The 429,000-nt window shown below is 51.5% G+C and overlaps 1 protein-coding gene, 1 long non-coding RNA gene and 1 pseudogene across 7 annotated transcripts; 2 read left to right on the plus strand and 1 right to left on the minus strand.

Moving 5' to 3' along the window:
* Nucleotides 1–3,387: 3,387 nt before the first annotated feature.
* Nucleotides 3,388–405,507, plus strand: KCNQ1 (potassium voltage-gated channel subfamily Q member 1). Of its 5 annotated transcripts, none has more exons than XM_028833061.2 (16): nt 3,388–4,063; nt 89,065–89,155; nt 130,082–130,208; nt 130,780–130,858; nt 131,466–131,562; nt 132,284–132,424; nt 142,818–142,928; nt 144,338–144,433; nt 146,688–146,810; nt 147,950–148,091; nt 216,179–216,299; nt 325,673–325,748; nt 332,660–332,754; nt 333,633–333,679; nt 334,635–334,696; nt 404,264–405,507. In XM_028833061.2, exons 1-16 carry the CDS (start codon nt 3,678–3,680, stop codon nt 404,498–404,500), a joined length of 2,031 nt encoding a protein of 676 aa, XP_028688894.1. In that variant the 5' UTR covers nt 3,388–3,677; the 3' UTR covers nt 404,501–405,507. The 5 variants fall into 5 exon arrangements, with proteins under 5 accessions (XP_028688894.1, XP_028688895.1, XP_077817848.1 ...); XM_028833062.2 differs by having other exon boundaries at nt 3,445–4,063; nt 332,660–332,728; XM_077961722.1 differs by lacking the exons at nt 142,818–142,928; nt 144,338–144,433 and having other exon boundaries at nt 3,445–4,063.
* Nucleotides 170,933–171,952, minus strand: LOC705677 (large ribosomal subunit protein uL18 pseudogene; annotated as a pseudogene). The gene has a single exon (XR_091568.4). The product of XR_091568.4 is annotated as a large ribosomal subunit protein uL18 pseudogene (transcript).
* Nucleotides 283,654–285,141, plus strand: LOC144334048 (uncharacterized). Its single transcript, XR_013403414.1, has 2 exons — nt 283,654–283,757; nt 284,920–285,141. It is a non-coding gene; the product is annotated as an uncharacterized LOC144334048 (long non-coding RNA).
* Nucleotides 405,508–429,000: the final 23,493 nt, after the last annotated feature.

Here is a 429,000-nt window from a genome sequence, read left to right on the forward strand (position 1 = left end):
TGTTCTACCAGGCCACCTACCCTTACTCCCCCACCCTCAGCCCTTACTCCCTCACCTGAGCCCATACCCAGCCCAGCCCAGCCCCACCTTACCTCACCTGTGCACCTGGCCTTACTCCCTCCTCTCAGTTCCCCACCCATCCCCCTTCAGTTCCTTGGAGTTTGCAGGGAGCATGAAGACAATCCCTTGTCCAGCCTCTCTCCTGCCTCAGTGTCCCCAAGCCAATGGGACCCCATAATCCCAGAGCAGCAGGCTGTGGCACAGCTCAGGGCCCAGGAGACAGCCCTGGGGTCCTCCAAGAAGCCTGCCCAGTGAGTTATTAGATTTTTTTTTTTTTTTAGATGGAGTTTCGCTCTTGTCACCCAGGCTGGAGTGCAGTGGTGCGATCTCGGCTCACTGCAGCCTCCACTTCCTGGGTCCAAGTGATTCTCCTGCCTCAGCCTCCTGAGCAGCTGGGATTATAGGCATGTGCCACCACACCTGGCTAATTTTGTATTTTCAGTAGAGATGGAATTTCACCATGTTGACCAGGCTGGTCTCAAACTCCTGACCTCAAGCAGTCAGCCTGCCTTGGCCTCCCAAAGTGCTGGGATTACAGGTGTGAGCCACTGTGCCAGGCGTAGAATTTTTAAAATATGGAGGCTTGACCTGCTTGACCACTCTGCCTTTTCACTTGTCTTCAGAATAGTCAAGCAACCTGCAGAGGACCAAATAGGATTTTTCAGTATTATTATGAATGCATGGGCTTTTCAGCTATTTGATGTGTTTTAATCCATGACTCTTTTTGATGCTCAAATTGTCCCATTGTTGATCAGCCCATTCTCCAACTTGATAATGAACAGTAGTAGAATATACCTTTTTCCTAAGATAAAATAGCTGAGGAGTCTATGCTAATATAGTCCATTCAAATTTAAGGATTGGTTTGTACCTCTTTGATTTTTTAAATCTACATCTTTTTTATACTGAAAATCTTGGTTTCAAAGGAATTTAGCATCATTGTTTCTTTGATATATATATACATACACACACATATATAAATATAAATATATAAACATATATATACATACATACACACACACAAACAGTTCTTTGGGATCTTTTGGTTCTTTGAGTATTAGTAATCATATTGATCATGGCACTCCATCGTGTGGCTGTACCATGGCACAGCTGAACCAATTGAAGGACAGTGTGATTGTCTCTAGACTTTTGCTAACATAAAAAATGCTGTGTTGACTATCATTATATATATGTACTTTTCTATTTTTCCTACATATCTTTGGGTTATTTCCTAGAAGTGGGGTTTCTGTATCAAATGATACATTTAGTAATATCACAAGGTCCCTTTCTACCAGTGACGAGGAGTGCACCTGCTGCCTCTCCCACAGAGTTGCCATCAAAGGTCTGGATTTTTGCCAATCTGATAAGCAACCAGTGGTATCAGAGTGTACTTTTAATTTGCATTTTTCTTGTTATAAATGAGGTTGAACATTTTTTCCTAAGTGCAAAGGTCATGAACCCCATTTCCTATGAACTGCTCATGTCTTCTGCTCCCTTTTCCATAGGACTGTCTGGCAGGTTCCTCACCTCAGTTTTGGATGTTCTTTATGTATTAGTGATATTAATCCTTTGTGATAGAAACTGCAAATACTTTTCCCATTTGGCCATTTGTCTCCTTTACTTTGCTAATGGTGTTTTTATTTTGATTTTTCTTATTTTATCTATTGCTTTTGGATTTCAAGTCATAGTTGGAAATGTTTTCCCAGTTCACAGGTTCTTGAGGAATTGACCTGTACATTCTTGTACAATTTGCATGGCTTCATCTCACCTTTTACACTTAAGCTTCTGATTCATTTGAGATTTATTCTTGTGTGTGATGAGATGGACCCAAGCTATCCTTTTTCTTTCTTTCTTTATGACTGTCCAGTTGTCCAAACACTGCTTATTCAAAGCTCAACTTCCTCCCGCTGAGGTGGGAGGGGAAGACAGAGACTCCATGCAGGCAGTACTTGCTGAATGCGTGCTGTGTGCCCTGCAGAGCTGACTGACTGCCCCCATCTTCTGGCCCGCTGCCCTTTTGTACAATATGCTTCCCAGGAAGGTATCCTCTCCTCTGCATCCCCTGCGTTATCATAGTGCCCAGCACAAGCTGGGAAGCTGGGACCCCACTCCATCCACTCTTGCTGCAAATACAGACTGTGCACCCAGGTGTCAAGGGCCTGGGCTGGACTCTCTCCATGATAAAAGAGCAGACTTTTGGCAGTGGGGTGGTGGATACGTCAAATTGGCCCAGGGTGCTCAGCGATGACCTGGAAGTGTCGCATGAGTTATGGGTCACCTGGCCGGGCTGAGAGTCACCGCTGAGCTTCACCTTCAGTTCTTGCCTCGAGTCTGTGTGCAACATCCTGAAAAAAGCTGGTCTTTTCTGTTGGCTGCCCCCCACCACCACCCCAAGCCTGAGATGTGCTGAGACCCAAATGCCAGCAGCGGGCGGGAGGCAGTGCAGAGTCCTGTGAAAATCTTCCGATGTGACCAACCCACCCCCACCCAGGGGAATCCACAGGGCGCAGCGGCAGCGCGGTCCGGAGGGTAGAGAGGACAAGGCGCCCATTCTCCAAGACCCTAGGGTGGCGCAAGCGCCTCTCCCTTGACCTGCCCAGGCAGCCCCGCCCGTTATGCCCAGCAGTCGAGCCAGGTGCAGACCCACGCTGTGCCGCCCCGCTCCCCAGCAGCACCCGCACAGCTCCCACTGGGGGGTACATCACAGTTCGTGGTTCCATCTCACCCTCCTGGTCCAAGGGCCCTGGTGGGAAGCGACCCGAGAGTATTCCCCGCCCACAGCTCGCGCGCCTGGGCACCCGGGGGCGCTCACAGTGATCGCGGGGCCAGCACACCCTCACCCAGTACATCCCTTTCCTCCCACCACCCCCAACTCCGGAGCGGCTCAGAGGGAGGGACAATAGATGCCGGCACCCTACCCCGCCCCTCCTGCCCTGGCTGTGCAGTTCTTGGTGGTGGTATCGGCCTGGCCTTACCCCTTCCTCCCTGGCTCAGCTGGGGTCCTCCTCCGGGCCAGACAGAGCAGGCGGGCATCAGAAGTGGGGGCCAAGCAGGTGGGTGAGGGCAGGGCAGGTGCAAGCAGAGGAGATGCAGAAGGGGCGGGGCTAAGCAGGTGGGCGGGGAGAGTCGGAACCAAGCGGGGGGGTAAATGCACATAGGGGCGGGGTAAAACAGGTGGGCGAGGAAGGGGCGGGGCCAAGCGGGGTAGTTGCAGACAGGAGCGGGGCTAACTAAGCAGGTGGGCGGGGGCGGGGGCGGGGGCGTGGGCGGGGCGTGGGCGGGGGCGGGGACAGGCCAAGTCAGGGTTGAGGCGGAGGCAGGGCCAAGCCGGTCCTTGAGGGAGAGGGCGGGCCAAGCCGGTGGGCGCGGGTAGGGACGAAATGAGCGCGCCGGGCTGGCGGGGGCGGGGCGTGCAGGCGGGGGCGGGGCCCGCCGCTCCATGAGACCGGTCCTCGGCCACTGCCCCCTCCGGCCCCGCCCCGAGCGCCCGGGCTGCGCCGGCAGCGGCCCCCCGCGGCGGGGCTGGCAGCAGTGGCTGCCCGCACTGTGCCTGGGCGCTCGCCTTCGCTGCAGCTCCGGGTGCCGCCTCCCGGGCCGGCCCGCCGCGGGCTCTCCTTGTTATGGCCGCGGCCTCCTCCCCGCCCAGGGCCGAGAGGAAGCGCTGGGGTTGGGGCCGCCTGCCAGGCGCTCGGCGGGGCAGCGCGGGCCTGGCCAAGAAGTGCCCCTTCTCGCTGGAGCTGGCGGAGGGCGGCCCGGCGGGCGGCGCGCTCTACGCGCCCATCGCGCCCGGCGCCCCAGGTCCCGCGCCCCCTGCGTCCCCGGCCGCGCCCGCAGCGCCCCCAGTTGCCTCCGACCTTGGCCCGCGGCCGCGGGTGAACCTAGATCCGCGCGTCTCCATCTACAGCACGCGCCGCCCGCTGTTGGCGCGCACCCACGTCCAGGGCCGCGTCTACAACTTCCTCGAGCGTCCCACCGGCTGGAAATGCTTCGTCTACCACTTCGCCGTGTGAGTATCGCCACCGGCGACGGCCGGCACGAAGGTGCTTCCTGAGAGCTTGTGTGGGGGAGCTCTGTCCCAGCGCCACCTGCCCCGTAGGGGCTGCGACCCTGGAGCAGAGGAGGGAAGAAGTGGGGAAACGCAGAAACACAAACTGCACTCCCCCTTGAAGTTCAGGGGCGCTGCTGTGTCTGGGGGTGCGCAGCTGCTCGCAGGCCCGGCATGGGGAGGGAGCCGGCTGGGGAGGGGACCACCTGGAGCCCAGAATTTGGCTCCACACCTCCGGGGAGGGTCGGTCCAGGTGTGATTCTTTCTGGGAAGAGAAGCCTGCTGGGGAGCGCACCTTTGGGTTCAGTAAGAGAACTCCTCAAGGTCGGCTGAGACTCGAGGCTCAGGAGCCCCCAAGAGAGAAGGCGCCTGATGTCCAGCTGGTGCCACATCTCAGACCTCTCTGAGGCCCAGTTGTACTCTGGGGCAGGGGGCTGTCCAGGAGAGGAAGGTGACGGTGGCAGTGCTCCCTGAGGGCTCAGCGTGCCATGGGGCGTCCCCACCGGCCTCATATTAACCGAACCAAGCTCATGAAAACCTGGCTTGATGCAGAGTGGAGAGGCACGTCTGCAGCTCTCACTCAGAGGCAGCTGTGCTCCCGCAGACGGTAGCGCTGGTAGCAGAGGCTCCTGGCCCTCCCTGTTACCAGGTGGTTCCAATTCCCGGTACAGCGTGCCTGAGCAGGGCTGGGCACTGGATTTCTCGGGGATGGGCCCGGGAAGTCACCTCCGGAAAGGTCCAGGCTGCTCTCCTCGGTGCCTGCCTGGGGCCCTCCCCCGCCGCCCCAGTGGCCCTACTTCCTGGCTGCCCAGCCAGCGGCCTTTTGGTGTGGTGCCAGCCTCTGGCCTGGGAGCCTCTACCCAGCCATCCCATGGCTGATGGCCGTGGGGCTCACCTGAGGGCTGAAGGGTGGTCTCCCTGAGCATCCTCAGGTGGAAGCATCTCCTCTGCCTTGGGCAGGCTCAGTAGAGAACTGGCTGGAGGGCATCCAGGGGCCTGTCCATGCCTGCTGGCAGCTGCCACCAGCAGGAGCCAGGCCCCAGCCAGCTTCAAGCATGGTCTCAGGTGAGAGGGTGGGGTAGAGGTCGCAGGGCTACTGCCTTCCTTGCTGAGAGGTGGCCTTCCACATCAGGAAGGGGAAGTCTCAACCACCTCTATCCTCAAAGATGTGGTTGGGGTGTTATCTTGGAGACTTTTCCCCACCCCCGGCTCCCAAGCCCCTGTCTCCTGACATGTCAGCGGGTGCCTGGGCCACAGCCGCTGCTGGTCTGTGAGAGGAACTGGCTCTGCTCATGGCTGCAGCAGCGGGGGCTTGGCTTGTGGTTTGGGAGATGTTTGTGTGCAGTGACCCAGGGGAACCCACCCAAGTCTGATGCCACTGTGCAAATGTCCAGCAGATGCCAGATTCACAGGTGCTGTGTGCTGTTGGCCACCTGCCTCCTGGACCCCAGACTCTCTGAGATGTCCAGGGGTGGGAAGACCCCCTCAGCCAGAGGCCAAGACAAAGCGCCTGCAGACCCCCTCAGTTCTCACTTGTATTCAGGTTTGTGGACATGTGCCTCTGGGCTCACTGCAGCCACCCGTGCGGAGGAAGAGGGCCCGCCGCGCCCCAGAGGAAGTCTCTGCTTGCACTTGTGTTTTCTTCCTGATTTGGATTGTTTAGGTCTCGGAAGTTTGCTCAGCAGAGTCTACCTTTACCCAGCCTCCGTAGAGCTGGCAAGGCAGCGGTGGCTTCTGGGGACAGGGCAGGAGGGCTTCTGTGAGGGGGTGGCCAGGAAAGGGATGCTTCTGTGAAGTGGCCAGACCCGGGGCTGGTCCTTTCCAGCTCTGGGCCCTGTCCCTGTAAGATGTGTGCCTGGCCCTGGGAAGTTGTCATGAACAGCCCCTTCCCAGGTACCTCCATGCGGGGTGGGACTGGAGGTGGACCCTGGCTGGGCAGGACATGTGACTTGGTGGGGGCCTGGGAGATGCACTCCCACCCTCAGTGCTCTAGGAGGTTGGCAGGACCAGTCTCTCAAGGGGAGACCTGGTCATAGAGCCAGGATGGCAGAGTAGCTGGAGGCTACCTACAGCCTCACAAAATCAGGTCCAGCCCTGTGCCAGTCCAGCCCTTGTGTTGCTGTAAGAAGTCTTGGCAATGGTGGCAGAGACAGGGCCCTGTCCTTAGGTGGATTGTGAAATGAGAAGTATTGTGGTTTTTGACCTGAAGACGACAAGCCTGGCCTTGAAGAGCCAGGGGGGTTGAGGCAGGAGCCGGTGTTCCGCTGACCCTACAGGGCTAGGCAAACTCTCCTGTGTGTGGCTGGGGAAGCCAGTCAGGATATCCTGTCCCCTCCTTGGGGAACCCCCGCCCCCAGGAGAGCAGCTCTTCCTGTGTTCCCTTTGGCCTCCCTGGGCTGGCCGGGGTGGACACGGCGCTGGGCCTCGACCCTTGCCCGCTTAGGCTTCCTACCCCCAACACCCCCAGTTACCTGTGGCTGCTTGCGCCCCCACTGGGGGCAGCTCCCATCTTAGCTGAGGGGATGGGGATCCATACAGCCCTGCTGCACCCAGAGGTCCTAGCTCCCTTGCTGTGAGCCTTCGTCGGGGGTGTGGACATCCAGCTGGCATCTATTCTGGTTGCTGAGACGCTTGGAGATCCTGGTTGTGGTCAAGGAGAGGGATTTGAGGGGGGACCTGGAGTGCATGGGGACAGCCCTCGTAGGCTCTCAAACCCAAGCCTGGCTCAGCAGCCGCTGTTCCCCCTTCCCACAGCCTTGCCTTTCCCTGTTTCCCAAGAACTTTCCAGGGGTGTTGGCAGAACCCTCACGGATGCATGTTAATCAACAATGGAGCCAGAGGCAGGTCCTGGAGGTGGATTGGGCCGATCTGGTTGCCTCCCCAAAAGACAAAGCCATGCAGAGGCCAGCTCTCAGGGTGTAGCACCCAACTTTGTGGACCTCAGTGCCCTCCTGTCTCCAGGCTCTGGCATTGGAGTCCGAGGCAGCTGCTGGACAGTTGTTCTGTAGCTGGGCAGGGAGGCCAGAGGCTGAAGCAGGTGCTGCAGCTGGGCACAGAGGAGGACGGAGCTCTTTGGGCCATCAGGTCTCTTTCCATCTTCTTTAAGACCCCTCCACCCACTCCTCAGCCCTAGATTCCCAGTAAAACTGGGAATGCCTTTTGGGGCTTTTCCCAGTGCCACCTTCTGTGGGGCCTGAGTCTTTGGTCTCATCCTCTGGCTGTCTGGGATCACCTCACCTCCATTACAGACTCAGCCCAGTGTTTCTGGATCCACTCTTGCCAACATGCTGAGTGCCTACTGTGGCTTCAGTCTAGTTGGGGGGAACGCATCCCTTACCCCTGGCCATCAGCTGGGGAGGGGGTAGTCCAGGTGGCACAAGAGCCTGGAGTCTGGGAGAAAGGGCCTCCCCAGCCTGTGTGGGGACAGGGGGTCAGGAGCATGGTAGGGACTTGGGTCCTTGGAGGTGGCTCGGGCAGTGCCTGGTGGGTGTGGAGCAGGTGGCAGGGTTTTGTGTCTGCGCATGGCCCCATGGTTGGGCCGCCTTGGCCAGGGTCCAGGGCCTTCTGAGTCTGCGTCTTGTCCTCTGTGGCAGAGGCTACTGGTGCTGGTGCCCTCAGTGCAGGGTGCCTCAGTTGGAGGGAACATTCGTCTGTGCCTGGCACTGAAGCCACAGCTCCCTGTGGGCATGGTACTTGCAGCTTGAGCCTACAACCCTGGGGTGCTGGAGGCAGGGGGGTCCCTTTTGACTTGGCAGTTGCGAGGTCCTGGAACCTTTGCACATAATGTGCTGGCTGCCATGTGTCGCGGGGCCAGGTCTGAGGGAGGGGCTTTGCAGGGACACTCCTGGGTGCCGATGGGATGAAATTCCGCTGGGTGTGAGGGCCTGGGGTGCAGTTGGGCCGTCCAGTGCGAGGTCAGGTGGTTGGAGCCAGGGAGCTGGCATGTCAGCTGCTGCTATGAGTTCTGCCACGTGCCGTCCTGGCATGTGGCACGTCCTGCAGAGGACAGGAAGGGTGAACAGCTCCGAACCCACCCTATGTGTGCTCCAGAGCTGGAAACAGGCTGTGTGGAGCTGAGCGCCTTTGGGGGCAGCTGAGATGGGCAGGAGCACCGTGCCCACCGCGGGTATCAGAGTGACAGGGATTGGCAGGCAATTCCACTCGGGTGGCTGATGCCGCTGTTTTTAAAGGCGTTGGGTGCCGAGAATTCTGCTCCTGCTGCCGGGCTGGTTTCAAGTCTGCTCCTTCTACGCTCGACGCCCTTGCCAGGGTGATCCAGAGTTGCTCAGATGAGCAAGCGTCCTCGAGTCCCAGGGGTGCTGTTAACAGGGCTGTTGACTGACGCAGCAGGTCCAGGGAGCTCATGCCTTCCAGCGATGGGAATGCCACCGGTCCCTGTAGCCAAGGTGCAGACACACGCGTCCTGGTCCTGAGCCCCTGCTCGGCCCTGGGCAGGGCCCCCAGTCCCTTGCATTCCACCTGCCTTGTCTGGGAGGTGGACGAGCCCTCCCTAGCCCTGACATTCCAAACTGGCTTTTGACCCCTGCGATATGTCACTGTGATTCAAGACTCTGTCCACGGGCAAGAACAACAAGGCTGGGACAATCTCATCTCAGGCACCTGTGGGAGGAGACAGGTCCCAAGGCCGGTGATGTCAGGAGAACATTCTAGGCCTAGGAGGAGCTGGGAGAGCAGACGCTCAAGGCGAGATGCTGGTGTGTGGCCAGTGTCAGGAGAGCATGGTGTTGGCCTGGGGAGATGCCGCAGAGAAGCTTCCAGAAGCCCAACATCTGCTGCTGGGGGGGAGAATGAGGCAATGAATGTCACCATCCTGGGCCACTTTGACCCAGACCCCAAGGATTTGGTTACAGAGGGGAGGGCGGCAGGGTCTGGCTTCACGCTCAGGAGGTGCCTTGGGGCTGGCCAGTATGGGATTGCTGTCACCACGGGTCACTGCAGCCCCTGGGTGCTGCTACACCATGCTCTGCTTGTGCCTGGGGTCCCCGCAGGCACATCGGTGAGAACGTCCTGGCCTCCACACCCCTTCCTGGTGGGTGGCTGTCTCTTTCCAGCACCTCCTCGGAGCACCATGAGAAACCCCAGACCTCATGGATGCAAAATTATGGTGGTTGATGAAGGGAGGCGGCTGGTGTCTGTGGTACCGGCTGGGTGACCACAGGGATGCCGCGTGACCCTAGTCCAGGGGGCCGGTTTTACATGAGGCATCTGACCATGTGATGGGGTGTGGCTTCCGCTGCCCGGCCCAGCCCCCTTCTGGGAGCCGCACGTGGGTGGGTGCTGGCTGGGCAGGGTCTTCTCTCTGGGGAGCAGGCCCTGGCTGGGGGTGGGGAAGATCCATGATGGGACCCAGGTGTCTTCCCACTTCTCAACCATCTCCTGGGAAGTTCTAATATTTGATTCAGGGTGTGGGGTCTGTCTGAGCAGGCGTGGTGCTTCCAGAAGGATCCAGGTTAAGGGTGGTGTGTCCAAGGGGGTGCCTGAGCCCTTCTGCAGAAACACCATTCCCCACAGAGCAGCAGTCCTCAACCTTTTTAGTACAAGAGACCTGTTTTATGGAAGAAAGATTTTTCCACCGGGACAGTGGTGATCTTGGGATGAAACGGCTCCATCTCAGATCATCAGGTATTAGATTCTCATAAGACGCACGCAACCTAGATCCCTGGCATGCGCAGTTCACAATATGGTTTGTGCTCCTGTGAGAATCTAATGCCAGGGCTGATCCAACAGGAGGCAGAGCTCAGGTGGTCATGCTCATTCACCTGACACTCACTCACTGCCGTACATCCTGCTCCCTAACAGGCCACGGACCCGGGGTTGGGGAACCTTGTCTTAGAGGATTGAGGCTCGGGGCCGTGGGATCGGCACTGTCGTTGCCCTTGGAGGGCTCTGAGCACCGGAAGGACCTGACTGTGGTCCCAGGCACTGTGTGGGATGGACCAGCAGAAAGGATCCCAGGAGGGTGGTGGCTCCGTCATCGGCACGGGACTGTCGGGATGAGCCGCCTGGAGTCTGTTGGCATCTTCCTGGCCATCTCTGGCAGGAACTTCTCTTGATTGAAGAGCCGGGCTGGGGAGCTGACCCCAGGACATGCCCCTGCCCACTCTGGGACCTGGGACCTGGGGCCTGGGGCCTGGGCTCTGCTCCCCATTTCGCTCATCCACGCACAGACGGGGGCATTTGGGTTGCCTTACAGATGAGACAGCCAGGCCTGGCCACTTTGCTCATGCCACACCCAGGAAACCCTTAGCATGCCCAGAAGTCCTTAGGATGCTGTGGTCTCGAGTGAGGTGACGCACTATTCCTGGCCCCCACTCCCACCTAGCACTTGCCACGAGGAAGCACCCTGAGGACTGTCCCCTTTGAGAGGCGGCTCCCAAAGCCTTGCTCTGTGCCTGCGTCCTGGTAGCGGGTGAACTCTGGCCGCCCTTACCCAGAGGGTGCAGGTTCCCTGGGGGTGGTTGCTCTTGGCTTCCCCTCCATATCTGCTAAGGTGCACGCCTTTCTCTGCTGCCTTCCCAAATCACACTCTGGGGCACACTGAAAGGGTGCTCTGAGTAGCTCTCCCCAGCTCCTGGCTGAACTTGCTCCAGGCAGAGACTTGAAGAGATTCAGAAAGCAGGAACCACAGGCAGAGCAGCTGGACAGGGACCCCCACCCCTGCACTCCCTTCAGCCCTGGAACACTCCTCTGCATGGAGACAGCCCAGCTGCACTGGGACCCCTCACCCCACCCTGGGGCCAGGGGCTGCCTCCTTGACTTCCACTCAGAGCAGCCTGAGCAGCTCAGAGGAGGGAGCAGAAGGATCTCTGACTGAGAGGGGCAGACCCCTCCCAGAGGCAGCCCCACAGAGGGGAGCAGCTGGAGACAGGGGGCGGGAACCTCCTCTGGCTGTGTCTGAGCAGCCCCAGGAGCCATGCGCTTCAAGCGTTTGATCTTGGCGGGCCCTGGGCTTGGCATTCTATTCCATGACGTCTCCAGCTGTTCTCTTGTGAAGAGTCACGTCTCTGCTCTTGGCTAGGATGGCTCAAATATTATAAAACATACAGCTTTGCTAATTAAAACAGCATGACACTGCCTTATAGGCAGGCAGATCACCAATGGAACAGCTTTTCAAAACCACATGTAACTCCATTGTATATGAATTTTAGTAAAAGACAGAGGCAGCATCTCCAACCAGTGGGGAACAGATGGGCAGCTTCATGCGTGCTGCGGTGTGGGTGGGTGGCCACGTGGAAAGTGATCAGACTGTACCCACTTGTCACATCACACACCAGGGTAGACTTCCAGGGGGGCAGAAAACCACTTGGGTACCGAAAGAAAGCGCCTGGAATTCTTTCACCTGAGAGTGAAGAAACTTTTCTGTGACTTGAAAGCTAGATGTGTGGAGGAGGAGATTTATGTGTTTGACCACATAAGAAAGAAGCAACCTTGGCCGGGCATGGTGTCTCACGCCTGTAATCCTAGCACTTGGGGAGGCCGAGGCGGGCGGATCACCTTAGGTCAGGAGTTCAAGACCAGCCTGACCAACGTGGTGAAACCTGTCTCTGCTAAAAATACAAAATTAGCTGGGTGTGGTGGCACATGCCTGTAATCCCAGCTACTTGGGAGGCTGAGGCAGGAGAATCGCTTGAACCTGGGAGGCGGAGGTTGTGGTGGGCCGAGATTGCGTCATTGCATTCTAGCCTGGGTAACAAGAGCAAAACTCCATCTCGGGGGGAAGGAAAAAAAAAAAAAGCAAACTTAACGGGAAACAACCAATGCCAGGCTGGGGGAATGTGCTGTTTGATGAAGGGTTAATCTCTTTACTATAGAAAGAGTTTCTGAAAACAGAAGAAAACCCACAGCCAGCAGGAGATATGAACACCACTCACAGTTCAGCAACCCACAGGGGGCCCTTGAACATGTGAGAAGGTGCCACCTACACTCCTGGCGAGAGGGGTGCCGAGGAAATGTCACTGAGGTCCCGTCGGGCTGGCAGAAATCCTTTGGCATTTGCTAGCAGGCATGCAAGAGGGTAGACTCTGTGAGGAGGGGATTTGGCAACATCTAGCAAAACTGTCTGCACTGACCTCTGACCCAGCAATCCCCCACCCCGGAACCTACCTGAAGGCACCGGCACCAGCACCGGCAAAGGCAGGAAAAGCCACGTGTGAAGGGCTGCTTGCGAAAGTACTGTTTGGAAAACTGCAAATGCCCATTGTAGGAGACTGGTTGAATCAGAGATGTGTGGAATATTATGCAGCTGTAAAAAAGGAATGCGTAGATCTCTCTTATTATGGAGTGATTATCAGGATTTATTTATTTTTTTAGACAGGATCTTGCTGTGTTGGCCAAGGTGGTCTTGAACTCTTGGCCTCAAGCAATCCTCCCACCTCAGCCTCCCAAAGTGCTGAGATTACAGGTATAAGCCACCACACCCAGCATATCAGGGTACTTTTTAAGTGAAAAAGCACAGTGAATAAAAATATAGCAGCTATTCTTCGTCTGATAAAGGGGAAGATGCAAGTCTAGATGTATATTAAAAACAAAAGCAATGGAAGCCTCCAAATCTTAAAAGTTTACCTCAAAAGGAGGGGGGTATGGAATCAAGATGTCTTTGAACGTACCTTGTTTTATAGATTTCACTTTGGAGCCATGTAAATAGTTTGCATAATTTTTAAAAAGCTGTTCCTAATTGCTTAGTGAAAAATCCCTAAATAAATCTTAACCGGAAAAAAGTCCCTCAAAACTGAAATGAAACAAATGAGCCTAAAAATGTGTGCTGAGTTAGTGGCTTAACCACCCAGAAGGACTGATTTCAGGTGACATATTTCTAGCGGGTTACTGCTGAAGGCAAATAGAGCTGCCTGCAGTGACCACATCATTGTTGTGATACTATTTGTTTTATTATTCTAAGAGTGCTGCAGGGGAATTGCAGGTTAAGATAAGTAATTGTGTTGGTGTCACCAAGAATGGAGGTTTTACAAAATATGATTCACATAGAAACAGAATTAAAAACAACCGTATGATCATCTCAATAGATGTAGAAAAAAGTTTTTGATAAAATGCATCATCCCTTCATTTAAAAATCCTCAACAAAAATAGGTATCAAAGGAACATATCTCAAAATAATGAGAGCCATCTATGACAAACCCATGGTAAATATGATACTGAATGGGTAGAAGCTAGACGCATTCCCCTTTAAGAATAGGAACAAGACAAGGATGCCCACTTTCACCACTCCTATTCGAAATAATACTGGAGGTCCTAGCCAGAAAAATCAGGCAAGAGAAGGAAAAGGGGATCCAAATAGGAAAATAGGACCTCAAACCTTCTCCCTTCACCGATGATGGTAAGATTCTATACCTAGAAAACCCTAAAGAGTCTGCCAAAAGTCTCCTGGAACTGTAAGTGAAGTCTCAGGATACAAAATCCATGTGCAAAAATACGCATTCTTTTTTTTTTTTTTTTGAAACGGAGTCTCATTTTGTCACCCAGGCCGAGTGCAGTGGCGCAATCTCAGCTCACTGCAAGCTCCGCCTCCCAGGTTCACACCATTCTCCTGCTTCAGCCTCTTGCGTAGCTGGGACTACAGGTGCCTGCCACCATGCCCGGCTAATTTTTTGTATTTTTTAGTAGAGAAGGGGTTTCACTGTGTTAGCCAGAATGGTCTCAATCTCCTGACCTCGTGATCCACTTGCCTCGGCCTCCCAAAGTGCTGGGATTACAGGCATGAGCCACCGCGCCCGGCCAATCAGCAGCATTCTTATACACCAATGACGTTCAAGCTGAGAGCCAAATCAAGAATGCAATTCCATTTATAATAGACACAAAAAGATTAAAATACCCAGGGATACATCTAACCAAGGAGGTGAAAGATCTCTACACAAGAGTTACAAAACACTGCTGAAAGGAATCATAGATGACAGAAATGGAAAAACATTCCATGCTGATGGGTTGGAAGAATCAATATTGTTAAAATGGCCATATGGCCCAAAGCAATCTACAGATTCAATGCTATTCCTATCAAACTACCAATGTCATTTTTCGTAGAATTAGAAAAAACTATTCTAACATTCATGTAGAACCAAAAAGGCCAAATAGCAAAAAAGAAACTAAGCCAGAGGCATCACGTTACCTGACTTCAAACTATACTTCAAGGCTACAGTAACCAAAGCAGCATGGTATTGGTACAAAAACAGACACACAGACCAATGGAACAGAATAGAGAACTCAGAAATAAAGCCACACATCTACAGCCATCTGATCTTCAATAAAATCAACAAAAATATGCCATGGGGAAAAGGTTCATATTCAATAAATGGCTCAGGGATAACTGGCTCCCTGTATGCATAGGAATGAAGTCAGATTCCTATCTATCACCATATACAAAAATTAAAAACAGATTAGATGTGGCCAGGCACGGTGGCTCATGCCTGTAATCCCAGTACTTTGGCAGGCCAAGGTGGGTGGATCATGGGGTCAGGAGTTTGAGACCAGCTTGGCCAAGATGGGGAAACCTTGTCTCTACTAAAAATACAAAAATTAGCTGGGTGTGATGGTAAGTCCCTGTAGTCCCAGCTACTTGGGAGGCTGAGGCAGGAGATTGCACCACTGTACTCCAGCCTGGGTGACAAGAGCGAAACTCTATCTCAAAATAATAATAATAGTAATAATAAAGATTAGATATAAACATTAGACTACAAACTGAAAAAATCGTGGAAGAAAACCTAATACCCTTTTCAATATTGGCCTTGGCAAATAATATATAGCTAAGTTCCTCGAAAGCAATTGCAACAAAACTAAAAATTCACAAGCAGGACCTAACTAAAGAGCTTCTGCACAGCAAGAGAGACTGTCAAGGGAATAAACAGACAACCTACAGAACGGGAGAAAATATTCGCAAACTTTGAACTGACAAAGGCCTATCTGGCGTCTACAAGGAATTAACAAATCAACAAGCAAAGAAACAACCCCATTAAAAAGTGGGCAATGGCTGGGCACGGTCTCAGCACTTTGGGAGGCCAAGGTGGGCGGATCACGAGGTCAGGAGATCGAGACCATCCTGGCTAACGTGGTGAAACCCCGTCTCTACTTAAAAAAATACAAAAAAATTAGCTGGGTGTGGTGGCGGGCACCTGTAGTCCCAGCTACTCGGGAGGCTGAGGCAGGAGAATAGCGTGAACCCGGGAGGCGGAGCTTGCAGTGAGCCGAGATTGCGTCACTGCACTCCAGCCTGGGTGACAGAGCAAGACTCTGTCTCAAAAAAAAAAAAAAGTGGGCAAAAGATATGGTAGACATTTCTTAAAAAGAAGACATACAAGCAGTCAAACACCTGAAAAAATGCTCATCACGGATCATCAGAGAAATGCAAATCAAGGTCAGAGTGAGATACCGTCTCACGCCAGTCAGAATGGCCTTTGTTTAAAAAGTCTAAAAACAACAGATGCTGGAGAGACAGCAGAGAAAGGGGAACACTTACATCCTGTTGATGGGAATGTAAATGAGTCCAGCCACCATGGAAAGCAGTTTGGAGATACCCCAGAGAACCAAGAGTTGAACTACCGTTCGATCCAGCAGTCTCATGTGCTGAATTTATACCCTAAGAAAAATTAGTCGTTCTACCAAAAAGACATATGCACCTGTACATTCATGGCGAAAGACATAGAATCAACCCTGGTGCCTGTCAATGGTAGATCGAATAAAGAAAATGTGGTATAGATACACCATGGAATACTATGCAGACATGAAAATCATGTCCTTTGCAGCAACATGGATGCAGCTGGAGGTCATTATCCTAAGGGAATTAATGCAAATTCCCTTTACTGCATGGTCCACTGAAAACCAAATACTGCATGGTCTCACTGATTATAAGTGAGGGCTAAACATCGAATACATGTGGACATAAAGATGAGAACAAGAGACACTGGGAAATACAAGAGTGGGGAGGGAGGAAGGGGAGCAAGGTTTGAAAAGTTACCTGTGGGTGCTGTGCTCACTACATGGGAGGCAGGATCCGTTTATACTGTTAAACCTCAACATTATGCAATATACCTTTGTAACAAACCTGCACTTGTACCTCCTGAACCTGTTAAAAAAGTTGAAAAAAAATAGTGGACACTTTTGGCATGGGAGAAAAAACAAAAAAAAAAACAGATGTAAGTTAGAAGAGGTTAAGCAAAAATCCTCCATCCCTACATTTGAATGAGGACTACCAGTATGCATCCATGATGACATTTACTTAAATATCTCTGTTTACTGGAAAGGCCCAGGACCAAGGACCACTCAGTAGCTAAGAGCATCTCTAGACCCCAGACTGTGGCCTCTAGGTACCATTTCCCCCTGAAAGAAACCAGGGCCCCTGGCGGGTTCCAGGTTGTGGCGGGAGATGTGCAAGCTAAGCCTGGAGTATTCATCACAGCAGAAGGCAGGGAAGTTATCAAAGGCCCTCTAGGGCCATGTCAGTGGGACTTGAAGGTGTCCCTGTCTTCCCCCTTCTCCCCAGGCTGAAGATGCAGTGGGTAAGCCTCACTGAAAATAACAGAGGAAGTGGATGAGCTACATCGATGGGGTTCAGATCCCAAGTTCATCCTGATACTAAGGGGCAAAACCAGCGGACTTTGATTTGCATTTCTCTGATGATCTGTGGAGGTCGACAGGGAGACCACTCATGATGTTGAATCCTGGCAGGGTAAATGGAGAGAATCTGACACGTGTCCCTGCCGTGATTCCCCTGTGAACTGTAACTTGGGGAAACCCAGCAGCTCATGAGGTTGCCTCTTTCTTCAAGACTCCGGCAGATGCCTGAAGCAGCAGTGCTGCTAAAGTCCTGCCAGACTCCAGCTCCTGGTGAGGTCAGGGATTCGCATGGAGCGTCACAGCTGCCAACCTCTCCAAAGCAGCGAAGGCCTTTGGATGGGGCACAGAAAGTGCTCCCATCCACAATGCTTCCTTGCCTGGATGGACGGATGGATGGATGGATGGATGGATGGATGGATGGATGGATGGATAGATCGATCTCACCAAACCTCGTGCTCTAAGTACAAGTTTACTGGAAATACTCGGGCCAGAGGAACACGCTGAATGACACTACAGGAGGCCGCTTGCGAAATCCTAGTGGTGGGGGATGCTCCATAGGACACATGACCTGATTTCCTCAGTAAGTCAATGACCAAGAAATAATGGGAAGGCAAGGAGGAAAGAACCACCTATCCACCAGTTGTGACATCGGCCTTAGTTAGGTCCTCACTAAATAAATGGCAACAAATATTGTATTAAATTACTTCTGGTTTGCTGACATGTTCCATTTGTGCCCATGCCCCACCTGCCAGGGTGCGTTTCTGATCCACGTGCCCATTTGGGAGGGTTTGGGGCTGTTGGGATGCTTTTGTGAGTGGCTTCCTTCCTTCCCAAGCACAGGGGCTTAATGGCGCTCTGAAGCAGACAGACCACAGTCTGCACCCAGCTCCCAGCTGGCCATGTTACCTCAACCGTAAAACGAGGAGAGGCAGACTTCTCCGGGACGCGGTGGTGGGGACACTGGTCTGTCTCCTCTGGACGCCCCGTGGTGCCTGGTGGTGTGAGGTTAGGATGTGGGGTGTGGTGTCCAGGGGCTGTGTGGCCTGCCTGGAGCTGGGCAGAGACAAAGCACGTATGTGACACTCCCTGACTTTAGGCCATAGCAGGGGCGGGGGAGCGGTGGGGCAATCAGGGTTCCTGGAGGAGAACCCCATGTAGTTCCTCATTGCAGGGCTTAGTGGGAACAGGTGAAGGCTTACCTGTCTCAGGTAATGAGGAGCTGTGGGAGCCTGAGACAGTCTGGTTCCTTTAAGGGTATGTAGGGGTCACTGCCAGTCTGTAGCTCCCTCCATGCAGGGCAGACTGTGGCACTGTGGTGACTGGCAGTACTGACTTCCTCTAAGCCAACCAGGCAGGGACCAGTCAGCTTGTTCTTCTGTCCACAGTGGAGGGCAGCCCTGGGGGTGAACAGCTGACCGTGAGGGCGTGGTCGCTCCCCCCAGACCACCCTGGAGGCCCCCTCAGTCCTCCTGCCTACAAAGAGTTCCCCCTATGTGGCGAGAGGCCTGGGCCTCAGAGGTAGATGATTGGAGTCTGTGAAATCAGGGCAGGGGTTCACTTCTGCTTAAAACCCACTCTCCTTCCCTGCGGAGACACCTGCGGCCAAAACCCGCGGCTGGGTCAGAGGACTGGTTTAGTAAGAATTGTTTTTTTTTTTTTATTTTATTTTATGTGGTTACCTGCTAGCCAGAAAAGGTGTGTGGTTTTGCAGTCTTTCAGACAAATGAATAGCAGTTGACGTGAACAACTGTTTCTCCTCTAGGCTCCAGAGCCCCACCCCAGTGCAGATGTGGAAGCTCAGTTCCTCCAAAACCCAGACGGGCCTCGGTGTCCTGACTGCCACCCCCAGGGCGCCCCTCACTCAAGTCCTTGCTCGTAGCGCCCGTGGGCAGCAGAGGTCTCCGGAGACGCAATAGGGCCCAGACCCCTACCAGCCTGTGGCCCAGCTGGGGGCAGGACTCCGGGGCAGGGCGAGTCCCTGAGTGACCTGATTCTCTGTAGGCAGGCCGGGCAGGGTGGCTGCGGGTCAGTGGAGCCTTTGCTGCTGGCCTGTATTTCTCTGGCTGGACAGATACTGTGCTCATATCCCTGGTCTTTCAGGGGGCTCTGTGGCTGGTGGAGGGCAGCAGTGCCCCAAGGGAGGAGCAGGTGCCCAAGCCCCCAGGCGGCCCTGTGGGTACAGGTACTTGTCTACTCCGTGCATCAGTCCTGCTTCCCAACTCAAGGCTCTGGCCTCCACAGGCCGCCTCCCTTCCTCCCTCCCTTTTTTCCTGTGGCTCTGAGGCCTACTGGAGAAAGGCTGTGTCCATGTGTCTGGAAGGGCTCTCAGGTACAGGGACTGTCAGCCCAGCTATAAGGGGACCTTGGACCATAAGTTTGCATGGGCCCCTTTGCCAAAGCCCTGTGCCCACTGCTGGGGAATGCTGGGGACTCGCTCTGGTGGGGTGGTGGGGCTGGGTGGGAGCAGCTCCCCATCCAGGTGGCTGTGGCCGGGGCTGTCTCTGGATGCTCCGAGGCCCTTATGAGAGGGAGGTAGGTGTGTCTCCACAGTGGGGGACCAGATCTCTCTGGTGCCAAAGACTGCTTCAAGCCTTTGGAGGAGCACTTCGCCCCAGGCTGGGGTGTGACTGCTTCTGGTTTAGCGTCGCTGCCTGTGCAGGTGGCCCTCTTGTCAGTCTTGTCTGCTGCCTGGGGGTGTGGCCTCTTGTGGAGGGCCCGTGTTCTGGGTGGTACCGCTACAGGACCTGGGCTTCCAGGGGTGTCCGGGAGTCAGATGGGCCTCCCTCTCCTGGCCTCCACTGGGTGCAGCGGTGGCGATCTGTGAGCCAGTGGCCGTGGCTGGGGGCAGCCTGGAGTGGGTGAGAGGCCCTGGGCAGCCACCTTGCGTCTCTGAGTTTGTCCTCATGTGTCAGGTGTGATTAAGTGTGTGGGACTCAGTCTGTGTGTGCAGGGCTGTTTGAAGGCCTGCAGGGCTGTCTGATGCCCCCCATCTCTTCCGCCTCAGAGGGCATGGCATCTCAGGCCGCCTCGCAGCAGATTTGCGGGCTGGTTGCTGTCGTTCCTGAAATAGCCTCTGAAGCTCTGTCCGGGAAGGGAACCTTGAGTGTGGAGGAGATAAGGCCGCTGACTGGGTAAGCTGGCCAGGGGCGGGGGGTGGCCCCTCTTCCCTTCCTCCCCTCCAGCTTCCATGGCCTGGTGCTGTGAGAGTCCCGGGAAGGCCCTGTCTTTGCGCCTGCACACATGTGTGTCTGGAGTGCGGGAGGGCGCTGGTGCTGGGCCTAGATTTACTCAGCCTAGATCATGGCTGCTTTTATTTACGTGGCCCCTGCTCTCACCCACAACTCCAGGCTTCTGGCTCTCAGGAATTTGAGGCCTGTGGCCGCTGTGGACCCTGGGAAACAGCCTATGCTGCCTGAGACAGTGCGGGGCCTGTCATGGAATAGGTACCCTGGGGGTGGACAGGTAGGCAGAGGGAGAGATGGGCAGGTGGATGGGGGGATGGATTGTGGTGAGTTATGGGTGGCGGGTAGATGGGTGGACAGCTGGATAGATCAAGTAGTGGGTGGGTGGAGAGAGAAAGGGGTAGGTGGACGGAGGGATGGGCAGGGAGAGAAATGGATGGGGCATGCTGGTTCCAGCACCCATTGGGTGCAGCTGTCTGCCGTCTTCTCTCCTGGGGGAAGGTCTGGAGAGGGCCTCTCCATGCGTGTGGTCTCGGCCAGCCTAGCCCCAGTACACTTGGGATGCATTGCTGCTCCTTCCGCCATCCCAGCAGCTGTCCAGGGATGAGACCCAGCCCCACTGTGTCTTTCTGGGATTCACAAGTGACTCCGAGCCCTTCCCTGGGCTGAGGGGCGTCGCTGTGGGTGTATATCACGGAGAGCCCCTGGGAGCCTGGCTGGAGCCTTCTGGTGGTTTGGGCTCCAGATCGGTGGGTGCTGGGTGGGTCTTCATGGCTGTTCCTGGGGCTGCCAGGCCTGCAGGGTAGACAGGACTCTGCACTCGAGTGTGGCTGTGGATGAGGGCAGCGTGGCCATCAGAGGCAGTGTCTAGGGCCGCCCCATCTCCCCCTCTATCTCTCTCTGACTTGCCTCCTCTCTCTGACGGGCCTGCTCCTGAGCCTGACACCTGCCTGGGGGCTCCCAGTGAAGGTTGCTGGTTTCTAGAATGCACCATCTCTTCCTGGCATGACGGGAACCACCTGTGATGTTGCCACCACCTGACTGTAAGTTGTCATGATCCCCCCATGTGCCCCCTGTAAGACCCCCACCTGTTACTGAGTGGCAGGGACGTGCTCCCACACCCCCATGTGCCATCCTGCAGGCAATTTCTGCTGACCTCTGTGTGCCCTGGGGCCTGCTCTCCTAGTAGGGGGTGACCCTGTCTGTGACTTAGACGGCTTAGAGTGCTAGGACTGAGGTGAGGGGCCAGTGGAGTGAAGGGGAGCGTGGGCACTGCTGGCAAGAACCACAGGCAAAGGGTGCTGGGGGCAGGGAAGGCCTGGAGTTTTGAGGAGCAGAAAGGAGACCCTCCCTGGACTGGTGAGTCAGGGCCCAGCCCAGAGTGACAGGGACCGAACCTGGGTCCATGTGCCGTGCCCAGTCTGGGGTTCAGGTTTCCTCCCAGTGAGCCGAGCAGACAGGGAGGGTCTTGGGTGAGGGCTGCAGGCTCTTGGTGGAAGAGTCTCGGGTGAGGCCCCTGAGCTGGTAGGTGGGGCAGCAGCGGCAGGGGGCCCAGGGAAGTGGGGCCAGTCGGGGGTCCTCGGGGGTCTTTCAGGGATATATCTGCTGTCAGGGTGTGGGGAGTCGGGGGCGGGGTGGATCCCGGGTTGTGCTTGGTTAGAGTGGGGAACCGGACTCCCTGTCCCTGGCGCAGCCTCTGCCGGCTGTGACCTTGGGGGACCACTGACCTTACTGTGTGCCTGGTGAGCCTAATCCCTACCTGCCAGTGGGTGAAACAGTAGTCAGGAATACAGAAGGCCTTTCAGAAGTTCTCGCTGACCTGCAAGGTAGAGGCTGTTTTCTGCTAAGGATAAATTTGCCCCCTCTATCTCCCAGATCAGCGGCTGCTCGAGGAGCCCGGTGCAGCTCCACGGAGGTGCAGCAACCACAGGGCAAGTGGTGGAATGTTCTGGTTGTCCTTGGTGCAGGGGGCGGGCGGGGCTGGGGGCTCTGTAGCCTTCCTGGCCTCGGTCCCCTGGGCAGGCTCCACCTCCCTTTTATCGTGCCCCTTTGGCAGGCTGCCTGCCACCTCAAAGTCACGCCGCCCTGGGCGTCCTGCCGCTTCCGGGGACTGGGGCTGGGGCTGGGGCTGGGGCAGCGGTAGCCGTGTTTATGGGTGTACTCCTTGTGCTCGGCCCTTCACTGAGTTCAACACACAGGGGCTTAGGGAGGTCTGTGGGTGCCCAGGCCAAGATGTGAACCCTGAGTTTGTGCAACTTGAGTTTCAGAGCGGTGACCTCTGCTGCTCACAAGACATTGCCCTGTGAGGGGGTCAGCCCTGAAGCCGGATGGCCCGGCCCCTGGCTACCACGTGGTGACTCCCTGTAGTTGCTCATGTAGACACCCCTGTAGGGGCACTTGCTTGGCCGATGGATCAGAGGGAAGGTTCTCCCCAGGGTGTGAGGGAGCTCTGAGGGCTCCGTGCCCAGCAGGCTCGCTGTTGGGAGTTGGGTCTGGTTTGATAACCGTGGACCGGGGTGACAGGCCCTGACTCTGCAAAGCAGGACTGTGGAAAATGGACACTGATGCTGCCAGGTGGATCCAGGCAGGGCCAAGATGTTTGCAGGACCCAAGGGACAATTAGAACGACTGGGCCTGACTGGCACAGGGATGTGGAATACGGTGCTTGCCATCAGCAGATACAAGCTGTATGCGGTGGGCTGAGGGTGCTCCCTGGGCCAGAACGCACGGATGTGCAGATGTGGAATGGCCCAGACAGCAGATACCAAGCCTTCGTCGTGGTCACCCCTGGGTGTGGGCTGTGGGTTTTAATCTTTTCATTTTTGCTCATCTGAATTTTCTAATTAAAAATCTATTGCTTTTTAAAAATTATAAAAGATCATTTAAATTAAAATATGTAAGTGAGGAGAGGCCGGTAAGAACGTTCTAGAGCCCCTGGAGTGTCTTCTGGCATCTCAGGGCTGAGAGCTCTGAATTGAGTGTGATTTGACCTAGGAGGGTGCCGGGGTGGGGGCAGGTGCACTGTGGCCCTGGGTCCACATGGTGCCAGGGTTCCATGGGCTTCTGGCCCCTGGCTGCTGCCCCTCTATTGGGCCCTGCACAGGGCATGAGTCCCATGTCCTATCCTTGGGGAGGCCTGGGGGACGGGAGTGGGTGGGATGGGCAGTGCCTCTGTTTGGCAGATTCCAGCTTCTCTCAGGGGCCAGGATTGCACGGTCCGTGTTGGACTCTGGGATGCTGGTGGGAAGAACAGTCTGGGTGAGGAGGAAACGGTGGCCCTGCTGACCCCTCTTAGGTGGGCTGGGGCTGAGGCGGATCCCACCTGTGGGGCGCTGCCTAGAGATGGAAGGAGCCGGAGTCCACAGGGCCCTTCTCTTCCTTTTACCTGTATGTTAAGGTAGTTCAAAGGCCTCCTGCCTAAGGAAGTAAGACAGCAATCTCTGTGGTCCTGGGCACCAGCTCTGGGTGCTGATGGGCCGGTCCAGCGCGGGGAGCTGCCTCGGCAGCCCCTGTGGGTGCAGGCCATGGGCTCCTGTTTCCTTTCCCCCATCTGTAAAATGGGTAACGGCAGCTCCTTCAGGGACTGTTAGTCATGTGCTTAGACCACGCCTAGAAAATGCAGTCCCTCCAGCGCTCCTAACCTTTCACGGGCCACAGGCCCCTTCCCAGAAGTTTTTTTATTTTTTATTTTTTGAAGCAAGGTCTCTGTTGCCCAGGTTAGAGTGTAGTGGCGCAGTCATAACTCACTGCAGCGTGACCTCCTGGGCTCAAGCTGACACTGTGACCCCTCGTCCAAGGGACCAGCCTGGGAGGCTGGTCTCTAGTCCAGGTGTGAGGCTCTGAGGCCCTGGCTGCAGCTGGAAGCTCTTGGGCAGTGCTCTGTGCCCATAGCAGACTGCCTCCATCAAGCCAGGTGGCCTTAGATGCTCCTCCAAGGCCCAGCCAGTCGGGATCTGAGTTGGGAGGAACCATGGCCCCCACCAGGGCTGAGATTCCTCTGAGCTCATCATCCGTCTTGGTTGGGTGGAGGCCTGAGAGGGCGGACACTTGCCTAGGGTCACACAGCTGGTGCTAGCAGAGCTCTCTGTCCGGCCCCTGCCCCATGCTGGCCCCTCTCGCACCTTGCTCACACTAGGTGCCTTGTACCAGTGCCTGCTTGGCGGTGGAATCAGAGAGGGGAGGGGTGGGCGCAGAGCTCTGCCTCCTACTAGCATGCTTCCCGGAGCTTCCTGGGGGAAGGTTTTTAGAGGAGTGGCTTTGTCTGGTGTCCCTCTGGGTAGAGCCTGTGTTCTGGGCAGGCTGGGAACAATGAATGGTACAGATCCATTGCTCCCCTCAGGCCTCGGTGGGTGCCAGTTGTGCCTCCTGGAAGGTCATTTGGAGCCTGGTCGGCAGGCAGGAGCTGAGTGCTGCCAGGCGGATCTGGATGTGGTTGGTTCCTGGCTGCACCTGCCAGGCTCATGACCCGACCTGTCCTTTCCTGAGGGAGCTTGGTGATGGCTCAGGCCGACTCCCAGGGGCCTGCCCTTCAGGGCCTGCATGAGTGTCTTGGACTGGCTGTGGGGGCATTGCTTCTTCCTGTGCTAGCCAGGACCTGCCCATCCACCCAGGGGGCTCAGGGACGTTTTTGTTTTCCTGAGGCTCTGCCTAGGGAGTGTTGCTGAGGAAGCTGGAGCAGCGACTTTCGTTGTTGGGGGAGGAGATGCAGGTAGGCTGTGGCCCAGCTACCCCATTTTGTAGCGGGGGAAACTGAGGCCCAGAGTGGAGAAGGGATCTCCAAAGGGGAGGTGATCCCTTTTCAGGCTGAGACCCTGCCTGACAGGTGTGTGCTGTGGGGAGAAGTCCTGGGGTTCCCCTCCCCAGGCTGGGGTTTGTCCCCTATTTTGCAGGAGGAGTGTGTCTCCCAGAAGAGAGTGAGTTTTGGGGGAACATAGTGCTGGGGGTCCCCTCCTGGGCCTGGGGCTATGGTTCTTAGAGGGGCAAGGGGCTGGCCCCTGTTGCTGGCCATGGCAGCCACAGCCTTCTGACCCTTGCTGGCCTGTCGTGGAGTGGGGTTCAAGATGCTATCACAGACATCTGCCCAGCCTCGGGGGCTTCTGTGTGGTGCCAGCCTTGCCCGGGGGCACAGCCCTCAGCAGGCCAGAAGTCCTCAGGAGAGCTGCTGCCAGGCCGCTGCCTGGGGCCAGGCTACGGATATGCTGGCCAGCCTTGTCCAGGGGGCCTCCTGCCCGGGGGGCAGAGGGAGACGGCCTTCCTGTCCTAATGAGAACAGGGCTGGGCTCCATGACTGGCAGTTCCTTAGCCTCTCTTGGCCTCAGTCATCCTATCTGGAAACAAGGATCATAATAGTTTTGGTTTATAGAGAGTGAGGGCCCGACCCCTGCCCTCTTCCTCTGTGGTCTCCTCTGCCCACTCCCAGAACACCGGGCCTCCTGCTCTGAGGGCCAGCCCTGGGTTGCAGCAGTGAACATGACCTGGCCACAGTCCAGGGGCTTTGGGGTGGGTTTGTGGGCAGCTGGGCTACAGGGGGCTGTGGGAGTCCGAGGGAGTGCCTTCCAGGGGAGACCCGACAGATGGGGGTACTCCAGGCAGGGGCAGGAGGTGATCTGGAAGTCAGGGAGCAAGCTGTGGCTGGAGAGCCAGGCAGGGTTGGTCAGCAGGACCGAGGGCCTGGGCCTCCCTGGGGTGAGGGCCAGGGTGCCTCTGCAGGGGTGGAAGGGGGCTGTGAGGGGGTCTGGGTTTATCTCCCCATTGCACAGGGCTCCATGGGGTGGGCTGAGCCATGGGTGCTCTTCGTGGCACCTTGGTGTCCAGCAGGGAGGCAGGGCCCAGGAGGAGGGCATGACTGGCTTTGACAGCGTCGGTCTCTACCCTTTTGGTCCTCACAGAGGAGGCTGCTCCGTCTTCCGTGGAGCAGCCAGGGAGGACGTGGGGGACTGGTCCCCTGGCTCGATGTAGGCTTCCGCAGAGGATATCGTGTGGCCGGGGGCTCAGCTGAGAAGCCACCAGGAGACAGATACGGGCTCAGGAAGTGGCTTTGTATCTCTGCTGAGAACCACAATCCGAGTCACAAGGGACCACTGAGATCACGTCAGGGTGTAGGCGGGGCAAGGCTGGGAGCTGGGGTTTGGCAAAGGCCCTGGGGTGCTCCTGTGCTGGACAGGCTGCTGTCTACCACCGGGCCTGGCCCAGGTGAGGTGAGAGACACCTGCCCCCCACATCAATGCCTGGGCACACGGGCCCAGTGCACACAGCCAGAAGGCGTGCGTCTTGCAGTGGGGGCTGCGGGAACCCCTTTGCTCCCCGATCCCTCCCCTGCAGACCCAGGCAAGGTAGATTCAAGGTGTGGGGCAGGGTAGGGGCTGGACACTGCCAGATGGCACGGGCCACCCGCACTGGGGCTGCTGTGACCTCTGAGTCCAGGTGCTGCCTTCCATGTGGTTAGGGACAGGGCAGGGAAGCTGATGGGCTGGCCCAGCGTGGGGACCTGCCCAGTGGCCCTGTGGGTGCAGACCATGTGCCTCAGCATTTCCTTTACCCCATTTGTAAAATAGGGATAACAGCAGCTCCTGCAGGGGCTGTTAGCCACGTGCTTAGACTGCACTCTGAAAATGCACTGTCTCTCCTGGGCTCCTAACCTTTCACAGGCCACAGGCCCATTCCCAGAAGTTTATTTATTTATTTTTTTATTTTTTGAGACAGGGTCTACCTCTGTCACTTAGGTTAGAGTGCAGTAGTGTAATCTTGGTTCACTGCAGCCTCGACATTCCTGGCTCAAGAGATCCTCCCGCTTCAGCCTCCTGAGTAGCTGGGACGACAGATGCGCACCACCACGCCTGGCTAATTTTTGTATTTTTTTGCAGAGATGGGGTCTTGCTATATTGCCCAGGCTGGTGTCAACCTCCTGGGCTCAAGCGATCTGCCTGCCTCAGCCTCCCTAGGTGCTGGGATTACAGGCATGCACGTTTTTTCTAAGTAGCTTTACGGAGGCGTGCTTGGCATGTGGTAAATTGCCCCAGTTTAAAGCAGACAGTTCCATGAATCCTGACATTTGGAGACCTGTGAAACCAGCATCAGAGTGAGCACACCCATCACCCTCACAGTGTCCCCCTGTCCCCACGGCCAGGCCACCGCTGCCTACCATCAGGCATGCTGGATGGGCTTGTGCCTTGTGGAACTTTATTTGGATGGACTTTCGCAGCCAGTGCTGGTTTCGTCTGGCTTCTTTTACTCAGCGTCATGATTTTGAGCTGTGTGTCTGTTGTGTGTGTCAGCCTGTTGTTTGGGTAGAGGCTACTTTGCTGTTCCATGCACCTGTTGATGGACATGTGGGCTGTATCCTGTTTGGGCTCTCACAAATGATGCTGCTAGGAATAGTTGGAGTCTTTGTGTGAGCAAATGCTTTTGCTTCTCTTGTGCAAGCAAATGGTTTAACTTCTCCACAGCCGGCTGGGAAGTGAAACGGCTGTGTCATGGAATGGGTGTGGGTTTAACTTTCTAGGACAATGACAACTCTTTTTCTAAAGCAACAATCCCCTTTTGCAGTCCAGCAGCCCTGTGACAGCTCTAGTTCCTCTGTCTCCTCGTCAACACTTGATGTGGTTGGTCTTTAATTTTAGCCAACCTAACGGATGTGTCGGGGCCCTCCCTGGCCTTCCTGGTGACTCGCTGTGTGGGGCATCTTTTCAGCTGCTTAGTTGTCCACATATCTTCTTTGGTGAAGTGTCTGTCCAATTGCTTGTTAAGAAAACTTGGTTGTTTTGTATTGAATTCAATAGTTTTTTTTTTTTTTTTTCTGAGACGGAGTCTCGCTCTGTCGCCCAGGCTGGAGTGCAGTGGCACGATCTTGGCTCACTGTGACCTCCGCCTCCCAGGTTCAAGTGATTCTCCTGCCTCAGCCTCCTGAGTAGTTGGGACTACAGGCACCTGCCACCACACCCGGCTAATATTAGTATTTTTGGTAGAGACAGGGTTTCACCACTTTGGCCAGGCCGGTCTCTAACTCTTGACCTCGTGATCCTCCCGCCTCGGCCTCCCAAAGTGCTGGGATTACAGGCATGAGCCACCGCTCCCGGCCAAGATGTTACATGTTTCTATATTCTGGACCAAGTCCTCTATCAGATACCTGCTCTGTGAAGGCTTCCCTCGTCCCTTGCTAGTCCTTCTGTTCTTTTAAACAATTTTTTTAGAGCTGTGTTCTTACTCTGTCACCCAGGTTGAAGTGTGTGGTGCTATGATAGCTCACTGCAGCTCCAACTCCTGGGCTCAAGCCATCCTCTCGTCTCAGCTTCCTAAGTAGCTGGGACCACAGGCGCATGCCACCACGCCTGGCTGGTTTTTTAATTTTTTGTAGAGCTGGGGTCTCGCTATGTTGTTGACAATCAAAATGAGTACTTGAAGCATACTCCTCAAATCATCGAGGTTTATTGCGCCGGCTTGAGGGCACGCCCAGGAAAATCTCGAGTCACAGAAGCATCTGTGGCTGCTTTTTCCAAAGAGGTGCTTAGGAGGTTTCATTCATATTTATATGTTTTCTTGAAGAGGGGAGGGACATCAAGTGAGACAAATGATTATATACTGGCGAGACTGTAGTTAGTAGCCAGTAAATCTACGTTTTATAGAAGACGCACATTGGAGGAAAGAGGGAGCGTGGAAGCGAACATCTCAGGGAGGCGGAAGAACATCTTGTTATCTCATCTTGTCTTTGTTCTGTGCCTGGAAAGGAAGACAAGCGGTCATCTTATGAAAAGGCTGGTTTCTGTTCACCCTTTAGGAAGAAAACCCGATGACTGTTATCAAGGGAGGGGGTGTGATGATACGTATCCGACCGCACGTCCATCATGGCCCTGAACTCAGCTTCCAGGGTTTCTCTGGGGTTCCCTCGGCCAGGTGGGGATCCATTCAGTTAGGTGAGGAAGTGCTTAGAATTTTATTTTTATTTCTCATTGCCCAGACTGGTCTGAAAATCCTGATCTCAATCCATTCTCCCACCTCGGCCTCCCATTCTCTTAATAGTGCTGTCTTAGAGAACAAACGTTTTGACTTTGATGAAGTCCAGTTTATCAGTTTGTTCCCTTATGGATTGTGTTTTTTGGTGCCGTCTCAGAAATCTTTGCCTAAACCAAGGACACAGATTTTCTGTTTTCTCCTAGGAATTTTGTAGTGTCAGGTTTCACACGGAGGTGGCTATTCCTTTCGAGTTAATGTCTGACCAGCTGAGAGGTGTCGGTGGAGGCTCCCTTTCTGCCTGTGGGTTCCAGCACATTTGCTGGGATGGCCCTCCTCCCTCCACAGCAGAGCTCTGCCCACCCTCACCACCCTGTATGAACCCATCTCATCGAAATCTTCCAACGGCTGGGGAACAAGGGCTGACTCGGCTGCAATCATCCTGCAGCCAGACTCAGCGACCTAGGACTCTGAACCTCCAAATGGTGTGGTTTCAGGCTCCCCAACCTTTCAGACCCCACTTCTGTGTTGCTCTGCAAGTGGGGATCGGCAGGGCTATACCCCAAATGCTGCTTGCTTCTCCCGCGTTCCTCCCTCTCCCCATCTGCTTTCGACTGCACCCCCAACCCTGACCCAGGTGTCCTCTGCACTGGTCAGCAATGCCACAGCCTCTGACACTCCAGGGCACTAAAGTGTCAAGAGACCCAGGGAACCTGCGAGATCCATCTCACCCCACACACCACCGGGTCCCCAGGGCTTGGAGGACGCTGATGGTCCAGCTCTGGGTCCTAAGCATGGCAGCATCACAGCCTCACATGCACATTTGTGTGTGTGTGGGTGTGTGTTCACCTGTGTGTATAGGAGTGTATGGGTGTGTGCACGTACGCATGGATGTGTGTACACATGTGTATGGGTGTGTGTATGTGTTTGCACATGTGTGTGCATGTGTGTGTATGTGTGCATGTGTATGGGCATGTGCAATGTGTATGAGTGTGTGCGTGTGTATATAGGTGTGTGTGCATGTGTATGGGTGTGTGTGCACCTATGTGTGTATGTTTATGGGCGTGTGTGTACCCATGTGTGTATAGGTGTGTTTGTGTGTGTGTGCACCTATGTGTGTATAGGTGTGTATGTTTATGGGTGTGTGTGTGTATGTGCACCTATGTGTGTATATGTGTGTATGTGCATGTCTGTATAGGTGTGTTTATGAGTGTGTGTGCACCTATGTGTGTATAGTTGTGTATGTGTGTATGTGCATGTCTGTGTGTGTGTGTGCATGTCTGTGTGTGTGTTCATGTCTGTATGATTGTGTACGTGTGCATGTCTGTGTGTGTGTGTTCATGTCTGTATGATTGTGTGTATGTGCAAGTCTGTGTGTGTGTGTTCACGTCTGTATGGGTGAGTACCTATGTCTGTATGGGGGTGTGTGTATGTGCATGTCTGTGTCTGTGGGTGTGTGTGTTTTCATGTCTGTGTGTTCATGTCTGGGTGTCTGTGTTCATGTCTGTATGGCTGTGTGTGTTCATGTTGGTATGGGTGCATGTGTGTGTTCATGTCTGTATGGGTGTCTGTGCGTGTGTGTGTTCATGTCTGTATGGGTATCTGTGTGTGTTCATGTCTGTATGGGTGTCTGTGTGTGTTCATGTCTGTATGGGTGCGTGTGTGTGTTCATGTCTGTATGGGTGTCTGTGCGTGTGTGTGTTCATGTCTGTATGGGTGTCTGTGTGTGTGTGTGTTCATGTCTGTATGGGTGTCTGTGTGTGTGTGTGTTCATGTCTGTATGGCTGTGTGTGTTCATGTTGGTATGGGTGCATGTGTGTGTTCATGTCTGTATGGGTGTCTGTGCGTGTTCATGTCTGTATGGGTTCTGTGTGTGTTCATGTCTGTATGGGTGTCTGTGTGTGTGTGTTCATGTCTGTATGGGTGTCTGTGTGTGTGTGTGTTCATGTCTGTATGGCTGTGTGTGTTCATGTCTGTATGGGTGCGTGTGTGTGTGTGTGTGTATGCATGTGTGCATGTCCCTCACGGCAGAGCTGGAAAGAACTGGAGAGGCCGAGGCTGGTCCCTTCATCTCAGAGTGAATGAAGCACCTCTACCCACAGAAGGAGGGTCATGGCCTGGGCTACTTTGTGGGCTTGAGTCCTGGTCTCTGTCACTGACAAGAGCAAGGCAGAGTGGCTGGGAGGGGTGTCATACGGGGCCTTCTGAGTTGCTGGCTGTGTGCGATATGAGTGGGAGGTCTGTGGGAGAGGGAGCTGGCCAGGGACTTGAGCTCCCTGCCTGCTGCGACCTCAGTCAGCCCCTGCCCCTTGTCAGTCTCAGTCTCCTTCCCTGTCTGGGAGTACCCAGTAGAGCTGCCCAGCCCTGCCACCCCAGCTTGTCTGAGGAACAGGTGCAACCATGCTGTGGGTGGAGCCAGGTGTGATTTTGTCCTCAGGGGCATGGGGGTGACTCCATGGCTCTGAGCCAAGTCACAACTCTGGGGCCCTTCCTGATACTCCAGGGCCTCCAGCACCCCAGCACCGAGATGGGCATGAGCAGAGGGGCTCGTGGTGATGGGGTGGCATGGCTGGGAGAAGCCTGCACATGAAGCCCTCTGTCGTTGGAGGAGACCGTCCCATGTCCCCCCAAATCATGCCCCTGAATGGGGAGCACCTTCTGGGCAGAGTGGCACACAGGGTCCCACCCGTCTCAAGTGTCCCATCCCCGGTTTGTCCCTGGGCAGTTCCCTTCCATGGGAATAGCTCCCCTGTGCTGGAACCTGCAGGAGCTGCTGCCTGTGGCTGAGGCGAGGCCAGGTCAGGCCAAGGAGAGCAGGCGAGAGACCAGGGTCTGGCAGGGAGGGAGCTCCATTAATTCTGATGTCCTTTATTGCTGTTCCTATATTTGTATAATAAATGGAAGAAAATAGTGGTTGGGGGCTTGCTGGGGACTCAGGGAGGGTTGGGGACCTCCAGGGCTTCCATTAGCTCTGGGGCACATGGTGCAGTGAGCCCTGCCTGGAGTCCCATCCAGCAGGAGGCAGGAGAGCTGGTTTCTGGAGATGTGAGGGGCTGGGCCCTCCCAGATGAGCGGGGTGGAGAAGGAAAGAGTCTGTGCTGGGAAATTCGAGGGGCAAGGCCATTTCCCGTCCTGGTCCGTCGTTGAGTCCCCTGCCGTGGGACAGCCCTCAGCACGGCACGGACGCTCAGCTGTGTCATGTGGCCTGTAGAGCGAGGGTGTGTGGTCGGCATCATCCCAGGGAGCTCTGGAGGGACTGGGCCTCGGTGGGCATGGCCCGGGGCTGCCAGCCAAGAGCCTTCCTCCATCGCATTGAGAGCCAGGGCAGGTCCTGGAGATGGCAGCCTGCAGATTGAAACCCCCGACGGCTGGGGGAGGCACTTCTCTGCAGCGGCAGGGCCATGGGGCCTGCTGGCCAGGGTGGCCGTTGCTCAGTGGCACCAGCTGGGCAGACAGCCACATGCACTCACCCCTCGCTCTTCACAGACGGGAGCCTGGGAGAGCCCTGCCTCCAGGAATGGACGTTCTCCTTCACCAAACCCGCAAAATAGGCCTGATGCCAGGAACGGGGCACTGCAAGGCCCTCGGGAGGGAGGTAAGCGGGCAGCCGGGCCAACCTGCTGCTTGGGGAAGGGCTGTGGCTGGCCCCAGCCTCCTACCAGCTGCTGGCCCAGTGGTCTCTCCACACATCACCCAGTGTGGAGTGGTTTTTTGTCCTTCCTTCGAAACAGGCTTTCCTCACTGAGGGGCTCACCGTGGGGCTGTGCTGGGGACACTGGATGTATACAGGGTCTGTTAAGAAGGGTTGGGGGTGGTCAGGGTCTCGGGGACCACTCTGCTGTGCTCGGGTCTCCTGGTGGTGACCAGTGGTGACTCTTGTGGCACCTGGGCCACAGCTGCTTTGTTCACCTCCTAGGAGGGAAGAGGGCAAGGGTGAGCCTAGGGCAGACACCAGGGCAGCGAGGCTCACGCAGGTCTCTCTGCCTCTTCTTGCGCCCAGGCTACAGTGGACACCCGAGCGCTATGGCAAGTCGAGTCTGCAGCTGAGCAGAACGGCAGCCGCCAGATGATGGGCCCTAAGTGGCTGCGGATAGCAGGCACCATTAAATGCAGAGACCATCTGAGGCTGCAGGCTCAGCACAGGTGGCTTTGGTGCCCTTAGGGAGGGGCAGCGGTGGAGCCCAGGTCTCTGAAACATTTATGACTTCATACATCAGCTGGAGGCTCTTTCACCGCCCAGACAAAAGGCCCTTGCGTCAGAGTGTTCCATGTGGGGCGGGATCTTGGGTTGAGAGCTTGGGCCCATGCTCCCAGGGAGAGGCCCAGACCTGGGGCAGCCACACCTGCTGGGAATGCCGCTGGTGGGACTAGGTTAAGGCGAGGAGGAGGGTGTCCATGGCCAGGTGGATTATGGCAGATTGTGATGGCGTGGTGGTCCTCACGGCGGGGGACTTGCCCATGGCAACTTCATCACAGCCCCACACTGGCCCCTTTTACAGATGGGAAGACTGAGGCATGGGGTGCATAGCTAGTGAGGGGCAGAGCCAGATGGGAACCCAGGCGTCGACTTCAGAGCTGACCTTTGTGCATTTTTGTGTTGTTTGTAGTGTGATAAAATACACGTAATGTAAAATTGACCTTTTTAACCCATGTTTCGTGGTCTTCAGTTTACTCGAAACGCTATGCATCCGCCACTTCTTTCTTCTAATTCCTGAATGTTTCCATCATCCCCGAAAGGAAATCAGAAGCCACTCCTTTCCCCCTGCCCCCAGCTCTTGACAACCACAAGCTCACTTTCTACCTCTGGATTTACCTCTTCTGGACATTTCATGTGCCTGAAATCATGGCAAACGTGGCCCTGTGTGTCTGGCTTCCTTCACCGAGCATCCTGTCCTCACTGTCCACCGTGTTACAACACACAAGGGAATTCCCTTCCTTTCTGAGCTGAGTAGTGGTCTGTCGTGTGGGTGGACTATGTGCAGTTGTCCCGCCTTTGGCTGTTGTGGCTAGAGGTGCCTTCCTAACAGCCTAATACTTAGAATGGATTTAAAAACAAATTCAAATATGTGGTGTTTATGAAAATCAACAAATTAAGTATGATGCCATCAAAATGAAAAGCTGGCTAAAGATTTTCAAGTACACACACCTAAAGATAGCAGAAGTTTCATTCAGCCTTAATCCAAAGAATTAGGGCAAGGAGGGCAATTCTAAATGGCTGAAGACATAGTCAGCTGTGAAGCTGTAACTTTCATGAAGACAATGACATGGTTTGACTGTGTCCCTGCCCAAATCTCATCTTGAATTCCCGTGTGTTGTGGGAGGGACCTGGTGGGAGGTAATTGAATCATGGGGACAAGTCTTGCCTGCACTGTTCTTGTGATAGTGAATACATCTCACAAGATCTGATGGTTTTAAACAGAGCCATTCCCCTACACAAGCTCTCTCATGTTTTGCCTGCCACCATCCACGTAAGATGGGACTTGGTCCTCCTTGCCTTCCACCGTGATTGTGAGGCTTCCCCAGCCACATGGAACTGTAAGTCCAATTAAACCTCTTTCTTTTGTAAATTGCTCAGTCTTGGGTATGTCTTTATCAGCAGTGTGAAAATGGACTAATACAGACAATAAAGTAAAAACCATTTAAAATGCAAAAGAAAATATACATTTAAATCTCCTCATCCAGTCTTTGGTAGATCAAGAAAACAAAAATAATCTGAATTATTAATATAGTTAAATCAATAGATAAACTTTGTAATTTTAAAGCAAAAGGTGTACCTTTTACAGTATTTCTGGGACACTCACAAACATTGATCATATACTAGACTGCAAAAACTTTAAGACATTCTAAAATTAAGAACCTGTGCTAGATATCTCTGATTTCAACATATGTTTAAAACTTATATTATTAATTACAAGTTTAATTAATGAAAGTCTAAAAGAAGAAAAATCTACTTAGAAGTAAAAACATCAACAATAGATGTTTTGATTAATAGATCAAAATAGATGTTTTGTGTAATAGATATGAACGTTAAAGGAGTATGTATGCGTATCTGTACACTGAGGCAAATTTATAGCTACAGGCATTTTCATTTTTTGAAAAAGGTAAATATGTAAGTTAAAAAGTTCACAGTTAGAAAAGCAAATATAAATAAGAGATAAGAACAGAAAATAATAGGAAACAGGAAAACAGACTTGAGAGTTCTTTTCAGGAGGTGATTCTTGGTTCTTTGAGGAAAAAAATATATTTCAATCATGGAAAAATCCAAAATATATAACTAAATTTAGACATGAGAAGGCTCTTCAGCAACCAATTTAGAAAAGTTTTGTTTGTTTTTTTGAGACAGAGTCTCACTCTGTCACCCAGGCTGGAGTGCAGTGGTGTAATCTTGGCTTACTGCAACATCTACCTCCTGGGTTAAAGCACTGCTCCCCTTCTCAGCCTCCCAAGTTGCTGGGTTTACAGGCACTGGCCACCACCCCTGGCTAACTTTTTGTATTTTTAGTAGAGACAAGGGTTTCATTATGTTGACCAGGCTGGTCTCGAACTCCTGACCATGAGTGATCCACCCACCTCGGCCTCCCAAATGCTGGGATTACAGGCATGAGTCACTGCACCCAGCCAAGTTTTTAATGTGACAGTACTTTGTAAAATTGTACTCCAATGAATTTGAAAAATGTTGTGAGATGGCTTATTCTTTGGGAAAAGATGTTAAGTCAAAATTAGGAAGAAGTGGAGACAATCTCAGTATGTGTGAGATGAATCTGAACCATCATCAGAACGCCCACAGCTGACGTCGAACGCATTGGCAGGTGAGATAGGTGGAGACGTGGCACGTGGTGAAAGTGCTTGGCAAAGTGTTCATGGCAGGATGGAGACACTGTATGGGAATTCACTGGACACTGTTTTCATCCTGTATGTGTGAAAAATTTTTAATATGGGATCAAAGGTAGGAAATGCTCCTTACAAAGTCATCAAAAAGTTTTTTTCTGGAAAAGCCTCTCACTGCTGAAGTAAGATGCCGTCTGCTACTGAGAGATCCAGTCATGTTAGTGGCTCAATGGGCAGGGTGCCCAGATTGACTGTGAACAAAGTGATCTCTCTGCTGCCTCGCTAGCAGAGAGAAAAGAAAAATACAGACCACTGATATGTACACAGAGAGAGATGAAAATCCTCATTATGATGGCAGACTAAACTCATAGTGTGTTAAAAATGACCACACATGTAGGCCAGGCACAGTAGCTTATGCCTGTAATCCCAGCACTTTGGGAGGTTAAGGTGGGAGGATCGCCTGAGCTCAGGAGACCAGCCTGGGTGACATAGTGAGACCCCAGATGTTTTTGTTAAAAAAAAAAAAAAGACCACACATACACACATGCACACACAACAGTGGTAATGAATTATAACTCATGAAATGAAAAAGGAATCTGTGCATCCATGGTGACACACCCATGTATATACACAAGTAAATAAGTGAAGAAAGGAAGCCAGTTCTCGCATTGGAATCAACGGGGCTGGAAGGCCATCAAGGAAACCCCGTGGCAGGGGCAGGTGTTCAAAGAGCCGGTGGTTGTAGTCTCAGTGTCTCCCACCACTACTTACTAGTTACAAAGGAAAAAGAGTCACTTTCCAAGGGCAAAGCTGGTGACACCACCCGAGCCAAGTGATCCAAGTTAGCATCGCCAGGAACGGGACAGGCCGGCTTCACCACCTTCTGGATGGACAGCCTTGGTAGCAGAACTCCTGCCAAAGACACAGCTGTCCAGGGTCAAATCATCCGGAGACATAGGGCAAACCCACATGGAGGGAGACACACAGTGTCCTGAATACTTCAAAAATGCCAGGGCCAAAAAACGTAAAAGGCTAATAAAGTACTGTTCAGGGCGAAGGGGAAGGAAGAAATGTGATCCCTAAGTGGGAGTCTATGATTCCACTATGTTATGTATTAGTCCATTTTCACATTACTGCTAAAGACATACCTGACACTGGATAATTTATAAAGGGAAGAAGTTTAATTAACTCACAGTTCCACATGTCTGGGGATGCCTCACAATCACGGCAGAAGATGAGGGAAGAGCAAAGGGACATCTTACATGGTGACAGGCAAAGAGAGAAAGAAAACTGAGCACAAAGGATTTCCCCTTATAAAACCATCAGATCTCATGAGACGTATTCATTACCATGAGAACAGTATGGAGGAAACCGGCCCCATGATTCAATTATCTCCCACCAGGTCCCTCCCACAACACGTCAGAACTATGGGAGCTACAATTCAAGATGATATTTGGGTGGGGACACAGCCAAACCATATCATTCCACCCCTGGGCCCCTCACAAATCTCATGTCCTCACGTTTCAGAGCCAATCATGCCTTCCCAACAGTGCCCCAAAGTCTTAACTCATTTCAGCATTAACTCAAAAACCTGCAGTCCAAAGTCTCATCTGAGATAAGGCAAGACCTTTCCACTTATGAGCCTGTAAAATCAAAAGCAAGTTAGTTAATTCCTAGACACAATTAGGGTATAGGCCGTGGATAAATACACCCATTTGAAATGGGAGAAATTGGCCAAAACAAAGGGGCTAAAGGTCTCATGCAAGTTTGAAATCCAGTGGGGCAGTTAAATCTTAATGCTCCAAAATGATCTCCATTGACTCCATGTCTCACATCCAGGTCATGCTGATGCAAGAGGTGGGTTCCCATAGTCTTGAGCGGCTCTGCCTCTCTGGCTTTGCAGGGTACAGCCTCCCTCCTGGCTGCTTTCACAGACTGGCATTGAGTGTCTGCAGCTTTTCCAGGCACATGGTGCAAGATGTTGATGGATCTATTATTCTGGGATCTGGAGGACAGTGGCCTTCTTCTCACAGCTCCACTAGGCAGTGCCCCAGTGGGGACTTTGCATGGGGGCTCTGACCCCACTTTTCCCTTCTTCACTGCCCTAGCAGAGGTTCATGAGGACCCCCACCCCTGCAGCACACTTCTGCCTGGATATCCAGGCATTTCCATACATCTCTGAAATCCAGGCAGAGCTTTCCAAACCTCAATTCTTGACTTCTGTGCACCCACAGGCTCAATACCACATGGAAGCTACCAAGACTTGGGGCTTGCACCCTCTGAAGCCGCAGCCCAAGCTGTACCTTGACACCTTTTAGCTATGGCTAGAATGGCTGGGACACAGAGCACCAAGTCCCTAGGCTGCACACAGCAGGGAGGCCCTGGGCCCAGTCCAGGAAGCCATTTTATCCTCCTAGGCCTCTGGGCCGGGGATGGGAGAGGCTGCCACTAACGTCTCTGACATGCCCTGGAGACATTTTCCCCATTGTCTTAGTGATTAACATTTGGCTTCTCGTTACTTATGCAAATTTCTGCAGCCAGCTTGAATTTTTCCTCAGAAAATAGGTTTTAATTTTCTATCACATTGTCAGACTGCACATTTTCTGAACTTTTATGCTCTGTTTCCCTTTTAAAACTGAATGCTTTTAACAACACCCAAGTCACCTCTTGAATGCTTTGCAGCTTAGAAATTTCTTCCACCAAATACCCTAAATCATCTCCCTCAAGTTCAAAGTTCCACAAATCTCTAGGGCAGTGGCAAAATGCTGACAGTCTCTTTGCTAAAACATAGCAAGAGTCATCTTTAATCCAGTTCCTAAAAAGTTTCTCATCTCTATCTGAGACCACCTCAGCCTGGATTTCATTGTCCATATCATTATCAGCATTTTGGTCAAGCCATTCAACAAGTTTCTAGGAAGTTCCAGATTCTCCCACATTTTCTTGTCTTCTTCTGAGCCCTCCAAACTGTCCAACCTCTGCCTCTTACCCAGTTCTAAAGTTGCTTCCACATTTTTGGGTATCTTTACAGCCGCACCCCACTCCCAGTACCAATTTACTGTATTAGTCCATTTTCATGCTGCTGATAAAGGCATACCTGAGACTGGATAATTTATAAAGGGAAGAGGTTTAATTGACTCCCAGTTCCACAGGGCTGGGGAGGTCTCACAATCATGGCAGAAGACGAAGAAAGAGCAAAGGCACATCTTACATGGCAGCTGGCAAAGACAGAATGAAAACTGAGTGCAAGGGGATCCCCCTTATAAAACCATCAGATCTCATGAGACTTAATTTACTACCACGAGAACAGTATGGGAGAAACTGTCCCCATGATTCAATTATCTCCCACTGGGTCCCTCCCGCAACATGTGGAAATTATGGGAGCTACAGTTCCAGATGAGATTTGGATGGAGACACAGCCAAACCATATCAGAGTTGAATCCTGGCTGGGAAGAGAAGGCTGCAATAGCCAGCGTTGGGGCAGCTGATGACATGAGGGTGTGAGGTAGAGAACTGTAGTGTGCAATAGAGACCTTTAGTGTGCATGTCAGCGTTCTTTCCCAATTTCGACAACAGTACCACATGGTTACAGAAGAGAACACCGTTATTCCTAAGAAATCCATGAGGAGGCATTTAGCAGAAAACAGGCATGGTGTCTCCAAGGGCTCAGAAACATTCAGCTGAAAGAGGAAAGGCTGGAGAGGGATAGGACGGAGCAGGACGAGGACAGTGTCGAAACTGCAGTCAAGTCTCGGCCAAGCACATTTGGGAGTTCCTCCTGCTATTCTTGCAACTTTAAGTTTGAAATGAAATCATATAAATCGAAAGTTAGAAGAGAATTACCACATCACATTGGATTTCACTCATAGCCACAAGAATGGGTGGTGGTCTTTTCTGCAGTGTACTGATGTGATGTGTGATGTCACTAGTTCTCATCCAAAGCAGGTGACAATTCCAGTCACTGCTGGGAGGGTTAGGGTTATCTCCTCACCAGACATGAGAAAATGTTTTTAGTAGATCAGTTTTTCTGATTGTAAAGTCCAGAAATGTTAATCAGAGAACGTGTGGAAATTTTAAAGAAGAAAAGGAAAATGACTCATCATACCAAAAACCAGAGATGCCAGCTTTTAGTTTCCTGCTAGTCTCTTTTTCTCAGCATGTGTATGTGTGTGCATGTGTGCAGGCACATATTTCTTCTTGGTCATTGTGTGTGTGTTAAGGGCGTGTGCACACACAGTGCAGTCAGGAGTGAGTTGCAGGTCTATAGCTAGGCTGCTCCCCTGAGGCTGTGTGGCCGTCAGCCAGGCGTCCCCAACCCCCAGGCCACGGAGCACTACCAGTCCATGGCCTCTTAGGAACCAGGCTGGACAGCAGGAGGTGAGCGGTGGGTGAGCAAATGAAGCTTCATCTGTATTTACAGTCACTCCCCATCGCTTGCATTACTGCGTGAGCTCCACTTCCTGTCAGATCAATGGTGGCATTAGATTCTCATAGGGGTGTGAACCCTGTTGCAAACTGCATGTGAGGGCTCTAGGTTGACTGCTGTTTATGAGAATCTAATGCCTGATGATCTGTCACTGTCTCCCATCACCCCAAGATGGGACTGTCTAGTTGCAGGAAAACAAGCTCAGGGCTCCCACTGATTCTACATGATGGTAAGTTGTATAATTATTTAATTCTATATTGTAATGTATTAACAGTAGAAATAAAGTGCCCAATACAAGTAATGTGCTTGAATCATCCCAGAACCACCCCCACCACTGGTCTGTGGAAAAACTGTTTTCCATGAAACCAGTCCCTGGTTCCAAAAAGGTTGGGGACCACGACCATAGGCTGTTTGCTTTACTAATTTGTGCCTCAGTTTCTTCATCTCTGAAATGGGAACGACGGGATCCCTCACCACATATGGTGGTTTGAGGATTGAATGAACTCATTGTCCAGCACTCTTAGCTTCTTGCCAGCTCAGGAAGTGCTGAGCAGGGTAACTCCTATCACTGTGTGTGTGTGTGTGTGTACTTGCCTATGCGTGTCTGTGCAAATACTTGGTAAAATTGGGAGGGTACTAGACAACTCATTTGTATCTTCTTACCTCTTGACACATGGCAGACGTGTCTCATATTTGTTCTTCCTCCAAATGTGAGCTTTCAATGACTGCCTGGCATTTCCCCTGTGTTATTGAATGTAACCAACTGTCTATTGACGGCTGGGTTATTTCCTAATTGACTACTGTAAATAACATTGTGATGCAAATCCTTGTACACTCATTTTTGCCTGGAACTCAAGATTATTTCCTTGGGTCACATTTTCAGGAGAAGACTGACAGGATCAAAGGGTTCCTGCATTTTTATGGCTCTGACACCTTTGGCCAAATCACCTTCCGGGACTGTTTTCCTAATTTAGCTTCTACTGTGTTGCTGGGCTTCACTGACTCCCCCCGCCACCCCCTACCCCCCACTGCACCACAAAGCTGGGTATTATCTTAAAAACACTGCAATTTTGATGAAGTAAAAATAGAATATCCTTCCTCTTTCTTAGTGAGGGGAGTGTGTTTATGTTTGTTGACTTCTTTGTATTTTAGCCACCCATTCACTGGCCCACCTGCCCCTCGTGCACCTGCAGCAGTGAGACTGTCATCTAGGTTGCTGGGGAAACTGGGAGTGAGTGGAGCAGGAGGGTCACCCTCCAGGAAGTGATATGCAAGACAGTGGAAAGAGTCATGGACTGGCATGGTGTGGTATTATATGGCGCGTGTCTCTCAGCAGTAAGACCCTGAGAAGGAGCCAGGCAGGGGGGAATGGGAGGGTGAAGGAGTGCCTTTTGTGGAGGGGAGTCGGACACAGCCTCCTGGGCCAGATGGGATTTCAGCAGAGACCTGATGGAACTGAGGGAGTGGGCAGTGTGTGCTTCTGCATGAAGATCACCCAGGCAGAGGGCACGGCACATGCAAAGGTCCTGCGGTGGGAACGTGCTTGGTGCCATGTGAGGAATGGTGTGGGGAAAGTGCTGGAGATAGGACAGGAGGGCCATGAGGGTTAAGATCCCAAGAGCAATGTGGGGAGAATGGGGGCGGAGGGTGGGGTTGTGAGTGATGAGGAACAATATCAGTCCTCTCTTGGCTTCTGTACTTTAAAAAAATCATTTTGTTTTGAAGTAATTTTAGACCTACAGAAAAGTTCCACGACAGTACTGAGAGTTCCTGTAGACTCCTGGTATTAACATCTTAATAACGGGGTATATGGATCAAAACCGACACCTGATGTGTTACTGTGAACTCAACTGCAGACCTGATTCAAATCCCGCGTTTTTCTAGCGTCCGGTTTCTGTTCTGTGATCCCCACGTTGCTTTCAGCTGCCAGGTCTCCTTTCGTGTCCTGCAGCCTGTGCCAGCTCCTCAGTCTCTCTTTGTCTTTCGTGACCTTGATGTTTGAGATAAGTACTGGGCCGCTCTTTTGTAGAACGCCCCTCAGTTTGGATTCTCTGATATGCTCTCATGATTAGATCAAGATTGTGCATTTTTGGCAGGAACACCGCAGGGGTGTTCTTGGGTCCTGAGGAGTCCCTGTGGCAGGGCTGTGTGAGGTTAGCATGACTTAGGGCGGGTTCATTTGACCTTGACTGCTCAGGTAGGAGTGTGTCAGCCGGGCTTCTCAGCTGCAAAATGACCATTTTCCGCTTCCTAATTAGTAAATACCTTGAGGAAGCTGCACCGAGACATTGCAGATGCCTTTTGTCTCCTGAGATTTTGCCCCGCTGATTTTAGTACCCATCAGCGGGTCTTGCTTGTGACAGGCAAAGTCTCTGGTGCTTGCCAAATGGGGATTTATTTCCCGCTTTCTTTCTATGTTTGTTAATTTGGATTCTTCTCCAGGAAGAGCTGTCCCCTTTGCTTTGGTTATGTATCCAGTGGCTTATTTATATCAACATGGTTTCATAGATACTTCTTTTGTGTTATGGGCTATAAGCCAATGCTATCATTATTTATTTTCCTCTCTCTCTCCGGGGGGGGGGGGGAGAGAGAGAGAGAGAGAGAGATTTACTCTTGTTGCACAGACTGGAGTGCAGTGGCGTGATCTTGGCTCACTGCAACCTCTGACTCTGGGGTTCAAGTGATTCTCCTGCCTCAGCCTCCTGAGTAGCTGGGATTACAAGCATGCACCACTACACCCAGCTAATATTTTGTATTTTTAGTGGAGACTGGGTTTCATCATGTTGGCCAGGCTGGTCTTGAACTCCTAACCTCAGATGATCCACCCACCTCAGCATCCGAAAGTCCAGGGATTACAGGCATGAACCACCACTCCCGGCCTCATTATTTATTTTCATTGCTCAAACTGTGCTGGCTCTGGCCCCAGAAACACCTTCCAGCCAGCTTCCATGCCCCTTTGGTGTGCCCTGTCTTTTCTTGGACACTGACTTCCCAGCACCCCAAGACGCTGTGGGTTCAGCTTGTATTTCTTTATCTCAGTCCTGAAATCAGCCACTTCTCCGAGGAGCCGGGGTTCCTTGCATTGGAGAGTGGTCTTTAGACACCCAGGCCTGGGTGTGTGGTGTGCTCATCGCCACTGTGGAGCTGCTGCTCTGGCCCACTCAGCTGACGGAGCTGGGGAATATGTGTATGGCACCCCCACGTCTATGTTTCTGTGTTCATCTGCAGATATATTCATACATACCTGGGCTCATACTGTCTCCAACTCCAGTTCTGCCCCAGTGGGGCCAGTTCTCTCTGTTGTAACATCTTTCTTCGATAGTGAGAAACCTGGCTCTCACACCTTCACCTGCTTGTCCAACCCCAGCTGCAAGGGAACTGACTCCATACTTGCTGATGCGTGCCCCCATGAGAAACGACCGACCACCCAGAGCCCGGGGTCTGTGCATGGCGTCTGTGCACGGCACGTCTTGTCTTCAGCCTCACCGCGTCCCATCAGTGCTTTTCCCCACAGTGACTTCAGGTATTTCTTTACTTCTCTACTCCCTTCAGTGTGATTATGTCATTCATCTGTGATATGTTTAGATTCATCTGTTAGGTTGGTATTCCTTTTTGGGTGTTCCCCGATTCTGATTTGTTTTAGTTACTTATCTGGGGGTCTGTGTGAAGGGAATGTAAAGCTGCTATGACTCCCGGAGTCAGACCTGCAGGAAGAGGTGTCCTCAGAGGAGAGCTAGGCGCCCACCCTGCCAGGTCCTTCCTTCCCCCTCCATCCTCCACCCCCAACCCTGGACAAAACCAGCTCTTCAGCCTTTTATGTCTCTCTTGCAGGCCTCTCGCATAGATGAGAAAACACACGTGTGTTTTCCCGTATCCCCTCTTTCTTACAAAAAGGGAAGCACACTATCGATACTCCTTTGTAAATCTTTGATTGTGGTAAGATACATGTAATGCAAAATTTACCATTTTAACTATTTTTAAGCACACAGTTCAGTGGCATTAAGTGCAATGATTTTGTTATGCAACCATCACCACCATCCATTTCTAGAATTTCCTCATCCTCCCAAACTGAAACTCTGTCCCCATTAAACACCAACTCCCCCATTCTCTCTTCCCCAGCCCCTGGCACCTACCATTTACCTTTTGTCCCCATGGATTTGATTACTCCAGGAACCTCATGTAAGTGGAATCATTGAGTACTCTGTTTGTCTTTTGTGACTGGCTTATTTCACTCAGCGAAATGTCCTCAAGGTTCACTCATGCCGTAGCATGTGTCAGAATTTCCTTCCTTTTCCTTTTCAGAGCTGAATAATATTCCATTGTATGGATAGACCACATTTTGCTTATCCATTCATCTTTTGATGAACACTTGGGTTGCCTCCATGTTTTAGCTATTGTGAATAATGCTGATATGAATATGGGTGTACAACTATCTTTTCAATGCCCTGCTTTCAATTCTTTTGGGTATATACCTAGAAGTGGAATTTCTGGATTATATGGTAATTATATTTTTAATTTTTTGAGGAAGCACTATGCCGTTTTCCACAGTGGCTACCACATCCTCACCAACACTTATAATTTCTGGGATTTTTTAATAGTAGCCATTCTAGTGGGTGTGAAGTGGTATCTCATTATAGTTTTGATTTGCATTTTCTTAGTTTTGATTTGCATTTTCTTTCGATTAGTGATGTTGAGTATCTTTTCATGTTCTTATTAGCCATTTGTGTGTCTTCTTTGGAGAATATCTCCTCAGCTCTTTTGCCCACTTCATTAAATTGAGAGGTTTGTTTTTGTTGTTGAGTTTTAGCACTTCTCTGTATATTCTGGATATTAATCCCTTATCAGATATAGGATGCGTAAATATTTTCTCTCATTCTGTGGGTTGTCTTTTTACTCTGTTGATAGTGTCTTTAGGTGTACAAAAATTTTTAATGTTCATGAAGTCCAAGTTGTCTATTTTTTGTTTTGTTGCCTGTGCCTTTGCTGTTTGTGTTAGTTCATTTAGCATTGCTATAAAGGAATACCAGAGGCTGGTAATTTATAAAGAAAAGAGGTTTAATTGGCTCATGGTTCTGCAGGCTGTACAAGAAACATGGTGTCAGCATCTGCTTCTGGTGAGAGCCTCAGGAAGCTTCCAATCATGGCAGAAGGTGAAGCAGGAGTAGGTATCTCATATGATGAGACAGGGAGTGAGAGAGAGGAGGTTTCAGTCTCCTTTTAACAACCAGATCTTGCATGAACTCATTACCTAATCATGGGGAATCTGCCCCCGTGACCCAAATGGCACCCACCAGGCCCCACCTCCAACACTGGGTATCACATTTCAATGTGAGAGTTGGAGGGGACAAGCATCTAAACTCTATTAATGTCATATCCAAGAAATCATAGCCAAATACAATGTCATGAAGCTTTTACCCTATGTTTTATTCTAAGATTTTTATAGTTTTAGGTTGCACATTTAGATATTTGATCCATTTTGAGTTTTTGTATATGGTATGAAGTAAGAGTCCAGCTTTCCTCTTGTATGTGGACTTCCAGTTTTCCCAGCACCGTTTATTGAAAAGACAGTCCTTTTCTCATTGACTAGTCTTGGAACCCTAGTCAAAAATCACTTGACCATTTATGCTGGGGTTTATTTCTGGGCTCTTTCATGTTCCATTGGTTTATATGTTGGTCTTTTTGCCTGTACCACACTGTCTTGATTACTGTAAGTTTATAGTAAAGTTTCGAAATCAGAAAGTGTTAGGCTTCCAGCTTTGCTTTTCTTTTTCAATATTGTTTTTGGCTATTTGGAATTCCTTGAGATTTCCGTATGAATTTTAGGATGGGTTTTTCTATTTTTGCAAAAAATGTCATTAGGATTTTGAGAGGGATTGCGTTGAATCTATAAATCACTTTGGTTAGTGTTGATATCTCGACATTGTCTTCTAATCCATGAACATGGGATATGTTTCCATTTATTTGCATCTTTTAAGTTTCTTTCAGTAATGTTTTATGAGTTTTGCTGCACAAGTCTTTTACCTCCTTGGTTAAGTTGATTCCTATGTATTCTATTTGATGCTATTATAAATTGAATTGTTTTTCTTAATTTCATTTTTGTATTGTTCATTGTTAGTATATAGAAATGCAACTGATTTTGCCTGACTTTAGATTCTGTAGCTTTGCTGAATTCATTTATTAGCTCTAATAAGTTTTTGTGGAATCTTTGGGGTTTTCTACATATAAGATTATGTCATCTGTGAATAGAAATAGTTTTACTTCTTCTTTTTCCATTCTGCATGCCTTTTATTTCTTTTAATGTTTTTCTTGCCAAATTGCCCTGGCTAGAATTTTCAGTACTATGTTGAATAGAAATGATGAAAGTGGTCACCCTGGGCTTATTCCTGACCTTAGAGGGAAAAATTTCAGTCTCATCATTATCATGTTAGCTGTGGATTTTTCACATATGGTTTTTATTATGTTAAGGTAGTTTCCTTCTATTCCTAGTTTGTTGAGAGTTTTTCATAAGGATGTTGAATTTTGTCAAATGCTTTTTTGTATCAGTTGAGATCATGTGATCATGTGAGTGTTATTCCTTCATTCTGTTAATATGCTCTATTACATGGATTTATTTTTGTATGTTGAACCATCCTTGCATTCCAGGAATAAATCTCACATGGTCATGATGTGTAATACTTTAAATATGTTTCTGAACTCAGTTTGCTAGTATTTTGTTGAGAATTTTGTATCAGTTTTCATAAGGAATATTGATCTGTAGTTTTCTTGTAGTCTTTGTCTGACTTTAGTACCAGAGTAATGCTTTCCTCATAGAATGAGTTAGAGATGTTTCCCCTCCTCTTTAATTTTTTGGGGGAAGTTTGAGAAGGATTGGAGTTTATTCTTTAAATATTTGGTAGGATTCACTGGGGAAGCCATCAGGTCCAGGTTTTCTTTGTTGAGAGTTTTTTGATTACTGATTCAATCTCCTCACTAGTCATAGTTCCATGCAGATTTTCTATTTCTTTGTGATTTCGTCTTGGTAGGTTTTGTGTGTCTCAGGATTTGTCCATTTCATCTAGGTTATCCAATTTGTTGATACACAATTGGTCACAATACTCTCTTATAATCCTTTTTATTTCTGTAGAATTGATAGTCATGTCCCTATTTTCACTTCTGATTTTAGTAGTTTTCTCTCTTTTTTACTTAGTCCATCTAGCTAAAGGTTTGTCAATTTTTGAAATCTTTTCAGAGAAGCAACTTTGATTTCATTGATTTTTCTCTATTGTTTTTCTATTCTCTATTTTGTTGATCTCTGCTGTGGTATTCTTTCTTCTGCTAGCTTTGGGTTTAATTCTTTTGCTAGTTCCTTAAGCAGTAAAGTTAGGTTATTTATTGGAGATCTTTCTTGTTTATTAATGTAGCAATTTTTAGGGAGGGGGTGGAGCAAGATGACCAAATAGAAGCCTCCAATTGCCCTTCCCAACACTAAATTTGATAACTACACAAAAAAGCACCTTCATAAGAACCAAAAATCAGATAAGCAATCACAGTACCTACTTTTAACTTTATATTGCTGGAAGAGGCACTGAAGAGGACAAGAGAGACAGCATTGAATCACAAACAGCACTGCTGTCCCATCCCCCAGCTATGTGGCATGGAGAGAGAATCTGAGAGCCTGGGGGAGGGAAAGTGCAGTGCTTTGGGACTTTCCGTTGAGCTCTGATTCCCTGTTGCCCGCAGAAAGCAGAACCAGGCTAAATTCAGCCCACACCCAGCACAGGGAGAATTTAAACCAGCCCTAGCCAGAGGGGAATCCCATATCCTAGAGGTCAGAAACTGAGTTCCAGAAAACCTTGCCACCATGGGCTAAAGTACTCTGGGGTTCTAAATAAACTTGTAAGGCAGTCTAGGCCACAATAACTGCAATTCTTAGGCAAGTCCTATTGCTGTAATGGGCTCAGAGCCAGTGGATGTGGGGGGCACACAACCTAGTGAGACACCAGCCAGGGTGGCTAACCCCAGGCAGCACAGCTCACAGAAACAAAAGTGACTCTTTCCCTCTGCTTAAAGAGAGGAGAGGGAGAAGTAAAGAGAACATTGTCTTGCATCTTGAATACCAGCTCAACCACAGTAGGAGAGGGCACTGGGCAGTGTCAATGGGCACCCATTTCAGGCCCTGGCTCTTGGACATTTCCAGACACACCCTGGGCCAGAAGAGAATCTATTGGCTTGGAGGGAAGGACCTATTCCTGTCAGTATTCATCATCAGCTGACTAAAGAACCCTTGGACCCTGAACAACCAGCAGTGCCAGGTAGTATCCTGTGGGCCTTGGATGAGATTCTGAAATATACTGACTTCAGGTAGCAGCTTGACCACAGTGGGGTAGAGCACCAAACGGGTTCTTGGGGTCCCTGATTCCAGGCCTTGGCTCTTGGCCAGCACTTCTGGACCTGCTCTAGGCCAGAAGACAGCCCACTGACCTTGGAAGTTGAGTCCACAGCCTAGAAGCCTTCGCCACAAGCTGACTGAAGAGCCCTCAGGCCTTCAGTGAACAACCATGGTAACCTGACAGTACTGCCTATGGGTCTGTAGTGGTGGTGGCCACAGGGAGAGACTCCTTTGCCTATGGAAAGCAGAAGGAAGTCTAGGAATGACTTTGTCTTGTGCTACTACTGAGTGCCAGCTTAGCCTCTGTAGTATACTACACCAGGTAGGTTTCTAAGGTCTTTGACTATAGTCCCTGGCTCCTGGATGGCATCTCTGGACCCACCTTGGACTTGGGGGAACTCACCACCCTAAAGTGAAGGACAAAAGCCTGGCTGGCTTTACCATTTGCTGATTGTGGAGCCCTAGGGCTTTGAGTGAACATAGTTGGTAGCCAGGTAGTGCTTACAGCGGGCCTTGGGTGAAACCCAGTGCTGTGTTGGCTTCAGGTCTGACCAGCACAGTCTCAGTGGTGGTGGCCACAGGTAAGCTTGTGTCACTCCACCCCAAGCTTCAGGTGGCTCAGCACAGAGAGAGACTCCATTTCCTTGGGAGAAAGTAAGAGAAGAAAATAAGAACCTCTGCCTGGTAATGCAGAGAATTCTTCTGGATCTTATCTAAGACCACCAAGGCAGTATTTTTTTTAATATTTATTTTTTTGAGACAGAGTTTCACTCCTGTTGCCCAGGCTAGAGTGCAATGGTGTGATCTCAGCTCACTGCAACCTCTATCTCCTGGGTTCAAGCGATTCTCCTGCTTCAGTGTCCCAAGTAGCTGGGATTACAGGCATGTGCCATCATGCCTGTCTATTATTATTATTTTTTTTTCAGTAGAGACAGGGTTTCTCCATGTTGGTCAGGCTGGTCTCAAACTCCCGACCTCAGGTGATCTGCCTGCCTCAGCCTCCCAAAGTGCTGGGATTACAGGAATGAAAAGAAGAATGATAAATAATGACTACAGCAACTTTTGCTGTACAATAGGCAGTACAATAAGATATAGAGACAACAAAAACTTAAAAAGCAGAGAGACAAAAGTTGAAGTGTAGAGATTTTTTATTTTACTTTAAGTTCTGGAATACATGTGCAGAACATGCAGGTTTGCTACATATGTATACAGTGCCATGGTGGTTTGCTGCGCCTATCAACCCATCATCTAGGTTTTAAGCCCCACATGCATTAGGTATTTGTCCTAATGCTTTCCCTCCCCTTGGCCCCCATCTCCCAACAGATCCCAGTGTGTGATGTTCCCCTCGTTGTGTCCATGTGTTCTCATTGTTCAACTTCCACTTATGAGTGAGAACATATGGTGTTTGGTTTTCTGTTCCTGTGTTAGTTAACTGAGAATGATGGTTTTCAGCTTCATCCCCACAAAAGACATGAGCTCATTCTTTTTTTATGGCTGCATAGTATTCCATAGTGTATATGTGCCACATTTTCTTTATCCAGTCTATCATTGATGGGCATTTGGGTTGGTTCCAAGTCTTTGCTATTGTGAATAGTGCTGCAGTAAACATACATGTGCATGTGTCTTTACAGTAGAATGATTTATAATCCTTTGGGTTTATACCCAGTAATGGGATTGCTTGGTCAAATGGTATTTGTGTTCTAGATCCTTGAGGAATTGCCACACTGTCTTCCACAATGGTTGAACTAATTTACACTCCCACCGACAGTGTAAAAGTGTTCCTATTTCTCCACAGCCTCACCAGCACCTGTTGTTTCCTGACTTTTTAATGATCGCCATTTTAACTGGCATGAGATGGTATCTCATTGTGGTTTTGATTTGCATTTCTCTAGTGACCAGTAATGATGAGTTTGTTTTTTCACATGTTTCTTGGCCGCATAAATGTCTTCTTTTGAGAAGTGTCTGTTCATATCCTTCACCTACTTTTTAATGGGTTTGTTTTATTCTTGTAAATTTAAATTCCTTGTAGATTTTGGATATTAGACCTTGTCAGATGGGTAGATTGTAAACATTTTCTCCCATTCTGTAGGTCGTGTGTTTGCTGTGCAGAAGCTCTTTAGTTTAACTGGACCCCATTTGTCAATTTTGGCTTTTGTTGCAATTGCTTTTGGTGTTTTAGTCATGAAGCCTTTGCCCATGCCTATGTCCTGAATGGTATTGCCTAGATTTTCTTCTAGGGTTTTCATGGTTTTAGGTTTTACATTTAAGTCTTTAATACATCTTGAGTTAATTTTTATATAAGATGTAAGGAAAGGGTCCAGTTTCTGTTCTCTGCATATGACTAGCCAGTTTTCCCAGCACCATTTATTAAATAGGGAATCCTTTATGCATTGCTTTTTTGTCAGGTTTGTCAAAGATCAGATGGTTGTAGATGAATGGTTTTATTTCTGAGGTCTCTTCTGTTCCCTTGGTCTATATATCTGTTTTGGTACCAGTACCATGCTATTTTGGCTACTGTAGCCTTGTAGTATAGTTTGAAGTCAGGTAGTGTGATGCCTCCAGCTTTGTTCTTTTTGCTTAGGATTGCCTTGGCTGTATGGGCTCTTTTTTGATTCCATATGAAATTGAAAGTATTTTTTTTTTCTAATTCTGCAAAGAAAGTCAATGGTAGCTTGATGGGGATAGCATTGAATCTATAAATTACTTTGGGCAGTATGGCCATTTTCATGATATTGATTCTTCATATCCATGAGCATGGAATTTTTTTCCACTTGTTTGTGTCCTCTCTTATTTCCTTCAGCAGTGGTTTGTAGTTCTCCTTGAAGAGGTCCTTCACGTCCCTCGTAAGTTGTATTCCTAGGTATTTTCTTCTCTTTGTAGCAATTGTGAATGCGGGTTCACTCATGATTTGGCTCTCTGCTTGTCTGTTCTTGGTGTATATGAATGCTTGTGAATTTTGCACATTGATTTTGTATCCTGAGACTTTGCTGAAGTTGCTTATCAGCTTAAGGAGATTTTGGGCTGAGATGATGGGGTTTACTAAATATACAATCATGTCATCTGCAGAGACAATTTGACTTCCTGTCTTCCTATTTGAATACTCTTTATTTCTTTCTCTTGCCTGATTGCCCTGGCCAGAATGTCCAATACTATGTTGAATAGGAGTGGTGAGAGAGGGCATCCTTGTCTTGTGCCAGTTTTCAAAGTGAATGCTTCCAGCTTTTGCCCATTCAGTCTGATACTGGCTGTGGGTTTGTCATAAATAGCTCTTGTTATTTCGAGATATGTTCCATCAATACCTAGTTTATTGAGAGTTTTTAGCATGAAGGGATGTTGAATTTTATTGAAGGCCTTTTCTGCATCTGTTGAGATATGTGGTTTTTGTCATTGCTTCTGTTTATGTGATGGATTACATTTATTGATTTGCATATGTTGAATCAGCCTTGCATCCCAGGGATGAAGCCCACTTGATCCTGGTGGATAAGCTTTTTGATGTGCTGCTAGATTCGGTTTGCCAGTATTTTATTGAGGGTTTTCGCATTGATGTTCATCAGGGATATTGGCCTGAAGTTTTCTTTTTTTGTATGTCTCTGCCAAATTTTGGTATCAGGATGATGCTGGCCTCATAAAATGCGTTAGGGAGGAGTCCCTCTTTTTCTACCATTTGGAGTAGTTTCAGAAGCAATGGTACCAGCTCCTCTTTGTGCCCCTAGTAGAATTTGAGTGTGAATCCATCTAGTCCTGAGCTTTTTTTTTTTTTGGTTGGTAGGCTATTAATTACTGCCTCAATTTCAGAACTTGTTATTGGTCGATTCAGGGATTCAACTTTTTCCTGGTTTAGTCTTGGAGGGTGTGTATGTCCAGGAATTTATCCATTTCTTCTAGATTTTCTAGTTTATTTGCACAGAGGTGTTTTTAGTATTCTCTGATGGCAGTTTGTATTTCTGTGGGGTCAGTGGTGATATCCCCTTTATCATTTTTTATTGCATCTATTTGATTATTCTCTCTTTTCTTCTTTATTAGTCTGGCTGGCAGTCTATTTTGTTAATCTTTTCAAAAAACCAGCTCTTGGATTCATTGGTTTTTTTTTTTTTTTTTTTTTGAAGGGTTTTTCATGTCTCTGTCTCCTTCAGTTCTGCTCTGATCTTAGTTATTTCTTGTCTTCTGCTAGCTTTTGAATTTGTTTGCTCTTACTTCTCTAGTTCTTTTAATTGTAATATTTGGGTGTTGATTTCAGATCTTTCTAGCTTTCTGATATGGGCCTTTAGTGCTGTAAATTTCCCTCTAAACACTGCTGTAACTGTGTCCCAGAGATTCTGGTACATTGTCTCTTTGTTCTCATTTGCTTCAAAGAGCTTTATTTCTGCCTTAATTTTGTTTTTACTCAGCAGTCATTCAGGAGCAGGTTGTTCAATTTCCATGCAGTTGTTTGGTTTTCAGTGAGTTTCTTCATCCTGAGTTCCAATTTGATTGTACTGTTGTCTGAGAGACTGTTTGTTATTATTTCCGTTCTTTGGCATTTGCTGAGGAGTGTTTTACTTCCAAATATGTGGTTGATTTTAGAATAAGTGCTATGTGGTGCTGAGAACAATGTACATTCTCTTGATTTGGGTTGGAAAGTTCCGTAGATGTCTATTAGGTCTGCTTCATCCAGAGCTGAGTTCAAGTCCTGACTATCCTTGTTAATTTTCTATCTCATTGATCTAATATTGACAGTGGGGTGTTAAAGTCTCCCACTATTATTGTGTGGGAATATAAGTCACTTTGTAGGTCTCTAAGAACTTGTTTTATGAATCTAGGTGCTCCTGTATTGTGTGCATATATTTAGGATAGTTAGCTCTTCTTGTTGCATTGATCCCTTTACCATTGTGTAATGCTCTTTCGTGTCTTTTTTGATCTTTCTTATTTTAAATCTGTTTTATCAAAGACTAGGATTGCAAATTTGCTTGGTTTCTATTCCTCCATCCCTTTATTTTGAGCCTATGTGTGTCTTTGCACATGAGATGGATCTCCTGAATACAGCACACTAATGGGCCTTAACTCTTTATCCAGTTTGCCAATCTGTGTCTTTTAACTGGGGTGTTTAGCCCGTTTACATTTAAGGTTAATATTGTTATATGTGAATTTGATCCTGTTGTCATGATGCTAGCTGGTTATTTTGCACATTAGTTGATGCAGTTTCTTCATAGTGTCATTGGTCTTTATATTTTGGTGTGTTTTTGCAGTGGATGATACTGGTTTTTCCTTTCCATATTTAGTGTTTCCTTCAGGAGCTCTTGTAAGGCAGACCTGGTGGTATCAAAATCCCTCAGCATTTGCTTGTCTGGAAAGGATTTTATTTATCCTTTACTTATGAACCTTAGTTTGGCTGGATATGAAATTCTGGGTTGAAAATTCTTTTCTTTAAGTATGTTGAATATTGGTCCTCACTCTCTTCTGGCTTGTAGGGCTTCTGCAGAGCGATCTGCTGTTAGTCTGATGCAATTCCCTTTGTAGGTAACCTGACCTTTCTCTCTGGCTGCCCTTAACATTTTGTCCTTCATTTCAACCTTGGAGAAACTGACAATTACATGTCTTGGGGTTGCTCTTCTTGAGGAGTATCTTAGTGGTGTTCTCTGTATTTCCTGAATTTGAATGCTGGCCTGTCTTGCTAGGTTGGGTAAGTTCTCCTGGATAATATCCTGAAGTGTGTTTTCCAACTTGGTTCCATTCTTCCCATCACTTTCAGGTACAACAATCAATTGTAGGTTTGGTCTTTTCACATAGTCCCATATTTCTTGGAGGTTTTATTCGTTCTTTTTCATCCTTTTTTCTCTAATCTTGTCTGCATGCCTTATTTCATTAAGTTCATCTTCAGTCTCTGATATCCTTTCTTCCACTTAAGATTGATTTGGCTCTTGATATTTGTATATGCTTCACAAAGTTCTCATGCTGTGTTTTTCAGCTCCAACAGGTCATTTATGTTCCTCTCTAAACTGGTTATTCTAGTTACCAGTTCCTGTAACCTTTTATCAAGGTTCTTAGCTTCCTTGCGTTGGGTTAGAACATGTTCCTTTAGCTCAGAGGAATTTGTTATTACCCACCTTCTGAAGCTTACTTCTGTCAATTCGTCAATCACATTCTCCATCCAGTTTTGCGCCCTTGCTGGAGAGGAGTTGCAATCATTTGGGAGAGAAGAGGCATTCTGGTTTTTAGAATTGTTAGCATTTTTGTGCTGGTTTTTCCTCATCTTCATGGATTTATCTACCTTTGATGTTTGAGGCTGATGACCTTTGAATGGGGTTTTTGTGTGGGGGTCCTTTTTATTGATGTTGATGTTGTTGCTTTCTGTTTGCTAGTTTCTCTTCTAACAGTCAAGCCCCGTTCCTGCAGGTCTGCTGCAGTTTGCTGGAGGTCCACTCCAGACCCCGTTTGCCTGGGTATCACCAGTGGAGGCTGCAGAACAGCAAAGATTGCTGCCTACTCCTTCCTCTGGGAGCTTTGTCCCAGAGGGGCACCTGCCAGATGCCAGCCAGAGTTCTCCTGTATGAGGTGTCTGTTGACTCCTGTTAGGAGGTCTTGCCCACTCAGGAGGCACGGGGGTCAGGGACCCACTTGAGGAGGCAGTCTGTCCCTTAGCAGAGCTCATGTACCGTGCTGGGAGACTCTCCCTTGTCAGGATCAGCTGCTCTCTTCAGAGCCAGCAGGCAGGAAAGTTTAAGTGTGCTGAAGCTGTGCCCAAGCCACCCCTTCCCCCAGGTGCTCTGTCCCAGGGAAATGGGAGTTTTATCTATGATCCCCTGACTGGGGCTGCTGCCCTTCTTTCAGACATGCCCCGCCCAGTGAGGAGGAGTCTAGAGAAGCAGCCTGGCCTCAGCTACTTTGCCGTGCTTTGGTGAATTCTGCCTAGTCCAAGCCTCCCAGCCTCCTTAGCGCTATCAGGAGAAAACCGCCTACCAAAGCCTCGGTAATACCAAACACCCGTCCCCCTACCAAGCTCGAGCATCCCAGGTCAACTTCAGACTGCTGTGCTGGCAGCGAGAATTTGAAGCCAGTGGTCCTTAGCTTGCTGGGCTCCATGGGAGTGGGACCCACTGAGCGAGACCACTTGGCTCCCTGGCTTCAGCGCCCTTTCCAGGGGAGTACACGGTTCTGTCTTGCTGGGGTTCCAGGCACCACTGGGGTACAGAAAAACTCCTGCAGCTAGTTCAGTGTCTGTCCAGTCACTCAATTTTGCGCTTGAAACCCAGGGCCCTGGTCATATAGGCACATGAAGGAATCTCCTGATCTGCAGATTGCAAAAACCATGGGAATAGCATAGTATCCAGGCCGGGTATCACAGTCCCTCACAGCTTCCCTTGGCTAGGGGAGGGAGGTCTCCTGGTTCCTTGCATTTCCCAGGTGAGGTGATGCTCCACCCTGCTTCTGTGTGCCCTCTGTGGGCTGCACCCACTGCCTAATCAGTCCCAATGAGATGAACTGGGTACCTCAGTTGGAAATGCGGAAATCGCCCACCTTCTGTGTTGATCTCACTGGGAGCTGCAAACTGGAGCTGTTCCTATTCTGCCATCTTGCCAGATCTAAAGTGTAGAGTTTTTGATTTTGTGTGTGTGTGTGTGTTTTTTTTTTTTTTGCTTGTTTATGCAATTAGTGTTAAGTTGTCATCAGTTTAAAATAATGAATTATAAGATATTTTCAAGCCTCATGGTAACCTCAAATGACACACACACAAATAAAAAGCAAGAAATTAAAGCATACCACTAGAGAAAATCACCTTCACTAAAAGGAAGACAGGAGGCGGTGGTTCCAAGATGGCCAAATAGGAACAGCTCCAGCCTCCAGCTCCCAGCGTGAGCGACACAGAAGACGTGTGATTTCTGCATTTCCAACTGAGGTACTGGGTTCATCTCACTGGGGCGTGTTGGACAGTGGGTGCAGGACAGTGGGTGCAGCCCACCAAGCGAGAGCTGAAGCAGGACAAGGCATCGCTTCACCTGGGAAGTGCAAGGGGGAAGCAAATTCCCTTTCCTAGCCAAGGGAAACTGTGACACACAGCACCTGGAAAATCAGGTCACTCCCACCCTAATACTGCATTTTTCCAAGGGTCTTAGCAAATGGCACACCAGGAGATTATATCCTGCACCAGGCTCAGAGGGTCCCATGCCCATGGAGCCTCCCTCATTGCTAGCACAGCAGTCTGAGATCTAACTGCATGGCGACAGCAAGGCTGGGGGAGGGGCGCCCGCCATTGCTGAGGCTTGAGTTGGTAAACAAAGCCTCCGGGAAGGATGAATTGGGTGGAGCCCACCGCAGCTCAAGGAGGCCTGCCTGCCTCTATAGACTCCACCTCTGGGGACAGGGCATAGCCAAACAAAAGGCAGCAGAAACCGCTGCAGATTTAAATGTCCCTGTCTGACGGCTTTGAAGAGAGTAATGGTTCTCCCAGCACAGAGTTTGAGATCTGAGAATGGACAGACTGCCTGCTCAAGTGGGTCCCTGACCCCCGAGTAGCCTAACTGGGAGACACCCCCTACTAGGGGCAGACTGAAACCTCACACCTCACACGGCCAGGTACCCCTCTGAGATGAAGCTTCCAGAGGAACGATCAGGCAGCAACATTTGCTGTTCAGCAATATTCACTCTTCTGCAGCCTCCACTGCTGATACCCAGGCAAACATGGTCTGGAGTGGACCTCCAGCAAACTCCCAACAGACTTGCAGCTGAGGGTCCTGATTGTTAGAAGGAAAACTAACAAACAGAAAGGACATCCACACCAAAACCCCATCTGTACATCACCATCATCAAAGACCAAAGGTAGATAAAACCACAAAGATGGGGAAAAAACAGAGCAGAAAAGCTGAAAATTCTAAAATTTCTAAATTTCTAAATTAAATTCTAAAATCCTCACCAGCAACGGAACAAAGCTGGATGGAGAATGACTTTGACAAGTTGAGAGAAGAAGGCTTCAGATGATCAAACTTCTCCGAGCTAAAGGAGGAATTCGAACCCATTGCAAAGAAGCTAAAAACCTTGAAAAAAGATTTTATGAATGGCTAACTAGAATAACCAATATAGAGAAGTCCTTAAATGACCTGATAGAGCTGAAAACCATGGCACAAGAACTACATGACAAATACACAAGCTTCAGTAACCAATTTGATCAACTGGAAGAAAGGATATCAGTGATTGAAGATCAAATGAATGAAATGAAACGAGAAGAGAAGTTTAGAGAAAAAAGAGTAAAAAGAAACGAACAAAGTCTCCAAGAAATATGGGACTATGTGAAAAGACCAAATCTACGTCTGACTGGTGTACCTGAAAGTGACAGGGAGAATGGAACCAAGTTGGAAAACACCCTGCAGGATATTATCCAGGAGAACTTCCCCAACCTGGCAAGACAGGCCAACATTCAAATTCAGGAAATACAGAGAATGCCACAAAGATACTCCTCGAGAAGAGCAACTCCAAGACACATAATTGTCAGATTCACTGAAGTTGAACTGAAGGAAAAAATCTTAAGGGCAGCCAGACAGAAAGGTCGCGTTACCCACAAAGGGAAGCCCATCAGACTAACAGCGGATCTCTCGGCAGAAACTCTACAAGTCAGAAGAGAGTGGGGGCCAATATTCAACATTCTTAAAGAAAAGAATTTTCAACCCAGAATTTCATATCCAGCCAAACTAAGTTTCATAAGTGAAGGAGAAATAAAATCCCAGACAAGCAAATGCTGAGAGATTTTGTCATCACCAGGCCTGCCCTACAAGAGATCCTGAAGGAAGCACTAAACATGGAAAGGAACAACTGGTACCAGCCACTGCAAAGACATGCCAAAATGTAAAGACCATTGATGCTACGAAGGAACTGCATCAACTAACGAGCAAAATAACCAGCTAACATCATAATGACAGGATCAGGTTCATACATAACAATATTAACCTTAAATGTAGATAGGTTACCTTCTCCAATTAAAAAACACAGACTGGCAAATTGGATAAAGAGTGAAGACCCATCAGTGTGCTGTATTCAGGAGACCCATCTCACATGCAGAGACACATATAGGCTCAAAATAAAGGGAGGGAGGAAGATCTACCAAGCAAATGGAAAACAAAAAAAGGCAGGGGTTGCAATCCTAGTTTATGATAAAACAGACTTTAAACCAACAAAGATCAAAAGAGACAAAGAAGGCCATTATATAATGGTAAAGGGATCAATTCAACAAGAAGAGCTAACTATTCTAAATATATATGCACCCAATACAGGAGCACCCAGATTCATAAAGCAAGTCCTTAGAGACTTACACAGAGACTTAGACTCTTACACAATAGTAATGGGAGACTTTAACACCCCACTGTCAACATTAGACAGATCAATGAGACAGAAAGTTAACAAGGATATCCAGGAATTGAACTCAGCTCTGCACCAAGCAGACCTAGTAGACATCTACAGAACTCTCCACCCCAAATCAACAAAATATATATTCTTCACAGCACCACATTGCACTTATTCCAAAATTGACCACATAGTTGGAAGTAAAGCACTCCTCAGCAAATATAAAAGAACAGAAATTATAGCAAACTGTCTCTCAGACCATAGGGCAATCAAACTAGAACTCAGGATTAAGAAACTCAGTCAAAACTGCTCAACTACATGGAAACTGAACAACCTGCTTCTGAATGACTACTGGGTACATAACGAAATGAAGGCAGAAATAAAGATGTTCTTTAAAACCAGTGAGAATAAAGATATAACATACCAGAATCTCTGGGACACATTTAAAGCAGTGTGTAGAGGGAAATTTGTAGCACTAAATGCCCACAAGAGAAAGCAGGAAAGATCTAAAATTGGCACTCTGACATCACAATTAAAAGAACTAGAGAAGCAAGAGCAAACACATTCAAAAGCTAGCAGAAGTCAAGAAATAACTAAGATCAGAGCAGAACCAAAGGAGATAGAGACATAAAAAACCCTTCAAAAAATCAGTGAATCCATGAGCTGGTTTTTTGAAAAGATCAACAAAATTGATAGACCACTAGCCAGACTAATAAGAAAACAGAGAAGAATCAAATAGATGCAATAAAAAATGATAAAGGGGATATCACCACTGACCCCACAGAAATACAAACTACCATCAGAGAATACTATAAACACCTCTGTGCAAATAAACTAGAAAACCTAGAAGAAATGGATAAATTCCTGGACACATACACTCTCCCAAGACTAAACCAGGAAGAAGCTGAATCCCTGAATAGACCAATAACAGGCTCTGAAATTGAGGCAATTAATAGCCTACCAACCAAAAAAAGTCCAGGACCAGATGGATTCACAGCCGAATTCTACCAGAGGTACAAGGAGGAACTGGTATAATTCCTTCTGAAACTATTCCAATCATTAGAAAAAGAGGGAATCCTCTCTAACTCATTTTATGAGGCCAACATCATCCTGATACCAAAGCCTGGCAGAGACACAACAAAAATAGAGAATTTTAGACCAATATCCCTGAAGAACATTGATGCAAAAATCCTCAAAAAAATACTGGCAAACCAAATCCCAGCAGCACATGAAAAAACTTATCCACCATGATCAAGTGGGCTTCATCCTTGGGATGCAAGGCTGGTTCAATATATGCAAATCAATAAACATAATCCAGCATGTAAACAGAACCAAAGACAAAAACCACATGATTATCTCAATAGATGCAGAAAAGTCCTTTGACAAAATTCAACAGCCCTTCATGCTAAAAACTGTCAATAAATTTGGTATTGATGGAACATATCTTAAAATAATAAGAGCTGTTTATAACAAACCCACAGCCAATATCATACTGAATGGGCAAAATCTGGAAGCATTCCCTTTGTAAACTGGCACAAGACAAGGATGCCCTCTCTCACTATTTCTATTCAACATACTGTTGGAAGTTCTGGCCAGGGCAATCAGGCAGAAGAAAGAAATAAGGGGTATTCAATTAGGAAAAGGTGAAGTCAAATTGTCCCTTTTTGCAGATGACGTGATTGCATATTTAGAAAACCCCATCATCTCAGCCCAAAATCTCCTTAAGCTGATAAGCAACTTCAGCAAAGTCTCAGGATACAAAATCAATGTGCAAAAATCACAAGCATTCTTACACACCAATAACAGACAAGCAGAGAGCCAAATCATTAGTGAACTCCCATTCACAATTGCTTCAAAGAGAGTAAAATACCTAGGAATCCAACTTATAAGGGATGTGAAGGACCCCTTCAAGGAGAACTACAAACCACTGCTCAATGAAGTAAAAGAGGACATAAACAAATGGAAGAACGTTCTATGCTCATGGATAGGAAGAATCAATATTGTGAAAATGGCCATACTGCCCAAGGTAATTTATAGATTCAATGCCATTGCCATTAAGCTACCAATGACTTTCTTCACAGAGTTGGAAAAAACTACTTTAAAGTTCATATGGAACCAAAAAAGAGCCCACATTGCCAAGACAATCCTAAGCCAAAAGAACAAAGCTGGAGGCATCATGCTACCTGACTTCAAACTATACTACAAGGTTACAGTAACCAAAACGGCATGGTACTAGTACCAAAACAGAGATATAGACCAATGGAGCAGAACAGAGCCCTCAGAAATAATACTACACATCTACAACCATCTGATCTTTGACAAATCTGACAAAAACAAGAAATGGGGAAAGGATTCCCTATTTAATAAATGGTGCTGGGAAAACTGGCTAGCCATAAGTAGAAAGTTGAAACTGGATCCCTTCCTTACACTTTATACAAAATTAATTCAAGATGGTTTAGAGACTTAAATGTTAGACCTAAAACGATAAAAAGCCTAGAAGAAATCCTAGGCAATACCATTCAGGACATAGGCATGGGCAAGGACTTCATGTCTAAAACACCAAAAGGAATGGCAACAAAAGCCAAAATTGACAAATGGGATCTAATTAAACTAAAGCGCTTCTGCACAGCAAAAGAAACTACCATCAGGGTGAACAGGCAATCTACAGAATGGGAGAACATTTTTGCAATCTACTCATCTGGCAAAGGGCTAATATCGAGAACCTACAAAGAACTCAAATTTATAAGAAAAAAACAAACAACCTCATCAAAAAGTGGGCAAAGGATAGGAACAGACGCTTCTCAAAAGAAGACATTTATGCAGCCAACAGACACATGAAAAAATGATCATCATCACTAGCTATCAGAGAAATGCAAATTAAAACCATAACGAGATACCATCTCACACCAGTTAGAATGGTGATCATTAAAAAGTCAGGAAACAACAGGTGCTGGAGAGGATGTGGAGAAATAGGAACACTTTTACTCTGTTGGTGGGACTGTAAACTAGTTCAACCGTTGTAGAAGACAGTGTGGCAATTCCTCAAGGATCTAGAACTAGAAATACCATTTGACCCAGCCATCCCATTACTGGCTATATACCCAAAGGATTATAAATCATGCAGCTATAAAGACACATGCACACTTATGTTTACTGTGGCACTATTCACAATAGCAAAGACTTGGAACCAACCCAAATGCCCATCAATGACAGACTGGATTAAGAAAATGTGGCACATATACACCATAGAATACTTTACAGCCATAAAAAGGGATGAGTTTATGTTCTTTGTAGGGACACAGATGAAGCTGGAAACTATTATTCTCAGCAAACTATCACAAGAACAGAAAAGCAGACACTGCATGTTCTCACTCATAATTGGGAGTTGAACAAGGAGAACACATGGACATAGGGAGGGGAACATCACATACCAGGGCCTGTTGGGGGATGGGGGACTAGGGAAGGAAGAGCATTAGAAGAAATACCTAATGTAGATGACGGGTTGATGGATGCAGCAAACCACCATGGCATGTGTACACTTATGTAACAAAACTGCATGTTCTGCACATGTACCCCAGAACTTATAAGAATAATAAAAATCCTGTGGGATACAGCAAAAGCTTAAGAGGGAAGTTTCTAGTTAAAAGCACCTGCATCAATAAAGAGAAAAACTTCAAGTAAGCAACCTAATGATCTTAAAGAACAAGAAAAGCAAGAGTAAGTCAACCTAAAATTAGTAGAAGAAATAATAAAGTTTAGAGCAGAAATACATGAAATTGAAGGGAAGAAAAGACAAAAGATCAACAAAATAAAAAGTTGGTTTTTTTGAAAAGATAAAATTGACAAACCTTTAGCCAGACTAAGGAAAGAAGAGGGAAGATCCAATTAACTAAAGTCAGAGACAAAAAGAGACTTTACAACCGATACCACAGAAATTGAAAGGATAATTAGTGGCTGCTATGAGCAACTCTATGCCAATAAATTGGAAAATCTAGAAGAAATGGATAAATTCCTAGACATGTACAACCTACCAAGATTGAGCCAGGAAGAAATGCAAACCTGAACAGACCACTAAGTGGTAACGAGATTGAACCTGTAATTTAAAAATCCTTCAACAAAGAAAACCCTGAGACTTGATGGCTTCACTGCTCAATTCTGCGAAACATTTCAAGAACTAATACCAATCCTTCTGAAACTATTTTGAAAAATAAGGGAGGAGGGAATACCTCCAAATTCATCTACAAGGCCAGTATTACCCTGTTACCAAAACCAGACAAAGATACATCAAAAAAAGAAAACACAGGCCAATATCCCTGATAAATATTGATGCAAAAATCCTCAACAAAATACTAGCAAAGCAAATTCAGCAACACCTTAAAAAAGATCACTCATCATGACCAAGTGGGAGTCACCCCAGGAATGCAAGGATAGTTCAACATATACAAATCAATGTATGTGATACATCGTATTAGCAGAATGAAGGACACAACCACATGAACATTTCAATTGATGCTGAAAAAGCACTTGATAAAATTCAACATCCCTTCAATATAAGAACCATCAAAAACCTAGGTATAGAAGGAACATACCTCAACATAATAAAAGCCATATGTGACAGACCCACAGCTAGTAACATACTGAATGGGGAAAAACTGAAGGCCTTTCCTCTAAGACCTGGAACATGACAAAGATGCCCACTTTCATCACTGTTATTTAACACAGTAGTTGGAGACCTGGCTAGAGCAATCAGACAAGAGAAAAAAATAAAGGGCATCTGAATGGGAAAGAAAGAAGTCAAATTATCCTTGTTTGCAGATGATAGGATTGTATATTTGGAAAAACCTAAAGACTCCACCAAAAAAACTATTAGAACTGATGAAGTCAGTAAAGTTGCAGGATACAAAGTCAACATACAAAAATCAGTAGCATTTCTATATGCCAACAGTGAACAATCTGAAAAACAAATCAAAAAAGTAATCCCATTTAAAATAGCTACAAATAAAATACCTCGGAATAAACTTAACCAAAGAAGTGAGAGATCTCTACAATGAAAATTATAATACACTGATGCAAGAAATTGAAGAGGACCCAAAAATGGAAAGAAATTTCATGTTCATGGATTGGAAGAATCAATATTGTTAAAATGTCTATATTGTCCAAAGCAATCTGCAGAGTCAATGCAACCCCTATCACAATACCAATGACATTCTTCACAGAAATAGCAAAAACAGTCCTAAAACTTATATGGAATCACTAAAGTCCCATAATAGACAAAGCTATCCTGAGCTAAAGAACAAAACTGGAGGGAGCACATTACCTGAGTTCAAATTATACTACAGAGTCATAGTAACCAAAACAGCATGTACTGGCATAAAAACAGACACATAGACCAATGGAACAGAATAGAAAACCCAGAAAACAAATCCATGTATCTACAATGAACTCATTTTTGACAAAGGTGCCAAGAATATGTGTTAAATTGGAAAATCCAGAAGAAATGGATAAATTCCTAGACATGTACAACCTACCAAGATTAAGCCAGGAAGAAATGCAAACCTGAACAGACCACTAAGCAGTAATGAGATTGAACCTGTAATTTAAAAATCCTCCAACAAAGAAAACCCTGAGACAGGGAAATGGACAATCTCTTCAATAAACGATGCTGGGAAAACTGGATATCCATATGCAGAAGAATGAAACTAGACCCCTATCTCTTGCCATATTAAAAAACCAAAGTGGATTCAAGAATTAAATCTAGACTTCAAACTATGAAACTACTAAAAAGGCACTGGAGAGACTCTCCAGGACATTGGAGTGAGCAGATTTCTTGAGTAATCCCTAAAAGCACAGGCAACTGAAGCAAAAATTGACAAATGGGATCACATCAAGTTAAAAAGCTTCTGCACAGCAAAGGAAACAAAGAGACAGCCTGCAGCATGGGAGAAAATACTTGCAAAGTGCCCATCTGACAAGGGACTAGTAACCAGAATATATAAGGAGCTCAAACAACCATACAAGAAAAACATCTAATAATCCGATTAAAAGATGGGCAAAAGATCTGAATAGACATTTCTCAAAAAAGGACAAATAACAGATAGGTAAATGAAAAGGTGCTCAACATCACTGATCAGAGAAATGCAAATGAAAACTATAATGAGATATGACCCCAGCCTAGTTAATACAGCTTTTATTCAAAAGATAGGCAATAATGAATGCTAGTGAGGATGTGGAGAAAAGGGAACCCTTGTACACTGTTGGTGGGAATGTAAGTTAGTACAGCCACTGTGGAGAACAGTTTCAAGGCTCTTCAAAACTAAAAATAGAGCTACCTATGATCCAGCAGTCCCACTGCTAGTTATATACCCAGAAGAAAGAAAATCAGTCCAACAGAGAAGGATCCATACTCCTGTGTTTATTGCAGCACTGTTCACAATAGCCAAAATTTGGGAGCAACCTGAGTGTCTATCAACAGATGAATGGATAAAGAAAATGCTGTGTATACACACAATGGTATACTAGTTAGCCATGAAAAAGAATGAGAACATGTCATTTGCAACAACGTGGATGGAACTGGAGGTCACTATATTAGGTGAAATAAGCCAGGCACAGAAAGACAAATTTTGCATGTTCTCACTTATTTGTGGGAGATAAAGATTAAAGCAATAGAACTCGAGATAGAGTGAAAGGATGGTTACCAGAGGCTGGGAAGTGTAGTGGGGGTTGTGAGGGAAGTAGAGATGGTTAATGGAAGCAACAAAAAAATAGAAAAATGAATAAGACCTGGTATTTGATAGCACAACAGGGTGACTATAGTCAATGATTTAATTATACACTTAAAAATAACTAAAAGAGGGCCAGGCATGGTGGCTCACACCTGTAATCTCAGCACTTTGGGAGGCCAAGGCATGTGGATCACTTAAGGCCAGGAGTTTGAGGCCAGCCTGGCCAATGTAGTGAAACCCCTTCTCTACAAAAAATAGAAAAAATAGCTGGACATGGTGGCATACACCTGTAATCCCAGCTACTTGGGTGGCTGAGGCATGAGAATCACTCAAACCCAGGAGGTGGAGGTTGCAGTGAGCTGAGATCACACCACTGCACTCCAGCTTGGGTTACAGAGTGAGACTCTGTCTCTAACTAAATAAATTAAATAAAACGAAAAGAGTATAATGGGATTGTTTGTAACACAAGGGATAAATATTTGAGGTAGTAGATACCCCCGTTTACCTCGATGTGATTATTATGCACTGCGTGCCTACATCAGAATATCTCATGGACCCCATAAGTCTATACACCTACTATGTACCCACAAAAATCAAAAAGAAAAAGAGCTTATAGGTGTACATTTTTCTGTTAACACCACTTTTGTTGTGTTCCGGTAAGTTTGGGTACATTGTGTTCTCATCTTCATTTGCATTTAAGTATTCTCTAATTTCTCTTCTGATTTTTTTTTTTTTTTTAAGTTCTAGGATACATGTGCAGGACATGCAGGTTTGTTACATAGGTAAATGTGTGCCATGGTGGTTTGCTGCACCTGTCAACCCATCACCTAGGTATTAAGTCCTACATGCATTAACTATTTATTCTGATGCTCTCCCTCCCTCTGCCCCCCTTTTTCTTCGATTCATTGGTTAAGAGTATGTTGTTTCATTTCCATAAATTTGTTAATTTTTCCATTTTACTTCTATTATGATTTCTAACCTTATCCCATTATTGTTGGAGAAGATCCTTTGTATGACTGGCATCTTTTTGAGTATTTTGAGACTTAATTCATGGCCTGATCTCTCCTGGGAACATTTCCATGTGCACTTGGGATGAACATGCATGCTGTGGTCACGGGTCGAGTGTTCTCTGTATGTTGGTTAGATCTAGGTGGCTTATTGTGTTAAGCCCTCTATTCTGTAACTTACCTTCTGCCTGGTTGTTCTGCTTATTGTTGAGAGTGTGGTATTGAAGTCTCTCACCATCATTGTAGAACTATTTCTCCCTTCAGTCCTGTAAATTTTTGCTTTGTATCTTTTGATCATCAGCCATTAGATGCATAAATATTTATAATGGTTATTTGTAACATCTTTTTGCAGTGTCGAACCTTTGATTAGTATGCAGTGTCCTCTTTTGTCTCTTGTAACCTTTTTAGATTTATTATAAAACTATTTTTGGCTGATGTTAGTAGCCACTCTGCTCTTGTGGTTGCTCTTTGCATGGAACATCTTTCTCCACCCTTTCCACCCTTTCACTTTCAATCTTTCTGTGTCTTTGGCTCTAACATGAGTCTCTAGTAGACAGCATGTAGCTGGATCATGTTTATCTATTCTGCCAATGCCAATATTACCTTTTGATATACAGACTTTAGATTTTCATAAAATTTAATTTGTCCATGTGCTTAGCCCCTATGATCCAGCAATCCCGCTGCTAGTTATATACTCAAAAAGAAAGAAAATCAGTCCAGCAGAGACAGATCCACACTCCTACGTTTATCGTGGCACTGTTCACTGGAGCCTGTGCCCTTGATGTTATGTTCAAGAAATCATCCTCAAATCCAATGTCCTTCTATTTTCTTCTACGCGTTTATACTGTTTTAGGCCTCACATTTAGACTTTTGATCCATTTTTTTTTGTATACCCAACTTGATTCTTTTGCATGTAGATACTCAGTTTTCCCACCATCATTTGTTGAAAAGACTATACATGAACTTTTTGAATTTGCTTTTCTCACATAATAGTATTTCCTAGAGACCACTACATATCAGTTCGTGGGGTCCTTCCATATTCTTTTTTATAGCCACCCCATGTTTCATGGTTGGATGTGCCATGGTTTTTCAAACCCTCTCCTGTTTGTGGGCATTTAGGTTGTTCTGGTATTGTGCAATGATAAACAATGTTGCACAGTGTAGCCTTATACATATGTATATTGTATTGTTGAAACAATGTTGCAAAGAATAAATTTGTATCTATGGATGTTCCTATTGTTGGAGGTGTTATCTTCAAGGTAGATTCCTAGAAATGGGAGTGTTGGGCTGAAAGAGAAGCCCATAATTTTGTTAGGTGTGACCAAATTTCCCTGCAGAACGGTTGCACATTTGCACGCCCCCAGCAATGCATGAGCATGCCGTTTTTTCTACAGTTGTGCCGGCAGTGTGCTGTCACACTACTTTTTGCCAGGTCCATAGCTTTGTTTTAATCTGTTTTTCTGTAATTACGTTGAGTTTGAATGTTTTCCCTGTGTCTGAAAGTCATGTCTGTGTGTATTTGTAAATTGTCTGTCTTCTCATTTCCAGCTTCTTCTATTGGGTTTTTGGTTCTTGGTCTCTCAATCTTTAAGTCATTTATATTGTGGGAACATTTGTCTGGACTAATGTGAATTGTCTCCCTAGTTGGTCACTTGTCTTTGACTTTGCTTATGGTGCCTTTTGCTATGAGAAATTTTGCATGTTCATATCATCAACTTTATCATGCTTCTTTCTACTGCCTCTCGATTAAGGGCCACAGTTGAGAGGCTTTTCCTCCACTGAAGTTAAGGGGAATCCACTGTGTTTTCTTCTAGAAGTTTGGGGCCTTGTCTTCTGCATTTAGCTCCTTGTCCATTTGGAGTTTGCTCTTGTGCATGATCTAAGGTAATCTTTTCTCAGATGGTGGCCTGAGACCACTTCCTTAGAAGTTCACCCCACTGGCTGGAGCCTTCATGAGGCCCCTCTGGCCTCTAAGTGGAACATGGAGTGTTGGGTCACTGGGCAGGACAGGAGACGAGCAGAAGGCTGTGACTGACAGGTGACTGTGGGATGGGACAGCATGGCTTGCTCTAGAGGGTTTGAAGGAAGGATAGAAGTCAGGACCACTGCTGTCGAAAGCAGGGTTTGTGGGTAGATTGGGTGGTGGGCGCAGGGGGAGGAAGAGGCAAGGATGCTGCTAGGACCCTCGCACCTGGGAGGATGCATTTTCTGTTTCTGACATGGATCAGGGTTGGGGCGAAGGAGTCCAGCTGGGGACATGTTATTTTGGAGGTGTTTGTGAGGCAGCCAGATGAGGGGAGTTGAAGGCAGTAAGACCTGCAGGTGGGAGCTCTGGAGAGAGAGTGCAGGCTGGCTCACAGGTTAGGGGAAGTGTCAGTGTGTAAATGACACGAGAGCCAGGGCTAGACAGGGCCTCCCGTAGCCTGGGTGGGTGGAAGGGCAGAGGGCGAGAGCTGTAGTGATGGCAGCTGTGGAAGCTGAGGGCAGGGAAGGCAAATCCAGGAGTGTGGGTGTCCTGCAGCCTCCACAGGGGCGATGGAGGAAGAACAAAGGACTCAGTGTTGAGCACTCCTGAGAGGTTTCAGAACTAGCCTTGACTTGGTGACATGGGGTTGTGAGTTATATTCCACACATGTACGTGGGAGTCTGGGTCCTGGTGGGTCCCAGCCCCGTACATGGAAGCTGGGACCCTGCCTGAAACCTCTCAGGCACAAACACCCAGCTTGCCCCCACAGAGCTGGCCTGGGCCCCGGCAGGGTCCGTGCTGCCTTGGCTCCACGACAGTGGAGCTGGGGGTTCCTGGGGATGCTGCTGCTGAAGGTGAGGTTTGCAAACACTAGGCATGCATGTTTGAGGTGCAACAACCCCCACTAACCCATGGTGGTCACCAAGGGTCTTTGGGTTCCTGTGTGGACCATACTGGCTTGTCTGACTTGCCGTTACCCGGCAGAGATGTGACTTGGAAAGACTTTAGGCCAGGAACCCATCATTGTCCTGGAACCTGGGTTCGGCAGGGCAAGCTTTGGGGGAGCACCATCCAGACAGTGCCCTGGACACTGCATCTCAGGTCAGGACACAGCTCCCAGGGCCTGGCTGCTCTGCACGGGGAGGAGTGTGGGTCCTGAGTGGAGGGTCCCATGTGTCATGCAGACAGGGTGATGATATAACCAGCAGGTGGGGTGGGGTTCTCGCTTGGCTCACAGGGTCTCAGGAGACTAGTAGGTGGGCTTCTCAGAGCACAGAGGGTGTGGGTGACCCAGATCTCCTGCTGTTGCTCAGAGACCCCCAGGGAATCCTTGAAGATGGCAGTGACCACCTGGCTTCCTCTATAGAAACTCCCCGAATGGGAGGGATGGGCAAGACGGTTGAACTAAGCTTTTTAGGAAGAAAGCCATCAATTCCCCTGCTCTCACACAGGCTTGAGGAGGGCTAAGGAAAGTCACAGTTGAACACGTACTCCCTCCACACCCATGTGCCTGATGCACACAGCCTGGCCCTTGTGGGCACTGGAGGGCACCTTACAGTCACAGAGGCAAACGAAGAAAGTAGAGCTCCAGCTGGATGAGGGCCATGGGGAAGGGGCACAGTGCTGGGCAAGTGTGTGCAGAGTCTGCATGGGATTTGATTGAGCAATCTGGAAGGCTTCCTGGAGGAGGAGGTATTGCTCAGGGTGAAATAGAGGTCTTGAAATTAGTACAACACATGCCCCATTCTGGGGAACTTGGGGGCCCCTGGGGGAAGGACTCTGCTACCAAAAACATAGCACAGGTTGGGAGACAGAACACCTATCTCAAGGCTTTTATTTGCTGTTTCATGAAACTGAAAATTTAAGTTTTTAATGTCACATAATATTTCATGAAGAATGGCTTTGGACTTTGGGGAAGGGGCTGGTAGGATCCCAGGGCCCCTTCCCTCGGCATCATCATTGCTTCCCCTCCATGTTCAAGTTCAGCATCTCTGCACCCCCTTGCCTGGCAAACCCCATCTTCCTCTCCAAAGCCAGCCTTGGCTCCCTTTGCTCCAGTGAGTGGCCGGTGGCTGGGAGGCTGGGTCTGTGCTGTGTGGGGTGCCTTCGGTGTCTTAGGAGGAGTCTCTGTCCTGAGGAGAGGCAGGGGAAGGCAGGGCAGCCTGCTCAGAGGATGTGCCCAGCTATTCTGGGAGGCAGGCAGGAAGTGGCAGCTCCAGGTCCGGGTGTGAGGGCAGTAGTGCGGGCCGTGGTCCCAGATGGCCACGGAGGTGTCAGCGTTTCACTCCCACCACGTCACACCACGTCCCTTTCCTCTGCTTTGTTCCTCCTCAGCTGTGAGCTGTCTGGGTCTGGGCCAGGAGACAGTCCTGGGATAGAGAAAGAAAAGAGGGGCTTCCGGGGGTGGGGAGCGGGGCTGGGTGGCTGCTGGCTGAGCCAAGTGGACTGGGAGGCGTGGACAGGGAACCCTGGCGGGGCCGGCCAATGGTGGTGTGATGTAGCCTGGCTTGGGAAATGCCCATGGAGGTGACAAGTGACAGCTGGGAACAGACCCACTGACAGGGCCGCCTCTCTCTTTAGATGTGTCCTGGCATCTGACTTTGGTTTCCTCGTGTTTAAAGGCTAATTGGGATCAGTCGTGGTGCCTCAGGCCTGTCATTCCAGTGCATTGGGAGACCAAGGTGGGAGGATTGCTTGAGCTCAGGAGTTTGAGACCGGCCTGGGCAACATAGCAAGACCCCATCTCTACAAAAAAATTAAAATATTAATACTAACTGGGTGTGCTGGCATGCACCTGTGGTCCCAAATACTCGGGAGGCTGAGGTAGGAGCATCACTTAAGCCCATGAGTGCAAGGTTGCAGAAGCTATGATTTTGCCAGTGCACTCCAGCCTAGGTGACAGAATGAGACCCTGTGTCCTAAATAAATAAATAAATAAATAAATGAAGGTTTGTTGGACATGGTGGCTCACGCCTGTAATCTCAGCATTTGGGGAGGCTGAGGCAAGTGGATTGCTTGAGGCCAGGAGTTTGAGACCAGCCTGACCAGCCTGGGCAACATGGTGAAACCGCGTCTCTACTAAAAATACAAAAATTAGCTGGGCGTGGTGGCTCACATCTGTAGTCCCGGCTACTCTGGAGGCTGAAGTGGGAGTATCGCTTGAGCCCAGGGGCGGAGGTTGCAGTGAGCTCAGATTGTGCCACTGCACTCCAGTCTGGGGGACAGAGCCAGGCCCTGTCTCAAACAAACAAACAAACAAGGCTTATTGGGCTTCTCTGCTTCTGGGCAATGCCCATGAAAGTGAAGCCACGCTGGTATTGTTCTACCTTTCCATCCAGCTGAAGTATCTGAGGCCCAGGCCAGGCGCTTCTCTGGTTAGCAGCAGGTTCTAGGCCAGAGCCTGCCTCCAGGTCCTGGGTAGGCTGGCACGTTCAGATGTCGCTCCTGGGCCTGGAGGCACTCCTGGGCGTGGCCTTCCTCCGATCGCAGTGTAAGCAACTCTCCCTGCCCATCACGCTGCTCCCACCACCCAGACCAGGCCAGGCCTCGGGGATTCTGCACATGCAGTTTTCTCTGCCTGCAGGGTCTGCCTCTAGCTCTCTACTCGATTCAGATCCCACACCAACTTCTGGGGCAGCCCTCTTGCCCTGCCTCTCCCCAAGACATCACCCTTTCTCTTTTCCCCATTGGTGGTGGTTTTGTGTTCATTTACTGTTTTATTTTCTCTCTCCCTGTGTCTGTCATCTGTCGCTGCACCCTTGGGGCCCAGCGTGGTGCCAGGCACACACTACGTGCCTCCTGGGTCGGGGGCAGCAGGGACAGAAGCCAGGCATGGGATGTGGCTCTTGTGGGATGTGGCTTGGGTGCGGCTGTCACTGAAAAGGGGATGTGGGGTGGGGAAGGGGACAGCCCCTACAGTTCCTGGCAGCAGGACCAGAAGTGAGAGCCAGAGGTTGCCACTGGAGGGCTTCCTGGGGAGGCAACTGGCACCACCTGATTCCTTTTTCTGAATGCCCTCTCCCTCTCCCCAACCCCCATGGAGCCAGAACCAACTCGTCAGGCCCAGGAGCCCTTCAGGGTCAGTCTCTGCGTGGGTGGTAATATGGCTTAACCCAGTCCTGGTCAGTCTGTGGCCTGGGAGTCCACCCTCCATGACTGGTGGTTTGTGGCAGGTGACGGGTGAGTGGTCTCCATGCTCCCAGCTGCTGTGTAGAGGTGCCAACCTGCCCCTCCTGCCAGAGTTGGGCTCCTGTTGGGCAGGACTGAGGATACCGAGACAGAAATAAAACTGCTAAACGCATCTGTTGTTGAATAATTCAATGCCCCATGCCAGGCCTGTTGCAAAATTAGCCACTTCCTCCCTCCAGGCCCACGAGTGACTCCGGGATTTGGTGAAAGCCAGGCCTGGTGGAACTGTGGCCCAGAGGGTCCTCTGTGCCCTGAGAACCTCCATGCAGGAGCCCACGCGCGGGCCCCTCAATCTGCCCTGTGGAGCCTGGCCTGGCCTGGCCTGCAGCCCCTGTGCAGGGAGAAACTTGTGGTGTTCCCTGGTGGAGGGCACAGGTCAGAGTGGGCGTGGGCAGGGCATGAGGAAGCAGTGCGGAGGAAGCGCGAGCATTTGTCTCGGGCCAGCTGGAGACAGGAAATGGGACCGCTTCCTGCAGGGCACAGATGTCAGGGGCTGCGCTGTCTGGCTCGGCATGCAAGATTTGCGTCTCATCCCAGGGTGGGTGTCTCCTACATGCCAGGGCTTTCCATGGGCCGTGCACCCTCAGTCGAACAACATTTGCACAAAACCTGGGACATAAACTCACTGAGCGCTCGGCCTGCCCAGCCCGTGCCAATGAGAACTGCACATGCTCAGCCTTCCCTGGACTCAGGGCCCTATGGGTGCTGGAGCCGGGTCAGGAGAGGGCCGCAGGCTGCCCCTGCCTCTGCATCCTCCCCATCGATGCCTGGGGCCACTGGGATTGGCAGAAAAGTGATGCCCCCAAGATGGGCAGCCAGGAGAACTGTCTGTCCCCCATCCCAATATGCCCACCCCCCCTCTGAATCCCCGTTTCGCCCCCATCCTTGCCCCCACACACCCGGATTTCCAATGGGACACACGGTCACCTGGAATAACAGCCCCTCCCAGTCTTCCCTCAAGACAAGTGTGGCCACAACCACATGGGGCCACGACCACATGGGGCCAGCGGTTGTGAGTTGAAGCGTCCCTCGGTGGCTTCTGGGGATGGGCAGCCCTGCCCTGAGGCCCTCTGGCCGCCTCTTGCTCTGTGAGTGGGGATGTCCGTGCCTTGGGCCTGAGGCTGAGCTGGGCTGGGTCCCTGGGTGCCTGGGGCCACACTCTGGTCCAGCCTGCTGTTACAGGGGATGCCTTAGGGCCATCACTGGTCATGGAGGCTGAGGGCACCTACCTGCCTGCCTGGAGTTCAGGTAAACAACCCCAATGAGGAGGCACCCCCAGTTGTGGGGGCTGGCGTGTCCCGCTCCCCGAGGGGGTCTGTCCCCTTGGCGAGATCCTTGCTGTGTCAGCAGAGGGTTTTCCTGGCCCGGGGTCTTGGGGAGTCGATGATGGGGCTTTAGGAGCTCTGGCTCTGGGAAGGCAGTGGGCCCTGGAGCGGGAACTCTGGGAGGTCGGAGAGTTGGTGGCTTGGGAAGGAGGCTGCTCGTGCCCTGGCCTGGTCACTGGGAAGAGCCGTCCTCCAAGGAGACAGCTCCCGAGGAGAGAGCTGTGATGCTGTGCTGTGCTCTGGGCTACCAGGTCTTATCTGGAGGGGAATCCTGACCCTGTGTGATGTGGGTGCAGGGACCCCACCAGGACCTTTGTCCTCTCCTGGCCATGTCATTGCACAGCTCCAGGGGGCGTCACTCACCTGAGCCCTATTTGCTCTTCTTGGCTGTCACCTGGTATGGCCATGCAGAGACTATCTCTAAGTGTCAGTTCTAGACTTAGCTGGAAAGGTTTTATGACCTCAAGAGACCTGTGGGACATGAGGGTGGGGCAGCTGTTTGCCGTGCGGATCAAAGGGGAGTGTCTGGGATGGGATCCACCTGCCCTGCCCTCAAAGTGCTGGGCAGTCCCCCAGAGCCGCAGAGCCTAGGGGGTCTTGGGCCCTCTTCCCCAGGGCATGGCCTAAGCACCTGCCGGCCTGAGGTCCCTGCTGGGCCCAAGGCACCCCTGTCCTGTGTAGGGTTCCACAGACACCAGTCTACCACACTGGGGCCTACTGGGAGAGATGGTCACCCACTTGCTGTTGAGAGCCTCCATCACCACAGCCTGGGGTTGTCCCAGCCACCCCAGCCGCTGCTTCTCTGTGTCTGCACTGGCCTCTCTCCTGAACTCTGTCCATCCCTGTAGGTTGCATTCGTCTCTCTCCTCTGGGCTCTGCACAGGCTGCCATTCTCTCTGCCTGGACTGGGCCTCCACCTCTGAGAAGCCCTCCCTGATTGCCCCTTCCAGTGGGCTGGGAGAGGGAGGAAGGTCAGGTGCAGAAAGAGAATTCACCCGCCTGGCTAAAGCCCCACCTGCCTGTTTCAAGGCCTCTGATGCCCCCCGGCCTGCAAGGTGTGTGCATGGGGCCTGTCCCATGCTGGTTCACCCAGCTGCTCAGAGAGGCAGGTGGCTCCTGGGCCCCACAGTGACACTGGGGGACTGTTTGTCTCCATCAGCGGTGAGTGGGGGGTGTGCAGGTCACTCCTGGTGCCCTGGTCAGCTTCCCCAACCTCAGCTGCCCTCAGCTCCTGGCTTGGACCTCCACAGAGGGGAAGATGCCCCCCTCCCCTGCCATCGTCACACCTTACCTCGCTGGCGGCCATGGAGGCAGTGAGAAGAGCCGAGGGAATGGCTGGGGCACGTTGCCATGCAGGACACTGGCCACCTCCCAGCTTGCTCTTAGCCCGGTCATAGAGCCCGGCAGCATCTTGCCAGGTGTCTGTGGTCCCGGAGCCTGGGGCTGCCCCATCTCTGGAATATTGAGGTGTGGCTGGGGCTGATCTGAGGATGAACGTGGCTCAGGTTGCCGGGTGCCCTTGATGCATTCCCATGTCCCAGTGGGGAAACTGAGGCTCGAGGCCACACAGCAGCTCTGTGTTCTCTGTAGTGGGTAGGAGGTTTCCCTATGCAGGAGACCAAGCTACAGCAAGAAAGACTTGGGCTAGATGTGAGGAGGGACTTTCCCAAGTAGGGATGAACCCTGAGGACCCATGCCCTGAGCTGCCAGTGGGTTGCGTTGACCTGGCTGCCTGCGGCTCCCGGGCACCTGAGGCCTTCTCTGTCCTTCCGCACCTCGCCCCCTTCCCGAGTGGAGGTGCTCTGGGAGCTCTGCCGGCTTCCTCAAGTCTTTCTTATGTTTTATGTTATGTTATTTTAGATTTGAGGAGTACACATACTTGTTTGTTATGTGCGTAATGGTGGGGTTTGGGCTTCTCGTGTGCCCATCAGCCGGGTATTGGACATGACACTCAAAAGGTAGTTTTTCAACCCTCCCTCTCCCACCCACTCCACCTCCCCTTTGGAGTCCCAGAGTGACCTTTCTCCGTCTTTCCATCCAAGCATCCCATCTGTCTAGCTTCCACTCATGAGTGAGAACGTGCCGTGTTTGGTTTTCTGTTTCTGTTAGTTCGCTTAGGATCATGGTCTCCAGATCCATCCATGTTGCTGCAAAGGACATGGTTTCATTCACTTCTCAGAGGCTTTAAAGCCCGCCCTGTGTGTGGGGGGTGGGGAGGCCTGGCCACCCCTCCCAAGTCCCTGAGGCCCCTGCTGCCCGGCAAGACCACCACCCTCTGCTCCAGGACAGTGCCACCGCCATCAGTGGGGGTGAGGGGACAAGGCTGCTGGGACCAGGCCATGCCCAGGCAGAGCCTCGCCATTTCTGGGGTGGGGGGTGTGCAGGTGCATCTGGTCTGCCCAGCCCCTCCCCACCCCGGGCAGGCCTCTGACAGAGACAAGACAAGTGTCCTAGGGCAGATAGGGCCACATCCATGGGGTCACTTCAGTTTGTCCTCCCGGCGCCTTCTAAATATACTCTCTGTGGGTGTCTTATCACAGCCCAGGGAGCCAGGCTTTGTGTGGCCGGCCCTGAGAGCACAGAGCCCCGTCCCCAGAAGCCCTCGGCCCTGGCGGGCTTGTGCCTCTGCCTGGCCACCTGCACCCTCCAGGCCCCAGGAGAAGCTCATGCCTTTCCTGCTTGCACCCCAGAGCCTGGCCACCCCCAACCTCTTCTGAGGCCCTGGCCACCTCTGTGTGTGCCGTGGCTGCAGTGACAGCTTTGACCCCAGGGGTCGGGCATCCCACTGCTCTCCTCACTGGGCCCCTGGGCCTATCTGCCCACCCCCAGGCCAGGGCTCCTGCTGGAATCTCCCTCTGGAAGGTCAGGCTGCCCAGATGCCCACCACTCCAGGCTTACTGCTGGGTTGTAGTTTTCAGGGTGCTTTGAGGTGCAGTGGGGACCTGTGATGCTGTCAGGCAGACCTGGAATCCAGTTCTCGCCAACTGCTCAGTGCTGTGTGACTCGAGGCAGGTCCCTTAACCTCTCGGAGCCTCCTCCTGTCCTGTGAATGAGGGATGAGTCAACTTCTCAGGCTTCTCATGAAGTTTAGAGTTGACAGGAGGAAGTGGACTTTACACGGCTCAATCCCAGCCTCCCCTCACGCCTGGGACCACTGACTCACTGTGCTTCTTGGGAGGCCACGATAGAGCCTGTTTGTAAAGGGGATGTGGCTGCCAGCTCTGGGGGCACACGTTCCTGTTTGAATTCTCAATCTCTGGGCTCAAAATTGGCCCCCAGAAAGCCTTTGAGATGGACAGGGAGCCAGACATTACCAATTCGGTTGCCCTCAGCTTGATGTTTACGTGCCATTGTTGGGTGCTCCTGATCATGCAGCAGGTCCCATGAAAGCAACACCCAGGTGCAGACACCCACGTCATCCCTCCAGAGCCCTGGGTTCTCAGCAGTACTCTGTGCCGGGGTCTTCATGCTACAGCCACCACCTGATTTTGTCGATAAAGTTTTATTAGGACACAGCCATGCCCGGCCAAATATTGCCACAGAGGCCACCTGCCCCACCACACCTAGGACATTTCCTCTCTGGCCCAGAGGTGTGCCAGGCCTGCATTGGGCTCTTCTGATAGGAAGGGACATTGTTCTGACCCCCCTGCCCCAATCTCTCCCCCACCTTGCCCTGACTTCCCAGTGGTGTCACTGGGAAGCTTCCTGATAGCCTGAGGCTCCCCCAGCACCTGTCCCTCTAGTGCCTCTGAAGGGCTTTGATGTGACACTCAGGATGGTGTGGCAGGGGCCTCGAGCATGGCTGTGTTCGCCCTGAGGCTGCTCTTGGAAAGGAGGGATCAGGGCCCAGGCTCTAGGCTCTGCACTGAGGTGTGGTCGAGGGTCCCGGGCGTCAGAGAATGAGTTGCGAATGAGCCCTCAGTAGCTGCCAGGCGGGGCCAGCCCTCATCCCCACTGCACAACCTGAGCATCCAGGAGCCCTGTGCTCAGCAGAACCCAACACCCTGCAGGGCTGTTGAAAAGGGAACGCACACCTGTCGCCTCTTGGTTCGGGGGCATCCAGGTTCCTGGTGATGAGGATGGGGTGAGATGTACCTGATGGATCTCCAGGGACAGCTCCTGGGACACCCTTGAGGGCTCTGGTGGGAGACCTGGCTTTCTGTCTGCGCCGAAGGGGGCTCAGGGCTGAGAAGCCCTGGGACAGGTTGGATTTGGGGCGCGTTCCCCACCCCATGCGTGTTGAGTCCCGGCTGCGTCACTGTCTGGCCTGTGGCGCCTCACCTCTCTGTCTGGCAGGACTCAGGCAGAATGGAAGTAAAGGCAGGACCTTGTCTCAGGACGTCCAGGCATGTGGTGTGGCAGCCAGGTGGGTTGGGAGGGTTTCCCCCGGCAGGATCCCCACCTCCTGCACCTGTCCTGAGTTGGTCTTCTAGGGGCAGCCCCTAAGACACTGCTCCTTCAGGGAAGAGGGACTGGTTTGGCCAGTGGGACCATGGCCCTGGGAGCATGTGCCTGCACGTCCTGTCCGCTCACACCTGCCTGCTGGGGTGGCCATGCGTGCACCCGCAGCTCACGTCAGAGCCCACCCCGGGAGGCTCCCAGCGACCTGTCAGCCTGTGCTGTTGGCATGCAGCCTGGGGGTGAGGGGGTTGCAGAACACTGCTTCAGTACTATGTCCTGCTCAAAGGCCACTCGGGGGCTAGGCTGAGCCTGTGGTGTGGGGCGGGATAGGAAGGAAAAGAACAGAGCCTAAGGAGGCTAATCTCACTTCCAGATTCACTCTGGAGGCCTGCATGGAGGAGGCAACACGGAGACTTCATTCACCGAGCTTCAGGGTTTACCGTAAACATTCATTCACACCAGCAGTCATTCAGTAAACGCTTCACAGACGTGCATCCCAAGCCTGGCACTGGGCCTTTGGAGGGGATGCAGCTGGTGGGCCCCTGCTTGGGGAGCCCCTGCTCTGGTCGGGGAGGCAGTGGTGGCAATGACTGCCTGGTGGTCCATGAACTGGTACAAGCCAGAGCCAGAGGCCTCCTGAGAGGCCCCACAGTTGGGGTACAGGCCTGGTGGCCCTGCCGTTGGGGTGCAGGCCCGGTGGCCCCGGCAGGGGGACCAGCCTCTGGGCACAGGAGCTCTGTGGGGGCCCAGCCGAAAGCTGGCAGGGAGGGACCTGTTTCTGGGGGTTCCCAGTCCAGATCTGTTTTGGGAAAAGTGTCAGCTGAAACCCCAAGAGGCTGGAGACAGCCTCAGTCCTGCTGCGGGACACAGGTTTAATCTCCGGATGGCTCCTCGACAGGTGGGCTGGTGGCTGTGTCTAACGGGGGCAGCACACTTGGGGCTTCTGGAGACAATGAGGGCAGAAATCTTACCCCCAGCTGCACCAAGTCACCCATTGTTGTGTCCTTCGGGCTGTGGATCATGTTGCCTTCAAGAACATTTGAAAGAAATGAGACTCAGCTGCTGTGGAACAAGTCGCAGTTAAAGAGTTCAAAACAGTGTGAGGCATGGGGTGGCCACGGGAGCCCTGGGCCAAGAAGGCCCGGCCGGGTGGGGAGGCGTCCATGCACCCAGAGCTGGACCGGGAGGCCCAGGCTGTGGGTCTGTGAAGCGGGTGTGGGATCACATCCACGCTCCTTCTGTGGGTTGTGCTCTGTTGTGGCTGCCAGGGGAGAGGCTTCTAAGGCCCTGCCAGCCAGCTGGGACGTGTGGACAACAGACAGGGTGCTCTGTGGGGGCCTGACGGGCAATGGTTGGGGGCAGCTGTTGCCTTTCTGGTGAGAAGTGCTGGTCCCTGAGGGGCTGGGGTGCTAGGGAGCCTCGTGGACCTACTCCTGATGTGGCAGCTGCCTGCTGAAGATGGGCCAGCCGGGTCCTACCTGTGCTGGGAATTGTCACCCCCAGCTCCCTTCTCTCCAACACGACTGGGTTTGGGTGATGCCCTGTGGGCTGAATGGTGAGGGAGACGTCCCCATGCTGACACCAGTGTGCATGGACGCCACCCTCTTTTTAAAAGAATTTTTGCAGATGCAATTCCATGAAGGATCTGGAGGTGAGAGGATGAAAAGGAAACTGAGTTTTGAGTACATTTTGAATTATGTTTTAAAAATGAAGACATGGGCCAGGCATGGTGGCTCACGCCTGTAATCCCAGCGCTTTGGGAGACCAAGGTGGGAGGATCGCTTGAGCCCAGGAAATTGAGGCTGCAGCGAGCCAGGATCACACCACTGTCCTCTAGCCTGGGCAACAGAACAAGACCCTGCCTCAAAACAAAACAAAACAAAACAAAACAAGCTAATATATGTTTTTGACCAATACCCAATTCGGCTGTTTAAGAATTCAAAATCGGCCGGGCGTGGTGGCTCAAGCCTGTAATCCCAGCACTTTGGGAGGCCGAGACGGGCGGATCACAAGGTCAGGAGATCGAGACCATCCTCGCTAACACGGTGAAACCCCGTCTCTACTAAAAAATGCAAAAAAACTAGCCGGGCGGGTTGGCGGGCGCCTGTAGTCCCAGCTACTCGGGAGGCTGAGGTGGGAGAATGGCGTAAACCTGGGAGGCGGAGCTTGCAGTGAGCTGAGATCCGGCCACTGCACCCCAGCCTGGGCGACAGAGCAAGACTCCGTCTCAAAAAAAAAAAAAAAAAAAAAGAATTCAAAATCGACCAATAATGATCATAAGTAATGTATTAAATACTTATGATATGTCATAGGACACCAGGTGGTGGCCCCCAAGACTGGTTTCCATCCCTGGAAGCTGCAAATGTGACCTGACATAGAAAAAACCCCTTTGCAGCCGAGGCTGAGGGTCTGGAGAGGTGTGATTGCGTTACCAGGGGCCCAAGTCCAGTGACACGTGTCCTCCTAAAAGACACGACAGATTCAACAGAGGAGGATCCGGCCACGTACCACACAGCACGAGAGTGAGGCCACCACACACCCAGGACACGGGAGCCCGCAGAGGCTGGAAGGTTGAAAAGGGCCCTGTCGCCCCCACCCCCACCCAGGATGACGCATGGCCTGGTTATGGCACTCCTGCCTCAGGACCGTGGCACCGAGTGGTGGGGCCGGGGGCCCTAGAGTCAGCCAGTCTGGGTGCGTCCCATGCTGTGTCTGAGCCCAGCGTCCCCATCAGTTGGTAGTACCTCCTGGCCCCAGACCAGGGGGCTTCCGGGGGGCAGCCTGGGACCAGACATGCCTCACCAGGGCTTCTGTCTCCTCACCAGGACTTCCATGATGTGACACCTTCCATGATGTGACGTGGGGTTCAGAGGGGGGAAGCTGTGCCCAGTGTCCAGCCCAGTGTGGGGCCCTCTGTGCGGGCCAGGACTCACCCTTTTGGGAGGGGTCAGGAGATGCCTGGCCCAGGCTCCACCCATGCAGAGCCAGGAAGCAGGTGAACCTGTGGGTAACCTTGGTGACCCCCAAACCCTGCTGAGGCTGCCCGCTGACAGCCACTGGTGAGGGGGGTGACCAGCTGGTAGCTTTTTTACTGAGGTGCAGATTCAGCCCTGGGGAACAACCCTGGCAGGCCCTGAGACCTCTGCCCCTGGGCGTCCACATCCCAGGGCTCTGAGCTCAGCTGCCCTGGAGCCGGCAGCCACATCAGGGATGGAGACCTGCTGGTGGCCAGTGAGCGAGCAGGGGAAGCCTATCCCCTCCAGCCCCCAGTGTTTCCTTCCTGGGGCACGTGGGTTTTGGAGGCATTTGGAGTCTTCCAGGATGACCTTTTTTTTTAAGCCCCTGGATGTGGTTTGGGGTTTAAGCATCAATATTTAATCTCTCGAGGTTACACATTCAAGGCCCTGTCCCGCCTTCGGCTTTACGTTCGCTTAACCCACTGTCTGCTTATCAGCCTGGCGAGGTCCTGTCCCCAGTAGGGGTCTTTGAACATTGCTCGATCTCGTTCACCAGCCACGTGAAACATTTTGAACCTTCTGGTGCGTGCTCTATGAATGTTGTTCACGGTTTCCTTTAAAAAGTGCTTTTTTTTTATTGTGATAAAATACACATAACACAAAATTTACCATCTTAACTCTTTGTAAGGTTACAGTTCAGTGGCATTAGGTACATTTACATGGTTGTGCAACCATCACCACCATCCACCCCAAAACTTCTCTCCCAAACTGAAACTCTGCACCCATGAAATTCCACTCCCTCCCCCCAGCCCTGCCGTCCTGCTCTCCGCGACCATGGATGGATCCGTCCTCCCCGTATCCACAGATCCCCTATCCCCCAGTCCCGCTGTCCGCCTCCCTGCGACGGTGGATTTGGCTGCTCCGGGTGCCGCCCGAGTGGAGCCCTGCGGCCTTTGCGCTTCTGTGACTGGCACTCTGTGTGGTGCGGTGCTCAAAGTGCCTCTGTGCTCACGTCCTTCCATGCATGATGCTTTCAGACTGACAAAACTCTTTAAGTATTAACGTAATTTTTAATGTTTACAGATTCAAGAAATTCAGCATACGGACACGAGAGTGCCAAGTTCTATGAAACGCTCCAGGGGTTCTGCACCCCGGGATTCAGCTTCGACCCTGGGTGAGCTCCACGGGGCAGTGGCTTCGAGCTGGAGTTCTAAGGGCGCCCCTCGAGCTGCCCACGTGTCTTTGCACGTGAAGTACGAGGCTGTCTTTCAGGTTTCTCAGCTTTATTGGGAAACATCTCAGGGTTCTAAAACACCCCCCATGGGCTAACGAGGCTGTCACTCACTGTGTGTGGGGCCTGTCCTTGAGTGGGCACAGAAGGCCAGAGTCCCAGCATGGCCCCTGCCTGGACTGGATTCGCACCTGGATCAGTCAGGCCCGTTTAGGGGCACTGCTCAGGGGCCCTAGTGTGTGCAACAGGGCAGGTCATGGAGTCTCCAGCCTTTAACTTGCTTTAGCCCCAGGCCATCTGAGCCGTGGAGCCCACCCAGACCCACTGCCTGCACCCTGGGGGAACCCTCCCGCAGCATCTCAGGCTATGACCCTGGCAGGATTCCTGCATTCTCCCGTATTCTCGGGCACCTGGGGCTGAGATGTTGAAATGACGTTGGATAATTCACCAGGTGCCCTCGGGGCTGGCGCTCGCCGTCACTGCTCCTGAGGCCGATTTCCTGCCAAGGAGGACAAGTAGGGGATTGTTTCCTGGGGCGTGGTGGGCTCCCCACTCATGCAGCGCCCCCTGCATGACCACGCTGTCCCGGGAGCTCAGGTGGGACAGCATTCAGGGGACCACATGACCTGGGGGGAGCTCGGTGTCTTCTCCCCGCCCTTCACTAGCCTGCCCTGCTGCCCACTCTGTGTCCAGAACACGCATAGGATTAATCCTTTCCCAGGGCCTCGGTTTCCCGGCTCTGCAGAGTTGGGGGCTGCGACTGCCTGGCCTTGGAGCTGAGGCAGAGGGGGTGACGGGTGGCTCTGCAGAGGCAGGAGGGTGCACAGGCACCCCAGGCCCTGAGTGCCTCAAGGGCAGGGATGCCAGCTCGGCACCTGTGAGGTTCCCAGCTCAGCCTGAGACAAGAATAGATAAAGTGGTAAATAAGATAAAACTCTTTTTATCTGGAGTAGATAAAAGTAACCTTTGTCATATAATTCCTTCTGAGGCTAGCACGGTGTATCAAAATATCGGAAGCATCATTTAGCCTTCAGAATATGGCAAGGCTGACAGCCAGCCTGGCCCATGGGCACCTGTCCCCACCATCTGCCTGGCCTTCGGGGGATCATTTCTCAGCCCCTGCTGGCTCCCAGCCCGGGCCCCGGAGCCCCGTCTTCTGACTCAGCCGCGATTCCACTGCACGGGACTTTCCCAGGCACCTCTGCCCAGGCGGTTGGGGTGAACGCCCACTTGGGTGCACACTCTGGGGGGGGCTGGTCCAGGACCACCCACATGCAGTCTTCCCTGGTCAGATCCTGTATTCCCCCGCAAGGCCCAGTCAGGAATCTTCCCGCTGGAGTAACTCCACACACCTGAGCCCACTGTGTCTCCCGCGCATAGGACATGGGCAGGAGAGGCCCCTGCAGCTGGAATCCGTGCCATGAAGCCCAAGCGCTTGGCGTTGGCAGCCAGTCACCAAGCTTCCAAGCCCTCACTCGCGGCCTGTGAGTGAGTGCCCACTCTGCACATGGTGCTAACCAGCATCCATCACTGCTTTCTTAAAATTTTTATCTTTTTGAGACGGAGTCTCACTCTGTCGCCCAGGCTGGAGTGCGGTGGCGCGATCTCGGCTCCCTGCAACCTCCACCTCCCTGGTTCAAGCAGTCCCCCTGCCTCAGCCTCCTGAGTAGCTGGGGTTACAGGCGCAAACCACCACCCACACCCAGCTAATTTTTTCATATATTTAGTAGAGCCAGGGTTTTACTATGTTGGCCAGACTGGTCTCGAACTCCTGTCCTCAGGCAATCCTCCTGCCTCGGCCTCCCAAAGTGCTGGGATTACAGGCATGAGCCACTGCGCCCAGCCCCATCACTGCTTTCTATACCGTGGCTGAGGTCACCAACTGCCACTGTGATGGCCGGCTGTCGCCCAAACAGCACAAGAATCGACGGCAGATGCAGAAGGCAGTGTCGCCTGTGGTCTTTTAGAAGAGTGGCCGTGAAGTGGGGCTATCTCAGCTTCCACATCGCAGGTACCCATCACGGTGCCCCTGTGAAGGGCAGAGAAGCTGCAGGCGATTCTGTTCGCTCGCCTCTGCCACGGAGGAAGTTTACAGTTTTTTTTTTTTTTTTCTTTAAAGCTTTCAACCTGAGCCTGGAGGCTGCAGGGTCAGCAGATCTGGGTCCTGCCCATGGCCCCCTTCCCTCCCCAGGCCCCCGTTTGCTCATCTGAGAGTGGGGTGAGTGCAGCGCCTTCCGTGCAGGTCACTGAGAGGCTGGGGCAGTGGCGTGGATTCGGGCGCGTGACTCAGACATGGCTATCACTTGGCTGAACGGTGGCCCCTGAGGTGTCCGTGTCCTTGTCCTGTGAACAAGTTAGGTTGTGTGGCCAAAGGAGCTTTGCAGGGTGACTGAGGGATGGCTCGTGAGAGGGGAGGTTGTCCTGGGTCACCCGGGTGGGCCCTCACTGTGATTGTGAGGGTTCTTCTAAGAGAAGCAGGAGGATCTGAGTTGGAGGAGGAGACGGGAGGATGGAAGCCGCGCTCTGCGACGGGGAAGCTGCCGTGCCCCCCTCACTGCAGCCCTATCCCTGCTCACGCGCACCCAGACCAGAGCCCGGCAGTCGTCTCACACTGAGGGCCAAAGGGACCCAGGGCCCGGCCTCCAGGAACCCCAGCCATGCCGGGTCAGGGAACCAGACTGTAGTCCTTTGTCTCCTCAGTTTACCCCAATTGTGACCTCAGAAGTCCTCGGAGCCTCAGTTTCCCTACTTGTAGCATGTGTTTGATGACAGTGTGGCAGTGACGTCACAGTCTGGCAGGGTCTCGTGGGGGTCTCTGTTACTGTCTGCAAAGCACTGGCTGAGCCGGTGGTCAGTGAGCAGGGGTGTGGGTACCGGGCAGTGGCCTGCAGCCCCCAGGAGCACTTCCTGTTGCTGGACAGAGAGCAACTTAGTGGATCCTCCCCAGGGCCCCTGCTGGGTGGTGGGTTTTGCCACATCTTGGCAGGAGACAGCACCGGGAGCTTCTGTCTTATCCAAGGCCTCAGGGTGACGTCGACGCTCGCTCCTGACTCCCTGCTGGACATCGGGTGACACTTCCCTCCACAGCCTGGGAAGAAGCACCTGTGGACCACTTCTTTGTACTGATGAGGAAACTGAGGCAGGGGAGCTGCCTGGGGCACCGGTGGGCGCTGCATCTCCATGTGCAGATGGTGCCCTGGGCCTCTCTGCACCCCGTGGGCCTGGGGAGCAGGCAGGCGGCATCTTCTGCCCCGGGCAGCCCTGCTCTGCTTCCTCGTGGCTGAGCCAGGCTGTGTCTAATCTCACTTCCCTGCTCACTGCAAATCAAAACAAACAGACGTCCAGGAGGATTAAGTGTGGCAGTCATGGCGGAGGGAGCCCTGGTGGGGTGAGAGAGCCAACAGTTGTACCAACAAGGGGCAGAGACCCAGCCCTACCTTGGGGGCTGCAGAGTGTGGGGCCAGGGCCTGCGGCTTGGCGCAAAGGCTCTTCTAAGAACCTGGAGGGAACCCTGCTCCGGCAGTGGGCAGCATGCTGTGTGCAAGTTGGGCCAGTCTGAGCCCATTCCCAGTGCCTGGAATGGTGCCCAATGCAGATGGGCACTCACCCTTCCAACCAATCTTTGCTTGTGTCCCCATGAGATCCACAGAATCACCCTATGGAGGGCTCCCCACAGGGTTGGCTCAGAGGCTCCAGCTGTGTCTGTTGAACTAATTACTCTGCACCCACCCACCCCGTGCCAGCACCGTGTGGATTTTGGTCCCAGAGACAGATGAGGGCAGGAGTGGTCAGTGTGGGAGCATCCGGAGGGAGCCTGGCAAGGCCGGGGCATCCTGTCCAAGCTGGCCAGGAAGAGTCCTCAGAGCCAAAGCAGTGTGGAGGGTGGGGGTGCAGAGAGGGTCCCTGGCTGGAAGCACCGCATTGGCAAATGCCAGGCAGCTTATGCAGCCAGAGCTTTGGGCCAGTGGGGGTCGGGGAGACTGAGGCCCAGGGAAAGGCAGGACTGCGTGCCAGCCTTCCAGGTGCTCCTGGAACCACATGGCTGATCAGACTTGTGCTTTGGGTCGAATGTCCCAGTGGGGGAGTAACCTCAGGGAGCAGAGGAAGGGTCATGGTGAAGGGGATGAAGCAGCAGCATTGGGGCTTAGAGATTAAATGAAGGAAGTCCCACGGGACTGATCACCTACTGTGCACCAGGCCGCATCCTGGGCGTGGACTGCAGCCCACAGCCCCACTCTTGGGGTGCTCATGGTCTAGGGGGTGGACAACAGACTCTGGTCCCAGCGGTGATACTTGAGTATAAAGGACACAGTTGGGGTGTTGTGGGGGCCAGGGTCAGACATCAGAGCTGGCCTCTGCCCATGAGACAGGGCCCGTTGGTAGGACCCTGAAGCTGGGCTTTTAGGCTGGGCAGCAGCAGGTGCACGGGCCCTGAGGTGGGCTGGGCCAGGCATAGTCAGGACTGGCAACAAGGGCCGGGAGGAGCTGGGGTGGTCTGGGGCCATTGCGGTGTAATACTGGGGTGTGACATTGAGGGTTCACTGACTGGCTGGGTATGTGGGCTGGGAACGCCACGGGTGGAGGTGGGCACCGTGGTCAGGGGGAGATGAGGATGGATGGGCAGGGTGCAGACGGGCTGGCTGCAGAGCTGACCAGTGTGGGAGGGACGGGGTGTTGGTGAGGCAGGTGGCTGAGGAAATGGTAGCTGCAGGTTTTGGCCCCAGTGCCAGCAGTGGGACTATGGCTATGGGGAGGGAGGAACCCAGGAAGGGGGCCTGAACAGGGTCGTTGGTTGAGTGCGCCATCAAGGGCCTTTGGGTAGGGCTGCCAGAGGCCAGGAAAGGATTGCCCTGCCCACAGGAGCTTGTTGGGAAGAGGGGTGCAGAGCCCCCCCCCACCTCCCCAAGAAACGTGCATCGGGAGGATGAGCCAAGGCAGGCTGTGCTGGGAGGTAGCCTGTTTGTTGTGGGCTCCAGGGGCCTGGGGAGGGTGGGCTGGGCTGTACACATCCGGACAGGTGGAAGAGGATGGGTTCCGGGTGGGGCTGAGTTCTGGAGGCTGGGTGAGAGGCAATGCAGGGGGCCTTCTGGCTGCCCTGGGATGGGTTGGAAGCCACTTGGGATGGCAGGATCTCAGGGAGTGGAGGGGGCCTGGGGCACCCTATGCCGGGCAGAGGATCTATGCCAGGGCACTCAGGGTCTGTGTGTGGCTTTCTCTGTGTCTCCCTGGGCCCTCGGGGCTGTGTGGCCACTTCCTGGCTCTCCTGTGGCTGAGGATCCATGGGGGTCCTTGGAGTCTCCGGAATCTCCCCAGAAGTGACAGGAAGCCGGGCGGGCCCTGAAGGGTATGTTTGCAGAGGCAGCAGCTCCTTATCTTTATGGTTCCCTGGATCAGAGTGGGCCGCCCGTCTGTTCTCTGCGTGCCCACAGTACAGAACGTTTGCCCCAGGGTGGGGCTCTGTGCACCTTCCTTTTCATGAGTTCTGTGACTTGGCCTCCGGGCCTTGGGGAGGAGGAAGTGAAACTGGAGGAGAGCCACCCTCAGCCTGCAGCCTCGAGGCTCCTCTGGGAAGCAGATACTTGGTGCAGGTATCAGGACCCCCACCTGGCAGGCTGGCTTCTGTGCTGTGACCACCAGCACCCCTGCCCTGGGCCCTGAACTTCTGGACAGGGGGCTGTTGACTGCTCTCTGGAAGTGATTTGGTTTTTTTTTTGTTTTTCTTTGAGACGGAGTCTCGCTCTGTCCCCCTGGCTGGGGTGCAGTGGTGCGATCTTGGCTCACTGCAAGCTCCATCTCCTGGGATCATGCCATTCTCCTGCCTCAGCCTCCCGAGCAGCTGGGACTACAGGCGCCCGCCACTGCACCCGGCTAATTTTTTGTATTTTTAGTAGAGACGGGGTTTCACCGTGGTCTCGATCTCCTGACCTTGTGATCTGCCCACCTTGGCCTCCCAAAGTGCTGGGATTACAGGCGTGAGCCACCGCGCCCGGCCTCTGGAAGTGATTTGTAAAATCAGCTTTGCGGAGACGTGATTACATGCCGCAGTTCACTTATGAAAAGTGGGCGCCCTGTGCCTCTAGGACGTTCGGAGTTGTGTAGCCATCACCACCATCCATATCCAGAATGTTTAATGACCCCAAAAGAAAACCCCGTGCCCGTAGCAGTCCCGCCTTGGGGCAGCCACCAGCCTGCTTTCTGTTTCTGTGGCTCTGGCTGTCCAAGGCGTAGCCACACTGCAGGTGGTCAGCAGGTGGTCACCTGTCTGTGTCTGGCCTTGGCGCCATGTTTCCAGGGCCTGTCCACGTGGCGGCACCTGTTGGTGCTTCGTCCCTTCCCGTGGCGGGACGGCATCCCTCGTGTGGACCTACCTCAAGTGTGTGCTCACCAGCTAACAGACGACTGGGTTTTCATAGCACTGTCTAGTCCTACCAGGGGCGGGGCGGGGCGGAGGCCGGGGCCCCACCACTCGCCGGGTGCATCTATGGGGTGGGCGGAGGCCGTGGTGCTGACCACCGTGTCCCTGTCTTACAGCTTCCTCATCGTCCTGGTCTGCCTCATCTTCAGCGTGCTGTCCACCATCGAGCAGTATGCCGCCCTGGCCACGGGGACCCTCTTCTGGATGGTACGTAGCATCTGAGGGCGTGGCTGGATGTCACGGCTGCCCTGGAGGCTGGCATCTCCCCAGCGCTGGGCCCCATAAGGTGGGGCAGAGCCGCCCCCGGCCCCTTGCCCACACGTTGGCCCTGCCCTGATACAGGGGCACCTCCCCAGACCCCACACTTGCCAAGTGACTTGGGATGTATGTGCCACAGGCGAGGGGGGCCAAGGACTGAGAGGAGCCTGGAGCTGGTGGTCTGAAAGGACTTCCTGGAGGAGGGGCTTCCAAGCTGGGCTGGAAGGAAGGAAGGAGGAGGGAGGGTAGAGCTGGCATTGTGGCCAGCCCGGGCCTGCCCGAGCCTTCATGCACAGTGTCCCTGGGGTCTGGGTGACACCTGCCCCTGGGTTATGGCTGGCACACAGGCCCTACTGGTGTCCCAGCAGCAGCACTCACCCCAGGCACCTGGATGGTCCCTTCCATTGGCCTGAGCGGTGTCGGTGCCATTTGTGCCAGGCAGGTGCTGAGAGCAGGGCAGGGCAGGCTCATAGCCTGGTGGAAAACCCCGAAGTTGATCTAGCTGTGAGGCTGCCCGGAAGGCGGGGTGCAGGGACCAGCTGTGTCTGGAACCCACAGGGTCCCCACGTAAGCCGCCTGAATGTGGGCCGTGGGCAATGACTCCAGCAGGACTGGGTCCAGCACCTCTCCGTGGCTGGGCTTTCGTGTTTTCCTGTCTTGTCGTGGAATATTTCCAGTATCTGCAAAGAAAGAGAGTCACGACTCGGGTCCTGGCACGCACAGGCAGCTCTGGGTTGGGCTCTTGCTGCTTTTCGGTGCTGTGTCTTCCTGGCCAGGGGAGCCTGTCCCGCCGGGGTCTAGAGTCCTCTCATGATGGCCTCAGCAGTGGAATCCATCCCATTTCTAGGGAGTCCATTTTAGCTTTCCTTCGTTGCTTTTGGACCTTGAGCCATAGCTGGAGGAATTCACCTGTGGTTTCCTCCAGCCCTCACCAGGTTAACTGTGTGTGCTCCATGGTGGCTGGGAGTTTCCTGGTTAAGTGGTGTGAGGCACAGGCCTGCTGTGCTTCCCAGTTCTCCCAGCGCCATGTTTTCCACAGTCCATCTGTCCTGCCTGATTGGAGGGGCCGTCTTCTCTGTAAACCAGAGGTCCAGAGGCAATAGGAAGGGTCTGCTTTGGGGATTTTTTTGGGGTTTTTCTATTCTGTCCCACTGGTCTGCTGGACTTTTCCTTTACCGGGGCCCTACCGACGTGGTTCTCCCAGTACTAAAGTCAGTTTCATGATGCCATTTTATGCCTCGGCGGGGCTTTCTTTTTGGGGGGTTTCCTGGTGGCGCTTGCAGCCTTGCTTTTCCCAGTGAATGTTGCCATCACCTTATCCAGCCCCGGGAAGAAACCCAATGGCAGTGGGTGAATGAATTGGGGGAGACCGACATCTCGGTGGTCTCCAGGAGCGCGGTGTGTGTGTTTATGGGCAGCGTTTTATGGTTTCATTATGTATATTTCAGGCAGTTTTTGCTAAGTGTATTCCTGATGATAATATTGATGAGAATAAGTTGTTATTGTTCCCATCACATAGGGAGTCTCTAGTCTATCATGGTTTCCAGGCACTTTGCTGGCATCTGTGAAAGCTGTTAATTTCTGCTGTGGCCTGTGGCCCCGCCACCTCTCATGACTGGTCGTAGAAGTTTTTCCCTCTATCCTTTGCATTCTTTTGTGTTTCCAGATAAGGGATGCCCAGGAGGGCAGATTGCTGCTTGGGTCTGTCCAGAGCTGGGGGTGGTGCCTGTGGCCAGCTGGGCTCTCCTGGCTTCCGTGGGTGGGTTGGCTGCTGGGCAGGGGGTGTGCACCTCCCGCACTTAGGAAGGGTCCTTCAGGTCCGATGTCTGGTGTGGTTTTACGGTGACCATGTGGATTCTGGTCAGGGGTCTTTCCTGCTTCTGTGAGGTGCTCCTGTCGGTGAGGGGCCCACCTTGCCTTCCAGGGACAAACCTCCTTGGTCCTGGCATTTGAGGTTCATGTCCCATCACACTCTACCCTCATACTTTGTTCAGACTTTTGCACTGCACCAGTGAAGTGGGGTGTATGTGTCGTCTTGTGCCATCTTGGTTGGGGTGAGGCCATCCTTCCCCCACAGGGCAATGTCCAGTAGCCTTGGCAGCACGGGCCCCATGTTTTATGGGGTCCCCACGGCACCTGTCCGGGATCCCCAAGTCCTCCGCACCTACCACAGACCCGGTTCTCAGATGAGCACTCAGCCAAGTCTCTGGCTGTGACTAGCAGGAGGACATTCTGCCCTCGCCAACTGACAGGGTTGGCTCAACTTCAGGAGCGGGCATGGGATGTCCTTTGCTGGTTCTGCTATGGGGGCTGGGTCTGTGGGGGGGGTCCCTGACCTGGTAGTTGTCCCTGGAGGGCCTGGGGCCAAGGCTGTGAGAGCCGGACTGCCAAACATTCCCCTGGATGGTCTCCGTGTGAGGCCCTTTGTACCTCTGCAGGTGTGTGTACATGTGTGTATGTGTGTGCCCATATGCATGGGAATGTGTACACGTGTGGCTGTGTGTACACGCGTGTGTGTGTATGGGTGAGCTGTGTGCTTAAGTGTGCATCTGTATCTGAGTATGTAAGCGTGCATACACATGAGCACGTGGGGACTTTCATGCATGGTTGGCTGTTTCAATGTGTGTACATGTGTGCATGTGTGTATCTGAGCATGTACACATGTGTAAATGTGGCCACATATAGGCACATTGTACTGTGCACCTGTGAGCATGTGTTGTGTGTTCATGTATGGCTGCGTTGTGTGTGTTTATGTATAGATACGTGTTGCTGTGTGTACCTATGTGTATGTATGTGTGTTCATGCCTGGGCTGTGTGTGAGACGTGAGATCCTGCCTGTCCTGTCCCTCACATGCTAACTTGGATCTGGGTGGTTAGCCCCTCGCCCCCGATGTGGTCTGGGACTTGCTTAGTTTTAAATGGAGCACGGAGCCCCGGTGCTAACGTGAGCCCACCAGGTGCCCCTGCCCAGCCAGGGCTGTCAGCACCACAGCATCCAAGTTCAGGTCCTGACTTCCTAGGTAACCATCTCCCAGGCAGCTGGGAGGGCAAAGCCTGGAGAAGCCTGCACCCAGGCCCGACCTGCAGGGACCTTCAGATGTGCCCTGGGCTCCACGTGCCCATCTACAGCTTGAGAATTAGACATTCCCTGGGCTCCATGCACCCGTCTACAGCTCAAGAATTGACGCACCCTGGGCTCCACGTGCCCGTCTGCAGCCCTAGAATCACCAACAGCGCCCTAGGGCGCCCATGTGGCATCTAAACCAGGCAGGGGACAGGGGTGTGGAGCAGACCAGGTAGGGTTGCTCCCTAGGATGCAGCCCTGCCTAGGCAGGAGGGCAGACCCTAGATTTCAAGGCACAGTGCTGAGCTGTGCCCCCAGGGAAGCCTCCAGGATGGTCGTCATCCCGGCAGCCCTGCCCACTGTCCACGCATCCCTGGGGTCTGTGCGCCACCTGGTGGCTATTTGCTGAACTGTGGCCACAGACCCCGGGTCAGCGGGAACCAGGCCTTTCACTGCCCTGCAGCTCCCTCTCCTTCAGGCTGGGGTGGGATGGCAGAGAAGCAGCCCGCACCCCCAAGCAGAAAGCCCCCTTTCTGCTGCAGTCCCCTTTGCAGTCCCCTCTGCCTTTTCTACTGCTCGGAAGGCAGAGACCCTGGCCGCCTCCCTTGTCCCTCCTTCTCTCATGCCCGCTGCCCCCCTGCCACACCTCCCGTCTCACCAGGCAACCCTGCAGACAGCAGCTGGGGAGGACTTTCTAAGACAAAAATCTGATCATTCCAGAAGCTCCCTGTGACGTTTAGGGTACACTCCCCAAGGTGCCACGTTCAGGTCCGTCACCTGTAACCCTCCCCTCTCCACCTCCCCCAGCCTGGGCTCACTCACTCCAGGCCAAGCCTTGGACATTCCTGGCTGCCCCAGGGCCTTCGCATGCCCTCTGTCCTGGGCCTGGCTGTCCTCGGGAGTGTCAGCACTCAGCCTCTTGTCAGGTTTCAGGCCTCTGCTTGGGGCCATCCTGCGCAGCATCCCCGCCAACCTGCCCTGTTCTGGGTTGGTGGGGCTCTGGGAGGCTCAGAAGCATCTGTCTGCCTCAGGCCATTCCACACTCCCTGAGGGCAGGACCCCGTGGCTGCGCTATCCCCACAGGCTCAGCATGGTGCTTCCTGGCTGTGCATGTCCCTCCCTGCCTCAAGTCCATAGGCCAGAGTTGCCCAATGAGGACACCCCAGTTTGGTATGTGCTCCTGGTCTCAGCTGCCCCTGCATGGTGGAGGGGTGGGAGACGCCCTCCCACTTGCCTCGCCACACTTCCCAGCAGTCTCTCGAAGCACTGGCCTCGTGGAGTCAAATCCTTCAAGGGGATTTGAGGGTCCAGCTGTCACTCAGTCATCATCAAAGGCAGAGCCGAGACTGAGGCATAGGCTCTGGGTGGGGACTATCCGCAGGGACAGGGACCACTTGCTTGGAGGAGGGGGCGCTCAGGTGGGAGGGGCACAGTGAGAAGGAGGTAAACAGGTGCTTGCAGGGCAGGCAGGGACCCCTCCCAGGGCTCACAGCTTCCAGTGGACAGCAGGCGCAGGGCAGGCGCAGGGCAGGCGCAGGGCAGGCGCAGGGCAGCGGGGCTCAGAGCACAGGCAGAAGTTGGGGACTTCCTGGGGAAGGGGCTGACAGTAGGTTCCTGAGGCTTCAGGCCTGGAGGAGTGAGGACGGCTGTTGGGTTCTTGAGTCCAGCAGAGGGGGGCTGTGCAGGGTTGCAGGAAGGACGGTTGGAGGCACTGGGGGGAGGCAGAAGCAGCAAAAGTGTTTGCAGCCCCTGGGGCCAGGTGGCGGGGACGCCTGCAGACGCCAGAGGGCGCTCGGGTTACATGCAACTCCGGAGCTGCCGGCCCCCGCCAAGGAGTGCTGAGCGCGGGGAGCCCAAACCGCAGCCTTGGGGAACCCAGGAGGGGCCCGCAGGGTGCAGGACCCGCGTGAGGGATTCCGGGAGCACGGTGTTTAAATGTTGGGGAAAAAGTTAATCAAAGCGGCGTGTTCCCAGGGAGCCCCTGTTTTCTCGTTTCTTTTCGTCCGCCCTGCTTTGCAGTGCCAGAAAGCTGTTATCTCAGCACGGCTAAGGAAACCCCAGCGCGGCCTCGGAGGGATTAGGCATTCTGCTGAACCAGGGATATGCGGTGGGCCTGAAAAAGCCATTTCGGGAGGAATCTGGTCTCGGCTGGGGTCCGGCCCACACCGTGAACAGCACGTGAACAGCACGTCGGAAATCTGCTGGGCAGGGGAGATTTGCTCATGGCCTCCCAGGGAGGAGAGCCACTTCCTGGGCTGCAAAGAGGGCCCCAGCCTAGTTTCTGAATTCAGAGGGGGCTGTGTGTGCACGTATTTACGTACATGCGTGTGCATATCTGTGTGCCCACGTCTGTGGAAGTGGCACACGTGTGCATGTGTGTACTGTGTACGTGTGTGTGCTTGTCGGTAGCTCTGTGCGCACATACATACACATGTGCCTGCTGTGTGTGCGCACGCGTGTGTCTGACGTGTGTGTGCTTTGCGTGTTCTTGCTTGGGAAGGAGTTCCCGGTTTGGGTGGCTCTCCTGTTTCTTGCTGAGGCCGGCTGCTGCCAGAAACGGCCCCCCCTGCTCTCTGCAGGAGGAGACCCTGCCCTGGCCCAGGTGAAGGCCTGGCTTTTGTCTCCAGGATCACGGCTTTTGTCAAACCCCACACAAAGAGAGAGGCACTCAAAAGCACAACACAAACATGGCTCGTCCGCGCCTTTGGTGGGGAACATACCAGGGAATTGTCCTGCAATGCCTGTGGTTAAAAAACCCCATGAGCGGCGGCCCCGGAGGCCTAGGGGATGAGGTCATCGCTGCGGCTTCCTCCCCTCTGCTGAGGCTCCCTCCACCCCGCCCGGTGGCCCACCCCTCCCGCCAGCTGGAGCCTTCACTGCCTGGGTTTCTGCTGTCCCTTCAGCACAGAGCGAGGCCTCAGTTTCCCTCCCAGCACAGAGCGAGGCCTCAGTTTCCCTCCCAGCACAGAGCGAGGCCTCAGTTTCCCTCCCAGCAGCAAAGTGAGACCCTGTGGAGAGTCTCTGGGCCTCCGTGACGGCCCCGGGCGGGCTCCTCTCTGTGGAAGAAGGTGGGGTCCTGTCCTCAGCGCTCTGGCCTCCGCTTGCTCAGGGCGCCCGCAGGCCCGCAGGTCCTCACCTGGTGTTTTCCACCTGGGACCCGCAGCTGCTGTGATGAGAAGCCTGCTCTGCGCACGGCCTCAGGCGGTTTCCCGCAGCGCCCTTACTGCTGCTGCCGGGAAAAGACGCAGAAGTGAAGGCACCTTCGCCCGCATTGGGGAACCAGTGGGTGACTCAGGATTTTCCTCAACCCACCCCGAGGTCTGATTCCCTCTGCAGCTGCCGCCCGCTAGGGGTTCTCTTCCTCCCGGCCTGGTGAGCTCCTACGGGTCTGACAAAGCCCCGTCCTGCACACTTGCTTCAGGGGCAACTCCTCACTAGACTAGTTGCCCGGGGACGGGGGTACCCACTCCCTCCTCAGGGCTGCAGGGTGCTCTGGGAAGCGTCGTGTCCCTCTGTGGGGTTGTGGGCTCGCTTGCCTTTTTGTCCCTGTCACTTGGGAGCTACCCAGCCAAGACCGGTCCCCACCGCCCAGGCCACTCTGAGGCTTCAGAACGCAGTTGTCAGCTCCCTGGCAGGGTTCTTTCCGCCTGCATTTGTTCAGCCAGCAAATCTTTATTAAGCACCTACTGTGTGCCAGGATCTATGTGCAAGCAGACCATGGGCTCATGAAAGGCAGAACTGGACTTGGATTCTGCACCCCTGGGATCCTCACTGCAGGGCCCTGTGTATGTGTGGGCCGGAGCCCTGGTTCCTGTCTGCACTGAGACCCTGGAACTAGGACTTGACAGAGGACTTGACAGATGTGGGCCCTCCCTCTGCACAGCCCCCACGGCACAGGGTGGCCTGCAGCTCTGCACAGCCAGACTTGAGGTCACTGCCCCGTGAGCCTGTAGGAGGAACTTCTCACTCATCTGTCCTGAGACCCTGCCTGGAGCCCACCCCAGGGAGACAGAGGCTCTCGGAGCCTGTTCAGGGTGGAAGGATGCTGGAGCTGGACACTGGCCTGTAGGCTTTGGGCAGGCAGGGGTAGCGAAGGTGAACGTGGACCAGGGGCAGGGGGAACAGGGTAGGCCCGAGTGTCTCTCTGGGGCAGTTGGGGGCACCCAGGTGGGCTGAGCTTCAGCTGCCAAGGCTCCTCCAGGGTCAGAGTCGACCCCTGATGTCCTGGCAAGAGTTCCAAGAACAAAGGCTCAGAATCCACCAGGCAGAACTTGAAGCCACTGCCCTGTGGGGACAGGAGAAGTGACTTGGCCGACTCTCCAGAGCCCGGTGTTGGTCACTGAGGACCACCGGATACCAGTCCCTCCTGCTTTCCCCTGTAGTGACTCTGAAGCTGTTGAAATCTCCGTCTGCCAGGAGCTCCTCGTCCTGGGAAGTCCTGTGCAGCTCCCTCACGGCCTTGCAGAGCCCTGTGGCGTCTCTCTCATGTGCTGGCCGTAGAGCTTCCTAAAAGCATCTCTGTCACCCACCCTGCACCTGAGAGAGGGCAGCCAGGTGACTGGTGCCCCCTGAAGACCCCGGACCAGGCCCCCCGCCTCTGGGAATCCATCGAAGTGTCTCCTTTCTGAGGCCGCTTTGCTGGGCGTAGGATCAGCCTTGCTTTGGGGGCTGTTTAGGAGAGGAGCCACGGCGTTGCTGCTCCCCGGAGGCAGCCTGTGCGTGTGATGGGCGCCCTGCTTCGAGTGCTCTGCTTCAGGGTGTGGGATGCACAGCTGGGGGGCAGGGGCGCTGCTGAAGCCACAGTCTCAGAGCCTGAGGCCCACAGGACATGGCATGAAGACCCAGTGGCTCTGCTTCCCCGGGACAGCCTTGGTCCAGCCTCACTGGCCATATGCTCTGCTTAGCATACCTGCTGCTGTCCCCAGCCACCCAGCCCCATGCACAGGCCACGCGGTGACAGGGGCTGCTGAAGGAAGGCCAGCCTGCTCCCTGCCTGTGATGGGAGCTCAGGCTCAGGGCAGGGCAGCAGGGGCGCTCAGCTGGGCCCCTGGGACTACAGGCGCCCGCCACCTCGCCCAGCTAATTTTTTTGTATTTTTTAGTAGAGATGAGGTTTCACGGTGTTAGCCAGGATGGTCTCGAACTCCTGACCTCGTGATCCACCCACCTCGGCCTCCCAAAGTGCTGGGATTACAGGCGTGAGCCACCACGCCCGACTTTTTTGTTGTTAGTTTTTTAAATTTTTATTTATTTATTTATTTATTTTTGAGAGAGAGAGCGGGTCTTGCTGTGTTACCCAGGTTGGAGTGTAGTGGTGTATTCATGGCTCACTGCAGCCTTGGCCTCCCGGGCTCAAGTGTTCCCACTTCAGCCTCCTGAGCAGCTGGGACTGTGGGTGCGTGCCATCATGTCCAGCTAATTTTTGTATTTTTTGTAGAGATGGGGTTTTGCCATGTTACCCACACTGGTCTTGAACTCCTGAGCTCAAACAATCCTCCCGCCTCAGCCAACCCAAAGTGCTGGAATTATAGGTGTGAGCCACGGCACCCAGCCTGCTTTGTTTTTATCCTGAGTCATTTGAGAGTGAGTTGGAGACAGTGTGATCCTTTCTCCCTATAAAGCCCGCGTATATCCTCTGGAATGAGGACCTTCAACTTAGCCAGGGTGTCTGACTCTCAAGACACTGCTGTCCATTTCACAGCCTGCATTCAAGGCTCATCACTCATCCCAGTGTGTGTGACTGGTTTTTCCTCATTGCATGTGGCTGTCACACGATTTCGGCTTCTTTGACCTGGAGCAGCCCTGCCCGGCCTTCCCTTCATGGTCTTTCTCTTGGGCAGGGAAAGGTGGTGGACATGGAGGCTTGAAGACAGTCCCCTGGCCCCAGGGATGTTGTGTGGAGGAGTTGGAGGGCTCACAGGCCCCTCTGTGGGGCCCAGGGCAGAGGCAGCAGGCAGGCTGTCTCCAGCACAGTGGACATCGTTTATGCCCCAGCCGGGTCCCCTGTCCCAGGACCGCGGTCGACAGGGTTTGGGTTGGCTGCGTTCCTGTCTGAAGGCAGCTGCTTGGGCGGAGGACAGCTGACATTCCTTCATGCAAAATCTGCTCGCAGGAGAGTCGTGAAAGTGGGAATCCTGGGCTGGAACCGGAATGTTCCCCGAGTACATAGGAATCCTGGGCTGGAACCGGAACTTTCCCCTAGCACACGGGGCCTTGTGTGTGCAGGGGCCCTACGGTGAATCGTTTTCTTTAACAAAGACTTCCTCTGTGCAGCCCACAGCCGGGCCTCACGTTATCTTTTGCAGGCCAGAATTGTCATATATATCAAGTTCGTTCAGAACAAGATGGGGTGGGGTGGGGGGGCGGTGAGGGGCCCGGGGCAGGAGGTAGAGGAAACTGCAAGATTTTTTAAACCTTCCCGAAAAGTAACTTGGACAGTAACCCGATTCTGTCCAAGTGGTTTGTGAGAATGGGGTTAACACCCCCGGGCTGGAACCTGGGAACCGCCAGTCCACGTCTTTCCTCCAGGGAGGCTGTGCAGAGGGAAGGCAGTGAGCCCCACCTGGGTTTGAGGAACCTGGGGCTTCAAGGGAGGCTCTCTTAGCCCATGGTGCCCCGGCCAGGGGTAGGGCAGCCGCGGCATGAGTGCACGATGTCCCGTCTGCAGCCTGTGGTCCCTCTGGGGGTCAAGGTGCCTGTTCCCCATTGCGCCTCCATCAGAACTCCTCCAGATCTGCCAGGTGCGCTCCCTGGAGGAAAAGGGGATGGGGATCTGGCTTGTGCCTGGGAGCAAGTCCTCTTGGGCCCCAGAAAGACCCCATATGGCCAGGTAGAAGCTCCCACCTGCTGTGCCGGGAGAGTCTGGGGCCCTGTTGGCTCATTCCGTCATCTTCCCTGTTTTCAAGTCACAGGAGTGCGATCTTTCCAGAGCACTGAGTGACTAGAGGAACGGGCTTATGCTAGGCAGGCACTGGCATCTTAGACAATACCTGACATCTTTGCGGAACCCTGGTGAGAGGCCCCACAAGCGTGTGACCCTGTACAGACTCCACCGCGGCAGCCTGGGAGCCGAACCGATGGCTGTGCCGGCCGTAGGGAGCGTCCCTCATCCTGCCTTTCCAGAAGCCCCTGGGAGAGGCTGGTGGGAAGGAAAGCGGGGCTGGGATGGGCCCATCTCTCTCTGGGGCAGGAGGAACCAAGAAGCTAAACGCAGTCAGGTGCCTGCCCAGCAGCCAGCACTCCCCACCACCCCCAGTGCCTGGCGTGCATGGCGCGCGTGGTCTCCAGGTCTCTCCCCAGTGCCAGGTGTCTGGGTGGTCTCCCTAACTCCCCCTACCGCACTCGCTTCTCTTTCTCCTCTTTTTAGAAATTGTGATGATTTAGCTCCAGGTTGGTAATGAGAGAGCCAGCGGCCTGGGTTTGGGTGCAGGCGCAGTTGGGGCCGAGCAGGGCGCCTGCGGGCTCTGCCAGGGTTGGGGCTCAGCCCGGGCAGGGGCTCTGTGTCGGGAGGAAGGGCCTTACTGGAGCAGGAGCCCCCAGCCCTTGGAAGGTGGTGACTGCACAAGGACAGGAGTAGGGGGACCCTTAGGCACCCAGGCTGTTGGAGGCCCCCACACCGCCATGGTGCTCTGCTCTCAGCAGCCCTGGGTCTGGTTGGAAGCTGTATCCCTGGTGAAGGGCGGCCGCGGCTTTCCAGCTCTCCCAGGCCAGTTCCCGTGTTTTCTCTCCCGCCTTCCCCATAGTCCGGGACAAAAGTCAGACCTTGGTGGGGGGTGCGCCTGCTGCAGGGCCCCCGGGCTTCTCCATTCGGGTTTAGTGGGATTAGAGTGTGCGGCCGTGGGGACAGGTGTTTCCTTTATGTTCTGCCTGAGGGCTGGAAAGAGCCTCATCAGTGAGCGCCACGTTCGGTGGGGGTCTCTGGTGCAGGGGAGCCGGGGGGCCGGGTTGGGTTAGGTCCTTGTTTTCACATCTGACCCTGGCCAGCTGGAGAGCCTCGCTTGAAGCGCAGGGCAGCAGCTGACACAACACAACGGGATGGGCTGAGCAGGCCGGGCACAGGCAGGCGTGGGGGAGCTGGCACCGGCACTGCACGTGGGGCTCCCAGGGGGCTGCCAGGGAAGTCGTTGGGGGATAATAGGATCCGCCCTGTGGGGCCCACTGGCCATGGGGTGCTGCACAATGGAGTCCACCCGCTGTGTCCCTGGACGAGGAGGTAGCCTGAGGTCTCCTCTGACACTGGGCAACAGCCTGGGGAGGGGGCTGGGCAGGTGCCAGGGGAACCTCCTAGGGCATTACATTCAGATGAGTTCTAATCACATTCTTGGGCTTCCCAGGTCACACAGAGCGAAAACCAGAGGTCCTGGCCATGGACCATTGAAGTGTGTCATCGTGTGACTTTGCAGGTGGGGGGACGGGGCTTGGTGTGGCCTCATGGGGTCAGGAGCTGTGGCTCGAGCACCTCGGACCCCAGCCCCCTGTTCAGGGCCAGGCCTAGACAGCTCTTCCCACAAGATTTTCTGTCTCCCAGGTATAAAACTGTAACCAACAGGGATGCCTGGTGGGATACCTGGGGCCAGGGGCTGCCAGCAGCCTCCTCAGTAGCTTATGGGAGATGCTCTCAACCCCAAGGTTGGCTCCAGCTGGCCTCAGGAGGAGTGGATGTTCACTTCAGGTGTCTTTAGGACCCTGGCAATTGGGGACAATAGTCTCCTCCCCAAATATGCAGTCTTGACTCCTGGCCACTTGGGAAGGTATATTCTGGACCTCGCAGCTTCATGCCCTGTAGGATGGCAATGGGAGGCAGAGAGCACAGCCTGGGGACTTGCTGTGAGGGGACTGCATTTGGAGTTTTAGGTGGAGCCAATCCCTGTTGGGCTGAGAAAAGTCCTGGGCGGCCGTGAGCTGGTGGTGAGGTTTCCAGACTTAGTCATGGTCAAGGTAGTTGAAGTTGGGGGTTGGAAAACACTCATTCCAGCCCAGATGCCTGATGGAGAAGACAATGCACCGGCACACACGCACAGACATGGGTGCACGGATGGGCATGTGGACACATGCACACACGGGTACCCATGTGGACACACTCACGTGTGTGCTCACGTTCAGGCTCAGACACGTGCCTGCATGCACACATGCACACGTGCACACCCAGCCCTGGACCTTGGACAGGCAGGGAGAGAGACCCCCTTGGGGCCGCGTTCCATTTGCACATTTAATCCAGAAACTGTCAGCATGGGAAGCCTGGATGAGAACAAAATGTCAAGTGTGTGCCGAGAGGCGCAGGCCAGCCCCTTTTCCTGGCGGGGCGATGATCTGGTCAGTTTCCGAGCACCATGTGCTGAGAATAATTTGTGCATTGAGAGCAGCATTTGGTGGGGAACCTGGGGGAAGGGCGGGCGTCTTTATTTCATTTTAGCTTTCTTTAGCGGCGCCAGTGTCTCTTCTCACTGACCATTTTCTGAAACTGGCTAGGGAGGGTTGGGGGTGGCTGCTGTCCTCCGGGGAGGGACTGAGCTGGGCCCTGTTTGCTGGTCAGTTCTCAGTGTTGCCCACCCAGCCAGGTCCCTGGACCTGGCCATGGCTACAAAAGCCTGGGATTGAGGACAAAGCCATGGGGACGCCGTTTTCAGGATGCTTGTGAGCAGGGCTTTGTCCCCACCGTTCAGATACTCTGAACGTTCCTAGAAAGCCCCTTCTGCTCAAGTTTGCTTTCTTCATCTCAGGCTCAGGTGTTTTGGGTGTTCTTTTTAAATGAGGACATCTGTTAGACCACTTAGGAGTTCTAGAACCTTAGGAAAACTGCCTCTCATCCCGGGAGTTTGTAAGAATTTGTAGTTTCTCCCCAGTTTTCATGGAGCCCCTGTCAGAGGCACTGAGGCCCGGGTCCTGTGGCCGATCCTCGCATAGACATCAGCTAAGGGGGCTTGGGAGCCAGTCAGCAGCCTTTGGAGGCCTCTGCACCCATCCTGTGAAAGGCCAGCGTCGAGCTGCGGCGTGGGGCCCCCTAGCTTGGGGTGGGCCTCAGACGCTGTCGCTGTGCCTGCTGTGGCTCTTCATGGCCCTGGAGCCTGGGATTGTAGAAAGACTCCCAGACCTTGCTGGAGAAACTCCAGGATGTGGGGGGATCCAGACTCCCGAGACTTCCCAATGGGTCCACACACATCACCAATCCTCTCTGCACCTCAGTTTCTTCATGTGTAAAATTCAGGTCACATCAGGACCGCAGTTCCCGGGGCTGTGCCGAGGGTGTGGGGACATTTTGCACGAAGGTTCTCAGTCCAGAGCCAATGGCCAAGAGGGCAAAAGGGTGTTGGTGGACGACGCCTCCTCCCCTGGCGGGGGCAGGAAAAAAGGTGCTGGGGAAGCAGGTGTAAAGGGCCCCATGCCCACCAGAGGGGCACTCATTGCGAAGGAGGGGCCTCAGCCAGGAACCGCCATAGCCTCAGTTTTATTTTTTCTGCTCACTGAAACAAAAAATCAGCTATGTTGAGGTATAATTGGCATAGAGTAGACGGCCTTGTTTAAAATGTACGATTTGACCAGTCTGGACATGGGTGTGTGCCACGGGACCATCACCACAATTGAGACAGCAGGCACATCCATCACCCCCAAAAGGCTTCTCGTGCCCGTCGCTGGCCCCTCCTCCGCTGCTCCTGGCTCTGGACGGGACCCCTGGTCTGTCTTGTCAGTGTAGACGGTTGGCATTTTCTGGGGCTTGCTGTCAGTGGAATTATAGTGTGTGGTTTTTATTGTTTGGCTCCCGTCACTCCACGTTTGAGAGTCGTCCAGTCTGTGGCACATAATAATTCATCCCTTTTTCATTGCTGAGCCGTATCCCATTGTATGGACGCATCGCAGTCTGTTTATCCACTCATGTGCTGGTGGACTCTGTATAAAGTCTTTGTAGGGACTTATATTTCCTTTCTTCATGGGTAAATACCTAGGAATAGAATGGCTGGATAATGTGGTGGGGGTATATATATATATATATATGTATATATATATATATATTTTTTTTTTTTTTTTTGAGACAGAGTCTCACTCGGTCGCCCAGGCTGGAGTGCAGTGGTGCGATCTCGGCTCACTGCAAGCTCCGCCTCCTGGGTTCCCACTATTCTCCTGCCTCAGCCTCCTGAGTAGCTGGAACTACAGGCGCCCACCACCGCGCCCGGCTAATTTTTTGTATTTTTAGTAGAGACGGGGTTTCACCGTGGTCTCGATCTCCTGACCTTGTGATCTGCCCGCCTCGGCCTCCCAAAGTGCTGGGATTACAGGCGTGAGCCACCGCGCCCAGCTGGGTGTATATTTTTAACTATTTAAGAAACCGACTAACTCACCAACACTTGACATGGTCCGTCATTTTCATGTGAGCCAGTCTCAGAGGTGTGTGTGGCATCTTGCTGTGGTTTTAACTTTCATTTCCTAATGACCAGTGATGTTGAATATCTTTTTACGTGTTTCACTGGCATCCAGGGAACATCTTTGGTGACATATCTTTTCAAATGTTTCACCCGTTGTACAATTGGGCTGTTTGTCATCTTACTGAGTTGTAAAAGTTCTTTGTATATTCTGGTTACATAGCTATTTGTTTTACACATTATGTTCTCTAGTTGGTGGCTTTCCTTTTCATTTATTTAGTAGTTTCTCTGTGTGTTTTTTTTTTGTTTGTTTTTGTTTTTTTGAGACTGGGCCCCTGCACTGTGCTCAGGCTGGAGTGCAGTGGCGTAAACGTAGCTCACTGCAACCTGGAATTCCTGGGCTCCAAGGATCCTCCCACCTCAGCCTCCCAAGTAGCTGGGACTGTAGGCATGTGCACCACAGCTACTAACTTTTTAAAGTTCTTATGCAGACAGGGTCTCACTTTGTTGCCCAGGTTGGTCTCAAACTCCTGGCCTCAAGCGATCCCCCTGCTTTGGCCTCCCAAAGTGCTGGAATTACAGGTGTGAGCCACTGCTCCAGGCCCAATAGTATCTTTTAAAGACCAAACATTTTCAATTTATGAAGTCAAATGCAGCTTTTTCCTTTTAAATATTTCTCATGCTTTTCACATTATATTTAAGAAATGCTTACGAAACACACAGTTACTAAGATTTTCTGCCAGTAGTTTTATAATTTTTGTGCTTGCATTTAGGCCTAGGATGCATTTTGGGTTAATTTTTCTCTATCATGTAAGACAAAGGTGGAGATTCATGTGTTTTTTTCTTATGGATGACTGACTGGTCCAGTGTCATTTATTGAAAAGAATATACTTTCCCCAGTGAACCACCTTGACTCCTTTTAAAAGGTTCAATGTATCATAAAAGTGTCTCTTTCTGGACACTTTGCTGTGATCCATTGATCCGTCCTTTTGCCAGTCACACACTGGGATCGTTACAGCTCTACGATAAGGCTTAAAATAAGTTAGGGTGATTTCGCCAACTTTGTTTTGCTATTTCAAGTTGTGTTGGTGGTTCTGGGTCCTTTGTATTTACATATAAACTTTGGAAGCTGCTTGCCAATTTTTACAAAGAAGCCTGGTAGAATTTTGTTTGGGATTGCGTTCAACCTAAAGATCAACATGGGGAGAATTGACATCTTACCAATATTGAATCCTCTGATCAATGAGATTATCTATTTCATATATGTATGGTTATATGTCTAATATGTATATGGTTATATAGCTCTTATACATATAAGGGTTATATATCTCATATATATATACATATGAGGTTATATGCCACTTACTTAGATTTTTAACTTCCGTCAGAGATGTTTCATAGCTTTTAGTGTATAGGTCTTGTACATCTTTTGTGAGATACCCAGGTATTTCACGTTTTTTTTAATGCTATTGTCACTGGTATTTCTTCTAATTTAGAACTGAAATTCATTTTGGCAAATTTATCTTGAATCTTGCAACCTTTCTAAACTCAGTTATTTTTGTTCTAGTGGTTTTTGAAAAAATGAATTCCATTGATTTCCTTACGTTAATATTGTTTTCTGAAAATAAAGACAGTTTTACCTCTTTTTCTCAAATGTGGGTGCCTATTTGTTTCTTTTTCTTGCCTGATTGCACTGGGCAGCTCATCCACTACAGTGTCCAATAGAAGTGAACATCGCCCCGTCCTCAGCCGTAGAAGAAACACCTTGTCGTTCACCGTCAAGTGTGATGTTGGCTCTGGTTTTCCATAGATGTCTTTACCAGGTTAAGGAAACATCCTCTCTAATACTATTGCTGAGGTCTTTTAATATGAATGGGTGTTAAATTTTGTCAAATGCTGTTTGCTACATCTTTTGATATGATCATGTGGTTTTTCTTCTTCAGTCTCTTAATATGATAAATTATACTGATTCATTTTCACAGGTTAAACCTTGTATTCCTGGATAAACCCCACTTGGTCATGTTGTAGTATTCTTTTTGTGTATCATTGGACTTGACCTGTTAAAATTCTGCTAACGACCTTTGCATCTAGGTTCGTGAGGGATATTGTCTATATATTTTCTTGTAACGTCTTTGGCTTTGGTACTAGAGTAATGCTGGCGTGAGAAGTGAGCTGGGAAGTGTTCTCTCTGCCTTTTCGAGAGGGAGTTTGTGTAGAATTGGTTTTATTTCTTCCCTGTGTGTTTGGTGGACCCCATCAGGAAAGTTGTTTAGGTAGGCCTGGACTTTGCTTGATGAGAAGATTGTTAACTAGATTTTAAATTGACTTAATAGTTATAGTCAGGTGATTGATAATTATATTCAGGTGATTGATAGTAGTTATATTCAGGTGATGGATAGTAGTTATATTCAGGTGATTGATAATAGTTATAGTCAGGTGATTGATAATTATATTCAGGTGATTGATAATTATATTCAGGTGATTGATAGTTATATTCAGGTGATTGATAATAGTTATATTCAGGTGATTGCTTCTTGAGTGGGCTTTGGTATTTTGTGTGTTTGAAAGAATATGTTCATTTCACCTAGGTGTTAATTATATTGGCATAAAGTTGTTCAGAATATCCTGTTATTATCCTTTAAACAGCTTTAGAATTTGTAGCAATGTCTCCTCTCTCATTCCTGATATTGGTAATTTGTGCCTCTTTCTTCGTTAGTGTAGTCAGCCAGCTAAAGTTTTAGCAATTTTATAGATCTCAAATAATCAGCTTTTGGTTTCATTAATTTTTTTCTTTTTGGTTACTTGATTAATTTCTTCTTTTTAATTATTTTATTCTGCTTAGTTTTAATTTGCTTTTTTTTTCTAGTTTCTTAAGCTGGAAGCTGAGGTCATGGATTAGAAATTTTTTTTCTATTCTAATACAGGCACTTGGTGGTATAAATTTCTCACCCTTTAGTTACATCCACAAATTTTGTGTTTTTTTAATCCCATTTAAAATATTTTCTAATTTCCTTTTTAGTTTCTTCTTCGGTACATGCGTTATTTAAAAGTGTATTCGAAACATTGAGGGATTTTCAAGATACCTTTCTGTTACTGACTTCTACTTTAATTCATTTATGGCTATAGAAATACTTAATATAATTTGGTCTCTTAAAATATATTAAGACTTGATTTATGGCCCAGAATATGATTTATCCTGGTAAATATGCCATTGTGTGCTCGGAAAGAGTGTGTACTGCCGTTGTTGGGAGGACTGTTCTATAAATGTCAATGAGACTAATGTGGTTGATGATGGCATTTTCCAAGTCTACATCAGTAATGATACATCCTTACTGATTTTGTATCTACTTGTTCTGTTAGTTCTTGAGAGAGGGATGTTAGCATCTCCAACTATATATGTGGATTTCTCTCTTTATTCTTTAGTTCTTTATTCTTTAGTTATTAGTTTTTTGTTTAGTGTTTTTTTTTGCTTTGATCATTTAAAAAATTATTTACATTTGTTGTTTTTCATTTTTGTGGATACACAATCGTTGTACACATTATGGAGTCCTTATGATATTTCAATACAAGTATACCATGTGTTCAATGTATTTCGAAGCTTCGTTCTTGGGTGCATTAGCATTTAGGATTGTTGTGTCCTCTTGAGAAATCAACACATTTGTCTTTATGAAACTGCCTCTTTATCCCTGGTCACTTTCTTTGCTCTGAAATCTGCTTTGTCTGAGATTAAAATGGCTATTCTGGCTTTTTCTTTTTATCATTGTTAGCATAGTATGTATTTTATTAATTTACTTTTAAACCATTTGTGTCCTTAGACTCAAAACTTGTTTTTCATATGAAGCATATATTTGAGTCTTATTCTGTGAGTCAAACTATTTTTCTCCTGATAAGTAAAGCTAATTTGCATTTATTCATATAACTGATATTCTTGGTCTCAACTCTGTCACTGTCTTTTATAATTACGTGTATTTTGTCACGGTTGCTGTTGTAGTTTTCTTTACAATATGTGTATTATTCTCTTTTTAAAAACATTTGGGTAATTAGGAGGTTGTATTTTTTATGTATTTATTTATTTATGAAAAACAGTTTCACTCTGTCACCCAGGCTGGAGTGCAGTGGCATGATCTCAGCTCACCGAAACCCCCATCTCCCAGGGTTTAAGTGATTTTCTTGCCTCAACCTCCCAAGTAGCTGGGATTACAAGTGGGCACCACCACACCTGGCTAATTTTTTTGTATTATTAGTAGAGATGGTGTTTCACCATGTTGGCCAGGCTGGTCTTGAACTCCTCACCTCAAGTCATCTGCCCACCTCGGCCTCCCAAAGTGCTGGGATTACAGATGTGAGCCACCACGCCCGGCCTGTATTTTTGTCCTAATAGTTACTTTTGCCTTTTATACTTATGCCTTTTTAAGTTTCTTTAGTCCCTGGTTTCTCATTTAACCCTTTACTGTTTTTATTAATGTGACTTAACCTCCACTTAGTGCCTATACTACAAACAATAAGCTGACTCCATTTCCATCTTTTATAAGTTCAGACCCCCAAAACCTTGGGTGGACTACTGACTATTTCGAGGGTAAGAAATGGTAAATGGTATGGACGGGGAGGGGCGGCATTCTCAGTGGAGCGGCCAGGCTGCAAGTCTCTGGAGGTGAAGGTCCAAATGTTGGGGTTTTGGGGGCAAGCATTCCTGGCAGAGAGCATGGCACACGCTGAGACCCAGATAGGGTGTGTGCCTGGTGCAGGTGGAGGGAGCTGTGAGGAGCCCGTAGCGTTCAGAGATGGGGAGCAGGGAGCAGTGGGGGATGAGGTCAGGGAGGTGGTAGGACCTGGCGTGCGAGGGCTTGGGGCGACTCTGGGGACTTAGGGTTTTGTTCTGCACGACAGGAGCCCTGGGGCCTGGCATGGTGTGATTCAGACTTAACGCTGCCCCTCTGACTGGTAGAGGCCAGGCCCAGGATAAGGTGGCGGCAGGCAGGCCACTAAGCAGTGGCAGCTCAGACCTAAGGTCCCAGGGTCACACGTGTTTGTCCTGATTGCATGTGTCGTGTGAGCACAGAAACGTAGGTAGAAGGATGGTGGCTTCGTCCAGGGAGGTAGATTGGGGAACGTCTTTTGCTGCTTCCGTTGGGTTTTGTTTCTCAAAGTCTGAATCAAGCGTGGCAGAAGAAAACACAGCAGAACGTGGGATGGGGGTATCCATGTGTATAATCGGTCAGGTTATTTGCTGTATTTTGATATATTTGAAAGATTTCATAATGAACAAAGAAAAATTCCGGTATAATTTTTCCATAGTAGTTTATATTCCCTTTCTCAGCCTTGTTAGGTGTAGGTGGAGTGTCCTGAGCTCTGGGTCAAGGTGACATCTTCTTCTTGCATCTCAGATAGCACCATGCTTGTGTGTGTGCACATGTGCACACATGGTGTTGGGCTCTGGCGTTGGCCTGGGTGTGCTTAGGCTGTGCACAAATGCCGGTGCACGTACACACACACAGACACACACACAGCCTGACTTGGCCCAGGTGGGTGGGTGTCTGAGGAGAAGTTCGCCATTGTCGACCTTGAAGTAAAGTGAGGACCTGTCTGGCGGGAATAAAGGGGCTCTATTGCCCCCAGCCACTACCCCCGGCCCTCCTGAGCCCCTGGGGCTGAAAAATCCGTACTTTGGAGGATGTTTAGTGACAGGTGCTGGGGCCTGGACAGGACCTGGTTTCTTCATCCCAGGGGCTGTCTCCAGGGTGGGTTATAGAGCACATCCAGCTTTCACCCAAGGGAGAGTGACTGGGTGGAGAGGGGCAGGCTGAGGTCTGAGAAGCCAGGCATGGGGGTTGTGGAGCAAATGATGGTGACTCAACCATGTGGCTTTAGGTCCCCAGCACATGCTAGTGGCCATCAGCGGGCTACAGCATCCAGCCAGTGCCACCAGGAGCTCACTGGTGCCAGGATGCTGGGGTGGGGCTATGGGGAAGGAAGGCAGGTGGGCCAGGGTATGGGAGAAACCTGGGCCCAGGCACCTGGGACGACCCTCCTTGGCCGTCCTCGCCATCCTCTCTCTCTACACCTCTGACCTTTGCCTGCTTTGGGGGCAGTTTGGGGCCTCAGATTTTCTACCTCAAAGAGATGGAACCCAGAAGACATGGGGCCCTCGACAGGGTCCCCTGGGGGCTGCGAAAGCTGAGGGAGTGGAATGTTACCGGGTGTCCCGGTCTGGGCAGGTCCTGTTGTGAGCTTCGTGACCTGCTCATGGTACAGCTGGGCTGTGACTTCACCTCCAGTGCTCTGCACAGCCCGGGGGCTGGGGGGCTTCCTGCTCCCAAGCACCTGGGGTGGGAACAAGAGGCATTTTGTGTTCTGCGTGGGTGGCCCTGGGCTCCCCGGGCCTGGTGTGGGGATGCCTTGGGGGGCAATGGACATGAGCAGCAGCACGTGGCCCCTAGTCACGAGTACCCTAGGCCCCTATGCACCTTCTTCCCCATGGCTGGCCCTGGGTGGTGGAGAGACCCCTGGGCAGGATACCCCTCCCTGGCTTTTCCTTCTGCACCACTCAATCTGGGGGCTCCGGCCCCTTGCCCACTGCCCCCACCACCCAGTGCGAGCTGCGTAGAGCAGCAGGAAGGGGAACCAGCTCCACCTCCAGTAGACCCAGAGACGGGGAGGCCAGGGTGCAGGGGACTGTTTGGGCCTCGAGAGGGACAGACCCCAGAACTGGACCCCAGTGTGCAGGTCTGCGTGTGGACGTACCTCTGTGTCTTTGGGGAGCTCAGATGAGGGATGCCCAGAGTTGTCTGTAGAGAACCAGAGCCTCCAAGCCCCGGCCTGGATGGACACCTCCCCCGCCTCTCTTTGCCGTTGCTGGGACTGTGTCGTGTGCCTGGAGTTCGAACCTTTCTGATCACGGGGTGAGAGGGACTTTGCAGAGGCAGAGCCGTGGCATGGCGCCTGGATTTCCAACACACTGCGGCATCTGCATCCTCGCTGTCACCCCTCACGCCCCCTTCTAGGGTCCCTCTCGGGGTTGAATGAAAAGGCATAGGTAGAAGGTGGGAGAAGCCCGTGTTCTGGGAGCATCGTGATGGCCCAGACACCCATGTTCCTCCCTGGGCAGATCCACGCCCGGGCCCTGGAGCTGGAAAGCAGTCAAGGGCACTGCACGCCCTGGGAGCTGATGCCTGACATGCATCCTCACTGAGGCCAGAGTGCCAGGCGGGGTAGGGGAACAAATGCCAACATGTGAGCCAAGTGACCGGAAGGGGGGTGCCTCCCTAAGTAGGTGAATGAAGCGCGCTGGGGTGGCGAGTTGAGGGCCAACAGAGACAGTGTCCCGGGTGGTGTAGGGTCAGAGGCTTCTGGAATCCAGAGCCTCACAGGGAGAGCAGGGCAGCACCAGGCTCAGCCCAGAACCAGAGTGCAAATAGGGCTGGAGTCCCGAGTACGAGGCATGGACAGGAGCCAGGCTTCACCCAGCACCTGGCTCTCCAGGGGCCCACACGGCAGGTGAGGGGTGCCTGGGGAGGCTGCCATGTGAGGGGGGCACAGACAGAGACAAGGCCCCTGCGTTGCATCCACGGGGTACAGTGGCTCCCAGGCCAGACTCTAGTGGTAGCAGGATCCAGGGAGGCTATGCTGAGCTTAGTGGGCTTGGTGGGGTCATAGCTGCCTCTCTCCTCTAAACAGATTAACTAAAAAATATTGTTGATTGACTCATGCATTTCTTTGGTTTTCTTATTTTCTAATTTCTTCTTCTTTTAAATTTAGGTTTGTTGAGGTTTAAATTACGTACAGGAAAATTCTCCTCCTCTGTAGGTGTCCAGTTTGATGAGTTCTGGCAAACATTTATGGTCCTGTAACCACTCCCAAAATCAAGATCCAAGGCGTTCCCATCACCCCGAAAGCTCCCTGGTATTCCTTGGCAGCTAGCCCCCTCCCCCCGCCGCACCTGGGAACCATGGACGTGTTTCCTGTCCCCATGGTTTTGCCTTTTCCAGAACGTCATGTGAATGGAATCTTGCAGCGTGTAGCCTCTGTGCCTGGCTTCTGTCACTTAGCATAATTCATTTGAGGTCCATCCGTGTCACGGTCTCTGCATTCAGCAGTTTGTCTCCTTTTATTTGGAAAGGATAAAATGTACCATAGTTTGTTTATCCATTCACAGGCTGATGGACATTTGAGCTGTCTCCAGTTTTCAGCTGTTATGATTAAAGCTGCCATGAATATTGCGTGCAGGTTTTTGAGTAATCATATGTCTTCATTTCTCTGGGGTAAATCCCTGGGAGTGGGATTGTGGGATCATGTGTTAGATGCATGTTTTCCTTTCGAAGAAACTGCCAAACCGTTTTGCAAAATAGTAGGCCCGTGTTTCACTGTTACCATCGATGTATGAGCCCCTACAGATTCTCACCAGCACTTAGTATTGTCTGCTTTTTAAGCTTTGCCCATCCTCAAGGTTGGAGCCATATTCCATCGTAGTGTTCATTTGCATTTCCCTAGTGACGAATGGTGTTGGGCGTATTTGCCATTCATTTATCTCCTTTGATGGAGTATCTGTTCAATTTGTTGCTGATTTGAACAATTAGGTTGTCTTCTTAGAATAATAATGTAAGTTGTAAGAGTTGTGTCTATTTTCTGGATAGCCGTCCTTCACCAGATCTGTTTTACAAATATTTTCTCCCAATCGTGGCTTTGTCTTTGCATTTTCTTAACAGGATCTTTCATAAGAGCAGCAGTTTTTAATTTTGATGAAGTTCAATTCATCAGGGTTCTTTTTTTTTTTTTTTTCTTTAGGGTTCATGTTCTTTGTGTTCTGTCTAAGAAATATTTGCCTAATCCAAGGTTACAAAGTTTTTTCTCCTGTTTTCTATAGAAATTTTATAGTTTCACATTTCTTGTTTAGATCTGTGATTCATTTCGAGTTTAATTTTATATATGGTGACAGGAATGGATGGAGGTTAAATCTTTTTGCATGTGGTTATCCACTTGTCCCAGAGACGTTTTTCTCGTTGAATTACTTTGGCACCTTTGATGAAAATCAGTTGGCTGTGTGTGTGGGTTCGATTTCTGGACTTTGTCATCTGTTCTGCCAGGAAAGCACTGTCTTGATTACTGTGACTTTTACGCTAAGCCTTGAAATCAGGTCCTGTTAATCCTCCAATTTTGTTCATTTTCAAGAGTGTGCTGCTCTGCCAGCTCCTTCACATTCCCATGAATATCTTAGAATCAGTTCATCAATTTCTACCAAAAAAAAAAAATTTGGCTAGAATTTTGATTGGCATTGCATTGGATATGTAGATAAATTTGGGTCTCATACACATCTTAATAATACCGAGTTTTCTGATCCACGAACACGGTCTCGCTCCCCAGTGCCTTAGATATTTTTCAACACCACTCATCAGTATTGTGTAATTTTTAGTGGTGCGAAACTTGCTAGATTTGTTCCTAAGTATTTTATGTTTTTGAAGCTACTGAAATGATATTGTTTTCTCAGTTTCACTTTTGGATTATTTGTTGCTGGGATATAGAAATACAATCGATTTGTTCGTATATTGACCTTGCATCCTGTGACTTTGCTCATGTTACTTATTAGTTTGAGAAGGTTTCTTGTTCATTTGTTTTTAGGTGTTTTTTTGTTTTTTTGGTTTTTTTTTTTTTTTTGTAGATTCTTTAGGATTTTCTATGGAGATGATTGTGTTGTCCCAAATTAAGTCAGTCTTATTTTTGCCTTTTCAATCCATATGCTGTTGATTTCTTATTTTTGCTTGAATGCACCTGACAGTATCTGCCAGTGGGGAGAGGGCCGCTATCCTCATCTTACTCCTAAGGTGAAGTGAGGCAGTCTCTCACCATTAGGTGTGGTGGGAGCTGTGGAGTTTTAATAAAAACCACTTACCAGGCCGAGAAGTTCCTCCTCTTCCTGGTTTTCTGGGAAGGGAGAGTGCGTTAAGAATGGCTGTTGGATTTTTGTCAAGTGCTCCTTCTGCCTCTGTTGAGATAATCATATCATTTGCAATGATCTCAATCACAAATTCTTCCTTAATTTGCTAGTGTGGGGAATCGCATTGATTGATTTTCAAATAGCAAAGCAACCTTGCATTCCTTACACAAAGCCCACTCGGTCATGATGAATTTTTATTTTGTTTTATTTTACTTATTTATTTTGTATGTATTTGTACTTTTTTAAAATTTTTATTTTTTTGAGATAGAGTCTTGGTCTTGTTGCCCAGGCTGGAGTACAATGGCATGATCTTGGCTCACTGCAACCTCTGCCTCCCGGGCTCAATTGATTCTCCTGCCTCAGCCTCCTGAGTAGCTGGGACTACAGGAGCCCACCACCACACCCGGCTAATTTTTGTATTTTTAAGTAGAGATAGAGTTTCATCTTGTTGGCGAGGGTGGTCTTGAACTCCTGACCTCAGGTGATCTGCCTGCCTCGACCTTCCAAAGTGCTGGGATTACAAGCGTGAGCCACCGTGCCCAGCTGTCATGATGCATTTTAAAACACCTTGTTGGATGTGACTGACTTCGGTTGTGTGTAGAACTTCCACACCCACGGTCACGAGGGCGTCGCCTGCTGTGTGTTGGCTGTTGTGTCTGGTTTTGGCATCAGATGCCGCTGGCATCAGAGAATGAGTTGGGAAATATTTCCTGCTCTTCAATTTTTAGGAAGAGTTTGTGTAGAATTGCAATTATTTCTCCCTTAAACATTTGATAGCAAGAACACGTGGAGGTATCTGGGCCTGGAGTTTTCTTTGTGGGGAAGTTTGTCATTGGAAAGTCAGTAGATACAGGGCTATGCAGGTTGTCTATTTCTTCTTGATGAGGTTTTGATAGTTCATGTCTTTGAAGGTATTTGTCCCCAAGAAATAGAAGCCCCAGCCCAAATTTGGAAACAAGACCCTGTTGTGCTGAGATGTCATTCCTGAGCAGCTTAGGGGCTGTGGGATTTGCAGACCTCTGAATGCAGCCATCTGCTGGGGGATCCTCCTCAGTGCCCTGAGGGGGCCTGGGCTGGGTGGTCTCTGCCGCTGGCCATCCCACTGGGCACTGCCTCCCCAGGGATTCTGCAACGGGACACAGTGAGGGCACGGGGGACAAAGATCAGACTTTCGCTGTTTCCTTCCAGCTTTGCTCCCCAGGAAGGCAGCCCCTTCTCAGAGGAATGAAATTTAAGAAGACGGGCCCTACAAATTCACGACAAGTCTGCTTTTGACTCTCCCGTTTACTGTGTAAACTTCAGCCCTAAAACAACATACATCCTTCTGAAGTTGTTCACATATTAGCTCTTAAAACAGCAAAATCCGTGCACAATTTCCTCTCAATCCCTTAAAACATTCCTGAAAGGGGGGAAAAAAAACTGTTTAAATTCACCGCCTGTTATTAAAATCTCTAGATTTGCAGAATCAGAGTGAGGTACGCAGCAGTCAGAAAACAGACTAGACAGGCCCGCGTGCACACACACACCGACACACGTGCACACACACACCGACACACGTGCACACACACACATACGCAGGGCAGCCTTTAATAACTGCAGGCCTTCCTGTCCCAACACCGTGCCAGCCCCTGAAAGGCTGGTGTGGGTCGCAGCTCCTCAACCTCTGCTAAAGTAAACAGCGTTCAACCCTGCGGCCTTCTCAGCACTCTCCCCAAGTCAAAAGAAGGGTGCTCAGAACCTGGTTTGCCGAACTTCTAGTGCTGGTGAAATTCTTAAATAAGACATTTTTAGAAGCTTCGGCTCCTGGCAGATAAAAATAATGTCCCTCCCTCCACTCCCTTTTCCCCCCATCCGAGTTCCAGCTAAGACAGTGATCATAGGGGTATACCGTCCTTGGGGTTAACAGCCATCAGCAGTGGGGTTCCCAGGCTGAAAGTAAATCCTCGTTTAACTGGCCTGGAGACGGAAATAGCCCTGCCTGGGGAAAATGGGGGATTTGCTTTAAATACGTGTAAAGCTGCCTGCCGGGCGGCTAATGGTGTCTGCAGCCAGGCGTGGGCGTCTCCGGGCCACGGACTCCCCCACCACAAATTGCAGGGCCGCCGGCTTGGGCCACTCCTGTGTGTGCGGGGCCCTGGGTATGATTCCTGGGAGGCAGCTCCCAAACTGTGGGGCTCAGCAGAGGGTTCAGGGCCTGATTTGCAAGCAGCCCTACCTGCCTTTTTGACTGTCCAGAGCCCTGGGTGCCTCCACACGCCCACGTTTTCCTGCCCCTGGGCCTTTTCTTCTGCTGGTCGTCGGCCTGGAGTGCCTCCACTGACACTTTGAGTTCTGCCTTCAGAGCCCGGGTTTTCTGGTGGAAGGGGGCAGGGGTAGGCTGATAGACCTCTTGGAGAGACAGGGCACTGTTTATTGTAGGACCCCAGGGACACTGCCTGGGGAGGGGGAAGCTTCAGGCCCTGAGGCCTATGGCCTGGACCTCTCCAGAGACCCTAGAACAGACCTCTGGCCTGGCCTTGCTGATGACCTGGAGCCCCTGGGTGCCAGCGGTAGCCCCTTACCTGTCCAGGAGAGTCTGAGATCCAGGTATCATCTAGGTGGGTCTTTCTAAGGCTGTGAGGGAGGGTGTTCCAGGCCTCCCCGAAGCTACTGTGGAAGGGTTCCTGGTTGATGCAGCACACCAGGCTCTGCCTCCACCTCCACACAGTGCTCCCCTGGCTACAAGTCCATGTCCAGGTTTCCCATTTGATAAGAACACCAGTTGTATGGGAACAGGGGCCCACCCTAACCACCTCATCTTAACTAACAGCATCTGCAGCAACCCTGTTTTCAAACAAGGTCACACTCTGAGGTGTGCTGGAGGGTAAAGGACTTCAACATATGAATGTGGGGACACAATTTAGCCGGTAGGAATACCTACCCGTCAGAGGATTCTTTAATCCAAGGGTCTGCAAACCATAACCTACAAACTTGGCTGCTGATTTGTATAAATAAGGTTTGATTAGCACACAGCCACGTGTGCTTGTGAATATCTCATCTCTGGCTGTTTTTGTGCTATAACAGCACAAAATTGTCTGCTGGAATTGTTACAACAGAAATCGTGTGGCCTGCAAAGCCTAAAATATTTACTATCTGGCTTTTGAGAAAAAGCTTGTCAAGCCCTGTTCTAAACTATGAAAACAATGTTGGAGGTTGCTTTCTTTACCCACAGAGCAGTTGATGGGGTGAAGGGAGAGGGGTGAAATGCAGTCACACGCAAATTCTTATCTTCCTGAGGAGAAAGCCTTAGGGAACACACTATAGTGGAAACTGTCTTTAGAAAGTAGCAGACTTGATTGTGAGTTGAAGGAACCAGTGAAATGAGAGTTCAGTGAAATTCTCAAATTCATGAGATCAGAAAATGGATAATATGTGGGTCAACTAAATAACCGAAAGCAAAAGGGAGAAGCAACAGAGTCAAATAGCAAATATAAAGATAGAAAAAGTCAAATCAAATGCATCTAACTCCACACCAAATGTAAATGGCCTGAATTCCTCTTTGAAAGACAGAGAAGGCCCCACCATAGCTGCTGGGCTTTTATCTTTTAACAAATACCTTGCTCAATAGCATTAAGTAAGGCAAAGCAATAATAGGTGGTTGAAAAATAAATGAATGGCAAAAGAGATGCCAAGAAATTGCAAGCTGAAAGAAGAAAAGAGAGAAAAAAACAGGGAGATTAGGATTCATATCAACACTGAAGCCCAAATAAGACAAGTGTGAATGAGATCAGGCACTATTAGAAGACCTGACTGTAATCTTTAAGGCATCAGACAACATAAAATACATAAAGCAAAAACTATTGAAAATCTGCAAGGACAAGAAGGTTAAATATGATAATGGGAGGAGATTTTAATGTACCTCTTTTGGAATAGGACAGTTCTAGTGAGCACAAAATAAGTGAGGACATGGACAGTTAAATGTTGTAATCATGAGCAATTTCAGATTCTAACTAATTTGAAATAACTCCTATTCTTGCTATCTATAGCTATATAACAAACCATTCACAAATCTAGCACCTTCAAAATAGGCATCACGCCTGAGCTCGCTAGCATGCGGTCTGGCAGGGCTCAGTGGGACGGCTCATCTCCCCTCTGCGTAGTATCAGCTGGGGCTGGAGGTTCCATAGCAGCATTGCACCTACGTGGCTGGTAAAGCTCCTGTTCATGAGGGCCTCTCCAAGGCTGCATGGATTCCTCACATCTCAGAAATGAACAGTCCAAGAGACAGGCAGTGCCAGGGACTGCAGAGCCACCTGGCTGTATTCTCTTGATGCAGGTGTCACAGAGCCCAGGTTCAACTAGGGAGGACTGGCAAAGAACTTCAGGACTGTGCTTTAAAACCAGTGCTATGTCTTCGAACCCTAGTAATGGAGTTGTTTTGTTCCCTTATGTCTGCAGAACACTTACAAAACCAATCATTCATGTGGCTATAAACAAATCTAATCTACCTCAAAAAATTGAGATTTAACTGGCCATGTTCTCTGATCAAAACCCAGTATCATGAGAAATAAATGACTTAAAGATTGGGGAAGAAAAATCCCTTTCCTATTTGAGAATTAAGCAACACTCTCCTAAATAGCCAGAAAGAAGAGATTGATGTGGGAAGTGCGGGCCCTGTATGGTGTTATGAGACGTAGGCCCCTCTGCCTGCCCCAGCCCCCACATCACTCCAGCTTTCCCCCAGCAACAACTGTAAATGCTTTTATTTTGTAAATTCCATGCCAGAGCCCGCGCCACTTGCTGGTGGCTTCACTGTGTTTGCAAATGTTGTCCCCCACATAGATTGAAATTCATCTGTTGCCTGAAAGTAATGAAATATGTGCATTGCACATTGTGTAAGCATACACATTTATTCAGTGCCTCCTGGGTTCTCACCCCTTGCCAGGTGATGGGTTGATTCAGTGTGCTGGGGGTCTCCAGGCGGGGGGTTCCACATAGTTGTTGCTTCATCAGAATCTGCTGATAAGCCCAGTTCGGGGCAGAGATTAGACAGGCCAGCCTATGGGCACTTTGCCTAACGCCATCTGCCTCTCCCACCCCAGGCAGGTGTCGGGTGGCTGCTGCGCCCTGTGTCCGCCTCCTGACCTTGAGAACACCCAGGTGGGGGAGGAAGTGGGCCGCGCTTGGGAACCCCCACCCCGCCAGCTCGTGCAGCGAGCTGGGTCCCAGGGCTGGAGGCACCTCATTAAACCGCCTGAAACGTGTGTAACTCTAGTCGGCCCCCGTAAGGCACCGGCAGTACATGTGAAATTAAAATTACCGAGAGGCCCCACTCTCCTCCCCACCGTGGGTGGGCAGCCTTCATGCGGAGGCCAAGGCCCGGAAGCCGGCAGTCCTGGGAAAGATTTGGCCCCAATGATAATGGGCCCAAGAATGTGCTGGGCCCAGGGTGTGGTCCAAGTTCCTTTCTTAGCTAACCCCTCCACCCTGAGAAGCTTCCCCCTGCTACACCCATACATGGGGCCAGCTGCCTTGAGCGCCTCCTGCTCAGACCCAGGTGAGGTACCTGAGTAACAAATGTCGAGAGTTTGCAGTTACTTCCAGAGCTACAGACAAGGGACAAGGAGGGGCTGGAGGCACCGGCCCAGCAAGAGGGGTCACTTGAGCCTTGGCCTGCAGGGAGGTTTTGCTCAAGGAGTGTCCCTTGAGCAAAATATTGCAGTTTTGTTGCTCTCTGAAAGCCCACCAGGCAGTCTTCCCAGAGGTGCCTCCTGGGAAGCCCATGGAGAGAATGCGTTCTACACCCAAGGCCTTATGGGATCAGTCCCAGGGCCTGGAGAGTCGTAGGGAAAGTGTGAACATGGCTCCCCTTAGGCCAGGGGTAGACGGAGGACCAGGGAGGATCAGGAAAGCCCTGGATCTTGTTGACACCCCGGGGTGTGCCCCTGTGGCTACTTAAATGTAGAGCATGGGGCAGGGGGAGGGCCAGTTCCTATGGTTTTAGCCTCCCGAGAGTCTCCCCAGACAGCCCACAGGGGACACTGGGCCTCATGCCGCCTGTCGGGATGGTGTCCAGTATGGGGGGACCAGACGACAGCTGTCGCCCACTTGCAGGGCCCGGCTGCCCGGTGGATGGGAACGGCCGTCCCCATGACAACCCAGCACGTCCCTTGCCCACCAGGAAGAAGAGACGTCCGGGCAGCTGGCAGGTGGGGCTAGTTCTTGAGGGAAAGAGGCCTCCCAGAGTTACCCCGAAATCATTAACGGGGAGACAAGCACACAGAGCAGCTGGCCGATTGCGACTCTGAAGGTCAGAGATGGCCGCCGGCTGTGGGAAGGCCTGTGGCTAGGGCTCTGCTGCCCGCTTCCTGGGCAGGGGCTCCTTCCTCCGTCTCTGTCTCTGGGGTCCCATGGGAAGTCAGGGTGGGGCCTGGTGTGTGGCTTCCGCTGACTTTCTGGGTGTGTCTTCCTGCAGGGCCAGGACCCCCAAAGTGTTCCAGTGACTTCAGGGAGGGGGAGCCAGACCAGGAGGAGCTCCAGAGGTGCCCTGTGGGGAGACGGCAGCATCCGAAACATGGGGGAGGGGGGTACAACCAGCCTGGGGATGGATAGCAGCATCTCAGCCACGAGGGGCAGTGACATCCGGTCAGGAGGGGGTTAGCAGCATCTCAGACATGGTGGGGTGATGTCCAGCCCAGGGGAATGGGGGAAGGTGATGTCCATCCTGGGGGATGGGGTGTGACGTCCATCCTGGGGGACAAGGGGTGACGTCCATCCTGGGAGGACGGGAAGTGACGTCCATCCTGGGGAGGAGTGACATCCATCCTGGGGAACCGGGGGGGGTGATGTCCGTCCTGGGGGGACGGTGGGGGGTGATGTCCATCCTGGGGGGTGGGGGGTTGACGTCCATCCTGGGGGGCCAAGGGGGTGATGTCCATCCTGGGGGAGATGGCAACATCCCAAACATGGGGGGTGATGTCCAGAGTGGGGGTCTGCAGATCTTTACAGGCCCCTCAGCTTCCCTTTCCACACCCCAAGTACAGCACCCACAAGGCAGGTGCCTGTGAGGGAGACGCACCTGTCCCCTGCCTGAAGTTTCTCAGCAGGCTTTTGGGCACAGGGGGATAGTGAGCCGGTCTCAGCACTGAGCTTGCAGGTAGAGAAGGCGGCCCCTGACTTTAGGGTGCTGTGGGCGGGATGAGGACAGACTGGAGGAAAGGAGGGATCCCAGCAGAGGCAGAGGCAGCGGCAGCAGTGGGTGGGGCAGGGCTTCACCGCAGGAAGGTGAGGCTGAGCAGTGCCCTCCAGGACAGATAGGCACTCCCAGGCTGGAGCTGTGAACAGATAGGAACTTCCACAGCCGGGAAGGCCGGGTGACGTGGAGGACTCCAGGCAGTTGGGCCAGCACGGGACGGGGCGTCAGGTCAGCGGGGCTCTTCTGTGCTGTGTGCAGCATGAGAGTCTGTACCCCACCTGTACTCAGCACCCTGCCCCCCGCCCCCCGATGACGAGGTTGCTTCCCTCTTGAGCACACGGAACCCCGCCTTCCTGCTACACTGTTCCCATGGCATTTCCACAGGCCCAAGCCACTGTTGTAGTTCCACCCTCCCCACAGCCCTAGGAGGTGGGCACTGCTGGTGCCCCCGTTTTACAGATGTAGATGCAGAGCCCAGAGTGGCTGAGCTGCTCGTCCAGGCCCCCTGCCTGGGATGCCACCAGTGTCCTCACACCAGCCTGCTCCTGCCCTGCGCCCATTCTCCTCCTGCTTAGCGATCCTTTCTCTTGCTAATGTGTGGGACAGGGGGCTCCCAGGAGGCCTGGCCGAGGTAGCGGGTCCCCCCACCATACTCCCAGTGCCACCCCTGGCTGCCTGGAGCTAGCTGTGTGGGGGCCCAGAAGCCCTCCCTCCGAGGAGGTGGGCCTGTTCCAGGCTACCTTGGGCGGGCAGGGCCTTGGGCGGGCAGGGCCTTGGGCGGCCACGGCCTCAGGAGGGACACAGAGGGCCCCACTCAAGGTCACGGGCTGCACATTCCATGGGGCCTGGGGAAGCAGCAGAGCAGAAGGCTGCAGCCCTGGACTAAGGCTGGCTCCGCGTGGCACCCCAGCGGTGCTCACACTAAGGGGACACTTGGCAGGGGAGGGGCTGTGGCAGGGCAGGGTCAGCTCCCCAGCAGTAAGACCAGGACAGGGCAACCGGACCCCGACTGTGTCACCCTCAGCCCAGTGGCTGGTGCATCTCACCTGGGCCTGGCCGGCTGTACTGTGGCGCCTGCCCCAGACCAGGCTACCTTGGGCAGGGTGGGGACTGGTGCTCTCTCGGGGGGTGGGGGTGAGGGGGGTGGTAAGTGTGGACTGAGGGCCCCAGCTGTGCCCAGCACGTCACCGGGGGCCCACAAGCTCTCAGCACAGGCTGGCGGCTGGGAGCAGCTGGCCACAGGCAGGCCCTGGGACAAAGGGCGCTTTGAGCCGCCTGAGTGCCTGCATCGCCCTCCGGCCAGCTGACCCTCCCGGGAGCCGAGACTGGCTCTCTCTGTGGCTTATCAGGGCCGGGCCGGCGTGGAGTTGGAACAGCTGGCCCCAGAGCCCGCCAGCCGGGCTCTATGCTGTGGGGACCACTGCCCCCACAGGGAAATGCCTGGCTCAGCGCAGGCCCAGCCCTCTGGCGTCCCAGCTATGGGAGGGGGTGAGACCCTAATCCTGGGTCCCCACAGCACCCTCAGCCTAACCCTGTGTCCACCCCTCTTCAGAGTCTCCAGGCCCCATCTTGGCCTGATGGGATCTCATTGTCTCCTAAAAAAGTGTGGGCACAGATCTCAGGCTTTTCGGGGGGTGGGTGGATTCCTGACTCCAGCGGAAGGTCCCCAGGCCTAAGTCTATGGGGCGCCTGGGAGGCCGGCTGTGTTTCTGCTTCCTTGACCCTGGCCCCTTCCACAAAGCTCAGCTCTGATCCTTGGTATTTAATCTTCATCTTCCAGCCCTCTTTAAAATTAAATTTCCTTTAAAGATACTGTAGAGCAGTAACATCAGAGACACCAAAATAGACAAAAGAGATAATAGAAGAGTAATATCAGAGACGCTAAAGTCCTCGCGATAAGGGTCTGCGACGCTTCCTTTATTGTTTTGCAAAAAAAATCCATATATTTCATCCAGAAAGACAGGATGTGAGTGCAGCTGGTCAGAACCAGTTATTTCAGGCTGCCCTGCGATCGTTCCCATGTGATTGATTGACACAGGGACCTTCTCTCAGATCCTAAATTATGTGGTTCCGGCAGCATGGAACTTCAAAACACATTGAACCCCAGAAAATCTTCGCTATGATGCAGATTTGCTGGCTGATAAAAGCAAAACAATAGATAAGATGGCCAGATCGACCTTCAGCCTTCTCGGAGAACACTGGTTCCACAGCCGGTTGCAACACGTTTGAGCCAAAGTGCGACCTTTCCCCCCTCTGTTCACTCAGAGACTAAAAATCCCAGATAAGCACCTGCTTTGCTAAACCCTCGCTGGCCCTCCGGCTTTGGGCAGATCTCCTGTTTACGCTACCGTAACCCCACAACACCGGATACCAGCATGGGGCCGGCCTGCGGGGCCGTGTGTCTCCTCCTGTGTGACCTTGAGCTACCTTGAGCTTCCATTTTCCTTCCACACCACGCACTAATTTCCTCTGGGTTGAGGTTGAGGGTCCCAGGGTCTGTCTGCCTAATGACAAGATTTCAACCCAATAGTGAAGCCGTCAGCGGCAGTGACTGTGCTTTAGGGTGTCCCGTTGGCATCCAGGACCCCCTGTGAAGGATGGCCCTGAGCTCCATTCAGCATAAGTCTTGTCAACGATGAAACAAGATTAGGGGAATTTTACAGCTTGCCTGTGTTTTTCCACCCAGGGCCCTTTGCACTGCCTGCTATTTGTTTTCTGTCTTCATCCTGAGAGGGCTCAAGGTCTGCGTGCCATTTTGCAATTGACAAATGACTTGCGCTTAGCTATTTTGTTTAATGCTGAACTAACAATAGTTAGTGAAGATTAAGAACTAAAGGCTCAAGGACAGCTACAGATGACCACAGCTGGAGTGTGGCAGATACTCGGGGCCGCTGGGTGGCCCTGAAGGTCCATAGAATCCTTTGGGAGACGTGACCCGCGGGAGCCCAGGTGAGCAACCGCCATGGGCCCGGGCCCCTCAAGGCACTCATTTCCGTATCAGAGAACACACATAACGTAAAATTCACCATTTCAGCCATTTCATAGCGTGCAATTTGGTGGCATTTAGTACATTCAGAAGGCAGTGCAACCAATACCTGTCTCTGGTTCCAGAGGTTTTTCATCACCTCAAAAGGAAAACCATCCCCATTGCCTTTCTCCCAGTTCCTGACAAACACATTCTTTTTTAAATTATGGTGAAATATAAGGCCAGGCGCAGTGACTCATGCCTGTAATCCCAGCACTTTGGAAGGCTGAGGCGGGCGGATCACCTGAGGTCAGGAGTTTGAGACCAGCTTGGCCAACATGGTGAAACCACATCTCTACTAATAATACAAAAAAAGTTAGCCTGGTGTGGTGGTGCGCACCTCTAATCCCGGCTGCTCAGGAGGCTGAGGCAGGAGAATCACTTGAACCCAGGAGGCAGAGGTTGCAGTGAGCTGAGATAGTGCCACTGCACTCCTGCCTGGGCAACAGAGTAAGACTCTATCTCAAAATAAAATAAAAGGAAAATGTGTTTTACCATCTTAACCCTTTTTAAGATCATAGTTCATTGCGACCGTCGCCACCATCCAGCTCCAGAGCTTTTTCCATCTTGTAAAACTGGTGAAAGTCTGTCCCCATTAAACACTCACTCCCTACTCCCCCTTCCCCAGCCCCTGGCACCCACCTTCTACTTTCTACCTCTGTGAATCTGACAACTGTAGCGACCTCACGTGAGTGGAAGTAGATAGTATTTGTCCTTGTGTAACTGGCTCGTTTCACTGAGAGTAATGTCTTCAAGGTTCCTCCATGTTGCAGCCTGTGTGAGAATTCTCTTCCTTTTTGAGGCCGAATCCTATCCCGTGGTGTGGAGGGACCACATCTTCTGTCTCCGTCAGTGCGCTGAGGGTCACCGGGCTGGTTCCACTTTTTGGCTGTTGTGAATGGTGCTGCTGTGGACATGGGTGTGTGTGGATCTCCGTTAAAGAGACTGGGGACAGACTCCAAGGTGGAATTCCTGGGCCATACAGTCATTCTATTTTTTTTCGGGCATATTATTTAAATAGACTATTTGTTAGAGCAGTTTTAGGTTCGCCACAAAATCGAGAGACTGGTCGTTTCATGTTTTAAAGCAGCTGCAGCATTCTACCTCCCCCAGCAGCACACAAGGTCCCAACTTCTCCAGATCCTTGGGAGCACTTGTCACTCTGTTTGGGGTGGTAGCCGCCCTAGTGGATGAGAGGCGGCATCTCGTTGTGGTCTTGATTTCCCTGATGATTAGTGACACTGGGCACCTCTCCGTGTGCCTGTTGGCCATCTGTGTATCTTCTTCACAGAAATGACTGTCCAAGCCCTTTGCCTATTTTTAAGAAATTGAGTTGTTAGGAACTTTGGTTTTTTAAATAATTTTAAATCACACAAATAATACCCCCGAGAGCCAACTTATAACACGCCCCAGGATGGACATGGACTTGTGGTAGAATGGAGCTAGGGGTGCAGCATGGGATGGCTGGCTTGTGGGCAGGGGAAAGACCCATGGCCTATCTTGTTTTGGGGGGCAGGGACCCAGAAACCCATTGCTTTCAGGCCTTGCTAGAAGAGCACACAGTCGAACGAGCGGGTCCGATGTGGAGGGCAGTGGCATCAGCCAAGCTCCGGGGCGTTTCCTCCCATTTCTCCTGTCTTTTCTGTTGTTTCTGTGAGGGAGTCTCAGGGAGGGGCAGAACCCACAGGGTTTGGCTTCCTGACCCTGAACATCCTTGTCCCCAGCCCCTCACTGGGTCTGGAGGAAGGAGGGTACGGTGGTCCTGGTGGCTCTTGTGCCTGCACCCGCCTTGGGGCCATCTGACACCCACACCCTCCCTCCAGGCCAGACACAGCTCTCCAGCTGCCCACTAGATGACCACCAAGTCAGGGCGGCTGGTGGTGCTGACGGCTCTGTGAGGCCCAGGCCTGTCTTCCCCACCTCGCACCACAGGGCTGAGACACCTCCCTGTCCCCTGGCAGGGCTGGAGGCTCTGGAGTCTCTCTTGGTTACCCTCTCCCTCCTGGGGCTGCTTTTGCAGCCTGGTGTCCTTGTCTCATGTCTGGGTCCCCTTAGCCAAGGGTCCTCCAGCCTTTGTCCTGTACCCACTTGTCCGGCAGTAACACCGTTTCCAGAACCACCACCATGCCCAGGTCGTGTCTGTGCATGAAAGTGGTCAGCCCTCCATGGCAGGCCTGGCCTCACCTGCCAGTGTCCTCTCCCACACCTGAGGATACCTGTACCTTGTCCCGGAGACCGGGGGGGGGGCGGCTCTCTCTGCCATGGACACCAGCCTTCCCTCCCCTAAGCTGCGGGTGACCTGACCTAGCCGAGCCTGGATTTCCGCCTCTGTAAAATGTGAACAGAGGCCACCACCCCCATTATGTGGGTCTGTGTTTGTTCTGTGCACGTCTCGGTGCCCAGCTCTGAGGCCCTTTTGTCCATGAAGCCATCCGCAGCCAGGAGGCGGCCTTGCTTTAGTCTGAAGGAGAGTGACCAGGGTGGGAGGGGCCTCTTTGTCCCTTTGGTCTGTTTGTGGTCTCAGTGGAGACCAAGGACGGCTCTTTTTCTCGTATCTGTGGGGCAGAGCTCAGGGCCGCACTCCATCAGCGTCCCGGGCCATTGAATCCTTGACCCCGGGGGGCTTGCAGGCGCCACATAGATCTTGTGAGAGACGCTTTATGGGGCTGGACGATCCTGGGTGCCCCTCAGAGAAGGGCCTGGGGCTGGCCCTGTTATCAGTGGGGGAGTCAGGAAGTACCCCTGGTTCTGCATGTATAGTGGGTGGGCCTCTCAGAGGGGCTGGGGGTGGGGGTGCTGAGCTGGCCTGGGAAGGGTGGGTGGGATAACCTCGGCGGTGGAATGGGGGAGGGAGAGAGCGCTCCAGACACAGGGCCCTGAGGAGGCAGGGGCACCCCAGGGAATGGGGGGCACCTGGGGCCCATGGGAGGCCCTGGGGGAGACTGGGCTGTGAGCCCCCGGGAAGGAGGCCTCAGGGACAGCCCTAGACTCTGACCCTCAGTGTGGACAGCAGGAGCTATGGCAGTTGCTTAAACAAGGCGGGCAAGGGAGAAGTGCCAAATGCATGCAGGTTCTGGGGAGGAGCTTGAGGCCCCTTTAGTTCACCTTTGGAGCTTAGAGCCAAGTCTGCAAATACAGATGAACCCAGGGTTAGGAGGGTGGCTAGGGCATCACCCACCTGGGGTCTGGACTGCTGGAGCCAGGGGGAGGCCTGCCATTCTGTGAACCTTCTTTAGACTGGGGCTGTGGCCCCTGTGAATCAGGGATGGGCCATGGCATGGTGTGGGGGACTAGCCCTCCTCCCTGTCCCCAGCTGAGTGTGAGCTCCCTGGGGTCTCGCTGTGGCCTTGGCCCTGGGTGTTGTCCCGCACAACCCAGGAGAGCGTTTGAGGCTCATGGTGGTGGAGATAGTTTTATCTCTGAGCAAACATTCCATCTTGCCGTTTCCAGCTTAGAGATGGTGAAGGGACTTTTCCTTGGCTCTTTCCTGGCCTGCCAATAGCACCAGCCTAATTAACCCAACAAGCGGGGCCTCCCCAGCCACGGAGCCTTGCACGCCCTCCCACATCCAGCTGGATTTGGGGATCAGCGTTGTTTTTAATTATTTCTCCCACCTTGTCCCACAGGCAGGAGTCCTGCCATCTCAGAAGGCCGGCCCCTAAACAGGTTCCCTGAGTGTTAGGTCAAGACAACTTTAGAAAGTCACGCAGTTATCCACAGCAATCCCTAATAGTTACTTATTTATTTCAAGGTATAACATAAGACACACCTAGCACTTCAGACCTGCCTAGGACATGGCTGGAGAAGGTATTTAAGTAATTTTTAAAGTGCATCAAAACAAGGTCAGGCACGGTGGCTCACGGTTATAATCCCAGCACTTTGGAAGGCCGAGGCGGGCGGATCACCTGAGGTCAGGAGTTTGAGACTAGCCTGGCCAACATGACAAAACCCCATCTCTACTAAAAAAAAATACAAAAAATTAGCCAGGCATGGTGGCAGGCGCCTATAGTCCCAGCTACTCAGGAGGCTGAGGCAGGAGAATTGCTTGAACCTGGGAGGCCGAGGTTGCAGTGAGCCGAGATCACGCCACTGTACTCCAGCCGAGATCACGCCACTGCACTCCAGCCTGGGTGACAGAGCGAGACTGTCTCAAAAATAAATAAATCATAAATAAATAAAGTGCATCAAAACAGGAAAAACCCTGCTAAGGACCAGTCTGCGGGGTGTTGTCTGGGTCAGCAGAGCTGGGCTGGGAGCCGCTACGCCTCCCCACCGAGGCCACCAGCAGTCGGGTGAGCTGGTCTCTGTGCCATCATGGGCACCTTGTCTCAGCTCCAGGGACTTGGAGCTCCATGTTTCTGTGGCCTTTTTCATGATGACTAAACAAAGGCAGGCGTTATGGTGTCCGGGCCTGGTCTCCCTAAAGGGCAAGTTCTCAGAAGCAAAGACCGATGAGACAGAGCTCCTGCTACCAGAGAGCTCTAGGCCGGCTCATTGGAAGAGTCATGTATTTGTTCCTTCGTTCGTTTGTTCAGCATGTCCATGTTGAGCACTGATTGGAGCAGGTCCTGTTCTGGGGCCTGGGAAATGGGGGTGGGTAAGACCAGGGAGCTTAGCCGGACCTCAGCCTAGAGCCCCGGTCCCCAGGAGCTGAAGACAGAGGTGGGACCCAAACCCCACCATGAGGCCACAGAGCCTGCAGGTGTTCACACCTTTTGTTTTGTGTGTGTGTGTGTGTTTTTGTTCTTTTTTTTTTTTTTTTTTTTTTTTTTTCATCCAGGCTGGAGTGCAATGGAGCAATCTCGGCTCACTGCAACCTCCGCCTCCCGGGTTCAAGCGATTCTCCTGCCTCAGCCTCCTGAGTAGCTGGGATTAGAGGCATGCGCCACCATGCCCAGCTAATTTTTGTATTTTTAGTAGAGACGGGGTTTTACCATGTTAGTCAGACTGGTCTTGAACTCCTGACCTCGTGATCCGCCCACCTCAGCCTCCCAAAGTACTGGGATTACAGGCGTGAGCCCCTGTGCCCGGCCCACACCCTTTCTTTACCTTGCACCCCTGCCATCTCCCGTATGCACCCGACTGCACACACCCCGACCCCTGAAGGACCTGACGTCATGAGCCTAAAACATTTTTCCAAAAGGAAGGCAACTAAGCTCCCAGCCTGTCTCCCCTTATCCATTGGGCTTGCCGCAAACACATGCTGGATGGTGTCAGTATCATTCCATCCTAATTAATAACATTTGGGAGCCAGCGATGGCAGTGTCCAGCTGACCGCTCATAGTAGACTCCCTGGTGGGGGTGTGGCATGGGAGCAAGGCCAGCCACTGTCACCCAGTGGGAGCAGAAGTCCCCTCCAGGGCCCGGCTTCTGAGGGAGGACAGGCAGGAGTCTGCCGGAAGTGGGCCTGAGACGCTGTATGCCTGTGGCTTTGTGGCTTTGTGTGGCTAGTGCCTCTCACATGTGGGGGCTGTTTTCATCTTCCAGCCCCACATACCTTCCCCAAGGGCCTCCCATACACCCCGGCTGCCTGGGCGCTGGGCTCGAGCCTGCAGGTGGCCGCCATGCTTTGAGTGTCACAACGGGCTGCACTTCACATGAAAGCTGCATTTTGGCAATAAGTCTCCGCGAAAGCCCACTGAGCCTGGCACTGCTGCATCCACACTTTACAGCCGAGGAAACTGAGGCCCAGGTTCCCACTTCTGTGCCTAGGGGGTGGGATCCAGCTCCGAGCGTCTTCTTCCCACTCCTCCAGGAACCTCAGCCCTCTGGTGTCGGTGGAGTTGAGGAGGTGTTGGGGTGTAGAGGGGCCAGGTGACTCCCTATAAGGGCAACGTGGTCCAGAGGCTGCCCCTACCCCGGGTATACCAGACTCAGAGGCCAGCTGTGAGGTTTTCCAGGGCTGGATCTGGTGGGAAAATGCTTCTCATGGAGGGCGCCCGGGGTTCCTGGCGTGGGACCCCCTCTGTCCCAGGCTGGGGTTCCTGGCGTGGGACCCCCTCTGACCCAGGCTGGAGTTCCTAGTGTGGGGCCTCCTCTGACCCAGGCTGGAGTTCCTGGTGTGGGGCCTCCTCTGGCCTGGGTGGTCCTGGCCTGAGAGCTGCAGCCTCACCTGGGCTCCACGCCTGTGGACGTCAGCTGAAGCTGCTCGGCGCTCCAGGGCCTCTGTGCACAGGCATCGCCATCCCCAGCAGGCCAGGACCTGGGCCTGCTGTTCTCAGGGTGTCCTTCAGTGGAGGCTCCAGCATGGCTGGGTTCAAACAGGTTGCAGGGTCTGAAGCCACTCAAGGCCGAGCCTGCCTGCAGTGAGCGCCCCACTCTGTCGCTGCAGGAGATCGTGCTGGTGGTGTTCTTTGGGACAGAGTATGTGGTCCGCCTCTGGTCCGCCGGCTGCCGCAGCAAGTACGTGGGCCTCTGGGGGCGGCTGCGCTTTGCCCGGAAGCCCATTTCCATCATCGGTGAGTCATGCCTGCCCTGTGGAGGTCACGCCCAGGTTTCCAGACCAGGAATGACCCCCACCTCATGATCCCCACCAGATGGAGTCCCCTAAGGACGGGGGAACCCCAAGGCCAGCAGCGGGTGACTGCCCAGGACCCAGCATAGGAGCATTGGCAGCCCTCAGCCACCTCTGCACCAAGATGCTAACATGGTGTTGGGAGTAGGGGGTTGGTCCCTTACAGATTCCCATGAGCCCTTGCAGCCCAGCATAGCTTCACGGTGGGCCAGTCGCCCTCGGCGGCCTGAGAGCCATGGTCCAGGCCTAAGGCCCTGCCCTTTCTGGTCCCTTGCAGGGCTCAGCACAGGGCCCAGGAAGGGCTGGGGGCTCCACATGACCAGGATAGAGGTTGGGTCTCTCAGTTTAGACGCTGCCTGTCTCCCTATCCGAGATGTCCCCATGTCCCTGGTCATCAGGGCCTGACCCGCCTGACTGGCAAGCCCCTTCCCCAGATGAGAGCAGGGCGTGTGCTCTTCCCCGGGATCCTGGCTGTGACGACCACAACAAGCTCCCCCCTCTCCTGTACTCCACAGACCTCATCGTGGTTGTGGCCTCCATGGTGGTCCTCTGCGTGGGCTCCAAGGGGCAGGTGTTTGCCACATCAGCCATCAGGTGCGTCTGTGCCACGAGGTCTCCCTGCCATGCCAACCTGCCCCGAGCACCCCTCCTGAGCCGTGGGTGGTCTCGTGCCCCATCCGCCTTGCTCTGATGCAAGGTGCCCTGGTGCCCGCTGCCCCTGGGGACACTGAGCCATGTGCTGGGGTGGGTGGAGCAGGGTAGGTGCGGGCAAGTGTGGAGGGCACGGCTCAGACTCAAGATGCCTCAGGCAGCCCTAGGCTCTGGCCCAACGCCAGTGCCTCTGAGCTTCCAGGGCTTGGGTTGTAACCTGACCATCTGGGCACATAGCCTGCCCATCTGCAAACTGGGGTGACCCCAGGGGCTCCCCCAGAAGGCATTCTGGGGACTGAGGGAATCTGGAGGTACCTAGTCGACCCCCAGCCCCAGCCCTGTGTGAGCAGATTCAGAGCAGACTCTGGGGGGGCTGCACCTGGGAGGGAAATTCCGAGGCCCCTGTCGGGATGGATGTATATCTGGCCTCCCCACCCAGAGTGGGCGCCCGGCAGGGGCAGGGACACCCATGCCATCGGCCACCCCCAGGCCCGGAGTGAACACCTGAGCCCAGCCTGGCTCCCTCAGCCCCACACCATCTCCTTCCCAGGGGCATCCGCTTTCTGCAGATCCTGAGGATGCTACATGTCGACCGCCAGGGAGGCACCTGGAGGCTCCTGGGCTCCGTGGTCTTCATCCACCGCCAGGTGGGTGGCCCAGGTTGGGGGTGCGGGGCCCGGGTTGGGGGCAGGATGGAGGGAGCAGAGCAGCCCACGCTAGGACAGCTTGAGATGCGCTGAGGCCCTGGGGGTCGGTGGGTGCCCAGGCGCAAGGGTACCTGAACGGGGCCCAGGATCTCAGAGCAAGCCTAAGCCTGAGCCCAGCTTGGATGCTCACCCCAGCCGGGTGCCGGTGACCCTGGCCTACCAGGCTGATGATGTGCTCACCTTCCTCTGAGCTGGGGGCAAAAGAAGACAGAAAGTCAGAAATGAAAAACCCAGGCAAATCAGGAACCCGGTCAAGGCGGGGACACCCGCACCCCTTCCCGAGGGCTGCGCCCGGATGGGCTCAAGCTGCACCAGCCCTTGGCTCTGTGGGGTGAGGGAACCCTTCCTCTCCCTGGGGATCTCCTGGGTCCTGGTCCATTCTTGGTTCTGTCATGTGGCAGGAAAGAGAGCCAGAGCCTGCGGCGGTCCAGACGGTGGGCCTGGGGCAACCCCAGGGCTGATCCTCATTCTAAGGGTAACCCCCACCTGCCACTTACTGGATGAGGAGTGGGTTATATTGAAGCCGGCCCCACACATGTGAACCACGCTAGAGCGGCGTAGGATGCCCAGTAATCGCTGGGACTCACTGCCTTAGGTGTCTGCACAGGAGGCTCCCAGCCTACAGTTCCTGGAGCCCGACACTGTCTGTTTTCTGGCCTAGGAGCTGATAACCACCCTGTACATTGGCTTCCTGGGCCTCATCTTCTCCTCGTACTTTGTGTACCTGGCTGAGAAGGACGCGGTGAACGAGTCAGGCCGCGTGGAGTTCGGCAGCTACGCAGATGCGCTGTGGTGGGGGGTGGTAAGTCGGAAACTTCCAGGCATGGGGACAGGGGCAGCTGGGGCTGAAGAGGTGACAGGACACCAGGGCACTGGTGTCTCGAGACTTCAGGCCTTGTTGGCAGGGGCTTCTCACCTGTGTGCTCACAGGCCTCTGTCCACAAACCTGCGCTTGGAGCCGCTGTCATGGGTCCCCACACTCAGTGTCGAGTCCTTCGGCATCACTGTCTTGAAGTTCTGAATGTCTCGTCTTTGAACTTGAGATTTGAGAGGGAAGTTGGAGTGGTCACTGGAGTGTGTGTTGGGGGCTTAGCGGTCTTGGCTCCCCCATGGCTCTGCCTCCCACCATCAACCTAGGCTGCCCATTCTCTGCCTCCACCCCGGCCCTCACCCTGGCAGGGCCCCAGGAGAGCGGCGTCAGATGCATACCTCCCGTGTCTCTGAGGGTCCGCACAGGGCCTGTGAGTGCCCCTGTCCCCAAGGAGCCAGAGAGCAAACAGGAAGGACCACGATGGCTCAAGAGACCCCAGCAGAGATCAGAGAGCCCCCGTGTTTCCAGTGGATGCTGGGCCTGCAAGTTCTGGAGCCGGCCCTGGGCAGTGGTGACGTAGGTGCAGCTGAGCTGGGGGGGAGCAGGGACCCGGCCTGTGGGCCCAGAGGCTGCCCCTGGCTGTGAAAGTGGGTTCCAACCACCTAGAGCAGCCCAGGAGCCTTGGGGAAGCGGGTGTGCAGCAGGCGGATCCCCGCACCGGAACACCAAGCCACCCAAAGCTCCGTGAGCCTGCACAGGAAGGGTGGGGCAGGGTGTCTCAGGCCGAGTCTGTGGCGGCTTCCTTGAGGGAGTCAGGCTTGCACGTGGGAGAGGGAGATGTTCCGATGAGGATGCAGCTGCAGGAATCAGGGCGCGCCCTCCTAGCTGCAGGCTCCCTGAGTCCCATGTCACTGGCCTGTGGGCCCAGCAGCAGTTTCTCACGGCTCAGAGGACGTTGGTTGTGGCATTTTTAGGGGCAGGCCCAACTTGCCAGTGTCCCTCTGGGAGCTGGTGGTTGCTTTCAAATCCTCCAGTGAAAGCTGGCGTTTATATACACATGGAGCTTGAGGGTTGCTTCTAGGGGGAACACGTGGGTACCCTGAGGGGAGCAGCTGGCTGGAGGCCAGAGTGCGGGGAGGGAGTGACTCCATCCCATCTCCCCCCACAGCTGCAGGGCCGGGTGGGCCATCCAGAGGCCACCAAGGCCCAGGGTGGCACCATCACACCTTGGGGAGTGACCTTGGGTGGGGGCCGGGAAGCCCAAATGCCAAGGTGACGGGGTGCCCCCTGCTCTGCCGCCACAAGCCTGCCCCCGCGTCTGCCCTTGTCTACTGACCTCCGGACTCACTCAGCCCGATAACAGGTCAGATGGGATCGTGGTAGCAACAGGGGCTGGGGCTGTGGAGGAGGCCATCGAAGCCCACATAGGGTGGGAGCCAAGGCCTGCAGGCCACACAGGGGCTGGAGGTGGGGCGGGCAGGGCATCCGTGGGCAACACATGCTGGTGGTTCCAGGACCCAGTCTGTCTGCCCTGAGTTCTCCTTCCAGAAAGGACCAGCCTTGCTGGCTCTTGGGCCCCCCGACCACCATCAGAGCCTATCTGGGCGGGACGAGAAGCCTCCCAGTGGCTCCCCAGGCAGGCGCGTGTCCCTGTGATTGCTGTGCCTCGTCCCTCCCCCACCGCGTCCCCCGTGAGGCCAGACACTCAGCAGTGGCTCCTGACATAGGCAGAGTCAGCAGGTTTTCTGGAAGCTTCCAAAGTGCTGCACTGCTCAGGGATGGCAGGGGCATGCTGACACAACTCCTGGGTTGGGGCAGGCCCCAGTTTTGGCCTCTTCCCGCCTTCCTAGGGGCCTGTGTCCCCGAAGGCCCCAGTGTGGCAGGCCTGGGCAGGTTTGGGCAGAAGGGCCCAGCCCCCTGGCAGGAGCCTGCCGGCAGTGAGTGTGGCTGGGTAGGGCCTGCTCGGGGGATGGACTGCCCAAAGCCAGGAGAGTTCCCAGGAGGCTGGTGGCAAGGTGGGCAGTGAGGAGTGGCGGTGTGGCGGAAGCCAGTGGATACTGGCCCCGGAACGGCTGATAAGCAGTGCCCAGCCTTCGGTGCTGTCCTGCCTGCCTTCCCGGCCGCCCACTGGAGCTATGGACGGCAGACGCTACTCCCCAGCCCCCCAGCCCGCGGCAGAGCGGCGCTCCCACTCCCACACCTGTGCAAACATCCGCTCGCTGGCCGGGAACACGGCCCCTTTGTGCCCGGCTTGGCATCAGTGCCCCGGCCCGCACTGTCAGCTGCAGCCTGAGCCTCGGCCATCGCGCGCCCTGGCCTGGCCATTGTTCCCGCCGGGCCCTGCGCCCCTGGTCGCCCTGGGCCCCCCGCCGCCCGGGGCTCTGGGGCAAACAGCTCCCATTCAGCTGCCCTGCAGCTGTCTGGGGGGAGCGGCCCCTGAGGCCTGAGTTATGAGCTGTGTTCCTGGCGTTTCTCGGACAAACAGAACTTGAGAAATGCAAGAAGGGGCAGCCCAGATGGGGGCTTTTAAGCCAGTTTTGCCAATTTGTAACTGCGCCCTGAGCAGTTGTTTTCTTTCAGCTCCTTTGTCCTGCTTCCTTCACTCCACTGGGGAGGAAAGCACGCCCCCGCCGGCCAGGCAGCCAGTCCTGCTCCATGTCCGTCCGTCCGTCCGGGCTGCCACCAGCCCTTACTGGGTGGGAGGTGGCTTCCTGGAGGCCAGGCCATTCTGAACATCATGCTACATCTGCCCCAGGCCTTGCCTGGACTCTGTGGACTCCTCACCCCTCAGACACACCCTGAGAGGGTGCTGGAGCTGCCACAACAAAGTCCTCGAACTGCTGGGCCCAGAGCAACAGAAACGCACGAGCTCTAGAGGCCAGAGCCCGAAGCGAGGTGTGCGCAGGGCCGGCCCCTCCGAAGGCTCAGGGAGAACTTTCCTCCCCTCTCCCAGTGGCTGGAGACTCCAGGCGTGCCCGGTGTGCGGCCGCCTCATTCCTCCGTGTCAGGCCCTGTCTCTCAGGAGGACACTGTTGGCTTTAGAGTCCACCCAGGTGATCCAGGAGGAGCTCATCTTGATTGAATCTTCAAAGAGCCTATTTCCAAATATCACATTCTGTGGGGCCAAGTGACTATGAATTAGGGGGGATGCAGTCCAGCCTAGGACAGTGGGTGGCCCAGGTGGGCTTCCTGGGAAGGTCTCTCCCCTTGCCAGCTGTCCAGTGAAGGTGCCAGCTCAGTGGCTGAGTGTCCCCTCCTGTCCCCTTCCCCAGGGTGGGGATACCCAACTTGGATGTGAGAACTCCCGGATCCCCTAAGTGTGGCGCCTGCCCTGGCTGCTGAGGCGTTTGGGGAGAATTTAAGACTTTTCTTTGCCCTTGGAACAAAATGCGTTTGTTTGTGTTAAAGTTTGAGTGGTGGGAGAAGCACTTGCAAACACGGGCTTCTCTGTTCAGCGCCTGGGGGTCTCTAAAAACAGGAGGCTGCCGGGCTGTTTACCCCTCTGCATCTAAATTTAGAATTGAGAGTAAAAAAACTGGAACCCCATTCCTACATTTCAGCCGCCTTTTGAAGTGGAATCTCACTGCCTGCCGTTCACTCTCTCCTCACCTGGAGGCTCCAAAGACTCCCCCCTCCCTGGCAATGCTGCACCCTGGCGGGGCAAGGCCAGACGAGGCTGGGGGCTGGTGCAAGGGTGTGCGTGAGGGCAGGGCCTCCCAGGCAGTCACAGGCAAGCCCTGTTGGCACTGCCCAGCGGGAGGGGTGGTGTCAGGAATTGCTGGGGAAACCAAGGCACTGTGGGCTGAGGCGCAGCAGGACTCGGCCCCCAGCTGAGCACCTGGATCAGGGTTCTTCCTCCTCCTGGAGTTCCATGCAAAGGGGAACGAATTCAGCCGCCCTACTAAGTGGGCCTGGGGACAGAGGCAGAGTACACACCTGCTGCGTGCCTCAGTTTCTCCATCTGCACATGGGAGACAGCAATCCATCTCCCAGGGCCAATGTGGGGCCCGCGGCGCAGGCTGCTGAGGACTGTAGTCCCAGAGGCTGCAACCGATCCCTTTGCTGTGGTGACTTTCCCTGGACCGAAAAGGCCTCCTGGTGAGGCTGGGTCTCCATTTGTGGACTCACTGTTGAGGCGTGTGGCTTGCGGTCCTGCTCTGTGCCAGGCACTGGCAGGGGTTCGGGGCAGCCCTGTCTTGCTCTCTCTGTCACGGTCAGGAGCAAGAAGCATGGTGTGAGCTGGTGCTGGCCTGTGGTGGTTCACAGGTGGCCATGGGACACACCACTGGGGTGTCCCTGCAAGACTGTCTCCGCGCGGGAGCAGGGAAGCCTCCCTGAGGTGACGTCTGAGCTGAGACCTCAGGACACAGTCACCTGGGCCACCTTCGGGCAGGGTGCTGAGCCTGACTGTACCTCGGGGAAGACGCGGCCTGGGGCCTGGGTGCCATGGGGGTGTTGACGGTTTCACCACCAGCCCGTGTGTGGGGCTCCGGGCTTCATGAGTGAAGAGAGGACCCCGTGTGATGGGGAGGCCTGGCCCTCGTGAATTTGTGTTCGTTTATTTACTTTCTCCTGCTGAAAGGAAGCGGGTTTATTTTGGGGTGTGTGTTTGCTTTTGCTTTTACCCTGAGAGTTTGCGAGCCTGCTGGCTTGTTCCCCCACCCCCACGTGGCGGCGTCAGCCCCTTTATAGCTCTTCCTGAAAGCCAGGCCAGAGTCTCCAGGGCGGCCCCACGGGGGCTGGGCGAATCTTCGGAATGTGCTGGGCGTCCCCTCGGAATGTGAGTGCCTGGCCTGTTAGAGCCCCAGGACTGCTGGCCCCACCCTTCTCTGCCCCAGAGACAGTCCTGCCTCCCACCCAGGGGCCTCCCTCTGTCCGTGGCTCCCCCTTCCCCAGGCCACCCCCCTAGGCGCCTCTTCTCCAACTTTGTTGGCCCTGCCGTCTGTAGTATCACCCCGGTCAGGGGGCCCTGTCCTGCCCTGTCCTGAGGAGTGCATGTCTCTGAGCCCTGCATGGGGGGAGCCCACCAGCTAGCAGAGGCTCTAGACAGGCTCTAGACTGGGTCTTTAAGTCTGCAAGGGGCACCAAAGCACTTTACAAATTCCAGGAGTGAGTGACAGGCTGGCCACATGCCAAACCCTAACCCAGCAGGCAGCCTGTGAGAAGTGTGTTGTGACCATGCACCTTCCCAAGAGGGGGAAATTGAGGCACAGAACAGGCTGGGGCTTTGCCTGAGGCCAGATGGACAGAGTGAGAACTGCCCCCACACTCAGAACCATGGTGCCAGCCCAGCCTTGCCAGCAGGGCAACCACAGGACTGCCAGGCAAGGCGAGGGTGCCAGGTGGGGCCCGAGGCCCTCACTCACAGGGCATTGTCCTACATCCCTTGGAACCACTGAGACAGGCATCGTGCCACGAGAGGGGACACCTGCCTGGACCTCTGTGTGCTCAGCCTACTGGGGGCACTGAGACTGAGGGTGCAGCTCTGGGAGATCCTGCATGGGCTTCCTGCTAGGCCCTGGAGAAGGGACCAGGCCTGGGAGGGCATCCTTGGCCCAGAGCCTCCATGAAGAGCCAGGGGGCCTCCTCATGGCTGGGGCCCCAGCACAGCAACCTAGGAATGGCTGTGGCCGCATGGGATGTCCCGGAGCCCCTGCCACCCTCCCTGGAGCTGTGGGGCTAAGCTTGGGTGCTGCACTCTCCTGACTCCATCCTCGAGTGCCTCCTCACGGGCAGGCTGGGCCCTCGAGGCTGGGCAAGGTCTAGGCCTGCAAGGCTGAAGCAGCCTCAGCCCATCTCTGCCTTCGCGGGCCACAGCAGGGAGCGTGGGTCCTGCAGGCCTTGGTCCAGCTGTCTGCCTGGACACTTTCTAATGGGAAGCCCTCAACACAGTGATTGCCCAGCCTCAGTTTCCTCCTCCGTAGATGATCTTGACCTGAGGGTGCCAGCTGGGGTGTGACACCTCTGGGCTACCTCCTGCTCCCGCTCTTGACCACCCCTCCCTCTGGACAGACGACCACCACCTCTCCAGCCAGGGCCACCCCTTCCTTCTGGGCAAATGACTACCGCGTCTCCAGCTGGGGCCAGTGAGCTCTGGGAGCCAGGGCTTGGCGTGTGGCTGGAGCTCAGGTTTCTGGGCTGGCCTCAGTCATCCCCTTGAGGCCAGCCTTGAGGAGGCTGCTTCTGAAAGGAGGGAATAGAATCCCAGTGCTCCTCAGGGCGGAAGATGGGGAACTAGAAGGCTCCCCATGCCTCCCGCCCCTTCACACGGGAGTGAAGGCACAGGCCAGCAGGAGGGTGGGGGAACGTGCTGACCAGTGGGGTGTGGGTTCCCCGCGCGCCCCCACAGTTCCTGCCATGGGTGTGACTTTGTGTGCCTCGTGCGACTGGCGCCCTGGCGAGAAGCTGTCACCCAGGAGACAGACATGTGGATCTGCATTCCAGGTGGCGGGCCATCAGGGACTAATCCCCAGCATGGTGACCATAAAACAGCCCATTCCTGAGCTGCTTGTGTCTGAATGTAGGAAAAACAAACAGGTCTGCAGGGAGGGGCCTTTTCCTTGTTAACTTGAGGAGGAGGGTCTGGGCCGGGTCTGGGCAGACGGGCAGGCGGACAGGGCGAAGGTGGGGTCCTGGAACTACATCCGGCTGTTTGTGTGCTCTCCACAGTGGGCAGACACCCAGGGGCACTTCTGGGGCTGGCCTTTCTCTCCCGCTGGGGGCACCCCTGGCTTCTACGGACTACCCAGCCAGCCAGCCAGCCAGCAGGCGCCCACGTGCACCCATCTCAGCCCCAGGAGGTGACGCCCCCACCCTCAGCAGGTCTCGTCTGTTTGGGGGCAGGTTTGGGAGGTGGTCTCGGGTGTCCTTACCTGAGCAGGTGGCCACCTCACCTGCTCGCCTGACCCCAGCTCCACTCTGGCTTCCAGGCCAGCCCTACTCCATTCCACCTTCATCATGGAGTTTCTGTATTCGATTTTTAAGTAAATCAAAATATGGTATTTTCATTTAAAAAGTAATGATTCTAAATATTTTTAAATAATTTAATGTTATTACTAAAATGACATTTAATACACCAGCCCCTGCTATTTGTTCTGATGCCTGAGTTTGCTGGCGCCCCTTATGCTTGGCACCCAAGGCACGAACACCTTGCTGGCGTCCCCCAGCTGGCCTGCCTGGCCCCCCTACAGCCCAATTCCTGCCTCTCAGCCTATCTTGGGTTTGTCCCCGGCCTCCTCGGGAGGCAGCCATGCCCAGGCCTCTTGGTCTCAGGGCCCCTTGGCGCCCCTGACAGAGAAGCCTCGTTCGTGGGCATTGTGCCATCAATATTTAATACAGTGGAGACATGTAAAAACAATTCCATATTAATTTATTAAAATAATAGACCCATTACATTTTCATAAATAATGTTATGAAAAATTTCTATATTTTCCAAAACAAATATTATTGAAAGAAAAATAAGCATTTTTGCAAATCTCCAGAAAGCCTGGCTCCCCAGAGGACGGGGATCCCCACGCCTGCCCCGGGCCTGTCTGTCAAGAGCAATGTCCCACTGCTCACGCTTGGGTGGGAGCAGGAGTACCGGTTAGTGCCCCCCAGCCATAGCGAGGGCTGCCGTCCCTGAGCCCAGCCCCAGCAGATCATCAGTGCACATTTGCCTGGGGAAGCAGACTCAGCCCTGTCCTGGACATAGCCCTCCAACCCTGCTTCTCGTACCTGGCCCCCACCTGGGGCACTGCTCTGCCACACCCCACCACCCCCGCTTTCTTCGGCCTAATCTTGTCCTTCGGGGCCCAGTGCTAGGAGGATGTCCAGGTGGGGTGGGACTTGGGCCTGCGCTGGGCTGCTTCTCAAGTCTCGGGCTGCACATGCCAGCCAGGCGGACGGTGCTGAGAGGGGTCCTTCTGCAGAGCAGAGGCAGAGCCAGGAGTGGAGGGGTGAGCACTGCCTCAGAGCATCAGCAGGGGCTGTGCAGGCCCAGGCACAGGTTTGAGGGATGAATAGGAGGAATCAGCATGTTCATACTGAAGGAGTGAGTGTCCCCCCAAGAAATCTGGGTTAGACAGACTCTGGAGCCCTCTTGTTACTTGTCCAGGCTGCAGGGGCCCTCTGAGCTTAAGGCCAGGATAGGCCAGGGTCCCCGCTCTGCCCAGGCCCTTCTAGGCCCATTAATGGGCCACCCGTGTGTGCTTTCTTGGACTTGCTGTAGACTTGGTAAATAGTGGATGTGCTGGGCCCCCAGGCTCTGAGCCTCTTTGGGCTGAGAGCTCACCAGGTGGGAGTTGCTCCCCAGGGCAGGACTGGCACAGGGTCTCCGATGCCCCGCCCAATTTGCAGCCCTGTGTCTGCCTCTGCAACTCCCCACCCCAGTGCACGTGGCCCCTCTGGGGAACTTAGCAGCAGCCCAGGCTGTGCATGTGGGTGCAGGCCCTCTGGGGAGGACACCCTGCAGACGAGGGCCTCGGGCTCCCCCAGGGTCCCCCTCTGCCAGCCACTGTCAGCCTCACCCGTGGCCTGGCTGCACCCTGCAGGGACATGGCTGCACTCTGTGCCTGCGCTGTGCGTTCAAGGTGTCTGCACCTCAGTGTCTGCACCTGAGAGTGTCAGGCTCGGACATGGGGACCAGCTCCCTTTTTACATGACCTTGTCACCTGTGTGATGCACGTGTGTGTACTGACTGGGTCATTGTATGTTTCAGTGTGTACGTGTGTGCACACATGTGCATGTGTGGAGCGTCCCATCTCTGCATGAGGCATGTTTGTGGGTGCGCGCCCACGCACACAGAGCCGGGTGGCCCACAGAAAGGGCCTGGCAGTAAACAGCTTCCTGTGCACATTGTGTGTATGGCGGGGGCACGGGTGCATATGGGTGTCTCTTAAGAACAGCGGCACTGCAGGGAGAGCTCCGTGTGCAGTTGCAGGAGATAACCTGCGAGCAGCCTCTGCGGCAGCATCCTGACCATAAGCGAACGTGCGGTCAGAGCATTAGCGGGGCAGGGGCCTGGGTGACGGCCAGGGCTCAGCAGAGGCCAGTCCTGCCCTGCGGCCTGATGGCGGTGGCTGGCATTTGTCAGTGTTCGTTAATGTGCTCATCAGCACAGCCTGGTTTCCCGTAATGTGGCCCCTTCTGCTGCCTGAGCCTCCAAGCCTCCTGCTCTGGCAGTTCTGGGCAGTCACATGAGCCATGGGCACCTGCTTCTCCACGTGTGCGCCTGTGCGCGCCTGCCCGGCGGTGGTCACGGGGATTCTCCCCACCCTCCCTCCTCCTCAGTGGCCGGTGGAAACCATGGGGTGGCCCAGGGACCCTGGTCTCGTGGGGGCTCAGGTGGGCCGGGAATTGTTCTTGCCTTCCATCAGAGTGTGTTAAACAGGCCTCAGGCCTTCCTGCCATCAGCGCTGGGCCCATAGGGCTGAGAATCCAATGGGGGTCTCCATGTGGTTCCCAGCTAGGGCATTCCTGGGCCTGCAAGCAGTCCAGAAGCCCCAAGTGGGTAAATGCTGGGCTAATAGCTGAGTATGGTGCCCAGAGCAGGGCTGCAAAGACCTCCCTCAGCCACAGCCATGGTCTGGGTCACCATGCCAGCTGTCCAGGTGAGCCCGGGCATGAGCCTGTGTGTCTACAGGGTGAGCTGTGCCTCAGGGCCACTCTGGGTCTCCTTGTTGGGCTCAGCGCCAGCTCCTGAAGAACCCAGCAGGCAGCCCGCACAGGCCGGGCCCAGCCAGGGTGGGCTCCTAAGTCCTGCAGGATGACATTTCCAGGCTCAGGCTGGAAGCCCCAGGAAGCAAACCTCAGATGCCAGCAGGAGGCACGGGTGGGGGGAGCCTCCTATTGTCCCACCACACGTCCTGTTCGGATGGCTCTCCCACCAAGAAGGCTTGAGCTGCATCTTGTACTCTCAGAAAAGAGGAAAATAAAACATCTGGTGCCCTGGAGTGGCGTCAGGAAGCAGCGCGTCATCCCAGCCCCTGCTCTTTGTCGACGACCGGCCTCAGTGGAAGCTCCCGGTCTCCTGGGGGCCGGCACACAGCAATGTCGGTGGTCCAGGGGCCCAGCCTCCTGGGGACAGGCAGGCAGATGAGGCAGCAGGTGCGGGGTGAGCTCTCAGGCCCACGTTCCCAGCCAGCAGGCCCGGCCCTTTGTGGGTGCTGGGCTCCTTGCATGTGCTGGTGGGACATGCCTTGTGTGTGACGCCGAGAGCCTGGGAGACACGCGCCATCCCGCGGCTCTGTTCCTGGTGCTTTCGCCGAGTCACACGGGGTCGTCCTGGTGGTCAGGGTCTCTCATCGGCCTCTCCGCTCATCAGAGTGGTGGGTTTGGGTTAGGCAGGTGGCCCTTCCAAGGCTCCAGTCCCATCCGTGGCTGACCACTGTCCCTCTTCCTGCAGGTCACAGTCACCACCATTGGCTATGGGGACAAGGTGCCCCAGACGTGGGTCGGGAAGACCATTGCCTCCTGCTTCTCTGTCTTTGCCATCTCCTTCTTTGCGCTCCCAGCGGTAGGTGCTCCATGGTGTGTTTTCCCAGCTCCTCGGACAGCTGGGGCCCTGGGGTGGCTGCACGCCCTCCCTCTGAGCAGACCCGCTTATGTTCAGAACCAAGAAGGTGCTTCCCTGCTAGAAGGTGCTATACTCCAGAGCTCCACCTGCCCTCCCTGGGGCCCTGGATGCAGACTTCCTGTTTGCAGTCCCCACTGGGGTCCTTGCAGGCAGTGTGGGAGGCAGCCTGGAGTGGCTGTGCATGGACACAGTGTGGGACAGGCCTGCTTACTCAGCCCTGGGGGGTGGGCAGTGCTGCTGCCGCACCCCATGGAGGCAGAATCTTGTGCCTGGAGAGAGCACTTCCACGCTGTGGCTGGCCGGGGAGGGGGTTTGTTCCATGGCCTTTCCAGAAACCACAGATTGTTAGGTGATGTGTCTAGTTCCCAGTGCCCGTATGTGGGTGTATGTGTGTTATGTGTGTATGTGCATATGTGTTTATGCTGTGTGTGTATAATTTTATGTTACTTGTATACTATGGGTATGTGTATATGTATCGCATGGGTGTGTATTGTACCGTATATGTGCGTGCATACTGTGTATACGTATTGTATGTGCATATGTTGTATTTAGTATGTGTGGTGTGTTGTGTGCACATGTATGCATTATACATGTATATTAGTATGTTTGCATATGTGTATGTATCTGCGTTTCACAGGTATATATACTATACATCTATGTGCTGTGTATGTGTGTGTGCACATGACATATAGACATGTTTGTGTTTGTGTTAGTGTGTGTGTTTGTTAGTGTACATTAGTGTGTTAGTGTTTGTGTGTTAGTGTTTATTAGTGTTTGTTAGTGTTTGTGTGTGTGTGTGTTTGTTAGTGCGTTAGTGTGTGTGTGTTAGTGCGTGTGTTTGTTAGTGTGTGTTAGTGTGCATATCTATTGTGTGTGCGTGTGCGTCACATATGCATATGGACCACGTGATCCCCTCTGTAGACCGGGAGTTCTCTAGCTTCTGGGTGGGTCCTTTGCATCCCATCAGCCGTCCTTGGGCAGGGCGGCAGCAGTGGTGACTGAGAAGGGCCGACTTCTCACTTGCGACCCCCATCCCAGTGGTATGACCCCTTCCTGGGTGCATACAGATGGGCCAGCCCACCTGGCCCCCAGAATGGTCCCTGGGAATGGGTTAGAGAGGCTCTAGCCCCGCCCCATGGGACTGGGCCCCTTGCTGGGGCCTGGGGTATAAGTTCTGCCCCCCATGCTGGCCCAGGACAGGCAGGCTGGGCCCGAGGTGGGACTTGGGGAACTTCCAGCACTGACCATGCCTGGCCTTCCCACAACTGTGACTGGTAACCATGTCCTGAGGCTGCACCCAGCTGGCAGTGGCCTGTGTGGACGGGACCCTCCTGTCCATTCCTTCCCAGGGGATTCTCGGCTCGGGGTTTGCCCTGAAGGTGCAGCAAAAGCAGAGGCAGAAGCACTTCAACCGGCAGATCCCGGCGGCAGCCTCACTCATTCAGGTGCGGTACCTGCAAGGCCCTAGTCACTGACATTTTGGTCACTGTTATTGTTGCGTCCAGCCCTCATGGCCACCTGTCGGAACCACCATTGGCCCCTGTGTCCGCCTGGCTGGCCTGTGGGGCATACCCTGCTTGTGGAAGCCTTGGCTTCTCTGGTGATGGGGTGAGCATGGGGCGCTGGAGCCTGTCTTCCTCCAAAGCCACTCCCATCAAGGGCCATACCCTGTGGGCTGGAGAGGAGGCACGGCCATGGCCATGCCAGGAGTGGACGTGGTTGGCTCTGAGGCTCCCTTGCGCTCCCATTCTCCCTCCCATTGCACAACAACCTGAGGGCTGAGTCTGGGAGTGGCGGAGCCAGGTGATTGTCCCCAAGGGAGGTAGGACCCAGCTGTACAGTTGGTGCCTTCTGGAGGGCCTGGCATCCCTCAGGGCTCAGGAGGCCCTGGTGCCTGGAGGTGAGGGCTGGCGATGGACGGCATGGGCCTCCCTCTGGGCTCACAAGGCCAGTGGGCAGGGAAAGGCAGAGCCCTGGAGCATCATGGGCAGGAAGGTCCTGGAGGTGGGTGGGAGGCAGGCAGTACCAAGCTCTGGGACGCTGGGCTCTGGCTCTGTCACTCCAGGCTCTCCAGGACCCACCAGAGAATGGGACTGCCCTGTTAACATAAGCAAGGACTTAGCACAGAAGCCACTTGAGAATTGCATCCCTGTGGGTCTCTCTTGTTGGCCACCGCAGGGCCAGGGCTGCCCTGAGGAACAGCTGCTGAGGGGCCCGGAGGGTGGGCATTGCTAGGTTGAATGACAAGTGCCCGCTAGGGATAGGGCCTCTGCCCAGTGCATTGGCTGGGAGCAGTGTCAGCTCCTCTGGGCACACTGGGCCTGATGTCCCCCAGGAAGGCCCAGGGCCTGGGCAGCTCCTGCTGGCTGGGATGCCCCCTGCAGGCCTCCTGAGCTTGCTGCCCCAGGCAAGGCCCAGGCTATCAGGGGCAAGTCGCAGTCCTGCCAGGCTCCTGGCTCAGCTATCGGGGGGCTGTGAGCTCCCACCCTCAGCCTGACTTCACAGTTTCTCCTTCCCAGGATACCGTAAATCAGGCCCGTAAACCCACCTTGGTCCCAGCGTGAGCATGCTGGCCACCCACACCCAGCAGGGGACCACATTGGATTCCTAGTCCCACTCCCTGGGAACCACAGGTCCTGTGAAGGGGGGCTCCCTCGGAAGCTGCACACACTGTGGGAGGACTGGAGTGGGGGCCCCAGGTGACAGGCCTGCACAGGAGCAGGGCAGGGGTTGTGGGGTTTGCCAGGGTTGGGGGACCACGTGGAGTGCTCGTCCTGTATGTGTGATGCTCGGGCCTTGGAAGGCTGGGCTTGTGCCCTTGCCTGCCTGTCCCTGGGTGCTGGGTGGGAGTGAGGGCTGCAGGTGCCCCTCGCCAGCTGCTGTGTCTATCTGGGACTATCACCCAGGAGCCCACCAGTGTGGGGACACATTCTCCACTTGGCCCTCTCTCAGGCTCATGTGGCCAGTGATGACAAGGCCACTAGGATGTGTCCTCATACAAGGCCCTGGGAGCCCCTCCTGCCCACCTGGACGCTGCACAACTTCCCCCCGCCAAGTCCCCTACCGATAGTGTCCCCTCCTCCCACTGTTCCCATGTGGTGCCGCCATAGGGTCTCTCTGAAATGCTGGCTTCAGAGCTGCACCCATGTGCCATCAGAGGCTCCCCCAACTGCAAGGTGGCACTCACAGGCCTCTAGGAGAGACCTCACCTCCTGTCAGCCCAAGGGACCCTGCCTCTCCCTGCCCCCTGTTCAGTACCTGCAGGTCCCGGATGACCTCTCTTTCTCAGCCCTTCCTTACTGTGTGGCCGCTGGTTGCCTATTTCTGCATTGGTCTCCTATGCACGCTGTGCACCCTGGCACCCGGGGACGATGTGCGACCTGCCCACCTTTGTGAGTCTTGCCTTTGGCTCAAGGCTGGCTCAGGGCCGGTAAAGCCCTTTGTGGTGTCCCAGCTGTGGGTAACAGTTGGCCCAGGCAGCGGTGAGCTGCCTGGTACAGCAAGGGACCAAGCCAGGTTGCCTGGGCAGAGGGTCTGGGAGCTGGGACCACGTCAAGCCTGTGACTCTGAGGTCCCAGACCCTGCCACCCAGAGGGGAGGGGGTCCGGCCTGGGGAACAGGGAGGGAGAGCTGTAGCTTCCATAAGGGCCCCCACTGGGTGGCTCAGCAGGTGACAGCCTCTCCCCCGACCGACCTCAGACCGCATGGAGGTGCTATGCTGCCGAGAACCCCGACTCCTCCACCTGGAAGATCTACGTCCGGAAGCCCTCCCGGAGCCACGCTCTGCTGTCACCCAGCCCCAAACCCAAGAAGTCTGTGGTGGTGAGTAGCCCGCCTGCCACCAGGGCAGGGCCTTCTTGCTAGCAGGTGGGGGGGCCGTGGGGGCCGCGGCACAAGGCTGGGATCTCACCATGCATTTGACCTGGTGCGGCCTATGTCAGGGTGTCAGCATCGTTCGGGACACTGAGCTATACACCCGATGCTAGGTTCCTGCTATCCCAATGTCCCCCAACTTGGGGGTATGTAGGATCGGTCATTCCAGGGTCAGGGCATGAGACCTCCAGAGATAGAGCTCTGGGAGCAGGACGCGCTGGAAAGAAGGCTCTTCAGAGGGCCTTGGGGTTGGGCTTGCCATGTGGGGCGCAGTGGGTGGTGAGCAGTGGGCAGTGGGAGGGGAGCAGCAGGGGAGGGAGGTGATGCAGGGGTGTAGCGAAGGGGGTCTGGAGGTCACAGGGCAGTGGAGTTTGGCAGGTGCCAGGCAGAAGTCTTGTGACGTGGCTGGGGTCATAAGAGGGGTTGGGGCTGATGCTGGCATGGTTCCGCTTCCTGGCCTGTGCCCACACCCTCTGTGGAGAGACCTGGCCTTCCCAGTTTCCAGCTGCCAGTGGAGCCTCCGTGCCGACTGTTCCCTGTGCTGGAATGTTCCCCCAGATTTCCACACAGCCTGCTCCCTGACTTCAGGCGCCCTCTTCATGCCCTGCTGGCCCCTAGCCTGTTCCCCCCATATGCATTCACCCCTACTGGTCACAGCTCCCATTACCACTTCCACTGGCACCATCTTGTATGTCTGTCTGCTTCCTGCTGTCCTGTTAGCGAGGCCATGAGCTCACACGGCAGCACCAGGGCCAAGCCCCCCATGTGACCCCCAGCAGCCCTGCCCTGTCTCTGTGTGAGGACTCTGGAGCTGGCCCCAGGCCTCAGGTCCCTGTCCAGGTGTATGTGATGTCGCTGTCCAGGTGTATGTGATGTCGCTGTCCAGGTGTATGTGATGTCGCTGTCCAGGTGTATGTGATGTCGCTGTCCAGGTGTATGAGATGTCACTGTCCAGGTGTATGTGATGTCGCTGTCCAGGTGTATGTGATGGGGGCTGGGCTCAGGGCAGCTGCACAGGCACTTTGGGGCCAGCGTAAGGCCTGGCAGACGATGTCCAGGAACCGCTAATCTATTGTCTGTTTTTTTAGATAAAGAAAAAAAAGTTCAAGCTGGACAAAGACAATGGGGTGAGTCCCGGAGAGAAGATGCTCACAGTCCCCCATATCACGTGCGACCCCCCAGAAGAGCGGAGGCTGGACCACTTCTCTGTTGACGGCTATGACAGTTCTGGTGAGAACCCCTCAAGCAGGTGTGGGCCGCAGGGCTGGGAAGGTCACTGCCTTTTTTGGGAGCCCGAGCAAGCCAATGAGTTTCTCCCTTGGGCTGGGGTCTCTGATAACGAGGTATGAACAGACAGAGAGTGGAGCTTCTAGAAACTTCTGTAAACCTTCCAGCCACCTTCCCCTCAGAGTCTTCCCAAGGAGGGGCTGGCCACACCTTCTGATGCGAGAGGAAGCCTGGGCAGGTGACGGGATGGGTCAGCTCTGTCCGGCCGTGCTGAGGGAAGGCTATATTCCTGATTCCAGCTGCCTGGCTTCCTCCCAGCTGAGCCCACGGGCTGTGGTTGGAAAGTGTCTGGGGTGACCTCTGGGCCCACTGGCAGGGAGACCAGAGGTAAGGGGTCTGGGGATGGGGCTCTGGAGGAGAAGCACCAGGCCTGGGTAAAACATGGGGGGTCTGATGGGACAGGCCGTTCTCATGCAGCCTGGAGGCCACGAGTCTGTATGTGATGGTGTGGCTTGGACCTGCGTCCCTCCTCTCACCCCTGCAGCAGGGGCTGGGATGAAGCTACCTTCTGCAGCACCTCATAATTGGATGGCAGACCTGTCTAGGGTTTAGATGCCCTCCATCCCAGGTAAGGGGTTTTACCCATGCTAACTCGTAAGCATGGCTCTTTGACAGACGTGGAGAGCGAGGCCCTGGAGGCTGGGCTCGTGTGCTCCAGCCACATGGCAGGGACACAGCAGTGCCTGGTTGTGGCCTCCATATGCCTCCTGCCAACTTCTGCTGTTCCCAGAAGTGCAGTTGGCTGAGCACACACACAGCAGGTAACCTGTGGTGATGCCAGAGCATCAGTGCTTGGTCTCCCCACACTGCTCCAGGGCAGACCTGGCCTCCTGGCTGCTTCAGGAGGCACACGTGATGCATCCATCATCTTGGGACCAGTTTTGAGACAAACCTCCTATAGGACAGGACCATGAACTGGCCAGCTCTACAGAGTGTGAGGGGCTGGAGACCTCATGCTCCCTGGCCACAGATGCCCTTGAGAGTTAGGAGAGGTGGAAGGGACCCCGCTTCTCCCTGGGAGCTCCAACTTCTCTCGCATATGACTTCAATGCCCACTTCTGGGGACTGTGATCCCAAACTGCCAAATTCTCTAGCAGCTCTCTTAAAACCAAGTGTGAAGGATTCTGGCTTTTTCTGACCTCTGAGCCCAGTGTGGGGTATTTGAGATAGCTGTGCTGCCACCAGGACAGGGGCGTGCCCCTTGTCTTCCCAGGAGAAAACACAGTGAAGCCTGTTTGCTCCCCAGTACCTTGTGCAAAGGTGCCATCTGTGGCCCTGCTCGCTGCTTCCTCTGAGGCAGACACAGTGGTGACTGTGTTCTGATACAAAGATGGCACTTGCTGGCTGCTGCACTGTAGCACCAATGCAGGGGCCCTGGCAAACGTTTGCAGAAGCCCCTGTCCCAGGGTGTGGTCCCCCTGGGGGGAAAGGGGCACCTGTTTTGGAAACACTTGGTTGTCATAGTGCCAGAAAGAAGCACTAGTTCAGGCCCACGTGAAACAGTGGCCTTGCCCTCCCAGCATGGGAGAGCCCTCATTTTCCAGGTGGTGGGGGGAGCACAGCATTTGAAGCCCACTCCCCTTTGACCACTTGCTGTTGTCCAGACAGACATCACGCACTTGGGCCTTGCATTGGTTCCTGCTCACCTTGTTTCTGCTCACCTGGTTTCTGCCCCTTGAAGTCTCAGACCCCTTCTTCCATGACTCCAAGGCATGTCCCTCTAAGGAGGCTTGACCCCACCCTGGAGGGACTGCTCCCCACTCTCCCTGCCTTCCATGCCCCGTGGGAGGACTCCATGTGGCCCAGTCCCTTGGAAACTTGACCCCACTGTTCTGGACTCTGGGCTATTGGAAGCCAGGCCCTGACTCAGTTGTGCCAAGTGGCCAGGGTTCCATGCCTGGCAGAGGAGGTGGGTCATCCACCTTGCCCTCCCATCCAGGTCATATGATCCATTCCCTCCTCAGCAGCTGTCCCTTTACCCTTTGGTCACTTCTGTATCCATCCCTCCCCTCTCAGACCTCTTCCCAGTGCCTGGGACCAACCCGAATGTTCCAGCTTACCAGCAGTTGTAAGGATGCTGTCACATCTTATGCATGGCAGAAAGGGGACAAACCCACACTGTTCACAACCCTTTGTGCTCGCAGACACCAGCCCAGCCCGCCAAGCTCCAGTTTATTCAGGATGGCTCACCTGCATCCCCCCATCCTTGGCAGGAGGCCGGGTGGTGTTCCCTGCCCCTTGGGGCTTTCCTGGGCATCCACTGTGGAAGTCACCAGGCAAGACCAAGTCCAGGCACCCGCTCCACTGGGCACCAGGCTCCCCGGGGCCTTAGATGCCATCAGGATTTGGCTGGGACCCGGCCACATCTCTGAGCCCCTGGGATGTGCTCCCGCCTGCCCGCTGGAGCCGGCACAAAGGGCGATTGTGCCAACCAGTGCCCAGTGCCCCCACAGCTCTGGATTCAGGGCTGGGACCATTGTCTCCATGCAAATGGGGGCTTTCTGCGCATGCTAACGGGCAGGTGGGTGTGGCCGGGGGCTGGGGACGCAGCCTGTGTGCGGCCTGGAGAAGCATCGCTTGCTGCTTGCTGAATGCGGGGCAGCCCGAGTCGATGCCATCCATTCAGCCTGGTTAGTGTTATGAAGTCATTAGTGCTGTCTGCGGAATGTTAATGAGGGGCGAGTGCGGAGAAAGTCAGGCGCCTTTTGTGGAATGCTCCTCCACGGAGAAGGTTTTTCTTTCCTGCTGGACTTTTTTCTTTCCTAACTTGATAAGTCAGCCCAGGCTGGAGCCACCAGATTTCTGGAGCCTGAGCTGTCAGCCTGGCCCCCAGGGACCTAGAACAGCCCCTGATACTCCTGAGTCCCCTTTGCCCAGAAGGCTCTTGGAGAGTCCTGGCATGGGGAGAAGGGCATGCGGATCCCAGGGCAGATGCCACCCCTGGGGAAGCCCCACAGCCCCACTCCCTCAAGGAGGGTATGAACAGCCACACTGATCCCCCGCAAAGGCCAACCCAGGCCTCAACCTTGCCTGACTGTGCTTTCTGTTGTGTGAACCCGCAGATTAGGCAGAAGTCCCCTTGACCCTGCCTCAGGGCTCCTAGCTGTCTGCGCCACCCACCTGCACACAGGCCCCTGCAGCTTGTGCTCTAGCTGGTGCTGTGCAGTGTTGGCCCCATTTATAGATGGAGAAACGGAAGGACAGGGCCATGTGGGCAACTCCTGAGGACACCTGTGTGTCCTGACACCCCACTGAGCCTGCCAAGAGGCACATGCAGGTATGGCAGTGGCAGACCTCAGGGGAGGGAGGCTGGGAAGGAAGAAGGTCCCTCACGGTGGCATCAGAACACAGACTAACCTGCAGCAAAAATGGGCTGCGTGGTCCCTGCAGAGCAGCCTCACTAAGGGGAGGAACCAGCCCTCATCCCATCAGGAAGGGCCTGCTGCCATTCCTCCAACCTTCTGACCTGGGTAGAAAGGGAGGGGAATGTCAGCAGCCGCCCAGCCCGAGAGCCAGAGCGCAGCAGGGGCTGGCCAGCCTAGCCCTAGGGTCTTTGCAGTGAAGTGTCACAGACTGCTCATGAAGGATGCATGGGGACCCAACCTCATGCCGCTTGGCTTGGCAGTGTTGAAGGGACTGGGGACCTGCGAGGATGCGGTGGCCATTGTCCATGCCTAGCCTGGGGAGCCTGACACTCACAGCCCGGCTGCTGCTGCCTTGGGGGTCCTGAAGATCCTCTGTATGCTTGCGGGGTGGGGGCAGACACAGGCAGCCTCCTGCCCAGGGGATCCAAGCAGGCACAGGCCATCCACATCTGCAGGTCAGAAGAGGCCTGGGCTGGAGCCACATACTGGCCATCCTGCCTCGCTGTCCCTGTCTCAGAGCCACTGTGTTCACTCTGCCTGGAACTGTCTTTCCTGGATCCCAGAAGTCCTGAAGGAGCCACCTCCATCCTGCGCTGACTACCCCGCCCCTCCTCCACTCTAGTTGTCTCCATAGCCAGGTCACCATTGACCAGGTTGTCCAGTCCCCTCCTCAAAGGGGAGTGGCCCTTTGTTTTTCACCACTGACCCTTCCCGAGCTGGTACCATACGTAACCCATGGGTACACGATATCGTGGGTACACGATAAAAATACAGGGCTGTGCCACCAGGGTTTTGTCTTGACAAAGGGGCTGGAGGTGGGTTGTCAAGAGCGGGGCTGGCCGGAGGTGGCCTCCTGAACACCCGAGTCCCTAGGAGGGCAGAGGAGACTTCCCCAAATTCACTGGTCCTGGAGGCCGCCTCAGAGGCCTTTTGCTGCTCAGAGAACACTGGGCTGGAAGGTCGGGGTCTGTGACGTAGGATCAGGTAGCACGCACGTGTCCACCGGCCTGGAGGTCATTCTGAAGGGCTTCTGGGGAGGTGTCTTCAAAGCTGTGCCTGTGTATGTCACCACATGTTTGTCAGGTGACCTGGGATGATTGTGTGGTTTCCCATTTGTGAAGTGGGGCAGCGTGCTGGAGGAGCATGCATCACATACCCAGAGGTCCCCAGTGTGGCCTGGGGTCTCATCCTTCACACTCGTGTGTGTGCTTTTTGGAAGCATGTGTCATGGAACAGCCTAACTTCTCACTTCTACGCTTGTGAGCCTAGTTCTCACAGGGTCAGGCTATAGCCTCCTCCTGCTCCCAGCTTGACATCCTCAGCCCAACACACCCAGCCTGGCCTTTCACCCACTCCTCCATTCAAGCTGTGTGTTCTGATTGTACATTTTTGGTGGCTGCTGCAGGATTAAATCCTGAATGCTTTGCCAATTGAGATCAAAAGTCACCCCAACTCCTCTGGAACCTCACTGGGACCTCAAGGTGCTCCAGATCGTACTGTCTCCTGCCGTTTCCTGGGCCTTTGTTGCCCAGTGTTTTGGTTTTGTCTTTTAAACAATCCTTTTTGTTGATGCTGCATACATCTAGATATTTACTCACAGACTTGCAGTTTTCTGTCTCACTGTTTGGATTTAATTTCCTTTTTCCTGAAGTCTGTGATTCCTTCAGTGAAGGTAAACTCTCAGTTTCTGGTTGTCTGAAATATTTTTACTTTGCCTTTATTCTTGGATGATGATTTCGTTGGGGGGAAAGTTACAGGTTAATGTGTACATTTTGTCTGAAGACTCTGGAGCTATAACACCGCAGTCTCCTAGCTTCTGTGGCTCATCAGGCTAATTGATTTTCCTTTGTAAGTGACCCTACCTCTAGTGACTTCAGAAACCTTCCTTTTGACTTTAGTGTTCAGAAATTTCACTGTACTGTACCAAGGTGGTGGATTATTTTTATTTATCGTGCCTACAATTTGTTGTGATTCCTGAATCTGAGGATTTATGTCTTTCGTCAACTGTGGAAAGTCAGTACCATTATGTTGTAGAATATTGCCTCCCCTAATGCTTCTGATCTTTTCCAGAAACTTCTATTTGACCATCTCATTGTCTTCCTCAGCTATCTCATAGATTTTCTATCTCTGTCTCCCTCTGCTTCATTCACAGAATTTTCCATGCAGTTTCTAACTCTTGAGATGTTTCTGTTCCACTGCTTTATCCACCCACTGAGACTTTCAGTTACATATTTTTTCCATTCCTATAAATCCTTGTATGTGGGTTTAATTTGCTTTATTTTAGCATCTTGTACCTTTCTCATATTTTAAACTACAACTTTAAATCTTTAGGTCATTTGAACCTGTGTATTTTGTACGCTCTATCATGTCATTTCATCAGCTGCAGTTCTTGGAGAATCTAATTCTGTTCACTGTAGTTTTTCCTGACTCTTGCTCATGATGGCTCATTTCATTGTGGGTGTGCAATTTAGATCATGAGTTTGTGTGGTGGATGTTTTTGTTTGTGGGGTTCCTATGTATCCTGTATAAGGTACATGCCTCTGGAGAAGCTGTACTTTTGCTTGTACAGGGTGACTGAGTGAACCAATCCAGGACCTTCATGATACATGTTTTAGAAATGGGATCTTCTAGACAACCTATGCAGTGTAAACAGAAACCCCAGTCTCCTGTGAGAGCAAGTCTAAGTTACATATATTGAGAGGAGAGTTTTATTTTATAAAGTAAAACTGTCTTTATTTGCAGAAGACATGGTTATCTATGTAGAAAATCTGATGAATATACAAGATGACCACTATGACTAATATATGAGTTTAGTAAGGTGGCAGATACAAGATTAATATGAAAAATCAATTCCATTCATATATTCTTGCAGCAAATAACCAGAAATTGGAATTTTTAAAATACAGGCATGTCTCATTCTTATTGACTGCACTTTGGTTGCACTTTGCTGATAATGCATTTTTTACAAATTGAAGGTTTGTGGCAACCCTGCTCAAGTTGAAGCCAGTATTCATTTACCATTTCAATAATCCTAGGGCCCTTAAGAATTATGCTAAATCTACTCTGCTTATGCTCTATAACGGAACAACAAAGCCTGATGACAGTACATCTGTTGACAACATGGTTTACTGAATATGTTGAGCCCATTTTTGAGACCTACTGCTCAGACAAAAAGATTCCTCTGAAAATGTTACTGCTCAATGACAGTGCACCTGGTCATCCAAGACCTCTGATGGAGATGTACAAGAAGATTAATGTTGTTCTTATGCCTGCTAACACAACATCCATTCTGCAGCCCATAATCAAGGAGTAATTCCAACTTCGAAGTCTTATTATTTAAGAAATGCATTTTATAAGGCTATAGCGGTCATAGAGAGTGATTGCTTTGATGAATCTGGCCAAAGTAAATTGAAAACACTTTAGAAAAGAATCACCATTCTAGATGAAATTGAGAACATTAGTGATTCATGGAAGAAGGTAAAAATATCAACATTAACGGGAATTGGGAAAAAGTTGATTTCAACCCTCTTGGATGACTGTGAGGGGTTGAAGATTTCAGTGGAGGAAGTAACTGCTGATGTGAAAACTGCAAGAGAACTAGAATTAGAAGTGGAGCCTGAAGATGTGGCTGAAATATCATTAGTTATTAGAGAAATGCAAATGAAAGACACCATGAAATACCAGTACCCAATTATTATATTGTATAAAATTAGGGAGATGGATGATACCAAGTGTTGGTGAAGATGTGTCGGAGGTGGAACTCTCACATGCTCCTGGTGAGAATGCAAAGTCCAAAGCGATGCAACCATTTGGGAAACAGTTCAGCAGTTTCCTAATGTGTTAAATATATACCTACCATATTCCACAGCCATTCTATTCTTAGGTATTTATCCAGGAGAAATAAGATCATATGCATGCCACCATTTGTACATGGAATATTCATAGCAGCTTTATAAAAACTGGAAACCCAAAACTGGAGGCAACCCAAATGCCCATCATTTGAATAGATTTTTTTCAAAGTTGTGGTATATTCCTACAATGGAATACTACTCAGAAATACAAAGGAATGAACCATTGATACACCTACAATATGGATAAATTGCAACATAATTATGGTGAGTGAAAGAAGCCAGACCAAAAAAAAAAAAAAAAAAAAAAAAAAAAGAGTACATGGTGTCTTATTTATGTAAAAATCTACAAAATGACCACTAATATAGAGTGGCAAAAATGTCAGTGGTTATCAGTGGTTACCTGGGGGTCAGGGGTAGTGGCAGGAGGGAAAAGGACAAAAGGGCACAAAAAAACTTTTGGGGCAGTGGGTATGTTCATTATCATAATCATGGCAATGGTTTCATCGTGTGTCAAAAGTTACCAAATTGCACACTTTAAACATATGCAAGTTATGTCAATTATACCTCAATAAAGCTGTTTATAATAAATATGTAATATAAATACATAATATATATTTTGCATAGCAAAAAAATACTGAAAATACTTTTTTACTGATAACCTAAAGAAACCAGTTGCCACTCACCTATAGGCATGGGGCTAATTTAATTGCTATATAAAAATGCTCTTGGCCAGGCTGCGGTAGCTCACGCCTGTCCCAGCACTTTGGGAGGCCGAGGTGGGCAGATCACAAGGTCAGGAGATCAAGACCATCCTGGCTAACACGGTGAAACCCCATCTCTACTAAAAAAATACAAAAAATTAGCCAGGCGTGGTGGCGGGTGCCTGTAGTCCCAGCTACTTGGGAGGCTGAGGCAGGAGAATGGCGTGAACCCTGGAGGCAGAGCTTGCAGTGAGCCAAGATCATGCCACTGCACTCCAGACTGGGAGAGAGAGAGAGAGAGACTCCATCTCAAAAAATTAAAAAAAAAAATGCTCTTGTAAATAAAGATAAAAGTTAAACAGTTCACAGAAAAGGAAATACCAATGATTCTTAAGAATGAAAATATGCCAGATGACTTCAATTATGACAGAAATGCAAATTAAAGCAATGGGGTTTTTGAAACTTATCTGATTATTAAATATCAAAGAGTTTGATAACACTCTATGGGTATGTGTAACGGGAAACTCTCAGTCATTGATGTTGGAAAAATAAATTGATACAAACCTCTGTGGAGATAAATAAGGCAATCTCAATCAAAATTAAAGATGCATATGCCTTTGAATCATTCTAGAAATTTATTCTACACATATCTTACACATTTGCAAAATAATCCATCATTAGGATATTGATTTCTGCAATTGTTAAATAGCAAATAATTGCAAACCACCAACATGCCCATCAGTGGAGGTCTGCTTCAAGTAGCATATCTCTATTAAACAGTCATCAAAACTGTGAAGCTGCACTCTCATCACTGGTGCAGGCCATCCCTGATATCTGATCCTAGAAATAACAGTACATCTTTCAGAAGAGTATGAAATCTGCCATTATGTGGGGGCAAATACAATGGTTTACAAAACAAAGTTTTATCTGCCTTGTTCTGTGTCTTGGAACTGTTTGAAGAACATTGGGATTATCTTTTCTGTAAAGGTTAAATAGAACCGAGTTGTAAAACCATCTGGGCCTGATACATGTTTTATAGGACATCTTTAGTAATTTCTTTTTAGTCTGTTTTATGATAAGTTGTTATATATTAGTTTATTGCATCTTTTGGAGTGATTTATTCACTCCTATTTAATTTCCTCAAGTGTTTCAATTGTGTTGCCACTCGGTAGCAACTAATTTTTTCCTTTAGTGATTTTATGGTCTCTATCATCTCTTTGTTTTTCTTTTCCTTTATGCCTGAACTTTTGTAGTTTTTCTCCTTTTTTCTTAAGCACATGAGAAATTTATCTATTTTATTTATATTATCAGAAAACTATCTTTGTACTCTTTGTTATCTATTTCATTAATCTAAGCTTTTATAGCTGTTAATTCCCTTTTCTTGGCTAACTCTGTTTTCTTTTACTTAAGAGTCATAGTTCATTTATTTGAAGTTCTTCTACTAAAGGCAGTTTTAAAGGCTATAAATTTTCCTCTGATTGCAGCTTTAGCTGTGACACATAGATCTGATTATGAAATATGTTCCTTTTCATTGCTTTCTTGATAGTTTTTATTTTGTGTTTTGATTTTTCTCTTTAGAGTTCTTTTAATGTCTTCTTAATTTTTAAGCAGTAAATTTTTATCACTGTTATTTATTTCTAATTTAGTAGGCTTACGGTGAAAGGATGTAGCCCATGAAGTCTCCACTTTTTTTTAATGAAGATTTTGTGTCCAAGTATGTAAATAAGACCATTATTTTTGTAAATGCTCCTCAGACCTCAGAAAATATTTTCTGTATTTGTAGGACACAAAGTTTTATTTGTATACATGGACAGCTAAAATGTATATTGAGATGGATTGTGTGTGTGTGTGTATATATATATACATATATATATATGTTTATTCATTGCCTCATTTAGGTCTGCTCTGCCCTTAGTTTAAAAAAAAAAAAAAAAAAAAAAAACCTAATACATCTGCCAAATTCTGATACAGGAAAATTAAATCCTTCCTGTACAATTATGTTTCTAAAACTTGAGTGGCGGGTTTCATGGAGTGGTTTGGAGCATAGCCTATATGGCCAACCTTCTTAGGGCCATAGCCCAGCTCTGCCATTTTCTTAAGTGGCCCTAAGCAAGCTACTGCATTCTCTGTGCCTCAGTTTCCACATCTGTGAAATCAGGATCCTAACTGTGCCTGCTCCCAGGACTCCTGTCTTGACTGAGTGAGTTAGAACATGTAAGTGCTCACCCAGGGCCCATATGCAGCAAACAGTCTTGTGTCTATGTCTACTGCCAAATTGGCCCCAGGCTCTATCAACACCAGATCAGCTCTGCTCTCCTTCCAAACACTTGTACCACAAATCTAGGGGCTATTCTTACTTTTAGTGTCCTTAATATTGTATTACTTTCTAATATTCACTTTAACTTTACAGATGAGTAGAATGGAATAGATGTGTTTCAGTACAGAACTTTTTTCTTATGTTTGCTTGGGCTCCCCTCCTCTCTGTTACCTATGTTGATAATCTAGGATTTGTTGTCTAACATTTTTCCTGATGTTCACATAATATTCAATGAAATAAAATACATGTGACATAATGAAGGCATTATCATTGTTTTCCAAACTCATGGGATCATATCATACCTGGTTTCTGCATCTTGTTTTTCTCAATCAGTAAAATAGTAAAAATGTCCCTAAGGCTGCTGGAACAATTTTATTTTGATTTAATTCTATCTCTAATTGAATTTTATTTCTATTTCAATTCTATTCTAAAATTTATAATCTCTGCTTAATTTCCTTTGGTGTACAGATTCTGTGATGTTCTCTATTGCTTAAAATTCATTTTGTTTCTGAACATAGGTTCTTGAACCTGTTTCTATGTACAGAACTTTTATTTCTATGTGATAAATTTCCAGAATGTATTAGTTTGCTAGGGCTGCCATAATAAAAATACCACAGGCTGGGTGGCTTAGACGGCAGACATTTATTTCTCACAATTCTGGAGGATAGAAGTCTGAGATCAAGGTGTCAGCAAGGTTGCTTTCCCTGAGGCCTCTCTCCTTGCCTTGCAGATGGCTGCCTTCTTCCTGTGTCATCACATGGTCGTTGCTCTGTGCACTTGCACCCCGGTGTTTCTCTGTGTGTCCAAATATCCTTTTCTTTAAGGGCACCCGTCACATTGGATTAGGGCCACCCTAACAGCCTCATTGTAGCTTCATCACCTTTTCAAAGGTCCTGTCTCCAAATATGCTGAGTCACATGCTGAGGTATTAAAGACTAGGGCTTCAACTGCAAATCTTGTGGGACACAATTCAGCCCATGACACAGGAATAGGCATGTTAATTTCAGTGATGTGGCCAGGTTGTTTTTCTTGGGTTGTCTGACCTTGAATTCCACAGGCAGGGTTCCTCTTTCCGGGCCGGCATTCCTGCCCACCCATCCTGGCAGAGTTGACTTGTTGTCAGCCAAGTGGGGCAGAGTTTCTCCACTGTACCTCTATTGACATCTAGTACCGGATAAGTCTTTGTTGAGGGAGGAAGTCCTGTCCATTGTAAGATGTTTAGCAGCATCTCTGGCCTCTACCAGGAAGCCAGCAGCATCATTCCCTCAGTTATGACAACCAAAAACATCTCGACATGTTGCCACATGTCCCCTGGAGGGCAAAATTGCCCCCAGTTGTGACCTGCTGGGCTAAGGTGGTCCCTCAGGATTCTTTCTTAAAACAAAACAAACTTTATTTGGCAATAATTTTGAACTACAGAAAAATTACAAGCATGAGATATAAAACACCTATATACCCTTCACTAAGACTTACCAGTTTACTAATTGTTGCATTTTGCCACATTCGCTTTATCATTTGAACCCCTTTCTCTACATTATATTCACGTTTTTCTGAAACATCTGTGAGTTGCATACTCCACAGCCCTTTGCCCCTAAACATTTTGCTGTGTATTTCTGAAAAATAAAGATATTATCTTTGAAAGCAAGAATACAGTTATCGACTTCTGCAATTAAACATCGATATAATACTTTTACCTAATTTAATGCCTATGTTCCCATTTTGTCAGTTGCCACGACAATGTCCTTTGTAGCATTTTTTCCTCCACTGAAAGATCCAGTTCAGGGTCAGTATTGCCTTTAGATGTGTCTCTTCAGTCTTCTTTAATCTGAAGCATTTCTAGTCTCTTTCTCTTGTTATGACACTGATATTTTTGAAAGATACAGTCCTGCCACTTCTTGGGGGAGTTTGATGTTTCCTCAGGTTAGATCCACGTTGTGTACTCTGTAAGTGACCTGATGTCCTTCTCAGTGTACCACATCCTGAGGCACACAGTGTATCTGCCCCTTATTGAAGATGTTATTTTGATCACCAAATTGAGGCATTATCCACTTTTCTACCTTACGGTTACTATATTTTGTCTTGCAACCGATAGAAAATCTGGGGGAGATTCTTTAAGGCCATGCATATACCCTGCTGCATATCAAAAAAAGTCTCCCCAGATTTAAATGCTTTTGGAAACCAGGCTTTATTGTGGTAGTTGCAAAAATGATAATTTTCCAACTCTAGCACCTCTTCCACGAAAGTATAGAAAGAAAAAAAAATACTGTCCCGTTGGAATGGTTACCTCATCGTGGTTATGATTTGCATTTTCCTAGTGATGCTGAGCGTTTTTCCATGTGCTTGGTGCTCAATTGTATATCTTCTTTAATGAAATATTTATTCAGATCTTTTGGCCATTTTAAAAAATGACACTTTTAGGCTTTTCATTTTTAGACATTCACATGCAATGGTAAGAAATAATAGGGATCCCATGCACCCTTTAGTTAGTTTCCCTCAGTGGTAGCATCTTCTAAAACCATAGCACAATATGATAACCAGGATGTCAACAGTGAGAGTCAAGATACAGAGTGTTTCCATCACCACAAGGATTCCCATTGTTTGTCCTTTTACACCAACTTTCTCCCACCCTATTCCTCTAATCCCTGGCAACCACTCATCTGTTCTCTGATTCTGTAGTTTTGTCTTTTCAAAAATGCCATATAAATGGAATCACACCGTACACAATATCTTAGAAACTGGGTCTTTTGGCTCAGCATCATTCTCTGGATTCATTCAAGATGTTTTGTATAGCGACAGTTCACTAAATTGTAGTGCTGAGTGGAATTTCATGATATGGACATATACCCCAGTTTATTTAACCATTCCCTCATCCAAGGACATGTGGGTCATTTCCAGTTTGGGCTAATACAAATCATAGTAGGCTGAACAATGGCCCCCAAAGTAGCCAGGTCCTAACTCCTGGAACCTATGACTATTGCCTTCTGTGGCAAAGGGCACTCTGCAGATGTGTTAAATGAAGGACCTTGAGATGGAGAGATCATCCTGGATTGTCTGAGTGGGTCCAGTGTAATCACAAGGGTCCTTATAAGAGGGAGGCAGAAGCATATTTGACTATAGAAGAGAAAGAGGGTTATGTGGCCATGGAAGCAGGGGCAGGAAATGGCAATGTGATTTGAGGAAGGGGTCACAAACCAAGGAATGCAGGCAGCTTCCAGAAGAAAAGGCAAGGAAAGGGAAGTGGAGCCTCCAGAAGGAACCGGCCCTGCTGACACCTTTAGTCCCTTAAGACTCTTTTCAGACTTCTGGCCTCTAGAACTGTAAAAAAAAAAAAAAAAAAAGCTTGTGTTGTTTTAAGCCACTAAGTTTGTGGAAATGTATTACAGCAGCCATGGGAACCTTATACATTGATAAGGATGACATGAATATTCTTGTAAGGTTCTTGTGTGAACATAAGTTTTTATTTCTTTGGGATAAAAGCCGCTGGTAACTGCTGAGTTGTATGGCAGTTGCATGTTTAGTTTTATAAGAAACTACCAAACTGATTTTCCAGAGTGACTGCACCATTTCACATTCCCCATTCCTGCCAGCAATGTCTAAGTGATGTAGTTTCTCTGCATTCTTGCTGATATTTGATGTTCACACTGTTTTTCATTTTATCCATTCAGATAGGTGTGTAGTGAGATCTCATTGTGGTTTACATGTACATTTCCTCATTAGGATGATACTGAACATCTTTACATGTGCCTCTTTGCCATTTTTATGTTCTATTCAGTGAAATTCTTATTGATACCATTTTCCAATTTCCCAATTAGACTTTTTGTTACTGTTGAGTTTTGGGAGATATTTATATATTCTAGATACTTATACTAAGTCAGAAACAGGGTGCAAATATTTTACTCATTGTAGCTTTCATTGTCATCATCTCAACAAGGTACTTTATAGAGCAAACATTTTAAAGTTTGATGAGATTCAATGTGTCCTTCTTATGGATTGCACTTCTGATGTCAGGTCTAAGAAGACTTTGGCCCTGGACCCCAAATATTTTCTCCTATAGCTTTTTTCTAACAGCCTTATGGAGATAATAGTTTACATACATACAATTCACCCATTTAAAGAATATGATTGAATGGTTTTTAGTATAGGCATACCTCGGAGATATTGTGGTTCGGCTCCAGTACACTGCAATAAAGCAAATATTGCAATAAAGCAAGTCACACAAATTTTTTGGTTTACCACTGCATATAAAAGTTATGTTTATATTGTAGTCTATTAAGTGTGCAATAGCCCCATGTCTAAGAAAACAATGTGCCTACCTTAATTGAAAAACACTTTATTGCTAAAAAATGCTGACTCAGAATGAAGCAAGCATATGTTGTTGGAAAAATGGCACTGATAGACTTGCTCAATGCAGGCTTACCACACACATTTAATTTTTTAAAAACACAATATCCACAAAGTGCAATAAAGTGAAGTGTGCCTGTGTATCCCCAGAGCTGTGCAACTGCCACTCCATCTTCATCATTCCAAAAAGAAACCCAGTGCCTTTTAAATATCACCCCAAACCCACTATTCCATCCCCCCTCAGCCCTAGGCAATAACTAATCTTTCTCTCTATGGGTTTGCCTATTCTGGACATTTTATATAAATGGAATCATACAATGTATGGTCCTTTGTGACTGGTTGCTTTCACTTAGCATCATGTTTTCAAGGTTCGTACTTCATCTTTTTTTTTTTTTCCCGAGACAGAGTCTCACTCTGTTGCCCAGGCTGGAGTGCAGTGGCGTGATACCGATTCACTGCAACCTCTGCCTCCCAGGTTCAAGCAATTCACCCGCCTCAGCCTCCCAAGTAGTTGGGATTACAGGCACATGCCACCATGCCTGGCTAATTTTTGTATTTTTAGTAGTGACGGGGTTTCGCCATGTTAGCCAGGCTGGTCTCGAACTCCTGACCTCAGGTGATCTGCCCGCCTTGGCCTCCTAACCTGCTGGGACCACAGGTGTGAGCCACTGCATCCAGTCCTTGTGCTTCATTCTTTTATGAATGAATAATCTACCATCATATGATATACAATGAATAAACATTTTGTTTATCCATTCATTTGTTGATAAGCATTTTAGATTGTTTCCACGTTTTGACTACTAGGAAAAATGCCTCTAGAACACGTGTATATGGGTTTTTGTGTGGACATGTGTCTTCATATCTCTTGGGCATGAAAGTGATATGAAAGGCTGGGTGTGGTGGTGGCTCACGCCTGTAATCCCAACACTTTGGGAGGCCGAGGCAGGTAGATCACCTGAGGTCAGGAGTTTGAGACCAGCCTGGCTAACATGGTGAAATGCCATCTCTACTAAAAATACAAAAATTAGCTGGGCATGGTGGCAAGTGCCTGTAATTCCTGCTACTCGGGAGGCTCAGGCAGGAGAATTGCTTGAACCCAGGAGGAAGAGGTTGCAGTGAGCTGAGACCATGCCACTGCACTCCAGCCTGGGCAACAGAGCAAGACTCCGTTTCAAAAAAAAAAAAAAAAGAAGAAAGGGCTATGAAAACACATGGGAATGGAAAGCTGAGTCAGATGATAACTCTTTTTTTTTTTTTTTTTTTTGAGACGGAGTCTTGCTCTGTCGCCAACCTGGAGAGCAGTGGTGCGATCTCAGCTCACTGCAACCTCCGCCTCCTGGGTTCAAGCGATTCCCCTTTCTCAGCCTCCCAAATAGCTGGGATTACAGGCACGTGTCACCATGCCCAGCTAATTTTTTGTATTTTAGTAGAGATGGGGTTTCACCATGCTGTCCAAGATAGTCTCGATCTCCTGACCTTGTGATCCACCCGCCTCGGCCTCCCAAAGAGCTGGAATTACAGGTGTGAGCCATAGCACCCGGCCGATAACTATCTCTTTGAAGAACTGACCAATTATTTCCAAAGTGGGTGCATCATTTTACATTCTCACCACCAGCATATGAGCACTGTGCAATTTCTCCACATCCTCACCAACACTTGCTATTATCTTTTTTCAATTACAGCCATCTTAGTGGTTATTAACTGGTACCTCCTTTTGGGTTTGATTTACATTTTCCTATGACTAATCATGTTGAGCATCTTTTCATGTGTTTATTGACTATATATATGTCATCACTGAAGAAATGTCTATTCCAATTCTTCATCCATTCTTTAAGTTGGGATATTTGTCTTTTTGTTTTTGAGTTGTAAGAGTTATTTATATATTCAGTAACAAGTCCCCTATTGGATAAATTATTTGCAAATATTTCCTCCCATCTGTAGGTTGTCTTTTCACTTTCTTTAAGGTGTCTTTTGAAGCACAAAAGTTTTTAACTTTTATGAAGTCCAATATATCTACTTTTTTGTTGTTGTTCCTTGTTCTTTGGTGTTATATCTAAGAAATCTCTGCCAAATCCAAGGTCATAAAGATTTACCCTTATGTTTACCCTAAGAATTTTATAGCTTTATCTGTTGTGTATTTATGTCTTTGATCCACTTTGAGTTAATTTTTGTATATGATGTGGAGTGGTCCAATTTATTTTTCTCATGTGGATATCAATTGTTTTGATTGACTATTCTTTCCACATTGAATGTTCTTGGCATCCTTGTCAAAAATCAATTGACCATAGATGTATGGCTCCATTTTAACACTCTGATTCTATTCCCTTGATCTATATATCTGTCTCATGCCAGTATCACATTTTCTTGAATACTGTTGCTTTGTAGTCATTTTGGAGATCAGGAAGTGTGAAGCCTCCAACTTTTCTTTTTCAAAATTGTTGCTATTCCGGGTCCTTTGCATTTTCATATGAAGTTTAACATCAGTTTATTATTCTACAAAGAAACCAGCTGAGATTCTGGTAAGGATTGTGTTAAATTTGTAGATCAACACAATTCCGGGAGTGTTGCCATCTTAACAATATTAAGTCTTCTAGTCTATGAGCATGTAATGTCTTTCCATTTATTTGTATCTTCTTTTCTTTCAACAGCGTTTTGTAATTTTTCAGAGGATAAATTTTGTACTTCTTTTGTTAAATTTATTCCCAAGGTATTTTATTTTTCTTTAATATGGTAAAAATATACATAAAATCTACTATTTTACCCATTTTAGGTATATAGTTTTGTGGCATTAGGTAAATTTGCATGGTTGTGCTTTACTCTTTTTTCAGGTTGTTGTACATGGAGTTGTTTTCTTAATTATATTTTCAGATTGTTTTTTGACAGTGTGTAGAAATACAATTGATTTTTGTATACTGATTTTGTCTCCTGCAACCTTACTGAACTCATTAGTTATCATTGTTTCACAATGGATTCCTTGGGGTTTTCTGTATACAACAGTGATATGGTTTGGATGTTTGGTCCTTCCAAATCTCATATTAAAATGATTCCCAATGTTGGAGGCGGGGTCTGGTGGGAGGTGTTTGGATCATGCATGGAGCCCTCATGAATGGCTTGGTACCATCCCCATGGTAATCAGCGAGTTCTTACTGTGGTAGTTTATGCTAAGAGCTGGTTGTTTAAAGAACCTGCCACCTCCCTCCACCTTGCTCCTGCTCTTGCCATGTGATATGCCTGCCCCTCTGCCTTTCGCCATGATTGTAAGCTTCTTGAGGCCCTCACCAGGAGCAGGTGCTGGTGCCGTATTTCTTGTATAGCCTGAAGAACTGTGAGCCAATTAAAATATTCTATAAATTACCCAGCCTTGGGTGTACCTTTATAGTAATGCAAAACTGAACTAACACAAAGATTATGCCATCTCCAAGTAGTTTTACTTCTTTCCAGTCTGGATTCTTTCTCTTCCCAAATTGTCCTGGATAGAACACTCGGTAAATGTTGAATAGAAGTGGAAAGAGCAGATCTCTTTGTCTGGTTCCTGATCTTAATGGGGAAACATTCAGTCATTGCTGTTAAGTATGATATTAACTGTGATTTTTAATAGATGCCCTTTATCAGGTTGAAGATGTTCCCTTCTATTCCTAGTATACTGAGTACGGCTTTTTCTCCCATCATGGAAGGGTATTGAATTTTATCACCCAAATGCTTTTCTGTGTCTTTTATTCTATCGTTAATTGCTATAGACGGAATGTGTGTTTCCTCACGATGTATATGTTGAAATCCTAACCCCCAATGTTGGTATTAGGAAGTGAGGCCTTTGGGAAGTGGTTGGTTAGGTCATGAGGGTGGAGACCTCATGGAAGGGATTAGTGCCCTCGTAAAAGAGACCTCAGTGAGCTCCTTTTTTTCTTCCATCATATGAGGACACAAGAAGACAACTGTTCATGAACCAGAAAGTGGGTCCTCACCAGACGCTGAATCTGCCAGTGCCTTGACCTTGAACTTCCAAGCCTGTAAAATTGCAAAAAAAATAAATTTCTGTGTTTATAAGCCACCAGTTCGTGGTATTTTGTTATAACAGTCTGAACAGACTGACAGAAATCGTGGTGTTTTGTCTTTTATTCTATTGATAATGGTGCATTACATTAATTGATTTTTAGATGTTAATTCAACCTTGCATTCCTGAAATAAGTCCCATTTGGTTATAATGTGTAATCCTTTTTAAACATTGCTTGATTTTACTTGCTAGTATTTTGTTGAGGGTTTTGAGGCTTTTACATCATTTTCATCACAGTTATTGTAACGAGATACAAAAATCAATAGTATTTCTATACACTGTCAAAAACAATCTGAAAATATAATTAAGAAAACAATCCCATTTACAACATCAAGAAAGAATAAAGCACAACAGCGTGGATTTACCTAATGCCACATAACTATATACCTAAAATGGATAAAATAAATTTTATAAGTTCTCTTTTCATGTTTTTGTCTGATTTTAGTGTCAGGGTGATACTGGACTCAAAGAATGTATTGGAAAATTTTTCCTCCTCTTCTATTTTTTTTTTTTTTTTTTTTTGTTGGAAGAGTTCATAAAGAATTTATATTCTTTTGATATTTGGCCACCTGGCCCTCTTGGGCTTTTCTTTTTGACTAGTGTTCTGATAACTAATTCAATCTCTTTAACTTGTTATAGATCCATTCACATTTTCTGCTTATTTCTTAGTCAGTTTTCATCTTTCTAGGTATTTGTCCATTTCATCTAAGTTGTGTAATTTATTGGCACAAAATTGTTCATAGTATTCCTTCATAATCCTTTTTATTTCTGTCAGGTTGGTAGTATACTTCCCTCATTCATTCCTTTTTCCTTTTCTTTTTCAGAAACAGAGTCTCTCTCTGTTGCTCAGGCTGGAATAGAGTGGTGTAATCATAGCTCACTGTAACCTTGATTTAGTCTCAAGTGATCCTTGCCCCTTACCTTATGATAGGTGTGCACCACAACACCAGCTGTTTTTCAAAAAATATTTTGTAGAGATAGGGTCTTGCTTTGTTGCGCAGGCTATTCTTGAACTCCTGGCCACAAGCAATTCTCCTGCCTTGGCCTCCCAAAGTGCTGGGATAACAGGGGTGAGCCACTGCAGCTAGCCTCTTTTTTTTCCTTTAATTTGTAAAACTGCCATTCATTTTCAATTTTAGTGATTTTTCTCTCTCCTCCGTCGCCTCATGCACTTCCCCCTCTCTCTTTCCTCCTCCCCGTTTCTCCCTTTCTTTTCTTCTCCTTCTCCCTCTCTCTTACCAATCTATCAAAGGTTTGTTAATTTTGCTGATCTTTTCAAAGAACAAAGTTTTGGATTTGTTGACTTTATTATTTTTATATTCCATATTTTATTTCTACTCTAATATTTATTATTTTGGTTTTTTTCCTACTTGCTTTAGGTTTAGTTTGCTCTTCTTTCTCTAGTTTCCTGAGGTGGGGAGTTCGCTTATTAATTTGAAGCCTTATTTTTTGATACAGGCATTCATGGCTATAAAATTCCATCTCTGCACTGCTTTAAATGTATCCCATAAGTTCTGTTATGTTGTATCCTCATTTTCATTAATCTCAAAGCACGTTTAATTTCCCTTGTGAATTCTTTCACCCATTGATTATTTAAGAATGTAGTGTTGTTTAATTTCCACATGTGTATGTTTCCCTAATTTCTTTGCTACTGGGTTCTACTTTTATTCCATTATATTCAGAAAAAAACACCTTGTATTATTTCAATCCTTTTAAATTTATGGAGGTTTGTTTCGTGACTTAGCATACGGTCCTTCTTGGAGAATGCTTCATGTGCACTTGAAAATACTGTATATTCAATGTTGGTTGTTGGGTGAAGTCCTCTATAATTACCTTTTGAATCTAGTTGGTTTATGGTGTTGCTCATATCTTCTATTTCCTTATTGATCTTCTTTCTTCTACTACACATTATTGAAAGTGGAGTGTTGAAGTCTCCAACTGCTATTGTTGAACTGACTATTTCTCTGTTCAGTTCTGTCAGTTTTTGCTTCATATGTTTTAGTTCTATTGTTAGGTGAATATATGTTTATAATCATATCTTCTCATGAACTGACATTTTATTATGAGATATTCACATTTAACTTCAGTAACATTCTTAAAGTCTCCTTTGACTTTATTATAGCACTTCAAGTTACTTATGGTTGCTGCTTACATGATATATATTTTTCCATCCTTTTACTTTCAGTCGGCAGTTTTCATCTAAAGTATGCCTCATATAGATGGAACACAGATGGATCTTGTTTTTCAAATCCAGTCTGACAATTCCTGCCTTTGATTAGATTGTGTAATCCATTCACATTTAATGTTATTACTGATATAGTTATATTTACATCCTCAGTTTTACTTTTTGTCTTTTCTATGTACTATTTCTTGTTCCTCTATTTCTCCTTTGCTGCTTTCTTTTCCATCTAGTGAATATTTTCTAATATAAATTTTCATTTATGATTCTTCAATATTCTATTTGTTATTAGTGTTTTCTCTAGGGCTTACCTTATGTATTGTCTCAAAATTTACTTCATATTTATATTAATCCTGGTGAGATATAGAAGTTATTCCTGTATGAGTTTATTCAGTTTTACCACTTTTGTGGTATTATTGTTACATATATTACATCTTCATTATGCACTATTATAATCGTATTGTATAATGATACATCTTTAAAGAAGCTGAAAGGAGAGCAAGTATATATTCCTAGTTTCTGTTTTATTAACCTCCTTATATCATATGTTTGATCTACTTTTTTGGTTTTTATGGATTTGAGTTACCAACTGGTGGCATTTCCTTACTCTAGAACAGCTTTGCTCCTATTTACCTCCTTGTTCTTTGCTTTTGGATATATGTGAACTTACTAGGAGCACTTGCTTTTTCCTGAAGAACTTCCTCTAGTAGTTCTTACAAAGCTGGTCTGCTAACAAGAAATTCTGTTTTTGTTTATCTAGAAATGTTTTTATTTTGCCTTATTTTTGAAAGAAACTTTTCTGGATACAGTATTCTTGGTCAACTTTTTTTTTTTTTTTTTTACTTTGAGCACTTCGGATATGTTACCCTACTACTTTCTGGGTACCACTGTTTCTGACGAAAAGTCAGCTCCACATTTGTCTCCCTGACACCAGAACAGGGGAGGATATTAAGCAGAGTGCCACATAGCCTCACCTCCCACCACTTCATCCAACAGTAGTGGTTGGGTAATAGTTCAGTACCCCACTCTGAATAACTGATAGAACAGGAAGACAGAAAATCAACAAGGATATGAAAGAGTTCATACTATTATTGTTAAATTATCTATTATTGTTGAATTGCCTGTTTCTCTCTTCAGTTCTGACAGTTTTATTTCATATACTTTAGGGCTGTGTTTTTAGCTGTTATAAATTTTTATTTATGATTTTTATGATTTCTATTTCTTCCTGTTAAATTTTCTTTCTTGTAAACATTGTAAAATGTTTCTCAATATCTCTAATAACGCGGCTTGTTTTTAAAGTCTATTTTGTCTGATTTTATTTATTTTATTTTATTTTTGAGATGGAGTCTCACTCTGTCGCCCAAGCTGGAGTGCAGTAGCGTGATCTTGGCTCACTGCAACCTCCGCCTCCCGGATTCAAGTGGTTCTCCTGCCTCAGCATCCCAAGTAGCTGGGACTATAGGCATCTGCCATCATGCCCAGCTAATTTTTAGTAGAGACAGGGTTTCACCATGTTGGCCAGGGTGGTCTTGAACTCCTGACCTCGAGTGTTCTGTCTGCTTCGGCCTCCCAGAATGCTGAGATTACAGGTATAAGCCACTGCACTTAGCCAATTTTGTCTGATTTTAGTACAGTCACTCTAGCTTTCTTATTACTGTTTGCATGTCATCTTTTTCCACCATTTTACTTTCAACTATGTCTTTGAATCTAAAGTGTGACTCTTGCAGACCATATATATTTGGATCCTGCTTTTAAGGCAGTCTGGCAATCTCTGCCCTTTATTGAGTTTTTAATTCACTTATATGTAATATAATTATTGATGCTGAAGGATTTATATCTACCATGTTGTTATTTATTTTCTATATGTCTCATATCACTTTTGTTCCTCTCTTCCTCCTTTACTGCCTTCTGCATGTTGAATAGATATGTTCTAGAGTACCATTTTAATTCCTTTATTGGTTTATTTCCCCCATTCATTTTTATTTTTTTTTCTGTCCATAAGTTTATTGCCTGTATCTGAAAAATCATCATAGAAAATTGTTTGGTTTAGCTCTCAGCAGCCCGCTCCTGAGCTCTGAGGAAGCTTGCCTTCTTTTGAGCTACTGGATCCTTCTTCCGAGCAAGGGACATTTTGGGACGGTTCCACCTCTTCTTTTAAACTTCTTTCTTGGGCTTCTTTTCATAGACTGGATTCTCTCATATTGCAGCATGAGCTTTCTTATACATCTCCTCCATCATGTCTGGAGTTATGCTGTTCTTTATGTATTGAGAGAACTGTTTCTTGTAAGCATCTTCATCTTCTTTCATTAAGTAGTGCATGCAATCTGCAGCATTCTGGCCCATGATGTGCTTCCGGTGTACTTCCGCATTAAATTCCTTGCTTTCAGAATCATAACCAGGAAATCGTTTGGTACCATGAGGGATAGACAAGCCTCCATCCACAGCTCCCTTCAGGGCGCCGAAAACTTTATTGCCAGTGGTAGTTGTGGCAAGGCCTGCATCCAAATAGCAGGTGAAGGCACCTGGCTGACCATCAATGCTTTCCACGTTGTATTCATCGCCAGTCACCTCCACTTGGCCTTCATAGATCTTGTCCATGCCAAACCTATTGAGAAGCCTGCGGGCCAGCAGCAGGCTAGTACGATATGCTGCAGCATAATTTGTCAGGCCAACCTTCCCACCATATTTTGGCAGTTCGTGGGCATATGCTGCGCAGACTATTATATCCCCCTCTATACAGGCATAAGCAATCTGACAAATGATATCTCTGTTTGTTACACGAACTATCATCCTGTATTTGGGTGTGTTGTATTTATTTTTATCCTGTATCACCAAGCGTTTGTGAGCACAGTAATCAGTTTTACCCTCTCGTCGTCTTCTAAATTTCACTTGGTATCTCTTAAAGTAGGCCTTATTCTTAACAACTTTAACAAACCCCATCCTGTGGAACTGAGACCCACGTCCGCGGCTCAACAGAGACCTGCAGGCCCAGCGGCGCTGGGAAGGGGGGGAAGGGTCCCCTATTTTGAAAGTGTAATCTGGAGGTTACAATAAGCAACTTAAGTGAAAACAATCTGCTTCAGGTTAATAATCTACTCAAATATTTTTGTCTGCCCTTTTCTCTTCTCTCCTTCTAAGTACTCTTATTAACACATATGTTGTTACTCTTTAATTCCACATATGTTTTCTACTCTTAATTACATGTATATTACAACTTAATTACACATACATTGTTACATATCCTGTTAGGACGGGGTTCCCCAACCCTAGGGCCATGGACTGGTACCAGTCTGTGGCCTATTAGAAACTGGGCCACACAGCAGGAGGTGAGCAGTGGGCAAGCAAGCATTACTGCCTGAGCTCCGCCTCCTGTCGGATCAGTGATGGCATTAGATTCTCACAGGAGAGCACATCCTATTGTGAACTGAGCATGTGAGGGATCTAGGTTGTGCACTCCTTATGAGAATCTAACTAAAGCCTCCCCCAGCTGGCTGTGGAAAAATTGTCTTCCACAAAACTGTTCCCTTGTGCCAAAAAGGTTAGGGACCACTATATTATGGTATCCAATGGGTGTCTCTTCATTTTTCTTCATTATTTTTCTTTCTACAGTCTGAATTATCTTTATGGATCCATGTTCAAGTTCACTAATTCTTCTGCCAGGTCAAATTTGCTTAGCCCCACTAGTGAGTTTTTCATCTAAGTTATTATATTTCACAACTACAGAACTTCTATTTGGTTTACTTTATCATTTCTATCTCTTTATTGATATTATCTATTTGATGAGTCTTTGTCATCACACTTTCATTCTTTAATGTGGTTTCTTTTGGTTCTTTGAACATAGTTATGATACTTATTTTGAAATCACGCCCTAACATTTGGGGCCCCTCAGAGATAATTCCTATTTACTGCTCATTATTCTTGTTTAAGGGTCACAATTTTCTGTTTCTTTGCATATCTCATAATATTTTTTTGTTAAAAACTTATTTTAGATAATATATCATAGAAACTGGATTCTAATTCTTCTCCCTAACCAGGGATGATTTCTGTTGCTCGTTTGTTTGTTGGCTTGTTTATGCCTTCTCTGCATGGATTCTGCAGCGTCTGTGTTCTCCTGCAATGTGCAGCCACTGGTGTCTCTGCTCAGTTTTGTTTGTTTTAACTCTTATGTTTGTTTTGTAAGCCCGGCTTCATTGGTGTCACCCCTGGATCAGCATAACCTAGTGGTTAAACCATGATTAGTCAGACATTTGTTTAAACATCTTGAGCCAGTGAATCTTCCACCCTCTGCTGAGGGGATCTATGTGTGGGTTGGGACATTCAAAGTTCAGGCACTTTACAACTCTGTCCTGTATTTTACTGTCTGTTTTCAAAAGGTCTCACAGTCAGCCAAGGATAAGTAGATAGCAGGAAACCTCTCTGATCTCTCCTGTGAGAATGTACAATCTTCCATATCTCCAGACTTCCTTTTAAAATTTTTCTTAATCTGTCGCTTGCCCAACCAGTATTGGAACATTAGGTTACTGTGATGTTGGCTGCCTCCAATTACTTGCCACTGAAATCGCTGTTGCTTGACATAGTGCATAGGGTTTTCTGTGGAATTCAACATCAGATGAGCCTTCTTGGTTGCTGGTCCTTAAATCTACTGTGCCCCTGAGCTTGGGTGGGGAGATGGCAGCCCCATGTTAAATCAGAACAAACCCTGCTATTCTTAGGAAGGTTTAATTTTTTTTTATTTAATTAGCACTTTTCAATTTTTATATTTCTTTGGTTAATTTCCAGACTTCTTAAATGGTTGTTTTTGACAGTTTTGTCCAGTTTTATCATTGCTTTTCAGGGAGTGGTTATACCAAGGTGCTCATTCCACCATCTCAGAAGTGGTCCGTATCTTGTTCATTTTATTTTTAAAATACATATAACATTAACATACTTCCAAAAGTCAATACTAAACAAAAGGAGCTACTGAGAGAAATCTTCCTCTCATCCATATCTCTTCCATCCTAATTCCCCCTACCCCTTATAGGTAACCAGTTTCAGTGTTTTCTAGTTTATAGTTTGTGTGTGTGTGTGTTCTTTATGAGACATGATAATTTTCTCATTTCCCAAAAAAGTACTATTCTATATATGCTCTTTTGAATTTTGCTTTTCTCACCTAACATCTCCTAGAAATCACTCAATATCCATTCACAGAGATCTTTCTCATTTTATTGCTAAAGTTGCATAGTATTCCTTAGTGTGTCTGTACTATAACCTTTCAACCAATCTGTTATGCTTGCATGTGTAGGTAGTTTCTAAATGGCAGCTATGCTCACCATTCTTTGGCTTTCCTACCATGTCTCTGAGAGATACATCTACTCTATCAATCGAATCTACCCCCAAGAAGTGATTCTCTGAGGCTGCCACCTCAAATCTTAGTCATTCGCAAGAGCCTCCACTATAGCTGCTGCTCTGGGCTGTCTATTTCTGACATGTGTTCTCCATGTTGACATTTAATGTTGAGCCTTATTTTTCTGGTGATAATTCTGTCTGTGCTGCTTTTTAGTCTTCTATGCACCCTTTAAATTTTTTTAAATAACATTTCAAAATATACAATTCAGTGTCACTTAGTACATTTACAATGTTGTGTTCTCTGTGCCATTTCTAAGAATTTATTTCCAATCTCAAGTCATAAAGATTTACTCATGTTTTCTACTAAGGAATTTATGCCTTTAACTCTTATTTTTTGGTCTCTGATCCATTTTGAGATAATTTTTATATGCTATGAGGTATGGGTCCAACTTCATTCTTTGATATATGAGGATCCAGTTGCCCCAGCACCATTTGTTAAAAGACTACTCTTTCCACTGATTTCTTGACACATTTGTTGAAAATGAATTGACCATATATGTGAGTGTTTATTTCTACGTTCTCTATTATATTCCATTGGTCTATATGTCCATCCTTGTGTCCTAGAGACCACAATGTGTCAGTACCACATTATTTTGATTACTGCAGCTTTGTAAAAGTTTTGAAAATGGCAGGCCTGAGTCTTCCAACTTTGTTCTTTTTCAATTGATTTTAGATTATTTAGGGCCCTGGAAAAATTCCATTTACATTGTAAAATCAGTTTTTAAATTTCTGCAAATAAAAAGGCCCTTGGGATTTTGATAGGGGTTGCATTGAATCTGTAGATCACTGGGTAATATTGTCAACTTAACAATATTAAATCTTCCAATCTGTGAACACAGGATGTATAGTTCTATTTATTTAGGTCTTCTTTAATTTTTGTCAACAGTGTTTTGTAGTCTTTAGTGCAGAAGTCTTTCACCTTCTTGGTTTAATTTATTCCCAGCTATTTTACTCTTTTTGATGCTATTATAAGTAGAATTTTAAAAACTGACTTCCTTCTTGGGCTGTTCATTCCTGGTATATAGAGGCACAAATGATTTTTTAAAATAAATGTTGAACATATACCCTGCAATTTTGATGGACTTGTTTATTAGCTCTACTAGTTTGTGGATTCTTTGAGATTTTCTAGATATAAGATGTCATTATTGAATAAAGAGTTTTACTGCTTCCTTTCCAATTTGGATGCTATTCATTTACCTGTTTGTTTATTTATCTGCCTAATTGTCATGGCTAAAACTTTCAGTACATTGTTCAGTAGCACTGGGTAAAGCATACAGCCATATCTTATTTTTGGTTATGGGAGAAATTTTTCAGTTTTTTTCTCATTAAGTATATTAGCTGTGGATTTTTCACAAATCCTCTTTAACACATTTTGAAAGTTCCATGTTTTTATCCTGAAAGGTTGTTGAATTTTGTCAAATGCTTGTTCTGAGTCAATTGAAATGATCACATGGGGTTTTTTTTTCTTCATTTTATTAATGTGGTGTATTACATTGATTGATACTCTTGTACTGAACCACCCTTGCATTCCTGAGATAAATTCCATGTGGTCATGGTATATAATCCTTTTTAATATGCTGCTGAATTTGGCTTACTAGTACTTTGTTAAATAAAATCTTTTAGTATCTAGTTTTTCTTTTCTTGTGGTATATTTGTCTGGCTTTGGAATCCATGTAATACTGGCCTCATAGAATGTATTGCAAAGTGTTTTCTCCTCCTCTGTTTTTTGGAAGAGTTTGAGTTAATTCTTCAAGTGTTTGGTATAATTCAACAGTGATGCCATCTGGTCGTAGCATTTTCTTCATTGGAAGGTTTTTGGTTACTGATTCAAACTTTCTACTTGTTATGGGTCTGCTCATAATTTCAATTTCTTTTTTATATTAGTATTTTGTGAATTTGTCCATTTTATCTAGGTTATATAATTTGTTGGTATACAGTTATTCATACTATTCTCTTATCACACTTTTTATTTCCATAAGGTTATATCGTTCCCACTTTTTTTCTTATTTTTGTTTTTTTCTGTTGTGTTCCTACTTTTGTTTATGATTTTAGATATGTGCAACTTCTCTAATTTTTTCTTACTAATTCTAGTTAAAGGTTTTCAACTTTGATCTTTTCAAAAATAAGCAACTTTTGGTTTTGTTAAATTATCTCTGTTGTGTATTTAATCTCGAATTCAGTTATCTCCACTCTCATACATATTATTTCATTCTCTCTTTTAACTTTAGGTTTAGTTCGTTCTTCTTTCTCTAGTTACATAAGGTATAATATTAGGTTATTGATCCTCCTTCTTTTTCACTGTGGGCATTCACAGCTATAATTTTTCCTCTAAGCACTTCTTTCACTACATCCCATAAGTTTGAGTATGTTGTGTCTTCATTTTCACTTTTTGAAAGTATTTTATAATTTTCATTCTGATGTCTTCTTTGACATAATAATTTTTAAAGAGTGTGTAGTTTTATTTCCATGAATTTGTTAATTTTTAGATTTTTCTTCTGTTACAGATTTCTGGCCTCACTATATTGTAGTTAGAGAAGATATTTCATGTGATTTCTTTATTTTTAAATTTATTGAGACTTTTTTGTGGCCTAACGTATCATCCCTCCTGGGGAATGTTCCATGTGCACTTAAGAAAAATGTGTAGTTAAGTGGAATGTCCATATTTGTTTGTAGGTCTAGTTGGTTTATAGTATTGTTCAAGTCCTCTCTTTTCTTATTGGGCTTTTGTCTGGCTGTACATTATCTTGTGGTTTTTGTTTTTTTTTTAATTTTAAAAATATGCATATTTAGTGTATAAAACATACAGTTAAATCATTAACATAGTGATGCAAATTAATATATCCATCATCTCACAGTTATTCTTTTGTGTGTATAAGTGAGAAAAGCTATAATCTACTCAATTGACAAAAATTCCAAATGCAATACACTATTAACTATTCTCATGTTATACATTAGATCTCTAGACTTGTTTATCCTATATATCTGCTACTTTGTATCCTTTGACCTACATCTTTCCATTTTCTTTCACCACACCTTGCCCACGGTAACAACTATTTTATTCTATCTCTGTATATTTGACTTTTTTCTTTTTAAGATTCTACATATAAGTGAGATTATTTAAAACTTTCATTTGTATTTGGCTTATTTAACTTAGCATAATGTCTTCCAGTTTCATCCATATGGCAAGTGGCAGGATTTCCTTCTTTTTTAATGCGGAATAATATCCCATTGTACACATATACACCACAGTTTATTCATCCATCAAAGGACACTTAAGTTTATATATTGTGACTCATGCGTATAATGCCACAATGAATATAAGAGTGCAGATATCTTTACGAGGTGGCGATTTCATTTTCTTTAGGAATATACCCAGGAAGAGGGATTACTGGGTCGGATGATGGTATATTCAATTCCTTTAGGAGTCACCATTCTGTTTTTCATTATGGCTACACCAATCTACAGTCCCACCAACACTGTACAAGAGTTCCCTAACCCTAGCCAACACTTAATAGCTATCCTAATGGGTGTGAGGTGATATCTCATGGTAATTTTGATTTGCATTTCCCTGATGATTAATGATATTAAATGTCTTTTCATATATGTGTTTGCCATTTTTATAACTTCTTTGCAAAAATGTCTACTCAGGTCCATTGCCCATTTTTTAATTGGGTTATCTGTTTTCTTGCTATTAAGTTGTATGCATTCCTTATAAATTTTGGATATTATCCCCTTATAAGATACATGGTTTGCAAATATTTTCTTCTAATCCATAGGTTACCTTTTCATTGTTGACTGTTTCCATTCCTGTGCAGAAGTTTTTTAGTTTGACGGTATACCAATTATTTGTTTTTGTAGCCTGAGCTTTTGGTGTGATCTCCAAAAAATCACTGCCAGAGCCATGTCGAGCTTTTCCCTTCTGTTTTCTTCTGGTTTTGGGTTTTGGTCTTATGCTTAGGTCTTTTATCCATTTTGAGTTTATTTTTATTTATGGTGTAAGGCAGTGATATCCAATCTTTTGGCTTCCCTGGGCCACATTGTAAGAACAATTGTCTTGGGCCACACATAAAATACGCTAACAATAACAACAGCTGATTGGCTAAAATAAATGCAAAAAAAAAAAAAAAAAAACTCAATGTTTTAAGAAAGTTTACAAATTTGTGTTGGGCCTCATTAAAGCCATCCTGGGCTACATGTGGTCTGCGGGCCATGGTTTGGACAAGACACAAAACTGGGTTTCCTAACATCATTTATGAGCGAGACTATCCTTTCTGTGTTGTTTTCTTCATGTTCTTGTGGAGAATTGGTTGATCGTATATCTTTGAATTTCTTTCTTGGCTCTCTATTCTGTTCCACTGGTCTACATGTTTGTTTTTCATGCCAGGACCATACTGTTTGATCAATAGTTTTGTAAAATAAACCAGAAAGTATGATGTCTCCAACTTTGTTTTTCAGAACAGAATTTTCAGAATTTCATTGGCTAGTAAAGGTTCTTGCTATTCCATACGAACTTCAGAATTTAAAAAAATTTTCCATGGGATTTTGATAGGGATTTTATTCAATCTGTATATTGCTTTGGATATTATTGACATTTTAACAATATTATTCAGATTCATGAGCATGGGATATCTTTCCATCTATTTGTATCTTGTTTAATTTCTTTCATCAATGACTCATAGTTTTCAGTGTACAGGTCTTTCATCTTCTTGGCTAAATTTATTCCTAAGCATTTTTTTTGATGCTATCATAAATGGGATTGTTTTCTTGATTTCTTTTTTGGCCAGGTCATTATTTGTGTATAGAAATGCAACTACTTTTTTATATTGATTTATATTCTACAACTTTACTGAACTCATTTATTAGTTCTAACAGGTTTCTTTAGCAGAGTCTTTGGGGTTTTCTATATGTAGGATCACGTCATCTTCAAATAGAGATAATATTACTTCTTTCTGATTTGAATGCCTTTCATTTCTTTTTCTTGTCTGTTTGGTCTTGCTAGTACTTCCAGTACTACATTGAGTAGAAGCAGCTAGAGTGGGCATCCTTGCCTTGTACTGGATCATAGTGGAAGAGCTTTTGTTTTCCCTCATTGATTATAATGTTAGCTGTGGGCTTTTCATAAATGGCATTCATTATATTGAGGAGTGTTCCTTCTATACCTGAACTGTTAGAATTTATCAAGAAAGGATGTCCAACTTCATCAAATGCTTTCTGTGTGTCAATTGAGATGATCATGTGGTTTTCATCTTTCAGTCTATTAGTGTATATCACATTGATTGCCACATGTATATTAAACCAGACTTGCATGCCAGGGATTAATTCCACATGGACATGATGTATAATCTTTTTGCTGTGTTGTTAAATTTAGTCTGCTAATATTTTATTAAGGATTTTTGCATCAGTATTCTAGGGTTATATTGGCTTACAGTTTCCTTTCCGGTGATGCCTTTGTCTCACCTGGGTATCAAGGTGATGCTAGCCTCATAAAATGTGTTAGGAAGTATTCCGTTTAGCTCCATTTTTTTGGGAAGAGTTTAACAAGTATTAGTATTATTTGAATATTGGGTAGTATTCAGCCATGAAGCTATCTGGTTCTGGGCTTTTCTTTGTTGGAGGGTTTTTTTTTTTTTTTAACTTTTATTTTTGATTTAGAGGGTATATGTACAGGTTTGTACGTTGCATGATGGGTATATTGAGTATATTGCATGATGCTGAGGTTTGGGGTGTGGATAAGCCTATCACCCAGGTAGTGAGCATAGTACCCAGTAGGTAGTTTTTCAGCCCACCTCTCTGTTCCTCCCCCAAGTAGTCCCCAGTGTCTGTTGATCATCTTTATGTTCATGTTTACTCAGTGTTTAACATGCAGTATTTGGTTTTCTGTTCTTGCATTAATTTGCTTAAGATAGTGGTCTCTAGCTGCATCCATGTTGCTGCAAAGGACATAAGTTCATTCATCTTTCCTTCCCTTCCCTCCCCTCCCCTTCCCTTTCCTTTCCTTTCTTTCCTTCCTTTCTTTCTTTCTTTCTTTTTAGATGGAGTTTCGCTCTTGTTGCCCAGGCTGGAGTGCAATGGTGTAATCTCGGCTCATTGCAGCCTCTGCCTCCCGGGTTCAAGTGATTCTCCTGCCTCAGCCTCCTGAGTACCTGGGATTAGAGGCATGCACCACCATGCCCAGCTAATTTCATATTTTTAGTAGAGGTGGAGTTTTTCCATGTTGCTCAGGCTGGTCTCGAACTCCTGACCTCAGGTGATCCACCTGCTGGCCTCCCAAAGTGCTGGGATTACAGGTGAGAGCCACCGCACCTGGCTGAGTTCATTCATTTTTACAGCTGCGTGGTATTTCATGGTGTACATGTACCACATTTTCTTTATCCAATCCACCATTGATGGGCATCTAAGTGGATTCCATGTCTTTGCTATTGTGAATAGTGCTGTGATGAACATACAAGTGCATGTGTCTTTTTGATAGAACAATTTATTTTCCTTTGAATATATATCCAGTAATGGGATTGCTGGGTCAAATGGTAGTTCTGTTTTCAGTTTTTCATTTGAGAAATCTCCAAACTGCTTTCCACAATGGCTGAATTAATTTGTATTCCTGCCAACAGTGTATAAGTATTCTCTTTTCTCTGCAGCCTTCCCAGCCACTTTTATTTTTTTGACTTTTTAATAATTGCCATTCTGACTGGTGTGAGATGGTATCTCATTATGACTTGGTGGGGTTTTTTTTGTTGTTTTTTTTTTGTTTGTTTTTTTTGAGACAGAGTCTTGCCCTGTCTTCCAGGCTGGAGTGCAGTGGCACAATCTCAGCTCACTGCAACCTCCACCTCCCGGGTTCAAGCAATTCTCCTGCCTCAGCCTCTCGAGTAGCTGGGAATACAGGTGACTGCCACCACACCTGGCTACTTTTTGTGTTTTTAGTAGAGACGGAGTTTCACCATGTTGGCCAGGATGGTCTCGAATGCCTGACCCCAGATGATCCACGTGCCTCGGCCTCCCAAAGTGCTAGGATTACAGGTGTGAGCCACTGCACCTGGTCTCATTGTGGCTGTGACTCACATTTCTGATTATTAGTGATCATGAGCATGTTTTTTTGTTTGGCTACTTGTGTATTTTCTTTTAAGAAATGTATGTTCATGTCCTTTGCCGATTCAACTGGATTATTTGTTTTTTGCTTGTTGATCGGTTTAAGTTCCTTATGGATTCTGGATATAGGACCTTTGTCAGATGAACAGTTTGCAAATATTTTTTCTCCCATTGTATACGTTGTCTGTTTACTGATAATTTCTTTTGCTTTGCAGAAGCTCTTTAGTTTACCACTGTGATCTCTTTGCTGTTGGTCTGTTCAGGCTTTCTATTCCTGATTTAATCTTAGCAGGTTGTATTTTTTCTAGCAATTTATCCATTTCCTCTAGGTTATTCAATTTGTTTGGATATAATTGTTCATAAAAGTCCCTTATGATCCTTTTTATTTCTGAAGTACCTGTTGTAATATATTCTCCATTTTCATTCTGATTTTGTCTTCTCTTTTTCTTGGTCCAAGAGTTTGTTGATTTTATTTTTCAAAAATCAATTCTTTGTTTCAAAAATTGAAGTCTTAGTTTTATTGACTTTTTTCCTCTATGGTTTTTCTATTCTAATTTGTCTCTGTTCTGATCTTTATTCTTTCCTTCTGCTAACTTTGGCTTTAGTTTGTTCTTCTTTTTCTAATTCCTTGAGGTATAATTTTAGGCTATTTATTTGAGATATCTCTTCTTTTTTTAATGTAGGCAAGGCATTTAGCACTGTAAACTTCCCTCTTAGAACTGCTTTTGCTGAATGTTTTGCTTTTGGTATGTTGTGTTTCCACTGTCATTTGTCTGAAGATATTTTTAAGTTTCTGTTTTCATTTCTTCTTTGATTCTACCCATTGCCGAAAGTAACTTACTGAAGTCCCTAAGCATTATTGTAGAACTGTCTTTTAAACTCCAATTCTGTCAATATATTTTCTTATATTCTGGGGCTCTATATTTTGGTGTGTCTACATTTCCAATTACAAAGTCTTGAGTAATTTACCATTTTCTCAGTATGTAATGTCCTCTTTTGTCTCCTCTAACAATTTTAAAATTCAAGTTTATTTCTTTTATTAGTATACTTACCTCCAGCTTTCTTTAGGTTACTATTTGTATGAAATATCATTTTTCATTCTTTCACTTTCAATCTACTTGTGTCTTTAGATCAAAAGCGAATTTGTTATAAATAACATAGGTTGATGGTTTTCTTTTAAATCCATTCTGCTAACCTCTGCCTTTTGGAGAATTTAATCAATTTACATTTAAAGTACTTATAAAAAAGAAATTCTGACATTTTGTGCCTTTTTTTCCCCCCCCTTACACTTTTTAAATACAACATTTCCTCCCTTACTGCCTTTTTTTGTGTTTGTTGATTTTCGGTAATGTACCATTACAATGCTCTATTCGATTGTCTGTATGTGTTTATGTGTATTTTAAAGACTTTATATTTTTAGAGCAGTCTTAGGGTTCAGCAAAATTGAGAGGAAAGTACAGAGATTTCCCATATACCCACTGCACCCATACATACACAGCTTTTCCCATTACCAACTCTCCCACCAGAGTGGCAACTTATGAATTTATGAGTGGCAACTTATGAGTGGCAACTTTGTTACAACTTATGAATCTGCATTTATACTTTATTATCAAAGTCCCTAGTTAACATTAGGGCTCACTCTTGGGGTATACATTCTGTGGGTTTCTACAAATGTGGAACATGTTGATATGGTTTGGCTCTGTGTTCCCACCCAAATTTCATCTAAAACTGTAATCCCCATGTGTCAGGGGAGATGGCCTGGTGAGAGGTGACTGAATCATGGGGGCAAACTTCCCCTTGCTGTTCACATGATAGTAAGTGAGTTCTCATGAGTTCTGGTTGTTTAAATGTGTGTGGCACTTCCCATCTCGCTTTCTTTCCCTCTCCATGGTAAAGATGTGCCTGCTTCTCCTTCGCCTTCCACCATGATTTTAAGTTTCTGAGGCCTGCCAGTCATGCTTACTGTACAGTCTACAAAACTGTGAGTCAATTAAACATATTTTCTCACAAATTACCCAGTCTCAGGTAGTTCTTTATAGCAGTGTGAGAACAGACTAATATACATGTATCTACCATTATAGTATCATACAGATACTGTATATTTATATACATTTGTACATTTTCACTGCCCTAAAAGTACTCTGCACTTCCTATTCATCCCTTCTTCCCCACCAACCCTTGGCAACCACTGAACTTTTTACTGTCTCCATAGCATTGTCTTTTCTGAAATGCAATATGATTGGAATCATACAGTATGTAGTATCTTCACATTGCCTTATTTCACATAGTAATATGTTTTTTAATTACCTCCCTATCTTTTCATGGCTTTATAGCTCATTTCTATTTAGTGATGAATAGTATTTCATTGCCTGGATGTACTACAGTTTATCTGTCTACTCACCTACGGAAGGACATCTCGGTTGCTTCCAATTTCAACAATCACAAATAAAGCTTCTGTAAACATCTATGTGCAGATTTTTATGTGAATGTAAGTCTTCACCTCCTTTGAGTAAATACCAAGGATGTGATTGCTGAATTGCATGGTAAGAAAATGTTTAATTTTATAAGAAACCACCAATTTCAATATACTTTGGATTATTTGGGGGATATATATACACATTCAGAAGTGGAATTGATGGATCCTGTGATAATTCCATTTTTAATTTTTTGAAGAACCACCAAACTCTTTTCCACCAGGGCTGCACTACTTTACATTCCCATTAATGGTGTATGTCAAAGTGGCTGTACCATTTTGCATTCCCACCAGCAATGGATGAGTGTTCCTGTTGCCCCACATATTGGCAAGCATTTGGTACTGTCAGGGTTTTGAATTTTGGCCATTCTAATAAGCGTGTAGATATATCACATTTCTTGTTTTAATTTCCATTTCCCTAATGACATAAGATGTGGGGCATCTTTTCGTATACTTAGTTGCTGTCTGTGTATCTTCATCGGTGAGATGTCTGTTAAGGTCTTCAGTTCATTTTGTAATCAGGTTGTTTGTTTTCTAATTGTTAAGTTTTTAAGGTTCTTTCTATATTTCGGATAACAGTCTTTTATCAGATATATTTTTTACAAGTATTGTCTCCCTTCTGTGGCCTGTCCTTTCATCCTCTTGAGAGTATGTTTTACAGAGCAGAAACTTTTATTTTTAACAAAGTCCAGCTTATCAGTTATTTCTTTCATGAATCATGCCTTTGGTGTCATATCTAAAACGTCATCACCAAACTAAAGATCATCTAGATTTCTTCTTATGTTATCTTCTGGGATTTCTGTTTATTGTTGATTTCCAAATCTTTTATTGTGGTAAAATACACTTAACATAAAAATTACCATCCTAACCAATTTTAGTGTACAATTCAGTGAACGTATTAGATACTTTCACAATGTTGTGCAATCATCACTATCATCCATCTCCATAACACTTGTCATTTGTAATTATGAAACTCTATATCCATTAAACAATAATTCCCTAATTCCCCCACCACCTCCATCTCTTGAAAACCACCTTTTACTTTCTATGTCTCTGATTTGACTATTCTACCTCATTTAAGTGGAAACATACAGTACTCTTTTTGTGACTGCTGTATTTCATTTAACATAATGGCCTCGAGGTTCATCCATGTCGTGGCATGTGTCAGAATTTTTTTATTTTTAAAGCTGAATAATATTACATTGTATGTATACACCACATTTTGCTTATCCATTCATCCATGGACATTTGGGTTGCACTGATGTTTTAACTGGTCTAAATAATGCCACTATAATCATGGGTATACAGGTACACAAATATATCTTTGAGACTCTGCTTTTAATCCTTCTGGGTAAATACACGGAAGTAGAGTTGATGGATCAGATAATTCTGTTTTTAATTTTTGAAGGAACCACCAAACTGTTTAACATAGAGGCTGCACCATTTTGCATTCCCACTAACAGTGCACAAGGATTCCAATTTCTCCATGTCCCTACCAGCACTGGTTATTTTCTGTTTATTTGGGATTTTTTTGAGACAAGGTCTGGCTCTGTCACCTAGGCTGGAATGCAGTGGTGTGATTATGGCACACTGCAGCCTCAACCTAGACCTCTGGGCTTAAGCGATCCTCCCACCTTAACCTCCCACGTAGCTGGTACCAGAGATGGGTCTTACTGTGTTGCTTAGGCTGTGATTGTTTTTTAATAGTAGTCATCTGAGTGTATGTAGGGTTGTAGTTTTGACTTGTATTTCCTCATGATCGGTGACGTTAAACAACTTTTCATGTACAATTTCCATTTGTATACCTTCTTTGGAGATATGTCTGTCCAAGTCCTTTGCCCATGTTTTTTCTTTCTTTCTTTCTTTCTTTTGAGAAGGAGTCTCGCTCTGTTGCCCAAGCTGGAGTGCAGTGGCACCATCTCAGCTCACTGCAAGCACCACCTCCCGGGTTCATGCCATTCTCTTGCCTCAGCCTCCCGAGTAGCTGGGACTACAGGCGCCTGCCACCACGCCCGGCTAGTTTTTTGTATTTTTAGTAGAGATGGGGTTTCACTGTGTTAGCCAGGATGGTCTCCATCTTCTGACCTCGTGATCCTCCTGCCTTGGCCTCCAAAGTACTGGGATTACAGGCATAAGCCACTGTGCCCGGCCCCTTTGCCCATTTTTCAGTTGCATTGTTTTTTGGTGATGACTTTTAGAAGTTCTCTATATAATCTGGGCATTAAGCCCTTATCAGGTATGTGATTTGCAAATATTTTATCCCATCCTGTAGGTTGTCTTATTACTTAGTTGATATTCTTTTAATGTACACAATGTAAATTTTTTAAATTTATCTATTTTTACTTTTATTGCCTGTGCAAGTACAATTTATCTATTTTTACTTTTATTGCCTGTGCCTTTGGTGTCATATGCAAGAAGCACTGCCAAATCCAATGATGTAAAATTTTTCCCCTATGTTTCCTTATAAGACTTTATAGTTTTAGGACTTTGACCCATTTTGAGTAAGTTTTTCTACACGGTGTTAGGTAAGGGTCTCAACTTCATTCTCTTTTATACATGGTGTTAGGTAAGGATCTGAACTTCATTCTCTTTAGTTAATTTTTGTACATAGTATTAGGTAAGGGTCTCAACTTCAGTTTTCCTGGCACCATTTGTTGAAAATACAGCACTTTCCCTATTGAATGCTCTTGGCACTCTTCTCAGGAATCATTTGATCATGTATACAATGGTTTATTTCTGGGCTCTCTATTGAATTCCATTGGTCTCTACATCTTTCTTTATATCAATACCACATAGTTTTGATTACTGTAGCTTTGTAATAAGTTGGGGTTTTTGTTTGTTTTTCAGACATTCTCATTCTATTGCCCACGCTGGAGTACAATGGCATTATCACTGCTTACTGCCACCTCAATCTCCCAGGCTCAAGCAATCCTCCCACTTCAGATTCTTGAGTAGCTGGGAATACAAGTGTTTACCACTACACCTGGCCGATTATTTTATTTTTTGTAGAGATGAGGTCTCCCTGTGTTCCCCAGGCTGGTCTCAAACTCCTGGGCTCAGCAGTCCTCCCACCTCAGCCTTCAAAAGTGCTGAGATTACAGGTGTGAGCCATTTTACCTGGCCTGTAGTAAGTTTTGAAATCAGAAAGTGTGAGTCCTCCAATGTTGTTCATCATTTTTTTTTTTTTTTTTTTTTTTTTTTGAGACAGAGTCTCGCTCTGTCGCCCAGGCTGGAGTGCAGTGGCGTGATCTCGGCTCACTGCAAGCTCCGCCTCCCGGGTTCACGCCATTCTCCTGCCTCAGCCTCCCGAGTAGCTGGGACTACAGGCGCCCACAACCGCGCCCGGCTAATTTTTTGTGTTTTTAGTAGAGACGGGGTTTCACCGTGGTCTCGATCTCCTGACCTTGTGATCCGCCCGCCTCGGCCTCCCAAAGTGCTGGGATTACAGGCGTGAGCCACCGCGCCCGGACTTGTTCATCATTTTCAAGAATGTTTTAGCTATTCAAGGTCCCCTGAGATTCCATATGAATTTTAGGATGGGGTTTCTTCTTTCTGCAGATAACATCATTAGGATTTTTATTGGGCTTCTCTTGGATTTGTAGATTGTTTTGTGTGGTATTGACACCTTAACAATATTGGTCTTCCAATCCATGAACATAGGATGTGTTTTCCCTTTATGTCTACTTTAATTTCTTTCAGCATTGTTTTATAATTTTCATTGTACAAGACTTTCACCTCCTTGGTAAAGTTGATTCCTAAGTATGTTATTCTTGACGCTTTTTTCAGCTTTTATTAAGGTATAATTGACAAATTAAAAGTGCATATATTTAAGAACATATTTTACCTACTGTGAAATGATTACTACAATCAAGCCAATTAACATATACCTCACGTAGTTGCCACATGTGTGCGTGTGTGTGGTCAGAAAACCTAAGCTATACTCTTAGCAAATTCCAAGTTAGAATATATTAACTATAGTCACCAATCTGGACATTATGTCTCAAGAACTTATTCATCTGATAACTCTACGTTTTACCCTTCAACCAACATTTCCTAATTCCCCCACTCCCTGACCCCTAGTAACCACCCTTCTACTCTGTTTCTCTGAGTTCAAGCTTCTTAGAATTCCATATGTAACTGGGATAGTGCAGTATTTGTCTTTCTGTGTCTGGCTATTTCACTTAGCATAATATATGTTGTCACAAATTGCATGATTTCCTACTTTTTAAAGGATGAATATTTCATTGTGTGTGTGTGTGTGTGTGTGTGTGTGTATGTGATGTGTTTATTTGGGATTTTGGTGATACACACACACACACAATGTTTTCTTCCTTTCTTTCTTTTTGAGACAGGGTCTCCATCTGTCATCCAGGCAGGAGTACAGTGGCACAATCACAGTTCACTGTAGCCTCAGCCTCCTGGACTCAAGTGATACTCCTGCCTCAGCCTCCCGAGTAGCTGGGACCACAGTCATGTGCCCCCATGTCCAGCTAATTTTTAAAATTTTATATAGAATAGGGTATCACTATGTTTCCCAGGCTGGACTCAAACTCCTGTGTTCAAGCTATCTCCCACCTTGGCCACCCCCAAGTACTGGGATTACAGGTACAAGCCACCATGCCTGGTCCACATTTCTTTATCCACTCATCCATAAATGAACACTATGTTGTTCATTTCTTGACTACTGTAATGTTGCAATGAACATGGGAGTGCAGATACCTCTTCAGGATACTGACTTTGTTTTCCTTAGATATACCCAGAACTGAGACTGCTGGATTATATAGCAGTTCCATTTTTAATTTTGTAAAGAAGATCTATCATGTTTTCCATAATGACTGTATCAATTTACATTCCTAACAAAAATGTATAAGGGACACCTTTTCTCCACATCCTCACCAGCACTTGCTATCTTTTGACTTTTTGATAATGGCTATTCTAACAGTTGTGAGGTGATATCTCAGTGTGGTTTTGATTTGCATTTCCCTGATGATAAGTGATGTTAAGCACCTTTTCATATACCTGTTGACCATCTGTATGTCTTCTTTGGATAAATGTCTCTTCAGTCCCTTGTCCATCTTAACAGGTTATTAATGGGATTATGAAGATTTTTTTGCTATTTAGTTATATGAGTTCCTTATATATATTGATATTTATAGCTTGTCAGATATATGGTTGGAAATATTTTCTCCCACTACATGTGCTGCCTTTCCATTCTGTTGTTTCCTTTGTTGTGTACTTTTTTGTTTGATGTAGTTCTAATTTATTTTTGCTTTTTATTCCTTGTGCTTTTGATGTCACATCTAAAAAATCATCACAAAGACCAATGGCAAGGAGTTTTCCCCTGTTTTCTTTTATAGGTTTTATGGTTTCAGGTCATATGTTTAAATCTTATTCACTTTTCTGTAAAGTGTAGGGTAAGGTTCCAATTTCATTTTTTTGCATATGGATATCCTGGTTTCCCAGTGCCATTCAAGAGAGTACCCTTTCCCCATCATGTACTCTTGTTGTCTTTGTCAAAGATTAGTTGACCATAAATGTGTGGGTTTATTTCTGTGCTTTCTATTCTGTTGCACTGGTTTATTTCTATACCAGTACCATGCTGTTTTGGTTGCTATAACTTTGAAATATAATTCAAAATAAGCATGTGTAATGCCTCTTACTTTGTTCTTATTGCTCAAGAATGCTTTAGATCTTTAAAGTCTTTTGTAGTTTCTTTCAAATTTTAGGATTTTTTTGTATATGTGTGTGAACAAAAGTCACTGGAAATTTGATAGGCATTGCCTTGAATCTGTAGATCACTTTGAGTAGTATAGATATTTCAGCAATATTGATTCTATTGATCTACAAACACCAGATATCTTTCCATTTATTTGTGTCATCTTAGAATTCTTTCAATGTTTCATAGTTTTCAGTGTCTAGGTCTTTTACTTCCTTGGTTAAATGTATGCCTAAATGTTATGCAGTCCAATTTCTCTATTTTTTATTTTACCTGTGCCTTTGGTATTATCTCATATCCAAATGAAATCAATACCAAATCCAATGTCATGCAGTTTTTGCCCCATGTTTTCTTCTAAGAGTTTTATAGTTTTAGGTCATACATTTAGGTTTGTGGTCCACTTTGAGTTAATTTTTGTATATGGAGTTAGGTAAAGGTCTCAACTTCATTCTTTCACATGAAGATATCCAGTTTTCCTGACACAATTTGTTGAAAAGGTAATCCATTCTCCATTGAATGGACATGGCATGCTTGTCAGAAATCATGTGTTCATATATGAAAGGATTTATTTAGGAGCTCTCTTCTTTTTTGATGCTATTTTAAATGAAATTGTTTTCTTAATTTGTTTTTCAGGTTGTTCATTATTAGGTGTATAGAAATGCAAATGATTTCTGAATGCTGATTTTGTATCCTGACACTTTACTGAATTAGATTATTACTTCTAACAAGTGTTTTTTGTGGAGTCTGTAGCATTTTCTACATATATGATCGTATCATCTGCAAACAGAGACAATTTTACTTCCTTCTTTCTGATTCAAGTGTATTTATTTGTTTTTCTTGCCCAATTCCTCTGGCTAGGACTTCCAGTACTGTGTTGAATAGAAGTGGTGAGAATATCTTTTTCTTGTTCCTCATCTTAGAGGAGAGGCATTCAGCTTTTCAGCATTGAGTATGATGTTAGCTGTGGGCTTTTCATATATGGCCTTTATTGTGTTGCAGTACATTCCTTCTATACCTAATTTGTTCACAGTTTTTATCATGGAAGGATGTTGAATTATGTGAACTGCATTATTTGCACTTATCAAAATGATTGTATGATTTTTATCTTTGATTTTATTAATGTAATGTATCCCATTTATTGCATATATACATTTAACTGTCCTTATGTACTAAGGATAAATCCCATGTGTTTGTGATATATGATTTTTTTAATGTGTGGTTAAATTAAGTTTGATCACATTTGATTGAAAATTTTTAAGTGTACTGTCATAAAAAATATTGGCCAGTTATTTTCTTTTCTTATATTGTCCTTGTCTGGCCTTAGTATGAGAGCAATGCTAGCCTTGTAAAATAAGTTGGGATTGTCCCCTCTTTGTTTGGGGGGAATATTTTGATCTTATACTTCCCCCTCTACATTTTATTTTTGATGCCCCAAGGTATACCTTTTAATATTGTGTATCCATTGAGAAATTATTAAAACAATAGTAATTTTTAATTATTTTTCTTTTAACCTTTATACTAGAGTTATGTGACTTATATACTACCATTACACTATTAGAGTATTCTTAAGTTGCCTATATATTTATTTATTTATCAGTGAATTTTGTACTTTCGTATGTTTTCATGTTACTAATTAGCATCCTTCCATTTAAGCTTGAATAACTCCCTCTGGCATATCTTGTAAGGTAAGAGTAGTTGGTGATAAACTCCCTCAACTTTTGTTTACCTGAGAAAGTCTTGTATCTGTTTCATATCTGAAGGACAGCTTTGCTGTGTAATGTATTCTCAGATGGCAGTTTTTTTAATCTTTCAGAACTTCGAATATATAATTCTGTTGTTTCCTGGCCTGGAAAGTTTCTGCTCAGAAATCCACTGATAGCCTTATGGAGGTTCCTGTAGATGTAAGAACTTTATTCATCTTGCCACTTTCAAAATTATCTTGTCTTCCATTTTTTACAGTTTGATGGTAATATATCTAGGTGAAATCTCTTTTAGATGGAACCTAATTGTAATTCTTTGAGCTTCATGTACCTAGATGTCCATAAATCTGGGGAGAACCTCAGATATGGGAAGTTTTCAGCCATTATTTCTTTCAATTAGCTTTCCACCCTTTACCTCTCTCCTTTCCTTCTATAAATCCTGTGTGAACATTCACTCTCCTGCTGGTGTCCCATAAATCCTGTAAACTTCCCTTACTACCTTTTCATTCTTTATTTTTCTCCTCTACTGGATATTTTCAAATAATTTATCCTCCAGTTGACAAATTCCTCCTTCTATTTGATTAAGTCTGCTGCTGCTGCTTTCTATTTCACGTTTAATTTCATGCATTATATTCTTCACCTCCAAAATGTTTGGTAATTTTTTAGGATTTCTATTTCTTTATTAAATGTCTCCTTTTGTGTATTAATGATTTCTCTCTTCTCTGGTAGCACACTGAACTTCCTTAAATCAGTCGTTTTTAATTTTCTGTAAGGCAATTAACGTATCCCAATTTCTTTGGAGTCAGTCCCTGAAAATTATTGTATTTCTCTGGTGGGTGCTATGTTTCCTTAGGTTTTCTGTTTCTTGTTACAATGAATTGAAATCTGCTCACTTGATGGAGTGTTAAGTAGGTAGGGTGCAGCAGCTGTAGCCCAGGTGAGAATATAATGGAATACACTTCTTGCAGCTCCATCAGCTGAGGTCAGCAGTGGCAAACATTACAAGGATCCTTGGTGGCCAAGGCTGAGTGTCCTGATGCTGTTGTGTAAATAGAGTTGTGTTCATAATATCCCTTTCAGATTGTTTGTGATTAATGTATAGAAATGCAACTGAATTTTGTATACTGACTTACTATCCTGCTACTTTGCTGAATTAATTTATTCAGTTTTTGTGGTGAGCTTTCAGGGATTTCTACATATATGATCATATCTATGAACAAATATAATTTTAATTCTTCCTTTCCAGTTTGGATGCCTTTATTTCTTTTCTACATTCTCTGGCTAGAAAGTCTACTACTATGTTTAATATAATGGCTGAAGTAGGCATCTTGCTTTATTCCTGATGTTAGAGGAAAAGCTCTCAGTCTTTTCACCATTATGATGCTCCTTGTGGGTTTTTCTTCTAGGAGTCTTTTTCTTTGTGTCCTTTTATTTTTAGTCAACATGTAATAATTGTAGATATTTATGGGATATACAGTGATATTTTGATACATGTATACAATGTGTCATAATCAAATCATATTCATCACCTCAAATATCATTTCTCTGTTTTGTGAGCAGTCAAAATCCTCCATCTTTCTGTGCCTAATTTCATTTAACATATTCTCCAAGTTCATCCATGTTGCTGTGAATGACAGGACTTAATGCTTTATTATGACTGAACAATATTCCATTGTGTTTACATACCACATTCTCCATTCATCTGCTGATGGAGATTTAAGTTGATTCCATATCTTAACTGTTGTGAACACTACTGCAATAAATATGAGAATGCAAATATCTTTTCTATATACTGATTTCCTTTCCTTTGAGTCAATACCTGGTAGTGGGATTGTCAAACTGTATGGTAGTCTACTTTTAATTTTTTTGACAAACACCATAGTATTTTCCTTAATGACTCACTAATTTATATTCCCATAAATAATGTATTATTTCCCTTTTCTCTGCATCCTTGCCAGCATTTGTTATTTTTTGTCTTTTTGAAAACAGCCATTCTAACTGAGGTGAAATAATGTATCATTGTGGCTTTGACTTGCATTTCTGTGATGAGAGATGTTGAACATTTTTTCACATACCTGTTGGCCAGTTGTTCTATTTTGCACATTTCTAAATCAGATAATCTGATGTTTTTTGCTGTTGAATTGTTTGAATTCCTTGTATATTCTGGATATTAATCCCTTGTCAGATGAATATTTTCTCCCATTCTGCAGCATCTCTCTTAACAGTTTATTATTTCCTTTTACGTGTAGGTTTTTAGTTTGATATAGTCCCATTTGTCTACTTTTGTTTTTGTTGCCTGTGCTTATAAAGTCTTACCCATAAAATCTTCGCCTGGACCCATATCCTGAAGGATTTCCCTTCTGTTTTCTTCTAGTACTGTTTGCTTCAGGTCTCATGTTTAAATCTCTAATCAATTTTGAGTTGATTTTTTTATATGCTGAGAGATAGTCTAGTTTCATTCTTCTGCATATGGATATCCTGTTTTCCCAACATGATGCGTTTAACATAGTGTCCTTTCCCTGAAGTGTATTCTTGGCACCTTTGTCAAAAACCAGTTGTCTGTAAATAAATGGATTTAATTCTGGGTTCTCCATTCTGTTCCATTGGTCTATATGTCTGTTTTATGCCCATTGCATGCTAATTTGGTTACCACTGTTTTGTATACATGGGGGATTGCTTCCAGGCCCCCCTGTATATACCAAAAGCCATGTATATTAAAGTCCCAGAGTCAGCCCTGTGTAATGCACATATACAAAATGTTAGCCATCTGTATACATGGTTTTCACTTTTGTGAATACTGCATTCTATCCTTGTTAGATTATGGGGAAAATCCACATATAAGTGAACCTACACAGTTCAAATCTATGTTGTTGAAGAGTTGACTGTATTTTGATGTCAGGCAGTGTGGTGCCTCTAGCTTCATTCTACCTGCTCAGCATTGTTTGTCCTATTTGCAGTCTTTTGTGGTTCCATGCAAGTTTAAGGATTGTGTTTTTTCTATTTCTGTGAAGAATGTCTTTTTTTTTTTTTATTTCTCTTTCTCTCTCTCTTTTTTTTTTGACTGATACATAATACTTATGGAGTACATGTGCTATTGCTACATGCATTGAATGTGTAATGATCAAGTCAGGGTATCCATCACCCTCAATTTATCATCTGTATGTGTTAGGAACATTTCAAGTCCTCTTTTTTATTTTGAAATATACATTGCATTGTTAAATATAGCCAACCGACTCTTATCAAACATTATAAATTATTTATTCTAACTAGCTGTATATTTTTGTCCAGTAACCAACATATCTTCACCCCCCAAACATACCTTTCACAGCCTTCGGTATCTATCCTTCTACTCTACCTCCATGAGATCAACTTTTATAGCTCCTACATATGATAATAATATAAGATAATTATCTTTCTGTACCTGGCTTAAAATAATGACCTCCAGCTCCATTCATGTTGCTGCAAAGGACATGATTTCATTCTTCTTTGGTCAATTAGTATTCCATTGTATATATTTACCTCATTTTCTTTTTCCATTTATCTACTGATATACACTTAGGTTCCTGAGTCCATATCTTTGCTGTTGTGAATAGTGCTGCAATAAACATGGGGACGCAGGTATATTTTTAGTATACTGATATCTTTTCCTTTAGATAAATATCCAGTAGTGAGATTGCTGGATTATATCATATTTCTCTTTTTAGGTTTTTCAGAAATCAAACTGTTTTCTATAGTATTAATTTATATTCCCACCAACAGTGCATAAGAGTTCCTTGACATCCTCTCCAGCATTGGTTATTTTTTGTCTTTTTAATAATAGCCATTCTCATTCTGGTTTTGACTTGCATTTCCCTGATAATTACTGATGTTGAACATTTTTTTCATATACCTATTGGCTACTTGTATGTCTTCTTTTGAGAAATATCTATACATGTCTTTTGCTCACTTTTTATTGGAAGTAATTGGTTGTTTACTATTGAGTTATTTGAGTTTCTAGTAGATTCTGGGTATTAGTACCTTGTCAGATGAGTAGCTTGCAAATATTTTCTCCCCTTCAACCAGCTGTCTCTTCATTCTGGTGATTGTTTCCCTTGTTGTGTACAAGCTTTATCATTTAATATAGTCCCATTTGTCTATTTTTGTTTTTTGTCCATGTTTTTGAGGTCTTATCCATAAAATCTTTGCCTAGACCAACGTCCTAAAGTGTTTCCCCAATGTCTCCTTCTATTAATAATGGTGTTACTGTTTCATGCCTCATGTTTAAGTCTTTAACCTGTCTTGAGTTCATTTTGGTATGGCAAGAGATAGAAACACTTTCATTTTTCACATGGATATCTAATTTTCCCAGCTCCATTAAGTGAAGAGGGTGCTCTTTCCCCAGTGTATGTTCTTGGCACCTTTATCAAAAATCCGTTGGCTGTAAATACATGGATTTATTTCCAGGTTCTACCCTGTTCCATTGGTCTATAAGTTTTTATTCCAAAACCATGCTGCTTTTGATGCTATAGCCTTATATTTTTAAGTCAGGCAGTGTGATGCATCCAGCTTTCTTCTTTTTACTCAGAATTGTTGTGGCTATTCCAGCTTTTTTTTTTTTTTTTTTTTTTTTTTTTGGTTCCATCTGAATTTTAGGATTTTTTCTATTTCCAGGAAAAATGGCATTGGTATTTTGACAGAGACTGCATTGAATCTGTAGATTGCTTTGAGTAGTATGGTCATTTTAATTTTGTTAATTCTCCCAGCCCATGAGCATGGGACTTTTTTTGTGTGTTCTCTTCAATTTCTTTCATCAGACTTTTGTAGTTTTCCTTGTCAGAGGTTTCTCACCTCTTTGGTTAAATTCATTCCTAGATTTTTTGTAGTGGTTGTAAATGATAATGCCTTCTTGATTTCTTTCTCAGCTGGTTCTTTGTTGGTATATAGAAATGTGCCTGATTTTTAAATCCTGTAACTATAATCAATTTATTGATCATACTGAAGAGTTTTGATCCTTCGTATTTCATGGTATCAGTTGGAATATCCCCTTTTTCATTTTTGATTTTATTCATGTAGGTCTTCTTTCTTTTCTTCTTGGTTAGTTTAGCTACTTTGTTTCTTTTCAAAATCCAATTTTGCATTTCATTGATCCTTTATATTTAGTCTCTTGTTCTGCTCTGATCTTTGTTATTTCATTCCTTCTACTAATTTTACGTTTGGTATGGTTTGTTCTTGCTTTTCTGGTTCCTTCAGGTGCATCATTAGATTATTTAAGATCTTTTCTACCTTTTTTGATGGGGGTATTTATTACGATAAACCTTCCTCTTAGCATTGCTTTTGCGGTATCCCATAAGTTTCAGAATGTTGTGTTTCTATTTTCACTTGTTTCAGTAAATTTTTTATTTCTGCCTTCATTTCTTCTTTGACCCAATGGTCATTCAGGAGCATGTTAATTTCCATTTACTTATACAGTTTTATATTTATTTATAGTTTTATGCTATTGTGGTCTGAGAAGATATGTGACACTAATCCAATTTAAAATATATATATATTTAAAATCATACTTAGTCTCCTAACATATATCCTGGAGAGTGTTCCATGTACTGATGAGAAAAGTGTGTATTCTACAGCTGTTTTATGAACTGTTCTGTAAATGTCTGTTAGGTCCATTTGGTATAAAGTGTAGTTTAAATCCAATGTTTCTTTGTTAATTTTTTGTCTAGATGATCTGTCTAATACTGGAAGTGGAGAATTGAAGTTCCCAAGATTATTGTGTTGAAGTCTACCTTTCCCTTCAGATTTGATGTTTGCCTTATATATCTGGGTGCTTTGGTTTTGGGTGCATATATGTTTAGAATTGTTATATCCTCTTGGTCAATTGATCCCTTTGTCACTATATAATGACTTTGTCTCTTTTTACTGTTTTATCTGATATAAGTATAGCTACTCCTGTTTGGTTTTTGTTTCCTTTTGCATGTAATATCTTTTCCCATTCCTTTACTTTCAACTATGCGTGTCTTTACAGGTGAGATGAGTTTCTTGTAGACAGCATTTAGCTGGGTCGTGTTTTTAAGTTCATTCAGCCAGTCTGTCTTTTAAGTAGAAAGTTTAATCCATATGCAAGGTTACTGTTGATATGCGAGGGCTTATTCCTGTCATTAATTGATTTCTGGTTATTTTGTGTGCTTTCATGAAGTTGTCATTTCACATCTTCATGTAAGACTCCCTTAAGCATTTCTTGTAGGGCCTGTGTAGTGGCAGTTAATTCCCTCAGCTTTTACTTTTAAGGGAAACACTTTATTTCTCCTTCATTTCTGACAAATATAACTTTGCTAAATACAGTATTCCTGGCTGGCAGGTTTTGGTTTTGTTTTTTCTTTCAGCACTCTGCATATATAATCCCATCATCCTGGCCTGTAAAGTTTCTGCTGAGAAATCTGTTAGTCTGCAGGTTGTTCCCTTATAAGTGTCTACAACCTCTTTTATCGCTGGTTTTATGATTCTCTCTTAGTCTTTGGTTGGGCAATTTGACTCTAATGTGCTGTGGAAAAGACCTTTCTGAATTGTATCTATTTAGGGTTCTGAGATTCCTATATTTGGATCTAAATCTCATGGGAGATTGGGAAGTGTTCAGGTATTATTTCATTAAATAGGTTTTATAATCTTTTAGTTTGCTCTTCACCTTCTGGGACACTGAAAGTGTCACCTTATGGCACCCTGCAAGTCACATAGCCTTTGTTCATGCTTTTCTATTTTTTCTTTATTTTTGTCTGAGTCATTTCAAAAGACTTATCTTCAAGGTGTGAAATTCTTTCTTCTGCTTGGCGTGGTCTGTTACTGAAGCTTTCAAATGTGTTTTTATTTCATTCAATTAATTATTCAATTCTAGAATATCTGTTTGGTTCTTTTTATATCTATCTCTTGCACACATTTCTCATTCATACCCTGAATTGTCTTTTCTGACTTCTTTGTATAGTCTTTAGGACCTTCTTTAATATTATATTGAATTGTTCAAGGTTCCATCAATTTCTTTTTCACTGGAATCTATTGGAGAATTATTGCATTCCTTAGGAGGTGTCATGTTTTCTTGCCTTTTCATGTTTTCAGTGTGCTTACATTGGTATCTGCACATCTGGTGTAACAGTAGCTTCATCCAATTTTTTGATCTGTCTTTCCTAAGAGAGTCTTATTCCCAAAGATGTATCTATGGTGTTCTTTGGGCAGGGCACTTTGGTTTTGATTCTGGGTGCCTGCAGTAGTGTAATCTCCATGGAATTTTTTTTCAGCTGTAAACAGCACCAGTAGTGTCTGAGAGCTCCTCTCTAGTTTAGGATGCAGTTATTGGTGGAGGCTGTGGTAAAGTCTGGCTGGGGATAGGGACATCAGGTGGGCCAGTCCTCAGGCCCAGTGGCAGCAGTGGCTGGCCGTGAATGCTTATCCTTGGACCCAATGGTGGTATATGCTGGCACTAGTGTTAGCAGGTCCAGGAAGACCAACTTTGGGCCTCCAGGCAGCTTGCTCAGGTGCCAATGATGGCAGAGCTGGGCCACAGGGTGGGTAAGTCATTGAGCCCTGAGTAGCAGGTATGGCTTGGGCAATGGTGGTAGCGGTGGCAGAACAATCTTCTGCCTCCCAAGGTGTCCATGCTGGTATTGGAATGGCTGGGATAAGCTGGATGAGCTTGTCCCAAGGCCCACAGGTGGCAAATTCAAGTGAATGCCAGTTGTGGTGGTAATGGTCAGTTGGGTAGTGCAGTCCTCAAGCCCCCAGGAGTGCTCAGGTGCCAACAATACTAGATAGGGCAGGGTGATCCCTAGGCCCAGAGATGGTATGCGCTGGCACTGGGAGAAAAGAGGGTGGGACCAAGCCGGGTGGTTCTCTCCTGAGGCCCTCCAGTAATGCAAGAATGTACTGACTGGTAGGCAGGCACAGGATGATCCCTGTATACCCTGCTGAATGCTCATGCAGGGGCAGCAGCAACTCTATTGCAGCCCTACTCCTGGGGAAGTTGGGTGGGATTGCTTTCAGTGGCAGCAGCTATAAACAGGCAGTTGGGCAATGCATGCTTCAGCCCCAGGTGGTGACTATGGGCAGGGTTACCTTTTCTCAGGATGTTTTAAAATACATGGCAGCCTTGCTTCGGCAGAGTATTGCCAGTGGCTCATGTTTTGGCCTTGGAGGCAGCAGTCAGGGGTGGCACCCAGCTTTGTGTAGGGGATGTCCATGGGGCTCCAGGGATGAGATACAGGGATGTGGGGCCCACGGCAGATGCAGCCTGGTGGGGGCTGGGCTATCAAAATGGAACTTTCCTGAAGTTGCTTGAGGATTCAGGGGATGTGTGAATTGCCTGAGGATTCAGGGTGATCTCCCTCTCTGGGAGCTGTTCATTGCCATTGCACAGTCTGTAGGTAGCCTCTTGTTAGTCTCAGGGCATCTATGGGTCAGGCGGTTCTCTGACTAGGATTTCACGCGTCTGCTGTGGGAATGTGGACCAGAGAGGGCTCACTTACTTACCTTTCTGCACATCGAGGAGTCTCTTCATGCTCCCAGCCAGTCCCATAGAAGCCAACTGCCTGACTCCCCTCTTATCCCTTCGTTGGGTTTTTCTTATTACTTCTCAGTTGAATTCCAGCATTCTCTCAGAGGCGATCTATATAAACCGTGATTACCTACTTGCTATTTTTGTTCTTTGTGGAGGAGGTGAGTGCCAGATGCCTCTAGTTAGCCATCTTGAAGCCCCTGCTGATATCCAGATAGGGATTTCATAGCATCTGTATATTGCTATGGGTAATATGATCCTTTTAACATTATTCTTTCAATCCATGAGCATGGGATATCTCAAAAATTTTGTAGCCTCTTAAATTACTGAAATCAGTATTTTATAGCTTTCATTGTGGAAATCTTTCACGTCCTTGGTTAAGCTTTGCTTTTTTTTTTTTTTTTTTTTTTTTTTTTTTTTTTTTTTGTAGCTATTGCAAATGGGATTGCTTTCTTGATTTCTCTTTTGGCTAATTTGCTGTTTCACAGAAATGCTACTGATTTTTTTTGGGGGGGGGCGGGGGCCAGGCGGGGGGAATAGAGACAGGGTCTCACTCTGTTGCCCAGGCTGGGGTACAATGGTGCAATCTCTGCTCACTGCAACTTTCACCTCCCAGGTTCAAGCGATCCTCCCATCTCAGCCTCCCGAGTAGCTGAACTTCAGGTGCAGGCCACCACACCCAGCTCATTTTTTTACAGATGGGGTTTTGCCATGTTGCCCAGGCCAGTCTCAAACTCCCAGGCCCAAGCAATCCACCCACCTCATCCTTTCAAAGTGCTGAAATTATAAGCATGAACCACCACGTCCACTTCTACTGGTTTTTGTTTGTTGATATTTTTATCCTGCAACTTTACTGAATTTGTTTACCAATTCTAAAATATTTTGGTGGAATCTTTAGGTTTTTCTATGTATAAGACTGCCATCTGCAAAGGACAGTATGACATTCTCTTTTCCAATTTGGATACCCTTTTTCTTTTACTTGCCTAATTGTTCTGGTGAGGACTTTTCTTACTCTGTTGAATAAGAATGGTGAAAGTGGGCATCCTTGTCTTGTTCTAGTTCTAAGAGAGAAGGTGTTTAGCTTTTCCTCAGGTAGCTGGTGGGTTTGTCATATATGACCTTCATTGAGTTATGTTCCTTCTAGACATTAGGTGTTGAGTTTTTTTTTTTTTTTTTTAATCATGAAGAGATGTTGAATTTTATCACATGCTTTTTCTGCATCTATTCAGATGATCATGTATGTTTTGTCCTTCCTTCTATTAATGTGATATATCACATTTATTGATTTGTATATGTTGAACCATCCTTGAATCCCTGGGATAAATCCCACTTGATAATGGTATATTATCTTTTTGATGCGCAATTGGATTCAGATTGCTAGTTTGTGTGTCTGTGTGTGGGTTTTGTTTTTGAGGATTCAGCATCTATGCTCATTCAGGGAGATTGGCCTGTAGTTTTCTTTTTTGCTGTTGTTGTGTCCTTATTTGGTTTTGGTATCAAGATACTGCTTGCTTCACAGAATAAGTTAGGGAGAATCCCTTTCTCTTCAATCTTTTGGAATCGTCTGAGAAGAATTCATGTTAGTTCTTTAAAAGTTTGGTAGAATTCAGTAGTAAACTCATGCAGTCCTGAGGTTTTCTTTACTGGGAGACTTTATTACTGATTCAATCTCATTCCTTGTTATTGCTCTGTTCAGATTCTTTTTCTTCCTGGTTCAGTCTTGGGAGGTTATATATGTCCAGGAATTTATCTGTTTCCTCTAGGTTTTCTAATTGTTGACATATAGTTAGTTGTTCATAATAGTCTCTAATAATCTTTTGTATTTCTGTGGTGTCCATTGTAAGTCTCCTTTTTCATTTCTGATTTTATTTGGGTCTTCTTGGTTAGTCTAGCTAATGGTTTATTGATTTTCTGTTTTCAAAAAATCAACTTTTTGGCTGGATTTGTTGGCTCACACCTGTAAACCCAGCACTTTGGAAGGCCAAGGCAGGCCGATTGCTTGAGTTCAGGAGTTTGAGACCAGCCTGAGCAACATGGCAAACCCCCTTCTCTACAAAAAAAAAAAAAAATTAGCCAGGCGTGGTGCTGCACATCTACTCAGAAGCTGAGGTAGGAGGATTGCCTGAGCCCAGGAAGCAGAGGTTACAGCGAGTCAAGATCACACCACTGCGCTCTAGCCTGGATGACAGAGCAAGACCCTGTCTCGGGATTGCGGGGGCAGGGGGAACCTCATTTCATTGATCTTTTGTCTTTTTTATTTTTTATCTCTATTTCATTTAGATCTGCTCTGATCTTTACTATTTATTTCCTTCTAATTTTAGGTTTGATTTGTTCTTGTGTTTCTAGTTCCTTGAAATGCATTTATTAAGTTGTTTAAAATATTTCTACCTTATTGATGTGGGCGTTTATTGAAATAAATGTCCCTCATAGCACTTCTTTTGTTGTACCATATACATTTTTGTATGCTGTGTTTCTATTTTCATTTGTTTCAAAGAATTTTTAAATTTTTCAAATCAGGCTGGGCGCAGTGGGTCACACCTGTAATCCCAGCACTTTGGGAGGCCGAGGCAGGCGGATCACAAGGTCAGGAGATGGAGACCATCCTGGCTAACACAGTGAAACCCCGTCTCTACTAAAAGTACAAAAAAATAGCCAGGCATGGTGGCAGGCGCCTGTAGTCCCAGCTACTCGGGAGGCTGAGGCAGGAGAATGGCGTGAACCGGGGACGCAGAGCTTGTGGTGAGCTGAGATCACACCACTGCACTCCAGCCTGGGCGACAGAGCAAGACTCCATTTCATAACAAAACAAAACAAAATTAAATCAGTTTCTTCACTGACACAATGGTCATTCAGGAACATGTAGTTTGATTTCCATGTATCTGTCCAATTTCAGAAGTTCCTCTTGTTATCGATTTCCAGTTTTATTCCATTGTGGTCTGAGAAGATACTTGATAAGATTTTGATTTTTAAAAATGTATTGAGACTTGTTTTGTGTCCTAACATATGGTATATCCTGGAGAATGTGCTATGTGCTAATGAAGAATGTGTATTCTGCATCTGTGGATGAAATGTGTAAATTTGTTAGGTCCATTTGATCTATGCAGTTTAAATCCAATATTTCTTTGTTGATATTTTCACATCCAAATGATCTGTCCACTGCTGATTATGGAATGTTGCCATCCCTAACTATTATTTTATTGGGGTCTATCTCTTTAGCACTAGTAATATTTGTTTAATATACCTGGGTACTCCAGTGTCGTCGGTTTCACACATAATTGTTATATCTTCTTGCTGAATTGATCCTTTTATAATATATAATGACCTCCTTTGTCTCTTTTTTCTTTTTCTTTCTTTTTTTTTTTTTTTTGGACTTAATATTTTTTGTCTATCTACTCCTCCATGCTTTTGATGTCTGTGTAGAATATCTTTTTCTATCCATTCCCTTGCAGTCTATGGGTGTCTTTACAGGTGAAGTCAGTATCTTGTAGGCAGCATGTAATTGGGTTTTTTTTTTTTAAATTCATTTAGCCAGTATCTATTTTTTACTTGGGAAATTTAAATTACTTACATTCAAGATTGTTATCAATAGGTGAGGACTTACTCCTGTCCTTTTATTGTTTTCTGATTGATTTGTATACTTTTGTTTCCTCTCATTGTTTTTCTTTGCAATTTTATGATTCTCTGTAGTGATAATCCTTTATTCCTTTTCCTTTCTCATTTGTGTATCTGCTCTACTAGTAAGTTTTATGCTTTTGTATTTTCATGATGGTAGATATCATCCTCCTACTTCCAGATGTAGTACTCCCTTAAGCATTTCTTGTGGGGCTGATTTAGTAGTAATGAATTCCCTCAGTTTTTGCTTGTCTGAGGGAAGCAAAATTTCTTCCTTCATTCTGCTTCATTTCTGAAGGATAGCTTTGCTGGGTATAGTATTTGTGACTAGCAATTTTGTGAGCTTTTCCCCACCTTTCAGCACTTTGAATATGGCATCCAATTCCTTCCTGGCCTAGAAGGTTTCTGCTGAAAAATCTGTTCGTCTGCTGTTGATTCCCTTATATGTGACTTCATGCTTCTCTCTTGGTGTTTTTTAAATTCTCTCTTTGATTTTTGACAGTTTGATGAAAATGTGCCTCAGAGAGGCCCTTTAGGGTTAAATCTATTTAGGGATTTGTCAGCTTCCTTTATCTGTTAGTCTCTTTCTCTCCCAAAACTTTGGCAGTTTTCAGGTATTATCTTCTTAAATAGATTTTCTGGTCCGTATCCCAATACTTCTTCTGGAGCTCCCAAAATGTGAACTACTGTTAGCTTAATAGTGTCTCATATGTCACACAGGCGTTCTTCATTCTTTTTTATTGTTATTTTTTAAATCTGTCTGGTTTATTTCAAAACACCTGTCTTCAAATTTAGAAATTATTTCTTCTGCTTGATTTAGCCTGCTTTTGAAGTTTTCAATTGTATTTTTTATTTCATTCATTTAATTTATCACTTCCTAGACTTTTGTTTGGTTCTTTTTTATGATATCTAACTGTTGGATTTCCCATTTAAATCATGAATTGTTTTCCTGATATCTTTGTCTTGTCTATTTGTGTTATCTTTTATCTCATTGGGTTTCCTTAAGATTTCCTTTCCTTTGGTGTCTATTATTGGAGAATTATTGTGTTCTTTTGGCAAGTCATGTTTTCTTGTTTTTTTATTTCCCCAAGATTTTTGTGTCCCCAAGTTGATATCTGCATATCTGGAGTAACAGAGACTTCCAATTTTATGCAGTAGCCTTAGTAAGGACTTTTGCTGTACACGTGTCTGTAGTATCATTTGGGGGTAGGGTGCTTTGGCTTTGGTTCTGGTTTGGTGCAGAAGTGTGGTGTCTCTACAATTAATTAGACTATAATCAACATCAGTGGTATCTGCAAGTTCATCAGTGGCTTAGGCTGCTTAGTGCTTAGGATGTCTGTGAAGGCAAAAAGGCTCCTTAGAGGTACTTACTCCTCTATTTTTCCTGATGTTGCTAACTACCTTCAAACATTTTGACAAAGCATTTTAAGCCTCTTCTCTCTGACTCTGTATGCACAGTTTTGCAGTGCTGGGCAGGGGACTAGAATGCTATTGGAATTTAGTTCACTTTGCTACTCACAAACAATTTAAAGGTATTCTTTCTCCTAATACTGCTAACAGCATGGGTCATGTGGTTTTATTTGCACTAACTGATTTTATGCTTTTGGGGAGGATAAGTGAGATGATTTATAGTCATAGGGGACGGGGAGCAGCATGCTATTTTTCTCCAAGCCTGGCTGAAAGTCTTTTTAAAATTATCCTTTTTTCTTAGTGCTCCTATCTAATCTATCAATGTGTCTTATCAACTCTCTGGATTTGCCCACACCTAGTCTTTCCAGCTATCTCCCTGGTTAGGGACCACCACCATTTCTCTGCCTACATTGTTGTCCTTACCTCATTACTGGTCTCTTACTTTCCACTGTTGCTTCCTCTACTCCATTCTTCACATAACAGCTCAAGGGAGTTCTTTAAATGTAAAGTGGATCTTGCTGCTTCCCTACTCGAATGTTCCAACAGCTTCCTGTCACACTGTCTTATGTCAGTCTCACAGCACACACAGCTTAATTCAGAAATCCTTGTGCTGGTCACTTATTGAGAAAGAGCTTCATGGTGGGCAGCTGGGAAGCTGCACAGAACACTCCTCAGAGTTCTACAAGCGGCTGAGAGAGCTGGGGTATTTATCTGTCACTAGTGAGTGCTGCCCCGGTGGTGGCTCACTTTCCATTCCTTTTGGCCTGCCCTGTGTGCAGCTAAGCAAGTCCCTGAAGTCAGAGGTAGTGCTTATAAAAGTATCTGGTGGGCTTGCATTAAGAAGCCGTCAGTGTGGAGAACGTGAATGCTAAGGGCATATGAGTGTGCCCTTGAGTACGTGGATATTGTGTTCTTTTCCTCTGTCTCCAGTGCCTGCCATATAGCAAGTCCTCCAAGATTTGCTGATCTGCCTGCCCCACCTGGGGTCTCTCTCTCTCCCACAGCTAGCTGACATTTGCCATGTGGCCCTCTGTTCCCTGTAATAGGCCATTTCCTAAGTAAGCATCATCCTCATTTCTATACATTTTCTCTGATTACTGGAAATTCCTCAAGTGTTGACCATTTTGATTCCTGGGCCCCTTAAGAGTCCATTAGCATTGGAATGGAGCCCACAGGACCATACCAGACAGATGCCACCACATTTTTTCTTGAAGTAGTGTTCAGGCTGAGGGGGTCATAGCCGAGAGGTCCCCCTGGGGCCGCTTGCTCTCCTCCTACTCACAGCCCTCCTGCAGCCAGCAGCAGTGGGGGAGCCAAGCTGAGTTGATTACTTTTGACATCAGTTGTTAACATAATTTTGATGTTGAGCCTCCCCCCAGTTCTGGGGTGGCTCTGACTGTGTCCAGGCTCCAACTTGAGAAGCTATAGGGAGCCTCTCGGCCCCAGATCTGGCCTGGCTGGGAGGTGGCCTGGGAAGGGACCTGTGTTTCTCAAGCCCGCGCCCTCGGGGCCTGGGGGTGGGGCCCCAGCAGATGTCTGGATTTGGTAGCCAGGGCCTGGAGCCGGATGCTGAGAATGAGGCCTGCAACTCATTTCCCCATTAAACATTCTGAGAACATCTGCACCGGTTTCCAAGGCTTCTCCCTCACTAATTGCTTTGATTATTGTGTGAAGTTAAGAACTGGCACATTTCCGTGATGTTGTGATGAAGGTGAAAAGATCGCTCTTAATTAGATTAAAAACATTTTTTTCTTCCTGTGTAATTTTGCCTTGAAAATCAAGGCCACTTTTTTGTTTTCTTCATCCAAAGACCTCCAGAAACTTTCCTCCCCACCTCTCCAGAGGTTTCTGGGGAATGTCCTGTGAGCTCAACTCTTGGAGAAGATAGTGCTTAACCCAGATTCCATTGTATATTAAAGTTTCCTAGGGCTGCTCTTGCTGCCTGGAACCTTCCCCTGAAAATGTGTCTTGGGAGACCTAGACAGTGACTTCCTGCAGCATGGAGACCTGGGTGGGTCGATTTTAGTTGTGTGGGTGGCTGTGTTGCTCTCTTTCCGTTTCCTGGGCTCACTCACGCTCAGGGTTGACCCTGTCCTGGCTCTGTCACTGCCTGTCTTCCTCAGCGCCCCCGCTACTCAGACCCCACCCTTGGGCCTGCAGAGCCATTTCCGTTCACTCTGAGATTTGTGTATGCTGAGGCTTGCTATACTCATTCTAAGGAGAAGTGTTTGGGGTGTGGGGGTGGTCCTCAGTATCCTAAACTTGGGTTTTAGAAAGCCCAGCATCCTCCCTGGGATTTCTCAGGATTCCGGAAATCATCTTTGACTGTGTCACATTGCTGTCATGCTTGAGGCAAAACTATTCTGCACACCTTTGATCCAATGTGAGATCCAACGTGTTCCATAATTTGCATCAAACATCCTCATACAGCAGGGTGTGGAGAGAGGCTCACTGAAGGTTTGGGGAGATGAGGACTTGCTTCACAGCAGTAGAAAGCCTATGTCCCACCTTAGGAAGTCCCTTTTCCAAGAGTTCCCTGTGCTGTTGCAGGGTTAGGGCCAGGGCCTTGGCCTCAGGCCAGCTTCTTTCCCACAAGCCTTCTCCCTGCCCTCTGCCCTGAAAACTAGTGGGGGCAGTGCAGAGCAGTTCAGCTATTTTGTAACCTTGACTGCCCCCAGGCCCATGTCCTTAGGCTCACACCTCACCCCCAAGTTTGTCATGCACATTCCTGAAGACTCTCTTGGTAACAAATGATGGAACCCCAACTCAAACAAGCTTAAGCACAAAAGGGACATTTTTTGGCTCACACAGCTGGACACAGCTGTTTCAGTCACAGCTGGACCCCAGAGCTGAGATGATCTTGCTCACTTGCTCTCACTCTCCCCCTCTTGCACTCCCCTTCTCCCTCCCCGTTCAATCTTTTGTTCTCCCTTTCCCTTGCTCTCTATCCATTGGCCCCATGGGATGGCTGTATCCTTAGGCAGCTACTTTCTAAAAGGGGCAAAATGGCCACCAGCTTGCATTCAACAGCTCAGGAAGCCCAGCAGAATGAGGTCATCTCTTTCCCCAGGATTTCTGCCAGAATCTAAGGCCAGGTTCTTATTGACCTCAGCTGGGGTACGAGCCATCCTTGGACCTGCAACTGTACCTCCAATGGCTGAGGCAAGGTCCAAAAGGACCCCTTTGGGGATGGCCAGAGGGTACCTCAACACTGCACACTAGGAGTGGGAAAAGAGGAGCCCCCTAAGGAAGATTTGAGAAGCTGTTCCCAGAAGCCAGGCCTGGCTGCTGGGCCGGCAAAAACAACAGGTGTCCACTCAAGCAAGGTATTTTCCTAAGCGGAACTGGGTGCCAGCTGTGAATATACATTTTCACTCCATTCCTCGCCTTGTTCCTGGCAGCTGTTGTGGGAATGGCTTTTACACTTTCCATCCATGTCCCTTACTTCTCGCCTCTGAGTGGAGACACAGGTGCTGGCGGGGCCACTCTGGCTCGGGGTCTATGAGCCGGGCATGGGCAGCTGGCACAGGCTGTAGGGCTGCGGCTCAGCAATGTCACGCAGGGCCTGGCTGCAGCTGTCCGGATGCCCCTGGGGAGGGTTTCTCCTTCACAGTGCAGGATCTGCAGGGCTTTGGTGAATCCACTGAAAGGGGGAGATTTCTTGAGGGGGCCAGGGAGGGGGCTTCTACTTGTGAAGGATAGGGAGAGCTTCTGTTCATCCCTGTGAAGTAGGCTGGCTCAGGGAACTCGCCTGTGCCAAACCCTGGAGAGACATGGGTGAGGCAGAAGGCAACGTTCCCGTGTCGAGTGCCAGGCACACATAAGCCCTGCAGCCGTACAGGGGAGGGGGCAATCTCCAGAGCCCTGGAAAGCTTGTGGAAGAGGGCTTGGGTTACACCTGGGAGATTAGGCAGGATTTTAATCAATCAGGAGGGGAAGGGCAGGGGATGAGTGGCTGGGTGAAGTTACCAGGAAAGGCCCAGACACTGGCTAGAGTCTCTTGAGGGCAGAGGGCGGCAGGGATGGGCTGGAGCTTTGAGCTTTGTCATAGGCTGGACTTGGGGCTTGAATGCTGACCTAATCTGGGCAGGGAGGGGTCTGGGGCTCGATGAGAAGGCAGAGGAAGTGAGACCAGAATTTCTTGGGAACAGAGAGCCTCGAAGATCTTCATGATAGGAGAGCTCTGTGTTGCCTCATGGGCAGCTCCAGGCCAGGTAGAGGGACATATTCTGGCAACTCTAGGATAAGATGTACAGGGTCGTGGGCCAGAGAGCAAGGCACAGATACAGGAGACTTCCACCAATTATTGTTTCTTGACTTGGAAGAGTATCATCCAAAATAGAAAACACAGACACAATAAGGAAGGAAATGAAAATTACCCAAAGTCCCTTCACCCGAAGACAAAGTTAACATTTGGATCTGTTTCCTTCTAGTCTTTTTTCTGTGCCTGTCTTTTTAAAAAAATAAAATTCAAATCCCTCTATCAAGCAGGACCACTGATTAGAAAGGAAGATGCTGTGCTGAGTTTGATTCCTGTTCTCCTGAGAGGGTGAGACTTGGCAGCCAGCATCCCCAGCTGGGGTAGTCGCCACGCCCAAGGCTGCCTTTGCCATCCCAGACCTCCCATTTTCCTAGAAAACAAAATTGTTTTGTTCTGCCCTGAAAATTTAGGCCCAGATCCTGGCTTTGACAAAGCAAAGGCAGCCAAAGAATTAAAGCATCAAAAACCAGGACTGTCTTAGGAAAGTGTGACTTCATTGTTACCAGGATGCTGTGCTCTTTGTCCCCAGGGCCAGCCACTCCAGGCAGTTCAGCAAAGGGCACCTGGCATTGCTCCGGTACCTCCTGCAGAGACTGGATATCCAGATGAACTGCCCTTTCAAGTACATCATGGGCTCAACCTTCTCTGCAGATGTGAGTTCAGGCTGTGAAATACCCACTTCAGAGGTGGGGGTGACAAGCAAGACTTGTTAGGGCACAGCACTTGCCCTCAAGCCCTGGCCTGAAAGAGGCAGCACCAGTGTGTCTGGAAAGAGCTGAATCCCCACCAACCCACCCCCAGCTCCCCTCCATGCTCTCCTAGATGCCTGACCTGACTACAACCACAGGTGAAAACAGGAAAGAGGTGGCGGCTCTGGTCACTGCCTCCCTGTGGTGGAGAAAGCACGCCCCACAGTCTCCAACACACAAGCCAACAGACAATAACCTCTCCTCTTGAATTGGAAAAACAAACCTGTGGAGTCCTTCTCTGCCCCTTGCTATAATCCCTTTCCCAGGATTAAACCAAAAAGCACACATTCCTCTCTGGCAGGTGCAGGTCCCACCCACTCTGGGCAGCCAACTGATGTGCACATTTTAATTTCCTAAAACACCAGGGCAGAACCTTTCTCAGGGGTCAGGTGGCTTACCCTTGGCCCTCAGGCTTTGGAGATGGCGATGGCACTTGTCATCATGGGTGTTTGGAAAGCAACTCCACATTCTAGCCTCTGCTCCATCGTTCCTTCTATATACAAGTGATGCAAACATCGAAATATGTTTTTTTCTTTTTCTTTCCTTAAAAAAAAAATTGAATCCTGGATGACGTTTTAGCTATGTCACTTGACAACTGCTTTATATAACCCAGGGTACTTGAATCTCAGCCCCAAATCTCTAAAATGGGGGCAGTAGCATGCTTCTGCCAGGTCCCAGACCTGTGGGTCTCTGAATGTGCACACATTCTTCAAGCCTTACGGGTCCTTCCCTGGTCTCTCTAAGGATGTCATGGGCACAGAGCCCTTTCACTCTGAGCCCTTCTCCTGGCTGTGACTAAGTAATGTCTGTGTGGTTTCCTGCTGGAAGTCTGCCACTCGCCCCCATGGGCCATGAGCTCCTGAGTTTATTTACATTTCCCTGATTGCTAGTCAGGCACAACACCTTTCCACATGCTCATCAGCCTTTTGGATTCTTTTGTGATGTGCTACTTTGTCTATTGCCCATTTTCTATTAAGTCATTTATATTTTTCCTATTGATTTGTAGGAGTCCTTTGTATTTTGTGGGCACTGTCTTTTCACTCTTTAAGATGTATTTTGATGATTGAGTCTTAACTCTAATGTCAAATTAATCAGTCTTCTCTCTTATGGTTATTGCTTCTTTTAAAAAAAGAAAACCATCCTAATGCTGATGTCATTAAGATATTCTTCTATATTCGGTCATGTGACCATTATAGTTTTGCTTTCCATAATTAGGTCTTCAATCCTCTGGAATGACAAGAATGGATTTTTGGTGTATGATGTGAGGTAATTAAGGATCCAACTTAATGTTTTCCGAGTGTGGGTATCCAGCTGCTCCTGAACATTTGATTGAAAAGTCCATCCTCTTCCCAGGATGTGAAGGCCACCTCTGATACACAGCAAGCTTCCATATTGTGTGGGCTATTTCCCAATGCTCAATCCTGTCCCATTGGCCTATTTGTTTCTCTCTGTGTCAATACCACATTGCCCTAATGATCACTGCCTTGGAAGAAGTACTGATGTTTGGTACAGCAAGTTCTCCCACCTTGTTCTTCAAGAATATTGCCAATTCTTGGCTTTTTGCACTTCCAAATCGCTGTTAGAATCAGCTTGCCAAAGTTCTCACACAGAAGCCTTGAGATTTTTATTAAGATTTGGAGAGATTTATTAAGATTTAGAGATAATCTTTTCAGTATTAAGTCTTCTAGTCATTGGAATGAAGGCATATTTCTCCATTTATATCTTCTTCATTGTCTCTTATTAAAGTTTTACAATTTTCTCCATAGAGTTCTTGCATATCCTTAGTTAGATAATTAATACTTTTGTGCTATTGTATACGGTTTCTGTTTTCACTTGTTATTTCACATTTTGTATTTGCAGAAGAGAAATAAAAATAGTAACGAGTCCCCACATCCCTTTCACCAGCTTCCCGTTAGCATCTTACATAATAACCATGGTACATTGACCAAAACTAAGAAATTAACATTGGTACACTATTAAGCTAGAGTTGTTAATTTATTTGTATTTGCCCAATTTAACTAGTAATGTCCTTTCTCTGTTCCAGGATCCCATCTAGGATCTATCATTACATTTATTGAGAATGTCTCTTTAGTCATCTCTGATCGATGACGGGCTTCTCAGTCTTGTTCTTCATTAACTTGACACTTTTGAAGAATACCAGTCAGGTGTCAGTGTCCCTCAGTTTGGGTTTGTCTGGTGTTTTCTCAGGACTAGACCAGGGTTATAGGGTTAGGGGAAGAATGCCAATGAAGTGAGATGTTTTCCTCATTGTGGAACATGACATCAATATGGTTTATCACTGGTAATATTAACGTTGAGCCAGTCATTTAAAGTGGTGTCGGCCAGGCTCCTTCACTGTAAGTGAATTGCTGTTTTTCCCTTTCCATAGTTTAGTCTTTAGAAGCGAGTCACTAACTATAGCCCACACTCAAGGTGGGGTTCAACTCTACGTCCTGCAGGAGAGTATAAAAAAAAAATCTGAAAATGTGTGTTAAAACTACCACAGCAATGAATATATTTCAAGGAAGAAACTTAGAAGTTTCTGAGTTTCACCAACTAATTTCAGCATTCATTTGTGGATCATTTTCCTGCAGCAAATATTACTGTGATGTACTTCTATTTTCCTCATTCCTTCTACATTTTTTATTTGGAATTCCTTTGTAAGGAAGAGTCGTCCCTCTCCTCCAATTATTTATTTAATTTTATCAGTGTGGATTCGGGAGTATTTATTTTTTGAGTTATAGTCCAGTATTATTTATTTTGTTGCTCAAATTGTTCTAGCTGTGGCCATTGGTGGGTTCATGTGTCCTTTTGACGTGTCCCCCATCCTTTTCATTTATTTTTAAGCATTTCCTTCTTTTCTAGCACTTGACAATACTTCAGGCTCATCTTTTATTTTCCCTACCCTAGCCCTAGAATCATCCATTCATCCAGAGGGCCCGGGCTCCTTTTATTGGAGAATGAATAAAAAAACTGGATCTAGGCACGGGGTATGCTCGTGGCTACTAGGGTATCACTGCTTCTATCTCCTCTCAGTGGACAGAGCTAGGAAATATATGTATGTATGTAACCTGAGTACACACACATCTTTACATATCTGTATCTATATAAAGCTAACCATGAGTTCATACTGACATTTCTGACCAGAGTTCATCCTTGCCCCCTCCCCCAAAACTTATTTATAGCTTTTTCTGTGACAGCGAGAAACCTGGCTCCCATTACCTACAGTTCATTTACTTATTTGTGCGACCCTATTGTACACATAGTACCCTATGTGAAGCAAATTTACCTACTAGATTAGAGTGTTTATGACAGACTTTTGCTTTAACCATAGAGTGTCCAGTCAAAACAGTGTTTTTTGAAAGCAACATATGCCAGCTTCTCCTCCTCCTTTCCTTTCACTGCTATGTCATTTGTTTGTAACACACATAGAATTCGCTTATCACAGTCTGCTTTCCATCGTAGGGTCCTCCAACATCCGGGTTAATTTTTAAAATTTGCATACAGTAAAATCCACTCTTTGAGATTCAGTTCTGTGGGCTTTGACAAATGCCTGGAGTCATGTATCCACAATCCAGTATCATTCAGAGAAGTTCCATACCCCTAAAAATACCCTGGGGTGAGTCTTTTGAAGTCAAGTACTTCTCCCCTAACCTCTGGCAGCTATTGATCTGTTTTATGTCCCTGTAGTTTTGTTTTTTCTAGAATGTCCCATAAATGGGATTCTATAATATGTATTCTTTTGCATCTGGCTTCTTTCACTGCTTAGCAAAATGCATTTGAGATTCATCCATGTTGTTGCATAAATCATTAGTTCATTTCTTTTTATTGCTGGGTGGTATTCCATTGCATGAATATATACCACATTTTGCTTATCCATTCACCTGTTGAAGGACATCTTCATTGTTTCCAGTATTTGGTAATTATGAGCAGAGTTACTATACACATTTATGTACAAGTTTTTGTGAACATAAAAATTCAATTCACTTGGGTGGGAAAGGAACCGATAGGTCACATGGTATGTGTATGTTTAACTTTATAAGAAATTGTTAAACTATTTCCTAAAGTCACTGTGCCATTTTGCATTCCTACCAGCAACATATGAGAGTTCTACATGTTCCACATCCTCAAGAGTGGTTGGTATTGTCAGGTTTTGAATTTTTTTTTTAATTTATGGAATTTCATTTTGATTCTAATTTGCATTTCCATATTTATGTTAATTACATATCTTTTCATGTTCTTATTTATAATCCATTTTTAAAATTGGATTGTTCACTTTATTGTCAAGTTGTAAGCATTCTTTATATATTCTGAGTGCAAGTCCTTGACCCAATAGGTGATGTGCAAATATTCTTTCCAAGTCTGTGCTTTTTCATTCCATTAGCAGTGTCTGTTGCATAGCAAAAGCTTTTAATTTTGATAAAGTCCAATTTGTTGATTCTTTTTCTCTTGCGAGTTAAACTTTTGGTTTCGTATTTCAGAATTCACTGCCAAATCCAAGGTCCTGGAGATTTTCTCTTTATGTTTTCTTCAAGACATTTTGTGGTTTTACGTTTTATTTTTTAGTAAGGTTGTATGTAGTACCCTTTAAATTTTCATTTTCTAATTGTTGATCATCTGTCACATCAGGCATAAATACTAAATGCATTAAAACTTTTACATACATACATACATATACATACAACACATTTGAACAGTTAAATTAGGAATAAATTTAAGAGAGAATTGTATTACTCTGATGTGGGAAAACCTTCCTTTTTTATAAAGCAAAAGATGTATCACTTTAAAAACATAAAACATTTTCTAGGATAAAAGCAACATAATTCAGGTGAAAAAACAGATAGACTGGGGAAGATATTTGTGCCTCATATAACAAGGAGTTAATGTCTATAATATATAGAAAATTCCTACAAAGTGATAAACAAAAGTGAGCAAAGGATATGAACAGGCAATTCTGCAAGAGGAAACCCAAATAGATGCCAAGCCCATAAAAGGTATTCAACACAGATGGAAATAACAGCAATGCCTTAGTTTTCATCCATGCTTGGTAGTCCCTGCAAAAGGTGCTGACAACCTTCATTCGGGCTTCATTCAACAGTTCATTCAGGCATGGATGTGGGAAAGCTGGGGGAGCCTGAATTGCTACAACTTCTTGGGAAAGCAATCCAGCAACATTTATTAAAATTACTAAGGACACACCCTCTCACCCTGCTCCAATATGTCAGCTTTTAAGAATAAAGATGGATATGGTATCGTAGTCTGAATAATTAAGCAGCTTAAAACTATAAGAGCCTGAATGTCCATGATATACAGAATGGTCAGCTGTGGCCAATCCAAACTGTGGACTATTATGCAACTACTAAAATCATTAAATCCATGCCTACATACCTAGAGAAAAATGAAATGAGCTTATGTTACAGAGTGACAAAAACAGTGTCATCCTATGTGTATAAAAGCAACTCCCACCTGGCATCTGCTGCTCGGATGAGCAGAGAGGGTGGGGGCTAGGGATATAGTTGACAGTTAACACTGATGACCTTGGGGGAAGAAAGCCATTGTGAATATTCGATTTATTCCACTTCCTACAGATGAGTACTTAATCCTTTTGCAATAAAATATTTAAATGAAGACAAATATAATCCAAGAGCAAATACTGATAGTGTGAACAGAGAGTGGGGAGTGATAAGGATCAGTATCCTGAGCTCCTGTGTCAAAGCTGCAGAGGTGGGCCCAGGAATCAGAATGTGAAACCAGCTGTTGGAGGGACTCCTGTGCCTCACTGGGGGTGCAACTGGTTGATGTGGCATCGTGTTGTGAGAAAGGAGTTCTGTGGCTGCCCCCACCTCCCAGGTTTGCCATTCCTCATGGGTCAGAGGTCCTATCACCCCATCTTTCCTGACCCACCGCTCCGTCAGTGTATGAGTGTGACAATGTGTGGTTGTGGGAGCTGTTGTCCCATACCAGGCCTGTGCTTGTCACCTCTGTTTTATTCTTGACTCAAGAATAAAACATGGGAAGAGGCTCAGAACCTGAGGTAGGGAGAGTCTTTGACACCTGAGCACAGCCCCAGGCACAGTTACCACTCGAAGAGGATTCACTGGCCTTTACTTTCCTCAGACACTGAAATGTCAGGAACTTTGGGGCCATCTTAAACACCCACCCACCCCAGCACCCCACTATAAAACTGACTGTCAGGGCTGGAGCTTCCAGGCACAAACTCCACTCCTCACCTGGCCCTGGGAGCTCACAGGCCTGGCTCCACGGGACTGGCAGGTTGGGTGTGAGGCCTAACCTGCTCTCCCCACACTTTCTCCTCAGTGAGGAAGAGCCCAACACTGCTGGAAGTGAGCACACCCCACTTCATGAGAACCAACAGCTTCGCTGAGGACTTGGACCTGGAAGGGGAGACTCTGCTGACACCCATCACCCACATCTCACAGTGAGTGCCTACATGTGTGTGAAGGGCTGGGCTGGAGGGGACTGGTGCTCAAGGAGTCAGCCTTGGTGCTGGAGAAGGCTTGCCCTCTGGCCAGAGTGCTATCTACTCGCCTAGCGCCCACCACTAGCCGTCTGCCTGGCCCCAGCACCGAGGCACCAGGCAAGAGAGGAGAGCAAGGGCACTTCCCACTGAGTCTGGGAACATGATCCTGTTGTTTTGACTTATGGAAAACCAGACTGATCATTTTCCACTTGTTTTCATGCTTTGAGAGTCTGAGATTGTTTTTCTCTCCCCGAGCCCCCTCCCCTGCCCCCCAAAAAACAGACGACTTTGTTTTTTAGCATTTCCCCGTGGAACCCTGGCCAAAGCCACGGGGCAGATGCTGGGTGCAGTCTGCCAGTTGCTGCTGCTGTCCTCAGGGGCTCCTTCAGGTGGAGGAAATGGCTGATTTTCCACGCCTTCCAGTTGGCCTTCCCCTGAGGCACAGCTGGCCTGGGATGCATGCCCATCCTCCCCCGCCGTCACGGCATGGCCAGGCCAATCCCCGGTGCCCGGCCATGGTGTGATTCCCCTGCGACATGTGACTCAGTGCTCCCCGCTGGGGTGCCCAGCGGTGACACCCATGCAGTGGGGTCAGTGGGGCGCTCAGGTCCATTCTGGCCACAGTTCCATTCTGGCTGCCAACCCATTGGGGATTCCCCTTGATAAATGTCTTTGTGTCAGGATCTGTGAGTGACACTTGCAGCCCTTCTGAGGGCCACTTGCGGGGACTCTCCTTCTCTCTACCAACGTTTTTCTAAACGGTGTTTTGTTCTTTGGACTCTCTGAGGGTCAGGAGGTTGTCCTGAGCCATGTGTGTCTTTGTCATAGTGAGGCCCTGGGACTCCTGCCTTTGCAGCCAGCCAAGTGCAGGCCTGGCCTTGCAAATCACTAAGGAAATTGTGACCCATGGTGCTGGGGGGCTGCAGGTGTAACCAGAGAACTGGCAGGGTTGGGTAGACAGAATGAGGCCACCTCCAGGGAAGGAGTAGCTGTCTTAAGGGGTAATTATGATCAGATGGGACCTGCCCACCATCTTTCCAGGCCCCCCCAATTCACAGACAGGTTGGCAGTACCTCATGGTTGGTAGGGTATGAAGAGGCTCCAAGCGAGCCAGCAGGTCACTGGAAAGCAGAGGTGACTAGTCATGGACACCCTGAGAATAGGCTCTAAGCTTCTGGGCCCCTCCTGGCTGGGTAAAAAGGCAGGAGCAGAGGTGTGAGCAGGCTGGTAGCCAGATGGGCTGCCCAGGTACAGGTCAGCACCAAAAGACAGAATGATGGTTTACACTGTGGCCAAGGCTTGTACCAAGTCCTGGACGTGACGGACCTCCAAAGTGATCAGTGTTAGAGTTTAGTGGCTCATGTTGTGTGCAATACAGGTGGCAGTGGCTGTATTGCCTCTTGGCTGTCCCCTCAGACAGGGACTGTCCCTTCTCATCCTTCTGGCTGCTTGTTCCTCCTGTTGGAGCTCTCGCTCACCTTGGTTCTCTTGGTCACAGACCGGCTTCCAGACATGCAAAAAGTCATACTGGGAGGAGAGGGCCATCACCCACAGTCCATCTAGCTGGGCAGCCAGGCCTTACCAACTCTTGGGTCTTGCAAGGCCCCTGCAGGTGAAGGTGGTGAGAGACCAGGCACTATGTGGATCACAGCCAAACCTGCAGCTGCCCAGTAAATCACCACTATGGGAGTGAGGGCTGCTAGTGCTGTTATCAGCACATGCCAAGCTCCCTGGAGCCAGAGGTTACCCACCTGCCCCAGGGGTGACCCAAAGCCTGTGTGGCTGTGTCATCTAGGACACTGGGCTGTTTCTTGTTCCATTCCAGGATGACAGGGCCTGAGAGACCTGAACACCCATCCCCAAGCTCTCCGCCCACTCTGGGTCTGGCACATTATCATTCTGCAAGATCCTGCAGCCTTTTCAGGTTGGCACTCCCATGGCCTCCAGTGATAAGTGGGCCCAGGCAGATCACAGACTGCAGTCATCACCCAACCAGGTCCCTACCCTGGAACTTACCAAGGCCTCTCTCAGAGTAGACTGTTCCAAAAGTGACTGCTGGATATGAGCCAGCCTGGGAAGGCAGGAAGGAGCCCAGGCATGGCGCTTGGGGTGAGGGATCTGAAGAGGGGACTGGGGGAGGGAAGAACAAGGAGGTTGCTGCAAAGGGGCCACCTTGAGGCATTGTGTTCTGGTCAGGGAAAACTCAGGGCTGAGGCGTCAGGGGAGCTGGTTGGAGTCAGGGTACGGTCTCTCCAGAGAGGCCTGCAGGGGAGAGTGGGCACATATAGTGTCAGGGCCTAGGAACCCACGCTCCTCCAGGGATACAGGCTGGGTAGAGGCCCCACTCCACCTGGGGGGGAAGGCTGGCAGCAGTAGGAACCCTGTTTCCTCAGGACCCAAACCGCCTGGTGGCAGGGGTGTGGGGGCTGTGCAGGTCTTCTGCCCGCGTTGGGGCTGCATTCCTCCACCTCCCATACAGCCTGCCCAGTGACTGAAGCCCATAATTAAACTTGGCTCCAGCTGCTCAGGGATGCAGCAAAGCTCCTGTGGGCAGCCCGGCCCCATGGACCCTGAACTGGGAAGAGAGGCACACGCCCTGGTGTGTGCAAGGAACAGGGATGTGTGCTGGGGTCTCACTGGGGGCAGAGTGGGTGGGAGGCAGTTACCAAAAAAATTTCCATTTTTCTTCAGCATTTTACTGATGTTAAATGTATTACCATGCTGGGCCAGTTCCAGAATTCAAATTAAAAACATAAATAAAGACACATTTTGTTTCCATCTCGAGCTCTCCCCGCCCGCAGGGCCCCAGAGAGGTGAGGTCACTGTAGCCTTGATTACGGGAAGGTCCCTGGGGTTGGGCGAAGCTCCTCTTTCCGGGGCCTGTTAGCCAGAGGTGGGGTGGGGGTGAGCAGGCCTGATGCAAGCTAGGGAGCCACAACAAGATGAGGCACGGGGTACCCAGGAGACAGAGTGGCTTCGCTGCACCCCAGCCTATAGGTGGGCCTTACTGCTCAGCCTTAGGACCCTTAACCAGCTCTGGGGGGCCAGGACTCAGCCTCGAACACACCTTTCAGGCAGAAGCTGTCTTCCTAGGTTCAATGGGGCACAAGAGAGTTCCTGCCAGCCTCAAACTCCCTGAGCCTGTGTCTCCCACCCAGAACCATGCGACAGGGCTTCTGAGGGAAAGGCATGAAGTAGAAACAGTAAGCCTGCATGGGCAGTTGGGGAGAACCCCCATGACAGAAGAGGAGCCCTGTACTCCAAGAGCCAGGATGAGTTCCTGGGATTCTGACCCACTCATTGTCCTCTGCTCACCAAGGGTCACTGGCACGACAGTAGGTGGGGACGGTGCCAAGCCTGTGTGCATCCCTGTGCCTTGCGTGTGGTGACCTGCCATCTAGAATGCCCTTGTCACTCATCCGCAGCTATCAGATTTCCATTCATCTTTCCAGCGTCTGCTCAGCAAACCCCCGCCAGGACACACTCAGGCTGCACGGCTGTGTCCTCCTTTGGCTCTCAAAGCCCTTAGTACCAGTTCCCCAAGCCTTTCAAATGGTGCCAGGAGGGAGTAGGGCATGTATAGCCCTCTTGGTCTCTTCCTCTCCAGAACCCCCAAGGCCGCAGGCACGGAGAAGCACTAGGATTGCCACTCATTCAACCCTGCCTGAGATGAGGCAAGGACTGCAGGCACATTGCGCCAGTGCTGAGGCACAGGGCTAGGGGCCTGAGGATCGACGTCTCTGAACTTGGGGGCTGTGTGCAGGTGTGACCTGGGTGAGCTTCTCCCAGCAACCTTGGGAGGCTTAAACCATTTTTGTGAAATCCTCCCTCACACTGCATCCCCAACTGCCAAGCCAGCCAGGACTGGCCTGGAAGTCACACGTCTGCCCCATTGGTTGCACATGGATACCTGAGATAGACAGACCAAGAAGACAGGCCCATAAGCCCTGCAGCCTGTGGCTCTGCCCAGCCCAGTCATGTGGTTTCTCTGAAGGGCTCCCGTCTCTTCTGTTTTGGCATCTAAGACGGGCAAGCCCCAGCTTGAGGTTAACAGATACTGCCCCCAGTCCCACTCTCCAGGGGGACCCTCAGGGAGCACCCTGCCCATTGAGATGGGCATGGGGGAGGACCAGGAGCCCTGAGGCTGGGCAGAGGGGGTGGAAAAAAGGCAGAGGGAAAGCTGCAGAGACCCCCACCAGGTGACTGTGAGCGCCTCCCTGGCAAGCATGTGCTTGCCTGGCCTCTTGCGACATGACAGCTTCGCAAATCCTTGAGCAAAAACAGCCCCGTGTGCGTTAATTAGAATTTCCATGTCTTCAACTTTCTCCTGGACCCTGCAGAATCTCACGCCAAGACGTTCAAGTTGCTCTTTTCCAGCAAGGCCGCTGTGGCCTGGCTTTCATCCACATCACTACTAATGTCTCCTGAATTCTGCATTTGTCAGCAAGGACAGGGCCAGTCTGTGCCGTCTGGAAATAAGGGCAAACGTCACAAGGGTGGCCCCAAATTTGGCTCCATGGACCAGGGGGCTAGCTCTTTTGATGGGACCAGCTTGGCCTGGGACATTTTGGAGACATCCAGGCCCACTGTGACCCACTCCCACAGACCCCAGGGTACCAGGCACTGCAGCTCTGTGAGTGTCTAAGCTCCTCACCATGTTTCTCTCCCTGTAAACTTTGGTGGGAAAGGACAGAAAGGCCATTCTGGGACCAGTGTCCAGAAGGATGAGTGAGGGGCTTGTCAAGAACAGATGAGACCATTTTGTCTTTCTAGATCAGTGTCCTGTCTTCTGCAAAGCTTCATACCACCTCTGTCTGCACGAGGTGCCAAGGAAGCCCTCTGGGGGCCCGCCCGGGAGGGCTGTGCAGGGCTGCATGAGTCATAGGATCCCCGTCAGAGCCCCACATAGCCCCAGCCAGGCTCAAACCCGTCTCTGAAATGCATGGGGGGATTAAATGTTCTTCTAATTAAATTAAAACCGAGGCGTAATGGCTCAGTGGGAAAGAGATGGGATTGGGAATCAGATGCCCTCAATCTGGCTCCCAGCCTGCATCACAGCCCAGCTGTGGCGGCCCCCCGTGGCCCCCTAACCTTTCCAAACTTCACTTCCTCCATCTGAGCATGTGAGGAAGAAGTGGCTAGCCTTCTAGGGCTGCTGCTATGGGGAGAGGGCCACACTGTCTAGGTGGATGGCCCAGAGGAAAGCAGTGAGGCTTCTCACTTCCTCTGCAAGGGAAGGGCCATCCAAATCACCCTGCCCCAGTGCACTCTGGCCAGGCTCAGCCCTCTCCACTTGTGAACTCCCAGCCACGATGCTGCTCAGGTCCTCAGCCAAGCGGGTAGTGTCAGAGGATGTGACAGAGAGAACATTCACACCACAGAGGTGGCTGGAGGGCAAAGGACTTCACAACTGCACTAATACTGTCATGGAGACACTTCTGGCAGTAGGGGCAGCGGGTCGGGGCAGGGTGGGGGGGCACATCCCATATAGATCTCTTATGTGCTCTGCCTAGACCTGAAAGGGGAGATTGAACTGCAGAGCATCTAGAGGCTGAAGCACAGAGGTGACCTAGTCAGGAGTCTGAGAGCCATGTCCCCTTAAGTGAGGGAGTGGGATGGGACTGGGCCTAGCAGCCCTGAAGTCCAGGACTAGCCACCTCTCTAATTGGGCTCACCTGGGCTACCCTGTTATAGGGTGGTAATGTTAAACTTTTAGTTAAAGTGTGACACACACACAGATTAGTACACAGGTCTCAAATGTGCAGCTTGAGGCATCTTCAGTCCCTGAGACCCATGTGTGCAGCACCCAGAGGAAGCAACAGAACCCCCAGAAAGCCTCTCAGACTCCCATTTCCTGTCACTGACCTTGAGATTAACCACAAGCCTAACTTCTAGCAGCAAGGACCAACTTTGCCCACATTTGACCTTTATGCGGTGGGAATGATGCAACTCATACACCTTTGTGTCCAGTGTCCCTCACTCAATTTGATGACTGGCAGCCTCTCTGTGGGGCTGAAGGGAGCAGTGCTCCCTTGTGCTCCTTGCTGTCTGGTGCTCCACTGTGTGCATGGCTTACATCATTCATCCATTCTACCACCTGTGGCCAGCAGGCAGTTTCTGGCATAGGTTGCTGTTTAAGAATATTCTGTACATGCTTTTGGTAAGCATCAGGTTGCATTCCTGGGGAATATATGCCTATATGTGGAGCTGCAGGGTCCTGGGTGGGCATATGTTTACTCTTAGTGAATACTACCCAGCAGTCTCCCGAAGGAGTCATCCCAGTTTTCATTCCCACAGGCAGCATTCTGGCTGCTCCACATCCTAACACTTGGCATTTTCCGTTTCCTTTTTAGCCATGATGGTGAATGTCCAGCAGCATCAAATGGTGATTTTAATTTGCAGTAACCTGTGGACTAATGAATTTGAGTCCCTTTCCATGTTATCATTTAGTCAGATACATCATTCTGTATAAATTGCCCACATCTTCTGCCTGTTTTATGTTGATTTATGGTTCTATATATTCTGGAGTCATTTGTCAGACAGAGAGAGACACACACTCACACACTCTCACACACACACACACACACACACACACACACATTGCAAATATCGCTTCCCCCTCTGCAGGCTGCCTTCTTCCTCTCTTGATGGTGTCTTTTGATGAACAGAAGGTCTTAATTTTCATGTGGTCCAGTTAATCAAACATTTCCTCTCTGGATAGGGCTGTTTGTGTCCTATTTAAGAAGCTTTGACTACTCCAAGGTCATAAAGATATTCTGGTTTATTCTAAAGCTTTATTAGCTCACCTTTCCCATGTAGATCTGCACTCCATCTGGGATTGATTTTTGTGTCCAATGTGAGGCCGAGGTCAAGGTCCACTCTTCCCCTACTTGGATATCCAGTCTGGCTCAGCACCCAGCATGGGAAGGCCTGTCCTCTCCCCACTACCCTGCCGTATCAGTGTCTTTACAATCAGCTCACTGGCTACATGTGGCTCTGTTTCTGGACCCTATTTGGTGCCACTGGTCAGATTCAAGTTGTTCTTTGTGGCCAGGGCCATGTTTCATTCTCACTGCAGTTTGCTAACAGGTTTTGACAGCTGGTCCTGCTGGCTCTGACTGCTTCTCCTTCCTCATCACCGGCTTTGCTGTCTTTGTAGGGTTTCTGCCTCACCATACATATGCCAGTTGCCATGGAAAGTCTCCTCTAGGTGTAGCAGACTCTAGATGGGCATGGGAGAATGGATATCCTTATAGTATTGGAGCTCCTGAAACATGGCACCATGTGTCCCTTGTTTATTTAGGTTAACTTTCATATCTTTTACCCTGCCCTGTAGTTTGCAGTGTGGTGGTCATGAACAGCTTGTCAGATTCATTCTTTGTCAGCTGATGGTTTGGTGTATGTTCACTGAATCCAGGGACCAGGTCTGTCAGGGAGCCCTGGCCAGCTTGGGTCATTTCATCCTGCCCACAGGACACTGGGGCAGTCACCTAATCTCTATAAGCCTCAGTTTCCTCTTGTATACACTGGGGGTATATCTCATAGTATTAATGTAAGGCTTTGAGGAGATGGTGTTAGGCATCCAGCCACATACCTGACTCAGGGAAATGCTTGAAAATATTAGCCAGCATAAAATGTCTCTTTATGATGGGAGATCCTGTAGGGACATTCCTTATTTGGCCTGAGAGCTTTTGAAACTGCCAGGTCATGAGTTACCGTGGGATACAAATGGGGCCACAACATATGGCTGTCAGCTGCTGTCCTGAATAAGATGTGCCTAGAGGCCTGTGAGTTCCAAGCTTCAGGACAGTCTGGAGTTAGGTGGAGGGAAGGGAAGTCTAGAGGTCCCCAAGTCACAACCTCAAGTCTCGGAATGGGGTTCAGGAGCTGCTGGGGCGCCCGTGGAGGTACAGGCAGAAACCCAGCACTCACTATTCTGCTCTGGGGAGGGGGCTGGAGGCAGAATCAGTGGACTGTGCCTCATGGCAGTCACAGGTGCCCCAGTATGCATCTGTCATTTGTTCTCATCACTGTTGGGCCCATCTGCCAAGGCCAGCACCCACATTCAAGCAGAGTGAAGAGCAGGGCGAGCTGTGCAGCTCACCTGCCTTTGAGCCTGCACATGACGGGCGAGGGAAGAAGACCATGGTAGCCTGTCTCTAGGTAACCCGTAGGTGCCCAATGGAGAAATAATTTCAAATATGGTAGCAGAGTTCAGACTCAGTGGCTTTCAGGTGCTTAGTATAGCCTGAAATTCCAAGAGCATTAACCAGACACCTACTATGTGTATTTCTTGTGTTGGGGTTAGAAGGGGATACTGCTGTTGGCTGAGACACACAGCCCACATCATTGGTATGTCCCTCAGAGAGCATCTAGTGGGCCAGTCCTCCCGGCTCACAGAAGGGGAAATTGAAGCCTCAAGAAGGATAGGGACTTGCCAGTATCACTGGGAGAGAGTAGCAGAAGCCAGGGCACATTCCCAGACACACAATCTCTGGGGGAGCCTGGATATGCATGGCAGAGGCAGAGATGAACCCTGAAGATTGGTAGGAAGGCAGTGTAGCAGTAACAAGACAAAGGGATTCTGTGGCCCATGGAGCAGGGGGGGAACAGTCTGCAGAGATTATCTGGGCACTGACCAGTGGCTCTTGTGGCTGCCCTCTGCAATAAGAATTCTTCAAGTTCAGCCTCTATGTGCATCATAAACCTGGTGCCACTACGCAAGGAGGTCAAGGGTCCTCACTGGCCAGTGGGCCACTGGGAAGGCTTCTGGATTGCCTGGACAAGGCTGACCTGCCCTCCCAGGATGCAAATTGGCAGATCCAGCTTCATGCCTTCTCATGGTGCCCCAGATCCCCTGACTAGGCATTCATGCTTCAGATATGTAGGCCCTGTAGGGACAATGCTGGTGTCATGGGCAGGGGCTGCATCTGAGGCACACGTCCTTGGTAGTGACTGGCCAGCAGGAGGAAGTCTGGCAGTTAGTCTGTAAGGCCTGGTTGGTCCCATGGGAGGCCTGAGGTGCCATCTTAGAAAGAGGACCTTGTTGGGAGAGGAGGAAGAAAAATAAAAGGCGGAGAGACAGAGGTAGACAGGAGTCCAGGTCTGACCTCAGAATCAGACGTCTCCACCATCCCCCAGCCCCTTAGCCTTTGATCTTCTCCATAAGTAATCTTTTCCCACGTGTGGCTACAGCCTCAGAGGCTCCCTCTGAAGATGACACTGGGAATATCCTGAAAAAAGTAAAGGAACACCTGGCATGCCTCTCCCAGGGTATCCTGGATGTCCACCCAGAGATTCTCCCACTTTAGCGGGCAGAAGAGCAACCCAGCAGGGGATATACACAAAGATCTGAGAAAGGAATTATTTTTAGGACCAATTCAAGGGATTTTTCAAAGGTTAATTTTGACTCTGGCTGACTTATCTCCCAAGTCTTGGCACTGAGCATTCATACGAAATCAGACTGCACTGCACCCTAAGTATAAACTTTGCCACAGCAGTGTCCTGTGGTGCCCTGCTGGCAAAACTGAGGCAGAGAGGAATGACTTTGCAAGGGCAGTAGAGGGTACTTGGTAAGTAGGTGGTAGGCAGGACTTTTCAGAGAACAAGGATGAGCTACACACATATACATGCATGCACATACTCATTCTGACCCAGTCAGGGTTCTTCCCCCAAATAAATCCCTGCAACCCCACTGTGGTTACAGGTCTGAGCCTTTGGCCCCAGGGAGCCAAGCCCTGGAGAGGAGGTGGGCAGCACCAGGCAGCCAGTCTGTGGGCCCTGCTATGCTACCTCAGGCAGCTAGTCTCTGTATCTGTGGTAGAAAGAGTGGGCTAAAAAGTTAGATAGCACCCCTGACTTCAAGTCCTTGAGTGTGTGTTGGGCTTGTCTCCCTACCTTGGCCTGATCTGCACTCAAGTCCAGCATCCTCCCCCGGTCCCTGGTCTGCACTGAACAGCTGTCTTCTGCCCCAAGGGGACCTTTCTTCTCCCACCTAATCCTCCCTCTTTGGGCCTTTCAAAGGTGGGCTTGTTTTTCAGTGTTTTCTTTAGGTTCATGTCTTGATTCGTTAAGTTAAATTGAATTCCTTCCAGTCTGAAATACTCGAATGCTTTTTTCTGCTTTTCTTTTTGAATTGCCCCATGAACCCCACCAGCTGGGTGTGCGGGCTCCAGGTGGGAGCTCAAGGGAGCCTGGTGTGTTGGATGCAGAAGCAGTGTGGTGGGGCAGCCTTCACAGGCTGGTATGATTGAGCTCAGGCTGGTATGGGTTAGGGGATGAGAGTACAGAACTGTCTACCCCAGGGGCTCTGAAAAGCTTCAGTTGAGATGTCCTTCCCCTAAGGTCCCCACATTCCATGGCAGTGCCTAGGAGCTCTATACTCCCAGGCCCCTCCATTACCAGCCTGTCTTCCACACTGGAAGGTGGCCTTATCAGACCACATGGCCTGAATTTTGATTGGGAAAGCATCCCTGCAGGTGTCAGGTGATGGAAGGACTCTGGGTAAATGGAAGCCCTAAGATCAGATATGATAGGACCTTGCGCAGTGGACACAGTCAGCTGATGGCAGAGCCAAGGCCAGATGTCAGGTTCCAGACTCTGAGTTCTAGGCTTTTTTGCGGGTCCAGCATGGCGTGTCTCCTCCGTGCACCAGATCCAACCAGTCCCCTTCAGAAGGGCTGGACCAAGTGACCTCAACGCAGGTTCTGCCTGGCCATTTTCTTGAGTGTCATACCCTAGCCACCTGTCAGGGGAGCAGTATGTGGCACTTGAGGCCTTGGGCCTGGCCATGCAGGCCCACCCCAGGTGGCAGGGAATAATGAATCCCAGCTGAGTCCACTGCAGGCCTTGCCTAAAGGAGAAGCCAATGAATCAATGTATTCCTTGAACAAATATAGGGTCTGGGGCTGGCCAAAAGAGACCGTGAAGATGGCTTCTCAGGCCACAGTAGGCCTTCATGGTACTCAGCAGGAGACCCCAGCAGGCAGCATCAGGGCAGGCGTGCTGACCATCCCTGAGCCAAGCACAAGGATCAGAATGGGCCCTGGAGCCAAGGCCAAAAGCCGAACTGTGACTAGGCAAGCTGAGTCCCCTGTATATTCTGGGGACTGGGTGATGCAGACTGCAAAGCCTTGGCCACCTTCTCCCCTAGAAGAAATCTCAAGAGAAACAATCCCACAGGCTACCAGGCCAGCTTCTGGAAACAGTCTCATTACCAAACAAAGGGAAGTGACAGTGCAGAACTCCCCTTGGCCTTTGTTTAGCCCACCCTCTGCCTAGGCACCAGGCCTGGAGGTTCCAACTTGGTGTGGGGCCTCCTTGAGCCAGCACACCTGAAAAGCCATACAAACTCCTGCTTGTCACAACCACTTGTTGATGCTGACAGCCTGTAGAAAGGTAGCTCTCAGCCTATCCCCTCCCTGGCCACACAGGTGCAAGGCCCTATTACTTGGGCTAATGAGAAGCTAAACGTGACCAGCCTACCCACCTTGCTACTGCTGATGAACACCCTGACTCATGTCCCTGGTTTTCCTAAAAATGTTTAATTCCTGACGATGCTGAATCTTAGGGCTTGGAAGGCCCAGACTGGACAGGGGAAGGGGTACAGTCCTTTCTTGCTGGTATGTTGGGAAGTTCTGGTGCAAAGGGCAGTGATGGCCCTTCAATCCCAGACCCACAAGCACCACAGCCAGGAGAGTCAACGTTAGATATGAAGAGGGACTTCCTGAAAGCAGGCACAGGAAGGCATGGGAGCTTAGCCCACACGGTGCTAGACAAGGGAGTGTGTCTCTTTCCTCATGACTGACAGCAGCCACAAGGGATGCCCAGTGTTGTGGGGAGGCATGAGGGGGTCCTCTGTGCTTTCTGGCTCTTTGGGTCTGGGTGCAGCCCCTCATTTGTACTTGCTGGCTGTCCTATGGGGGCTTGGTCTAGGTCTCCCTGCTGGTGGGGAGGGAGGTGTGGAAGCTGGTTTGCCGGGGCCACCCAGTGTGGGCTCAGGAAGGGAAGGAATGTGACCAAGGCTGGGTGTGGCTGGGGAGAGCACAGCCAGTTGTGGGTTTTTCTTGGGGCCCAGATAGATGTGAGCAGAGCTGGAGGCCCCTCTCTCCCAGCCCCCAGCACACACACTAGGACCTTTCTTCATCATGCAGCCGTGGAGCTGGAGGCCAAGGACACCCTCTGGAAATCTGAATTCCATTCGCTCTTGGCAAAGAGCAGCTTCCTGCTTGGGGAAGGTGCACGCGTGCGTGTGTGCGCGCGCGCGCGACCACGAAGGCTGGGGGGAGGCACATGGGGAGGAGGGCTGCCTGTCGAGATGTGTAAGATGGCCCCAGTGTTACTAGGCACTAGATGGCACTTGCAAAGCCCATTCCAAGGATTTAGACAAATACCTCGAGTGAGTGAATCTGAAGCGTGCTGGTTGCGTTGCCTTTTAAATAGTCTCTGGCTTAAAACAGTCACAGCGAAACATGCCTTTGAATTGGAAAGCCAGAACTTTTTGCAAAATAGTTTGAAAAGTTTGTTGAACCTTAAACCTTTCCTGATGACTCCTTCCTTCTGAATTTAACTCGTTAAAGTTGCTCCAATCCCAGCCTAGTGCCAGACCAGCTTCCTGGAAACTCTCGCCAACTGCTGGCCTTTGGAAAGGCTTGTCACCCTAATAGCTGTTTAAAAAAAAAAAAAAAAAAAAAAAAAAGCTCACTGGGCACCTTGGCTGCAGGGTCTGAAAAGTCCTTTGTGTTAGCTCCAGCTGCAGAGTTTTTCCAGGCCTCGCTTCTGGGGCTGACTGGAGCTGTTTCTCTTCGTTTCCTCTTACAGTGGCGGGCACTCAGCCGGCTTCTTCCCGCCCGACTTCTCTGCCAGAGCCCAGGTGGGGGACAGGGATGCCAAGGGCAGAGCCCCTGGAGAGGCTAGTATGGGCATATCCTGAGTGGACAGGCCTGAAGGTGGGTTCACTAGCCTCTTTCTCCCATCCTTCCCCCTATTAGAGGTAGTGCTCTAGTGGGGAAAGATTAGGGCCCCTCCTAGGTCAATATTGTGTCATTTCCCCAGAATAGCCAGGGCCAAACCAGCTCCCAAGCAGTACTGTTTCAGAAGTGAAGATAACTCACCCCTCCCAAAAGCAGAGTTTTGGCAATATAAAACATGAAAGTGGGATGGGATCTAAGTCATATTTTCTTAATGAGTTTAAAACACGTGTGTGCATTAGAAAACATTTAAATACAGACATCAGGCAAATCAATTGAAAAATATATTGTCATTTTGTGTTAAAATAAAAGATGATCTGAAATGGAAAAAAGTTACATAAAAACTTAAATATTTCATGAGACACAGCAGTCACAACATGCCATACACATTTGTTTCTTTCAGAATCACTCCACTTGAAATTCTGTAATAAGACATATGTAACAGTTTCACTTCCTAGGAGATCCCAATTGCTCCTCAGATAGGGTGGAGAGCACCCCTTATTAGAGGGTGGTTGGGCTCTCTGGGAGCCCGCCCAGGGCCTGCCCTGACTCTGGCTCTGCCTTTCCCTGTCAAAAACCTCTTTGTGCTGGAGCAGCCCCTGCTCCACAGAGTGACATGAACCAGAGACTCACAGCACTGTGTGCGGGGAGCTGCTGCCTGCAGGGCATACACGCGCATGCAGGGCTGCACCCTGCCCTACCGTGCATCCACGGCCTGGCCAACACCTGCCTTCTGGGGAGCCAATCGTGCTTTATGTATTCAAGTGTTGTGCTACAAAAATTATAAAACAGTCTTTACACACATGGTAAAACAAATTCAGAGTACAAAAGGGGTGAAAAATAACACTCTCCCCACCCAACCCCTAATTCCCAAGTTTCCTTCCCTAAAGGTTACCACTCAACACTTTCCTATTGCATCTTTCCAGACATATTTTATATAAACAAATATATGTGTGTCTGTGTGTGCATGTACGTAGTAGATATGGCTCCTTTTTATACAAATGGTAACATACTATATGTATTCTTCTACACTTTGCCTTTGACTTCTTTCATAGGTATGCCATACTTCTTTTTGAGCTGTACATATGATGCTGATTTATTATGGTGTACTACATTTGAGAAGCATTTTTATTTCAAAATGTGTGTGTACATGTATACAGACACACGTGTGAACAGGTGATAGCTCTGAACAGTGTAGCTGAAGTGTTGTTTTCTTATGGTTGGGCTTCCAGTATAATTGGAAGAAGCATAGTCTCTGTGTTCTGTTAAGAGATTTAGCCCAATGGGCTGGGCTTTTCCCAGATAGGACGTGCTCCCTGTTCTGCTCAGATTGTTAGCTGTAGTCTTTCTGGTATCAATTCCATTTCTGGTGAACACTTGGACTTGGCAAAAGGCATAGAGGTAGTGGTACAGGAAAGATTTAAGAAGGCTAAGGACCATCATACTGGGTATTCAACAGTCAGCTCTCCAAAGAGGCCTCTAAGAAATGGGTAGCTTCACAGATTCACAGATGGATAGTTCCTTAAGGTCTTGAGTATTTCCAAGGGAGCACTAACTGGACTACAGCCTGGAAGCGGAAAGCCAAGTTGTATGCATAGTGGCTGAGGGTATGATGGTCTGCTGTATGAAGCAACCCCAGGACATTTGAAGAGAATAGAGTGATGGCCAGTGTATTGTGCTGGGATCTACCACAAGGGTCATGCTGTAATGACCCTTGTCAGCTTTGACTGGGGAGCCTTTCATTTCTTAGTAAGCATTCAGCCCCAATGTGCACCACTTAAAAGACGCTGGTATGTTCTGGAGATGGATCTGTATTAAGACATCTAGCAAATCTCCTTTTCATTAACAGCTGCAGAGAGTTTCATTGTGCCGTGATTTATGGAACAGATCCTCTATTGATGGATATGTAGGGCAGCTAAAAAACAGCCATTAACCATTCAAATATATTCACTGCTGAAATGACCACTTATGAAATTAGTTTCCCCGAAACATCCCTCCCTATTGAACACTGTTGTTTCTCCCTATCCATCTTATCCCTACTGGTATCTCTGCTGACTGATCTCTTTGGCTGTCTCTTGTCAACCATAGACAATATAAAGCACACACAAAGTAAAGAGGAACTTGTAAAGAGGAACTGTAAATCTTGCCAAAATAGGAGATTTCATCAAGTTAAAGAAAATGATATCAAAGAATTTCTCAAATAGAGACTGGGCAGAGTAGACCAGTTAGTTATCAGTTGAAGAGGAAACCAAGATTGATGCCTAGATAAGCATTTCAGAGGACAGCAGAGGAGATGACAATTGATGCAGGTGGCCTCTTGGTCAAGCAGTGAAACCATGCCATACTTCTACAAAAAATGATCCTCTCTGTGGAAGTGCTGCCAACATCCTCTGCCAAGTATAAAAGATGCCCTCAGATGTTACCATATAATGTTTTACAAAAGACAAACCAAAATCCCCTCTGGATTTGTGTTTTTCTAAAGTGGGTACATAATTGTAACTCTAACAACTGTTACTACATATGAGATAAAATAATATTTTAACTACTGTTATTTTTCAAAATAACTTCCCAATCAAATATCTCTATTGTAAAATTTTGGTCTCCATTTTCAGTGGATTTACTTTAAGAGATCCTCCCTTTCCCCCCATTTCCAGCAGGATTAAAATATTGTTTATGTTGTGATAGATACTGCCAAATAAGGGCTATACCATTTACATCACTATGACTGCACAAATGCACTTGCTTCCCCCACCCTTACCGAGTGTATAATCAGGTTTTTATCTTCATTAATTTCATAGATGAGAAATGGTACACTGGAGCTTTATTTTACATTTATTTTGTTGGAAATGAGGTTTTTATCTTTTCAAATGATTAAAATCATTGTTTTTTCTTTTTTGTGAACTATCTCTTCATACCCTTTGGACTTTGTAAAGCATCCTGTCTTACTGATTTGTAAAAAACTTGCTTTGTCATATTCATTGAAAATATTTTATCCTAATTTTCCTTAGGTATTTTGGCTTTTTCTATAATTTTTTTTTTTTTGGTGGCAGAATTTTTTTAATTTCACATAGTCAACTGTGTCAGTCTTTTATGATTTGAGGTTCTTATCTTAAATTTTGAAATAACCTCCTCATCCTAGAATTGTTTTAATAAATTCTTCCATGTCTTCTTCTATCATTTTTTATTTCATTTTTTACATTTAAGTCCTTGCTTTATCTGGATTTTGGTATAGTAATTAAATCCAATTTAGTTTCCCATGTTTGTCCAGTTGTCCCAACACTATTTATTTGAGTATATCATCATCTCTCTACTAATTTCAACTGCTACCTTTATCATATTTCAAACTCTCATTTAATTTGTGTCCATTTCTAGACTCTATTCTGGACTGCTGATGGGTCTGTTGATAGGCCAGAGCTCAGTTATTTTAATTATGTAACTTTATGATGCACTTATCTGTGTAGCAGGACTCCCCCTCATCTCCATTGCTTAAGAGCCAATAATAGGAAGCTCATTTTCACAATGCAGTCAACCAGGGGAATTCATGGCATGGCCTAAGATCTAAACACTCTTAAGATTTAAACACAGGATTAGCTCTTGAGTTAGACAGGAAGCTGGGGTGTTTGGGACTGAGGCTTCATCTTGGCAACTAATAATGTCAGGGAGCATGAGCACTTGTTTCTTTCAAGGCTCACTTCACGGAAGGCAGAATCCAGGTCGGGGGTGTACAGGAGTTGCCAGCTGGACCCAGGGACCATTTTATATACATGTATGATCATACTTTTCAGGGCATCTTGGAAAAACCGAATTTGCTAACTCAATAGAGAATAAAAGAGTAAATAGGCCTAATTCAAGAATTTTTTAAAACCTACAATAAGAAACATAATCTAAAACTTGTAGCCCAGCCCCTCCTCCATACCAACCACCAAAAAAACCCACTAACACCATAAGTACCATAACTAGAGCTAGAGTGCTATTGTAAGCTGTGCAGGCCAAAATGGTTTCATGGCATGAGTTGGGCAGCAGCGACTCAGTTTCCATGTCTGAGTTAGGCCACCTGTAGCAATGCAGCCCCAACCATGTGAATCTGGTCCAGAGGACTACAGCTGCCTGTCCCACCCTTGGCTGTGCTCTCCTTTACTAATCCATAGCCAAAGACAGAAACTAAGAGCAGGGTCTAGGAGTCTGAACTCATATCCTAAGTCCACTACTTTCTACCTGCTACACCTTGAGTGAGTCACTTAACCTCAGTCTCAGTTTCTTTACCTGTAAAATGGGAATCATAAGAGTTCCTTCCTCACAGGGTTGTTATGAGAATTACACAAATTAATAATGTAAAATATGCAGAAAGGTGCCTGTCCTATAGTAGTGACACAATGTTACTTAAATGTATTGCTATACCTCATGATGGCCATTCCATCCATTGTGATCATGTGTACCATGCAATTCACAGTGCCTGACAAAGCTGATGGGGAGGTGAGTTGGAATGAATAGTATCAGCATCAGAAAAAGTACAAGTGCATCCTCATAAGATTATTTAGGATGCATAGGATCCCAGATTAGATTTTTTGAAATCTGCCTTTCTCTCCATTCTTATCCAGATGCTGTAGACAGTGATAGGAAAATGGTCCCTGCTGCACACTAGGGCCTGTTAGGCCAGATGGGGGCTAGAGGAGCACAAGGGGCCAGACTGCTGCTACTTCTGAATTTTACAGGACATGCATTTTTTTTTTTCATATAAACTTAGAACCAGCTCCCTTAATTTTTTTTTTTTTTTTTTTTTTTTTTTTTTTTTTTTTGAGGCAGAGTCTCACTCTGTCACCTAGGCTGGAGTGCAGTGGCGCAATCTCAGCTCACTGCAACCTCTGCCTCCCAGGTTCAAGCAATTCTCCTGCCTTAGCCTCCCTAGTAGCTGGAACTACAGACATCTGCCACCATGCCTGGCTAATTTTTTTTTTTTTTTTTTTTTTAATTAGAGACAGGGTTTCACTATGTAGGCCAGGCTGGTCTCAAACTCCTGACCTCAAGTGATCTGCCGGCCTCGGCCTCTCAAAGAGCTGGGACTGCAGGCGTGAGCCACCACCCGCGGCCTCAGCTTGCCTAATTAAAAAAAAAATTGTCTATCTGTGTGTATATCCATATCCCAGTGGCATTTGTTATTGAAACTCTGTTCAATTTAGATTAACTTAGGAAGAACTGCCTTCCCCCCACTTCAAAAAAAAGTATTTCCAGCCACAAATAGAAGCAGTTTACCCACATGTTCAAATCCATGGCAACATCCTTCCATATTTTTTAGATTTTTGTATGGATTTTGGACATTCTAAAATTCATTTCTGGGTATTTTTAGGAGGACTATTGATTTTTTTTTTTATTTGGGTTTTTTTAAAATAAACTTTTGAGATAATTGTAGATTTCACATGAAAGTCTAAGAAACAACATAGAGAAATCCTACGTACTCCTTTACCTAGTTTCCCCCGATGGTAACATCTTGCAAAACTGTAGTACAAAATTCTGACCAGGATATTGCATTGATAAGTCTCGCTACAGGACATTTCTAACTCTTCAAGAATCCCCTCATGTCCCCCTTTTATAGCCACCCCCAATTCCCTCCCACCCCACCCTGTCCGTAGCCACTGGCAACTACTAACCTATTCTTCATTTCTTTATCATTCCAAGAATATTACATACATGGAACCACACAGCAAATTACCTATTTGGGATAGGCTCTTTTCACTCAGCACAATTCCCTGAAGATTCACCCAGGTTATTGTGTGTAGCCTTGCATTTTGGTATGACTCAATTTGGGTTTGTATTTTTAAAGCTGATGGACCCTATTTACTAGTGCTTTCAAGATTGCACTAACCATCATAGGTGAAACAGGTATGTGTTCATTTATTATGATAGCCTCCTCAGATGTGGACATTAGTGCAATTTGGGCTCCAAAAAGAGACTTTGGAAGATTTCACTAATGATGCGGTTATTTTTTAAATAAATGCTCCCCCCTCCCGACGCCAAAAAAGCACCTACGAAAAAATTCTTATACAGCAATTCTACTTCTGAATGCTAAGAGGGTTTGGAAAAAGTCATTCTTACAGTGTTTGTGTTCTATGAAGAGTGGGTAGAAGGAAGCCGGGTAGAAGTATTCCTGCCTCCCCGAGAGAGCTTCACTTTCTCCCTATATCTTCCTGTCCTACCAGCCCACCTGGTTCTCTCTGTGTCTCTCTCCAACTGTGACCCGTCTTTTCCTTGTAGCTCCCTGCTCACTCCATTTGGAAGATGGCTCTTGGGGCTGGGGTGACTAAAGGCAAAGAATGGGGATCCCCGTGACAGCTCCAAGGGATTTTGGGACCAGATAACCTTAATGGCCTCAGGCTCCCTAGATGAGAAATGGGACTTAGTAAAGTCAAACTGGTCCAGGTTAAGCCAGCCCATGACACCTGGAAGGAACTTACCCTTTTCTAGAGTAACTTCCCTTTTCAGGAAGTTTCTAGCCTGCTCGCTCACTCGCTATCTCTCCCTACCCCCACCCAACCTCCCCCCACCTATCTCTCCCTCTCTCAGGAGAGGGTGCTCCCTCACCCTTAAAGACCAGGCAATTGCTGTTGCTTCTCATGTGTCTGTTCCTTTATTCAGTATTTGTGGGCACTGACCACACACCAGGGCACTGTGGGGGCCCTGGGACCTGGGAGGACCAAAGTGGATACAGTCCCTACTTTCTCAGGTTATGGTCATATCATCCATGCTCCACAAGCATCAAGATACTCTAAAGGAGGCCCAGCACTACCATCTAGGTGGGGAGAAAACCCACCAGCCATAATGAACACACCTTTAGGCGGAAGAATAATCTTCAAATGATACTACTACTTACACTTCCTGTTTGCCAGGCAAATATAGACATCATTTCACTAATCCTCACAGCAGCTTTTAACACAAGAATATTATCATTCCTGTTTTATAGATAATCTCCTCAGGGTTGAGGGATTAAGTCTAGGGCCCAGGGTCACAAAGCTAGGGAGCCATGGATCTGCAGGAGATGTCCCAGCTCATCAAATATTCTTTCAGTATTAAACATACCAAGCTCTCTCCTGACCTTCTCTCCCTTTCCCCAGGCTAGGACTGTCTTATCCTGTGGGTCTTAGCTGAAATGTCCCTTCCTCAGAGGAGCCGCTTTCTAAAGCTTAAGACTGGGCTGTAAAAAGTCACATACCTCCCCTCCCATTCTTAATGTGTAACTGTGTGTTTACTTGTGGTAAAGGGTTTACTGGCTGGCTCCTTCGATCACATTCAAGACCCATGAGGGTATAGGCTGGCTGTTTTTGTTCAGTGTTTTATCTTCAGTGCTTAATCCATAGGGAGCCTGTCACGGACCCTCCGTGAATGTTTGATGAGTGAGTGAGTGAGTGAGTGAGTACTTGTGCCCAGGTCAAACTAGGTGCTAGGACCCAGGCAGGGGTTCCATGAGGCTATGCTGGGATTCAGGCAACCCAAGGCTGGTCTGGAGAGTGTAAGGCTTGAGAGCTCTTCTTCGGGCTCAGTCATCCCTACTTCCCCAGGGCTCATGTCCACATGCTATTGTCCATAGAAGCTGGGGTCCAAAGTCGACCAGAATGTCTCTAGTCATAAAGAATCTCTTCCCCTGGAGCCCACTTATCTCTGTTGACACTCTAGAAATGCAGGGAAATCCGGGCACCATGAAATGCAGTGACTTGCAGTGATCCTCCTGGGGCCTTGTATAGAAAAGACCATCTCAGTTTTGTAGACCAGGAAACTGAGGCTTGGTGATAGCAGATGTTCCCAGACAGAAAATGGTGGCACCTGGAGAGGTATTCAGGTCTTTGTGGAAAAAAGGACAGGAGTCCTTCTGCCACCCAGACTGTGCAGTCAGACATCTCTCTTGTGCTGTGCAGCCTTAGTTCTGCCTCCTGAGAGAGGTGATCTCCCACTTCTTACAGGCAATGCTCTTGCTAGCCTGAGGACCAGGAGCTTTCACATTCTCTTGTTCCCAGGATATATCTCACCAACTCAGGAGGTGTGGGGATGGGCTAGCATTAGGAATAGGTATTAGCATCTGCATTAAAAGGCTCCTACTGACAGCTCATGCACTGTGATGGAACTAGAGGTGAGATACAGAGCAGGAGTCAACGGCCCTCCAGAACCTGTCAGCCTGAGTATGGGCAATGGCATTTTAGTTTGCAAAACCAGACACATAGAGGCCAGGTTTCCCCCATCCAACACTAGGCCACTATGCCTGCCACTGCTGTCTGCAAATGTAGGTTCCTGGGGCTCTGGCTGGTTTGTCCAATGGCTAAGCTTTCCCTAGGAATGGGTAACTGGAAAAATGTAGGAATTACATATGATTCCATCAATGACGGTTTTCCTATTAAAACATAACTTGTTAAAGCATAGAGCTTAGTTCAGAGTAAACATTTCAAACTTCTGAGAAGAAGTAGAGATTATAACATAGAGCAAGACTTTAAAAAGAGGTAGAAGCCTCTACCTACTGACTGGCATCACAAACACTGCCCTGAAATGCCAACTCATTTCAAATACTACTCTAGCCAACTGGGCCCTGCATCTGCTGCAAGGAACATCCCTTACTTTCCCATCTCAATACAACTGTGAAAAGCCTAGCCTGGGACTCAGGCCTTTCCTTACTCCCTCTGGTTACCTAGCTTTAGCTCTGAGGCAGCCCAGATGACATGGGCCTCTAAGACTGGCTGCCCTTACTCTACACCCCAAAATCCCAGCCACTGCCTCACAGAACAGCTTTGTTGGATTCCTCTCCCTGGCCCCACACTCACTGCTGCCTCTCTCTTCCAAATCACAAATGCAAAAGATGGCCAAAGGTGCATGCTCTGTGACACGTTTCACTGTCAGACAAAACTGGATGACTGCTTTTTCTTATTTTTTCATTTAGAAGAATTTCCTTGGCAACTCTGTCTCTCCTTAGTCAACACCAGCTAACTTCATCCTCCCCCTTTATCAAGTCATTGTTTAGAGTAAATAATTCATTAACTGGTACAGTGATTTCAGAACCCTTTCACACAGAATCTTAAGGGGACTGTTTCCCTTGAAGAATGGGGTACACCAGAGGATTTAGGAAGAGAAGCGCCCGTTGGGCCTTGGTCAGACTCTGCCAGGAGACAGGCAGCTATCTGTTAATTGACCCTACCCAGTACCTTCTGGGATTGGATTAAGTAACAAAAGGGGAGTTGGTTAGGCTGGAGCATTGCAACTCATTTCTTCCCTGCAGTCTCTCTCCTGAGGTGGCCCAGGTATGTGTTTGAGGCCTGGGACTTGCTGCCAGCATGAGATAAGCTCCAGTGGGGTCTATCCCCCGATTCCTCAGTGCCCCAGGACCATCCTCTTTCATTTGAAAACATGTTATTTTGGCAAAAAGACTATGCTCCAGAACTTTCTGGCTGAGTTCCTCTTTCATTCCTCCTATTCCACTCTTAGGTGTTGGAAAAGCAATATATTTGATGCTTTCTCCATGTCCCATAAATGACTTTCTGGCAGAGGAGAGTGACTGTCCTTTGTCTGTGGCCCTGGAGTTGAGGCTAAGCCTTCCTTGAAGAAGGAACAGGAAAGAAAGACTTGCTGGACTTGCAAGGAGCTAGTGGCCAACTGAGCACTTGCTCGGGCTGAGAGGCCTGGGGAGAACCCAGGGCAGGTCTGTCTGGGAGAAAAGGGGTAAGGGAGGACTGCCTCCCAGCCTTCCCTCCCCGCTGGTCTAGGCACATGTCAAGGCTTGAGGTCTCCTAGTCAAGGCCTCCTGTGCTTGACTTCCTCCAGGGAGTATGCTGAGACAAAATTTTACAGATTCTTTCACTACATCATAAGGTAGGTTAGTTTGTGTTCCTGATCCACGCAGCATGTTATCTTTGTACCTGGTAAGGAGTGAAATGGCTTCCAATTTTAAGGACTGGCTGCTTTTCATTCATACCTTCCCACCATCCCTGTCTCATGGGTGAGCACATTTCCTGGATTTAAAATGTATGGGACAGCCTGTGAGAATTACAGATTCCAGGGAAGGGTCCCTTTTGGCACGAGGAGTCTGATGGCCAGAGCTAATCAGGTGTGGAAGAGGTTGCCTAGAGAGGATCCCCATCTACATGGAATGCCCCCTTCGTGGGGATGGCTGGCACAGCTCACACACAGAGGCACTACTTCAGTCCTCCCATTACCAAACTCCATGGCACACATGCCACCACTGTGTCTTGCCCACAAACATGCACACAGAGTATCGATCTGTCTGATGTTTCGGCGACCCTGCCATGTCATGGAAGAGTTCACCCACATCTCTGCCTGGTACATGGGCAGGGGATAGATGCGTGTCCATGGGTCTCCTTCACATAGAGTTGTCACCTGAACAAGAAGCCCTTATCCGGAAGCCCAGTGCACCTCCCACCTCACAGGCCACCAGCAAGTTGCTCACATCCAGACAGGAGATGCTAGTCCCACAGGTGCAGTGGGAGGATCTGCAGATGACTACAGCTCTTGGCCCTTCCATATAGCAAATGACAGGAAGCTAGGAGGGTTGCAGCTGGCTGTTGCCATTCCACTCGGGGTCGAGGGGACAAGCCCACACAGGCACCAGAAGTTCAGGGGCCCCATGTGGACTTCAGGCCTTTGGTCTGGGACCCCAGGGAGGGTGCTCTGACAGTCTGCCCAAATGGCCAGCAGGCAGGCATCCTCCCAGATGGCAGTGAGAAAGGGCCCCGCACAGCCTTCCTGAGAATGGGATTCCTACTAGAACAAGCCTGTTTCCCAGGATGCCTCCTGCTTCACCCAGGACTCACACCACAACTGGACTAGGGAAGAACTTGTTCTCCACGGATAAGCCTGACCAAGTTCTGGGCCCACTCTCCCATTCTCCTGCTGGGTCACACGGGTGAGGCCTGTACACACCACACAAGTCTCCACACCAAGGAGAGTCAGCGGGGCTCACTCTAAGCCCCTCCACCTCATACCATCTGGCAGGGCAAGGGCAGGGGAGGGACAGGGCCAGCCTTGAGTAGGCCTGAGTTGATGGCAAAGCGTAGGCCTTTTCCCTGTCTCACCCCCTTGCTTCTGGGGTTTGCTTTGCTTTTCTGAGAGCACAGCAATGCCTATTCATCCTGCCCAAAACCCTGCTCCAACCTAGCTGTGTGACCTTCAGGCCTTGGGATAGTACACAGCAAATGTCTGCCACCCCAGTACTGCCACTGGCCTGGGAGGCCAGACCACAGACTACACTGAGTGTCACCTGGCCCATTCCACCTGTTCCAAGCTGGGGGAGGAGCATGTTCACTTGGGCTTATCAGCAGAGCCAGGGTACCCCAACCCCTGACTAGGATATTATGGATACCTACGCCCAGAGCCCCTCCACTGCCAAGTTTCCACAATTGTTTTGAAATAATTCCCAACAGATACCCCCACCCTCACCCAGTGTTGAGTCTCACTCCTGTCACGGAAACGACAGCTCCCAGCCCTGGGCAATGTGCTCCTGCAAGGACAGCTGTGGTGACCAGAATGACAGCTTTGCTACTAGCACTTTTCACATGAGCATGGCTACTCTCAGGCCCAGGTTGCACAGAGCATGGCTGCTGGATCAAATGTGGGTCCCAGTTGGATGACAACCCCATGTTCAAGGCTGGGAAGTCCTACTCAGCCCCACTTCTACTCAGGACCAGTAGCTTTCAACTGTAAATGTGCATCCCCTATAATGCACTACGATGCACAAGCAGCCCCTGCTCACCCCTAAAGAGCAGCAAAAGTATCAAAGCCATTGTCCCTTCTGACCAGAGGCCCTGGTTTGTGTCTACCCAGTGACCAGCCTGAAGATAGCGGCAACCCAATCCAGGTCCATGCAGGTCTTTGTGATGCAGAGCATGCCCAGCTTACCATCCTGATGCACAAAGGCAAGGATAACACTGGGCCCTGACTTGCTAAGATGGAAGCAAGAGCTTAGGGCCAAAACTCAGCAGTCCCAGCTCTGGGGGACAGGGACCCAGGAAGTGATGCAAGATACCCTGAGTTGGGTGTGACAAGTACACCTTGACACACAAACTGCACAGGGAGGTGGGGAATCTGAGCCAGCTTCCTCCACAAAGCACAGAAGGCTGCCAAAAGCCCAGGCTGGATAGGGAGCATCACAGTGCTGGGACAGGTGCAATTTTCACTCAGCCAGCATCACTACCAGCTCCGGGCTTCTCTCCCCTGGCCTCTCACCTTGCAGCTTTGAGATCCCAGGCCTCTCAGGGCTCTGGCTGAGGGCTGTGAGCCAGAGGCTGAGGTAGCCAGGCCTGCCTTGGGCTGTCACTCAGGGCTGAGCTCTGCTGAAGGATCTGGGAGGTCAGTAGGCACCTGTGTCCACCCAGCTGTCCATACAGATCCCTGCCTGCACAGGAGCTGCTGCATTTCAATAGGGCCATCCCAGGCACCCTAGGATTTGAGACTAGCCTCCTCTGTATGGTCCCTTCCCTGGTGCACCTACCACAGCCCACTCTGATGACCCCCTGTCAAGGAGGTGTGACTGAGAAGGGAAGGGGCGGAGATCCCTTCTTCATTCGTCTCAGGCCCCTGTAAAAATTGGGACCTGTCCTTGCCAGCCAGGTCTCAGGGACCTCAGGGTTCAGTGTTGGAATGGGTCTGGGCCCAGATTTCAAGCCAGTAACCAGCAAATCATGGGGAGACTGAGAAAAGGAGCCCCCTAGCAGGCCTAACCACACCCCTAAACCACCCAGCCTGGCCCCCTCCTCTGCCCCAGCTGGCTCCAGGCCAAACCCTGGTTCCTGAGGAGCCTCAAAGGCTGGACTTGGGGTGTCCCGCGGAAATCCTGGTGGGATGGAAAATCCCCAGCAGTTGTGAGGCTGCACTTCTCCCACCTGCTGTGGGTCAGCCAGGCCGCTGCTTCCTGCTTCCCTTTGATGTCTCCTCGTGCAAGGGAGGGGTCAGTACCCCTCTAGGCTTGGGCAGGCATACACTCCACTCAGCTGCAGCCGTGGAGTTGGTGCTTCTAGGGCCTGGGTATGCTAGAAGGCAGGGGAGTCAGGCAGGGGACCTGGTGGGGGTGGGGAGAGAGGCTGAGGTGGAAAGACCCCACGCAGCTCCCTAGGCCTCTGCAGACGGCTCCTAAGCAAGGGGGCAGGAGGGGCTGCCCTGAGCCCACCAAAGGTTGTAGCCACTCATACAGGGCTGTTTGATCTGAGAAGGAGGCGCCATGACCTCTGTTTAGACAAGGAAAATGAAGACTCTGGAAAATCTAAGCACGTCACACACATGGCCTCCACGGGGGTCTTCCTCTCGTGTCTGGGGAACTTCCCCATAGAGGTTTCAATAATTGCCATCCTTTGTTGATCCTCCATGCAGGCACTGGGCCCTAGCCCCTGCCTGTGCCATCACTATTTCACAGGAGAACACCACACTGAGACTCTGCCTCTGGTTGCCCCGCTCTGGGTATTGAGGTAGAGGTCACACAGCCAGGCCAGTGGCCCTGGTGTCAGGGTTCCACACCACAGCAGCAATAGCAGCCAGTGCTCGCTCACTGAGGCCAGGCACTCATCTTGGGCTGCACCTGGGTGAGCTCTGGACCTGCCTCCTGACCCTAGGGCTGCCTATTTTGTTTATTTTCACACACCACGTGCCTAAGCCCAGCTGGGGCTGGCATACAAATTGGGTGGCCTGGCTCTGAGCTGCTATTGGGTACTGTGGCAGTGTCCACCTATATCACACCTATATACTTGCCCTCCCCCACACACAGCCCACCTGGCCCACCCCACAAAGAGAGATGGCACTCCAGGTGGAGAGGGCTGGGCCAGAGGTCATGCAGCAAGGCCAGGTTGGAAGCAGAGGTGGAGCTAGGGCCACCCCACACAGGCCTCTCTCACAGGCTGTCCCCCACTGGGCCTATGGCTCTGAGAGTAGGGGTGTGATCTGGAGAGCAGGGGAGCCTTCAGGTCCCTGGGTTGGAATCCTGGAGTCCTGGGCTGCAGTGTTTTGAGGGGCAGTCCTCCTCCTCCCCAGTGGCACATCCGGCCTAGAAGTTGGGTGGTCTGGCCTGAGGCCTGCTCTGGTGTGAAGGCCTGAGACCCTAAGGAGAGCTACAGGTGGCTCAAGGGCCTGCCCCTCCTCCTTTTCTGTGCAAACAGCTCAGCTTGCTGACTTTGATGCAGTGGTTTAGGCCAAGCTTTGAAGTCAGCCCTTGGGGGACGTTCCTAGCAGCCTTTGCACAGATATCTCCCACTCCAACCCTAAGACTCAGTGCCACCTCAGGACTGCCCCTATCCGCAGAGCTTGAGGCCTTTAGGTCAGCCTTGGGAAGAGGTGCCTGAGTGGGGTGGAGGAAGCCCACTCTTGGGAAATGGGGAGCATAGGGGAGGAGGAAGACACTGCCTTGGAATGACACTCCCAGAGACCTCTGTCCTGCCTACCTGCATTCTGCTGAAAGTTTTGGGTCACCTTGTTTTATGGTCCTTGTCCCAGCACTAGACTTGCACAGGAAGAACAGAATGAATGATGTGGAAATCTGTTAGCAGTGGTATCTTCTAGGTTCTCAAGCATACACGTATTTTAGGAACAAAACAAGCCAGCAGGTGCAGAGGTCACATAGCCTCCTGAGAGGGCCAGGACAGAGTGAGTAGCTGCAGGGGCAGCTGCCCTTTGCACTTGGGCCAAGAGTGCCAGAGACTTAGTCTCATTTGTTTACAGAAGGCTGATGGGTGGTATTTGGTTCCTGAGCAGCCCAGGAGGGGAGGGGAAGCACTGCATTCTCAGTGTGGTGCTTGGCCCTCCCAGGTGCCTAGTTGTGGCCTGCCACTGAGCACCCACCCCTGCCTATCCAGCCCCTTCCCTGGGGAAGGTTCCCAACTGCTCCAACCTCTGGTACTCCCAGGCTGCCTCACCCAATGATGACAGTGACTAGCCTCAGAACCTGGCTGCTTGGAAGACCTTTGTCCAAGCAGAGAACTGGTGAGGAAGGTGAGCCTTCCAAGGGGCAGCCCTGCCTCTCCTCCCCTCTTCTAGCCTGCTTCTGTCTGGGTTGAAGGCACAGCAGGGACAATCACTCTTCCAGGGTTAGAACTAGGGGAGCAGGGACAAAAGCTGGCAGCCCTCTCCAGCATGACAGGATGTGGAGGGCTGGTCTCTCCAGAGACTGGGCTAAACTCTGTTGTGTCAAGTGTCCGGTGACCTCAAGCAAGTCATTCCATGTGGCTGAGCTGCTCTTTGCTGCATCTGCACGTGTGTGTAGTGTCTTCCTCCCTGTAGGAATGTTACAAGCATTAAATGATATCAAGTCTGAGGCTGCCCTGTGGCTGCTGTCTCAACTACTTGGCATGGAACATGTGCCAGACCAAAAGAGCTCTATCTCTCTCCGAGAAAAGCTGGGGTCCTAGGAACTACAGTTGGGTAAGATAAGAACAGAGGCTGGGTCCTGGGAACAGCCACTGGACCCAGTGGGGGGGTCTCAGCGCCCATCACAAAGAAGGTGGGCCTAGGGAAGGACAAGAAGTAACATGTCAAAGATGGGACAGAACCCACCTCCTGGCAGGGAGTGAGGCAAATGTATGTGCATGTTCATATATGTGTCAGAATGCATATTTGTCAGTGCATGTGTGTCAGTGCACATAGGTATAAGGGCTGTCTCCCAGAATTCCTGAGGGGTTTCCATTTGATCCCAGTAGTTGAAGATGGAGTATGATCCCAAACCCCTTAGGTGGATGTGGCCTGGCAGGGGGTCAGCAGGAGGGAGCTCCCTGTCTCCTTGGCTTCCAGCTTCCAGGCTTTGGCACTCCCACTGTTAGGAGCAGGTATCTTTGGGGGCACAGAAGTGTAAGCCACTGTTTCCAGCTGGGTTTTGTCATGTGTAGGTCCCAGCTGCTTTAAGCCAACCTTAAAGGTTCATTTGGGAGTCACGGATATGTGTCAACAAAAGCCGACCAGACCATCAATGAAGTGGGCAAAAGCTCTGGATGAAGTCTTAGTTCAGGTATCAGGATATGCTGGGTGAGGGAAATAATGGAGGCACCTTTGTTCTAGATGCCTGCAGATTCCTGACAACACTTGGGGTGGACGCTGTGCAGACCTGGTACAGAGTCTGTGCTGGCCTCTGGCCTCTCACAGCCTTGGGAGGGGTGCTCAGAGCTCAGCTGTGTTTAAAAATTAGCAAGTGGAGGAGTTAGAGGATCTGCAGTTAACCCCTTGAATCTCGGAAGGGTGTTTGAACTGCTAATCAGGAAGGAGAGATGACAAGAAAAAAGCTGCGATCCACTGCCCTTACAGTGACCACCCATCCTGACATCTTTGGCTCAGGCCTCTGTGGGCAGTCCACTGAAGCTCCCTGCCCCCACTGAGTCCTGATGTTGACAGCCTCTTTGTTTTTTCATCTTAGCCTATTCAAGGCCATTTTTCAGCTTGCTTGGCTTTGTATTAAAGTTGGGGGGATTTCTCTATCCTTCCGAGGTTATAAAATACCTCAGGAAGGATGAGGTCTCCCTGAGGGAGTCAACCCAGCTTGTTCCCTGCATGTACTGTGGGGAGGTCCTCTTTACTGCCACAGTTCCAAGGGTGAAACAGAGAACCAGGTGGGGAAGAGGGTCTCTCCCCATCTGTCCAGGGGAAAGGCAGCCCACAGGGAGGCACACAGGCAGGGAACATTCCACTAGGGCAATTTGCAGGCCAGTGGCCATCCATTGCCAGCAATCAGAGAATCACAAGCACTGGATCCAATGTGACCTCTGCCAGGACCATTACCCCTAGGTCCTCTTTTCCATCCCTCTTTCCCAGTTCTCCTGGCTTTCTTGCCATCTCTCTGGCTCTATGCTCAGTCTCCTTGGCAGGTTCTCCCTCCTGGCATAGCCACTAAATGCCAGTGCCTTTCTCTATGCAAACCATTTCCCTAAGCTGTTCCCTCAGCACCAAGGGCTTCCGGACCACCTGTGAGGCCCTGACTCCCCCAAAATGTCTCTATAACCCAGCCAGACCCACATTTCAGTCGCCTGCCCCCACCTCCTCTCCACAGCCGCCATCATTTTATAGCCCAGTCTACTGAAGGTCCCTGTCTGTCACCCACCCTTTCAGTGGCACAAGCCAGAAGCTCTGGGGTCATTTCCGATACACCCCCTTCCTCACCACCCGCATCGAGCCCATCACCAAGCCAGGCTTACTTCACCCATCCATAGTTCTAGAGGTTCCCTGCTTCCCTCCATCCGTATTGCCACTGCCCTGGTAGGCCACCGTTTCTCTGTACTGCAGGCACCTCCTAATTGGCGTTCTCACATTCCCTGCCCCATTCCAATCAATTATCTACTCAGTGGACAGAAATCCTTTCAAAGTTTAGAGACCTGTGGGTCTTGCTTAATCCTGCAGCTGCCTTTCTGGTAGTTCAGATTCTTGGCTTCTTTCCATCCCAGGTGCTCACGGGCTCCCTACCACCAGAGGGCCCTTGGCCTGCCCCTGCCACTCTCCCCAGGGGAGTTTCTCAGACCCCAAGCTAGTTCCAGTGGGTTCCTGCTATACACCTTCTGTGCTCCCAGGCCTCAACACTCCCCTCAGGGTGCAAATGGTCCTTCAACATTAGTTAGTCTTTCTCCCCTTTGTCCACAAACCCTCAGAGGGCAGGCAGGTCCCTGCTCCTATCAAATCCCTCCCGCTGGGCCAGGGTCTAGTACCTGGTGAGTGTTTGACAAATATTTCTTGAATGACTGCATCCCTAAAATGAGGCAATGATCATTCCCCTGCCTGTCAGACATAATTCACTGCCTGGGAAGGCACTGTGCTGTATAGATGCAGCAAGCTGGCTAAAATCAACTGTAGGATGGCCTATGTCACAAGCAGGTTGTGGTGCCCATATGCTCAATAATGAGGCCCACTGAACTCTCCTGGTTCCCAGAAGCCTCATAAGCAAGCACACTCAGTGAAGGAACAGGAAGTCCTTTCTGGAGTAGGGGGAGAGAAAGGCTTCCAGTTAGCCATAGAGGGGAATGGCTCCTTACTCTCTTAAGTCATTTGCTGCAAGACTACTTTCTGTCATATCACCAGATAGCCCTCAGTCTATACTCTATGATCCGCTCATGAATATCTGGTCTGGCTCTGCATTCCAGTCAGGCCCTTTTCTGAGAGGACCACAAGTCATAGCCCAGGGCTACCTGTATGGCCACCTGTCTTAACAACTCAGATGCACGCCCTCCACAACTGCTCTTAGCACCCGCAGGCCTGGGCCCTCTCTCCCTGCCCTGAAGCCAGCCAGACCCTGGGTGGGGGCCGAGTCTGGCCAAGCAGCAGTGTGTGGAGCTGGGCCTGGGCCTAAGCTGGGAATAAGCTTGTTTTGCCAGGCAGTGGCCCCCCATCGAGTCCCCATTCTCTAATGCTAATTGCTACAATTAGCAGGAGAAAGGCCTTTTAGATCCATTTCTTCTCCTGGCTGAGGCCCGGGCGGCTAGGGAGGTTGAGCCCAAGGCTTTTCGGAGGAGCAGGGATTCTTCCATAAATGAGGCCCTATTTAAATTGCAAACAAGAGCCTCGCCCAGCCGTAGGAAAGGCTCTGGGAAAAAGGCTTTTAGTTCCGCAGACAGAGCTGCCAGAGACTGGGTGCGCTCCAGCCTCATGGGCCTTCCTGGATGGTCTGACTGGAACCCTGGGTTATCCAGGCTCTTGCCAGTAACCTGGACATGCTGGGGCCAGTCAGTTCAGAGGAGCATGGCACAGGCTGATAGAGGCACCGGAAGGAAAGGCAGTATTAGAGGCCACTCCTTGCCCTCCCATCCAGGCCTGCTCTGAGGGAAACCTTTCTCGTCCTCCTCCTGGAGTGTACTGCAAACCTGGATCCAGTATCCGCCGAGAACCACTCATTCATCAGTCTGCACTAACTGGAGAAGGTGAGCAGGCCCAGCCTGGCCTCTCTAGGCCACCTCCAACTTGGTCAAGCCACAGGTGCCCATGCCATAGACGGCTGAGGGACTGCAGCTGAAACGTAGTTCCAACTAAACCCCTGGGTGGCAGCCCATAGGTTGTGGGACTGGAAGTACTTGCCAAACTCAAATTATACTGCTGACCAGGGAAGAGGGTACTCTGATTGGCCAGGCCTGGGACGGGGTCTTTCTCACAGAGGTGGTGAGGCTATGGGTGTTAGATGTGGCAGGATGCAAGCCAGGGCCTGCTGCCTTTAAAGAGCCAGAGCAGAGATACCATCCCAGTCCCAAGAGCTGGTCTAAGGACGTGGTTGTCATCTAGGGTGCCCCCCAGGGGACATATGGCAATGTCTGGAGACATTTTTGGCTATCACAACTATGGGAGGATTACTAATATCTACTAGGTAAAGACCAGGCAGGATGCTAAATATCTTACAATATAAATGACAGCCCCTTACAACAAAGATACATCCTGTCCCAAGCATTACCAGTGTGGTTGGCTAAGAAACCCTGGTTGTAAGGAGTCAGATTTTGACATGCTATTTGCTTTCTCACTGAGTTGTCAAAATGGATGCACACTTTCCTGGCCTGACCTCTTCATTCATTCAATAAATGAATGAAACTATTCAACAGAAATCTGTGACACACCCACCACGTGCGGACCCTATACAGAAGACAGATATGCTCTCTTGGGGCCTCCCTTCCGGTGGAAGAGATAGGCAGCCAACAAATAAGTAGATGCCTAAGAAACTAGAAAAGCATAGCCTGTGCTTTGCAGAGACTTGAAATGTAGTCCTCAGCTAGTGAGTGACTAAAGGGGATGACAGATATGGCAGGTCAGACCAAAATTTCCTGTGAGATTTAAATAATAAGAAGGAATTGTCAAGGGAAGATCACCGGAAAGGACAAGCCAGGCAGAGGTGGTGAAGGCCCTGGGGTAGGAGGGATACTTGGCAGATTTAACAAAGAAGAAGAAGGCTGGCAGAGCCAAAGCTCAGTGAGGGAGGACAGTGGTCAGAGAGGTAAGCAGGGCAGATCTTGTAAAAACCTGATGGAATTTGAATTTTATTTCCTAGAAATAGAAGTCATTAGAGGGTATCTGGCAGGAGACTCATGGACGCACATTCATTCGTTCATTCTTGGCTTTTGGGACTCTGCACAGAGTTGATCACAGCCCTCAGCCTATGAAACACCATCACCCTGTAAGGGTCTGCATAAAGGCACCTCTCTCTTCCTCTCCATGCTTTCCCACTTCATCTCTATCCTCTATCCTTGCTCCCCTCCTTGCACAAACAGCTGCTCCAGGGTAATTTATTTATATCATTGTGTGTGTGTGTGCACTCACGAGCACTCCCTAGTACTGCATGTCTGGGTGGTGTGTAATTTTAATTTAAATACACAGTCATGTACTGAGGCCCTCATTCTGTTTGGCATTTGTGTCACTCAGCACTGTGTTTCCACACGTCTCTATCTCGTGAAGTGTACATCTAGTCCCCTGCTCCTAACCACAGTGACCAGCTCCAACTGCCCACCCCCATCGTCCACGCTGCCCTGAGCATGCACACACACAGCCTCTCGTTGTTCTGGGTGAGAACTGCTCCAGCATGTTTACTCAGGAGGGAAACTGCTGGGCCACAGGTATAAAATATTTTATTTGAGGAAGAAGTACTGGCTGGCTCTCCAGAATGTCTGTGCCTGTCTCCGTCCCCACCTGCAGCACACAGGGAGGCTTGTTCCCTGCCTTCTGCCAACACTTGGCCTTATCCTACTTTCTAATGCTTCTCCTACGAAGAATAGCTGTTGCTTTCATTTACATTTCTCTGATAACTGATTAGCTTGGGCAAATTTTAATCTATTTGTTAACCCTCCTGCAAACTGCCAATCTTCCTACCTTTATCTTAATGATGTGTGGTGCTTTCTGGTATATTTTAGCTGTTGTTCCCTTCTCAGCTTTAATTGTTTCAAATACCTTGTAACTAGTCATGGCAAAGTTACATTCATGAGTGTAAAAGTGAAAAAGGCAAATCATTTCCTTAGTATTATTATGAAAACAGTCCTGACCATTGCCATGATGGACTTATTTAACAGAAATCCTTAATCCATAATCATTAATGTATTCAAATACATACGTTTTAGTCTTGAGGTTTGTGCTTTCTGGATCCTGTTTAAGAACCCCATGGCCACCCTGGCCCTGGAGATTATTCATTTTTTTCTCCTATTAAACAAATGGCAACTACCTTTTGCTTTCAAATCTTTAGTCCATTTGGAGCCTACTTTTCCTAGGGGCTCAGTTAGGAATCCATATTCCTATTCCTCCATTTTAGGGCTGGCCTTCCAACATCATCTTCTGAACAGTCCCCATTGATATGTGGTGCCACCTTTATCACATGTCCCCTTCCTCTAGACTTGGAGTTACCTCTGAGCTCTCTTCTGGGCCTCTGTCACTACACTGCTCTGATTGCTGAAGCTTGGCGTGTGCCCTGGTATCTGCCAGCAGAAGTCCTCTGCTCTCCTTTTTAAAAGTTCAGTTGGCATTTACAAATATTTTTCTTCCATATACATTTTAGAATATGTTTGTTAAATTACTCAAGCCCTCCAACTGGAAGTTGGAGTGGAGTCCTATTGAACTTACAGATTTGGAAAATCCTGACATCATTCTAATGCTAAGTTGCCCCATTCAAGAAAATAAAATGTCTCTGCATATGGAAAGATCTCCCTCTGTATCCCTCCAATAGAGTTTTAAAATTTTTTCCATAAAAGTCATCATCTTTGTTAATTCCTAGACTGGTATAAATTTTGTTGCTATTCTGATTGCTGTCTTAATCTCTATTATGCTTTTTTTTAGTCAGTTGCTATTGGCATAAAGAAATGTGGTTTGTTTTTGTTTTTTGTTTTGAGTACACTGATCTTATATCTAAAACCTCTCTGAAATTTGAAATCTCTCTTTAGTTGTAAGTTTTTTAATTTTTTTTTTCCATGTAGCCCAGTAATTTTCAAAGTGTAGTCTGGGGATTCCAGAGAGCCCCCCAGACCCTTTCAGGAAAGGTCAAAAACATTTTCATAATAATACTTAGACATTATTTGCCTTTTCTTTCATTCTCACAAAGATAAAGGGTTTTCCAGAGGCAGCACACCATGACCCCACTGGAATATGTGCTTGTATAGTTCTGCTTTAAACATTTCTTAGTTTAAACTTCTAAGATGGTAACCATCAATAGATAGAATCTCTATCAAGAAAAGCCCTTTAGGGGTTTCAATAATTTTTAAGAACACAACGGGTCGTAACACCAAAATGTTTGAGAACCCTTATGGAAACCATCAATCCTATGAGCTACACTAAGTTTTATGACTTCCTATCTGATCCTCACATCTCCATTTCTTTTTCTTGTATTAGGGTATGGCCAAGATGACATCCTTGGCCCACTCCTTATCTTAAAGAGAATGACACACTTTTAATTTCTCTATCAAGTTTACTGAAAAGTTAAGTTTTGGTTTATAACTTGTATCAAGTTGAAGAAGTTCCTCTCTAGTCCGGGCTTGCTAAGTGGTGTCCTCCACTATCCCCAAATCACACACAGGCGTTAAACTTTATCACATCATTTTTTCAGCCTCTATTGAGAGAACCATATGGTTTTTCTCCTGTAGCCTCTTAATGTGAATTATATGGATAAAGTTTCTGATATTGGATCATCTTTGCATTCCTAAGAGAAATCCCACTTGTTTAAGAATTGTTTAATATATATTACTGGATTTGGTTAGCTAACGTTGTACACGGAACTTCTGCATCTACATTCATAAGGGAAATTCTTTATAGTTTTCTTGTGCTCTCTATCTGAATTTGGACATGCTCTGATTCGCAATTTAAAAAGATCCCTCTAGCTGGAGCATAAATCCTGAAACAGACCCACTTTTCTCCTCAGCATGTTAGGGAACACATTAAAATACAACCATAATCAAGCAACTCAATCCTTAAATTTTTCTCCTAGTGAGTATCTGGAAAACAGGTGCAGAAATGGATCATTTGAGACACCATAGAAATCTGGTTAATCCTGCCTGCCTGCTTTCCTTCAAGTACTGACTGAGCAAGGCTGTGTATCAGGCTCTTGGCTGGGTACAGGGCAGGCAGCAGAAAACAAAACAGAGTTCCTCCCTGGGAGCTTTTGGTCTAGCAAGAGGGGCACCACAATAAAGAAAGAACTGGTAAATGCACATCAAATGTGGATATTATCAGGAAAGTTTTTATACGTTGTGATAATCTAAGACAGAACTTTCATACCCAGAACAGTTCTGTGGGAAGGCACTCTTACCCCCAATTTTATAGAAAAGGCTATTTGACCTGCTCAGGGACCACAATGGGGCACTGGGATCTGAACACAGTGATGGCCCTTCAAGCCTACTACCCAGACTGAGACCTCCATCCAATCGACTCTCATCCCCAATATGACCAAGACTTCTACCACTGCCTCTCACCTGGCAGGTGATCACCACCCCCAACTCAGACTGCAATCTTTACTTCGCCCCCTAATTCCTGACTCAGAATCTCCACCTAGACGCAGAACTTCGACTTCAAGTCCTGACTCCAATACCCAATTCAGACCTCTAGCCCCAATCTCTTAACTCAGACCCCCCCATTCAGAACCTCTACCCAAAGGCAGACTCCAGACCCTGACTCCAGTCGCCAACTCGGACCTCCCTTGGATCTACACTCAGAGACATGATGCAGACTCCAGAACGGGATTCAGGTCCCCAACTCAGACTCCTGATCCTCTGTTCCTAATGAGGCCCAACCTAAAACCACTATGCGGACTCCAGACCTGGACTGACTCGGACCCCAACTACTCAGATCCCAAGTCAGGCAAACTCCCAGTCAGGATGTGGATCCTAGACCCGAATTCTGATCCCAACTAGGATACCTAACTCAGAACCACAACGGGGATTCCCAACTCCGATCCTAATTCGGGCCCTGACTCAGAACCACTAAGTGGATTTCCGACTCCAGTCCCAATTCGGGCTTTGACTAAAAACCACAACATGGATTCCCAACTTCCGTCCCAGTAGCGCAGACTCAGAACCATCATGCGGATTCCAGACTCCAATCCCAATTCAGCCAACTCTGAACCACCACGCGAACTATAGACCCGGAATCCGATCCCTGGGATGCGGCCGGGAACTCGGACGCCGACCCTGGCCACGCTGTCCATAAGGTGCGGAGGGGAGCGCACTGCCCAGGCCAGGCTGCACTGCTGACGCCTGTGATCTGGGACGGCCGCGGGGCACACAGCTCACCTCAGCAACGCCAGTGATCACCCGTCCCGCGCCGTCCGCCCAGTTCCGTGGTGACCATGTTCGGACCCTCCCGGGGAGATGGGGAGGGCCACGCTGAGGAGCCCCCGGAAGAGCACCGCGCTGAGGAGCCGTCGCGGAGAACCGTGCTGAGGAGTCCCCGAGAGAGAACAGCGCTGAGGAGCCGCCGGGGAGAACCGCGCTGAGGAGACCCCGAGAGAGAACCGCGCTGAGGAGCCGCCAGGGAGAACCCCGCTGAGGAGATCCCTAGAGAGAACCGCGGGGAGGAGCCGCCGCGGAGAATGGCGCCGAGGAGCCCCCGAGAGAGAACCGCGCTGAGAAGCCGCCAGGGAGAACCCCGCTGAGGAGATCCCTACCGCGGGGAGGAGCCGCCGCGGAAAATGGCGCCGAGGAGCCCCCGAGAGAGAACCGCGCTCAGGAGCCCCCGAGAGGGAACCGCGCTGAGGCGCCGCCAGGGAGAACCCCACTGAGGAGCGCCCGAGGGAAAACCGCGCCGAGGAGCCGCCAGGGAGAACCGCGCTGAGGAGACCCCTAGAGAGAACCGCGGTGAGGAGCTGCCGCGAAGAATGGCGCCGAAGAGCCCCTGAGAGAGAACCGCGCCGAGGAGCCCCCGAGAGAGAACTGCGCTGAGGAGCCCCCCAAGAGGGAACCGCGCTGAGGAGCCGCCAGGTAGAACCCCGCTGAGGAGCGCCGGAGAGAGAACCGCGCCGAGGAGCCGCCAGGGAGAACCCCGGATGAGGAGCGCCCAGGAGAGAGTCGCGCTGAGGAGCCCCCGAGAGAGAACTGCGCTGAGGAGCCACCAGGGAGAACCCCGCTGAGGAGACCCCTAGAGAGAACCGCAGTGAGGAGCCGCAGCGGAGAATCGCGCCGAGGAGCCCCCGAGAGAGAACCGCGCCGAGGAGCCCCCAAGAGGGAACCGTGCTGAGGAGCCGCCAGGGAGAACCCCGATGAGAAGCGCCCGAGAGAGAACCGCGGTGAGGAGCCCCCGAGAGAGAACTGCGGTGAGGAGCCGACAGGGAGAACCGAGGTGAGGAGCCGACAGGGAGAACCGAGGTGAGGAGCCCCCGGGAGAGAGTCGCGCTGAGGAGCTCCCAAGAGAGAACTGCGCTGAGGAGCTGCCGGGGAGAATCCCGCTGAGCAGCCCCCGAGAGAGAACCGCGGTGAGGAGCCGACAGGGAGAACCGAGGTGAGGAGCCCCCGGGAGAGAGTCGCGCTGAGGAGCTCCCAAGAGAGAACTGCGCTGAGGAGCCGCCGGGGAGAACCACGGTGAGGAGCCCCCGGGAGAGTCGTGCTGAGGAGCCGCCAGGGAGAATCGCTCTGAGGAGCCGTCAGGAGACAGTCGCGCTGAGGAACCCCAGGGAGAACCGCGTGGAGGAGTCCCCGAGAGAGAACCGCGCCGAAAAGCCCCGGGTGCCCAGGGAAGAACCGTGGCGAAAAGCCCCGGGTGCCCAGGGGAGAACCGCGCCGAAAAGCCCCGGCTGCCCAAGGGAGAACCGCACCGAAAAGCCCCGGGTGCCCCGGGTAGAAACGCGCCGAAAAGCCCCCGGTGCCCAGGGGAGAACCGCGCCGAGGAACCCCGGGGGAGAACCACGCTGAGGAGCCCCTGGAAGAGCACCTCACTGAGGAGCCCCGGGGAGAACCGCGCTGAAGAGCCCTGGGGAGAACCACGATGACGGACGCACCAGGGAGGACCGCGCTGAGGGGCGCACCAGGAGAATTGCGCTGAGGAGCCCCGGGGAGAGCCACGCTGAGGGACGCCCTGGCAGGATCTTGCTGAGGAGCTCCTTGGAAGTCCGTACTGAGGCGACGCGGCGACTGTTCTGCCTGGAGACTGCAGCAGCGCTCCGACTACCCCCACCACAGCTGACGTGGCGACCGCCCCCCACCTGCTGATTGGGCAGCAGCAGGGGAAGGCTTGCGGCGGGCTGCTGCACGGATTGGCTGGGCGCGGAAAGTGATGTGCCGTGTCCTGTCATTGGCCGAAAGGGTATGGTTTTGATGCCACCCGGGCTCAGATTGGCCCAGCAGGTCGGATGCCACGTGAGGCACTGGCTGGGTGTGAGGTGGCGCGAGCCACCGCCCTCCCTGCCCCCACCCGCCGTCCTGCGCACCGCTGGGGGCTGGGGCAGGGGCCAGCACCAGCCTCAGCGTTGGCATTGCCGGGGTGAGCCGGAGACACAGGCTAGTTCTCTGCCTGATGTGTTCACCACCCTGGGGTGACCGCGTGAGGACAGCGGCCGCACTCCGACACTGCTATGGGCCCTCGGTGTGGAGGCCCGTGGGCGTCTAGGCCACACCCGAGGCCAGCCCCTCCGCCGGCGCCACTGCAGCGACCCTCGAATCGGGGCAAGGTCACCACCGCCGTGGCACCGGGTGCGGGAGGCGTTTTCCCCCCGGCAGCCGGTCCGTGCAGGGGATCAGGATGTTCTGAAGCTCCCACTACTGTGCCTGGAACACCCGTGTCTGCTGCTCACCCCTGAGGACCTGGGACCTTGGGGGGTGAGTGGCAGAGGTGGCCAGAACATGCTGGGCCACCCACCTAGCAAAGGGCAGCGCCTAGCGCCCCGCGCCTGCCAGCGCCCCGCCGGGCCCGCCCTGCCCACCTCCCATCCCCCACCCGGGCCTGACACTTGACCGTGTCTGCCATCCCCTCCCCTTGTCCGTTCCCTCTGCGCCTCTGGCGCGCGCCTTCTGAATGCCAAGCATTGCCATAAACCCTGGGGACAAAAGCCTGGGTCACAAAAGCCCCTTCTGGAGGCTCACACCCTGAGGCTTCCCTGGCAAGGCTGGGGGCAGTTTGGCCCTTCCATGTGGACTGCAAAAACACTGTTGGAATGCAGGACTCTGGGTATGTTCTCGAAAGTTGTTACAACCCCAACCCAGGGTTGACCTCAAACACAGGAGGAAGGGGGAGGCTGGAGCCAGCCAAGCGAGCCAGCCGTCCCCCCACCCAGGCACGCAAGGAGGCCATTCATCTTCACCGCCTCTGCCGAAAATATATGTCTACGGGAGAGCCAGGAATCTCTCTCCAAGGGTGACTGGGTTGGGGGTTTTGTTGTTCTTCAGCCCAGAAGAAGAGAAAGAGAAAATGGTGTCATTTTTTCAGGCAGCAAGAGATTCCTTTCTGGCCTTCAGCAAGGACGCCCAGATGAGTCCACTCCCTGCCTCCTGCTCAGCCCACAGGCAGGCTGGGCACAGGTGACATGTTCCCTGGGCGCCTGTCACTTCGCACTGGCCCAGGGAGTTCGTGTGTTTGATCAGAGGGCGCATCCCAGCCTCACCACCTAGCTGGGAGGTTTTTGTGGTCTGCCTGTCCCAGAGGCAGCTATGCAACCAGCGCCATCACTCAGAACCAGTGCTCAGGTGCGCCCCAGATTCAGAGTTTCATGCTATACTGTCACTGTCTTGAAATTCTTGATAGTTATCTTTGAACTTGTGTTTTAGAAGTGACGTCTGAGGGGGAAATGGAGCTTGGAACTTCAGCTCCCAAGTGGCTTTCCCACCTTCCTGCCTCCTCAGGACAGATTCTCAGCTGCCTGTCTGCCTGATTCCTCTGTACCCAGCCTCCCTCTTGACATCCAGAAGATCACGACTCCCACTCGGTGACCACTATTATTCTCTGCCCCTGACCAAAAAGGGCAGGGAGTGGCTGGAGTCCTGACCCTGGCCTGAACTCTGCAATGCAGAGATACCTACAAGTCTCATTTCCCCGCCTGTAGGATGGAGGTGATGCTGACCGCCTCTTGGAGCTGTTGAGATGGGAAAGGAGAGAGATTACGTGGGAAGACAGGGCCAGGAATGTTGAGTTGAGCGTGGCCTCAGGCCCCTGTCCTGCTCCTTCTTGCTGCTTGGGGTACAGCTCCATTCCAGCCTCACTGTGGCCCCCAGGCCTCCTCTGGCCTTCCTCAGCCTTCCTCAGGAGGGCAGAATCCTCCCCGGTCACCCTCCCTGCATGTCCATTTCTACCTCCCCAGGAGGTCAGGGGAGCAGAAGCCCAGGTCTTCAGAGTCATTTCACAGATTTCACCAGAATAAAAGTCCTACTCATGTGGGGTTTACATTCTGGTAGGAAAGACAGATTTTCAAAATGTGGCCATTTTTCTTTGGGCCTTTGTTAGCTGCATCAGATGGAGGTACCCTGGTAGACTCCTTCAGTCCTCACTCTTGGACACAGAGCTGTCTTCCAACCTTTGTTTTTATTTTATCCAAGGATGTTAAGCATAGGCTGAAAAGCTCCCTAAATCAATTTCACTTAAAACGATGTCCACCCTCCTACTAAAGAGTGACAAAGGGTGTTGGTTAGGATTTTTATCTTGAAAACTGATTTGTAAAATCATGAAAATTGAGCTTATTTGGTCTTACACTTAACAAAACTGTGGGTTCTAACTGTGGGCCTGGATGGGGATACATCTTACAAGTAGTTGATTTGTTCATACAGATTTTCATGTTCCGGGCTTGCCTCCACCCTCTACCTAACCCGGGAACGTCAGACCCCAAGTTCCTGGGCGCTTGGATTTTTCCCTGACAAACTTCCCCCACTGTGATATTCCATGGGCACTTCACCTTGTGTGCTTGCGTGAAGTCTCCCTGAGTTTACTCTTAGCAGTGGGGTTGCCAGGCCAAGGAGCCTGTCACTATTGTTTGTGACCAGCTCACCAGACATGGTCAGGAAGGACAGTTCTGAGTCCTGTGTCCTCCACTCCTCACCCCCTCGCCACACACGGGGTGCCGTCAATCAGCCAGCGCCGCCTGCCAGCCCAGCGCACCTGTTGTGTGCCCCCACTCCCGCCTCCTCTATTCCTTTGGGGGAAGAGTGGAGAGGAAAACAGGCCGAGACTGAGAAGGGTTTGTTGTCTCGTCGGGCGACAAGAGACACGTGGGAATTGGCTAGAGAAGCATGCGAGGCTGGGCGGACTCCAGGCCAGCCCCAGAGGCAGATGGGGGCTGCCAGGCAGGCTGGGAGGTGAGCCCGGGGCTGGCCTTGGGCACCATGGCAGAATTCTGGGAGGGGGCTGCAGTCACAGCCAGCTCCCTTTCTGAATTGTTCTGTGGGTTGTGGAAGGCTTTGAGATTTGGCGCCTGTACCTTGTCACCTTCTTGGGACTCAAGGCTGCAGGGGTGGGTGTGAGAAAGCCTGGGTACCTGGTGGCCACTCCCTGAGCTCCCCAAGTGACAGAGGGCAGGTCCCATTCTCCTCCTGCGTCTGGTTTGCCTCATCTGTACATGGTAGGGGCTGAGTTAGCGTTCCTTGCACTCCCTCCAGCTTTACTCTTTGGGGTTCAAAAGGTTCCCTTGCAAGCCTGTGCACCGAGAGCACGCACGCACACACGCACTCACAGCTGAAGAGAATTAGGCTCAAAACGTCCACTCGGCTTTTCTCTTGATTCCAAGGTATTTAGAGTGGGGGTGGGGGATTAGGAGAGGAAGTTGCTGAGCTAATTCTTTTGCATTTGCCAGCACAGAAGTGCAGATGGGGCCCAGAGCCCCGGCGGTGTCCCAGGGGAAACACCAGTCCTCTTCTGCAGTGCAAGGCAGGAGAAAGAACTGCTGTGGGAGCCCCTCACCCAAGCAGCAGGATGTGGCAGGCCCTGGCCGAGCGATTTTGTGGGCCTCAATTCTCTCCCTACCCTGCCCCCACCCTCAGAGTCTAAGGGTGGAACCATCTTCAGACCCAGCCAGGTTCCCAAGTTGCTGCTTCCCTTGGAAGCTGAGAGGCCCAGGGCCACGTGGCTGCCTCCTCAGTCCCTCTGAAGAAAGGCCCCACCCCACGCTGCTCTCAGGAGTGGACAGGAACGTGGGGGAGTGGGGGTGATTAGGACCTCAGGGTTATCCCTGAGTGGCTGATGCATTGCCAATAAGCCTGCTCTTAAGGTCAGCCCTTGCAGTTGGCACTCTGTGGCCCCTCCTTGGTCCCCTTCAGTGAGGCTTTTTGCATGCATTGGTGCATATACCCACCATTGCAGCTGTCCTGGGTAAGGGCTCTATGATCCTGCAACCCCCACCATCCAGCGGCTTCTTCCTTCACTGGTCATAGGTTTCTGCTGACCCTGCAGCCCATGTCCTTGTTCCAGAATCTGCCTCCTCCTGTGTCCTGTGTGTGCCTGCACCTGCATTCCATCGGGGCTTCCCCTCCAACTTGATGGCTTCAGGTACATGGACCAGTTGACAACTCTGTTCCCACTGAGCCCATGAGACGGGTGTTCCTGTGAGGCATGTTTACTTGACTTCCTGCCCCAGGTCTCTGCTGTACCCACAGGTGGCATGCACTCATGTCCCCACCCAAATCACATACCCACCAGGATGGGCAGGCTCTGTAGGGCTGTCGTCAGAGGTGAGGCACAGTGTGGAGTCTCTAGGAGGTTTTGGGCAGGGCAGTGCCAAGGATCAGATCTCCCTTCTAGAAAGGTCACTCTGGCTGCTGAATGGAGAGAGAACTGAAGAGAGGCAGCAGGGTGAGAGGGAAGACTACAGGGGACTTGCCAGCACCCAGTGAGAGAGATGAGAGGCTTGGAGAAAGCGAGCATCTGTGGAGGTGTGAGAAGTGCCAGGCTGGGCTCCCTCAGGTGGCAACTTTGTCTAGACTTCTGGCTGAGAACAGGGAGGAGCTTAAGGTAGCCCTCAGCATCCAACAGGGGTAGCAGCCTAGGGCATGTATGACCACTAGCGAGCCCAAGGGAAGGATGGGTTTGGAGGGTTTCTTCAGACCTGGCTTGGATGGACAAGCCAGATCTTCAGAAACCTATATAGTGGGGTCAGCACCCATCCCTCCGCCCAGCTGCAGCCAACTCTGTAGCTCTGGCGCACTGTCACCCTGTGGCATGGCCTGTTTGTGGTGTCCATAGCTGTCTTAGCTACCCAGGGCCCAGGAAGAGGCATATGGCTCAGGCTGACAGAGTGTGACAGATGCAGATCCTGCTCCCTCAGGGAAGCCCCTGTTCCAGAACAATCTCAGCCCCCCTGTAAGAGCAACCTCAGCATGCGCTACTCGGGGAATGCGCTCAGACAACAGTGCTGTGTTAGGGTTGCTCCCAGCCTGTCCTCACGGGCAGATTTGCGTTCCTGCATTTGGGGTCGGTGATCACGTGAGGCCAGATGGGTGGGGGGTCTGGAGTTCAGGCGGTCTCCATGAGTGGCAGCACGGGGTGTGGGCCAGTTCCCATTGGGAGGGCAGCTGTGCTGTGTGTGTATATGTTTGGGCATTGCTCAGCCAAGCCTTGATTAGCCGAACCCAACTCTCACAGAGCCCCCACTTCGACGCGGGTTAACTCAGCAGCTGTCTCCTGAGCACCTGCTTGGGGCCTGGTTGGGTGCCAGGCACGGGGGGTGGGAAAATGAAGTGAACTGGGCCTGCCAGACCCATTGCCTGCAGGGCCTCTTCTACCACCACCTTCCAGAGGCAGCTTCCTCCCACAAAGCATCCCAAGCTCAGGGTGTGTGCCCCCCTTCCTGTGCAGGCCTGCCACTTCCACAGCTGCCCCCCAGCCAAGAACAATCACCTCAGCCTGCCAGGGAAAAGTGGGCCCAGGCCTTTGAGGACATTGCCACAACCAGGGCCAACCTGGGAAGTTGTTTCTGATTATCTCTTGAGTCCTGGGAGAGGTGTTAACAAAAAGCCCCATCCTCGTTGCTCTGGTGGTTATAGTTTATTTTAAGCCCCATCCTCGTCACTCTGGTGGTTATAGTTTGTTGTACGCATCAAAGGGCCCTGGATAGGTATTTGTAGTGAGAACAGATATTTGCAGAGAGCCCAAAGAGCCAACTCCATTCCCAGCTCTGTACTTGTAGAGGGTAAGGCTGCTGAAATGAAGCCCACCAGGCCTCTGGTGAGCAGTGGGTGCACAGTCATTGGCAGTAAAGGTCCTCAGAGAACCTGATGAGAATATTATAATCAAGCTAGTCAGGCTCAGAAGATGGATATAATTTGGAGGAAAAAGACAAGAATGGGAAAGAAAAGGGAAAACTACCTGGGGTACCATGTGGCTGTGGTGGTTTTCGTATGTGTCTGCAAGGCCTTTGACAATCTGTTCTTCAGGAAATGGCACTTAATTCCCCTCTAATTAAGTTTGGGCTGGACTGTGATTTGCTTCTGTCAAATAAAATATGGAAGAAGTGACAGAGCATGACTTCCAAGACTAGGCCTTGCAGCCTCCTTGCCCTCTCACTGGAATCACTGATTCTGGAGGAAGCCAGCCACCACAGTGTGAGGATGCTAGCAGCCCTCTGGAGAGGTCTCGTGGTGAGGAATTGAGGCCTCCTATCAATGTCCTCCTGTATGAGCTTTGGAGTGGATCCTCCAGCCCCAGTCAAGCCTCTGATGAGACAGCAGCCCTGGTCCACACCTTGACTGCAGCCTCACAGGAGACCCGGAGCCAGAACCACCCAGTCAAGCCACCCCCAGGTCCCTGGCCCACAGAAACCATGTGGAATGATAAATGTGGGCTGCTTTAGGGATGAAGCTGTAGGGTGACTTGTTACACAGCAAAGGCCAGCTGACACCGCTACCCACTCTCACCAGGCTTAGTCTGACCCTTGTCAGGGGCAGCAAAGTGGGCTCACCTACCTGTTAGCTTTTACTGATGGGTGGTGGCTCCCAGCAGAAAGAGTACTGTGCCCAGGTAGTATGCCTGCCGCGGGCATACAGACCATGTCTTTGCTCTTGCAGAGTTTGAACTCTGCCCTCTAGACCAGTGGCTCTTAACCTAGGCTGCTCGTGAGAACCACTCCCCGGTGCAGGTCCTACTCCCAGAGAGGAGAGCGGTTTTGACTCAGGCCATCGCTAAGGCAGCAGAGAGCTGTGGCATTTTGGGTGGAGTGGGTGGAGAGGGTGCGTGACGGGTGCTCATGGGTGGGAGAAACTGACAGCTGGAATGTGATTTAGGAAATGGAACGGGTGACCTTTTCTCCCCAAGAGAACACCAAATCCATTTCGTTGGGACATGGATAAGGCTAACGGCAACACCCACAGGGACCAGGAGGGGGTTCTCAAAAGCCAGTTCTGTCCCAAATTTGTTTTGTATGCCCAGGAATGTCAAAGGGCCCTCTTGGGGTCAGCCACGGAGAAGGGGGAGCAGGCGTGATGGGGTGGTAGTGGGATTCCGCAGGTGGAAGGGAAGTAGCACCAAAGCTCACTCCTGTTTTTCTCTTATCCCTGGGTCTTGGGGACAGGCCTGTGCCAGAAGCAGGGATTGCTTCTGCTGTAACATCTACTGGAATAAAAAGCAGGCATTGCAGTGTTGAGAAATTCCTTTAGCCCTCAGGAGGCAAGTTACAGAACAAGACAGAACTGCCCTAGTCAGGCCCTGCCTGGGCACAGAGCTACCACCACTCTCCCAAGACCCCTCCCTTTTGGGGACTGTGTCCCCACCCCCCGCCAGGCAGCCCCTGCCTCCACCTTTACTCCTAGCTGGTGTTCTGGGTTATCAGTTCATAGGTTCATCTCCGAGACCTGCCAGGCTCTCAGAGCAGCCTGGACCCAGGAGAGCGATAAATGGATGTGCACTGGCTCGTTCCAAGCAGGGAGGCTTTGTTTATCTCACAAATAGTCCTGTAGCACTTACTGTCTCAGGCATGGTTCTGAGGGCTTCATCCACACTACCACCCACTGTAGAGATGGGAAAACTGAGGCATAGCAAGGTCAAGGGTTTGGCCAGGCCTTAGGATGTAGAAGGTACTAGAGCTGGGCTGCACCTGGGTATCCTGGAGCCAGGGTCTATCCCTCCCTCTCTGCCACACAGCCTTGGTGTGAGGGACACAGCCCGTTTGCAGAGGCAGCTCCTTTCATGGAGCATGGCGGGCAGGGCAGGTGTGCCTTGGCCCACATTTGGCATCCTGAGCACTGAACCTGCATGTACCACCCCCCAGAGTTCCTGTGTGTGGCCAGGTGAATGGGCACAGGTTGAGGAGGTGATGTGGGCAGCTAACCTCCCAAAGCACCAGGCCCCTCAGGGCTGTTCCCCTGTTTCCCAAGATTTCCCCAACAGATGGCCAAGATCGGGGGCCCCCAGGAGACCACGCTCATGAATTGTTCCACTTGAACACAACATTATTTTTTATGGAATTGGGCTGGGAGGCCTCTGTGACTCTTTCCTCTGTAGGGAGAGAGTTCCTGAACCCACCGTGCACCCTGCTGCAGCAGCTGCTTTGGAGACTTGACTTTGACACTCTTCTCAACAGGATCCCTTTCCTCACTGGTGTCTGCGGCCCGGGCCGCTGGCATGGCTGAGCGGAACTTGGCAAAGCAGTGAATTGGGAGCTCACTTAGGCACGTGGTCCTGAGGCTCCTTGCTGGCATTTCTGTTTTGCTCCCTGCTCCTTTCTTTTGTTTGTAACTTCTCTTCAGGGCACCCATAGCCCCCGAGGAGGGTGGGGCTGAGGAGGCTGGAGATGGAGCCCAGGCTTATCACCCTGGTGGCCAGGCAGGCAGCAAAGAGACCAATCCCAAGAGGGTCGGTGTGGAGACCCCTGGAGTGCACAGGGTGGGCAGTGACCAGAAGACTCGCCCCAGGGCCTCTAATTTTGACCCTTGATCTGGGTCTAAGCGCCTCTGAGCGGGAGGTGAGGGTTTCAAGCAGCCTCAGCTCCTAGGAGGCAGAAGATACAGTTCATATGGGGGCGGTTCCATTTCCATCTCCCTATTCCCTCCCCAGGCCAATGGCCAGAGCCAAAGCCCTCCTTGGGACATGTCAATAGCAGCAAACATTTTAAAGATGTGACATGTTCGAAGCCTGGCAACAGGGGCAGCTCCAGCTGCGCGAGAACATGGCTGGATTTACGTCTGCGGCAAAGCACCCGGTCACCTTTCTCTGCTTGGAGTGCAATCTTTTTTTGGAAGCCCTGCTGGAAAATCTGAATCTTGTGAGCCATCAGCTGTTTATAATCAGAGAAGCATATGTTTAAAAGAGCTGAGGGGCCTTATAAACTCCGTGTGCAAATTACCTTTGGGGCTGCCTGCTCCACCGCCCCTCCCTGAGGCTGCCATCACTGGCGAGCGGCTGAGTGTGCTGCACAGAATTTGCTGTAACCCCGTTGTGGCACGGGGTCTGTTTAGCTTTAGTCACGTCAGCTTGGCCCTGGAGCGTGGGAGCCTCCATCTCTCCTGCACAGCTTCCAGGCTCCCCCCCACCCCCCAGCCCCAGCTGCAGAGGACTTCTGGCTCCCTGTTGCTGGGCTTTTACCATGAGAAATATCAAACCTGGGAACCGTGGAGCAAGAAGTGGGCAGAGACTCAGACAGCAGGACCTGTGGGGGCTTCCCGGAATTGGGAGCCGCTCTCGGTGTCTGCTGTGGTGCTGTGGTCCTGCAGGGCTGTTTTTTTATTTTGTATTTTTTGGTGTTCATTTTTGTTTTTGTAACAGCTTTATTAAGATAAAATTCACATACCATACAATTCACCCATTTAAAGTGTACGATTCAACGGTTTTTAGTACGTTCAGAGTTGCGCAACCATCACACTATCTAGTTCCAGAACATTTTCAGTGCCCCTAAAAGCAACCCTGCATTCTTTAGCCGTCACTCCCCACTTCCCTCCTCTCATTCCCCAGCCCCAGTCAGCCACGGCTCTGCTTTCTATCTCCATGGGTTTGCCTGTTCTGAACATTTCACATAGCTGAAATCACACACTAAGCGAACTTTTGTGGCTGACTTCTTTCACTTAGCCTAAGGTTTTCAAGGTTCATTCATGCTGTAGCATATATCAGTGCTTCATTCCATTTTAGGGCCAAATAGTATGCCATTTTATGGATACTATCACATTTTATTTATCCGTTCATTCATTGAACACTTGGGCCATTTTTACTTTTTAGCTATTATGAATAATACTGCCAGGAACATTTGAGTACAAGCTTTTCTTGTGGACATAGATTTTCTTTTCTTTTTTTTTTTTTTTTTTTTTTGAGTATTCACAAAGGAGTAGAAATGCTGGATCATATGGTGCCTCCATATTTAACCTTTTGAGGATCTGCCAGACTGTTTTCCAATGTGGCAGCACCATTTTGCATTCTCACCAGTAGTGTATGTGGGTTCCTCTCCACATTCTCACCAACACTTGTTACTGTCTGCCGTTTTCATTTTAGCCATCTTAGTGGGTGTGAAGTGATATCTCCTAATGGTTTTGATTTGCATTTCCCTGATGACTAATGAAGCTGAGCATCTTTTCATGTGCTTATTAGCCATTTGTATCTCTTCTTTGGAGAAGTATGTATTCCAGTTCTTTACCTAAATTTTAATTGGGTTGTGTTTGTATTATTTAGTAGAGTTCTTTATATTCTAGATATGTTTTTTATATTCTAGATATAAGTTTTTATCTGATAAGTCCCTTATCAGATATATTTTCTTCCTTTTTGTGGGTTGTCTTTTCATTTTCTTGATCATGTCCTTTGACTCACAAAGGTTTTTAATTTTGATGAAGTTAAATTTATCTGTTTCTTTCGATGCTTTATGTTTTTGGTGTCATAACTAAATAACAACATATAATCCAAGGTCAAAAAGATTTACTCCTATATTTTATTCCAAGAATTGTATAGTTTTGGCTTTTACATTTAGGTCTTTCATCCACTTTAAGTTAGTTTAATGTATGGTATGAGGTAGGGGTCTAACTTTATTCTTTGTCATGTAGATAGCCAGTTATCCCAACACCATTTGTTGAAAAGACTCTTCTTTCCCCAGTGAAGGATCTTGACACCCTTGTCAAAAATCAATTGACAGTAAATATGAAGGTTTATTTCTGAATTCTCAATTTTATTCTATTGATTTGTTTGTCTATCCTTATGCTAGTACTACATTATCTTGATTATTATAGCTTTGTAATGAGTTTTAAAATCAGAAAGTGAGTTTTCCAACTTTGTTTTTCTTTTTCAAGATTGTTTTGGCTGTTCTGAGTCCCTTGAATTTCCATATGAATTTTATGATCAGCTTGTCAATTTCTGCAAAGAAACCATCTGGGATACCAATAGGGATTGCATTGAATCTGTAGGTCAACCTGGGGAGTATTGCTATCTTAACAATGTGTTAAATCTTCCAATCCAAGAGCATGTATTTCATTGTATTTGGATTTTTAAAAATTTGGTTCAAGAATATCTCACTGTTTTCAGAGTATAATTTTTGCACTGCTTTTGTAAATCCTACAGGGTTTTGTGTGACAGTGACTGGCAGTCATCCTTCCTCCCCATGTACTGGGTTCTGCCCGTCCTCCAGCCCATCTCCCTTGGAGTCTCCCCCCAACTCCAGGGCTCATGGCCCCTTTCAGGCCCCTGGCTTCTGGTAATGCTTCTTTGTGGTCTCCTGTCTTGTTGCACGAATTGTTACCCAAGTCTTTGCACATCCTGCATCCTGCCTGGAGTGCTCTTTCTCCTCCCTTTTCTGTGAGCCCTCACAAAACACCTCCTGTGGGCTTACTGAGCCACCATCATGTCCAAGTGCTCTGTGGCAGCTTGTGGAATCTTCTCATCCTTGGGCACTGCCTGCCCAGAATGGGGCTCTCAGAGGCCAGGATGACTCCACTATCCCACCAACCGCTGTACTCCACGGCCATGCACAAGGCACAGGGTCCCAGAGAGGGTCTGTGGATACAATGGAGCCATTTCCCAGTCAGACCCTACAATCAATAAACTGTGCTTAAATTAAGTGAGGTAACTTGAGGCTTCATCACCGGGGAGATAGAACTTTGGCAGCTTACAAAGGAATTTTATTTTTCAAATTTCCTTTCAACTCGGGGGTCTCAAATCCACTCAGCAGACTTAGGAGGGAGGGTCCTGGCACTGCTTCTGAGGAGGGTGTCTTTGAGGGGAGGCAGAGTTGGCTCACGGCAAAGGCTCGCCCTGAGGCATGGCAGGTGGCAGGTGGCTGGAGCTGCTCACCTGCTCGCCTGTGTCCATCCCCTTGGGCAGCACACAGTCAAGTCCTTTTGGACCAAATTGAATCACTGCCAAGTAGTATGCCTGGCCTTGCTGAATCTCTACCCATCTGTAAAAAGGAGAAATCATTTCTGTGTCCCTACCTCCCAGAGAGCCAGGGAGGGGCCAGGATCCAAGGAGGCAACGGCTTTCTAGCCCTTTGGAAACCTGAGTGGGGCTTTGTGCTTGCATCTCATTTAATCCATGAACCCTTGCTGACTATTCATCCACACACCCTGCATTTATTGTGTGCCCTCTGGGTGCCTGGCCCTCTACTAGATGTGGGAGTTATGGTGTGGTATGGACTGACACAGGTGACCCCTCCCTGGGGGAAGCAGACTCTGGTTGGGCAGCCTGGCATCAGGAGATCATCACAGCCCTCGCTGGGGCTGGGGCACAAATGGGGCAGGAGCAGGAGTCCAGCCTGGGGAATGTTAGACTCACCAGCCATCCCCTGGAAAGCTGTGGGGAGACTCAGAGCAGGGCCCCAGTAATCACAGTGAGGTGTTTAGGTATAGAGTGGAGATCCCTCCCACCTATTCCCCAGGCCACCAGACCCGATACCGCCCCAGCTGAATGCCTGCTGGCGGCCCAAATGTTAGACACTCTTCTCTCTTAGGTGGGTTGAGGAGACTTATGGGCTTCCATTCCCCTTGGAACATGAAGAAGGGGCTGACTAAGGCCCCCATCCCTGCTCAGGCCTGCAGGAGAGCCCTGTGGACACTCCAGCCTCAGCCTTCCTTGCTATCCACAACCACACCAGTGGCTGGGAAGCCAGAATTCCCTGGCTCCTCCACTTTTTCTGCACAGGACTCCCTCACAGCCTCTGGGTAGGAGCACATATAACATCTCCTAGAGAGTTTGGGGCTGGACACGGGGAGGAGGCAGCATGGAAAATAGAAGACTGCAGCCCCCGCCTCCCTCCGAGGCAATTGTCAGAGCAAGATCAGCTCCCTGGAAGACACCTGGGTTGTAAACAGGGTGGGGCAGGGGTCCTGGTAAGTATGAGGAACCAGAGGCCTGAGCCACCCACCCCTTGGCATGGGGCACCCAGAAGGTAGCAGGCTAACGACTCCCCATGAAATTAACAACTTTGTGAAGCATTTGGTATTTGGGGGATTTTACATTAGGGTTAATGAGCCTCTGAAATGAGATCCCGGAGAGGGGCCAGGACCATGCTGGGGATGTGGCTTCTGTGGACTGAGCAGCCTGGAGCCCCTACTTGCTTGGTGTCCTGGGCCAGCCAGACCTGTGTCCCACTCCTCCTCCGCGCCCTGGAAACGTTCCCTGAATCACATTGTTCACCGCGCTTCTCAGGCCTTCTGGACTCTTCCTCTGCTGCTCGCCATAAAAACTCTCCAGTCATCTTTTCCGCTGTGGTTTTTATTGTTTTATTTTATTATTCCAGCTATATTACATTGGGAAGAGCTACAGAAATGATTTCTTCTCCCCCAGATTCCAGAACAAGTCATGGCCATTGTAGATTTTGATTAATTGCCATCCCCCTTATTTCTTACTTTCTCCAGCTTAATTTTTCCCACTGTGGGAAGGGAGTCTGGAGGACAGGCACCCTTGTTGACCGTGGATAGGTTTTCATTCCCCCTCAACCCACCCAACAAGAGAAAAAAGTGAGCTCACATCGTGGGCCAGCCCCTATTCTGGAGGCCACAGCCACAGGCTCTGCGGGCCTCCGGCCGAGCTGGGTTGCAGGAGAAGCCAAGTGCCGGTTGAAGGCCTGGGGAGGAATCTGGGTTCTCTTGGCTGCTGGTAAGATTATCCATTAAATCCATATTCCTCACTGTAGAGTTCATGGATTCAGAGGATATACCGTATTCTGGCCGTCTTACATTACTGCAATATTGCTTCCAGATGGGCAAACGCGCGCCCGGAGCCTGGCCTTGCAGACACGATGGCCCAGCACGCCGCTCACTGCCGTGCCTTTGTTCTCTGCTTCCTGCTCGGTTCCTGCTAACTCGGGGAGCTCCAGGTGGCTGCCACTCAGGGGTGTGTGGGGGTGCCTTGGGGCACCCAGACCTGCAGCCCCCCCCCCACACACAGGCAGTCTCCACAGAGATAGAGTGCCAAGGGTGTGGGCCAAGACTCTTTCCGAGCCTCTTCTGTTGCCGGGGCCTGTTCCCTGAAAGGCATGGTCCTGGGCAGGCGCAGTGCCCAGGCTGGAGAGGTCCTGCTTCTCCATCTCATCCACAGGATAAGTCAAGTGGGAGCATTCCAGCGTTCCACATCTCATGGGGGGGTTAGGCCTCACCTCCCTGGCAACTCACTCTCCTCACATGGCCTGAACCGCAAGGTCAGCCCCCTCCCAGGCCCGTGAGAGGCAGCAGGCACTATGGGCAAGCGGCCTGCTGGGCCATGGACTCTGGTACTCCTCCTGGGGTAGGGCTCCTGGGGTAGGGCTAAGTGTGGTTGCAGTGGAGTCAAGGCAGCTGGACAGCCCTTCTGCCATCAGTGAGAACTGTCTTCTCTCTGCTTCCCCTGTGCACTTCTGAATCCCCAGGGCTGGGCACAGGGCTATGACGCCATAGGTGCTCTAGATGGATGGAGGAGCTCACAGCTGCAGGGAGTGTTGGGTGGACATATGGGGTGTGGAGGGCCAGGCCAGGCTTCACAGAGGTGGAATCTCAAAGGAGGAAGTGGCATGCCAGGTGGCAGACATAGCACCTGCAAAGGCCTGGGAGGTGAAGGCACCAGGTGTAGCCAGCATCCCAGAAAGGGACACGAGGCCCTTGGGTGGGGCTGGGGTGGTAGGGGTAGGAGAGCATCTTGAGGGTGGCTGCAGCAGCAACATCATCTTTCAAATGGTGGCATCCCTTCCCCAAGCAAGGGAATAATGCGGACAGAGGTGCCTTTAGAAAGAATGGTGGTCCTGGGGACCTGACTTCTGGGTCTCTCAGGAAACATGCTCTCCAGCTTGTCAGTGTTACCTGGACACTCTAATGGAGGCACACAGTGGTGGGGGGGTGGGGTGCTGCAGGAGGGGCCTAACCAGGGCCTGGCATCACACAAGCAGAGCCCCAGGGCACAGTCGGGCAGATTGCTGGTGGTTGGTGCAGGTGAGGAGTAGCAGGGTGGGGTCCGGCGGTAATGCCACTGATGATAGTTGGCGAGGATGACTGCAAGTGTCTCGACCCAAACATGAGACACCCCTCACCCATCCTCCCATGAGCCTCAGCATGGCACCCCATGCCACCAGCTCCATTTACAGCCAAGGAGCCTCAGTAGAGACACAGCTGGAAAGTGGCCAGCTGGGGTTTGGTGCTGAGCCTCTCTCTGACTCTCTGCTCTCTGGAGAGCTCAAGGGAACCTGTAATGACCTGCGGGCTGTGTCATGGAGGGCCCTCACCCCAGAGGAGCCAGGGAGGTGCACAGAGGAGGCAGGAGCGGGGCAGGAGGGGCTTTGCAGATTACCCAGATCCTTTGTTGGCCAGTGTGGGAATGGGGGGGAGGCCAGGGAGGACACCCTGTAGCCTGGCTCAGGCAGAGGCATGTGTGAGGGCCCAAGGGGAGGAGAGTAACCAGGTAGACTTGGTTTCCAGCCGAAGTGTGCCTGGGGATGCCTGCGCCCGAGCATTCCTCTTCTACCAGCCCTGCTGGAGTCCCCTGGGACCTATCCTTCCAAGCCCCTGCCAGACTTGGAGCCTGTGACTCCTCAGGTGGTCAAACACAGAAGGACCTCTTGCGGGAAGAAGAACCAGCTCAGGGGGCATGGGGAGCCCTCTGGGGCACCTTCCTATCACACCCTGTCCCTCTGGCCACATTCCAGCTGGCCCTGCCTGTGAGGGTTGACCAGCTGGAGCAGCCCCGCATCCCACATCCCCAGAGCCTTGCACTGGTCTAAATGCCTCCCAGCCTCCTGGAGTTGAGGGTGGCCACAACAGCCAGAGCTTGGGTGATTGAGTGGGTAGAGGGGGTGGCCAGAGTGGGAACCATGGTGATGCAAACCATAAAACTGTCCCCCACGTCACCTCCAAACCCTTTGGGCTGGCCTCTTGGTGAGGAATGGCCCTGGGAGAGGCTGCCCTGCCTTTGACCTCTCATGCACTGACAGTGATGGGCAAGCGCTGTCCGCAGAGCACTGACCCCACCGCCGGGGTCAGAGCCCCTATTCCTAGCCTCCCTTGAGCATTTTGGTTGCTGGACCCTCATTAATTGCTGTTTATATCACTTAACAATTTTTCACTTTTGGAGGGGTCATAAATAACCCCAAAGCAACATGGACCGTCTCGGGCCAGGCTCAAGTGGTCCTCTCACTAGGGAAAGAAGTCAGAAAAAAGCTCCAAGCTGAAGCGCCCACATCTACCCGCTGCCTCAGATGTGCCATGGCTCTCAAGGAACCCTCTAGGGGCACAGCTTTGGGGAGTGGAGCTGCATGGTCAGCTGGCCAAGCCACAGTGGGAAAAGGTGGCCCGTTGGCCAGAACACAGTCCCCAAGCTTCCTCGGCTAGGCTCTCGAGGAATGGCTGGGTGTCCTTTCTCAGCAGAAGCCTTGTCCCTAGCCTCCAGGGCCAGGCTCCAGCTTCCCAGGCATGTGGTTCCCACCCAGGCTCTCATGGGTTGACTTGCCAAGTGGTGTTAGGACACGCAGCTTCAGTTCTGCAGGGCCTGGTGGAATTCCATTCCCTGCCTCCCAGAACATCTTATCTTGAGGGCCTCTCAGCCACAGTAGGCCCCAAGCCCCAGAGACTCCAGATTCCCCATTACGGAAGGGAGCCGTGAAAGGCACGGGCAGCGCAGTGCTTCTCCTTCAGGAGGTGGAACTGGGTGGCCCACATTGAACAGGCCAGGAGCACTGGTGTTCTGGATCCAAAGCAACCGTCTCTTCCCACATTTGGAGGGAGCTGAGAGCAGGCAGGAGCCAGGACCCAGTGCATCCTGAATACTGGGTGACTGGCAGACATCACCCTGGCCCAAGCCCAGGCCTGCAGTAGGAGCTCAGTGAATATCCCCTCCGTGAGTACAGGAATCTCAGTGGTGCGTGTGGAGCTGTTTAGTGGGTCCTGTATTCACCAGGACAGCCATGGTCCTGCTGAGTGACAAACAGCCCCTCAGATGTTTTGCCCTCTGGTGCTGCTTGTCCACCATGAAGTGGCCGGGGTTCTGCTCAGGGACCCTGGTGCTCTTGCAGACAGCCCAAGTCTTCCTTCCTACTCCTGGCAGGGCAGGCAATTACACTGATGGCTACAGTGTGACACAGACTGGGCCTGGCACAGTGTCTCTCAGGCTCCACGGCTTGGTTGAGTCACCTTGGCCATTTCAAAGGCTGTTGGGGAGCGGGAAGCGCAAGCTGGAAGTCAGTTTGAGGGTTACCCCAGAGTGACAGCCTTGACAGCCAGGCCCCCCAGGCTGCTGTGACTGCAGCCCACACCTTTGCTCGCAGTATGCCAGTGTTCTCCAGAATGTCTGTACTGAGAAGGTAGACAGCAAAGCCACAAGGAGACTTCTGGGTAGCCAAGGTGAAATTCTTCCCTCTCTGCTTCCCAGTGTTCCACCATTTTCCCTGGCTTTCTTCCAGAACCTTTTAATGAAAGTACCCCTGCCCCACCAGGGCCTGGCTTAGGATGGGTGAGGAGCTCCGGGAGGTCACGGCCCCTCCCGGGAACATTCCTGTCCCAATCCCCTCACCCCCATATTCAGGAAAGTTCCTCAGGCCCGTATGAACTGGCTTCTTAATTTTGTTTTAAACACAAGCTTTCAGAAGAGCAGAAACGGAAAGACAGATGGCAGGAGGTGCCGCAGGGCAGCACTGGAGAGCCCGAGATGGAAATCAGGTAGATAGGAAAGCGGCTCACAGCGGCTGGAGAGCAGGGAGCACATGCCTGTCTGAGATCTTAGGCCAGAGGAACCCCCTCTTCCCCCGATGACCCACTCGTCCCAGGGCCTCCAGGTTTGAGCCCCCCAGGGTATTAGCCCAGCGTTTTAGGGGCTGCCGTGGTCATGGAGTAAGGACTACACCTGGCATGGTTTCCTTGGTTTCTGAAGGCTGGGAAAGCTGCATCTGTCGCAGAAGTGAACCTTGTTTTGTTTTGTTGATGGGTGTAGTCTCAGGGCCTGTTCAATGTCTGTGGAGTTGCCTCTTCTAGAAGAGCCGGGTTGACAGCCCGCGTGCCCCGTCCTGGCTTAAACACTTTGAGGCCCTCCCTGCTCTTGGGGGAGCTGAGAGTCCCACTGCAGCCCAGAGGCCCTCCCCTGACAGCTGCCTTCCTCTGCCCCTTCCTTCCCCACATCCCCCTCACACACCTTGTGCTTCCTCTGGGCTTCAGGGGCCTAAGCCCCCGGTAGACCCCCACACTTAGGGTGCCTCTCCAAACTCGATCCCTAGCCCCAGACTGGCTTCCCTGCACTTGGCTGACCCCCTCCTCACCTGCCTGTTTCCACCTCAGGGCCCCTCTGGAAGCTGGAACTCGATCCCCGCAGCACCAGCCCCTCCCCGCAGCCTCATGGGGCACAGCTCCCAGGATGTGGATGAGCAGAGGGGAGGACAGGGATGATGGACCTCGGGAATTATCTTCCAGTGGATGCAAGGCTGCCTCGTACATGTCATGGAGGATAGTTCGGGTGTCTGAGCTAGCTGAGGTTCCTTGGAGCACATGCATGGCCTGGACTACCCAGAAGTCCTCTGTGTGCTTCGTGTAGATGGATGACTCCCCAGCTGACTCTGTACTAGATGACCTGGGCTAGGGCCACTTACATCTGTCAGGGGAAGGGCAGTTGCAGTTAGGACCACACTAAAAGGTTAATATTCACCCTGGTGTTGACCAAGCCCTGGACCCTGCTGTGCCAGGCACTCCCATCAGCATCCAGGTGCCCATTTTACTACAGGGATCTGAGAGCTGGCTAGGCAGGCATCCCTGGTCATTACTGGGCCTGTAGGAGCCTTCATGTCTGCACCCTCCCCGCCATGCACCTTAAGGTCAGGAAGTCCATTCAAATGCAGATTCCTGGGCTATTCCAAGAGTTACTGAATCCCCACCCTGGGGTGAAGCCTTGGCGTCTGCCAGGGACCATAGATGATAGATATTTCCATCTACCCTTGTGACCCACCTCCTGCCCCTCGAGTGTGTGCTGGGGCAAGAGGCCCTGTGGCCAGTGGAGCTCCAGCCACAGAGGACCATCTCTAGCCACATGCTCTGGGGTGCAGAGCTGACCTCCCAAGTCTCAGGCTTCTCATCTCTCAAGTTGGGGGTGACAATGGCTATGTACATAAGATTAGGAGCACACATAGGAGGTGATGCTGTTTAAAGCCATTATCAGAGGCTGGTGCCTCTAGTCCCAGCACTTGGGGAGGCCAGGTGTTAGAGACCAGCCTGGGCAGTATAATGAGACTCTGTCTCTACCCAAAAAAAAAATAAATAAATAAAGAGCCATACAAGGTGGTACATGCCTGTGGTCCCAGCTGTTTAGGGGCTGAGATGGGAGGATCACCTGAGCCTGGGAGGTCAAGGCTGCAGTGAGCCATGATCACTGTGATTGACGTGTTGACCAGGCACTCACAAAAAAGCCATTATCACACCCTGCACACAAATCCCAGGGTTCAGAGAACACAGATCAAAATAAGAAGTCAGAGAATCCTCTCGAGCTGAAAACCCTCATTTTGTTATCACCTAAATGCTGCCTGCTGGCTGGCGAGCCTGGCTGGTGGAAGGCCCAGCAGTAGCAAATGAAACCAGGGTAGGATAGTGTAGGAAGTCGTGCCCTCAGATCATTTGGGGAAATTGGCACCTGTGCTTCTCATCATACAGTGCTGGGTTGGGGAATGGGCCTGGGTGCAGAGCTTCAGAGCCAAACACTGTGCTGGTTTCAGAGAAACAAACAGTCCTGATGTAGTTGTGGCCCCTGGAGGCATCCTAATGTTCCATCATCTTCAGTGATAGAAAGACGGAAATGGACACAGATCAAACTCGCATCACAGACGTATAGCTAGGTCGGCGAACCACTCAAAAGACCCCAAGGTCTGACCCCTTGCACGCCTGGGCAGAGGTGGAGCCCCTTCACCATGTGTGCAAATGTGGCAAACTGCAAAATGTCCCAAAACAAGTCCCTTACTATGCATGTCCCTCCATGCCAGCTCGCTGGGGGGCTTTTGCTGAAAGAGGTGGGGTTCGGTTCCCAAACCCACTGGAGGGTTGCAAGGAGACACTTCTAGTATGTTAGACAGCACAGTCTTCCCAATGGACTGTGGGCATGACGTGTAAAGAATCGAGAAGCCAAGTGCCCTTGTCATTTATTATCTTTTAAAAGTATTGGTGGGCTCGTGGGGGCTTGAGTGTGCTGGCAGCTCTCCTCATCTGGCCTGTTTGCACCTATTATACTGCCCAGGCTGGTCTCTAATGCCTGGCCTCTCAAAGTGCTGGGACTATAGGCACCAGCCTGTGAGTATTTGCGTGTACTCCCTGGCTCAGCCATCTTCTGGGGTCCGGCTACAGTCAGGCCTCCTTTGTGCTGAACATGTGCTGGCCCTGCCTGGGGACAGCTGAAGGCCAGGAGGAAGCTGCTGGCCTCGAGAAGGCCTCTCAAAGCAGAGGCATTCCCCTGCTCCCCTTTCTCTCTGTAAGGTGAGAGGGACCCAGGGCTGGCCAGAGCCAGCAGAGTGCCATTAACCCCTACCTGTCCAGAACTCTGAGCTCCTGTGGTCCTTCTCTGAGTGTCCTATGTTGGGGGTGTCAGCCTGGGTGTCAAGGCTGAAGAGGGGAGCCTCCTTGGCCCCTGAAACAAGAACAGAGCATAAGCCACCACCAGCCCCTTTCCCATTTTGCAAGGTGGCTCCCAGAACCTGGGACTCCATGCTGTCTGTGGGGTTCATAGTGTGTTCCTTTCAGCCCATGGGAAGTCATGCCCTTGGATCACTTGATGCAAATGTTCCTCGTTTTCTTCATTACGTGGTGTTGGGTTGGGGAATGGCCTTGCTGGGAGTTGGGGCCTGGCCTGGACCTCGAGGCCACTGGGGACTTGGCTACCTGAGGGAGATGAGGTTGTTCCCAGGGTTTCCTCATCCCAGGGGCCCTCAGCTTTCCAGGGACTTAGGCAGGCACGGCTTTCCAGGCCAGAGCCATGGACGGTCCCTGGACACTTGCAGCAGCAGGCCCCAGATGCAAGAAAGGGTATTTGTTTCTTAAAGCTTGTAAAGAGTTTCTAAAAGGTGGGGAGGGGATTGGTGAAGGCCTGTCTCATGTTTTCCATTCTGGACGCCGGGGGGACATGTTACTGGGGCCAGACCAACTCCAGGGAGACGACTCGACAAGTTACGAAACATCCAGCAGCATCCACGACTAATTTCTTCCCCCTGTTTGTCCTACCGTGGAGGTCGAGTTAAAAGGCAGCACTTCGGGGGTTGAAAAGCTACCCGCAGGGGTCTGCTCATGAGGGACCCCCCGAGCCTCCGCAGCCTTTGTTCTGAGGCAGCTAATAAGCCGACTCCCGCTGGGCGCTTTGCAGCGAGGCCGCTGTTCCCAGTCCCAGCTCAGCCTCCCTGCCTCAGAGGGCTGGCAGATCAGCAAATTACTGTCTCCAGCCCGCAAGAGGGGCAGGTCCGGGTAGGTGTTTCACCCCCAAGGTGTGAGTGGAATCAGCAAATTGTATCAAGAAATATTTCTAGGGATTTACATTCCGTCGGTCAGCGGCCTTCGGGAGGCTGTACTCCGCCTGCAGGGGTGGGGGGCCTCGCGTAGAGCTGGCGGGGGCAGCGGAACCTGGGTGTTTCAGTAGGACCCACTCACTCTGGGCCACTTCTGATGCTGCATATAACCAGGCAGCCCTCCAGCCGTTTGTCTCTTCTGACAGCAGCTGTGGTGATGGTCGCCTCGGCCTACCTGGCCTGCGGCAGCCCTGGCTGGAGGCTGACCGAGCCTCCGAGGAGGTTCACCTGGAGCTGTCCGTCCATCCATCCATCTGTCCCTTGGCCCCTTTAACAGGCCTTGTCCCCTTTGCCAGTGCAGGGAGACCCCACCGTGGACTTCTCTTGGGGTGACCCATGAGACCCAACTCCACTGCCGGGGGATACCCTCACCCCAAGCCCAAGGAGCCTGTCACTATGCACACCCCCTGCCCCCGGGAGGCACATGCTGAGCTTTCCTGTCCTCCATTTGGTGGCCACCTCACCTCCATGGGGTCACGGGGTCCACACAGACAGCCTAGTAGGGTCCTGGCAGGCACAGGATATGGGAAGCCCTGTGCCCCTGGGATCAAGCTTGGATCCTGAGGTCCTGACCTTGGTGAGTCAGGGCTAGGGAGCCACAAAGCCAGCATGTTCCTGCCTCTTGGGGCTCCCAGGTGATGTGTCATCGTACCAGGTGTTGACAGGTGGAGAGAGGTGGGCTGAGTGAGGATAGGAAAGGACTATGGGAGGCCAGGGCAGGCCTCGGGTGGACGCCTCTCTGTGGCAGTGACATTTGTACAGAACTAGGCAAGGCCAGCCCATCCTGGGAGCTGAGTGCTGGACCACTGGGGCCTGCAGCCTGGAACTGAGCCCAGAGACTGCAGCATTCAGAGGTCAGGGATCGAGGAGGACCTCGCAAAGGAGATCGGGAAAGTGGAGGCCTGGTCACCCCCAGGAAGAGCTTTTTCTAAGGAAGGAGAGGCCAGCATGTCAGCCACGGCTGGTGGGTCCCACTGAAGCTGAGAACAGAACTGGCAGTGGGGTTTGGCCACGTGGAGGTCCTAGGGGAGCTAATGAGAGCAATGCTGCGGCCAGGGTCAGCAGAGTGCTTCCCTTCTCATATGGTTGAGATTCGTGACTTGTTTAGTAAATAGGCTACGGCAGCCTCTTGAAACAGTGAGGTGGCTAAGCTGCCCCTAGATAGCTGTGCCCTGTGACCAAGACCCTTCCTCCCTCCCTCCCTCTACCCCACCGGGTTCAGCCAACTGACACCAGGGCCCTGTGAGGCAGCATCTGAGCCACCCTTCTGAGTGGGAGCTATGGCAACTGCTGCCTTAGCGGAGTAGGGGTGGGGGCATGTGTCACTCCCAGACCAACTGGCAGATGAAGGCCTTTTGGCACTACAGCTGCCACCTGGGGTGCCTCAGGGCAGGCTCAGCTCACACCCTTGTGGGCCAGCTGCGGCCCAAAGGCCTCCTTGCCTCCATTCCTGTGCCAGGGTGGTCTGCGCGGAGAGGACAGGGGAGATTCCAGACGGATCCTGAAAATAGGCTCCGCCTTCCTCTGTGGCTCCGGCTTCCTCCATGGTGGCCCGAGAGGGGTGTGGTCCTGCTTGTCCGTGGTGTTCCACGCGCCTGCCGCAGCTGCTCACCCCACTCCCTGCCACCCTGGACAAGGTGCCCACAGCCCTGTTCCATTTACTGTTGGGGCAAGGGAGGGACATGGAGGCTCTGCAGCCTCCACCGGGACACTGCAGCCCTCAGGACTCCCAGCAAGCCCCTCCCTCTCAGAGCCTTGGTGTCCTCATCTGTAAAGTGGGATGTGACAATACCCTTCTTGCTGAATGGGCAGGGAGAGAGGAGCTGTTAGGTGAGACTAGGTGGTACTTGGCAGCTGTGGCACGTAGAGACCCTATACAGGCAGCCCCACACCTGGTCCACAGTTCTGTCCTTACTGCAGCAGTGGGCCTGGAGACAGTGGCATTTAGAGAGGACCCCGAAGTCCAAAGAGGGGATGCCAGCCCCAAACTCAGCAGCTCGAAGTAGCAACAGCCTCGGATCCCTCACACCTCGTGGGTTGGCTGGGCAGGTGGACTGGTCTGGGCTGAGTGGTCTAGGATGGTCTTGCTCCCGGGGAAGACCCTTGGCAGACAGCCTCTCCTCTGCCAGCTAGCGGGGCCTCACTAACCGCTGGTGGCCGCAGGGTTCCCAGCCACTCGGTGGACGTGCACTTCAGTCTCTCTCTGTTCCATTTGCTCATGACATGGTGGTCAAAGCAAGTCACAGATTCCAGGGGGACCTCGGGACGAGGAAGTCACACGTGGGGGGATGTGCCGCAGGGCTGGGAGCATGTCCCTCAGCCGTAGTAAAAGCCTGCCATAGTAAGGCTCAGTAAAAGCCTGCCATAGGCGTGGAGGCTTTTACTCTTTTCACTGGGGGAGCAGAAATCAGAACATGGCTCTGATTGTTCTCCATGTCTGACACAGAGCCCTGTACTCCATCTATGCAGCCCCCACCACCTCTGCACACAGCTCCTCGCGTGGTGCCTGGGGGCCCAGGCTTTTGATAGAGAATCGCATCTGGACCGGGACGTTCTGGTAAGATTGCCAGGGGGCCGCGGCAAGGAGACCAGGAAGGAAAGACAGAAAGAAAAACATGCACAGATCCAGGCTCAGATGATATACAGTCCTCCTCCCGGCTCAGGACCCCTTTGCGGTGTCACCTTTCGGCATGTAACCACTTATTCTGTCAGGGAGGAGAGCCCTCCCGCTCCACCAGGTGACGGCCCTAAATCCTCAGGAGCGACAGCATTCTCCTGCCTGGATTGGGTTTCTGCACAGTGGAATGGAGCTGGCAGCCAGGGTCCCTGTCCCGCCAGCCCTAGGCCTGGAACCCTCCCTGGCAAGCTAACACTGCCCTTGGAGGAAGGATGGTGGGAAGGCAAAGAGAGAGAAGTGGTGGGGGGCAGTGGGCAGGCTATCCTACAGGGCTGTGGCTGCACCCAGGGCAGAAAGGGCCTTGTCACCTACGAGGGGCCCCACCAGGAACCCTTTCCCACGCAAATACAGCTTCTCCACTTGGGTGCCATTGCAGGTGCACCCAAGCCGTGCCCTTCCCTCTCACTTTGCCCCCCAGGAGGTAATACTGTGATTGTCCTGGGATCACAGAGGAGGACGTGGGGACCTACACAAGGAGACACAGGCAACAGAGTCAGGGCTTAGAGTTGGGGGAAGGGGCCAGTTCACCCACAGAGGAAGGAGTCGCTGGGCTCAAGCTTCTGGCCATCATCTGGAGCTAGAACAAGGCACTGGAAGGTGCCGGGCCTCAGCGTTCTCAGCTGTGAAATGGGAACACAGTGGTCTCTGTCACAGGGTAGAGACGACTGATCCAATAACCTGGACAGGGTGCTGAGGGCAGAACCTGATGTGGCCATCAGGAGCCATTAGATTGGAACCTGGTGTGCCACCGAGGCTCCCTGTCTGTTTAAGAAAAGCCTGTGAGCCCAGTAGACAAGCACAGGGCCTGAGAAGCGTCAGACACAACTCCTAAACAAGCTCACGTCTTGAAGCAGCACTGGACCCGTTTCAGTTCCAGGGGTGAGCCAGGGCAGGGTGGGGCAGGCACGGATTCCTGACGTGGAGACAGGAGGAAGCTGAGGGCCATCTGTGCTCAGACCCAGTGTTGAGCCTAGGACAAGCTCCCAGGATCCATCTGGGACAGACGGCTGGACTTGTGAAACACCCCAGGGCCGGGGGCTCGGCCGCGGGGCCAGCGCTTGCCAGAAATGTTCCCAGCTTTTTTGAGTTCATGAGTGGCTGGTGGATACTTAGTGGTTTGACTTTCGGGTTCCTGCCTTCCAAAACAGGAGAGGCAACTTGGCCTGCCTTTTCCTCAGAAGAGCCCACTTTTTACATGGAGGTGACCTGCCCTTTGTCTGGTTGGGGGTCCCCAGTTTTCTTCGAGCTACTGATGTAGAACCCCTGCGTTTAGCTGTGGTTTAGGAAATGCGTTCACGTGAAGTCGCCAAGTTCAAAGGGCTGCCCCTGGAACCTCAGTCAGACTTGCCCTTGCCACCTTCTCGGACGTGCCCTTTCCATGAGGCTGGGCGCCCTGTCCTACCTTCAGTGCCAAGGCCCCAGGCCCACAGGCTGCGTGCTCCAGCCAAGGGCAGCCTGGGGAAGGTATGAGGGATCACTGGGCTTTGTGAAACCTGTCAGCTTGTGTGAAAGCTATCTCCCGCAGGCCCCACCCCCGCCCCCACCCAAAGCACAGGTCACCTGCCTGGTTAATCATCCTGGGCTCTGAGAGCTCCCTGGGGCCCCACAGACCGAGCGTTTTCTGACTTGGAGAGGCAGGAGGCCAACTCCCCGCGCCTCCGATTCTGCTGAACTAACTGAAACCCTAACCTTCGGGCTTCCCCACTAATTTGTGATAAGGCCTCGCCAAGAAAAACAGCAGGCTAAAGACCCCTGATTTCTTCATGAATTCCAGAGCACTTGGTTCACTCCGGCAGAGAAGGGGCCCCAGGCAGCCTTGCATACAGAGCCACCTCTGCGTGGGTGAAGGGCTGGGGACGGCCTCTTGGGAACCCACTAAGGAGGACCACCTGCCTGCTCCAGGCAGATTGCTTCCAGCTGGCCAGGACAGAGGAGCAGGCCAAGGGTGGGTCCGAGGCAGTGGCCCAGAGAAGCTGAGCTCGCTCTGCTCACGAGATGTGTGCTGACATGGCAAGATAGGCGGGAGTCTTCATGAAGGAGTGGCTGCCTGGCCCCCTGACCTGAAGATCCTGGGGCCCCTGGATGGGTTTGGGGGAACTACGGCATCCTCAGATCACAGGCGGCGTGTTGAGCGAGGTTGGTGCTCTTCCTGGGCCAGAAGTAGGTTTCCAAAGGGGCCCAGATGCAGTGCAGCAGATGGATGCTGCCCTGTCAGAGTGGGGAAACTGAGGCCCCAGGCGGAGATACACCCACTGCAGGTTCCAGTCGTCCCCCACCCTGCTCCTGCCCCCACCATGGCTGATGTGAGGGAGGTGGCTAGAAGTCCAGAGGGATGCTGGGTGGGACCCCGGTGAAGATCTGGTGGACTGAGGCCAGAGAAAAGGGGATGGCCCATTCATGGCAGGGAGGAATAGTAGTTGATATTTTCCCCCAACATTTTATTTCTGCATTGGCCTGAATAGGAGCTGACTTTAATAGGGGGAAATGGCGATTTTAAAGCGCCAGCGTGCCTGCCTTCCCATGGAATGTGCCTTTCCTGTGGCTGTGCCCATCTCACTGCTTGGCAGAGAGGTATCTCCTGTGCCCCACTGGCATGGGTGCCAGGTCTGCCCTTCCAGAGGCCCCTCCCAAGTAGCTCCCAGCAGAACACTTGAAGCCCAAAAGCACCTGTGTTGCTTAGTGAGAAAGGGAACACATTTGCCCCTGATCCTGACTCTCCAAGCCCTGTCCCTGCCCCCGTGTGAAGGGTTGGCCCTGGGCATGGAGGTCAGCAGTGGGGAGGGGACATGTAAGCCACTTGGTTGGGAGCTTGTGCTATGCCCTTTCCCGTGCCCTGTTAGGTTTGCTTCAACCTCTGAGGTCCTGTGATATATCTGCCCCTGTAGGAGTGGGATAGACATAAGCCAGATTTCAGGAAGGAGCAGCCACAGGGCAGTGGGGCTTTGGAGCAACAGAGGCCTCAAAAGCTCAGCGTCTACAGATATCAGGGACAAGGAGGCAGCTTGGGGAATGTGCCCGGGCCCTGGAGGCAGACACATCAGGGTCTGAATCCCAGCTCAGGGACCCAGGGCAGCGTAAGTCTTCTCTGAGGTTCTGTGTCTTCATCTGTAAAATAGGGACAATCATGGTAGCTATGTGTGGGGCATGGGATGGCACCCAAGGATCGTTCCTCTGAGTTAGGTGTCAGGAACCACCAGGCCTTGTGCAGGAACATGGGGTAGTGACCCTAGAGGGAATCCGACCCCAGACTTGAGGAATAAAGAGGAGGAGGAGGTTGCCTGAGCTTAACAGAATAATGGCTATATTACATGAGGCTCAAAACTGGTCCCAGCAGTTCCACGGCAGGGAGCAGGACCTGACACCCTGGACTCGCTCTCCTCCCTCCTTGCCTCCTGTCAGGGGTCCAGTTGGCTGGACCCAATCTGAAGCCCTGGGCCAGGAGCTTGTGGACATAACCTGCAGAGATCAGCCTCCTAGGGCAGAGTGAGCCAAGTGGAGAAGGGCTGTGTGCAGAGGGGCGAGCAGACAGCGCCCAGGATTCCACGACAGTGTCAATGTATGATGCCGAGCACCTGGCCTGGTGTGGGTTCGTCTTGCATTATGAAGGGGCGGGGGCATGGCCAGGCATTCCTTCCTCTGTGGGCACTGTGGGGCGTGCTATGGAGGCAGAGGGAGCAACTGATAGCCCCTGGGACCGCGCTAGTCAAAGCGCTTCATTTCCATCATATGTGGTGCAAAATCTAAACCTCTTACCCTGCGTGAGGCTCATGTGGCCGCTCCTGGTCACCTCCCAGCCTCATTGCCTCCCTGTTCCCCTTCTCCCTTCCCAGCCACTCTGGCCTTCTCCCTGTCCTTCAGCTCCTTCCAGCATGTTCTTGCCCAGGGTCTTTGCACACATCCCTTCCAGGACTTCTGATGGCTCTGTCCTCCCCTCACACAGGCCTCACCTCTTCTGTCCCCTACACCTCTGGAGCGGCTGCTCGCCCACCCTTCTGCCCTGACTTCTCTGTGGCTCCCTAAGGCTCTTCCTGGCACCTCATAGGGTAAGTCCCACCCCAGATGGATGTGCTCTGAGGCCAGGGCCAGGAATCTTGTTCACAGTGCCATCCCTGACCCGGCGCCAGCCCTCAGGGGACCACAGCCAGCTGAATGCCAACTGGTTAGCTGCTTTTTCTATATTGCTCCTACCCAGCATTTGACTCTAGAACCGGAGGTTGGTTCTTGGTGACAAGAGTTGGGCTGGCTTCCTGCTAATTCTGCAGCCTCTGGCTTGCTAGCCTCCTGCCCACCAGGGTCCAGGTCACTTCCTCTAGGAGGTTCTAAAACACTCTGGCACAGCCCACCAGCAGAACCGGGCCTTGGGAGCGCGAGGGCACAGAGCCTGAGCCCGCTGCATCCTCCCAGAAGCTGGCCTACAGGACGGAGGCTAAGGGTGGCCAGCTGGGCATGGGGTTCTGCAGGCCCAGAGTGTGAGGGGCCAGGAAGTCCCTGAGGGCTCTAGCTGCAGGAGGAGCACCCAGGAGGAGCCGAGGCTGGAGCAGAGCGTCCTCCTCATCCTGGCAGCCCCTCGGCCCCTCAGCACCCCAGAGGGCCGGCCGCAGTGGATGCTGCTGAACCACCAGAAACTTAATCTATTATTACACAGAAACTTCTGTGCAGTCAGGGGTTTGAAGTCCCCAGAAGTGTTTGCCTGATTTGGGGCAGATAGCGGGGTGATTAATGCTCGTGATAAGGTGTTGATTGGTTCTGGGAGCCACTGCAGACACAGGGGCTGTTGTGCACGCAGGGCTGGCAACTGTAGTCACAGAACAATAGCCCATTTATGTAGCATACCCCCACCCCCCGCCTGCCCCAGGCGGGCACAAAGGGCGCTTGGGCCAGGAACCCATGAGCTGGGCTCTCCCAGGGCCGAGGGTCCAGACCTGTTGCACAGAAGCTGCTCAGCAAGGCCTGGGGGCGAGGGCTGGTCTAGCCTAGCTCTTTCTCCCTTGAGCCCCCCGCCACAGGACTAGGGCCACGCTGTGAGCTCGAGCGACTGCCCTGGAGGTGACAAATCTCTGTGCCTCGGTGCTCACACCTATAAAATGGGATAATAAAGTCCCCACATTGTAGCGCTGCCAGGTGGATTAAATGAAAGAAGATAGTAAAGTCCTTAAAGTGAGATGTGTTAGCGTTTACTCCACAAATACCGAATGCCTTCCCCAGGTGCCAGGGAGAGCAGTGACAATACAAAACTGATACGAAATTCCAAAGGGATGTCTACCGACTGGAGATGCATAAGGGTTCTGCATCCATGGATTCAACTTCAGCACCCCGGAAAATATTTGGAAAGAAAATTGCTTCTGTGCTGAACATCTGAACTTGTACGGACTTTTTTTCTTGTCATTATTTCCCGAACAATAGAACGTAACAGTGGTGTACGCGGCATTTGTGTTGTATTAGTTATCATAAGTGGTCTGGCGATGGGAGGATGTATGTGGGCTCCATGTCAGTATCACACCATTTTGTATCGGGGACTTGAGCACCTGTGGATTTGGGTATCTGTGGGAGGTCCTCATGGGTGCTGAGGGACGGCTGCACTTCGTTATTTATCTACAGAGTGCTTGGAAGGGAAAACAAAGGCAGGCAGGGCTGGTTCGGGGAAGGGGCCTGTTGTGGATGAGGTTGTGGAGGACCTTACAGTGTCCCCAAAGCAAGGTGAATCTCATGGTCAGGGCTAAAAGCATTGTGGAGAGAGGGTACAGCCACAGCAAAGGCCCTGAAGTGGGGACGGGCCCACAGGCTGGCAGGACAGCAAGGAAGCCTGTGTGCTGAGACCCCGAGAGCTAGGGCACGCGAACCCCTGGCTGGCCCTGCGTGCGGTGTGGTTGGTGCAGATGGCAACAGGGTCACTCTGGCTGCAGAGTCAAGAATGGACCATTGAGGGACTGGCACAGACCTGGCAGACCAGGATGGAGGCTACTGCGCTAGTCCAGGCAGAGGATGGCAGCTGAACCAGGAGAGCGAGGAGGAAGTCGTCGATTCAGGACTGTTTTGAGAGGGACCATTTTAGCTTCTTACGGTTGCTATAATGAATTCCCACAAACTTAGTGGCTTTAAGTGACATATTTATTATCTAACAGCTCTGGAGGTCAGATGTCCAACGTGGGCTACATTCAAGGTGCCAGCAGAGCTGGTTCCCACTAGAAGTTCAAAGGGAGGCCCCGCCTCCCTTAGCTTGCAGCCTTTTCCTACAGCCCCCTTGTCTCTGCTTCTATCCTGCGCTCTTTACCACCTCCCTGCCTCCCTCTTTCTCTTATGGGAAGTACAGGGGTGAACTGGAGGAGCCAGTCAGTAGCAGCGTGGTGGGAAAGTCTGGCAAAGACAGACTGCAGGGGGCCTGGGAGTCCCCAGGAGGTGGGTGGACTTTGTCCCTAGGCATCCAGTGCAGAGGTGAGACTTGTATGGTCACATAGTCTCCCGATCCAGGCCCCATTACCCTGGGGGAGGTGAATTAGGGTATGAACTGCTGCAGGGGCCCGAGAAGGGCTGCCCCTGGGAGACGCAGCGTTCTTCAGTGATGGTGGTTTCAAAGGGCAGAGGAGGAAAGAATGGAGAGATGGGGGACAGACCCTGAAGCCATTTTGGTGGTAGGCCTCTGTGACTGTGGCCAGAAGCAGGGCTGGGCACCAGGCCAGATGGACCAGAGGCTGCCCCCAGCTGAACCAACTACAGGAATGAGAGCCCCGGCCCAGCCTCCTCCCAGCCGCCGCTCTCTGGGAGCCCAGCTTTGCTCATAGAAAAGGAAGGCCCTTGTTGCCCTGCATTGGGAGCAAACACCTCTTTTGGCCTCACAGCTAAACCTCGGACCCAAAGGTCCTCAGGGCCCTGGGGGAAGAGAGGGCAGCCAGGTACCTCTGTTCACGGCAGGGGCTGCATTACCCAGCCTGGCAGAGGGAGGTGGCCCCTAGGTGCAGTCCCCTGTGCCCACTCGAGTGGGTGCTGAATTCCCCAAGGCCTGAGTCAGACCTGGTGCAGCTTCATAAAGCCAAGAGCGGCAGGCGGAATCCAAGTGCCCCACCACCCATGCACCCCACTGTTGCGTGGAGAGAACAATGCCCAAATGCCCTCGTCCCACAGTCGGCATGCCAGACCCCTCGGGAATTCAGGCCTTGGTGAGTCCGGCACATTCCGGCTGTGTGTCAGCAGGAAAGGCCTGGGAAAGGGAGCCAGCACTGCAGGCCGCCCACCACACACCCACTCGGGCACCAGACACAGGGAAGGCGGACACCCAGGGAGGCCATCTCTCAGGGCAGGAGGTGCGGCTCCAGGTTCTCACCCAGGAGAAGGATTTCCTCCCATGTCAGTGTCCCCTTCATTGCTTGAGGCAAGCCCTCTGGAACAGACCCATCTTTTGGAGGACCCTGTGGTCGTGGGGATCAGGTTCCTACAATCACCTCCAGCAGTGTACACAGGAGGGCCTGAGGCCCAAAGAAAGGCACCTGGAGCAAGGGAGGGGATGGCTGGTCCAGAGCCCCAATCCCCTCCGCCAGCTACCCAGGAGGCTCCTATGGCCCCGTCTCCCAGTGATTCCGGGTGGAAGACAGTGGTGGGAAACTCACTCAGCTAGAGTGTCTGATCACACCACTGCAGCGGCTGCTCACAGCCTTCACCATCAGGACCACAATTCTGAGGGCCCTTTGGATGAATCCATCTCTTAGAGCTGGATTCTGCGGGAACAGAGAGGAGAGGAGAGGGAGGCCGCCTTGCCGGCACGGGATCAGCGGGGTGTGGCCTGCAAACCATGGGCTCCTGTGTTCCTTCCTCCCCCTTCAGAGGAATGGGAGGAAACCAGGCTTGAGTTCCTGAATTTTTCCCTTTAGAGTTTTTAAATTGTGGGAGAGCCAGGAGTGCCTGCGTGGTGGCCTCTGTTAACTCCATTTGCTCTGAAGCGGGGCTGTGACCAGGCAGTGCCTCTCAGCTTTCTCTTTGGTGGGTGAGGACGATGCTTGGTCTTGCCTCAGGAGAGTTGCTGGTGGCTTTTGTGTGCTCCTGGGCCTCTCCCCAACCCTCACCTTGGCATCTCCCAATATCCAAACCATAGTCCACAAAGCAAGTTGCCCCACGGGTACAGCGAAGACCCTCGGGGCCAGAGTCACTCCCTGAGGGTGCTGAGGCCACCGACTGGGGCCTTCTCTTTCCACACTATTCCTGACGCCTGGGCAGGGCAGGGGACTCCTGGCTTCATTTCTTCCCTCGCCTTTGCTGGGCCATCTTTCAGACCTTGTCTGGTACCTTCTCTCCCTGTGCCAAGGCCTGGAGGTGATGTGGATGCAGCCGGGCAGTGAGGAGCGCGGGCGAACGTTACAGCAGGCGCGAGCGAAGGGGCCCGAGGCACCGGTGCTTCCGACGGGGCCCGAGGGCCGTCTGACCTTTCCGGCCACGGGGCAGCAGTTGCGTGAGCAGGAACAATCGCCCCAGTGTGCAAGGCACAAGCGGCCTTTTCTTCCTCACCGGGCCGGCGCACACAGCTCCCAGCCTGGCTTCCCTTGAACAAACATATTTATTGTGGCCGCCACCGAGGCCTCGCCTTGCAGCCGGAGCCTGGGGGCCTCTGTCCCACCCACTGGGGCCCAGGGAGGGGACCCCTGCCCTGGCGGTCTCCCCTGCCCCATGGGCCTCAGCCCCTTCTTGCCAGAGGCAGGGGTGGCTCTGGTCCCACCCACCCGCTGGGGGCCCAGAAACTCAGGCTCCTGCTGGGAGCTTGTGACCACCCACAGGCAGCAAGCCAGCCAGGATCCTGGGAAGAGGGGGTCTGGGACACAGCCACACCTGAGCCCATCCTCCACCTGGAGCCAGCCCCTGACCTCCTGGAGCCTCAGTTTCCCCCTCTGTAAAATAGGAGGCATCACCCAGCCTCACATGTTTCCAGAGTCCCTCAGCACAGCCCTGGCCCAGCATCTGGGGTCTCAAGAGCAGGGCCCTGAGCTCTGAGATCTACTCCCACCCCCATCACCAGGCCTCTGCCTTCCCTAGTGTTCCTCTGTGTGTCTAGAGGGAAGGGGTGTCCTCCCTTAGCCCTGGCCCCACTCAGGCCTCTCAGCTGCACTCAATGCAGGGGCTCCCCACACTCGCCCTCCTTCGCTGCGGCCCCGACCCTCACTTTCCCACAAACCCTCAGTCTCTTTTGCTCAGCTTCCTTCCAGACAGGCTGGCCTGGGTCCTCCCCACAGCTTGGCTCCCCTCGGCGCTGTCAGGCAGGGACAGCAGCCGTGGGTGGTACCCCTGGTGAGGGGGACTCATTCTAGTTGCAAAGATATGGGTAGAGCATAGGGACCCCAAAGAGTAGTAGGGGACCCCCGGGGTTGCTGCCGGCAGCTCCTAGGGTGACAGTCGGGCACGGAGTGCCCCTTGAGAGGAAGAACGGCCAGGCCTGGGCAGCCCTGGAGGAGCAGCTGGGGACAGGTATGCTGCCCTCTTGGCCTCAGATCTGAAGCTGTAGAGCCTCCTGGAGGACAGAGGCAGTGGAGTGGGGTCTAGCGGGCGGGAGGGGGACTTCAGGCCTTCCTCTCTCTCTCTCTCTCTCCCTCCCCGCCACCTCAGGGCCTTCGCACCTACTGTTCCCCTGCCCTGCCTGGCACAGCACCCTGAGACATGCGCACACACTCCTCTTCCCTGCTTAAGCCTCTTGAGTCTTCAGGCTTCAACCCACGCTTCCCCTGAACATCCTCCTCAGAGCAGTTGCGTGCTCTAAATCAGGACCACCTCGTGGTTCTCCCAGCCCCAGCCTTGCCTTTCTAGTGGTTCTGGCCTCTGATCACGGTGTAGTTTCAGGCCTGTCTAGTGCTGGCAGGGGTGATCCTGCTCTGGCCCCAGGGCCTGCAGGTGTGTGTGAGAGGTGCATGGTGGACGTCCGAAGAACAAATGAATGAACCATCCAAAGCACAGGCCAGAGGCAGATTGGGAGGGTCAGGTCCTAAGAGGCCTCAGACTGGAGCCCAGCTGCAGAGCAGGGCAGGGGTGGCCGAAAGGGGCCTGGAAGGCTGGACCTTCCCAGAGGTGATGGGGAGCACCGAGGGCAGAGGCAGGGGAGCAATGGATGGGTTGGATGAGGAAGCTTCACAGCCCCCCGGCCACTGCAGGTCAGGGGAGCACTGTTCCCAGGGCCCCGCAGCCAGCTGTGCTGGGCAAGGCAGGATGGGCCCCTTGGTGATGGGCAGAATGTGGGTAGCAGGGTAGGATGGGGCCCTTGGTTGAGAGCCGGATGTGGGGAGCGGAGCTGTCCAGGCTGATCTCAGGATGCTTGCTGTGGCTGCTGGGTGGGGGATAACAGGAGTCTCCCATGGCCCTGAAGGCCTGAAAAGAAGGAGCAGTCCTCAAAGGTAGCTTCCTGAAGAGGTGAGCCAGGTCTCAGGCACATTCAGTGCCAGCCAGGGAGGTGACAGGTAATCCTGGAAGCTGCTGTGTAGACAGAAGCAAGGACAAGACCACTGCTCCTCCGCCATAAACTGTGTTGGATGGGCCTCCTGCCTTCTCCAGCCTCAGTTTCCTCCACTGTGAAATAGGGATGACCTCCTGTGCTTGGGCCTGGCTGTGGCTTCCCAGGCCCCAGCTGGGACCATCGCAGAGGTGATGTCTCCAGGAGGCCTCTGGGGCAGCAGCATGTTCCAGTGCGACACACGTACCCCAGAGTGGCCTTGTGCCCAGCTGGCTCTGCACGCTGCCCCGGGCTGGTGGGGCAAGCGCCTCAGAGGGCACACTAACAAGAGGCACATGTGCCAGGGAAGCCCTGCCTTGTCATCACCTGTGCCGTGGCTGTCAGCACGCATCTGGCTTACATTGAACTCCCCCGTAAAACGTGTTAAACCTGACAGCAGCGCCACAGCAGAACAGGGAGGGACTGTGCATGAGAGCAGGGGAAGGGCCACTCAGGGGGCTCTGCTTGATGGTGACCCCCCGTGAGAAGCCACTTGCCCTGAGGCCCCAGGAGAGTCTGGCCCCTGGATGGCTAGAGATGCCTGGGACCCATGGTGTGGGAGGTGGGGACAGGCTAACAGCAATCGAGGCCCTGCCCGGTTGAGGGTGGGCTATGGCTGCCCCCACCTTGCCTCCCAAGGCCACAAGCTTCTCCCCTTCCTTCAGAGTCCGACCACTGCTTGCTCCTTCCCACCCCTCCTAGGCCAGGGATGCCCGAAGCCACACTCCACTGCATTCAGCCCCGTCCTGAAGTGGCCCTCACCCACCCGTCCACACCCCACAGGTATCCCAGGGTCTGGCCCACCACCCTTTCCCTCCTCATGATTTTCTGGTGAGTGCACTCGAGGAGCACTTGGAGGAGCTGGGGGACGACGTGAGTCCGCTCCGCTGTCACCACCAAGACCACGGCAGGGCAGTTCAAACAGCAGGCATTCATCCTGTCATGGCCCTGGAGGCTGGAGTCCAAGGCCAAGGTGCTGCAGGGCTGGGTCCTCCTGCAGCCTCTCTCCATGGCTTGTAGACATCGCCTTTCCCCATGTTTTCATGGGGCCATCCCTCTGTGTGTGTCCGAGTCACCTTCTCCTCTCATAAGGACCCCAGTTAGGTGGGATTAGGGCTCACCCTTATACCCCCATTCTTCTTTAATTACCTCTTATAAGACCCCATCTCCAGACACAGTCACAGTCAGAGGCAGGAGGAGGCGGGTGGGATGACCCCACCCCCTTCCTCCAGTGTGTCTGCAGCCCCTTCCCTGTGTACAAAGGGACAGAGAAGAGAGGGGGCTCCTTGGCCCTCTGGGATGTGGGTGCAGAAGGCCCATGAGCTGCCTGGGGTTGGGGGGTGGTCCTTACAGATACCTTAGATGCCAGAGGGGCTCACTGGGCAGAGCCTACCTGGGAAGGGGCCCAGGCTTCCTGCCTGCCCTTCAGTTTACCCTGTGCTCCCAAATCTGAAGGAAGCCTTTCCTGACCAGCAGTCCAGTGGAGTAGAGGACTGGGACCAGTCGAAACTCCATTCTAAGGCTTAGGGACCTAATGGGATTGAAGGCGACTGAGCTCGGGCCGTATCTGGGATGTGGGGACCACCAGTGGCTGTGAATAGTTGGATCCCTGGAGTGCCGAGGGCCCAGGTCCCAGGCCTTTGGGGAACAGCAGGCATCTGTGGAGTCTGGATTTTTTGGAGTCTTTCTGGGACTTGTGACCAGTGGGCTTGGGAGAGTCTGAGGGGTCTCTGGGGTTACATGGTGGCCTCCATGCCCGGAGAGCAGGTACACTCTGGGAATGGGAGGTGCTAGGTGCCAATGGCCTGAGGAGGGGGCCCTGGAGCTGGACCCTTGAGGGAGTCAATGCCAGGTCATCACCATGGCGGCTTGGTTAGGGCCATCCCTCCCACCCCCGAGTTACACAGCCTGCAAACCCCACCCCAGCCCCTTCCAGGTGTCCCTTGTGATCTCCCGCCACTGATACAGGCATGGCCCGGAGCAAAGGGCGGCTTCCCATTTTGCCTGCGCATCTGCCGCTGGTATGCGGCCGCCCTGGTTGGTTCCTGACTGGCTGTCATGCGCCATGCGTCTTTGCTGGGCCTGGTGGGGCCTTAGGGTGAAAACTCGGTCAAGATAAGATGCCCACGGCTCAGGGACCCCACAGTCACAGGCGGAGAGTGGTGCGGAGCCTGGGCCTGCCTCAGACTACCCTAAAGTGCCAGCTGAGGGTAGCTGAGGAAGCCCAGTCCCGACCCCCCACTGCCTGCCTTCCCAGGACATCCTGAGTGCCCCAGCCAGGACTCCACACTCGGGACCCCATTATTCCAGGAGGAGGAGCCAGGCGTACCACATTCCATTAGTGGGTTCAGAAGGGATCCCAGCATTAAGGGGCAGCCTTCAGGGTAGGGCAGCAGATTAGGGAGGACTCCCCCAGGAGAGAAGGAGGCAGGCAGGGAAATTCTGGAGGGAGTGTATTCCACCGGGTGAGCAGAGGCTGGATCCCAAGAGCATCTGGACTTGTTCCCAGGGCACCCAGCATGGAAGTGAAGGGGTGCCAGTGGAGAGGGAGAGCCCCGGGCAGCTGCTGCTGTGTGGGTGGACGTCCAGCCGCTGCCCAGCCACCTCTCTGTCCTAGGAACCTGCTCTCCTGGGGCATGTGCACCTCAAGGGGTGCAGCAGGCCCAGACCCACGGGGGCCCCTGGAGGCCTGTGGACACCCGTGAGCTGCAAGGAGTTAATTCCTGGCCTTGTGGGCTGGCAAACTCTGACTCGCAGAGCAATAAAATTCTTGTGTTTTAAAAATCAGTATATTAGCTTAATTTTATAGATTTCAGAAGTGCTACTTGAAAATAAAAGTCTCCTAATTATATTTATGATCCCAACGTGAGTGAATTTGACTCCGTTCACGGCGAAGAAGCTTTGTGTAAAATGCCGGGAAGCCCTTGTGCTGACTCGGCCCTCACAGACCATAAAACACAGCTGGTGGGTCCGAGCCCGGCAGGGATATGGGGTCACAGCAAAGTCCCTATTAACGCCACGTCCACCTCGCCGCCAGGGAGAGTGGGGCTGCGGCAGGGCGCAACCGTCACAGCCCTAACCCTGTGATGCCTGCTGTTGTTATCGTGGACATGAGAACGTGAAGCAGTCATAACACAGGAGTGGGTTGGAGACAGGGAAAGGGGTTGGTGCCCCCTGCCCAAGGGAGGCACACGTGGGGGCACAGAATGACACTAGGTCCTCTCAGCTTCATCCAGTTCCTGCCCCAGGCAGGGCCCTGGGCCTGGGCTGCAGGGATTCAAGGGAGAACCACACCCTCCTCCACTGCTGGGAGGGGCCTAGCCTGGCCTAGACTGCTGGCCCCAGGAGCCTGGGCCTGTGGTCAGGGCAGGAAATGGAGAAGATGAACGAGGAAAGGAGAAACTGCTCCAAATGGTGGGGAGGGAGGAGAGACTAGGGCAGAAGTGAGCCCCTGGCCCGGGGAGTGGGGTCTAAAGTGTGGGGGCACAGTGGGTTCCTTAGCCCAGGGGGAGGCAGGGTCTGGAGTGTGGGCACAGTGGGTTCCTTGGCCCAGGGGAGGCTGGGTCTGGAGTGTGGGGACACAGCAGGTTCCTTGGCCATGGGGGTGGGCAGACGTGTTGTCATGAGGCCGGGAGATCAAGGAAGGAGGTGACATTTGTGCCAAGCAAGGAAAGAGGCAGAAGATCCTTCTTCCAGGCTAAGTGCCATGTGAGAATGCAGCGGGTCAGGGCCACTGGCAGCAGCGTGCGTGACAAGGGAATCTCAGGCTTCTGCTCACCTCTGCTGAGGGCAGAGACCCTGGCCAGAGCCATGGCCAACCTCCCCCTACTCCCAGCCAAGCCTAGAGCAGAGTGCCCTTAGAGGCTGGAGGAGGCCAAGTTAGCCTGTCCCATCCCTCCTGGGCCCCAGAGTCGCCAGGAGATGCAGGGGTTAGCCTGGAGAGGGGCCTGTGTGGCCCCTGGGTGTTCAGCGGTGGGGAGATGTCTGCTTTTCCTGGGAGCCCCACAGCCGGACCAGGCTGTCCTCCCAGCAGAACGTGGGCTGCAGCACTGGCCGCGCAGACAGACCCTGAGGGGATTGTCCTCCTGCCGCCCGGGCCTCGGCACACCAGCCTTCCGTAGACACTCAGCAGGCCAAAGAGAGGGCTATCATCAGACGCTGGCCCCAGGCCTGCCCTGTTGTTGCGGGTGCAGTGGGGTGCCTGCGGCTAGGTGGGTGGGCGAGGTGCAGGCTGTCACTCACCAGCAGGGTTGGGACTTGGGGGACCCTGGTACAGGTGGAGTCCAGGAGTCTGCAGAGGATGGCTCGAGCTCTGCTACCACCATGGTGCTTTGAAAGAGGACTGACTTCCCTGCTGCCTCTGCCTCCCTGTGAAGTGGGACTGACATCCCCCATCCTGGGGTGGCCTTAAGGGTGTGCAGTGCGTCTGGCACAGGCAGGTACCCCACATGGTTACCCAGCATGTCTGGGAGGGCCAGGGTCACAGCAGGGTCCCCACCCACCCAAAGGGGTAAAGAAGTAAGAAGGACTTCTTTACCCCTTTGTGAGATGGGCTGGGCATGGCCTCTGGGAAGAGGGCCTGGGGAGCCTCCAAGAATGGCAGGAGGGAGGATGGGGGATGGGGAGTGGGTGCTGCTGGGCAACTCTAACAAATTCAGCAAATTCTTCTTTTTATTGTGTATGTTCAACAACTACCTTCACTTAAAGGTCAGACTTGGCCACTGGCCACGGGTGGCACCGACCCAACTCCTGTGTGAGGTACTGAGAGCCCATCACACAGATGGACCAACCAAGGCCACAGATGATAGGTGGCAGGCCCGAGATTGCCCAAGGTCACATGGTAACACATTTGCGCCCAGGAGTTCTGGCGCCCGGCAGTGAGCTGTTTCTGCCCTATCTGTGGTTCCCAACCATTTGGATGTCACAGCCCCATCAAAGGCCCACTACATATTCCCCCATCCCCAAAGGTGAATGGACATAGGTGGCCAACATTTTTATTATGCAAAAAAGGACATTTCATAGAACAACATTACTCTAATGAAATGCCACCATTTCATTCTAGAAAGGCTGAGGACTCCATCTCAGACCAGGGGCTGATGGTGTCCTGGTTTTTTAAGAACTTATTCTTACTCTGCCCCAGACTCTGTCAGCCCAGCCATGGCTCCCATCCACGGCAGTGGGCCAGCGGAGCTCCAGGAGCTGACGTGCTCCGTCTTAAGGGGGGTCAGCTGCTCCGAGGACTGCCGGCCCTGTCGGTATGGTGTCCTTGCCTGGTTGGTATTGGCCAAGTTGACTATGTCCAGGGGACAGAGAGAGGCGAGGGGTAGGTTGTTGGAAGCCTTTCTGCAGATGTGGCTTGGAGCAGTGTCCTAAGGGAGGCCAGCCCCTATGGGTCGGGACAGAGGCCTCGCCAGTGGGATCCAGTCACTGGAGCTGAGGCCTGGGTGTGCAGGTGGGGTGGTGAGCCGTGTGGCAGTGGTAACTGGAGCAGAGTCCTGTGGAGCTGTGCGGAGCTGGCTGGCCTGGTCCCCCTGGCTTCAACCTGGGCACGCTGCCGCCTCGGCCCTGAACAGAGGCAAGCCCTGCATGGCGCCCAGGGTGCCAGTGACTCTGGTTGCTCTAAAACCAGGAGAAACTTTAGGACTTCTTTACCCCTTTGTGAGATGGGCTGGGCATGGCCTCTGGGAAGAGGGCCTGGGGAGCCTCCAAGAATGGCAGGAGGGAGGATGGGGGATGGGGAGTGGGTGCTGCTGGGCAACTCTAACAAATTCAGCAAATTCTTCTTTTTATTGTGTATGTTCAACAACTACCTTCACTTAAAGTCACTTTTTTCTGGCTCTCCAAATATACTTAGATAAGGAAACAGAGTCTATTTAAGGAACAATGTTAAGCAAACAATAGTACAGGTGTTCAAAGATATGGAATGAGTGACAGATGGGGCGAGGGACCCCGATGCAGCCCCACCCAGGGGACAGTGCACGTGGACTTTGAAGTTCTTCCCAGCAGGCCACGAATATGACTGGGTGGACCCGGGCCTCCCGGGGGCCTCAGCTCAGCTGGAGCCAGGGTCCCTGGGTGGGGGGGTGCCTGGATTAGTTTCCTGTGGCTGCTGTAACAAGTCACCAAAATTTTGGTGGCCTAAAATCCAGGTGTCCGCAGGGCTGGTCCCTTCTGGAGGCTCGAGGGAGAGTCCACGTCCTGCAGTTTCCTGCTTCTAGGGGCGCCTACATCCCTTGGATCTTGGTCCCTCCTTCACCCTCAAAGGCAGCTGCAGCCTGTGGCATCCTCACATCACAGGCTCTGTGCATCCCCTGCGGCCACATCTCCTCCTCTGACTCTGATCCTCTGCCTCTTTCCCGCATCAGGACCCTTGTCATTACATTGGGCTGCCCAGAGAACCCAGGATCTTCTCCCCATTGCATGATCAGCTGCTTGGCTGCCTTAATTCCATATAGCCTTGATTCCCCTTCGAAGGAAATCAGGTGGCAAAGGGGAATTGAGTGACGCATGTGTGAGTTCCAAGGATTAGGGCATGGACTCCTTCGGGGACGCCCTGGGGTGGGGGACATTCCTGTGGTCCTCTGCAGCCTCCACTTGGACACATAACCAGCTCAGGCAGTGCCGCCTCGGGGGAAAGTCGAGAGTCCCTGGTGAGTCTCAGACTGAAATGTGGGAGGGTGGCCTCAGAGACAGGGGAGGCCCCTATGAGCTGGAGGAAGTGTGAGGACAGGGCCTCCTATGAGAGGGCAGGTTTGAGTTTTACTCTGTCACTGAGTGACGGCGTGGCCTAGGCAGTCACCCCAGAGAGGCCTGACTGACCCTTGCTGGGGTGGCTATGTGCAGCAGGCATTGGGGCCCTGGAGATACTTGCTCTTCCTTTTTGTTTTACTGTCCAGACTTGCAAGGCCCTGTGTGCCCCCACAGGGCTGCATAAGTGTGTGCGCAAACGCATGCCCAGCGTGACCCCTGTCCACACCTGGTGCCTGTCCCCTGTGCTCCTGGTTATCCCTTCCACCTACAGCCTATCCCCTACCCAGGCCCAGCCCTCCCAGCTCACCCTCTTCCAACCCAGGCCTGAGCTCTCTTTGGGTCTCTATCCTCCTGCCCTTTAGCCTCCTCTCTTACTGATAGAACATTCCAGAGCATTCCACCACCACTGGCCTGCAATTATCACCCCATCGCTGTGAGTGGGGGCAGGCTGAGGAAGCTGTGCTCGGCCAGAGAACAGCCGGCCTCCTTGCAGGGGCAGCTGCGGGCGTGCAGACAGCTGGGGCTGGGGGCCCCTTCCAAGGATCCTCTGCCTGTGGTTTTCCTCTCTGACCTTCTTAGGAGGGTCCAGATCCTTCTCCTGACCAAGGCCCCACTCTCTGCCACCCCAGGCAGGGCCAGGGTGGGTCACCATCTGCAGAAGCCCTCAGGGCCCCCCAGCAGAGCCCCTCCTATCCCCCTACCCCAGGGCGAGCTGCTGCCTTGTAACCCCCAGAACTCTTGGCTCTCATGTGTGTGAGTCAGCGTTGACTGTTTAACCTGTTGTAAGACACTCTGCTGGGTGCTGTGACATGGTTAGGTTTTCTCCACATTAGAAGGTAGAAGGAAGAAAAATAAGTTCTGAAAGAAACAGATTTGCCCTGCCTGCGCCCTGCCCTTGAGGTGGACAGAGGTTTCGCATAGAACGACCAACCCTGCAGTGGGTGGCTTGGAGGTACCACCATTATTTGAGACCCTGGGTGGTGCTGGCCAGAATCAGCCTCTATGAGACGGGCAGGGCAGTCCAGGGCAGGGGAAGCCCTGTGCCCCAAGCTCAGATGCATCAGCTACAATGAGAGGCATCAGGCGGCCTCAGGTTCGTCCCCATGTGCCCATTTGCAGCCTGTCTCATACTCATACTCAGGGCCACCTGGCCACTGCACCCTGATACAGCAGTGGGGCCTTCATGCCTGCGGGGTGACTGCCTGCCCAGCTGTGTCCACTCATGTGGTAGATTCATCCGAATGCTGGTCCTGGGGGCCCTGGGATCCCCCCAGCCCTTTCTTGGGGCAGTTTACACTTTGCAGCTGAATCAATCAGGGGCAGAAATGCCTGGCAGGGGAATGTTTACCGATTTGGTTTTCTGGGGCTGAGGATGCTCAGTGTTTGTCCAGGCTCTGTCCCGCTGGCTCCTCTAAAGCTTTGCAAACAAGAGCCTCAGAGAGAAGGAGGCCTTCCCCTCCCCATGTGCTGAATTCGGGGCGGTCCTGACAGCCATGTGCAGGGGCCCGCTGTGGCCTCCTCTGCACTGCTGCTGAGGGAATGCAGGTCAAACAAAGCAGGCCAGCAGCTTAGGGACCCCCAAGTAAGCAGGCAGACCCACAGGAAACCCAGTGCTCCAAGCCCCCACACCTGGGGTGTGGCAGCCACCCAGCAAGACTGAACTGAGAGGCCACGTGGGCAGCCACACTTGCCAGGTGGGCACAGGGAGCGCAGGTGGTTTGTTCCTGCCTCAGATCCAGGATAGAAGCTTTTTTGCCTGAACCCACTCGTGAATTTTTCATATTTTTGGAGAGCTGCTTGTGAGGACAGCCGGCCTGAGCAGGCTTTGATGAGCATTAGAGCAGAGGACCACAGCTGGGCAGATCTGGGCCTGGAGATCCGGTTGTTGTGTTTGAGAGGGAAGGGGCATTCCCGGAAATCCCAGGGATGACTGGTGTGAGCCCACCTCTCCCTAGACTCCCGTACCATGCGGGGGCCCCTCATTGTCTCTGAGGGTCTTCAGGGCCCTGTGCTCCTCCAGAAGATGGGGTCTGAGGTGCCGCTGGGCGTCTCTCTTCACCTCTCCAGAAACATTCGTGAGTCAAGCCCCCACCCCTTCAGGCCCTGGCACAGGCCTCAGAGCAGGCCCACCATCCAGCTCACTGGTTGACTTAGGGGAAGAAATTATCCCAGCTTTTATCCAGAGCTCAGGGCCCAAGATGTCAGGTCACCCACCGGCTGTTGCTCTGCCTGTGGTCTCCCTCCCAGCTCCCCAGCATGCAGCTCCCGGAGGAAGAGTTTGAGCAGGGAAGGGAAGGAGCTCAAATCCCTGTGCCAGCCCCTGCATGGCCCCATGGGGACTCGCGTCTCCCCGGAGGAGAGCAGCCCTGCACAGCCCGCTCTCACCGATTCCTGGAGTCTGCACAGCTGGGCCACAGGGCTCTTCATCTGCCAACAGTGCTCGCATGAGTAGAGCTAATGCTCTCCTGCACCACATCCTATAGCCCCCCATGTCCTCCCTAAAGCCCTCTCTCTGGAGCCCACAGTCCACTCAGTATCCTCCAGGAAGTGGCCGGCACACTGTGACCACAACCCCACTGTGGGATTCATCTTCCCTGTGGTCCAGAAGTACACCAGAATATATATGCATCCACACATACACTTCCCATTCCAACTTAGCCTGTTTTTAAGGTAATTTTTATTACTTTAATAAATAAAGTACATAACCTAGTAATAATTTGATAGAATAGTTATTGTTTTAACCACATTTAAAAATTTTCATGGCCTGCACGTGGTTTGCCCTTCCGCAGACTATCCTCCCTCGCCCCAATCACTGCACTTGTGCCCCAGGACCCAGCTAGGCTCAGCCAGGTGACTGCCTGGTTGTAAGTAGGTGGGTTCATTAAATTTTTTGTACCCAGGTGAGTGTGCCCAGAAATGGATTTCAGATTTCTGTGAAACTTTGTCAGCTGAGGGGAGACACGGTCTACAGGTGAGTTGGAATCAAACAGCTGAAAAGACAAGGAAGACTAGAGACTGCAAGAGATTCTAGAAGAATTTTGTTCTCAGGGGATACCTGAAGGTCATGGCGTGCAGACAGACCTGGGCCTGAGCAGTAGGGTCACCCCTTAGTGCCTGCAAGGATGTCCGGGGTGAGGCTGCACGTCTAAGCTACACAGGGTCAGATTCATGACCTCCCAGCTTTAACCAGACTTCTTGATTAGCCGCCATCTAAGGCCCAAGTGTGCTTCGTGACAGGCCTTTGACCCTGAAAGGAGTTGCCCCCAGCAATGACATCAGATGCCTGTTTAGTCAGCGGACTGCCTCAGAATCTCACAGGCATCTCGCAGGCAGCGGGTTCTTCTGGTAGGGTGGGATATTTCAGCGGGAGGTAAACAGGTGTTGTCACAGGACGGCAGATTGGGTCCTCCCCTGGTGGGCCTTGAGGGTGCTGGCCTGCGGACCTGCTCCTGCCTGTTCTGGCCTGATCCAGGACCTCTTGACTACAGGCCTCTCCTGGGCTCTCAGCCCCAGGTACCTGCCCTTGCCCACGTAGCTTGGGACATCATCAGCCCATTGCCAGTACCCACGGCACCTTCACCACCCTCTTGGCCGCATTCTGAAAATCAATGTTTAGTCCCTCCTTGAACATACTTCTGCTCCCCCAGGGACCTGGGGACTCAGGCTTGCACCCTGCCTGTTTGGGATAAAAGGCCACTGTGTGTCCACTCCGGTGTCTCTGCTCAAACAGGAGACGATGTGGCATCGGGAACACCAATGCGGCACTCAGCGAAGGCTCTTAGCTAGCTGGCCCCCGGTTGGGCTCACCGGCTACACCAGCTCTCGTAGCAGCTGAGCTCCTGCAGAGCCTTCTGGCTGCCTGGGAGGGAAGGATGTCTTACTTGCTTCAGTACTGCAGAGCATGTGATACCTGCAGGGGTGCAAGAGGTGCCCATTTTAGAGACAGTCACCTGAGAGCAGGCATAGCCGAGACTTGTTTGCGGTTGCTCTTGACGCAGAGCCTGCAGGTGAGGTGGCATTCCCTCACTCACTCATTCATTCATTCATTCATTCACCAGTGTTTCCTGGGCCCCATGCCATGCCAGGCACCTTACCAGGCCCTGGGGATAAAAAAGAGGACAAAAGAGATGAGACCTTCCGCCTAGATCTTAGGATGTGAACTGTGTCCTCCTTTAAACAGAAATTCTAAATTACGGCATACCGAATGCATCCACCCTTGGCCTCATCACATGTGCTGTTGGGCAGTATTTTCCTACATTTTCTTCTGTGAAATTTATAATTCAGCCTTTGTCATTCAGGTCTTTCATCATGTCCAGGTGTACCTTTGTATTTGGAAGAATCCAGCTCCCTTTTCCTCCCTGGAGTGACTCCCCTTTCCCACCTGCCCTGTAGCCACTCCATCCTGTCCATGGTGGTTGATGGTGTCATCTTTGTGGTCTAGTGTGTTCCCAAGTATACAAGGGTGTGTGATTGGGGCTCCCTCTTTGCCCTGATAGTCTGCTGGTCGGAAGGACAATGGCGGCACCCCAAGACCTGCTGCTCTGGTTTAGAAACAGGTTCTAATGCTCAGAAGAGCTCCTAAACCCCTATTTATAATAATCTCTTTTGAAGTTTGACTTATCTGTTTGGGACCTTTATTCCTCCATGCCAACTTTAAAGTTAAGTTTATCGCATTTCTTAAAAATTTCAACTGGAAATTTGCTTGGGATTGCCTCGAATCTGCAGATTAAATTTGGGAAAAACTGGAGTCTCTCTCATCTTGCATCTTCTCCTCCAAGAGCAAGGAGTTTCTCTGCACTGAGTCAGGTCCTCTTGGACCTCTGTTGCCATCTGGAAGCATTTTTCTGAAAGGGCTGGTGGGGTCTTGCTTCCATTATTCCTGGATGAGACCTTCTTTCCCCTGCTATTTTGGAATTTATTTCTTCCAGGAGTTTATTGCTCGTACAAAGAAATGCCATTGATTTGGGTGGGTTGATCTCATACCTGACAGCCGTGTCGTACTTTCTATCAGCTCTATTGATTGATCTTTTGATCCTGCTGATTGTCTAAGTGGATTGGTCCTATCAGGAGGGGTCAGTGTGACCACAGACCCCCATCCCCCAGCCCCTAAAGTTCTTGCCTCATGTCTTCAGGTGTGGGGCTGGCAGCTGAGGTTACCTGACATTTGCCATCCTACTGCTGGGCCTCAGCACTGGCAGAGGCAGGGGCTTCCTCTGACACAATACAGGGATTTGCTGGCGGCTCCTTGTCTGCTCACTAAGGGTGCCTTGGAGAAGGCTGCTCAGCAAGGGCCGCCTTCAGGCCTGCCTGAGCCCGGGGCCAGGACCAGGAGCAGGGGGCAGCAGCAAGGCAGCTCATCCTTGGCTGCCTCTTCTCCCTTACTACTATTTGGTTTGTGTTTTTTGTTTTGTTTTGTTTTTTGAGATGGAGTCTCATTCTGTCGCCCAGGCTGGAGTGTAGTGGTGCGATCTTGGCTCACTGCAAACTCCACCTCCTGGGTTCAAGCGATTCTCTCACCTCAGCCTCCTGAGTAGCTGGGACTACAGGTATGCACCACCACACTCAGCTAATTTTTATGTTTTTAGTAGAGGTGGGGTTTCACCATGTTGGCCAAGCTGGTCTCCAACTCCTGGGCTCAAGTGATCCATCCACCTCGGCTTCCCAAAGTGCTGGGATTATAGGTGTGAGACACCGTGCCTGGCCTCTTGCCACCATTTTTTAAATTTTAAATAAACTTTGATTTTAGAATAGTTTTGGAATTACAGAATTCTTACACAGGTGGCACTGAGAGTCCCCAGGTGCCCTTCCCCCAGCAGCCCTATTATCAGCATCTCACATTAGTATGCACTTGTCACAAGGAAACAACAATGCTACATGACTATTAACTGAGTCCATGCTTGATGCAGATTTCCTCCATTTCCCTACTGTCTTTTTTCTGTCCCAGCGCCCCACCCAGGGTCCCATGCGACATTCCCTCGTCCGTCTCCCTGGGCTCCTCTGGGCGGTGACCATTTCCCAGGCTCTCCTTGTTGGTGGTGACCCGGATGGTTCAGAGGACGACTGGTCAGGTGTTTGCAGGGTGCCCCTTATTGGGATCAGTCTGCTGCTCTCCTCATGATTAGACTGAACTGTGAGTGTGAGGAGGAAGAGCACAGAGGGACAGAGGGAAATGCCCTTCTCATCGCCCCGTTCCGAGGGCCCATCCTATTGGCATGGCTCGTTGTGGGCGATGCTGTCCCTGTCTCCTGGCTCTGAGGCCATGGCTGTCAATCTCCTCAACTGTGATTTGCTCTTTTTCCCCTTTGCAGACTGTCCTTGGACCCGCCAGTGTTTGGCTCTGGGGCCCTAGAGAGACCCTGGGATGTGGATCACACTGGTGACCCCTGTGAGCCCCAGTGGGGACAGATCCAGGAAGGGACCTCCTGGGAATGAGGTCTGGCCTCTGCCTGGATCAAAGCCATGGCCCCCATTCCCCGGGGATAGGGAAGCTGTGCAGGCAGCCTGGGTAATGGGCCACCGCCCCAGGCAGGCGTGGGAATCCACACATGGCCCTTCTCAAAGACGGGTGCTGTCCCTGGGGCCCCAGCGGGGTCCTGGAGCCTCTCTCATTGGGCACATCCGAGCCCAGCCTGGCCCATGGTGGAAATGCAAATCTAATTAGTCTGGCATTGAGCCCGTCTTAAAAGTATTAACAGAGCCTTAAACTGTGCTGTTGGACGGGGATGAAGAAACGCCTTAGAAAGAAATTACCGGATGGTGACAAAGCCCCAATTTATTAGTCTTCTCCAATGGGGACTGTGCAAAGGACATTAATTACTTTAATGGGACTTATTTTGCTTCGTTGCCCAAAGTAATTGGTTTATTAACCTCTCCTTCCCTTTAGGGAGGGAGAGAAAGACAGGGGCCTGGGGGTGGCCCCAGGAGGGGCTTGTCCAGCCTTCTCCTCTGCCCAGCGGTGCAGCCTTGCGCCCTGGGGTAGCCAGTGCGCAGTCCCTGCTGGCCTGGGCTGGAGCTGCCCCAGTGCCCACTGATCTATTCTTGTTCACTAGGCATCCACCATGTGCCAGACACTGGAATATGGCCATGAGAAAGGCAGGACCCTCAAGAAACAAGCTGTTCCTTGAAGGCCATAAGTTCACTGTTGTCACAGGTGCCCAGAGGAAAGGAAGATGGCTTTGGGGTGGACACGTCAGGGCAGGCTTCCTGCAGAAAGGCCACAGGCTAAGATGGCGGGAAGGCAGGAGAATGCCGGGAAAGGGAGGGCTGGATGCCCACAGGGAGTGGGGGTCATGGGGCAGGTTCCAGAGATCAGAAGGAGGTGGTGGGAAGAGGCACGCAGGGTGAGGCTGGCTAGAGGCAGGTGAGGCAGCCCAGCCTCAGGAGCCAGGAGCCTGCTTCCCCGGGCTTTAGCAGATGAGGAGTGATAAGGTCTCTGTTTCAAAACAATCCCTCTGGCGTGAAGCAAGGCGTCTTGAAAACAGACCAGAACCGGCTGCTTCCACCACCAGCAGAATACTTCAAGAAGACCACTCAGGCCTAGGGCTCTGCAAACAATGTCTGATTTTCAGAAAACCATGGCTCACCCACACTCTACCCTAGGAAAGGGCAGGTTCCCAGGGCTGGGCTTGTGGCCAGTGCAGCACTGTCCTCAGTGGCCTGGCACACCCAGAACTGGCCGGGAAAGACCCCTGCACAGACCCCCAGCTCTCCAGTCAGCCCTGTCTCCTCGTGTCCCCAGACCTCAGTGAGGGAGAAGCAAGTTCCCCTCAGGAATACTGGTCAAGCTGGCATGCCCCCACCCCCAGCCCACCCTGGTTCCATGCAGGGCCTGCTCCCACGTGAATCCTAGAGGCATGCCTGCCCCGCCTGTCCCAGTAAGGGTGGTTGTGTGTATTGGGCAGATGTGGTAAGGTGTGCTGGCACGGAGAGGCCCCATCAGATGCCCCTGGGTACCTCCCCAGGCAGGGCCCTCAGCATCTGATGCCAAACCAGCCTCCACTCTTCCTCCAGGAGAGCCCGAAGCCCCAGCTGGGTGTCCACGTGGAGGTGTGGGGCCCAGATGGGACAAGCCTGGCAACCAGGGCCCAGCATGAAACTGCAGGTGCAGAAGCCCCAGCCAGCCTGTGATGTGGGGGCTCAGAGGCCACCCAGAGCCCACAGCAGGCACTCCCCACACCAGGCCTGGCTGGGTCACAGAGCTTAGGGTCCAGCTAGCTGCTGCTGCCCCTCCCTTTGGGCCTCGAGACCATCTGTCACGTGACAGGGGCAGGCTAGTCCTTTCTTGAACTCACTGTGAGCTGAGACTGTGCTCTGGCCAGGTGAATGGTGCCCCTGGGGGCCAAGATCCCCACCTCTGGTCTGGCAGCTGGGTGTGCAGGGGCAGCCCCAGACCTCCTGAGTGTCCTCTTCCCCTCTTTGCAGTTGTCACCCTGTCCTTGAATCTAACTGGGGCTGTGCTGCCTTAGACATGAGCTATTCAAAATGGCGGTAGGGACAAGGCCTCTGGAGCAAGGAAAGAGGGCGGTGGTCATGCCCAGCAAGTCCCTGTTGCCACTGATGGCATAAAAAGTAACTCTGCAACCTGGTGGCCCTACAGTTGACACACATGGGGCCACAGGAGGAAGGAGGCTCAGGCCAGGCCAAATGTCGGGGACCTCAGGTCTGTCTCCTTTACCAAATGGAGGGCTGTTCCACCAGCACCCCAGCAGGGAGGATGGGAGGATGCCATGCTTTCCAGGGTGGTGCCAGAACCTGTCTGCCTGCCAGGGCTCTGCAGGGAGGGGTTTGGGGTTGAGACTGGGAGACCTAGAAATTGAGGGGTGTCGGAGGCCTCAGCTGGGGGGCAAGCACAGACGAGAATGGCAACAGCTCAGTGTCACTGAGTCTGCATTGGGAATGGGGGATCCGAAGGCCAGGGCTCTGCCTGGTGCCAACTGTGTGACCCTGGACACGCTGCTGAGCCTCTCTGGGTCCCAGTTCCCTTATTTGTACAACAGGAATAATAGAGGAGTTAACACATGTTTAAAAGCACAGAGGCTCGGCTGGGCATGGTGGCTCACACCTGTAATCTCAGCACTTTGGGAGGCCGAAGTTGGTAGATCACCTGAGGTCAGGAGTTGGAGACCAGCCTGGCCAACATGGTGAAACCCCATCTCCACTAAAAATACAAAAATCAACTGGATATGGTGGTGGACACCTGTAATCCCAGCTATTCAGGAGGCTGAGGCAGGAGAATCACTTGAACCCATGAGCTGAGATCACACCACTGCACTACAGCCTGGGCAACAGAGTAAGATTCCGTCTCAAAAAAAAAAAAAAAAAAAAAAAAGCACAGGGGCTCTACACAGTGTCCTGAGAAATGTGTGTAAATGAATGAAAATGGGGTGAGAGGGATGGAGTGGGAACAGCCAAGAGGCCAGGAAGCAGAGCCTGGGCCCAGGGGCATCTTGCTGGTGAAGCTGGGAAGAGACCTGTGCAACCCCACCTGAGTGAGGCACTGAGGGCCCAGAGTCCAGGTCAGCGCCAGGGGCAGCTGGGGCTAGATCTCTGGGGAAGTTGAAGAATGACATGTATTCCAGGGAAGAATGGGGCCAGAGGCTGAAACAGGATGACAGAGCCCTCAGCCCAGGGCAGAGGACATGGGAGATGGGGGTATAGCTGTTGGGCTTGTGGCTGGCCTGGCCTAACCAGCTGGGGAAATCCATGGGAGCCTTTTGCCCTGCTTGGTGAACTGCTGGGCCTTCCTAAGGAGCCTTGGGGAGCCTTCCCAGCACAATGTCCAGGCTCCTGCCGGCCCAAGCTCCAAGTTCTCTGGCTCCCAGTGTCTGTGTGGAATCCACTGGTTTCACCGCACTTCTTTTCCTCTCCTGCCTGGTAACCCTATTTGCAGAGACCCTGGCTGGACTAGTTGCTTTGCAATTCACAAGGCTTTGGAAGGCAATGCTCACAAATCACTTTTCTAGACGAAGACCAGTAAGAAGCCCGTGTCATTCTTCTGAGACATTAGGGTTTTCTCTCCCTTGTTTTAATCAACCAGTTCCCAATAAGTCATTTCAGTCAGGCCATTACCAATGGCTCATAATCTCCTGGGCTGCTGGGCGAAATGGGATCCCCTGGCTCTTTCACTGAAAACACTTTTCTTGTTTTCTTTCTCCGGCATGCTGGAAGCCAGCCAGCTCGCCAGTTCCATTAACTTAATGAGGGCTGACAGCCTGCGACAAACGTCCTCATAATCTCCCCAGGATTTAAACGGGGTCCTCCCCAGCCGCCTGCCTACACCCCAACCTCGAGGCTCTTTACCTCTGTCTGTGCACCCACCCAGCCCCTCCCGGGAAAAAGCCAGGACAAAGATGCACTTCTTCGCTAGCTCCTTCCTGGCGGCTCTGTGCAGGCAGCCTCAGACCTTCAGGCCCTCTGCCCAATTAGGGTCACCCACAGCCCCCACACCCCACAGCAATTTCTTGGGAGCTGCTCATCCCCAAAGCTTAGAGCTGCAAGGTAGTGACTGGTTTTTCTGGGCTGTGTGAGCAGAGGGTCACCCTGGTCACCATGAAAACTTTATCCTCATCCACACCTTTCTTTCTGGAACCCTCTGAGGCCTAGCATGGGAATCAGTTTAGGGTCCTCTCACACCCTCATCCAAACCCTCATCTCCCACCCCCCAGTTGCGGAGAAAGCCCCATGCTCTCAGCAGGAAATGGACGCCAGCGCTTAGGAGCAGGTGGGGTCCTGGATGGGGGCTCTACAGGCAAGGGGAGGCAAGACTGAGCAGCTGACCAAAGTGAGCGTCCGTCCCGTGTTCCACCCCCAGGAAACCCTTTCTCCTGATGCGGCGACTTGCGTCTCAGTGCAGAGGGCAGTGGAGGGACAGCGCAGCTCCGAACTGAGCATCCAAGTTCACTCTGGCGGGCATCTTCCTGGCAAACAGGCCACTGGTGTGTTCTCCCTCTTTCAAATGGGGCGGCAACCCTCATCTGACAGGCGGCTGTTCTGAGAGCAGTGGCTGTCCCAGGGAAGCCCTCAGTGAGCGTTACCATGGTTTTTAAATAAAAGCAGCTGCTGATGTGCTGTGCCCCTGCAAGGGCAGGCAGATGGGGACCCCAGGGACAGGTCCCCATAGCCAAGGTGTTCAGCCACCCTGTGCCCTGCACAGAGGGCCTCTCCCACTGGCTCAGGGTGAAAGCAAAATGGAACTTGCAGAATGTGAGGTCCAGCCAGCTTTGCCCTATTCCCCCCACAGCCTGGCTGACCTTACTCTGGGCCCCTCGTGGATGCCCACACACAGCAAGATGTTTCCTCAAAGATGCTCTTCTGCAAAGCTGCACTTTCTCGGTCACCACTGCCACTTTGGCACCTCTCTGGGGTACCTTGTATTGCCCTGTCCTCCCCACGCCCTGAGGGCCGTCCTAGGCAGCACTCACCCTGGTCATCCCTGTTTCTACCACAAGACTTATGTAGTGTTGACTTGAGTTGCATCATGTGTTTGAGCTGAACCGTGCTGAGTGTTACCGAGTTGGGGTGACTGGGTTGATTTTAGCTTCACAGGTGATCTGAACCCAGTTGAGTGGCTTCCATGGAGCTGATCTTCACTAAGCTAAACTGAGTTGCATTGAGCAGCTTGTTCAGCTGGTCTATGCCAGGTGGTATCTCGGGGGGTCCGACAGGATACCTCATGTCTTAATCTGTTCAGGCTGCTATAACCAAATACCTTAGACCTGGTGATTCACACTTAAGAATTCCTTGTTCTGGAGGCTGGGAAGCACAGGGTCAGGGCACCAGCAGATCTGGTGTCTGGTGAGGGGTCTGTCTGGTTCTTGGATGTCACCAACTGTGTCCTCATATGGCAGAAGAGGCAAAAAAGGTGCAAACAAGCTCCCTCAGGCCTCTTTTCCAAGGGCATGAATCCTCGTCCTGAAGGCTCTGCCCTCGCGGCTCGATCAGCTCTCAAATGCCCCATCTCCTAACGCCATCAGGGGCTGCGGGTTAGGTTTCGACATAGGGACTTTGGGAAGACACACACATTCAAACTACAGCACCTTGCTCCCGGGGAAACAGAGGAAACTGGTTCCTTTCTTTCGGTTCTGGGTTGTGTCAAAATGAGCTGCTTTGCTGAATCTGTTTCAGCCACCTCTCCCTACGATCCTTGCAGAATTTCACTGCCAACCAGGAAGATCTGCTCTGGCTGGTCTGGACTTGAGGACCAGCACAGGGTTGTTCTCCTTTGTAGGTTGCTGATATGAAAACAATCTCGCAAAGGCGTAAGAGCCACACATGCTTAGTGTCACGTGTGACGCATCAGCCCAGGGGGAAGAGAGAACGTGCATTTACGCAGAGCTCTCTCAGCCACAAGCTCTGTTTCTGTTGCATTTGGACCAGGTTGCAGGGAGCCAGGCAGGCCACCCTGCCAGTGTGGATGTCATTATATGAGCAGTAGGAAACCATATAGTATCTGAGGCAGGGGAGTCACGAGATCTTCAGTCTGTCCCTCGGAAAGCCCCTCCCGCTGCCACTCAGGGGGATGGGTTGGAAGGGGTGAGGCTGGAGCCAGAATAGGGAGCTCAGAGGCCTCCATGTCTGCCCAGGGAGGGACAGAGGCCGGCCTCAGCTGGTCTCCTGAGGGTTCCTGCCTGGGTCCCTGAGCCCCCTGAGAAAGGGCTCCCTCTCAGAAAAGGCATGTGCCCTGGGCAGAGCCAGGAAAGCTGGGGATGTCTCAAAGCCTCCCTACCTGCTCTGTGTCCCCTCCCTCTGAAGCCTGCCTCTCTCCCCAGCAAAGTACCTGCCACCTGGGGAATGATCTGGGACAGTCAGCTGCACCTTTTGAAGTATACGCCTCAGTGGCTTTTGGTATATTCAGAGTCATGCAACATCACTACTCTCTAACTTTAGAGCATTTTCATCACCCTCAAAATGTACCTTGCATCCCAGGTACAAAGCCATACCAGGCCCCCTGGGGATGGCTTGTGACTGCTGCAAATCCTGCCCCTGGGCCTTACTCTAGTTCTTCTTTCATCCACTGGTGTATTCCTTTGGCTGGGCACACACACATTTGAGAAACTTCCCCAGCTTCCCTCTCTCTGAGGCTCACTCCATTACAACACAAGGAACTGAGACATCTATGGCTGGCTTTTTTTTTTTTTTTTTCAAATTGTATATCTGATAAGGGATGTGTATCCAGAATATACAAAGAGGTCTTATAACTCAATAATGCATTGACCCAATTAAAAAACGGGCAAAGGACTTGAACAGACATTTCTCCAAAGAACAGACAAAAATGGCAAATGAGCACATGAACCCATGCCCATGAACACACGCTCAGCCTCAGCAGTCATTAAGGAGATGCCGATCAAAACCACAGCGAGGTTTACACTCACTAGGCTAAAACAAAAAAGACAATAACAAGTGTTGGCAAGGATGTGGACTGCCAGAGCCAGGCTGGCCATGCCATGTATCTGGAGGAGGGCCCTGGAGGGGTGTGCCCATTCCATGTCTGTGTGTTTACATGCAGTGGGCACAGGCAGTGGTGCCAGAAAGAGCCTCTGCTGGGCTTTCTCACCACCCTAGCCTCTCATCTGCAGCCCAGGCATCCTCCAGTGGGTTTTTCAGGGAACTTAACATCATGAGTCTAAAATTTCTATGACTGAATAAATAACTGAATAAAAATAACCAAGACCTTGCCAAGAAGATCAAGGAAGGGCCGTGCCTTCCAGATACCAGGATGTGGAAGAGGCTATAATAACTAAGATGTTGCAGTGTAGGCACAAGGGTAGACAATTAGCCCAGTGGACAAGATAGAGAGCCCTGAAGAGATCCATACAAGTGTGGGACATTGGCATGTGACCAAGCAGGTGTTGCAAGTTGCTGGAACCAATCATCATCCAGAAGGAAAAAGATAGAGTTGGGCCCCCACTTCATGCAATCTATAAAAACTAACTCCAGGTGGATCTAGGAATTAAATGTCAAAAGCAAACCTTAAAACTCTTACTGGATAATATAAGTTTATTAGTATCTTTTATAACTTGGCATAGGGAAATATTTATTTTATAAGACACAAAAGCATTGACTATGAAAGAAAAATATTGCTCACTTTGATTCTACAAAATAAGAATCCCTCATCATCCAAAGATACCTTGAAGAAAGTGACAAGTTGCAGACTGGGGATTGCATTAGTTTCCTGGGACTGCTTTAACAGGTGACCACCAACACACATCAGAATAACACACATTTATTATCTTCCACTTCTATCGGTCAGAGGTCCAACCCCAGTTCTGATGGGGCTGGAAGGCATCATTAGGGCTGGAGGTTCTAGGGGAGGATCTGTGCCCTTGCCTTTTTCAACTTCTAGGGGTTGTCTGCATTCCTTGGCCTTTAGCCCCTTCCTCTATCTTCAGAGCCATCATGTTGCTCCTCTCTGACATTTTTTTCGTAATCACAGCTCTTTCTGACCACAGCCAGGAAAGGGTCTCCATTGTTGTTGTTGTTGTTATTGTTGTTGTTGCTATTGTTGTTATAGGGTTTTGCTCTGTGACCCAGGTTGGAGTGCAGTGGCGCAATCATAGTTCACTGCAACCTTGAACTCCCTGGCTCAAACGATTCTTCCACCTCAACTTCCTGAGTAGCTGGGACTACACACACATGCCACTGCGCCTGGCTAATTTTGTTTAATTTTTTGTAGAGGTGGAGTCTCTCTCTGTTGCCTAAACTGGTGTTGGACTCCTGGCCTTAAGTGAGCCTCCCGCCTCACCCTTGGCCTCCGAAAGCACTGGGATTATAGGCATGCGCCACTGTGCCTGGCCAGGGTCTCTGCTTTTAAAGACTTGTGGTTAATTGTACCCACCTAGAAAATTTGATATAATTTCCCCATCGCAGTGTTCATAACCTTAATTACATATACAAAGTTCCTTTTGCCATAGAAGATAACATATTCATAGGTTCTAGGACATCTTTGGGGGAGCCCTTATTCTGCCTGCCAAAGAAATGGATAGTCACAATACAATGAATTGACAAAGAATTGGTGTACATATAACTAATACATAGCATGTGTAATGTATTTATATATGTGTGTGTGTAACCAATACAATCAATAATAGAAACTAAAATAACGAATCAATAAAAATACAAATTATCGGACAGAAAAAATGGGCCAAAGACAAAGACTTCCTCTGCCTTTCATGGTTGAGGAACACATGTGGCCAGTGAGTATGTGAAGGCACCATTTACAGAAAGCATTTACATCACTCCATTGGCATAAACCACAAAGTCTGGCCACTGGGAGTGGTGACAGGGACGTAGGGCCCTGGGTCTCTCCTACACTGCTGATGGTAGTGTACAGTGGGACTACCACTTTAAAAGGGTGGCATCACCTCCAAAGTGGTGAATTCACATATGTTGACCCAGCAGTCCCATGTCTCGGCATACACCAAAAGGGAACTCTGGTGTGTGGACGAGTGAGAGCGAACAGGAGTGTGTGTTGCAACGCTATTCACAAGCTCCGCGTGCAACCAGCCACTTGCCCCCCAGCAGGAGGGAGAGTGAGTAAACATGGAATGCCCATACAAAACAGAATTTTACACCAATTAAAACAAACAAGCCAGAGTGATAGACAACCATGTAGGAAGGCTTGGCAATATAATACCAAGGAAAAGCCCACTGCATTCTTATCAAGTTTAAATTACTAAAATTTAAAAAAATGACTTTTGGGACACATATAGATACAATAACATTATATGAAAAAGAAAGCAAAGGAGAGAGGAACACAGGATTCAGGTTGATGGTTACCCAGAATGGGGAGACAAGGATACAGTTGGGGTGGGGCTATCAGGGTCCAGCATTTATTTTGTGTTTTGTTTGTTTGTTTGTTTGTTTTTGTAGAGACATGGTTTTGCCAGGTTGCCCAGGCTGTCTCAAACTCCTGAGCTCAAAGCAATCTGCCCACCTTGGCCTTCCAAAGTGCTGGAATTACAGGTGTGAGCCACCACACCTGGCCGTCTAGCATTTATTTTGAATAGTGAGTTCTTGGGAGCTTTCTACATTGTTTTTAAAAACTAATTATGTGACATTGTATAACAATATTATATACCACAACCAGGAGAGATTTATTCTAGGTAATGCAAGTCTAGTTCAACATTCAAAACTTAATTAATGTGATCTGTTATAGAACTTTCCCAACTTGATAAAGAGCATCTTAAAAAAAAAAAAAGCCCACAGCTAACATCACAACATCACACTTAATGGCAAAAAACAGAATACTGTCCCCCTAAAATCAAAAAGAAGGCAAGGTTGTCTGTTCTCACCACTTCTATTCAACATAGTACTGGAAGTTCAAGCTACAAGAAAAAGAAATGGGACATGTAGATTAGAAAGGAGGATCTAAAACTGTTCCTATTTGCGGTGATAGAATTGTCTATGTAGAAAATCCCAAGGAATCTACAATAAAAACATCTGGAACTTAGGAGTTCAGCACACAAAAATCACTTGCATTTCTATATCCTAACAATTAACCTGTGAAAACCAAAATTAGAAACATAATACCATTTACAATTGTGCTAAAGAAATTAAAATACTTAGGTATAAATTTAACAAAACATGTAAAGACATATATACTAAAAATTACAATATACCGATGAAAGAAATCAAGACCTAAATAAATGGAGAGACATTCCATGTTCATGAATTGGAAAAGTCAAAATAGTAAACATTTCAATTCCCCTTAGAATTACCTATAAATATAGCATAATTCCTAACAAGAATCCTAGCAAGGTTTCTTATGGACATGGACAAACGTGTTCTAAAATCTACATGGAAAGGCACATGCTGTAGATTAAAACAATTTTGAAAAAGAATTAATTGGGAGAAATCATTCTGCCAATTGTAAGGCCTACTATAGAGTAAGGAATCAACATGGTTTGATGTTGGTGGAGGAATACACATGTAGCTCAATAGACCAGAACAAGGAATCCAGAAATAGACACACACAAATATGCCTGACTGATTTTAAGACAAAGATGCAAAATTCAGTGGAGGAAGTCTCCTCCTTTAACACACAGTACAGGAGCAGTTGGTCATTCATAGGCCAAATAAATAGATGAAAACCCTGACCTAAGTCTCACACTGTATATAAAAATTAACTCAGTACTCACCTTGGGCTTAAATATGAATTGTACAACTCTGAAACCTTTAGAAAAACATGGAGGAGAAAGTCTTTAGGATTTAGGACAGGCAAAGAGTTCTCACACTGGATACTAAAAGCATGATCTGTTTAAGGAAAATTGAGGAAATGGACCCCATTAAAATTTAAAACATTTGTTTTGTAAAAGCCCCAGTGAAGGGGATAAAAATGCTAACTATAGACTTGGAGAAAATATGTGCAAGCCACATATCTGACAACTGGCATCTAGAATATAAATAACTCTCAAAACTCAACAGTAGCCGGGTGCGGTGGCTCACGCCTGTAATCCCAGCACTTTGGGAGGCTGAGGCGGGCGGATCACGAGGTCAGGAGATTGAGATCATCCTGGCTAACACGGTGAAACCCCGTCTCTACTAAAAATACAAAAAAATTATCTGGGCATGGCGGCGGGCGCCTGTAGTCCCAGCTACTTGGGAGGCTGAGGCAGGAGAATGGCGTGAACCCGGGAGGCGGAGCTTGCAGTGAGCCAAGATCGCACCACTGCACTCCGGCCTGGGCGACAGAGCGAGACTCCGTCTCAAAAAAAAAAAAAAAACCTCAACAGTAAAATACTCAGCCAGTCCAACTAGAAAATGGGCAAAAGACATGAAGAGATATTCCACCAAAGAAAACAGATAGATAGGGAAGAAGCACACCAAAAGATGATCAACTTCGTTAGCCAAGAGGGAAATGAAGATTAAAACCACAGTAAGCGGTCACTACACACCTATCAGAATGGCTAAAATGAAAAGTAATGATGACACCAAATGTTGGCAAGGATGTGGAGAAACGGGATCGCCCATCTGTTGCTTCTGGGAATGTAAAATGGTGCAGCCACTCAGGGAAAATAACATGGTCGTTTCTTATGAAAGTCAGCATGCAACTACCACACATCCTGGCAACTGAACTCCTCCTGGGCATTTATCCCAAAGAAATGAAGACTCATATTCATACACAAACCTGAAAATGAAAGTTTATAGAAGCTTTGTTCCTAATTAGCTGAAAGCTGAGAACCATCTAAGTATCATTCAACAGGGGAACAGGCAAACGGTGGTGCATCCATACCTTGAAACACTACCCAGCAGTAGAAAGGAACCCACTATTGGTACAACCTGAGCGGTTCTTACGGGAATTGTGCTGAAGAGAAAAAGGCTCCCCCAAAAGGTCGCTTGCTGTGTGATTTCATGTAGATAACATTCTCAAAGTCCAGGCTGTAGGGATGGAGATCAGAGGGTGGCTCCTGGGGTTAGGAACGGTGAGGGTGAGGAACGGTGAGGGTGGGAGTGACTGCACAGGAGCAGCAGAGGGGATCTTTCTGGTGGGGAGGACTTCCATTCCTCGTTGCTGTGGCGATCACATGAATCTGCATGTGTGAACACAAGGCAGAACCACGCATACTGTACCAATGTCGACCTCCCGGCGTTGATCTGGTGCTCCGGCCATGCAAGGTGTGACCGTCGGGAACTCAGGTAGAGGGCATACAGGACCTCTTGTTACTTTTTTTTTTTTTTTTTTTTTTTTGCAACTTCCTAGGAATCTATAATTGTTGCAAAATAAAAAGAAGCAAAACAACACACTGGGAGGTGCAGGAAACTGCACACATAATGTACTTGTGTCTGCTGACATAAGTGCTCAAGGAAGAGTCTGGAAGGCCTGCAAGGCCCCCATGTCTGCGAGGTGGCTGCTAGGGGCATGTGACATAGAGTGATTTCACTTTCCCTCTTCATGTCTCCTGGGTCCTCCAGCAGCCTGGGTTTCCTCTGCCAAGACCCCCACCCATCTGCCTCTCTTCATCTCACAAGCCTGTGTGTGTGCAGAGAGCAGGGGTCGCCAGGGGAATGTTCCTTCCCCAAGGCACTGTGGCAACTTAGAGGACCCCCCAAGCTCGGGCCCTTGAAGACAGCCGTGTCTCCTAGGACACACAGGTGTGGGAAGTCACCACACAGGAGGGAGTTGCAAAGAGCAGCACCCCAGCATGTGGGAAGGAAGGGAGAGGGCTCTTATTTCCTTATTTTCTTTCCATCTCTACTCCCAGGCAATGCTGATAAATTCTTCCTTATTCCAGAGTTACAGGATGCTCTAGACGGGGCCAAGAACTTGTTCAGGCAGGGTGGGTAAAAGGGGCTTGCATCTGACTTAACTCTCTGGCTGGGGGAGAGGGGGACAGAGGTCCTGGGAGGGGCTAAAGGCTCAGGGACACAGGTGAGGCCAGCCCCTCCCCCACGTTGGACATCCCCCAGGCCCAGCCCCACCCTGAACTGTACCGGATCCAAGTCCCAGGACCCCCTGGAGTCACCTCCAGCTCTCCCACATGCCAGCCCCTACCCTAGGCCTCAGGATCTGCCTGGATGGAGGCCAGGTCCCTGAGCTGCTGGGAATCTGTTCTACAGGTGGGAAGGTCGGCCTGCCTTGGGCAGCTCAGTCCGGGAAACTTCCTGTCTCTGCTTTCCCACAGTGTCCCTCGATGGCCCCCAGTGACGTGTGTTGAATGTGGTGCCGGCCCCTTGGGCAGCCCAGCAGCCCCCACCCCAGCCAGCCCAGCCTGGGCAGTACTGGGGGCTGCCGGCTTTGAATTTGACCTATCCAGAAACAACGGGTCCTTCAGTGGGCTCAGCCCCCGAGACCACTCAGCCTGGGCTGTGTGCCCAGCGGCACTTCATGTACGTGGACGGGGCAGGCAGGCAGGCAGGCGTGGAGGAGCTAATGGGTAATTTAGGCAGCACATTAACAAATGAACCAGCGGATGGGGGGTGGGGAGCTCCTGTCATTAATCCACAAATTATTAACAATAACTTGTTCATTAATGAATGAACAGGTGAGATACAGGTCAGTGGGTGCATGAACAAGTGAGGAGATGAATGAAGTGGGTTTTTTCTCAGCAGCTGACCCATGGCCAAGACCCCGCTGGGCAGCACGTCCCTTCCTCCTCTCCCAGGCCAGGTGGTGCGGGCAGGGAGAGGGTCCATCCTCCCTTCAGTAGGTGAGGAAGCCACGGGCCTGGAGGGTGGCCCAGCCCAGGCAGGAGGGCGCCAGCCCCGGGCCCTTGGTCCCTTCCTGCAACCAGGGTCCAGGGGTCACTTCCTTCAGGGCCCAGTGAGCCCAAAGCCTCCGTCCTGCCCCTTGTCTCTTACCAGCTCGCTCCTGCGTCAGAGCTACTGAGATGGGAACGGTTTCCTTGTCCCCCTCGCAGGACGTGTAACAGGGGTGTGGCTCACTTCCTCAGTGCCCTGCTACTCAAAACTGCAGGGGAGCATACAGTCGGGCAGGTTGTGGGGCTCCAACCCCACAACGGCAGCATCTAGGGGCGAGTGTTTACAGCTGAAGCCCCATGGGCGTGTGTTACAGGGTGCTCTTTGGTTTAGCCGTCCATAGACAGCTTGCGTTAGTCAGCTCAGTTAGACCCCCTGCCTTCCGCAAGGACAGAGGTCTTTCTGTATCCCGGGGTTCCTGTCTTGGTGTACTGGAAGAATCAGATCACACGTGAGCTTGGAGAATGAGTGCGAGGTTTTATTGAGTAGAAGTAGCTCTCAGCAGATGGGGAAGCCAGAAGGGAGATGGAGTGGGAGGGTGGCTTCCCCTGGCGTCAGGCACTCAGCAGCCTGGGCTCTCCTGCATCCACCCCAGCCCAACCCTGCATTGTTCCTCCGGTCAATGGCCTGCCGGTCTGTCGGTGCCTGTCGGTGCCCTCTTACGTTGGTGTGTTCCTCTCTACCTACCCTCAATGTCCGGCCACTTATGTCTTCTTCTGCCGATGTGTTCCTCTTGATGTCCAGCCACTTGTGTGTCTGCCCACTAGGGATTCAGGATTTTTATAGACACAGAATCGGGGCATGGCAGGCCAGGGTGTTCTTGGGAAATGCAACATTTGGGCAGAAAAGCAGAAATGTCTGTTCTTACCTGGGTCCGTGCATGCAGGCCCAACGGCGGAGCCCTAGCCAGGGACCCGCCCTTCTCCTCCCAGCACTTCCCTGCCCCTCTTCCGTATCACTACCAGGAAAGGCCACTTGACCCCATCCCAGGCCTCACCCAGTACAGAGAGAGAGAGACCACCCCCTGCAAAGGAGCCAGCCAGGCCCTTCTCTCTGAGACCACAGGGTCGACTGTGTTCAGCAGGAAAGCCAGGTAGCCAGCGCTGTCACCAGAGCAGTGGCTGACCCACACCGTGGCCTGGGCAGAGCTAGGGGCCTGGCCTGGCACCGTCAGCCCTAGGCCTGCTTGCAGTCCTGGCCGGATTGTTTGCCTGTGAAGGCTCCGACTGTGTTCTAGGAAGTTGGCAGGAGGGGAGGCCCGCAGCAGCTTCTAGCGGCCTGTGAAGCCGCCACTGGGCATGGCCCTCTGTGAAGAACAGGATCTGAGAAGCCCCGAGTGTTCTCACTGGATGTGGGGCCGCATCCAGACCTTGGCAGTCATGGCCACAGGCTCCCAAGTCCCCAAGTCACAGCCAGTGGGGGACTCTTCACAGTCAGGTACCTATGGCTCCCCGTCCCCTGTCTGCTCCCAGGCAGTTTGGGGTGATGGAAAGAGGCCAGGACGTGAGGCCTGTGTAACAGCTCCTCTCGCGTGTCAGGCCTGGGAAGGGGGCCTTCATGAGACCATCTCAGAGATCCTGGGGCCTCCAATTTGTCAAATAGTTTTCTGTGACAGTTCATACTGTTTATGTTCCATTAAAGACAGCTTTGCCCATCCCAGGTGGTGAAAATATTCTCCCACGTTCTTCGACAGGCCCGATTGCCTCACAGTTAGACCTGTGACTACCTGGGTTAACTTTGTGACTGGTGTGTGGTAAGGATCATGGTTTATATATTTTCACATGTGTATCCAAATTGTTCCAACACCATTTATTGAGAAGAATATCCTTCCGCCAGCTCAATGGCAAAGGCGTCTTTTCTGTGAACCAGTGGTCACAGGAGTGTTTGTGTGTCTGATGTCCTATTCCAGGGGTCCCCAGGCCACAGGCCAGTACCCATCCATAGACTGTTAGGAACAAGGCCATGCAGCAGGAGGTGAGCGGTTGGCAAGTGAGCATGATCACCTGAGCTCCGCCTCCTGTCAGATCAGTGGTGGCATTAGATTCTCACAAGAGCACGAACCCTATTGTGAACTGCACATGTGAGGATCTAGGCTGTGTGCTCCTTATGAGAATCTAATAACTGCTGATCTGAACTGGAACAGTTTCGTCCTGAAACCATCTCTCCTCACCCCATCCCTGTCCATGGAAAAATTGTCTTTCATGAAACTGGTCCCTGGTGCCAAAAAAGTTGGGGAACCACTACCCTATTCTGTCAGACCCCCACTGTTCATCTGTCTGCCCAATGCTCTTAATCAAGCCCTGTGGCCTTATGAAACCCTGGGAGTGTCAGACCTCTGACTTTGTTGTTCTTCAAGATCATCTTGGCTATTCTTGGCCCTTCACATTGTTAGGAATATGTTAGAATCACCTCGTCGATTTCTAAGAAATAAATAAATAAATAACAGAAAGCACTGTGATATTGATTGGAATCATATTTAATCCACACCTCAATTTGCAGAAAATTAACATCTTATAAATATTGAGTCTTCTTATACGTGAACACACTGTATCCCCAAGTCAAGTTAGGTCTTCTTTATCTCTCTCTCTAATGCTCAGTGCTTTTCGGTGTAGTAGTCTCACACATCTTTAAACAGATTTATTTTAGAGCTGGGTACGATGGCTCACACCTGTAATACCAACTACTTGGGAGGCTGAGGCGAGAGGATCATTTGAGCCCAGGAGTTTGAAACCAGCCTGGGCAAAATAACAAGACCCCATCTTAGAAAAGAAAAAAAGAAAGAAAGATTGTGAAAGGAAAACAGTAAAGAAGAAACCATTTTTTTAAAGATTTGTTCTTAAGCTTACGGTCAAGTTTATGGTTATTGATGCTATTGTAATTGATATCTTTTTATTTTCTAATTGTTACTAGCATATAGAAATAAACATATTTCAGAGACAGGGTCTCTGCATTCCAGGCCCATAACTTACAGCAGCCTTGAACTCCTGGGCTCAAGCAGTCTGCCCATCTCAGCCCCCTGAGTAGCTAGAACCACAGGTACACACCACCAAGCCTGGCTAAATTTTTTAAATTTATTTTTTCTACAGATGCGGTCTCACTATGTTGCCCAGGCTGATCTCAAACTCCTGGGCTTAGGTGATCCTCCCACCCCACCCTCCCAAAGCACTGGGATTATAGATGTGAGCCACTCTGCCAGGCCTAGAAATATAATTATTATATATCATCCTTAAAACCAGTGTTCTTGCTAAATTCGTGTATTGATTCCAGCAGCTTATCTGCGGATTCTTAGAGATTTTTTTTACGTGTATGGTTATGTCATTTGCAAATAATGAGTGTTTTATTTTTTCCTGTCCAATTCTTTTACCTTTTATCTCCCTTTTCCTACCTTTTTAACATACCAGCTGGGACTTTCTGGACAATGTGAACTAGAAACGATAACATCCTTGCCCTGCTTCCTGTCTCAGGAGGAAAGTGTATCGTGTTTCACTATTAAGTATGATGTCTGCTTAGGGTTTGGGTTGTTTTTGTTTTAGTTTTTGGTTTTTTTTTTTTTTTTTTTTAGGTAATGGAGTTTCTATTCCTAGTTTGCTAAGAGTTGTGTTTTTAATTATGAACAGGTCTTGGGTTTTATCAAATGCTTTTCTACAATCTGCTGTGTTGATTCTGTTTTTTCTTACTTATTCTGTTGATGTGAAGAGTTACATTGCTTGGTCCTTAGAGGGTAAACTGAGCATGCACAAGTGGATTAAACCGCATTTGAGCATGTGTGTGGGCACAGCACTACATGCAGCTCGCTGGTGGTGGTTGGGGTATTTGCACTTATGTTCACGAGAGAGATTAACCTGTGATTTTTTTTTCTTTCTTGAAATATTCTTGTCAGATTTTGATACCAAGGTTATGCTGCTTTATGAAAATACTTGTATAAAATTGACATTATTTCTTCCTTAATTTTGGAAGAATTTACTGGTGATGTCATCTAGGTATAGAGTTTTCTTTGCCAGAAGATCATTAAAATTCCAAATTTAACTTATTTAATAATTATTGGGCAATTTGTGTTATTTTTGTTTTTGTGTCTACTTTTACATATTGTGTTTTTAAAGAATTTGCATATTTTATCTAAATCATCAAAAGTATTTTTGTTTGTAACGTCCTCTGAATAAATGTTTCAGCACCTCTAGGCCTATAGTGATGTTCCATCTTTAACTCCTGACGGTCGTCATTTGTGTCCCCTCCCCCACCTGATCCATCTTCCCAAAAGTGTGTCTGTTTTATTAGCCTCTTCTGAGAACCAAATTTTGGCTTTGTTGATTTTCCTTAAATAATGTTCATTTTTTATCTCTTTGACTGTGCTCTTAACTTTATCTCTTTCCTCCTACTATCTTTGGGTGTAATTTGCCATTTTTTTAACTGCTTGCGATGGATTCCAGCCTTTCCTCTGCTCTGAGATGTGCATTTAAAGCCACAAGGTTCACTCTCTGTGCTTATTTCACTGTACTTTCAGTACCTATTTAGCTATGAATTTTAATACGTTACATTTTTATTACTATTTAATTTAAACTGTTGTTTGATTCTCATTATATGTTTTTCTTTGACCCCTGGGTTATTTAGATTGTTTAATTTCCAAAATATATGGAGATTCCCTAGTTATCTCTTTTTATGGAATTCTAATTTAATTGTACTGTAGTCAGAGAGCATAATAAACATGATTTGCTTTCTTTGAAATTTGTTGGAACTTGCTTCTGAAGTCTTGCATATGGTCTCTTTTGGTACATGTTCTGTGTGCACTACGGAAGCTTATGTAGTCTCCAGTTGTAGGGGCAGTGTTCTGTATATGTCAAGTTGCTAATTAGGCTGTTCAAATTTGTCTCTGATTTGACAAAGTTTTGACTGCTTTTATATTGGTTACTGACGAGGTGTGTTCAAATCTCCCACCATTTTCTCTTTTACATTTTAGTTCTGCCAGTTAGCTTTATATATTTTAGGGTTACGGTTTTAGGTGCACACAAATTTAGAATTGATCTCATCCTGCTGAATTGACACTTTTATAATTATGACATATTCTTCTTTAGTAATACTTAAAGTCTACTATTGGTTTTCCTTTACCAGTTTTCATTTGGCTACACCATGACCTATCTTTTTCTGTCCTTTCCCAACATGTTTTTGTATCTTTATATTTTAAAGTAGATTTATATAGTTGCTTTTAATCATGACAATCTTGATCTTTTAATTGGACTATTAATCCACTTATAGTGCATGCAATCTACCATCTTATGTTTCTTTTTCATTTGTTTCATCTCTTCTTTTAAGTCTATTTTCGTTTCATGCTCCAAGTTGGCTATTTTCTTTGGGTTCACAGCTATTCTTTTCTACTCTGTCATCCCTGCTATCCAAACTCACCTATTGCATTCTTCATTTCCAGTATGGTCCTTACTTTTCTGGAACTTCCTTTTTATATATCTATAAATTGTATTTCTCTGGTAAAGTTTTCTATCTTTTCATCTGTTTTCTTGAACCTATTTATCATGGTTATTTTAAAGTCTTCATCTAAATATTCTGAGGCAAAGCACAATCATCTGTTAGCTCACAAATCTATGGGTCAGCAATCTGGGCATCCCAGTTGGGTAGTCTCACTTGGACTTGACAACATGGCAGCACTTGCATAGTGATGTGGTGGTGACTGAGTGGTCTCCGTTGTCCTCACGTGTCTGGAGTCACTGGGCTGTCAGCCAGGGTCTCTCAGCTCTCCTTCACGTGGCTCTTCCAGCAGGCTAGCTCAGACTTGTCCATGAGCCAACAGAATTCTAAGAGGGTAAGAGTAGATACCACAAGGTCCTTGAGGTTGAGCTTCAGAAGACATGATCATTTCCACCATGGTGGAGATAGACTCTAGCCTGCAATGGGAGGAACTACAATGGATTGTGGCCATCTTTAATTCATCACAGTCTGCCCTCTGGCCATAACTTTTCACATTCTCCCCAATGCAAAATTCCCTCACCCCCCTCCCCACGATACCTAAAATTCTCACCCAATTACAAATGGCATCATGCTCGAAGTCTGACATCTTGTGATCTGCCCCTTCTTCCAGCCTCTGTCCAATTCCCTGTCCCAAAATTAATGCCATATGTTCTAGGATACTGATATGACATTACCTATTTCTTAGTCCTTATTTCTGTATCAGTTACCTATTGTTGTGCATAGCAAACTAGACCTAAATTTAGTGGCTTAAAATATTTTCTTTGGGCTAGGCACGGTGACTCATGCCTGTAATCCCAGCATTTTGGGAGGCCAAGGCGGACAGATCATGAGGTCAAGAGATCAAGACCATCCTGGCCAACATGGTGAAACCCTGTCTCTACTAAAAATACAAAAATTAGCTGGGCATGCATGGTGGTGCGCACCTGCTACTCAGGAGGCTGAGGCAGGAAAATCGCTTGAACCTGGGAGGCGGAGGCTGCAGTGAGCCAAGGTTGCGCCACTGTACTCCAGCCTGGCAATAGAGCGAGACTCCGTCTGTGTGTGTGTGTGTGTGTGTGTGTGTGTGTGTGTGTGTGTGTGTATGTATTTTTTGTTTTTCTTTGCTCAGCTAGGAGGTTGGACTTGGCTCAGCTAGGAGATTGTTCTGTTGGTGCTGGCTGTTAGCTGGGGCATCTCTGTTCTCCATGTGGCCTCTCTAACCAGCAAGCTTGTTTGTAGGGCCACATTCCAAAAGCACATGAATTATATACTGTGTAAGTTCCCCAGCACTCTTTCATCAATGAAGTCACAAGGTCACCCCAAATTCAAGTAATAGGAAAACACTCCATCTCTTAATGGAAGGAGCTACAAGTATTTAAGGCTGTTGAAAGTACCACACCAGGCCGGGCGCGGTGGCTCAAGCCTGTAATCCCAGCACTTTGGGAGGCCGAGGCGGGTGGATCACGAGGTCAGGAGATCGAGACTATCCTGGCTAACATGGTGAAACCCCGTCTCTACTAAAAATACAAAAAAAAAAAAAAAACTAGCTGGGCGTGGTGGCGGGCGCCTGTAGTCCCAGCTACTTGGGAGGCTGAGGCGGGAGAATGGCGTGAACCCAGGAGGCGGAGCTTGCAGTGAGCCGAGATCACGCCACTGCACTCCAGCCTGGGAGACACAGCGAGACTCCATCTCAAAAAAAAAAAAAAAGAAAGTACCACACCTTTAGATCTGTATGGTCTGTCTTTTCCCTTGCCTGTTAGTCTTTTGTGTATAAAATTGTAGAAGCTCAAGGATATTATCTCCCTACAGATAATTTTATTTTCTTCTACCATGCACAAAGCACCTTACTCCAGTAAGGGATTGGGAGAAGTGGGGTCAATGTGATGCTAAGTTGGCATTACTTAGTTTCTAGGGCTGCCTTAGATAGCTTCTAAACCCCAAAGCTTCTCTCCACAGTGCCATGAGTCTACTGAGTACTCTGCTTAGCTTTTACCCCTTCACCAACTGCTCTTTTCTCAGTTTCTGTGAATCTCACCCACCCGTGTGGCTTAGGAATTCACAAGTGTTTCCAGAGGAAGTTGTGTGAAAGGTGGCTCCCTGCACTCTGGTCCTCTGTTGACCAGAATCTTGTTCCTTCATGTCCTGGGTGTCCTGTGGCCCTGGACTCCACATTTTTATCACCAGCCCACTGAGCCCCTGCTCTGTTGGGTGTCAATGCTCCCCTCCACAAATGGACAGGTGCTCTTCGGAGGAAACGCTTGGGTGCAGGCTCAGCTCATTTCATTTCCATTTTATGTGGGATCCTCACCCTCCACATCTTTTTTGGTCTCCAAAGCCTCGCACAGCTGTTCCTTGCTGTTGGCATCACTTAGTCTCACAGTCCCTGGTGTTTACATCAGGAGGGTCAGGCAGACGTGAGCTTCACTACCAGGAGGGAATTTCCTGCAGCCTCCATGGCACTGTGTTTTCTTCCGGTCTTTTTTCTATGCACATACACATCATCCCTTTTGTTTCCTTTTGTGATGCTGTTTCTAAAAGGATCTTTATTTCTAGAAGAAACTTTAGGAGGCAAAACAATGCAGCCCCCTTAACAAAGCGGCTCTGGTGGCAACTTTCCCTTGTAAATTTGTCCTGTAGTTCCTACTTTCCCAAGCACTTGCTGTTTGTGGGGCTACAGGACACAGCAGTTGAAAGGGGCTATGGACATCGCCAGCATGTACCCTCTTACCTCATTTTACTGACAAGGAGCCTGAAGGCCCAAACATAGAAAGAAATTAGCATGGCTGCCATGTGTTAGCAGCACAGCCATTGCCAACCCAGGGCCCTGACTCCTACTTGATCCCCTTCTGAATGACACTCAAGGCAAGGGTCCCCTTCCCACTCACAGGTGAGGTGAAACATTTCACCTTGAAAAGCCTCTTGCCCCCAGCCTCCCCTCAAGCCCACACTAGGACATGGCCTAAGTATCTCCATCCCATGGAGTTGAACACTCTCCTTATTTCTGGAAGGATCCAGTCTGTGTGCTCCTCAGGCAGTGCAGGGGCAGTGAGGGGATGACCAGCACAGGGTGGCCACCCACAATCTCCTCTCCTCTCTCCACTGCAGGCTGCGGGAACACCATCGGGCCACCATTAAAGTCATTCGACGCATGCAGTACTTTGTGGCCAAGAAGAAATTCCAGGTAAGCCCTGTGCTGAGCCTTCCTGCCCTCAGCCTACCCCTCGCAGCTTGCTGCAGCTGCCCACACCTCTACTGGGTTCTCTCCTGCCCATAGTGGAGGCTGTCAAGGCCTCTGCCCCCAAGCCACACAGGCAGGCCTATCTGAGACCTGACAGTGCCTACCCCACCGAACCCCAGACAGCAGGCCCCTCAGAGGGCGTATCCTTGGAGGCCCGGCCTGGAACCAGAGTCACATGCAGTGTCTTCTTCACCAAATAGAAGGCAGCAGCCGTGTGGCTCACTCAGTCCTCCCGTGGGGTGGGTCGTGCAAGGAAGCATTAGTGAGAGATGTGAGGGTGACATCAGAATGACTCAGAGATGGTGTGGAGCCTGGCCTGAGACACCAAACTGGGAAGGCAGGTTCCCCAGACCCCCCAGCCCTGTCCTCTACTGGCTCAGTGCTCTCTTTCCCTGCTCCTCCACCCTCTGTGAGTTGGGAGGATGGAGGGAGGCTGAGCCCTGCTCTGTGAGAGGTGCGGTCCCTTTGGCCAGGTGAGGCTGGAGCTCCACAGCTTCCATAAGCTGCCCTAACTTCTCCAGGGCCAGGCCTCCTACAGAAGCCCCTTAGAGCCCCCAGAGTCCATGCCCTGCAGAGAGTGCCATTGATGGCAGGTATGTCTCCCCTCCTCCTGCCTTGGGGACATTCCTCAGATGGAGACGGTGGTGGAGGGAACTGAGTCCTGACTTGGAAATACATGTGTAGGTGTGGGAACCCCGTATCCTCTGTGGTGGGTGATCCAGAAGGCATAGATCACAAAGCAGGGAAGGCTGGGGGGTGACTTGCCCAAGTCCCTTGGAGCAGAAGGCGTGTGACGTGCTTGAATGAGTGTGTGTCAGCAGAAGGAGGGTGGGGTGGGGCTCCTGAGCAGGGGGCTCCTGACATCTCAGCCACAGCCTCACCAGGTATAAGGCACAGCCCAGGAAGGCTCAGCAATGTCTGCCGACCACCAGGACCCACAGCCGGTGGCATCCCAGCCCACCAAGGCTTATCCTGGAGCCACTGAGCTCCCTGTTAGGGTCTGGTCAGGGCTCATGGGGGCCTTTGTCAAGTGGTCATTGGGTCAGACTGGAAAGATCATCTTGACTTCAGGAGCCTGAGATGAGCCAAAAAAATGCAGGGCCCATTCAGATGGACTGACAGTGGCACTCAAATCTGGTCCCCCTGCAGCCATGCCTTTCACACCAGGCCACACCTTCCATGCCAGGACCCAGGATTGACACAGGCCCTCCCACAGTCTCCTTGGTGGAGCCCCCACCCATCTGGTCGCTGGAGCCACTGCAGCCTCCAGACTTCACATGGCGGTCTGGGTGCAGACCCCAGCCCAGGCAGCCCTGGGCAACTTCTTCCCCAGCTGTGAGGGGAACGAGAGCCTAAGGGTTTGGCATAAGATCATATGCACGTGCCTCACCCAGGCCTCACCCACGGCAACCCTGGGCCAGCACCCGCCAGGCCCGTCGTCACCCCGAGCCCCAAGAGCAGCCCTCGGCCAGGCCCTTACCGAGAGTAGTGTGCGGGCCCTCGTTCTGGCCACCGGGCCACCATCTCCAGGGGGGTTTTGCATGCACAGCCCTCCCACAGTGCTGTTTCTCAGCTGGCCCTCCTGCCTGCATCCCCCCAGGGAAGGGGGTGGTTCATGACTCAACTGAACTAAGTTGTGTCAAAGCTCCTAGCAGGGCCTGGGACCTCTTGCAGTCAAAATAAAAGTCATGGTAAATGCCACTGCTGGCCAGTGCCCGGAGATCTGCCTGGCATGTTCTAGGGGAGATCTGACAGCCCCTGTGGACAGGGTGTCTCCATTCTGGGACCGTCTCCTCTCTCTGGTGCTGGCAGGGAGGGCCTTGCCGGAGCGGGTAGCTCACGTGGGGGCAATGGAAGAGAGGGGCCGGCCTCCTGGCAGCACCAGCGCTCTCCCAGGCAGGGAAGGGGCTGCAGGAACCCCCTTGGGACTCAGGTCTGGGCAGGGCAGTCCCCCGAGGGCAGAGGAGACCATGGGAAGGGCTAGGGTGTGTCAGTTCACTGGAGAACATGGTCGTGACAGCCGAAGCGGCTGACGTCACCCCAGCAGTACAGCAGAGGGTCACAGGGAGCCTCCCAGGGTGGGGCCGGTTTCTGGCCTGAGGGTGCAGAGCAGGTCCCAGCAGGGCAGAACCAGAGCCCACCAAGGCTTGCAGAACTGTGCCACGTGGGCACCCTGGGGGCTGCTTCCAAGCTCTGGGGGAACCCAGCAGAACACGCAGACCCTCATGGCTCCTGGGCAGGCCTAGCTCCAGGGGTGGAGTGGGCAGCTTCCAGCTCAGGTCCAAGAGATCGTCCAGCCGTCCATTTCTCCATCAGCCAGGAAAGACACTGGCATTGAGGTTGATATCAAGGATATCCTATCGTGATAATAAGTACCATGGCTTCCAGTCTTGTGATGAAACCTCAGATGCATAGCCTCCTGGCCAAGCGTCTGCAATTTCATGTTGTTGGAGCATTCGTTGAATACCTGGGAGTTGCAGCTCTCTATAAGTTTGATGTGGCTGAACCAAGAAAAAAGGCACATGATTTCTACAGATATGATGATGCCATAAAAGATTTTGAGGTGATGAGGAAGGCTGGTATCTTTCAGAGTGCAAAGTGATTTTGGAATATAAAGAATTTCTTTGGGTTGAATTACCGAGAAGCTTGTCAGTGACCTGTGGTCCTGAACTGTGAAACATGAATATGTGGGCCAAGAAATCGTTTCTCTTGGTAAATAAACAATTAACAAATACAAAAAGAGAGAGAGGGAGAGGGCCAGAGAGAGAGAGATCATCTGCGCCAGCCCCAGCAGGCCCTGTTGCTGAGCCACAGGCGAAAAAGCTGGTCCCTGGGGAGGAGCACAGTGAGCCCTGCACTCCTTTCCAGGCGAGGGGGAGTGGGTCCCCTTTCCTGTCTTAGGACACAGGCCAGAACCCTGAGAATGGCCCAGAAGGCTTCCTGAAGCAGACTGGGAAACCCCCACCCCACTGTCTGCTTCTCCCCTGCTCCCTGGCCCTGGGAGCCTTGCAGAAACCTGGCAGCAGCAGGATCCTCACAGGGCACAGAGGCTCCTGCACGAAGCCGCAGGGGCTCCCTCGGACCTTACCAGCTGGCCCTTATTGCTGGGGGCAGCATGGAGGGGTGGGGCTAGGGTGAGAGGAGCAGTAGCCCATGGCAGTGAGGAGCTGTGTGTGGCTCCAGGGGCTCCCCCCGCCTACCTCTCAGGATGCTTCCCTTCCTCCATGCCAGCCTGTCTGCTTGCTTGCACCTCACCCCACCCCCGCTGGCCTCAGGGGCTGCTGACATGGCAGGTGACCCCCGCCCCGCCTGCCTTGATGGCCGATAAGTCCCTGGCCAGCCACCCCTGTGTCTGACCCAAGGAGCCAGAGCCTCTGCGCCCTTGAACTCCCTGTCCACCGTCAGTCAGTCTGGACAGGTCTGCATTATCTCGGCTCATCTCAGGCTCCTGACGTCAGGATGATCTTTCCAGCCCAACCCTGGATGACCACTGGACAAAGGCCCCCATGAGCCCTAACCATATCCTAGCGGGGATCTCAGTGGCTCCAGGATAAGTCTCTGTGGGCTAGGATGTCCCTGGGCCGTGGGTCCTCATGGTCCGCGGGCATCACTGAGCCTCCTCAGGCTATGCCTTATACCAGGTAAGGCTGTGGCTGAAGGTGTGGAGAGCTCTCTGCTCATAGGCCCCACCCAGCCCTGCTCCTGCAGACGTGCACACACTCAGGCACATAATAGTTCCTTGCCCACAACAGGCCTGTTTGCGTCTGCAGAGGCTGCTAACACACATACCTACACCCACCTGGTCACAGTGGCCCAGGGACTCCCAGGCCTTGGTTTTCCCCTGCCCTGCCTCCCTTCACCTGCCCACACCTCACCCAGCATGCCTGGAGGTGCCTCACGCTTCAGCTTCACAGAGCTCTGTGGTCTGCAGGAGGCTCACCACCATGACTCACGCCATGTTCAATGTGTGCTGAAGAGAGGCTCGGCCACAGCCAGCTCTGACTCTGGCTCTTGCATGGTGCTGGCTTAGGATTCCCTGACCTTTCTCAACTCCCATCCTCTGTCATCTTCACTCTCTCCCTTAAGGCAGAGAAAGGCAGGGCTCAGCATCTCGTCTTGCAGAAAGGAACTTAGAATCTCCATTATACAGAAGGGAGAAACAGAGCTCAGCAACCCATCTTACAGAAAGGAGGATCAAGGCTCAGCATCCCATCTTATAGAAGAGAGAGGCAGGGCTCAGCATCCAATCTTACAGAAAGGAGGATCAGGGCTCAGCATCCCATTCTGTAAGCATCCCTTACAGAAGGGAGCTTAGCATTTTCATCTTACAGGAAGGAGAAACATCCCATCTTCCAAAAGGGGGGATCAGGGCTCAGCATCCCATCTTACAGAAAGGAAGATCAAGTCTTACAGAATTCCATCTTACAGAAAGGAGCTCAGCATCTCCATCTTACAGGAGGGAGAAACAGGGTTCAACATCCCATCTTCCAAAGGGAGGATCAGGGTTCAGCATCCCATTTACAGAAAGGAGAATCAAGGCTCAGCATTCCATCTTACTGAAGGGAGCTTAGCATCTCCATCTTACAGGAGATGCTGCCAGGTACAAAAGATGCTACCAAATGCTAACAGGGCTCAGCAACCCACCTTATAGAAGGGGAGGATTGAGGCTCAGCATCTCATCTTAAAGAAGAGAGAGACAAGGTTCAGCATCTCATATTACAGAAGGGGGAATCAAGGCTCAGCATCCCATCTTATAGAAGACAGAGACAGGGCTCAGCATCCCATCTTACAGAAGACAGAGACAGGGCTCAGCATCCCATCTTACAGAAAAGAGAATCAAGACTCAGCATCCCATCTTATAGAAGACAGAGACAGGGCTCAGCATCCCATCTTACAGAAAAGAGAATCAAGACTCAGCATCCCATTTTATAGAAGAGAACTCAGCATCTCCTTCTTATAGGAAGGAGAAACAGGACTCAGCATCCCCTTTTACAGAAGAGAGAGACAGGGCTCAGCATTTTATCTTACAGAAGAGAGAAGGACTTAGCATTCCCATTATAACAGGAGAAACTGAGACCTGAGGATGTTATTACTAGCCTGTACATAAGTACGTTTTTTATGACTATTATCAAACTGAGTACATGGCGGGCCAGAAGGTCTGCCTAGAGTCCAACCCCATGCCTGACCCTATCACAGGCCTTAGTGTGTCATTTCTGGGCAATGCCGGAGATCCTGGTGCCCAGTGTGGCCCCAGGAGCCGCAGGCCCTTCCTTCCATGAGGCACAGCTGTGTTGTGAGGACACAGGCCCCATCCCAGCCCTCCTGATCTCAGGATCTCCCGTTCAGGGCCCAGAGAGTGGCTAGTGTTGCCAGTGAGGGCCCTACCTGCTGGTGTCAGGTGAAAAAGGAAACCCCTGAACTTCTGAGGCCCAGCCTTTGGTAGGGAGGAGGTCTCTGCCCTGCCTTGGGATTCCTGGGGTCCAAAACAATGTTGGGTGGGCTGTAAGAACTCCACCAAGCCTCTGGCATTGGTGGAAGAACCCTTGGGCATGTCAGAAGTGTGTCTAGAGCTGAAAGTGGGTACTTGGATCCCTGACCTCAGGGACTCACCATCTGGGAACTTGCAGCTTCCCAAGGTGGAAATGACTGCATCCTCAGATTAAAGTCACCCTGGTCTCAGGAGTAGGGACCCCAAAGAGAGGTAGGAGGTGGGCAGGGAGGGCATGTTCCCAGACCCAGCCCGGGCCCTCAGTGGTACCTGAGCTTCCTCCTTTCTCATCCTCGGCCTCAACTGCCTCCCTCTGACTGGGGCTGGCCCTGCTCTGCCCCTCCCCACCAAGCTACTTGGCTTGTCTCTTGGATCTTGCAAATTCCCCAGCAAAAGGCAGGAAAGCTACTAGCTCGGTGCTAACGAGGCTATTTGGGCACTAAAGATGACTACCCTGGGCCTCACCTGGTCACCCAGTGGCCCCTCGGGATAGAGGCAGTCTGTTGTCCCATGTGCTGGCTTGTCTGCAGGGCCAAGGCCTTCCTAGGCCATCAAACCCCCACTCCGCCTGGCTGCTCCACCTGAGTGAGGCCTTTGGGAGCAAGGCCACAAATGTGGCTTGGGGTTTCCTGATATCATGAGACGCTTTGTTTTCTCTGTTGTGGTTTCAAGATGTCACCTGAGTCCCATTTATGGGCTCAGAGCTGGCGACAAGCCTGGAAGCCCTGGGGTCACCTGCCCTGCCTCACATGGCCTCAGCCCCACTGTGGGAGCCCAAGCAGATGCTCGTCACCCACAGCAAGTGCCGCAGACTGTGGCTGTCATCTGGGGCCACCCCTGCTGCCTGGCACAAACTGCCAGGAAGGATGCAGGGTGGACCCGCTCCCTACCCTGAGGACAGTGGGGGCTACAGCCAGTGAGCATGTCAAGAGTCAGTCTGGGGCCCAGGTAGGTAGTGGCCATGCAGAGCTGTGCCTCCTGGTCAGTGCCTGGCACTGTGCTGCTCCTTGGCCCTTTGGCTGGGCCAGCTCTTCCTGAAGTCATTGAGAACCAGGACTGGTAGCCTGGGGCAGGGGAGCGAGGTGAGGGGGAGGAGTGGGCAGGCCCCTGCTGGTGAGTGGATAGGAAGGTGGAACCCAGAGAGGCTGAGCCGATGGCCCGGGACCACCCAGAGCCCCGTGGCCAAGCCGATGGGGACAAGCTTTGCTACTGTGCATGTGTGGGACCAGGCCTACGCCATCACCATATAGGCGAGCTCCCAGGTTTTCACAAGCCTCCCAAGGGCAGACACTGCCACTGCCTGCACTTTGAGCCACGTGGCCGGGGCACAGGGAGGAGAAGTAATGTGTGTCTTTCTGTCCTGCAGCAAGCGCGGAAGCCTTACGATGTGCGGGACGTCATTGAGCAGTACTCACAGGGCCACCTCAACCTCATGGTGCGCATCAAAGAGCTGCAGAGGAGGTGGGCACGGCCAAGGGGCAGTGGGGAGGGTGCACGGGTCCTGCCCAGCCCAGCCCCAGCTGCACGAGGAGCGGTACCAGGAGGAGGGAGGGGCTGAGACCCTGAGTTCTCGCCTCTCAACCACCCCTACCCCTGCAGAGGGAGGGCAGCTGGCCACAGCCACGGTTCACAGCCAGCCCACCAGGCAGCTCGGCCTTGTTCCCCGCCCGGGTCTGAGACGATGGAGGAATTGGGGTGGGGAGGTGTGTCGGGGAGGAAAACACCCGCCTCCATCCCTGCTCAGGCAGCGACACCAGCTTCACACTCCCCACAACTTCACGACACTTGGCAAACAGCCCACCCACCTCCCATGTCACCCCTGAGCAAGGGGCCAGGCCCAGCCCTGGGAAGACCACGGGTCTCCCCCGGCTGGCCCTGGAGCTGGAGACCCTGACTGTGGGGAGCCAACATGTTCCCATGGCATCAGCGCCATCCTCCTGGGCCTGCACAGGCTCAGAGCAGCTGTGCCTCCGAGAGGGCTCGCCTGGGAACTAGCTCTGTGTGTTACAGGGTATGGCTGGGAATCCGTGTCCATTCTGCCCACAGGCTGCCTTGCCCATGGCTGATCCATTGCCTCCTACTCCTAACCCCAGGGAGGAAGTCTGAGAGGCAGCCCACTGACTCCTCCTCTCTGAGCTCCCTGCTCAGCCCCCTCAGGAGCATGGCCCTCTGGGGGGTTGGGAGTGACCTGGCAGGTCTTAGGGTTGGGGGTGTCCCCAGAGTGGGTGGGTAGTGCACTGTCTTGCTGGGCACATCAACCTGTCTGTCCCATGGATGGCAGTGCATCTGTGCAGTGCCAGGGCCAGGTGTGAACTGGTGTCCGTCTCCTTCCCTCCCAGGCTGGACCAGTCCATTGGGAAGCCCTCGCTGTTCATCTCCGTCTCAGGTGGGTTTCTGTGTCAGTTGCTCTGGGCGCGGCAGCCTGCAATGGACTCTCCCACACCTCTGACCTCCTGGCTCTTCCCGCGATGTCAGAATGGGCCACTGGGCCTCCAAAGTGCATGACATGAAATGAAAGCCAGGGAGTAAGGGGAGGTAGACCCCACCCTTAGCAAAGTGGCTCCAAAGTACATTTTACAAAGGAATCTTCAAGTTTCATAAGAACCTACCTGGGTCCCTTTAAATTCCAGGGCGTTGAGGTTAGGCTCTGGGTGTGGAAACATGAACCCAGGGCAACTTTGCAGAAGGGGGTGATCCTGGGGATGGGCCTGGGGTGGGGCTTGAGCAGGGTGAGTTGCCAGCCCAGAATTCAAGAGACTATGGGTGGGGGCCTTGCAGGGCTCAAGCTGAGAGGGACAGAAGTACCTGGCCGCAGCCTGGGGGCTGGTTTTCTGGCTCCTCGACCAAATTCCTTGGGTCCCCTGGACACGGGGCTGTGAGTCATTCTGGGGAATGATGGAAAAGGCACGTTCCCTGGGGTTTCCTAGCCCAAATGCAAACAGCAGCCATGGCTCACAATGTGGGCTGGTGTGACGGGGGCAGCTGAGCGGCTATGTCCCCCAGCCTGGAGTCAGGCCTATGCCGCCCTGGGAGTGGAATGGCACGGGCTTGCACAGCTGGCAGTGTGGCCAGTTTAGGCAGCCCCCTAGGGCTCTCCGAGGTCAGAGGTGGAGAGGGTGGAGCAGGATGGAGTCCAGGTCCCCAGCTGCAGCCATGCCCGCCCACTGTACCACCTCTGGTATTTTTGTCACAGGACACTTTTTTAAAAATGTCCTAGTAGGTTTAGACATTTTGACTCTCAGCTACCACCCCCAGCCCCATCATCCTGCTCCCCACGCCCAGCTGGGGTCCCCGGTCCACCCCAGCACTCAGCCCTGATTTGGGTGTTTTATCCCCCATAGAAAAGAGCAAGGATCGTGGCAGCAACACGATCGGCGCCCGCCTGAACCGAGTAGAAGACAAGGTAGGCTCACGCGCTGGCCCGCAGCGGCTCTGGTCAGTGTTCTGGGGCCAGCAGGCACCTCCCTGTGATCTGCGTGTGAATGTGAAGCTCCAGTAATGCCAGGGCCTGCAGGCCTCCCCACCTTCCCGCCAGTGCCTATTGCAGCCCGCCCAGCAACTCCCAAGAGGGGCCCAGGCCCACTGCCCACCTGGCTGGGCATTGCTCCCCCATGGAAGGAGCCAGGCCAGGCTGGTTTCTCATCCTCTGACAATTGGCGTCTTTACTGGCAGGTGGCACCTAGTGACCCTCCCCCCAGCTCTTTCCCACTGCCTCTCATAGTCTGCTTTGTGCTCTGTGAGCCTCCTGGCTGCATCCTGAGTGGAGGGTGGCAGGAGCTGGCCTCACATCCCAGCCTTCTCCTGGGCCCAGCTGTCTGGGGCCTCCACTTGGGGCCGGCCGAGGGCTCAGGGAGATGCAGGGCCCAGCTGGGATGGGTTCATGGGAAGAGAAGCATCTTCTGTTTACCCCGACCCACCAGGCCCCCACTTCCCACCAGGCTCTATGCCCGTCACTCGGTCCCTCAGGCTGGAGCCTCTACCCCAGGCACCCTGGGAGCTGCCGGAGGATCTGAGCGGTGGGAGGGCCTTTCCTGGGCCCATGGCTGAGCCCACCACTGCCCTTTGAAGTTTCTGTGGTTTGAAGCGGGCTGTTATCTTGCCGAACAGCAAGTCCGTCTACATGGACTTTATCTGAAAGTAGCTGAGAGGCTAAAAATAGAGGAATTTCAGTTGGGCAGGGAGTGCGTCTGCTGCCCGGTTTCCCCGGCAACGCCTGGCTCTGGCCTGCTTCCATCTCGGCTGCAGCCGGGCAGGCGGGGCAGGCACAGCTCAGCCCAGGCTCCTGCTCCTGCTCCACCCGTCCTGGCCCCCAGGACCTGCAGCGTCACCCTCTCCCCACCTGGCACCATCTGCCCATGGCCTGGGGCGGCTGTGGGGCCCTGCGACCAACAAACTGGGTCAGGCAGAAAGAGCAAGGGCTGGTGTTCAGGTGCCTGGCCCCGTGGGGCTGTGTGACCACAGTATCCCGGGTCCCACGGGCCTGGCCACCCTCTGTCAGCACAGGCCTGAACAGGGCTAGTGCCGGCCTTTGCCGGCAGATGGCCCAGTGGGAGATGGCGCCCATCTGGCAGGACAGGAAGCAAGACCGGGGAGAGGTCCGTTCAGAAGACTGGCAAAGCTCGGAGGCCCAGAAGCCTTGGCCTCTCCGCTGCCTGGGGAACACGGTGTTTCCTTGGCTTTCTCTCTGCGCAAGGGCTGGATGACTCCTGGCTGGCACACCCACTACAGCAGGACCGGGTACCCTGTGTTGTTGGCATGGCCAGGAGTTTCTAGACATCAAGGAAAGCCATGGTAGAGACAGGGAGTGGCACCCAGTTCCCCCACCTCCACTCCTGTTTCCGTCTCGGCTGCAGCCAGGCAGGCGGGGCATGAACATCCCTGACGTGCAGGAGTCCCGGTGGCCCTTTCTGGACAGCACGGGCTGGGGACAGCCCCTACCTTTTCCCACCACGCCCTGCTCAGCTCTGGTTCCATTCCCTATGCTACTGTCCCAGGCCTTTCTTATGGCTCTGCCCCTGCTCCATGGGACGGACCACCCTGTAAGCCCAGACCTGGAGCCTGGCATCCTGCGGGGGTGATGGTGGATGGCAGACAGGGTCTCCTGAAGTGCTGCGGCCCCTTCCTGACGTGCACAGCAGCCGTCCAGCAGCCTGCTGGGGCCTGGGAACAAGGACGCAGTCCTCCGTCAGCCAAGATCGGTGTGGGGGCCTGCAGTGGGGCCAGCGCTGGCCTTGAAGGTACAGAATTATGCACCCAGTTTCTTCACATCTGAGCAACAGAGGGAAGCATTTTCCGGAGTCCCTGATCCCTAGGGCAAGGTTTAAGAACAAGACTGGGGCCACATCCTGGTGCCCTGTCAGGCTCTGAGCCGGGGTCACGAGGATTCTAGTAGATTCTGCATGCACAGCCCTGGTGGGCCCTGGCTCCCTGCTGTCACATTCGAGTCCCCTGCCTGGGGTCTCTGAGGTGGTGAGTGGCACCCACAGTTGACACTAAATCTCAGCCCCTCTGAGGGGATCTACCTGGAACCTGGCTGCCCATCAAGGAGTTGACAGAGCTGTGCTGACCTGGGTGGGCAGGTGGTATCCTGCCCGGTCCTTGCCCTGCCACTGACTGGTACCCCCCCCAGGGACAGACCCTGGGAAAGGGCCTGGCTGGGCCTGGCGGGCTTGGTGGCACAGCCTGGCTCGAGTTATCTTCGTTATCAGTACAGCCATCGGGACCGTAAACACCCCAAGCGCAATCCTGCTGACTTCGGGAAGTAGGGGCAGGAAATCCAGCAGCCACCCCAGCCCTCGGAGGCCCAGCAGGCGTGCAGCGGTGCCAATGCCCGCCGGCCCCGCCAACCCCAGCCAGAGCCCCTGGCCTTCCCCACCGGCACCCTCCCCCACCCCATCCCGCCAGTCTGGCTGCCTGCCGGAAGCGAGTCAAGGCCCCAGCCCCCAACTGCTTTCTCAGCTCAGCTCAGTCCCTCACCCCTGGGTTGTGCAGTGACTCCCATCCCAGGCCGGCTTGCCTAGCCATGGGATGAGAGGTCTCTGGGATGCACAGCCAGCTGGCACCCGTCTTGGCAGGGGTCATGCTAAGAATCAGGGAGGCCTGGAGTGTCTCCTTGCAGGGAGTTCACAAGTGCAGGTCAGCTGAGCTTGTTCAGGGCTGCCTCAGTTTCCCTGGCAGGGAGCCCTCTTCTTCCTTTGTGTCCACGACCCACACTGGGGAGAGGGGTCTGGGGATCTTCCTTCTCGCCACATTCCTGCGGCCTCGTCAAAACTCTTGCTTGGCAGAGCTGTCTGCTCCAACACAGACCCCCCCAACTATCTTGCAGGATGTCCCCATTCCTGGGATCCCTGCTACCCCTGTGCCTGGCCGGGTGGCTCAGGCTCTGCCTCACTCCAGGGTGTGGAGAGCAGAAACCCCCCACACCCACAGACCCAGGGGCCTCCTCACAGCGAGTCTGCTTCCTGCGGGCCTCCTTCCCTTGTCAAATGAGAGGGTTTGATTCCTGCTTGTGTCCTTAGGGTCAAAAGTCACAAAAGCTGCCTCATGCCCTTTCTGTTTTCATCTTAGATTACTGTCTTCTTTATTCTGGAGAGGACTCTTATTTACTCAAATGCCCAAATAAACCATCTTTTATAGATGGCGAAACGGAGGTTCAGAGAGGCTGAGCGGTCGCCTGAGGTCACACAGCTAGTTAGGTTGAAGAGCTGGTCCCAAGGAGGACACACACAGGGGTGGGAGATAAGGTGGAGACAGCAAGGAGGGGTTTCATAATCACCCACAGTCTGTATGGAGAGGCTGAGGAGGGTTGAGGCCAGGGGCAGGCTGGGGGCGCCAGCAGCAGGACCCAGGGCCTTCAGTGTGGGCCAGGGACCAATGCAGGCGGTTGGGAGAGGTTCGGAGAGGGCTGGCCCTGCCCGCTCCCCCTCTGGCCCCACTGGGCTTCCTGGAGTCCCACACAGGGCTGGCAGTCTGTGTGGGGGCTGCATACCCCAGACACTCTGAGGAATAGATGGCAGAGGCCGCTCCAGCCCTCCTCCCCCAGCAAGTATTCTTAGCTTGGTCTCCAGGACCTGCCACACTGTTTACGTTGGGCCCTGTTTATTTTGCAAGCTAAGCTCATACTGCTTTTGCTGATATGAGGAGCACAGTGGGCTGGGAGAGTTTCTTTCTTCTCTGTTTTTGCCGGAAATGTTCATGGCTGAGAGCCGGACACAGGGGAGTCCTGGGTTTCCATGTCCCAGTTCAGAAAGCGTTGGGCGGGAAGAGGCCCCCACCACCTGACACTCCTTTCACTGCCTCCGGTCCCAGAAGCCAGGCCTCCAGGATGAGAATGCCCCCCAACCCAGGACTCCCACAACCACACCCTGCCCATGCCTTTACCAAGCTTTGTGCATGACCCCAACCTCCAGGATGCAGGCAGACCCAGCCTTCCAGAATTGGGTATTTGCCCCCAGACACTGCTACCCTTTCCCTCATTCCAGTGTGACTCCTCCATCCACCAGGCCCACAAGCTGGACCCCAAGTCATTTTTGCCTTGGGCGGTTCTCTGAGCTGCGCCCCGAGAGTCGCCTTGCTGCTGTTTATCCCTGCCCTTCAGCCCAACCCCTGCTGAGTTCAGGCCTTTATCATCTCTTACTTGGATTATTTTTCCAGCCATGTATGCGATCTCCGGGCCTCTCCTCACACCCACCAATCCTTCACATTGTATATTATTTCTTAAACACTGCTGAAATCTCACTTACTGGTATTTAATATATCAGAATTTTTGTGCCAGTATTTATGTGTGAGATACATACATAACATAATTTTCCTTTCTTGTATGGTCTTCATGAGGTTTTGGTATCAAATGTATGTGAGCCCCACCGACTAAGTTAAGAAATGTCCTCTCTTTTCCTGTACTGGGATATTTTGTATAAGATTAGAATTTTATTTTCCTCAAATGTTTGGTGGAATTTAAAGGTAAAGACATCTAGGCCTGGTGTTTTCTTTGTGGGAAGATTAATCATTCCTGATTCAATGGCTGTAATAATTATGGACTGTTCAGGTTTTCCATTTCTTCTTGTATCAGTTTTGATAAGTTATATATTCTAGGAATTTATACATTTCATTTTAGTTTCCATGTTCATTGGCATTTATTATTATTTTAATGTCCATCCATTAGCATTTAGTCCCATTTTTTATTCTCAATATTATTTATTTATGCCTTCACTGTTTTCCCCCTTAGTGGTCAAACCTGACACTATTCACCTGTCTTATTAAATGTTTAGTGGACTTCTGGCTTTGTTGATCCTCTCTATTGTGATTTTGTTTTGTTTCATTCACTTCTCTTTATTTTATTCCTTCTATTTACTTGGCCTTAATATACTGTTCTTTCTCTAACCTCTCTAAATTAAGAATAGGATAATTCTTAATTTTCAGGCTTTCTAAATTTCTTTTTTTTTTTTTAATTTTTCTAACCACTGTCGATCTCGTGGCTTTCTAAATGTTTAAGGTATGCATTTAAGGTTATAAATTTTTCCTTTAACTATCATTCAAACTACATCTCCCACATTTTGATATATGGCATTTAATTTTAATCTTCATTCATTTTAGTATTTTTCTAATCTCCATTATGATCTCTTGTTTATCCTAGGAGTTCTGTAGCAATGTGGTTTTTGTCATTGTTATAATTGTAGCACAGCTTTCTCATAATGTTGCCCTCTTGTCAGAGAAAGCAATCCATATGATATTAATACTTTAGAATGTTTTGAAATATGGTTTACAGCAAAAATGTCATCAATTTTTGTAAATGTGCCTTCTGTACTTGAAAACAAGGTATATTCTGACATTGTTGGGTGCAGTGTTATGTTCATATCCACTGGAACAAGCTTGTTAATTGGTCTGTTCAAATCTTCTATATTCTCATTGGAATGTTTTTATCTGCTTAATCTATTATTACTGAGAAGGCATAGGGCAAATTTCTGTTTAACTTCCTAAGAAACTTCTAAACTGTTTCCAAAGGATTTGTACCATTTTGCTTTCTCACCAGTAATGTATAAAGGTTCCACTTTCTCCACAGCCTTGCAAATACATGGTCTTTTCTATTTTAGCCCTTTTAGTGAGTATGTAATGGTATCTCATTGTGGTTTTGATTTGCATTTCCCTAATGACTAATGATGTTGAGCCACTTTTCATGTGCTTATTAGCCATTCATAGTCTTCTTTGGTGAAATGTTTATTCAACTCTCTTGCCCATTTTCTAATTAAGTAGTCTGTTCTATTATTGAGTTGCAAGGGTTTTTTATATGTTCTGGATACAAGTCCTTTATCAGATCTATGACTTGCAAATATTTTCTCCCATTCTGTGGCTGTCTTTTCATTTCCTTAATCACATCTTTTAAATCACAAAAGTTTTTAATTTTAATGAAGTCCAATTTGTCTTTTCTTATATGGCTCAGGCTTTTGATGTTTTATCTAAGAACTCTGCCTAATCCAAAGCTATAAACATTTTCTCCTGTTTTGTTTTGGGTTTTTTTCCTTCTAGAAGTTGTATAGAAGTAGCTCTTACATTTCAGTCTATATTTACTTTGAAGTAATTTTGGGGTATGATATGAGGTAAAGGCTAGATTTTTTTTGTTTCGTTCTTACTTATGGATATTGAATTGCCCCAGAACATTTGTTGAAAATACTCCATTTCCTCGTTTGAATTATCATGGCTTCTTTGTCAAAAATCAATTGACCATAAATTTATAGGTTTATTTCTGCATTTTCAATTCTATTCTGTTGGTCTATATGCCTGTCTGTAAATCTATATGCCTTTCTGTAAACCCATACTATACCATCTTGATTATTGTAGGCTTACAGTAAGTTTTAAAATTAAATTATGTACGTTTTCTATTTTTGTTCATCTTTTTACAAATTGTTTCTGTCCATTCTAAGTCCTATGAATTTTCATACAAATTTTAGGTTCAACCTGTCAATTAAAAAAGAAAGCCCTGCTGGGATTTTGATAGGCATCGTGTTGAATCTATAGATCCATTTGGGGAAAATTGACATCTTAACAAAATTGAGTATTATAATCAATGAACATGGTATATCCCTCCATTTATTTGATCTACTTTAATTTCTTTCAGTGATATTTTGCAGTTTGGGGCATATAAATTTTATACTTATTTTGTTGCATTTACTCCTAAATATTTTATTTGTTATGCTAGTGTTAATGAAATTGTTTTCTTAATTTCATTTTGAGTTAATTGTTCATTACTAGTATATAGAAATGACATTAAATTTTTATATCACTCTTGTAAACTATGACTTTTCTGTTCTTGGTTTTAGTCATTTTTGTTGTCACTATTGATTTCTTAAGATTTTCTACATATAAGATCATGTCTTGTGTCAATACAGACAATTTTTATTTCTTTCCAATCAGATGCCTTTAATTTCTTTGTTTTGCCTAATTGCACTGGCTTGAACTTCCAGAAAAATTATTGAATAGAAGAAGTGCTAGAGCAGATCTCCTGGGGAAAATCATTCAATCAATTTCCTTAGCTCTGAGTTTTCCATAGATACCTTTCATCATTTCCTTCTATTTTTAGTGTGTTGAGAGCTCTTAATATGAATGGATATTGGATTTTATCAAGTGCTCTTTCTGTGTGTAGTGAGATGATCCTGTGGTCTTTATTCCTTATCCTACTGATTTGGTATAATACATTAACTAATTTTCAGGTGTTAAACCAATCTCACATTTCTGGAATAAATCCTACCTGGGCATGATATATAATCCTTTTTATATGATGCTGGATTTGGTTTGCTAATATTTTGTTAAGAATGTTTGTATCTTCAACCTACAAAAGCTGATTGAAAGAAAAAAAAAGAATGTACTTTATATTCATAAAGGATACTGGTGTGGTTTTCTTTTCTGACTTTGATGTCAGATTTTTAAATCCTTTTCTTTTTAATCCTACAACCATAGGATTTCGCGTTTGTCTTTTGTAAACACTATATTACTTAGTTTTTTAAAAATCATTTAATACATTTACATTTAATATAATTTCTAATAGATTTGGATTGAATTCTAGCAGTGTATTTTGTGCTTTCCATTTGTACTAAATCTTTATTTTTCTCCTCTTTCTTGCCTCTCATTAGATTATTACTTCTCATTCTACTTTTCTCTCTACTGGTTTTGAAGTTATGTATTCTACTACCATTCTTGTAAAGGTTAACCTAGAACATTTTAAATGAATACATATCAGAAGTAATTGCTATATCTACCCATATCTGTAATAAAACAGGGATCCTAGAACACTAACTTCAATTATTCTCCTCCTGACTTAGTACTTTGCTGTTGTATATTTTAGTTGAACCATGTTTAATTTTTAACTCACTAATTGGTAGTGCTAAATTTTACAACCAATGTTTGTTTAAATTTACCCACCTATTTGCCTCTTTGTTATTTGTCATTTCTTTTTTATCTCAGATCTTACATCTGGGATTACCTTTTTATGTGACTGAGGGATTCATTTAAATTTTCTTCAGTGAAAAACTCTCAGATTTTGTCTGCAAATGACCATTTTACTGTCATCTTAAAAAATATTTCCACCAATTATAAAATTATAGGCCTTAGGTTATCAAAATTATTTTTTTCTTAGCACATTAAAAATGTTATTGAACTATCCTTTGGCTTCCACTGTTACTGTTAAGAATGAAGATGATTAATTGTTGCTCCTTGGAAGACAATCTCTCCTTTTACTCTGGCTGCCTTTAAGATCTTTCTTTTGACTCTAGTGTTCTGCATTTTCACTAGGTGTGTTAATAGGTTTCTTTTGTTCTGCCTAGGCTACCTTACTCTGTGGTTTGGTGTCTTGCATCAGTTCTAGATTATTCTCAGTTAGTACTTCTTAAGATTTCACTTCAGTCTCATTATCTCCTTCTGAAATTTTTATTGGCCATCTCACTACCCGTCATGTCTCTTACCTTTTTTTTTTTTAAATCACTTTGTCTCTCTGTACTACATTCTGGAATCCATCTTCCAGTTCATTAGTTGTTTCTTCAACTGTGTTTAATCTGCTGTTAAAACTGTTCAGTGAATTTTAAACTTCAATTATTATTATTTTATTTATAAAAGTTCTTTTGGGTTCTTATTCATATCTGATAGGGCATTTTAATTGTATCTTCCTCTTTACTTGCATGTTCAAACTTTAAAATTTTCTTAAAGTGTATTAAATGTGTATCTAAATAAGTGTATTAAATAAGTATCTAAAGTATTTCTGAGTTCACATCCCTGTTTGATTTTTTCTTCTGCTGACTCTCATTCACGGTGTTTCATTTCCTTTCTGTTTTTTTGTTTGTTTGTTTGTTTTTCATTGTAAACTTATATATCTTAAAATTTATCTGTGGGAATTTTTGAAGTCTGGTGTGAAGTTGGGGTCCTCAGAGAGGAATCATGTTTACCCCTTCCATTGCCACATATGTGGGTGTACTGCCAGTCTGGACTTTCAATTGTAGGCTCAAAATTTTCTAGGCCACCTAGGTAGTGTGAATTCAAGCCTCCAAGCTGAGCATGGACTAGCTTGTGAATATGACTTTCCAGGACAGAACTTGTTCTCCTTCTCTTAGCAGTAAGGCAGTTTTCTTTACAATCTTCTCAGGGAAGAGAAGATTTTTCATTGGCCCTCACAATGAAAGTAGAGCCCTTTGAGAGTCACAGTTTTATGTAAGTCTCTGCTATGAGACTTCCTGGGGCAGGCCTGGGCTTTGACACCTAGCCATCTATTCCTGGTGAAACCAAAGCTCAAGTTCATCACACTCATCAAATGCCTTCAGGACCCCTATTACCTCTGGGGATTCCACATTCACTGAGTCTTCAGCCTTTAACCTCCCTTAGCCACAGATAGAATTTTAAATTTTTTAATAGCCACTTTTTAAAATTTAAAATAAATAGGTAAAATTAATTGCAATAATATATTTTATTTAACCTAATAGATCCGAAATATCATTTCAATATATAATTAATATTTTTAAAACTCTTGAAATTGTTGACATTCTTTTTTTTCATACTGGGTCTTCGAAAGCCACTGCGTATTTTATACATTTCAATTTAGACATTGAGTTTTCATGAGAGCGACTTGGTCTATATTTAGATTTCATAAAATTTACCACTGAAAAAGGAGATTCCCATGCCTAAGTCATTTCAAACATACTGAAAGGTTTTCTAATAACTGAATGAAGGATCTGTCTTTAATTTTTAATTTCAATTTATTAAAATGAAATGAAAATTCCATTCCTGGGTCTCAGTCGCCACTTTTGAAGTGCTGTGCCACACAGAATCAGCTATGGGACAGCGCTGCTTTGAATGGGCATGGCCGTGCACACGTGTGGGGAGGTGAGTGTGGCTCCCCCAACATTTACTCAAGCCAGCCCCAGGGAAATGCTCAGTGAGTGCCCATAGAATGTGGTGAATGTGGATGGCAGGGACCATACGGGAGAGCACACTCTAGTAGTTTCCATCTCATGGCCCCAGTGCCCCTCTCCACCCCATGCCCCCAACAGAGATGCATCCCTGCAGACCCCTCCTGGGCTCCTTCTCCACAGCATCTTCCCCAAGTTCCCCTGCCTTGAGTCCCCAGAGCTCATGACCCACGCCTCCCCAAGGTCCCTAAGGCATGTCCGCTTGGGATTCTGGTTCTTTTCTGGTTCTCTGCAGCCAGGTCTGTTCCCTGGCGTAGCTTCGCAACTGGAAGGTGCTGCTCAGGAAACTGTGAGAAGTGTCCGTCAGTGCATGCCGGACACACTTCCAGGCTGTCACAGAGGCCAGGGAGCGCCTTGCCACTGAGGGGCTGGTTGCATCAGAAAGTTGGGCAGCCCGGACTGCCCTGGCAGCCCCAGTCCTGCCTCTCCTCGGCAGCTCCCCCTCCCCTCTGCTCCCCCCTCACCCCCACCCCAACACTCCTCTCTCTGCTGCTGGGCTGCTCTTGAGTGACAGGGCCGTAAATAGGCAAAGGCGGGGGCTCTGGCTGATCAAAGGGCTCCCTTTAGAAGCCGTCATTAGTTTGCTATTCTGGGAACTGGTTATTTTAAGGTTAGTGTATTTTTTCTTTCCTGAGGAGCCGTCTTAGTGGATGGCGGAGTCCTGAGGGGCTGCCCTTCAGTCAAACCACACAAGCCCTGTTTTGTCTGGGGTTCCAAAGATAAACCTATAATGAAAGCGGCATTTGACGCTGAGCACCACCACCCCGTTCCTGCGCAGGGGTAGGTGTGTCTGCCAGGGAGTCCCTGTGCCCAGCAAGCACCGGGGAGGCTTGCGGGAGGTTGAGTCTGGTTGAGTCTGGCCCAGGGAGCCTGAGGTGGGAGCCCTTCAGGCCTGGCATTCTTACAGCCATCATGGCTTGGCTGGCCAGAAACTGAGGCTCCGTACCCTCCCCCAACTTCAGGCCACCCCCAAAGGCCACATCTAGAACCAGGCTCATCAGGCACCTCTGAACCGCAGCCCAGCTCTGCCTACAACCTTCTGTGGAAAAACAGTGGCCCCACCAGTGGCCAGGGGATTGCACACCCCTGAAGTCAAAATGTAAGGAAATGATGATACCCTGTGCTGGCATGGGTGCGGAAGAGCAGACACTCTTCTGTCTTACTAGAGGGTGGCAATTACTATAGTAACAACTCCTGGAAGCGACTCTAGCACTGCCTGTGACAACTAGAAACCTGTTGTCACTCCTAGGAAAGAAAAGCACCAAGGTCAGGCTTTGCATGCACGCTTTGTCATGCAACAAGCTCAAAGCCATCTGTTTGTCCATAGAGGAGCATCATATATACTGAGACACCTCGATACCACAGCCCCAATGCCAACCACGGGCAAGCTTGCTGGCAGTCATTGCTCGGGAGGGATATTGTTGATGCGTCGCTGAGTAAGAAACCAAAGTTGCCAAGGAACGTGATCGCATCTCTGTGGAACCACACCACCCAGGATGCAGCTGGGAAGGGAGGCCAGGGAACAGCTGTACTCTGGGATACTGGGGCTGTTGGCCTCTCCCTTCCCAGGCCCAGCTCCTGGGCACTGGGACCGCCGTAGGCTTGGTTCTGAGATCCGTTCTGAGATCCACCGTGAGTTCTCGCCTTGTCCGAGATTGGGATGTGTCAGGTAGTTGGTGTGCTCATTCCGAGGTGTTTCTTTTTCCCCAGTAAAGTGACTTCACATGGAGATGAGTGTGATGGGAAAAGGAGCCTCAGAAACAAGACCCCACCTTGGTCCTCTGGTCTCCCCTGGGAGGACCACCCCCAATCCTAACATCCCGTGAGGTCCTCCCCACTCAGAGGCTCCTCTCTGTGCCGCCCACTCTTGGATAGGTTGCCATGAGGTTGCCAGGGGCTGGCAAAGGGCACTTGTCAGCTGCAGATTCCAGCCCCGCCCTGGGACTTGGAGGGGATCACATCCCTTTGACCCCCAGGTTCCTCTGCCATACCATGAGCCCAAATGACCCTCAACCCGCCACAGAGACAGCCCCCACTAACTGTTGCTGGGTGATGGGACTGTGGAGAGAGCTAGCTCAGAGGAGAAGCCTGTCTGATATGGCTCCCGTCCTCCTCTGCTGGGCTTGTCTGCAGTGTCCCCACTCGGTGACACCAGGAGTTGGCACTGCCCCTGGTTCTACTGCAGGGCTCAGGACAGCCCTGGCAGTGATGCCCTAGCCCGGCCCAGCACCTACTGAGACAGCCGGGCCAAGCCCCATCCTGCAGGTGCAGTCTCACTTTGTCACCCTCGGTTACCCATGGGACCCTGAGCCCCATAGGAGGGGTTCATCACTCAGGGTCCTCATCCACATCCAGCATCCAGCTGTGCACACCGGCCCACACACAGACCCCCTTCCCATCCCCACTTCCCATCCCACACAGGGCAAAAGCCTGACCTCCTCTTGCGCCTTTGGAGCCAGTGGCTGGGGTGCAAGCTCTGCCCCCTATACGCAATGGCTGTGAGACTCGGCGAGTCACATGGGCTCTCAGCGCCTCAGTCTCCAGGCCCCTAGTGGAGGGGACAATGCCAGCACCACTCTGCTGATCGCTCACGTACAAAGACCCTATGACGTGGGCAGTGTCACAAGCTCCCGGCCCAGGAGGCCTGCTTGGCTGATGGCAGAGCTCAGAGGGTATGAGCATGAGGATGGCATCAGGGGCCCCTCTGCAAGTTAAAGTTCCGCCTCAACCCTCCCACGTGGCCCTGGCCAGGCCTCCTGAATCCAGGCCTGGTTTCCCCAGCTATCCAGCGGCTTCCTGCTTCTCTTACCCTCAGCAATCCCCCAAGAACTGTTCTTGTCCCTGCACTAGCACCTCTCTTTCTTGGGGTGTTTCTCTCTTAGCCTGTCTGGGGGACAACTGCCACCCTCAAGCCTCTCCTGAGTGACTCTATTTGTAGGCCTCCAATATTGGCCAGAGAGGAAATTTAAGTCTTTTTAAAAATTAAGCTCAAGTGTATGTCAACTTCTGTGGGTGCAACTGCTTCGGAGAGGCTGGGATAGGACAGCAGGCGGCAGGGGCGTGTCAGGTGCCCGAGGCGGACGGTGGCCGGAGCCCGCGGTGGCCGAGCCCTCACTGGGCACTGTGTGCGGATCTATAAACAACAGCATCAATTGCGGGAGTCCGGCTGGACTGGCCGCCTGCAGGGGCCAGGGCGTGAGGGTGGTGCAGAGCCTTGTCTGTGCGGCAAACCCTGCCCGGCTGCCCTGGCCAACCTCAGAAAAACATGTATTTTGGTCAAAATGGGCCCCTTTTTAAACTTGTCACCCCGTGGGTCAGGGCACAGCCTGCCCCCGGCTGGTTCTGCATATTAAGTAGTGGCTTGGTCACCACCAAAAATAGATGTCCCGACCCGAGCCTCCCCTCCCTCCCGGGGAGGGGACCTGGCTGTGCCGGCTGGGCTGGGAAACCGCGGGCGGTGAAGGCAGGACGGGGCGAACGGGCGGCACAGGCCCAGCATGTCCTGGGCCCTCCCTGTCAGATGTGGACCCCGAGGTTGTGCAGGAGGGTTGGGGGGTCTGGGCCTCCCGGGCTCGGTGGCGCTGGCGGCAGGTGGATGCCCAGGTCCTCGCCGCGCCGCCCCGGCAGGGGGACCGGCTTCCTGCCCCGGCTCCGAGCCCGCAGGTGGGGGCTTCCGCCTCACTTTGGACGGCGGCGTCCACAAAATGGCTGACGCTGCCGTTTAAAACTGGGACGCGGCGCACGGCAGTCCCTGCACGGAGCCGGTGTTTACTTTGCCGCGCGAGCAGCCTTTCGTTGCCCGGGTTCCGAGTGCTCCAGAGGCAGATGGAAATTTTTGTGGATTAAACACGGGGCCGAGGCGCGCTGGGCTGTTTGGGTTGGCAACCGGAGTCCTCCCCACCCCGTTCCGCGTCCGCTGCTTCCCGCCCTGGTCCGGCGCTTCCATTCATGCCTTCCCGGGTCCCTCCTCCACCCCTGCAGGCCCGGCGTCCCCTCCCGCACTCCCGCGGCCTCCAGGGGTGGCCCTGCAGGCCCAGAGCAACGTAGGCCTGAACCCCTCTCCAAGTTTGGAAGACGCTGCAGGAACAGGAAGGGGTTGCTCCTCTGAGGGCCCTTCTCAAAGCTGGAGCCCCTCTGACCACCAGATCTTTGTCTGTGAAACAGCAGCCAGTGTGTGGACCAGACAGTAGTGGATGGGGTGTGCCCACAAGTCCAGCACCGAGAAAACCCCCAGCACAGGGTCCCTTTCACAGTGGTCTCTGCTCTCAGGAAGGTAGAAAGCGCCAGGTGGATACGCGCGGCGGGGCCGTGACCTCCCTGTGCAGACCTCCCTCTGCACAGGAGAAACTCTCTTAAGAGGTTGCAGGGTGTACGGGCTCCCAAGAAAGGTCTGTGCGGGTGAGGGAGCGCATCCTATGGATATCTGGAGGAAGAGCGTTCTGGGCGGAGGGCACAGCAGTTGTGGGGTGCGGGCTGAGGCGGTGCCTGGAACACCTTGGCAACAGCAGGAGGCACTGGCCAGAGCCACGGACAAGGGGGAGCCTGGGGGCGCAGACCACCCTTTGAGGCCTCAATTAGAGGAGATGGGGGCTTGGGGCCCCCGGAGGGCTGAGATCCAGCTCATGGCTTTAGCAGCGTTATTCTTGCACGTTCAGGATTAGCTGAGGAAGGCAAGCCTGACTGCGGGGCCAGCACGCAGGCCCTCGACCCCTCCCTGCCCCCGGTCCCCCACATAGGTGTTGTAGTGCACAGGGCCCCCTCTCTTCCCCGCCCCCGGGAGTCACAGGTCAGGCACATAAGAGCCATCTGTGTGGGCGGCAAGGTGGCTGCCTATCTGCTGCCCGCACAGGGACGCTTGTCCAGCAGGGTGAACACCACGTCAGGGCACTAGCACCCGCCCCCAGGGCAGGAGCTGCTGAGGAGATGCTGATGCCTGGGTGACCCATGCTACTTGGCCACCCATCCTCACTGGACTGCAAATGGATTCAGCCTCATGGGCATCAGGCAGGGCCCGCCTGGGTGTACCCAACAAATGCATGAGGTCTTGTTCTAAGGCTCTGTGATATCCCCTCTTACTGAGAGGGACCATATCCAATAATGGGTGGAAATTGCACTAGCTGGGTCATGTGAGGGCTCTGAGCTTTCTCCAAAACCCAGGAATATCCTCAAAACTGAGGCTGGGCACGGTGGCTCAAACCTATAATCCCAGCTCTTTAGGAGGCCAAGAGTTCACGACCACCCTGGGCAACATAGCGAGACCCCGTGTCTATGAAAATTAAAATAAAAAATGATCCAAGCATGATGGTGTGTGCCTATAGTCCCGGCTACTCAGCAGGTTGAGTTAGGATGATCGCTTGAGCCCAGGAGTTCGAGGCTACAGTGAGCCATGATCGCACCACTGCACTCCAGCCTGGGCAACAGAGTGAGATCCTGTCTCTAAAAGTAAAAGTAAAAAGTATTTTTTTAATGAGGCCCTTCTGGAGGGATGGAGGGACCAGAAGTCATAGGAGCAGAAAGGAAAAAAGCAAAGGAATCCTTCGGAAGCACCGTGTGCATTTATTCATTCACCTTGTGCCACTGCCCGGGGCTGCGTGAGTAGGATGGGCTGGCCCCCTGCTCCTTATAATGCACAGCCCCATGGCTGGGCAGGGGGATGCACATAATGACCCGTAATTACATATCTGTCTGTGTGAAGGAGAAAGTACTGGGTTTTCCCAGTCAGTGGAGTCAGGAGGCCAGAGCCAACCAGGAGTGAGTGAGGAGGAGGGTGACACAGGGTGGAAGGGTGTCCAGTATGTGCAGCCTTGCAAAGGCCCTGGGGCACGAGGGCACATCCTCCTGAGGCCATGAGAGCAGGTGAGGCAGAGCTGGTGAGCGAGGGATGGCCCAACCAGGCCAAGGATCCAGGGATGGCTCTGGCTTCATGGGAGGAGTGTTACATGGAGGTGAGGGTGCAGTTCCAGGAGTGATGAAGGGCTGCTGTGGGATGAGGGATGGCATCAGCACCTTGGACTAGGGTGGAGACCTTGGGGAGCCAGTCCCCAATCTGCCAGCCCCGCTGATGAGAACAAGCAGACTGAGGGGAGAGATTTAGAGAAGGACCCAGGCTTCTGCTGTGAGCCCCCAGGTGGGGATGCTTTGTTTGGAGGGGTGCGGAGGTAGGAGGGTCAGGAGAGTCCGGAGCTTGGTAGGCAACCAAAACCCCAGTGCTTAGAGGTCAGGTGGAAAAGAAAAGAGGAAGAAGACGAGGGTGTGAGAGAGATGGGAGGCAGCGAGGAAACCTCAGGGAGGCCGTGGTCAGGGGCTGCCCAGGAGAGGAGCAGGCTCATGGGACTCAGCCCTGAGCCCAGCCAGGCCCCCAAAGACACTGGACCTTAAAGACACAAAGACATGACGCATGTGTGTTCACAGATTAGTGGGAAGCAGATGCCGCATGGAGGGGCGTCAGGGAGTACATCACCTTCCCAGGTGAGGGTGTCCTGGAGGAGGCACAAGGTCTGCTGGGCTAGACCGGACCCAGCAAGAGAGCCTGAGCCTGGAGGGTCCCCTGGCCCCCATCTCCCACTTTCAGCTTCAGCTCTGAAGCCACCACCCAGAACCACATACCTGTTCTTCCCAAGTTTGCTCTCCCTGGTGGAGGGAAAGACGGGAGGTCCACGGATTACCTTGTCTCTTGAAAGCAAGATGCCACCAGTGGGGACCAATGTACAGAGACCAGGCCCAGCCTGCAGCGGGTGTAGCTCATCACACCCCCAAAAGCTGCGCAGGGAGGAAGGCAGGCAGGCAGCACAATCAAGACCCTAGTTGTTTGACGACTCAGTCCTCTGCCTGTGGTTGGCAGGGGTCCAAGGGGTCTTCCCATCTGACTCGCCACCTCCTCCCATGTCCCACTCAACTCCACCCCACAGCAGCCAAGAAGCCAAGGCATCACTTGACCTTCCGCTGCCTCAGTCTCTGCATCTCGCCACCCCTACCCCTGACCTCTCAGGTGCTGTAAGGATGAGGTAGGAGTGGCGGCTATGAACTGGAGGCCTTCACCTCAGGCTGGAGCTCAGAGTAGTACCCGCTGCTGCCAGACCTGCAGTTGGGGCGCTACGCCAATGTCTGGGGAGGCCACAGACCGGGCCCCAGGGTCTCAGGTGACCTGTCTCGTGTATCCCACTTTGTTTCTCTCTTTCCCTAAAGTTGAAGCTCTGGAGCAAAACCAGCCTGAGTTGTGAGCCTAGGGAGTCCTCCTCCTCCACCCAGTCACAGAGCAATTGCTAAAGAAATAGTCATGCTTGGGACCAGGGTGGGCCCCACTGAGCTTCCCCCAACCCAACCTGGCTTGAGCAGGCCCCTGATCTAACCCACCCTACCCCACACCCACTGGGGCTCACCTGGGGTTTGGCCAGCATCCCTAGAAATCAGAAGCCTGCCCCTAATTCTGCCGGCTTCTGGCTTTCCGTTGCCATGGTGACACCCAGCCCCCAGCCACAGATCCCGCCAAATCTTCCCTGCCGTTTTGCAAGAAACAATATTTTTCTGCTCCACAAACTTGGCGGGACCCTGCCTTTCCCCGGGTCCATGAGGAACCCCACGGGTTCCTTGCCTTGGAGTCTCTCTAGCTCTCATCCCCTGAGCGCCTCCACAAGCAGGACTCCCACAGGGTGGGGGCTGGGGGAGCAGGGGGTAAGTGTGGCCAACCCCATGCAAAGGGCTTGGAAATGGAGGCCCCTCGCCAGGGGAGACCAGCCTTCGGCCCCTGCCCCACTCACACAGGGACACCCTTTGTGTTTTTCCACATCTGAGAGCCACTGACATTTCTTAGATGACGTTTTCTTGAGCGCACTGTGCCTGGTGCACCTAAGTACTTACACTGCAGCAGCCTAGAACCGACACCTGTGAAACCATTGGCTTATGGCACAATGCACTTCCTCCCGGTGTGCATGAAAACATAAACGTAAATATCAAAATACACAGGGACTATTCGGACACCACCTGAAATCATTCCATGTCCTGCCAGAAGCCAGCACAGCCCCTGGCCCCCTGCCAGGTGACGCTGCCCCATGGCAGCCACAGTGCTGATGAAGCTGTTTGAGATCACCGCCTGGCTAAGGCCAAGGCGGCCACGTCAGTTCTCATGGCCCCTCCCAAACTGAGGAGCATGGAGGACCCCAGGCATTGATGGCGGGGTGGCAGGAAGCACCCATCGCTTTCCTCTCCCGGATCTTCTCAGCACCGTTCCGCCTTTAGCCTTTATACCCCGAGGCCAGGCGAGGCCTCCCACTGCCAACCCAGGCTTCTCATGGGGCCTAAGTAGTCCTCATTTCCTCACTCTCACAAACACCCTCTCCATGGGGAAGGAAAAGGTGCCCCGAAGGGGCCCGTGTCCAGGTTCCTGCCCGCGCAGCCCCCATGGCTGTGTCTCCCTGCCGCAGAGCTGGGCCCGAAGATAATGAGCCCACTGAGGTGCAGGCGGTGGACAGGCCCAGGAAGACCTCGTGGGTTTCCCAGGAAGACAGAGACTGGGAGCCATTCTTCCCAGCTACGGCGGCTCTCGGCCTGTCCTCGTCCCCACACAAGCCCCCACTGCTGCGCCGTCCCTCCCGCACCACCTGACAGATGTGACGGTGACAAAACGATGGGGCAGGGAAATGTTCGCCATTCGGTGCCAATAAAGGCGGCCTTTATCCCGACCGTAAATGGTTTCTGTGTGGAGTGAGACTGTGCCTGTCCCGGGCCTAACCCCCCAAGGGCCAAAGAGGCGAAATTAGATCCGTGGGGAGAGATTTTACAACGTATGGGCTGGTGGCAAGTGGTGGCAAACCGTCCCCACGGGGCCACAATGGGGCATTGTTCACGGCCTCACCTGGGCTGTCTCCAGCACCCCAGGATTTACGAGGACTCAGCCCAGAGCCTCGATGCCGGCTGCTCCAGGCAGACTCGGGGCGGGGGGGGCGCGGGGGAGGCCCTGTGAAGAGGAGGACAGTGCTGGGGGCTGGGCCACAGAGAGGCCAGGCAGCACTGGCCCCAGCCCCCAACTCCCCAGCGACAGCCAGCCAGGAACAGGCCCCAACATGCCTGCAGACCAAGCGGGTCACATCGCAAATGAGCCCTCATGCTCTGTGTCCCCCACTGGGCAGCCAGAGCTGTGCCCAGCAGGGCCAGGAGGCTGAAGACAACCTTCCCTTGGGCTTTCGGTGATGCCAGCTCCGGCTGCTGTGTCATCAAGGTCGGGCTTGGCTGGCCTCTTCCTCGCAAACCTTCCGAAGCCCCCCAGGCTCCTGTGGCTGTACCAGCCCTGCACCTCCTGGCCACCTGCCCCTGCCTACCCACCACCCTCACTCGGGAGCTCCAGGGCCCTTTCCCCACGAGCATCTGACCGCCTTCTTATATGTCTTGAAGGTTCTTTGCCTTCTCTGTGCAGCAGGGCCCTTCTCAGTGTGGCCTGGCCCCTCTTCCTCCCTCGGGCCCTGTACTTCCTCCATTCTGCCCCTTCTCGTGCGGGGCCTTTTTACAGCCCCCAGCCTGTGCCTGTACTCCCTCCCCCAGGAGCCTGCCTCACCCTGACCACATGGCCTTCGGCACCCAGTTCGAGTGTCCCATCCTGTGAGGCCCTCAGGCACAGGGGACACCTCTTCCCTTTGGGCACCTGCCCTATGTACTGTGCCAGCCTCCAGGTTGGCCCCGGAAGCCGAGGCTGCTCAGGGTTATGGCCAACCCAGGACACTGTGGTGGGCAGATGCAGCCCCTTTCCAGGCCAAGTTCAGTCCTCTCACCCCCACAGGGGACCTAATTACACAGCCATCCACAGCGGCCATGGGACAATACTGAGTCTTGAGTTAGGGGTATCTCTCCTCAACCCTGACAGCAGCCTCTTTTCCTACCCTCAGTGCCCCCACCTGTGGCCCAGGCCAATGCAATTCTGCATGGTGCAAACCCACATGGCAGCCCGGAGCCTGGGAATGGCTGTCTAAGAGGAAGGGGCTGGACCATCCACACCCTGGGTTCCCTAACACCCTTACCTTCCTAGTCACCTCCTTTCGGCTTGGCATCAGGAGGGCTTGAAGAAGACTCCTCAGCCCCACCTACAGACCCAGCTAGTTGCCAACCACCTGGGGTTGTGCCCAGTCCCCAGAACTCACTCGCCCATGGTCATCTGAGCTGTTCCCACAAAAGCCTTCCTTGGGATCCTCAGCCGTCTGTGGGGCCTCTTCACTGGGGTCACCTTAAAAATAGCTGTAGAGGGGTTTGCGGCAGCAGCAGCAGACGTTTTTAAACTAATTCATTGGTAATGGCAAAATTATGCCGAGTTCCCTGAAAAAAAAATACCCACTCTATTTCCTCATTAACATAATTGCAAACAGAACGAATTTTCTTGATTTCATGTAAACAACAGCTTGAAATAGTTTATAATCCTTGCAGGTATCAAATTAAGTTCTTACTTATGGTCTGGAAATTAATTACCCTTGCAGCGAGACAAATGTGAAAACTGTGTATTTTTGACAAGAAAATGAAGCAGCTATTGGGGAAAATGTAACTTAATCGTAGCAGAGAAAATTGTTTATAAATTGGTTGCGTTGTTTGAACTCTCGCCTCTGTGGCTCAGGGCTGGGTTGATCTATGCATGTACATTTGCCTAATTTGGGACAGGGGAAGGGGCTGGAGGAGCAGGAACAGGAAAGGGGGAAGGAGAGGAAGAAGAGGAAGGAGAGAAGAGGGTACCCAAGTGAAGGAGCCCACGAGGAAGGGGACATTAGACAAGAATGCAGGTGATCACGTGGCACTTACCCGGCAGGTGAAATATAAACAGGCACCTGCAAAGGAGGACAAAGCAGCTCCCTTGGGTAACTAGGTAGAGGACACCAGCTGGTGGGGAGCAGAGCAAAGGGCCTGGGGCAGGCACGTCCCTGGAACAGAAAGGGAGCCAGTGTGTCTGCATTGAAGTGAGTGAGACAGCAGCGCAGGAGAGAACTCTCAGAGGCAGGCAGGGGCCGGACCACAGGGGCAGTGGTGCTCAGATTCCACGTGACTGTCCATCCATGGTGGGCCAGGAGGTCACTGTTGTGGTGACAACCAGCACTCTTTGAAATGGACTGAAGTGGAATGTGATGTTTAACTTCTGTAGCTGTACGTTCAAGTGTGTGTGTAAGAGTGAGTGTGTGTGTGTGTGTGGTGTGGTGTGTAGCATGCTTGCATGCCTGGACACAGTATGTGTTTGCATGTGTGGTGTGGTGTGTTTGTATGTGAGGGCAGTGTGTGTGTTTTGTTGTATGTGGTGTGTTTTCTACGTGTGAGTGTGGTGTGTGTTGTGTCTGCGTGTATCATGTTTGTGTCGTGTTTGTGTGTGTGAGTGTGGTGTGTATATGTTGTATCCAAGACAGCCAAAGGGAAGTTCCAAGGGGCTCATGCACTGAGTGTCCAGGGAGCAGCATCTGTGCTGTCTGCAGGTGGTCACCATTCTCCATCCTGTTACAGCAAATACCTTCCTCTGCATTTTTCCCTTGTGTTTTATTTGCGAGGAGTAGAATTTCTGGGTCAGAATCGGGAACATTTAGAGGAGCTTCTCAGTAGAGTTGTACAGAGTGGAAATGAGTTGGCAGTTTACATAGGGGGGTTCCGGTCACAGCACAGAGGGGTGTGTGTTTCTGTGCCTGCCCTCCCAAGCTCCAAAGTTCCCACACCTGCCATCAGTCCTCATATCTATCTGGGTGACCCCATGACGAAGATGCAGAACTGAGGTCCGGAGAGGTCTGGGTAGCTGCCTAAGGATGGGGTAGAAGCATGGCGCCAGCTCAGCCACCCTTAGGTCTCCAGGCTCCCAGCCAAGGTCTCTGATAAGGCTGCTGGGACCTGGGGGCTGTGAGCAGATGCAGACATCCACAGTTCCCAGGGCTCTGACCCTGCGCTATCTCCAGAGCCCACAGCCCCACCCAAAAGGCCCGGAGGTCGAAGATCTGGGATCCTTTCCCACCACCTTCAAGAAGGGAATAAAGCCACTTCCTGCTCCATCCCAGTGGCCTGAGAGTGTGGGAGGGACAGAGGCCTCCCCAGCAGGGTAATCCTGCAAAGAGGGAGCCAACAGCAGTTCCTGCTTCTTACTGGGCAGAGGCTATAGAGGTTTCCAGAGCCTCAGTGCAGGCAGCTGAGCCTAGACCCCTGGGCTGTCCTTGGCACCACTCCCAGCCCCCACCAACTTCGTAGCCTCTTTCTTCCCCACCACACGTGCCCCACCTCAGCCCAAACCTGGGTACTCCCAGCTGCAGCCCTCCCCGCTTTGCCTGCTCTGAGGCTGTGTAGGGCCCAGGGAGTGGGGGAAGGGGCCTGGGTCCCACACAGGGTTGAGGTGGCCTTTACAGAACCGGGGCCCAGAGCAGCTGTGGCTATGAAGGTTCCAAGCTTGAAGTGGAAAAGGTTTTGATGCCAAGGTCCAAAGCCCAACTTATCATTGTGTAAATCTGGGCACCACATAGCCTCTCTGTGACTCAGTTTCTTCAACCCTAAAATGGGGACACACTTGTGGGGGTTCAGGAGACCCCGTTGAGCACGGAGAAGAGCACATGCTGTCCACTCAGTGACCATCTGCCATCACCATTCCCTGAGTTGTGGGAGAATTCAGCTGTGGTGAGAGCAGAGAACAGGATGGCGCTGGAGCAGGAGGAGAAGGTGTGGCTGGCAGGCACTCATGAGGACAGAGTCTCAGAGCCCACTCTAGAGAATGTTCCAGAAGTCATGGGGAGGCAGGAAACCAGGTGTGCCCAGGGTGGGAACACTGGTAATGGGAGGTGCCAGAGCCGGTGACAGAGGCAATGGAGGTGGGTGCAGGGCTGGGGCAGGGCCAGGCAGTGGCTCCTGGGGTGCTGGTGGCCCAGACAGACTGGAGGTGGTGAAGGGTAGAGTGCAGTCAGGTTTGGAGTGGGTCCACTCTTTGCATAGACCAGCCCCCTGGAGGCTCCCCAATTCCAACAGGATACTGGGCTCCATGGCTGTCACGTGGAACTGTCTGCAGGTGGCCTGGCTTCTGACCGACTCGGAGTGCTGGACCCTGCCCTGTGCCTGTGGGGGCGGGCACTCACCTGCCCTCGCAGTCCCCTCTAGCTCCCCAGTTTCCTGCTGGCCAGTTGTATCAGCTGGCCCAGCAGCAAAGACTGCAGACCAGGGGACTTAGGCGAGAGAAATTTATTCCTAACCGTTCTGGAGGCTGGAAGTCCGAGAGCAAGGTTGTGGTAGGGTTGGTTCCTGGTGAGGGCCCTCTTCCTGGCTGACAGGCTGGGCCTTTCCTCTGTGCTTACACATCCCTGGTGCTGCCGCCTTCTCTTGTAAGGACGTGAGTCCTATGGGACCAAGGCCCCGCCTTCACAGTCTCCTTTAATATTAATCACCTCCTGAAGGCCTCATCTCCAAACACAGTCACATTGGGGATTAGGGCTTCAACATGTGAATTTAGGAGGGCACAGTTCAGTTCATAACACAAGTCCTCCATCGGGCCACTGGGGCGTGAGGAGATGCCTCCACTCCATGCTGAGAGGCAGGAGGTGAGGGAGGGGAGAGCTGTGGGGCGGGAGGTGTCCCTGCCTCTCAGGGCCATGCCCACTGCCTGCACCAGGGAAGACCAGCAGTGACAGGGATGGTGTCCCCGCAGCCCCTGGGGCAGCACTGCCTCCTCCCTTGCCCTTCTTGGCAGCACACAGACCTCAGAAGGCTGGAGCCTTGGGCAGGCCCAAGCACAGAAAAAGCCAGAACAAGGTCTGGGGTCTTTACCTCCAGTGGGGTGTTGGGGGAGCTCCCTATTCTCTGTGGCTGGGGGCAATTTCACCAGCTGCAGAGCAGGGCACGTTCACCCAGACTCACACCGGCCCAGGATGTGCTGAGGGCGTCGGGGCCCGTCCACCCTCCACTCCGCTTTTCCGGGGTTCAGGCAGGGGGAGGCCGGGGGGTGCCCAGCTTCAGCCACACCCGCCTTCTGACAATGCTAAGCCCACCTGGTCTGTGAGCTGTTGCCTCTGTCCTCACAGTGACAGTGCTGGCTTTGGGGGCAGCAGGACAGGGGTTTAGCCCTGGCTCCGGCCCTGTCCCCAGCCGGCAGCACTGGGGACACCAGCACAGCCTCCCAGCCCTCATCAGCATTAACTGTCATCCAAAGGGAGCCATTGAGGCAGCAGGGAGCCTTTCCTGGAATGTGCCATCCTTGGGCACAGGCAGCCCTTCATGGGCCTGCACAATGTCTATTAATTAAACCCTCTGGAGACTCCAGGAGCTGGGGGCCTCGGCTCGGTGCCCTCTCATAAAGTCCTGCTCTCTGGGGACCGTGGCTCTGGCAGCCACCCTACCTCTCAGGCGCCAGCCCAGTGCCTCCTGGGTCCCCGGGGCATAGGGCCAGACCCCAAGGCTTAGTGGCGACAGGCCCAGCAGATGCTCATTCTCCCGGTCACCCCCTAGATGACACTCGCTGGGGAACAGATGGGCCGGGTCCAGAAAGGTGGCATTTGCAGGGTGGGGTTGTCTCCTGAGGACTGCAAGCTAGAGGGGAGAAGCCTCTGCATGCTCCCAGCCCTTCATCTCGCAGTCCCAGAAAGGGGAAACTGAGTGGCCATCCATCCTCAGATGTTCCCTGAGCATTTCCCTACTTAGTCCAGAAGGCCCCAGCCCCAGCAGACCCTACAGTGCTACCTGCAAAGGCCAGACCAGCCAGCCAGGGAGGTGGGCTAGACAGTGCCCTGGCCACCACAGGGCAACCCCTCGGCTCCACCTCGCCACCCGGAGGAGCTGACCCTGGCCACTCTCTCAGAGCAGGAGGTGACATGAAGGGGAAGGTGGCAGGGTGGGAGTGCCCATCGTCCGGAAGGCCATGGGAGCCAATGGTGAGGGGCAGAGTGAGCAAGGGGCTCAGGGTAGCCCTGAAAACCCAGCCGGGTGCCCCCACGGGCACTCAGGAACCACCCTGGCTTTGCCGGAGGACCTGCCATGGCTTTGCTGGAAGCCCCTGGGACTGTCCAGAGCATCCTCCCAAGGACTCGCCCCTAGTCAGGAAAAAATAGGGCCCCAGAGTCAGCAAGGGCTTCCTGGGGGCCCAGGTCAGCCCGGATGGTGACAGGACTTGGCGAGGTGAGGATGGGGCTTGGAGGATGTGGCGGAGTTCTCATGGTGTGTGTAAAATGATGTTCCCTCCAGACCATGGTGCCCCCTGGGCTCTGGAGAATGCACTTGTGTTCCCAGGAGCTTTGGGGGTACCCAGGTGGTGTGGTGGGTAGCAGGAGCCAGTTGTTCCCAAACCTCGCCCCTTGCCCCTGCAGGCACTGGCAGAGCTGGGGGTGATGGGGCTTCAGCAGAGCCCGCCAGGACTGGGGACACAAGCCTAGGCCTGTGCCGTCTGCAGCCCCATCTCCAGGTCCCGGCCTGCCCTAGCCTGCCCACCCCCAGCCTGTCCCCCAAATGCCCAGGGCTGTGGCCTGCCCAGACTTGCCAGGGAGCTCCTGGGCCCTTCTTTCTCCTGGCCTCTCAGAAGCACTCCCTGATGCTTTCCCTACCTCCCTCCTCCCCTCTCATCCCCACTTCGGGCCCACCAGCTCCCACCTTGCTATGCCCAGGGACCCCAGGGTCAGCTTTTATGCACACTCAGGTACTCAGGACACCCCACACCAGCCATTGGATAGGGCTGCCTCTGTCACCTGCTCCAGCCACCTGGCAGGTCCCACTCGGCTCACACAGAGCCTTGCCCAGCATGTGGCCACAGCCCCAACTGCAGCAGAAGGTCTCGGGGAGTCGAAGGCAGAGGGGAAAGGACAGGATGGCGGCTGCACCACATGGGGAGGAGCCTGGAGCTCCTTCTGCATTTTCTTCGGAAGTGCTGCAGGGATCCACTGGATTTTCTACAGTGCCCAAGAGCCCATTAGAAGAGACGGAGGCAGCAATGGTCGCAGGGCCAAGAACAACTGCAGTTCACTCGCGCCGTGCGCCAGCTCCCACCCCTACCCATGCCGCATGCCTGCTCTCCACCCAGCCCTGCAAATGCCTCGGCACGTCAGCAAGCACAGGCCTCCTGCAACGTCATTTCACAGAAGGGAAACTGAGGCACAAAGTACTCCACCGCCACCAAGTCACCCAACTCAGTGGTAGAGCTGAGATCTGAATGCAGGACGCCTGGTCAAACCCATCTGTGAACCAGAACCCCGCCGCCCTGGACAGAAACAAGGCTGTGTAGATGGTGCTGGGAGAGATGAGGGGAGGGGAGGGATGGAGGCCAGAACAGAGCCGGCCACTCCCCTCGGAGGGCTGGGTGTCACCCCAGCTTTGTCTGTCGATTTGTGGAGAGCATCGCTGAAATTTCCAACTTGACAGGGTGGTTCCAGGGCTCATATAGAAGCATAAAGAGGTGAAAATGGCTGATATTTCTAAAGGCAAAAGCTAATGAGTAGGGTTGCACCACCCAGCATGAAGTTGCAGCCTGGCCCTTGGCACAGGACGAGTCTCGCAGACGGAGACGACACCAAGGCCTTCCCCTGTGCCCGCACCCAGGGTCTGAAGCTGCTGGAAATGTGTGTCCCCACCATGAAATCAATGCTGTTGTTCATCCCATTTTGTGTATAAGGAGACTGAGGCACGAGCCCACAGTTACATAGCTGGGATTTGTCCTAGGCCACCTAGCTCAGGCCACTGGAACATGTGACGGCACATTTGGTCAGGGAGAAGCAGCACCATAGAAAGATACAATGCTGACAGGGACGGCAGAGTTCCGCAGGCAATGAGGCCCCCGGGGAAAAAATGAAGCAGTTTGAAAACAAAACCAGGAAGAGTGCCTGGCCATCCCCGGCCTGAGTTTCTGCCCATGGGCAGCGGCCGGACAAGCCCTCTGGTGTCAGCAGGTCAAGCTGAGCCAGACGCGGAGATGAGGCTGAGAGCCGGAAGCAAGGGCTTTGTCTCTAGAAGACACAGGGGTGGTTCACAGGCCCCTGGGGACCCAGGTCACAAAGCCTTTCCCCCAGTTCCAGCCTGGCCGGGGAAAGCAAAGGCTGCAGCTGCACAGGGCCCCTCCCTGCCTGCCCAAAGCTGCTACCAGATAGCAAGCTGGGGAGAGAACTGCAGCCGACAACAGAGAGGGACTACGCTTTGCGTGTAAAAACTCAAATCAATGAGAAAAGCACTCACCCCGCAGTAGGAAAGCATCAAAGAACTAGAAAGACAATTTACAAAAGGATCTGAAGGTCCTCCCTGCACTCATCCTGTAAGATGGGCTTGGTGAGCCATGGCTGGAGGGCCTCATCTGGCCCCACTGCCTGTTTTTGTAAATAAAGTTTTAATAACACATAGCCATACCCACCAGTGGACACATCATCCCTGGCAAACCTTACACCACCTTGGCAGAGTTGAGTCGTTGTAACAGAGATCGTGTGACCGACGTGACCGACGAAGCCAGAACAATGTACTCTCTGGCCCTTTAGAGAAAAGTGTGCTAGCCCTTGCCCTAAGAGTTTCAGTGAACAGACGCAAGATGCAGAAATGAACCTAATTGTGTGGTCTTCTGTGCTGGGGAAGCTGAGGAGAATTGGAAGTATGAGCCGGTTCCCTGCTCCAGAAATCGCTCTGATGACACGTATCACGGGGATTAAAAAACATTCCTCCCCCCTTGACCTCATAATCCTCCTTCCAGGATTCTCTCCCTAAAGAACAAATCAGAGTTATGCACAAACAAGCTAATCACAGCCTTATTTATAATAGTGAGAAATTGGAAACAGACCGCATGTGCAGCATTTGCGGGATGTTGGTTCTCGTTATGCACATTAGGGACAATTATGCAGCTTTCAGTCATCCCTCAGTGACCCAGGAAAATGCCCCGTGTACAAGGTTACTGGAGACAAACATGGTCCCAGTTTGTGGGGTGGGGGGTGGCACACAAAACATCACCTTGCAGAAAATGCCCCAAAACGTGTCTCTGCAGGGTGGACTTAGAGATGTGTTTTTGAAACAGATCTTTTTGTATTTTTCAAAATTTCTCCCATAAGTGATTCTTACCTCTGTAATAGAAAAAGAGTAAACAATCAATATGGAGTGAGGAAGAAGAGAGGGTGAGGAGAGAGGAAGGGAGGGAGGTACGCAGAGAGGCAGCAAGGGGACTTCCCTGCTTAGGACGCCAGCCCCTCCGTAATTTGTCTGTCCTTCCCAGCCTGCCTGGGGCCACATGGGCCACTGCGCTCCGTGAAGCCTGGCTTCCTTGTCTGTGGTGCCAGCCGTGTGGAAGGGTAGGCGACCTGCCTTGGGCTGTGTGACGCAGGCTTGCCTCTTCCTTACCCCGGTCATGCCCAATAGCTGGGTACCAGGTAAGCTGTCTGTGCTCCTCACCGAGCAGCTGGACCACATCTGCTTTCCGAGGAGGGTACAGCTCACCCTTCCCTAACGTGCTCAGCCCCCAGCTCCCATCTTCCACCTGCCCTGGGGAGGTCCCCATTCATTCTCTCCGTGGACATCATCAGAGGCCCAGCTATACCAGGCCACTGCCTGGGAGTACATTCGGGCTCAGGTTTCCCTTGAGGGTGGCCCCCACCTGACCCCTCCCCGCCCCTCTCCTATGCCCTGGGAGAACAGCGTGCTGCCACAAACAGTGAAAGCCTGGCTTGCGTGCTGGCCCCAGTGACACACGAAAGCCTTCCGTTCCTCCACTCTCAGGCCAGCCGGAGAGGGACGAGGGATGGCACCGGCAGTGGCATGGGGAGGGGTGACATGTTGGGTGGGGTCCCTGGGGCTGGGGTGCAGCCCCTCTCTGCAGGCCCTACAGTCTATGACCATGCAGGGAGGGTGCGGGGAGTCTCGGCTCTTTCGGAAGGCGCCAGCATTTCCTTGTCACAGAATGAAGTAAATGGGACGATGAAGAGGCAGTGTTTAAATGGCTGCTTTAGCCTGTTTGGAAGTCTGCTAATTATTCTCTTGAGGAAAGAAATGCAGGTTCATTATTATAATGAGCTTTGGGCAAAATATGTCATCGAGCCTGACAAGCCGCAGCGACGCCTCGAACGTGGCCGGCCCTGAAAGGCCTCTTATTCTGCTGGAAGCTAATTGGCCCGGGGTCTTCCCAGCCCTGTGCTGTTTGTGTGCTATTTTAATTCGCTTATGAAAAGCCCCCCCTTTGATGTCCAGGACCAGATAAGGCCGGGAAGGGACCCTCCATGGAGAGTGGGCCTGTACCGCCCGCGGTCGCTGCACTGGGCCTCCTCGCCCCCCCACTCCGGGCCCAGGGCCAGCACGATGTCATGAGGTAACTGAACAAACAGTCCTGCTGAAAAATATGCTTTTGTTTCACTAATAAATCCCTCCTCGGAACACTCCCGGGCCGGGCTCTCCTCAGGCCCAGCCTACTGGGCCTTCCCGCCCAGCGCCTCCGCAACCCGCGCCAGGATGGCCGGTGGTGGGCACAGGCGAGCGAGGGGCACCCCCCACCCCTTCCCGGGCCCCCCTTCCCTCAGCCTCCTCCCCACCCACCCAAGCTGCCTGCCTTTCCCACACTCTCCTCCCTGGCTTCCTGCCACCTACCGGCCTCTTCCGACCTCTCTCTGCCCCTTTCCCCCATCACAATGCCCCAGTGACCACCTTCCCTGCCCACCATGCCTCCTGGCCGGCAATCTGGTCACCAACTTGAGGCTCCCCCGACCAGCCCTGGCTGCGACATGAGGGAGGCAGCGGTAGAGAAGGCCAAGTTTGGGCGCCCTGTACAGCCCCCTGGAGCCTCGGTTTCCACATCTGTAAGGATGAGACAGGAACGCTCTCTCTGGGCGCAGGGCCAGTGGTACCTGGAGCCCTCGCCGCTGAGTACTGGCCCAGTGCCTGGCACGTGGCAAGTGGAGGCGCCTGCTTCCCGCCCCTCTCGTGGGCACTGCTGTGGGCACCACTTGGGCACCCTGTGGGCTTATTTTCCCTGCCCGCTGCCAAGCACCAGACCAAGATCTGATGCCATCTGCCCAGGGCATCGAGGGTGAACCCATCCAGGCTGGCCCGCCTTCCATCCCTCCCCCAGCACCCACTCGAGCTCCTGCGATATCCCAGTGGAAGATACTGGAGGTGTTACAGGGATGGGCTAGAACTCGGTCCTGGCATCACAGAGCTGCCCCAGTCAAAAATATACCATGTAATTACAGACCAGGAAAATTACTGTGCAGGAACAGAGCAGGGCACTGTGCCGGAGAGGAACAGGGGTGGTCAGGGAAGACCTCCGAAGGAGGAGCATCTGAAAATAGCATTCAGAGTTGCTATTAATAGGCTTTGATGCAGAACTGAGCAGAGAAGAAAACAAAAGAGGACCATAATATCGCCATAGAGAACTATCATTAATTTTTTAAATGGGAGTCCTTAAGTAGGTTGGTTGATTGAGTGATTGATAATCTTGGTTCTATTTGAATTTCTAGAAAATTCCAACAGTACAGAAAGGTCTGAAATGAAAGGTAAATACCTTCATGACCACGCTCCCTTTCCCTAGGATACCCTTGTTATCCTAGAAATGCCCATCCTCAGTGTGAGGGGAGCAGCACTCCAGACAGTTCTCTGCATGTTGCATAGAAAAAGGATGGTTAGATAGACGGGCAGATTAATGGATTGACAGATGGTTGTATGGAAGATTAGGGGAGGGATAGATGGATGGATGGATGAACAGATAGACAATGTGTGGGTAGATGAATGAATAGATGGGTAGACAGATGGAAGGATGGATGGGTATATGGATGCATGGAAAGACAGAGAAGTAGATGTGGGCATGGATGGATGGATGGATGGATGGATGGATGGATGGATGGATGGATGGATCGATGGATGGATGGACAAATGGAGGAATGGAGGAATGGATGGATGGATGGGCGGGTGAGTGGGTGGGTGGCCAGACAATGGATATGTGAGTGAGTAGATGAATGAGTGGGCAGACAGACAGACACACCATCAGAAACAAATATAAATATGGAATCAAGGGATGCCTACAGCTTTTGAATTGTTGATTTTTTTTTTTGAGAAAAGAAACCTAAGTAAAACAGAAGTAATTGCTGAATTCAGATAAATGTTTCTTCACCAAAAGAGAAATTCATTTCTAAATGTCACTTTCAGGTTAAGGAAAAGAAAATGTGGGAAGCTGGACTCATTGTGAGTTTCTGCGGTCTTCTCTCAGCTTTGTGTGGTAGCCAGCAATGCTGCAACCACGCCCCGCGACCTCCTGGTGCAGCACACGTTCATTATGGATTGTTGTTACCGTGGCTTTGGTCCAGGTTTTCAATGCTTGTGCGCAGCTCAGGGGCTCTGCTTCCCTCCGTTTGTTCGTCTTGGTGCTGTGTACGAAGGTGGCAACAGACTCCCCATAGTCCTCTCTCCACAGACGCCTCTTCTCAGTTCTTCCTTTCCAGTTGGACTCATCTCCTGACTGGTTGGGTTTCTGCCTCGGTTGCTGACTCCAGAGGGCCCCACGGCTCGTGCCTGCTTCCCTGCTATCCTGTGCACTCTTGGTCTCTATCATCTCCACCATGTACTCGTCACTCCAGGCCAGTGCCCTTCTCTCAAATCCCCTTTGGTTCTAGCCATGTTTCCCTGAGCCCTTCCTCTCTCACTCTAATTGATGCATTTTCCTCAGAAACCCTCCTGCCTTGCATCATTCTGCAATTGACCTTTTTTATGGCCATCCTAGGTTGGGTTTACTGTTCCCTGGTACTCAGACCTGCTTAATGCTCATTTCTTCAGTTTTCTGGGGAAGCCTCAGGGCCCTTCCTGATAAGGACTGTGTGGAAGGTAAGCATTCAAAGTTCTTACATGGTGAAAATATCTTCATTCAACCATGGTGCCTTATTGATAGTTTAACTGGGTATAGAATTTGAAGCTGAATGTAATTTTCCTTCAGAATTTTGAAGACCTTGTCCTATGATTTTCTAGCATCAGGCTTACGATTCAGAAGTCTTACACTTGCTTTAGTCTCATACTTTTGTAAGTGGCCTTTCTTTTCTTCCTGGAAATGTTTAGTATCTAGCATCTGGACTCAGGGGTCTGAATTTCCCAGTGAAGTTCCCTGTTGGATGGCTTTGTTCATTGACTGTTCTGGGCACTTGGTGGACCCTTTGGAAACTTTAGTCCTTGAGCTCTGGAAAGGTCTCTGCATGATTTCTCATCATTTAGGCCACCATCTCTGTTCTCTCTTTCTGAAATTCCTTTTAAGTCAGATCGAAGACATTTTTAATGAAACTTTGATGTCTCAACTTTCTTCTCTTTTTTATGGCATTATATTCTTAACTTTATCTCTTCAGAGTTCTAGGAAATGTTTTTAGCAGTCCTGTTTTTAATATCCCAGAGCATGTGCTTGCTCTCTCACCATGGTCATGGCATTCCGCCCTTATTTGATGTGCACAACAGTTCCTAGGATCTTTCTGGAGACTCCAGATACATCTTATATCTTAAGTTCTGCTTAATTCCTTGATCTTCTGTTTATGTTTGGCCAGCCAGGCCCCTCTCTCTCATGTTCTGAATGTTTTTCAATGTTTGCTCGAGATCTGTGCACGGATGGGCCTGCTGGCATTGAGGATGTGTTGACAATGACTGGGGGAGGTGCCTGTCATTACACTGAGGAACCCTATATGTCAGAGCTCTGAGGCCGCTGCATCTGAGGGCTTGGACTCAAGGTACAGGGCTGGCAGCCGGGAGTCCCACCTGGTAGGATGCTCTGGTGTGGCAGAGGGACAAGCCAAGGACCTCACGCTCAGCCTCCTCCCATCCTCTTGGTGCTGCGGGCCTGCTGTGTGCCTCCACGAGGACTCCCGCCTTCCCAGCATGGCATTCAGAGCAGCAGACGGCTTGGCCTCACCCCCGTCCAGTCCTGACACCCTTACAGCCCCGGTGAGACCAGGGTAGGTGTGGACCCTAGTGTCTCCTCAGGCTGTGTAGCTCAGCAGTGCTGTATCCTGTCTTGAGCCTGTCACACCCCTGTACAGATACCCCCAATCCAAATGGAGCCTCCCCCAGGAAGCCCCTGGTGGGAATCAGTCCCTGCGGCCCTTGTCCAGCTTCCCTGGCTCATTGTCCCTGTTACAACCCAGATTTCCCCTATCGCAACTGGTCCTAGCCTGTGACCTCCTGGGGTGGGGAATCATCTCTGCAAACACAGCTCCTCCGCCCTTATCAGTGCTTTGTGAAGGCAGCAGAACGTTCTCCTGAGCCAGTGTCTGGGTCAGTTGAGCAGTGGCTGCCAAGTCCACGGGCCTGCATGCATACGGCTGTGCCTGTGTCTGTGCTGCTGGAGACCTTCTTGAGGTTCACTGCCCTAAAGCCCTCATGGGGGGACAGAAGATGAACACAGGGCCCTGCTTGGTCTGACAAGCCCAGGCGGGGCCCCTGCCGAGTGTCGGGGTGGCTGGCAGTTACTGAGTGATCGTCCTCCTTCTGGGCTGTGGTCTAGGGCTGCACATTCAGGATGGGGATGTCCCAGTGGGCGTGCTGCACGAGGGTCAGCAGACCCCTGGCTGGAGGAGGTCAGTGTTGGGGGCTGTGTGGGAGGCGGTGCGGCAGTGGGCCTGGGAGCTGAACAATGGTGGCTGGGATGGGTGGAGACCACCAAGGAGGAGGGGCCGGCAAAACTCCTGCTTCCTGCAGGCTCAGGCCTGGAAAATGGCACTCAGTGAGCAACACGTTCCCATTCTACAGTTTCCTGAGCTCCTGAGTGCCCGCCGCGGCGTGACAGTGGGACAGTCCTCACAGAGGCATGCTCAGGCCCAACCCCAGGCAGACCCCACGCCCTGGCACGCAGCCCAACCGGCTGTGCCGCCTCTCGCTCCTGTCCTCCTGGCACCACCGGCCACCCCGCAGCCCAGCCCTCATGGTTCTCTAAGCCACCTCCTCCTCAGGAAGCCTCCCAGGCATCCATGCTCCCTGCACTGACCCCCAGCCCCCAGCTTTGGCCAGGCACTCCCAGGTGGCTGATCCCCACACAAACTTTCTGTTTCAAGGAACCAAAACACCCCTGAAACTTGTCTAAGAAGGAAATGTGTCAACTCACAGACATGAAAAGCCTGAGTCCCTCCTCAAAGTCCTCCCCTCCCTCCTCCTCTCTCCTTCCTTCTTCCCCCCTTCCCTCCTTCCCTCCCTCTTGGCTTCCTTCTCTCCTTCCTCCCTGAGACCCGGGACGCAGAGGAGGGTTCCATTCCCTCCCCCACCCTGGCAGTGCTCGGGGGCTCCAGTTGAAAATGATGGGGGACATATTTGCATCACAGCCTGCCCGGCTGGCTCTGTGGCCCCTGATCTTCCTACTGCAGCCTCTGCCGGGGCCGGAAGGGCATTTCCGGGAGGCGGGAGCAGCATGTATGAAGGCAGAGCTCCTTCCCGGAGAGGAGGGCCAGCCCCGTCCCCAGGGGCTCCCGGCTTTCTCTCTCCCCCTACATTCCTGTCTCCATGCAGCAGCCAGAGGGACTTTAAAACATAAACCAGACCACAGCACTGCCTGCTCAAGCCCCCCATGGCCTCCCTCTTCCCTAGGAAGCAATCCAGGCACCCTTCCATGGCTGTGGGCCCCACACCCCCAAGGCCCCACGCCCCCGAGGCCCCACACCCCCGGGGCCCCATGCCTGCCCTTGCAACATCCCCTTCCTGACTCCACCCAGCCTTCTGGGGGCTTCCGCCTCAAGGCCTCTGTGCCTGTGTGAGTGGCACCCTGGGGTTGTGCCATGGCCAGCCCTCAAGCCACCCAAGGTCTGCTGTTGGCACCTGCCCTCTCCTGGCTACAAAGCTGCCCCCTCACGGCCTCATGTCTCTGCCCCAGCCTCCAACCCCTCATTACTGCCCCGCCTGTGCCTGTGCCTGGAGGCTGTGGCCTGGCTCTCCAGCTGGAACAGAAGCTCTGAGAAGACAGGGCTGGCCGGCACCATCTCACCTGTGAGAACCCTGTGCCTAGAATGGAACCTGGCACAGAGGGAGAACTCGACAGACTGTGAGCCCTGTCTTCCTCTTGGCACCCTGAGCCACCTGTCAAACTGAGGGGCTGGCAGAGCTGGAGGGAGTTCCAGTCCAGCCCCAAGGTGCCTGGAGCCGCTTGTGGAGGTCACTGATGGCCTCAGGATGCCAGCAGGCCCTCTGATGCCCAGGGCTCATTCAAGAGCATCTGCCCTGTGTCCTTATGTACCTCCATTCAGGGAACCTGGGCTCCCCACTCTCACAGGGTTGGAGACCTGCACCTCTTTTTCACCCCCAAACCCGCCTGCCATCAGTGCTTGCAGCAAATGCCCCTCCCCCACCATATTTTCATGACTCACCCCCTTCCTCAACCCTACGCCTGGTCACCAAGCCCTGACAACACCTCCAGTCCCTGTCTCTATGATCCCCTCTTTGATCTGGAGCCATTCAGCCACATGGAGTATGTCCTCTGTCGAGGGGGCAGGGACTCAAAGGATGAGAGAAGGAACAGAGGGAGGACCAACATCTTGGCTGATCCTGGTCTATTTTTAGTTGGTGGTGGGCTGTCACTCCAGAGGCCAGTGACTGCGTCATCAGTGCCTTTTGATCTTCTCGTTGCCGCAAGATACACAGGAGGCAGCTGCTCACTGCTTGTGGAAAGAATGAGGGCGGGCACATAGGCCTGGGGTGTGGGAAGCATGAATGAGTGCGAGTGAGTGGTGGATGAATAGGTAGATGGATGGGGAGCTGGAGGGAGGGAGGGTTGCAGAAAGGGATGCATGGAAGGATGGTTGATGGATGGATGGTTGGATAGATGAAGAGATAGACAAATAGATAAAAAGGTGAAAGGATGAATAGAGAGATGGGGGGAAGGAGGGCTGAATGAAGAGATGGATGGATGGATGGATGGATGGATGGATGATGGATGGATGGATGGGTGTGTGGGTATGTGGATGGAGAGATGGATGAATGGATAAAGAGGTGGATGGATGAAGAGATGGAAGGAAGGAGGGATGAATAAAGGGATGGGTGGATAATGGAAGGATGAATGGATGATTGAATGGGTGGGTAGATGTATGAATGGATAGAGGTGGATGGATAAATGCAGAGATAGAGGGAAGGAGGGCTGAATAAAAGATGGATGGATGGATGGATGGATGGATGGATGGATGGATGGATGGGTGGGTGGGTTGGTGGAGAGATGGATGAATGGATAAAGAGGTGGATAGATGAATGGAGGGAAGGAGATCTGAATAAAAGGATGGTGGGTGAGTGAATGGATGGATGGGGAAATGAAGAGATGGGTGGGTGGATGGACAGATGAGTGGTGAATGAATGGATGGATGGGGAGATGGAGGGAAGGGAAGGCTGGATAAAGAGATGGCTGGGTGGGTGGGCAGATGGAGAGATGATGGATAGGATGGGTAGATGAATGGAAGGAAAAAAGGAAAGAAGGAAAGGTCGAGGGAAGGGAGGGAGGGAAAGGGAGTAAGCAGGCTTGGATGAATAGCTAAAGCACCTCAAGCAAGGGTGTCTCCCTTAGAAACACATGTGCCTCCAAGTCCTCGAGGCTGGCATCTCCTCCTGCTCCATCTGCCTCTGCCTGCTGGGCAGACCACTGTGCTGTCCTACCAAGGCCTAGGTCTTGGTAGGTCTTGGACTCTTCCGTGCTCATCAGAGGGTACTGCTGGAGCTTCCTGGTCAGCCTGGCCCAGCTGCCTCTGGAGCCTGGCCTGGGACCTGGAGAGAAAGCACCTGTGCAGAGGGCCCCAGCACTATGCCCATCTGAGGCCTGCTCTGCACATCCAACTTTCTTCATCCCGGCCTCATGGACCATGGGCAGGAGTTGTCCTAGCAACCATCATCCAGGAACCTGCTGTGTGCTAAGCACCATGCTGGGTGCTTCCTGTGTCAATGAGGGTCCCAAGGCTGGGGTGGCCAGGTCACAGCTTGAACCTAGGCAGCCTTTATTCTCTTGGGGCCTTGGGGGTGTCTAGGCTGCCACCGCAGCATCCACACTCCCCCCTAGAGCCCACATAGGTCTTACGGGTACCCCAGCAGGGACCCCACTGGACCTCTGGGCTTTTTGGTGGGGGACTTGTTAGGGAGCTCATGGGCACCTCTAGGTTCTGAGAAGCTATGCTGAGGCCCCACAGGATGGTTCTGAGTTCGGGGGATGCTCTCCTGGCCCTGTGGGTTCAGAGGAGGTCCTGGAAACCCACCTCCTGTAGATCCAAACGCCTGATCTCAGCTCAGGATCCCTATCCCAGTGCCCCATCCCAGAGCCTTTGAGAGTGGGGGCAGGGTGTCCTGTTGTAGTTGCCAAGCCCAAGAAAGATGAGGCACCCAGGATGCCTGAGAGTAGAGATCAGGGGGTTGGCCCCAGTCCCTCCCTGGGCTGTCCCCTCCCTATGCAGGCAGAGGGGCAATTGGAAGGGGCTAGAGGCTGTTCAGGAGAAGGTGGGAGCAGACAGGGGAGTAGGGTGGGGGCCCTGGAGGCACTGGGTAGAGCTGCCCCCAGCCCTTCCTTCCAGGCTCCCCAGAGCTCCAGGCTCTGAGGCTGTACCCTCACCCAATCCAAGTTGCTCAGGGGGTCTCCAGGCTGTCTCTAACAGCTGCCTGTGCCGAAAAATTAAGCGCCGCTGAGTCACCGCACGCCTGTTGGGGTGGAGGGGACTTGGGGGACCAGCCAGCTGGATATGTTCCCTTGCAGGCGGGCAGGGCACTGGGGAGCCCAAGTGTGCACACAGCCCTCGGTGAGGGCTCCGTTAGATGAATGTGGATGGCTGGCAGCCTGGGCTTGGGAGATCAGCAAGTCCCTGAGGAAGAGGACAGTAGCCAGGGGCAAGACCTCGCATGCCTCTGCCCATCCTGGGAAACTCACCATGGCATTGCAGTTGAAGGGTCAGTGGCCACAGTGCAGAGAGTTCCTGCTGCAGTGTGGAAAAGACAAACAGGCGAATGAAGTGGATAAAGATTCAGGTTGTGGGAAGGAGACTTGAAGGGCAAGTTGGCCAAAACTAAAAAGTGGAGTCAAGCTCAGTGCTGGAGACGATGTTGGGGAGAGGGGCCTCCTGCGCAGTGAGGGAGAATTTCAAGAGCCATTTGTGAAAATGGTCAGGCTGCTGAAAGTGAGACCACACTCACCCTGTGGTCCAGTGATCTCCTCCTTCTAAGAATCCACCCTGGAGCAGTAATACCCCTGGGACTGAGAATGGCTTCTGGGTTGTGTGTCACCGCAATCCAGGAGTGGTGAAAAGCTGGACTCTGACTGCCTGTCATCCAGAGGGAGCAGACAGCCACTCCGTGGTGAAGCCGCACCAATATGATGCGGGGCTGGAGGCAGCAGAAAGGGGGCTATAGGACCCTTTGACTCAAGGGCTAACTGTGCTGTTCCATTAAGCAAGAAAAGCACTTGCTGCTCCTGGAACATTCTGGCTCACTCCCGCCTCAGGCCCACTGCCCTGGCTGGACTCCCTGAACTGAACACTCCTCCCAGCTCATGCCTTCCAAAGTCCCCTGCTCGGGAGGCCTTCTCTGAGCCACCACCCGCTCCGTTTCAGGCATCTCCATCTCCACACAGGAGCCTGTTCAGGGCTCCTCAAATGCATGAACACATGTCTGTGACCGCAGCCCGACCCCTGGGCAGTGGCTGCCCCTCTGCTTCTGGAGGTCCCCTCCAAAACCTTGGTCCCTGTTCACAGAGGATGTCAGGGCTTGAGGTCAACAGGCAGGTCCCAGGGCAACAGAGCCCAGTGGCACTCCTGACTCCAGGAGACAGAGGGAACCCACCCTTACCCTAGTCCACATGCCCGACCCATGACCCAGGCCTGTGGCGCCAGCCTGCACCCGGTTCTGCTCCACAGGCCAGCTCTGCACACGCTCCTTTCAAGGGTTAATGGTGCAAGCTCCTCACAGCACTAGTGCGCTTGCCTTTGACATGAAAATGTTTTTGCAGCAGGCCCAGATGCCAGCATTTTTGTGGTTGCAGTCAGATGTTTTTAACTACGTTGGACAGAACCCACAGCGGCCCTTTCCATGGCTTCAGCCAGTTTCTGAGCACTACCTTGAACCCCTGTTGTACCCTAGGATGAGAATCACACCAGTGTCCCCTGACCCCCAGCCTTGTGCAGACACTGACACCCTTAGGATGAAGCTGACCCCAGTCGTGGCAGCCACCCCAGCAGGCAGGGAAGGACCTGCTGGGGTATTTCAGATCCTGAGCAGCATGTACCCTGTGAAAGAACAGGTTCCCCAATTTTGGTTCATGGTGCCTGAGATGATGGCTTCAGATGACATCCCTGGCCAGGGAGGTGGTGACGCTGGGCAGAGCCCTGGGCATTAACTCAGGACCATCACAGAGGTGGTGAGAGCTACCCCGGGCCTGGGGACTATTAGCACAGACCTGAGCAGGGCCCCCTTCCCACAAGGGCCCACCCAGGCATGACCCACCTCCTCTCCTCCACGGCAAAGGTAAAAACATTAGACTCAAAGAGCCATGATATCCCCTTGGGATGCAACTTAAATTCCAAGGAGAGGCCCTGAATTCAGAGCCACATGTATGTTAGAAACCTCTGGCACTCTCCCCTCCCCAGCCAGCACCTATCAGCTTTGTGCAAATGCTCCACATTTGCATTTTAAAAGCCCTGAGAAGGCCTGCAGTGAAAAAAACCTAACTGTATAATCCAACTATTCCCAAACTCTCTATCTACAAAATATGTTTATCTTTTATCATTAAAGAACATGCATTAACACCTAAAACCCACTATCCTGGCAAAGAAGTGGCAGGATTGTCTGAAAAACACATGGCCACCCCGCCTCCGCACCCTGAGTTCCACAACATGAAAACCCAGTGTCTGCTGGCCCTCAGAGTGGGAGAGCACACCCCACCTTCCCAGCCCTAGGAAAGGGTCTTGTCTGCTCTTCCCCTCAGTGTCAGGTGACCCAAGAGTGTGGGAGTCAGGAATGGCATCCTTGTGCCCTCGTCACCCACATCTGTGGGTACACAGCTTCCCTTTCTGCAAAGTCACACCCCAAGCCCTGGCTGGAGCATGTACACAGGCTGCAGCCCACATTCCTGGAGCCACCGTCCCAGATACGGCTAAGGCCCCCACAGAGTGTGCATCCTAAGGTGGCCCAGAGGTCCTCAGAAAGTGCTAAGAGGTCTTCCTCAGAGGAATAGCAAGGGTAGGTGCCTCTGGCATGTCTGAGCCAGATGATAGGAGCTATCATGAGACTTTTCCACCTGGGGTGAGGGGCCTAGAAACCCCCCATGGTCCCTTCTCCACCAGATGCCTTACATCCCCCACCCCCCCACACACACAGCTTGGAGACTAGAAGCCCCTGGAATGCGGCCCACCCTCTCTCCAGTTGTTCCCCACCAGCCCAGCTGCTGGTCCCTAACCCCACCCACCTGTTGGGTCCTTAGCACCAGCTGCCCAGAGCCCCCAACCCCTACCCTAGTCTGATGACCCAGGCCCTTTCCCCTGCCCAGGCTAGCCCTGTGCTCAGCTGCCAGCACAGCCCCCACCACACACTCTCCAACAGGTGTCTCCACAACTGCCAGGAGACAGCTCAGCTTAGCTGCTCTTTCCTCTACCCCCAGGCCCAGCAGAATCACATCTAGGAGAGTGGGCCACATGCCTCTTGGAAGGCAAGTGGCACATGTGGTTCATCCCACCCTCCAGCATTACCCAGCCCCACAGAACCCACCTCCTGCTCCCAGCTCCAGCCTGAAAGGAGCTAGGCCTCTCCAGCCCCTTTGAAAAGACCAGCTGGCCATTCTCCAGGGAGATTCTGCCCTACAGGATTAGGGAGTACCCTCACCTGGCCTTTGTTCATTGGTTCATTCATTCATTCATTCATTCATTCATTCATTCATTCAATAAGTATTCACCAAGCATCCCTGTGCTCCAGGCATCGGTGGTAGGCCAGATAGCCAAAGTCCCTCCTCCCAAGGGCTGTGGCCCACTGGGAGAACAGACGATGACAGAGCATTGTGTGCTCTATGCCTGACCATGTGCTGAGGGAGGAGCAGGAGGAAGGCAAACCAGAGTTTAAGTGTGGAGTGGGCAAGGCTTGTATGAGGCCCAACCCACCCTCCCCTGGGCAAGCTGGGGATTTGGGAATGGAAGACACCCAACACCTGTCAGCCCATACGTGAGAGTAGAAGTCCAATTGAAAAGCAGGGTCCAAACACCGGGTGCCAGGAACCTCCCTGACATTGAACCTTCCTTGAATTCCTGAGGTAAACCTTATATGATCTTGACTCAAGTCCAGCTGCTGATTTGGGCCTAGAACTTTCTTGTGTTTCCTTGAGCAGTTACGGTGCCTGTTTTTACCTTGTCAGATAAGTTGAGCAACCTCCCCTTTTGGCTAGTGCTCTGGGATGTATGGGATGAATGTCGTCTGCTTTTTTAGGAAATTATAGAAATCACCCCTAAAAACTAGACTGGGAACCTTTTAGAGGAGGGTAGGTAGCTGGCATTTCTGTCTCCCCAATGGGTTTATTTTTCTTAGGATTTTCTACCGCATAAGCCACTTTTGGTATTTTTTTGCCTTGAAATTTATCCATCATGTTGTGTTTTCAATTTTATTGATATGAAAGTATGTATCATAATCACAATTATTCAATTCCCTCTGTAGCAGTAGTGTTCATTCCTAATTCTTATTTGTTACTTTACTTGCTTAAGGTTTATCTATTTTACTGGCTCTTCAAACAACCCGCATTTGGTTATACTGGTCAATTCTTTTTCATAAAATATTTTTCTATTTTGCTAATATCTTCCTTTGTCTTTGTTAATTCTTTTCTTTGTATTTGTTTTGGTGTTCTTTTTCTAGCTTCTTGAGTTGAAAGCTTAGCACATTTATTTTCAATCTTTTTTATTTTCTAAAATTGCCGTCAATACTTCTCCAAATACCCTATAGGAAGCATCCCACACTCTTGGAGTGTAATCAGCTCACTGTGAATCCATCCTAAGATTTTCTCTTTGCCTTATTTTCTCTTTAATCAAACAGTTATTTAGAAGGGTACTTTTTAAACTTCAAGATGTATCCATCTGTTGCTATTTTTATTAATAATTTTCTATTTTACTTCAAGGTACAGACTTTTTAAAATTTATGGAGTTTTCCTTTGGTGCCTAATAAGGTCATTTCTGTGACCTTTTTATATATGTGCAGAGGCAGTGGACTCTTTTCTGTTAATTGTGTTAAACTTGTTAGTGGAGTTCTGCGACTCCTCCACCTCCTGACTTACATTGTTGTTTGTTTGTTTGTTAGTATTTCCCACTGTGGTTTGTCAGTTTCTGAGAGAAAGGCACTAGGATGGCCAATAATATTGTGGATTTCTTGATGTGTTGGTTTTGTTCATTTGTTTTTCCTGCCCTGTCCTCTGGACCCTTAAAGCCTGGGTATGTGTGTCCTTTCCTTACGTCTAGGGAAATGGTCTCCATTGAGGGTTTGAGTCTGCATGGCTCCTACCTCCCTTCCCTCCTGCTAGAGCACCTCTGGAAGCTTCTGGAAGCCATGTCCTCCACATCCCCTGGCTCTTCCTTCATCCCATACTTTCCTCTCCCTGACTGAGCTGTAAAGGGGCAGTGCCTACACCCCACCTCCGTTGCTGCTCACCCTCCCCTGTTCGGTGCTGGGCCTCGGCCATCTCTGGTGCTGCTTCAAGGCCCATCTAAGCGAGGGGTTCCTTAACCTGCCTTGCTTTTGCGGCTACCTGAGCCCTCGCCTCCCTCTGAGGACATCAACAGTCTTCCGAGACCGGGTCCGGCCTGCTCTGCTCCCTTGGTGGGAAGCTTTCGTCTCTGCGGGGTGGGGTGGATCTCTCAAGTGTTCAGTGGCCCCTGGCTGGTGCTGTAGCTCCATGGGTGTCAGAGGGCAGGCACCGGAGCCTGGTGCTCTGTGTAAGTCCTGCTTCCTCGCCTCTCAGCTGTGTGACTCCAGGCGTGGAGGCCCCGCGTGGGGCAGAAGCACTGCAAGCGAGAGGATGGGAAGGCGGCCATGGGCCTGGCAAGGGTTGGGGAGTGTGGTGAGAATGGTGCCCATGGGGTCACACCAGCCACACACACTTTCTTGAGAAGTTTCAAGTGGAGCCTCAGGGCTACCATGTGTCCTGAATCATTTCTCTGGCTGAGGGAGTCTGCGAACCCATGAGGGCCAAATGAATGGGCTCAGATGGGGTGGGAGGCCATTGGGAAGTGGCTGGCAAAAAGCCTTATGAGGACCGAGCCCCACTGACCCCACTCAGTCACCCACAGTGTCCTCTTCCCCATGTGGTAATTCTGGACTGTTCACAGTGGCTTCCAAGGCCTTTGGTATGGGCCTTGCGTGCTGCCCTTCTTCTGGAAGCCCTCCCAGCCATTTGAGGTCCTGCCCTCTGCTCACCTTCTTCCCTGTGCCCATGACACCTACCTGCCCACCTTTTCCTGGCTGCTATGTACTGGTCCTAGAGGTGTTCCTTAAAGGGTGCATCTTCCAAGCCACTCCTGTTGCCCTCCTCTGCAGCCACATCCCTGCTCTGCACGCCCCCACCCCAGCAAGCATGTGTGAGTACTACAGTCCTGTCACAGCCCCAGTGATGTCCCCATTCTATCCCTGTATCTTCATGGCAGAGTGGACTTTGCAGGGTGACTAAGTGAAGGATCCAGAGATAGGGAGATGATCCTGGGTTAGCCGGGGGCCCCAAATGTGATCACAAGGGTCCTTCTAAGAGGGAGGCAGGAGGGTCAGTCAGTGAAGAAGACAGGGGACTGGAAGCAGAGCTCAGAGAGGGTGAAGGTTCTGTGCTGCTCGCTTTGAAGATGGGGCAGGGGCCACAACCCAGGAACACAGGCAGCTTCTAGAAAACTGGAGAAGGTGAGGAATGAATCAGCCCTAGAGCCTCCAGCAGGTATCAGCCCTGCCGACACCTTGTTAGCCCAGTGCGACTCCTGACCTCCAGAGCTGCAAGATGGCACACACGCTGCACTATGCTTGTGGTAACATGGCACCACCGTGCAGGATGCTGACACAAGCACCAGCGCAGCGCCAGGCCCTGGGGTATAGTGTGGATAAGACGGACTGGACCCAACCCTCCTAGGGATGTCCCTCTAGGAAGTGGAGGTGGGGAAATGGGACAGGTATTAGGCCACTTTGGCAGGATGCAAGTATTTAGTTAGAATTGTGCTAGGTGCTGTAAAGAGAGCTAAAGGCTACATAATAGGTTGTGAGCCTGCCTAGGGTATTAGCAGAGGTGTCCTGAGGAAGCTCCCTGTGAGCCGAACCCCAAAGGATGGGTGGAAATTAGTTCAACTAAGTGGAGAAGTGGGAGAGCCATGGGCCAAGGCCCCAAAGCAGGAAGGAATAGGCCTGGCCTGTAGGTCTGAGAAGATGGAGAGGGCTGAACATGGGCCAAAAGAGAAAGTTAGGGAAGGAAGGTGGAGTCCTCAACAGGGGCTCAGCTCAGAAGAGGGGGAGCCCCAAAGGATGTGCGGCAAGGGAGCAATTAACAAATCTCACCATTGTCAGATCTGAAATTCAGAAAGGTGGCATAGGCCAGAATAGGACATTGTGAAAAAGAAACAATTAGAGAAGCAGAAAGAGTGGTTGGAAATGTCAATTATGCTGCTGAATTTAAAAAAAAAAAATCAGGGTTGGGCACAGTGGCTCACGCCTGTAATCCCCACACTTTGGGAGGCCAAGGTAGGCAGATCACAAGGTCAGGAGATGGAGACCATCCTGGCTAACACGATGAAACCCCATCTCTACTGAAAATACAAAAAATTAGCTGGGCATGGTGGTGGGCGCCTGTAGTCCCAGCTACTGGGGAGGCTGAGGCAGGAGAAGGGCATGAATCCGGGAGGCAGAGCTTGCAGTGAGCTGAGATCGCGCCACTGCACTCCAGCCTGGGCAACAGAGCAAGACTCCATCTCAAAAATAAAAATAAAAATAAATTAGTAAAAGATGGAAGTAAATCTCCCCCAAAAGTGGAATGAAGACTGAAAGATAGAAAATCAGAACACCCAAGAAACATGGAGACTCAATCCAAGGACATCCAATATCCTGCTACTGGAAGTTCCAGAAAGGGAGATGAGAGGAAATAGAGATTAAAGAAAGGGCCCACTAAGAACCTCTAGCAGAAAAGAGCAGCCACTGTGTCATCATGCCCTTCAAGAACAGCAGAGATAAAGAGAACATTCTAGAATCTTCTCAAAGAACTAACAGGTGGTTTTCCAAACATGGGCCTCTGAACAGATCAGTCTTTAGTAGAGAAAATTTATGAAGAGAGACGCCTTCAAAATTGTGAAGGAAAATAAAATTCTATACCCAAAGTATCTATCAAGGGTGAGGATACAATAAAGACATTTTCAGATACTCAAGAACTCATAAAAATTTTCCAAGTCACGGCAGGAAAAAAAGTATAAAATTTGCTTTCTATTCCTTTTCTCAGAAGGTTCTGGAGAATGTACTCCAGCAAAACGTGGGAGGAAACCAGGGAAAAGGAAGGCAGTGATGACAAGGAGGCAGAAGACCCTACACAGAGACAATAGGGAGGTCCAAGCCCAGCAGCTGGCTCAGGGCTAGAGGCCTCCAGCCCAGGCAGCCCAGGCAGGAGCAGAGGACAGGCTACTCCTGAAGAGGCCGCCCAGGAAGAGAAAATAGGTGGGACTGGGAAGAAAATCTGCAATGGAGCTTCCAAAACAGCAGAGGATCTCCCTGAGGGAGGTGGTGTTAGAGAAGAGAGCAGAGAAGCAGGAGAACCCGGAAAGGAGATGTAAGCACAGTGTACCCCCTGGCTATATGGGGAGCCCAGGCACTGGGCATAGATTTCGTGAAAACAGTGGGAAAGCTGTGCTGGACAGTGAGAGGGTGGACAAAGCCGAGGGTGGGGTGAGAGCTCGAGCCTCTCCTTCATAGAAGGAAGATTCTAATAGCTGAGATTGACAAGTCGAGAAACCATGTGGCCAGCATGTCACCAAAGGCTGGTAAGAGGACCAGTGATGGGCTTCCGGGGAGTGGAGCTGGGCATGCACACTAAGGCCTGGAGGCTTGTGATTATCCATCGTACAGCAGGCCTGCCCTTTCCACGGTACAAACACTGTGACACACACCGTCACACACATCCACACTCAAAACACATTCACACAAACACAGCCAGACACATGCATGCACACGGATAACTAACTCTTCCCGCAAGAGCCACCCCCTGGCTGAAGTGTGAGGCTGTCCGTGGAGGGCCCAGGGTAGAGGGGAGGTGGGTGAGGAGGCTACGCAGAGGCCCTGGGAGGAGGCAAGGCCTGGGGGTGGAAAGAAGACAGATACGATAGGGGATTTGGAGACACAATCCCCAGACTTGGGGACAAGCTGGATATGGTGGTGAAGGAGGGAAGTCTTCAGGAAAGACCCCCAGGTTCTGGCTTGGCCATATGTTGGAGGCGGAAACGATTCATCCAGACAGGAGCAGGGAGGAGGACATGCAGGGCCTGGCAGGTTCTGAGGTGTCCATGTGGAGGTGTTTGCCCGGCAGTTTAGGCTGCAAGGCTCAGCAGGGAGGCTGGAGCTGAAAACAGAGGCTGCAGCATGGAGCTGGTACCTGAGGAAGGGGTGTGGACGAGGTTGCCTGGCAAGAGATTGCAGGGAGAGGAGAGAGCGAGAATGGGGCCACTCAAGGGGTGAGCAGGGCCTTGCAGTACAGGAAGCAGCGGCTGGGGGTGGCGGGAAAAAGATAGGAGCTTGGGTGTCCCAGAGGCCCCCGGGACAGCTTTGAGGAAGGAGCGTCCCCTGGGTTCCACCCCACAGAGCCATAAAATTCTGTACTTGGCCTGTCTCGGTGCCATGCCACATCCATCCTGCCCCTGGCACCGGAGGATACACCGATCAGGGACATGAGTTCCCCTGCCGGGCACAGAGCAGGTTCCCAGTGAGTTCTAGGGCCCGAATGACTGGGCAAGGACAGGGGCATTTGGACAGGGGAGGCCGGGTGTGGAAGGAAGCTGGCTCTGCCCAGCAGAGGGGCCTGGGCCAGGGATTGTGGGCCAGCTCCAAGCTCAGACATTGGTCTGCACATGCGGAGGGTGCAGGAGGCGCAGTGTGCTGGGCCTCAGCCTGGACAAGGCTGTCCCATGCGCAGAGACAGGGTCATGGTGGAAAGAGAGTCCAGAGAACATGGGAGGTGCCGTTTCCCTGCGGCAGGACTGGGGCTGGGGCCTGGCTTCCCCCACCCTGCTGTCGGGCGTGTGCCTTCATAGCCCAGGAAACCAGTTCCTGTCAGGGTGGGCTCTGCAGCCAAGCCGCCAGGGTGCAGACCCAGACCAATGGGAGGCTAAGGGAGGCCTTCTGCAGCCCAGACCTTCCAAGCCCTCAGCCTGCTCAGCTCAGTGTCCTTCCAGGGAAATGGGCGTTTCCTGTGGGAAGGTGCCAGGGGCCCCGGGTGCTGGAAGAGCAAGCACCACGCGGCGGGGGGGTGTAGGGGCGCCCCAGCTCTCTACTCGCCAGTGTCCCTCCAGTTCTTCAGCCCTTGCTGCCAGGGGCCCCGCCCATGTGCCTGGAATCACACCCTGGACGCTTCCTTCTTTGGGTTAGATGTCGTCATCTTCAACAAATATTTTCTGAATGTCTGCTATGTACTAGACTCTGGGAACACAGGGGAAAGTATGTGGACCTGCCCATGAGGAAGTCAGTACAGTGGGGCCATGAACAATAAACAGACAATTAATTATCCTCTACAGAGCTGCAAGGGGACAGCTCTCCCAAAGCAGTCAGTCATTCACACTTCAGTATGAATGAGTCTCCCGGTACTTTGCTCAGTAACGGACCGGACCAGTGCAGCCTCTGTGCCAGGGACTGGGGCAAGGGTGGAGTTTGGAGTAGAGAGAGAGGCAGGGCAACCCCTTCCCACAGACACTTTACCACCTCCCCACATTTACAAGCTGCCTCCCCAGGGCCACCGGGAGCCCCTTCCACAGACCCTGTCCCCATCGGCATGGTCTCAGCCCCTCCTGCCCCTGTACCCTCTTCCCGAGGCCTCGTCCTCCCCGCCATCCTGGAAACGATTTTGTTGTCTGCAGAGATTATGTGTAACTGCCTGTGAGTTATAAGCCTCCACAGCAAGCAGCCTGTTACCTAACCAGGCCTGGCTCATGCCAATGTCTTGAGTAATTATTGGGGGGCGGGGGCTGTCCAGCCCGCAGCAGAACCTCTCCGAGGGAGTGCTATTGTTTTTCATGTCAGCTGCATTTTAAGACTACATTTCACGTCAGCTGTGACTTGGAAGGAAAGAGGGCCCGGCCTTTGAAAAATGAAGAAATTGAGCCGGGGTTGGGGGTGGGGAGGGCAGGTTAACCCTTTGGGCTCCAGTATTTCCCAGCTTCCCAGGGTCTTCTGGCAGTAACCAGGCCAGCTGGGGGTCAGAACCCGCGGCCAGGCCCAGCAGCCGCCACTTGGCAGTGCTGATGGAAACCGCCATGCGGTTCCGCGCAGACAGTCACGGAAACTCAGGCAGACCCAGCGCTGGGTGCGCCAGGCCGGTGTGGGAGCACTTTCCCCCGCCCCCTCCTGCTGCTGCTTCCCCGAAGGCCTCCCCAGCAGACCTGCAGCTGGGCACCCACAGGGTAGAAATGCCCTGGATTGACTGTGGCACAAGAGGGCTGGCCCAGCACACGCAGCCCACTACTGTGCTCCCAGAGGGAGAACAGAGAGGGGTGCAGAGAGCCAGGGAGGCATGGGGCTCCCCTGGGTACCCCTCAACTTGGGGCCCCTGCCCTGCCTCCACTCAGAATCCCACTGTGTGCTTGGAGCCGAGCTAGGTGCTGGGGAGACACACTAACCACTTCCCCATATGCTCACAACCAGAGAGACGCACAGGCCAGCAGCCCATAAACCACTGGGCGTGCGGTGTCTAGTCCTGGAGTGACAAGGACAGAGAGGAAGAAAGCCAGGCAGGTGGCCCACGAGCCATGAAGTAGGTGGGGAAGGGGACATCTCCAAGGAGGTGACATCAGAGCAGTCCTCTAAGGAGTCTGGAGTCATTTTCAGTCACTCACAAGCCACAGGAGTGTTTCAGCTTGAAGCTCAGAGGTGACATGCTTGGATGTCACAGAGCCAGGTGGGGAACAGGCTGGGCTGCAGAGAGGAGGCCAGGCACAGTCACCTCGTGTTGCTGTCCCCCAGGTAGGAGATGAGGGACTAGAGTCAGGGCAGGTGGGAGGAGGGGAGGTTGTTCTTGGTTCAGCTGCTGCTGAGACAGTGACCCTGGGGACAGCCCAAATAAGAGAGAACTTTGCCACCTGCAAGGTCCCAGAGTAGCAGAAGTTTCAGGGTTGATGTGTGCCTAGCGAAACAGCCCAGCCCCAGACCTCCTCTCTCTGTTTGCTTTGCTGTCCACAACTCAGTGCTTCTGTCCTGTGGTCCCCAGTGGCTGCTTCTGCGTTCACCATCACATCTGCATTCCAGCAGCAGGAGGGAGGTAAAAGACATGAAGGACAGGCCCCATTCCTGTGAAACCCTACACAGAGGTGGCCCATGTCATCCCCCTTTCTGTCCACCAGCCGGAATGTGACGCACACCTGAGTCGCTGCAAGGGCCCCTGGGGATGGAGTCTCTATTCCAGGCAGGCAAACACCCAGCTTAATTCAGGGTTCTGTTGATTAAAAAATAAATAAATAAAATTTTAAAAGGGTGGGGGAGAGCGGCTATGGGGACAAGTGGCTGTTTTGCCAGAGGGAAGATTCCACATGTGGCTTGGAGGCCAGATCAGAAGGACTCAGATAGGAGTTGGGTGCTTGAGGGAGGAAATGGGGGTACACTTCAGTGGCTCAGGCCAGGGCGTGAGTAGCAGGTACGTGGTGGTACTGTTTTCCGAAATGAAGAGGAAGGGGCTGGCAGAAGGCAGTGAGAGCTTTGTTTGGGATATGTCAAATTCCTGCCTCTGAGACATGAAAGTGGTGATGTCAGGGGCCGGCAACCCTGTGGTGGCGTTGGCCCTGAGTCCAAGCCAAGCACCACCAGGCACATAGAGGTCTTGAAAGCTCAGATGTGGGGAGGCCAGCAACAGAGGGGACACCACCTGCAAAGGGATGAGGGCAGGACAAAGGCTGGGTGGCACCACACAGCAGCCAGCGGGAAGGGGCCACGGTGGGGACTTGGAGGAGGCAGCCACGTGCAGAAAGGCACCCATGGGAACATGGCGCCTGGGAGCTGGAGGACCTCAGCAGGCAGGGACTAGCACCCAAGAAGGAAACTCTGAGAAGTCAGGACAGAAGATGGCATCGTCAGAGGGCTGCTGGAAGGTTTGGTGACTGGAGCAGTAGGTGCCGGAGCTGAAAGCCGGGGCTGCGGAGCCGTGTGCAAGCACTGGTTAAACATATGTCTATTTCAGCTACTTTGAATCCCACGAAGGTGACAGTAAAGTCATGAAAACATGGAAACATGTAAATCAACTAGGGTAAAGTGGTCAGGAGAAAAGAGGAGACCAAAAATATGTTGACAAAGGTTTGGAAGCTGGGAAGCAGGAAGACAGATGGAGACTGGCCTAGGAGACTGGAGGGGGTAGACACCAAGCCCTGCAGGAGGAAGAGCCACCAAGAATGAGGCAGTTCCCAGCCCAGGACACTGACAGGCAGATCTCACCCCAGCCCATGAAGCCAGATGCTACCGACTCTCAAGCCCAGCCAGAGACAGGTTGAGTCTCCAGAAAAGCTGAGCCTGAGAGGTTCTGAACTTGAGGCCACCAGGAGCAGCTGTGGGTGGGGCAGGAGCTATCATGATGAAAACAACAGGGATTCAGTAAATGCATTCAAGCTAAAAAGGAAGACCTCCTCCCCCACTTCCCTCATCAACTTCCAGAATGCCCCGTGGGGCACACCATTGTTTTCAGAACACCAGCAATAAAGCAGGCACTCCACATTTCCAGAGAGAAGAAGTAGGTCACACACAAGAGAGCAGAAAATCAAAATGGTATCCGATTTCTTAACAGAAATTCAGAAAGCTAGCACATAGTTGAGAAATGCCTTCAAATATCTGAGGGAAAAAATGATTTCCCATCTAGAATTATATACCTAGTCAAACTCTCAGGTATGAGAGTAGAATAAAGACATTTCCAAACATGCACAGTCAAAAATTTTATCTACCACATGCCTTTTCTCAGAAAGTTACTTGAGGACGTGCTCTAGTAAAATGAGAGGAAAAACCAAGAAAGAGAAACACAATTCAAGAACCAGGGAGATTCCAACACCAAAAACAAAAGGCCAAGAGAATTTTCAACATGATGCATGAAAGAAGTTCTAGCATTACAGCTGCTCAGCATGCCCACAGTGCAAACAGTCCTGCTAGGACTACAGGAAGAAATCCCAGGAGAAAAAAAAATAATGAAGGTAATAGATTGCCAGTATTCTCAACAGGATGAAAGAAGTTTTACAATTCTTACAGAAAGTTCAAGAATGAATTAGTGACAGATGCAGCAAAAAACAAGCAAAACCTAAGGCCATTTGTAACCCAAGGGAAAACAAAAAGATGTAATCATAACAGACCACAGGACACGGCTAAAAACAGTGATTACATAGTGACATAAAGAGTTACATAATGTTTGTGTAAAATGCAAACAGTAAGTACTTATTTAGCCTAGAATTCTGATTTAACTGTATTGCAAAGATAAGGGAGTGGGGAGGGTAGGGGCATGAGAACAAAATCTTGATCACTCCTCTTCTATGTTAGGCAGTCACTAGATAATGTCTAAAGTGACAAAATTGCAAGGAACAGCAACGTAAATGTGTAGTTTGGAAATGCCAAGGTAAAGCCAAGAGGTAGTCAATAGGGTCGAAGGACTGCCTCTGGGAACAGAAATTGGAGATAGAAGATCTAGCGTCCAGGGAAGGCTGTTTAAAGATGGGAGGGGGCTTCATGGGTTTTCTCACTGAAGATAAGAAAATTTAAGAAGGCAGTGATGTGCCAGAGAATAGGGAATGAGAATAGGGAATTCTGCTGATACCCTGGTGGGGAGGGGGAGAGGAAGAGGATGAGGAGGAAGGAGGAGGGAGGAGAGAGAAAGAGAGAGAAGGAAGAGATTGGCCAAGGAGCTCTGAGAGGAGAAGGTGAGGACATGCCACCCTGGCTGGGAACAGCAGGTGTGTGGTGAAGGGGAAAGACCAGCGGACCCTTTACACCATGGGCACAGGCTCAGGACTGGCTGGGCGCTACACAGGAGCCCTCTGACTAGCTGGGGCTGGGGCTCTGCAGAATGAGGCCAGTGAGAAAAGAGGACTCACTGGTGGTTGCCCCCTCCCCACCTTTAGCAAGGGTTGACAGAGGGATCTGGGCTCTTCCCTGGGCAGGCCTCCCAGAGCTGTGACCTGAATGATACCTTAGACGGTCTCCAAGGGACTGGGATCTAAGTCCCTGTTAAGTCCCCTGTTAAAGGACCTAGGTCCTCCCAATGGCCTGCAAACCACACCCAGTCTAGTCAGCATGTGTCCCCACACCCCAGCCCCAGTGTCCCAAGAACCTCTTCCTCCAGCCCCGGGAGCAGGAAGGGCGGGCTGCGAGCTGCAGGATGGGGCCTGAATCTCTCATCAACTCACAGGGTCAGCCCGGGCCAGGCAGGCTGGGGGCCAGCCCAGGGCCTCCTTCCTGGGTGGAGACCTTCCCACCCTTCCACTCACCTTCCGAGCATTGTGGGCCTTCCCAGGAACCCCCACATCTCTGTGGCCCTCAGACCTCTGGCCTCCCAAGGGCACCCCATGTGTGTGCCCTCCAGCACCCTGGCCACAGAGCCACACACCTGGGCCTTCCCCTCTCCCCATCATCAGGTAACCCAGCAAAGGCTGGCCTAGCCGTCTCTAGACCTCAGCTTTCCTGTCAGGAAAATGCAGGGTTAGGAGCTGACCAGGGATTCTTTGGGACTGCAAGGGTACCCTTGGGAGACCCCATGCAGGTCTTGTCAAGGCAGGACAGGGAAGTGGTGATGATGAGAGGCAACTGGCCTGGGTGCTAGCCCCACCCCAGCACCCATCCAATGGCCCCCCTGAGGGAAGCTGCCCGTGCTCTCTGCGCCCCATTTCCTGGCCTCTGGCGTGCAGAGGGCAGCCCTGCCTGCTTCCCAGTATGGCTGTGAATGGGATGTTCTCAGAATGACAGGTGCTCTGTGACCATCAGCAGCTGCTACAGGGACAGCCATCGGGTGCAGGGCAGGACATGCCTGAGGAGGCACCTCAGCAGACGTGATGGGTGCCCATGCCCACAGTTGGGCCATGAGAACAAGTGTGTGGCCCGGCCCGCCCTACACCATCAGGGGGTGCTTGGACCAGTGGCGGCTGGAAATAACCCATGAACAGAGGAGATGATGGGTGAATGCCTTGTAGGCCTGGAACACTGTGGGGCTGTCCAAGGTGCTTCTCCCTCCAGGAAGCCCTCCCTGACTGTGGAGACACAAGTGGCTCTCCGGGTCTCTGGGTCCCTCTGGTACTCTCCACCCTGAACAGCCACCCTTAGGCCCAGATCTATTCCTGATCCTTCTGTAGACTTCAGTCTGTTTCCTCTTGATGTCCTGGATGACCACAACCACAGTGTCCCCTCCACTCCTCTCTCCCCTCCTTCCTTCCATATTGCCCCTCCTCCCCTTTCCCCTTACCCACCACTGCTCCCCTCCGTCCTCGAGCACCCTTCTCCCCACTGCCCTCCCCTCCTCTCCCAGCTACCCTTCTCTGCCCCTCTCTCTTGCCCCCTCCTCCCTCCCCAACCAGAGCCCTGGAAGGCCAGGTACAGCGAGGAAGTGACCACTCCATGACCCCCAGTGATTTCACTTCTCTGAGTCTCATGAGTCTCACAAGGGCCCGTGGGATATGCCTGACTCAGCCCCTGGCACATGGTCTTGTAGTGGCCTGAGCTGGAGAAGCCCCTGGTAGGAAACTGGAAAGGAGGCCCTGCCCATGTACTAGGAGCCTCTGCTCCAGTGGGGTGGCCTGAGGCCCAGGCAGACGTCCACCTCCAGGCAGCCCTGCAGGTGGACAGCTGGGCCTGGAGTTTAGGACCTGGGACAACTGCCTAGACCACCCCCAGCTTTCCTGACAAGTGATAGCGTCATTGTCCCCAGGACACACACCAGCCCAGCCCCCACCCTGCCCTCTCCCAACACCCCCGAGGGAAGGCCTGGCCCCTCGGGCACAGTGGGGGTTGCCTGGCATCTTAGCAGATGGGCAGCGTTAGAGAGTCCTTGGACCTGGCCCTGCAAATGGAGGTACCAGAGGGCTGAACTAGATGAGGGACTTGAAGGCCCAGATGCCTGTGTAGGGCCTGGCAGGGTGGGGGCCTTCTGGACTGGGAGACTAGGACAGGGTGCCTGTGTCCCCTCCTGGGAGTGGGGCCCTCAGAGCTCTGACTGCACAGGGTCATGGGGAGTGAGAGGAACCAGGATGCCCACAAGCTGCTCACTCAGATGGGCTCTGCGACTCCACAACTCACCGTCCCTTGCTGCAAGATTGGGGAGATGGGACGCAGTCCTTGCCCATGCCCAGGTCCTTGGCAGGGTCAGGAGAGCCAGTGCAGGCAAAGCACCGACAGCCCCGCTGCCTGGGGCACCACAATTGCAGCAGGAAGCCCTCCTCGGGTCTGCCCGCCTCCCCGGAGCATGTTCCCTCTGTAGCTCCCGGTAGGGCCTGTGTGGAGAAGGTTGCTGATGGCATCACTGAGCGACCCAGCTATGGGGTGAAAGGCAAGGCTGGAGCTTGATGCTCCCCAAGGCAGGAGGAGACCATGATCTGGCTGTGGCTGCCCCAGGTCACAGCTGTAGTGAGCGGGGAAGGTGGCTGCCACCGCCATGGTCCACAGGGCCTAGCCAGGGCTCCATGGGGCAGAAGACATGCTCAGCTCAGGGGGCTTCACTCCGTTTTCCCACTTTGACCTGGTCCCTCCCCTCTCCCCCAGAGTGACCTGGACACTAGCCTCCTCCCAGTGGGAGACAGACATGGGCAATGCAGCTGCTGTTCCCTGCTCAGGGCAGGCTGGTGCCCAGTGACTGCCCACCAGACCAGGGGACAAGAGGTTGGCAGCATCGTCCACAGCTATCCCACAGCTAGGAGGCTGTGGGTGTGGGAGAACATGCTGGGCAGGGGTACCTATGTGCCTCTGAAGCCTGGGCAATTAGCAGAGGCCCTGTGGAAGCCCCTGCACACAAGGGGCCCATGCAGCAGGGCAGAGGACATAGCCCCTTCTTGCTTCCCTGAGGGACGGGAGGCCTATGGACTTTTGGAGACAACGGCAGAGTAGAGGGGCAAGAGCAGCCAAGCCGGGCCAATGCCCTGGAGCCGAGTCCTCCCCGCACCTGCCCACATGCCCCACCCCTCTCCAAGCTTCTCCTTAAGTAGGAACCCAGAGCGCCTTGGGACCTCTGTGAAGACTGCATAGATGTGGGGGGTCTCAGCCTTAGGGTGGGCACCTGGGTGCAGCTGTCAGGCCCCAAGTCGACCCCAGGCACGTGGACCTGGGAGCCCGCCTCAAGGGCAGGAGTCACTGAGCACCCCCGCTGCTGCCCTACCAGCAACCGTGTCACTGGGAGGGGAGAGGCTGGGTTCCTGGGGTGGGCAGCCTTCCCCCCCTTCACGCCATCTGCAGTCCCTGTCTTGCAGAAGCAAAATGGAGGTTCAGAGAGGTGACAAAACACCAAGTCCCATGTTTGTACCTGGCTGTGACTATGCGGTCCACTGGGCCCAGCAGCAGGAACTGGGGCGCATGCCCCAAGGTGGGACCAAGACAGCGGTGGGGAAGGTGGGCCAGGCAGCTGGCGGAAGGCCAGAGTGTCCAGCGCCAGCGCCAGGGGCCATTCTGACAGGCTGAGGAGCGGAGGGGAGCAGGGCTTGCCAAATATGTCTAGATAGGGCTGGAGTGCTCGGGGCCTGGCCAGGAGCCCCAGCAAATTCCTGCCCGCCCACCCTGCTCCCCAATGTCCTCACCCCCTTCCCAGACTGTCAGCAGGGGCTGGGGGGCAGCAGCACCCCACTTAGCCACAAGGAGTACAGCCAGGGGCTGGCTCCCAGGAGGACATGGGCAGAGGCTTGGGTCCCCCTACACACACACCGCTGTGTTCGTACAGGATGGGCTTAGCGCCTGCTGTGCCTGGCATGGCTGTGTGCATGCTGGGGTGGTGGCATGGTGTGGCACATGGCATGGCTGGGGCTGGGGCTGGGTTGTGTCGCATGTGGAGTGGCAAGGTGCATGGCATGGCGTGTGGCATGGTAGTATGCCCCTCGGGCCATGTGTCCAGGGGGGACAGATCATGGAGGGCGCCCAGGTGCAGTGCTGGGGCTGAGCATGCACTGGCTGGGGAAGGTGGGCAAAGCCCAGGCAGAGCAGGAGGAAGTCCCTTGTTCTCCGGAGCTGGAGAGCCAGAAAGAGCCCTGCAGCCTGGGCCTCATCATCACACCTCACCCTCGAGGCCTCCAGCACAGCGTCCACTGCCAGCCTCTGGTCCTGCCTCTGAGGGCCTCTCTCCAAGGTCTTCTGGGGGCCACTCCAGCTCCCCCAACACAGAGAGCACCAGAGCTGGGCCCACCTGTGAGGTACTGAGTTCCCCATCTCAGAGACTGTGCGAGTAGAGGCAGGGAGGCGCTTGATGTCGGATGGAGAAAGGACAGGGGAAGGGTGTGGGGGTCAGGGCCCTGCCAGGTGAAGGAACGAGCTTGGAAGGGTATCCTTATGTCTCTGAGTTGGGGAGATGCCCCCAAGCCCCATCTGGGCCTCAAATGCTACGTAGGGACAGACTGGGCCCAGAAGTGGGAAGGATAATTTGGCTGCCCCAGAAACGCAGGTTCCGGGGCAAGAATCCAGCCCTGGCTGGTTGAAGTCCATCCCAAGTCTCCCTCTCCACGAGGCTCCTGCAGATGCCAGGAATGGGGCTGGATTCCAGATTCCAAGCCTGGCCGCCCAGCCCCCATCTGGGACCCCAGCCCAGAGCCCCCAGGCCTGGCCTCCAACCTGGCCCCAGCCTCAGGGGAGCTGAATTCAGGGAATCCTGTCCTAGGAGCGGGAGCCAGAAGCGGGGGAGGGAGGGAGGGAGGCCCTGTCCTGGGTGCAGGCCCAGGGGCTGGGGGCTGCCCGCCCGTCTGGGTCAGCTGCAGCTGCAAACCGGCCCCGGCTGAGTCATGGGGCCTCTGTCTCCGGGCCTGGCCTGAGGTGGGAATAGCAGTGAGGATGGACATCCAGGCACCCGGAGGGTGGGCAGGGCTCCCTGGGGCTGGGGTGGCCAGTGGCACTCGGCTGTTGCCCCCCTGCACCCCAGCCCTTTGGCCCCCAAGTCTCTGCTACCTCCCTGGGGTTCTGCTCCCATATTCCTCACACCCAGCACAGAACCCAGCATGTCTCCTGTGGACACCTGCATATAAACCCCAACTCACACGTGTGTGCACATATAAAACCCACACACACACGTGCGTATGTGCAGGCCAAGCCCCTCGGCCAAACACCCTACCATCAGAGCTCTAGACATTTCTGGCCTCTGGTGACAATTCTTCATGCAGCTCATCCTGCAAGTCTTTATTGAGCACCTACTGTGTGCCAGGCACTGGTACAGCAAGGGCAGAAGCCCCACCCCCAAGGAGCTGACCCCCTGCCATGGCAGAGACAGAAAACAAAGATAGCACCACAGCGATGAGGGCCTGAGAGGAAAGTGGAGCAGGAGCCCGTGACGTGCTGGGGCAGGGGCGTCTTTCGAAAGGGTGCTGGGAGGACCCTGGAAAGGGCCATAAGTAATTACTTACAGGAGGGAAGGGGTGGCCCGGGGCTCGCAGAGGAACAGCCTTCCTCATGGAGGCGGTGGGGCAGAAGGCTCAGCCTGCAGTGTCGGGAGCGACGGGAAGTCTTGTGGGGCTGTTGGGAGACAGCAAGACCTGGGCCAGCAGAGCACGGCATGGGGTAAGCAGACGACACGGCAGTGACGGGGTGATCGGGCCTGGGGGATCAGGGACAGGTGGGAGTCGACGTCGTAGGAGGTAGGGCAAAGGCCACGGGAAAGGGACAGAGCTGCTCCCAAGGAGGGACCACCATGGGGTGCCCCATGGCATGGCGGGGGTGGGGGTCAGGACCTTTAGCAGGAGGTAAAGACAAGACCAAGAGGCAGAGGGTGGAAGAGTTGAAAGCAGCCAACTGTCACAAAGGCATTTCTGAGGGAAAGGGACAGGACCAGTGGCTCAAATCTTTAGAAATGAGGGGATGGGTCGGGTAGAGCACCCCAGATTCAAGGCGGGTGGCTTGGGGAAAGCAGGGAGACGAGTCTGGAAACTGTGCTGAGCAGGAACCCCCACACCCACAGAGCAGGTGCAGGGAGGCCCATCTGTCCGTCTGTCTGTGGGGAGGCATGGTGACATTTCAGCCAGGAGGCAGAAGCTTTCACCCAGGAGGTGGAGGGTGAGGCCAGACTGCACTCCGAGGGGAGGAGGTGGGAGAGCATGGCCTGGCTGCCGCCACCAAGCTCCCCAGAAGAGGGGCTCCCTCCCCCCAAACACCAGCACATGTAGGCACAAAGACTTGGCCTGTGGAGCCCTCAGCCTCCACGCCCACCAGCAGGGACTGGGTGGTGATGTCAGCAATCCCCACAGAAAGGAGGGCTGCACGGCCGTCCCAGGAGCGAACACTGTCCACGTGATTCTACGTGCAGCCTCCACAAGCGTGTCGCATGGAAACAAGCAGTGGAGAGCCACATGGTGTCACATCACGCCTCGCCTCACTCATGCTAAGCGTTGCTGACCAGGCAGAATCAGGCACGAGCTGCATAGTAAAGTTGCTGGAAGGAGAAACATCAGATCCCTAAGCTGGTTACCTGGTAGGCAGGGGCCCTAGAGGGAAATGGGGCAGGTGAGACAGGGATGTGTCTTGAAATGTCTTTATCTGGCGGGAGAATGTCCTCGTAGAGTACTTATGTCATGAAAGACCTGTACAAAGAGTAGTTTTGAAGCAAACGTGTGAAGCGTTCACAGAAAGGGTTCAGGAGGACGAGCACCCCAGCAGCAGAGAGCCCGCGGGCTGGGGGCACGGGGCATGGCAGCCCTCTCCTGGGGATGGGCAAGGTGGGGCACGTGGGGCTGAGGAAGAGGCTCACATAGTGTGCATGTTTGGGAACACCCTGGCCAGTGTCTCGAGTGTGCAGAAAGAGGACACAGTCTTGAGCCAGCAGGGACAGCCAAGAACGCCCTGGGAGAGGCCTGGGTGGAGAGAACACAGCAGGCTGTGGGCGTGGCCGATGCTGGGGGACAGAGGTGGCCAGAGGCCTCTCGGTGCTGCCCAGGGAGCTGGGGACCAGGGGCCTCATCCTTCCCCTGAGCCCCTCCCTTCAGGCCCAGGGAGTGGCCTGGGGCCCAGGAGAGCCTGGCCTGCACTCACAGTCTCCGTTCCCAGACACGCCCCGGCCTGAGCCCCCAGGCTGCACTGTGCCCCAGAACAGACTCACCAGCCCCTCCCTGCTCGAAAGGTGACCAGGGCCCAGGTCTCCCAGCGAGCAAGAGGCCATTGAACTGTGCAGTGCCCTGCCCTCGGGGAGACGGCCTCTAAGAAGCAAACACCACCAGCAGGGACCGGGCAGACAGAGGTGGGGGATGGAAAGCAGGGGAAGTGACCACAGCCAAACCAGGAGGGGGAAGGGAGGGGGCCTCACCAAGGAGACCCTCACCTGGGGCCTGGAGAATGAGAAGGGCCTGGAGGCTAAGGAAAGGGGTGGGTGCTCCAGGAGGCAGGGCCAGCCCATGTGAGGGTCCTGGAGTAGGAACCAGAGGAAACTGGCTCTGGGGTAAGAAGGGCAGTGTCCAGGGGACCACAGGGGCCCAAGGCAAGGGACCCTTAGCCGAGGCTGGCACCAAGTCTGTATCTCGAGAACAGCGGGGAAGCCTCAAGGGTCCTCACCTAGCGAGTGGACGTTGTGTGGGAGATCAGCAGGTGCTTTCTCTGTCTGCAGGAAGGAGAAGGGGTCACGGGCCTCAGAGGCCTTCATCTTAGAGAAAAATGGTGGCAACAGACAGAAGGAGCCAGCCCAGAAATGTTCCGGCCCACGTTCAGGAATATTTGGGGTATATCTGCTGCCTGCCAAGGGCAGTTTCAGGAAGGGAATCTACTTCTGAGAAGCAAACACCACCAGTAGGGACTGGGCAGGCAGAGGTGGGGGACGGAAGGAAGCCAGACCGATCTCACATGGCTCACATCCACTGGTGAGGTGGGGGGACAGGTGCACAACTATCCCCATGCCGGTCAGGCTCCTGGAGGAGTGTGAAACAGCATTCGGAAAGAAGGAAGCAGGCTTGGAGCTGGGGGCCGGGGACCGGGGCACTGGGAAGCAGGCTGCAGACAGAGGCCAGGGATGGGGGCTGGGCCAGACCACAGGGTTGGGAGTGGACTCTGGCATTTATCCAGAGCCACTGAGGGTTAGAGCCTACGACAGGGGTCTGACTTCCAATGGAATGGGGCCACCCTGCTGGGCTGGGAAAGGGAGGCTAGATGAAGTATCGAAGGTCTGCTTGTGGTTTTCCGGGGACAGCGAGGGGCATTGCTGGGGTCCTAGGGGCTGGTGCACTCAGGAGTTCCAGATGGCCCAGGAAGTGGCTGAGGGCCCAGGGTAGGGGAGGATGTGGGGGCAGCAAGGCTGGTGTGGGCAGACCTGGAGCAATGACGTGGGAGTGGCCAGGCAGCCCTGGCTTCCCCTGCCTACCTGCCCCCGTGGCTGGGCTGGGGTTTGGCTGAGGCAGCAGAGTGCTCGCTGGCTCCCTGAACAAAGTGTTCTGCCTGGTGTCCCCTGGCCTCTGGGCCTCCGTGGGCTCGCCAGAGGGGGCAGCTCAGGAGGCAGCGGTAGAGAATCAAATGCAGGTGGGGCCTGTGCCTGCCGCCAGCACAAACACGGCTCCTGGGCCTCCAGCCTGCCCTGCATTCCAGCCCGCCTGGCCCCCAAACAGCGGCCGGTGGGACCAGCCCCACCTAGGTGGGCAGGTGGGCAGCTGACCCGGGCTCTTGGACAGAGCCACCCCCACCTGGTGTCTGCCAGCAGGACGTTCCTGAGGCCAAGCTAGGGATGGGCCAGCCCTTGGAGAGGCTCGAGACCCCATCCCAGCCTGGGGCTTCCCCACCCCCTCCCACCTGCCTGGCAGTGAGGCAGCTCCCTGGCATCTGGGTGCACCTGGGCCCCCCTGCCCAAGCCCCTTCCAAGGGAGGAGGGCAAAGGGGCTCCAGTGCTACCCAGGGAGTGATGTGCCACGTGGGCCTCCCTGGCTCTGCCACTGACTCCCTCCAAGACCTCTGTCCCCACCCTGAAGTTGACATGAATGTCCGCACGGAGCAGCCTCTGCAGGGCTGTGAGATTGTGGACGTGACAGGTCTGGCTCTGGCATAAATGTCAGCCCCAACCCAGATGCAGAGAGGGAGGGAGGTGGCTAAATGTCCAGGAGCATGGGGCCATGTGGCACCAGCTCGTGTCAGCAGACACAGCACACGTAGACCCCTGAGGGCTATGACGAGGTGAGGGCTGAGCCGAGGGAGAATCTAGGAAGGCATCCAGGCCGAGAGGAAAAGAGGGGAGGCTCTGGTGGCTGGAGCCAGCTGGGGGAGGGGAGGCATCAGGGGCTGGAATCCCTCAGCCTCCACAGCCATGGCACGGACTTTGTTGTTTGCTCCGAGTACAAAGAAGAGGCCTTCTCCGGGTTCTTAGCAGAGGAGCGAGCCCTCTCCGACCAGGGGGAAAAGAGGGGAGGTTATGAGGTCACCTGGGACAGGGCGGGTTCCAGCTCCCCTCGCCACTCCCCGACTGGACAGCAGAATGAGCCTGTTGTCTTTCACCTCCAGACAGCAGGGCCCTCGCCCCCAGTATCAAAGCATGTACAAGAGCGATCACTAGGGCAGTTCTGCATAGACACCAAAGTACATGAGGACGTGCAGGAACTTTGTGCCGTCGACCCTTAAACAACGCGGGGTTGGGGCACCGACCCCCGAACTGCCCCGTCAGAAACCCATGTATAACTTTTGACTCCCCAGAAACTTCACTAACAGCTTCCTGTGGACCGGAGGCCTTACCAATAATATAAACAATCAATTAACACATATTTTGTATGCTTCATGTATTCCAATAAAGTCAGCTAGAGAAAAATGTTATTAAGACAACCATAAGGAAGAGAAAAGATATTCATTCAGCGTAAGCAGATCATTGTAAAAGTCTTCATCCTCGTCATCTTCACGTTGAGTTAGCTGGCGGGGCAGGGAGGGGTGGCTCTTACTGTCTGGGGTGATGGAGGAGGAAGAAAATCCGCGTAGAAGTGGACCCGCACGGTTCAAACTTGTGTTGTTCAGGGTCAGTGATATACAAAAAGAACATTCGAATCCAGTGGGGAAAAGGTAGATCATGCCATAAGTGGTGGGGTATCAACAGGATAACCCGCCAAAGTTAAGTCTGTAGGTCAGAATCAATCCCATGCGATTCAAAGATTTAAGGGTAAAACACAAATCAAAAAAGTATTAGGAAAAAAGATTTTGGTGTTGGAATGGAGGAGGCCCTTCCAAGCATGCACAGGATGAGAAGGCATAAACGAAAAGATGGATGGCTTTGACCACGTGAAAAAGTAAAACCATAAGTAAGACCTCTGTGTGGCAAAACAAAAAAATAATAAATGCCATAAACCCATACACGAGACAAATAGCACACTAGGGAAAAACATGTGTGATGTGTACTTGACATCTTTCTTAACATACAGAGTCCTTACAAATCAATGAACGTGAAAAGGCCCAGTCCCAGCCTCAGCTTCTCTGCCCGGCACCCACCCTGGAAGGGAGTGGGCTTGAGGGGCTTCTGCCCCCTCACTCCATCCTTGGGGCCCCAGGAAATTGGCCAGGGCCTCACTTACTAATTCAACAAACATTTGTGCAGCACTAACTCTACCCTCCATGTGTTTACTGGGCACCTTCTAGGCTCCAGGCTCTGGAAGACTGGGGTTAAGACGGTGACTGTCCGGCCTAGAGCTGGGCCTCCAGCTGGTGGCAAAACACCAAGCAAGGAGATCAAGAAACGAGGACATTTCAGGGAGGGGGTGAAGGCTTGGAGGAACACAGGGAGAGATGAGATGAGGAGGCCACCCAGGATTTTGAGCTAAGGTTATACAAAGCAACAGAGGACAGTGTTCCAGGCAGAGGGAAGAGTGGGTGCAAAGGCCCCAGGGCCCAATTGAGATGGACGTGCTAAGTGCTGGAGAGGGGCCAGTGGAGGAGACACCCCTGGGGGCACTGCAGAAGGAGACTGGATTTTACTCCCAATCCAGTGGGAATTCTGCAGGAGGATTTGGCCCAGGCTGGGAGGGAAGGCTCAGCCTGGCTGTTGCCTGGAGCAAGTTGGGGACAGGTTGGGGGCATAGCCACATGGCGAGGTGGTTATGACGGCTCAGGCAGAAGATTCCGCAAGCCTGGGCAAGGGGCGTGGGGGGCAGGCTCAGAGCACATGCTCCAGATCAGAGAGCCGCAGACACCAGGCACACACCAGGGACCCTGGGTAGTTGGTTGTGCCCTGTGGATACAGGATTCGGGCCGGCTTGGGAGGCATCTGAGCTCCTGCTGGGACACACTGAGCTGCGGGGCTGGTGGCCTGCATGCCTTGGAGCCCCTGGAGAGAGCAAATAGCTGACGGAGACATCCTAACCCAGGTCCCAGGAAGGGAACCAGAGTCATGTGGTGATGATCCCGAGGCATCCCCCACAGCGGTCAGCCAGGGACATGGCGCCCCTGAGACCCTTGGGGGGGCCAAGCATCCGTCGGTGGGCAGAGGCTGGCAAAAGTGGATGTCAGCAGCAGCGGGAAGGGTCTTTCACCATCCTGGCCCTCTCTCAGAGGGAGGCAACCCCACTCCTGGGGGGTGGTCAGTGAGGGCCGGCCAGGCAGCAGCAGACCCAGGAAGGGTGTTGGGGTGGTGCTGACCAGGCCTCCGCCACGTGATTGTCCTGTGCCGAGGACCCGCTGAGGATATAACTGACCGTGAACAGTGTGGGTCCCCAGCCGCAGCAGAGCTTCCTCTGGCTGCTCAACAGACAACAGTGAGACATCAGGGACAGCAGCAAGGATGACGCTTTGGTCTGCAGCCTCTGAGGGGCCACACTCACCTCAGGGCCCGCCAATTCAGCCCCACCGCAGGCGCCAGTCCCGAGCCTGAGCACAGGGGCTCCCACGACACTCGACTCTCTGGGCCAAGACTCACACCCAGCCTGGACACTGCCCAGGTGGAGGGCTCTGGGGGACAGGTGGAGCAGCTGGTATGTGTGTGACCATGGGTCCCAGACTCAGTGCCATCTGTCTCCCCATTAGGAGAGGACACCTGGTACCTGCCCAAGCACCCGTGCCATGGGACTTGCTGCTTGCTCTCCATGCAGCTTTGTCCCAGCAGCACCCCCAACTCCTGTGATGGTTTGCAGGGGGTTCTCACCTCTGTGGCACACACAAGGCCTGGGAGTGCAGGCAGGTGCACTGCAACCCTTGGGCAACTCAGAGAACAACCTAATGGAAAGTGAAGGGAATTGTGCAAGATCACGGGCAGGGTGGTTCCTGCGTTCTTGCACAGTGTCCCACACTCTCATATAGCCACAGGTGTGTGTGAGGTACACATGTGCCGGCTCACCTAGCATACCTCCCATGTGCACAGCAATGCTCCTTTGGCCTCAGGTCACAGCACACATCTGCGACTGTACGTGCACTCGAGGAATCCCTAACGATCGTGGTCATTGGGTGGCTCGCCATGCACTGAGCACCACGCTCTGTCCCTGGTGTCTTCATGCCTCAGTCCGCTTGATCCCCGCAGCATCCTCCTGGGGAAGGTGCTACAGCTGCCACGTTTTATAGGCAGGGAAACTGAGGTTCAGAGAAGCAAAAGTGACTTGCCCAAAGTCACCCAGCCAGGAAGTGGCAGAGGCAGTCTGACCCCAGACCCGCTACGGCACACACACGCCTGCCTGCACACTCCCGTGAGGAGGTGCCGTGTCCCAGCCAGCCTGCGTGCCCAGGGCCCTGCAGCAGTGTGGCAGGTTCTGAGGCCGTCTCCCACTGGCCACAGCACAGCAAGCTCCAGCAGCGCAGCTGCCCCAGGGCCTGGCAGTAAAACCTCAGCAGTGAGAAACACGGGCGACTTTTGTCCAAGAACTGAAGCACTAAAGCAAAGTCAAACACAATCACGTCGTGCCCTGCCATGAACTGTGACCTTACCACGTGCTGTGACCTATTGCCGCTTGTGCCCGGCTCCACACGGGAGCCGGGGCTGGCATCCGATTGCTCGGAGCCTAGTATTAAGTGTTCTAGGTACCGCCTTGAGAGTGGCTTACTAACTATTGGTTCCTCAGGGCAGACAGGAGGAAGGCCAAGGTGACCTTTGCCCTGTGACCCCACAGAGGGCCCCGGGGAGGCCCTGCCTGGTCTTGACACTGCCCAATGAGGATGCTAGAGGGAGCAGTGACTTTGCTGCCTCCTGGGGAGCTGCAGCCCAGGCAGAGCACAGGACCCCCACCCTGGGAGCAGCAGGTGTGCCCGGCCTCTCCCGCCTGTCCCTGTCCAGTCTGGCATCCATGAGGCCAGGGCCTTTGGCGGTCCTAGGCGGGGATCAAGGCCGGGCAGGTTCTGCAAAACTTTCCCTTGAAAGACTCTTTTTCAAGATTTTCTTTTGAAAACAAATTCATAACCACATCAAACAGGAATCCCCGTTGCCTTGGGTTTGATCGCCGGCCGCCCGGGGCTCTCTAACTAGCTGTTATTCTAATTGCTTTTTTCTCTTCCGAGGGCTGCATAGGTCTCTTATGGTTATTAATTTGGTGAGTGCAGGCCGGGCACAAAGCAGCTTTTGTCTGCCTTGCCTTTTAATCACTATCAAATTGCAAATAATGGCGGGGGCCAAGATCCCCAAAATTGATCTGTCCCAGCAGTTCTTGGGGAACCGGCCCCAGTGCCTGGAGCATGCGCTGCCTTCAGCTCCCCAATGGCACCTGCCCGGATGCATCCCCCTGTGGGTGGGGTATGGCCTCAGCCATGTGAGGTGCTTCTCAGGCTCCTCCATCGCCACCAAAACCAAACATGCCAGCAAGATGAAGGCACCCTGCCTGCAGAGTGGTGGGGTGGGAGCCTTCAGGGACTCAGGCTGTGACAAGTGCTTGAGTCAGAGCTAAGTCTCTGGGGCTGCAGAGGAGCCACCTGTAGCCCAGGCCTGGGCCCTTCCCACAAGAGGGGCAGCATCAGGATGCATCAGACTGTGGACCTGCCCTGGGCATCCAGCCCACATCCTGGCCCACCCCTGGGACCTCTGTCACTAGCAGCTGGGATGATGAGAGCATGTCTCTGGGGCCAAAGACCCCAGCCAGTCCCTCAAAGCCCCAGTTGGCACAGGCAGCAGTTGAGGTGAGCTTGGGATCAGCCAGAGCCAGGCATGGGCTGATGCTGGCCCGGGCAGCTTCCGGGAGCCCTTCAGTGTCAGTCAGAGACAAGCTCGGCCCTGTGGCTGCCTCCCTACCCCAAAGGTGGCTGAGTGCCTCTCTACACAGTGCCGAGGCTCCCTGCCGGGAGGAGCTGTCACCAAGGTGGCTCAGGACCGAGCGCTGGCACCAGCCACACCCTCAGCCTGCACACCCTGCCTGTGGCCCTGACACCCACTGTCTCCTTCTGTCCCAAGAATCCCCTACGAAGGCCTCCACGCCCATTAGCACATGTGGGACTTGGACAGATGTTCAAGTGCCGTAAAGTGAAAATTTATGAAACCACAAATGTTCATCTGTGATGTATTTGGTGCTTTAATTAATGCCAAACCAATTGATACCCAAGCGGGGGCCTGCACAGTTAGTGACAGTAAGCCATGCAGAGCAAGCCTCGTCCAACGCTACCAGCATGCGGGACTCAGGGAGCCGAGGTGGGTCCTAGGACACAAACCCGGGCTTTGCCCTCAAAGACTCAGGCTGCCTGCACCTTTGATCTGCTATGCTCTCGTAGGTCTCTGGGCCTCAGTTTCCTCATGTGCACCCTGAAGGCTGAGCAACCTCCCGTGCCTCCCGCCAGGCATGAGCAGTTCGTGGGACTTGAGAGGGCTGGTCCTGCCGGCAGCAGGAGACACAGGGGTCAGGGTGTGGGTGAACAAGAACAAGACCTCAGGCCGGTCCCCCTCCCAGAGGCCCCACCCCATCCTGCCTTCCGCTGTCGCCAGCTCCCTGCCTGACACTGTGTCCTCCCCCGTGGCAGCTCCACGGTCTCGAGATGGAGCCTTGGGGTGGGAGCTGTGGGGACAGGATGGGAGACATAGCACTCTCAGCCAGTGACCCTGACCCTCTTTTCCTGGGCCTCAGTGTCTACATCTGTGGGATGGGGTGTGGACCTCTGTGGCTGGTCCCCAAGTGGCTTTGCAGAGCCCTGAAGTGCTGGCAGGTCCTTGGGTGTGAGGGGCCCCGGTGGATGGCCTTGGGCCCCTGCCCCTGGCAAACCACAGAAGCCCTGCACCCCGTTCCTCCACAGTCCAGGCTTCACATCAGGCTTATCTGGGAAAAATAAAAGATGGGGCTCCCTCTGGCCTGGACCGTCAGACCTTGGACGTACACCTGCCCTTGTGCTCAGGACAGGTGGGTCTCAGACACCCCATACTGCAAGGCAGAACCACAGGGGAGCCGGGGAGCCTCCACACTGCAGCCCCCACCACCCAGGGCTGGGAGTGGGTCCCCTGGGCTCCTGCTCTGGGCAGGGCACAGTCCCACCTCCCACGTGGAGGTTGCCCAGCTAGCCCTCTAGACAGGTCGGCTAGCCCTCTAGACAGACGCTCGACCCCACTCAGGCAGGCGCCCCCCTCTCATCTCAGCCTCTCACAGCACCCTGTTGGCCACCTCTTCCTTACCATGCTCAGCCTCCATGGTAGGTGCTATGGGTGACGACCATAGCATCCAGCCTTTGAAGCTGGCCTGGGCCCACCTGGACTCTGGCAAACTGCTTGCTCCCTCTCTGCCCATCTCGGGGCTTGTGCCCAAGTCACCCAGCAGCATCTTCCCTGGGGTGGTCTCACCCGCACAGAACCCAGCCCTGGCCCACACCTTGCCCCAAGCCTATCCAGTTGGATCAGCAGTGGGGCCAGGCGCATGAGGGACAAGGCCTGCCCGGAGCAGCTAGGGTGCAGACACCTCAAGTGCACGGCCAGGTGGACCAGGCCAGCTCCCGCCTGCTGCCTGTCCTTAGGGCCAGTGGCTGTCATTGTTGTGGCTGAGTCATCTTGGTGCCTTTCTCTGGAGCCACATGTTTCCCTGAAGCAGCTCTGCTATTCAGCCCTTGTCCGGTGCTAATCTGGTTGCCCGTCCCGCACCACTTCTAGGTCTTTCCAGGCTTCCAGGTGCCCATGGTGGGGAAGGGCCTACTTCATTCTCCACAGAGTACGCTGAGGGGCTCTCCTGCAAGAACACCGCAGGCTGAAGGACCACCCCTGTCTCCTGTGGCCACCAACAGGGCTGTACGCCCTCCCCGAACCCTCCCTCATGCTGGGGCCCCCAGGTCCACCCTCCTAGGGAGAGGGGTCCCCAACCTAGACTCCCTCACCTGCCCTAGTCTGCCCTTGGGGTTGGCCCTGCTCTACCCAGCACTTGCTCTGAGGGTGCCGGTCTGCTGGCCAGGGCCTTCCAGTCTCCCCATCAAGGCTGGAGGGCCACTTCCCACCCAGGGCTGGGCTCCAGCCTCATTCCCCAGCGGTGCTGTCCTTCCAAGGAGCTCTCAGACCACCTGGCTTCACTGCTGACTCTGCAGCCCTGCGAGGCCTCTGAGCACCTACTCTCTGCGCCGGGTGCACCTCGGGTTCTGTCCTGCCTTGACCTCCCTGCCAGCTTTGCAGGGCAGCCACCCTGGCACATAGCTCACTGCAGAACCAGCCCCTGAGAAGGTGGAGGCCACATGGCTAGCCAGAGGGCATGCTCTGGGGTACTGCTTTGACCACAGAATGTGGGTGCAGATGGTGTCTGGGAAAATGGTGCTGTCCCTGCCAGGTTAAAGAAAGGGCATGGTGGTTCCTGGGGGATGACAAAAAACCCCACCCCTACCCCATTGCAGAAAGCATCGCGGAGGCACAAGCCCCCTGTGCCCCTGTAAGCCCCTCCTGGTGGTGGCCCAGCAGGGGCATCCCCTGCACACCCAGGCAAGGCCCAAGGCCTCTGCCTCCTCAACCACTCCAGGCCCTGCCCATGAGCCAGCCTTGCTGAACTCTGCCCTCTGTCCAGTTCTCCTCCAAACGGAGTAGACACAGCCCCCAGCCTTTCTTGACCCTTAACCCAAAGGTCCCCAAGCCTGGCCTCAAGAAGCCAAAGGCTGCCGCAAACCCAAGTATTCCAGGTCCGGGTCCCTGGTGCAGACCCTGCCACGTGGGGATGTGGCACAGAAGGCCAGCCAGCCTGGGGAGCAGAGGAGGAGGAGAGGAGAGCTCCTGACCCTGAGCCTACATGCCTGTGGACACACACAGGGACTCCCAGCACGCACGGGATGGACTCCAATGGGCACACATGCACATTCCTTGCACACACACGGGCATGACCGAGGGTCTTGCAGACATAGGGTGCACACGTGTGTGCCGCCTGCATACAGCACACACTTGCAGAGATGGTTGGCACCTTCCCTTCCCCGGCCCCTGAGGCTGTCTACACACCTGGCTGCTTCCCACCACTGACTCTCTCATCTGCCTTTATCCCCCACAGGTGACGCAGCTGGACCAGAGGCTGGCACTCATCACCGACATGCTTCACCAGCTGCTCTCTTTGCACGGTGGCAGCCCCCCCGGCAGCGGCGGCCCCCCCAGAGAGGGCGGGGTCCACGTCACCCAGCCCTGCGGCAGTGGCGGCTCCGTCGACCCTGAGCTCTTCCTGCCCAGCAACGCCCTGCCCACCTACGAGCAGCTGACCGTGCCCAGGAGGGGCCCCGACGAGGGGTCCTGATGGGGGATTGGGGCTGGGGGGTGGGCCTCAGAGGGGAGGCCAAGGGCGGCCCCACCTGGCCTTCTCTGAAGGTGGCCACCTCCTGAAAGGCCCAGAGAGAAGAGCCCCGCTCTCGGCGGCCCCAGTACCCCATGGACCATGCTGTCCGGCACAGCCTGAGCCTGGGGGCTCAGCAAGGCCACCTCTTCCTGGTCGGTGGGTACTAGAAGTTGGCTGGGTGTGGGGAACCCGTCTCAGGTCTGAGTTGTTACCCCTAGCGCCCTGGGCCCCCACATGGTGATGTTGACATCACTGGCATGGTGGTTGGGACCCAGTGGCAGGGTACCGGGCCTGGCCCGTGTATGGCCAGGAAGTAGCACAGGCTGAGTGCAGGCCCACCCTGCTTGGCCCAGGGGGCTTCCTGAGGGGAGACAGAGCAACCTCTGGACCCCAGCCTCAAATCCAGGACCCTGCCAGGCACAGGCAGGGCAGGACCAGCCCACACTGACTACAGGGCCGCTGGCAATAAAAGCCCAGGAGCCCATTTGGAGGGCCTGTGGCTGGCTCCCTCCCTCTCAGGAAATGCTGACCCCATGGGCGGAAGACTGTGGAGACTGCTCCTGGGCCCCCAGCTACCAGCAGGAGAAACAGTCTCACCATTTCCCCAGGGCACGTGGTTGAGTGGGGGGAACGCCCACTTCCCTGGGTTAGCCTGCCAGCTCTTCCTAGCTGGAGAGGAGCCCTACTCCCTGCCCCCAAGCCCGCTCTGCGTGGGACTCCCGCCTCCAACCCCTCTCCCAGTCCCAGCAGTCAGCCAAACACACAGAAGGGGACTGCCACCTCCCCTCGCCAGCTGCTGAGCCGCAGAGAAGTCACGGTTCCTACACAGGACAGGGGTTCCTTCTGGGCATTACGTCGCATAGAAATCAATAATTTGTGGTGATTTGGATCTGTGTTTTAATGAGTTTCACGGTGTGATTTTGATTCTTAATTGTGCAAGCTTTTCCTAATAAACGTGGAGAATCACAGGCTGGGCTGGGCACTGCTCTCACCTTGGTTCCTGGGGCATCCATGGGGTCTCTGGGACAAACTGGGGCTCGGCCTCCACATCCCTGGCCAGCTCCTGCCAATGCCTGCGGGCCTCTGGGTAGCTTCCTCCCCAAGAGATCCCCACCCACGGACAGGACCCCTGCAGTTCCCCTGGAAGCAGTGCCCAGATGGCCGTGGAATAGGGACGCTATGTCCGTGTACCGAGGTCAGGGTTCAAAGGGTTCAGAGGGGCTGCAAGATGCCATCAAAGGCTCCAGCTCAGCGATGTTGCTCCTGATCTGGGCCCTGGGCTGGCCCTGGCCATGGAGTGCAGTCACAGTGTGGTCACTCCCTATCTTCCAGCAGATTCTATGCCCCTGGGGCAGGTGGGCTCTGTCTGGGCCTCTCTGTCTGCCCCTTCCAGTCCAGGGTGGCCTTTGACCAAGGACCCACATGCTCCACTCTGGGAGCAGGCCCCACCCAGGCCCACTCCCCAGGATGCCAAGGGCTAGACTCTGGATGGGGTGTGGTGCAAGGAAGGCCTGGGGCCCCTGAGGCTCCCATATGCTCACCCCTGTCCTCCTCCAGGTCTCTGTTTCCCCATTGGTAACATGATGCTCCCTTAGCCTGTCCAGTTCTCTGAGTGGGACAGAGGGGCCACCACCCTGCTCGCCCTGACCCTGTGCCCACAGCTTGCTGTGAGGCCCTCCTCTCCTGGGGTGGAAAGAGTGCCTCACTCTCGGCACAGACACACTCAATCGGGGCAGGTGCATCTGCTGTGCCCGCACCTCAGCTATTGGACCATTTCTCAATCCTTCAAGACTGCAGCCCCCTTCTGTCCTCTTTCCAGAGCCCACCCCAAAGTCTCAGGCTACCAGGACTTGGGGCATCTGAGATCTCAAGGATGGGGCTGTCCTGAGTCCACTGGAGGCAGCAGGCGGCCAGCAGCAGGTGGCAGGGACAGGGGCCTCAGGTTTCTGTGTGGAGTAGAGGTGGAAGCCCTTGTCAGAGGGAAAGGCCCTAGGTCCCACCTGGTGCCAAGCCCGCTGGGCCCGTGCCCCCAATCCATGGGTCTTGGCATCTGGCCGAGCCAGCACTGACCGGAATGGACGAGGTGGAGGGGCAGCACAGGGCCTCCCAGGCTTCCCCGGTCTGCACCCACCCGGGAGGAGCCAGTAAAGCAGCTACTGAAAGGCAGGAACTGTTGTTTCCTTGTTGGGTAAATATTTGTGGAAACCCGGAGATGCTGGCCGGAAAGCAGGGCCCTCCACAGCGCCTGGGCCCCCCAGCCCCGGCCGCCCACCCCAGGCCCCCGGCCCACAGGGAGCTCCATGGGGCCGCCCATCTGGGCCGGGCGCGGCCCCGGCACCCAGCCCTTGTTGTCCGTATTATGGACTGCGCACAAAGTGCCCGAGGACTCCACTCCTGGACGGGCCATTGCAGCCCTCTCGGGTGTGAAATGCAATTTACCTGAAATAAAGCCCAATTATGGAATTAGCTAATTAAAGCCGCGGCGGAGGCTGGGCCCGGCCGGCCGGGTGCTCAATGCCCGCCGGTGCCCACGGACTTAGGGAACAGATGGCGCCTCGGCCCGCCATGCCGGCCACATTCCTTCACTCTGTCCCCCGATAAGTGACCTAGACAGCACACGACCATCTGGTGTGTGGCACGTCCTGCGGGCCCCGGACAATGGCCCGGCAGACCTCTCTGCGAGAGGGCCGTCGCCCGGGCAACGGTGGCATGTGCAGCCCCGGCCCATTCACGGCCCCTCCCGCGGCCCCTTTCTTCGGGCCCTTTGTGGCCTCACCGCGGCTGCCTGGCTGCTCTGGCTGAGGATAGCCGTGAGTGTTTGTCCGCAGAGCCGGCTTTGTCTCCAAATTGGGCTCCCTTATTGAGGTCCTCGGGGTCCAATGGGTGCCAAGAGCATCTGCTGGGGGTGGCTGGGGGAGGGGCTGCTCCTGCTTCCCGGGGCACCCACCTCCTCTGCCAGGCTCCCCTCCTCCATCGCCTGCCCTCAGATGGCCTCTCAGGGTGCTGGGCGTGGCCCTGGGGAAGCCAGTCTCCAGGGCTGGCATTGGCCAAGCCTGAGGTTCTCCCGTCTTTGGGCCGGGGGACCAGGAAGAGGAGGAGGCAAGGGCGTGGCCGACCTACAGCCCCTCAGCTCCCACCACAGCCCTGTCTGTGAAATGGCGAACAGTAAAAATGCCCCCTTGGAAGGGGCATAGGAGGCAAGGGCTTGATGGAGGTGAGACGTGAGCTCTGGGCCTAGGCCAGGCACACAGTAGGTGCTTAATAAAGGAAGCCAGACAAACCACCTGGGTGGGTGATACTGGGCTCTGCCTCCTTGCTGCACTCCTGCCTGTCCCCTTGGAGCTCCTTTCCGAGGCCCCTCCTACATCTAGCCTCACCCCACCAAGCTCCCTGCCCCTCGGTGCCAGGGAGAGCTGTCCAAACCCAAGCTGGCAGCTCCCCAGCCTGCTTTCAAGCCGACTGTGACTCCCCACTGCCAAGTGGGCCTATGAGGCCCCACAGGCTGCAGCCCTGCCAGTCACCCTGGGCATCCCCTGCCATGAGACCGGCTTCTCCATCCTCACCTTGTAGTTGATGTCCAGCCCCCTCCCTACTCAGGACGTCCTTTGAGCACCATCTTGGCAGGCAGTCCCCCACCAGCGTAGTGGTCAGGAGTCAGGCCCACCACTGGGGGAGGGGCTGTGCTGGGCCTTTTGGGCCCCAAAAAGGGGCCGGGGTTGGCAGTGCCTAGTACAGGCCTGGCCCCAGCTGGGTGCTCAGGAAGTGCCAGTTAAATTAAGGAATAAAATGAAAATTTGGAAGGAGGCTGCCCAGCATTGCACATGCAGCAGAGGTACCAGGACCCAAGCAGGGCATCACCAGGCGTCCCTCCAATGGATAGAAGAGGGGTCCACACCCTGTGCCCTGAAGGAGGGGATCAGGCCAGGTGTTTTGATCTGGGGCAGCCGGACAGCTGGGGGAAGGAGCAGGAAGGCAGACAAGAGCCAGGGCTCCTGGGGCTGCCACACGCAGCACCCCCATCTCCAGGTGATCTGCTGAGTCACCTGCAGGGATGGGGACCCCCCTTTCTCAACTGTATCAGGTCCTTCATTTGGAGTGCCCATCTGAGCTGTGCCAAAGCCTGCTCCCCCCAGCACCCCTGCCTCCTCCCGGTACAGCCCTCTGGGCTCTAGGACCCAGGACCCAGGGGCTCCTTGGGGATTTTTGTTTGTTTGTTTGTTTTTGTTTTTGTTTTTGAGACGGAGTCTCGCTCTGTCTCCCAGGCTGGAGTGCGTGATCTCAGCTCACTGCAAGCTCCGCCTCCCGGGTTCCCGCCATTCTTCTGCCTCAGCTTCCCAAGTAGCTGGGACTACAGGCGCCTGCCACCATGCCCGGCTAATTTTTTTTTGTATTTTTAGTAGAGATGGGGTTTCACTGTGTTAGCCCAGACGGTCTCAATTTCCTGACCTCGTGATCCACCCGCCTCGGCCTCCCAAAGTGCTGGGATTACAAGGAGGCTGCGCCCGGCCTCCTTGGGGATCTTAAGCATGTCTCAGCCTCACCATTCTCGGCCCCCAACGGCACCAACCCCTCTCTTGCCTCTGGCCCTATTCTTGTGGCCCTGGAGGGCCAGCTAGTTGGGAGATCAGGCCTGTGTCCTGTGTCTCAGCACCCTTCACCTTTCCTGTCCCCACCCAGGTCAGCCAGGGTCCCAGGCAGCCAGGCCTGGAGTACGCTTGGGGCAGCCAGAGCCCAACAGAACTTCAGTTTCCACTGGCCTCTGAGTGTAGACAGCCGGAGCCAGGGCCCCCTAAAAGCTGACAGGTCCCACCCTGGCCCTTCCCAACTCCACTGTGGAGCCTTGGTGAGGAAGCCTAGAGGGCCCTCAGTCAGGCAGTGCAGGAGGGCTGGGGGCTGCCACCCCATCCCAAGGCTTAGAGGCCAGGGCACCCGCCTGTGCCCACCCAGGCATTGGCTGTGTAATAGGAGGTGGGTCATCCGCTCTGACCTCAAGATCCTTCTCCCTCAGTAGGTCCTGCTATGACCTCCTGGCCCTCCTCTTCAGCACCCCTGCGAGGTACCAGGCCTCCTGCAACTCCCCTCCCCTGCAGCCCCCACAACTCAAGGCACCTGAGTGAGGCAGAGGGTAGAGGAGATAGACAGCCTAGCCCAGGGCAGCCCTGCTGGACTCCAGGGGATGCTCGAGCCCCCTCCCCTCCTCTTCCTTCTAGACCCTCACCCATGGCTCCCAGAGGGGACAAGGCTGCCCTTAATTCCAAGAGCCAAGCCCAGCCCTGCCCCCCACCTATCCCCAGGCTTGGGTTTCACATGTCCAGGCAGCAAACCCTAGGCCCAAGAAGACACAAGCCAGGCCCAGAGGTGGCCATGGATGACTCAGTGGACAGAGTCCATCCCGGTGCCTTCTGGGACCTCAAACACACAACTCCTTCCACTTCCTGGGAGTAGCCCTAAGACGCAGGGGTGGGGGTGTCAAGACGGAGTCCAGGCTTGTCACTTGGGCACAGTGATCCCCACCTGCATGACCCTCGACCCCGGAAACCCCCCACCTTCTCCTCTCCCCACGGCCAGCCCCTCCACAACATTCCCCATGACGTGCTCCTTTCCAGCCTGCAGGACGCATGTGGTCTTTCTGTGGCAACACAGCTGAGCAGCCTCAGGGCAGGAGGTGCAGGCTCTGGGAACCAGGCTCACAGCTTCGTCTCCCTCCTGGGCCTGCGCCCTGGGAAGCCAGTGGCAGCGGCAAACCCACGGCGAGAGTTAACAGGTGCCCAAGGATAGAGGAGACTCACGCTGAGGGGAGAGACCCCAGAGCAAAAAGGCCTCAGAGCTCGTGAAGCCCCCAACCTGGTACAGACAGGGAGACCAAGGCAAGGGGAAGGCTGGGCCAGTGCTGCACCTGTTTGTGGGACTTTGCATTGGAAAAGCCTCAGAAAAGAAATGGGACTTCCGATAGCAGAGAAGTCGGTAGCTCAGCCAGGAAGCCAGAGGGCAGGAAGGAACTAACTGGCTGAAAGCAAGAGCTGGCTTTGCCGGACCTTGGACTGGAAAGGCCAGATCTGAGGAAGAGATGCTCAAAATTCCAGGGTGGTCTGAGCACAGCTCCTCTGCTGGCCCACACAGGCCAAGAAGCCACAAAGCACTGTGCCTGCCTGATACAGGTGGGCCTTCGGAACACATCAACTGGCTCCAAGAAGGCTGCTGTTGCACCTGCCACACAGAAAATCCCCAACTTCCCAGGTGGATCCTCAAGAAACTCTGTTACAGCCTGACCACAAATGTGATTCAACAAATCCCACTGAATGACTTTTGGTTGTTTCTTAGCCACATCCCTCCCCTGGCCAACCCTGACTCACACCTACACATACCTGCACACACATACACCTACACACATACCTACACACCTACAAACCTGTACACACACTTACACACACCCACACATGCCTACACACCTACACCCCACACACACCTACACACATACCTACACACACATCTACAAACCTGCACAGGCAATACACACACACCTGCACCCACTCACACCTATACACCTACACTCGTACACACACACCTACACCACTACACACACCTACACACACCTCTACACCCTTACACACCTACATACCTACACACACACGTACCTAAACACAAGAACTGCCTCCATTGTGTGTGTGGCAGAAGGCAGCGGGGATTAAGGAAGAGCTGAAGTCGGAAGCCAGGGATCCCCTCATTCACAACCTGGCTCACCCCCTCTCTCGGGTCCCCTGGGGCAGGAGCCAGGCCTCTCTGAGTTTCAGTAACTGAGTGCAACCCCAGCTCCATAGGGCTGACCCCAGGACATTCAGTGGAAGGTATTGCAAAAGCCGCCGCAAATACAAGACCAAGCAGCAATGACAGAGCTTGCTGCACTCAGGGAGAACCATGTACTGACGTCCTCTTCAGCCCAGCAACCTGTAGCTTTAACACACAAACAGTTCCTGAGACAGAGGTCTCCACAGCAAATCCACCCACAGGACACTTCTGCCAGGCAGAGCCTGACTCAGCACAGGTGACCAGAGGGGGAAGGGCCCCAAATGCCATCCAGTTCTCCCAGAACAACCGAGAGAGGTCACAAGTGGCCAAGGTGCCATGGGGAAGTGTGGCCCCATAGCAAGGCCAGGATGCCGCTGGTGTCAGAAGCCCCCCCAAGCACCCAGAGGGGCCAGAGGATCTGTGGGAGGGGCCTTCATGTGGGCACACAGGGAGCACTCACCCCAGCTATACCCCCAGCCACCCCAAGAAGGCCAGGCCAGAAGCATCTCTACTAGGGACAATGGGAGCAATGGGCTACAGGTGGACTGGCCAGGCTCAGGAAGAGGAGGCTCCAGCTGGGAGAGGCCACAGCCCCAGGGTGGAGACCCCCAAGGCACTTGGGGGTGGAAATGTGCAGGCCCTGAGTGTTGATGAGCCTGGCCTGGGCCGACCCCAGAGACCCCAGCAGAGGCCCAGGGAGCTGGACCACAGCATCGCCCAGAAAAAGGGCCCATCCTGGGGGTGGGCAGGAGGCTGCTCGAGAAAGGCTTCTAAAGAGGGGTTGTCAGGATGGTGGTGAAGTCCAGTAAGCAATTTCAAAGGGTCTTAATCAAACCCCCTCTCGGTCCACAAGATCACGTCAAAGGACTCTGGAGAGGAGAAGAGGGGCAGACACTTCTCGTGGGTTTTCCACCTGACTGGGTGGCCCTGCAGCATGGGGGCCTGTGGGCTCTCACTCCGCCTGTAACTCCGTTTTTGACCCCAGCCAAGCCTGTCTCCTCTCTGGGCCTCCACCTCATTCCTGGGGCAAACCCACACTGCCCAGGTCAGGGAGCAGGCACCACCTCGGAGGGGGTCTACAAGGGAAATGTCTCATCTCGCCGCTTTAGGAGGAGGCTTCGGCGGCATCTCCAAACCATCAACACAGCTGCTGAGAACCACCACTTACAGAAAGGGAAACTGAGGCATAGAAGAGCCACAGGATCCAGAGCCTGAATTTCCCTGGCACTTGGGCCTGGTACCTGACCATGCTTTGCCTTGGTTTCTCATCTATCAAACAGGCTGAGACCACATCCTACCTCACATGGTTGGGATGGGCTGTGAGTCAGGCAACTCAGCACATGTAGTAGGTGCTTCCACAATGTTCCACGGTGACATCTCAAGCCCACAGTCCTCAGTGGTCCTGTTGGGCTCCTTCAGAATCCCCGAGATGCCCTGCATCATCTGCCTTGGACTTTTTTTTTTTAGAGACAGGGTCTCACTCTGTTGCCCAGGCTGGAGTACAGTGGCCTGATCACAGCTCACTGCAGCCTCGGATCCCAGGCTCAAGTAATCCTCCCACCTCAGCCTCCCAAGAAGTGGGGACTACAGGTGCACACCACCACGCCTGACTAATTTTGTTTATTTTCTTGTAGAGACAGAGTCTTGCTGTGTTGCCCAGGCTGGTCTCAAACTCTTGGGCTCAAGTGATCGTCCCACCTCGGCCTTCCAAAGCACTGCAGGTATGAGCCACGGCTCCAGGCCACGTTGGGCATTTTTTCAAGGTATAGACACCAAACCTTCTTATTGTGTGTTCCCAAATGTCCCACAGTCACAGGCTGAACAAAGCAGGGCCATTCACCCCCGCCACAGCCACACACCTCTCCCACCTGGGTGGTTAACCTGCAAGTGCTAAGGGCTCTGAAACCACACAGCAGTGGCCTGTGATCCCAATTGTTCTGCAGCCAGCTGTCCTCACCCATCAGATGCTATGGAGCCCATCTGTGAAGACCTTCCTGTTCTCCTGGCCTTCTGCAAAGAGTTTCTCAGGCGACTGTGACCTAACCGTGTCCAGCCTCCCTATGCAAATGGAAATTCACCCATTCTGAGTTGAACTGAGATGCAAACTCACACCCAGCCACCCCACATGCACCCCCAAGAGCCAAAATCACCCTCCCAGAGCTGCTCCCGGCCCCATCGAGCAGGTGCGTGGCCAACAGTCCGGGCTCAGAAGTTGCCTCCTCTCAGGCTCCCAGGCCTGGCCGCTCCTCTGACTCCATTGGCTGCGACCACTGTTCTGGGGCAGAGAGCCAGGTGGGCACACCCAGGTTGGGGGCTAGGGGTGGAACAAACGAACCAATGAAAGCTGGGAACACTCCCAGTAAGAGGACTTTGTGTGCCCCTAGCCCTGGCCTCACCCCTTCCCTGGTCCTGGGATGAGGAGAGTCACCCCACGGAGGGCTTCAAGGACAAGTGTCTGTGGTGTACCAGCCGGGGCCCCTCATCGCCTACCTGATGCTACCATGCCCCCAACTGATGGGACAGAAACGAGGCCTTGGAAGCTCAGCCCTCGTGACTAACCGCACCTGCCAGACTTCGAACTCGGAGCTCTGTGCCACCAGGAAGCCCCCTCATCCCCCACCACTGAAGGAGCTCGGGAAACACCACCCCAGACCGTGCTGCTTTGGTTTGCAGACCACACGGAGCTGCGGGCAGGAGAGGAGGCCGCCAGGGGCATCGGCCCAGAGGGCCCCTCACCTCCTCCACTGAGGGCTGCCCAGAGGCAACATGGGTCCCAGGGGACTTTTCATGCGAGACCACCGTCACTCATGCTCCCTCCCCAGCCCTCCCATGACTCGTGCCGCCCCCATCCCAGAAGCCCCTAGTCCTCTCTGTGGCTGGGAGGACATATAAGCTTAAATCATCCTGCCCTTCTCTGGATGTCACATTTTGTGGCCTTCCCTCATATGTACATAATGAAAATTATTCTTTTCCTCCTGTTAATCTGCTCAATTTAACTCGTGGCCCAGCCAAAGAACGAGAAGGGTGGGGGAGACATTTTCACTCCCTACACCACCAGCAGCACCTGTACCTCCAGAGGAGCCAGCAGAGAAGGCCGGCCCCTGCCCTCAGCTCAGCAGAACCCAGGCTGCGCTAGGGAGCCGAGAGGCCGGTGGGGGTTAGTCCCCAGCCCCCTGGTGCCATGAACACACTCCTCCCTCCCTCCCCCATGGCTCCCCGCCACCATCCTTGAGGTAAAGCAGGCAGAACTGTGTCCTGAAAACGCTCCACAGCCCCCGTGCGTGTCCAGGTGGCTTCAGTTACCCGGCACCTGGCTGGCCCAGCCTCCAGATAGCTCTGCCAAGGCCTGGCACCGCTGTCCCCAGTGGCCCCTCTTGCCGCCAGCAAGCCGGAGAGGCCTCAGGGCACAGGCAGATTGCTTCCCTCTATTCGGGCTGGCCCCTGCTCCCCAGGAAAAGGCTTCATTGTCTCCCGCCCCCCGGCCACCGCCTGGCTCAGGAGACACGGGGGCTCCAAGCTGTGAGGTCACCGGGCCTTGCAGAATCCACCTGCAGTCGCACCAGTCTAGGAAACCAAATCCCAGTGGCAGATGACAGCCGAGGGTGGCAGGACAGAGTGCCCATTCAGCCTCCACTGGAGCCGGCCTGGCCTGACCTGGCGGCCGCCTCCCCCACCTGGGCCCTCCCACGCCTGAGCCCAGGCCTCACTTAGCCAGTGCTGCCCAGACAGAGGGCTGGGACGTGCCACACCCTGGGGCACCCACAAGTGCGAGGATGGATGGTGAAGGTGGCAGAGACCCTGCCCCATCACCAGGGCCTCCTGCAGCCCAGAGTGGGCTCGAGGGAGCCTCCAAGCCAAGCATTAACAGGGATGTCTCCTGAATTTGCCAAGCATTGCTGCCCCATCTTACGGATGAGGAGCCTGAGGCTGGGCACCAACTCACCTGCCAGCTGGGTGCAGCCAAGCTGGCGCCTCGCTGCCTCAGGGGTCCCTGCTCAGTGAGCATATGGAGAAAGTGGCCTGGAAGGGGCCCCAGGCTGCACAGCAGCCTGTAGAGAACAGGAGACGGGCCAAGGCATGGGGACACATGGACCCATTTCACAGACAGGCAGCTGAAGTGGCAGCCTCGGCAGCAAGTTGACAAGAAGGCACCAGGACAGCCCTTGCGTGAGTTGCATCAAAGACAGGAGACCTACCCACCCTCCCCTCCTTAACATCCTGTAAGACCTGAGACCACCAGCCATAGCTGGTCCCTCATCACCTTCCCCTACCCCCAGCCCTGGCCTCTGCATTTGGACAAAGGCTGTGGAGGAAGAGGCTTTGGCTTTTTGACCCTGGCTTCATCCAAATCCCCCAAGCACCTCGTGGAGGATGGCTGAACCTGGGAGCCTCGTGGGCTCCGTGGAGGCCCTAAAGAGACCAGGCCCCAGCCCCAGGGAGGCTTAACACCCCCTCTCCAGGCAGAAAGTAACCATTTCTCTTCCAGTGGTTCCCAGCTTGAGGTCTCCAGCCAGACTGGCTGCTTATGGGCCAGGTGTAAAGAGAAGGACAGAGGGGACAAGCAAGTGTGAGTGTTCTCAGGCCACTGGGGCCCATCCCCACCCACACCCAGTCATCAGCCCCAGGGGCAGCCAGGCCCTCCGCAGTGCAGGGCACACCCCGATTCTGTAGCAGGGCCCCAGGGCCCAGTACTTCCTCTAGGCTGCCCGGGCTCCCTCCTGAGTGGCAGGCTCAGGCCCGGACTCTGGCCCCAACCCGCAGGCTCAGAGGCAGCCCTGCCTTCCACAGACCAGGCCACGAGTTGCCTGTCACTCAGCTCTTCTGCCCGGTTGGTCACACTGAAAAGAGCATCCAGTGGCTGGGAGGCATGGATATCGGCTCCAACTCAGCTCAGGAAGCAAGAGCTGGAAACCCAGGCGCAGGAGGTATCTCCTGGCCCAGCACACCCTGCACCAGCTGCCCCAGCCCCTCCCAAATGCCACCTACCAAACTGGCCCTCTTCCCCATCTGGATTTAGCAAACTCCTACTCATCCTCCAAAGCCCAGAGCCAAAAGGCCCCTCTTCCATGATGCTCCTTTTCCAAAAGCAGCCCAGGGTCTCCCCCTTGGCACTCAGCACCCACCGCAGACACTGTCTGTGTGGATCTTGAAGCTGATCTCCCTGCCAGACGGACAGTGGCCCTTGAGGGCATTGCAAATGGGATGACTGACAAGGAGAATCCTTGGGGATTAGGAAATGGGGGTCTGCCGAAAGCCAATGCAGGCTGGATCTGAGACTTCCTGAGGACAAAGTGCAGGGAGCTGTGCTCATGCTCACACTCAGCATAGGGCTCACACTGTCTGCTGACGGCTGCTTCCCTGTCCTGGAGGATGGGAAGGACGGAGGAGAAAGAGGGATTCACCCACCTCCTGCTCTCTGCAGAGTGCCCCATCCAGCACCTGTCCAGGCAGACCAGCCGTGCTGCGGTCCCTCAGAAGCCCTGGGGTTCCATGTATGTACCCTCTCCCTGGGTTCATGCCTGCTCCCCTGGGCCCACCCCACCCATGTGCCTACTCCCCCGACAGCCCACCCATCCCCAGAATCCTCCTTGCCCACATCCCACACTGGTATACTTTTGAAGGCAGCATTGAAGCGGGGGTGGTTCTGAAATCCTCTGTGCTTCCATCTCCTCCATGGGCACACCCCAAGATGTTGGGAGAGCGAGGTGCTGGTGCCCAGCCCAGCACAGATAGATGACACCACCGTCCAGTCTACTTCGCTTTTTCAGACATCTCACACCCATAACTGGCCTGAGGAACCTCATTCCAGCTTCCAAAGAACACTGAGTACCAGGCGCCACCACACCCCAGGCTCCACACCTCCCAGAACCCTTGTGGTAGGGGAAGGAGGGGGTTACTCTGCCCCATTTACCTAAGAGAAAATGCAAGGCCTAGATAGAGAAGTGCACCCTCTCCAGCTCACATGGCTACCAGGCCAGAGACCTTTGCCCCACCACACGTGTGGCCCACAGATGAGGTCGTGGGTCATTCAGCCACATCACAGATGGGAGATCCCCTGCCCCTTGGGAGGAGCTAGAGTCCCCACACCTGGGATCCAGTGCCAGGCTTTAGCACGGATCCCTGTGTGCCCACACCCACCCTGTCTGAACCCCCCATCTAAGGGACTCGTGATTACACACTGGTCCCTGAGCCCCCGATTTCTGAGAAAATTAATTGGCAGAGTAATTCTCACTAGAGTGTTGTTGACTTCTCCATTTGTAGCTTGCTGTTTCTGACAGCATCTGTACTGCAGAAGGAAAACCTGAAGAAGACCTCACCTGAGCTCCGAGGCATGGATTTCTGGGCAGATTTGAGACTTTGTGGCCCCTGCTAAGGGGATATAATTGAAGGTCCTCATAAATCATGACTCAGTCTATGAGGAATCAGCACCTAGCTGCATCCCTAGCCTCTTCCTTCATCACACCCAAGCAAAACCCCAGGTTCCAGCCCCACCTAGCAGACTGCAGGCAGGCCGTGGTCCCCCCGCTCCATTCAGGACTCCACTCTGGCTTTTCTCCTTCAGGAAACCTCCTCACCACCCTCAGGCTGGGTCCCGGGCCCAGGCCCTACGGTTATGCTGGGTGCTGGTGCTGAGAGACAGACGGGAACCACAGCTGGACCTCACCCTGGACAACATCGCCATGACCCCCACTGGTCCACATGGGAGAAGAGAGACCCAGAGACAGCCACACACTGTCCTCTATGCCCCTCACTGCCTCCCAGGCCTTTGCGGGTTCTGGGGGTGGCTACTGCAGTTTAATTGGGGCCACAACCCCTAATGAGCGGTCCAATGGCATGGGGGACAGTTTGTAGGCACCCAGAGCCTGAGCAATGTGGCAGAAAGTCCAGGGGGCCTTCCAGGGGCCCCCAAGTGACCCAGGCATCTGGCAGAGTCCAGCTGGCCCCAGGGCTCCCAGTCCCAGCCTCCTGCCCCCCGTCCCATCGGCCCTGCCTGCAGCCTCAGTTGTACCCACTGCCACCCCACACACTTGGTCCCCGAAAGACCTGATTCTGAGCTCTTGCTAATCATCTGGCTGTCACTAAGCTGCACCACAATCATTTTCAAAGAGTCCCTGATTTTTAAGGCTCATAAAACACTGTGAAATGGCCCTTTTCAAAGATTTAGGGCATTAATGACCATGGAAAAACAAAAACTTGTCCAGGTGGCCAGTTTTTAGTAGCTCCCAATACAAAATTGCCCCCAAGCAGCCCCCACCTGTCCACGCCCCCTCCACTTACCCACCCCAAGGGATTCTAGCCAGGACCCCTGCGTCCTGAGAAACCCTTTCCAAGAGCAAGCTGGGGAATACCGGCCCAGAGCGGCGAGGACCAGGTGGGGGCAGGGGTAGGGGTCAAGGGGCCAGGGTCCCAGCGACTCTCCTGGAGGCTGCAGAAGGACCTGGCCTGGATGGGGGGCTCCGACGCTCCCCAGCCTGTCCTGGCCCGGCCCGGCCTCCTGCCCAGTCGCAGCACTGCCCGGCCCGACCCCCAGACCTACGGGGTGCCCAGTCCGAGCCTGGACCGCTAAGGGCCGCGGGCCTGGCGGGCGGGGCGGGGGCCGGGGTCGGGGGTCCGGCGAGCTTTAATGCGCGCACAAAGCCTCATTTGCAGGTCAATGCCGCGGCACACTCGCCTCTCCCCTCGCCCGGCGCCCTTTGTCCGGCCGCGCCCGCTCCTCGCGCCAGATGGCCGCGGAAATGCTAATTTCGGGCGCCCCTGCCCCCCCCACCCCCGCGTTTAATTGCGCCTTTGCAGATGGGCCGCGAGTGTGCGCTTCATGCAGATGAGCGCGGCCTCGCCGCCTTCGGGCCCGCGGTGCCGGCCGTCTCGGACCTCCGGGAGCCGCGGCCGGGCGCGCTGGGGCCGGGGACGGGGAGGGGTCCGCTGTGCCCCCACTCGACGAGCCGCCGGGCACGGGCGGGCACCCAGCGGGCCGGGCGCGGGAAGCCCGCTTCTCTCTTTTCATTTCTCCAAAATGGGATCTTAAGTGATTCTGAATGAAAACAAATTGGCCCGCTTTCTTCTCCAAACAGACGCGCGGCGCGGTGGGGGCGGCGGGCGCGGGCCGGGGGCGGCCGGGGCAGTGGGGTTGGCTCCGGGACCCCTTTCCCCGCCCGGCCCTCGCGCCCTCTACCCGCGTCCCGCCTTCCTCAGCCCTGGGCTGGCGGCTCTCGGAGGCGGCCAGGCAAGACGGCAGACGTGGGGACCCCTTTAACCGGAGTCAAGGATCCCCGGACTTTCTGACCAACCAGGAGCAGAAACCCGCCAGGTCACCCTCGCCTTTCATGACAGAAACAGATTCCCAGCCTGGTCGGAGCGCAGAAATGAGGCAGGCCAGGGCCGGCCTCCCCCACCCCTCCCATCTCCAGCCCCAGCAGGAGCCTGGCCCAGGCCTCTGGCCCCATAGCGCCAGGGGGCATCCTCCGGGAGCCCAGGCCTTCCTCGAAGCCTAGGGGTGGGGCAGGCTGGGCAGAGAGAGGGAGGGAGTTTCTTTGTGATGTGTCCACTTTACTAGCAAAATTTCAACCACAAACTTAGAAAACCTATACACTGGTGGGTGATTCACTTGCTCCACCACCAGCTATGAAGCAGAGACAGAGCCATATTCTGGGTGAGTAAGAATACTCCCAACACAAAACTCAGCCACAGACCTTTAAAAGGAAAAGAGGGCCGGGCGCCGTGGCTCAGCCTGTAATCCCAACACTTTGGGAGGCCGAGGCGGGAGGACTGCTTGAACGCCGGAGTTCCAGTCCAGCCTGCACAACCTGGCAAGGTTGCATCTCTACAAAAAAATCTTCTGACCTTTGTATCCAGGCGTAGCGGCCGCCTGTAGAACCAGGAAGGATCACTTGAGCCTGGGAGGTGGAGGCTACATTGAGCCATGACTGTGCCATTGTACTCCAGCACGGGTGATGGAGTAGGACCCTATCTCGAAAAAGAAAGAAAAAGAGAGAGACAGAAAGAAAGATGAAGAAGAAGAAGAGAAAGGAGGAGGAGGAGGAGGAGGAGGAGGAGGAGGAGGAGGAGGAGGAGGAGGAGGAGGGAAGGAAGAGAAAGAAAAAAAGAGAGAAAGAAAAAAGAAAAAGGAAAGAAAGAAGGGAAGAAAGAAAAAGAAGAAAGAAAAGAAAAAGAAAGAAAAGAAAGAAGAAAGAAGAAAAAGAAAGAAAAGAAAAGGGAAGAAAGAAAGAAAGAAAGAAAGAAAGAAAGAAAGAAAGAAAGAAAGAAAGAAAGAAAGAAAGAAAGAAAGAAAGAAAGAAAGAAAGGAAGGAAAGAAAGAAAGGAAGGAAGAATCACCTTTTCCTGAAATATTCTGTGATACTTTTGTAATTTGCTCAGAGGACTGAAAGTCAGTGCAGGCGGATTCCTCAGCCTTGGGCTCAGCTGAGACTGAAGTCAACGGACAGAGTGAATATGGCCCAACTGCCACCAGCCCAGCCCAGCTCTGGCACCCTGGCCCTGGCGTGGCCTTCACAGCTGCACCCCACCATGCCCCACCTCCACCTCAGTGCCCACCCTCCAGCTCCACATCATTGAGCCTGCCCTGCTGCACCCTGGCGCAGGCACCCTGGCTGCCAGCTCTCCTCCACCCATTCCTCCTCTGAGTGCCCTCAGGCCCCTCAGAGGCTGCTCTTCCCTGGACACCCGGGAGCCTCAACTTTTGCCCTGTGCCACACCTCCCTCACCTGGCTCTTGAAAGGAGTCCCATCCACCTTCCCCTCAGGGTGAAGCTCAGGGGCTGGCCCACACCCCTGCTGGTACTGAAGGCCTATCTGGGGGACCTAACAGGGGTTCAAGTAGACACCCAGGCCGAGGCCGGAGGGCTCAGCCATCCTTGTCACCCATTCTGCAGGGCACTGCCTTGTGGGTGCCAGCACAGTGACATGCCGTGGGCTGGGGGTAGCTGGCTCATAGAATATGCATGGCCAGGATGCACCATGGAAATTTCCATGGTCACGGGATGGAAACCATTTCCTATCAATAAAATAACAGGTGCCCCGTCAGAATCCCCCTGCCATTTCTTTCCAGGAAACAGTTCAAATAGGATGGTCACACCCATTTGAGACAAACATCTCTTGGTCCTAACCCCTTGTGGTTGCTTCATTAACCAGAGGCCTCCATCTTCATCTGGGGAAGCCAGTGCAGCCCAGCTGCCCTCTGGCCCCAAACCCTCCCTGTGCCCCAAGGTGCCGTGTGGACCCACTGCTACAATCGCCACATTACCCCACACTCGATGTTAAACCCAGAGCATTTGAACTGTCCTCATATTCCCTCAGCCACTTCTCAACAACAGTGCCTTCCCAATCCTGTAACCTGGGGCCTTTCCCTAACACATTTAAAAGACGCCAGCCGCCTTCTCCCGCCTTAGTACTGTCACCAGCTGCTTGTACTCAACTCTCTGCCAAACTGTTACTTTGTTTGTCACACTCAGATTATGGGTTTCTTAAACAGTTTGTTATGGTTAAATACTTTCAATTAAAACAGTATATGTATGTGTGTGTGTATACAAATAGATAGATATTCTAATATTTTAAAATAGATACTTTGAGCTGGGCACAATGGTGCACATCTGTAGTCCCAGCTACTCCAGAGACAGAGGTGAGAGAATCTCTTGAGCCTAGGAGTTCGAGTCCATACTGGACAACATAGCAAGACCCTGTCTCTATTAAAAATATATTTTTAGGCCAGATGTCTATAATCCTAGCACTTTGAGAGGCCAAGGCAGGAGGATCACTTGAGCCCAAGAACTGGAGACCAGCCTGGACAACACAGGGAGACCCTGTCTCTATAAAAAAAAAGTATTTTTTAAAGATTAGCTGGGTGTGGTGGCACACACCTATGGTCTCAGCCACTCAGGAGGCTGAGACGGGTGGATTGCTTGAGCCCAGGAGTTCAAAACTACAGTGAGCCATGATCATGCCACTGCACTCCAACATGGGTGACAGAATGAGATCCTATCTCAAAAAATATTTTTTAATTAAAATAAAATATGTACTTTGGACTTAAAAAGTAAATGTGAGTTCCATAGTTGTAAAATGGTATAGAGCCCCAAAGTGCCATCTGCGCTTATCTCAGGATAGCAGCATCTATCTGGGGGAGTTTTTACTGTCTTTTTATACATTCCCTTATTGTTTCCTTTTTTTTTTTTTTTTTTTTACAGTAAGCATATGCTGCTATTTCTACAATCAAGGGAAATATATGGCTATTTTCATTTGGGAATCAAAAGAAATAAAAAGCCCCATTGGCTTGCCAGCCCTGTGACAGGGGGCTGTAGCAATAACGCCTGGAACTGGCCCCAGCCAATGAAGGACCCCAGCCACAGCCCATGCCAGAGTCCACCGACAGGACCATCTTACGAGAGGGGCTGCCTCAGAATGGAGTCCTGGGGGTGCCTCAGTAACTAAACCCCCTTGGATGGAAGCCAGGCCAGACCCACTCAGTGCCAAATTCCACTCAGGCCTGCTCTCAGTTCCAGCAAAATTCCAAAGTATATTGTTGTTATCGTTATTATTTTGCAATTACGTGACATTTTTTAAATGCCTAGAGTGTTTTTTCAGCCATTTCCATTAGCTCCTTCTCACTCTGCCCAAGAGACACTTCAGCATTGTGTCTGCCACTGGGCAGGCTGGCCAAGGCTCAGAGAGGTTAACCAACCTGCCTAGGTCTCACAGCAACAGAGAGGCAGGTGCGAGAGCAGACGTCAGGGTTGGGCCCAGGTCATCCTGCAGAGCTAGGGGGCGAGTCTCACTGTTGAGCCCTGTTGGGCTTTTATTCGGATTTAGGAATTTTTTTTGGGGGGGTGGGGGCAGGGGCAGATTTGGGAAAGAGAAGAAAAAGTAGGAATGAGAGAAGAGAGAAAAAAAGGAAAGGAAAGGAAAGCCCATGGCCGAAGCAAGAGAGCAAAATAGGCCGAAGACACCATGGCTGTGGGGCTGGCAGCCCCGCATCGAGAGCCCCTGGCAGGGAACCAGGCCCTGGAGGTGCCCCTGCCTTCTCCCCACACCCTGGCATAGTGCCGGCTTCCAGAGGAGCCTCGTTTCTCAGTGAGGGGGCAGGAGGAGGTGAGACAGCATCCGTGTCTAGACGCTTATCCTTTGAGGAGAATACCAGGGTCCCCAAATGCCACTTGAGATCTCTCTGAAATGCAGGATGCCCTAGAGGCTGTATTTGTCATAAGCCTCAGTCACCATGCCTACCCCCAGCTCAGGAGCAGGTGCCACAGCTCAACCTGGCTCTCATGCTGAACCAGGTCCCCAGGGATCTGGACAGTGTCACTCACCAGCAGGCATCCTGGGCCACAGGGCAGGACGCCCAATCTGGAAGCCCAGTGTTATGGGAGGAATCATGTCCCCCAAAAGTCATGTGTAGAAGCCCTCATCCCCAGCACCTCAGCACATGACTATATGTGGATACAGGGTTTTATAGAAAGCAGTTAAAATGAGGCCATTGGTATGGGCCATAATCCAACAGGACTGGGGTCTTTATAAGGAGATGAGGACACAGGCACACTCAGAGGCATGACCCTGCAGGGACACAGGGAGAAGGTGACATCTGCAAGCCAAAGAGAGAGGCCTCAGGAAGAACCAGCCCTGCCAACTCCTTGATCCTGGACTCCAGCCTCCAGGACTGGTAGTGATAAACGTCTGCTCTCTCAGCAGCCCTGTCTGTGACACTTTGTGATGGCAGCTCCAAGACAGGAATACATCCAGCATCCAGAGGGATTACATCTGTCCAGGCCCGCATAGCCAGGTCAGACAGAGAGACCACACCCCAGACCTCCAGACCAGGGGAAACCCCCACGCACCGCTGGCTTAGAGATCTTCTCTGACTGAGCACAGGAAGCTGGCTCCTCCTGGCTGGTTTCCCTCAGATGCATCATCCCAACACCTAGAGACACATCGTGCAAGTACAGAGTCCGCAAAAATACCATTTTCCAAGGCGGAGACCAAAAAAACCATGTGCACAGTTGACGTCTGTAGGCCCCTAATGCTAATTGGGGACAGTGGCATTTGGATCTGGGTGGCTGAGGGGTTTGGTGACCTGGACAATCAGGGCCTGCCTGAAGAACCAGGGGCTGCCGGAGGCGCTGGGCCTCCCTCCCACTCACCGGGGCCTTCATTAACAGCCGCGTCCAGACCAGCTGGAGTCAGCTGATTAGCCCATTCTAAGTGGCATTGGGACTTCCCCCACCCCCTGTATCTATTTTTTCACCCGCACATGTTCAATTCAATTTTGCTTTTGTGCCAGAGAGGCCTCTGATGTGAATGTTTCTGGGGAGCTTTTCCATGTTTCTTTATGTCCTCGAAACCAAAGTCAGTCACCAAGTTTCAGAAAACACCCTCCTGGATTGAAGCGGGTAAGAGGAAAGAAAAACACACAACACAAAACAAAAGCAAAAGAAAACAAAAGAGAAAGCACTGGCTGCCTTTCTACAGAATCCTCCTGCGAGGAGACAATTCATTTCGATTGAAACGTTTCCATTGTGCAGCGTTCGAAACGTGCTCCTCGCGTTGAGCAGAAATGCAAATCCCCCTTTTTCCTTTGATTCAAATATTTAAATTTTCAAATATATATGCTGCGACAATTGAATGGCAGCTGACCTCACTTATTTTCATAGAAGCAATGCGGAAGCCACGGGCTGCAGTTAATCTCGCCAGCAGCGCCCCGCCTGCTGACAGCGGCACGGTCAGTCCTGGGGGGGCGCGGGGAATAATCCTTTTATTCAGACATTTGGCTTAAAAGAATAACAAGGAGGAAAAGCTGGAACATAATTGCATTGCATGGAAAACAGAGAAAGATTTTTTTCTCTCTCTCTGACAAGCTTTCTCCTTTTCCTTCCTCAAAGAATTGGAGGCTCATGGCCAGAGGCTGTTTTCTTGGTAAAGAAATCAGGAGTGTTTTCCTTCCACTATTGTCCCCACTCCTGCCCACCCCCCGAGGGATTTTCATAGTTGGGTTGGCTGCCACACTGGCTCATCCACTCATTCATTCATTCATTCACTCACTCACTCATTCTGCAAACTCAGAAGGAAGACCTACTGTCTGTCCAGTTCAGCTGGGCTGGGGGCGGGGCAGAACCAGACACTCCCCAGGCAGCCTTCCTCTCCTGGACTGGACGCCCCCACAGAGCCATGCCCTGACCCTCGGAAGCACCCTGAAGCATAACTGGACCATCCGTGCCTGCAGGAACCCCCTTTGTTCCTCCTTGGGGCCCCAGAGCACCTGAGTGAAAGAGTCTGAGACCGGAGGGGCGGCGAGAGGGGGCCCTGGAGGGAGGCGGAGGGGCCCCCTCCCAGGGCCAGCCAGGCCAGAGTCTGCCAGAGTGGCTGTTGCAAAGTCCTCTTCCTGCAGCCTGGGGATCCCAGAGGACCCCGGCCCAGTCCATCAGCGGGGCTGGGTCTTTAATATTTAAAGAGCTCTCCCGGACATTTCAAGAACTCCCCGACACGATTTTCTGTGATGCGTGGGCTGTCGGGACATCTGTCTTCTATACCTAATAAAGTCGCCCGATGCAGAATGAACTCCTCGGCATCGCTTTGAATCCGGGCTCACATATGGTTGCTAATTAGCTGGCTATCTCTTGGAGTTAAATGATTTTTTTTCTCGCCCCGTTCGCATCCATAATAGACGCGAACAGAGTCGTGATTGTTCCCTGTTGCGGGACATTCTGCGCCTGAATGAGCGGGGGCTGCTGTGTCGACGCGGATTTGCCATATGGTTGCGCGGAGCCAGGAAGAATGGGCCCCTGTGTGTGCGACCGGGACGCGGCGGCGCGGGCCGTGCCAGCCGGGAGGAACCGGGTGCCCGACGGCGCAGGACGAGCGGGCGCAGCGGGCGCGAGCGCACCGTCGGGGCGCGGGGACCCCGAGGGCCAGCGGAGCCGGGCGGCGCGCAGGGATGGACGCCAGGCGCCCGAGGCCCGCTCCCGGCTGACAGGCGCGCGGAGGGCAGCAGGACCGATGCACCGACGGACGCACCGACGGACGCGCGGACTGATGCGCCGACCGCAGGCTCTCCTGCCGCCCCGGGGCCGTCGTGCCCGTGCAGGCCGCAAGCCGCGGCGGGGGCCGGCTCTGCGGCTGCAGCAGCCCCATTGTGAGGCCGGCGAGACAATGGGCGGCCCGAGGAGGCACCTGCTCGCCTGAAAGGCCCATAAATCGCCGCCGCGTCCAGCTGCCTTCCCGCCCCTCCCCGCGGACCCGCTAGCGGGAAGCGCGGCCACGGCCTGGAGGGGGAGGCTCGGTCCGTCAGTCGGGCAGGGCCGCCTGGGCCACCTCCGCGCGTTCCCTCCCGCCTGGGCACAGCTGCAGGCGCGCCCCGACGGAAGCCCGGCCTAGCCTCCACTCTGGAGTCGGCGCTCCAGGCTGCTGCCAGGCCAGTGGCCAAGGCCCCAGCACCACCGTCCCTTCTGCAGGGCACCCAGCATCCACCCTCCCGCCAGGCAGCTCCTGGTCCTGGCCCCGGGGGGCTTACTCAGGCTGCCTTTGGACCAGATTCTTGAACTTTTGAACCGAGGATATTGCTGCTGTTTGTAGCGTCGAATCCTGAAAAAGCGCTGTGTTGGGGAGCAGCAGGCTCTCCCTTGCTCCCCCAGGGCCTGGGAAAATCAACCCACCTCCGCCCCCTGACCCCCAGGGCTGTAACCCGGTGCCTGGTAGCCCCACTGTGATAAACCGAAGCCCAGCACAGTTTGAGATTCGTCCTGAGTTGATTTATGCAGCCCCCCAGAACAGAGGCTGAAACTCTGGGCATCCTGGTGAAGCCACACCCAGCCGGCCTGGTCCCAGGCCCCCGGCACAGGGTCCCCTCCACTCCCAGCCGCTTCCCTTTCAGAGCCTGGACTGAGCTGGCAGGGACACCTGCTCAGGGCTCTGGACTTCCACTTTCTGGGCACTTGCATGCATGCCCAGCACCAACTCGCCCTTCTGAGAAAGCAATCCCTCCTCAGAGCAGAGAAGCCGTGGCTGAGATGGGCAGGAGGTGGTCAGGACCCACTGCGGAGGCACCAACTCCCCATGCTACCACCAGGGGTGCACCTGGACTCCTGGAAAGGGGTCGCGTCAGGGTGCAGCCCATCAAAGGCTTCCCAAGAGGCAAGAGGCAAGGAGAAGGGTCTTACTTTAAACAGCCAGCCTCAGGTGAGCACCAGAGATCAGGCCCAGAACTGTGGAGAGAAAAGGAGGCAATGGCCCCTGGCTACAGACAAGGACCCTGAGGCTGCCCTCTTCCCTCTGCATCAGTGACCTTTGGTTAGGCACTGCCTTTCTGTGTGGAAGGAGCAGGACTCAGTCCCAAGACCATTTGGCCACGCTGTGCCCTTGGGACCAGCACGTGCTGGCACCCCGATCCCCCTGGGATTCTCTTCCAGGAAAAGGCTTGCATTCAGTTCACAGGGCTCTGCCAACACCAACCCTGTGCTGGCTGCCTGCAGCAGGCACCCCGTGGGGACCACATCCCTGGGCCTGGAGGAGCTGGCTGAGACAGGGGCGGGCCTGAGGCCAGGCCTTTGCCCGCTGCTGCTCCAGGCACTCCTGGAGGGCTCTGAGCATGCTCCTTGGGTCTCCCGGCTGCAGGGAGGACACTCACTCCCACCCCCAGGTGTCTGGTGCTTTGATTTTAATTATTTCTAGCCTTCCAGTGCCATCTCTTATCGCCCCCTCCCCCGTCCCCTAATAAAGGGCCAGCGCCCCCCGCCTTCCTCTAGCCTCCCTAACATATTAGAAGAATGTTTTTCCATTTCCTTTGATGTCTGTTACAAGTTGCATCTCATTTCCTGCTTGGGCATTTCTGACCTCGAGTGACTCCGGCCGCCATGGCTGCGTGGCTGGTCTGCTCCTCGTGCCCCGCCCAGACGCCAGCTTGAGAGGATTTGGTCCTCCATGTGCCGCCACCGCCAACTCAGTTTCCCCCTACCCTCCCCACTTTGTTTTCTGGGGCTCCAAGGGGGAGGTCAGGCCCTCAACCCTGTTTCCATGGGGAGGGCTCCTCACGGTGGGTTGCGGAGAGCGGCATCCCTCTATGGGGCGGGGAGGGCTCCTCACAGTGGCAGGGGGCAGGGGGGGCCATTCCTCTGTGGGGCTTCCTAAAGACCTGCATTCTTCCCTTCATTTTTCTGGGATTATTCCCCTTTCAGTGGTCGGCCCTGTTCACTCTGCCACCTCAGAGAGGGTGAACCCAGCGAGGTGTGACAGGAGGCTGGGGAGAGACCCCAGCACCTTGAGCACACAGGAGCCAGGAGGAGCCCGACAGAGCAGCAGGGGCTGGGGTCTTCTGAAGCCTGACTCCTTGGGACCCCAAAGAAGCAGGTGGAAAACTGAAAAAGAAAACCCCTCAAGTGAGCCACTGGAAAGCAAAGTAAGAGAAAATAAATGAGTTGTTTGACATAATTTAACTTGCTTGTTTTTCCATCTTCCTTCCTGCTCACCCCACCACCATCGCGGCCCCATCTAGTTGAGGCACACAGCTCTGGGCTTAAAGGAACCAAGGGGCGTGTCTCAGAGCAGTCTCCAAGTTGGGTGCTGGAACTGAAGAAATGCAGAGAGGTCAGCGGCTGTGAGAGAGGTTTGCATGAGAAAACAGACAAGACAGAACTTGGTTTTATCGTTTTTTTTGTTTTGTTTTGTTTTGTTTGTGTATTT

Source organism: Macaca mulatta, chromosome 14 (assembly GCF_049350105.2).
Source record: "Macaca mulatta isolate MMU2019108-1 chromosome 14, T2T-MMU8v2.0, whole genome shotgun sequence".
Lineage (NCBI taxonomy): Eukaryota > Metazoa > Chordata > Mammalia > Primates > Cercopithecidae > Macaca > Macaca mulatta.

What these genes read in the sequence shown, in the direction of transcription:
- KCNQ1 (XM_028833061.2), top strand. Translation starts at nt 3,678, where the DNA reads ATGGCCGCGGCCTCCTCCCCGCCCAGGGCCGAGAGGAAGCGCTGGGGT. An exon ending in CCTTCTTTGCGCTCCCAGCG is followed by an intron (nt 142,929 to 144,337) that starts GTAGGTGCTCCA and finishes ATTCCTTCCCAG; the next exon opens with GGGATTCTCGGCTCGGGGTT. An exon ending in TGAACCGAGTAGAAGACAAG is followed by an intron (nt 334,697 to 404,263) that starts GTAGGCTCACGC and finishes TATCCCCCACAG; the next exon opens with GTGACGCAGCTGGACCAGAG.